Source organism: Coturnix japonica, chromosome 10 (genome assembly GCF_001577835.2).
Source record: "Coturnix japonica isolate 7356 chromosome 10, Coturnix japonica 2.1, whole genome shotgun sequence".
NCBI lineage: Eukaryota > Metazoa > Chordata > Aves > Galliformes > Phasianidae > Coturnix > Coturnix japonica.
Genome location: NC_029525.1, coordinates 3,767,136 through 4,343,851, shown reverse-complemented (window position 1 = coordinate 4,343,851; position 576,716 = coordinate 3,767,136). Strand labels below are relative to the sequence as shown.

At 39.8% G+C, this 576,716-nt stretch overlaps 3 protein-coding genes and 3 long non-coding RNA genes across 14 annotated transcripts; 3 read left to right on the top strand and 3 right to left on the bottom strand.

Moving 5' to 3' along the window:
* Window positions 1-100,142: 100,142 nt before the first annotated feature.
* LOC107318551 lies at window positions 100,143-100,484 on the top strand. The gene is made up of 2 exons (XR_001557405.2): window positions 100,143-100,182; window positions 100,394-100,484. It is a non-coding gene; the product is annotated as an uncharacterized LOC107318551 (long non-coding RNA).
* A 21,208-nt stretch (window positions 100,485-121,692) lies between these two features.
* Window positions 121,693-142,568, bottom strand: ANXA2 (annexin A2). 3 transcript variants are annotated; one of them, XM_015872514.2, is made up of 14 exons: window positions 142,449-142,568; window positions 142,282-142,343; window positions 137,057-137,115; window positions 134,083-134,182; window positions 130,796-130,890; window positions 128,167-128,280; window positions 126,798-126,888; window positions 125,988-126,067; window positions 125,624-125,683; window positions 125,195-125,288; window positions 124,753-124,848; window positions 123,714-123,772; window positions 122,918-123,040; window positions 121,693-122,046 (listed from the first exon to the last, which is right to left on the bottom strand). In XM_015872514.2, the coding sequence occupies exons 3-14, from the start codon at window positions 137,102-137,104 to the stop codon at window positions 121,987-121,989; spliced, it is 1,020 nt and encodes a 339-aa protein (XP_015728000.1). In that variant the 5' UTR covers window positions 137,105-137,115; window positions 142,282-142,343; window positions 142,449-142,568; the 3' UTR covers window positions 121,693-121,986. The 3 variants fall into 3 exon arrangements, with proteins under 3 accessions (XP_015728000.1, XP_015728001.1, XP_015727999.1); XM_015872515.2 differs by having other exon boundaries at window positions 142,282-142,340; window positions 142,449-142,490; XM_015872513.2 differs by lacking the exons at window positions 142,282-142,343; window positions 142,449-142,568 and adding an exon at window positions 140,351-140,452.
* A 516-nt stretch (window positions 142,569-143,084) lies between these two features.
* On the bottom strand, window positions 143,085-174,655 carry ICE2 (interactor of little elongation complex ELL subunit 2). 2 transcript variants are annotated; one of them, XM_015872506.1, is made up of 17 exons: window positions 174,532-174,655; window positions 173,612-173,716; window positions 173,310-173,318; window positions 171,097-171,364; window positions 170,023-170,142; window positions 168,703-168,837; window positions 168,330-168,446; window positions 166,378-166,537; window positions 164,358-164,542; window positions 162,932-163,874; window positions 162,164-162,342; window positions 161,139-161,268; window positions 156,180-156,264; window positions 156,033-156,083; window positions 154,973-155,231; window positions 152,583-152,762; window positions 143,085-143,181 (listed from the first exon to the last, which is right to left on the bottom strand). In XM_015872506.1, the coding sequence occupies exons 1-17, from the start codon at window positions 174,558-174,560 to the stop codon at window positions 143,119-143,121; spliced, it is 3,018 nt and encodes a 1,005-aa protein (XP_015727992.1). In that variant the 5' UTR covers window positions 174,561-174,655; the 3' UTR covers window positions 143,085-143,118. The 2 variants fall into 2 exon arrangements, with proteins under 2 accessions (XP_015727992.1, XP_015727993.1); XM_015872507.2 differs by lacking the exon at window positions 143,085-143,181 and having other exon boundaries at window positions 151,232-152,762.
* LOC116653923 lies at window positions 143,180-151,887 on the top strand. Its single transcript, XR_004308561.1, has 2 exons — window positions 143,180-146,315; window positions 149,906-151,887. It is a non-coding gene; the product is annotated as an uncharacterized LOC116653923 (long non-coding RNA).
* A 45-nt stretch (window positions 174,656-174,700) lies between the features above and the next one.
* On the top strand, window positions 174,701-217,193 carry LOC116653922. 3 transcript variants are annotated; one of them, XR_004308558.1, is made up of 8 exons: window positions 174,701-174,797; window positions 175,752-175,844; window positions 185,388-185,454; window positions 188,737-188,807; window positions 198,860-199,095; window positions 210,626-210,694; window positions 212,787-212,950; window positions 217,114-217,193. It is a non-coding gene; the product is annotated as an uncharacterized LOC116653922 (long non-coding RNA). The 3 variants fall into 3 exon arrangements; XR_004308559.1 differs by lacking the exon at window positions 174,701-174,797 and adding an exon at window positions 174,824-174,990; XR_004308560.1 differs by lacking the exons at window positions 210,626-210,694; window positions 212,787-212,950; window positions 217,114-217,193 and adding an exon at window positions 199,786-199,954 and having other exon boundaries at window positions 174,702-174,797.
* Window positions 177,196-564,305, bottom strand: RORA (RAR related orphan receptor A). Of its 4 annotated transcripts, XM_015872508.1 has the most exons (13): window positions 564,117-564,305; window positions 517,204-517,330; window positions 515,913-516,154; window positions 284,300-284,329; window positions 208,338-208,423; window positions 198,886-199,027; window positions 197,155-197,550; window positions 194,355-194,476; window positions 192,812-192,944; window positions 191,899-192,006; window positions 190,321-190,431; window positions 189,184-189,296; window positions 177,196-187,499 (listed from the first exon to the last, which is right to left on the bottom strand). In XM_015872508.1, the coding sequence occupies exons 3-13, from the start codon at window positions 516,079-516,081 to the stop codon at window positions 187,335-187,337; spliced, it is 1,575 nt and encodes a 524-aa protein (XP_015727994.1). In that variant the 5' UTR covers window positions 516,082-516,154; window positions 517,204-517,330; window positions 564,117-564,305; the 3' UTR covers window positions 177,196-187,334. The 4 variants fall into 4 exon arrangements, with proteins under 4 accessions (XP_015727994.1, XP_015727997.1, XP_015727996.2 ...); XM_015872511.2 differs by lacking the exons at window positions 284,300-284,329; window positions 515,913-516,154; window positions 517,204-517,330; window positions 564,117-564,305 and adding an exon at window positions 249,118-249,222; XM_015872510.2 differs by lacking the exons at window positions 284,300-284,329; window positions 515,913-516,154; window positions 517,204-517,330; window positions 564,117-564,305 and adding an exon at window positions 237,566-237,648.
* Between the last annotated feature and the right edge of the window lie 12,411 nt (window positions 564,306-576,716).

Sequence of the window (576,716 nt, the reverse complement as noted above, 5' to 3'; positions counted from 1 at the left end):
GATAGTTTCATAATTAGATCTTTTCATTTTTAGGCTAAGGAAGTTCTCCGGAGAATAGGGAAGATAATCAAGAGGAGACTGATCCCTATTACATGTAAATGGGTTCCAAATCTACATTACATGGGTGGCAAGGAGAACATTCTAACAGATTCTAATAGAGAACACTCTAATGAGACACTAACAAACACCAATTTATTCACTGAGCTGCAGCTTCCTCACCCTTCACAGATGTAGAAGGGCCAGATCTATCTGGAGGCTGAGAAACCGACCTACTCTCAGAAGTGGATGCATACAGGCTGAACACCATTGAGGTGCTTCCCCTGATATCCAAAGGCACATTTTCCAAGTAAGGCATTTTCAATCATCTGTGACCCACAAGACTGGTGCGAGTATATTCTCTGCAATGAGGCAGCTATTGTGTGCTCCAGAGACACAACCTGTGCAATGAACAGTTCTGTAGGGAGGGAAGAGCTCGTGCCTTGCTGCTTTCTTTATGCTCTGAGTTTTCGCACCCCATCAGTCATTCAGTCTGCTCCCCACAGCAGAGTTCACCTGAGCCATGTTTGTGAGCACTTCATACATTAACTGGGGATTTCAGAGGAAAAAAATAATTCCATTAAATTCAATTGAAACCCTCAAGTAAATTAAATGGGGCCAGGATATCACCGTCAAGTTTGCAAATATTCTACCTTTCTTTCAGTTTCTACAGCTCTCTTGGTCACCATCAGCCAGCAGACAGGGCAGGTCAGATAGAGCATGTACACAGGCACCGAAGTGCTGCAGAGTAATGGGTGACTGAAAACTGCACAACAACTAAGTTTTTTTCTGTTCTTCCTTAAATATTAGTCAAGCGTTTTCAGACCATAAACCAGAAATGTTCTGTTGTTTTTAGTCACTTCTAGAGCACATACCAACAGAAATGCCCAAGGAAGGTTTAAACTCAGAATACTAGGTTCTAAGTTCCTCTTTTCTTTTGCTGAAGTTTATCTGGTTTTTGAGTGTTTGGTGGAAAGAAGAGCAGCTCATAATCCAATTTTACAACTGCCAGGATAACTTTCAGGCTGTGGACTAAGCAGTCTGAACATTAACAAAATCACAGTCCTAAATACTTCAAGATGAAACAAGAAAAACATGAGAGACTGTCTTTTCTGTGCTTTGGCTAGAACCACATTACCTGTTTGGGTTTTTTATATCCATCAGTAAGATCTCAAATGTTCTTTCTCCCTCCTTTTCAAATGACAAAACAGACATTTGAGATGCTCTAGCATTCAATTCTCCAGGACTGCTAAGTAAAGCTACCAGGCGCTGTGAGATGTGAGGTAACCATCAGAGCTACTAACACCAGATTTTCTTCTGAAATCATCACTAAAAGAGTGGGTGGATGAATTCCTGTGATGGAATTTCATTAATGACATTAAACCTGACAGTATTAGGCCATGCCTCTACTGTAGAAACATTGGCTGGATTTGATATAACAGGGTGAAGGATCCATTAATTTCCTGTAGTGTTTCTATACCAGCAAACTCCCTTGTAAGTTCAGTTATGCTGGTATTAAAGCTGTTGGTGGTTGGGGGGGGGAGGGGGAACTTAGACCATAAGTCACATCAGAGAAAGCACATTTTGTCAGAGTAATCTATTTCCATCAGATGAGGCTTGCTGGCCCTGCTGCCATGGCAGACATCTACACAGCCACATTTTTCCCGGTTTCTGCCCTGGCGATGGTGGAGGCATTCACTCATGGATGCCAGCAGCCCCAGGCAGTACAGACAGGAATAAGCTACACGAGACCATATGGCTGGTTATGCTCCCACAGGACAGACTGCAAGTCCAGAGACAGGCAGTAGAGAACTGAAAGTCCTGCTGTGCCCACACAGCTACAGCCTGCAAATCCAGAGAGGGGACATCTCCAACTGCAATCAAGCAAGTGTTGAATACTCCAGAAATTACCTTATTATCTTCTTCACCCATTGAGTGAACCCAGTGAGGGACAATTAACAATAAACCCCACTGTCTGTATACGGCTACAAGCTCTATTGCAAGCTCTATTACTGTTTCTAGGGAGCTGCATATTATAAATCCCATTACTGCCTAAGATGTCTTGAGCCATGCCTTTCAAATCCACTTGCTTATCAAGCTCTGCTTCCAGAGCCTGGCTTTTGAGATCTCCCCCTGATGCTTTGGTTTTTGTTTTTCCTTCTCCTTCAAAGGATATACAAAGATATGCTGTCTTTCATTTTTGAGCTTGGGATTATTCTGAGATGTCCCCATTAAGACCAGGCTGTTTTGAAGTCATCGAGCAGGAATCACCAGGGGCACCTCCTACATGTTCAGATGAAGGTTCACCCTTAGAAAACAAGCCCTGTTCTGCCTGTAGCACTCAAATTCTATCCAACTGGTCAGCTCTTTCTACCTGCAATTGCTATGTCAGAGTTGTGCATTGGAAAACAAGCCTTTGGAAAGCTGGTCACAGGCATGAATTATAAAACAAAGTGTATTTCTAAAACAACTTAAAGCTTTGTCAGACCACAAGTTCCTGACAGAGCCATCAGATCGTACAACCACCCAGAGCACTAGAAAATACAAAAACCATGAGACATCTAGCACTCTTGATCACTCATCAGCCTTTGCAGTAAGGGCTGTATACACACCTAAGTGCGCAGTTTCTTCTGTCCAAAATACTAAAAGTCTCTCAAAATCTGTCTCTTGTCCTGATCACCCTGCTTTGTTAGTTCCTACAACCAAAGAAAACAACCAAAATACTCAGACTGTTTCTCCATGACCAAGCTCTGGATGATTTTTTTTTTATTTTTTCTTCTAAAGTAAAGAGATACTGCTTAAAAGAACAGTTTGGGGGTCAAATGCCATTGCAAAGAAACTCAATGGGATGAATCTGGGTCATTAACAATACGTCCTTATTTCTCAATGCAAGTCAGGGAGGTTATGGTTCTGTGAATATGGATGTGGCACAGTTGGGTAGAAGGTCAGCAGCACAGAGTTAAATACTGTTTTCAGCTTTGTCTTCTCCTTCAGCTTTTGAGGACACAAAACAGAAGCTGTCAGTATTCATCCACTTTAGCCTTGAAAATGCCTCTTATGAAGGCGAAGAACTATCTTATAGTGAACCAACAAGCTTCACTATATAAGCCTGGATACTTGGAGTGTCCTGACATGAAGCAGAATTCCCTAAACCTCTCAGCACAGTAATAGTAAAAGCCTTCCTCCTCTCTGGAGTGGAGGGATGTGAACCATGCCTGTCTGCTTCTCCACAGACACAGCTGAGAGGAAAGCCTCTGGCTCTGCAGAACTTGGAGCAAGAGTCTTAGTCATTTATTTTGTGTTAGCACAGGTAATTCATACACCAGAAAAGCTTGTGCCATAACAGCACTGGATTTAAATTTGCCTTGCAGAAGCTCCACCACCTGGCCTCCCTGTGGGCCTTAGGAAACATTTCACTCTTCCAAGCATGCTGTATTGTATACAGTGCCCTTTCTCTGCAATAGTAAATAGCAACTGTAAATTTTAAGAGAAAACTTCTCTTATAAATATTTACCTATTCTGCATGAACTCTCTTTCTACATAACCTTTGGCTCTGAAGGCATTATGACCGATTCTTCTTGTCTGTATGGAAGGGAAAAACTTACTAAATGATTGTTTTAGCTATAATAACTACAGCAAGTTAGCTGAACAAATATAAATCTCTTCCACAACTTCCTGATACCTCTTTTGCAGAGTCCTTATTTCAAGCCAGCAGAACTGGTCTCATTTTAGCCATACAGAGAAAGACAGAAGTTCATATACAAAGTTCCTACGCTGCTAAATTATGTATGCAATTATCTGCTACGAGCACAGAAATCACCATGCAAGTTAAGATGAAGCAAATGGGCATGAAAAGGTGACCAATTTTGTTTTGTTTTCACAATATAATCACATTTCTGAGTCTCTATGGACAATTCAGAACTCTAGGCAATAAGGTTCCATCTACTCATCTGTTCCCCGGGAGTCACCAAGCTATTGGCAATGAGAAGCAACATATTCAACTCTCCAAAACAAATGATTCAGGCTACTCTTCATTCACTTGTTGAAACTGTACAATTAACACAATCACTGGAAAAATCAACAGCCAGAAAAAGAGCTGCAGAAGTATTGCTAGCAAGTGTTTTCTGAAATACAATAACATCCAGCCCCTGACACAATGAAAACTTCAATCTGTTCTCATAAGCTGCCTCCATGACCTTGGCAGGAGTAGTACTACGATTTCATTCTGTAAGTTCTGTAAGGAGCCATTAGTGAGAGCATTCAGGGAGCTCTCTCTGGACACAGAGGCTTTTCAAGATTGTACATCACTGTCCTTACCCTGTTATCATTTCAACCCACAATACAACTCCCATTGATATCAGTGGGGATGGCTAACACAGAACTGTACTGAAAGGCATATTGTAGAGTAAGCACTAGAATTGATTTACTTGGTTCCCTACAGATAATGTCCTTTGTTCCCTACACCATACCTGCTTTAAGAGCCCTCCCTTCCTATTTCCTAAGTGAGAGCCTACCAGTGAGCTGCTTGCTGACTTGTCAGAGGATGCACCCGCTGTCTGGTTCACAGCTTCCAAACTAAACAAAATAGTGGTTGAATTCAGACTGCCTTTCCCACAAGAAAGGACCAATTTGAACCTGGGTTTTCTATCCAAGCAACACTTTAGTAAAATATTAAAGAAAACACTATAATAAATTACAAACACAGCAGAAAAAGGGCTTTAACTGCTCTCAATTCCATCTGAATCTGGACAAAATATTCAACATTGCTTGGGGTGACTGAGAGAATGTAGGCATAAAACTTGGTCTTACAAGCCCCACTCACTCACTAAGCCAAGCTAAAACTTCCGCACTTAGCAAGTACCACCAAAAATCACTAGGACTGCATAAGAAAATAGTCTACCACCCAAATTATCTAAAAACCTGAATAAGGATACCAAACTCATCGATAATAGAGACATTTCTGTTCACTCTGTACATTCTTGCTCTGAATGGTGCAATATTCAAGTGTCCTACTCTTTGTCCTTACTGCTTTAAACTCTATGCTTAATAACAACTAATTAACAATGTAGCTTACAAAGAAGAATCAGAATGGAGTTCATTAATACCTATGTTCTCACCATGTGAATATACCATAAGTAAAACAAATTTGATGCCAAATTTAGAGCTTTTGACACATTGAATTTCTTTGTTCAAAGCCCCGTCAACTTTCCATTAGTTACTGATATATCAAACGTGCTATAAAAATGCAGCAAATAATCTCTTCCCATTTGGAACCACAGGGAAACTGGAGCCAGAGAAGAAACATGGCAGGGTTAATACACAGTCATCAGAGGTCTGACTACACACAGCACAACAGACCACCAAAGCAGCATAAGGAAGAACTGGGTTATAAGAACTAAGCTTGTACTCCATCATTTCTATACATCTTAGAAAAACAACTGAAATACCTCACCAGAAGAGACTGTAATACTACAGTTGCTGTGTTTTACTGCAGCAATAGTCAGCAAGTTACTGCTGAGCTCATTAAGAACAAAGACTCAAAGGCAAAGGCAGAGTGAAATGTTGGTTTTGTAGACATTTTTTTCTATAAACTTATTTACATGAGAGAAAGAAGTCCCCTAGAAATAAACATGCACAAATATGCCAAGCAACTTGCAACTCTTGAAGGAACAACTGTTTTCCTCACACTGGCACATTCCATATCTTATATTTTAACCCTTCTCAGACAAAGAATCCTCTCTCCTTAACACATGTATGGATTTTTTTTAACTTGGATCCCAATCGCAATATTAAGAGCAGGTACAGATATTTAATCTCTGGGAGACTCTGCTCTCTGCATTAAGAATTATTCAACTGATAATATCAGCCATTATTTGTTTATCAGACTTCAAAAGAGTTTGTGATCTAGATATGAGTCTATCCAGCCACGGGAAGATATGGATTTTTAAGGAAAACCAACACAGAGATACATAGAGTTACTGAAGCCACTCATACATGGAAATGCCAACTACTGTTCACTGTTCAGGACCTGCAGAAAAACGTCCAAGAAACTGCATGCCAAGTGAGTAGCTGCATTGCGAACTGGGCCACAGACAGTGTGGTCTGTTCTATTCAGGGCCTGTCTCTGTCAGTCACTTCTCTTCTAGGAGGACATCCCCACATCAGTCCAGACAGCCACACTGGTGGCTACCATACACTAATTTCTGACACACAACAACAACTGCTCACTTTGCTCAGATACAGACTTAGCAACACAGTGTAAAAGGCACTGAACAAATCTTATTCCAAATAGTTTAAAAAGAGGTTTCAAAAGATGAAATAAGGCCTGCAGAACTTGATGATTTTTTTTTTTTTCATGGAGAAATGGGGGAAAATTCCTTCCAGTAGTTCAGTGTGAAAAAATAAATAACAGAGAATTAAAAAAATGTTTGGAATTGATTTTAAAGTATCTAAAGATATGCAAGCTATTAATATTTATGACATCAAATATTAGTTATATTTGATGTCTAACGAAGACTCATCTGTTTCATCAGAAACAGCTTTCTTATTTTGCCATGCATATAGAGCCAGCCTTATTAATAAAACAAAATACCACAAAGGAAAACAAGTGGAGACTGAAGGTTCTGGTAGATTTGAAGGGTTTGTATACATGTTATGTACTTATTTTTGATGGTTTTCCCTATAAACTACAAGCTTGGGGAAAAAGAAGATAACTTGAGTGTAAAGTTTAAACTACTTATAAATAAGAGAGAAATGTTTGAAGCTGAATTGCCTTGTCTGGGAAGAAAAAAGAGCTGCTTCACAGCACACTTGAGAATTGTGCATCATTCTGCATTCACAAGTCCCCAAGTCAACAAGTGGAGCAATGCCCAGTGTGGGCACAGGCCTGCGCATGGCACCCACACAGTGCCAGATCCTGAAGCAGGATGGGCTGCATGGGAGCCTCATTTCTACTGGCCCCGATGCTGTCTGCCCTCTGCTCTGCTGTCTGACATTGGCAGTAAAGAGACAGCACGGTTCAAACAGCAGTGGGCATGCCTACAGCTCAGGAAAATGAGGTTAATTTGCCAGCTCCTCATTCACAGCCCCACAATGTGGCCTCAGGATCTTACGAAAGATGGAATCACAGGCAAAAACACATCCAGTTTCATGCACCCACACCATATGACATAGACCTCAACTGCCTTGAAAGCTTATGTATACCCTCTCCTCTAAATCTTCTTATGTTTTCATAACAACCTACATTACCCGCTCCAGCCTCTGCGTATCTTTATAGCTAGTAGTCCTGAGATATTAGTTACATATTCTTTGCCACAGTAATTACATATGGAGCTCCTTTGTACCCGTTAAGAAACCAACAATGCTTCCCAAAGTGAAGGCAATATTGTGCAAAGCAGAACACAAGTGCTTGTGAAGAATTCAAATGCTATGGTAGGAAGTATCACAAGAGTACCTGTGACTGAGAAAACAACTGCTAGGAAACATAAAGCTCAGCTGAAAGAAGCCTGTGCAACAGAAAAACAACACAGCTGATAAGGTTTGGAGGGAATTAGCTTACTGCTGTGTGTCTGTGCAAAGCCAAGTGTCTGAGAAGTCCAGCAAGAGGCCAGACTCTCACACTGAGTACCTGACAGTATTCTGGAAAACAGAACTTAAGAAGCTGTGAGTGAAGACTGTATAAAATGCCTGCACAGGTGGCTTCAGTCCTTCAGCCCCATACTTTCCCAGTGCAACCTCAGGAAAGAAGACAAGAAAACTCAGTAGAACAGCTCACTTCAGTTCAGTCTTCACCAGTGCTTACAGATGACATCCAGTACCAGGCTCCAAGGTACAGCATCACTGCCCTCACCAACCAGGGTTGTTCTTTCCATGCTTCAGTTGACATTTAGGTTTATCTAAGTATTTTATGCCTTTTGTCTTCGTGAACAGAGGTTTCAGGATGAGCTGGTACCCCATGTAACTTAAAATACGTGAATAAATCGGAAAGCTTATTGAATTACCCATGGACAAAGGATGCATGACAGTTGCTTTGAACAGAAAAATCACTCTGTGAATGAAACAAATTCCAGTAAGAAAAGACGTCACACCTACAGAACTGTTGGCCTGATGATTTCACAAAGACAGCTAACCATTATCCACATTGCAATCTTTAAAACGTAATTAACTGGCAGGTTACATAATTCCTGCAGCACAGTAAGAGCAAAGGAGGTCCAATGCAGTAAGTTCTAATTTCACTGGGCAGGGAAGGCCATGTTGCTCAATGAAAACAGTCCATGTTTTAAAGCTTGAACTTGTGTCTATGCTTCATAAACGTGAGATGGACCTGCATCACTGAGGAAGAATCCACAAAATGCCTCTTTATCTGCTAGGCATTAGGACAGACATGTCCAGCCTGCATTGCATGGGCCACACACAGCCCCCACAGCTTGCACTGCATCCCAGCTCCTGCCCCACACCATCATGGTGCTGGCTCTGCCCCACCAAGCAGCCCAGCCCAGCCCTGTCACACAGCAACAACCAAACCATCAGTGTGCTATCAACAATGCTCAGCTGAAACCAGGACACAGGGAGGGCACAGTGCAGTGCCAACTCAAATTATGGCAAATAATTTTATGTATTTTGATACACTGGCTAAACACAGGCATATGAACAGAAAAAAAAATAAAAAATGCTTTTGTTATGATAAAGGAATTTGAGAACAGGTTTCGACATTGCTGAAAAAATCATCAGTTTTTTGGTATATCTTCAACTTCATTTTCAGTCAATATAAAACATGATCTGTGAATTTTCAAATGGAATGTATAGAGTTGCAATCAGATATTCAATCAACAATTTGATCATATCTTTCTATCAGACTTTTGTAAGATCTATCTTACCTGAGAAAAATATCTCTAGCTTCACAATCACACCTTAATTCGTGTCATAATTTATTGAGAGTACATATATTTGTGAATGACTGTTTTTAAGGATTAAGTATAGGAAGAGTAAAATTTCACCCCAAATCTCCCACAAGCATACTGAGAACTCAGCATGTTCCTTTCCCACTCAGAATGCAGTTAGGAGTTCACCTATCCACCCCACCATTCAAGACTGACCCTAAAGTCTCTCTTGCATTGGCCTGTTCTGGTGATGACAAGATCCAGCTATGAGGTGAAAGGCTCCATTCCATGCGTTTCTTTGAGCCTTCTGAGTGGCAAGAAAGGACATAACTGAATATGATCTTAAATCTACCCTAACTGGCAAGCACACATGATGTTTGTGCTGCACGTAATTAATTGTGAAACAGGTACTGGCTATATATTGTGTGTTCTGTGTGTGCATGTGCATGCAAGTGAATGCTGATGGGATTATGTTTGTGGAGATATTCCTGGATTTTGTTTTGTTTTTAGAATGTCCTGCAAATTTAACTAAACAGAATCAATTTACAATGAAAGACTTTGTGTGCCTCTACTTATATATCTTTCTTATGCATTTGCCCAATCAAAATGATAATATAGACAAACTGTGGACTGCAAAGTGTATTATCCAGCAATCTCTCATTATTATGCAAAAAATCAGATATTCACAGCGACTGTCTCATCTATTTATTGTTTGGTTACTCATCTGGAAATTTTAATACTTTCTTCAGGGGCAGGGGCTGGCAATAAAAAAATAGATCTATATATCAAACCTTTAACTTCCAGCCATCATTGTGTGCCATAATACAGATGGAGTAGCTATCAGCTCTCTTTACTGTGTTGGTTTATTTACTTCAAGTAAGAATAAAGATTTAAAGAGAATAAAGTCACAAAGTCCACTGTGACCTAAATCTCAATGCTCCAAAGTAGAAAAAAAGAAATCTTGACACACACAATAAAAAAACTGAATGTAGTAATTAATATGCAGCTACAAGACTAATTAATTTATTAAAACTATGCACCTATTCTTAATCTTTGAACACTTCCATGATTCTATTGAAACACATCAACTCCCCCTGCCAGGCTTGCACCTCTCCAACTGTAGGACACATCACAGCTAACAACACCATGATCCAGAGATGCTGCCCCTCAATCTAGCAGAACACTTCATTACAATGCTCTCTTCAATTATTTCACCGGTCCTGCTGAATGTTATCTCTAAAAGGGCCAATGGTCCCAAAATTGAGAGTTTGATCTGTAAGAAGACAAAACTCCTGGGAAGTGTCTGTATAGCTTTCATTCTTCTAACCAAATTCAGCATCAGCAATCAGCATCTCTAAAGAACTGGCTTAACTTAAATGAGCTTGTGAAAGCCCTGGCATTTTAACTGCCATTGTGCCATTACAGTTTCATCTACCACTTCCTAATTATTCTGGGAGGGGATTCCATTTTCTCAAAATTAATAGAGCTTGATTTAACAGGAACAGCAGCTCTCTTTCCAGCCACACGCTTATCTCCTGCCATGCCTAAATTCTTCCCTATTACAATATTAACATGTTGCTACAGCCATTGGCACTTCTCAAAGTACACAGCGGAACTCAGAAGCTCCAGTTTCTACCTCTATGCATGTTCTAAATATGGTCATTCTCTCAATGTATTAGCCAAACAACTTTGTCATACCATTCTGCATGTTCCTTAACTTCATGCCTTCCTCCCAAGTTTAGTGTCTCAATACTGTGTTTGGTTCTGTGGGGACTGAGCCCCTCATTCAAACTGAACTGATTCCAGCAGGAGCTCCATGCACTTGGAGCTCTTTTCAAGACCCTGATTCTACTGGAAAAACAAAAAAATACATCACACAACCACTTGTGTGCTTGGACAGGACAGTTTCACCCAGCCCTGCGTGGTTTCTGCTCTCAGACAATTTGCAAGCACTGTGAGGAGACAAGTCAGTCCTGCACAGATTCCACTGGCCTCAGGTTCCTTGGTTCTCACTCAGTCCTCAGCAGGCTCTGGATGCCGCCCTCCACCACGTACTCAGCTAGAGCAACTGCTGCTGGTTTCTCACTTGGACAGCAAGTCAGCCAAGCCGAGGTGCACACATTTTTCCTCACAAAAGGCTACTCACAGAAAATGCATCATCATTCACTATCCAAGCCACACTGACCAAAAAAGCTGTTAAAGATAGATAATAATCCCTTAAGTGAGCCTAGAGAGGAGAATTTATCTGCTGGTTAACATATGCTCAGATACGATTTTCATACTTGGCTTCAAATTTTAATTACATGAATTATAACTTGATCATAAAAAAAACCAAAAAAAGCCAAAACAACCAAAAACAACACCACAAATCTTGAGAATAAGCAGGCAAAGAAAACTCAATACAGGAACTGCATTATTCAGAAAGAATCATCAGATTAAAACAAAGTGAGGTGGGAAATTGCTACCACACACATTGCTCTTCAGCCACCTTGCCACAAATACTCTCACCTGCAGTGGGACAAGACTGAAGGAATCAGTAACACTTTTCAGTTATTCTCCTAGCTACACGCACATCATTAAAATGATTGCAATTTAGCATCCACACACCAGTCATTACACATACTGGCTTTATTACGATAGCTAACTTGGAATGGCCAAACATCTACAGAAGAGTGGAAAGTCCAGGCAGAAGTGTGGAAGGATTTCAGGAAATAAACCTGTACGGATACCAGTGTATTCCACTGAAATTCAGATTTTTCCTGTTTATTTGCTGAAAAAGAAAATTTAGCTTCTACTGTTTTTTGTTATGCCAGGAAGTTACTGTAGAATTCAGAACCTGAATAAAATCAAAGTGAGCATTTAGCACGTGCTCTCTGCGCCTCTGAGTAATACTAAATGAAGTGACCCCTGGGCCTTTGCAGATCCCCAGCGAAATCAAACTGCTCTTTGCTACAGGCATTTGAACAAGTATAATAAATGGTAGGCTCCAAACTTTCTAAAATCAGGCATGCTCCATATGTTCCTTTCTGTTTGGAAAGCTGCTAACAAATTTGGCAGGCTAGTACAACCTAAACAAAGCATACAATGCCACAGTCTTTGTTAACAGCACTGACTGCATACACGCTCATAGTTGCCACTGCTTTTAACAAAACTTTCATTTTCTGTAGATTGTAATAAAATATCAATGGATTTTTATATTCCATGAACTGCTTTAGGTTGGAGTGGGAAAACAACCATCACTGAAATTGAATAATTAAAAGTTGGTCCTTCCAGGATATTTCACAGCTACTTTGCTTATTCTTGACACTGTTCTGCAGAAGTAATCAGAAAAGAGTGAACTAACTCGTCCTAGGAGTTACAGCTCGTCAGCTGAGGCTCTGGAAAAGTTGCTGTATGTCTTTAAAAAGAATCTAATGGCATTGCTTGAAATTGGTTGAGAAGTGATTGATGGGGTTATTATCATCTACTGCTTCTGTTTACCCCAAATTAATCTAAGGCAGAGTCGTAAATTATTTAGGTGTTAATATTCACTACCCTTCGTCTCCATAGACTTAGCTGAAATTGAGAATAAGTAGACCCCCTTTAGCCTACCTCCAAATAGGAAAAGTTGAATGTTCATGCAATAGATAGCTACTTCCTGCTTGGCTCATCATATCTGAACCACCAGACTTAGCCTATCCTTGGAGTATTAGCTTTCATGAAAGAAGAGGTGCAGTTCATTTAAACTAACATTACATTATCTCATTTGTAGTGCCTTTCAATAGCAATTCTTGACCTTTCAATAAAGAATCTTGATGAATTTGAGAATAATTTGGTCCTCACTCAAACAAGCGCATAAGCTTTTTGTAAGCATTCCTGTAATCAGGAAACCACTTCACTATCACATTTTATTTTCAGCATCAATAAAAGATGCAAAAGGAAAAGTACAATTACTTGTGGGACTGCAGGTACCCATTGTGCTTGTATATTTCTGCCAATGTCAGAAAGCTTGGGAGAACTCTTTTTTGATGCTTCAGACTTGTCAGAAGCCAGGCCATATACTTAAGTTTGCATTTGTACTCATGACAAAGGAAAGTTTACAAACATAGAGTTTACAACCTCTTTTATGCATGTGAGATTACTTCTGGAGAATTCTTAAAATAACTCCGTTATCCATTGAGGCTGAAGTTTCCAAAAGAGGAATCCTTTAACTTATAATCTGAATCCAAAATGGTAATATCACAGCAAATCGTCTATTTTGAAGTGATGGTAGCCAAATTATTGTTGAATTTTGCCACTGGAATACCAATAAACCAAGAAAGCAACTTTTTCCGCAGGAATTTGAGACTGAGCTTTCCACAGCAGATAAACCTTGAGAATCTGAAACCTGAACAAGACAGGTATTGAAGCATCCGACATGCCAATTATTTTCAGTGAGTTTACTGTCTGAAACTAGAGGCATAAAGCTATTACCAAAATATCCTGGTAGATAAAACCTGTCATACGGATTAACTAAAAAATAACAAGAAATTATTCTTATATAGAAACTTAATTCTTATGTCATATTTGAGCTGCCATTTCCAAGCTAATTCTGAAGATTTAATCTTAGGTTCCATTTCCTATAGAGTTAATTACTGTTCTTGGGTTCTCTCCAAAAAGGCATCCCGTTACAGGCTTTGACTGTCTCCCAGTTGCAGCTGTAATTATATTGCAGTTTCAGAGTTGAGGTTTATAACCAAACAGATGGACACCTCCTTTGGTCCTCAGATAGGACTTCAAGGTCTGTATTAGAATTAATACTATGACAGTTCCCAGAGCTGGAAAGACCATTAAGAAAATGCAGAGAGCTGCTCTTTAGCATCACAGAAGATGATCTGTTCAGAAGCCAAAGCATTAGGTGCGGCTACAGTATTCTCTGTTGTCATTTTACAACTCATAGAATGGCTTGGACTGGAAGCGGCCTCAAGAATCATCAAGTTCCAAGTCCCCTGTCACAAGCAGGATTGCTTGCTGCTAAATCAAGTACTACATCAGGCTTCCCAGGGTCCCATCCAAACTGGCCTTAAACTCCTCCAGGGATGGGGCATCCACAGCTTGTCTGGGCAGCCTGTTCCAGCACCTCATCACCCTCAGTAAAAAACTTCTCTCCTTTAGTTAAAAACCATTCCCCCTTGTCCTATCACTATCTACCCTTGTAAAAAGTTGATTTCCCTCATGTTTATAAACTTCCTTTAAATACTGAAATGCCACAATGAGGTCTCCCTGCAGCCTTCTCTTTTCCAGGCTGAACAAGACCATCTCCTTCAGCCCATTTTCATTGGAGAGGTGTTCCAGCCTTCGGATCACCTTAGTGGCCCTCCTCTGGGCCCTCTCCAAAAGATCCACATCTTTACTGTGTTGGAATCCCACACTTGGATGCAGTACTTCAGATGGGGTCTCACGAGGGCAGAGTAGAGGGGGATGATCACCTCTCTGTCCCTGCGGGCCACCTCTCTTCTCGTGGAACCCAAGACACCACTGGCTTTCCGAGATGCAAGTGCACCCTGCTGGCTCATGTTAATGCTGAGTACTTCAGCCTTCCCTATATCTGTTGTAGCCAGTTCTCCTTTTTCATTTAGCAAAGAAGGTACACTCTCTTTGGCCTATCTCTTCTGCTCTATGTACCGGAAGAATACCTTCTTGTTTTTAACATCCCTTGCCAAGTTCAGTTCCATCTGTGCCTTGGCTTTCCTAATCCCATCTCTGCAAGTCTGGATAGCATCCCTGTATTCTTCCCAGGTGATGTGCCCCTGCTTCCACTGTCTGCACTTTTTTTTCCCCTCAGCTTGCCCATCAAACCAAGTCACACTGGTTTCCTGCCTCCCCTGCCTGCTTTCTTATTCTGAGGGATGGAGAGCTCTTGCACTCTCAGAAAGGCATCTTTAAAGAGTAGCCAGCTTTGTTCCACTCCTTTGTCTCTAAGGACTTCTTCCCAGGAGATCTTGTCCAACAATTCCTAAACAGCCTGAAGTTCGCTCTCTTGAAGTTCAGGGCCCCGACTCCACTCTTTTCCAGGTATGCATTCCTGGAAATCACAAACTCAACCAGAACACACTTACATGGAGAAAGCTCTCTGTCCTATTCTCCAATCCAAAATGCTACAGACACGCAACAACCACTGAAATTAGTCTTTCATTAACACTAAAGAAATTCGTTTGTAAAAATGCTTTGTTGTTGTTTATTGTTTCTGCTTAACGATGCTGATCTTTGTATTTGGCTAGTACCTGTTTTGTCACCTAACATGACATCCTTCTAGCTGATTCTCCATGGCGGCCTGAAGAAAGGATTTGGTTGCAATCTTTGTTCTGCTGCATGTGTTTTATGGGGGTTAAAAAAAGCTGCAGGAGTCATGATCAACTTCTCTGGCTATTAGATGTGCAAGTATAAGAAACAGAGCTGTTGAATCAGCTGAATCTGTTCCATTCACCTGCATCAGTCAAACATGGGCCCTCGCATAAACTGCACTGACTTCTCCAGTTTCAGTCCCATCCCTATACCAAAAACGTTCCACTGGTTTCATAAACTACTTTGTTCTTCACCACATCAACTCTTCCATCTGTAGACTCCAAGAATCCCTGACCCATGGAGAAAGCCAGACAGAGGGTTTGTGGGCATTTACGTCTGCCAAAATGACAAGCTGTAAGATAGCACACACTTGGGAAACCTATTAAAGCCAGATGGTTTGTTAAAACATATGTTATATAAGAGCACAGCCTGTAGGCACCTTGAAGAAGACAAGCCTATGGCTAATAATGGCATCAAGGAACAACTGAAATCACATAGGAATTACTGCAACTAAGAGCAAAGCCTAAACTGCAGATTCACCCAGGGAAGTGCAGATGAGATTAAATCTGCTCGAAAGCACATATTAAAATTAATTCCCTGAATCAGAGACAGAAATGTAAAATTCACATGCCAGTAAATAAGTATTTTCCAACTTCCTAAATCTGTCTGTGTCTATGTAGAGTAATATGGATCACATATTATGAGCACAACCATTTTAACTTCTTTCAGTGACTGAAGTCCAGACTTCTGCTTTGCTTACAAAATGTTCAACTCCGTTGTTGGTAGCAAAAGTCCTCAGAGAACCTGAATATTTACAAGCCCTAAATATTTACACAAGCCTTGAAAGTTAGAGTGATACTACGTATTTGCTATATTAGCCATTTATCTTTGTACCACATTTCAGATTAAATATAATCTAAGTAAGCAAAAACAGTTTGGATGTACTGAACACTTAGGAGCATGATTATTCTTTTCTTGTGTGGCCCTTCACTAGGTAGCTTCCCATACATACTACTCTCTGTGGCAGTAGGTAACTATATGAATAACTGTATGGGGCAGGTATTCCTTTCTAGAGGAAGCAAAAATTTATGAAAGAAATAAAGAGTGTTGATAAGAGCAAAGGACAAGCATGGGAGTAAGTCTAAAATAACAAATTCCCATTTGCTTCCATGGATGTACATCTTGGCTGCTGCACAAACAGCAAAGCACCAAACTGAGAACCCAAATGAAAGGACGCAATTTTGTACTGTATCTACAAAAAGAGGACATGTATGTGCCATCACAATTGATCAAGAACACACCTCCCCATTTTGATTTATATGCACCCTACAGGCAGGTGACCTGGACAGACTAAACAGAATAGATGTCAAGACAGGCAATCTTTGCTACTTTTCCTCACAAATGGACTACTAACAGCTACCACAATTCTCTTTAACTGAGCAAGCAGCTTGTTTGTCAGGTGACGTACATATGCTGATCATTTTTATTCCTGGATTCCCTTACTCTGGGAAGCCACACTAGTTCCAAAATTGCCAACAGCAGGTAAATAACAAGAACAAAATAATGAACTTCAGCAGAAGGTAAAGAAAAGGCATCTTAAATTTCTGGATTTCATTGGAAAAAAATAACCGAGAGTGGGCAATTATGTGTCTGCTGCTATTCCTGCTAGTAAGTTATTGGCATTGTCAATGGGAGCAAATTCTTTCCAGGTAATAGCATAACTTTTACATTGAGTTGTTATGGCCTGATCATTTTTAAGAAAGCAAAGAACATACCAGGGACCAAGGCAATTTTGCTGGCTTATCACTAACATAAACAATAAGTGGGAAGTCATGTGAAATGATCTCCATGTGTTTGTTTTGTAAGTTAAAAATATTACATCATTCCTTAACTTAATTCCATCAAGACTCCCTTTCTTTTCCTGCACGTTGGCCCTTGCCTTCCTGTCAGAATCCTAACTTCTCACTGAGGAAGCTGATTTCTTAGCTCTGCAAAAGAACACAAACCTTCTTCAAATTTCCTAGTGATAGTGAGGCTAGGATGCTCTTTGTATATGCTACTTAAATGAATTAAATCAACTCAAATGTGTGATCTCTCCAGACAAAGATGAAGGTTACATAGTTTAAGGATGAAATATAGACCATCCTCTACAAAAGCACTGTGTTGCAGTTTAATTAAAAGAATTCATTAAAGTCGTGCTCCATCCTAGGTAATTAGTATGCATAATTTATGCTTTGCCTAATACACAAGGGCAGTAGCCTGAATAATAAACTCAAGTTAACCTTAAGTGGAAGAAATTGAATGGTCAGATGTTTATTTAGCTCAGGTTTGCTCAAGAGCTAAGGTTAAAGAGGTGAAATTCTGTTATAGTTAATTAATTTCTTCAATTTTCTTCATAAAATGCTGCCTACCGAGTGGGATGAAAGGTTTTTTTCTTTTCTTAATGAAGGATATCTCCTGCCCACATCAGTTACCAGTTCTGCTGCACCGTCTGTGATGATGTAGATGCAGTCTCTAATAAGGATTTAATCTAAAAGTAGGCAGCTCTGAAAATTTTCAGTGAGATCCAAGTGTAGCAGAAAGGCTCAGCACCAACTCTCAAAGGAAGGGCTCCATCATCTGAAGTCACAGGCTTTACAGCTCCCTGACCTACTGCCCTTTCTATCTCATCTTCCAGGTCCTGCCTCCATCTCTGCACTGATGTAACTTTAGTTGCATTACCTCACTGCAAACCAAACCAGGAAACTGATGTGACCAATAAAAAGCAAAATGATACAGTACACTTTATTTTGATGAACTGTTTTCCATAGGATTCAGTTCACAGTATATATATATATATAACTATTCCATCGAGTCAGCATTGCTGAGTGTCCACAGAAGGATCAACAGTGACTCGAGCTGCAGCTACTACTGAATACCTTATTAACCTTGCTACATCCACCGAGCACTAAGCACCTGTTCCATAAAGCAAAGAGAATGATTACGTACCAACTGTTAAAGTGCAGCTATACTACTGCGATCCTTCACAAGTAACATCTCCCTGAGCCCTCAGGCATCCTTGTAGCTAAGTTCTGCTCTCAAAGAAGTCTGTGAAAGCCAGGTCTATGACTTGCAGGTCCTGTGAAAAGATGCAAGGATGTCAGGCAGTTTTGTAATAGACAGAGAGAAAGCAGGCCAGAGTCAGATATCTCAGAATGGATTTGTTACTTCCCTAGAGGAATTCTAAATTCAGTGTCAGAAAAGAAATCATCCCCAAAGTCTTCTGGTAACAAGAAGACAGACCAGAAGACAGATCAGGCTTAAGGTCTTTTTACCTCCAGAGTCTTAGCAACCAGTTAAGGATACTAGGAAAATCCGAAGAAAACAGGAAGATAGTTATTAAAAGTGAAGTTGGATGGGAGAGCCATGTTCACATCTGTACTTCATTGCAGCACAAGTTTCACTCTAATGTGCAGAGAGGGGAGGGCAAGTGGGTGGCTGAAAGTGGAAAGAACTTGTGGAATGCAAGGAGGTAGAAGTAAAGCTTCAGGGCTCTACAAGGTTTCAAGAACAAAGCTTTGAGAAGAATTCTGAATGTTATTTTTCCTTCCCTGAAAATTCAATTCTAACAGCGGGGCAGTTGGGTTGGCATTGGCTTACTGCTCACAAAAATATCAGAGATGTCCATCCATGTCAAAGACTATCTGACTCAGTTGGCACTGATTTTACTTTGATGGATAGCAGTTTCTCTACTTAGTGACTCATTAGCTGCCACACAGGTAGCTCACTTCCCACAGCTCCCTCCATCCTGTCAAAACTTTTGCCTTGTGCACTCTCACATTGCTCCCTATCTTACACCCACATTAGTAATTTACCATACTGCCAGTTTTTATGAAAGAAAATCTATGGTGGGTTTGGTCTCTTTGAAAGAACAAATGAGAGTCATCATGCAGAACCAATTGATATAGTATGGAGGGCCAGAACTCAAACTTACTGAAAGTGATGGCAAACAGTGGGCTATATTTTGCCTTAAAGGAAGTTGAATCGATGCTGATTGGAACTGATTCACCAGTCCCAACAAAAATCTGCCTTTCTTTGGATACAAATGTGTTGTTTGCATGGGAGTCCTTTGGCTTCAGCTGGTAACACTCAGCTAAGGCTTGATCCCAGAACCACTAAAGTCTGTACAAGTCTGCAAGTATACTGATTTGGTCACGCCTCCTGGAATATATAGCAAGAGAGCAATGCCAGCCATAGAAGCACAGCAACTTCAAAAACTAATGTGTTATTCATGCTACACATTTCTGTCCTTCTATTCTCTTTGCTATAAACATTCAGAGAACTCAGATTAAATTTTACTAAGTCAAAATGATGGATGAAAATCATTTTCATTCACATGTGCACATGCTTTCAAAAATCCACCTGTGTGAATTTTCATCAAACAAGAAAGTTAAACAACAGAAGTGTCCAATTTTAAGACCAGCTATAAAGCCCTAACAAAATTCACATTTCTAGTACTGAGCAATGACCAGCTGATACAAATCTCTCTTAGAACAATTAAACTCATTTATTTTTCCAAATAGAAAAATTCTCTTGTTTTGAACTGGTATATTTGTGAAAACTCTCACTGACAAAGAAAACGGATGGAGGACAAGCGAGTTTACAAAGCTGAATCTAGTCTTCTACTGTTGAACTGGGGTCTCATTCAAAAGGTCACTGCATTACAGAGAGAAACTCATTTTGCTACAGCAAAGGTACAAAACACAGTTGCTCAGTTTTATACAGTTTCACAAAATGCTGTTACAACTACTGGTAAATTTAAATAATTTCCTCTTACTTCCATATAATATCATAAAGTAAATCAGAACTTTCTCATCATCTGTTACCCAGTGATACCTAAGTGCAGAGTTGCCCTGTAAGTATGGTTCAAAGCCAAATGATCAGGCAGCCTAGACCCTGGAGAAGCAACTGAATTGGTCAACAAAATTATTTAACCGGAGAACAGAAGCAGAGCAATAGATTTTCTGAAATTAATTGGAATGGCTTTCATATTTATTATTAACTGTAAGACATAATACTGTGACAGACTTTATTAATTTTATTATTAAGGCTTTTGAAATTGTTTCTAGACACACAGCTAGATGTACTCCTGAAAAAACTGGACCAATCCCATTAATCTAGCAGTTTTCCTATCTTGAAGCTACTTTTTGCTGGAACGCTTTTCCTGAGGTGTCCATGCCCTGCAGGAGCACTAGGCTTCTCGCCAGAGTTGGACACCCCTCCCCACAGTGCTGCCCTCTGGTTTGTCCCATTACTTCTAATAATGTGGCGTGTGTCCAAAGCTCTAACAGCTCCACTTCACTGGGCACCTCAGTGTGCCAAAGGGTGCTCAGCATATTAAGCCAGATATTTCTCTCTTGTGGACTCTATTTTTAGGTTTATTTTTAAAAAAGGCACAAAAAGAAGCTACTATTAATACAGCATGTACTCAACAGCTACCTGCAAGGCAGAGATGTAATATCAGCTACAGATTCATTATGCTCACTAAATGACACGTCATCATTTGAGTTTCAGAATTCCAGGACTTATTTGAGTGGCAAACATCAAATAAGGAAGCAGACCACATGAGTGTAATGTTTGGAGTGAAACAGCTCTGTGCGGAATCTGGAGCAATGTTATTTACAAATTCCATTCAATGGGAATGTGCAAGACATTGACATCAATCTTTATCCATTCCAATTACAAACAAAGGTAATCCCACAGTCAAGCATACATTTAGCATTAGATGGTGCATATTTGGGCAGACCTGAGAACCTGAAGAATAAATATTGATAAATTAAAACAGTCTATTACTCACCTTCTGAATAAACCACTGATTTTAATTTACTTACCATTCTGCAGTAGCATATTTCCAAAGAGGAAATTAGATTTCTACGTATCATAGCAAATCACAAAGCCAAAATGTCAACTTCATATATCAAGCAATTACTTGTAATGTTTATTTTTTGGGGAAAATTTTTACATATATTTACTTAGAAAGCCACGTGGGTCCCTCCAAAATAAATAGGGGCTATAATTCTTGCCAAAAAAATCCACAGTTCCAGAGATCCAGTCATCAATTTCCTGCAGCATTAATGAGGAAAGGCGCTGAGACAGTCATTCATACTGTCTTTATGATAAGACTAACCTACAGGGCAAATCAAGATTAAGGACAAAGGGAAGACAAATGAATAGAATACAGAAGTAGGTTTTTTAATTCATCTCCTGCTTTTTTTTTTTTTTTTTTCCTAGCCATCTTAAATTTAAAAGTGCTGCACCCCAAGATCACATTAAAAATTAGAAATATTCTCTAGACAAGAAACTATCTAAAAGGTGAGGTAAAGAGATTTTTGGTTTGGGGTGGGAGGTTTTTTGTTTTATTTTGCTCTGTTTTTAGGCATTAAACTTACAGATTTATTTGACTGAAACTGGGAAGTGGGGAAGCCAATTCTCAGAAGTTTTTGAAACCACTGCAAGTTATCTTTCCAAGAAGAAAAACAGCTTACGCTGAGAAAGACAAGGCCAGAAGGTCATGGCAACTCGGCTCTTTAAGGACAGACTTCTCCACTTTCACATCTCAGCTTTCACACAAACACCATATTTTTGTTTAAAGATTTTCTTTTTTGGCTTCCTTTCTACTTGGACAGGAACTGGCAACTTAGCCCACTTTAACGCACAGATAAGTCTTGAGGTCGCCTGCGTATTCAAGAATGATGGATCAGAAAGGGTGGAGAAAGCTCACCCCCAAGTATCCAGGATGCCCAACTCCCTTCATAAGCTATGAGCTGCTCAAGGTGGGCATGCCTAAAAAAATGTGACTGTGCTGTCATAAAGGACAGCATTAACTATAAGCCTCTATCACGTATCTGTTCTTCCTCTGCCATAACCAACACACCCATCATCCTGATATCTGGACATTACTTGCTCAAACTTTGTGATGCTTCAATATTTGTAACACTACCCCTGTCTACTTTTGCCAGGCTGAGCATTTCTATTCCTAAAAGACACATACTGCCATTATGGAATGACAACTTAGTGGGTGTGGGCTATAGACACTGGAGATGATTCTGCCATTGCCAACCCCAAACCAGAAGCCTGGGGTCACTCCACACTCAGCCTTGCTACATAGGACTATAGATTAAGTCCAGAAATAGCACAGCATATTGTTGTTGGCCAAGTCAACAAGCCTGCCAAGAGTACTTTCCATCACTGTGAATATGTCCTCAGCAGCTTGCAACTTTGCAAATACATGTAATATTCCTGCAAACAAGGCTTAGCTTCCATTAGCTAACAGGACAGGTGTGCAGCTGCATGGAATTCTCACTCACAGCGCAGCCTTTCCAGGCAATAACAAACCCAGCAAGCCACCAAGACAGGTGATTATATTCTTAACCAGACTGTAAAAAAAAACAATGGTGGCAAATAGGTATCACTCACCCTGCTCCTAGTGACACACACTTTCATGAAAGATGAGCAGACACCATCAGCATACCCATTTATTCTCAGGTGTGTATTTCTACCCTCTCAGCTGTCTTTTTCTTCAGTACTTTCTGCTGCCTTTTTCCTCCCTCTGTTTCACAGAGACCACTCTCTGTTTCTCTCACAGTAGCTACTGTGACTGCAATAGAAATCACAGACAAATTTACCACTAAGCCCCTTTAAATGTGCTCTTAAGCCCCTCAACTTCTATTTGATTTAGGAGGTTGACCCAGCTGACAATATTCTCTAATCCAGACACTGCATGTTTGACCTGATGGAATCCCATCAGCTCTCAGGTTTTACTCACTGTTCCAAGGGCACTCTGTCAGACAGGAATACAACATTTCAGTGTTCCATGGCCCACTGCAGGCTGTTCTACATGAGCTCTTCCTGATGAGCTGCCCACTTGTGCCGACTCAGCACGACCCTTCTGTGGCACTGTCCCTCTGTTTGCCTTATCTAAATGTGCAGAACTGCAAGAAAAATACTAACGTGTCTTGGGAGAAATACAAATGCTGGCACAGATGTAGCATGGCAGGCAGGTACCAACAAATACAAGGGAAGTTGTAGGTTCCCACAAAAGCATCCCAGCATGTCCAGAGTCTGGAATAGAATAACTGTGAGCTATCAAATAATAAAACTCATTGGCCAGACTCACTGTGCCAGCCATACCCATTAGGTTTCTTTTTCCTGTCTAACAGTAATTTTCTTGTAATTACTCAGATTGAATATTGCCAGATTCTTGAAACTCATTCAGAACAGGATCTGCTCAGAGCTTTAAGTGCTACAGAAGTTAAATAGTAGTACACCATATAGTGCTTCTTGACTTCTTGATGATGCAAATGAGGAACAGGGCCCAGTTCAGGTAACCACAGCTGGGTAGAAACTGCATCACCATACAAACTTAACTTAAAAACAAGCTCTCAAACGCCCTATATGCTGATTATGTGGACGTAAAAGGAGATAAGCTGTCATGCAAATTAAGACAAAAAAGAAAAACATTTTGTCTTGGATCTTTAGTCAATTTTTTTTTTTTTTTTTTTTTTTTAATATATATAAAGACTTTTCTGCCAACAAGCAGAACCAGTACCATGCAGTTACAAATAAATCTCAGACTGAGCCATATGAATATTAGGAATGTAACTTGCAGAAGCTGCTCCCCATAAAAATGTCTGCATTTGGTGCCTTGAATTGAATTTCCACTGATGGAAGGCAAAAATCTCTAGCTGAGGATGGGCCAAAGGAGCTCCAGGCATGCAAACAACATTCATCAAGATGAAGGAAAATAGACCTGTGAACTGTTGCAAAAACAGCAAAAGCAAAGCCAAGGCCTTCTGGCACACCACTGCCTGAGCAGGAGCTGAGCTAAGAGCAGCTCTGCATATGAAGCTTCATTTGAAATCTTTGCACATAAAAAAAAAAGAGTTAATTTTTACTCTGAAGGAACTTTAAAAGATCTGGCACATCTCAGACACAAGGACCTGGCCAAGCATCTTGATTAAAATCAGTTCCCTTTCCACTCTTGCAGTATAGTACTGCACATGACAGCTATGTCCTGTATTCCAGTCCAGTGCAGACAGCATTTCAGAGAACTGCAGATATACTGCCTGAAGAAAACTGCCTGGAAGCTTTCCAGAGGACAGGCGAATTATAAATGTACGTTACTATCTTTACAGAGCTACAGCTATGGCTCAGCTATGTGCCAGATCCACACCCTTCTCTGACTAAGGGATGCTGAGGCTGAAGCACCAGCCTTTAGCTATGGTCTGTTCTGGACGGTTCTGAACTCAAATTGCAGAGTTTCGTGTGGTTGAGGCTACCTGTTATTCCCAGCAGGACTTGATAACAACCCAGGTTTATCAGAGCTTCCAAACACACAAGTGGGAAACCAGCAAACAGATATTTCGATGTTTGACAGTTTGTGCTGTTCAGTAATCAGGTGCCACCAAGGCTCACTGCAGCTGCTTTGGCATCACTCTCAGTGATTCCACCATGAAGGTCTGGGAACGTTTCTGAGATGCAGCATTGTGGAGTGCCTCTAGATCTATGAATAACTATTCAAAGCCATTCTTTTGGCTTTGCCGTGACTTTTGGGTGCCTTTCAGGAAAAACAAAAGACATTCTCTAAAGCAAAATAAATCTCCTCTCTCAGCACAAGTAACGGTTCTTTTCAGGGAAATGGAAGAAAACCTCAAAACAGAGACAGAAAAATCCATGGTTTTGGTGCTTGCAAGATTTTAACTGTATTTATAGTGGAAAAACTGCATTTCTAAGGCCGTAATTACCCCAAGAACTGTACTCAGAATTGTACTTGATACTTTCCAAAGTGAGAAGCAAGTCTCTTTGGAGCGAGCTGCAGGGAAAGCAGCCATTCCCTGGCACAGCAGACAGCTCGGGCAGTCTCCAAGGCAGCCCACTGGCCATCCCAGAGCCCTGCAGAGCCAGGCTTTCTGCTGTGACAGAGGCGAGAGGCCAGAGGAGGCAGCAGCCCTTGCCAGAAACGGCCGCTGCCTCCTCCACGCCGCAGCTCACCGCGAGCTCCCCATGCCGGCCGTGCCTCCCCCTTCCCAGAGCAAGTAGACACCGAACCCCCGCCGGGTCACATCCTGTCTTCTTCAGAATGGACCTTGCATTGCTGCTAAGGACGGGGGCTACCAGAGCAAAAGGACAACAGAGAAGAGCATTTAAGCCTAGTTTCCATAAGGTGGGTGTCAAAAGCTGGCTGCAGTTTTCTCTCTGCATAGCGCTCAGAGACAAGGAAAGGTGCACAGTGATCCTGAGCACTACTTCAGCCCAAGCCGTGGCTCCTTGCAGTCAGAACTGAAGCACTGAGGTGGAACACCTTCAAAAATCGTCATCGACATGCGTTGTCTCCAAGAGCAAAGCTGTAACAGCTTTTGCATTAAACCTACTTGGTTGGAAACAGCTACAAGAAACATTTTCAGACAGTTTTGAGAATTAAATCATCGGTTCCATACAGGAACTACAACTAGCATCTGCTACAGACACTGAACTGATTTATTTTAAGCAAAACCCTCCATGTATACATGTCTATCCGGGGGAAAATAAAGGGCTGTCCAGCTTTCAGCAGCCCCTGCACTTTGCATGAAGGTATCCACTTCCCTTCGGGTTGCAGTGAAAAGGCCTTGTCTCCCTGATTTACACAGGTATGGCGTGAATGGCTCAGCGGCTGAGGCCTGCTCAGCCAAACACCCATGTGTGCATGAAATTAGAATGTCAACATTTGATTCATGCTGCCAGGCTGTGACTGTGAAACAAATTATGTCAGTGGGTGGCAATTGCAATATTAGTCTAAGCAGATAACATTTAGCTAAAAGGAGGGGCTCAGTTCGCACTCCTTACCATTTTAATATGTCAACATCATTAGAATTAGGCCAGGAATTTTGTTGGAATGGAAAAAATATAGAGGCAAGCAAAGATATTAGAGGTTGAGAGCAAGTTTCTGACAAAGCATAAGGTAGCACAACCCAAATAAAGGTTCAGTAAATTCTTTACAGCCCCTCACTGCACACCTTCACTACACACAGTGCAGATTTATCAACACATCTCCTTCCTTATTCAGTGATTTAAAATAACAGAGATAGAACAACACGGAAGGTAAGTGACAAACAGCATCACCTATAGCACATTGAAAGCTGCATCTTCAGGGAAGAAGTGCCACTTACTAATTCGTGTTTTACAAATAAAACCTTGGAAATATCTGGCTTGAGCTATCAAACTTTAAAATGCACGAAAACAAGGATCATAATCTGGCTTCTTTTCAGTTAAGAAAAAATAAAATTAACTTTTAGAAGACTGAAAGAACAAGCAAGTTTTTCTAAGGTGCTCTGGGCATTTCTGAGTTATTTCCCATGAGGTCAATTGTTTGTGAGATGAGAAATCAGTATTTTGTTGCCCAGATTTTAAAATAAAACATACTTGAAACTAACATATGATGCTCAATGGAACCTATTTTTATTATAAAGAGTAAAGAAATAAATACATAAAACTAAATGTACTATAAAGATAAAAAAGGTAATCTAAGACACAGTATTGGTTTTCTTTTCCTGCATTCCCAATTAATTCTATGTAAGCCTATGTATTAATTCTATGTAATTCTATGTACGTATCACAAGGCAGTTTTACCACAGAATCCATCATACTTCTAGGGCCATTTTATTTTCCCTCATTTTAACTAGCAAAATGGCAAAACATCGATTTAAAGTTTTATTCCATAGCAAACACCCACGTTGTTAAAGTTAATGCTGTGAAAAATCCAACTTGTAACAGTGAAATGTTTATAGAAACAGCCATTCATTTAGTTGTAGAACCAGGCTTCAGCTATCAGCTTCATAGTTAATGCTCAGAAAGACGGAGATTTTAGATGATTCCACTAAAAACTAATTCATCAACTTTACTTTCCAGCATATAAAAAATAGCTTTAACTGAAAGTCATTAAGGGGGAAACAGCTTGCATCCAACTCCTCTGCCCACCAACCTGTGCTATACATATTCCAGGGTCATCCCACACCTGTAAGTTTGGCTCAACTCTTCCTCCTTTTGTTTAGTCACTATTAGTGAGCACATCATCAGGTTCAGCCTTACTCTCAAGAGAGGGCAACCAGAATTTCATCCTAAGGCCAAACTCAAACCGCCCTACTCACTAGAAAAAATTCACTGAAGTTAACGAGCCAAATTAAGCACTGGCATAACTCCACTGACTTCACCAAGGATCAATTTGATTCAATAGGACTATTCCATAGACGGGGATTGGATGCACGCACATCAATGGGATCAAGATGGGATACATAATGAGAAATCCAGATCATTTATTCTCCGGACTTTTCAAAGATTGATCTTAATTGACTTCAGAAAACACACACTGCAGCAAGACTTATAATGCATGTGGACAAAGTGCCATTTCACAAGCTCAAAATACTTCTAGTGTGCTGCCAGGATGGCTACCCTGTGTCACTAGCAGTGACTTCCAAAGGTCTGGCACAGTTTCTATCAAGCTGCTCAAGTAGGCAACCTTAAAAAAAAAAAAAATTGAGTGAAAAGAGTACAAAAATTTCAAACTCTTTTGCTCCTTGAAAACCACCAAACAGAAAACACAGATAGAGCTGACTCCCTTCTGCAACATTTCTGAAACAACTGCACTTGTTTTACTTATCGGGACAGATGCTACAGCACAACTTTTGCAAATAATTATCAAAAAAACATGGGAAAAAAAAATCACAGTAACAGATTGCAATTTTTCTGCTACTTCCCCTACTTCAGGGTATGAGTTTTTGGAATCTTTTCAAAGAGAAAACCATCCAAACCTTCCAGAATCGTTCAAAAAAGTACCAAAAACGAACAAACAAACAAAAAAGTTCAAAATTGCTTCTGCTTCTTTTTCTCTGTAACATAAACTCTTAAATGAGTTTGCGTTAAAAGTTACTTCTTTGTCCAAAAACAAACGAACAAATCTCTTTTTCTTTTGTTAAAGAAATAATTAATAAGAATATAAAAAGCAAATTAAAAGTAACTGGACTACTTCATGCTCAGGAAAAATGCCCGGGCGGAGCACTGTATCTAATTTTAAAGGCTCAGCTATACACCCTGTGCACAAAAATAAGCACAAACCATCAAACTTCTCAGAAGGTAATTTGGTAACACTGCTCACACAGAGGAAAGCAGAAAAGACAGCACTAAGACCGCAGGAAAGATTCTTTCTTTATGGTGTAGTGACAGCCTTGTAACTTCTCCATTATGATGAGAACCACAGCATAAAGATTGCATTATCATCTGTGGTTAACTGTCAAATGCATTTAAATGCTTTATTTGGGAGAGCTAAGTAAAAAACAAAACAGTCCTCCTCTTCTTAATCTATCCATCTTTGAGAACGTAAACGCAGCTCATACTTGTGTGTCAGCGTGGGGAGTTAACTGTATTCTTTCAGCTTCATGTAAATTCCTGAAGATCAGAGAGCTGAGTAAACAATATTTTGATGTAAACAGATTATCAACATGAGAGGAATGACCGTCTGGTCACCCGTGGGGGTTTATTCACTTAACACTTCCACCCCATAAAGACAATTGTGTGCAATCAATGCATATAGGGCCTTTCACGGAGTTGCTAAGTGATACGTAGTGTCAACAGAAAAATGCGTGATGTACAGAAGGGCTGCTGAACAGCCAAGAGAAAACAACACACATGGATGATATTTTAAACTTAATTCAGTGCGTTATGAAGATTGTGACAGGCACAGTGGCTGATCAGAAAGCACTGCAAAAATCTGACTTTATAAAGTTGGATCTCCCCTGTGTGTAAAGAGTTTAATTTGGTAACAAGTGAATCACAGTGCAGAACAGTAGCTGGTTCAAATAGGAAAAGCCAACCCAGCAGGGAAGCACTGAATATTCATTCATTGGAAGGCACAGCAGTCATTTTACAATCCAGGCTTCAGTATATGAGCAGATCGTTTGTCTAAGATTGTATATGCATTCTCTCATTTTCCTCATCTCTGGAAAGTATTTTAGTAAAAGCCCAGAAGCTGTTTTCAACAGTTTCTTCAGAATTTCTAAAGAAAGGGAAGAAGGTTGAATGGCATCACATTGCCCCATACAACCATGAAAACCTGTTTTGTGGGACATTCTTGAAACCAACCCAGAAAGAAACCCTTAAGAGGTTTTGTATTTATTTACTCATTCTCTCCCACCACCCACTTGATAGGTTTTATATTCAAATGCAAAACATATCTGCCTTTGTTCTAAGGATTCAATCTGATTTTGGTTTGATTTACAGAACAATCCTCAGAAATCTGATCTTTTGCCAAATTTTATTTTCTAATAGCTGTGTGCAGCACATAGGAAATTTACCATTCTCAAAAGCTTTTCTAAACTGCTGCAGCTAATTGCCATGTTCAAAGCACCCAGAGATAGTTCAGCATTCTGTCCAAACCCATCCTTCACTGTATCATCCACCTATTTTATACAAAACAAATTTTCAAAACTTGCAAAGTGTTTTTCTCACAATCTGTTGGTGAATTCTGTGTTGCTCAGGGATCTGCTGACAATAAACAGGCAACGTGAGGCTCCTGGGTGACAAGAGTGATTCTGAGTGGATTAACCATAGCTCAGTCAAATGCATCAAACAAGCCTTACTAAGCTCACCCATTTCCAAAGTTTCAGAAAGCAATTCTTACAATTTAGTTTAAAAAGCTGTGAGGGCGTTTTTTGTTCTTATTCTTGTTTGTTTGGTTTTTTTCTTCTTCATAGATATTTACAGTTAAAATATTTGAGGAAGACTTGAATTGAAAAGATTCTTAGAGAAAATCGCCTCCTGAATTGCTGCCTAGATTCAGTTGAATGAGCCTGTGAGCAGTTTTTGAGCTACAACTGACCAGCTGGTGTCCCACTCAGGGCGTTCTCCGAATGTATTTGCAGAGCTCAGCCCAGCACACACAACTCGACATGAACTTTAAACGTGCACAAAGTTCATCTGAATGCAATGGGGTAAGTTGAGGTCACACACAATTATTTGATGTGTTGTTGCTAATAATGGCTGATAATTCTACATTTCATATTTGAGTAACACCTGGCAGGTAGAAGCACAGTGTCTGTATTCTTTGAAAAGCAAAAATCAGAAATGGTCTCCGCCCTGAAGAGACTGCAAAGTAATTAGGGAAGCCAAGTGAGAAAAGGGTGTAACAAGCAGGGGACCTGGACCTGAGTCAGCATTCTTTAAAGGAAATATAGACAATCCCTTTATCTGTAAGGCAGGAAAGTACTGACAAGAAGGGAATCTACCTGTTGAAGATAAGAAGGATAATGAGTTTTAGGATCATTTCAGTAAATCAGCTCATAAACTGATTAGGTTGCTGAATTTTTGAACTGAAAATATAACAAGTCAATAAAGTTTGGAAATCTATCTCTGGAAATATAGCTGGGTACACAATAGTTTTGAGGATGTGAAAGATGAAGTTCCTTAAACAATCAGCTTGTAGCTGAATTTTAATTAGTAGGTTGAATCTGACCTTTAATGAAATAAACTCATAGATTATTATTCATTCTAACACAAATATCTATTCATAAACTTCAAAGTGATCTCATAACTTCCCAATAATAACAAAATTCAACTCTTAAGAACTGACTTTCATTTTCAGCCTTGACGAATTATCACATCGCCTGGAAACTAAGTATAAAAAGAGGTGGTTTCCACATGAGGAATCTCTCATTCTGGTCAGATAAACCCTATACAAATGCCAAGATTACAATATGCTTCTCACGCACTGCAAAAAAAATCCCCCAACCAACCAACCCCTAAGCACTACCCATATACTGTCTTATTTTTTCAGACAGCAAATTTTGAAGGGTGAACAGAGGAAAAGAAGAAAAAAGGCACAACCACAAATGGAGCTTAGCTTTCATGGCATTCACAGCAGCCACCTCAGCACAGCAAATACAGCACTGTTCCTCAGTTAATAGGAATGAGCACAGATTTGACTGGTTCAGTTGCACACAGTGCCTGCACGAAGAGGTCTCAAATTGGCAGCAAAGTAAATACTTCCAAGGGACTGGTCAGTTTTTGTGCTGCCTGGAGCTGTGTAAGCAGCATTGAACACCAGGCTGGATTTTGCTGCTCTGATCCTCCTTGGGCTGTTTAACAGGAAGACAATGTGGAATCCTAACTCTTTATGTCAGCTCCTTTACAGCAACAAGTTGTTAATCAGAGTTACCAGAGGAGATTGTTCTGGTTACATCAGAACCACAATAATTTGGGAATAAATCAGCTATACATTTAGCACATGATAGATATCTTAAGATAAAATATTTTTCCTTGGTTAAGTACAGTACTCCTTGTAATTTTAGAAAAAAAAATTATTTCTATTTACTTATCACTGTCACTTTTTCTATCAGAACATCCTTCTGATGGGAATCTTGCATGTAAGGTTTGCCTCATTGGAGAACTACTTTAGTCTTGAACCAGAGTATGTAAAGATACACACACACACTGTACTTGGTAATAGTTTATAATGCATGGAGTGAGTGGCAGGCTCTGCTCCAGCTTCATTCCTGAACCCTCACCTTTTTTTTTTTACATTCTGTTTATCATAAATGTTTCCATGTTTCTAGATGCTGTGTTAGAGAGCAACTCAAACAATAGCAGGGAAGGGCTCTCATCCTGCACTAAGCCCTGAAACACAGCGCAGAGAAGACAGGCAGTGTACTTGCAGATGGATACTGGGAGCAGCAGGACTCCCACCAAACACTCCCTGGGGAATTTTATTAACTAACCATATTTGTTGGTATTCACTAAGTGTTAAACACTGTCCAAATCCAACATTTGCATTTAATTTTTACAAAATCAAACCTGTTTTCTTCTAGCAGTAGACAGAATGTTGTGTTAAGATATAAAAGCAGAACTCAGCAGCACTTGGACAAGATACATTCAACTTTTAAGAATTTTTGTTTATTTGAGAAGAAGTGTGCAGTCCTGAGAGCAGCCCTAATGCACACCAACTACTACTTCAATCTTCCTTTCCTTAACTGAGAAATGAGCTCCCAAATGTGTATTTTATGTTACCCAGCAAACTAAGGGCTTGATTCTGCCTTTATCAGCAGATACTTTGCTTTTAGCTAAAACAAAACTAAAATGGCTCCAAATGGATCCAAAGTTACAAATTTGTTTGCTCTTTTATTTCTTGAGGTCAGCATGATGCTACTCTGAGCATGCAAGTATAGGTAATTGCATACCAAGATATCAATTTGCACAAGCTTTAAGTGTGAAACTGCAGTATATTATTCCAAGTTGACCTCAGAAATATCAATTACAGCATAACCCCTTCCCTCCCCCAACCCTTTAACAGAACATGAAGAAAGAATGAGAAATATTCATAAAGTTCTCTAGAGGCTCATCCCTAGCAGCTCATTCCTTCTGACACAGAACTCCTCTGACAGGATCCTTAGGATCCCAATGACTCGAAAAGCGAAAGCTAAGCTGTGAGTCTCCAAGGACCTGCTCACCCAGAGAGGTTTGAAAGAAAGCCTGCCCACTGCTTGTGCTGTGGCAGCAGCTCTGCCCCTGCACTGTAACACACACAAGGTCTCACTACCATTGGGACCGCAGCTCTTCCCACTCAGTTTATAAACAAGCTCAGATGAAGTTGCAGAGTGAAGTACAGCTCATGGCACCACTGCAGTTGAGCAGTTTTGGTTTAGCAGGCAAAATCAGATCTCCAAAGTAATCCTTTCACAGGTCCATCTCTGGCCTCCTAACATAAAAACCAATGGCTTATCACAGCTCTGAGGAGCATCTCCCCAGCTCACACAGCAATAGGAACTTTGGCTCCCTAGTTGCTTCAAGGAAATTTCTTGGGAAAAGAATGAGATTTTACCTACTTCCACGAAAGGATTCAGCAGTGAAAGCTTAAAGCAATTAAGTTCACACTAGCTGAAATACCAGACCGAACTCAACAATGCTGTTAGACAAAAGCCAGAGTTAAAATGACTTAAGCAGGTAGTTTGAAAAGCTGAGCCAAGTGAAATCTCAAGGCACGGTAACTACCACTAGGACCATGCACAGCTTATTAACACCAAAAGCTAAGCAGTAACATGGTCAGCACCAGATCACAGCAACCAGACCTGGCAAAACGTGTGCTCAAAACGTTTCCAAACTCTGTCGCTGGAGGCAAAGAAAAGGTTTGTTACTAATTTCTGAGAATGGACAAATGATAGCACTGTTCAAGTGTGTTTCAACATACTGAAAAGCTTTTCCATATAAAGTGGCCAATTTACTGTTATGGTTACACTTAAGTCAATTAAAATGTTTTATTTGCAAGGATTTGAATCTCTTACCTTCATTAACATTTAGCAGTAAATGGGAGAAAAAAGGTAAATAAAATATTATCTGGCTTTTTAAAGGTCATTCCAGCTTGATCACTATAAAAAGCAAGCTAGGAACGCAGAATATGATCCTTTGTATGGACTTAATACAAATAACCAGAGCAGAACAGTGTTAGGAAAAGATAGCAAAAAGAAAAAGTCAGTGTCAGAGAGTTTCTAACACCGGTGTTTAATGCACGTTTAATTACAGTCAGCTTTTGTTCATCTGACTTGCAATAATTTTCTTTCCTTAAACCTCCTATCATAAATCACTCTCATCACAAAGCATTTAACCAATGCACCTACTCTTAGCACCTGCTTTTAAACAACCTTAGGCTAGCAATCCAAACTGACACAATTACATACCTAATACTTTGCATGCCTTTCCCAAAGGAACAGTTGGCCACACACTGGAATCTGGGTCCTATGCAGGCTGGAGGGTGCTCAGAAGGGCAGTCGGTCCATTGTAATTAGGCAGTTACTGCAGAGCCCTACTTCATGAGCTTTCATATTGCTGTTTATTAAAAAGAATAATGTGGTATTTAAAATTCATTGTCACAAATTCCTTTTAAACAAAGGTTTTTAATATTTGTAAAGATATGTAACATCAATGACGCAGGAAGACAATGTGTTTTCAATATAAAAAAACCAGACTACAACGAAAAAGCAAACAGTATTTGTGCTTCTATTGGCAAAGACTGATTCAAATGCACAGTTCATATTAAGCATTCCTCTCTTTCGTTTTCCATTTTACTATCAGACTGCTGACACTATAAGGAAAACAGAAATTCCCTATCAATAGAATTACCATAGCAAAATGTTGCTCAGTAGAATAAATAATCTTCCATCATATCAATGTCCTTGATAAGCAGATCATCTTAAATTCAAAACCACCAATAGGAGCCCACATCAAAGCAGATTTTCCCTAAAAATAGTTCAAATGAAATGTAATTAGCAAGTTCCAATTCTGGTAACGTTCGTTCTGAAAGGACACCAAAAATTAATCTCACTCCTAAAGCCACAGAAAGGTACATAACATATGAACCTTAGAACTACATCATCTGAGAGACTTTCATGGTGAATCGACACAATCAGTAATGAATCCTGCAAGCTGCCAGATGCCCCAAATGACATCACATGAATCAAGGTATCTAAGCTGAAATTAAATCCCTAATGACCCGAGGAAAGTGCAGACTAACTGAATTTATGCAAAAGCCTACAGTTGAGTTGTAGTGAGTATTTGGCAAAGGACAGAGTGTTCAGCCCAAATTAGATTTCCATAACCACAACATTTTGAACATAATCCCCTGTTCAAAAGGGTTAAAGGTCACCTGTTGGAAGCAAATAATAACAGGACAAGTGGTAACACAAAGCAATACTGCTGAGTTAAAACTAAAACATGCTATCAGTTATCACAACTGAGAATAAGTTTTCTAGTTATATGGATACAGCAAACACAAACTAAGCAAAATGACACTGAGGACAAGGGAGGCAGGAAAGCTCTTTGCTAATTCCAAAGAAAGTCACTCTAACATTGTATTTCACAAGCAGCTGGTTAGAAAACAGTTATCCAAGAAGACTGCTTTGGGCAAGGCTGGCCATTATCTTGAGTCCACTGTCTTGGCACAGTAGGGAGCACAAAGCTTTCTCCTTCCTACTGCTACTTATGGAATGTAAAACATACAGGAAATCTGAAGGTGAGGTTGTAATCACTGATTTAGGAACAGGAGTAGTAGCTGCTAATTAAATTACATTCCTTCAGAATATGATTTTCTATATGATTCTGCAAACCAAGTAGCAGGACGAGCAACAACACAAAAGTATGATAAGCAACCCTTCTGTTTTGTGGTATAGAAATAACATTTTCAGGTTAATCATTACTTCCTTTCCATGTATAAATTCATTTCTGTCTAACAATGGCAAAGCCTGGACCAATAAAAGAAATACAGCTAACAAAAATAAACAAAATAGTTGGAAGCAGCATTAACATATCTCAAAACTCATCCTGCTGGATGTGGGTAGGAGGATTGCTGCTCCTCCTGCTGTTGTGTTGCCAGCCAGAAGTGCCTTGAGCTCAGAGAGGTGAAAAACTCAGAGCTCTACTGCACCTTCGATCACCCAGATAACCACAAAGTGCTGACAAGTTTTGAATCCAAATCATACTCACTAGTAGAGACTTAAGGGACAAGTACATATAGAAATCTTTTTCTCTGTAGCTATTAAGTTTCATGGTGTCTTGTAAGAGGCCTGTGTGCATCCTTCCCCAGTATGAGCATGCAGAGTACACACAGGGAGACGTGTTATAGGTTGACTCAGAAAGGAAGTCTTCTAAAGTGAAATCCAGAATTCTGAGCATTACCTAAAAATCAGTGAAGAAGGACCATTTTGGCTCAGAAACATCTGCAAACACATTTCATACTGAATGTAGGAAGGCTAACACAGCCCTTAGGAAGTTTTCTCCACTCTTTAATTTGAGAAACTCTTTCTCAAGAGCTTTGCTATTAAAGGAACCAATTCCCAGCTTTCATGTGCTATGTCTTTAACAAGATGAGCCTAATCAAGTCTTCAAACATAAGAAAGATCAAAGACTCTATCTGTAATAAACCAAACGATATGTGTCTGGCATGTATTGACAAGGCTGCGTGGCTTCAGTTGTTCAGTTTCATTATTACTAACATTTATCATACAACAGTCTGGATGGCATACTAGAAGTTCCCTAACTTTCTAGCAAAAATATTGTCAAAAGGTAATAACGCTTGACTTGACCTCACTTTTACCTTCTTAATACCTGCAGTGATCTACAAGCTCAAACAATGCAGCAACACTTAGGGGGGAAAAAAAAAAAAAAAAAAAAAAAAAAGCCTGTTACTAGCACACAGTAAATTTGAAGAATAATTTTATGGTAAAAATTTCAACTATTTATTGACAAAAATGCAATGTAGGAGGGCTCTCCAGCCTCCCTGATGAAGCCTCTCAAATGCCTCTCAACCATCAGCTGAGCATGCCTCCCTTCCCCACAGGTATGTCAGAGATATTGCAGCCACTTCCCAGATAGTTTTGGCCTGGGTCTGAACTTAGTGAGCAGAATATTAGCTTAGGGATCTGGTTCTCCTCTGCTCTAACTAATCAACAATGCTGCTTCCCAGTTAAAGGAGACTCACAATATCTTGCTTTGCCTGGCATATACAATTTCAGTAATTGTACTATTTCCTTTTCTTCTAGGTATTGTCCTATCTGTGCCTGTGAAACACTTCTGTGGACTTGCAGCACACAGAGTAGAGGCATGTAATAAAATAAGGCACAAAGTAAAACCGCTTACACTCACAACAATCACACACTCATATTATGAGAGAATAAGATAATGAAACCCACAGATTTTAACTACCCCTTGGTCAGCAATGGTTTTCATCTTCCTGTCTAACACTAAAGAGAGACTCTAGAGGCAGGGTTTCTAGATTCAAGAATTAAGAATCAGGCCATAGCATGCATCTAGTTCTTGGTTTGTGATCTGTATTTTATGTATCATTGATCACAACATCAGAATCAGGAAACTAAATTAAGAAAGTGCATCCAAGTTAAAAACTAATAGCAAATTGTGCCAGAGTTCCAGCATTTAAGGATCACTTGAACCTTTGCAAAAGGAAATAAAGATTTCAGTACGAAGTTCAGTAGTATCTTCACGTTCCAATTGAGTCACCCTATTCTGACTGTTCTAACGATAACAGTCTCCTGTACAGTTTCAGAATAGTAAGCCTTAGATAAAATAACGGTACTGCTTCATCCCACATACTGTACAACTGCACAACCATTTGTTAGGTCCTGCCTTAAAGCCAATTCATACCTTTCCTATGATCTCTCTTCAAAAGTGTCAAAGTCCTAGCAATCTAACTTTCCTCAGTTTCTTTTAACGCTGTATTCTGCCTTCTATGGCAAACTAACTGTCCACAGGTTACAAGAGCCTTTGCTCTCTGTGAAAGCACTGTATCTGACCTGCTAATTATCTGACAAAAGTATGGATTGGACTGAAATCAAACTGTCAAAGGGAATTGATCTAATCTCTTATTTTCTATTCTTACTGTGGCTGTCACATACATCAAGACATATGTAACTCCTGGACATCACACAATGTTGGCACATAGGAGCAATTCAATGCAAAGCCTCAGAAAGACTTTGAAAGGTTTTTATTCTGGACAGCCACCTATTATCCACTGAATGAGAATAATTCAATAGACATCTACTGGAACAGACATACACAGTATTTTCACAGATGTCCTGGTATGTCTCCACCAGTGATTATTCCATTATTTGTCCATTTGCTTTTCCTTTCAAACTGTGGCTACTTTTCAACCCTCAGTTAAAAACAGGCCCAGACATTTCTTTTTGCTTACTTATTCATAGCACATGAAGAGCCAGAAATGGAGTTCAACAGCCTTCAGCACAGTGCAGTCACCAATTCCAGAGGGTTTGCAGTGTGTAATAAAGGTGACAGAACTGGGAGGGTAAATGCAATGGCATGTGTTTTATCATGGATATACTAAAAGTTATTTCTAGTCTTTGTTTGTTTGTTTGTCATTTTAGTAACAGATGACAAGAAAAAACTGCCAATACTGAGGACTTCAGGACAGAGCAGGAAATAGTGGAAATAGAGGAACACAGCACTGCAAGGCAGTCAAAGGTCTGCATGCAAAGTCTTTTCCAGCACTTTCTAAGCGGATGACGCAGTTTAATTTTCTTCTGAAGAAATCACTTGGTGTTACACTACGGACAAGCACATTTAAAGATATTTAACATTTTAATTTAGAACCACAGCTGCCGTGGGGAGCTCAGTTCATGGGGACAGTGAATGAACAAGTATGAAATACAAAGGCTCAGAAGGGCAGAGGTCTCTGTCTCATTTCTAACTGTAGAGTATTTCAATGAACAAGCTGGAAGTCAGATTTCTATTAAGGTATTTTAGGTGATAAAAACACAGTTATTCATCTAATGAACTTTCAAAAATGGCAATCTACTTGGCAACATTTGAAATCAATACAATGTCTTTCTTAATGCATGTCCAATGCAACTTTACATTACCCCCCAGGGTCTCGCAGGAGTCTCCCTGTGGTAAATCACTGTGATGAGGTTTTTCTGAGGAACCTGGCTAACAGACCAAAGTGGAGCCCAAGGCAGACATGCACAAGGCATGATGATGCTTTTGGGTTCTCGTTGTCCCTCATCAAAACCAAACAAACGAACCCACAAATCAAATCAGAAAACAAACTAAAAAACCAAGCAACCAACCATCATTTCAAAAACAAAGCAATAACTTGTTGCTACTGAAACTTTAATATGATAACCAAACATGTACTGTAAACCATTTTAAGCATATCTCTTTATTGCAAAAACAAAAAAACCTAACCCACCTGCTGCCCAGCTAAATGCAAACTTACTTTTTGCTTGAGATCAGTAAAGCAGCAAGAGCATCAAGGAGAGCCAGGAGTTTTGAACACAGACACCTTGGTTTGGAGATACCTGAGCAGCTGATCAGGCTCCTTATCTCTTCCTAAAGCAGGTCATCTTCAGGATCTGGCCCATTCATAGCCAACATACGGACATACTCACTCTTCTGCATATTTTTGTTCAGTACTTATGCTCTGAGAAAGCCTGAAACGGACCTTTAGCATTTCAAAATGCTTTTCTTATTAAAAAGAAATGGTGGTAAATTAAACAAATGTTTCAGGCAGATAAAGATCCCAGTTGTCTTTAGCTTCAGAAAATTAACAATATTAACAATCACCTGCACTTACTTCAAGATTCATTTTAACAGTGAAAACAGGAATGAACTATAACTACATGCTCTTCTCAGTAGAAGAGATTATACAAACAATTTTAAAGCTTGCTTGGAGAACCTGCCAGCATATCATTCAGGTCAATTATTTGCAATGCTACAAATGCATCAGGATAACACAGTGAGGGATTGTAAGGCAATATTGTTTCCCCAGAAGCCTTTGTCTTACAAGGTAATTTATGACCTGTTCTGGAATCCAGTCTTTACAAAACCATAAATTCACACTTGCACTCAACTTCAAAGGGACCATTATCAGTAAAGGTGGCAGAAGGCATCAGACTGCTGCAAGCTAGATAAACAGATAAGTGAGACTTTCATGGCTTTCTCCTCTGGGTCTGCTAACAGGACAAAGACTCCTAAAGATACAGCTGCTCCTCAGCATTTGGCCCTGCTATTTGCAAACTTCATCACTTAATGTGCTACTTCCCCTTTACAATGTGAAGGAAGCCTTACTCACTCAGGTGCAAAAACTGGCAGTACTAAGTGAGCTTTGAAAGCTCTCTCAATACCCTATCAATGCTTACCTAGGAGCTAATGTTCTACCATGAACACAACCACAACGATATGTAAAGCAAACACCAAGAAGAAATAACAAATCAACAAGCAGTCATTGCTTGGCATCCCAAAGTAAAATAAAATGCAAGCTCTGCCGAGCAGTTGGCTTTAATTGACACATGCATGCTGACAACTGGAAAGCTTTTCAGGGCTTCTGCAGCGTTGCCTGCTCTCTAGAGCTGGATAAGCAGAGCATGTGTTGGTACCAATGCTGTTAACTTGGGCTGAGCCCCCTTGCTGAAGGTAGTGGATCAGGGGCGTGCAGGGAGGGCTGTGTATAGAAATATGTTCAGGCTCAAACTCACCACCTTTCAAACTAAAGCCTGCCAATTTTGAGACAGTCATTTTAGACATGCTGAGAATTCACAGCCCCACATACTTGAAAACAATACTCCAATAATTCCACTTTGCTGGAGCAACGAAGGGGTGCTAGGGAAAGCAGGCAGCTGTCCCAGGTGATTAACTGTTGTGGTTACCAGCAATCTGCCTGATTAGCCACCAAGACAGCCTGGGCCAGGGCAGTAGCTGTTGACAGAGAGCAGTGCCTAAGAAGTACTCCCTTGCTGACAGTTAAAACTCCCACCTACCCTTCCATCACTTCTAGATTAATTAGCTAATGTTTGCACAGTGTTATGAAGATATAAAGAGCTGAGCCCAACATGGCTGTTGACCAGAATTACTTCTAATTACTGTATTGAAAGTGAACGCAGTATTGCTATGGAAAAATATAGAGCAAATGTCTTTTTTTTCCAGGGCAACTGTCTGGCAGCAATAGGGTTCTCTAGCAGACAAACAGAGACTCAGAGACACAGTCTCAATGGAAATTGGACAGTGCAGATAGAGAAATGAAGATATCCTCTTCTGGAGGGCCATCAACCTACTGACCACAGTTTTCATTTCAGATCCATGCAGAATTGTCTTCTGGCTGAACTTTAGTTCTTTCTGGGATAAACTAGAGAATGTGTGCTGACTTATGTTCTCTGCGCTGACAGAAATTCAGGGTCACAAGATTTGTATCTGTGGCAGACAAACAGGAGTTGTAAAAACATCCTGTGTGCTCAGATATTGAGGGAACCTGACTGAAAGGCTGGATGGCAGGTTCAATAACAGCGGTGTTTGCTAAATTCCTTGCTCTGGAAGCCAGCCCTTAACACAACTATTCTCCATGCTATGGCTTCATCATTTTAGTTGAAGCTATTAAGACATCAGTGGTAAAATCAGCTGGTGTCCCTTAGACATTTCTTTGGCCTGGGTAGGTGAAGGAGCCTGTGCTGTCTCTGTTCATGGACAAGCTTTCTTCCTCACATCAGGTGCACAGGAAACACCCAAGTAACTCCAGGGCCAGTGAAAATTTTGCTAGGAACTTGATATGCAGGTATCCAATTCCCTTAATTTCTGCAGTTACTTTGATGCACTGAAAAGAAATACCGTCACATTTCCTTGAAACTCTACTAAGAATTACCAGCATTTAACTTACAGTACTCTGCCCTACTAGAAAAGATGTTGGATGTCATGGAGAGGCACCCTGCCATCTCCTGGGGAGCTCCTGCTTGTCACAGGAACATTGCTCCCCATGACAAGACACTGCCTTAAGGTGCCAGAGTCTGCTGCACCAGAATGATTGCTCAGATGTTTTATACTGCTGTTGAACAAAAAGAATACCTGAAAAAACTGCATGCTCTGCAGGTTGGCAGGACCTGGTATTTTAGTCACAGCCCATCACCAGTCAGCTGCATCTGAAGCTGCTTTCCCAGAAATCAGACACTGTGCCTTAAGAGACCCAAGAAATTGCTTGCATATGAAAAAAACCAAACTGGTGGACAACTGTGAATGATGCTTAGTACTAGTATTGCAGTAACTGTAACCAATTGCTTGTATCACAAATAATGGTTAACCACAGTTTTCCTCCATGACTTCTACCTGTGCTTAAAATATATCCTATTCAGGAGGAAATTGCTGCTCTTGTCAGCAGCATTCAAGAAACTGTAATACATGCTGGACAGCCATGCTAAGCAAGACATAGTGATTTGCCCCCTTAATTTTCAAGTAATAACAAAAACCCTTGAATCACTCATGTAGAAACAGTTTGTTTAACTCTGCAGAAAAAATAAGGGTTGGGGGAGGGAGGGAAGCAAACACAAACCTGAGTGAGGAATAAAGCCACATCCTCAGGATAAGGAATCATGAGGGGAGAAATTCCCCAGATTCCCTCAAAGAACATTTTCAGACTCTCTTCAGCCACTGTATGTCTCCGACTACTCTTTCTTGAAAGTCCACACTCAAGCCCAAACTGACCTAGTAGGACACCTCAATATCTGAAGCAAAAGCAGGCTCATAGGTAACAGTAACAGCAGCCCTCCCTCTGCTTTGGGAACCATATTTGAACGCTGATCTTCCTTTTTCACTTCTTCTATGTCAGAACCCTATGAACAGAGCGATCTCAGCAATTGCTAAGGTGAGCGCCTTGCTACGTACTCTCAGCTGCTACTCCAACAGTGCAGAACATTGACTGTAACCTCACAGAAATGACTTTGGTCACACACCTCTAACACAAACAGTTTAACTAGAAGATTACATGTGTGTGTGTGTGTGTGTTTGTGTTGGGTTTAGTGAACACACTTAAATCTGTTTGATCCTGTTGTACACTTTATATCCTTCAAGTCTGAAAATATTTATTGCTATTTGCAATAATGATATGAATATTCATAATATGAGTACTGAGTATTAAACCTGGTCAAAACAATAGAAGAACTGTAATTTTTGCCACAATATTTTTAAGCTAAGATATCAAGTTTTCAGTTGATGAAATGTGAAAAAAGGAAGTGCAATTTTGAAAAACTCCTCAGTATTTATGATTTTTTTCTTCATTTCTCTAAATGGCTGTTAATAAACTGCTTAATTCAGAAAAGATGGTGATCTCTTCTTTCTAGTAACAGCTATTGGGCCAACGGAGAGTCAGGGGAGGGTTGGGCTGGAGTGCTAGGAAAAGGTTTTTCATCAGAGGATGGTGGGCATGGAAGAGTTTCTATTCTATGAGATTCACACTGAGCTGAAACACATACATTAAATGCTGTGCAAAAACCAAAGACTCCAGATATATTCCCACAGTATTTTTTGGAAAAAAACAAACAAAAAACAACCACATAAAATGTATTTTAGTACACAGTAATCCTTCTTAAGTGATATTTAGATATTACAGTGACAGCCCATCCCTGTATTTCTCAGTTAGCTTCTTATACTGCACTCAAAACTTTCCTTGAACAGAGCTTAAATGATTAAAACTCCCTGGAGAAACATTTCAGTCTGAAGGCACATGAGCAACATATCACACTGACTGACAGCTCATAGGAACGCACAGCCGGGAGTGCAGGGCAGACTTTACTTGCCCACAGAACAGATAAATCTCAGCTGCTTTAGAGCAAGGGGTAAGAAATCTCACAAAAGGGAGATAAGGGATAATAGTCCATCCTGCCAATGAGGTCTCACCCCATCTCCTCTCAAACGCTGACACTGCTGTGCTGCTGAAGGTGCCATGGCTACACCCAGCGTATTTAAGGTCACGCAAGTTGACGTGTGTTGACAGCCCCCTCAGTCCTGTGAGCCTTGCTGCAGAGGGATGGACTCCAGGCGCGCACAGTTTGCTTCCTCAGCCTGCAGCTCACTAATCCCTGCCTTTGAAAACTCTCAGTGAATGCTCAATCCCATAGCAGAAAGACTCTGAACAAGTCAATACAGCCTCTCATCCTCATACTGTGCTGCATTCAGAACGAAACTCCATAAACTACAGTTTAGTTTACTCAATGAGATAAAACGTTGTTAAAGAACCATCAGTTTTGCAGCAAAAATAGCAGATGATTTCATTAACTGGCACAGTGTTTTACTTCTAGTAACACATCTGGTGTGACTCCTTTAGAGATCAAAGCTTTTAAGAAGACAGCAAACCCCAGGAAAGTTCAATGACAGTATTGTATCACAATTCTATTTATGTATTCGTTTAACAAAGTCATGAGTAAACACGAAAGTTCTCTTTTGCAGTTCAGTATTCAGCCCTTTAAGTGACGCACACTCTCACCTTCACCAAACAAAAATGCATCTAATAGGATGCAGCACCTTGCACTGCTTTGCATGAAGAATATTAAAGCTGCTAATTATGACAGAAATTAACAGAGCAGTGAAAGGGAAAGCCTCCCAAATACTCTCAAACCAGCTGACTTACGAGCACAGAAAGGAAAAAAAAAAATAGAATAATAAGCCTTACAAACTCACTAGGTGCAAGTTCTAAATGTGAACAAGCAGCATTTAAGTAGCATTAGTAAAAAGGAATCCCCTCTGAGCAGCAGCATTCTCCTGAAAGGAGGTGGGAAGTTAAGTCTGTTCTGCATGGTTACAGGGAAAAAAGTTAGGCCTTCTCCTGGGAGCAGCTGTGACCTGCTCACCACCAACAGTTATAATACCAACATCCACAGAACTCCCATTAACAAGCCAATGCATCACTGCTTCCCACATCTTGTCTGTTAGCTTACTGAGCACAGGGGTTGCACTCTAAGTGCCTGAGTGCCACAAATCACCGGCTAAAATGGTCCTGCCTCTTCAAAGGGGAAGGAAGAAGATAGGGGGGAGGGGGGAGAAAGAGGGTGCACAAGAGGGAGGAGAGATGCTTAAAGTGATTTATGGCCCCCCTTCGAGAACAAGCCAGACGTAGGCAAAGATTTTTTTGCACCTGGACCATTATGAAGCAAGAAGGATGATCTCTCAAGAAGCAGAAGACATTCAAATGTACAAGTCAAAGATTAGGATGATTCAGTCTTCCCTAGGATCAGCCCAGCTGTGAAGAAAAGAAAAATTCTGGGAAAAAAAATATACATCTCCTCTCTTTCACACTAAAAGGGAAAGGAGATTAGTAAACAGGAGGTCTTGTGTATTCAAAGTACTAATTCAGAACTTCTCTCTCTCTGTCTCTCTCTCTCTAAGGCACTCAAGAAACATTTTAATTGTCTGACTTTGCATTCAAAAACCTTGTTTGCAACTCTTAATTGCAGGCAGCTTTGAACAAATAATTGAAATGCATGACTTGTGAGGCCTGCTTAAACAATTATAATGTGCTCTGCCAATAGGTGCTTTGTCCCATTCTCCTCCCCCCTTCTTTTCCATAATGAAAATGAGCTTACATGATATTTGGCGCAAAGTTAAAACTGTGCTAATTTGCAGCGCGGAGATCTGGGACTGTGACAGTGGCTGTACCTGTATGACTGCTGATATCAGCAAAAAATGCACTAATAGTTCAACTGAATGCAAAGAAGACCTTTTCATTTTCTGCTGAGAGCGACCCACTGGGAGATCCTTTTCTAAATACAAATCCTTCTTATGTCTGTTAGTTTTGCATTTCCTAAGATTTATGGAGATATTTTCCAGAAAATTCCCTTTGTATGTCTTGAGCAGCATCACTAAAATACACACACACACACATATATAATCTTTCCAAAACAGATTTATAAGCATAAGTAAAATCATATCATTTTCAGACAGTCACATTATTTTGGCATGGTGTTGTCAAAATTGTTCTAGTTACTGCATTCCTAAAGCCATAATAGTCTACAAAACAGAGTCTATTAATGGATGTTTCACATTTGTCCTTCCCCAGAAAACATACGTGTCCTCATGTCTATCCCTGAAGTTAACTGTGCTTTTATGATAAAGTTGAAGTTTGTTCAAGACACATCACTTAAAGCCATGACCTACAACAGCCTCTTTCCACAATGCTCTCTTTTCACAGCATTGGAAAGCATTTTACATATAGTTCTCATTTTGATGTCTGAATGTATAGAGGTCTAATCCATGTTTGGGAATGATTCAAGCACATTAAAAAGAACATCTTACCTCAGGTGCTTTTTACTGATGGGTAAAACCTGGACACTTGTTCTAAACTATTATTTTCACTTCAGTACGTTGAATTTCTAATGTGCAAACAAGCAGTGCCCAGTAACACACTTTGCAATTGGGACTACCTACAATTGCCAGAATCAGGAGTATTTCAAAGAGGGAGGAGAGCAACTGATGAAGTAGTAATCCCTCTTCACTCCCTTTCAGGCCCTTTGCCCTCTGCATTAAGGCTTTCAGCTGGTTACAGGGCACTCACTGTGGCCTCACAGTCTCCTGCACCTCCAGCAGAGGGTTGGCCCTTAGCAAACATGTCTGAAAACTCATAGTTTTAGGTTAAGAACACCAAATATAATTTAATCAAGTTATATGTAAGCAAATCTAATCTACTCTAATTAGACTACTAAGAACGCCTCAGGTTGAACTCCAGAAGCTAGAAAAGCTGCAAAAATTGTACACAATACAGAAATAAGTGGCATCCAACCATCTGCTGTGACAAAGTAAAAACATCCTTGCTGCTAAAGCTATTAACTATCATATGTTAAGAAAACCGGAAAGAAGTTTCCTGTAGGTCCAGTTCTGTCTCTTTAGATACCACTGTATGAGATGACTATCTGGCTTTCCCACAGGTACTAAGAAGCACACAAAGGATTCAGATCCCCATGAAGGATTAGACAACTCCCATTTTCACAGGCAATTTTTCCTAAGAATTCAGAAACGTGAATAAGCTCATTTATCCACAGTGCCATGATTCCAGTCAAAATCAGTAAATTCTGAATATCCTGCCATAAAGATCCCACCCCGTCCATATTACGCACAGATGTAACTTCCTACAAAGAAAAAAATAAATCACACTTAGTCTTAAATTTTGTATGTGTATTAAGTTTATAAATCATCGTTCCAGTTTATGGGGCCACATAAAGGTTTTGTGATAATTATAACAGATGCAAGCTCTGGTAGGAGTTTAATAACTCATTCTCAAAACGCTTCCCCTGTTCACTATCCATTTCATTGGCTACTCCCGTCAATAACCCCACCAACATAAAAGCAAGGTCAGCCAAGCAACCAAAAGAGTGGAAAAAAGATGCTGAGAAGATGAAGTTCTTACAAGTACAACCGGGCCTGATAAGTCAGAGTGCAGACAACAACAGAATTAGAAAATGGCACAACTGGAACCCATTCCCCTAATAAAGTGTCAGTAATGGTACAAAACTAAGCCACACTTAATCACTTCTGTGATTCTCACATTGCACCATGCAATATGGACTTGTCAGTGCTTCATTTCATTTGTGGTTTAATCAGCCGACATAGGGCACTCTGTGAACAAAGCCGCAATCACTCCCCTCCCCACTAAGTATGGTAATGGCATCATTTTCATAACCAACTCATCCTTCACCAGTATGGGATCTGTATGTTTGAGCTCTCCCTCAAATATGCAGCCAGTGCACAGAGACAGCTAATTGAACATGGAAGTCTGTAGCAAGTCATTCAGGTGAAAACGTTAAAGGATTTACCATATGGACTGCTTGCTACAGACTTAAGTTTTTAAAATTACTCAGCATACAATCTCCCATGCAGTACCACACAGGCAATTCGCTCTTAGTCTTTGCATACTATTGTGGCATTTGGACCTCCTGTTTTGTTTATTCTGAAGCATCTCACTACAAAAATACTGGCAAATAAAATGTGAACGAGAGGGCCATATCTGGTGAGCCTTTCCTGGCTTATTTTATAGAGAAAAAAAAAGAATCAAAGAAAATCCAGGGGCAGAAGGAGTGGAGAAGAAGCAAATGAACAGAGAGGCACAAAGCATGGCTGAAAGCAGAAGATAGGAATAGAAGAGCAAAAAAAGGATCTGTGAGCAGCAGAGCTAACAAATCTTGCCCCAAAATGAATATATCTCAAGATCTGAGCATCTCTATGGACTGACTACTGCCTATTACCACTTGGAACACACTCCACAGTCTATTTCTTAGTGAAAGTAGTATTAGGGTTTCCCTGTTTCATATAAACACGTGTTTTCAGAAAGCTTAAAGGACCTCAGTATCTTTGGGAACACTTCAAATCCAGCAGTCAGTGACACAGACTCAAAACGTACAAGGTAATTTCAATACACTGACAAATGAAGAGAAAAAAAAAACACATTCACAGACCAAATATTCCTTGTTTCCTTAAGAGGCCTGGCTAAAAGATGGAGAGTAGACTGAGTTCGACCTGAGAATTGTATAGCTGAAAAGCAACTATGAACAAAGTCAATAAAAGAAAAATTTATGCTACGTCTTCAACGCACATGAAAAATTCATGTCTTGATTATTGCTTGTAATGGGACACAATATATATTTTCCAAAGCATCTTTCTAAAACAAATTTCATGCATGCATCTGATTAAATAAAGCACTCTGAACCTTGCAAAAAATACTTCAACAGAGCAGAAAAGGGAGGCGAGATGACAAACATAAGCAGAAAACAGGCAATGGTCAGCTGACTGGCCTGACTGCCAGCTCTCTGTCTCATTCATGCATTCTTCAGATATTTCAAAATGGTATGAATTGACAGTGCTTTTTAAAACTTCTCAAAAATAGGTTTGCAATGAAAATGCCAATAGTTGCTACAGCTCGAGTGCCTGAAGCAACAGAATTATTGCTGAGGTGTCTGAGCAGCATGTGAGTTTCTGTTTTATTTTTATAAAGAAGCATGATTTGAGAAGGATGATTTTTGAAGTAAGTGCTGCGATTGATGTGCAAATTCTGACACATTTTGTATGACAAGTGACTAGCCCAGTGGTACATCTGCAGATCAATAATAGCACATCTCAGTTACTCAACTAGTGAATGTTTGGAAGGAGAAGAAAAAGGGTTGCAACTATGCCCAGCAGCAAAATGAATCCCAGAGACTTTTGTTCTCTACACTGTCGAACACCTGAAATGTTTTTACCGAACAAACTCGGATAGTATTGGAAATTCCCTGATGTGAAAGAGCTGGGTGCAAAAAAAGTACAAGTCAGAAAAATATGCCTCACTGATTAGGTCTTGTAGACGACCTAATAGCTCCCATATTCCTGTAGGAAATGAATTTCAAGCTAGCTTAATATGCAAACCTAACCATATCAACCAAAATGTGACTTCAGTCCCGCTGAAATTCTCTGGAGATATGAAGGCACCCATCTCAAACTGATTTTTTACAGAACTGGCTAATTCAAAAGAACGTCAGATACCTCATGAGTTCTTGTGATTATGGGGTATTGCTGGCAAATGAGTGGTGAAGTTGTGAGACACAGTTACGTGGTGCTACAGTCAGGGCTATGGAAGAATAGGTAGGAGTCCAGCTACCTTTGACTTCAGCACTACAATGCTCATTCACTTAGAGATAATGAACAGAAGCAAGGATGAATTATTCCTTTGTAATTTACCACTACAGCTCTGGAACACCACAGGTGGGGACAGAGTTGAGCTGAAGGACAACAGGAAGAACTTAAATGTAAAAAGTCACAATTTATTTATCCCTAATTATTAGTTCTATCCTAGCTAGGAGCAGCACAGTAAATTCTCTTACTTTCTAGTTAATAAAGTGCTTTGAAGCAGGGTTTTATAACATCATCTTCCTAGCCTATTCATCTTTGTTGTACCTCTTCCCAACCTTTCTAACACACGGCAATTTGTTAGGAAACAATTTATGGTATTACCATTCATAATTCTTTATGTGCCATTGTAAATAGGCACAAAGCTTTACAAAACTGATAAGGCAAGTTCCTGCCCTGAAGGTTTGTGTTAGTTACTGAAGTCTTTATACTTAGTATACCAACATACTTAAATGCAGATTTTTAAAATGAAAAACAGAGAGTGTAACCAAGCAAAGAAAAACAAATGATCATGAAATATCTACTTACAAACCCTAAATAAGAGACTGGTTTGTTCTGACAATAGTATCCAAAAAATGCTCAGCTTTCTTGGGAACTGAAGGTTCCTCATAAATCTTTACTTGTGCCCAGAACCAATGGGAGTTGTGTCTGAATAAAAACACAGCATTTAAATAGAATTAAAAAAATAAAATAAAAATTACAAAATGAATCACAGAGTGAAAGTTGGTTCTCCTCCTGCTTAGAAGCTCCCTTCAAGTACTGGAAAGCTGCGTTCAGGTCTCCTTAAAGTCTTCTCTTCTCCAATCAAAAGTCCAGCCCAGCTCCTTCAACCTTTCTTTACAGAAGTGCTCCAGCCCTCTGATCATCCTCTGGACCCTCTCCAACAGCTCTGCATCCTTCCTGTACTGGGGGCCCCAGGCCTGGACGCAGTACTGTATATGGGGCCTCACAAGCACAGAGTAGAGGCAGGCAATCCCCCTCCCTCTCACTGCTGGCCACCCCTCTGTTGATGCAGCCCAGGGCACTGTTGGCCTTCTATGCTGCAAGAACGCACTGCTGGCTCATGTCCAGCTTTTCATCCACCAGGATCCCCCAAAAATCAGGTCTTCAAAATTTAAATTGTACATGCAAACTTAGAGATTACTTTTTAACACTCTGTACCTCAGCTAGTAATCTCTGTAATGGGGATAATCCTACTCACTTACTTCATAAAGGTAAAAGCAATTTCATTAATGTTTGAGCAACTGAATAGCCCCCTGGGTGAATTAGTCATTCTCTCTACAAAGCAAAATCTGAAAAGCACGTACTAAATAAATGTGCCATATTTGAATAAGAAAAATAAGCTACTAAAATGTAAGCACCATATATTCTGAGCTCTGAAAATGGCCAAGATCTTGTTGAAAAATGAATACTATGTATTAGTTACCATAAGTGTGAGAAAACTCAGCATTTAGGGTTTGACTGAGCAAATTTGATGAAGGACATTAATGTAACTTTCTGCAAGTAGATCCAAACAAATGGAAAACCTACACCTTGCTGGTCACCCTGTTCTACCAGTTCTCTTTCTCTATTCCCAGAAATAGAAAAGCCATCTGTATGCTGTTAGAAAATGGAATAATGGCTTATAAGACAGGAAGAGCCCATCTGGTACAACAAATCTCTTTCTCCTATGTCTATTTGGTCTGATTAGCATACTTTAATCTCATCCTCTGTGTGATCATTAAAATGCTGTTGCACCTTAGTTTTATTTAAAACAACTCCTTATCTGACTTAGCCTGTCGACTCCTTGCTAGCATTTATTACTCTTTACATTAGGCAGCTCTGTCTGAATCCTCCCTATATATTTATGTCAGCTTTTCTGGTACCCAGTACCTTGAGTATCTTGACAGGAGGAGCACTACCTTACCTACTTCTCTGTTTGGCAGCTCTAACCAAAATCCTACCACATGCCCGAAGGTTACTGAAAATCCTAATCTACAACCAAGTGACTTTGGAGGGGTCAGCAAAAACCCTTAGTGGGTACAGATTTTTTTTATTTTTTATTTTATTTATTTATTTTTTTTCTGAGATACAGGACAGGAAAAAAATGAACCATGAAAAGAATCAAATGAGTGAGCAACTAGTTGCTTATCACCTCAACAAGCTTGTTCTATAGGTGAAAGAAATCTTATCTGCTAAGCTTGCTAGGTCAGCAAACTGCAAAGGCATGTCAAGTCTCCAGCATGGAAGCAAGCAAAAGAAACAGCAAAAGAACATTGTAAGCTTGAGCAAGGACAGCTGTGTTTTCATGGCAGAAATTTGCCTGCACAGTCACTGAATTGAGGACGCATAACCAGCGATTCAAATTCAGGTGGAAGGAGGAAACCACTTAAGGAGAGAAAATAGGAGGAGACTGAGCTCTTGGAAAAGGGTGGAGATCTGGGGGAAAGTATGAATATGCATTAGGCAAATAGTGAATATGCATATTGAGACTGTACGTAGTCATGTATGCAGAAGCAAAGGTAGAGAACTGCTTTAGGTGTTAACTCCCATTCTCTCACCCACTACAATAAAGGATACCTGCTGACACCAATTGCAATTGGATTGTTAGCAGCTTAACTAGACGTTTGGCTCCGTGAAACAACAGAAGCTAACACAACATGACAGAGGTAATAATGATTTCCAGGGTATGCTTATGACTATCACACATGAACTTCCAAGAGCATTAATGAACAGACTTCTGCAATTCCACTTCACCTCCCTACCATCTACAAGGAGGTAAAAGAGCAGCCATGGTACTCATGGTAAATGAGGAGACTGGGATGGTTTGTAAATGCCGTTGCCCAGAAGGGAATAGTATGACTGCAGCAGGGGTCACTGGTATCAAACACCTCCCTATTCACACCTACAAAGATGGGAAGAACGTACAGTATCTAATGACCATGGCAATATGGACCTAATAGGCACTGAGAAAATACTCACTTCAGCTACTAATGCTGAGATAAACATTGAAGGTCTCATTGAAAGCAACCACGAATCTTACTGAAGATTTCAGAAAGCTTCAGCGAAGGCCTTATTAGAGTAATTCCCAAGCTCTGACCCTGGTGACCAGCTTCAAAGCTCCTGCCTTCTTTTTATCCCTTGAGTAGGTTCCCATTTGAAAAACTCGTTGTTCACAGAAACACAGGACGTGACTAATTTAGTGCAGCATGCACTGTACAAGCCAAAAGTTATAACAGTCACACTTACCACTGTGTAAGCCACTTCATTTAAAAATGAGCATAAAACTGAGTGCAGACAAGAATAACTTTTGTATCAGAAGACAAATACCACTGGTATAATAATAATGTAAAATTAAAATATTAGAATCAGCTAAACTTAGAAGATAGATAGCAAAATGAATAATATATGCAAGTACAATCCAGAGTTCTGTTTTATGCATACAAGGGGAATAATTAACTGATCTGGAAACATGTAAATGAGGGCTTAAAAGCATTTTCAAAACAGCACATCCAATTTCAGTTACACACGCAGAAGTTGCTACATTATAATAATTAGATTTTTTTCACAAAAGATTTATTTATTTTGAATAGGAGTATTAAATATTATACTAATTACTAGTTATTTTACTTTGTACCCAGGGAAAAGGAATGAATATTCATTAATTCCTCAAGCTAAGAAACCCCAACAGACCAGACAGACTCCAGCACAGCTACTGCTACGTACGGAAAATATTTCGTACAAAACCAGGCTTCTTCCATAAATCATAGGTGTCTTTTTTCCCATGTTAAATGAACTACAAGAAGCAACAGAACAACAATTAAAACAGAATATATCAGTGTTGTTCCTTTTACTTTTTTAAATGCCTTTTTGTATAGTGCCCTCAAGAAAGGTTTCTAGCAGTATTATTTTGGGAATACAAAAACCATTTTGCTGTGGCAGCAAAGGTAAAACTCAACATAATCTAGAGATAAATAATAACCAAAATAATTTGCACTTATTCTCCAGTTCATTTTTCTTTTTTTTAAATACAGAAACCTCTGCTGGCTTCCTAATTTCATCACAGCAACTGCAGAAAAGACACTTGTCCATCAGCTAAAGACTAATATACAATAATCACCATATAATCACAAGCTTCTCAGCAGCGTTTCTGGTTGTCTGTCAAGTTTAAAGATGAGAAGCCTGTCTAGATTCCATGTCTTATTTTCATTTGTTAAATTAAATCCCGAACTTTTTAGTAATGAATGACTTGCAGATTCATTACTTCCACAACACCTAGCAGGAGATGCGTTACAGGTGCTTTATTTTTCATAGTTTGGACACTTTGTGATTGCTGAAACAAGAACATTTCAGGGATTTCTGAATAGCTGCCCAAGTCAACTTCAGGAAGTTATGTGAAAAGTAATGGGTTGACAGCTTGTCAATGGCTGAGTGAGATGAATAGAATCTATCAGTCACCAGAATTGTACCAAACATCAGCTAAATCACTACAGAGTTTGCTGTTTACTGTCATCAGTGCTTGGATTTTCTCTGTATATCCATGGCTTTCAATCCAGGTTCCTCTAACAAACAGCCACGTCCACCTGAAGATCTTTAGAAGTGCCGAAAACAGAGTGGCACAAGCTTACTTGATAGTTACATTGTGGTTCCCATGAGGGTCATGTTAATGGAAAGTACAGATTCTTCCATATTAGTTTGGATGCTTTCTGTTACTCTAACAACAACTACTTCATTCATTTAAAATCTGAGGTGTATATAGAGTGGTAGATGAACCCTAACTAGCAATAGTTCAGAATCTAATCACATTTGGCATAAGAGAACAGCCAATCCATTACTTGATATATTTTGTCTATTAAAACACCACAGTTGATTAAAACGTTATTCAGGCAGTGTCTCTGTTTTCAAGAGGCCAACATTTAAAAAGGAGATGAAAAAAGGCCTTAACAGAATTCTTCATTTAACTGAAATTAAAGTTGCATTCCTTTGCACTTTGAAATCAGTCTACAATTTACATTTTGATGCTCTAAAGGAGCATCAAAATCTCTTACTTGGACATTCAGCTTGATAAAAACAGACATAAAAAAACTAACATACGCAAGATCCACATGAGCTAATCTAGTGATGCAGAAACAATACTGGCACACTTCAGAAGTGTTTAATAATTTACCTTTACTGAGCAGCACAAATCTCCTACTGAATCCCCCATTTTATAATCACCCAAACTGTGCTCTTTCTCAAAGATACCCCGGATCATTTACTCCCTTATAATCACAGTGCAGAACAGCTGCTTCCTACTGACCACTAACAAACTGCATTTCTTGCACTTGCATAAAGCACTCTGTCACACACACATTTAACAAATAAGCACCAAATGACCAACTGAGGAATTAATTCACATTAGTTCATGTGTTTCACCACAAAAGTACATGAAAAAACCCAATGTTCATATTATAACAAAAATTTCTGTACTGAAGCTAAAATTACATCCAGTCCCCCTTAGAATTACTGTGAAGGGAACATGCCTCTTTTGAGCCCAGAACTGGACAGACTTTATTACAAAGAGAAGAACATGCTTTTTTGGTGTTCCCGCCCCAACATTTACCTGCCTGAATTAGTATCCAGAAATATAAATGCATTAAATCTCAGGCATTAATTTCACATTCCACATGCAGTTGCCAACATATTAGAACCAACTCTTGTTCAGAGCAAAGCATGAAAATGTACAATATAGTGTCTAAAAATGTACTGGTGCCTGACATCTGTTTAATTTTAATGTACGTGTAATCCAGTTCTTTACAACTCGGTTGTACTCTCTTAAAGGCTAATGCTGTATTTCAGGCAATACATCCTGTTCTCAAACATTTAAAAAACATGCTGAACTTGTTTCCTCAAAGGATAGATGAAGAATTATATCATGGAGTTAACAAACTACTTCAATTAGGCTACATATATACTTTTTAACTTGGTTCTGTTGTAATTATGAGGTCGATTTATGGCATGTCATTATAGGTAGGAAATAACTCTATGACATAAAACGCATCATTAATACTAAAAAAACTTGTGTGATATATTTGTATGGATAAATATTATAAAAGAAACCAATTAAGCCAAAGTCGCTGAAGTATAAATAACACAAAAACTTACCATTCAAAAAGCTACAGAAATAAACTAATAATTAAGGTATTCACTATCAGTCTAAAACAATGGAGTCAGGATTGGGTTAAGTGAGCTGTGTGCAATAGGGGCACAGGACAGAATTATGCTATCCTAGTTTGAGACAGTACTATAAAACATGCAGTGAAGTATTTTTTTACAAAGAAGTTATTCTATTAAATGATACCTTTCTCTGCCACTCAATTAATTATTTAAACTTTTATGAGAGATGAGATTCACACACTTGCAATGACTAGGAAGATATTTAAAATTCATTACAGTACATTAAGCTTGCACTGAATAGTTAGCATCGCTGCAAAATAAATAAATAGTCAATTTGCTTTGATCAGCAGAAATTCTGATAAAATCAGCAAAACACCAATTAAAATGTGAAAAATATCACCTACTGTCATTATTGTAATTGAACCAAGACATATAGAGGAAACTGATTCAATGTTTATTTTCCTATCAGCTGCATCTTCAGACTGTAAATCATTACAGCTTTTACTTGTATACCTCTCTCACAGCTCCAGAATTAATTCTGCAGATGGATTTACTATGGACTGCATAGTACTAGGATAGGATCTCCTATCATAAACAGAATAATAAGGTCTTGTTGCACTTCCATGAACTCCTGTTGGGAGGGGCAGTGAGGGGTAGTAATTCACTCAGAAATACGTGAACAGAAATGAGATTTGACATGTGATCTTTGCCTTTGTTCTTTGGAAACAGGTAGGATAGAATAAAGTAATTAAGCTGTATTTACTGTTATATCAGTTTCTGATTCATCGAGTTTCTCCGTTTTGTGGCACTTATCTTGTGAATAACCACATTCTTACCTATAAAGAATACTTGAAAGACATAAAAGGCAAAAATCTCCAAAACCAGTGAGGAATTTTAAGGCACTCTTTTTCAATCAGATAAGAAGATTTTATACAAATGAGCAATTCTCATACCCTCATAAACTCCTGACAGTGCTGGTACTTTTAGTTCGCATATCTAATCTTCAGTTTATCATTGTTAGCTATCCAATTAACATAACCTGGGTCAATCATTTGAGATCCTGGCTGTTTCAGGTGAACTTTCTGAATATGGCTATAATTCACTTTGAGCAACTACATAACTCCTACAAACTTGGACATCTTGATGTCTCTCAGAAAAGAGAACCTCAAACACCTACTTACTTGTTGCCAGTACTGTAGCATAGGGAACACAAACAGAAAAACTGTGGGCTTCTAGACATAAAAGACTGATGTTTATACTCCAGGAGATTACAATGATAAGATACAGTCTGAGTGAGCCAGTCGCTGCTGGCTTCCTTATGTACATGTCAGTTCCTTAGTGGATTACTTGCCCTTCAGAATTTTTAATTGAGAAATTTTCATAACACCTGCAGTTGAAAAGGAGAGTTTCAGTTCTTGGTACATGGCCATTCCTCAGCCCCTTACTGACTACTGTCAGTGATGTGTGGCACTTGCACAGTGATGAATCACGAGTTGAAACCTGAGGATGACATAGCTCTGGAATAAAATATCAGCTAACAGAATTACAAAGCTCAATCACAAACACACACTATTCTTGGAGTACAATTCCTTTGAGAGACTGACTCCAACTATCCATGCAAAAGAGGATGCCCAAACTGGAGGTCCCTCAGTGAAGGGATATTACAGGTATCACAAAGGTAGCACAGAGATAAGAAGAGTTGGTTTTGCAGCTTAAGAGACATGAAGAAAGAGGTAACAGTTTGTGTATAAATGCAAAAGAAGGCGGAGTGCACAGCCCCTTGAAGAATAAGATGAGAAAACTAACCTTGGAGTCAATGAAGGAATTCAACAGTAATCACCTGTCAGTTATATGGCATAGCTCTTGAAACCTATCTCACAGGGTAATTTCTCTTTTCCCAGCCCTCATTACCTTTCCCAAGCTGACAAAATTTTCTCGTATGATACAGAAGGAAGAAAAACCACCACACTACCCCAAAGCCTGCTTTCTCTCACTAACTGCGACTGTGGCAGGTAAAAATGTGAGCCAACTAAATTGGTGGCTGAGCATAGCATGGGCACGTAATGCCCTGCTCCAGTCAGTATAAAGTTCCCCAAACCCTGAAACTTCATTAACTTTTTTCTATAGCAAACAACAACCATCAGCTAAACTCTGATTTTGATTTAAAAAAAAAAAAATAGGAATAAACTAGGTGTTTTTGCTTCCTTTTCAAGCAGCAAGGGAGGGAATGTTTCCTTGCATAAATGCTTATTATCCATCACATCGCAACATCTGAACTAATATTCTCCATGACGATCTGGGTCTATTTGAGTAAAACATGCACATGAAAGCCAAAAAGAAAACTTGAATATACTCATCTTTTTTTCTGGCTGTCAACTTTTAGTGCTCAGTTTCTAGTCATCAAAAGGCAGGGAAAGTGCAATCACGGGATATAAACCATGTGCTCTAAAAAGCACCAGCAGAACAAAATGCAGAACAAAAACCTACTCATCATTAAGAAGTTTGGGAAACAGGCAGGAAAAAAAGGAAAAGATCACACATTTCCCACTATGTGCTTTCTCTGTGTCCAGTAACAGTAAGGCTTATGACACAAACAAGCATATTTCTGCCACCAGCCCATGCTGCTACAAAATTATGTTAACCATTATGTCAACAGCAAGAAAAGAACTCAGCATTTAGTCTCAACAATCAGGAAAAAAAATAATATTCCCTGAATGGACAAAATTTCACTCCATGTCCACAAGGTAGGTAAGCAAAATTCACCTGTGTGAGTACTTGCCCTTACAGCTCTTACTGTGCTTGCCTTTATAATGTGAAAGAGGATATTAAAGCCAGTTGCTCTAGGAGATCCAAAAATCCTCCGCTGCCCACATACTGCTGCCTCTCAGGGAATGCACCATTTTAATACAACAGAAAGATGAAAGTCACCACACGTATTCCCTGTTACAATACTGAATGTCCTTACATCAGTTCTGTAACACTGCTCGCACACAAGACTTGTAAATCAATATGTTCTATGATAACATTATTTATGAAACCTGCATCTTCCAGAACATTTTTCTTGGCTATTTTAGTGTTTTCTAACACAGAGGAAAAATAGATACTCAAAATATTACTCTTAAGTTCAAGAATTTGGATGCAAAGTTACAGATACGCTGATAATTGTAAATGGTCTGAGATTTGAATGATTTTCCACTCCAGTTAAATATATTGAGAAGTATATTCAAATAATTAAAAAGTGCTGGAAATAAGCAGTATTTGAAATTAATGGAAGACATATATTCACCCTGTTGCATTCATTAGTTTTAAATTATAGTTCCCATAAATTAAGAAATGCAGTGAAGTTAAAATGAAGCAACTTTTTTGCTAAATATTGTCATTTAGATTAAAATGTATGCATCTGCTGAATCAAAAAGCCAAACACTACTAGCACTGCTTGCTTTTATTATTTGTAAAATCTAAAACAAACTGTCAACAACCAATAAGAAACAACTAGAAACATTAAATATAAGAGACTAAAGACCCAATTTCCTTGTCTCCCAGGGGAACTATTTTCTTTCATAGTATGGGTTGCCAAGCAAAAGATGAAGATTTCAAGAAAATAACATTATATTAATTGAACAGTTCTAGATAGTTTAATAAATAAAATAAATAAAAAATAAATACATTATAGATGCTGTGACAAATGGTTGTAAGTCCAAAAGGCTAAGAAATTGCTTATAGCCATCTTTTATCCACTGGTTATGAGTGAACATCCCTTATTTCAAATGCACAGTCCTTTCACATGTTGGTAACACAGTTAATAATTTAAAACCTCTTATAAGATTATTTTAGGGAATGAAAGATGAGTTTCAAATGAGCTGGATCATGCAAATGGCAGCGGTCTAAAAACCCAAGTATTGTTCCTTCAGACCCCAAATCAGTATGAATTGTGATCATTTCAAACTGGACCCTTTAGTTAGGGAAAAATTATTTGAAGTGAACTACTGGGCAATTTTACGTATCATCTTGTATGGAATATTTAGTAACCTGTTGAATGCTAGCAACTTTTGTTCACTGACCAAAGAATAATGGATCTTCAAAACCATAGTGGAAAATCTCTTCACTGTTAAATACAGCATCACCACCAATCAACATACAAATGAATGTGCATGGCTGAATTTTTACTTATACCTGTTTAAACACTAGTTTCCTTGGAGGACTGCACAGTTTCTTCCCAGAAACTCAAGACAGATGTTTAATGTTGTCAATTCCTTATTTCAACTTCAGTACATTCTGAAGGCAAGCATTTAAAATACATTTTAAATTTATTTCCTATCAGACCTGTATATCATTTACACAGATGTCAGCAACCAAATATTACCTCATTTCTACGGATCCATATAGTTTTATCAGTATAGGTTTTTTTTTATTCTACTCAACATTAACATATTTTGTAACAAATCTGAACAAATCAGCCAAGGAAAACACCTGTATCTGTGGAGAATGATGTCTCCAAAATGATTCACCATTTTCCTATATCATCTTCTTAAGGCCTACTTTGATTCATGATTAGCAGCAGCAATGTACTAGCACTTCAGAACAAAACCTCTTCTGCAGTGTTTTCTTGTTCACTTTTAGCATTAAATTCCAGAAACTCCTCAGGAATGCCCATTTTCAGGACCTCACCTGTGGCAAAATATGAAATGACACATGAAGAGCTCAGCTACTGGAGAATTGAGGTGCTTACCTGGATCAAGACTTCTGGATTGTAACTGCAGTATTTTCCTTGAGTTCACAGTCGTCATTCCCCTCACAACTGCTCCAAAACCAGTATCACTGTTAGCTAAAGGTGGAAAAAAAGAAGTAAAATAAAATCAACCCAAAGTTAACTTTGAGAAAGAAAAGAAAGAAGAGAAAACTGAGAGGAATCATCTGAATGTTTTATAAGTGCTAAGAATTTGCTGAAGCATTTATAATAAAGGGATCAATTTCACTAAGCACACACTCAGAACACTGCGAAATCTTTAAGGGGTATATACCTAAAAGTCAAGGAAACAAGTTTTCTTTTGATGACACTTGGTTATTCTATTTATTTCCTAATAGTCCTGCAGCCATAAAAGGCCAAAGAACTCTGACCTTGGCAAGCTAACTAAGCAAGAAAAGGCAATCATGTGTACAAGGTTGTCACCTACACCACAAATTATGATAAAATATATCTCAGTATTGGAAAAAATAGCTGTATGTCTTCAGTGACATCCACTGTAGTACATTTAAGGATTTGAATAGGACAGCAATTTATTTTGCACTAAAATGCTTTATGGTTATCATAAAGCATTATGTCTTCAGAGACTGAAAGGTGATGTTTTTATGGACTGTCGCTTCTTGTCGCATTATCTTCACAGCTTGGAAACTAACCTGCTTTTATTCTTTTTTTTATTCCTCCAAAGTGCTCCCCTGCCCCACTAATAAAAGATGGCACACAGTGGTTCAGTTTGATCAAAAGGAAACTGTATTAAGGAAACCGCACAAGAAGCATATTTCTAACGCAGAAGAATTTCACAATGAATGATTATCCAGCTAATTAGTGAAATAAATAATAATAATTGCCTGTCCCTCCTCATTAGGGTCTTAGAAAACTGAGTCCCAAAGCATAGTTGTCTTTGATTTGAAAAATTTGGACACAGTTAGTTTTACTTCCACCTTGCTGAATTGCCAGTTCTATTGTGCAACAACTGAATGAAGGACGGACAGGCAGACAGACAGGTTAATGTGTAAGACGTCCCTTTTTTAGCTTAAGAATAGTTTTTGAGATAGTAAATTGAGGAATCTGATGTGGTTAGTTTGCTCTTGATTTATCTCTTCCAGAAAGACCAAACTGCCAGTTAGGCTTAGGTGGAACAAATGTACAGCACGTCCCTTTGACATGTTAATCTGATGGATTTCAAGCTCATCTATGCCTATGTAAATTGCAGATAGTGTGAAAATTGATTATGAGTCAATATTATGAATATATCAAAGCCTCTTCCCCTTCATCATGTTCTTTAGCATTTGACAAACATCACACTTCCACACGGCCAACACTGGTACATGCTTCTGTCACCTTTGGATTTTAAGGTACTGTTTGCCAGATGTACCTTAAAAGGTTACATTTTGAACAGAGTGTCTGCCAAAGCCAGCACATTTTAAACACATTACTTGATGTTGAAGGAATTTTACTGGCTTCTAATGAGGCAGCGAATTAGCCTTGAGGGGTCTAGTCTCTATTTGACACGTGCATTAAATGGAGTTATGCACGTCACATAACTAATCAGCTTATCTAGGCCTTTATATAGTTTTCACTGTGATTTCCAAACCAGTCATAGCCTGTGGAAGATCACCGATGTTATGAGGGCTGCGCCAAAAGTAAAGCATGCTATTTATTCTGTTGGACCACAACATCAGAGGTGGATGTTGTTGGTCACAGATGATCTGTGAATTCGCCCTATCGGGTTGCGCTATTATGTTCATTGTACACGCTGAAGTTTCAATCAAAATAGATAAGAATCATTACATGCAGATTGCTTCAAAAGCTTTTCCCCTCCTGTCCCCCAAATATGAGCAACATCACCTTTGAGGCTCTCAAGCATTGTTGTAAGAACAGTAAGACATAGAAATGAAGATATGGTACATGGCTTGAAATAGATGAGGCTAAAATATGAACAAACTTAGAAGAACAAACACAGAATTTCTGCCTTCTTCAGACACTCCTTGCTCTGATAAGACTGTGACAGAGCAATTTTCATCTTATTTTTTACCTACTGGCATAAAACTGGGGACAAGTGACAAAACAATAAAGTAGCCTGAACGTTAACAGATTTACTTATCAGAAATAAACATAAAAGTTTATCAAAGAGGCACTTTGCCGTTAGCAACACAGTTGATACTCAGACTTCACAGACTATGTCCCTTCAGTCAGCAGCGTTGTAGCGTTGTGGCACTTCTTGAACTACCCAACATTATTTATTCTTATTGGTTTTTTTATTTCAGTTCCAGCCAGACTAGAAACTTCAATTTCAGATGTAAAAAGGAACAACACCTATAACCAAGAACAGAAGATTTCCTCCTCAGAGAAAAGAAGGCTGTGAGGTGACCAGATAGCATCCTGGATCAATGCAAGGCAGCTCAGTGCCTTAAGTCCTCAGCACATGCTCAGGGTTACAAATGTGAATAACTGTCCCACATTCCTCAGCTATCTGGCAATTGCTGTATTCAGGTCAGGCAATGATGGGTATCTATTTACTGCACTGTGAGACCATACTAGTTCTTTTTTTGTCAGCACCCAAATTCTGCTAGCTCACAACATAGTGTGAGGTTCCCTTCACTCATCTCTACAAAGAAAGAACTGTAAAAAAAAAAAAAAAAAAGTTTTTGTAATGCTATGTTACTAAATGGTGATCTAAAGCTCATTAAAATCAATGTAAGTTTCCTTGCTGCTATAAGAGAGAGATACTACTACACAGTGTATGCAAAATATACCACAGAAAAAGCAAAAAAAAGACATAAATCACGCATAGAAAGTTCTGCATCAATGTAGTCAACCTGTACAAAAGCAAACAGGTTCATTTTTAAGCATAGTTTTAAGTGAAAATCCTACTGCGCACAGGTACAAAACAAATATTTTTTAAAAGCACTTTTCAGTCTGTTTAGATTGTGAGAAATGAAGATATTTTCCCTGCATTTGAAATGGACTCTCCCCGCCTCCCCCCCCAAAAAAAAAGACAACAAAACCCATTAACCATTTCAAAAGATCTCATTAAAAGGTTTCTCTGTTTTCACTGATTATTATATAGCATCTACAAGACTACCTATAAATTTGTTCGAATTAGGTTTTCAGGCCTTTATTCCAGTCAATTTCTTTTCCCTGTGTGGACTTTCTCAGGAAATGAGATTTAATGAGTCATAGTTCTTACAGATAATCACAGGAGAGCTCATTAGCTTTCTGTCAGATTTGCATCTACTACCTGCCCTCACTATGGTTGTAACTTACTTGAGTTAAAAAGGAGATACACTCAGATGAAGCAATACAGTGGATTTTGGATACTATAGCAATAAATTTTTCTCCACAATTTAAAAATCAATATTTATCCATAATTTGAAAAATCAATATACCTCCTTTTGTTTTTTCCCTACTGTGATGGCATCAAAGGGAGAAACATCTCGTCACAGAAAATTAAGAACGTCATAGACACACTATGCTAGTATGTAGATGCATCATAGCAGAAAACTAATCTAGTAAGTAATAAAAGGCTCCAGTAATCAGAATACATCTCTTTCTGAGCATACAAAATTTTGTTTTATCAAGATCCTGCAAAATCTTTTAGACATGCCCACTCCTAAATGAAGGCTCTGCATCTCCATTTCAAGTATTACAGTTGGGTTCTGATCTCCTGGCTCACCACCTCCAAAGCCAACCGCCCCTTGGCTCTGGCTGATGGGCATTTCTCTCAGCTGCTGTGCAGAAGAACCATGGAACCAGACCCATGGCCATGGCACTTGGGAGGATGCTTCTAATCTCCACACAGCATGGCATAGAACAGCAGTGTTCATTCTGATAGACAGTGAGATATGAACGGCTCTAGCTTTTTTCCTCCTACAGCTCTTCATCCCAAAATGAAACAGAGAAAAATGCATTATGACTCTTAATCTCCTATGTTAACAACACAGCCTGACAAGATGCTGTTTCTTATTAAGGGTCTGCTGTAATGTGCTGATCTAAGCCTACTTTTAGCAATGAGACACTTTCTATGGTAGTTTGCTTTCCTCTCCCCTTAGCCTTTATGTAACATTTATTTCTATTTAGAAAGGAAAACTACTTCCTAGAAAGTTGATCAGCACCCACACACAGTTTGCTTTCACAAAAAACAAAAAAGATAGAATATTTGATCACACTTTTTTTTTACCCATAACCAGCTGCCCAGATTCATCTTTCAATTTCACATTTGCACGCTTCAGCACATGCTCACTTTGCACCCACAGCACCCTCAGAAATGCATAATCTTAATTTTCCATTAGGGAAATAAGCACATCTGTAATATTTTGGCTGCACAGGAAGGGAAAGCCAAATATACAGTACTGGCTGCTGGGCCTTATCTGTTAGGTTTTCATACGGCCTCCATTCCAATAATTTCTGAGTAGTGCCACTATCAGTGTTTGGTAGCAGCCTTCACAGTATTCCCATGAGGTAGGAAAGATTTTTATTTATTACTTCTTTTCTTGCAGATGAGGAAGCAAGACAGAGCAATCCTCCCATGTTCACAAGGAAGTCTGTAAGGGAGCAGAAGACCTTTTGTGTCCCATCATGCTGGTTTTCTTTATCACAAACCCAGTCTTCAAAGCCAACAGTTCATCTGAATGCAAACGCTCCCACAGCCACCTCTCCAGCCAGCAACATGAGTGAAAGCAAAGAGCTGAAATTATCCAGATCTCTTTTTGCCTAATAAATTTAAATAAACTTTGTGGTTCTTCATACTTAAATCTGATCACTCTACAGCTTGAATAAACTTCTGATGAAATTTAAAAGTGAAATATAGTCATATCTTCGGCTTTTCAAATTGAGCCACTTTGGATACTGTGAACATCGACGGTCACAGCAGCTGACAAAAACCAGAAATAACAAATTCAGTCGCTGCTTCAGGTCAGAGCTCTGAGTTGGTCAATGAACCTGTTTCATACTTTCCCCATTTGAAAAATGAAGGGCAGAGAGAAACAACTTGCGAGACACTGTGAGATCATGCAGTGCAAACTCACATTTGAAAAAGCTGTATCAGCTCTGCATTTAGGAGGTGTAACTTGGCTGTTTATTTCCAAGCTCAGTAGGTTTACAGAAAAGCTGTAGCCTTGCAAATCCATTCCTTTCTACACTGGGAACTCCCACCTCTGTGGCAATTCCCCACCGTGCTGGCCATTCCTGTCAATACCAGTCCTTCCTTTAGAGCCAGCAGAGGCCACTGAAGCTGCAAGCTCCCAGGCATAGCACTTCCAGGTGACCACAGAGCTAAGGGCCATGCTGTGCAGAGCAACATGTGTTGACACCAACTATTTGTCTAATCAGACCAGCTGCACATTTTTGGTAATTTTTACCTGTTGTTTTGCTACCAACTAACATGAGACATTTATATTTCTCATGAAATCTGTAGTTTCAGATGATGCAAAAATAAGGATTGCAGGTGAAATTCCAGCTCAGTATGACTTCAGGGTTCCAGTATCAGTCATTAATCACTTGAGCTGAACTTCCTGGGTTTATGATTTTGACAAAATCCCTTCATTTGAATTATGGCCTTGTATTCAGCACTAGGCTATGCATTATTCTATATATAATTTTTAAATACAAAGAGAAACAGCATGGAAAAATTAGGATCTATGACTTGAAAGTCTAGTCCTCTATGGCATAGGCAAACAGAATGCTCTTGACTTTAACCTATGGGTTCCACTTCATATGTGGTGTATTTTTCATACATCATGGGTTTTTATAAATTTGCTGTGTAAAGCACCAGGGCTACTTTGCCAGCAAAATATAAGGAAAACAAATATGTCAGGGTAATGATGCCAGGACAATTCCTTATTGAAAAAAGCAGTTTATTAATACCTTATTGCTACAAGCTAGATCTTATTATCATCTTGGGTCATTTAGAATCTTATTAGGTATTCTGATGGTGGATGAATAATCCTGTGATAAATTCTTTGCCATGTCCTTCACAGTTGTCATAGCAGGATCATAAACAGCATTTATAACAATCTAGCCTGGAGGAAAAGGCTTACAATGGTCTGTTTAACATGCAGGAAATATTCAGATCGGCTGTGTCTGGTTAGATTTGAGACCCACAGGAGAGATACCGAAGTTAAATGTAGCATGGGTTTCTCTGAAGATTAGCTTTAAAAAAGGCTTTGGGTCAGGGACATGGAGACTAATGCCAATGATACGGCCACAAGCACTCTTTCAAGACAGCTGGCTTGGACAAAAATGGTAGCTGCAAGTCACTTTCTTACTGAAAAAACCATGTAAGGTCACTTGAGCTGCTACTTAAGAAGCGTGGTTGAAATTATTTGCAATTGAATGGCTTGCAGCTCAGTCACCTACTTCAGTGATCATTATACAAGAAAATAGTGTGAATACTCACATAGTGAAATATATGCAGGTTTTTGCAGAGCCATAGGATAACTTGTCCACACTATGGAACGTTCTTAACTCTTGGAGGCTCAGAACCTCAGAATTCTTTTGAGCTACTACAAAAGTAATATGTTTAAATATTAAATATATTACATATTATTAATAAAATTACAACCACTGCCTACAAGAACAGATTTTGTAGACATCTATGCACACACCTAATCTTGCTACCAAAATGCACTTATGCTGCTTCCAAGGACAACATATATGGCACTGTAGTTCAATGGATGCATAAGTGATATATATAGTCATCGTGCAAAGAGCTCAGGATTTGTTCTTCCAACTGTACATACAAACTGTAGATAAATACAACTCAAAAAAAAAAAAAAAAAAAAAAAAGAAAAGAATTTTTTAACCTAATTGAGCTCACTCAAGAGAAGAGGGGCTAAATTCACTATTGGTTACTTTCTTTTGTCCCCTTTATTATCATTCCAGAAGTACGATGTGAAGATGATTACAATTACTGATGTATAGACCAATATTCACGCAGACTGTAAGAACAGCACAAAATAAATACCTTTTAGGGTCTCAAATTAAACGAAAGTTTTTGGGGGTTTAAAGTCGTTGGTCTCATCTTACAAATTCACTAAATCCATCCAAGGCAATTCTCATGATCTAATCACCTAAGCATTAATTTATACTAATTTCTGATATTAACACACTTTATATTTTACATATTCTTATTACTTTGCCCAACAGTTAAAACAGAACTGTGAAAAAAGGAAGCATTTGTTGCATAAGTTAGATTTCTTTTTCTTAGAATATAGAAGAGGTAAAATATTCTCATCTTAAGATTTCCTCTATTACTTCTGAACAAGTTCATACAACTATTGCGGACTGAAGCTATATCTCATCATTATGCTGTCATTTTTCTCCCCTCTGCTCACATGTAATTTCTTCTTTCTGAAATCAACTAGATTTCTGCTACTGATCTGTCCTTGTCTAAATCATATCAACCAATTTCAGAACAGTGTAACACTGCTGGCATTGCTAGTATAAGAGCACACCCAACCCAGCAAAACCATCTCTGGTTTATTCCATAGAATTTTTACTGTGCTCTGCAATAAACATTTGATATGCAATTAAAGACACTGGTTTCAACAGGTATTATAAGCTAAGGGTTTCATTTCCTTCCCAGTTGCTCTCAAGGAGCGTTGGTCAGTAGCTCAGAGATGACAGAGTCAATCAGCTCAACCATTCTGCAATACATGTGCAAACTATCAACCAGAATGGATACAACGTACCTTTCTCCACTTCTTATGCACTGCCAAGATATCACTGCAGTTCTGTTTGACTCTGCTTTTGATCTAGAGTACATATGCAGAAGTTAATATACAATATTCTATATAATGTACTAGCTCCCAGGTAACTCATTGTGGAAGATAAGCAGTGAGCAAGTCTAGCTTTCAAATTAGAGCGAAAGACAGAAATAGGTGTTAAAGGCTACTGAAAGATGAACAAATAGCCAGTAATTCCAAAGGAAAAACCATCTCAGAATTTCCCTCTTACAATCTTCCTCTTCCCAAATATTCCACTCGTGGTTTCATTCCCTCTAGTTAATACTCACTGAATCATTATCTTTCCCTCCCCTGCAAAAAAGTTTCCTAGGACTTGTCTTGGCACTCTCTGTGAAACACCTCTTTAATTTTCCTCATTCACTGAGATTAATTTACAGAGACACTTTCAGTGAGAATGATTGATATACACTCCAAATAAAAAATAAGCCCATGGATGTATTTTTCCCATTGAAACCAAGTCAGATGCCCAAATGGTACCTGTGCACTTTTACACCTTCTCTGCCATCTCTGAATATCTAAAGCTGTTGTCCTTTGGTATGAGAGTTACTCAGCTGTGAATAGGTAATTACTTCTGGTGTACAAACCATTGATTAGATAGACCAATTGCCTTTGCAATTCCCCATGAGTGAATGCTATGTATGCTCACTAGCTGATTGTCTTAACTGCTGCCAATTAGAGCTTAAACGTCTAATTAACAAGAAATAGACAGAGTTCCCTACTGTTGACTTTGGAGGACTATGACCATTAACTTTACCTGTACAATACAATTAGGTGATGAGACAGAGAAAACAGAAATTAGATTAGTGAAGAAATGTCTAGATAGCATTTAAAAAGAAATAAATATGAATACTGTGGGGTTTAGATTTGGCTGGCTTATTTTGGTAGTTTTTCCTAGAACTTCTATCTTCTTCTGTCACTGGTTTCTACTGATTTCTGCTTATTTAACTTTATATTTGCTAGAAACAGCCACTTCTACAATACAAAGTAACTGTGCAATAAGAACCTGTAATGCTTCTAGATACAGTCATTTTTGCTAAGACAACGTAATAGCTCTGCTACGCAAATGCACAGAAGCATCTAAGAAAACAACACATGCAGCTAACTGCATTTTTCCTTTAATAACAACATACTAAACATTATTGATATTTCTCTAACAATAAACAAGATGGAGAAAAAGCAGAATAACAACGTCTGCAATGAGAGCTCAGTGGATTAACTGCAATGCTGTGCAGTTCATCAGTACAGATTATGAACTTTTAAGATGGGCCTGAGAATCTGTAGCTAAATACAGGTAGTAAATACCTTGTTCATGAACAACAGAGGTATCAATCTTGACAGCTTAAAGAAATGTTTTATTTGTTATCAGGGTTAGGCTACATAACTTCCCAGAACTACACAGAACTGCAGTTTGGTGCTCGCCTAAACTGAAATTTGCTGAAAAAGATGCCTGAAATAGGGAATATTGCAGGAATATGCAGGCACTGCAAATGATGTTTCTGTAAGGAAGGATGATGCACCAGAGACTAGCTCTTATCACTGAGACTACAATAACAGATGCCAGTGAAATAATATTTAGCAATGACATGGGCATTCTACAAAAGTCAATGAGGAAAAAAAAAATCTTTTCAGGTACGTGAGTATGTTGTTAATCATAATTAAGGCAAGTATGACAGCTTCTTGGCAACAGACACTGAGTTCTCTGCCCTGACGAACAAATCCTGCAGGAATACTCTCTCTTTCATTATATCAAGCCTGCACTCCTTTACACGAAAATCCTCCGCTTGGAGCACTGCAAGTCATAGGGAAACTTCTGTTTTCTCAGTTGCTTTTTGGTAGACAATCGCATGATGACCTCTACAAAAGACTGGAGCAAGTTTCCCATTAATAAAGCAAAAACAGCTTTAAAAGCTATTATTATAAACAAATGGGTATATTGTTACAGACAGGGGCAGGAGAGCAGAGACAAAAGAGGTAGTCACAGCATGCAAGATTGGAACCTAACACTATCCGTATCTTCAAAGATGATTCAGAGTGCCAATTGGAATAGCAAAGCATAACGTAACAGCAGCAACTGAATGACAGTCTTTCTAAACCTTCATGTTTACAGCATCCCTAACACACAGTGGGCAGTTAGAAGGAAATATTTCCAATAACACAATTAAGTACTAGGTATACTTATCACTGCCCACTCAGTAATTTTGGGATTTCCCAGTCTTCACCCACAGCCAAAAGTCAATTATCTGGGGGAAATGCCAGCATTTTCAGAGAACAACTTTCTTTCTTTTTTTTTTTTTTAATCAAAACTTTTAGATGGCAAGGTTTTGCCCAGCTCTAAGTTATTCACTGAGATCAACTCCCACGTTACCATGATTCATTAATTGAAGAGCACTAAACCATTTAAAAGATACAGTATAGTAGTTACAATAGCAATAGCAGAAAAGGGTTGGAAAGAAGACTTGGAGTCTAAATGAAGATGTAAATATCACAGAGAGAAAAGGAAATTCCTTACAGTATGTACAGTTACGTTACTGATAATTACATCTCAGTAACGAAGAAATGAAGGGGGGAACATCAGCAAAGACTCTCACAGTGAATTATGCAAGTAAATGGAACAGTCTCTTTAGAGAAGAGCACAGAAGCTTTATATCTCATCACACGAAACATGGGAGATGAAACACATTCACAGTGCTGTGAAATGACCCCAATGCTGTGGAACAATACTGAGCAGGAAGAGAGAAAGGCCAGGTGTTGGGTTTTTGTTTTTGTTTTTTTCCTATTACTAAATGCTATGCCATGAACCTAGGGGAGGATTTTAAAATCACCACCTCTGCTGACTTCTGGTTTTGTTGTCTCTTCCTGGCTGTATCTCATGTTAGTGAGATCCCATAGGGTTTAGCAATTAGCATGAGGAAAGCAGTATGATAATCAGAAGAAATTAATGGTTTAAAAACATAATCTTACATTTCCCCCGAGACTTGCTCCATGCAACCAGATTTTCAAAGAAAAAAAAAAAAGAAACAGGTAATTGATTCTTATTAAGAAAATTATCTGCCACAGAACGCTATTCATAGGGAAAATATGTTAATTTTAAACGAAAATGTTCGCAGAGTCAGTGTGAACCTAGTTCCTTCCTAGCTTTCTAAGGAAGAGGAGATAGGACCCTCTGTGCCATTCTTCTCTTTTGCACCTACACAGAAGGGCTGAGCACAATGTGGGTCTTCATGTGCTAACGACCTGCATCTGGAAAACAGAGTAGGATGTGAGGAGGAAATAACAGTCCCCAGGTTTCCGTCAGCGATTTCAATGAGAAAGCTGGTGAAATGAGCACGCATCGCACTCTCTTCTCACTCCCTTGAGCAGAGAAGCTAGGCCAGCTCCCAAGTCATGGATATTTTCAACCTTCATTCAACAGAAGTTACATACTGTATTTAACTACGCCCAATGATGACTTTTTATACACTTCTTGGAAAAGACTGAGTTGCAGACTTTGTTCCTATGCTCTCAGGACCTTTTTTTTTTTTTTAAAAACAAAACAAAACAAAACAACTAAATAGACAGGAAACACTTAAACTACTTCAGAACAAAATAACATGACCCAGGCTCAGTAAGTCATCAAGCTCTTGGTTAACACGGAGGAAATATTAAGAATTCTATTCTGAAACAAAAGGTATTAACGTGCAGCATTCTGACAAGCTAGTACTCATTTTCTTTATATGGTTTTAGCTATACAATACAGGTGTGGATATGTGTAGAGTTTTATTTCTGTGAACTAATTCACTGGTATCTGCTCACACAGAGCAGCCCTGCTTCAAATATGTATTCAAGTTTTCAAGGCTTCATAGCAAAGCAAAATTAACAATGTGAAGTGTCTGCCCACAACTTAACGTCAGCTCGCACAGCAGAAACAATTTGGAAGCCGATGTGTGCCAGCGCCACCTGGTGATCTCTGCTATAATGGCACCTTTCCTGGCCATCTCTAGCCCAAAATCTAAAATTTACAAGTATGAACAAAGTCTAAAATGAACCTAAATCTCAAGTCCACAGAATACCGGAAACAATCTTAAATAGGTAAGATTTAAAGTAAAAAACAAACAAACAAACAAACAAAAAAACCCCACAAATTGGAGTTAACATTGCTGAAAGTTCCTTGCTTTTTCCAATTTTTGTTTTCTGTTGGCTAAAGCTTTGAGGCAGTAAAGTTAGCCATTGGCATCCATTAATTTTACAACGGATAGGGTTAATTCCACTCAGGTGTTTAAACAAATACTTGCATTACCTTATTATGAGCACAGCTCCATCCCTAAGAACCCTGAGAATCAGAGCTCCCATCTCTCTGTGAAGGTCCCTACTTTGAACTCTTCCTTCTGAGTCTTTTCCTGCCCATAGAGAGCTTGTCTTTCTTCCTTCCTGCCCAAGATCTCCCCTTAACCTTACATACATACCCTGCAACAAAACACAACCATCCACTCTTACCCTCATCCAACCAATCCTCCCTTCCACATCAAGTCACTGCTTTACAACAGTTCTCCAGGCAGCAAGCCACATTTGTTCTTGAAACACAATTAAAATACATAGTCAGGAGAGAGTAAGATTCATGGGTTTTGTTTGTTTGTTTGTTTAAAAAAGAAAAGAAAAGAAAAGAGAAGAAAAGAAAAGAGAAGAAAAGAAAAGAGAAGAGAAGAAAAGAAAAGAAAAGAGAAGAGAAGAAAAGAAAAGAAAAGAAGAAAAGAAAAGAAAAGAAAAGAAAAGAAAAGAAAAGAAAAGAAAAGAAAAGAAAAGAAAAGAAAAAGGAAAAAACGAAAAGAAAGGAAAAGAAAAGAAAAGAAAAGAAAAGAGCCTTGTATAGATGCATGGCAAGAGCTAGTCACTTTCAAAGTCAGATCAGGAAGACAGAAGACAGGCTTCCACAAGAGAGAAATCAAACAACACTGAAATCAGCCACCACGGAAGATCATTTTATCAGTGGCCAGAAAAATACCCTCTTCACAGCAGAGGGGCAACAGTCAGCCATCCCTGCAGAACAACTGGCTGTTTAGAGCTTCCTCTGGAGCCTCCACACTGCCACTCCTTCTGGCAGCTATGATACAAGTGCATGAATATACTGCTGACATATGAGCATATACCCACCTTAACTAGAACAGTTGAGCTGCACAATATTATCCCTTCAAATTAGGCCTCTTTAGGTTATCTCAGATGTCACGAATCTATACACTGCTAATAAATCAATACTATAAAATGTTGCTTTAAAACACCTAACTTACCTTCTTCATGGATCTGGAGCCCCCCATACAGTCACTGGCTTGCATTATGCCCTCTACAGCTCTAAACAAAGTATCTCTGGTATCAGATAACAGAAAAAAACAACAGGATTCAGGCAGATGTCAAAACAGTTTTGGTTTCTTTTATCCCCAGAGAAAATATACCTAACTGCCCTGCTGTTTTTTGTCATTCTGAGAGCTTGACACAGTTCTATTAGGATAAATTTTGCAGTAAGATAAATTGCATACTCAAAATGCCTCCTGAAGTTCCAACATCCACCGTTAACAATTTCATATTCATAATGGTAAACATCAATAATTCTTCCACAAGGGGAAAAAAAAAACCAACACAAAAACTACCATCTGCATAAATTTAATGAATACTTCATTAATACAGTGGTATTTTCGTAGCACACTCATGCCACTATCACTCTTGTGAAGTCTGATAACATTTGCTATAAGAATATTGATGAGATTGTGGGTCTCTTATTATTTTTATGGGTTACACAACTAGATACGTTCATGATTAGAGGAGAAACATACCTAACTCTCGTAGAGCAGTAACAAAGAAAAGACATTGGTCTTTTACAAGCCTGGACTTTCAAGGCCAATGGAAGCTCCCGTCAATTTTGCATTTAGCACCACAGATTGTCTTGACCTTTTGTAATCTATGCTCTGCAACAGAATATTAACCTTAAGAAAAGCTACGAAAGGAGCCACACACAAAAACCAATACTCCTAACACTCAAGATATTTAAAAGGAAAAGCTACATCACACGATGCAACTTGTCAAATAGCTTTCCCCACTGCCATCTTCTGAATTATGGCAAAAATAGGAAACAGAAAAATATAATCTGTGGTTTTATTATATTTTGACAAATGCTCAGAACTGGGTCCTTGGAGTATTTATTTGAGCCAACTTAAGATCTCAAAAAGTTACCTTTAAATTACATTTCCTTTCCGAGCAGTTGACACCAAGTACCACAGTCAGAACTTTGTCATTAGATTTCATAACAGACTTACTTTAGTACAAGATCATTTATGTGCTTGGATGGAAATAAAGGTGAAGGCCATGGAGAAATCTGAGCTTGCAAATGGTACCACTGATGTGTTGTTGAATTTCCAAGGATAATGCTACAGTGAGAAAAAAATACTGAATTCCAAAGTGCTCGGTTCTGTTGTAGAGCTGGGATTTCTGAACACTGAGAGAAACAAGGGCAGAACTAAATTTTCCCTAGCTGTAGAAATAGAAAGCATCTACCCTCCAAAAGTCAATATGCAGTTAGCTGCCAAGAGCACTGATGGTTGGGCTGTATTACGATCAAGGATTTTTTCTACGTTGTGGCAACAATAAGCAGCAATCATCAGACAAAAATCGCAGACAGACATTCACACTCACTGTTCTCCAGCATTCTTCTGCTTTCCATCTTGTCTGTATTTTTATTAGGAATACAGTGTTCGACTTCTAATTTTCTAATCAACTGAAACTATAAAATGCTGATTAATCTAAATGATAACGTAATTATAGAGAAATCAGTTGCGCCACTAATTGAAGGCAGGGAAAATCAGGAGAGAGTGATTGGTGCCTTAAAAACAGAATTCTTGCAGTAACAACAAGGGATCCAAAAGAATTTTTAATGCTAATGTTACACATGATAGTTAGATCCCGTGCAATATCGCAAAATACAGAGAAACAGTATTGAAGTAGAACATTTTGGCACAGAAGCTCTTTAACTCTTTACCTAGGAAGTCTCAGGGATGAAGGAAAGCTAAGCCAGTAAAGGATTTTCATTATTAAAATGTTTTGTCTCCCTCTCCTTTCAAATCACTACAATGATGTGTTTTCTCAAGATCACCTTAAATTGTTGTTAAAGGGAATTTAGTTATTTATTCCCAAATGTGTAAACGTTTCTATTTGTAAGAGAAACAAAAGCATCACAGGTAGCTCCAGACTGACAAGAATAAGTTAAAAATTTTGGAAGAGGCTTTTAAATACATTTATTTAATTTATAACCAGTCCTGACTAATTTGGGCTTTCACAGTTCCCAGCATTTCTCCTCATTCTGGTTGGTTAATTACTCTATTTTTGTTAATAATTTCAAATACAAATAGTGATACACCCAGGCAACCGTTCAAGAAGCTCTATCTCCCTTAAAAAACAAAGGAGCAAACCAAAAAGCTGAATGAGAACTACACATATCAGTAAGATCACTGAATTACCAACACAATAATGAAAACTTTTAAAGGAATCAATATTTGTTATGTTTAGATTTGGCCCTTCATAAGTCCAGATTTCACATTAAAAAAACGATATTGGCAGCTTACTTCAAAAATACTGTAACTATTTTTTTTTTTTTTTACAAGATTGTCCTTTTCTAAATTAACAAATAAAACCTTACCACAACGTTGCTATTTTGAAAGCTGCTTTTGACTGAGACCAAGGACATTGGACATGGAAAATTAATTACCTCCACACAAATGAATATGCACAGAAGTACACACTTTAATTTTTCCAAGACAAACAAACAATTCTAATACAGGTAGTATTGCAGGGAACTCCACACCTCATTTATGCATTCCTTTCCTCCACTAGACCCAACATAAACCCAACATAAGTATTTTAGATTTCCACTTGCCTAAATTCCCAACTGCCTAAATGCCATTTTCTGTAGTTGAAAACAGCATCTCCACTACCTTACTTCAAAATCCATCCTAACCGTACTGTCATAGAAACGAGAAAAGGACCTCAATTACAGCTCTGTGAGCACTTGGATGTCGCAACAGGCTTTTAAGTCATTCATTAATCCAATTCCCTCAGGGTTTATGCCTTCCCCCTCCACTCTCACTTCCATGCAGTTTTTCAATGAGGGGCACTCCTGAGTTTACAATAGCATCAGTTCAGCTCAGATTCCAAGGTATCTTATCTCACAGTGTAAACAAAAGACCAAAGCAATTTTTCACCTTTACTTTTCTTTAAGTCTTACTATACGGAAGCCTATAAGAAATACGGGTAGTTCATTTTTCTAATATACTTGCTTCAAGTCAGCAAATAAAATGATGCCACAATTTGAATTGGCTGCTCAAGCATATTTTATGTACTCATTCTGACAGTGGAAGGACAAGAGGAACTTCAACCAGTGAGGTAGACCTAAATAACTACTTTCAATCTGCCTACTTATTTGCTTCAGTAGCAAATACTTTTCCATTTAATATGTTTTGGAAGCTTCTGAGTATTCACACACACTATATTTCAAGAAAGATGTACTTTGGGATTTCCTTTCTTCAGAATAATTGTGATCTGTAGTATTTGTCATTTGCAGTTGGATTTCCACACCACACTTTCAGCTCACCCTCCTTCTCTTTCTTAGAGCTCCTGTTACCACTTATTAGAGAAGTGGGTAATCAAATATGGGATAAACATTGATAAAAACGCACAACACTTAGAATTGCTTCATGAGAAGCCTGGGTTTTCTGAACGCACCCAGTGTCTCCTACAGCAAGAAACAATTAAATATGTGCTGCATTAATTTTACTAATCTTTAATATATTATAATTGGAATTAGGTCTCCAAAGGGAGGGTTTATGTGTGTGTATACCAACAGAAGAATGACAATGATCGATCAGAAATGAAAACAGAATGTTTAATCTAATTACTTTATTAGTTATCTGAACATAACTCACATTTTATTTCAAATTGTTTATCTAGGAAAACAAGATTGCCACTGGAAACATGAAATCCCTTAGCTTTCTTCTTTCCACTGGCAATCTGCTAACAGCAGCAAATTACATTCAAATTGCACATCAACTAGTATTAGTATTAATTGTAAACTAACCTCAGTTCACTTAATTGTGGGCATAATGAAGTATTACAATTAGCCATAATATATTATTTAAATAAGAAATATCAATATTATTTAGAGCAGGTGCCAGTTACAGCAGGCACTGAAATATGCCACCAAAAGAAAAATAAAAAAGAAGAAGGATCTCAATTAGAATTCAATTTCAGCAAAGATGAAGATTGCTGTCATACTGGTAAAATGGTAAAGCAGCACAAATGTGCATCACCTTCATGGTGTAAGGAAAGCTAATTTGGAACTCACTTCCATTTTGCACATTTCATATCAGTTTAGTTACCAATGTTTGAAATTCTTTTAAGAGTGTGGGTATATACAACATAGTTATGGATGTGAGATCTCCAGGGCTGAATACCCCCACACTCTTCTTCCAGTATTTTATAACTGTTAACAATGATTTCTGACAAATCAGTAAGGGCTGAAGTTGACACCCCCACTGACAGGAACTCAAACTGAAGATGCTTAGCTCTCCTAAAGAGTTCATCTGCTTCACTGTTCCTGCCTGTAGTCCTCTACTGGGATATGGCCATTCTCTCTGAATATCTACGTCAACCTAACTGTAAAAAAGTACACAATGCTTTTGCCAGAATACCCTTGTCTTTCCAGTAAACAGATGACACCCACAATAACAGTAAGTGTCAAAGTGGAAATAAGTTCCATCTATAAAGCAACCTTGGCCGATTTACCCCAGTTGAACTTTATACTAAAGATGATTTATGTTAAAGCTGCCAAAATTTGAATTTTCAGGCTTTCACACATCCTCACCACTTCACATCTTTGTAAAGTTGTGAAGCAAATGTAGCAACTAATGGCTGAAAAAAAAAAAAGAAAAAAGAAAAAAGGGAAATCTCTGGAGAAAAGATTAAAACACCAAATATATTTTCTGTTTTCTGTGCTTGCTGGAAAAGCTCAGTCCTTGGTTATACTGCACCCTAAAATTAGGGTTGTCTAACAGATGTTACCAACAACAAAACTTAGCATCAATGACTTCTAATTTTCAAAGTACTTGAAGCACTGATCAGTTTCTGACACTGAAAGTAGGAAAAGATTTTGATTAGAGTTGAAGAGAAAAACTGCAAGCTGGAATACGGCGCAAGTCTGCTCAAGTTCCAGCCACAGGCCCACAGTGACAGAACTTTTCTTGCTGTACATTAAGATAATTTCAGCACACTACAATTATGTGCCTAATTAAAATTAAGAAATTAGAACACAGTTAAAAGGAATGATATTTTGCTCACAGCTAATTTCATTAAAGTATTAATGAACAGGACTCATTTTATGGCTAGAGGGCAACTACTTTCTGCAAAGTACTTCCATGCTAGCTAATTTATTCATGCATGAAAAACAATCCAATGAGAAATGAGTGAGCCGGGAACTGCTGGTCCTAATTAAAATATTTAAAACACCATGTCTATTCTGTTCCATCTAGCCTAAGACCTAAGCAAGGAGCCAGCATGATACCAATTAACATGGAACAAGCAAACACACAACACCCACAGATTCTGATTAAAGTGCATATTATTGCGCCATGCAATATATTGTTCTACACATGTATGTAAATGTTTAATTAACCCATGCCTAAATCTCTGCAATGTTCAGGAGCCAATACTTTAAATCCTAACCCAGTGACAATCTGACTGCATGGCACGTTCACTTTTATTTATAACAGTGCTTTATTAGTGAACTCATTGGAGTCATCATGCAATTCACACACAAAAGTATTTCTTAAGGAAGGGAGGGGAAGAAGGAGAGGAGGAAAAAAAGAACAAGAAAAACATTTTCTTCTCTGCGTTAGACAGCAATGAGATTGCTGGTTGCCAAAGGCTTGGAAATGGAATGCAACGTTGGGTTAGCCTCAGGTAATACAATATTTTTCATTAATAATTGAAGGCAGAGCCTGAGACTAAACTCATATGTCAGTCTTGGATGGCAGCAACAAAAACAAAATAAAAATGCTTCCTTTATCAACCAAAGAACTGTTTGTGGGGGAAGAACTCCAGGGATGGTTCCCACTAGAGAGGAACACTATAAAGGCACAGAGAGAAGTTGGAGACTGGCAAACTTAGTAGAAAGCAGAATCAGAAAAAAAAGAAAATTCTCTAAACTTTAGTTCACACATAGATGAGAAAAATCGGAGTTCAAGGAGACTTGAAAAAGCAGAAATTTGCCTCAGTTTGCACCACTGTAGGTCCTCCTTTTTGAAAAGTTCCTAGTTTTTTCCCCCCCGCCCTCAGTTTATCTTCCAGTATTTCATGAGAAATCTAGCTCCCCACAGAGGTTTTGCTCCCTCTTTTCTATTTCATTCCCTTACAACACACACGCACCAGTTTTTTTTTGGTTTTTTTTTTCATTAATGAAAAAAATTCAATAGCTTTCCCTTGTTTCTTCTGTCTGAGAAGACTTCCTTCCTTCCCTAGCTTACAAGGTTTGCAACCTGTTGATGGAAGTGTCAAATAATGAGAATTCAGAGTTGCCCCAAATCCCCCTGGAACAGCTCTTATAAAAGTTTTTCCATTAACAAACCACAGAAATCTGTTAGCAGGGCCAGTACGCATTCAAATTCACTTGTGCTCAAGTTAGTAAGACAACAGTGAGCTCACACACACACACACACACACACTTGCTCTTTTTACTGCAAGTATTTCATACCCTGGACATGTTCCTCACATTTTCCTGATTAAGCGAAGGCACTGAAAGTTCTAATCCTTCAGAGAACAGAGGAACTGTGGTCAACAGAAAGAGACAAAGAACAAGGGCCCTATCAGTTAAGAACAGTTCAGGTTACTAGCAGAGGGAATGAAGAAATCTATCTGGAGGGAAAGTAAGCAGACAGAAGATTTGATAAACAGGAGAACAGAAGGACTGCAGAGAAAACAGGTGCAGTGGAAGCGGAGAGCAGTAGTGTCCCCTACACCCACTGCAGAACAAGATACACAGGTACATTTTCCCCAGTTCAAGTGAACAACGAGAACAGAAATACTAATGAAACAGCAGCATAATCACCCAGACCAAAGCACTGAAACAAACCATGCTCAAATTACTGCAACGAGATACAACTCTGATACGTGCTAACACTAGCTTGCAGTCAGTGAGTTATAACTTGACATGAAAAGGATTTGCACCAGAAGGAGAAACAGCAACCAGCATCGCTGTGGGCATTTACTGAAAGCCAACTAGAGATGATGGTCTTTTCAAGTAAAGACTCTCATATGGCATTTGTCAGTTTGTGTCCAGTTCAGTTACTCTTCATCAATCAAACTGAGTATTCCAGACTCTTCCACAATGTAAATAATCACAAGTGTGGAGGTCATAATTGAATGTCATCAATAAACTGATCTATAATCTCTTGGAAAGATTTCAATTCAAAAATCAGGCTTCTTAAGGACCAGCAGAAAGCTCCTCTTCCCATTGAGAGGAATGAATTTCACTGAATGAGATACCTACAGGATCTTTCTCTTCCCCTCAGTGGGTTTGCTCAAGTTTATATCAAAATGGATTTTAAATTTAAATGGTAAGATTTACAAGTGTTTAACTCCGTCTTTTCCTTAAACACTAAAGGCAAGAGTTTGTTGGGAAGGGGTGAGGAAAGGAACAAATGAACAAAAGACATGGAACAACTAAAAGAGAAGAAGAACACGCCAAGCACTACTAGCATCCCTAGGAATCCTATCTTTTATAATCTTTCTTTAAAGTAAAAAAAAAAAGTGAAAACACCTTGCTTTCTACCTTTTTATTTATGGTTTTTACAAAGTAGCACTAAAAAAACCCAACAATTTATGTTGAGTCACAAAACTTTACAGCTATGCCAATCTCACCTACAACCTTCAATATGATGGCATAAACTGGGTCAGATCCAAGTAGTGTATAAGAGAACAGATAATGTAGGGTATATGCAGCAGTGTTTACAGCTCTCAACTACAAGTACACATGCAAGAGTGTGGAAGACTCAATAATATTAAACAGGGGAGACAGATCAACAGATAGAAATGCAAGGAAGAAAAGTGATGCCTGGTGGTAAAAACAAAGGAGGTGAGGGTTGGGATAAACAAAACAGGGAAGGTTAAAGACAGAGATTAGAAGAAGAGCAAGGAAAAAATGTGCATACAGGAGGAATAAGGGGATTTAGGAAAGAAAATGGAGACAAGTTTAGAAAGATAAAAAGAATTGTCAGTGAAAACAAGAACAGTGCTTAAACAAGCATAACAGCGTATACTGAAGCCAATAAAGTGACATTCATTTAACAACATTAGGAAGCATTAATGGCAAGTGAGAACTGAACAGAAATTGGCCTTCACGTCCAGATGCTAGAGGACATTTAAGATGGTCCTGTTGCCCTGCATCACACTGTAGAAAGAATACAACCATGGGTACTCATGGTGACATTTTAGAACATCTTTATAGAGTAGATGAAATCATACCTTGTGCTATCAAACAATTCAAGAACACAGGTACTCTACATGATATTATTCACTGTTTCACAAAACATTCTTCAACATGTGTCAGAACATCCCCACAGTCTCCTAAAATGTCTTTATTCTTCATATAACATTCTGCTCTAGTCTACTAACTTAATCAGTGTCCACTCCAGGCTCCATCCTATGCCCAACCTATTCGTTGTCACAATAAAACAAGCAAGTTATAGCCTCAGGATCTGCCTTCGCATACCAAGCAAAAAGATTATGTAGCGCTACTTCAATTCATTTTATCTTCTGTTCTCACACTCTGCACAGTCTCTGTCCCAGTATCTCACCTGGTACCCACGCAGAATGATTTGCAGACTCTGCAAATAGCTCTGCTAGTCCCATACTCTAAAGCCTGGAAAAACACCTTTACAGTCCACAGGAGACCTAGAGAGTTTCTTTTTCCTTTTTTCTTCTTCTTTTTCCCCTGGACTCTTTAAAAAACATTAGCAGCGTATCACTGAGAAGTAATACATTTGGGATCCTCGGAACTCTATACATTCAAGATAAAATAATGCCCGATGCTAAATAAATCTGCTGCCTGTCCTTTTATACTTCACAAGGGATCCACTTAAAAAGATCTTCTGCCCCGTGGTAATCACTGAGGGATTTCTAATGCAAGCTGCTCTACATGGAAACAACTCTGCTCACTCAGCGTGACTGGCAAGATGAGGACAAAAGAGCTGTGGCTTTCTCTCTATTTTTTTTTTTTTCAAACATACTCTTCCAGTCACTCCATATGAGCAAGAGTAGGTACAAAATCTCACAGTAAGTACTTGGCTTCAGTATTGAATAGCCACTCTAATGGAAATAGCCAATATACTGAGAGCTATTACTTTGCCTCAAACTCTGGTTGAAGTGAAGGAAGATTTTCCAAGAAGTATGCTGATTTTTTTGTCAGAAAGGCAGAGTCTACCTAGAAAGAGCTGACCCTTTCATTAAGATTTGCAATGGAATTTGAACAGTAACTATATGTTCACATACAGAAATAAATGTGACCCCTCCAAATTACTGGCAATATATAATCCTCTACAGAATATATACACTTCTTTAAATTAAGATTTTTAAATAAATGTAAAAAGCAGTCTTCTGAGATACCTGATTTTAGTCTTCTCTAGAAGGAGAAAGTGCTTTGTACTGAAAAATAAGTAGCGTAGGTAAATTTCAGCATTCATCAGTACCAAAAACAAAGAGTAAACTTCAAAGAAGATATTTTTATGCATCTTTAGCCAGACAAACATTAGTCCTTTCTCCTAACTGAAGCAGCTAGTCTAAAGAATGTTAACTTACTGCTTTCTAAATATGCAGATGTTCTGTTGTCATAGTTCCACAAAGTAATGAACATCTTCTTAATATTTAATAAACCTTGCATGCTGTCCCCAGGCAGGGAGCTCAGACTGTTGATAGCCAGCTACTAAATGGCCATTAAAATACAGAACATCTCTTTAAAATGTGCTTAACAAACAAGTTATATCACCTGCAATGAAATGTGAATTATTTCAGCCATAAAACTACTCTCATCCTGCAAGAAACCTAGACATGTGGCATGGAAAGCTGGTACTTCCTACCCTCTATTCTTACTCAGATAAAATCTTCACCCTGTGACAACAGCTTTTTCCTAGCACCACTCAAGTCAGTTTGTTGTATGGCAAAATGACAGACCAAAGGACTTTCTGTTGTTTAAAAAAATGCTATAGAGAAGCTATAAAGCTGCTTCTGGGGAATTTTGTTTATTGCCTCTTGTGTACAATCAAAGTCATAACATATTGCAATAATGATCTTCCCTAATTGGATATAGAAGTCATTAATACAGAACAACAGTATTCGCACACTTCAGTATTGGCTTTTTATATTCTAAAAGCAAAAATGAATGCTAATGAGATCAGACAGAAATAAGGAAAAGAAACTCATGCAGTGAGGGCTAGATACTGCTTTTCATGGTGCTGCCACACTAGGGGTCCATCTATGTTTTGGATTCTGCATAGAATCTAACAGACTAAATGTCCTTGCAATGCAGAATACATTTTGAAATGCTGTGTAAGAAAGTGTTAGGCAAAATACTGGGAACTCCTAACTAGTCCTGCTCAATCAACACAGGTGTGCAAAGAATGCATCAGCAGAGCTGGTATGGAGCTGTGGCAATTCATTAAAATCAGCTTTGTCACCTGGCTGCTCAAGAATATCCCCGCATTGCCAACACAGCTGTCCTAAGTTTGAAATAAATAAGACAAAAATGAAGTTGGCGGAAAGAAATATGGATGTTAGAGCCCAGTGTAGATGGCAGACAGTTTGGCTTTGGCTTTGTAAGAAATAAAGTAAAAGGATAACCGTGATGCTTTTCATTGAAAATTTTTAAGAGCCTGGAAAACTGATCCTAGCTAGTCCTGCAAGAATTTCCTGGAATAAACTCCAGCTTTTTAGACTGTACTTCTTGGTGACTAATTGATTTGATGCCTGAAAAGAAGGAATAAACATGACTAGAGAAGAGCAAACTGTCTTTTGAAATCAAGAACCCCTTTGAATCTTGAATATCCCTTGAATGTGAGCTGGATCCAGCTAAACATGGTTCTGAAAGCAGGATGCCATCTTTGTTCCTAGGCCTCTGAGCAAGTGAATTAGTATATAACAAATTATTCAGAGGTAGAATAACCTGTGAATTCTCATAGCATGAGAATGGACATACAGAGAATCTCTGCCTGCTTCTGGGGAAGGAAGAAAAAGAAAGAAAAGACAAACAGGAAAAAGGAAAAGGGAAGAAAGAAAAAAAAATCTTATTTCTTCCTGTCATGAACCAGGCCATAAATCACTGATGCTTCCCTTTCCCTTATGCGAGAATGCTGTTTCTATACCTTCCCTTTAGTGAGCGATCTACTTTCTTGTTTTACAGAATACTTTGAGCTGGATGAGCCAAAAGCCAGAAAGCTACAGATGCTGCCGGGAATTCATGGAATTGGATATCTAATACTGAGAGCACAAAACGGCACTGTAGTTTACTTAGGGAAATATATGGAGCCAAACATCTATCAAGGTAAAGCACACCTATGTCCTTTTCTGTTAGGAGACACAGTGACAAGAAAGAATAACTGTTACGCTTGCCAAGTTTAAGTCTCAGTTCTCCCCACCCGTGACCTTCTAACTATTCCTAGTAAAGGAATGTCATGCCTCTTGAGTGTTGAGCAGTATTCAGTCAAATAGCAAAGACAGATACTGTTGCTCTCAGTAACCCACTGCAAAGTACCTGCTCCAGTGTTTACTACAGTTTAACCATGGAGAATGTAGACATAAACAGCCACTTGTTCCAATTAAATTAACTGGAGCCAGAATGCAACACTGTTAGAAAGCTGCTTTGTTTTTCACAGTTCACTGGGGTCCTCCTGCACGGCTGCTCTCAGATCCCTAGCCAACAGTAGCACCCATTTGCCAAAGGAGAATTCTACTGTAAGATAACTACACATACTTTTCTTATACATTAAAGTTGGCTGTAGTGTATTATGGAGGAGATTGAAACTTTCAGTTTTAGAACACAAAGCCTGGCCAGGCATCAAAATATTTTCTTTGTAAACGAGAGACCTTAGCACTTCCACTCTTGGATCTTCAATGACTACCAGCCAAAGCAGACAGTGTAATTAAGTAATCCAAGACTGTATAGAGTGAAGGTTGTAGCTTAGAGTAGTACACAACAACAATGATCTTTAAACTAATATTGAAAACCTGGATGCTGTACCAGTACCAACTTCCTGCATTTCTTCAGCTTAATAGTAATCTCTGAGACAAACTCATCTAAATGTTCCTGTCAATAACTGCCTCTCTGTTTCATATTTCAATTTTTCTAGTACAATACATCTAATAAAGAAATGCAACTCGCACAAAAAGGCTGGTGCAGCAGCCAGCCATTAAATTGTCTATCCTAATGGTGGATTTCCATGAGACTGTACATACAGCTATCTCAATATGTATGGATACAATTAGGCAGCATCTGTGAAGAAGGGTCTTAAAGGCAAAGAAAATAAACAGCCTGGACTGAATAATGAATGAGAAGTTTTGAAGCTTCCAAGCAAACAGACTGGCTGACTGCCTGTGGAAAGCAGAATCTTGAATAAAAATGTCATTGTTGCAGCAGTCTGATTCTATCATTTAGGGACCTTACACAGTATTCATTACACACAATAAGAAGTCTTCTGAAACTACCTGGCTCAAGCAATGTGGGAATTTTCTGGAGTAAGGAGTACTGCAAAGAGCCCTAGAGGCAAAAAGTTGTTATCACAGAATAGTAGCACTAAAGTCTCTTAATCTACTTCTGGTAAAAAGTTAAGCAAACAAACAGCAGGAAAAACTTATTCTTACCCTTGTGATATGAGCAAATTTAATTTTAAGTCTACAGTAGTTTTTACTTATATCCGTAATTTTATTCTTCTAGCTAGCAAACAAGGACTCTTGCTCATTATATTTTAAGAACCATCACCCTGACGTCTTTGGAATATACATTTTAAGTGCCTATGCTGACACCCTGCTATCTTGCACTGTGGTTGCAATCAGACTTTGAAAGATCAATACTTCTATCCCACATGGCTGCACACACCAACAGATCAAATACGAGCACATACCTAAAAGAAAGAATTTAAATCTCTAAACACATTTTATTATCTGTGTGATTGTGATTTGGCAGATTTAAGAATTTCTAGAAATATAAAATCTACTTTGCTTTATCCTTGATCTTAAAGTTTCCTAAGGATTAGTATCTGATTCTGCTAACACCCTTAAATGAAAATCATATTATGTGTTCCTAAGAGAAATCACACAAAGGTAATAGTTCCATTTTTCTAATACGAAGCTACAGCTAATAACCTTTCTCTGAACAATTAGGGAAGTACCATCTTCCAAAGCAGATGATGTCCCAGAAATTAAAGTACTGTAAGAGCTGGCTGGCTCTTGATAAATAACTCAACAATTTGTTTATCCAACTTAAGATACCTGTTCTTTTATTTAGAAAATAATTATTCCTATAAACAATCAATAAAAACATAGACATGCTACACAAACTGGAGATGCCCTGAGCTATGATCCAAACAGGAAGCCTATCAGAGGAACACGTCAACAAGCCTGCTGACAAAAATAGTTCACTTTCCTTCACCATCCACAAACACCGTGCTCTAATTATAACTAGGATTCACTTTAATACATATATCACCACTTATAGAATTTCAAGTAGAAAGCGTTTTTTTTTTTTTTGTTTTGATATCACAAAAACCATTACATATAACCTTCTCCCTCTGAACAAAAGGACTTTATGTATGTACTGTAACTCTTTTCTCTGTGGATTTGAAATTACACACAGTAGTGCCAAAGGTAAGTCATTTCTAGAGGTTTAATACAATTCTGAGGGTTTTTTTTCTTTTTCTCCCTCTTGTGAAATATATCTGTGGCCCACAGCAATCACTTTAGACTTTTTAGACACGTCCGGATAGAGATAGATGACACAAGTAATCTACTTATCTTCCTTTTCCATCACCAATAAAAGTGACAGTCTGCCTAATTAGGCCTAATAAAGCAGCAGCCAAGAGAGGGGCTCAGCAGCGATCTAAAGAGAAATGGCATTGACCCACAGATACAGGTGCCGCCTTGAGGCAGTACTGGTATTGCTTTATCTTCAACACATTACATCTAGCTCATACCATATTCAAATGCAAGTAGCATGTTTTTCTCCTCAATTCTTAGATCAAGAACAAAAAACCTCATCTAATCAAAAAAGGCACTGACAATTTTTCAGTCTCACATTAAAAGCAAAGAGTCATTCAGAACAGTGCACTCCATATTCTATTTTATAATATCACTTTAAGCTATTTCTTTGAATCACAGACATTTCTTTGTTAAGAAGGAAAATCAAAAATTCATCAGAAGAAGTTCTCATTTTTTTTTTCCTTTTTTTCCCCCACCTCTTTTTTCCCCTGTTTTTTTTTCTTTTTCTTCCCCCCCTTCCCTTAAACAGGGCTACAACATGGGGTTTTTAGCTGGAACCAACACTTACAGAAGTTAGGGAACCTTAAGCAATTATTAGTGGTGAGAGTTTGACACGCCTGTGAGTTGTCAACAACTGACTTTATTAAAGAAGAAGGGAAGGGAAATAAACGGTGCTCTCAGCAAAATTAACACACAGCCTGGCAAATTAAAGATGTAGCATCTTTTTAAACAAGGAGGAAAAAAGTGAACTTTGCATGAAACAGCATTTTAAGTACATCTTTGCAAAAATTATCTGATTGTCAAAAGGTATGAAAATAAACCAAGTCTACGGCTGCACGCAATGTTTCTACATTTGCTCAGTACTAAAAAAGTCTTTTTTTTCCTTTTCATCTGCAGATACTGTTCATTCTGATTAGCCCAGACTGCTGAAGGCTGTTTTTGTTCAACTAAAAGCAGAGTACCACTTTAAGTGCACTCCTTCCTAGCAAGAGATGGGTTCAACACCACAAAGGGCTTTATTTCAAATTACTATTTAAGTTTTTGTATTGTCTGAATGAGGTGCAAAACTAGCTGCAGTTCTGCCTGGAAAGGCAGATAATGCTTTGCAGAACACATCCAGCAGACCTCAAATGCCAGCTTTGTGTTATTAGCAATCAACACCAGTGATACCTGTCCTGTCAATATTAGTATCTGCTGCTTAAAGTGGGTACCTAGTACTTTTGTTAGACCTGTTGCTCTAAAAATACACAGAACTGGTCTATGTAACTAGCTGTCACAAGGGGGGAAAAATAGAAAGGAAAAAGAAGAAAAAAAAAAAAAAGGAAAAAGATCTCCTAGTTCATTCAAAGTAGTAGCTTGTCTATGAACACCAAAAAGAAGAGCAATATGGTTCAAATTTTACTTTAATCAAAAGATCTCAGTTTACCTGAATGGTGTTGATTTGGAACCTTCAAGATCACAAGAATGCTTTAGAATAGAACAGAAAATTAGAGCACACAAAAGTCTGACCAGTTGAGGCTGAGAACAAAAGTAAGAACTTTTTTTTTTGTTTGTTTTATTTAAATCTGTTTTTTCCACTGCATGAAAATGACCCTACGGGTCACTGGGTAATGACCAGATAGTGGGTGACAAAGAGCAGTTTCTCTTTTAACTAATTAAAACATGTAACTTGTTAGAACAGTGGAAGTCTTTCTAAAGAAAGGTTTAGCTACACAGTTACTCTTCACAAACATATTCATAGCCATAATAGAAACTATAGAAAAGCACAGGCTGGAAGGCACCTCAAAGATAATCTAGTGCAGATTATGGTGATAAAAATAGGGCTGAGACAAGATTGAAAAATATTATCCTGATATTCCAATATTCCTGGAATATTCCAATATTCTCAGGAATAAACTAAAAGTAATAAATACTTTCTTGTGCAATCAGAGAATTGGAAGGAAATACAGAATATGGAAAATATTCAGAAAGCATGCATGAAAAGCTGCTTGGGATTGTACCTGAACACATAGTTCAGGGACTGAAATGCTAACAGGCATGAACTGCAAAAGGACGTACAGAAGAATTGTGATCCACTGGTGAGACTTGATGGATAGTGATTAAACCCAATGTTTAGCCTGAAAATGATAATATTCTACCTTTCAGTGATCAGCATGACACCTTCACAATGCTGAACTTGTCATTGCTTGAAGCCTTTTAAAAGAAAAAAGGCTTTCAACTTTTGCATCACTTAGATGAAGACAAATAACCACCACAATTTGAGAAGGTGGACTTCATGAGACAGTCAGACCCAGTTCTTCTCTCCAGTTCTACTCAAAACAGAAACATAAGTTTAAAAAAAATTAGCTAGATCTAATAAGCCAAATGATGTGCAAGTTATGCTGAGCAGTAATATCGAGAGATTTGCATTTGGTAACTAAAGCTAAATAAGGGACAACAGCCTTTGCAGAAATTCTTTTACTTGCTAAGAGTTTTATGCATACTAACAGAACCATCTACATGGACTGGGAAAATGTTTCTACCATCAAAGTCATAATATCGTCAATATCATGAACACAGGAAAAGCACGAAACAGTATGAATAAAAAGCTGCACCTCCCCAGTGGTCAACCAACACTGAGAAACTGCTCCAAGTTACTTACTGTGTTAAGATTTGAAAGCACTCTGGTTTTTTTATTACTGCAGGGAGGATTTCTGTCCTGTTATTCTCAGCTGCCACAACTGCTAAGGCTACTGTTAACACTATCAGCTCTAACATAGTAAATACTCTCAGGATTCAGGCACTAAAGTCAAAATGATTGGTGAAATTACCAAACATTTGTACCTACACTGAGAAAAAGCCAAAGAATTTGCTCTAAGAAAGCTCTCAGCAAGAATAAGCATTTCTACAAGGTATGAAGAGCAGACAAAAGTAAACTATCCAACACTCAGAAGGCAGAGTATCTTGGGATGAGGACATCACTTCTGAGAACCATACACTTGAGTCACAAAATCATAAACATTTCATACTACCTGCATGCAAACTGTGGTTACTAATAGCAGTGGATTACAGCATGAACACCAAGGCCTTTCCCAAGCTGCATCTGAACAGACTCCACAGCACTGGGGGGCAATTGTATCTGAGAGATATCCACCTCTGTACCAGCTCCTGATATTGTGGCATCTGCTGGCTCAGCAATGCTAATTCAGTCTGAATGGGTAATAGACTGCCATAAAACCCTGAACCCTTAATGAAGTGAAATAATGTGATTTGCTGAAAATGCTTGGCCTTCTTTTTATTATTATCTGAAAAGAAGTAACAGATGTAGGTCAGTTTATAAATATAAGAGATTTCTTATATGAATATAAGAGATTTCGCTGTCTTGCAGTGGTCAAAACTTAAATGCTCTGTTAGGAATCTGCTACCTGCAAGTTTGCAACATGCAAAATCTTATTTAAGAGTATGGCTTCCACTTCGGTACATTCATGACAGAAGGCTTTGTCATTATATGAATTTTTACATATATACATTGTTTTATATATTTATATAAATATTATATATATATATATATATATAATATTGTTTTAATTATATATATTTGTTTTTTATATTTTTATATTGTTTTTAAATATACATATATATTTATATAATATATTATATATATATATATATTGTTTTACCTGTTCTGAAACCAGAAAGATTTAGTTATCACTAACACGCAGAACATAAGTGAATAAGAACCCACTAGCAATTTTTTGCTGCAATGATATCCTCTCATGAATGAGGTCATTGTTCCAGGTTACAGCAAAGCTCACTTCCAGATCATTCTTTTTTTTTTGTCTGGGTTTCAGGTTCATGCTCCCTGATACCTGGGAAGCAAATGGCTTTGTCTTTGATTTCAGTAGATCCTGTATAAGTGTAAAATGTCCATCTCCTACAAATTCTTGGAAGTCCATTCTTTTGGTTGAACAGATAACTCAGTGTATTGATGGCAAAGATCTAAAGCTGATCTAATGTGGTCTATTAGATTGGATTTCTGGTGTGCACATCATTATTGGGCATAAGTATGAGATCAAGCTGGAAATGATAAGTAACGTCCAGTGGTTTTCTGAAGCTGCTGTCTAAACTACATCCTTCCTAAGTCTATAAGTCTGTATTGGTATCACCTCATCTTAGGTTGGAAGAGTAAGTAAAGATATTGTCAAAGATCAATTATTAAGGTACGCTACTTTAAAAAGCATTCCTAATTTACTATGAAATTATTAAAAAAAAAAAAATCTCACCTCCTGTCCACAGAAATTAACAACCTTCAGATTCCCCACATGCTTACTTACACTTCATGATTTAGCACCTTACAATAGGAAGATGCAAGACAGTATATTTATAAATCTGTCATGTAGGCTTTTTTTTCCTCTTTTTGTGAGGATCTGGGAGAGTGTCCTAGAGAGGCAGATATTCATAACAATGCTCTGAGGGTTAAATAATGATATTGAGGGGGAAAATTTAGGTCAACCTGCATAGTTTCATATGGCCTTAGTGACCAGTACGGAGCTGATCACCACAGCTGATGATTACACAGAAAAAAAATCTCCCAGTGCTCCATAAGTAAACAGAAAATGCTAACCTTAGCATATTCAAAGGAGCATTTTAGCATGCAGTCATTAAGTTATCTCTTGGTTATTTATTTCTTCTGCTTGTTATTAGCTGTGTGAAGAATATTATTCTAATTATGTCAGCCCAATCAGCAGTATTGCATGTCCAGGCTCATTTCCATTAGTTTGAGCTTTGTCTTTCACACTGTGATACTAATTCAATGAGACATCAAACATTTAAATCGACCCAGGATGCCGAGGTCAGGCAGTTTTGCCCTTCCACTCTATTAGCACTCGAGTGTAATTGTGTTTGTCACTCCCCGCATGACTAATAGTATCAGGGTGACTATCAGAGCACAAATGAGCAATGCACTGATATATTATTTTGTTCTATAATATCAATATGTGTTTATTCAGTGGTTGTGTTAGCCAAGTTGAAATATTCACTTTAATACAGTAACCATAAACTGTTCACTTAAACAGGAGCATTCACTCATACAATTACTTTGCAGAAATAGAATTTTGCTTAAGTGAGAAAAATGAAGAGTCACTTTTAAAATAAGCTTCTAGAGTCTCAGTGTCACAACCTAAATTTGGTCTGAAAGCATCAGTTCATATGCACAACACATGCAGAGCATACATAACAGTTTACAGTATATAAATACAAATGTATTATGAACTATATGTAATTAAGGAGCACATAAACCACTGAAGCAATTTAAAAGCAGTTTGCATGTTAGGAAAAATTGAGAGAAATTTTAAGTACAAGTCCTCAGACTGCATACCTGAAAAAAAGGGAACCAAGGAATTTCCTCTACTCTGGTATAATGGTGCAGTGCAGTCCACTATGGAATTTCAGCACGTGCTTAACTTGAAAGGTGCAGATAAATCACAAGCTGATATTATTCTTGTATATAAAGCAATGCATTTGCCCTAATAAAACAAAACAAAACCCAAACAATCCAACTTTTAAAAATAACTCAGCACATGAGAACTATAAAATCTAATAAATTCAGAAAAATGTAAATTCTGTCTTCAGAGCAGTAAAGCCTCTGAGTATTATAAGTGCATTATCATTTCTTTAACAGGTGGTTCTATAATAATTAACACAGAATCACAGAATTTTCAAGGTTGGAAAAGACCTAGAAGATCATCTAGTCCAGCCATTACCAACACTTCCCGGCTAAATCATATTCCTCAACAACACTATTAAGTTCCTGTGCATTTTCTTGTGTATGTTTTAAAATTTATGCTTTCTAGGTCAGAACTCACACCTCCTTAAGGGGACGCTGACTTTAACCTACAGCGTTCATATTTTTACACTTTCATTCTCTAGTGTTGAATAAGGAACATATGGTGCATTTCTGTGCTAGCTACATAACTCACTGTAGGTTTGGGAGATGGGTGTGTGTGCACACTTATTATTTTCGCTAAATAAATACTTCTTGGTAGCACACTGTTTTCAACTATGTCATTGCACCACAGAAACGTCAGAGAAAATAGTTCAAACTTTTGTCACCTTACACCACTATTAAAAAAAAAAAAACCCACACATAATAACAGTTACTCAACAATGGAGACCATTCAGCAGACTTTTGGGATGCTTAAGTAACTGTCATTGCATATGTTGGACAGCACAGGATTATCCAACTAGGGAGTCAGATCCAGAGATTTAGAAATGGCTTCATGCTGCAGGAACCCATACTTGAGCTGAACCTCTTGATGTTTGCACATCGCTGAGTACTCATAACCGGTATCTCTACGTTCTCAGCTTGTGATGAATCATCAACAGACCAAACTTGGCATCATGCCTGGTCTACCTTATATATCTTCTCCAAATCATAAACCTCCTAAACTGCTACTCTGTGCAAAGATATCGGGAAGAGAATAAATCTGCTGCCTTATCAGGCTGTTTTAATTCATTGAACTTGTATGTGTTAACTGAAAAAATGATCCTTACAAACAGACATCAAAGAAACACAAGTATATTTTAATGTTTTTTTGTGATCTTTTTCTATCTGAACAACTCAATAGAATGAACATATATAACTTCCTACTACACCACAATCCTGTTTGTTCCCATTTCTAGGGGAATAGGAAAGTACATCACTTAATTTCTTTAATGTATGCAGTATCATTCTTGATCATTAACAGCTCAGACATAAATTATGTTTTTATTTTAACTTCACAAGTTGCTCAAATATACAAGTATCTTTTATGGGATGCATTACAAATGGGACAACTCATTTCTTTCTAGCCTCCCCAAGAGCAGGAACCCAAAAGGGTCTGCTGTGTCACTGATTTGCAACACAGCCCCAGATGTATCACTAAAAAGTACCCTTTAATCATACAGACCAGTCTGTGTTGAAGATACGCTGTAAGCTACCAAGCGGAACTCAAGAGATAGATTTGTCTAAGGTACATTTACTTTGCTACTCTATAGATGCAGCAAATATTTGTGTTCCTAACTATGCCTTTCCCAATTAGGTTATTATGTATTTCTAATGAGTAAAAGTAGGTTTCTTTGCTCTGAGTTCAGCTTCAAAGACAGTTGTTTCTTTTTAATTCTCATCAGTGACAAGCAATACCTCTCTATGGTAGTCAGTGCAGGCTTTTCTAACAAAATATTTATTTTGATAAAAAACAAGCAAAGTGTGGGTGGCAGGAAAAACTGTTTTCTGCCCAACTCTAATTATATATGTATATAGACACATATGTGAAGAGTAAATGTACTGTTTTGCATACTTTGTTTTTGCCTACCCATTCACAGTAATTAAGCCCATGTGTATTATATTTATTCCCATGAGTTCAACCCTCCCTTTTGACAAATCCAATGATTAAACACATACTTCTAACAAGACTATACAACACAGAACTGCTGCCACATGGTTGCAAGAACTTTGCTTTATATTATAAACATGTGGCTTTAAAAAAAAAACAAAAACAATGTCCATCTTTTTTCCCTTTCCCCCTTTAAACTTATGCTTCTATCAGTATATGCAGCAGCTCTAAACAGAAAACATTTGTCATCCTAAAGTGAGCATTATTCTTCATTCAGCAATGCAACTTCTGTGTGGCTTAGGGGGAAGTTATACACACCAGTGCCTTCAGGGCTATCTCTATCTACACCCAGAAAAGGCTGAGAAGTAATTATCACATTTGTATTAAAATCTCAACATGAGAAAAAGCACTGCCTTTGGAAAGCCATCCATGCCACAGATAGCCAGACAGTTGTAAGGGCAGCCTCAGAGGTTTCTACCCTAGAAAATAGTGAAAGGTTCTGGAGTAAGCTTCTCATACACCAGTACAATTTTGTTTCTCTTCACGTCTCCACAGATCAGTTATTAATTCTTCACCAAAGATGATGATTAGCTCTAGCAGCCATGTGACTGGTAGGCCAATGCAGTACTTGGATTTCAAGTCAGTGACATCTATATTCTGCAAGTGAGCTGTGCAAGTACATTTGGAACTAAAGACTTTTCAAGAAAACCCAGCATCACTCTAGCCACAATCAAAAAAGTCTCAACAGCAAAATAATTTATGCTTCAAATTATAACAATATGGTCCACTGTGATCAAGCTCATGGGGGCTGGTGCTTGATCTAACAATGCAGATATTGCCAGCAACAATTAAAAAGCTAGCAGAGCCGAGGCAGAACTCTTCTGACTTCCTTGGTGAAGGAGGCAATGTTTGCTCCCAACACAGATAATCGCAGCTAACACTAACTCAGTATCCATTTCCTTTGAAAATCACATCCATTATAAAGACAGCATGGCTACAACTTAAAGTAACAAAAAATCCCCATGTATTCTTCCTATCAATTTGTACAACAGACTGTGGGGAAGTACCATTGTTCAAACGCTGTAAATCGGTGGGCTATTTTGCTAGTGAAAGAATGAAAATACAGATTCAGTGTTCATTGCATAGGGGGGAGAGGAACACAGACAATTCAAGCAATAAAATCCACTAAACTAACTACTTCTATTGTAAAGGAAGTTCCACATTCTCAATTTCTATACTTTTGGTAGCACACAGGGTTGAGGCCTGCAAATCCTTTATTGTATATTTGTAAAAAAAAGCCCCACCTTTTCCAACCCGGTTGTCCAAACCATTCACAGTGACACACCTGCGTGGTCCAAGCCCATGCAGCACTGCTCCATCTGCAACCCACCATTATCGCACACACCATCCATGAGCCACCCTCAATCCCACACACTTCAGAACAGGATATCTTTTAGGAAAGACTTCAGATAATTTGAAATATAAACATAGGTAGGTGTCAGAGATGCCAATGCAATGCAGACAAATCATAGGTGCTTCTTAAATCTTTAGTAAACAGAAACACAGGAATTTAAATGCAGCAGTCTGAAATCATTTCCTTGTTACAGACTGCTGAATAATTCCATGTTTCAAACCCTAAACTAACAATTTTCTGCTTAATTTCCAGTGCAGATTAAAATGTGCTAATATACAATGCAATCTGCTACAGCACTGAACTCAATATCCATACATTTATATATATGTATACACACTCACCTCTAAGATAGCATGGATTTACACCCTTGAAGTAAAACACACAGGTGTGACTTCAAAAGGATTTGCCTTTATTTGCCAGATAAAATTACAGACACATCACGCCTGCAGTAGTGGTCCTGATTCCACTTTATGTGAGATATGTTGTCCCTTTGTTTGCTGCTGACAAGCGTAAAGAGCCACTTTCACTGCAGATAATAATGGTTAATTTATCACACCGAGCAGTGGCTGACCTCTGTGCGTCCCTGGCCCTCCATCACCTTCACACCTGCTCAAGCTAATTGTTAGAGCCAAGTGTAAATGAAAATCAACTGGGCTAATAATGGATGGAGGCCATTACTCGCAACAGCACGTTGCTTTACAAAGGTTTATCAAGCTTCGAAATAACTAGTCCCTTATTCACAGTTCCTTGTTTTATAAACAAGGGTAAGATAAACACTTCAGGCCAGGAAAGAAAACCAGGCAGCAGGGCAAAACGCTCAGGTTTGAAGCTGCTTCTATAGAATCTCAGCAAAGCAAATAATACACAGAGATTAGAAAACGCACACTGGAATTCCCAGCTCATAATGCAAGAACAGCATATTTAAAATTCTGGAATGGAAATTGGAATTTGCCCATTTAACGCAGTGCCAGTCTGCTAAGAATAATGCACAAGTCTACTGATTAACATGTGAAAATCCAACCCGTAAGTCCTTTATAGAACATACTAGAGATTTCTCAGTAAAAAGCACAAGACACCCTACAACTTTAAACACTGTTTCAAGGAGTTTTATCTTGCAGGTACAGCTGAAATCTCAAAATAGAACAGAAAATGACAAAACAACTTATTAACATTTTAGCAAGTCCAGCCTCCCTCATCCACATTTCATTTATCTTCATCCAATTGGAAAAAATATATATTTAACAACTTGATCTCATAAATAATCATAAAACTCAGTGGAGGGTTCGTCTCCAGCTCCAAAACTGAGGATACAAAGAACACAATTATTTATGCAAGAGTTGCTACAATCTCTTCAAGATCCCACCTACATAACTGTTCGCTCATACATTCAAGATCACTGAACAAAACACTAACTAAAGGGCCTCTTCTAGCTTGTGATCTATGTTTGTGCTGTTTTTCAAGCAAAAACTCAGGGACAACAGAACACCAGTGTTGGGTAGTAAGCTTTAAATACATCCTAGCTGTATCTTGGGGCCTTTGGTGATCATCCTCTTGCAAGTGTCCCATTATCCCCCCCACAAACATCATGAAACTTTTATTTTCTCACCCTTTTAAAAGGAAAGAAGATGAAGTATTGCAATTGTCTGTAGCTGAATCATTTTTATTAGAAGTAAATGCATACCAGCTCTTTCCACAAAGTATCATCAAAGCAGAGCTGCTGATTCAAAAGCACTTCTCCTTAAAAAGGAGAAGGAGAACACACCTAATACTTTCTACCACACATATTTCATTAAGACTTTACCAGTTGTCTCAATTTAGTGAAAAAGATAAAAATCTTTCTTGCATGAATCTGCAGGATAGAGTTCAACATCAATAAAAACAAATAAAAGAGTGGTGAAGGGTAACTGAAAACCAGATTGCTTGTGGTAGGACAAAGGCTGAAGTGAAACAGAAAAGAACTTGAAGGTGTGATGTTTGAATTTTGGACACTATTTTAATGAGCCAGCAAAGTCTGTAATTCTGTTGATATTGCATGCATAACCTACTAGGAGAAATCTATCTCCATATATACATACTTCACAGCTTTTCACAGACATTCACATTCACTGAAGTTATTTAATAAACTTGCTTCACTTACAGTTTTGTTCCCCATTACATTTTCTCTTGTTTTTACACTCTCATAAATAAAAAGCCCCAGATAAGTTCCATTTTCTATAATGGAAAAGGCTTTTCAGAATGGATCAAGAATCTTATGAAAGAAGATGATTCTTGGATTTCAGTCACAAAAACATACGTTAATTTTGCACTCACCATGCTCAGAGTTGTTTAATGACATTTACTATACTGCAAAGTACATTAGCGTGTGATAACTACTGCAGTGCTTAGCATCCAAAATCACAATAGCCACGATAGTTTACTGAAGCTGTACTCATTTACATGCATGTATGTTTGTAAATAAGTGGTAACCTACCCTCTACAAGAGTACAGCTGAAGAGTAAAGAAATGTAAGCACCTGAACTATTGCTGATTTCCAACAAAGGTACTCTGCCATTTCACTGGACTTTGAGGTGGCAGAGATTTACAGAGCCACCTTATCTATTCCCTGTGTGACAGAAAGAGGTAATTATCTGTAATTTAGCAAGCAACAACTGTTAGAGTCCACTCCAAGTATTCTCCTGTAGTTTCTCATCTCCGGCATACTTAAAGCATTCCTTTCCCTCACAAAATCACTGTTACATAAGCTCTTTCTGTAATACCTAACACACTTTCTATAACATGCCTTAAGCTCATTATTCTATGTTGTTTTAGCTGCCAACCAAATTAAATCGAAGTAGGAAGCTTGAAAGAAAAAAGATAAATTCTGCAGGAAGGTACCAACAAACCTTATCCCAAGCAGTGCTTAATGCCCACCATCACCATGATCAAGGCCAAGGTTTTATCCCATACGTAGAATGCACTGAACCTGGCTGTAAAGCAAAGTCACTTGTATGCAAATAAAGGGCACACACAAGGCTATACTTCTTTCTTATGAATATATATATATATATATACACACATATACATGAGAAATATATACATACACACACACACACACATATATATATATATCATATCATCATAGTATCACAGTCTTGTGCGGGTTGGAAGGGACCTTAGAGATCATCGAGTCCAACCCCCCGAGATTCGAACCCCCTGTGTAGCAGAGCGGCACTTCTACCACTTGCGCCACAGGGGGGATTCGAACCCAGGGCCTCCGGTGTTGCAACACGGCATTGCTACCACTTGCGCCACCAGGGCACACACATATATATATATATATATATGTATCCAGCCCCCTCCTCATGCCATGTGGAACGCCAGTGCCAGCAGTGCCAGCAGTTAGAACCCTGTTGGGCCACAGCTGTTACCTTGGTCACCGCTGCCCCACGCAACGCACTCGCCTCTGAGAGCTCTGGCCGTTAACAGCCATGTCGGAAGCCAAGAGAGCAAGGCTGGAGGATTCCCACGATTTAGGTGGGAAGATGGAGCCGGGGACCGCAGGGTCGAAGAGGAGGGTGCCCGCCATAACCATCAAATGGAGGAGGGGGAAAGGAGCCCGTTTCCATCATGCCTGGACCAGCCCTGTGACCACCACCCATGTGGAGCCGATGGAGGTGGATCCCCCTCCGGAGGAACCGATGGAGGTGGATCCCCCTCCGGAGGAACCGATGGAGGTGGATCCCCCTCCGGAGGAACCGATGGAGGTGGATCCCCCTCCAGAGGAGCCCATGGACGTGGATCCGCCCGCGGCATAGCTGGCCTGGCACCACACCACCGTGCCAGGCCCCGCGTTGGCATGGTCACAGCTTCACCATCGCTGGTCCAGGCACTCGGCTCCTTTCCTGCTGCGTGGCCCCTGCCCCCAGCATGAGCTGGGTGGCATTATTTAACATCTTCTTCTCCTCTGAGACCTCTGCGGGCCCCCGGTTCCATCTTAACCCTATTTCTATTGTGGATTTTAGTGTTAAGTTTAGTTAGTTAGGATTAGGTGTTAGGGATAGGTTCCTGTTTGTTCTTTAGAGTTAGGCATAGGTTCCTGTTGTTATTTTAGGGTTAGGTATAGGTTTCTGTTGTTATTTTAGAGTTAGGCATAGGTTAGTGTTCGTACTTACAGTCAGGTGGGTTCCTACCAGCAGCTGGCAGCAAACAGCGCTCACTCGGTAAGCACACGTCTGCTTTCTCACCCAATGACATGAGTGCTGCTCCATGAGAGCGGAGGTCTGATGCCATCTGCGAGGGATGGGATTTGCATCCGGTGGCTTTTCCGTTGCAGAATGTCCAGCAGCAGAGCGTGAGTGGCTGTGAAATGCAATTGGGCTTCATGGAAACAGTCCGGAGCTGTGTCTGGAGCTTCCTGCGTGGCCATTGTAAGGTAGGTGTGCCTTACTGTAAGCGTGCGCTGAAGCAGTGTTGGTTAAGCACGGCTCACTCCTCTGTCTGCAACAGATCCGCTCTCTGCGTGCTTTCTTTCAGTCGCTGGTGTTGTGCAGCACAGCAGCAGCGAGGCCTCGAACATGTCCACAACCAGGTACGTGAATGTGAGTAAATTTAGCTGTGTGAATGATGTTATTGTTCATATTAGTAAGGCAGTATTCACATGTGTGTGATGGAGCTCAGGGATAGGTTTATTCTTGCCTGTTAAGCTTTTCCCTTATTTGGCACCCATCCATCCTCTCTTGCTTCTCTTCCCTTTCAGTTGTTAGAAAGCTCCCTGACTGTTTCCCAATTGCTTCTTGCAGGACTCGGAGGGTTTTGAGTCTAAGACTTGGGAGACGGTGAAGAAACCCAAGGCAAGTGCTGCTCAGCTGAGCAAGAAAGCCAAGAAGGAAAGCAAAAAGAAACGATAAGGGCTTGAGCAGGAAGGCACAAAGGACAGCAGAATCGCCTGGAATGCTTCCTCAGAAGTGCACCAAAGGCAACGGACTGCGTGGTCTGTTTTTCAGGCATGGCTGTGCTTTCCCTTTCGTGGACTGCGGATTGGAACTAAGGAAGTTTTAGTCATTACCAGTATCCCTCCTATTTGATTTCATATTGAAATGTATTTTGGATGCATTTAGCATCTCTTTGTTGCAAATAAAAGCAAAACAAACATTTGAATGGTGTTGCTGCCTCTTTCAATAGCTGCTCAGTACAGTGCCTGGCTCGGGCTGGCAATTGCAGGACCATGAACTGGGGACACCAGTGCTAGATCAGGATGCCCAGCCTCGCCTTGAAAGTCTCCAGGGATGGGGCATCAATCACATCACTGGATAACCTGTTCCTGTCCTGTGCCTTGTCATCTGCACTGTAAAAGTTTTTCCCTTCCCCCCCCCCCCCCAACAGGAAGACACTCAGCACTCAGGCCAGAGGAGGACCTGAGCAGAGTAGAAAAAGTTCTGCACAAGTGCCCAGAGCACTGCACATATTACAGCAATAATTCCAACTGCCAATGATTTCAGCAGAGGAAAATATAGGTACCAGAACTAAGGAACCTGAAGAAGCAGTAACTGCACTCAAATTATCAAACATTCAGTATTCTCTTCCAAAAGCTAGGTCATTCTGAATACATAATCTGATTTTATTTAAAACTTTCATATCTTCTAAAACTTCAAAGTATCTTATGAACAGAAAATTTACACTACGCGTACCATGAAGCTATGCTAATCCTTTGGAGAACTAAACATCCCACTAAAGAACCCTCTCCTTCTCAGGGAAATATTTAATATATATAATGCTGTAGGGAGTTTGATTGTGATAGCAAAAGCACATTTTTGTTTCCTTAAAGAGCAATCAGAAAAGTCCAGACTTAAACAACTCATTTCCTGTACAATTAAATTAGGAAGACAGAGAAAAAGCACAGAGCGAGGCCCTATTTAAGTGAACAGTGTTGTGTACGTCTTGTGTGTACAAATGTACTCTCGCAAGAAGGAAGCAAAACAATCATTTAGATTATATACAAGAGGTTCATTAACAGTTGGGGTATTCAGTAAATTCTGTTAAGGAAAGCAGTAAAAAACAGTTGATGCAATCAGAAAACTCTACCCATCTATTAGGCACACAACATTTAAGAAAATTTATAAGCACCGCCATTAACTAGTGTTCTCAGCCTTTACAGTTTGTACAGTGAACTCAGCCTTCAACAGAATAATTATGCTAACAGAAGAAAAAACTTTCTGAAAAAAGGCAGCCAAATCTGAGAGACCTGTCAACGCCAGTGTCATCAATGGAGTGATAACTAGTAGAGAGCGGATATCAAAGGCTGTCTTTTTCTTCCCTTCCACACTCTGTTCTGTTTGAGCTCATGGTGGTCACAGCTCCTTTAACAATATTTATAATGAAGGAACAACGTTGGAGATGTCAACCCTGATTATTCATAAAGGCTCCTCCTGCCCAGCTCTCCCCTTAGGCTAGCTGTAAAAGTACCTGATTCCCAATTCTCAAACACAAGAGCGCATAGAGCTTGAAAGCTGAGCTGACTAATAAAGTTTGCATATCCCTAAGAACAAGAGCACACAATGAAGAAGAAAAGGAATGGCAAGATTAAACAAAAACAGTAAGCTTGGATGGGAAATAATAAAAATTTAAAGAGGCGAGAACTTAGATCCCCCCCACACACTCCTGATCATTTACATTTCAGCATGGCCTAGGAAGTATCTGTTTTATCTCTTGACTGCCGCAACAAGGTATTAGATACACCACTAAACTTAAATCACATTTTGGAGCTGGAATGATGAGAGGTCATGAGTGATATAACTCTTAATTTATTGAACTTCAGCTCAGGAGGAATCTAGAACAAAAGATAAGACTGACCCAGCAAACAACTCTGGTTTACATTTTCTCTTTGGGGCCTTCACTAGTATTCAGGATGTACATATGTACACAAAAAGCCTTCAAACTAAACAGGAAACTGGGCTTACAATAGAACCACAAGCTGGACTAGCCTTCTGCAGAGAATCTATGCATCTGCAAGTACTCAACAAACAACAGAGGCTTGGGGCTAGACTGACATAGATTTTTCTTAATCACATAGAAGTAAAAGAGAACAAGGCATTCTCTGTCCTTCTGCTTACACTATGACTCACTACTGGAAAGGACAGGGGTTCATCCACCCTGCACAGCCACACAGGTAGGAAGTTAAGTACATGTTAGGTCACGCTGCTTGTTAGGAGAGATTATTTAAATGATCATGAATGACACTACACTATATGAAAGCTTTAACTTGAACGTATAAGAATAGGTAACAACAGAAAGGTAAGGTCTGTGCATTCAGAAGTGTGTAGCTCACACATGACATACATGGGAAGTCCATCTTTCCCATGAAATCTTCAGTCTGCCTCTTCAGGGAAATTCCAGAGCTTGTGAACCAAACTCATTCCCAGCTTATGAACTTATTCAACACACTCAATGATGCATCTAGTAGAGCAACACATTTAAAATAAATCACTCTCTCATAATGAGCTGGGACGGAAATATTTCCACAAACAAATTCTCTCCTTGATAAACTGACTTATAAAATACTATTCCCAAAAGAAACAGAGGGAACAGACAGAAGGAAGGAAGAACCTTGCAACCAACATACCACCAGCATATTATTTTCTGCTTGTATGCCACTTGTCCTGGCTGTCAGAAGCTATTACCTGCCTTCAACATTTCAGCAAAGAAGACCATTTTGCAAGAGCACTCATTAACCATCACAAGCTTAAATTTCTCATTCTACCAAGACAAGAGCACTTCCCGCAGCCAACTCCATGGAACACTTAATCAAACCCTCACTAGTAGCTAATGACAGAGCAATAAACTCATGGCAAGCTTCAGTGGGAAAATGAAGCAGCTTCTTAAAAATCATGGATTTCATGTCAAATCACTGTTGGTAAACTAAGCTTTACAGCATAAGCAGCAAAACAGGCTGACATATGTGGCTGCTGGAGCAAGCTCTCCATTTTATAAACCACACATTCAATTTAGATTTAATAAGACAGTAATTGCACATTAAGTACTCATTGATTACCTAAAATGTATTTATTAAGAAATAACAGCTATGTAACACATCTCTGTGAGATACTTGCATATCTATTGCAAAGCTGTTAAATGGCAACAAATGTTTATCTAAAAATTAGCATTCAGCAAACATAAAATACACATCCTATCAAATCAGTGAAATACACATTGAAGACAATCAGAGCACTTGCTTGTCTCACACTGAGCAACACTGTTTTTCCTATTCCTGGACTCACAGCACCAAGTCTTTGAATAGCAGCTTTTCTAGAAAAGAACCAGAAATTTTTCAAGAAATCTTTCTGGAAGCCTCACTTGCTTCTTGTCAGCACAACATGCATCTCAAGTGAGCTGCCCCTGACTCTAGGGCACAGAGGAGGGCTCACTATGCCATACTTCATACTTGAGACCATGCAAGCTGCTAGACTGCTGTTTTCCACCACTAGTAGGGCTGTACTTCTGTTGGTGTTTTTTGCAGTGTTCAATTATATTTAACATAAGGATAGCCTTTAAAAAGACAATAAAATATTCCAGGGCAGAAGACAGACTGTCTCCCAAGGGAGCACCTGAAACAAAGTGTGGCAACAAGTGAAAAACTGGCTGTGGAGTTGGCAGCTGAGTTGAGGCTTTCAGTAAAGTAACTCTTGATGAAAAATGAATTCGTATATAAATTTGCCATTTACACATCAGCAAGGATGCACTGACTGAGGTCATGGTGGGTACACACCAATTAGTTAAGGAGAAAGGGAACTGACGGTGAATTAAAAAAGAAAACCTGCACTCTCTAGGGATAAATTACAGAAATAAAAATAATTTGCAAGCCACATCTGGCCTGGATCAAAGACAACAGACTTCTGACAAACTGTAGGCAGGAGCCTGGCAAAGGACACCAAAATGAGTAGAAACCTTCTGAAAATGGAATGGAAGAGGCCTCTATGCTGATAGGAAATAATAACAAACTACCACACACGGGAAACAAAAACTTCACTCTGAACATCTTCTTTAAGTCCAGTGGTTTTTAGATACAAAAGAGCTACTGGAACGAAATGAGACACATTCTGTCCAGTGAACACTCTCTGGAATCTGAAGCACCTATGTAGGGCAGCATAATGAAACTTCTATTTCTGCTGCTCACAATTCACCAATTTTCTGAGTAAGTCTAAAACTCCTACAGACTCACTGGCCTCCTGCTGCAGCAATTAGTTCATTTTTCCTACTAAGCCATTAATTTATTTTTAAAAGTCACTGGTTTTGAACAATGCATTTACATCATTAATGTCAGAAAGCTCTTTAACTGCATTATTGTTTATAAAAACACAAAATCAGAAAAAGAAAATTGGAAAGAGGGAAGGTTATAAAGCAAAAGAAAAGCAGTGATGGCTCTGGAACATAGGCACACTCACTCATGGAAATTCTGTTTGAAGCCTCACTGTCTGTTTTATTATGGATTCCATAGACAGCTTCTAATTTAGTGCAGCTGTTAACACTCCTGCTACATCAAAAATTCTCTCTGCTGAACTTTTGTAGAGGCTTTTGTGTTAACACACGCAACAGGCCTTTCCAGTTTCACATTTTTCTAATTATGGTATTGCTGCTCTCATCCGTACTGTAAACTCCATCAGATTTTAAAAACCAAAAACCAGTGTGTTGGTTGCAGTGTTTTTACTAGTTCCTGCATTCAACCAGTGCAAAAGGTAAGGAATAGCTGGTCAGTAACTAGCCTAGAAACTGTTTCTAGGTGCACTGCCGCAAAGGATCTATTATAGCACCTTCTCTGACAAACCGGTAAGAAAAGCTTTGATCTTTAATTGCCATTCAGAACATTAGCACTCCACATCCTTTAAGAAAATTAAGATAAACACCTCAATTGCCAACTAATGAAGGGTAAAAACCTACAAGAACGATGAACCCACAAATTGAACATTTAATGCATTAAATAAAAAACTGAGTAAGAAAAAGCTGCTTATTGTTTAACCATAGCTGACATAGCTGCTAATCGACACAGGTTTGTGTTTCTTCTGTATGTTTACAATAGCCACTTTTTCTTCCACATGCATCCACAGTAGTGTTTCCTTTTTCTCTAACATACTAAGTTAACAGGAGATAACACAATTCATACCTTTTTTTCAGTAAAAGTGCTTCAGAGCCATGCTGAAACATTTGTTTCACAGTGACATATTGTGGCAAATCCAATAATAGTAGGGAAATGCGGTGAATCTGACAGAAAAATACTCCTCATGTCCACTAATGAGAGTAAAACAGTAAGAGAAGCACCCATCAAAAAACGTAGTAAGCAATTTATTTGGTTGAAACACAAGCAGTGCCTTTTCTTTCCCTACTCCCCTTTCTCTCACTTTTGCTTAGAGCGGGCTTTTTGTTTTTTTCTTCATTTTGCTTTATATTGTCAACCACGAACACAGTTCCTGAGGAGACAAACAGGGGGTAAAGAAGACAAATCTGTCTCCTTTGTGTGAGAGCTGTAGGCCAGAGTTATCAACTCCTCTGCTATTCAAGACAGATTTGCATATCCAAGGCCACCCGAGGCAGAGAAGGCATGTGGAGTCTGATTTTTCCACAAGAACACATCAGGGAGCAAAGCAAAATAAGGAAACTCCAAAAAAATCCAAGTAACTACTAAAAAATATAACAAAAGTTTTCAGAGAGGAAAGAACTCCCATTCAAGAAATTCTTTTTAAAAAGAGACACTTTATACATAATGGAATTTCCAAATAACCGTATAAAAGAAACTTTGTGGACAGCAACTTGGCACAAGAACTTTAGACTGGCATCCATGCCAATCTCTATATCTTGATACAACAGTATTTTCCTACACACAGGAATCAAGCCAGTCTGAAAGACAGTGTAGGCTACTTTCCTGGCACTCTTGTACCTTTACTATTGTTTGTATACAAAAATAAATAACTAAATAAATAACATACATATAAAGCTACTATGGGAGGTACAAAATACATCAACTCAACCAGCAATCCCTACTATTTGGAAATACTGGAGAATCATCACTGGTGGGAGATAAGATTCCAGTACAGTCAATCCCTAATCTCTGTACTTGTTCTCCTACAAATACAATACTGAAATTAACTGATCACATAATGTCAACATAATAAGTAGAGAAAGTATTTTTAGGAGTCTGCCAAGATGCTATTAAAGCTGAAAAAGGACAGCAGATTCTCATTCCACAATAAACACTCCAAAGTCTTAAATGTCCTGATTCTTGTCCACTACCCATTCTTAGAAGACATTAATTGACATTAGCAGAAATCAATTTGCTGTAATTAGTTGTAATGAATATTATCAACTGCTATCTTTACAGCAGACAACTACTCAACTGCCTAAACGCAAGTAAAATCCCTTTTAACATACCATGGGAGAGCAGAGAGCATGCTACAGGATAGGATTAGCAAAAAGTAATATGCAGAGCCATAATTTGTTTCAACAATTAAAAATATTAAAGCTTTGAGCCTAAACATTTAACCTGTGATTTTTTTGGTTTAAAAACAATGGTTATGGTTGTAGCCACTTTTCCTTAACATTTATCTAAAGCATAAAAAATTAAACTCTTAATACAAACCATTACACTTAGAACTATCTCTGTTACTATACATATTGTATATTAGAGAAATTGTATTTATTTTTTTTTCCATATATATATATTTTACAAAGAAATTGAGGAATTAAAATTTGCTGAAACGGAATCTTAACTCAATATCTTTCCCATACACTGCAAACATTTTTCATGGGTTTAGGAATCTGGTAGTTCAAGCACAAGCTTTGCAAGAAGTGCTGATCACTGCCTGAGATCTAGAACTAATCCTCCTTACACCAGCAGGATCTGTGAAGTCCTTCACAGGAAGCCAAATCTGCACGCTCAGCTGCAAACACTACACGCTGCCACATCCTGCCAGTGACACACACACACACACACACACGCACAGAAATCACAGTTTCAGTCATGTTACCACAAAAACATAGAATATCCTGAGTTGGAAGGCATCCGTAGTGATCACCAAGTTCAAGCTAAATGGTACTAGGTAAGTATAACACTTATTAGAAGAAAAATAAAAAACAATTTAATGCAAGCTGTCAATGCCTGCTGCTCCACATGGATAGAATGGGGCACTTTCAGATTATATCAGGTTGGAAAAAATCAGCTGCTACAGGCCATATGCTCCATGTTTTCTGATATACCTTTTGTTTCCTAATAAAATCCAGACCATAAGGATAGTAGTGTTTCAGTATCTTTCAGTTTAACCCAGTGAGTCAATATACCCTAATTTTTTCAGTTTTAGAACACACCCAACCCTTTTTTAAATATGTTTCCTCTGCACACAACTATTTTCAGGCAGTAGATATCAATAATATACACACAGAACCTCACTCAACTGAAGCAATTACACCCAACTCTCTTCCTTTCAGGAACTGCCTCAGATCACAGGTATCACACTAAACATCTGATACACTAGGGTTTACTTCAGGATACCATCAACCACAGCCTTTCCTACATAGACTAGAAGAATACAAGCTTTATTCTAGTATACAAACTTTGTACACAGGTGGTGATTCCAAACTTTCAAAGGTGGATTTTACACTTAACAAATTAAATAGATTTTCCTCACCTGTTTGTACAACAATACATTTCTTCCCATAATGGCATTTCCCATATGGCTCATGAGCTATTAAGACAACACTAAAATCAACCTGTTCTCTTCCAGAAACTCCGAAGTTTCCAAACTCCAAAGATTCGTTCCTGGTTACCTAGACCAGATTCCCCTAACCCATTTCCTGCCTTCAGGATAGTAGTTGCCAGAAATGCAGAACGTAGCCTGCAGCTCCTACACCTACTTGGAGGGCAAGATAAAGATTAAAATCTAATGAGGACACTACTTTGCAATCATGCAAAAATACTATAGAACAGCAAAACAAAGACTCATATCCTTATCATAACTATTTTTAAATGTATGGAATATCTCCAAAATATCTTCTAGGTCAACTGGGAAATGTCTATGCTCTATTATCACACCATCTATTTCATAAGCATTATGACATTGTAGCAACTAAAAGAATCATTTTAAATGGTAGAGGAAAAAATAAAACTGAATATTTGACAGGACCACTCAAGTCTCAAATCAGGCTGTTTCACAGAAAAACAAGTACTGAAGCAAAGAAAATCTCTATGTCTATAACACTTGTTCCACAAATGCTTAGCACTTGGTTAGGATAAAGAACAGATCGTAGTGTCAGACCGTAACATCATACAACACAAGCCACACCCTTGGAAGTACCCTGTCACAACAGAGTATTTAAAAACAGTATCTTGTAGCAGCCCTGAGGAGAAGTATTTGCAGGCGTCAGTTGATGAAACCATATCCTGGGGAGCATCAAGAGAAGTGTGACCAGAAGGTCTAGGGAGGTAATTCTGCCCCCCTATTCCGCTCTCATGAGACCCCCACCTGGAATACTGACATGATGGCTGGACATTCTAAAGTTCAGTCAAAAATATCCTGTTTGAGAACTGGTGAAAGGGTACCATTTTTGCTTTCATATGTCTTTTCAGTATACAGAAACACATGAACTTTACCCCTGTTCAATACAGCTTGAAAATAATTTTAAATATTATTTTCCAACTAATGTGAAAACGCAGTCTACCTATTCACTCCCTGATATATTTTTACAAGCACCTGCTCAACAGCAACTGAATGTAGCACAGTGAGGACCTGACAAGTATTTGAAGATACATGTAAAATCAAAGTTATTCAGTTGTAATATTATTTCAATATTCAAATATAAGAACATAGCAGAAGAAAATTAACTTTTTAAAATTCATGTCTTTTCTAAGCTGAAATGGATTAGCAGCAGATTTGAGGTAATTAATTATAATTACAAGTTTCCAAGGGAAATAAGGCATAATAGACTCATTAACTGAAACATTACATTTGTTCTGTGTTTGATTCTTATATTATTTTAACATGCTACAACATCTGTTATAACATTTTTTTGGGCCAGACACCTTTACTTACACTGAACAGTTACTTTCTCCATGTGTAGCCCCAACTGACTTCAAAGAAAATCCACTTGGGCCTTTAATTATACATTTTCAGCCTATGAAGGTAGAATTCCTTCTTCCTGGGTAAATTCTGTGGTCTCTATTGAACATGTGTCAGTATGAGCTTTTCTCTGGTCAGGACCATTGAATTTGTACTCACAGTTACTTCCCAATATTCTCTTGACTCCTGAACAAAAGACATAGCACCTAATCAAATATCTAACCACGCTAATTAAGAATGCACAGTTTTGAAACAGTCTCAAAAAAGACCTCAGTTATATTTTTAGTTTTCAGCTATCTTCTGTTTGATGCTATAGCTAAGCCAATATTTCATGTCCTCATTTAATTGTACAACTTACGAACTTCATATATGGATAACTCCTGCAGCCATTAATACAGCCAATACGCAGGGAACTCCACATGGCTATTAACAAAAATCTTCACACAAACCACAGCGTTCACAGTCCAGGCAATGCCAGGAACACCAAAGCAATCTCTCTGAGCATGCAAAAGATGCTCATTTTGATAGAGTTGTACCACTGTCCTCAGTTTGAAAATGAAGCGAAAACTGATGACGCGCTTGTCAGATAAAGTAGCTGTAAGAATGAAGAATGGGCTAATTAAAAAAGAAATGACTATTTATTTTATGGCCCTACGTGCACTCAAAGTTCTGACACACAGAAAAGAAATTAAATAACTTTTCATTTTGTCCCTGTGCTCTGAGAACCATGCCCAGTAAGCATACAGATAGGAGAGTGATAGGTACAGCAGGGATTTCTACCAATTAAGCTTATACACTTTGGGGGGTGCAGAGATGTTTTTTGAACCATGAGTTATTTTTGCACGTATCACAGGCTGCAGAGCCTAGCCACAAAAGGGCTTCATTAAGCGCAATATTGCAGGATTTGCTCAGAGATTATCATGCTTGCCTTCAAGTCCAGGCTTCTAGGAAGATTTCAGCAGAGAACTGAGAGTGCTCAATTCTATAATACTCTCCTATCAAAAGGATGACAGGAGAGCTTTTACACACCCAATCTTTATGCTTTTGCAATAGAGAAGTGGAGGAAAAAAAAGGTACAATGTTTAATTAACAACAGATATAGCCATATGATGCCAGATTTTGTTCCACCTTATACATTCTATTTTCTCCTACAAGCCACCTACCATCCCAAGTAACTACAGCAGCCTTTGCTAATATCCATATCTAAAACATAGATTTCAGGTTACTCTTTTTAATTTTTGGAAATCAAACTGAATCTCTACTACATGCAAATAACTGTAATGTTTGGGGTACCTCTACCACACAGTTAACTTCAGAGATCATTTATTCCCCTTACACACTAAATCCCTCTCTATTGTGTATTTCATATAATTAAAAATATCCCAACTTTGCAGACTGACAATTCAGCCATACACACAGGTTTCAATAAAGGTGTTGTTCCTTTTCTTTCCATTTGAAACCTATCAGAACTCATGAACAGGATCAATTTATGCCCCCACAGGCAGAAAGATGTAAATTATACTGGGGTGGCACCTATTCTGCATATTCTGACTTGTCTCCAGGTGACTGCAATCATGAGACAAACCACACTCCTACCTTGCTTTCTTTTCCCTATATTGAGCAAAGGCCTTTGTTTTGGCACAGCAACATTTTGACTTCAGTATGAGCAAAGCCTGAAGCTCAACTACTTCAACAAGAAAAAGTAAACTTCATGATAATCTGAAAGCTAAGCATTGTAAACATGGTATTAACCTACAGATTCTGGTGTTACTTACAATACCAAATAACACTATTGGTTTTTCAGCTTACCAAAGCAGGAAAGACTTAATGGAAGAAAAACAAAGTTACTTTGATGCAAAGTTATAAGATGAGAATATTTTCTGAGACTAATAGTAACATTTTCTGAAGATCATGGGATTGATTCAGATAGTTGCATTCCCTGCGGATTTCTGTTAGGGAAACAGGGATAGAGCCAGATAGCTGGGAAAAAAAGTGAATAGATAAAGCCAGCCTGTCTAAAACTGTCGTGTTCTTATCAGACACCATTTCAGAACATTCCAAATAATTTAAGAATACAAGCATAACTTTTACCATATATGAACACTAGCTTATAACTTCCACATCTCAAAAACATATTCGAACAAGTAAAAAACAAAGAAAAAGAAAAAAAAAAAAGAGAGAGAGAAGGGAATTAAGCAGAGTATGTTCAATAGTTCTATTTTCCTCAAAGCTTTCAACGTTATTTTATTCTTTTTTTTTTAATGCTAACTGAAGTCTTTAAAAGTAATTTAGTCTGTCGCTCAGGCACTTCTGGTAAAAAGAAGGCAACACCCTCCCATCACTCTTGTTTTTCCTACTTCCATTTATTTCATACAGGTTCTTCAAAGGTAGGCACTCCTCCCTTTGCTTTCCTAAAGCCAGTAAGAGGAACCTGCAAGCCTGGTGGGATTCATGCTTGGTCTGCTGCCTGAAAAGCAAAAATTACTTCAGTTGGTATCAGCACGGAGTTATTATATCGGGTTGATGCATAAAAAAAGGCTTTCCTCCAGTTAAATAATAATTTGTTTTAGTTTGATAGGTCCTTCTAAATAATGGTGTCATCAGTAAACATCTGGCTTCTTCCTAGCAGATTAGGCCTCCAATGAGGAAAGTGTTTATAATTCTAATTTGAAACACAGCACATTAATATGCTGATTCTCATAATGTTTGCCTTAACCTGTTTGGAGAAATTATGACTACAAATATCTTGTACACAACACCTCTAAACTACCAGCTTGTACAAACAACACAAGAGCTGAGGCAGTCTCACACAGATGATTAGAACCACTTCAGAGGCAATCATGATTAGTGCTTTGGCTTCCAGCCATATTTTCCACGTAAACAAAGCATCTGTTTCTGAGTTCCTGTCCCAAGCTAATAGACCCACCTCCACTATTACTAATAAGCCCATACAAGAGAGCCAGATGGCCCATCTGAAACAGCCCTGTCTTTTTCCTGAGCTAGGCAAACCAGAGCCATGGAACCAGAGTTGGCTCCAAATCATATTTCCTTGGGCTCCACGAGCCAGTAAAATGACACATAAACTGGCTGCACAAAAGAAGAACACAAACGCTGGTACCATCCATTATTTAGAATTGGTGTGAGGCCAACAGCTGCCCCTCCAGATGATCCTTTCATGTAGGTACAATGAAGGAAGATGAAAAGTACAGTGCACTCTTGCAGGAGTTGTACTGCAATGCAGATTGTTACCATTCCTTGCGGGATTTGTTGTGTTTTTTCTTTTGCAGACTTTGCAAATCCCTGCCTGCAGCCAAGCAGCATCGCTCAGCTGTCTTTTCTCTATGTTGTATGTACTTGACAATTGGGTAGTTTTACATATTTAATAGAAGTGCCATTTTTCATTAGTGGAGCTAGGCTTTAAAAAGCACTCCTCAGTAGGAACTAGAACTGTTGAGAGCCAAATGGAGCAGCAGGACTTGCATGGTTCTCTTGTAAGATCTCTTTCATCTCCTGTGACCCAAGTTCTCATTTGATCCACTCAGTTCCTAAGTAGACTGGTCAAGATGCTCCAGAAGCCAAGAAGATAGTGCTGCAGGAAAATCCATAACTGACCTGGCCTAAAGTCTATCAGAGAGACAACTGTGTTTGTGATAGTGACAGGGAAAGACGGCATAAGCAGAATTTCTTTTTCCTCCTTTCTATCATGGTGCATAGGGTGCTTCGTTCCACTAAACTGACAACTGAGTTTCAGCAGGGTATGTCTGCACACACAGTTCACTACACCATGAAAGCACAGCCACGGCGAGAATGTTTCTTGTGAGCTACTATCCTTAAGCTACAGACCAAAACGGCTTCACTTCTGTCTCCTGGTATATCAGCAGATTCGCGAAGATAGTCTCCTCAGATACAGCCACCTTCCCCTGCCCAGCCATTAGAGACAGGAAAATGAATTACTGTGAGAGAGGAAAAAAAAACCCACAACAACTCGTAGAAATGTGCTGCAACAACTGAGATCTGTCAGTTCTCTTCAATCAAAAGCAGGTTCCACTGCAGTTACTGAAGATCTCTGGGATCTCTTGGGATAAATGCTCGAATAGAAATATGTAAAGTACTGTTTTTCATGCATTTTGCCCACACTGCCAGTGCTGTGAGAGTAGGACATTCCTTGATTTTAAAGGAAAGCACCAAAAAACAGGCCCATTTCATAGCCCTGACCAAATATAATTCTGAATTTTTGTTACTGTTCACACTGCTGGCTAAAAATTTGGTACTTCTCAAACAGCACAAAAACAGAGAGAAAAAAGAGGTTCAGATTTTTTGCAATGTTATATAATTATAATATACATACATATATATAATTATATAAAAATATGATTAACAAAACTAAAGGTATTGATTCCAAGTCTACAAGAGGCATTGCTGAGTCTGGCATTTTCTTGCAAGATTTGCTCAGTAAAATGATTTGGGTCTTTGGGATGAATTCTACTCTCTGAGAAAACTGCTTTAACCAGACAATTGGCAGCACCACCTTAATCTGAAGAACACACCCTGAGCAGTCACTTCTAAACGACACCAATAAGATCACCAAAGTTTTTACAATCCCAAAGCAGCAAGCCCAGCTCAATCTTCTCCTTATGGAAAACAAATAAACATAACAAAAGAAAAACCCACGAACACATAACAACAAAAACTCAAACCAAAACAACAGCAACAAAAGCCCTGCATTGTCATTTCTGGAGAGTAGGAAACTCCCTGTGCCTCTACCGGACAGTCACACTGTGACAAAGATGCTGCTCACACTCCTGCTACAGCCCCGTGTTACCAATGAGCACTCACAGCACACGCACACTTTGCTTCCTCTGAGACTGATCATGAGAACTTACCAAGTTCACTAACAGCACGTGGACTATCTATCGACACTATGACTAGAGCACCAATTTCAATGTATTGCCATTTTTCAGAGGAGCCTTCAAATATTGTATTTTCACTATTAATTTATTTAAATAAGAGCACACTGCACGTACTGCAAAAAACGCTGAGATGCACATTTCCACTCATTTTTAATCTGAGCGGCTGAGACATCTCTATTTGCTTATTACTCCTCACCAAATGTTAATGCACAATTTATTTAATGCCTGGTTTTTGTGCACTGAATTAGCTCGCAACACAGCCAAGCGTCCCTTGTGAGCAAGTGCTCCATTTGCACATGTCAAGCATCCTAGTCTATTTAGTCCTATCCCAACTGCTTAATGTCTAAAATAGAAGTATCCACTACATTCTTCTTGATCTGAACAGCCAATTTAATACGCTTGGACAAAAGGGGCCTGGTGTTTTGGTAAGGTCCCATGGGCCTAACTATCACAAAGAAGGGATTGTTGAATACACACATAAAAAACGAAGAGATAGGAGGCAGGCGGTCTGATCTTTATGACCCACTGATTATTCTATCAGTAAGCAGAAGCATAAATCAGCTCCTGATCTAACAAAATACTATTTTACTTCCATTTACTCTATATTTTATCTTTTATAGCCAATAAAACATTAAGCATTACAATAGGTTATGTTCTCACTGAAATTTTCACTAAATATCAATAAATTCCAAGTTGAGCCAAGCAGAGATTTCAGCAGCAGCGACCCTGACAGTTGTTTGACACTCTTCCTGCAATTCATTCTGAATACACAAGCACCACTAATATCAAGAAAGCCCATCTGGAAAATCCAGCCCTGAATGTGAATCAGTCTAATGACCCTCTTAATGATTTAATGGCAAATCTATACACTAATACAAAGTTGAGGTTTTTTTCAACGACCTGGGGTATTATTTAGAGTTGAAAACAAAGTTACTCCCTCTCCTCTCCTTTCTGAATATTCCCAAATACCAAAATCACCAGCCACCTTTAGAGATGATTTATCCTCTCTTTTAAAGCTCTAAATTGTTGTCCTGTTTTTTAGTTCACAATAAGTGAGAAGGGAAAATCAACAGAACTGTTTGAGGGGGAGGGAGGAGGGAAGACAAAAAGAGATGAAGAGACTTCAGAAGGACTAAGAAAGTTGCAGACCAAAAGTTTAATCTATTACAATGCCATTTTCCAGTTGCTTGGAGTGTATGTACATCAAAGACAGAAGGGAAAATGGGTTTGAAAAATTACGCATTTTATGCTCCATCTCTTTGAGAGAGACTGGGAAGATGTGCAATTGTTTTGATTGACATTCAGAAACCATCACCCAGAATCACTCAACAGACCCACAAAAGACTGAAGATAGGGCACAGAACAGCTCTCCCATCACAGAGCAGACTTTCCCGGAACACATAAGTACACAGGCTTCACTCAGTCACCAGCTGGATTCTTTATTGAACCATTCATTTCCAAACACCTATCCCAAAGCTCTCACAGATTCACTTGTGCCCTCGTGCAATGCAAGACCTGGTCCTGCAGCTGAGACAGCCATGACAGTACCTGCCCATGTGGGAAAACAAGTTTGGGTACACAGGCCTGGAAAATCTGAATCTGAACCTTGAAAATACATTTCTCAAGAAGCATTTGAGCTGAAACACAACAGTCATCAGCACTGAAGAACTGAACTAAGAAATGAAAACATTAATGAGAACATCTCACCTGTTGTAGAAGGATTGATAGGTCAAGATTTAAGAATGTGGGGATGTACATGTAGAATGCATTTAAGAAATGTAGGGGTGGTTGTTTGCTTGTTTGTTTTAATGAAGAAATTTATCTCTAATTTCAGAAGGAAACTAATGCACAGATGAGCTGAATGACTGATTCAATGTCACACGATACATGAAGAACAACAGAGTAACACAATCGCATAATTCTGTACCACACACGCTATCTTTTTTCTTTTAGCATCAAGCCCTAACTGCTGCCAAACTAATTAAGCTGAGAACCACATACCTTCGTTAAGACTGCTTTAAAATGTGCAGTCATGAATACACTAAGAAAAATTAGAAAATGTTAGCTGGCATCTTAATTTTTCTTGGGGGGAGGACAGCTCTACTTACAAAACACATTAAGTACTGGATTAATCCTGAATCGAGAGCATTTTCACATCTAATTCACGTTCCTTGTGACTGGTGTGGAATGATACAATCTTACAGTTATTTTTTTCTAAAACAAAGAGAAATTTTATTGGCACAGGAATATGGAATTATAAAGATTAAGCAAACAGGCAAAGAAAATCTAGGATCAAACAGCATGGCTGCAAGCTCCATTTCTGCACTGTTTGAGAGAAGCTCTGGATGAGGTCAGTGGCAAAGTGCCCTGGCTAAAGGGCTGCTCAGAACTTCAAAACCAGGGAAATACCTGAGCAAGCAGCACTTATACAGCACCAGACGCACAGATCCAGAGGAACCAAGTTCCCATTGCTAGAAAGGACAGGCCTAAGTCTTCAAAGGCTCTGCAGAATTAAACACCCTGCATTCCTGACTGAAGGTACAGACCTGAGCTTATAGCTGTCTCAAGCCAAGTGTTTCACTCACTCACACAGCTCAGACAGCTCCTATAGCTTAGCAAGTGTATCACACCAGGAATTACCATATCACTTTTCCAACTCATGGCCTCATCTCTTTGATAAATTACATGCAATGTTCCCTTTTTGTCCTAGTATTTAATCTCAGCAGATCATTCTATGTGAATTGTCTGTTACTTATCCTAATTTGCGTCCTTTAAAATGAATTTCTTACGCGCAGAATCGAGAGACATCTCTGCAGCTTACTCACTCAACATCAAGATGTTTTCCAAGCTGTGACCTATGCTAATCTAAAATATATGTAACACATATAATGAGAGACAGAAAGAAGTAGATTACATCTTCCTATGTTCTGTGCTGCTGTGAGCTCTCAGACATTCTACACATGGGTAGCCAATGAATGTTATGTCAGTTCATCACTTAGTTCACAGAGATTCATGATTTTGAGCCTTTTGGCTCCAGCCGGTTCCAATAACTCTGTTTAAAACATCCTATTCTGATTACAGATGTAGCAGCTTTGTTCTGAAGTACCTCAACACCTGCATTTTCTACAATCCAAAGTAACTGGAAAATAAAAAGCAGTTCTTTGGGTTTGTTTGTTTTTTTTCCCCACCACAGACAACAGAAAAGTCTTCCTCCATCCCAGCTCTAACTATAGCACATCTCAGCCTCTTCTGATTAACCCAAACCTTTTACTAAATCAAACCCTGTAATATAAAGGATATACAGCCAATTTAAGAAAGCCCTGTAATCCTGAGTGCACTTGCATTATGAAAATCTGTTACAAGTCCAGAAAAAAACCAGTTCTCTTATAATCCATCATTTGCAGTAACATTATGAGTTAGTCAGGCCTCAGAACCCCCACACGGTATAAACTTTTCTGCTTTCCTGCTTGTAAGAAAAAACTTGCTGCAATGATAGTGGAACTTCCAAACAGTTCACAGTAAAATCTAAAACACACCCAAAAGCTCCTGACACCAGTTTGGAAACGAGGAGGAAAAAATCCATTTGGAAAGAACTCAGACCCCTGACTGTTAGTTTAGATTCTAAAATGCCAACTGTTGCTTTATTGACCCGAGTACGTCATTATTAAATATATAAGCAGTAAATTCATTGCAGTGCTGCCTCAGAAACAGAACTTAATTACCTGCATAAACACAGCCTACAAGTGCACAAAGTAATTAATATTTCTCTGACAAAACCTTTCAAGAACTATTTCTCCAAAATATTTCCTCTTTTTCACAGCTTCACAACCATGTGAGATTTCACAATTCCTTTTGCCATCACATTTAATTTGCAATAAATCAGCAGTTCTACTACTTTAAATAACCCGCTCTTCTGTAGGGAACTCAATTTGAAGAACATTGCATCAAAAAACCGTCTTGTAAGACAAGTGATCATTTTGCATCAGGTAACTCATCCTGCCTTAAGCACTGCAGTGATAAAACGCATTTTACAAATGTTCTTTCAATAACAGCAGCAGATTTCCATCCAACAACTACATTCTGTATAAGCTCCAAAATATTCCCCGCAAGCCTTAGAGCTTGTTTTCCCTCTACAATAACACTGGGACTTGACCAGGAGGAGGTCTAACAAAGCCTGCAGAGTGGAGCAGGGACAAACCCTTTCCTCGCTGTTACAGCAGGAATTCACAAGCACTACGCTCTGTTAACACACCTGTCTATATTCCCTCCAAACATCCCTCTGGAAGAGCAAAGTATTAATCACTAAATAGCACCTTAAATAGATTCAGTTCTTCATTAAGACAGTGAGAACGCAGAACTGGCCATAAACAAAACCCTTCACATCACTGAAATAATTAAAAATATGAGAAACTTGAAAACATTCCCAAGCACAAGAAGTGTCAGTGTGAGAGGAAAAGGAGCAGCCGTACACTGCAGTGAATGGAAACATCGTTAGGAAAGTGGCATTCATGGTGCCATGAATTCTATTTGATTATCAGAAAACACAGTGAAAACACAAGGACTGTGCCACTGATAGCAGCTAAACTCCGAAGTGCTGATATGAATATAGCAAACAATTCAGTGCTGTGTTTAATTTTATGCTGACCATGAGAATGAACACCAGCTTTAAACCAGAGGCAGCACCTCGATCTTTCAACATCTTCCTGTGAAAGAAGGAAGAAAATTCCTTTACAGTTATTGTCATTATTAATCCAATCTTTTGAGGGTTATTTATAAGAGACCTTTTGGGTTTGAAAATTCATAGTAAGATTAGAACGTAAGAAAATACTTTGGCTCCCTATGCCCAAAAGAGAGCAATTATAAAATCAGGGGTAATTATTCCAAAGAACACAGTCCATTTCAAGATAGAGAAAAAACACCGCAAGATGAAACTGAATTTTTGACAAGAAGGTTTATAGTCACGGAATGTAAATGTTTGGAGAGAGCAGGGCTCGCAATATACGGAGATATATACAATATACGGCTGGGGTTTCGTGTTCTCTTACTGCAGAACGCTGGCAGCTTTCTGTGAGCTCCCTCTGGCGGACAGCGGATGGAAGTGCAATAAAGCGCCGTCACTATCTTGGAAGGAACTTTTTTGCTTAATAGGATGTAAATGTTGGATTTACTGTTGACTGAAATACAATTAATGCATCTCACTTTCTCACCTGTAGAACAGCACGCGTTACTCCAATAGCAATGCACTGCAGTAATTTCTGCATCAAGGATGTATTACAGCCCGGTACAGGCCTGACAGCTATTCCACAATTAGTAATTTGATCTGAATTGGACCACTGAACTCTTAGGCAAAGTCATCCAAAAGACAAGGAAGTAAATGATGACCAGAAAACAGCAAAGTCAGCTTTATCTGTGTGACTGAAAAACCACATCGAGGAAACCTGTGGCCATCTTAGAAGCAGCACTGCATAGGTGTTCAAGCACATTCTCACACACAGCCACGCTTCTTCAGCCCTAGTACAACACCTGCAGTGCAAAGTAGCTCTGGTAAGAAGTTATCAGGTCCAAACAAACTCTACTACTGTTATTTGTTGTGCAATCTGGGATACTGCAAGAAATTGTGCCAAAGAAGTGTAAAATACCCCTGGAAAATTGTGGTGGTTGTTACTGCAATGGAACACCAGTGAGCAAACACAACGAGCTGTATCAGCACCTGGCCCCACAAACATGAGCTCAGAGCCCTTCTTGTCCTTCTCACCCTTCTGGAGAAGCAACGAGCTATAGAAGCAAATTCTAAGTATGTAATATTTTCCTTTTGAAGGTAAATATACCTTAAATGAAGCAATTGCCCAATTAGCAACTGCAAATCTCCCTGTCTGGTACCCCAGATAAGCCAGTAGAACAAATAAACCAATTAATGCCAGCAAAAAACCCCAACCAAAACAAAACCAACAGCATTACATGAAGAAAATAGAAAGCTTCTAGATCTCACAGAAGACTAATTTGGTTTCTAGTCCATATTTAGCTAATAATGGTCCTGGCCTTTGAGATCACACAGGTTTATTTAGCACTGTTTTGCTCCCAGAGAAAGACTGCCTGCAATTCTGGATGCCATGTAGCAGCCAGCAGTGCATGCTCGCCATCAAATTCCAGCCTCATTCCACTGACTGCAAAAATGCCTACCCTCTGATTTCTTTTACAAGGCCACATTCGAGCAAGCAAAGTTTATAGAGATGACTTACCTAATTAGATTCAAAGAGTGATTTGCTACCTCAGCACGGGTTTTTAGATGTACAAATCTAGCCAGAGAGACATTCTGTAAACAGGTGTGAACGACTCTGCTCCATCAGGCATTAAATTGGAGCTGCTCCTGAAAAATCCTATCCTTTATGCATTTAAGTTACCAATATTTTATCAGCGGCAGCATTTCACATTAAGTATTTCCCATGGTCTGCAGACAACGCTTTTGCAGCAGTATCTCTCACCTTTTAACGTCAAGCTGAAGCAGACAGCGGCGTGCTCCTCTTCTGGAAGGGTTCACCTGCAAGTCTCCTCAGCTCCCTGTAGGAGCAACAGGGCTGCAGGTCGAGGAATGTCTGAGACAGAAGGGTGGGTGCTTGCTGTTTGTTCTCCATTTCCAAAGGCAGAACAGCTGAGGAAGGAGGCAGTTTCTCCAGCTGCAGCATCATCCTGCACACCTGAGGGCACAGGTGCAGCACTCACTGTCCAAGGGAAACTTTAGCATGTTTTTCCCCACAACATTTGGATGTGTCCTTTGTACCACAGCAAAAAACAACACTGTCACAAGACGAGGAAGGGGCGGCCTAAGGGAGGGTTTGCAATTTGAATGCACCCAGCCCTTGTTTTACACGGACACAACGCATGGATGAGGCTTGAGCTTTGCTGTTACACTTAGGAAAACCATCACAAGAGTGGGCTGTGTTTCTCATTAAAAAAAGCATCACTCAATGGGAAAGGCTTTGAGGGATGAAGGTGATGTTTCAGCCATAAGTAATTTATTCTGGACAGGGAAAAACAACCCAACTGCTGGCACAAGCCAAGTGTGCATCAATTGATCACCAGCTTTTCAGATTATAGAGGTCTGAGAGAGATGCATCTGTTTTATTTATGTTTTATTAGAAACATTACACAAAGAGGCATTCTCCACAAGCACGTTTAACCTTTATCTCTGGGGAATGTTAGTTTCTCTGGCTTCAGGCTGTTAGGAGCTTTGGCAGAGCCAAGCAGAGCGCTGCAGCTGGAAGCACGCTGCCAGCAGGTATAGAGGCAGGGCAGGGTATGCACGGCGGCTCGAGATTGTCAAGGGTTACAGTAATATGAAGAGCAGGATAGGCATGTCTCCGCTATTCCATTTCCCCATCACAGCTTTCAGTCCTCTCCACCACACAGGTTCAGCAGCGCCCTCTGGTAATCACCTTTTGTGTCTTGCTATAAAGGGGAAAAATGCAAAATACGTGTTAGGAAACAGCGACAAAATATGAGGATGTATATGTTATATTCTAAACCTGTGGGACTGAACTGATTTTCACAGCCCGGAGGAAACTATCTAGACCAAGTTTTACTTGTGTGTGAATTGAGATGATTATCATTCTTACAACATACGTGCAAGGCCATAGGGAGATTTAATGCAAAAAAAAAGAAGAAAAGCAAGACAACAAAGGAAAGCTGAAGGACTTGATTCTGTTCCTTCTCACTGATCACCACAACAATCTTACAGCACATTTGCCGTTTTGAAAATTCACCTATAATTTCATATTGACATCTTACTATGGGAAAAGATTTGGACTGAAGGTTTTACTGCAACTTCATCTAATGCAGATGTAAAGTGGGTAAAAGATCACGTTTTAAACAGATGTGTGAGCTCATTTAATATACTTCCAATTAAATAAAACCTAACATTTAATATTTCCTAATATCACAAAAATCACTCTTGATAAAAGTCTGTTCCTTAGGCACTGGAATGAAAGGAAGCAACAATTTAGAAGATCTATGTTAATTCAGCAATCCCAGAGCAATTCTTTTCTTTTGGTCTGTGGATAGAGGCAGGTGAATGGAATTGTTGTTTATATCACATCAACTAATTGGGCAAAGCTTGCCTATGTAAGTCAGATGGCTGCCAGGAATTGTAGCAGTGGTAGACAACAAAGCAAAACATGTTTTCAGTTGTGTGTAGTAATGACCTACTGTTTTCATTGCAGCCTCTAAAATACCTCACATGAATTTTAATGGTGGAATTAATCCAAAGAAAAGGACTTGGAAGACCCATACAACCAATATATACAGGATGCTGAGAAGTTACCTGGATGAAATAATAGAGGGATTTTCCATATTTCCTCTTGAATTCACTCTTAATTTTCAGCATGTCAACCTCACAGCGGGAGACCATAATCCTGATCAGGACCTTGTCACGGGTTCCCTTGCCCTGTGAGCACATTGACATTTACAACTTTAATAGATGCAACATGTAAAAGGATGCTGTCATCGGTGTGATGGACATACAGCAAACTACAGACAACTGAGTAACACCAGTAAAAGGTACAACGAATTAAACCTTCTAACCAAGGTCATTGTTGTGATCCAGGATTTTGATCACAAACGTACCTCTCTCACCAGTGATATCTGACTAACTTCTAGACACCAATCTAGCTACTTAGACTGGAAGCCACAGTTCTGGTTCTCCAGGAGGTCTTCATGTTAATGGTAATCACGTATTTCTCTTTCATAGCTTTTCTCAATAAAATGTTTTGAGGCAAATTTAGTTATTTATTTTTCCATTTCAATAAACAGATTTTCTGCTATCAGCTTGTGTCCACCTACAAGAGATACATCTAACCTTGGTAATTATGATCAACTGATCTAATGAAGATAATTATTATATGACTCTCCCCTGTACTTCTATATATCAGATGCTTATTAATAGATAGCCTATGAGCTAAGCTATTAAAGAATGCTTGTGAATAATACAAGGCCATCGTTATTTTATCCACATGCCATTTACACATCATATGAGTAAAACCAATAAAACCATCTAAGGGATAAAAATCTGATGAAACAATGGTTAGAAGGTAATGAGTAGAATGCACAATCTCTCTTACCTTCATGGAATCATAGAGTCTGTCTGCAAAGTACAGCTGCTTGTTCTGAATGCACTGAACTGAAGAGAGAGAGATGATAGATGGGTAAACATTCTGAACATGGAAGAATAGAACACAGAATCTCGGAGCCTTTTAAAGGCACGGTATGCTGTCAAAATAAGGTATTCTCCAAACGTTTCCCCAAAAAGGGGCAAAGAGAAATTGTTTCTACCTGTATTGTTATTTAGGAATTGTTTGGCTGCACTTGTGATCGAAGCACGAATGCTTGCAATCTGGGAAACGTTGCCCTCTGTTGCTAGTATAATTTCAGAAGGCAAACTTTCCTCCACACAATTCACTCTTGAGTCCATTTTTCACTTCTATGAACAACCTTTTTTTCCTGAAAACGTTCATTGTATGCTAATAGGTGAGAAGTGTCCCTTTCAAGGTTGAGCTGTCTTGATTCTGCACTAGCCTTATTCAGCTTGGTTCTCCCTTAGCCTGAAATGGATTCTTCTCTTAAAGAAAATCCTGTGAAACCTGGCAGCTTCCCATGTATTCTCATCTCATCCACAATAGCAGCCAGTCCAACCTTATTTCCCCACCTTACTTACCCTTAATTCAGAGAACTCAGAGCAAAATTAGCTCTTTTCTTAGTCTATGGTTCCCTCCACAGCCTGTCCTCCCTCACACACACACTGCTTGCTTTCCAGTCTATCCATGTTGAATTATTAATGTGCACAGAGAGAGTTCCAGCCTTTTTTATATGGAGGAAACAAGCATTAAGCTTCAGTATTGGACAAAATTGAAACTAACAACAGATGACAGAACATGTGCATTTTTCTCTTCATTTGGAAAGCAAGATTTATATCTTGCAGAGGGACAAAGTATGACACCTCTCAGTACCTGAAATACACAAACATATCCAATAATACCTGCCTTTCCAGTTTCCTTCTCCTCTAGTGATACAGAGGAAGCTGGGCCTATTTTCATCACAGCACACTACAAGAGCACTGAAAAGACACTATTTAAACACAGTCTTTATTTTATGGTAACTCACCAAGGTTAACGAAGGCATTCTCCAGATCTCCCTTAACTTCCTTCTTGATGCTCTCCAACATATCATATGGGCTGTAGCTCTTGTACCTTTCAAACACTGTTACAAGAAAGAAAGCAGATCCCATCAAAACCAAACTAGGAATGATTAAAAGTAAAAAAAAGAATAAAAAGCTAAAGGATCTTTCAAGGTAACATGCAGCCCTGTTTTCTAGATTTCTAACATTTTTCTTCTCAGTGTGCATGACATACCATTAAACGGTGGTTGCACATGTGTAAAAATAAAGACATCTATACATATCCATGGATACTTAAAAAATTGTAGCAACTTGCGTGTGAATAACATTTCTTTGATTGCTTTTCACACTTAGTTGAAAGCCGTGTGAAACAAAAGAGTTACCACTTCTTACAGGAGATAAAATGCAAACCTGTCTTTTAAATTGTACCTTTCTGCAGATGTGGCACACTTCTTTCAGTCATAATGTTGATCCACTTGGGAACATCAGTTCCCTTTCTCTTGACACCAGCATCATAGAGCTCCTGGGTAAAGAATGAAAATCACGAGTCACACAAAAAGCCATTTCAAACACAGACCATTTCCTTACTGAAAAATAGCACTACAGGAGCTGTGTCAGTGGGGGACACGCAAAAGGACACACATTTGGGACACTAGTGGGTAAGCATCCCATGAAAAATGGTATCAGGATTGCAAACAGCAGATACCTTGATATCATTCACATGTTGCTAAGCAAGAGAGATCTGAAATACACACATCTGCTTTCATACACTCTTTTCCTTTTCACAGTATTTGCGTTCTGAATATCCCCCAAAGTTTAATCAACTTAAGACATGTAATGGCCATTACTAACACTTACCCTAGCATCTTGGTCAATCAGTTCATAATCAATCACAGAGGTATCTTCACATCTTTTGCCCTTCAAATGAGAATAGCAAGATTAAGAACTTTAATAGATTTCAAGCAATTTATTATATTTCTTTCACTAATCATAGTCACTATTTGCTACATGGGAATGTTTCCTGTCCGTTATGAGGATGCTATGAACAGTGGCACCATCAAAATACATTGCCCTTCAATTTTTATCTATTTATGTTTAAGTGAAAATACAAGAAAATTTAAAGGTGAATTAGAAATCCTGTTGTTTTCCTGGCAATCATCAGTGAACTCCCCATTGGAGGGGGGGCATGTTAGGGAAAGTGGAAGAACTGGAACAGATCTACCTTGGCCAGGGCAACCATTAGCTTGCGGAAGTCACCAGATGTGTCTGATATAATGTCCTTTTCCAGTTCTGTTTTGTACACTAGAAAACAAAAAAATCTTTTTCATTTAAGGGCATCCCACAAATACCTGTTTACAAGCACAGTAGTTAATCACTGCATTTTATGCACATCAAAAAACAGCTACCATATAAAATTCCATAAAAGTTCCCATATAGAAGGGAAGGGAAGGAAAACAAACACATGCTTGCATACAAAAGAAAGAACATTGCTATCAGCTACTCATGGGAGATCCCGTGCAATGAAAGCCTGTTGGCCAAATGTGGAACAATAACATGAAAGTCTGAGTATTGAAAAGAAGGGAATATTGCTTTAAGCTGAACCAGTGACTGCTTGTTTGCAAACCGCTGCACCGAGACCTCCACCATTCATGGATTTACAACTAGACAATTGCAATTACAAGTTTCATGCAAAAAGACAGAAACTGTTATTATAAAACAAAGGAACCCTGCATGGGATTCCAGTATGTGTCTCAACATCTTTGTTTTTCAAATGATCACATGCCACATTGCTACAAAATCACTTCTGTCTCCTGTTTGACAGCAATCTAATCTGCAGCAGCAACATTCTCTTTACTGATAGATGTTTTTTTTTCCAGTATGCCTCATTAAGACCACATTGATTTTGCTTGTCCTTTTTGATTCAGCCAACACCTCAGCAGAACTGAGAACAGTCAAACCAACACTAAGGGGAACGTAGCCAAGCAACTTCATGTACAAACATACTGCATCAAAACTTTCAAAATAAACTTACTTTCCCTATAGACTCTATTAATTTCATAAAGTTCCTGATTTGTCCGTGAGCAAATGATTTCGATAAGTGTGTCTTCGTCAGTTCCCAGGCCCTGGAATACATACACAGGTAAGTCAGATGCCAGAAATGCACAGACACACTTCAACAGTTTCGAAATACGTTGCTGACATTGCATTATCTTTTCTCTAACAGTTTCCCAACCATTCAAGAACAATTTTTAATTTAAGAACTGTACCAAGATAAACTTAAGCTTGGGAGATGAGAATATCTGACTTACTAAGAGAACATAATACTTTATGCCTATGGATACAATAAAGCAATAGCTCAGGATAGAGGCTGTAAATGATACACTCTATATGCATATGGCCATCCTAGACATACGAAATGTAAAACAATTGCAAAAAGAAAAAGAATCAGATTTTCAGCAAATTATGTATAGCGTATACTTAAACCAGAAGAGGGCAGCACCTGGTTGCTGGAGGAATGGATTTGGCCTCCAATTACAGGACTACTATCTCAGTACTGGCATTTTATTTTTTCTACTCATTTTTCACTGGACAAATTAATCCATCAGCTCTTTGTCTTGTTAAAGTTCCTGCAGATACGGTTTAATGCTTGTTCTTAATTATCAATCATCAACCTAATAAAGAAGCTGAAATGTAAGGGCTGATTATAAATACAGACTCCCAGCCATACACTTGCTTACACAAGCAAGATCACTGGCGTAAGCACTGCTCCAAGTCTTGTTTCAGTGGCCAGCAGAGCAGATATTTCTAAACCAGCCATTTATTCCACGCTTGCCTGTGACTGTAGGGGTGTGAACTCAGTAAGTTCAGTCACTGCTGTGCAGTTTCTCCACAATTGCTTTGATATCTCACCATCACATTCTCCTCCTCCTTATATTCTTTGCAGAGGCAGATCTGGTACAGGATGTTCTTTCAAAATTAGCAAAATGACCCAGTAAGTGGGAGCTACTTTTTCCACCTACAAATGCCAGCCAAGGATTTAACAGCTCCAGCAAGCAGTTGCTCTTTTACACCTTTTTGTACTACAAACCTGTAGGTTATTTTTAAGAGCAGTAATGATAGCAGCAATCTGCCATAGCAGCCTATCAGTTATTCCTCACCGCACTTTTTCCTTAAGAAGAGCTTTTAATTAACACTTCAAAAATCACACGGTTCCAGCATTTCTTTTGTTTCACACTCAGATGTTGAACGCTGTGCAGATGGATATGTAAACTGTGGTACAAAAACAAATAAAAGCCACAAACAGTGGACATACTTGAAAACTGCGGCCTTGGATACAAAGACCAGATTCATTCCTAAGATAGGGACACCAGAATAACATTTATATTTCAAAGCTCATTTACCTTCATGGCAGCTTTCAGTTCAGAGGCATCATACTGTGATGGTGTCTTCAGCAAGCCCAAGATCACTGCCTCTAAATGACCTGACAGAGCAGACTTAAGTGCTGCAGAAAGTTCCTGTAAAATAAAGGAGACAAGATGGAAGAATAAAATTAAAGCTCGCTTCTGATCTCCAGAAAATTTAGCCTGTAGCACTCTAAGTCTCCAAGTCTGCCACAGTGTTTCTTACACAGCTGACAAGGAAAAGGAACACAAAGAGCTTTTGTTTTGTGAAAGCCTAAGTAAGAAGCTAGGGCAAATGGAGATTTTCTTCTCCTTTGAAAATAAGAAGAAATTCACCGGCGGCTGGCAAAGTGCTGCGGAGCATGACGCAGAGACATCCAAGTGACTCTGAGCAGCTCAGCTCCAGTCTTGAAGCACTGACACTTCATTAGATCTAATAAGCACCGATGGATCTGAGCCTGACTCCCTGCAGTCAGAGCTTTTCCATCAGACGTTCAGAGATTTTCCTGTAGCACCACATCATTTGTGTTTTTCCCATCACTGCAGCCCTATGCTAACTGAGAAATTGGAAAACTGCATAGTTTTTCCACTGTAAAGGTCTAGCTCCTGAACAGCTGGCTGAAGGGAAACAACAATCCCTGAAAGCAGAAAAATTATCCCTAACTTCAAGAAAATAAGCAGAATTGTGTATCCTATGTCTGTTGTTAAAACTGTCAGTCAATCCTGTAGGAAGAAACAGGCATGTTCACCTAACAGAATGCATGCAAATACACAGCAAATAAAGTCAGTGGAATTTCATCCTTTATGAGTTCAGATGTAACTTCAATAGAGGTAGCACCAGCTTTATTATGTTGCAAGCCATTACTGTCCTTAAGCTGAAGGTCGGTATGTAGCATACAGAAAAGAGCTCCTGCTTTTTATTTGTACAATTTGTGAGTTTGGGGACAGGGGAGAACTGCAGGAGAAAGTGACCTCAGCTAAACTGCAGACGTGTTTATACCAGGCAGATAAACGGCCAGGGCACTTAGTTTGCTTCCAAAGTCACCAACTCAATCCAGAACATTAATGTATGTGCTACAGAGAACACTGCATGTGCTTACTACACTGACTGATCAAGATAGTGAGCTCTGGACATCTATGCACTTTAGCCCAAGAGATATTCTAATACACTAACTCAAATTTGCATCCAAAGTTACACACACACACAGTTTTGGTGAGACACAAATGCAGACTCCCCAGTAGTCAATGGTAGTTCCATTAATGTTGGTAATAGGGAAGGACTTCACAAATCAAACTGTTCCTCAAGATTATCAGTAGTTCCCATTAGCTCCAGCTCAACTCGCAGGAATGAGAAAGGATGTCAACCTGTGACTTTTTGTTATGATGAACTATTTCAACAACACAAAACAACCAGATATATTGAGCAAAATGAGCAGACTAGTACAACACATTGCCAAAGAAACCCATGAGATACTTGCCCTGAAACACACACATTAGTTCAAGATATGTCTTTTTGTATTTCATTTCCTTCTCTCTTATCATTCAAATGCTTGGTGGTTCCTACTGCACATTTCCATTGTTTCTGTACTTGCTTATCCTTTGGCACTTGTTATACTTGACAAATTCAGTTTGCTCTTGGGTTGCAGAAAAGAAAAAAAGGTAAAGGAAGAGATAACATTTAGATGAAAGAAGCTGTAGATTTTCTTGACTGTGCAAATCTGTGGTCATGCAAAACATTTAGCAGAGCTCTGAGTGACACACTCCATTATAAGGGTCCAGCTTATATGGGAAACTCCCCCAGTGCTCATGAGAGAGTGACCGTCAGGGTGCAGACACGCGAACACATGCATATGTCCAACTGGTATGTGCTTCTGCATGTATGTGCCTGCATCAGCCATGCATAAAGCTGGTGATTTCCAAACTTTCGATTTACATTTGGATGTGCATTCTGGGCTGCTATTGGAGGACTACCGTTTGAGGTCTGGCAAACCTGAAAGAGATGCATTCATCATAATCCCAATTCTACACAAATTTCTTCTTCTATGTGGGTATAAAACTTAAATTATATTAAGACTCTCAACTTCAAAAGTCGAGAGAACATCTCTTGCCTTCCAGAAAGAGTCTTTGTGCAGACTGCTGCAAATACTTTACAGATTTCTTTCCATCAGTAGATGAGTGCACACATTTCTGGTAAGTTCAGCTCAGTATATCACTTTGTTCCACGTCTACAGCACTTTCAGCACAACTGACTGCAGTCCTTTCTTATTTAAGCTACATTTGTGAACAGAATATTCTCCTTACGCTAAGGTGCCATACAATAAATGAATAAATAAATACAAAGCCTCTCCTCTCCACTTCTGCCTTCAAATTGAGGCATTCCCTGACAGTGGCTTTTCACTAATGTGTCTAGTGGCCAGCTGGCTGCTATGTCACCCATTATGATCTCTGTAAGTGCTAGGAAATCTTCAACAGATGTGGACAAAGTAAATGCACCTGAGCTTCCAATGAAAAGGTAAGCTGAATAATACAATCTCATTTATTCAGTTAATTGTGAGATGTACAGGGCCTGAAAATCTTACTATCTACAAGAGAAATATTAAATAATTGTTATTTCTGTATGTTTTACTACCTTTTTGGTTCTCCTCTGATAGGCAAAGGCAATATCCTGCCTCTGTTCATTGCTGCGGTTCGTCAGGATGTTGATGATGGTAACTTCATCCACACCTACAAAGACGGAAGATAAAGAATTAAAGCAGATCTCTTATCTTTGTATTACTGTGTTCTCTGACACTCAAAACACAGCATATGCACAGACTGGAGCAGAGCTCAACTGCTCTAATATTATTAGTTGGGATGTGTAACGTCCTGGCCATGAAGACAGCCCCAGTTTTCAATGCAATGAAGATCTTTGTGTGCACAGGCATGCACAGGCATCAACAAAGTCTCATCCATGATCTGCTTTGCTGCTTCTGTTTCCTGCTTCACTTGTGCTCAGTAATACTCTGCAAAGAAACCTGCTCAAGAACAGATGCTTTAAAACTGACACAAACATGAACTAATTAAAACCCATCCTTTCATCTGAGTGTTTTCAGTTAAGGCTTCTTTAATAAAGCAGCTATGTTTTCTAATTCACCTCCCGTCACTTAACTAATCCTCTAGATATAAAAAAGGGAAAATAAAAGAGTACACTGTGTTCACTCAGAATGTAACAGGAGGGTTTGTTGTGGGTTGGGTTTTGTTGGCTTTTTGGACGCTGGAAGGAACTGGTTTGGATTTCTTTGTCCTTATTTTTACACAGTTAATTGCAGGCCAGACTTTGAAGACAATAAGTGGTTCTAACATAGGTGCTCTACCACGCCCAGAGTTTTGATTTGTGTATCTGTATTTACTACATCAAACACAACAAATGGCTTCTTTTACATTTGTATAAAATAATTCTTTAACAGAAACCAGAAAGTAAGGAATGGATCAGCAACAACTGACAGGTCTCAGATCCACTCCAGAACCAATCTACACTTACATTCTTTACTAACAGAGGCAACCATAGCAGATATATGAGGGCTGCTCTGAAAGTAATGCCCCCTGTTCTACTGAGTTGGCTCATGAGATCAGAGGTGGATGTTGGTGTGGCAGTAGAGGCTGAACCTTCCCACCAATACTCCATTTTGTTGCCATACAACAGATGGCAGCAGGAGGGCAGTCTGACAGAATGGTGTCTGACATGGAAGTGCAGACGAAGCAGAGGTGTGGAACTGAAATCCTCCAAGTGGGGAAAAAATGGCACCTGTTGACATTCATTGACACTTGCTGAATGTGTATAGAGACCAAAGAGTGGATGTGAGCACAGCGGTGCTGTATTCCAGCAGTAGTACAGCAACTTGAAAGATGAGCCACATTTCAGACGGCCATGCAGATTTTTACGAGTGCAGCATGGAGGTTCTTGTTCATTGCTGGCAAAAATGCACTGCTAATAGTGGTGACAATGCCAAAAGAGTGTTCTGTAGCTCAGAGTTTGCTCCATCAAATAGTGTTGTTGTGCTCTTTGTTTTGGTTTTCATGGAAATAAATAGGAAGCATTACTTTCAGAGTGATCTGCATACAACAAGACTTTTAGCCACAGAATATGCAACAAGGAGTCAAGTCCAAAATATTCAGACTTATTTCTCCCTCTTGCCAACATTTTTTGTGATGAAATACTGTCCTCTGTGACCTTAGCTCCTACTGAGGCAGGCCTACATCTGTGTTCTTATTCGCACAAGCTCAGCCTGCAAACGACAAAGCTCTGGAAAGCATCACATGTCTTAGTTAGAAATTCTGGTTTGAAAACATGCTGACTGTACACTTAGCCATGATCCACTGCTAGTGTGTTTTAAAGTGTTCTTCTTTCGGAAATGAAAGCAAACTCTCCTAGTCCGGCAACAGCCATGCACACATACATACAAACACACACACACAGAACTTTTCAGCCCTTAAGCAGGCTACAGCATAGAGCCATCTCTTAAGGCGTTTTAATGAGTTTTAAATTTCAACCACACTTTGCAAATGACATTTTCAATTCTTATGACAATTGTGATAGATTAGCATCCCGCAAATGACCACATCCAAGTTTCTAATTCAAATGCTTTGAGGATGGAAACATGAGCTAATGCATTGCTCTGGCATTTCATGGAAAATGAGTGCTTGCCCTGCACGCTTGGGAATCATGCTGCATGGACAGGATGCTGACTCACATCTGCTGAGGCGGGGTGAAGCAGTTGAGCTGCTCAAACATTTTTCTTTGCTGTTCACTAAAATCTCTGGAAGTTTCAGGGTAGGCTTCATCAGTGTATTTCTATCGATGAGTAACAAGAATGGACATTGTTGCTCGCTTTAAAAAACATTAAAGAATTTTCTGCCAAACACAGTAAACTTTACTCCTCTCTTATAAAAAGACTTTTAATAGCAGACCATAAAGTGATTAAAAACCAGAATTTAACCTACTTTAACGAGCATGCAAGAGTTGTTTCCAGTTAAATAAAAGAAATCCTGTGAATGGAAGCCTCATGCTTATTAGGGAGGGGCAATTTCACATTTTGTAGCAAGTCAGACATGTGCTTTGTTGGCACTGACTTGGCATTTCTTCCTGATGAGAAACAGTTTGGCTTTTAAATTTCTCTGTCTCCTGAATTGTAGGCAACAGACTTGGCAGGTCCAGCTGGGCCCAGCTGTTGCTTCTCTGGTCTGGAGAAAGTCTGGAAAGCCTGGCACATCCTGTCTGTGTTTATAGGAGGACGAGGGTCAAGGATCATGCCCTAGGAGCACCAACAAGGTGCTACCACTCGGGAGCTGTAGTTCATGTTCCCTGTACTCCTGCTTGTATCAGCATGCCAGGCTTTTCCACAGGACTGCGCCTCCCACACCCCATTTTGGTCTCCTATCAATCAGTGCAAGTGGTGGATACTGGCACAGACATGAGATGCCACCAGCCTACCTGGCACTGGGAAGTGGGGAGCTCCCACATTGCCCTACTGCTGGAATACTGACAGATCATTTCAGAAACTAGATTCTGTTGTTTCTATAGAAACAATAATCTCTACAACAATGCAAGATGTACAAGCATTCCATTCAAAACACAGTAGAAAAGTGTTCAAACTATCCCTGTTCAGATGGAAGGAAGGAGAAGCATCCAATCCAATAATCCCTTAGAAACCAGTTGTTCAGAGCGTGGTCTCAAAGTGCTGCCACAGAAGCTGCCACTTCATTTCCAGTGGCAGAAAAAATAAATAAATAAATAAAAATTAGTGCAATTGGAAGTCCTAAAACAGGTAGCCAGATGAAGGATATTAACATGGTGGTTGTCAGACACTGTACTTTTTATTTGCATGCTAGTATTCTAACTTAAAATACAGAGTCAAAGCCAAAGCCCATGTTCCTCACCTTTGGTCTTGATGGCTGTTTCCAGGGCTGCAGCATCCCGGTCAGCATCAAAGTTTGAGTAAGCCTTAACTGTAGCATATGCACTTGGAGGGAGAGAATGCTAGGGGGGAAAACAAAGAAGGGAAGAGGGGGGGAAGAAAAAGCCCCAAAGTTAAATTATGTAAATGCAATCTGTTCTTGCTGCAGTTAATATGTGCTGCAATTTACTCACACTCTTAAATGCAATAACTACTATTGGGTATTTATGAAGATAGAATTCTGCTACCAAACTCTGCTACCCAGGTGTGCATTGTCCATAAGTCCATTCAGAGACATGCTTATTTTAAAAAAGAATCTGTACAAACTGATATCATACATGAGTGCAGCAAAAATCCAATGCATTCCAAATGTATTCACTAAATCCTTATTTTCTCAGGTTTGGTGCTTTCAGGCTAGAGAAGGAAATTGCTTACAAAAAGCTAATTCAGCAACAGTTTAAGCACCTGCAGCATTAAGTCTGAAATATTTCAGATTTGAAGCCAACTTTTTATTTCAGATTTCAAGGTACAATTATACAAATTAAAGATTGAATTAAAAAAAGGAGGGGAGATGGAAGATCAACAATTAACAAGTCAGAACAAGTTTCATGCTCTGTCTCACAGAATTTAGATGCAAGACCAAATCTTTTCAAGCCTATGCTTCCATAACACACAAGCTATTTACCATCTCCTTCTCAAAGTCCATGCCTCAGATGACTTGGTTTAACCAACATGAGGCTAACAAAGCCAAATGACATTTCAAATTACCACTGCTAAGAATATGAGGACATTTAGGTACCAAGCCAACAGCTGGAATGCTTTGGAAGTTACCAGATTGTATCAGCTGTTCATGACTGTGCTTCCTGAGGATTATAGCCTCTAACAGGAGGTCAATAATATACAAGTTGAAATCTTCTCAGCTGCTTTGCTGCAAGTATCAACGTCAGCTCACATCACCTCCCATGGGCAGGTTAAGCTAAACCATGGATTTTCACACCAACAGCAGAGGAAGATGGTGAGTCCAATTCCAGACTTAAAACTGCAGCAGAGATACATAGTGACTAACATCTGAGGTTACCATAGCTGTTTCCCTCATGAACCAATGACTAAGCTTTTTGGTAAGGATCCCTGGAAACATTTGTTTCAGTCCCTAAATCCAACAGAAACCAGGGTTTATAAACAGTGCTAAGTTACCTTAATGTATCTGGAGGATCTTTTTACACCTGAATTGTTAAAATGAGGATAAGTTTTAACTCAGAAATTCTAAGTGTTTTTTGTTTTTTTTTTTTTTCTTGGTACATTTGATGCTGTCCTGTAGAGGACACAGCATCTGGACCAGATTCCTCTGGCAGCAGCCACTGTACTTTCTTGTCTCAGAGAAATCTGGGTGCCTGAAGGATTCCAAAGCCCATCAGTACACACAACCATGTGGCACTTCTGTTTAACCACTGCTGGATAACCTGATATATGCAACCTGGTGAGCTTTGCCAAAGTTGGATGTCTCTCATTCCACTTATTCTGAGTCATTTAGACAAAGTATTTTACTGCAAGACCATATCACACATGGAAAAAACACAGAGCAGCGTATTTGCTATCTGAGAGCTGTCTTGGGGCCAGTCAGAGCTCCCATGTGTCCCTCCACACAGTATGTAACCAGTTAGATTCAGCAGTCAAAAGACCCAGCAAGTGCCATGTACATACATACAGATAAGGCAGAGAAACCTTAGGCTGCTCCACCAGTAAATGGACTGTCTCTAAATCCAGCATCCACAAAGATGTTTGACTCTTTAAAGTGATTTTTATCACCAATACAGGGATCAGCTGGGACCGTTCTATACCATCAAGGTTAAAAAACTGTTTTGAGAAAAAGAGTGGCTGAATTTTTGTGTTTAACATTAGTTTACAAGCTGTATCATTGCACAGGGGAACTGGGCAAATCGTTTATGTGAACTAGCTACTCAGCTCTGGCTTCCAGCTTAGGCCCTACAGAACAGAAGTGTTCCATTTTATCTCTTAGACTCTATGGCAAAATCTGTGATGAAAATGCTGATGCAGCAGTACTCAGGTTTGACTTTTACCAATTACTCACAGAAGAAACAGATCTACCACTAACACAGTGCTAAAATATCCCAAAAGAAACTCCCCATGTAAACAGAAATTGACAAGAAATCTGAAGTTAACTACTTTTGCAGTACAAAATCAGCTTTGCTACTTACCTACAGTGCAGTACTCAGTTCTTCTCCATTGTGCTTTTACAGAGATCATATATAATTAATTTCACAAGTAACTTTTTTCACATGCAGCAAAAACAGCCAAAAAGTTTGCTTGTGTCATGTTCAGGTCTGCATTTATTGGCTGTAAAATTCACAATTACAGTAAGCTTGTAAGCAGCCAATGAAATGATGCATAGATCAGATTCACTTCCTCTTCACTATCAACTGCAGAACCACAGTTTGATGACACAATATCTTCACAATGCACTGGTAACCTCACATCGATGTTGCAATACAAGAAATCAAAGTGTGGCTTTCCTGTATTTTGACAGAACTACTGAGCAAGTGGAGATGTGGTGCAAAATACGCAACCAACACCAGGATTCTGTAGGCTTTCCAAAATAGAACATGAATGACCAAACTAGGCAGCCAATTTGCTCTCTGGTCTCCTTCATATGGCCTTTAGCACATGAATATTGCTCATGCTGCTGGTCAGTTGGTTGAGTTGTCATTAGATCTTGTCAGCTCACACAACTTCCCTATGGATGGTTTATGGCAGCTTTATGGCTGAAAGCAGACCATTGCTAACTAAGCTTTTAGTCAAGATAAGATTAAGTAGAAGAAATGCGTGGAATCCTGTAAATTGTACAGCTCAGCACTACTGCTGGAAGAAAATCCTATAAAGGAAGATACTGCATGTAAGTAAAACAAACTTCTCTGGCTGGTTTGAATAATAATACTTACATCTCCTTCCAGGCTGAGCTTGCTTAAAATTTCATGGACAGTAGACATCTTGACAGGATCTGGAGGAGAGAAACAAGCAGACATGAACATATTTACAGTTACAGTCGCAAGCAATGCAGTCCTGAAGCACCGCATCACTGAAACCAACACAATCCAATGAGTCTGCTAATTGCAAGCAAGAAAGCTGATTTAAGTGTTTCCAAACCACAGTGCCATTAATAATACAAGTGAAAGGTTTTCATTCTGACCAGGGCCAGTCTGCATACACCCATTGGTAACATGGTCATTAGATGCTAGGTAACACAGACTCTGACAGCTACAGTAACACCTTGCAACACAAAATAGTATCACTTGGCCACTTCCCTGAAACTCACTACCACTTGCTAAGGTATGCAAAGAAAATTAGGGAAAAAAATAATAACCCTAAAACAAATTATTCACACTGTAAAACCAAAATCAATTTGATAAATGCACTTTACAGCACTGTGCTTTTTTTCAGCTCTGCTTTCTGGTCAGGGAGCTTTGCCAATGCTGCAGTGCTGTATTGCTGAAAAGGACTCTCTGTTTGCCAAAGATTAGAAGCCAAAGGCTGTATGTAAATGACTTACTGTAGACCCTTAAACTCAGCTCACTAATTCTTCCACTCAGACTGCCCATCATATTTCCATATTGCAATTTACTTCAATGAGATAAATAATTTAAGAAATTAAATACATAAGTACTCTTCAATGCCAAACTCCAGCACAGCCTTTTAAAGATAGGCAGCAGAAACAGCAAGAAGCTGCTACCTGCTGTTGGCACAATGACACTGGTTAGAGATGGACGGCATATTCCAGCGTTGTGAAATTCTTCGTGTTTATGTTAATAAAATGAAGTGCCTAACAATGAGACCTTTGTACTCTGACAGCTTTACAACCGGTACCAGGGATGAGCAGTTCCAGTCCTTTAGCATTCCTTGTTACAAAGACCTACAAACCGCCAGTGAAAACAGAAGCAAAGTGATTGCAGTATAATCTTCCTCAAAGCTTTTCGCAAGACTCCTATTTCTAAGTCAATCAGAAACCACATTGAATTGGGCTTGCTGGAACAAAGCACTTGAACGGCTTCCAAGAACAGAACGATCACACCCTCACACCCTCACGTAGGGCTGGAGCTGGAAGGTTTGTGCCATCAGCACACAACAGTGCTATAGCAACCGGCCAATCCTCAGAAGCACCTTGGCAAAAGACAAAATGCATTTCTGCAAGAAACTGCAGAGAGAGCTTTAGTCAGAGCAAATGCATGGTTTGTCACACCCTGCTCTGTAATGCCATCCTACATGAGAACTGAATCTGATGCCGTTTGGACAAGTTCTGGTTGGGTTTGAGCATGTAAATAGAAAATACGTGCACTAACTTGTTCTTCCTCACACTGGAAACAATCAACATCTGCCCTCCTAATGTAAACTGACACTTCAAAACCTCAAGGCAAGTTTCTACAATTGGTTTTACTCCTAAAATCAAACTATGCAATTCTGAAGCACAATTATGTTATTCTACTCAAGGAGATGACTGTTTTGAGCCCAGACCCCCACCACTGCCAGCAATCTCCAACTTAAAGCCTACTCTTACATCACTGCCTCGTTCCCTCAGCTGTTTGGTGACAGCAGAGCATACATAGCACATAGCAGCAGCTCTGGATCTTGGTGGCCAGGGACAGTGCAGGTACACAAAGTTAGAGGAGAAAAACAAACAACACAACACCCACCGTGATTCATGGAGGAAAGATGTGCCAGGTACACACAAACAACATTGCTCAATAAGCAGAACTATCATTTGAAGAAGACAGAAACTGGGCAAAGGGTGTTCCCATACCATGAGCCAAGGAAACGGCATCCCCAGAATGAGAGAATGGAAACTTTAACTCAGAACACATTTGTGTCAGGCCTCCAAACCAGGGCGAAGTCTGGCAATGGAGGGGACGCAGCAGGGAGGAGCTCTGTGTAAATGCCTCAGTGTAAATGAATTAGAGACTCAAAATCATTCATTGTATGCTGCTGGCTGCTGGTACCAATGGGCCAGGCCCTTTCCCTGCAGGGCGTGCTGTAAGGTTTAGCAGGACATCCAAAGGCACTATGCAGAGAAAGACTAGCTTTAAAGAAAAGGATCTTGGAAACCATTCAGCCACACCACCATAAACCTTCTTGAACTGCTCTATTCCACAGACACCGCTAACAGCCCAGGAGATGTACCATTCCAAGAAGATGCTGTGCGTGCACATAAATAAGGGCCTTTATTTCTTGGAATTCAAGTTATTCAATTTCTGACATTTTATAGGAAGAACTTTCCACCAATGGAAATGATTCCACGGTAATGCAAACCACACGCACTGGGGTTGCTTATCACAGGCAGCTGCTACAGAAGGGATCAGTCAACAGAGGACCCAAAAGATCCTCTAACTCTCAGCTTTCACACCAGGCTCAATAAATCCGTGTGCAGATATAGCATCTGAATATGAACATCAGAACAGCTAAGGTAAAAGGAACGAAGCCCACTGTGAGCGAGATCCTGAGATCCCCGAGAGCATTTCGCTATTCCTGCAGCTGAAATAAAGGGCTCCGTTCCTCTGCAATCCGGCTCAGGCAGGAGGAAACGCACCAGGGCTGACTCAGGCGGGCAGCAGCCCCCAGAAGAACCTCCGCTGCGGGCCTGGCCGGAGCACCACGCCCGAACCGGGCGCTGCCGTCGTGGGCGGGGGAAACCCGGGGGGAGCCCGGCCCCGCCCCGTGCAAGGGCTGCGCCCTCGGGCTGCGGGGCGCCGGCAGCGCCCTGGGGCAGAGAAGGGCGGCTGCCCAGGGCTGAGCGCATCCCGCCGGACTGGGGGGCTTCCCCGAGGCCGCCTTCACCGCAGCTTCGCACGAACGCGGCCTTTAAGCGGCAAGCGAAGTTTCGGGGTGGAATTTACGGCCCCACCGCTACTCCTGCAGAACCGTTAGGCGCCTTCGCAGGAAGGCTTTTGGGGAAGCCCGACGTACGGGACGGTTCCTCTTACCCGGGCATTGCCGCACCCCCGGTCGCGGGGCACACGGAGCTCCCGGCTCAGCCCCGCCGACCCCGCGCGAAGCCGCCCACGGGACATCACCGAGCGGGCGAAGCCGCACGAGAAGAGGAACGGGGCGGACGCACCCAACCACCGCCCCGCTCCTCTCCGCTGCCGGGCAGCGCCCGCTCCGCTCCGTTCCCCCCGCTGTACCCCCAGGCTCCCACCCTCCGGCCCTGCCCCGTTCCGTGCCGCGCTGGCAGCCCCGGGGCTCACCTGGCCGGGGCGGGCAAAGCGGCTCTAGCGGCGGCTCCGGCGGCGGCTGGGGCCGGCAGCGGCGCGGGAGGGGTTTTGTAGGGTCGGGCGGGCACTCCCCGCCCCGGAGCCCCCACCCGCGGCGCTGACTCACCCGGCCGCGCCCTCCGCGAGAGCAGAAAGGGCCAAGGGACGGGGTGGGCGAGGGCAGGGGCGGTCGTTCCGCGCCTCGCGGGGCCGCAGCCGGCCCTGGGGCCGCCCTAAGGGCGCCGCCCGGAGCAGGGCAGGGCGCAGGGATCCCGCACCGCCCCCACGGCCCTCGTGCGGGCTGCCCCGGAGCAGCCCTACTGCGGAGGGTCAGGCTGGCAGGTAGGGCAGAACCGCTGCGGCACTGAGGCCCGACACGTCAGCCACAGCCAAATGCCGAGCCCCGCGCTGCCAGCGAGACGCAGCAAATCGGGCGGCCACAGCCCGGCCCACGCTCCATGCAGCTGCGGGGATACCCCATTAGGAGCTACTTTATTGAATGAACAGCCTTCAGAGCTCAGCGTGTAAAGCCCGGAGTACAGGAAGTCTGAGCGCCGTGCACACGAGAAGCCAGGGAGAAACAACCTCTGCCCCAGGCTCACGGGTGCACACTCAGCCCTAACGTAGTAAACCACACCCAGAAGAAGGGGGGCAACAAAGGAAACAAACGAGAAAAAAAGCCTAAGTCATGCTACTCTAATGAGCGAAAATTAAACTGCCAAGGCACAGATGTGAGAGCAGTCAGAAAAAAACAAGATACAGTTAAAAACGAAAAAATACATTTCTAGAAAGCATTTGGCTTGGCCATAAGAACAGCAGTGATAAGAGCAGGGGAGCACCAGAAACAGAACACGGGCTATGGGACAAAGAAACCAGTAACTACTGGGATGAAGCAAGATGAGAGATTGAGAAGGGAAGAGGCCTTACGCTGGGCTTTGAACACAGGGACAGAGCAAAGGAGTGGATGCACCAACCAGTCAGTGCAGAATGGGAATATCATGTTAAGAGTTCTGAGTAAAAGAACATGAGACACGGAGGACCACCATTGGAAAAGGCTCATTGTGGCACAGTGTTTTGTCAGAGCACATCACTGCAAGCACTGCATTCGCTTTGCTCAGGAGGTTTTTGCTTTTGGGGAGGCCACAGATCTGCTTTAAAAATTGATTCCTGGGCATCCCAGTTCCACCAGGCTGTCACCAGCAGTTCAACACACAATTCCCCCTCCTCTCAGGTTTCTTAGAAGAACCACTGGAGACTTGGCAAGGTGATTCACAGATGAAAGATACAGTCCTAGAAGTAACAGCCGCTCTGCTGCAATATTCACTGGGGGATTTAAATAGGGATGAGCAGCTGAGCAGATGCCAGACAGCCAACGTCCTTACTAATGGCTGCACAGTCCCTCAGGGATAGTTTGGGCGGTCAAACATTCTCAGAGCAAAGCAGCAGAAAAACATAAGCAGAACACCCTCAGCTAGAAAAAAGATTATTTCCACATAATAAACATATTGCCAACGTGCAGCACGTGTTGCATTATTGTATCAAATCTCCCAAGCCACATATTAACAAATCATCCAATCTCAAAAAGCACGTAACTCTTAACAGAAGGTCCATTTACCTTTCTGTCCTCTACTGCAGCCTCTCCTAATGAGACTACTTGACTTCCTTAGAACACTGTTCTATTTTTAATCACTCAATACTTCTAAAAATAAGCTATACAGTACCATTAATTTCGGTTAACTAGATCGTCACATGAACAGGTTGAAGACGCTCTGATAGCAGGTGAACATTTATTGGTCTAGCTACATATTAAGTACAGCACAAAAAGATTTTCCCACAATTCCAACAGCTTTGGAAAGAGCACGGACACATTGGCTGTAATACCCAGCTAAACAGTCAGTTATTCAATCATGGAATCACAGACTCACCTCAGCTTTAAACAGTCTCACATTCAGCAACTTGTCTGAACTTCCACAAGCTTCAGGGGCTGCTGCAGCGATTAAAAAAAACAACACAACAAAACAATAAGGAAAAAGAGTAACTGCATTTACAGTCATGAAGATATGAACATTATATTTACATCACAATACATTACCTGAATTGGTCTCTGCTTATGTAGGTCAACTGACATCAGAGGTACTTGTACCAGCTGGAGAATCTAAGCAGTATGAAGAACAGAAAAGATATCAGTGTTTCTGGCCAGCAACCAACCACCTCCTAATACCCAAAGGCTGGTGACCCTGCCCATGGAAATACTACACATTCCTCTCTTCTTTGTGAAACACGTTCTGCAAAACCAGTCAGCTGAAAAGAAGGCAGCGGTCAAACTGCACAAATAGGAAAGAGCTGCTATCTGCCAAACAGGGAAAGGAAATTAATTCAATGGGACAAGAGCAGCCAAGTGCCTGAATCACTTTTTAAAATGAGGTATTAGCTTGTAAGCCACACGGGTCATTTCTAAACGTTTACCTCAGAGCTTGGAGGGTAAATCTCAACGGGTTCTGATCCACAGCCACTGCTGCTTAGCACTACATTAGCATAACTACAGTTAGCATTAGGCTGGATGGAAGGCTGGGAGGAGGAGTGCGCTTATCACAAGCCCAGATGTTTAATTGGAAGAAACAAGCAACAACTGGCCTGTAAGTCAGGTGGTGCCAGGAAAGGCTTTTACTTGCTCTTAGTCCCTGCAGCCCCTTAAAATGTTTGCACAGAAAGTAATTTTTCAAATAACCTGCATCTTCAGCTCCAATTACCTATTGGTGACCTCAGGCCTCCTGCGCGCTGACCACAGAAGAGAGAGCACTTCTTTTGACTGCAGCTCCCCAGCCCTGAGAATGGAAAAACAAACGTGATTGTGCTAATTCTCATTCTTCCTTTCTGACAACCAATTGTGACTGTTCATCCCATGCACATGTCCATGTAGTCAACTCCCTCAGGCTCACTGAGGGAAATTTACACTGCTAAATTTCCAATTATTTTGTTACTACTAAATATTGTTTGACAATTATTTTCCTTTTTACTTACAATTATTCTCTTCCATTCCAGTAACAACTTTAGTTTTTCTTGTCATTATCTTATGTAATACCACCAGACAATCGATGTGTCTAACTTGAATATTAAGCTCCCCTCCGATCCGAGATTTATTTTTGCAATAGCATGAACGCAAATGGGGTCAATGGCTCAGAAAAGATTTTTCTCTCACTAACATCTGTCCATGGAACGTTTGGCTCCTTCATCTACTCAGATCTTGCTTGTTCTCTTTCTGAATCCTTTCTAACAAAAAAAAAACAAAACAAAACAAAAAAACCCCAAACATGCATTAAGAGTGTAGTCAAGAAGAACGCAATTCTGTCAACATTTGCTGCCTACTTAAACATTTTTCTTGCATACCAAAAGCATGGGACTGGGACAAAAGGACTTTCTGGTTTAGGCGTGGCCGGACCTCTGCATACAGTATTGCTTCACTGAACACAGTATGTTGCAAGAAGGTAATATAAATTCCATTCTGTGTGACCAGGCAGACCTCTGGGTATTATTTTTGTATCTTGGTTATTCGGTCTACCTTCGGAACTGCCCTGATACCAATAGATTCATTGTGAGTGATCTCAGGTTACAAAGATAGGAAAGTACAACCTCAAAGCTATGCTAGCTGGATTCCCAGGGCACTAGCTAGGCAAGTTATTGACAGTACAGCTACGGCAGACTCCTACAAGCACACCTGAACTAAATAAGGAAAATTCTTAATCCTGGAAGTTCTTATTTTTTTCTAAGAAATGCAATTATTTTTTTCCATTTGTGACTAACTCTGAATCTTACAGAGCCTCAGAAGCATAGAGCACGATTGTGAATTGTGTTGAACACCAATTTCATCATTTACCCAATACAGCACCAGGGAAATAGATATACGCTCCATTTAGTATCCTAACCTCTGGGATCAGTTCTGTTCTGTAATCTGATTCCTGCACACATATGCATATCCCTGTACAAACAGGGCTTTCTACTCAGAACTGTACGTATTGAAAGAGTTCTTAAAAAACTTCTGTGTCGGACAGCTCTCACCTATTCTGTTACAGCACACTTCACAAAGCACAGTTATCAGATAAGCATCGGTGGCATTTACCACCTCAGCCTGGGTACAGACAGGTAGTGTGTGTAAGAGCACACCATCCAAGTCAGAAACAGGAACCCTAGACCAAATGCCTTGTAGTGCTGTGCTATGGTGTGCAACCAGTTGGATCACTGCCTTACTGATCAGGTCTTGCCTTTTAACTCTCCCAATTAACAGTTAATACTCAGTGTTATCATTGCAATAGAACCTGACAGCAACTATTTTCCATGGCTAGTAATACACTGACCTCTCTCCCCGGTTACTTAGCTGCATCTTGCATGAGACTTCAGAAAGTCTCCATTTATCTTCTGATACTCTGCTATCACTGCATTTGTCTTCAGCTACTTCTCTACTCCTTACACATGCAACTTCACTTTCATCTGCTTGTAGACTGAACTCTAATATATTTTCAGAGACTTTCTTCATCACCAGTGGAAATATTACCACCATCCTCATCAATCCCACATCTCAGTGGATGCTTCTGCCCACAACCTCTGGGCAGCAAGGAGCTTGCCTCCACAAGGAAACCAATACCTGGGTGATGTGGGATCTGCATTAAGACAAGGGAGAGCCAAAGTAAAGTATCAGCTAGGCCTACAACCACAGGACTTGGTCAGAAAGAAGCTCCTTTAACTACACCTAGAAGTTAATAACAAAGTAGTCAGTAGAGGTAAAAGTGTTCAAGTCATACAGACATTCAGTGAGGAATATAGATCAGGAACAAATGATAACACCTCAGATAACCTTCTGTTCTTTGGGACACGTAACTTCTTCAGCATACATTCTTTACAAGCGCTCATGGTGTCTGGACTTCATTTTGACTTCCAAACTGAAATGCTGATCCCCACCTTTCTGGAGTTGAAATGTACCTCACTGAAGTTACCGTTTAGTGCTTGAGTAGGAGGCACTGCCCAGACAAATACACAAACAGAAATGAAACACACTTGCCAAATTCCTTGTACTGGTGGTATTGGCAGCATGAATAAGCTCAGCATCTTTACTGTGAATGAAACAGTCACAGAATGTACAAACAAACAGTCACTATGTGTGTAACCATGGCTCAGTGAATTTCCTCAAATCCCACGGGGATTTCCTGACTTCCTGCTTCACAGCCAACTACCTTTGCTAGGATAAAAATCATACAGTCCATGCTTTACAAAGGCTGTTGAACATAACTCAGATGTGAAGGAAGGTGACATTACTTTCTCTTCTCAGATTATCACAAACACTGGCAAGCAGTTCAATTTCCTTAGTGGTGGAGAGCTGCAATTCTACCTGAATTGAGGTACCAAGCTGCCTTTGGTCCTGTGCACATTAATGGGTTAAAAACAGCTATGACAGGTTCAGCTTTTCCACCTATATCAGCATAACGCTGCTAGCATAAACAGACTACCAGTACACTGCAGCATTAAGAGAGATTTTGAAGCCATTTAGATGACACAGTGCGTAAAATGATCACAGCTGCCAGCTCTACAATAGCACTTGCCAGACTGCCAACATACTGGAAAACACCGTAGGAAATATTACTTGTGCATGTGGAGCCCCTGACATCATTTAGAACAGACCAGCAAGAACAATCACTCCAGACTTTGGTTTCTCTTGCCAAAGGACAGAAATGCTATGAAAGATTTTACAGCGTGGGGCTTTTTCCTAGGAATAGTGATGAAAGATTCACGTAAGACCAAGTCTGCTCTATGCTTTTTTTTCATTCTAGTGACTCAGAACACAAACAGTCCCATGGTTTGGACAGTCTCCTGACCTCTGCTGAAGCACTGGGAAGGCTCACACCTCACATATGTGCCTGGGGTTCACTGGCCTAATTCTGGAAGTCTCAGGAATCTAATTCACCACCAGGTAAGCCTACTCTAAATGATAGATTCCTATGTCAAACCAGCAGGTTACTAACTGCAAACCAAAAAACAGCTCCTTTTTGTTTAATATCACGCAACCTCTGAAAATGAACTGAAAAGAGTCACTTGCAGATTAAATATCACTTACTGAAGTTGACACGCTGTTATTACAGCAGCGAGCAGCACATTGATGATTTTGTGAAATGCACTTATTTTTTTTTTTTTTTTTAAGCCTATCAATCCTGTTTTAGTACAAAATAGCAAAAAAGTCACTACATGACCTGAACATTACTCACTAAGGCTCAGCTGCAGCTGTACTGCCTGGGGAACAACGGATGCCCTGCAACACAAAAACAATGTCACAAATTCACAAACTGTCTTTCTTCATTAAATATCACTGCCTACACAGCCGCCCCTTTTTGCTCTTTCAAGTGGGATACACCTTTAGATCAGATTTAAGGCTACGACACTTGCTTTCATACTAAGATGATGAGGCAGTGAAGAACAGCTGTTATGAAATCTGTTTCTGCCAGGAAGGCTACGACTCACATTTCCAGTTCTGAATTCTAAAAGCAGCATTCCCTCCTTCCAGTGAATCAGAAATGTATTTTTAAAGCCCTGTCATTTAGTATGAAGGAATCACAAAACAGTTATGTATAAGGTCTGCTTTCAAACAAGCCTTCAACAAGAGTCGAGCTGGTCAATTCTCACTGCTCTGCCCTGCTGACAAGTTCCACAGAAAACATTTCTATAGCTCTAAGAAGCAGAAAAACAGCTGCAGAGACAGCACAACTACAGGTGATTTTCAAACAGGTCTTAAATACTAAAGTTGACTTTCTTCATACTGCCATCATTAAGGAAGTCCTTAACACAATAAAAAGCAATCATCACAGCCTATAAACAATAACTGAGTACAAAGCAGCCGAGGAAAAGGAGCACAAGCCTAGCTGACCCATCTGCAGGAACAGACATGAAGTGACAGCTGATGTCTGTCTCCTGGAGTTGGAGGAGGTACCAAAGAAAGCCTTCAGTGCAGATCTGCCAGTGTAAGGGCTAGAACCCAAGGTTTAAGCCACAGTCTGACATGGGCGTAGACTCTTAAAACACACAGAGTAACATAAAGCCACAGACATTTGTCATTTGAAAGCAAAAGAAATGTGCAGTGCATTTCATATCCTCAATTGATTTCAGCTGTAAGGAAATCTCAGCCAATCAAGGGAACAGATCCAGATGAGAGGACTAACTGGATTCAGTTCTTTCAGAAGCATGGCAATAGTAGTTTCTAAGATGTAGTTAAAATCTACAGATCTTTGCAGAAAAATATCATCTAAAAGCAATTCTTTAGCTCAAACGTACTGTCAGCAAAGAAAAATTTGGAAACCTATCAAGCAATGACAATACTTCTGGAGGGACTGTGCCCTACCTGCTAAGAAAGGCTGTTATTGTTTAAGAAAGGAGTCTAGTTACATAAGTTCTCAGAGGAGAACCTAGACATTATATATCCAGTCAGACTCAGAGGAGAGACTGAAAATGCTCTAATTCCCTCTACTAGTGGAAACAGGGACAACTTAAATGGAGGTCATCACTAAACACTCTAAAAGACTACCTCTAAACTGGTCTTTACTGTCTTTTTGAGACAATCTCCAGTCTAAAATACAGCACAATCAATTAAGAAGCAGAAGTACCTGTACAAATGGTTCAGTATTTGGTATTGAACTTCACGGCACTGGGTTGATAATGACTTGGTAGTTTTCACCTGCCAGCACAGGAGCGGATGTTCTGTCCTACAGTCCTGGGTCACATCTATGGCTCCACCTGCTAGGCCACACTACAGGGCAATGAAGAAACACAGTAGATGTCTTCCTAGTTTTTTTTCAGTCACCCAGACATGGTGAAGAGGTCTTGCCAACAACATGTGACAATGAAAGCAGTGCATCAGTGATCCTTCAGTGCACAATGCAGATCAAGTTTGCAAGCACTTATTACTACAGAAAAAAAGTTAGACTTCACAATCAATAGCCTATTGCAGCTATTCATGCTAATATGAAGAACTGCTAATGTTCCATGCCTTCACAGGCATAATCAATCAATAACCTCTAATGCTTGGTAAGAATTCCCCTTCTAGACCTTCAAAACTAAATACAGACCACCTGCCAATTTAATCCATCAAAAACCACCAGGAAACTGAGAGAAATGGGTTCAGTATCAGTGATGTTAGGCAACATGGAAAACTAAGTTCTCAGAGGGTTTCTTCCTTTTTCACTGAGGTAATTGGTGGCTCAGAGCTGTAGTAGTAGATAGTCATGAATGGAGCTCCTGAGGGGTCAGCATTAGATCTAGCGCTTCTCAGTTGTCTTATAAATCATCTGGATAGCACAAATGAATTGACATTCAGCAAGTCTGCAGATGACACAGAATGGAGAGAGTTGCAGCGGACAAAAGAGCCACTATTCAGAGAGAATTAGGCTGCATGACAAGGTCAATAAGAACTGCGCAGGATTTAACTCCAGCACCCATAACAAAATAATCACAAGCAGCAGCACAGGCTGCTCCATCAGTACTGGATTATAAGCACCTATAGGTGCTTATAGGAGAGAGAGAACTGAATACCGAGCTTTGAAATCAGTCTAATTCTCCAGCAGTTACAACTTTCATTTCTGAGTGACAGGACAGTACCTGCCCTTTATAACCAGGTAAATTGCAAAGACAGAAATTGAACAAGGCATAAATATATAAAACTGGAAGATTCCTACCCAGTAAGTAACATCTAACTCTGCACTTCAAATGCTTTCACAAAATATATTCTCATAATACAAACGGAACACAGAAATAGTAATTACATTTAAAAATGAACCACAGATCGCAATACAAACATATGTAATGCATTCCTAATGCACAGCTGAAGATAGAAACTGTAGGACAAGATGGTGGTATCTGAAAATTTGCTCCTGAACTCAGTTGACTGAGGCCACATAAAATATCAGTACTAAATAGCTGCAGAAGCAGAGATGCCTGTAGAATAAGACTCAGGTCTGCACGCTCTCCTTCAGCTGTAGTTTCCTCCTTACCACAGCTTTACAGTCTGAGTTAAGTTTAGAATTCATACTCTGGTGGTACCATAACTGTCAGGCTCTCCAAAGATCCTCTGGGATTAACCTGTACAGAATCAGAGATCCATCAACTGATATGCAGCACATTCTCAGACTTGATCTTTTTTTTCAACCTAACTATATTACTGATCTATTTCCTTTGTTTCAAAGTTCAGATGTTGCTGCTGAAAATAAACATGCAACCCCTTCCTCTTTCTCCTTTTATCAGCCCCTGTAAATGGAACTCTAACACAAAGTGAAGTATACCTTTGTACAACATTTGCCTCACATTAAAGCGTATTTAATAACATGTTCTGCTACCAGACCCATTTCATTGAGTGGAATTTTCCTGAACTGTTACTAGAAAAAATAAGAATGTAAACTGAGTTCAAATGCTGAGATCATGTCTGAGTACAAAGCTGCAATTAAGGCAAAGTAACAAACTCACATTAGATTTTAGTCCACGATGTTGCATAATCCTCCATTTCTATTTCACCAACCACAGGCTGTTGAAAAACAAGGCAATCCTCTGGGAAACAGAAATATCCAGCAGCAAGATGATCAAAGGCGTATTGTTTTTTGCTGTACCAGGCCATCCTATCTCAAAGTCAAGATTTGGTTTTCATATGCTGTTAAAAGTAGCATTCCTTCCCACCGAACCTCATCAGGATGTGGCAGACCATAAAGGCAACTTAAATTAAGAATTTCCCGCTGTTATTGCTCATGTTCAGACACAGGAAAAGGCTGTGATCCTGAGTTAGGAAGTAACAACCATTAGCAGAAACAACCTATTCATTATTTTTCAAGTCCATGCAGATCTACAGTGCATCTACACACACACAAGTCACAAAACAACAGTGCTATTGCAAGCAAGAGCTATCCAATCAACAGCACTCTGTGACAGTATTTCAAATCCCTCCTCATGAGAAATATCCCCAAGATTTGTTTCAGCATCTTCGAAGTAATGGAGAACAGCAGTTTCCTTTCTAACAACAGAAATCTTATGCTCAATCTAGCTTGTAAAGCAATGGCAATTGGTACATAAAGTTCATGAAGGTATGTTCTAGATGGTGGTGAGAAAGTGAACAGACCACAGCTCTCAGTAACACGCATTCTATCCACCTAATGATGGAGTTCAACAGACTCTCATGCTGTAAGAACAAAAGCAGTCCTTCAAGCAACTCAGAGCACATTATCCCAGTCCCATTTAATCCAAAAGAGAACACATCCAGCATAACACTACAGTGAAGTGAAAAATCCCTCTCATGAGTTATATAAAAACTCCACATTCCCTACATACTCTAAGTGGATAATAAACTACAATTAACATATATAGGTGTGTGTATATACATACTATAATAACATTAAAAGACAGAACTCCTCCAGCTGCATATATGGGCAAACAGAACATACACATGAAACTACAGAAATGGTATCAAAAAAACAAATTCCACACAAGTTTTTATGTATACACACTGAAAACTGCTCTGACTCCCCACACACAGTAAGTTATCACACAGAAATGACTCACAGCTGAAGTATGCCCATTAAGAGAGGTCACTGGCTGGATTTAGGATTTTGAGTCAGGAAGACTTGTAATTTGCAAACAACTCTAAGCCAATTCAGCTTCTCAGCAACATATTGCTGCAGCTAAAAGAAGCAGTGGCCAGCGCAATAAACTGAATAATATTATAAATACATCTAGCAAGGGAAAAAAAAAGCTCAGAAAATGCTCAGTATTTCACAAAGAACAGATTTTAATGTACATTCACTGCTTGAGCCTGCTCAAAAGAAATCGTCTCCAGGATTTTAAAAATCATGTACAACCCAGTAAACAAATAAAATAGTTTATTTTTACTCTCATGATAAAAAAACCCAACATCAAAACTTCCACATTATGTAGAACTCCTCTGATCAGATGTATGCACTTTGTCCCTTACTTAGTCCATGTAAAAGAACTGGAAGACAGTCTTCAAGGCCTTTGTTTTTCAAGTTAGCAATTTAAGCACGTATACAAACAACCCGCTGGAACATCACTCAGAAATTGGCTCAGACATTTTAAAACAGTTCTGTGATTTAAAAGGCAAACGTGGGAAAGAATTTACTGACTTCCAAGAATTCGTAACTTTTCTAAAATCAGCTCTCCTAATCAAGAAGCACATAACCAGAAATCCAGAAAATAATTACAAATGCATCACAGCTTACAATGCACCTCAAACACTGACCACTGTAAGAATTTTCTTCTTTCTTTCTCACTAGGAACCGCAGCAGGCAGGATACTCTTTTTTTAACCTCACACTCAGCTTGGCTCAAAATTTCAAGTGAAGTGCTGAGCTATACCATAGCCTTGTTGGCTTTTTCAAATGTCGACTAAGGCAAACTTTAATAGCTCAGGTAAACACCACCATGTATCCCCCTGAACTCTGACAGGAGATTGGACTGCACCCTTTCAGTAATACAATGAGAAAAACATCAATATTTATCTTTGAAAACATGCTAGAAACCAAAGTAATTCCTGGAAATTGTGCTGCGGGAGCACAAAATGCTCTTTAACTGTTTTGCACTTTGCTGTACTCTTAGGCTTCCTAATGCACATTTATGGCACATACTTTTCTATTAAACACAGCTTTTGTTTCCCCAGACTCATCTGCTACACCATCCTAAAAAGAGAATGCATTTTTGTAAATAACTTTAAAAAATTTATAGACATAAAACATTTACATGTTAAAAGAATTAACAAGATAAATCTCCACACTTGCACTTGTAGTGATTCTGGAAGAACTAAGCAAACTGAAAAGTTGCTTTTCTTGTTACTAAGGCGTATCAGATACTGTTGTAGACCACTGTGTCTTTCTTCAAGCTGCAGTTACTCTACAAAAATGACGAGACTAAGAGGACGTACCTTTTTCCCCCTGACCTCAGCTGGAGACACTCATTTTTTTTTGTTTGTTTGTTTCAAACTCCTGACTGAATTTAGGATTTTTCAATTGAAATGAGCCTGCAAAGGCAAGAAGGGGTTAAAGGTTTGTAGAACTTCTCATTGTTCCTAAATATGGCTGTGGAGCTGTTTCCCCAACCAGTTTGTTCTGGCTTCTTTGAAACTGCAAAAACCCGCAGATTCATTGTTCCATTTTGACCTTCTCCAGTCCATGCTTAGCACGGTTCAGATATTCCTACTTCACCTGTGTTTTGTTTTGCTTCATTTTCCACTTTTTCTTCATCATTCTTTGCTTGCGGTAATTCTTCAGCTTCTTTGCAGCCACACCTTCATTTCTAACAGGCTTAACTGGGTTGCCTTGTGTTTCCATAGTTACTGGCTCTCCCTCGTAGGGTGCGTCTGACTGCCCTTTCACCCCACTCATCTAGACATGTGGGGAGAGAGGAAGAAAGAATTAATAATCTCTATCTCTATTAAGCAAAGACACAACTACCTTCAGAGAACTCCCTTCTAATTCCAGCCAGACTCAGGGCCACACTGAGACAGCATGAGAGGCACTGATGCTCATTCTGGCACCACTGGGATCTCCCACTCCTTTCATGCCCAAATTGCCCTCTGGCAGAAACAAAAGTACCTGAGGCCATCAGAAACTTGTGTGCAACTCTATATTGCCCTCATATAAGGGCAGAATGTATCTAAAATGCACAACTGGCACAGAAAGTGTCAAATCAGTAAGCCTGCACTGAAAAAACAATAATGCCTGAGAAGTTTCCTGCTGGTACATTGTTGTGTTACCTGCTCAAAACTTTAAGAGCTAAGAGTGGGATCTTTGGGAAGTTTCCAAAGCATGATATGCACTGTTTAATCATTAGTGTAAATTACAAAGCAGGCTGAGGTTCTCAACATTCTATAAAAAAACTTCTATTAAAATTCTCTTTGAATACAGACAATTAATTCAGCTCATGATAAATTCTGTTGTTATAGAAACAATAGCAGCAAAAAGCAAATGTTAGGAGTACGTCATCCACACAAACAACTATGTATTTATGTGTAGGAAATGTTTTCCTGAACTAAGAAGTTACTCCCAGGTGCTACACAAAGTATGCATAGCTCCGCACTAAGCAGCATCTGCTCTTAAACATAATTGCACAGATACTGCTAGGAATGTTGCCCCGAGTAGCAGGGAACAGCATACCATGAGAATTCTTAGTTTCCCTGTTTCCCCATGCAAGGGGAGCCACCTGAATTGCAATCAAAGTTTTCTCCAAGCTAAATGGTGTTCAGAACAACCAAAAGCAGGTGATTAGTTGTTATCTAGCTGCCTCAGCTAACACTTGAAAAGACTAAAATGAAATCTTTTTGCTGCAGAGAATTTGCTATTATCCACACATGAGATTTGTTTGACATCATAATCAACCAAGAACAGATTCAAGATCCCCCATCTGCTGAAATCAGGAATCAATAAAATGAGAACAGGGACTATTTCAAAGAACAGCATGAGGAGATTAGGAAAAGTACTTAAACTTCCAATTAAGAGTAACTTCCTTGGGTTTGCTTGTAGTGTTATCCTACAGCTCACAACAGAAAACATCTTCTTTTTGACATGGGTCATTTCCTTACAATCTCTGCTGCCCGCATGAGGCTTCTGGTATCAAATATTAGAGCTGAGTGCTCACTGCAGTCTCCACAGGGGAAGAACTAACCTAGAGTCCTCTCCTGTCTTGTTACTTAATTTCACAAAGCTCCTTTGAACTCACCATCACATGCCTTGAAGGCATGCCGGTGTTCACTAAACAGTGCAACATACCAGGATTCTGAGATTTGGAGTAAAGAAAAGGGAAAAACGGAGGGGAAGTGGGGACTTGAAGACAGTAAAACAGTTAAATAGTTAAAATAGTTTCAGGTCCTTCCTGAAATTGTTGGAAGATAGAGCATATTGATAAAAAGCAACATCAGAGGCAACACTAGGAAATCTTCATAAACAGAAAATACTGTACCTGTTCCAGCTGTACTGAACGCCTATAAATTACTAGGCTTTTAAGTAGGGGAAATGCTGTATCATTTTTACTGTCCAAAAGCATCATTAGCTCACATTAAAGATGCAAAGCTCCATTTTGAGGAGATTTTGCCAAACAGGGTAAAAAGTATATTTTTTAGAAAAACACATATCATGTAAAACTGCAATAAAAGCTCAATATAATTTATCATAGACTAGACCCTGAGATTATAATTCATCTCACCTGATTGCACCTGTCTACAGTTGCACTAATCATCTATAATTCTGGAGTCCTTGGAAAAAAATAATTACAGCACGAGTCCTGCAACCTACTGATGAGACCATCTATCCTAGTTTACAGATGGATCTTTATTTAAGCATTCCACTTCCCTCTGCTGACTGTACTACAAGCTTCGACATTGCTTTTCTATACTGTCAGGCTTAAAGCTAGGTAAGATGAATTTCATCTGAAGTACCTTTCAAGAAAAAGGCATTCCTTTTCCTGGTTACGGATGCAGAACTCTAAAGGGTCTCTTTGAACCCACAAGATGACAAATAAATATATCACCTATAACCAGTGGCTTGGAAGGATTATTTCCAAACTGCTACTCTGTTTTTCCACTAAGTGCAATACTGACCTTCTGTTTCCATATGGCTTCTTGGGGTGCAGGCGGAAAGGTGCACGGGACTCTTCCATGTTTCATGTGATAGGGCAAAGGGAGACTGGGATCTAAAGGCACCCAAGGCACTGAGAGCATGGCAGGTACTGTAGGCAGATCACAATGAGCCTTATGTAAGTTATATGAAGCTCTTGTTGGCTTGTCAAGAGAACTCTTGTAGATTGCAACTGATGAATCTCCTGCAGCATGAGTCAACAGATAAGAGCCCTCCTGCAAACTAAAAAGATATAAATTAAAAAAAATATATATTTTTTTGTTTGTTTTGCTAATTGTTTCATTTTAACTGACAATCTGAACAGGATAGCTGGTAAGTTTTTAAATGCAGAAGCACAACATCTTTAGGGAATTACTTATCAGCCCTTGTTTTATAAAAAGACTGTGGACAAAAATGAGCAAGTTAAACTGTATTAATAAATTCTTGCTCATTTACGTTTTACATTGGCAAGGAGGTTCAACCTCTTCTGCCATGCCACCAACATCTGCCTACAATGTCATGAATGAACATAATAGTTGGCGTTATTTCATAGCAGCCCTTGTATACGGCAAAGCAGCTTGCAGACTGAAAGCCTCAGAGCAGCTAAAGAAAGAAAAATAAGGAACAAGAGAGAAGTTGCAATAGTGTGCAGACAAAGACATATGCTGTTGTAAGTAAAGTTAAGCAGAAGGGAACATATAAAGGGAATGTTGTTATTGGTAACAAAAATCAAAATTTTTAGTGTCAGCCTCCATGGTGTTACAATCTACCACTACATACTGTTAAATCAGCTCAAAAATATCCCATCTCCTCTCTTGAATTAGTGGTTCATAAAAGTCAAGTTGTTCTTTTGTACCATTCATACCAAAACTACAACCCTAAGCACATTTTTATGTGGCACTGAGTTACGCTATGCTAGACCTAACAGGATCTCTAAAACATTTCATGTATCCAAAGACACAAAAACCAACCACTGTACAAAAGAAACAGGATCACATGGGTACAGCTGGAAAGGAATGTAATGTACAAAAATGAAGCACTTACTCAGACACTTTCTTCAATATGTGATGAAGTATATTCAATGAATTCGCTGGCCTGTAAAAAAAAAAAACACAACTACAGAAGTAGTATCTTGCAAGGCTTGTTAGAATTTCTGATTAATCATTTAAAAACACCAATTAAGATACTCACTTAATCAATCCAAGCTTTTCTCTTAACGTATTTGGAGAAATCTTTTCTAGCATAATAAGTTTTGATGTAAGACCATCAATATGCCCTGAAAAACATCAATCAACACATTAAAAAAAGGAAAAAAAGAGAATATAAAGGTATAATTTGCAGACCTAAAGCATTTTAGAAGGAATACTTTTTCCTGTTTCACAGTGTAAAGCAGCAGAAAGAATCTATCAGTATGGCACAATAACTGAGAATAAGGTGTACAGCTGTTTCTACGTACAGACACTTGTGTCTGGGCTGTCTATAGATCATATATGTGCCCACGATTCCTGCAAATCTCACATCTTGAGAGCTGTCCAGCATGTGCAAATGTGCAACCTCATTTTGCTACAGCTTTACTCCTGTCAACTAGTTTGTATCTTCTTAAATTTTTTTGATGCTTAATGCTATGCTTCCTTACCATGTAGACAAGCTAACCTTTAAGACAAATTTACCTCAGAGTTGAACATACTTGTTTCTCTGTTCTGCTTTGTTATCTGAACATTTATATTATTTGGTTTTTCCAGTATTCTGTATCCTTGTCTTTTGATTTGTTTTTTTTTTTCCCCTCAAGTGAAACACAGCTTACAGTTCCGGCCTTGTTCATGGCAAATTTCTGAAGACTGTTTATCTCTGACATAGCTGAAAGCTTTCCTCTACACGCTGCTATAACAGGCACAGGCTAGACTGAGTTTTCACTTGAAAAGCAATAAAGATTATTACCATAGCCTGTACGTTAACATAGCAGAGGCACTTTATCAAGTGAGGTTCTCTCTCATGTTGAGGTTTTTGCAGAAAACTGTCCTATTTCAGCTTCCACAAGAAGAATCAGAAGGAGAACACAGTATAACAAAAAAAAAAATGACCTCAGAGGAATTTACTGCATGCTATAAATCTGCCCTTGTAGGAAGTCTAAAAGCTTCAACAGTATATTTAAAATTGCTGAACAAAAGCATTTCACATTCAAGGCTAAGCATTACTCAGCAATCCATTATGGGATGTAAGATGATCAAGTAAGATCTTACATCTTACAATGAATATGAAAGGAAACCAGTTGTCCTTGTTCACAACACCACGCACGCCTTACTTTCCCTGATAGCAATATTTTCTGTAAGACTAAACAGCTAAGTTTAATGTTCTGCATTGCTAACTATGAAGGAAGAAACCTCAAATCGTTAAAAAAATAAACCTGTGTTCTCCATTATTTGTCAGCATCTCCTCAAAATCTTCATTTCTAAACTCTTTGACAGCATAGCTGGAGAAAAACATCTATTAACTACTCATATTAGATTTATATTACTGTATCCTTTATTTAAGAAGTGACTGATCAAGACCACTTCACATTCAGTAAATTATCTATGAAGTACTTTTTTTCCAGTCTTCAAATCATCTTTAATTATAAGTCATTATTATTCCATTCAGGTGAAAGTAAACTATGCTCGGGTACTTAATGCAAACAAGCTAATTTCTGGGGTAAAGCATTCCCAGCTTTAGTCAGCAAAACCTGTCACAATTCTTTTTAACCAATTAAAACAGGTACAGATACTTTGGGAAATGTCACAGCCCTTCTGCATGCATTTTATCTTATTTGAGCAGCAATAGGACTTCAAACAACAACTGAGCAAGATGCTCTACAGAAAGACAGCACTCTGGTTTGTGTGAAGATAATACGTCTGCTTTAGAACAGATGGAGAGTCCACTTATCAAGAAATCAAAAATCCAACTGAACAGCACATCTTGCAAAGTACACAGGAGGCAATACCTTCATTTCCGTTTTCCTTTTCATTGGCTGAACTGAGACTGAGTCACTGTGAGATACTTCCCTTAGTCACACTGGAAAATTATGGGGCACTATCCAAGGTCCAAAGAACTTTTCACTCATACCTACTAGCAAAGCAATAGGTTGCTAACACAGTGATTTCAGGTTCGTTCAAGATCCAAGAACACACCTAAGCAGCATGCAAAACTTCAATTTAAAAGAGTCCACTTAAGATCTACACATTCTCAGAACTAACTGAATAAGAACAGAAGTTTTATAGGTACAGTATTAGTAATGGTAAGAGCAAAGTTTTCAAATAGTTTTTTCATACCTTCACACTTAATACTGTTGGATAAATTAAAAAAGAGCAGTAAGTCTATGGCGCTACTACTGCTGATTCAAACATCCCATTATGATAGGACGTATTTAATTTATATGACAGTATGACCCAAGAAGATGCCTGGATCATGTCTGCCTTTCAGGTTACAACAAACGTGTGATAGCCTAAGCCTTACATTTGGGTATCAGAGCAATGAAAAAGAATGAAGTATTTACCCAATTTTAAGCCATCCATAATACAGGGATATTATACAGGGATTATTATACTGCTGGGGAACTGCCACTCGCTTTTCAGGGGGGAAAAAAAAGGCTTTCAAAGAGTTGCGTAACTAAATCAGAACATTTGCAACACTGTATTTTTCAGAGCTCCCCAGAAATATAAAAGGAAAAGCAGAATCAAAGCTGTGTTCAGCTTGGACAGGAGAAGGCTCAGCAGCCTTTCAGTACCTCAAGGGGGGCTGTAAGAAGGAAAGGGGCAGACTCTAGCAGGACTAGGGGAAATGGTTTCAAGCTAAAGGAGTGGAGATTTAGACTGGGTATAAGGAAGATTTTTACAATACAGTGGTGAGGCAGTGGAACAGGTAACTCAGTGGTGGATAGCCCATCCCTTGGAGACATTCAAGGTCAGCCAGGACCGGGCTCTGAGCAGCCTGGTCTAGCTGCAGGTGTTCCTGTCCATGGCAGGGGAGTGGACTAGATGGCCCTTAAAAGTCCCTTCTAACTAAAATCATTCCATGAATCCTGAAGTAGAACATGGTAACAGTCTCCTATTAAAAGCTGTTGTAGGTACGATTTTATACAAAATTGACTGCTGCCTCCCAGACATCTGTTTCCCTACCTATATTAGAAAATACATGCTGGTACCAAAAATGCACAGTTCCCAGTTTACCTACCTGAATAAAACCCACATTCTGCCAGCACCAAAAGTTATTCACATACAGGAAATCCAACACAAATAATATCCTAAATCATTTTTTGCTTATTTCAACAGTGGTGGGAGGAGGCTTTCATACATGCTAGGAGAACTATCACAACCAGTACAAGCCCCTGCAGATTCCAGGGCTTGCTGCTGGACAAAGTGCATCCAAGAACTGAAAAACAAACAGCACTGGAATAACCAGTGTCTCAGCTTCACTACAGCTTTCCCCTTAAGCACACAGAGCTGTCAGAGTCTAGCCCACAGGAGCCTGCTTGCTTAGGGCTCCACACCCACTCCATAGCTAACAGCTGCCTGCGTGGTACAGTGGAGACTAAGGAACTTGTGAATCAGAAAGGGATGACAGCTCATGCCGGAACAAGAACTGCTCTCTCCTACAATCCTGAGAGCCTCAGTAAATGGGTGTTGGCTGTGAGCTGCGCAAACTTCTGTGCCCTAGCCATATGCTAAGTGTCCTGTTACTGATGGATGATTAGATAGACGTGCATTCTTTGAGCCTGCATGCCTTTCTAAGACAGTCAGCCCACTCTTTACAACTTCATTATTTCCTCACATTGTTCGTGATTCTGGAAAAGGTATTACCTTCTTGAAGGGGAGAAATGCTTCAGTGAAGTTTAGTACTATTGTACTTGCTTAAAAAAAAAAACAACACAAAAAAACGTTCAGAATCACACATCAAGGTAAATTAGAAAAGGAGAACTTTGTGCATAATGATTTAATAAATTTGGTTTTGTGAAGACTTTTAATCATATCTGATTTTATGTAAGCCTTACAGTTCTGTGATTAAGATACAAAGTTTGTATGCAAAAACTAGGAAAAAAAACACCTCAGCATTTCTCAAATAGTATTCTGACACGAGCTACCAAGAGCAGAAAGTGTCATTCAGTGCTAAAGTGGAAAGGTTAGGCAACCACAGGCCACAACTGCTGCCATAACAACCATAAAAACAGACAAATCTTTCTATAGCAGGAAGTGAGGCAGTCCCTGCTCCAGAACATTCACTCACTGCACAGGATTGCCCTTGTCCCACAGCAAACATCAAGCATAGTCTAAGATGCACTGTGACATACAACTTCAACAGATGGCCCTTTTAAAACTTAATTGAATGCTAGACAACTGCTATCAAAGAGGTATACGTATATTAAAAAGTCTGGTAAAATAATCTGGCCCTGTTCTTTATATGTACCATTTTCCTTCTCTCCAGAAATAGAAATAGTCGAACTTTCTTGACTTCTAAAACAGTCATTGTACAAATATGAATGTAGCATTTCTTACTGGAAGTACATTATAATTCCACGTTGAATTATAAGCATTATGGAGTGTTTTCAAAGACAAACAAGTTGTGCTTGACCCTCACCCCTGCTACAAGTTCAAAACGAAGAGATCCATATTCTCTGAGTCACATACCCAATTATTTCTTATTCACCAACTTTGGCATGTGATAACAAATTGATTTAAAATGATTTCACAAAATAGTCTATGTTTATAGTTCTCTTTTCATCAAGAAATATTCTTGCTGCTCTACAGTACAATAGTCTGTGTCGTATTTGACTCATTAAAAAAACAACAACCCAAAGAACTGAAGTCATAGAGATCACTGATTTATGAGAACTAAATTTGGGCCAGAGATGCATTCTTCTTTGAAAAGCAAATACATGCAGCTCTTGCAAACAAACATTACTGGACGTTATCCAGTGAAAACCAAAATTTCCTCATTCACCACCCAAGAGAAATTTTAGAAAAAGAACTTGATTAAGATAAAGGTGAAAATCAAAGCTAGAAAATTTAATAAGGATGTATGGAATATACCTGTCATAAACACCCTTCTCTTCTGTTATTTCATGAAGGTTTAGACATTCACATTTCATACAAGCAAGCAAAAATCAACACATAAACTTACCAATATAAAATATACATTCAGAATGAAGCAAACTCTCTGTCCACAGCTGACATACTTCACTTTCTGTAAGAGCTTCGACACCGTAATAGGCTTGGTATTCCAGTTTAGGCAATAGGAATATTGGAATAAGCTACAAAAGCAAACGTACAAGCAAAATCAGCGCTATGTGCAAAAATGATTGTTGCAATCGAGCTACACTTTGACACCTATAATCATTATCTTCCACTATAACTGCAGCAACAAAGATGTAATGGCTCATGCCCTACGAAACACACACGAGCTTAAGGCTATGGAGACACCGCATAAAAGAAGGCTAAAACAGAGAGGCTGAAATAAAACAAGAAAAGTCTAGGCAAGCTTTTACAAAAAATTGAACTGATACTAAGCCATTACTCATGAAACTGTTATTTTGACATTCCCACTTCTATGCTCTACTGCCCTCTGCAGGAATTTAAGAAAAAGATATGTAATTATGACTGATTTGCTCATTAGAAGTCCACTTTTTATTCACATCAAGCAAAGCTAAGATAATTCTTCCAAACAAGACTGTGAGCATATAATTTTGACAAGTAAAAAGTTGCTAAGATCTAGTTCTATTTCAATGAAGTATAAACACCTTACAAGCTGTTTACCTGTCCATCATAATTCTGGTTTGTCACACGATTATGTAGACTCCTGACAAAACGGTGACTTACTGAGGACTCCAGAATAAGCTTTCCCTTTCCTTTTATAACACAACTCTGGATTTCATTTGTGCTTACTTACAGCATTTTAGCCCTTAAGATAAACAGTTTGCTAAGATGTATCCCACAGAGTCTTTTCAAACATGTAAGAAGATGCTCTTACGATTCCAAGCAATCTCAAAGCGCTTGGAAAAAGTTTCTACATTAACTTTTAAAAACAGTTCAAAGAGGCATTATACATGAATAGAATTACTCATGAATATTATTGAAATGTAGCTGTAGCGTTTAGTATCTGTCCTAATCAAGTAGGTTTAAAAAAAAAAAAAGGAGCCAATTCTGTACCTTTTGAGCTTTCTTCTTTTTATTGTAACGAGGCAATGATCTCACTTTCTGCACATTGCAACGCACAAGTAACAACAGGTCATCCAAACTGAACAGCTTATACACAAGGTTGCCATCCTGAGGTGCTTTATACTCTCCAGGATCTTCCACAATCATCTGAAGTTCATCTGGCAACTTTCCTACAGAAAATAAAACCAAAAACGTCAGCTTGGGCATTCTTCACCTTGAGGCTAATCAAGCTTTTTTTGCCTCCTCTCTCACAGTAGTTCATTTTTTAAAAGCCGTTCTGTTTGATAGTAGTTTGAGGTGAAAAGCTCGCTCATTAGGTACAGTAAAGGTACAGTAAATCACTCGTTGAGGTGTTTGTTCTTAAAAACCTAATTTCAGAAAATGCCTACAATGGCTTTCAGCTTTCAACTGACAAGAAGCAATTTTTGTAGACCTTCTCACAAACTTTTTGAACATTGAAACTTCAATGGAAAAGTAACTAATCTCAGTACCAAACGACTCCTCCTTTCTCAGAAGCTCTGCTGTTTCTATAATTTAAATTAACATTTCTTATTCGCCTCTGTGGACAAACAGCTCCACCAATTCTCTCTTATTTGTGCAACATCGTACCTCTCAGAAAATATTTTCTGGGAAAAAAAGTCATATCTGAATCAATGTAACAGAGGTACAGAGATACTACTAGATCTTCTTCAGGCAAGATAATTAAAATGCTGATATTTTTTAAGTTTTTCTCCATAGACAACAAACAGTGCTACTCACTCCTTGGCACTCCCTGAAAAAGGCACGTCCAGGTATTCCGAGACGAGCCATGAGGATTTGGGGCAGGGCCCAGCCCAGGTGCTGTGTGGGAGATCACCGGTGGTTTTGAAGATTGAGGCACGTGAGTTTGCACAGCATCAGCATTATCACAGCTCACTGCTGGCTGCTCACGAGCTTTCTGGGTAGGTGACTTGAGGAGCTCCGTTTGCATTTTCAATATCCGTCCAACGGGATCAAATTCTTTGGACAACCTTCTCGGAGGCTTTTTGGAGGCACTTTTCCCCTGATGCACAATTTCTGAGCAATCAGCCACGCTTGTTGATGGAGTTGGGGTGGGGGAAGGTGACTTGGAAGTCTGGACCAAGGTCTGAGAAACACCATCTGGAACAGTTTTTTTGCATTCAGTATTTTTATGTTCTGTGTCAATTATTAAACGATCTTCATCAGTGTCACTACTGCATGAAGGAGCAAACGTCTCATCTTTCTGTACGGCGTGAGAGTCATTTTTGAAACTTACAGCAGGATATGAAGTATTTGTTTCATCGTCTGATACTTTTTTGGTCATGACATCCTGTGATTTGTTCGATTCTATCTTCTCAGAATGAAAGTTTTTATGAGCTAAATTTCCTTCAGGGCTGAAGCCTACACTGCCACATGATGGAAGCTGCGTTCTGGAATACGCTGAAAATCCCTGCTCAGAAAGAGGAGTTTTTCTCTCTTGAGCTTCACTGTTTATGTTAGATGTCAGTTTTTTTTCTGTTTGTAGGTCACATGACAAACCTTTATCAGTGTTACTAACTGAACAAGTATTTTCTGCTTTAGAAGTCCTTGAGAGTTTGACAGTTGCTCCAAAAGTTTCCAGTTCTGTAAAATCATCATCAAAATCCATCCCTGCATCATCAGCAAGTGGAATCTTCCTATACTGGTACGTATCAGAAGACACCTTAACAGAAGGAGAAAAATAAATAAATACTATACAATCAAACAAGCCAAGAAATAGAACATATTAATCGCAAATGAGATACTACTATACTGAAAACCTGAATCCAAATTAGCACCGTGGAGTGAGAGGGGCAGTTAATGAACCAACTGCTGCGTTTCATGTGAAATGTTCTTAAACTGTAGGTATTAAAAGTCCATTCAAAACAGAAATAAAAGTCCATAAAACTTGTCCCACCTAAATAAACCAGTTAAAACATATTTTATGAAATCACATTAAAGCTGAGTTGAAGATAAAACAGAAGCACATAGAGGAACTGGACAGACAGCCTCACAGACAGGGCCTGAAGTTCAGTAGTTAAAAAAAAAAACAAAACAAAACCAAAACTATAATCAGGAAACCTAAATTTTCTTTCATTATCACGAGTTACTTAAAACACAGGTTTTGTTTCTTTCCCCCTCCAAAAAAAGAAATGAAGCTACATACATCCCACTGTAACGGATTGTCCTCTTCTGGTTTGTCCATCACAACATCGGAAATTGAAACGTAAGACTTTTTAGTTGCTAGGAAGTCCACTGGAATCTCATGGAATATTTGGTTCCTCTCTCTTATTGTCATTTCCTTTTTCAGAAGCGGTGAGTCAATGAAAACCACTTTAGCTGCTTTGTCATCTTCTCAAGAAAGGAAATGCATATTAAATGAAAGAAAAAAGTATCACTTTAGAATTTACACCATAAATCTTTCAACTTCCAAATACATTACATTCCATTCCACATTTGCAAACAGATGAAAACCGATGCTCTCATTCACTATCAACAGAGTATTATGTCCAGCTGGTTTGAATTATTGTGATCCCAAAGCACCAACGCACAACACATTAACAGTCCATCACATTTTAAATGTAATACTACATAGGGAATTCCTAAAGAACTAAGGATTCAACATTTCTCTCATGGCATTATAAAAATAAAACACATTTCCAAGATTTTCTTCTTCCGCTGTTTTGCTCACATGAACCTGAGTAAATTTAGGCTGGGGATTGATGTTTGTTTTTAAAGATTCATTACCCGAAAGTGATGGCTGCAGTTTATATTTTTTTCTAATCACTCACTAAGTTAGGGCACTTTTGCCTCCCTCTCTGTTGTTTACAACTTAAACATGAATCATAATTAAATTCATAGAAAAAACACAGCAACATTCTGGCCTACTTAATACAGAAATCAATGGCACGCTGTGAACAGGTGGGCCACACCGTGTCTGTAATAGAAAAACCTGAGAATGAAAAAAATATTAATGCAAGAGGTGGGTTAAAGCTAAGGATGGAGACAAGATAGATCTTTATATAACACTATAGTGCTAACAAACTTCAAGTGACTCTTCAGCTGTTAACTTTGAATAAAAACTATCAAGCTGACAAGAAAGGAGCCAAGCACAGCATTATACAAAGCAGAGAACGCAGAGAAAGATCAGAATTTCTAAGACTTGCAGATATTTTTCAACTACTATCCAAAAGCTTGCCATACAGATCTGTGTGTGATGCATACAACTTCAACATTTCAAGACAGCTTCCACTGTAATTCAATGAGTTAAGAAAAGAATGGATAATGAGAGGGGAAATCTATACGCAAATTACTGACGGGATAGAATTCAGATGAGTTAATCAATTTACTCAAAACATTTTTTTCTTCTAATTAGGAAAAAGGCTGTACTCCATGAACATTCATTTAACAATGATGAAAATTGGTTCTTTTGATTTCAGAACTCACATGCAGTTATTTTCTTCCCGAGGAGTTCACCGTTTGAGAAAGCAAAAAGGACATTTAACTGACTTTCCTCTTTTCCAAGTGGAAAATAACTGAGCATCTCCAAACTCAATGTTAATGGCAGTATCTCTAGAGGCTGTTACTATTCTCAGTAACAAGGTAGGACAAGGTGCAGAGAACTAAGAAATGACCTTGCTATTAGCTTTCCTCCTTGAGAACAGAAGGAATATTATACCAGCCGATTCTTCAACTTCATTTTTGTGATAAATGAAATTAAAATCAACACATTTCTTGGAAAAAAAAACAAACAACAAACAAAGGCCTTGGACTTATTACCAGATTATATCTGAAAATCACTTATTTCAGATTCCTGTCCTTTATAACGTGTAAACTAAAACTGTCAGATTTGATTATTTTGTTTGATTATTTAAATTAAAAACCACAGAAGTACTTGAGAAACTCATTCCTGCATTCTAGGGGGCACCTTCTTCAAAAAGGCTAAGAATACGAACTTATAATTACAGTTATGATTTTAACTAACCTTAGGGTTTTTTTTCCCTTTTAAATCAAATCAAAGGAAAACTATTTTACTGTGAACTAACCTAGACTATTTTCTCCTTTCCCTCCGTTGATTTTGCATGATTTACTATTTTTTGTCCTTCTGCAGATAAAAAGGGATTATGAAATCATATAAAAAACTTCTTGGACGAAAATATAGTTTTTATAGCAAAAATATACTATACCTGCAGTAGGGATCATCTTAATACAAACTGGAATTTCCCACTGTTCCTTGTAGTTTAGTCCATGGTTATTCAGTAATGTAAATAATGACTGATTGCTTAGAACAACTTGAGGAGAGTATTTCAAAGCAAGCTTTTCCGCATTTGAATCTGAACTGATATCCTAAACAACAAAGAAGTTGGATTTTTAAAGGTTTTCAAGTAAGACATGCAATATAAATTTGTAAACAAACCAACAAACACGAATTAGCTCCAATGCTGCAGATACACAACTTCCACCGCCGTGCCAGGCTTCAAAATCAAAGTAAAAAGCCTTACAGACTTAGCTGAATCATACAGCTCTATCTTGTAGCACAAGAAAACATATCTTGCCTCCTATCTTTCTATCAGTTCCTAATAAATTGAATTGAATTGGTAGGTCAAACAGGAACAAGGGGGTAGTGACACATGGGAGTGCAATGCAATAGAAAAAAGCAACATATTCACTCACACGCCTATCACAGATACTCTTAAAAGTTAAGTAATAGCACTATGGAGCAGCCTAACATTAAAGTATGAATAAGACAGCACAGCTGTTTCAATACAGATTGCCTCTAAAAAATGTTAAAGCAAATATAAAATCAGGAAGCAAACAAATTCTGAATTGAAACAGCATAAAGATAAAAAAAATTATGAGTACAGGTTTCCAGGAAGAAGATGGTTGGGCAGATGTTCATTGTACATTAGGTGGGAGAACAGCAAGAACCAAGGAGATACTGGATGCTTGGGAACATTAAGGGCCATGAAAGGTAAGTAAGATAATCTAGCAGTGCTCTTTCTTAGTTCACCTGAGGCAATGTGAGAAATAATACATACATTGCTCTGAAAGTAATGCCCCCTATTTATTTCCATGAAAACTACACAGACATAAACAGCATAATAATACCATGTGATAAAGCAAATACTGTTACAAATACACTCTCTTTCAACATAACGACCACCACTAGCTATGCATTTTTGCCAGCCACAGAGAATTGCCAGCAAGTTGTACTCCAGGCATGGCTGTCTGGAACACAGTTCACCTTTCATGTTGCTGTTGCCACAGCAGAAACACACCACCTACTGCCTCATTGTGCTCACATCCACATCCCCCCAGTTCATATATAGAATTCATATATATAATTCAATTCTGTACCTTTGCTTAACATGCACTTCCACGTCAGATACCGTCCTGTCAGACTGTCCCTGTGCTGCCAATTGTCACACAGCAACAAAATGTAACAGAATGTTGGCAGGAAGGTTCAGCCTCTACTGCCATACCACCAATATCCACTTCTGACATTGTGGGTCAACATAATAAAATAGGAGGCACTACTCTTGGAGCAGATCTCATATTTTACAGGTCTAATGCCTTTTGCAGTATATTATTCTCCTGTGCCACCTCTACTGCTTTCTTAAACTTCTTTGAAGTCATAGTGTCTCTGTTGGCAAGTTGGCTGCTGACATGTGAACAAACTCCTGAAGTAAGTGCACAGCAAACTACCTGAAATATACAGCCAAAAAACAAGTTCTACAGAATGAACTAAACAAATTAATTCTCTCATCAGCAAAACTGGGTATTTAACAGTGAGGCAGAATGGAAACTAAAAACTGTTCAACTCAGGCATGCAATTTATATTGTTTAGCAAAAGAAACAGTCAGATAAAGGACAACTAACTCACTTGTCAGAAAACTAAATAGCCTAAATTATTTCTCGACCATGAGGCACCAGCGTAACAATGCGACAAACCAGTTCTGGAAGAAGGCAGCATGGCTGCTATTCATTAAATACTACTCAAGTAACGTTACAGCATGTATCACTACGCTACAAGATGTGTAAGATTAAGATGAAAATGATGAAATAATGCTGCCGCAGAAATGAAATGGTTCTTATCTCCAACATGTGCCATAAAAATGACAGTAAAAATGTTACTTACATTGTGCATAATAGAAGCCTTTTTTTCTGGAGTTATAATAGATGTAACGGTTTTATAATCTGTGCAGAGCTGAACAGGCACGGCAGGGAATGCCATTCTAGCAAATCTTGCTGTACCCTTGAAGAAAATCAAGCAGGACCAGGAAATAATCTTAAATGACATCATCACAACACAATATTCCACTTTTTGTGATGAAAGTTATTACGAATTTACACAGGCACATAAACTAAAGCATTTTCTCCATGAATTATAACCCTCTAACCCAAGAACTGAATAATACTTATAAAAATTAAATCTCAGCACAATATGACCTGCGTATAGTTCTGTCTATTTGAGAATAACACTAGAAGAATATGTATACACAGGATATTACCATTACAAGAAGATTTTTTTCCAGCTTGAAGGTCAATTGCGTGTTAAATTTTCCTCCCATGATGCTCATGATCTCATGTAACGTGTAAAACTCGGGATACTTTTCCACATGTCCAATACAAGCCCTGAATAATTCCTAACAGAAACAAGAAAAACCATTTGCATAGTTTGTAAGAACTTGAATATCTTTACTTTCTGCAACTGCAATTGTTACATTTGCATATACTTCCTGTAGAGAAAACAGAAACATGTGGCAGATTACAGCCAACATAACTGTTCAACCGTATAACCCCATGACAACCTCACAATCATTGGTATCAGAACTGAAACACATTCTGAATTCCCACCAGCCCTTCACAGCAAGACTAACAATACATGCATACAGGCTTAAATTAGTTACAAAAAATAAAACCAAAAAGCAAACAAACAAAAAAACCTCCCACCAAATTCAGGACTCTGAATTGTGCAAGAAAAGTTCATTATTTTTGTTGCTGTTGTATAATTTTTCCTTGTTTTTATAGGGAAAAGTATTTCTTTGTTTTACTCACTATCTAATTTATACCAGCCTGGGTAAAAGTTGTAAATGTAAAGACATAGGAAGATTTAATATGTATTTCCAACTTGCTTTCATGTCAGAAAGCATTTCCATTGTAGCCTGCAGTAGGAAGTGATTCAGCGCTTACTAGGAGAGGCAGGAATTACAGCAAAAAGTATTTCACTAAAACACTTGAAGTAAAGCATAACACTGCATAAAAAATAATAAATCAACAGCAAGCCAACCCAGTAATGTGAAAGTTGATCAAACATGTATTCTGGAATTCCTTTCCCAAAACACATTAAACAAAGATAAATAAGTTACATTTGTGTTCAATTGTACAATTATCAAACTGGTGATTTAACACAGCGTGAACTTCCAGATGGCTGCAATTAAAGCCTGATTAACCTCTGATTAAAGTGACTTTGCAACATGCTTCATGTTTTGTCCAATATATGCTCCAGTAGCATACATTTAGTAGCAACTTGTCAGTATAAATGTACACTTAAATTGTGTTTCTTCCTTCACAAATATAACACCTCATACACTTTAATGCTGACTATCTTACTACAGTATTGAATTCAACAGCCTCACTTGTATCTCATGTTACTGCCCAAACTGCAGGCCAGGCCATGCTGGAGAGCATCAATGGAACAGCAGCCTTTCATGTCTCACCCCCGCTTCAAACCAGCAGCTCTGGGAACATTGATCCCATGAGCAGTGTGCATGCACCTTAATCACAATAGCATTGTTTAAAAGCAGAATTAACACAGCATTGATAATTACCTCAGTATAAAGTAGTGCATCCTCAGAAATGCTATCGTAATCTTGAGCGCAGCTTTTTGCAGCATTTTGGGCAAATTTCATAAATTCTGCAACTTCATTGTTTACTATTTCTTTCATTTTCTGGGGGGAGAAAAAAATAACACCTCGTTTTTAAGACACAATGAAATCCTACAGACCAGGTATATAAACAGCAACATTTCCAGAGATGTAGCACAGGTGATGGATATGAGGAAGGGCACAGCTTCCACTTGCCGATCAACCTAGCAAGTTTTCCTAAGCATTTAGTTTCACTTAAGTAAAAAAGAAACTTTGCAACATCAGGCCTGCATCCTCTAAAAACAAAGCAGGCTTCTTTCATCCATGCATAGGTTGTTTAAAAAAAAAGAGTTGGAGAACACTGTTGGAGCAAGTTTACGTGCTAGAGTGACTTGGGAAGCATTACACTGTCAGCAACAGCAATGCAGTAAGTGTTCATCTGCCTAGAAAAGACACTCCCAGTGATACAGCATAAAAGAAAGGAACTGGCATTAACAGTGATGCACCAAGCACCAAATATTACAGTTCAAAAACATATACCATGTAAGGGACTCGGCTAAAATAATACAACTAACCTGAGCATTTTTACTCCAGTAAGTCCAAACATGGCAACCACCTTAAGGTCAACACGCAGGTTTTGTCCCATGCTGCTGAAGAAAGTTCTCAATACAGGGTGTTGACAACTGCATCAAAATGTATATATCTCCTCACATTATAGAAAGCTGCAACACGCCATTATGAAATGCCAAAAAAATCACACTAAGGCCAAATCTTTCTTCTCATGGAAAAAGGGTTTTTTAAAAATACAGAACCAACCAAACCACACCATCAAATAGCTCTACTTAATGTCAGCTCGTTAGTACATGCCTGGTACCTTTATTGTTATTCATAATATCATGTTAAAAGGAGGTTCTGACTAACAGAATTTGAAATATTTCTTCTATATTTTTGTTTGCTCTTCAAAGGTAAAAAAAAATAAAATTGCACAACTCTCCTCTGTGATGTTCATATGTGTATATACACACATTTACCACTTACCAGATAGGTGAGTAATTCTCTTTGACTTGCTGCACTGAGAGGAAAATTATTTGGTGTTTTTGAGAACTTGGTCATCAGATATAAATATGTTTTCTGCTCCTTCTCAGTCAGACAGGAGGTAAATGGATAGGGAAGTCGAGGTTCTGGAAAAGGATCATCGTCGATTGTGGCTTTAGCCTCCACCTCAACCGCGTTTTTAGCCTGTATGTTACCAGTCTGTTTGTTTTCTGAAGTATTTGCCGATGTCTCCACACCTTTCTTTGCCAATCTGAAAGAAAAGTAACAAGTGAAAGAACTCAGTCGCTTTTACCTAGAAAAGAATATCTGCCAGAACTATGTAATAAAGGCAGTCGCTCAACTGTACGTTTCAAATTCAGCAAAATGCATCGTACCACTCCAATCTGCAGCCTGCACTCTAAGGATTTCCTTATTCTGAAACTTCACGTGGGCCAAACTTAGAGCTTTGCCAATGATTTCAATTAAAAACAAAAATAAATGTACATTTTTATTTACATAATGGATATTGAGGCAAAAAGGTACATTCAGAACTGATGAGTGCTCTGGAAAAATGCATCAACAGTGGAAAGGTACAGTCTCAACATTTCCTCATTAGCTGATGGTTGGTATTCAGAAACAATTTGCACTCAGGAAGGTCTATCTTATGAGTAAAAGTTATGATAATAAAGGAGAAAAACTAACTACAAAAAAGCTTTCCTTTTCCTTTAAAAGAAGTAAAAGAAAAGTACTTCATTTTAATGACAGGAATCCTAAATTTCAGTGAAATTGTATCCCAAGAATGGGGTACACAAGTTTCATTTTCATTTCTGAACACTGATGGAATCAGCGGCTAGAAATGACATTGTGCTGAAGTAAGAAACAATAACAGCCTGAACGGAAACAAAGAAGTAACATCAAAAAGCTGGTTCTTATAATGACTCTGGTAGTTGAAGGCCATCTCTACCCCAATCGAACACAAGTGTTTTTAAGAAACAAAGTATTAAAGGTAAACAAAATGAACATTCACTGTGGATCCTGGAAAAAACATATTTTTAAAATACAATTTCAGCAGGAGAAAACATCTCAAGTGTTATTCAGACCCAACAGTATCACATTTACAGTTCTTAATAATACTTCACAGCTGTCTCTCTGAATATGAGAATATGTCCATCCCTGTGGCACAAACTGGCAAATTTAATTAAGCTGCAGCAGGGACAAGATGCTGACTCAGATACGCCAATGTTAGAATGTCAAGAAATGCTAGCAGCTTAAATTGGCTGTATTCAGCACCAAATGAAATGGCAGCACATCAAGATCATTTCAGTATGCAGGGCTGTCACAGTCTTCATTGGGGTGCAAACAAAAATAATCTGACAGAGCTTTTCCGTCCACATTTGCAGCAATATACTTTATTTGAGCTGACGGCTTAATTTTTCCCCCTTCATTTTAGCAGCGACCTGCCTTCACAGCTTCTATGGTGAGTGAACATACACGTTAGTAAATATTTATCACAAATCTCAATATACAAATTGACACGCTTTCTCCAGCTCTTATGTCCATGTTCATACCAACAGGTTACATTTCTCTTCTTCATGATGGCCATCCAACCCAACCCACTGATATCCTTATGTTTTTGGTTGCAACCTCTTTCTGGCTCTAAACTCACTTCTGTCCTACAGAACTGAATATAATCTCACTGCTAAGAATAGCCATGCCTACACCAGAAACCCTAACCAACTTAAAGAAGACCTAAAATAACAATAATTAAGGAAAAAAACACACAGAAATAGCCTAAATACCATAAAATATTCCAACTGTTGAAATCTTGCAGTGTGAGCCCAGTGCTTTTCACTATGCCAAACAAACGTTGATTCTATTTCCCCAATCTCAAATAAAAGCCATCAGAAACGTGCAGGAGCACTATCTATGCCAAAACAATTTGTGTGCACAGCACTTCAGTTTCTAATTGCTCACCTAACACTCAATCCAATTCCTTGAATAATCATGATGATAAGTGCATCTCCAGGGCAGTTATTCTATGTACTCTATGTAAATAGTGTTGGCTAACTCCAAAAGATACAAATAAGAAGGATTTCTGCATATAGTATCACCAGCCTGCTACAAAGTGAGACCACAAGCAGCAGTAGATAAACTTTTAGAGACTGAGATTTGGTTCACCAACTACAGAACCTTTGTCAGGACTGAGCGCTTCATACCTTTCTAGTCTGTAAAAGAAAGCAAAAAAACCCATAACTAAACACCAAAAAAGCAACATCAAGAACTCAACACAATCCTCCCTCCCCAAAACAGAACAAATCCCCCCAAAGAAAAGCCCCGTCCCTCAAAAGAGAGAAAAGACCACAAGTCCCAGCCTAAAATCCCTCCACTTCCTGAGGCAGCTGCAGCAGCAGCACACAGCTCTCCTCTCTGGGTAACACACAGCTGCCTCCCAGACAGTAACTGCATGTAGGTACCAAAAGAGGGATGACAGACAGCACCAGGTCATAACACAATGTACCTGTTTGATAAATTCCACAGTTCCAATAGGCTTGGAGCCAGTGAGTATTTTTCATACGTTTCACGTGAGAAAAACACTTCTTTGCCATTTTTGGGTGAAACATCCCTGTTAATAAAAGAACGCTGTGATATACAACAAGTTTAAAGACAAAACTTGATCCCTCCCTCCCCCTCAATAAATAAATAAATAAATAAAAATCAACAGCATTATTAAAAAAATAAAAACAAAAATCAGAGCCCATCTTTCCCATTCCTTCTCACATAAGGTATTTATACCACACCTAACGCCCCGCTGTTTTTCAACACTAAGACAAACGCTTGTTTCACAGCCCCACAAGACCAACTCGATGAACTGAGGGTTCGTGAGCTCCACACACAGCTCGGCAGAGACAACTACTGCGACCGCGAGCAGAATACACAGCTCCGCCTAATTCATGACAAGGAAGCTGCTTTCCACACACCTCCTGAACGGCCCTTTTTCTATGGGAAGGAGCCCTTACTTACAAGTTGACCTTACAAGGGTCAACTAAGCTACTCTGAGGGGCACTAAGAAAGATTTATTTCCGTCGCCTTCTTGAGAACGAAACAAGCACTATCATCCCAAATCCACACGGGATACACCCTGCTTAACCCCCCACTCCAGCAGTGGACAACGAAGGGAACCACCTCCCCGCTCTGAAGCGCGATCCCCCACTCCCCCCGCAGAGCGGCACAAAATGGCGGCTCTCAGCCCCCACCCCCAGCCCAGCGGCGGGGCGGAGCGGACGGGAGGACCCAGGTCCGCCCCGCTCTCTCCTTCCCCCACGCATGCGCGCACCGGCAGCAGAGCGGCGGCACGGGGACCCGTGGGGTATTTTCCCACCCTCCGCTCCTCAGACTCGCCCTTGCTCGGCTGTAGGGACAGAGCGGGGCTGTACTCACCAACACAACAGCTGCCCCTCGGCCGCCATCTTAGAGCGCCTCGTGTGGAGACGACCCGCCGCTTCATCGTCTCGCTGCCGGGCGGGCCGGCCCTCATGGCGTTGGCCAATCAGAGTGGCGGAGGGCGGGAGCTGATGGTGTGAGCCAGCCAATGGCTGCACGGCTCGAGCGGTGGTGGGAGCGCTGCGGGTCGCCATCTTGTGGCGGAGCAGCCGGGTTGGGCTCCACAGAGCGGTTGTGCCCTCAGAGGGCTGAGGTGTCCCAGGGTAACTGTGCTTCCCAACTTTTCTGTGGGCTTTCAGTTCCCCTGGTTTGCTTCCCACTAGTTACCATTAGGACAGAGCTGCCAAAAAAATTCTTTTTTCTGTTGATGAGGTTTTCCAGTGTGGTCAAATGGAATTTATGTATTCTTTATCTGTAGATTTACATAATAGAAATCTGCGGGCATTATAAGAAAAGGTGATCCCCTCTTATGGCTCAACAGATGGAGAAATGAGGGTCTGGAGTATTGCAGAATGAAGCCATCAAAGCATTCATTGCCTCTAGTCCTGTATCTAAAACTGGGGACTGCATGCTCATATATGAAGGTTATGAAATTTAGGGTTACCTAGAATACTTTATTCAGGTCTGGTACCCCAGCACAAGCACATGGAGCTGTTGGACTAAGTTGAGAGGAGAACCATGAGGATGCTCATTGGGCTGAAGCACCTTTCCAGTGAAGAGTGGCCAAGTTGGGGTGGTTCAGCTGGGAGAAGGTTCCTAGCAGACCTTACAGTCTAACAGTACCTAAAAGAACCTCCAGGAGAGATGAGGAGGGATGCTTTATTAAGGATTGTAGTGATGGGACAAGACACAATGGCTTTAAACTTAATAGAGTACGTGTACATGGGGTATAAGAAAGAGGGCTGTGAGGTTGTGGCACAGGCTGACCAGGGGAGCTGAATGCCCCTTCCCTGGAGGCATTCAAGGCCAGGCTGGGTGGGTCTTTGGGCAGATCTATTGGGAAGTGTCCCTACACATGACAGGTGTTTGGAAATATGTGGTCCTTTAAGGTCCTTTTGAACCCAAGACATTCAGTGATTTTATGATTCTGCGTCCAAAACCACCAACCAGAGAGTCTCTACCTAGCTTGCAAGGACACTGTCTATTTTTAATGCTTTTATATATATATGTACATATATATATATATACTTTTTCTTTTTTTGGCTTGTGTATCTCAGACAGGGGCAGAAAGGTTTTTATTCCCCATTGGAGTCACCCAGAGCCCAGTCATGGAGTAGCCTTAGAAGGAATATTCTTACTTCAGAGCTCAGGTATGGTGAAGTTTACATAGCAGAATTAGAAGACTTACCCAGCTTGTGAATGCGTTGTTAAATCCAACTTTAGTCTACAATCTTCCTAACTCCTGTACTGTCCATTTTTCAATTGAAGTTATCTACTTCCTACACGTGATTTTTGTACTTCTGTGACATAAACATTAACATCAGGAAATACTTTCCTGCAGTGAGGGTGACCTAGCACTGATACAAGTTATCTAGAGAGGTTGTACAGTCTCTTCCTTAGAGATACTCAGAAATAACCTGGACCTGGTTCTGGAAAAGCTGCTCTGCGTGGCCCTGTTTGAGCAGGGATTGGACCTTCAGATGATCTGACCTGCAGAGATCCCTGCCAGTCAAATCCATACTGTGATTCTGTGGGGATCAAAACCACCACGTTCTAACCTTTAGTTCTACTTATTGGAAAGCAAAGGAGTCCCTGATTTGTTTCTCAGTATAATTCCTCTCTTTTATTTTGAACAGTTGTTGCCAAACTTACTGAAGGTTAGGACCTCTCCTGTGAATTGAGAGATTGGGCAGAAATCAATTCTTGAGGGCGAGAAAATTAAGCCTGGACTTTCACTGTCTCAGTGCTTGTCATGAAGCTGCTGTAGAACAAATGGCATTACAGTTCTAGGAAAGCTATGGCTTCCATAACTTTTTCGACTCGATCTGTAGGTGAATGGCTTCTTTCAGATTTAGCTCTTCAAAGCTGAATGTTGACACCTAATTTGGATTGCGGTCAGGCAAATTAATACTGAGCTGTTAAAGCTCTGTCAAAATGATTTGTTTTTGGGTAGAAGTCTAATTAGAATTTTACATGCATAAAATCGTAAGGTAGAAACCAAAGTTACTGCTGACATTTAGATGGTCCCAATGTTAGCGCACCAGAGGAGGCTTGCAACTCTGAATTCTGATGCCTAAATTGTGTTAAAACTTCAACTGAATCCTCTTAGATCTAGCACAGAGCACACAGCACCATCTCCAGATTCACTGGGAAGGTTTCAAGGAACATTTCTTCTATTGCACGCTTGACACAGTGTGCTCTGATGTAGAAAAAGATGATGCTTTCAAAGACAGGGAAACTGGATTGATCCACAGTAATTCTGAGGATGTTTACGCTCTCCTTGGCCAAAGGGGAACTTAAAATATGTTAATTCTCATTTCCTTGCTGTCAAACATTATTTTATTTATGTATCAAAAAACTGATAAATGTGCCAAGAGTCGTGGCTCATTTTTTAATGGTGGATTTCTTGAAGACTGAATGTAATACACGTCAAGATTCAGAGAAACAAACAAGGTGCTACTGACAAAAAAAAAAGGAAAAGAAAAAAAAAAAGCAAAGACATTTTTCCATTAGAAGCTGAAGTTTTATTACAGGATAACAGTACATAAAGCACATCTAAAATCGATGTGTTCAATGCACTTAATAAAGGTAATGTAATATTAAAGGTACAGTTTCTAAGTACAATATAACAACATTCATATTAGAATGAAAATTGGAGTATTTAAAAGACAACATTAAATCTCTTATTTTTACAGTCATATTTACAAAATGAATCAAAATACTTTTTTTATCGGGACCGAGTAAAATAACAAACTGGAATATAAGCAGGCTATCATAAGAGTGAGTCGGAAAGGTCCATGAAAGTGAAAAGTTAAGTGACTGGGTAAAGATCATTAGCAAAGGTTTAGTACAATACCACTTTAGTATTCCTCTTGATGGCTTACGTTTTATGGTGGCTAGAAAAGGAATTTATACATACTGTACACATAACGGACAGCATACATTTACATGTACAGTATCATTTCATTTAAAGTTGTGTGTATTTACAGCAATCTGAGCGTATCACTCAACGAGGTTTTTGAAGTTCATGTGCTTAATCCTCAAACTGACGTATATTTGAAATCAGTATTGATTCTGGTTTTGTTACGTCGAACATTTAGTCAACAGGGAAAATATGTTAACCAAATGGTTTTGCATAAAGATCTCAAACTATTAAAACGAAAATAACAGGAAGAACTTGTTCATAGCGTTACGTATAAGTTAGTACATACAAATTTAAGTGCGACTCCTTTTCTTTTTCAAAATATCAAAAGGTGACTTAAATCAACAAGGGAAAATAAAACTGTCATGGCTTATATTTAAATAAGATTGTAGCTTCAAGAGGTTTTTATCATTATCCTGATAGTGTTTGCAATTAAACATTCCACTTATGAAAATATACCCACGGTGCAGTAAAGTTTGTATTTTATTTTTAGGACAACAGTATGTTTGCTGTTTAAAAAAAATTATTTATATATATATATTCCTTGAATTGAGGGTATAAAAGCAGTGCATGGAAGCCAAGAATCATGGCTTTAAAATTCACTACCTTCTATTATCAAAAAGTGCAGTAAACAGAAACAATTGTATTTAATAAATTGCTCAAAAATCTTTGCTAAAGATCTTATAAATTCAGTAATATTACAGAAAAATTCTAATAAATATTTAAAAGGTTAATTACCTCCTTAGTTAGATATTTGATATCCATCAGTTTTTAAGAATTAACACGAAAACAGTATCTAGAATGAAAGGAGCAGGGGACAGGAATAATTTTAAGGGTACGTGACTATGCAAATTAAGGTATACATGAAAAATAAAAACAAAACCCCCAGACCTGACAGAATGTTGCAAATTCCACTTCTTAGTTAACTTCAGTTGCTAATGGCTGCCCTCAGATATGTATGCGTGATTTCTAAAGCATACCCGAGGACTGAATGTAGCCATCAATCTGTCACGGAAGATTTACAGAAAATTCCTATTTACAGTAACTGGAGTTAAGCATGTAGGCATGGCCTAGTGACATCCACAGTTTGAGTGTGTGCAGATCCTACTTAGAGTGAAGAGGGAGGAAGGCACCCGTTAGAACATCACCAATAAATAGCAGATGCCACAAGCAGATAGTACTCTCCGAACAGCCGAATAACTACCTCCCTTTCAGACAGACAGCACATCGTAAATACTTTATTCTTGTAGATTTGATGCTTTTGCTTTTTTCTGATACGACACAGGCGGACTGCTTTAGTAACCGAAAAGATAACAAACTGGACAGAACATTTTTATTAATGTTAATAATGTAGAAAAAAATTCTACATCTGATATCAAGTATCCGTACCGGTGAAGTAATTTTCTCCTTATTAAATATACTATAGAATAATTTATATAATGACACTATGCATTTAAAGAGAGAACCATGTCCCAAATCTTGTACGCTGATACAGGTACTTGTTGGGCATATGTAGGTGTATATATATATATATACACAAATATATATATATTTATATATAGTTATACTCAGTGAAATTAACAAGACCCAAAGGTGGTATTGTCTAGGAATAAAAGGGGTTTTTGTTTGCTTTTGTTCACAAAAGTAACTTATCTAGCACCACACGTCAGAAAAACACAAAAATAGCACACTCTAGTTCTAAACAGCTATGTCTAAAATAGATTATATAGTAAAACAGATATTATACAGCATAATGTGGTATTTGATAAACAGATAAATATTTTCACTGTGTAGGCTGTTTATAGTATAACTTTTATCTATACAGAATGAAAGCAAAAAGTTAACTGTATAGAGGTGAGCAGAACAACATTAAATATTATGACTCCAAAGCAGAGACGAAGTTAAGAGTTGAAAGAATAGAGCAAGATAAAATGTTTACAGGCCATTACAAGTCCTTAAATTAGTAGTAAAATAAGGAATCAGTTGCTCAAGTTTAAGAAAGCAGTAAACAAGAGATTGCATTTACATGCAGATGTCTAAAACTTGTATTTCTTTTAAATCTATGCACAAAAAGTCATTTGTTTTTATTGCTTGACATTCAGTTATGGCTAGAGTATTTTTTAACCTTTTTTGTACTTTGGAAACAAGAATATTGTTAAAGGTGCCATAAAAATGGACAACATTGAAAACAGTTTGCAAATAAACCACCTAACACTGCAGTTCTTTATACATTTTAAAAAGCCTTGTCTGGGGTTTGTCATCTGTTAAATATATTTAAACTGGGAAAATACATTGTAGCTTGAAGCCTCCCATTGGCCCAAACGTCCAATACAAAAACACATCTCCAGAAAAGGAGCAGGCAAGACAGTACAGTTACATATATAGAAGCAGCCAGTTAATGTCCTAATATTTCAAATAGTCACCACTGTTCTGTAACTTGTTTCTAAATCAATGTAGAAATGAGGAACATTTTGGATTTAGAAAAGTGTACAGTACGTATGCCTTTTTGTGAAATAAAATTCACTGTATTGCTTATGAATTCTCTGCATTAGAAACGATAGCATTACAGATTGCAAATTCCTGTAAAGTTGATGCATTTACATTAAGACTCTGTGGGGGTAATTTAGGGTAGTGTTTCTCAAACTGAAAGTCACAACCGCTTGAAAGTTGCTAAAGTGTTCAGATTACTATCGCAATACTGTATGTCAGGCAAACATAGAGCAGCTCTGTTCACCACGGCAGACAAGCACGCTGGGCAGGGAGCTCATCCTGCTCACTGCGTGCAGCTCAGCTCCAGGTGAGGAGGAGCAGGAAGAGCTGGCAGTTGGCTGTTGCAGAAGCCGTGGAGTTGCTACTGCTCAGTACCAGCAGCAGCTCAGTTGCTTTGTTAGAAAAGACAGCTGATAATTCCAGCTGGTTCTCACTGCCTAATGTTTGTTAGTTCCAACACATAGAGCCCTACGAAAAAAAAATATAGCCCCGAGGAACTGTGCTTTCAGAAAGCTTGAGAAACACTGACTTACAGGAAAACAAGTGTACAAAGGATGTAATAAACACTGAAAACATGCAGGTGTTAACAAAAAGGTGTGGTGTCACACGTCAAGTTGAATAACTTGATTGTAAAGTTCAGCTTGAAGTAATGAGATTATGAGGGAAGACAAAAAAGTGAATATTGTGGCAGAACAAAACTTACAGATACTGATCTGAAGCCTTTATCATGTTCTATTTCTTATTTGGATAGCCTACTTATTGCTATAAAGTTATTGCTATATTCTACCGATGATAAAGGCAAAAAAAAAACAACAAAAAACCACCAAGAGGACAAACAGCAACACTACGTATGAAATAGGTAGAATACAGCTTTTATTTTGATGTTAAAGTTCTATTTAGTACCTGAATAAAGTTCCAAAAATAGACAGTATATTAACCTACGTGTTAGATATTCTTCCCCTCAAGTCCAGTGACTTAGCATTGTTTAGTGAGCTATTAGCACAGTACTAGGATTAAAGCACATACTGCAACAATTGTTTAACAAATACTCCTTTTTTGTTTGTATTTGGTATCCTTATACATTTGCCCTCATTTCCACCAAATGATTTACTGTCAGGAATATTTAAGCAAAAAAAAAATAATAAAATAGCAGGTTAAAATTCAAATATATTCATGGAATGCAACTTTTAAAGTAATATTAGCATTAATAATGATCTATTTTGAGCCGTTACTCATCTCCAGCTAAGGAAAATAAATAAAGATGCTTCCTCTTTGCAATCTAAATCAGCTAGCACAGGTAGAGTGTCAGATCATGCTAAGTACTAAGAGCAAATTGCTTCTTATTTTTGGGATACTGGATATTAAGAGCTGTTCCTAACACTTGTATTAATAAATCTCTCTACCTGGGGACTTCAGGAATTTGCAGGAAAAAATGATAAGCTGTTTACACAGCTTGGACTGGCAACCTGTTTGTTCATCAAGTACAGAGTGGGGAATGTCTGTGTCAATCCTTAGAGCCCAAAATAAGTCACTGTCATGTTCCCTAGGAAGTTATGTGTATACTGCACATATGAACAGTATGTTTCATTGATGAGCAAGTATGAGGAGGATAGTTTCTGTTGGGAATCAACAGTAGCGGGGATTTTCTTGTAGTGATGATACCACGACACCCAACTAATCAAGAGTCATAGTTGCTAAGCAACATCAGCCTTAGAAGGCCATTCCAAGCTAAGCTAGAGTGTCAGCTTGGGAAATATTAAGAAAGGTTTCCCTAATTACTATAAACACAAAGTAAACAACTGGAAGCCACAAATCCAGTGGAAAAATCCCAAACTTAAGATACTGGAGAACTGACATTTTTTCATGAAAAAATCCACGTTTGATGGACAATTTTACTCTTCCTGATCTATCTGAACTCTTGAAATGTTGCTCATTTTGTACACAGTTACTTATTTACTTTCCTGCTTGTGTTCTCAAAAGAAAGCGAAGTCACAGAACAAGACTAATTGTGACAGGCTCCCAGAATCACATAATTTGGCACTTAGAGACTTATTAGATATAGCTGTTTTTTGTGACTGTTGCGATCATTTTAAATTGCTGCAATTGTTGCAGGAGATACGAAAAAGACTTCGGTCTTTTCGTTTCTTTCCAGTCATATATATATATATCTATATATTTTTTTGCTTTACCATGAAGCACAAGCAACAATGAGAGACAAGGTCCGAACTGTTGTTCTCATAGTTTATGTGACATTATTGCCAAAATAATTGCCTTTCCATTCATATTGTACTACCATAAACTGCTTTGTTTGGTTTGACAATTATTTGAATACTGAAAACCAATTTTCTATTGCGAAACACTGAAATTAATTTGGAAAAGCTCTCCAGTGGTTATAAGAACATCCAGAGATTGTTTAAATTAAATTTCAGTCGTGAACTATTAATGGGCCAGCATTAATTTCTTAAGTACGATTGCAAAACCTTTGCATTGTTTGGAATATCGTTGTTTTTAACATAATAAAGACCAATGAGCAGATAGGCTGCATCAGTGAATGAGGCACACATTGAGCATTTGGTTAAAAAAGAAATCTGTCCATTTTTTTTTGTGCCTGTGGGGAGAGGGGGAAGGGAAAGGAAGAAATACTCACTTTTTTTTTTTTTTTTTTTTTTTTTTTTTTTTTTTTTTCTTTTTTTTTTTTTTAAAGAATTTGTCCCACCAGTAGTACTGGCCACCCTGTTGAAGAGTTTTAGAAGATCCCTGAGCACATTAGTTTCTGACTCTTAACCCCAGCTCCAAAATGATAGGGCTTCTGTTGTTGATAACGAGATGGATTGTCATTCACAGTTAAGTCAATCATAAGGTGCTTATATATTTACCCTTTTTTTCACCAATCAGCACAAAGAACTGTCAGAAAATAACTTTTATTTTTCTTTTTAAATAATAAAAGGGCACAAAATTATTAAACAATCAAAGTTTTGTGACAGTGGTTTAGGATTATTATCTGGCTGCCCCTCAACAACAGACAAGTGATTCAATCGACATTCCTTAGCAAAAAAAAAAAAAAAGAAAGAAAAAAAAAAAAGAAAAAAAAAGGCAAAAAAAAAAAGAAAATCCTGTACAAATATGTATTTTTCCCTGAGGGATCAAGGTTACACCCGCAAGTGCTCTATGTACATATTGCACTGTAGAGGAATGAAGAACATGTGCAAAAAAAGCAACGATGATTGAAGCTTACTAATCAAACCTTTTAATCATGACTGCTATGTCATCTTGCATTTTGGAATGTCGGAACACAGCTATTCCTTACATCTACAATGTAAAAAATGAAAAAAAAATAAAGAAAAAGAAACACACACCTCTACTATGGCACATTCAATGAAATAAAAAGTTTTCCAAAGACAAATAGACAAATTCCATCAAGAAAATAATACAAAGTTCGTTCATTTGTTTTTTTTTTCTGTTTTTTAGAAAAATTACATTACTTTCTTTCATTGTTTCACATTACAAAATCTTTTTTTTTTTTTTTTTTTTCATGTTTACACAAATCACATTTTATTGCAGGAATATTTCAAGTGCCATCAAATATTTATAGAAGGGTTAAAAAAATAGAAGTCTCTCTAAAGTGGTCCAGACAAGGCTTTGTATAGAATAAATCTTTTTTTCACCTTCTATTTTTGACTTAAGTATTTTGAATACATTTTCTTTTTCTCCATTGACACTTACCAGCCTAGAAGCAGCCACTCACACACACCCACACATAGATTCATGTGTGCACATAACAGTACTCCCTCTCACACACACAGGTGCACATACACACACAGAGATCTTGGTATCCATACTAGGATAGATAAGCTTTAATAAAGAGCAACCAAACTTAAGAACAGCCTCCCTTTTCTCCTAATCCCATTGTTTTTAAGAGTCAAACAATGTTAGAGATGTTGAAGTATATTAGGGTTGTTCAAATGACAGTATACTGTACTACTTCTTCTCTAGAAAGCCCAGGAACATCTCTGCGGATAGATGAAAAGCCAATGAAAATCTCTTCGCAGACTTTAGCGTACAGTCATTCGTAAGCAACGTACTACTTTGTCTTCAGCTGTCCTCACATTTTTGTTTGTAGTCAGCTGGCCAGATAACGAAAATACTTGTGTGAATATCCACTCACTCCCAATATGTTTCTTTTTTATAACTGAATATTCAGTTGATTGTCTGACACCAGGCCATAGTCACAGAGGTTCTGCAGGGTGCATTTCCACTGCTGCACCAGGTTCTTCCATGGCAGCCATTCTGACCAGCCATTCTGAGGCTATTTGACATCCCCTTTGCCTCATAGGCAATTGCAGTCTTTTCAGTATGTCTGCCATGCTGTATCCCCTTTTTCCCCTCTCTATGCCAAGCAAAACGAAACGAGTAACACTCTCTCGCCAAGTGGCTGCGAGCTGTGTTCAGGAAGGCAGACTTACTGGGGTATGTACACACAGCCTGATTTTAAAAGGTGCTAGTAGTACACGGGAGCTCCCCTTGACAAAAATGACAGCACATAGATGCTGCACAGCCTGGAATGGAAGATCATGTCACAAGCCAATCCTGGATACAACAGGCTTTCAACAAAGGCCCCATGTGGAACCTTTCTACTGTTATGTATTTTATTATTAAATACTCCAAAAATCCGTGTTGTCAATGACTTATGGGTGTAAATATTCTGAATTAGATACCAAACAAAACCACTGGTACCTACGGGCCTGCTAAAGTAGTAATACTATTCAGGAATAGATAAGTAAAGGATGTGACTGAAAATTAATCCCAAAGTATTTTGCCTGGTAATCTACTTCTTGTCAAAAGTAGGAGCTGTATCTTAGTCTCTAAAAAAGTACGAGTCTTACCTCATTATTCATTAGTTGATACTGAAATTAAGTTTAGTTGATCTTTAAAGGACTAGCACCTAGGGCTGGTCATATTCAGAAAACATCTGTTTGTTGAAAAGATTGCTTTAAAAATAGGAACACGTATTGGAATCAAAGTACTGTATCATGACAGCTACTCTGATAAAGTAAACAATGATTCTAGGAAAAGCATATCAGCAAGAATGCAGTGTGCGGGCTTGTGAGCTGCATCCTTGGAGCAGCAGGATGGAGCAGCATGAGGCTGGCTTCCAAAAGCCCACTCGTCCCTCCATCCAGGTGCTCACAGAGGTGCCTGTGTTCCTGTGCCATTACACAGGGCCACACTGCTTTGAAGGGTAAAGATGCCATGTTCATAATCTCAATTTTGATCCATATAGATGGATGAGAGCCAAGCGCTGTGATGGAGCACATCAAGAGATGCTGTGGCTCAAGCCGACTCCAAAGGTAAAATTTCCAAATCATAGAATAAATAGCCTAATTCTACTTTTTAAAATAGTTACTCTTTGCTGTGCTTCTGTTCTTCAGTTCAATGTTACTTCTCAATGACTATATGTAAGAGATTTATTATTTTTGGTAATTAAAGCAGTGGATCACATTTTTTCTTACCCTTTTTTTTTTTTTTAATTTTTATTTTTTTCCTTGCAACATATTTCATCAGTAACTTGCAAGCACACAGGCCTACAAGGCTTCTGGTTGTATTTCCTCATCTCATCCAAAGCAATTACAATCCTCTGGCTCAAACAGTCACAGTTTATTTTGTGATACTGTTCGCTGTGGATCTGTTCCCTTCAGAACTTGGTTTAATTTCTAGTCTTGCTAAATTGACTCAGAGACAGTACTCTACAGGGAATGGTGCTTTATATTAGTCTCTCCTCATCTGTTAAACTTTAAAGTGCACGTATGTAAATAATGAGAGCAATAGTCAGCATTCTGTTCAGCTACTTTAAATTGAACTGCTGGATGTCTGAAGAACATGGGTTCTAATCTCACCTAAAACAGAATTAAAACTATGAATTTTGATAGGACAGAGTCTGGTGTTTACAATGCATTGTTTACAATATAGAGTATAAAAGTATGTTACATTATGTGTAAAAATTGGTTTTACACTTACATGTCACACACATACTTTTACTGCAGATACAGACTTGAGTAAATACCTTCAAATCTGGATTTACGGTGGGTAGATGTACACTTTACTAGCCTGATTTTCAAGGATGATACATTTTTCTATCTCTAAGTGATCTGTAATGGCTTAGTTTGACCACAGAAACTCAGCACCTTTGAAAAAGAGGCTTTTGCTGTGCCTAAATCTGAGTCTAGGTATGTAATCTTAAACATCCAGATTTGAAAGATTTGAAAGGAAAAATACTTGTTAAATTAACAGTTGAACAGCTGATTTTAATTCAGAAAATTGCCTTTTTAAAAAATTTTTTAAAAAAATCTAAATCTGTGTGACCATTTCAGGATATGACCAGCCTCTCCTTAAAAGTAACATGGAAAACAGCAGCATAAATACCTCCCAATGTACCAGTACCTGCCAAAAACCATTTTTCAGTTAAACTTGAATTTCTGGTGCACATGCAACACAACAATGAACACGCTAGCATTTAATTTAAAGAAAAAGGTGCAAAATGAAAGTGCCTTATCAATTCAACAAGAAAAGCTATACCAGTAACTACATTTTATATTAATTAAAACAATATATAAACAATATCTCTTTTGCTATATATAGTCTTCATGCCCATTTACCCTGTAATATATTATAATGCTATTGTTGCTATTGCTATGGACCCTTTTCATGCCGTTCTGTCTACTGGCAAACAGTGGTAGGTGAAAAAAATCGTCCTTCATGAAACAATGAGCAAGTTGTGCAAACTGATGCTTAAATCTCTGCAATGCACACCAGTCGCTGATTACTAGGTGGACTCTCTGGTTCTGATCAACAAATTGATTGTTCTGTCAGAAGTCTGGGCAGTGAACTACGAGAGAAAACAACCTTCTGATACTAGTACCCTCAGTCTGTGTAAACAGAGGTCAAAGATTGAGAAGTTGAGACAGAAAAAGGGTCCATATTTGTAGGCAAAATGGAAATCATATGCATGAGAAAAACAAGTTCAACTTTGTTTCATTGTTTCCCATCCTTCGCCTGACCCGGACCGCCAAGAGATGTGCAGTGTGTTGGCTCCCTAGGTCTGTGCAGGGCCATATAAAGTGTCTTGGTTTTCTTTACTTTTATTTTTCCTCTTTTTTTTTTTTTTTTCTTTTCCTTTCTTTTGTTTTAATGTTTGTACTTCAGACATTCTAGAAGTGCTTAGGTGATACGTTTACCCATCAATTTGCATTGCTGGCTCAAATTCTGAAGTGAACAGCTCCTTGTAAAGTGGAGGAAAATGAAGTCGTACAATGTCTGGGTATATTGCTTTAAATGCGATAAGCTTTTCTGTATGTCGTCCACACAGTGCTCTTAAAGTAGACACTTTGCATATTAACTGTAAAAAAATGAACAGAAGTCACACAGTCATATATGGAACAAAGCCTCACAAACTTGAGCTCAGGATTAGAACTCTCTCAAACAATTGGAGCGCACTTCAGTTGTTTGCTTTAACAATGGCATATCAGATGTGTAATAACAGATAACTTTTTTATATACAAGAAAAAAGAAATAAATCAATAAAGAAACCACTAAAAACCTACTCGGTAATATATTAACGCTATTTATGAAATAACTTTTTCTTAAGGTCTGTAAGAAAATGTATTACTTGCCTCCCTATGTAAGCGATACCACAAGCTCCATATTGATGTGGAACTACTTCATGGCTGAATCTTTACTCATGCAATTTAGCAATTCTCTTGGAAGAAGGTGTGCTTGATTACTCTTAAATGCACTATATCATGGAGGGAACTAGCAATACAATAGAATCACAGAATCACAGAATGACCCGGGTTGGAAGGGACCTCAAGGATCATGTAGTTCCAACCCCCCTGCCTGGCAGGGCCACCAAACATACACCTCTACTAGATCAGGTTGCCCAGGGCCCCGTCCAACGTGGTCTTGAACACCTCCAAGGACGGGGCACCCACAGCCTCCCTGGGCAGCCTGTTCCAGGGCCTAACCACTCTCCTAGTGAAGAACTTCCCCCTAACATCCAACCTAAATCTTCCCTCTTTCAACTTAAAACCATTTCCCCTAGTCCTGCTATTGTCAGCTCTTTCGAAGAGTTTACTCCCCTCCTGGGTGTACGTTCCCTTCAGGTATTGAAAGGCTGCAATGGGGATTAGTCTGTTTTCACTTATGCCAAACAAGGGTAAAACATAAAATCGTATTAAACAGATCAGAACCATCTGTCCTTTAAAAAATAGGACTAGGGTGCTCATTGAACTTATTTATACACAGTTGTATCAAAGCACATGAAAGAATCCTCCTTCTAGCATAGGAATCCAAAGCATACGCTGGGAAAATAATTACATGAGCTATGAAATCAGGACAATCTGGAAAGCCCAGATCTTCATACTGGGCTGTACTGTCCTGCTTCTAATTGTAGTTAGTCTAAGAGTAATTAATCCTGTGTAGTGAAACTAAGCATGAGCTTCCCTGCTGTGGGGAGTTCTAAAAGGAACTACATTAGTAAGGTTAGTGCCTTCACATTGCCTTTGCATTTTGAACACCAAAGTGAAGACACTTGAGATTACTGTAATAATATGTACTATCCTTTTTCTCTTCCCTAGCCACCAATACTTAGAAGGACTGCTCAGAAAAAGGCTTGTGCAGAACTCCTCATGAAGTACCGAGAAACAAGGTTAGTTTGGGTACCGTGTGCCATCACAACCTAATTGTCATGTAGACACAGGTTTCATGAAGATTTAAGCTTACATGTAGTAGAAATAGTGTTCTGCATGGCAGAAGCACTGTAAAGAGAAACGGGATAAAAACTTTGTTGGCTTTTCATTTAGTTCAACATGAAAAATATTTTCAGACTTTTACCAGCCATATTCCTTGTACATCATTCTTTCTCCCTTTCTCATTTTTAGCAAATGGTTTCAGCTAATTACCTTGATTGTGAACAAAGGATTCTGGGTTTATAAATTAAAACAAATATTGCACAGAAGCATTTACACTGTTCACAAGAAAGTGTGCTTTCACAGTCACACGACATGGCACAATATGATGTGTACCTTTGTTAGAATTCCATCTTCTCGGTGGTTCTTCTGTAGGACATGCTGAAGTGCCAGCTGGATCTTCTGCTGGAGTTTTTCGATTTTTACCTTCTCCTGAAGCCATGAACGATCTAAATACAAATGGAGTTAACACCTCTAGTAGTGTGTACATCAGTCACAGTGCATCAGGAAATAGTCTGTTACCAATTCATTGTTCCTATTTGCAACCTTCCTTCCACTTCAACAGTTTTACATAGGAAATGAGTTTCAAAATTAATAGCTTTTGGAACACATTTATTACTTGCATTTAAAATTACTTTTATAAAGCCCTCAATAAGGAGACTGCAGCATTATCTGAATAAGATTGATTAATTATTTGCCAGTAAGTTCTTTAAAATGTAGGATATTTACAAAATGAAGCTAGCCCCCTTTTAGTGAGAAATGAATAGATCACATAATGAACAAGTAGTTGGAGTGAATCTTTTTACTAAGACCTACAGTGGCATTACAGAAAAATCAGAAGCAAATATTCAGCTATTAAAAAAGTGCTCATAAACTTCTAGCAGAAAAGAAGTATTAGGTACTATGTCTGGGCAGTACTAAGACATTCTGTGGCTTAGATACTAAGAGACAAGGCAAACATATTTCCAGCATGGCAAACAGCATGAGGATCTATTTATGATGTAGTAAAGCTCCCTGTTCCTAACAGACTCCTCCAGCATTCATTCCTATGATGGTTTAAAACTGTATTTTTCCTTGGGTATTATGTTAGACACAAACTGAATTTCTGCACTAATATCTTGTTTCATCCAACCTGATAAGCCTTCCCAGTACCTGAAGTACTGTGTGAATCTGTTTGAGATGAAATTTATTTATGGGTATAGCAGACCCAGGCTGACTCTTGTATGTCTGCAACCATAATTCCCGGTACCTGGTTTGACAGAGGTGACAGATACCTGATCTACCATGGTATGCAACCACCTCAGTACATTTGTTCCACACTAAAACAGCAACCCTGCTTAACAGATCTGAGCTGGCACTGGACCAAAAAGATGTCGACACTTCACACTGTATGATAGCAGTACTATTTAAAAATACATTAAAATAAAAGTGAACTCTGTCATAGAAACCTAGAATAAATATGTTCTCTCTTACCTGCTGACATTAAAACAAATGCAGAAAACAAAGCTATCTCATCTTCTGTCAGGTGCATAGAACATAAACTTTTTCCAAATTCAAACACAAAACTAATGAAGTCTTCACAACCTGCCAAAAAGAAAGTACAGCTCATGCCAAACTGTTTAGAATTACTTCAAAGTCACACAGCAGCTGATTTAGTTGAAAAATTGATGTAAAATACTTAATAGGTAAATGCTTTTCCCCCTTGGGAACAAGAGATATCAGTTATGCTTGAACTTCACCCCATTCCCACAAGTCCCCAGCTATCACATCCTGGTAACCAGTACTTTGAAGGTTTTGTGCATTGCATCTTTTCTGTGCTTTTGGGGTAAATGCAGATAAAAACCAAGCCATTTTCAAGCTCAACATTGTTCTGGTTTTGTTGCCTTTCTACGTGAAAGCTTCTCATGTCACCGTGGACTGGATGTTTGAAATGTATACTTGAGAAATGTTGATTTTACAAATACTGAGTACATAGAAGAGGGAGGGGGAAGAGGCATACAAGGTACATGCAGGAGCGAAAGGAGAAGCAAAGGTCTGAAAGTTTTTCATGCAGAAAAAGAATCGTGCCTCCTTTCATCCATTCTCTTGCTCACACAGGTGTAAGTCAGGTTACTGCTGCTGTTACACATGCTGTTATGCAGTACATAAAAGCTGCACCTTGTTTTGAAAGGGACTGCAACCTCTGTTGGAATAGGGCTCTCCTCTGCAGATCTCATCCCCCAGCTTAGCTTAAATTTTTGAGTGTACTCAGTAGCAGCTGAAAGTTAGGCTCCATTGGAACTAGTAGCAGATAGAAGCCCGTACCTGATATCTGCATTATCTGAATTGTTTCTACTCAGAAACAATTCTACTTTAATTCTCTTTCTACTCTAATACCTTGCAGTGTTTTAAAAAGGCAGAGAATACTTCGCAATTGTATGGCTTTCTTCATTGCCATATTGTTACTGTCATTTTTCACTGCCCTCCAGAATGGCTTACGTCCCAAATCTTTACCCAGTTAAATACCTCCTTTTAAAATTAGCAAAAGTATAAAGACAAGAAGAAATAAAAATGTAAACTATGGTTTAATTTAAAAAAAAATAAAAAATAAAAAGAGTATTTCAGTATTTAACCTGCAAATAACTAGATTTTGCATACTGTAAGACACTTAACATCTTAAAAACAGTAAAGTCAGTATATCTGAAATTAAATTTAAAGTTTCCCTTCCTTTTCACCTGGATACATCAAGCTTTACACGAGTTAAGACATCTGGGCTTTAGTTGTTTACAAGCGCCTCCGAACTGCTCTACCCTGATACAAGTAAGGAAAGTGCTGGATTTTGATACCAGTAGTCCTGCACTACAAGGAGTTAAGCTGCTCCAACTCCTGAAATCAGCCTGGCCTCAAACAGATCTGGCACAATTACTTACAAAATAAGCAGTTTGAACTTTTCAACTGTTTTTAAATTTGAATACTACAGTCTCTATTTTTTTCAAGGCAGCTGTCCTCATGCTTTTCTACCTCATTGTTTCTTTGTGTGGTTTTAAAATGCAATACTTGGTATTTCCTTACCTAAGGACTTGAAAACCTCTGGGCTAGCATACTTGCCATCAAAGTAGACTGTGTTGTTCTGGGAGTCAAAGGCACGGCACATTCTGATGAACACAACCTCTAAAGACCCTAAAACAGAAACAATGTATGTTTGACTATTTAAGTGGAGAGACTTCAGTTGCAAGAACCGAGATAAAAATTATCTAGTGCTCTGCCTTCAGCATGGACTGACTAGGGCAGTAGTTTTCCATGGCGTAACAAAGAATAATTTGATTTTTAATTAAATTTATAATTAAATTATTTCCCATAAACTCATTTACAAGTTTTTGCTAAATTAACTTAGTTAATGCTAATAAATATTTTTATTAGAGTAATGAAGTCTCTGAAGTCAAAGCAGTTCATTTAGATCTGTACTCATGAAGCTTTGACAGCTTTGTTCAATATCTGTAAACTGCATTACTTGTACAGCACCTCGTGTAGAACAATCTGGACTTTAAACTTGAGATATATTATTCACTACTAATAGGTCAAATAAAAAAAATATTCATCTTTTCACACTTAATTGCTTCTGTAGTTCACAATGAGAACTTCATACGCAGACTTGAACTCATTATAGCACCATAGAATGGTTTCAGGTGGAAGGGATCATAAAGATCATCAAGCTCCAGCCTCCCTGCCGCAAGCAAGGACATCTTCCACTAGATGGAACTTGTTGCATCCACAGTAACTAAGAAAGCATATTACTTCAACCAAAGACAAAGAAGGTTTTTTTTCTTGTATTATTTTAAATTATCATAGTACAACATATGTATATATATACTTATATATATATATATATATATATATATATATATATATACATAATCACACTATATAGGTAGCACTTTCCTCAGTCAAAACTAATAGAAGTAGACCTTAAAATTCACTCACATACCTGCTTTTAAAAGCACAATTTGATCATTTTGACACAGTTCCATAAAGCCATCAATGCGTTTGGCAAATTCCACTACATACTGTATAGCTTCTGTTATTTTGACTGCGCATAATTGCCACATTACCTCCCTTTGCTGTTTGAGAGAGAAGAAAAATTGAAAAGTTACTAATTAAAGTTTGGATAGCCCATTTCATAAAATAAAGACTGAGCTCAAAACCTAGGCAGAGCAAGTTCTCTCTAGCAGCTCTGGCTATAGTCTGCTTGTAAGAAAAGGGGCGTTAACCTCAAAGACAAAGCCTCATGGGGACGAGTGAAAATGCAAGCACATAAAACTTCTTCAGTGATGGCAGTGAGATCCAGGTTGCAGTATTTTAATTTCAAAAGTCAAAAATATCTAGGTATAGTGATGCTGGTGATTTCAGTGGTAATTGGACTTACTGCATCAAAAGCAAATACCAACTTATGCTAGCAGTGCATAATCACATTTTTCCTATCAACTTCTCTTTTTTTTTGTACTAAATGTAAATTATCTAACAAGCTGGTCTTCATAAGGATACATATAAAGTATACATATATGAAGATCATCTTGTTAATAACAAAGAAGGCATGCAATTAGTGTTCTTCTCAGATGTTAATAATAATTCAGAATGAGCATTTAACAAGTGTAAAAAATATTCTTAAAGGTTTGTGGGGTTTTTTATTGTGGAAATGAAAAAAAAATATATTCAGAAGTGTGCTTTAATAGTGCTTCTCAAGATAGCTTTCCAGAAGTAGCCACTTGGCAGTAGTGTGTAGATGGAAGGCATAATGGAAATGCAAGCATTGAATAAATCTTGTAATACCTACTGGAGGCATGGCAGCACTTTGCTGCTGTTCTACAGGTGAAACTGAAATACTGTGACAGCTGTAGAATGAATCAGGGATACAACCAGGCACCAAAGGCAGGAAATCCGAGTTCTGAGTTTATAATCTCAAAACTAAATATACCATGCAAAATTATAAAGTGTCAAACAAGCCAATGGCTTTTTGACTGGCTCCTATTCAGGTTTTCAATTACCAGATAGGAATGGAAACAAAGTAAGACCGATGCATGTCCTGGTATTGATCAGTATTTCACAGGTCAGCTGTAAAGGACTCTACAGTTATAACCTGGTGCTTTGAACTAGTTTGTTGTTGGGGGGGAATGTGGGAATGATTAGGGAGATTACAGTGTAACAATAGTAAATAGCATGCCATGTTGGCGAGAAAAAAAATTCTCTAGTTTTATATCCCATTTTATCAATTACAGACAAATGTATTTCCAGAGCTTTACATTTCCCTGTGTTTATGGTTAAAATCATAAATTCAAAATCACAAACCACATTGCAACCACCTTGCTCATCTTGATTCTAGCAGGTTTTTTTGTTTCATTTTTGTTTTGAAAACACACAAAAATGTACGTTCCTGATACTGAACAGAAAGCAGTGAAAAAGTGATTTTTTCAGTGTGTTATGGAAAAACCATGCTTTAAAAAAGCATGCCAGAGTTTGGCATGCTTTTATACCTTGTTCTGATAGTTCTCGATTTCTTCCTGCAGAAAAGTCTGCCATGTTATCTGCTGTAGCTCCTCTCTCAAGTACTGGCAAGTTTCCATGTGAGACTTGGAAATATTCTGTGCAAGATGTTCTAAAGGAAAGACCAGAAAGTTGCACACATTAAAAATGCAAAGCTATACCTTCAGACATGAGAAGATGAACATATTCCAGTTACAACTGGGAGCTGCAGGAAAGCTTAGCTGTTAAAAGAAATGCTTTAATTTAATATCTCCTTGGATTTTTTTTTTTTTTTTCCCTTAAAAATAAATCAATGCAAACTGCTAACGCTGCAGTAAACAAAACAGAATTCTGGATGTTAACATACCTTGCCTAGCTCCTCATGGGCCCAATGCAGCCATTAGAGGGCACTCTGTACACACACACACACACACACACATTGCTTACACTCACAATGCAGCTCTGATATTTTAAGTTACACAAAGCAGAATCCTTTCACTAATTTTTAAGATATTTAGGTGGACTTGAATTTATTTTTGAATAAAGAATACTGTATTTGGGACAAACTTACTTCCTACAAGGCAGCAGGTGCCAAAGAAAGCTTGCAAGATCAAAAAGCTTGAGAGATAAAGGCAAAACTCTGTGAAATCATTCAAACTCCTGTCAATTCAGTAAGAGGTCTTGCTGCTTTTAGTAAAATAAAGTCAGCTTTGAAACCTGGGCTAAGAATTATGCTATGAAATAGTATTCAGTCTTAAAAGTCTTCCACTTTTCTGCCCTGACTCTTTGTATTTGTCTTGTCTCATATTTTAGCATATGACAAGTAGACTTGTCTCACACCGTTCTGCAGTTGGTACTTCTGCAGATTAGACCAGCTGCTAAAAGGAAAGCTTAAAGCCACAAGTGCAAGGTCCTGCATCTGAGTGGGGGCGGTCCCAAAACATCAGCCCTGCAGAGAATAATGTGGTAGTAATGGGTAGATAAGGGACTCTATCAGGGAGTGTAGTGACAGGACAAGGGGTAATAGCTTTAAACTAAAAGAGGATAGGTTCAGATCAGATATTGGGAAGAAACTGCGGATGCCCTGTCCCTAGAAGTGCTCAAGGCCAGGCTGCATGGAGCTTTGAGCACCGTGATCTAGTGGGTGGTGTCCCACTGCTTGTTGGAACTGAGTAAGGCTGGTGATCGTGAACATGGGTGTAGAGCTTTGGTGTATTTCAGTGCAATATTTGTTGACCAGTGTGTACTTAAAACACTTATTTTTCTTACTGTCAGCATCTGACAGCATTATTCCTATGCCCTTGCAGGATACAGAAAGTGAAATATTACCATGTTATTCACTAACCTCAGCCTCAGTTCTGGACTGTATTTAAGCATACACTTAAATACTTTCATTGAACAGCCCCACCTTCCTAAATTGAAACATCAGTCTAGAAGACAAACATTCTTCAGAGGTTGTTGGGCAATGTCAGTGCTGGGCACCAAATCACGTTCCATAGGGTTTACATGCAATCACTATGTAAATAAAGGTAAGGAATATGACAAACTTATCTTATGCTAGTGCTCCAAACTGAATACCTGGCCTAAGAAGGAAAAGCCCTTTCTTTTTTTCTGTAGTTTTAATGTTCATCATTTAGTAATTCCCATGAGAACATTAACAATCACTTGACTGAGACAAAGCTGTAAGAATAGTGTTTATCTTAGTTTTTTTCTTTTTGCTTTTACTTCATCTGTTACTGGAGGTGTTTGAACTCAAGTGAGATGCAATGTTTTGGCTGTCACAACACATAATATTGCAGAGAACTGCACTCTACAACATAAGGACATGAAAAATATTGTCCCTTTCTCTCTGCAAAATTTCTCAGAAGAACATAAACTAAAACAAGCAGAATTTCTCACCAAATACTTGCCTCTAATTAAAACCGACAACAAAAGTGACAGATTATCTTGAAGTAGATAATTTTTTCAATTTTTAGGTCATTTTCATATTGAAACATGTAGAAAAAAATGCCATTAAACAAACAAAATAAATGTTTTAAACTCCTGATTGCATGTATAAGTACCAGAATCTTAAAGTCATTTCTGTAACGTCTTGCTTCATTTTGCTTATAACCACTTGACACACGGCTCTCTAACATAAGACCCAGATGCTAACAAGTCATAGTAATGGAATTCAGCCTTCCTATAATCACTGAGGGGAAAGTTTAAAGGAAAATGTGCTAATTAATGCGGTTAATATACGGATCTTAGGGAAACTGTCAAAACATGCTACATTGAAATTTTTTCTCAAGTCTGGAGCCAGATTCTGTTCAGCCACTAGAATGGTGAACTGCCCTCAGATTAGACTGATGTTTTGGTTCCACATTCCCCAGGTACAGGTAAAGAGCAGAAAAAAAAATAGTCCATATAACTTTTTGTTAGGAAACAGAGAATTGAGCTAATAAAAAAGAAGATTAAATGTTAAAAAATATATATATAAATCTTCAAATAAAGAAATACTCCATTTCCTCAGCACAACCAATTATCTTGTTAAGAAGTATACAGAACATGCTATTACATGAATTGAAAACAAAAACAATACTACTAGATCTGATCAACGACAAGCTTATGTGGCTTTTAGTCCACTTCTGTACTGTGTTCAACCATGCACCACAACTAATTAGGGTATTGTGCACTTCACAGAAGAATGCCCATACATGCTCACAGCTGTCCTGAAGCAGCATTCTCGCTATCACCTGGCTAAATGTGTCATTTTATTTTTTAATGGGTACTATCAAGACAATTACAATGGAAGTTTTTCTCTCTCATTACCTAATTCTGCCATGGACACAGTTGGAGAGGTCTCCCCATTTGTAAAAGAACAATAAGGGAAGAAGCCCGATGCTGGTGTGTAGTCACATATTGGTTCTGGTTTGATTCCATTAATATCAAGACCCGACTGATCTGGAGAAGGTTGTATGTCTAAGTAGAAGCTGCTAACTGCAGAGTCTGCTTTGCTACCTTCAGGGGTATGCCCATCAATGTAATTACTGAGGTCGTCATGTAGCTCTGTTAACCCATTGGTGGTGATATTGTACGTTGGTGTTAGTGGTTCTGCCTCTCCTGGCTGCTGCTGATGATCTCGCTGCTGCTGCTGCATTCGATGTTTCTGCACCTCTGCATACAGGCTGTCCCTCTGCTTTTTTGACATTCGACCAAACTTCACAGCTGAAATACAAAAACAAAACGTTTCATTTCTATTACTCAGCAGTGATTTTTATGTGTCTTGGGTCTTTAATACTACACTGAAAGGCACGGTATAAAATGTGAATCAGCAAAATGGGTAGACCTATGAATCCTTCCTGTCAATTACAGGTAACATAGCAGCATCACATACTCTTTTTGTGTACTTAGCATGCTATTGAAGATGACTGTTAGAAGTTACTGTTTTAGCTTAATTCATTAGCTTTCCACTTCTGTGCCTAGAAGATTTTCTTTTATATCCACTGTATCGACCGTGCATCTCTTGAGCATTCAAATCTCACCTAGAAAAGTGGAGAGATGAACTGTTCAATTACTACCAGCTGCATATTCACAATTCTTAACACTTCCTAAGAATACATTACATGACTTCTGGGGCCAGTGTCAGCTGTAAAAGCCTCATAGTTTAGGAAGATGGCTACCACCTTATATCCTTTTACAGAAAAGCAAACATACCTGAGGAACGAGTCATTATCAGAACTAGGCAGTACCATTTCAGGTTTTTGGTTTCAAGCCCAATAAAAAAAATAAGACAATGTACTTTAAAAAGTAAATACAATCTGAACACTTATCTCCTTACTTGGGCCTTGTGTGTGTAGAGTAACGCACATGTATGCATACAACATGCAACACTGCTGTCAAATACAAGTGAAAACACTTGTATTAAACCTTCAAATTGGTTAATTGATGGCAACTCCATTACATCTTTGGAGGAGGTGCACTAATATCAGCTGCAGATCCACTTCTAATGTCAGTTATGTTTGCTTCCATTTTACTGATAAGTGGATTTTCATCATTACACTCAGTTTAATTTTGAGCTCAATATTTAAAGCCCTGGAACTTTGACAAAACATGGCCCACAACATGGGCTTGGAAAAACACTTCACTCATTTTCTCTTTGTATTTTTTCCATTATTCTTTTTACACACATTTAACTTCTGTGTATATTGTAAAACAGTTCTGGTCCCTATCAATAAAGCAATGTTACCTGCAGCTACAGGACGCCACAAATCGGAATGAATACAGAGAGGAAGTATTAACATTAGAATAGAAACTGCATCTACAAGTGACCAAAGACAAAGAACTTACCTGTGAACTGCAACAGAGGAGCTGAAAACCAACTGAACAGGAACTTCCTATGTCCCCTAATTTATTGAAATACTGAACACAAAAATCACTCTGATCTCAGTAATCAGCTTGCTGTGCAGTAACTTTTAAATCCTTTGTTATTTCAGGTGAATGCACAGTGTACTCAGTATTATTTTACTTTTTGCAGTTAAACTGGGGTTCAGCAGAGCTTACCATCTCGAGACATCCCCACAGCAAGGCATTTCTGTAATCGACAGTGCTGGCAGCGGTTTCTACTGGTTCGGTCAATCAAACAGTTCTTCTGACGAGGACAGGAGTACGTAGCATTGCTTTGCTGACTCCTTCTGAAAAAGCCCTGCGATTGCATTGCAAAATACAAGTCAAGAAGCTGTTAACTAATGGAGAGAATAAAAACTCTGAGAGGTACCGTACCTAACTGAAAGTGAAGTTCAAGTGCACTATAGTCACTAAAGGGAGTTAAGAGGGTTTTTTTTCCCTGTAAACAACAAAAAAACAGTAAACAGTAGGAAACAATTAACGAAATGGCATTGTGACATGCATATTTCTTCACTGATTTGTATAGATTCCATGTGATGCATGGCACGCTGATTATTTCCAAATGAGATAATTATAAACCTAGGTTTCCTTATCATTTCTTGATCAGCATGGATATCCAAAACAGGTAGGATTCAACAGCTAGTTAGTTCGATTTGATCCCCTTTTCTGCTCTTGGAGATGACAGTAGCAGGCTCTGATGTTCAGCCTCACCAGTGTATGTATGTGTTGAAAAATACACTAAATGATACAGTTCCTTCTATGAAGAATATATTTTTTTAATGTTTTGTTTTGAATAGTTCGATGCTGACAACTGAGTTTTCATTCAACTCCGTGCAGGGTTTAGATTTCTAAGAGGATAAGGGGGAAGCTGAAACAAGTTCTATATACTTGTTTTCCTTTTGAGTCAACTAGAATGGAAAACCCTTCCCCAGAGAAAAAATAACTCTGGAACGCTGAGCAGTAGATACAACTCAGTTCTCTCCACCAGAATGCGCAGATTATTAATCACTGTGCCAGCTGCTTGTTTTGAAGTTCATTTCATCTTTTTTGCCACAGACTGCCCAAACATAAGCTGGTGTGTGTAATGCCTACTTCACAAGGATTCTGAGAAGATGTAGTCATTCTAAAGAGGCATCTGAGATCAGTGAGCACAGTATTTTAGTTTTATGTTGCCACATAATGGATTAATTAACACCGCTGCAAAGAAAATACCTCCTCAGAAAGACCAGGCACCCTTTAATTAAAGTTGGACTTTTACCAATCTTCTGTTTATTCAAAGACCATATTCTGGAGTCCCTCAGCACATGTACACTCTGTTTAGACACTTGGTGAAATAAACAAGGGCTTCTGCATGACAAGTAAGAGGCTACCTAGCAAGTTCCCTGCAGACAGGAGAATGACAAAATATTGAGTTAAAGCCATATGCTCCACATTTTGAAAGGAAAAAAATCTTCACCAGTTAAGCTTTAATGGTGAAAGGTGAAGTTTAAAATAAAAATGAGGAAACTGACCATTTATTCTGGTCTTGGTTTCTATCTGACTGATCTTCAACTAATGTTTGTCAATAGTGAGGTGGTAGAAGTCACTTAGACTGAAAGCGCTGCACATACTGAGCTCTGAGTGCTTTTCACCTTAAAGAAAACCTAAAACACCAAGGAAATTTCTAGGCATCACTCCAGCACAACAACGGATCCCCCTGGACGAACCAGGTCTTAGATAAGTAGACAGCTTAATTTCCAGATCTGATTGCATCCTTAGTGGAGCCTGTCACTCCAGTACATGCAAGAACAATGCGATTCACTGGAAAAACAGGATTAGGTATCAGCGTGAGTGATGATTTACTGATCAAGGTTCTACATCTCTGCATTATCAGTCCCTTAAGATACTCGGTTCTCTCAACACTTCATCAGTTGCCCTGAATGATGTGCTCATTGATGAGTGACTGTATTACATTATCCGCCACCACTGAGATCCTGTAAGTCAGCTTTATCAATATCTAAACTGAAACTGGCCCAATAACCTCAACGATCTCTCCATTTTCTTTTAACTGGGACCTGCACTGTGTCTGTATTGCCCATTAGGCCTATTTCTCTCTATTAAGAATACTGCTGTCAAACTGAGGATTATTTTTAGTATTATAATGGAGAAAATACTGAGCTCTTTGCTTCTTCCAGATGTTCCCTAGAGACGTAGCTGCTCAATACATTTTAGTATACAATATATCAGCTAAGTTACAGCTCGAAGCTAAGTTTTCAGTAGAGCAGAACTGCCTGAAATTCTGGCCTTTAAAAGCTCTTGCACTTTACAAATCACAGATGTAGAAAAGTGCTTTTAAAGACAAACCATGCAATATTACATGGGCATGCTGGAAACATCAGCAGTACCTAAAGCAGAAAAAACTTTGCCTCAAATCTTAGAAGTGAATCTGAACTCTTCTAGAGCTCAGAAATATTGTGAGATTTGGGATAGCAGTAACAATACGGTTAAACTTCATTCAAATCAAGTCTTTTAATCAGAAAACTTTTTTTTTTTTTTTTTTTTTAATGTTGTTGACATTTACCTGTGATCTTTCTAACCTTTTGGTGGTCCTTGGTATCTCATATCATTCTGAAGGTATGTGGTGAAGCCCCTTCTTACAGGTGCCTTTAGTGAGTAAATACAGTTTCCCTACTAGTTGCTTCCTTTTCTTCTATTAGGAGAAGGAGAAACACTGTACTATGTTGTGCTATTTTCCCCTTGCCAGAGGCACAGGGCTGGCTATAATTTTTCCATCAGGAAGGAGGAGGTGTATGCATGTGTGGTACACGTGTATACATTCAATCATTATGCAAACCAGCCCAAGCCACATACTCTTAATTGCATGCATGTTCATAACAACCATCATCTGACATTCATCCGATTGCATAATGGGCCACAGGCAGATCAGACCCTTCTTGATCAAACAAACCAACAAAACTGTCCCTCCACTAAAAGCTGTCGCCATGTTACACCGCTCTGACTGATGGCATGGGCTGAGCCAAGGTCTGGTATCAGAGTGTTTGTGAGTGTGTGGAGCCCTGCCGCCTTCTGATGTCAGGATAAAGAGGCAGCTGATTTTGATGAGGCGTCATTGAGCTTTGCCCATCTCCCCTTTTATGTTGCTGTATTAACACAGTGCCAGAAGAAGTGAAGAGCAGATTACAAGCCATCTCTGCATTTCAGGCTCCTATTTATATACAAAACAATATATGGTTTTTCATATGCTGCCAAAAAATCAAGTTCGGAAAAAAAAAGGGCACAAGAACTTTTCATCTGCAAGTCAGTTTGAATAACAACTTGTTAAAAAAGAACTTTGAAATGTAAATAGCAGTCTTCACAGTCTATTAATAGTTCCAGTAGCTTTACTGTTCAATGGCACTGTACTACAGACGTCTGTGTCTAAGCTTCATGCTTCCAAGGGGAAAAATCCTGCTGTGATTCTCTGATGTCACAAATCTCACCACACAGACTCCCTTCTCCGGTGCAGCATGGGTTGAAATGCTGATCTCATGTTTGGTCTTTTGACAAATTTTCATTTAATGAATTGATTCCTACAGTTCATTAAAATACCCACTTCCATTTCTGTATACACATATGTCTTAATTAGCTGCTCATTGGCTGTTTAATTACAAGAAAACAGCTGACAGCTGCCTTGCTGCATTCTAATGGCAGACGTTTTGGAATGACTGTAAGCAAGCCCGTGACAAAAAAGACTTATTCATAATCCCATGATTTATGGCTAATACTTAAAGTCTTCCACGTATCATTAAGTTTTGCAATATTCTGAGCAATTAACAATTAGTTGGGAGGGTTCGTTCTTTTGCGTTTTTCTATTGCCAACTACATCCAATTTTCTTCAAAGAAGCGTCAGAAAAATATACTTCCAAATATAAGAAATGTAAATATTCAGAGTGGATTTTAACCCTTTCGTGACAACAAACACGCTTTTAGTTACGGGGGAAAAGAATACCATGAAAATATTTTTAAAGGAACTGTCAAGAAAGTATTTGCTATCGAAGTTACAGCACCACTGAGAATAGAGGAAAATGTTCAGTTTTACCTACATATCAAATATAGGAAATGGATTTTGCTTATGAGGTTATAGAAAGCTTATGAGCCCTTTTGGTAATGCAGATAATGAATTTTCTGAGATGTTTTACTTGCAATTGGTTAGGCAAAAAATTAAAACATCTCAATAGCACGAATTAGAGGCACATGTTTACCACAACACCGTGACAGTAATGAAACATCAACTGCTGCACACAGCAAATGTCCAAATGGAAAAAAGAAATGCAAGATGGGAAATGACGCCAAGTATCGTTTCCTGAACTAACAAATAGGGATGATCCTGTGTTTGCAATGAACACCACCACTTGATGTCTAAGAAAACACAGGAGACAGAAGCTAGGAGTTATAAAGCTTTGAAAAGAAAAGAAATGCACAGCAGAGCCCTGCATGGATGGTTCTGAGATCAACTGCAGGCGTTTAAATAGAGGTGTCATACTAATACAATTGGGGGTCATTTGAGCATGAACCATCACTGCTGACAGTCAAAGCAAGTAAACTGCATCTTCAACTTTGAAGACAGTTCACTGACAAAATATTTGTTTCAAAGTAAATGCTTTTGAAACATTCAAGTGTTTTCTGACATCAATTTCTCCTTGTAGTATCAAAGATGCTGCTGATGTCTCTCTTAAAAAAGTTGAACTAATTTTAAAGAAAGATGCATTTACTGATCTGTACAACTGTTTCAGTTCCGTCTAATTCTTCATAACATGTCAAACAGTATCTACTGCTCATACCCAGGGGGCGAGGGAAGAGAAGGGAGGGACTCCTAAGAGTAATTGGCCAGAACTTAAATAAATAAATCAGTTAATTTGATAACAGGTCAACAAGCCAATATGAAGCAGAAAGCATTAGACAGAACCTTTAGGTGTGATAAATGAGTATGGCTGTATACAGACCAGGCTCCTCTCACACCATAGCACCTAGCACAGAGCAAAACATTTTTAATGAGTTCCTACAACTAACAGCTGAACAAGTGCTCCATACAGATATTAGTTCTTTCAGTAGTGCTTCTACAGTACTATTTTCAATATTAAATATGAGAATAAACTCTTATTTCTGAGTTATGCAACAGAGAGGCATCCTTCATCCATGCTTCTCAGTTAGGTCTTAAATGACTCTTGTTCTCTTCCATCTCACTGTGTGACATATATTGGATATCAGCAATGGTCAGATAGAAGAAGCCTTTCAAAATTTTCTTTATCTATAATAATCCCTCCCAGCTCAAATATAAAACAGAGCTTGGCTACAAACGTCATTTTTCAGTTAGGAGAGAAATAGGGGGTGTTGTTATTTATTTATTTTTTTACTGCACTCAAATCAGACAAATAGGTTGATGGGTTAGGAGTACTTGGTGTAAAATACAGCCAATAGCATCACAAAAACAGCCAGTAATCTCATTGCAAGGTAGGAAATCAAAACTTCTCAGGAAACACTACTTGACTTCAGCAAAAGTCTTCAACTCTAGTATATGAAATTAAATATAGCAAGAAAAACTGGTGTGAAAACTTTGTTATATGAAATGGAAGGGCTAAAACGTTGCAGGACAATAAACAGGATCAGCAGAAATCACTTTAACCAGAGCTCTTCTGTGACTACATGCATGACAGAGATTAAGTCCTCAAAGTACATCTTTGCAACTAAAGCTTTATTTTATATTTTAAATAAATTATGTTGTTGATAGTTCTTAGTATTTAAACAGTAGTATTTAAGTTAAGTTTGCTATTAACAAACATTAACAGTCACACTGAAGGAGAACGAAAAACAGTAAGGGAGCTGAAAAAATCCTACCTTGCTGCTGCTTTCCTGCCTGTAGGTCATCCCTGACAGGCCTGACTTGAGAGGGCAGCAGCACAGCTGTTCCCTTGTGATGATTAAGGCCCTGATCCTGCAATCTGATGCACATGGATAAGTTTGTACATCTGTGCAGAGACTCACTGACTTCTGCGGGTCTGTCTACCGAGGAAGCCATTGGCTCCAGGAATCAGTGTAGGGCTGGGAACTAGCTCTTCATAACAAAGTAGTTTTTATGAAAGAAGGTTTAACATAACATGAAGAGCAATTGTAAGCATGCTCAAACCTGCAGAGATCACAGCCACAGAAAACCTGGGAAATGCACTTCAGGGGGAAGAAAGACAACAACACAAAAACCCAACAACAAAAAACAAAACAAAGAACTCCAGACCAATAAACACCTGGCTCGTTTGGCAGAAGCCAAGTTATGCCAACTTTTCCACCAGCCAAAATAGTTCTGTTGGGTGAGACTTTGTTGACATTACTGTGGAAGTGCTTAGCACAAACAAAATCCATCTGCTATAGCAGGGTATTTTAAATGCTTTGTGGCCACTATCATGTAAACTCTTCCTGTGACTTGTCCTCACTAGAGCTCCCTTATCTTCCACTACTTGCAGGTCATCCAGGATCTGGCAGTACAAGAACAGTGAGCTTCAGATTTATTTGCCTCCTCGAAGGGAAATAACTTAAGTTGTTAACCATCAACTTTAAAAAGCTGCTTGAAATTGTATGGCTATTCTGCTGCTTCAAGAGAAAGAGAAATGCCTAACTTCATTCTGTCTTCTTTACTCACGCATATGCCACTTTCAAGGTTCGAACAGGTTTCAGTGTGCTGAGCAGACTGGCTTGCTTGTTCTTCCTTCTGCCCTTTCTGAATGCTGATCATTCTAGAGCAAATTAAGGGCTGCACAGACCTCCAGAGAGCTCAATTTATATGGAGTTTGAATCCTGTTTTTTCTAGTAAGTAAGGAATTCCACATGAATTTCTCACTCCCAGCTAGCATCTTTTGTTCTGGCTGCTGAGAGGCACAAAAAGGGCTTTTCTCCTCATAACTCATGTTTACATTATTCCTGGGAAGCCACAGTCACTCTGATGGAGAAATGCTCAGTAGATACTTCTCTCTAAGCTGCAGTGCTAAGCTCTTACCATCTACATGCTAACTAACGTGCCTGTGAATATGGTACGTGCTGCTGCTGTCTGTGGTCATCCTGCTGCTTTTGTTGGGGGTTTTTCTCACATACAGGGCTTAGGAGAAAACAGTGCCAAAGACATGCATTAAGATGAAGCAAAAGATAATACAGTTGGCAACTTTCCTTCCCTTCAGCAGACTGTTCCTGTTCTGCAACAAGCCAAGTTGAGAAAGCCCTGTTTTCTGCACGGATGAGTGTTAGTATTATGCTAACCTCAGTCTGTTGACAGTGATGCTCATCGGGGATCCTGAGGCAGCCTGTCAGGTATACTGGTCCAGACCTTTAAAGATTAAAGGGTCTTGAACACTGAATGTAACTGCCTGGTCTTCTATTCCATACAGCTGAACTGCCCAGGTAAATGTCTGCCACATTGCAAAGCTGATGTGTGATAGATAAATGATGTTAACTGCAAGAAGCTTTATTATCAAATGCATTTTTAGTGGATTTCCTGCATTTTTCCATAGCAACACCTGTCAAAAAGGGCATGTTGTGAAGTCATGGATCATTTTAACACTCTTGGGATTTTTTCTTCTTTTTTACCAATACTTTCGCATGAGTGAGACAATGTGAGAATGAAAACATTAAAATTTTCCATGAAAAAAGAAAGAAGAAATTGCTATAGTGTGAAAGCAAGGAATTAACTTCTTTGAAGATTAAAGGTAATATCAAGCATGTCAGGAGAGCACACTAAAACCTACCAATAAATATAATTTCTGAAATGTAGATTATTAGTGGAAAACCGATCAGCATGGGACTCCTACACATACTTGTATAAAGAAAGCAGCAAGCTACAGCACTGCTGTACAAACTGTCATTCTCAAGCTAGTGCTGTAACTCTGTAACAAAAAGGAATCACAGAATCACTCAGGCTGGAAAAGACCTTAAAGATCATCAAATCCAACCACACCCTAACCATACTACCCCAATTCTAACAACCCTCCAATAAATCCTGTCTCTGAGCACCACATCCAAATGGTTTTTAAACACATCCAGGCACGGTGACTCAACCACCTCCCCGGGGAGCCTATTCCAGTGTTTAACAACCCTTTCTGCAAAGAAGTTCTTCCTGATATCCAACCTAAACTTACCCTGGTGCAACTTGAGGCCATTTCCCCTTGTCCTGTCACCTGCAACCAGTGAGAAGAGACCAACTCCACTCTCAGTGGAGTTTCAGGTATTGGAAGAGAGCAATAAGGTTTCCCCCTCAGCCTCCTTTTCCCCAGACTAAACAGCCCCAGTTCCTTCGGTCTCTCCTCACAGGCCATGCTCTCCCAAGCCCTTCACAAACCTTGTTGCCCTTCTTTGGACCTGCTCCAGCACCTCCATGTCTTTTCTGTACAGAGGTGCCCAAAACTGAATGCAGTACACAAAGTGAGGCCTCACCAATGCTGAGTACAGGGGCAGGATGACTTCCCTAGTCCTGCTCATCACACCATTTCTGATACAAGCCAGGATGCCATTGGCCCTCTTGGACGCCTGGGCACACTGCTGGCTCATATTCAGCTGACTGTCCATGAGCACACCAAGGTCCCTTTCCATCAGGCAGCTTTCCAGCCACACCTCCCCAAGCCTGTAGGATTGCCTGGGGTTGTTGTGACCAAAATGCAGGACCAGACACTTGGCCCTATTGAAACTCATACAGTTTACCTTGGCACATCCAGTCTATCCAGGTCCCTCTGTAGTGCCTTTCTCCCCTCAGGCAGATCAACACTCCCTCCCAACTTGGTGCTGTCTTCAAGCTCACTGAGGGTGCACTCAATCCCCTCATCAATGTTTGGCTTCACAGCATTGTGGACTAATGAAAGCATTGTCTGATATAGTTCTTGTTTGTGAGGGACAAACTGAACAAAACATACATGCTTCTGATGTAATTCTTTTTCACTAGAGCTTCAAAAGGTATAAATCCAGAAAAAAAATCAAAAATCTTAAACCTTAACACAACAATGAGCTACACTGCAAGAAACAGGCACTGCTCACAGAAAGACTTGGACATTTATGTTTAACACCAGCAGCAAGTGGTATCGGCACAACAGCATCTTCCAGACAAAACAGAATAGATTTTTAACTGTAGCGGGTTGTAGAAGAAAGACAAGAAGTCAGAGAGCTCTCACCATAGCCATTTCAACACTGATACACAGCAATTTACAAAGCAAAAAATGTGGAGAGAGAATCAAGAAAACCACAAATTCTTCTCAAGTGCATCTGCACAGCAGATCATTTGAGATATGCTAGAACTGGTTCATCTTTTTATACCTCTTCTGCTTCTTCACAGAGAGACCGTTCAGAGCACATGCAGCGAAAGTGCATGATTTTTTGAGCCTGTCCTGAAGGCTCTGAGGGAGAAGGTGTGTGTCACAAAAATACCTCTTAAAAACCCAAATGAAAACAGTACTTCAGACTCACCAATTGATTTCATATTCTTTGAAATGAAATCTACTGATTCAACTTCCATGTAATAGTTGCTCTTTAAAAAAGGAAGGAAAACAATCACTATTCAAAGGCCAAACACTGTTTCAAAACTTAAAATTTTAGACCCTTACCTTGCAGCCTTCACATGTGATGACACCATAATGGATTCCCGAGGACTTGTCCCCACAGATCTTGCATGGAATAATTTCAATTTGAGCTGCAACAGAAGCACACAACCAGTTAATTACATTTCCTTTTAAACACCTTATAAAAGCATTCCCTGATCAGCATTTGTACAGTGAAAACTAATAACCTGCTAAACATTATACTGCATTAACTATTCATTGCTGAACTCCGAGGGTCCCCTAGAGCTTTGGACTAAATTATGTCTGCTCATTATATAATAGCTTTTGGGTTATTAAAATGGGTCATTTGAGAAGGTGTTTAAGAACCCACAAGAAGGCTGGAATCAGCATTTCAAAGCCAAAAAGAGCAGGGGAGTTCACATTTTGGCCAAAGAGCTAGGAAGACACTGGAATGGTTTCTTCCAGTCTTAACTCTGGCTGTAGCAGGTAACTTTCAAGTTTGCCCTGCCTGAAAATGAATGCAACATCTTTACCAGAGAAGTCTTGATCATGCCATCCAGCTCACATAACTGGCCAACAAAAAAGAGAAGTAGCATGGTAAATAGTAACTGTGTTTTACACAATAATTCCAAAATTCGAATAGCTAAATTGAATAATCAGTATGCATTTGTATATTAGCTCCCACAGAGCAAATGAGGGAGGAAAACACAGCAGTATTCTATTCAAAATACAGAAAACAAATGAGATGACTTAGCCTTGAAAACACCATAGAAAGACATGATAGGAAAGCTCTGGTTTTTATTTATTAGATTTCATATATATTTGTAACATACGTGAAATGCAATGTAATATGGCATATGTAATTCAGTTTACTGTGTGACAGAACTCTTTGTATGTAGGCCTAAATCACAACTCCTCAGGAATATCTCTTCAGCTGCATTTCCAGATATCACTGCAGTCATTTTGCAAGCCAAGTGTCTTTTACATAAGTCCATGCCGAGACATTAGTTTATAATTTCAAAGACCAACAGTCAGCAGTTTACCTATGCTTGCATGTGCTCACACAAACATACAGGGTGTACGTACCATGTAGATAACAGAATCCTAAGAATGCACTTTCTGTTTTGCAATTGTGTTGGGTTGGGCTACATTAATTTTCCTGAACCAGATTACACTGAAAAGGAATACAAATACAACTCTGGCTGTATCTCTCGCTGTGTGATTTATTAAACATCAGAAGTGCAGTTAATCTCCTGTGAGGAACTGAAATCCATTCTCAAGATGCTTGATTGCCTCAGAGAGCCTTTATTTCATCCAGTTTATGGTTATCCATACTGTGACAACACATAAAATCACATCTAAGATAATGCATTAGCTTAACCTTGCTGTACTCTCAACAAGGCATTCAAAAAGTCATGTCTACTCTTTGAAACACTGTATTTTACATGCCATTGAATCCCTAACCAACTGCTTGTTGTTAACGAGAATCATCTTATTACAACAAGAATAATCTCCTAGTACTTCTCTGCGCTTCGCTTCACTGCAGCACAGCACCATGGCTCCAGATCAGGCCAAACGCAGCATTGGTGGATGGCACAGCACTAGCTGTGCTAAAAGACTAGTTCAGAATATTCTCAGGACTGTATCAAATGCAGTGAACAGATCACATAAGTAGTTCCTTGAAGAAACCCTTTTGTTCCTAAGAACCTAATAGCATCTGAAATGCTCAGCTGAGGAAAGCAGTACTCAACAGCTCAGGGACTGCGGTGTTGTTTGCCTGGTATTTTCCTATCAGCAGCTTTCAAAATCTATTTGTAGTACAAGACCTCACTCCACCTGCATCTGCTTCTACCATAAAGATTTCTGCATTCTTGACATCGAATCCCGCACTTTCCTTGCAGCAACAGAAGGCTGAAATTAAAATGTCTGTTTAGGATACTTAAGTAAACAAATACTTCTGCCTTGCAGTCCTCTGGAAAGTGTTTTAATTTCACCTTGCTCGTAGCTAACACATTAAACAACATGAAGCAGAAGTGAAATAATAAAAGGGGGAAAAACAAAGTGTAAATTATTTTATTAATTTGTTCCATGCATTAATCATTATGAACAGCTTCTGAGCAGAACGGGGAGCAGAACTCCTCTCCCCTCACTTAAGTTAACACTTAACTTCACTTTCCCAAATTGAGTAACAGACTGAAATTCTCTGACGTTCAAAATTTGTGCAGTGTAAAGTTCAGATTCAAAGCAAAATCCCATGAGTAGACTCTGGAATAGATCTGTTGATTCCCAGTTATGCCTATTTGATCTCTGATTGTTTTTCTACTCTGCTACAGGAAATCACCGGCCTTCTCCAACACCATTGACGGGGCAGTAGTGATAAAGCTCATCTGAACAGCTACATGGTAATATATTTTTTTCACAATTTGCTTTTATATACATAATTACTGCCTTATTATGAAGAGGTATGATATAATTGGATCCTGTTTATCTACAATCTCCAGCATATTAGCTAAATCACCCATGAAGCCTGTCTATGCAATCTCCGTCTCTTAAGCAACAGGACATTTGCAGACTATTTCTGAAGGAATGTAACATGCCTTCAAAGTCATGGCCTAAAGCTAGCTTACTAATAGTCTAAAAGGTGCAATAATTAGTCCCAAACGCATTTGCCAGGGTGTCTTATTGTTAGAAGAGAATCTACACAGATTCAGTCTCCATCTCTACCAGTATGTGCTGACCACTGGCCATATGAACAGCAACATGAAATCCAGAATCACTTCAGAATTCCAAATTTCCTAGAGTTTACTACACCTGTGAGGTACTTGCTTTCAAGAGCACACAACATTTACAACTACAACTTAATGTTTCACTTCAAGGTACAGAACAGTGGGATGAAACTCAGAAGCATAAATTACTTGGGACTGCCACAACCAATTGTATTACAAATTAATGCATGGAAAGACATCAGATCAATTACTGCTCTACGTGGCTGCCTTTGCAAATCAGCTCATTGAAATGGAATCTCTTGTCACAAGTTCATACACTTTCCATATAGCATGAAAGGACTTAGATAGTTTAAATTTACTAAATGCAAATTGCCTGTGCCAAGATTATGCATTTTTCTTATGAGGGTGAAAATATTTTCCCCACTTATAACTTTGACATGCAAATATGTACTTGCTAAAACCTTGTTCTTATGCAAACAAGACAGGTGGGAAATATTTTTACATGTCAAGAATATGTTCCAACTTGGTTTCTCACATTCCCTGAGTTACTTGGAGCTTCCTGCCGAGTTCAAATTAATTGTACCTGTTCTGTGCTTACATATATTTATACAGTATATTTTTCCAAGATTCTATAAAATACTGTAATTCATGTTTCAGACTAGAATTAGCCTAAATTACAGTTTACAATTTCTGTCTCCAGAGGCGGTGCTCCGGCTGTTTCTGGTTCATGCATGAGCTAATTGTTTCTTAAATATCAAATGCAGAAAAAAAAATAAACTCTTGTGGTTGCTTAGAAACCGCCACAGATATCCAGGTGACAGATGTCATTTGTATTTCTAGATTAAAGGCCTGAGAATCTGTCACACCCTGAAATAACAGTGCTCCACAATACTACCAGTAATGTCCTCTACCAAAGGCAGTAATGAATAGGAAGAAAAGCCCAAACAAACCACCAAAAGCAACACATACAAACTTAAGCACAAAGACCCACCTCAAGCACTGAACAAATTGCTAGAGAAATAGCTTCTGAGGGAAAGAAGCAGCCAATAAGGGCGAAAGGTAGTAGAGTATCAGAGGTAGTAATTGTTAGGAACTCATGTCAAACACAAGGCAAACTGGTCTTACAGTAAAGGGAATCTGACATCCATTAAGACCTCTCTGAGTATTTGATTTTAGTATCACGGACAAGTCTGGCAGTCTCCAAGAAATATATCCCCCTTCTGCTGTGATACTGCGTGGCCTGCATTTTACAGCAGGAAAACTGAGTGTAGACTCCTTGATTTGGTTGTTATCAGACAAAACAGTAACTCGAGCCCAAGCATTGTAAGGGAAAAAAAGCTTTGTCTGCCGAACCATTTTTCTTCCTTCATCTATTGTGTCTTTACCTGGCAATTTTCTTAAGTAACTCTGGTATGCTTAAATTACGTGATTATCTCCACCTAATTCCTAGTGACCATGCCTACCAGACAACCAGAGAGAGAACTAAACAACATCTTTTGTTGATGTCTGTAACAGAAGAATTTCCCTTATTCCTTCCTGCTCCAGCCTTCACTTCTTTCCCTTCCCTGGGCTTGCCTGCCATTTTCAGTCTGTCCCCAACCAACCCCTCCAGACAGCCTCTCCCTTTTTATTAATTCCCACATCACAAAATGTCACTTTGTTGTTTCTCTGGTTTGAGCAACAGCAGGAAAACTAATTCTGCATTGATAAGGAAATGATCTGGATGAGTTCATCGTAACAGTTCCTTTCTTTCTGACTCCTTGGGCAGACTCCAGTCAGGACAGAGCACTGTACAGCCAGATAAAGCAAGGAGCATCTTTATCCCCAATTCTGACATTTAAGTAGAAACGCACTGAGCCTCAACACAGGAAAACATATCATCAGTTCACTGGAGACAACACTTTTCAGACACCTAATGAGAACGTCTGACTGGTATGTTTGTTTCTGGTGAAATATTTGTGTGGGATATTTGTTGCGTATATATATGTGTGTGTGTGCGTGTGTGTATGTATGTATATATTATTCCTCCTCATGTTTTCCCAGTGCTATTTTGAAACTCTAAGTTCACACAGATCATGTTATATTTTCCACTTTGGAACAAGTATGAAACCTCAGGTATGATTTCCTGGGAAAGACTCTTCAGTGCAAGCAAAAATCAGTCCCGTTCTTTCATGTCAGGTGAGATTCACCTAGCTGACCTGAGCTATCTTGAAGGTCAGGTAATTAGCTCACGTCATTGTGCTGGCTGCTGCTAGACTGATGGGGAAGGGAGAAAGAAAAAGAATGGGAGGAAGCAAGATAGAGAAAGCGAGAGAAGGGGCATGATTCATCTCATACAGAAGAAGCAAAATGAACCCCTAAATGGAGATGCCTCCTCTTCAATCACCAGAGAAGTAATTTACTGATAACTAATTTACAAGCCTAACTTTTAGAATGTCAAACCTACTGCCTTCTTACTAATTCTGCTTCTGTTTTCTGAGTTAAAAAAAGCATTTTCTGGAAGGAAAATTAATGTAGGTAGTACTCCTTTCCCCATCTGCAGTACATACGGGTCCCATCACCTATGTGCACTGACAGTGTTCAGGTAAGAGTGCCCCTTGTTGGATCCCACCTTTCAGCTCTCCAGATACAATATCAAGAAATTCCAAGTGTACGCCCTCAGTTCAGAAGGACAGAAGCTTCTACTGGTTATTCTGTCAGAATGGACTTAATTCTTAAAAGCTGTGTGTATGGGCACTAAGCATCCTGCTCAGATGGTGCAAGCACCATGATTGCAACTGCTGACTGAAAGGAACACTTTGCTCAAGGCTCAAGGTGGTGTGCAGTCAGACAGGAGTTGGAATCTCCTGAGTCTTGAGGTATTGCTAAGTAGTTATCCCTTCTTTTGCTTCAAGAATATTTAAATTGCCTTTCCTGAATGTGGCTTACACATCCTTTGCTTCAGAGGGCATGGAGAATGTTGCAGCTAATTCAGAAGGGCTTTGAACAAAATATGATACATATACAAATTGGGCTAACTTGCTTCTAAAGAGATGCAGTCTGTGCCAGACGACATTGCTAGTGCTGTTTGTAAGTATATTGATTAAATTAGGAGGCATACATATTCACTGACATATTCATACATATTCATTGACTCAAACAAGGGTACTGCATGTAATGTGGTATTTAAAGCAACATAATATCTGATCACAAACTGAATTAACAAGGAATGATTTTACTATATAATATTCTAATCTTCCTGCATTTTCAGCTTCATTACCTAAATAATTTGCTCTGTCATGTACCCTAAGTAATTTGAGCTGGCTGCAAATTACTTGCCTCTGAACACCTGCAGCTTACAAACACTGCAATTCCACTAAACTAAAAGCTAGTGGCAGCACAGCTCTGCCCATTCCATTAATACGTTATGCTAAGTGACCATCTGTCCACTCATATATATTAAAATATTTAAAGCCTGTGTACTTCTAAGGCTGACATCTGGTTGGTAGATGTCTGAGGCACTTTTAGAACACTGTTTTGATCAATAGCTGATGGAGAAAAGCTCTACATCTTTTCGCGTCTGTTCCTTGCATGCAAGGTCTGTTTATTCTATGTGTAATCCTCCACGTAATGGCATTCTGGCCATGAGCAGGACTGCTGGATATTGTGGTAGTGTAGCTAGTAATAAGTCATTCCTTGTGATGAAACTAAAAAACCTGCTATTCCAGCAATCTGTGTCTCATGGTTGGATTTTCTAGAGTCTAGAAAGGTTAAAATCACAGCAGCTTTCTCAGCTGTACAGCTTCTCTCAGGGGAATATCTTTCTTCAGCTGTCATAAAACATGCAGGAGCACCACTTTGGGATTGCCAATGCTTTCCAGCTTACCAGAAGTTCAAAATTGTTTTGGAAATGAGGAAGACCGGGGTGATGGGCAGAAAACGAGACAAAGACAACAACCTCTCTCAGCCTCGTTTCCTTAGGAAATCACGCTAATAATAAAATGAAATAAACAGAGGGGTTATACTGGTATGAATCCTTTGAAGTCCGTGGGTGTGATGGGTGGAGCAGAAACGAACGTGGCCAAAGTACTAATTAAAAGTAAAGCATGAGCAACACCTCAAACACAGAAGGCAGAAATGCTGCAATGCCAAGGCTAGATCTTTGGGCCTGAAAACAGCTGGATCCCTACTTAGTAGGTCAACTGATAGTGTGCAGCACTCCATAACGCTAAAAACATTCAGCTTCAAAGAGTATTAAATGAGATGCATGATAAATAGTATGGAACAACAACATGAGCCCCTTGGGGCTTGTAAGACTAACTTTTAGGAATAAATCTAAATTATTTCAGCTTTTGTTACTGATCTGGACACGTCAGAGAGAACAGTGCTATAAGAGCTCACATTCTTAGGCTACGGTCATTTACACTTTTGCTTTTTGTTTGACTTCAAACTTGGAAATTTTACTTGAACATTTTAAATGGAGGAACCTAAGCTTGCTATTACATTAAGCATGGGTTTCAACAAAGACACTTGAAGGCATAATGACAGGAGGCTCTATGGAAAATAGCTTAGGATCTCTAATAAGCACAGCTACTTCTGTGAAGTTTTGTGGTGAGGTCTCTGTGCATTGTTAATGTTATATTAAAATGAAAAAACTCTTGAGAAAAACTTTAATAGACCATGAAAATATTCTTAACCTCTGCAACGAACAATTAAAACAAAAGGAAGTTCCCAACACAACATTTAAGACTTCTGCAACTATGTGGAAGCACAAACAAGCTAAAAACTTGTTAGAGGAAATCAGAGAGAGAATGTCTGCTCCCTCTCATTCACGTGTGCAACTTAAAATGACTTTCCTTCTGTAATGTATTACAATCTTATCTCCCTCCACTGTCTTGACTTTATCCATCCAAAAATACTGTCATCCTTTTTTGACCCCAAAATGCAACTTGTTATCTCAGCATTTCTATCATGAAGCAACAGAAAGATCTTTTTTCCCTTCTGTTTTTGATGGAAAAAGACTTGCAATCTGATTTGAGGTTGAAAACTAGATCCCTAGAAATCTAGAAAAAACTAGATTTCCCTTGTTGAAGAAATGACAGGTAAAGATAATTCCAGCATGATACAACTATGGGCACATTATGAAACCACACCACAGACTAGGATACAATGGCAAAGCAGTGAATGACCCACTATGGCTCAAAAAAATCAGGACTGCCCCATCTAGACACGTTCTGTTGTCCAGGAACCTGGAATACCAGTTTTTTGGAAAGCCTCTCACTCCTTCATGGGACATACAACTAAAATCTTAGTTTGTGAACTCAAGGAGGTTCTGAAAGCTCCATTTCTGTTACTACTTTCATGAGCTTATGTAAGAATTCTGTGGATGGATGAAATACAACCAGGAGTTGAACACAGCAGCAAATTATATAATAATGATATAAACTCCCCTGAGGATAAAATAAAACTAAGAAAAACCTTAGCACCAACTGTGAACACAAACTGTGCCTTTTTACAAGGGTCATTCTTTAGACCCCACACAGGTAACAAGAATTAGTAACCAAAATTAATGGGAAAGAACAGGAATAGAGTTTCTGTGCAATATTCTATGCCCTTCAAACCAAGGCATTTTAAGACTGGTTTGAATATTTCAATGTGGTCAGAAATGATTTCCACATTAAATAAAACACCACTGTTTCCCTTAATATTTTGGCTTTTCATTTTCTTCCTTGGTGCTCAGTTGCTTATGAGTAAACAACTATTTTATTCTTCTCGTCTTTGGCTGAAAATTAACACTAGATGTATTGGCTACAATGAAGACGGTCTGGAGTATGACTAATTTAAAGACTAGGCTAAATATACTTCTTGTTAAGTAAAGCAATGCAGTACAGCAGGTTTTCACAGCAGAAGAAAACACACTGACACTGCAATCGTGTGATTTTCTTTAATGAAATATAATATATTTTATTCAGTGCCCTGGACTGCTTGTCAAGAAATAGATACTACGATCTTCAGACTAGCGCTGATTTGCTGTGTGAATGGGGACACTAGTACTTGTCTCATTTTCTCTATCTACGTAATCAGGATAATCGTTCTTTATCTCTTTCTCTCTACAGCTATCTTAGGTGACTGGTATGCACTGCCAAGTATTACATCCTGCTCTTAAGACCCAAGAAACCAGTCAGTAGCCCTCCGAACAAACACTGTTCTTCAAATACCTGCAGTGTTTTGCACTGCTTATGTAAAGGTTGCCGCAAAAGCACAGACAATACTGACTGATGTCTGAACCTCCTTATTAAAAAAAAACCAAACTTCTAAAATCAAAGCTTACAGTTTTAATTGAAGAGCACCAAAACGCTGCTCTTGATGAAGTTACACCAAATACACATTTCAGCAGCAACAAAGGTGTGAGATATTACCAGAGTAACTGGCAGCACTGGCTGCTTTTCTGTTCTGAGTTGCTGCTGCGTTTATTCAGTAAGCAGCAAGTTAGTGTTTGTGTCAGTCCACACTGTGGGTATTTCTTACAGGATTCTCTCACCTATGGCAGCATCTTAATATTTTTTGTGCTGTACAAAAACAAAGATGAAATTACCAACTGCTTGTTAATTTAAAGCGACAGTTCAGCAAATCAGCAGCACACAGCTGTGTGCCAGCACAACAGCCTTCACCTGGGTTATTTTTCCTGGGTTTCAAAACAGTCTGAAATTACCAATACTTTGAATGCAATCATCTCAGTCCCCAATCAAAGGCATATGGTTACACTGCCTGGCAGTTTATGAGATTTAATCAGGTGCTAGCTAAATTGCACTACTACTTACTAAGGAAAGATCATATACTAGCTTTCCCAAACAATGGTAAGGGGAGGGAGGAAAGGGGTGGCATTTCACTTCACTTGCAATAGTGCCAAAATTATTAACAACTTCAATTAAGAAGAGGACAGACTCCTGAAATGATAAAGAAACATTAGATCAACCAGACTCAATCTGACTGTAGGCCATGCTGCATTTTGATTCTTTCTACACATGTGCACACAGCTCTCAGATCAATCGATAATTCCTGAGAGCTGCTGGGAGGTACTGAGCAGGCTGTCACTGCTTAGCATCACCCCTACCTGTTCTCCATCACAGTGCCTGAGCTTTCTGTTACACTTACTATTCAACCAAGCCATATTGCAGTTCAATAGTTATTGATCCTGAGTGAGCAACATTCAGTTTGGAAAATGGAATATGGAAAGCATCTAGAAGATAAAGCGAGATATTCCCTTCCCAATAAAGTAAGTATCCCTTTAAACAAAGAGTTTTGTCATGATTCACGTTCATCCTGCCGTTTCACCAGGCAGCAAAAATTTTATGAAGGGCTTGGCCTCTGCATAAATTGCAGGATGTATCACTGTATGTATTGAGAAATAGCATTTTGTATCATTAAGTAGAAACCAGACAAACATGGCTGGTAAAGAAGCCACTTCCTTGCAGAAGACATGTACTTTGATGGAAAAAAACCACTCAAAAGCTGAATGTGCTGCTAGAAGAAAAAGCAGCAGGAAAAAACATTTCACCCAAAGTAGAAAAGCTCCATCATTCCGGAGAGACTGAATTTGCATTTGTGAGATTTTTTGTTTTCTTTTTGGCTATACACAAATTTGATGTCATTAAAAAGGCTTCCTTTGATGCTGTATGCCAAGTGGAATCATTAGTTTCTCACAAAGGTGTGCTCTAAATGTCTAGTTTAAATTTTCATTTTCTGATGATTCACCTAAGAGATGAACAATAACAACCAAAACCAACTTCAGAACTCTGCACAGTAAAAAGCCTTCTAGCCGCATGCACTCATCTTTAGCTCCCTCCAGCACCACCTGTCTGGTTTCAGATAGCAGTCAATACTGAGCACTTGTTCTGCAACTCCTTTGAAGTTCTGCAGTATTTGGCTACTTGAATCTCACCTACTGAAGCCCAAACCAGAATCCCTCAAACCTCACAGAAAGGACTTCTTCTGAAGTCAGTTTGGTGTTATCCTGGCTGACATGGGAACACTTTAAAAACAAACAAACAAACAACTATGGATGCTGTTCATCACACCTGTTTTTAGTGTATATGTGCTGTCCTGCCCTTTCAAAGCTCCTCTTTGAGCTCCCATCAGATTAATGAAACTCCTTTTAGCAGTACTTCATGGACTTGCATGAAAGTTTCTTGGTGGTCCTTATCTTCATGAAGCATGGAAAGGACTGCCCAGCTGTCAGGGATTGGGGGAGCTGCTGAAGGGCACTGTGCCTTGCCTGTTTGCCGCTGGGCACACATTTCTCTCCCCCTTCAGAGGAAGATATGCTATGAACTGCTCCCATAAGCTAGATGAGGAGGGATAACATCAAGGATCATATCAGAGGAGATGGAAATTTGATAGGCTGAAGTTTCTTCAAACATCGCATTACGGTACTTTCCCCCTACCAAGTACATTCATGGCATCTTCCCAGCCTTGGCTCTGGCACTACAGTTCTTATCTCCTTATCACGTCTGCATAAGCTATCCTGAGTTTGAAAACCATCTTCATTTTCTGACATGGATAATGAAAGAAAAAATAAGTACTTGCCCACAAAAATGTTTTTGAAAATTACAGGCTTGTGGAAAGAAAAGGCCTGGTGTAAGATCTTCCATTGCCACAATTAATTGGGTGTTATGGCTTTCATTAAAACCCTCCTTTGCTTATTCATTCCATAGCATTTAATTTCCTGCCTCTCTGTGACAAAACAAACTGAAAGGGAGAAGATACAGCAAGTTTGTTTGCTGTTTTTAATGCTTAAGACTTAAAAAGCATTTGAAGTGTCCTCAGATGCTGTGTACCTGCTGTTCTACATTAAAACACGTCTCAGTTCAGACTCCATGGCAGCAAATACGTGACTAAAACTTATTACAACAGCTCTATTAGAATGCTTCGTGCACAGGATAACTCCATCATATACATTAAGGAAGCTTACAGTTAAGCTTCACATATTTAAACACTAACGAAGTCTACTTAATGGCAGTCTTCAAAATGACAGTGGCCTCCTAATCTGCTGGAGATAAAGAAGTGCCAAGATTAATGATTACATAAGTGCATCGCAGAGCCCAGAAATAATAATCAGCTCTTCTGTTGTTATTTGTGTATAAAGGCTATTAGAGTCATCTGACATTCCAAAATCCAATTTAAAGTTGTTAAACTCCTTTCATGTACTTACTTGAGGGTGGAAAAACTAGAGGTTCGAAAGGGAAAGGAAGGGTTTGATTTACTAATTCTTTTCCCTCTACTGATTTTGCTTTAAGCCAAATCTCACTAAGAAATGCACAAAAATAAGCTTTAAACAATGCCTGGAGTAACTGATGTTGCTGCTGAAGGAATAATACCAATAAAACCCTAACATGCTTAGATAGCAAATTTAAAAATAATAACTGCAAACAAAACAAGCAACTATTCTGTATGAAAAGCTCCCACTGATGAACTGGGGGTTTCAATGTCACCTGCTGTGCAGGCCTGATGAGTGGAGAATTCCAGCGAATCAGCAGGATAAGGGACCAGAAATGCTCAGACACCGAACACCCACCTCAATCTAGTAATGCACCTGCTAAGAATTCACTCTGTATTCATACAAGCACAGCACTGTGTTGCAATTCCGGACAGCTCTTTGAAAATACAGCAAACACAAGGTCTAACTGCAGCCTCACTGAACACTACACAACCCATTCTTTTTCTACAAAAATCATTTACAATTCAAAGTAATTGAATTGTTTGTTCCAGACGCCTGACTGAAAACCAACTTTAGGGAAGAAATCAAATCGGTCATTTTCTCATTCCCACGCTGCTCCTTCAGCTCCACAGATCACACACAGGACATGACAGGAGAAGGGTGGCTATATCTGCCTTTCCCTCTGATCCACGAGCTCTGCCTCCCCTCACTGCTGCCTGCCAAGCGGGACAGCACAGCAGCTGGGAGCCCTGTCACCAGCCATGTGTGCAGTGGGTAAATGGGCACGCTGCACATCGCATGCACCTCTCAGGGGAGCAGGCAATTACAGTCCAATTTGTAGCACAAATTGCTGCAGCCCTGAATGCAGAAATCCCCTCTGTCTTAAAAATGCCACGGAAGGAGCAGCAGAGCAAGCCCAGACAGCCAGCAAGGAGTGCTGTGCATGGCAGACAGACCTAAGGACTGACCTCTGCAACAATCCATTGGTGAGCCGGGCCCTGGGCTGAAATGGCAGCTTGTGGGGACAGGGCTGGTCTGGGGGTACATCACCCCTGGAGGCAACAGGCCCCATTTCTCACTAATATACTGACTTTCTTCTCCTTGCATCAAAAGAGGAGCAAGGTGACAGCTGTGATTCAAGCTAATGAAGTTACTTGTTAGGATTCGTGTAAAGGAAAGACAAGATACCGGCCGTCATGTCTGAACTCACACAGTAGCAGATCCGAGGCAGGCTTTCTTCTTCCCTGTTGCGACTCCATTAGTGTAACAGCTTCAGTTGCTTGTACAGCAGAACAGAGCCCTTATGGACTCTGCAAAAGCTTTTCCTTTATGGCTGTGTAGTGATTTTCTAGTGTTCCCTAAGGTAAAGTCAATTAAATGATAACTGCATCTGTGCAGAGAGTATTCAAAATGCTAATAACCCCACCCAGATAAGTCTTCAACTTTGCCTGCCTATTTATCTCCAACTTTTAGAAATTATTGCCATGAATGCTCCAGTGCCTTCACCCATTATCTTAGCAATCCTGCTTCTTCCTAACAAAAAAGCAAAAAGCCCCACATATAATAGCCTTACTACTCTGACCTCACTGGGGAGTAAAGTGATACAAGCAAACTACTAATCAGCTGATCTTCCGCCGTATAGTTACAGCGTATTTTGCAGCTCTTAAAGTTCATTCAGCTTTTCTTCTAACTTATCCAGGTAAGAGGTCCACATACTCTAGAGAGCACAACAGTTTGCATCATGAGTTACCTAACACGATTAACTGCTTGGGGAAGCTTCCATCTTCAGTGTTGTGCCAGTTGGCCTTCAGATTCCAAAATTACATTACACTGTTATTCTCACACACGCAAGACAGCATCCTTACCTCAAGAGATGATGACTCACGTTACATAAATATGGCCACATATGTTTAAATGTTCCCGTGTTTCTGAGCAGGAAGAAAAGCACCATAAAAACATATCAAGGCTGAAAAACTTACTAGTGAAAACAAAGGAACCTGAAGCACTGCCTTACCATCATATATATATATAGAAATTACAAAATGATGCCCCAAAGAACCAGAGAACAGCAACGACCATAAAAACATGACACATCTTCTTCAAACAGGTGTGAGAGTACAGAGAAGAAGAAGACAATGCTATGCCCCAGAGAGCCAGGCAGAGTACACACACTGTGCAGAATGCAAGTATGAACAGGAAATTATCAGAAGAAAACAACTGAATCAATTCTAAAATGCATTTGAGAGATTACAAGAAAAAGACCAACTTGCTTCATATGGTCAACACAAGTTCCTAAAGGCCAAAAGACAATTGCAGGCAGGCAAGTAGTGAAAGGATTCGATCTGTGTTTCCTAAAACAAAGGAAGCTTGATAAAGGTTAGGGGAAAATATAGAAACAGCACCTGTATTACTGTAATCACCTTATCCAAAGATAACAAAAACCATTTACTGACCTATGCTTCATCACTTTGTCAGGACAAACAAAAACAAGCAACCACCTCATAATCAGAGCTGAATGAAGCCATGCAGCGCTTTACCGAGAATGAAACTGATAATTGCTAAACCCTTTCACAACAGCCTTTACTCATCACTCCCGATGCTGTATGCCTGTATTCTGCATATGCCAGAAGAGAGACGAGAACACCAGGCAACTCACACTGTTGAGAGCTTAAACACTGTGCTGTTTTAAACCACTCATACACAGTCCATTACCACACCGTCCTCGATAAAGAACCAAAATGTTTGACCAGAACTCCCACGTTCCCACTCTCAGAAGAATAGCTGTGGTTATCCAGAGCTACCAGGGGACAAATGGAAGCAGAGGTAAGTGGGGGGAGCAGCCAGAGGTCTGTGAATAATGGCAGTGAAATGGGAGGAAACAACTTCAACAAAGAAGGATTGTTGGCTTGGCTCAGAACTGAAGTTTCTCTGTTCCTGAATGGAGCATTCATAAGTAGAATAAGCTTCTTGAACCAAGCATTCCAAATTATTGTAAAAGCCACTTGATAAAGTGAAGAACTATTATTCACTTTGGTACTTGACTCTCCAGAGAGAGAGACAGCTGTTGTTCTTACTGTAGCAATTTACGAACCAGTTGTACAGCTGCAACAGTGTTCCCGGTTGTGTCCCAATCAAGCAGGCAGTTTCGTTCCAAACCCTTGTTTCAGAAAACACTGCTACCAAAAAAAAAATCCAAAACCAATTAAAATCGCCAACAAATATGCTGCAAACCTTAATATCTGGGAACAATCCACATAGAAGGAAGATGTTCAGGGGCTTCAAACATAAAGTTTATGTTTTTACTTAAATTACTGCAGCGTAAGTTAATGTCAGGGAAGTAGGAGAGTCACTTTGGATTTAGCACAGGACCTGGCTCAGGGCACTGGAACACAGAACAGAAGTAAATACTAATCATGCTCACTCACACTGAGAGGATTAGATAACTACAGACGTAGGAAATTAAAACCACAGCAAGATGACCCCAACGTTTATGATTTCCCTGTTGTAGCAGATCAGTCAATATGAATAACTGACACTGTAAATTGAAATCCTCAGATAAAAATAATAGTTTTACCTCTTTTTTTTCTCTCTTCGCTCACACATAAATTGAGCAGGCTATCTCTGACAATGCCACGGTTTAATATTCTAAATGCACTATCTCCTTTAACAATGCCTGGAATAGAAACAAGCTGCTGAGCCAGATCCTCAAGGGGTGAAAATCAACACTGCTACACTGACTTCAGTGGAAGCACATTGATCTACACCAGCTAAAGCTGTGGGCCCTAGTGGGCAATTAGGTTTCTATTATATGCTAATTTAAATAATGTACCACAGAACATTTGCTGTACAATAAAGCGAGACTACGTTCTTCTGTGGAGAGGGACAAGCATTGGCTGTGGCACGGTGAGAGTTATGTATTCTGGTTTCAAAGTTCAGGATGAAGTTTCGGTATAAACTCCTGCTCATAACAATGTTTTAAAACCTGTTATTACTCACACTGCGTTACTTCAGGAAGCCTGTAATTATTTTGTAAGTTCTTACCAATGTCTAGTCTAGTTTGTAATTGCTAACACTGCCTCCTTCCAAAGAATTAGTAACTATGTTAAAATCTGGTTATTGTTTGCTTCCTACTACATGGAGTGGCTGCGCTGTTACACTACAATCTGTACTCGACAGGGGAAGAGAAAAGCAAACTGATTCGTGTCAGTTTGAGCTTGAACCAACTAAACGAGTTCAACAATCCCACACACTTTTGCTGCTCCTGTAATGCCTGGCAATGGGGTTGTGGCTGCATCTGATACAGGGCAGTTTTTTTCCTCTACTGCAGTTTATAGCGCTGAGGTCCATCTACAAGAGCCTCTTGCTCTCCTGGGGAGGCCTCATGTGCCATGCAGAAGATGGAAAAGCAGAAACAACCCCCCTCTCCCCATAGTCAGAGACCTTCTGTCACAGCCTCACTGACAGCAAAGCAGTTCTTCAGGGTCTCAGCTGCTTTAGGGGAATCACGGGGCAGTTCAGGTGGAAAGATACCATTGCTGTTCAAAAGAATATTAACAACAGTTGTTAAAAAGTCTGCTCCCTTCTGCAGCAATTTCTTAAACGTGAAAAAAAAATACAAACCCACAAAACAAAAACTTTTTTGTTTCCAAGTATTTGTCATCTCTCATCTTGCCTTAGTCATCACCAAGCAACCTACAAGCACATCAAGGTCCCTGCCTGAAGTCCCCTGCCTACTCAGTCTCTACTGGTCTTCTGATATAGTCAGGATGAGGGCATCATTGCCCACTGGCAGTCCTCCTACACTGCAGCTCTTGAAGTGCAGCAGCAGGATTCAATCCATGGTTTGTTCTGAAAGCTAAAAGCACATCTCAGAAGGGCAGTTTGGAAGCTCTCTAAATACCACTTTTGGGAGAGGGATCAGCAAAGCAGGATATTCTCCCTGTATGTGTGACTCTTACATCAAAGTCACAGCAGGAATCTCCTCGAGATGATACTCCAATGACTAAAAAAAAACAACCCCACACACCATTTTTTATTTGTCTTGTTTTCTAAGGAACTGCTCAGGGTAGAGAGGCAAGGTAATACGGGCTGATGCAGGTCCAAGTGTTGCAAGACATGATGTGGTAGCAATCTGCAACACTTAAATTACTCCCTTTGTAAATGGACTCATCCTGGTAATAGTGCCTTTCTCTGGTTGCACTTAAAACTCTTCGCAAATAGTTTAAATTCAAGCAGAATAAGTTTGTATGGAGCCAAACATTTTTAACATTAGCAGCCACACAAGAAAAGCTTGCCACACAGGTCACAAGTAAAGTCATCACAAGAACACATCTGCACTTCTCAGCTGCCCTTTCACCTTGTTTTGGGGAGGCTTTACAGACATGGTGAAAACTGTTCTGTGGTAGAATAACTTCACCATGAATTGGTTCCCTGATTTAATTCCCCACATGGCAGCAGAGATGCTCCTTGTGCTCACGTGAGGGAGAGGTGTACCCATTTGGCCCTGCTAGTCAATGGCTGCTTTGAATGCTCAGACAACTGAACCATCAGCCCAGTAATCAAAAAGAGGGGGTAAAGGAGAGTAGCAAAAACAAGGGCAAGAAACGCAGGTTAGTTTTCCAAGAAACACAATCGTCTATGAATAAGTCAGTGGTTTCTATGGCCATGATTGCTGTGAAACTTCAGGCACGCCACTCACTTGATGTGTCAATTCCAGCTGTGAAACGAGGACAACACTTTTTACATCACCGAAGTGATGTAAGTTTGAAAATTAATGACATGGATACTCTGATGATGAGGGCCAAGTCAGTACATAGCTAGGAGAGAGGAGTGATTAGTGACAGGGAGGGGTGAAGGAATCAACGTATTATTTTTGGTGAACTGCTTCCTTAGTGGATAAATGAGAGTAACTGCTACTTACTTGATTGCAAGGAATTGAAAGAGGTCTCTGTAGCTCCCTTGTGGGTGGACAACTGAACAATTCAATGGCTATGACCTAATTTTAGTCAGAGACCTTATGTCACAAGGAATTTACAGGGAGGTGTCTTCTATGTTCAATAATAATTGCACTGTGAAGGATAATCAAGCAGTATTAACTCAGCCATCTGAGATTCAGGGATAGACTGCATCCCATTCCCCTTCCCCATATTCCCAATTCTGAAACTTCTGACTTTGATATCTGGCACACAGCTGCCTGTTACAAAATATCCCGCCTGTCCCCTCCATTAGATTGAAAGGAAGCTCATAACATACTGCTCCCAACACCAGTGTGATGAGTTCAGGCTAAGAAAAACGTTACAGAAGCAGAGATGTAAAGGTGGCAGCTGACATCAGATTCAAATCTCAAATTCTATGTGATATAAACTGTGGTGGACTATCAGCGAGTGGGTTTTGTACAACACCCACACATACCAGCAATACTAGGAGGCATTTCTTTTCAAGCTTCCACTGTTAATGCGTTAGGAGCCATCAAGTGAGACTGCTATCATTTCAGCAGCTTGTTTTCCTCGCAGCTAAAAAATGTCCATTCAGTCTAGCCTGAATTGTCCTACCTTCTCACAGAGGAATATGTGAAGCATTAATTCTCCTCATGCTAATACAGGACTGCTATGACAGGACTGAGATGATTTGACAAGGACTGTGTGAGAGCCTGGGCGATTCACACAACTGTTGTCAAATTATGTGTGCGCCTAACTTCTGTAAAATGCAAAGGTCTCGCTGAAATCACAGGAGTTACACGATTAAATAGCATCACGAAGCTGGGCTTATGCCTTCCTGTACTTCAGTTCTGACCTGTAGAATATTAACACTGGAGAATTCCCGTCTGTGAGGATCCACTAAATACTGCAGAGTGCTTAGATACACCAACAGGAATAGCAGCCATGCAAATACTTCAGTAGGTAAACAGCACTTCAAGTCTTACTGGGCTTACTGCATCTCCTTGCTAGATTAGAGAGCATATACTCAGAAAACACGTACAGACAAAAGGAAAAGAAAAATCCACTGAAGAAAGCTTTGAAATACCAGTCTCATGATTTCAGATCCTGCCTTGATTTTGTAACCTGGATCCAGCTGTTCTAAAAACTCCTGGAAAAGCATAGCACGGAAATTGCTTTACCTCTCCTCTGAGCCCAGGGAGCAGCCCTAAACAATTACCATTCTGAAGCTATACAAGCGGGTTAAAAGAGTCAGAAAACTAAATACTGCACTGTTTGAATTTGCACTGAAGACCAAGTCAGGCTGAAATCTCAACAGCCTGGTAGTTTGCAAATAAATTGCTAGGAATGCATAAGCACTATTGGACTTCCAAAGCAGATCCTTCCAGTTTTATGGGCAGAGAGTAAAGCAGCCGGCAAACTGTACTCAAAGCCTCAAATTCTTAGGGCTGCATCTGCTTTTGTTCAGCTTTTTATTTTCTCAAGTCTTGTGGTCAGGCAATGAAATGTGAATCTCTCAATTCTTGGCTATGACACAGGCTTCTTGTGTGGCCCAAGCCAAGTTTCCTAAGCTATACTTTGGTCCCCGAGTTGGGAAACAGGTAAAACACAACCCTCGGTGATGTTTTGTGCATAAATTAACTCATGGAAGCCGGTTTTTCAAAGACTTCTCTAATTAACATTATAGACATCCCTACAGATAAAGAGATTGTCAGAGGGCTCTGTCTGGCTGCACTGGCAAAGGGAAAGAGCACATTCCAGAACCGATGATAGGATCTGCAGACGATTCAAGAAAACCAAGCTAACCGAATTCCACAAAGATAGCTTTTAAGAATATATATTTCTTGGTAACATACTGCCGTATGGATTTCATATAACGCAGGGTATCTCCTGCGTTTAGTTTTATTTGGAATGAAATGCCACCATGAGAAGCTGTCAGCACAGCTTATATATGATACGCTGACAAAATTGTACTGAATTGGAGAAATACTGAAAGATTTACTTGGTTTGGAACAGTCTTATGTTGGACACGCTGCGTTCCACAATTACTCAAAGTCTCAACTCACTGGAGAAAGCAAAAGTTCTACAATAAGCACGTTGATTACGACAGATTTTAGGATATAAGCTCATTGTGGCAGATGACGTTTTGTGTTTCATTACACAGTGTCTACTACCTGGCCTGCACTTGAAACATACACAGTATTTGACAAAACATAATCTTCTAAGTATCATATACCCACCCAATTCAATACCTAAATGTGAAATTCAAGTGCAGTAAAATAAAAAACAGCTTTCAAGCGACAGTGACCAGAAACAGGCTACAAACAAGAAGGAGCATCACTAATTGTTGCTTTACCCACAGTGACAAAAGAGGCTCGAATGAGAAAGGACTAAACCACGAGTCTTTGTTTTCTGTAAATTATACAGCAAAGACAAACTTGCAATCTTTGCTATCACAAGCTTTACCTAACGAGGAGTATCAAACCATTTATCTCATTTTGTAAAAAATATCAATCCAAACAGGCAACACTGACAGACAAAAAACAAGGCAAAGCTTCTATGAAGTCTGCAAGTCTGGTTTTCAGAGACCACTGAAAAGCAACTGTACAATTAGGAACTGCACAGTACTTTCAAAAAGCAAGGGAAGCAATGGAAAATTCTGTTGTAAGTTACTGCCTAACACACATGTCAACAGTTTGGAAATGCGGCAACTTAGTGGTCACGGGAACTGAATATTCATACATTGCCTTTGATTTGAAGCCCATATTTCAGTACTGGAAAATGGATTTTTCACTGCTGCTGTGCACCAGTGAATTCACTTCCTTCATCGCAGTATCACCTCTCTCAGCATTACATCTGAGCAGTAAGAACAGCCTATGAGGATCCCCAGAACACGTGCAACAAATGACTACTTTCGAATTTCTCAGTCAGAGCTCAGGTTCGCTTCATCTTTGGTTTGTGTTTACTCACAGGAGGTATAATTAATGTGTCAGAAGCTTTGCTGCATAATTAATGACATTCAAGATCAGCATGCTCCAAAATTATTACTAAGTTTCTTTAAAGAAATAAGATTCCTTACCATTTCGTGACCAATTAATCAGCACCATTACTTTTTTGAAACACAAATTCAACTTCTTGTTGTACAGTGTTATGGAAGGGAGGAAGCCTGTTCTGATCCTTCATGTTTCTCAGAACTGGAAATACAGAGTAAGAGCAGCACTGGGGTTTCCCACATATCTTCACACTCAGCTCTATGGCTGGGACTTTGCCATCACCGTGCTCCAGTAGATTTCCAGCCTGTTTATATCCTAGTACAACTGAGTGTAATTTATCTTCCTAATATATAAAGAATGCAAGTGATTACAGAGGAAATACAATCACTGAGAAGCTGTAACTTTTAAGAATTTGGAATCAATTCTGCCAGGGCAGGGAGAAGCACTGCTTGCCAAAAAGAAGCTGGAGAAATGCCATTTTGAAATTAGACCATACACTTCTGGAATATACGCTATCAGGGCACCAAAGCTGTATTTTACTAGCAGTGGTACAGCTCTGAATTCTCCCTTTAAAGCAACAATACTGATCTTCAAAACCGTTCAAGTATTTTTCACTTGCCTTAGGGAGCTTAGCAGTGGGGAATGCTTTGACCAATATACTTTTACACTGCAGCAGCAAAGAGCCAAACAACTATTCCAGGCAGAAACTGCAGCCCTAATCTGGAATAACAGAGCAGCCAGGTCTTGATGTGCACGACTGCCTGAGAAGCAAGAGATGAAAAACACGCATTACCAAGCTGGGCAGTAATTTTCATCTTAGACCCTGGAATATAAAGTCTTCCCTAAAGTGAAGTGAGCAGTCGAATGGAGCCCATGCAAACAAAGGCTTCCTTGGCCCCTTATCTGATGTCAGTGATCCTCTGAAATTAGGTGTTACCCAGGAAGAGCAGTGGGAAGGTACAGGACTTGCCACTCCTAGGTGGTACCTGTCTTAAATACATTCCCACGGTTTTTCAGTCACGTTGCCAGAGAGGAAAAATAAACCAACCGAGGCCAGCAGCTCCCTGAGAAAGCTGTGAAAAAGGAGTTGTGGCTCACACCGTCTGGCACAGCAGAGAAACAACCCTCTCCTTTCACCATGTGTCCACATAGCCCAAACACACAGGGCAGCAGGTGTGGCCCTGGAGCAGGAGGGTGCCAGGCTGATGGCAGCGCTCCTGCACAGGTAGGAGCCATCAAGGAGTTGGCGATGAGTTGTGCTGTGTGACTGATTGCTGGGCACTGTTCCCAAATGTGTCAGTGAAGTTGCAGCCAAAGTTACTCACATCCCTTAGGTTTTGTCTTCAGGCAGCCTGGCCAAGATGATCAAGTATTGTTTTCAAGCAAAACAAGGATGGGATGCCATACAATATTCCTGTTTCATGTGATGTTTACGTTTCACTGTTCTACTGCACAGCATTGCCAACTCTCAAGTATTCAACAAAAGAAAAAAAAAAAGACAAGAAAGAAGCAAGTATACGCACAGATGAAGTCAAAGATTCTTTAAATATACCTGAGCTCTTCTATTTGTTTTGTTTGCTTGTCTTCTGTAACTCCAAGTGCAAAAGACAACAGGCAGCAGTAGTCCTTAATCACATTCAAATGAAGCAAAATGACATTATGATAGAAAGCATCCAATGGATTCAGTAGTTCATGGCAACCACTTTCTTGAAGGTCTTTTGAAAACTGAGAACAAAATAACTGTTAGAACTGAAACAACTACTTGATCAGCTGTGAAGCTCTGGGAAGCAGTGATCAAGCCTAAGAACGCTGTCAGGTTTCTGTTAGCAGCCTGCTCAAGTTTCATGTACCAGTTAGTGACAAAGAAACATTTCTATTTAGTGTGATCACCAAACAAGCAGACACTCCTTTTAGCTCTAATTAGTATTAAAAGAGAAGCTATATTCATGCTTTGACTTCTACTACAGCTTTAGATCATAAGAGACACAACAGCACCACACAAGCTGACTGATGATGATGTAAGCACTTCACCGGGCAGTTCAGAAAGGGACAAAAATGATGAAGCCATTAGAAGAACAAAGAAGCACAAATGAATGATTTTCGCTGTTTGTAGGATGCTCTGTGCCTGGTATTGCCCACAGGTGCGACTGCCAGTTTCTGAATGGAGTTTGAAGATGTCTTTGTTTCAGCAATTAGATGAGCCATGGGTTAGATGCATGGAAGAACAACATAATGCCAAGCAACTTCAACAAGTACAAACACCAAGAATAATTCTCAGCTGCCATTAAAATTAACTAACTTTGCCCATCAGTTCCCAAAAGCCAGAGCAGGGCAAAAGAGAGGGAAGGGCTGCAGGTAGAAACACACTATAAAAAAAGAAAGCATTTTCCAACTTGAATTGTGCTCTTCATGGATAAGTGTAAAGTGCACACTATCATCAGCCTATAGTTTGTCCAAGAACTGCAACAAGCCCATGAAAACAGGAAACTACATCCAGAACTGCTCACATTGATCATGACTGATGGATTTATCTGGAAGGCTTCAGTAGAGTTAGTGGCCCCCTAACCACCTCTGGGAACTCCTGCAGAAAGCCAGGTAGTGAATATAAAGCTGTACCTTACAACACAGTTCATCCATGCTTTGGCCCATGGATCTCTATCTAGTTGTTTTTCAGTCTTGCTTTCTACCAGCAATATGGATGTCACCAGACACGATGCTTATTTACAGAGCTTTTAGTTGCTAGGCAGGCTCTGGACATTCAGAATACAAAATATGCAGAATGATGTAAGTAAGCTTTGGTACTGACCAACAAACTATTCCATGTTCTCAGCTGCTCACCTGCAAAGTGGGGTGCACAAAACAATCCACCAAGGTACAGGAAGAGCTTTCTTTCTCACTGATAAATACATTAGAAACAGTGTTTATTTCATCTATAGCTCATCCCTTTTCATTACACTTTCAGTGCATATATATGTGCACAGAATATCATACACATAATATTATAATGTACATAATATTAGTACGGTGGTGTGTATGTCTAATTTATAAATAAAAATAGGTACACTGGAGGGGCATGCTTTTATTTTTCACACTGATAGGGCTCTGTGATCAAAACTGCTGGTAGACTGCTGCTCTGGACAATCTCATAAGCACGAAACTACATCTAATAGCTACCTGCATTAAGCAATGTGCCCGCGTCAGGTTCTCCTCTGTGAGACAAAGTTTTGATAACCCCTTCAGGGAGAAATAAAGGTGAGGGCAGGCAGATAGTTTGTCCATCACTATATCACTGTGTCACTATAGCAGAGGTGGGGGACCATGGTTTGGGTTAGGATCTGGCACATACATACACAAACAAATATTAAGTACATTCAGATAAAAAGAGAGTCCCTGTTTAGTGGTAATACAGAAGTGGGATGACCTTTCATGTTTTCCTTGCTCTCTATATTGGTTCCTAAACTTGTTAAACACACTTCACTGTAATTCTGTTTCTGTTTACTTAATCAATTAACAGCTTGTTTAAGAGTAAATTCATACAGACTTCTTGCTTCATGCTAGTTCATCGTAATAAACTCACATTTCCTAAGCAATCCATGAGCAAAGTGGGGGTTCGAGTGATCTCCTCTGAAAATCCATCTCCTGAGGATGATTTGTCATTCATCACACTTGTAACCACAACTGTTTGTATATATCTAGGGAGCTCATCATAAAAATTAGTCATTTTAGCAACTGTAGCACTTTGGCAAGCTATTTCCACTGCTCTTTCCTTCAACATTCAGAATCTGAAGGCAACAGTTTCTCTCTAAGTGATGAGATGAGTAGGCACAAATTAAGTTTCCTGTGTCCACCACAGAGCCTGTGCTGGGGTCCCTGGCCCAGACTGTCATAAAGTGGTAAGAAAATCAGGAATTTTTCAGTGTGGTGAGGGAGAATTGTGGCTTTACAGAGCACACGGGAATTTTAGTAAATGGAAAGACAATTAAAGCCCATCTGGAGACATGGTTTCTGGAGCTGTCATAACCTCTGGTGCGCTTGGAGCTATTTCAGAAGGCTGCTAAAGGAACAAAGATCTCTTGAAGAACAGTGCATAAAAAGTAGGAAAGGTAAAGCACAGAGGTGTTCTGGGGGCCCACATCTTTCATGATTATATGAAACAGATGGCTAAAAAGGGAGTAAAGGTGCAGCTGTGTTGTTACCCTTAACTATACTGATAAAGGCATTAAATTGGCACCAGCAGCTTGCTGTCGAAAGAGAGTGAAAGAAGAACACAAGAAAGTGAATTAGAGATGAAGAACGTTGACATAAAGGAGGAGAAATGAAAGAAATGAAATGAAAGAAATGAGGAACTAGACAGCAAAGGCAAGAGGATCAGGCAATTACATAGCACTTCAGCAAGATGACAGTACTGCACGCAGCCTGTGCAGTCCCAGGGAGACATGAATTCCAAGAGGGAGGATTCTTACATCCACCCAAATGGAATCACCAAAACGGAGCACTGAAGATGGAGATTGCAGTAGTATCACGCTTCGGTCTAAAAATATCTGCAGTGCTCATTTCCCAATCTGTTTTTACAGCGCTAATCCTCCTTGGCAAAACTAAATTAAAGGAAAAAGTTTCAGAATTCTTTTTGGATGGAGAATTGGAAGCTTCAGGAACTGAGGCTGGGAGGATGTTTAAGCAGCACAGATCCCAGCGATCAGCAGAGCGTAGGTTTGTTGTTTTCACTCATGCTCCATACTCCAAGGGATCATCAAAAATTACATTAGAAATCATCGTGTTTTGATTGTATCTAAATTTTAGTTTTGATGATCAGCCAGCACGTTATTGTAAGCTTTGCACTATATATGAGACGTCAAAGCTGTAACTTCTCTTTCTTACATTAAGTTGCCTGAACACAGCAAACTAATTATTCAATTGAAAATACATCAGAGGAAATTTACCTTGAGAATTTACCAATCTGACAAGAGTTAATGGATTTACTACCGAATAGAAGGGTTTTACTGTACACAATCTAGTAGGCTCAAAGCATAACCAGATCCTATTGCAAAGCAAAGACCTTAACACGATAAAAGAGAAAAGCATTAACTGTATTAATGCCTGTTCAACAGTGAACTGTTTTTGCAGCACAATAATGCATTATCTAGCTCCTGTTCACACTTCTTTCATTAAAAAAACACAACACACCAAAACACGACAAAAACACAAATAACCCAACAAAACGTCCCTTCTTTGTAGCTTAAGAGAGCCAACAGCCTCTTCATAAAACAATTCTGTTGTCATTTTTACATAGGGTTAGCAGATGCCTTTCCCCCTTTATTCTGGAATGAGCTAAATACAATAAATGACTTCAAAATAGAATTAGTTCAACAGCATTTGGCCGAAAGCATTTATTTCCATGAATCCAGTTATAAATTACGAATCCAGTTATAAATCATAACTTAAAGGCATATTGTAAAGAACTTCACCGAACACTGAAATAGCAGCCTTCTATATAAAAGTGGCATTAGAGCTTAGATATTAGTCCAGTCAACATAAACTCTGATTTTAACAGGCTTGGATAAATATCTAAGTTTTGGCTCAGCTAGTGAGTTTGAGCTGTCAGTACTCTGAAACAGATACAAGCTTTAACAAACCTTTAATTCAAAAGCCCATTATTGTACCGACTGGAATAGAAAGACTCCAGTATCAAAGAGGAGTTCTTCCCTCCTTTCATGGTATTACTTCTGTAAGACACCAATTGATCTACAGCCCTTGAAAGAAAGCTTCTTGCTTCCATTTCCTGGATAAAAGTCAGCACAGTTTTTTCATCCGTCACAGTGCAACAGCATCAAAATAGACCTTCTGCATCAACTTATAACAAGGAGGAAAAGCTGGAAACCACAAGGCTATTATTCGACATGTCAGTTTACTTTGTCTGATAGATTCACTGCAGAATAAAGAACATTTTCATTAAAAAAATTAAACGAAGATTTGTTTAGAGTGAGAAAGAAATGAGGAAAAAGAGAAGCATGAATTTATCCAGCATTATGTAGTGCTCTCCTGGGGAAGAGAAGAGCTGTGCAAGCAGCGCTGTGGCAAGGAGGGGCTGCTCTCTGACAGCAGCCATGGGAAGAAGGTACCTAACAGATGAGTGAAGGTAAAATCTGCCCCACAGCAGAGAAAGCCCAAGCTCAGGACAGCTGAGGGCAGGCAGTTATCACAGATGTAACTTCTGACAGATTTAAGTGCTTTACAAGCTTAATATCAGCTCATTTAGAAAGGACTTGAAAGACAGGACCGTGACAACTACGATGCTAAGGGCACTCAGAGACTTGTCCTGTGCCACTGGTTTGGACTCGATTCCACCCAGCTCTGGTCCTTATAACTTCCAATATAAAGCCTGCTGTGGCTTTTGGATGGGGAAGTTTAGCACTCCATGAAGAGAGCACAACTGCCTGGTTTACCCCATTTCAGACAGTGCCGGGACAGCCATCCCAGAAGTCAGACTGGATAACTTCCGGGATTATTCTTCTCATCTAGAATTATTTATGCAATGCCTCGAGATTTAAAACACTGCCAGTATTACCATTGGTTACTTAACAACTAATAACATCCACAACATTCTGCAGCGTCTGATACATTGTGCAACCAACTTAATTTGCCCCCTCTGACATTAAAAACAGTTATTGTTAAGGAACAATCCCTTAAAATATTATGTGGGTTGTTTAATTCAATTGAACAATGCACTTGGAACTACTGTGATGGAATTAGCACACAGGGAAATCAATACATGCTTATTTAAATTCCTTCTCAGTTACACGTATTTTCTCTTTGGGAATGCAGTCCTTCAGTTTCTTACTGGGTATCATTGCAGTACGGTGCCTTACCTGAAAGCCAACACTGTATTTACACTCACCAATCTTTGTTTATTTTAAATAGGAATACTTTTTATTCTTCCAGGCCATGCTAAATCCTATTTGATTTGGTGACTCAGACCCCTGCTCTCAGCACAGAAGGAGCACCATTTCAATCAACAGTACTAAGCACAGCTCCTCTGAGAGTCGCCTCGTTTCCCTATTGGCTTCACTACCCGAAGAGGATACAAGGAACTCCACTGACACAAACAGAAATACCAACAGGCCCATTACAACAACTTGTTATGCATTAAGTTGAAGCACAACTTCCTTTTTTGGACAGTCTCTGGTACAACAAGTCTCGGAAAGGAAGGTAAATGCCTAACACATGCTTTGGGATACACAGGTTGGCAATCATTTTTCAAGCCGTGCCCACATGAGATACGGATGATCAAAATGCCTGGGATGCTGCATTATTTTACCCCCTCCCCACCATCTCTACCCCCCCAAAAGTAGATAATCAAAATGAAACCAGTCTCAAAATTACATGCTACTGACATTTACAATGAGATTAATTACTTATGGGAGGAAACCATCCCATTATCTGTCTGCCTAAATTTTAAAAGTCATGGGAACAAAAGTTATAATCTTGTTTGCAAAGCACCAGATTAGCAGCAAGCAAACGGTTTTGTCTCCTTGGATAAACCTCTTGGACCAAGCAGCCCTTTGTGAAAAAGGCACATCACAGAGATGTTTGCAGATTTGGAACATTTTCCAAAGCAGTAACAATTTTAGTATCCAGCTTAATACAAATTTGAAAGCATTTTCTGAAGACTAGAATTAATTATAATTATTCTCCCACATTATATTTGGTGATTATATATTTCAAGTCATGCTCTGTAATTTCAATTATTAAGGTACTTTTACTTTTGAAGTAGATAAGAGTCCTCAAAAACTGTTAAACTTCCACCAAGGAAAATACGCCTGCCTAACCAAAAACTTGTTCAAATTCAGCAGTAATGCCTCTAATGCTTAGTGGTGCTTCTGTGAAACACATCAGTCTGTGCCAGCTGTGGTTGTGCTCCCAGTGCTCGAACTTTACCCTCCAAGGCAACATGCCCAACTCGGACCTCCGTGCACGCTGCCCATTTCAGATATTCATTCCTGTATGCAGGGATCCCATCTACTGCTGACAGAACATCTGAACTTGTAATAGTTACCAAACCTCCAGTAGCGCGGCAGCAATCCAACACAGTTAAGCAACAAAACCCCGCATCGTGTTTTTGCCAGCACTTCCCTAAGGAATATTTCAGCTCAATGCAATTAAAAAAAAAAAAAAAAAGTATTGAAGGATTTCATTTTGGGATTTTGGCTTTATGAGCTACTGGCAACTCTCCCCGCGTGCATGTGCTCTCTGAAATAACAAGCTATTAACCTGACAGTGCAGCTATTTTTAAGGGGGAAAGGCAGGCTCTCGCACTTTGTTTTTAAAGTCAGAAATAAATTCTTTAAGAAATTCTTCCTGTTCAGCGTATAAATTGAATTCATTTGGTTTGCCTTTCTGAAACACGCAGCTCGTCTCTTCCTACCATGCTCCATGCCAGCCAGCAGGTCAGGACTTGACATAATTGAATGAAGAAACCTCCACCCTGTAAGAGTATGGAAGAAACACATCTGCTGGTAATTCCTTGCAGCAGGGCACACACGTTGTCATCACAATGACCTGAGAGAAATGGCCACTGTTTGCAAACAATTTCAGTTTCCTCAGTGCAGGCTGGATGTTGGTGCACTGAGCCCTCGCATGCAGCAGCACTGCGCTGTTACAAGTGCTCAGGCACCCCACACAGCCCAGGTAAAGCCACTTACTCAGTAAAGCTCTTCAAGTACGGCTCGTTTCTTCCAATTAACACAGCAAGGCAACAGACGCACAGGCCTCCCTAAAAACAGCTACACTACGTTTTTTCTCTAAACAAAAAAATATGACTTCTTTTTCCTGGCGGTGAAAGGAAGACCCCAACTCTTCTGAAGAGATGAAAGGGAACAGGCCACGTGCTGGCAATAATTTCTTAGCCTCAGAGCGATCAAATAATGGTACAAATAAATGACCCATTTCACATTTCAAGTGACAACTTACTAAAACCAGTGCATTTTAAAGACAGTATTAATAAAAGGCTTAACCTGATGATATTTTAAGAACATAGGAATGTCTACGGAACAATCACAGCATCAACCTGGAGGCAGCAGGGAATACTGCCAGCAATAATACCCAACATGTTTACAGCTGTTTCACTGGCAAAAGCAAGTGCTAATCACAAGCGTGAGCCTTCACAGCTCCCTCTTTCATGGCCTTATGGAGAACTCCTTGTCCTTCGAACAAATGCAAATGCTGGTTTCTCCTGAGGTGCCCAAATTGTTCTTTTCAAGCCTTGATGTTTTTACACAATTCCCAGCAGCTCTTCTTAGCCTCTTACATTCCGACTTCTGTTTACTGCTGCACTACTCTTAGTGCAGTAGCACATCAATTAATTATACAGGAGTATGCCTAATCAGGTTTCCCTCGGGTTTTTAGCAGAAACCCTTTGTATTTCCTAATGATTCCCTCAGATTCTAAATATTTTTAGTTCTGCAATAAAAGAAAACCTAAGTCTGCTGACAACAATATTTCCATAAAAGATGAAATTAGTGTTAAAATCGTCGATCCAAGCACACTTAAACTTCAGAGAATTCAGATTTAGTCCGGATTTCGCGATTAACATTTTTATACCGCATAAGCAGTCAGCACATATAGACAAGAAATACAAACGAAGAAGACAAGAGCTGAAGAACTGAAGTGACCTACTTTTCATTGTAGTATGAAAGCAGATGCATTCACACTGATGGCAAAGCCTCCACTGAGTTCAACGCAGTGACACCACTGATTGGTAAGCAGCGGTCAAACAACTTTCTGTGACAAATTTCTCTCACCTTGCCTTGTTCTGACACCGGACATGTGCTCAGGACAGACAGTATTGCTTCCATTTGTTCTAAGGCTTCTCCCTCTAGTTCTATACCCCGTCCCACTGGGAGGGGGTAGTGAGCAAACAAAGCACAACAGGAAGAAATTCACAAACTTCCTTCTGGACTTAAGGGAGAATTTAGGATTTTAGTTATAATGCATTAGCTACTTAACTATAAGCCTGAATCAGCAAAACCACATCTGGCTTCCATGAGGCAGAAGCTTGAAATGAAAGAAAGGATAGGAAAAATACTTTGTGGGGACATCTGCTGTGTAGGAGCTGGTTGTGGTTTTGGGTAAATCGCGCCTTGTCTTATGAGAAATCATACTACAAATAGAGGTGGATGACTGCCTTAATATAAAAGCATTATTCTCACAGAATCAGAAAAAAGCTGGTCTTGGAAGACACCTTTGGAGACTGCTTGGTGCAGCCCCAGCGCAATGCAGGGCCGACTCCACTTCCAGGCTGAGTCCAGTTGGGGCTTGAATACCTCTGAGGATGGAAACTCCACGACCTCTCTGGGAGCACAATTCCAGTATGTGACCGCAAGTGTAATAATACAGAACAATTACTCCAGAAGTAGGCATTTAGCTTTCATTTATGCACTTTATCTGCCTTTTGCTCCACCCAGTGTGAGCGCCGTGCTGTAGGCATACTTGCAGTCTGCCAGCCCCGTTCTACACCCGAGTCACACCACAGCTAACATCGTGCAAGCTGGGGCACCCGTACCTACTGCACTGGCAAGACAGAACTCCGAGAGAGTGCATTTAATCTTAGTCTCAGCTGTTCCCCACATCAGAAATGGTGATTACCAGAGATAATTTCCACGTTATGAAAGCAGCTCCCTAGCATTCCACGGGGACCTGTCTGTGAGGCCAAACTGCAGCTCCGCACAGCTCCTTTTGTCCTCTGTTTGTTCTTTGATGTACAAGTCTGCCACAAACTAAGCAGTGATCTCTTTGATGTTGAACTTTTATACATTATTGTAACTAGCATGCTTACAACAGGAGCTGCCAGTCATCCCCCCTTCTAACATTCAAATTTCATGAGGTGCTCGCTCTATGAGCCACGTTTCTCAGCAATGGGTTTTCAGAATTTCCCCAGTAACTGCGCTACTCTTTTGGAATGATAACTTCAATAAAAATCAAAATCCAATCATGTTTTTCAAGTGTTACAAATTAGTATGAGCAGTAGCTAATATACCCAAAGATATTTAACAAAGTGTAATTAACTAGTCAAGTGTGCTTTTGCTTGCTTTCTTCTCGACAGTTCGGGCCTGAACTAGGACTACATCCAGCCACTAAAAAGCGCCAACAGCCATACATCAGGATCTCTTCAAACATCTAAGGCCAGCTGGCTTTGGAGTCACGTGCTCCATCCCATGCAAACAAGTGCATCAGTATGTTTTACAGAGCTCGTTTTCAGGATGCTCTCCTTCAGGCTCTACTCTGCCGCTGGGGCAGTGTTCAAACTGCAGTGGGTGCGTCAGAGGTCAGACTGACAACACCAAGGAGGTTAAGTGGTGAGATGGGTGACATCTGTTACAGAACTATAGTCAGCGTGGGCAGCAGTAACACACCACAGAGTGCAAATTTACAACCTGTACACGCTAGAGCTGCCCCTATGAGACACATGAGAGTCTTCATCCTGAAGAGCTTTTGTGAGGGTTTTAAAATCAACTGTAATCCTTTAGAGTAAGGTTTTGCCAGTGAAAAGATCTCTGCTTTGGCTTTACTTTTATGTTTGGCTATTTTTCACTTCTTCAAGTATATACAGTGTGGTCAGAAAGGAAAATATCAGAAAAAAATAGAATATTTTGGACCTGCAACAGTAAGGACAAGGAGTTTCCCCAAACTCAGCTCTGTTTCCACAATGAAACCAACACTGCTACTGATGCCTCTATCACTGCTACCAAAGCCTCTGTCCAACCTACTAAATGCACAAAAATGCACTGCTTTGAACATTCTAATTTCCAGTTAGAATTTAAAGTGAGGAAACCATACTAGAGGAAAAAAGAATATGCAAAGAAAGCATTTGTTACAGATAGCAATTCCCATTTTCCACAAACACCTGGCAGCTCAGATGGAAGCAGCACGCTCAGAGCTGACACTGCGTGCCTGGGCACTCGGGTGCTGCACTTCACCTTCTGAATGGGAATCTAAAGTTACTCTGAGATACCAGCATGCTTTTCAGGACATGGGATCACAGGGAGCCAACCACTGAAAACATGACATTTTCAGGGTCTTTTCCGGTCCAGGCAAAAGGGAGTTCCCAGCACTCACCCAGATTCCATCACATGCATCAAGATAACCAACCAAGCACAGCCTAAGAGTGAAACACCGCTTGCGTCACGGAGAGGTTGCACATTAATTTCCAACAAGATGTCCAGTGCAGGAGACAGACAGGATATTTTGATGCTCCTCGAAGAGAGCACCAAGAGATGAAATGCCCACATGTTGCTGCCATGGCCGACCCTGCTCCAGCCTGGCTCCAACCCGTGCTGCCTCCCCATGGCGGCGCTGCTCCTGCTGCAAGGGCAGGACGCCTGCGCCCAGCTGCCTCGGCCATTAGAAGGCGCCTATGTAGATGAGGTTTCTCAAATGAAAGATCTACAGCTCTTTAATTAACATGTCTGGGATTTTTATTATCTGTTGATGCCAGAATCTATCCAGCAGTCATAAACATCCTTATGTACTCATATTTTAAGCAAATACTTACTGTAATTCAACAGCGCACCTGCAGTACAAGAAAAACTCTTCCCAAACCTACTACAGCACATCTGTTAATCCAGCAACAGCAGGGAGCGTCCCTCTGAAGGAAGATAAGGCCAAGGGCAGCTCAGCTCCCCCAGATGCAGAGCAGCAGTTTGCACCCTCGGTGCAGCCGATGCTGCAGCAGTAGCTGAGAACACCTCCAACATGCCCGCCCCGCACACTCAGCACTGCATCAAAGGGCAGTTTCACTGACCTTTAATACTCACCAGCATCTCTCAGTATTACAGCGCTGCCAAAGTAAGCCAGGATCTAGCTCAACCAAGGGGAAAACAGTGAAAATCTGATAAGCAGTTTTGTGCAGAGTAGAAGAAGGATTTATTAACTCCCAAATTGAGCTTGAAGCAATCACTATAAATTAACTAGAAAATGTGTTTTCCCACAATAACTCCTCTGCCAAATCAAACACAGACAAAGATGAGCTAATTAATTTCGCTGAATGGAAAAGCACACCCATTATGAGTAACATCACAGTTGATATAGGAAGTCTGCAGTTACTGCTGCTCCTTTCAGCTAGGACAGCAATTAATACCATCAGATGCAAGTCAGAAGCAAAGGATGCAAATGTCGCTGCTTGGAGAGGAAGCTCACAGTGTTCTGATGACCAGGGAGTTCTGCTCCTGGGCTGTCCGTACTCTACCTGGACTACTGCCTTCAGGCAAAGAGCACCTGGGACTCAGGGAGGAGCTGGCCTCCACTGGGGATGTGGATCATGGCCCTTGGAAGATACAGAGCCTCTGCTCTGAACTCAGAACCAGAGAACCATATTTTACCTGAGTTCTAGGAGGTGATCTCATGCTGTGGGCCAAGCACATGTAAGACCACTGTCAGTCACACGGGAGATGCTGATTAAGTGCCACACACAATGAAAACCAATTTCTAATTGACCCATGTAAACTGTACTGGGTCCTCAACAGCAAATAGCTCTTGGATGGAATGGAGAAAACTGCTGAGTTAGTCTTGACCCTCCCAATGCTTTGAAGAGAGAGATGGAAATTCAGTACCACAACCTCATCTTGTCCCCTTCTGAACCACGGTGGAGACACTGAAAACCTGAGGCCCCGCATACCATCCTATTCCCACTGCTCTATTTAATTTCTTCACAAATTACCATTTAAAACTAAGACAACTCCATCTGAAATTGAAACCAGTGCGTGGGGCTACAGCCTGCAGCGTGCTGCCATGGGATGGGGCTGCGGGCAACAGTCGTGGAGATGGAAAGAACACACTCTGACAAAGCCTTTGTAACACCAACATGTCTGTCTATGAAAAGATTTAATGTCACTCCTCCCCCATGTGTGAACGATCAGCTTCTTCTCAAGTGCAAAAATAAAGAGTCACACAGTTGGTTTTATGAAGCACCTCATACCAGGATTCAATGGCAATAAATAGCATGGTGTTTCAAAGAACACAAACATTACACAATAATTACACGGCTGATACCCTATAAGTATGCTGACTATTCTATTTGCATTGTTCAGAAGTGAAGAGGTTAGCCTTATTTACATTCAAGTAGCTTTAATTAACCTCAGAGATAAATGCTCTTAAAATGAAAGCTGGGATGATTATACCTCTCCACACTGATTTTAGCCTAGATGGCTACGTATGGAGCATGACAAATGGCCCAAAGGCCGGATTTACACAAACAGGAGAGCCACAAGTGCGGGTCCTGCCTCACTCCCACCACCAAGGAAGGAAAACAAGAAGCTGCTGTGCAAGGCCGGTGGCTGCGCCTGGACAGGTGCTGGCAGCATGTACTGCAGGCTGACACTGCAGTAAGCTGCACCCAGCTGTGCTCGCAGCAGCAGCAAACCAAGGGGCTGTGTTTGATGGCGAGGGCAGTGGCAAACCCCATCTCCAGTACTGCTGGGAGCCCCCAGCTTCTTGGGGGGCTCCTGCACTTTGTGAAAGCATTAAACATCAGAGATTAACATTAGCCAAGGCGCATACGGAGCATTATCCACCTCAGAGTGCAGCCTCATAGTTAACAACTAGGCTTCAGCTCTGTGCTTCCAGCAGCACCAGGCAGAAAAGGCGAAGCAAACACTGCCTTGTCCACCAAGACAGGATCCTGCCTGGGACGCTGCGCAGCCGCAGCCGCCGTGCAAGGTGTGCCAGCTGGCGTGAGCTCGGCCCGCAGCTGCCACAGCCCGTGGGGAGCAGCGTGGCACCCTGAGCCGCTCCCTGGCGTTCCCAGCTGACAGCACAGGCACTGGGAGCTGCCTGAAACTAACCGTGTGCCAACCTGAGCTTAGCTGAACTTCTCAGCCCAAATGCCACCAGCAAGGAAAGGGGAAAAAAGAGGGGGAAAAAAAAAAAAAAGGGCAAGCAAAAGACTTCATTAACCGTGGGCAAACTTCCCTTTAAAACAGCATAAAGCACAAAAAGCAGCATCCATCTGCCAGGTCCCCTAACAAGGCTTTCTGCTTACGTATTTCAGTCTGTGGATATTTTTCATCCAATGAGCAAAGAGCTCTGTCCCACATAGAGTCACCTTTTTCTCATAACACAGCTGTTCCTGGAGAACAGAATCCTCCTTTCCCTGTTTACCGCTTATTGCAAACCCGAGGAAAACTGATCTTCATCAAGGGGGTTAGAAGGGTTCCTGCACCATTAGTTATGTGCATATCCCTCAGATATTAGTCCTCAAGGAAAAGACAAATCATGAGAGAACGACAGCATGTTTGATCTCGGGAGCTATCGGCTGCAATTGCAAATTACAGCTCGCACATAAATATGGGAAAGGTGAATATTTAATTCTTTTCTCTCACTGCAAATGAAAGACTAACGCACACTCTGAAAGGTATCAAACCTGACTGGTCTCGTAATGACTTAACAAATTCTTTTCATACGTGGTTATTTTGCAGACTACAGTCACTTATCTCATGAGAACACACACAAAAAAAGAAAAGGAAAGAAGGCTCCACATCACAACTTCCTCTAATACTAGATAGAGAACTGCAAAGTCAGACACACACAGCCGCATGCACCCACCCCAGAGAGACACAAAGCTCTGACAGTTCTGATTTAGTAACATATAGTTTAGAAACAAATACACCAATTTAGAATTCTCTTGTGAAGATGAAATACTTGCAGCCCTGCCAGTAATTAGTCCATGATAACGATCATTTCTTTATGTACTGTAGGCAAGAGAAGCTATAAGCAATAACGAATATGTAAAAACCCTGAAGGTCAAAATTCAGTGCTACGCAGGCCTAAAAGGAGGAGAACATACAAGGATCTCTATCACAAGGAACAAGAAAACAGCTTTTTTCACAGATGCTGGTGAAATACTCGATATGGAGAGGACTGAGCCCCTGCCTGCAGCCTGCAGACACGGCCTGCAGACACGGCTGAGGTGAGGCCATGGCACAAGCGCCTGCTCAGCCTACCTGCCCCTACCGCCTCATTCCTTCGGGGATTTTCTTTCTTTCTTTTTCTTTAAATAGCACAGATAGGCAGCACCCACACAGAGCACCCACAGATCGCCACAGCTGTACCCTACTGGTTCAGAACTGGCCCAGAAGAACTATCTGTAAGGCCGTGCTGCCAGCTGGCTGCAATAGGCTCACCGCTGTCGCTAGGCAAGAGCTGTGCCAAAGTTGAACGAGTTTGATCTAGGAGGTGCTCAGCACCCCCGGTTATCGCTGACTTAAACAGGACGTACAAATTCTCCACACTTGAAAGAACGTCCCCAGCCGAGACTTGTACAGAGCAAGCGATTGCCTTTGATTATCACAGAGTGAGACATGAAGACAGATTTCCTCTTTTTACTTGCAAATCTCGAGTCTTTCAAAGGGCCCGAAACACCCATTTCAGCAGTAAGCCTCCAACCAGCCGTATCCTGAGAATGCACTGCAACAAACGGCTCTGGTGCAGGCACTCGCTCAGCTCAGGCACAGTCAGGTAAAGCGGCCTCTCAGCCTGCAGTTCCAAAGGCCGGATTTTGTTAATATTTAGTCAACAGCAAGTTCTGCACTTGGATATTTGCTAAATTGGATTTAACTTTCAATGGCACGAGAGCAAAGGCAAATTTAAACATGCTTCAATTTGTGAAGCGGCTTTCAAGATATTTTCCCCGCGCGGTTGTTTACTGGTGAAAAGCACAGAGTAATTACCAACGTGCTGACAGGTCAGTGCCAAGAACCATGACAAAACGCACGTCAGAGGCAGCACAGCACGCTGGGGCCGGCTCAGCTGCGGGCACTGCCTGTGGGGAGGGGGCATGGGGTGGCTACTAGGAGGGGGTCCCACAGCACCGCAGCCCGGCCCCACTACGTAGCAGCAGGAACACGCAGCGAGGTACAAAAGTAATTTGCACCAATAAGGAAAGCTGTGTGTTCTGTTTCCTTAAATAGGTGTTTGTCAATGATTAAACCCTCATGTGGTGCCAACGCCAGTCAGAAAACTGGTTGTGTTTCCAAAGGTTCAAGTGCAGACCCCCGACAGTTAAACGTTGTTCTCTACAAGCAAAATTACCAGTTCTTTTTCTCTCGTGGTCCACAAAGCAGCAACGGATTCTATTTCACTGATGCTATGCAAGCACCAGTCAGAATTAGAAGCTGAAATCACACCTTTCTATCTTAACAGTAAATACATCCTGCAGAAACAGCTCACAGGGTTTGGGCCTGATATCCTGCTGATCTCCCTTCAGAAACGTGCACATAAGGGCAGTAAAACTCTCGCTAGGTTCTGTTCTGTACTTTGTTAACCACAGGAGATGGAACCTGACAGACAGGGCCTAAGGACAGCACAAGCCCAGTGCTCCATCTCTCACCACCCCTGGGCTTCACCCCTGTCCCTCACAAAGTAGGTGCCCAGTACCCAAAGCCAAACCCCACCAGGTTGGATCTAGCTCCCAGTCTGTCACCTCTGGTTCCATGCAGCTGCAATAACCTACACCACCGGTATTGCTGTGCACTTGCTCACCAATTCAGCACCATCAGTTCTTCTCTCCTACCAGTCAACCCTGATGCTTCTCCCAGCCAAGACTCTCGCAGGGCTAATATCTGTACCAAAAAGCATGTAACCAGAACTACTCAATTTCTCTGCAAACTCTCAGTGTCTGAGCACAGAAATGGCATTCCCTTCAGAAAAGACCCCCTGGTTAGCCCTGGCCTGCTTTGCTTGCATCAACAGTGTGAGGTTTCCCTGGCTCTTGGTGCAGGCTTGTAACAGTTAGTGAACCATTTTCAAAGGTCCATCAGTCTACAAAACATTTACTCAATCTTTCTCGCTTCTAATGCTTCACCACTGCCTATTTTCTTAGAGAGAGGAAAAAAAAAACACCACCTTTTTCTTCTGCCTGAAAGCAGAAGGCTCCATTTCCTACCACGCAGCCCACTTCATTGACACCTCTGGCCCATCTCTAAGGTCCCTTCTGACCCAAACCATACCGTGACTCCATGACCCTTCCCCAGACTGCCCTGCTCCCCAGTCTTGGCCATATATTGGTGTGCCGACAGCTGACCACAACTTCTGCTTGCTCTGATGGCCTGGCAGCTTCAGCAAGCCTGTTCCACAGGACATTATGTTGCATTAAAAAGTACAAGGTGACTCACAATTCATTTTTTAACAGTATCAACCTGGGGTACCTCAACAGCAGCCACGAAGGAATTAATAATCTTTTTTCACTTCTTAAAAATAAATAAATAAATAAATAAATAAATAATTAAATCCCATTATTTTCCTTCAGACCACAATTTTCTGTGCTTAAACTACAAAACAACCAGAAAGCCCAAAAGGTACCACTCCAGCATCAGGAAGAAGTAAAATAACTCCATTCACCAGCATATCTGGCATCTCCCCCTCATACACCTGAACTGCATCCCCCACGCTTCCCATCTACATCTCACAAGCAGCAACACCAGGGGTCTATTATTTCATAGCAGTCAGAGGTCACTGTGAGACGTGTGCCAGCACAACTCTGCCCACCAAACTCAAAAGGAACAAGAACCAATGAAGTTTTTTGGCGTGTAAGGAAATTAAGTAGCACAAAACACAAACAAAATGTACCACATGAGTATTCCAGAAAAGGACAGAGCCCGAAGTAACTCCATAATCAAACCATCGTGAGTTATAGCTTAAAATCCAACAGCTGGACTCCGACAAGACTTTACATCGGTATGGAAATGGATTTACACGAAGCTCGCAGAAGAACTGAAACAATTACTTCAAAGGCGACTTGCGTGGAGCAGCTCCTTGCTCCTCACGCCTCTGTCCAAACGTGTGTGAAATGGTTTTATGCTTAAAATGAACACATAAACCAGCGATGGTTTTATCTCTCCTTTGTTTATTGGGTTACATGGTTCAAGCCGGCTCACAGAGGATGCGCTGATGAACCGAGCTGTCTGTGTATGTAAAATCTGACAGGGCTGCTAACACAGCCACGCAGTTCACACTTAAAAACACATTTTCTTTTGTTTTGCATGCAAGTATCTGAACCAACCCAAATCATCTCACCAAATACACTCAGCACAACTAGTGGTTAACACACACAGTGCTCGCCTTTTACCAACATGGGCTCTCGGAGCAGGGGAGCCCACCAATGCACAATCCCTGTGCTGCGGCACGGCAGCACTGCCTGCTGCTCGCTCTATGTGGGAGGGAAGGCAGCAGCCCGGCACCGACACCAGAATCAACCTGCTTTTTCAAGCAATTATTTCATTAGAAGGAGGGACCTTGGAGAAGTTTTACCTGCACAATCCACGACAATTCAATTCAAAAGGAAAAGGTTTTGTACTTCAGTCGGGGCACTAAATTCAAGTGGCAGCAGTGAGACTCTTCTGGGTTACTGCCAAAGAACACCTCGGATAGATAAGACAATCCCTGCTTTAAGATTATCATTATTATTTTTAATCAGAATCCTTACTTTACAAACTGTGCAAAGTTATACGGCAGAGCCTGCATTATTAGGAGCACGAGAACACGTCCCTACACTTCTGATTCCTCGTTCCGAACTTCCTCTGCCTCTCCTCAATCCGGGACTGTCCCCATTAAGGGCAGCGATCGGAAAGCACAAAAAAAAAGGTGAGGCTTAAAATCACCGTCCGGCAGCTCCGATTTCTCCTCTAGTTCCAAATCCTGACCGCGAGCAGCTGTCCCTCTCCACGCCGTTCTCCCCGCCAGCCGCCCGCAGGATGCTGGCACGGCTCATGGGCACGGCTCGGCGGGGGGACGGGACGGTTCTGGTCTCGCAGCTCCGGCCGCACACCCGAACACCCGCACTCCCTCTCCGGCTCTGCCCGCCCCGCTCCCGCTCCCGGTCCCTCCGGCCGCCCCGAGGGAGGAGAAGCGCCGCGCCTCGAGCGAGCGCCGGCCCCGCCGGTTTGTTTCCCCGCCGGCCGACACGGCGGCCCCGCGGGCTGCGCCTACCTTTCATCGCGGCGAGCACAAAACACATCATTTGTCAGGGGCGAAGCGGCGGGGAGCGCGGGGAGGCGGGGAGCGGAGGCGGGACGGGACGGGCCCTCGGTGCGAGCCGCCGCCGCCTCAGCAGCCGCCGCCGCCTGCCAGCGGAGAGCCGCGCCGCGCCGCCATCCCCCGGCACATATGAGGCTCCATGTGACCCGATGACAGCGCGCCAGCCCCGGCCCCCGCCTTGTTTACGCCGCGCTCCCTCCCGGCGCCGAGGGGCGGCGCGGAGCACGGGGAGAGGCGGGACCGCAGCGCCGCCCGGCCGGCAGGTGAGAGACCGGCCAGAGCCCCGCTGAGCTTCCGCGTTAACATGAACCGCGGGGAAGCGGCGCTTCAAGCGGAAAAACAACAGCGGGGACACAACGACAAACAGCTGCCGGGACACCGAGGCACGCGCCGAGCCGCTCGCAGCACGGAGCTGCACCCAGAGCCCCCGTCTGAACCCGCTCCCCGGAACCACGGCTCGCTGGAACCGCTGTTAGCAACGGCGGAATTGTTCACTGTGAGCGCTGTGACTGATGGAGGAGCGGCACTAGAGGGGAAAACACGGGGAAAGCGGCGCTGCCAGGCAGTGCACAGAGCAGGGCATCTCCCAGCAGCAAATCAGACCTGCGTGCACACACGGAAGGTAAAGCAAGGGAAAGCAGAGCAGAGAAAACACTGTGTCACACGCAGACCTGGGTCTAGAAAGGGTTTTCGTAAGACAACACCGAGTCCAGCCCTCCGGCACCGACCCCTGATGGCTCTCCTACCTACTGCCGTGAGGGCAATACAGTGCCACCAAAACACGGGCAGAAGCAGCCAGGAGTGCACCCAGCAGGGCAGTCCTTCATGATGCTCTTCTATCTTTACACCAAGAGCTAACATAGTGCAGCAGTACCAGTTCAGCAAGGATTTGGTGCTGTGTTCTGAGCTGTCTGTGCTCATATTGAGATGTGGCCCCGGCTGAGCACAGTGCTGGGGGGATGGGCACGGAACATGTAGCGCATCCCTGCGGGCCCAAGCAAGGCTGAGGGTGCTGCTGGGAGCAGCTGGGCCTGCAATGCACTGCTGTCACCATGGCCCTGCTGCATGCCTGGCAGTGAGCTGCAGCACTGCAACACACAGCACGCACGAGAGAAAAGAAGGCTGCCTTAATACATGTAAGGCAGTGAGTGAGATCCCGCGAACATTTCCCTCTGACACAGCAAGTCATGTCAGACCCGTGCCTTGAAAAATGTCACAGTCCATTAACGGCAGTTGTCTCGTCAGACATTTCACCTTAAGGTACGCAGCATTACATTATTACTGATCTGCATTTAGTTCCAGACCAGCTGAAACGAGCCCTGCGATGCGGGCTGACACCTGACGTCCAAAGCACGGCACGAAGCACGGCCCGATCCCGCACAACGCGGACCCCGAAGGGCCGAACAGAACCCGACGGGCGGGGCGGCGCTCGGGGCGGGGCGGCCCGGTGCGGTGCCGGCCCGAGGGCTCGTTACGGAGCGACCGTCCGTTGTCATCACGGTCACCGCTCAGGAGCTGTCAGTGCCGGGCTGCTGAGCCCGTGTCGTGCTACCTCACCGCGCACTGCTGCGTGCTGCACCGACACAAACCGGGTACGACGCAAACGGACTCGCTGGGTGACCGCAAACCTCGGGAACAATGAGAGAACAGCAACTATTTGTAGCAATACTCCGGACCCGGTACAAGTAGCGAGGGACGGGAAACACCGAGGATGGCCAGTATCGGGGGACACTGGGGAAACGCGTTCAGCCGGGCATTCTGAGCACAACAGAAAAAGCTCTCCCCCTCCACCTCTCCTTCAACAACACTGAGCAACAACACTGAGCAAACTTCATCTTCCAGGACCAACAAATACCTCCTCCTTTCTACCCAGCTCCACCAAAGGCATTCCCAAGTAGATGCAATGTAAATGCTGCTGACTGCGGAAGGATGCTGACGTTGCCCCAGCTCGGAGCACAAGCACTGCTGCAGCCCGATGGGACATGCTTTGCATACTGTATCATGAAGCTTAATTCAGGAAGAGTTCTGAGCTCTCCTTATCAATACGATTTGAATAATAAACACAGGGCGCAACCATCACCTTCCTCCCTTGTACAGCATGGAAGAAAAGCACTCTGAAAAGACAATGCATCAAGTAATAATCCCCTGTGCAAAGCAGGTAGAACCACACGGGGCAGTGCCGGAGCTGAAGCTGCCCAACCACTCCGACATACAGTTGCTCACTGCTCACAGACACAACTGCACATAAAGCCTCTTGCAGAGAAGGGACTGCATGCAGTGCTTCTCCCAAGCAGAGAATTAATTTACAGGAAGAGAAGTGGCACAAAAACACTTCAATAAATCAGCCAGGGTCTTCAGATTTTCAATTCCAGCAGGAGAACAGCTTTTTCATTTTGTTCAAACCACCTGGAGTTCAACTTCCCACAGATGGTTTTGCTTTAAAAATGGCTTCAACTATGTCAGGATAAAGGTGGTTGGTTTGGTTTTTGTTTTTTAGGTTTTTTTTTTTCTTTTACTCATTTTTTTCACATCCTTTTAATGAAATAAGTTATTCTAAATGTTTAGGAAATGCTGCACTGATTCACATACATATTAGTGACAGCTGGAAATACTGAAGTATTAAGTACTTAGAACACCCATACAAAAGAAAACTCCTACCAACCTCTAACTAGCTCCTCTCCGGAGCTAAGCCCTGTCCAGGAAAGATAACAGCACCAAGTGGGTACTCACAGCTCCTAGAGGTGGGCACAGAGCTCAGCCCCCACCAGGGGTGCAGCTCCAGATATCAGCAGTGTACAACGCACAGCTCACCTCAAGCATCAGACATCTGCACCGCTGCCCTTTGGGCTTCTTAGGCACCAACAATTTCCCCATGGAACCACACAGGTGCAGAGGGCTGTAACAGCCCAGCTTAACAAACACATCCAAAACAAAGTGTAGGAAGACTGCTGCTCTAAAGCTTTGAAATACAAAACACCACTCTGCCCGTCCTATTGATACTCACTTTTGAGGGGGCTTCTAATTGCTATACGCAGCACCCACAGAAGGACAGCTCCCTAACACATTCTCCCCCCCCTACATTCAGTGGTATTTTCATCTTCACTTGCTTCCAGCACTCCAAGCGCTTCACACCGTAGAAGATGAATTTAACTGAGGTTGTCCTCATTAAGCTGACTCTTTTTCATCTATTTAAAACCACTACGATGCTGACCCTGCAATCGTACCATTTTGCTTCAGACAAAATGCCTTCCCAAATTCTCGCTGAGGAAGTATGCTTTTGTGCAGCGTGTGCCTGCAGCTATATTTGTTAATCAAGCCATTTTATAAACTGCCCCTCAACTTCAATTAAATACATCGCTATTCACAACTGCTGAACTGGGAGCTGCGCTTTGTTCAATGGCTGCTACAGTTCTGCACATGGTGAAATGAAGTACAAAGTTGACAATATGTTCTGGATTCATCTGAGGGAGAGCTAAGTCCAAAGTCCACGTTGTTACCAGCTAGAGATACTGCTGGCAGTAAGGTGCTGGGGTCACCTAGTGAACTATGGGGGCTACCTAGTGAACTGTGCTGTTAACCAGTTTCCTCTGACCTTGGCATCCATTGAAAAGATACAATATTTGCTGCTTTTCAAAATGTAAGGAAACATCAGCACGCTTTGGAATTCAAGTGACTGGCCATAATCTCATCTTTCTCATCATCTGCCACCAGTTGCAGGTGGCTCAATGATGAGCCACAACTGGCAAGAAACACATTCATCTGGATTTAGTAACCTCCCCTTTTGTCTGACTACTCTGCAATGGAGCACTAAGTGCCTGATACTGAATTACTGATCACACTGCCATCACTGAGTCCCTCCTTGTCTCTGAAAGATTCTCATCCACACTGTTTTGCGCTGACAAAACTTTCCTTGCTATCCTGAAGTTCACATTAACAAAAAGCAGGAATTGTTTGCAAGTTGTTAAAGCGTTCTTTTTCACATCTAATTTTACCTGGCTATTTTTGGCCAAGCGCTGCTTGCCAAGAGCCAGAGCTGCTATTGTGTAGCATGTGTAGCGTGTCCCTTCCGATGGGGAAAACTCAACAGGCAGTGCAAACACTGCTGTTGAGATGGCTGTCAGTAGCACAAAAAACAGCAACATTTCAGTTATCTTCTGAGAAGCAATTGTTAGATCTTTGTTCAAGGATCGTCATCAAATAATCATTTTTGTCACAAACAGGCTCTCCAAAGAAAAGCCTTTCCCTGTAAACTGATCAAAAAGAACTGAGCTCTCTTCAGAGTATTCTGAAATCTTCAAAAGTCCTTTTGCTCCTTTACAGTTTGATGCTTGGGCTTCCGGGGCACAGATACCATTTGTTCACTTAACAACTGAATGTGGAGCTGGTGACAAGTGAAAACAACTCTGGATGCAGAGATGATGGCCATCCCCCACCCCTGGAGGTGCTCAAGGCCCTGGGCAACCCATCTAGGATGCCTATGACTGACCTGACCTCATGCTTCAGCTCTTCAGCCAGTTACACACCAGCGATAAGCAACAGTTGTTTTTGTTCCTGATGCATGCTGAACAAATAATATTCTTCGTTCTCTTTCAGTTTTGGGTTTCTCTTTCCACCTTCTTCTGCATGACTGGGGACGGCCAAAGTTGGAGAAAGGGCAGCAGTGAGCAGAGCGAGGTCTCAGAATCTTCCTCACCAACGTGTCAGTCCAAATGCAGCGTCAGGAAGGAACTTAGTGGTTTTATTGCCTTTTCCTGATGAATGGTTCAACTGGTTCAACAGTCAGGACGATATGGGCATATATACGCCAGTGGATCCTCTGCCCCTGAACGTGCCCAGGGCACTAACAGCACTCTGGCCTCTTGCCTGCCTCTCTGCTCCTGGCACACGCTCTAACCTCTTGACAAACAGAATGATTAAAGGAGGCTCATGTAATAACAACCAGAGAAATGTAGTAGTCTATACACTAAAGACAGCGAAAGAAAATTGTCAGTTCTGCCTGAAAGCTCTGGAAACAATGTTTAAGTCAGAGTTGCCAGAGAACAGAAGTGATCTCGCTTAAGCAGCCAAGGGGTAAGGACAGCAATGCTTCACCCTGTACTCATTTCCAGAGTTAGCAAAATTAACCTAAGCTAACCTGTAAGCATGCCAACACTTACATTGCTTCAGGTCATGCCCAGTGTCAACGTCTTACACTATACAAGATCAGCAAGCAATTTGCTCCTATTTTCAACATATGATCTGAGCTTTAGTGGAACAAATAAGCTACGCTGAGCATTCGGGGAACTAATATGGAAATCATTCTTCTTTCATGGAAAAGCAGAAGCATCTGTCCAGTCAAGCAAACTAAACAATGATCCTGCGTTATGAAATACTCTTTTTATAACTATTGACATTTCAGTCAGTAGTGCCACATGTCAATAGTGGTTTTATTGCTCACATTTAAAGTAAAGCTTCCAGGATAGGATTCATCCAAGTTGATGCTGTCTGATCAGTGGCACATTTCCTGCTCCTGTGAGCGTACACATTATTTATACAGCTTTGCACTGGAGAATGCTTGTGCTAGTATGAGAAAAATTAGAAGATTCATGGTTTTTTTAATGTCTCAATACAAAATAGAAGCTTCTCACTTGTTGGGATTTGAATGGTAGCTAGCAAATTGCTTTTATTTGCTATGTTTTTTTTCATATTAGGCACTTACAGTCATAGAATAGGTGCTCGCTATTGCTCTGATGAAACTTAAAATCTACTCCAGCAACATTCACTACTCCAGATGTTCTCTCCCATGATATCATTGCATCCTTAATATTACCAAAGAAAATGCATTGCTTATGATCAAGTGAGTGAAAAACAACAAACATACGTATAGCTTTTAAGGATTTAACTCTAAGGGTAATAATCTTTGATGATAACTTTCAGAAGTTAAAATAGCCTCAAACATTCACTCTTAAACCAACCACCATGCACCTACTTACAGCGATAAATAAACTGAACAAAGATGGCACAGACCCTGGGCATGAGACCCACACAGATAATTCCTTCGCATAATTATAAATATCAGACACGATCAAGAGACACTGTTGAAGGATATTAGTCTTTAGTAGAAGCAAAATAAGATGATTCACTCACAAAGGAAGATGATTGAGAGTATTTTGTTTGTTTGATTTTGAACTAATAATCACCACATTCTATGGGGAACACCTGCACAGCACAACCTCTTGCGTTAAAAGGAGGAAGCGCAGTATTCTAAGCTGATGAATGTGATCACAAAGCAGAGCATATAGGGCAGAACGATCTGCTGCTTCATATAAAACCTGATTCTGCAGCTTGCACTTGTATTAATTCAGCTCAAGCACTTTTTAAAAAACCTTATCTAAAGAAGTAAAACAGATCAAGTAATTAGAAACCTTCTCATTGCCTACCTTAGTAATCTGATATGAACTATGACCACTCGCTTGATAACAGTCATCTTGAGCTGATGATTTAAAGCTCATTAGCATACCCCTGTCTCACAGAAAGGAATTCACCAAGTGTTTTTCACATTGACACATCATTTCCGATTATTTCAGTTCAATTTTAAAGGATCTTTGACAAGCCTGCTGAAAGACTTGTCAAAGAACAGGGAAACATTATGACATTCTTTCCCCATATTCCATTCCAGAGCATGAAATATGAGGGGCATTTCTAATAGAATCAAGGCTAATTTGAGACACAGTTAATCTTTAAGGCTGCAGTAGCTGGAGGGGTTACCTCTAACACAAGGCAGCTGTTCTTCAGTGCACATCTGTAATCAGGTTCTAACACATACCCTGGTTATTAAAACAGAGATTTATTGATTCTAAGGTAAATGTATTGTAAAGCATGTACTCTACCAGCTACAATAAAGCAGAGACACTCAAATTTCAATACATTTCTCTTAAACACGTCCAATAAATTAAAAATGTAACTGCTGCTTTCAATCTTCCCACTTGTTTTTAGCTGAAGGATAAAGAAATATACATAAATGTGTACACGATTGTTAACTTCTTCCCCAGAATAGTATTTTAGGTTTAGTTCAAAGTAATTGATTTATTTGCCTTCTAATGTGAGCAACTGAAATGGTGAACATCCATCACCAGAGTTATTGTGCAGCCACCTGTTAAACAGACCTACTAGAGTTATGCAATCTGTACAAGCTTAAAGTTGTAGGATGTTATAGGAAAAATGCACACAGCAGGCCAAGCTCTGCCTCCTGTGCATGTTTGAGGGTGTCACCTCCTGGGGAAAGCCCCCAGAGGCAGCCCCACAGCCCTCCCTGCACACACTGAGCTTTCAGGTAAGAAGGGAACCACTATAAACCCCACATATTTTACATCTGCCCTCCTCTTTTGCTTCATCTACATAGAAGCTGGCCCTGCCATGCCTTTTGTTCAAAGCTATACAAAAGCAGTGCATTGCATGTTAAGCTTTTCCATTTAAGGACAGTACTCTGCAAAGAGCAATATGTGCAGTTTCACCGCGGGGAGAAAGTGCATTATTTTTGCCTTCACAAACTCTAGCCCTTCCTCTTTAGTTGTCTAGTGATCCCAAACTGAGAACATGCCAAAACACTGCAATAGAAACGCTTCATTGGTTTTGTCAAGTAAGAAAAAAAATGTTTTCATGCAATCACCACTGTAAGCCTGCAAAGCATTAACGATATTAGGGAAGAAATTTACTGGATTATTGCAAGATAAAATCAAAAGGAAAGATCTATAAAGCCTATTAAAAAGATGCATTCCCTGACACAAGAATTAAAGCTTTGAGATTCATTCAGCATCAGTGGTAGTGTCTCGGCAAAACAGGAAGCTTTGTGAGATGTAATGCAGAAAAAGCATAAGGTTCATACTATGTTATTGCAGGATGTATGGAAAACACCAGCTTTTTGAAATGTTTAATGGAAAAATATTTTCTTATTTTTCTCCTGGCTTCTAGCCTGTGCAGCTAAATATGAGCCCTCAATCACTGTATCAGTTAGCATATTTTGTTCAAACATAATTATGTTAAAATAGCTTGAAGAGTGAGACTTGAGATCAGAGACTCAGCGTTGGAGCTTATAATCTGTTCTGTGAGGTGTCAGATGGTCTGCAGCAGAACATTTGGAGTGGAATTCAAATAGACCTGAGGTTATAAGAGTTATTCAACAGTGAGTTAATGAGAGAGAGCCTTTATAAAATGATGGACTACGGAGTGCTTTTATTTGAACCTTAACTTCTTTGAAAAGCACTTACTATGGAAACCAAGTTCTGTGAAAAGACCCAAATACGAGGGAAACCGCAGGTGTGGTGTCTGAACCAGCTTTCTGACCAAGGAAACAAGAATTTTAAAGCCTAGTGGCAGGGGGTGATTGGATAGGAAGATAAAAATTCTTGTTCAACAAAAGCCAATATCTGCTATCCTATCTTAAAGACTGCAGTTTTTAGTGGTAAAGAGCAAGCTGCCACACTCCTCCTCTATACGCATCTCCCTAGCTTGAGAATATTTCATTAAAGATGATTTTTAAAAAGACTTGGCCATCTAAAGGTTGTTTTTTTTTCCACTTTTATTGGAGTTTATTTGTGCTTACTAAAGTCTCTGCTCCCTCTGCTAACACTGCTGTGCATACACAGAAAGTGCTTCTGTGTGCACTGCATCTGGAACACCTGGAAGGTGCTCATTTCATTTGTATCTGCAAAAAGATCTTTGTGCAGAAAGCTTCAGTAGGTCCAAGGTTAGGAAAGTGCAGGAGTCATATGAGCACTCTGTTAACAATTCTTAAAATAAGCCTTTTCTGGGGAAAAAAGAAAATAAAGGCCATTTGAGGAAAAGTCTATTGGGCTTCTTCACCAGGAGTAGCTGGAAAGCAGAAGGAAACCTGTGTTGCTTTACAACTTCTTGTCAACGTGTGAATTGAAAATGTGCTGAGCTGTGCACTTTGTTATTATATGCCCACACCCAAAGGATGCACAGGGAGTGAAGAGAACTACATGTTCCTTCTTCAAATTGCACCTATTATCTAATAAACTAGTAGAAACATTTCCCACAATTACAATATACATAAGTCTCCAAAGCTGTTTATTTGGCAACTTTGATGTATATACTTCACTAAAGTATTAAGTGGTACATCACCCTGCTACCTTATTGCAATGATTCAGGGCATGAAAATCAGAACTGGTTTATGTCCATGTTGTATGCACAGCCAGAAGGGAACACGGGCTGGCATTTTTCTTAGTGAATATCAGCTGCTTCAGAATCACTGCCTGGTTACATGGGTGACACAGCTGAGAGCATTTGTCTTGCATTACAATGATGGAAGTGAAGACAACTGGATTTCGTCCTACTCAATTATCAATCAATACAGCTGCTGACTAAATTCAGGTAAGAAACCAGTTATTGTTGAGAATAGCAAAAATCAAAGGAGTGGCAGAACTGGACGAAGCTGGAGCACAGAGATTGTTTAAAAAGGTAAAAATAAGAGAAGAATCAGATTGACTTTCAGATTGTATTGATTGCACATGGGGATTAGGAAGAAAAAACGTTGCAAAGAGCACAATGGCTTCTGTAACTTTAATAACTCTTACCCACCTTTACCAGGCCAGGCAAGAGCAAACAGCGCCTTCTGGACTGCCATCTTATACCTGGTATCACTGCAAACCAAGCCTGCAAGCTGTCCATGTAGTTGAGAAACCACTTCCTCTTCCACACGATTTACAGAAGACTTCAGCGTGCACTCAGAAACGGTTACTTCAGATTACATCTACACGAGCTGCACCACAGGCCTAAAACTTGGGGTGCTCAGTACTGGGTTGGATATATTGGAGTAGGGCTTTGAAACACATCTGGCCAGCAGGACCGCTAATTACATGCCAGTTTTACTACCCTGATCAAGAAGTGCCCAAAGCACTGTAACTGCTCAAGCTATTTTGAAAAGAGCCTTGCTGTGCAAGCATGTAACAAATGATATTAAAAATACTCCATTTTTCCTTATGGCTGCAGCAGGGAAACCAAAACACAACATATTCCTACACATTAAAAAAAAAAAAAGCTAGAAGGGACCTTCATATATTTATCTTCTGTGGGTTATTTGGGTTTTTTTTGGGTCAGAAATGACCACACTGCCAAAAGCACTGCACATCAGTGATTACCCAGTCCTATTTATAATTCCCATATGCCAAACAACTGTGACAGAAGGCTCACCATAAACTCTGTCATTTTCCGTTTATAAATAATACAGTCTGCCGAAATGATTCCACAAATAGTGGAACTGCACATCTGCATTAACATCAGAAAGCAGGTAAATAGGCATTACTGGCAGGTTATCCGCTCTTGGCTTTTTTTTAATACTCACAGCCAAGTTTGCAGTTTTTCTATGGCCACACTTAGTGCAACTGGCCTGATGCGATCTGAGCATGTTTACTGGGTATAACATTACTATATTTACATCGCTAGTGGATCCAAATATATTCTGGGGAGGGTAAAAACCTGAGGGAGTGGTGACTGAGTCAGGATCCCACATATTAGATTTCCATTTGGAATAGGTTTCCCAAGGTATCTAATTTCACTTGCAGCACTGTATGTCTGGGATTTCTCAATGTCAAATTGATGGAAAATATTATGTCTGTGTTTTAATCCAATTCCTAAAAGGCATTCACTTTATATGGTTATAAGTGCCTGAGCAGAATATGCCAGCAGACATTTTGGTGTTGCCATACCAAAGAAACCGTGCTAGATTTTCCACGACGGGCATAAATTCCTGTGGCTTCTGGGTCTTGGCTTTTTTCGCTAACAACAATACACTGCTAGGAGTCACCAATGCGAAACATCATATGCTCGAAATTCATTTCCTAAAGGTCTGTATGGATCAAAAGAAATCCCTGAATTAGGAATGAGCCCTGCAGGAACGAGGGAAAAGAAACACAAAATAACAGGAAATCTGTTGCTTTGACATAGTAAGAAGGAAAAAGAAATATCTAAAAAGAAACCTCATTTATTAGCACTGAGCTCATGTACACAAGGTAGAGGCATTGTGCTGTTAGGATAAAAAAGCAAAAGGTCTTTTCAATTTAGGTGTAAGAGAACTGCATTCATTCCTGATTTATCTCCACCTTAATCACACTTCATGGTGGGAGCTGCTCTGCCTGCAAACCACCAGATCCAAATCTGATTCTGCAGATGCGTGATTAGAAGCCCTGGATTGGGCACTGGCTTCTTTATCAACTCCTTTCCAACCCAGGCCAGCAGAACGGATACAAGGGATATAAGCCACGAGGCCAAACCAGAAAACACCTGCTATTCCTCTGCTCTGCAAAATGGATCACTGAGCTCTGGATCTCAAAAAAGCTCACTGGGAAAAACTGATGATAAATCTAAACAAAGCAGAAAAATAATAAACAATATAATATGTCCCTAGGAAAAAAAAGAAAACAAAAACAAAAACATAACAAGTTTCATTTACAACTGCAAAATCATCTGGTCTGGGTGTATGGGCTTCAGATGGCCAGCATACCAGTTCAGATATAGCTGTGATATTCAGATCCTTAACAGCCTATTCTGCACCTCAACAATCCATCCAGACCTGTGGTTCCCAGCAAGGACCACACATTGTAACACAGATGAAAGAACACTTCAGCTGAGGTGCTCTGGTTGCTGTTCAATTACCTGAGTGGCAACAAACAGCTTACACCAAAATCATAGGCACAAAACCCAACAAACTTACTGCATAAATGGACCACCCCCACCTTGCCCCAGATTCTATCTCATTTCTAAAAATAAAGCTACCGGTTCTGGATCACATTTCCTCAGGAACGTGTAATTTTAAAGCTGATACTGTCACAAGCTTGCGCCATATGTTGAAACAAATGCGGTTTATATATATTGTTCGTAAGCTAACAATTCAGATAAGCTTATTTGTAAGCTAAGTATAGCGCTAATCACATGAAGACATGGGTATAAGATCCTACCATCACTGTGAATAGCTCTTGTTAACTGTGCACATAATGGCAGAACAGACTCTCCCTTATTTTCAGTGCTTATCATATTGAAAGCTCTGACAAACTGCTGCTCAGGGAAATTCAAGGTTCATTACCAAATCATCCGAGAGTACAAAAATCCTTATTCCAAGAAGGAAGAAATATATGAAACGGCTGTCTTCAACTTACAGTATAATATAGACAAAATTCAATTAAACCCATGCAAATAAAGCTGCAAGCACTCAAGAACAAAAATGATGATGCCTTGCCACAGAGAGAACAGCTCCTTTGGGAAAAGATTAAATCAATATACTTAACCTTTACATTCCAGAGGATTGCCAAATCACCTCACTTTGGCAAGGACGCTCATGTAAACAGTCATCAGTTAAATTAAAAATCTGGGAGATAAATCTAGTTGAATTCCTTCTGGGAATGACTTGTAGGTATAAATCAAACACCAACAGAGAGGAAAAACACAATAACAATTCCTGTAAACTCAAGGTTTGTAATTCTTCAGATACATCCAACTAATTAACTCCAAGTAGATCCTAAGAGCCAGTATCATATATGAATATTCAGGCCAGCTCTAAACCCGCAAACATAGATAAGACCAAGAGCACCTCTCAGCGGGGCTTCAGCTGGAACATTATGCTAAGAGCAACAGTCAAATATGCTGTGATTGCCTGAGTTCAAGAACCCTATGCTTGTCTCACTAGCAAGGTGACTTGTCCATTTCACAACAGGTCACATACACACAGGGAAAGTTGCACGCCACTAACAGCATCCCAGCCACACAGTGGATGGAGATGATGACTTCTTAAACCCCTTGGAGCTCCCAAAGCACATACAATACAACTAAACACAACCACATCATTTCTGCTACCCAAGACTAGCAACTGCGATTTTTACCCAGCACTGAACAGCACCATTTGGACAGGGCCTGCAGTTTTAACTCTAACAGGGGTCAGTTTCAACCTGCTGAGTAGTTCCAGCTAACAGGGAAACCACCAGAGAAAGTGGCATTTTCCACTCTTACAGCTACAATTCCAGTCACTGAAACCTCACTTAGTCCCAGGGCATCTGACTGAAGCCTATTCAAAGATTAAAGCATGATACACATAAAAAATAATATTCCAGACCTGAAGAGTTACCTGGTCCGGTTTCAACTTAGTTATTCACTGAGCAGACTAACAAGCAATATGGTAGAGAGAATAAGAGGATGACAAGGTTACTTTTGCATGTGCTTGGCTGGGGTTTTGCATTTTAATCTTTTCGATCTTCACATCTTTCTAAATTCCATTTTTCTCCAACTGCTCATTATGATCTGGAGGCTTTTATTAAAAAAAAATAAAAATCTGCTTCCTTGTTCTTCCTGTCAGCCATGGGCTGTACATCAGGAAGGTTGGCAGTAAGCATCTTTTGGGCATACATTACCAAAAAGAAAAGCAAACATTTATAGCTGCTACAGTATGGTTGGAATCAGTTGGGTACAAGCCACTGCTTTAGGCTGTCACCTCTCCAGAAACACCTGCTTTGTCCCTGTGCAGTATTCCTTGTGCAGCTTTCAAACCGCAGGAGACGACAGTTTGTTTGCAGCAGGAGGGCAATAGCCACTCTTTTCTTTTTGCTCCTACAGGAGCCTTGGGAGTGTGCCCAGATGACATGGAGAAGGTTTGTCACTGCCAGAGATCTGCTTTTTATCTGGGGAAAGAACTCCAAGCACTCACCAACTTCCAAGTGTCTCTCGTCTCCCAGGTAGCAAGATTCCCACAGAAGACCAGGCATATGGTCTAGAAGCCTTTAGTAGATAATCATCACCATGTACTTTATTTTGCTTTTGACAGAACAGCTGTATGTCCTGGCAGTGCTGACTCATGATGGAGGGTGCAAAGAGTCAGGCTCTATTCAGTGGTGTCCAGTGCAAGGACAAGAGCAATGGGGACAAACTGGAACAAAGGAGGTTCTGTCTGATCAGCAGAAAGCATTTTTGTGGGTAACAGCACTGACACTGGTTGCTCAGAGACTGTGGAGTCTCCTCCTTGGAGATCTTCTAAAGCCTGTGCATGGTCCTGAGCACCCTGTTGAGCAGGGGTGGGACTAGATGCACCTCTGGACAAACCTCTGAGTCCTTCCAACCTCAGCCATGTCATCTGTTAGAAATGAACCACAAGTTCTAAGGATAGCCTTGAATTCTATCAGCAGAGGGCCTGTCCAGGAAGACAGTCAGAGCTAAAAAGCAGGAGAGCAAGTTTTGCCCTCACATAGCGCTCTTGAAAAGCACCTCTCATCCCAGCTTCGAGTTGTCTGGATCACAGTCTGACAGACTGCAGGCGAGAGAGTATCAAAAAAGGGTCATACCATACTTTTCTGTCTTATTCAGGAAGATAAAATTAACGCCCACTCTAATTCCATCACTTGCCTAGGATGAAAGGATGACATGCAGCTCGAGGCTTCTAGCTTTGGGTGAACAAAGACCATGAGCATGGTGGAGATGTGCATTCCTTGAAAGGCTCCCTCTGTTATGCTGCTTCATGTCTAGCAGCATTTTGCCTTTTCAGCTCACCAGTTACACAGAAGACAGCACTTTACATCAAGTTTTTTTTCCCTTCAAACATCCTCTGAGTGGAATGAACAAAGCTGTGTTTCCTTGCTGGCCTGTCACATGTGGCAAGCTCTTGGCACACACAAAACCAGTCTATTTGCTCAAGAAAAATATACGCCTGGCTGTGCAAATACAGCCCATGGCACGTTTCTTTGATTACCATGTCTCAGTCTTTCACCACAAATCCTTAAGAGTCCACATTTTATTCCAGAACTGTTGCTTTGATACCTTTGATACCATTTTACAGCTGAGGGACACGAGACAACTAGAAACTAGGTACGTCCTTGCTCATGTCAGAGGAAAGTTTATGGCCAAATATGTTCTCATTAGCTTTCTGGCACAGATATTGGAACTACTGCTGGCCTGTACGTGCCTGCATTAGTGAATGGTGTGCATAATGTTCCTACCGCATCTCTAGTTGGAAGCTGCTCTGGCTATGACTTCTGCCATTTTGAGTATGACATATGCTTTTAAGATTAAGGTGGAAATTTTCAAGTAACTCTAAGGCACACGGGTGCTCATATCCTGAAAGCCAGTGGAATTAGCTGCCATAAATTTTTTTTTTCTTTCTGAAATTCCACCTTAATTCATTTTGGTTCAAACAGGACATTATATGAAGTCAAATCACACTGTAAGTATCAGAAACCACATTACTAACTTAAATGTTGAAATTTCTAAGTGGTTAATGCTTCAGTGAACGACCCAGAAACCTTCAGACCTTGTTTCCTTTCCGTGTGTCAGCCAGGTTAGCAGAACACAGAACGTACTGCCCGGTCCTCAGTTCATCTTCAGTAGTTCCTGCCACCGAGTCATTTGCCTCTACTGGTATGACTTTACTCAACAACAATCTCACACAATGACCCAGAGCCGGCTTTAAAAAATGCAGACGCACTGCATCTCTGAAAACCGCAGTCATGGAGAACCTGCGAGGCAAAGGTAATGCTTAATTGTATTACACATCGGAAACCTTAAGCTGGATAGCAGCAGTACTGCTTACCTTTGTGTGTGTGTGTGTGTGCATTGGCCAGTAAACCTCTTTGTGTCAGATGAGGCATGCAGTAAAACCTGGGTAGGAAATGCAGCTGTTCAATACAGATGGCAATACCAGGAATGGCAGAGCTACGACGGTTTTGTTCTCTCTCAGAGCCAACGTCATATAAACTGTTATTTCAAGAATAAATCCTGTCCTCACCTCCACGGGTTAGGTTTGGAACAATTTTTCTAAGGATGGAAGGTATAAGCCTTGCAGAGATAATAAAACCAGGCACAGCAAAACAGCGATTGCTCTGCCTGCAGAATTAGCTTCCTCTGGGAAGGTGCACAATAGCATGTAAGGAAGTAAGAATGTTTAGGACAGGTCTGGGAGAGAAGGAGGATCTTCTGCTTGAATCTCTTTCCTCTGAAGAAACCTCTTTTCCTTTTTCTAACTGCCTTTCTCTTGCCACTTAACAAGCAGAAAAACTGATTGAGAACTGTAACAATGCAGGAGCTATCTGTGAGGGTGGTATTTAGGCAAACCACAAGTTCTCTTGCTCATTATCTCCTCACCAAATGAAGTGTTCTTACCCACCTGTGCATTGTTCTCATCCAGCTGCCCTACTTCTGTTTATTATGTAGCATTCATTAACTGGTTCTAGAGATAGCAATTGAGAGTGAATAATTATCTCCCTAGCAAAAAAGAATAAGGGTCAGATTCTTAAAGGTGAATGCTGAAGGTTTTAAAAAATAGAAATGAAAAAACAAGCAGGCCTATTTCGCCACTTGGTTCTCCATTAAGAAAGCCAGGATTCAAAGGAATGGATACACTTCGTTTATTCTCTACAATTTTTGCAGTGTCAACGCTGATTTTAATGGGGCTCTTAGAGGTCTCAGGGGCTCTGTGTTATTAGCTCTCCCTTATGGATAGATAAAGAAAGCACAGCCGCTTGGCGTGCTCTTTATCCAGAAGGTCAATTTAGCTACAAATGGCAAATCAGAGTCTTCTGATGTGTTTCAGTAAAACTTTACCACACGGTATCATGTATTCAGGTAACGTGACTTAGGATAGCGGAAAAAATAAGATGATAGGATAGCATCTACCACATACTTGCCACTGAAGGGTGTAGCTAAAGGAGGGTTATTAATCTGCTGCTAGAACATAACAAGTGTGCCACCGGGAAGGTTGCAGCTATTGTTACCCATACTAGCTGTTTATTAATATAATATGAACTTCCTAAGCTTATGATATAATTGTGGTTGAGAGTACAGTAACTCTTCCACTTTGTTTTAGTATTCCTTGTGAGTAGTTTTCTTGTCAGTATTTATACAACACCACTAGCTGCAGAGTTGAATTGTAATGGCCCACAACAGCCTCCTGCTACAGAAAGCAGTAGGACAAGGGCACGCAAAGATGGTACAGCCTAAGCACAAGGACACAGTACCGCTAGTAAGAAAAAGTCTAGGGGGCAACTTGCACAGTGATAAGCAATCCCAATTGACCAAGTTGTCATCAACTTGACAAAGGTCTCCTTTGCAACAGCTAATGTTTCAGATGCTTTATTTCCTTCAACTCCCACTGCCAGGAAAACAGAGGAGACTCTTTCCACCCTTCCTACAGAGCACACCTTCCTACTCCAGCCTCCTGGCTCCAGCAGGCACATAGGGCAGAGGGATCTCTGTTTGCTACACAGCATGGCCTTACCTTCTCCTGAGATACAGCTTTGTTTGGCAATAGTTGGGCATGGACATCCAAACTGAAAATACTTATCTTAATAAATAATACTATTTTCTTCTCTATAAAGAGCAATGCAAAAGACTTTCAGATGAAGAAGAAAGGCTTTACCAAACTAATTTTTACATCTATTGAAACAGCTATTACTAAGCTATTTCACAAGGAGAAGACAGATAGAAGGTAAGGGATTGTGGTTAAGAAGTCTCTAATTAAGTTTTACTGCAAGGTAGAGAGAAATAATTATAAAAAGTGTGGTAGAAAAAGATTTCCTGATTGGAAATTATTAGTGTGTTAATATGGTAAAATGCTAAGCAGCAGCATCAACCAGCACTACTTCACTGTCCTTAAAGCAGTCTAAATTTAAGCTCTATCTAAAATATGCTTGCTAGAGTTCAGATATCAACACAAGAAAAGCTTGCTGACAGAAACCAAAGTGGGTACATTTAAATGTCAGCAAGGACTACTTTGTCCCACAGAAATTTCAATTAGCTGACGGTGTCAAAAGACACCCTACATACCAATGCTGCCAGCAGCAAAAAAAGAAAAGCGAGGAGCATATGTAACAACCACATAGCACCCAACGCCACATAGCTGGTCTGCGTGACATTGGGAAAGTCATCTATCAGAAGCGGGGTACACAGCATCACTTCACCAGGAGACAGGGGCAGCTTTGTCCTTAACACATGGGCGCTAGCTAAAACCGTGGTCATGGCTGGACCAATAAACAGCATGATACCAGCAGCTTCCAATTCTAACTGTGGCTGGCAGAAGTCTCTCAGCCTTGTCGGCTTAAGGAGAGTTTAGGAGGAAAAGCTGTGAACTCAAACCACCACAGGCAGGCCAAGAAACACTGCTTTTGTTTCTTCAAGTAAAGCAGAGATCAGCTAAGGTTTGCCATGACAGCAGTTGCCTCCTTTAAAGGAGGTCACTTAGCAACTCAGTGGCTTGGATTTTTCAAGGGACAGCACTATTTTGTGCAGAGACTTACCTTACTTGAATTTGGAAATACTGGCAACAGGGCCGTAATGCGATCACACTAGTTTTAAACTCTGAAAACACCCCCAGCTTAGTTGATTCACCACATTCCCAAGACTCTCTTTTTCAGGGTACCTTTACACTTACACACCCCTGCTTTTTTTTTTTTTTTTTTTTTTTTTTCTCTCAGTATAAATACGCTTGCTTTTAGTAAAGTCTTGATTGAGATATCAAAAGCTATGCTGTTTGTTTAACCTCAGTGTAGCCTGTCTCAGAGTGTTTTTTTCCATAGAAGTAATGCCTGGTAACAGATAATTACCTAACTGTTGGAATGCATTGTGTAGGTAACAACCTTCTGACATGGTTATCTCAGGAGAAAGATTTTTGCATTCTTCCCTTATTAAAGCAATGTCTGATCACTGGTACACAAGAATGCATCACTTTGGGATGAGAGGTGGTCTGCAGATCTAAACAGTGCAGCAGGCATCCAAGGCTCCCAGCCTGTATCCTTGGCACAGCAGACAGGCATGCTGTGCAAGCCAGTTAACCTCTCCCCTTCACTTTTGTGCAAAAGGAGTAATGTGATGCCTTTTCTCCTTGCAGGGGGGGGGTGTATCTGTAAAGCATTCTCAAATGCTTAGACCAGGGAGTCAGGGTTAAGTGCTGAGAGTCATGTAGGAACAAGCTACACTGGTAGAAATACTGTCCTTCAAAATGCATAGAAACTAGGGGAAAAAATAGATGTATTTTTGCACTAATTGTGCTCCTTCTGCCAAAAGGAGACTATGGTGTATACACACAAAGTAGTTTATCCAGTGCCACAAATGGGAGCTAGAAAAGGGCTTGTATTATTTCAGTTTCTGTCTTGGATCTCTCTCTATAGATTACAGTACTTCTGTGCCTTGTGCAGATTCTGAGACATTCAGAACTGCAAAGTACTTGGAAATGGTGGTAATGAGGGGAAACTCCTGTTGTGACTATGACAACAAATGGACAGATTCCCCTCAAAATCTGGCATTGGTTCTTATTTTGATGAAACTCAAAGATTCAGACTGATTCCTGCAAGAAAATATGCCCCCTTTGAGACTCCCTGGTCTGTGGAATGGGTAAGGAAGGGGCACATTTCTGTGCACTGAGGTCATGCCTGGAAAACTCTGTAGACATTTACCGATAGTAACTAAAGCAAGGCTGATACCAGGATGGATCAGATTACTTCAAAATTACTCCCATTTATACTTAAGACTTTTTTCTTCAGCAAACAGTGCTATGTCTCTTAAATTAAGCCTTTAAATTGTTAGAAATACAAGTTAGAACTTCAATTTAAACATCAAGAGGGAGCAAACTGAGCCCAGTAACAATGAGTACTAATCCAAGCATTGGCTACCATATCAGAAGCATGCCAAACCAGTCTCAACTTGGGCTATTCCACTACTGTTAGCAGCTAAGCACTGTGTGCTGATCAGGAATGAAAGATAAAGTGTTAGATGAAAATCTCAAAACACTGTGAAAAGTCTTGGCAGCAAGTTTCATTATTAGTGCTCCAGTCTTGATTGTCCTCTCATTTGCCTATAACTGCACCATCATAATTCATTATTAGACAGAGTCTGACAGATCTGAGCTGATCCAATGTCAAAGGAGTGGTTTACAACACTTGTTTGTAAGCAAAGCTGTGACTTTTTCCAGAAATAAATGCAGCTGGGGCAGGTAATTGTTAATGCCATTCAGGTTCAATTGGAAGCACTTATCCTCTACAACCTACAAAAAAACAAACAAACACAGAAGTATCTGACCCACTGGCTACAGGCTGCCATGTGCCACAGCACATGTGATGGCCCACCTCCCCCCTCAAGTGTCAAAGTATACTGAACTACACAACAAATTATGGGCTCTTTTCCTGAGAATTACCTGGTAGGTGGTTAAAAGAGATTCAGAAACACCTGAACTAAGGGGTTAATAACTTAATAACACCATGGTTAAATTTCTATTACATGAATAATCTTAATATTTCGGTGCGTTTGTGTCAAGGAAGGATGGGCCGCTGTAGAGGGGACAATAGGAGTATTCCCTGGGTTATAGCCAGCTCATAATTCATAGAGCAGTATTATCAGCCAAAGTTAATTTTTTTTGATTAATCATCTGCCAGAGCCAAAGAATTTGAGGCTAATTGTTCCATTCTTGACTGCAGAATGAATTAGAGGAAAATGTGCAGTCCTAAGCCAGGAAGGGAGAACACAAAGCAAAACCAAGAGCACATAATGAATGGTTTGGGTTAGTTAGGTGCTCTGCTCTTCTGTTCACAGAGATGTGGTGAAAATGGCTCTGAAGAACAGGAGGTAGAGGAGTTAGATAACAAAATCCTACACCACGTGCCTGTAGGTGACAACACTCATGTTGGACTTCTTGGGTTATGGAACAGTTGCTATAAACAAGGAGAAAGAGGAGGGCAGCATCACATCAGAAGGTGAACTCAGATTTAAGATGTAACCGAGGTGGCAGCTGACTGAGGAATGATGAATGGGCAACAATATAAAACAGACACCTTTCATTAGTGGTGGAGGAAAACTGCTTAAAAGGATGTTACAAGGCAGTTCTGCTGGCTGTGTCCCTATGCTAGCAATGTAAATTAAAAGGTCTGTTTGTATCGACTTGGGTAAGTAAAGAGCTGAAAAACAACACTGTTGATTGCAACAGCCATCATTTCCAGCTAAATCATCACATTTCCTGATTTATTTATTTAATTTTTAATTTCTTTAAAATATATTTTAAGCAAATAAAATGAACAAACAAAAAATTAAAATGTGAACATAAAAGAAACAAATCACAGATTACCACCTCTATACGTAAGCCACAACAGGATCATTTTCTATGACTCCCTCTTATTCAAACTCATAACAACATGTCTATAAAACAGCGTGGAAAAACAAGATGAAAGCCAGATAAATATAGCATACTCAAATTCTGAGTAAAAATGATGCATTCTCTGCTTGAGCCTGCCTTTCCCATTAAGAAAGAAGACTCAGAGGAAAAGGAAACACAAGTCTACATACACTGACCAGAGCCAACAAATAGAACAATTTAGGACAGAAAACAGATAGGTTAAATCTTTAGAAGAGATGCCAAAGTTATGATGACCCAAATGTAAATGCAACTAGAACCTAATGCTCTTGGATACTTTCAGTGTGAAGAAACAAGACTGACTGCAGAGAAAGAGCCGGCACTGAAACAGAACAACAGTGACTTTGAGAAAAACGTGCTCTCCCAGAAGCTGCAAAGATTCTGGAGGCCCATTTGTAGGTAACACTATAAAAAGGAAAGGTAGGAATGTGCTTGTTGTAGCTCACAACAAACAGGCAGAAGGACAAAGGCATTGGAGGTAGCTGAGCTGTTCCAAGTACTGAAGATGACTGAGGAACTGCTGATGCACTCACGCAGATCCTGGCAGCAAAGGACAATCCTTGTATTCAAACACAAATGAAAATGCTATCTTGTAGGAGCTAATTATCACAGCCTTTTTTACAAGTTACTCAGACAAGCAACACATTGCCAACACTGCAACAAACAGCATCAAGTTAGCATTTACTGGGGCTGATTTTGAATAAGTGAAGGCAGTCAGAGATTTACCACAGTACAAAGAAAGAACAGACACTGAATGAATAGACTTATGTGCATAGACAATGACAAGGAAAAGGTCCTGTCTGCAAAGGAGTTGGTTCTATGCAGAAAGCCTTTGTTTCTAGAACCCCTCCCCGTGTTCCTCTTCTCTTACTGGATCCCTGTGCTATGAGCAATTAATCAACATGCACCATGATGAGCAAGCAAAGCAGGCTTTGGGCCTGAAATACTGCACTGGGCCTGAAATACTGCGCTGAGCTTCATGGGATTAGACTAGAGCTACTCTAACACAATCAAATACACATATGAAGTGGATGTTAGGTACTCTCAACAGCTCTGCCCTATAGATCTGCTCCCTTTGATCTGCACCAGTTGCAAATTGGGTGTGCCTTCAGTGTTCCAGACTGCTGCCTTTACTCTCAATCTATCCCAAGTTCAGCTAGGAATAAATCATAAACACATACTGAGTAGTTAGCACAAACTGTATCAATGTCATCAGAAGGGATATTGCTAAATCTTCAGCAGATCTTCCTCTGACTTGTTGGGGGCAAAAAAAACAAACACAAAAGAAAATTGTTCTGGTACTATGTGATGAAAGATCACAGTACAGAAACAGTATAAAGCAGTATACAGTGTTTGACACCATGGCTCAGCACCACCTATACAGCTTTCATCCTTTAAAATTAAATGACAGCTTCATAGTAATGCAATGGTACTCTGTCAGGAAGTACAACATCAACAACATACACTTAGTGCAACACTCAAAGAATATTGGCAATTGCAGCAGAATTATAGCCAGTCTCAGCACATCCACTTTGTGTAGCAGTAAGATGAAAAATGACTTATGCAAATGCCTGTAAACATTCACCACCTTTTTCAGATATTCAAACACCCATTTCAGTCACCTAAACCAGAAAGAGATAAATTCACTGCCTGCTTTGTGTTTATGTGCAACAATAAATAACCAGCATGTGCCCCGAGGACTGGGATTTCATGAATCATTAAGCTTGTCACCAGGTTTATGTCTGCCATTAACTACAGTTTGAGCTCCTAGAAGAGAAGTATAAAGGACAGAATTTGAAAAGTGAAGCGCAAGAGTTGCTTATGAAAGAATGAGGTTTTGCAATCTGATCTACAAAGCTCAGGAACCAGCAGCCATGGATGCTCAGCTGGGAACTGGGTTGTTCTCACAGCTTCACATGACACTCCAGAGAACAAGGGTGGATGAGTTACCTTCAGAGAGTGCTTGAAAGATGAGCAGCTGCTACATAAACTCTGCAAGAAACTTTGAGCATCCATCCATGCTGCTTTGACTCAAGTGCTACCTCTCATTCCAACCAGAAGCTGCCTAAGAAGTTTTGCAGCACAGAAGAGACAATCACAGTGCAAAGTCACAAAGACGCACGACATGAAAACTAGATTTTAATCCCATCCATTAGGACCAGAAACAAAACAGTTAATTCCACTGTGAAACTTGAAATTTATCATATCAACAACATATGAAAGGCATCTCTTCACTCATACGACGAGATACAGTTGAAGTGTGCATATGAAACAGTATATTTTCCTTACAGAAAGAATAAACCAGTCTGCTAGCTTTTCCTTATTATTTGCATAATCTAATAAGGTAATAAATGCAATAGCACTTAATCCTGCAGATTATTCCTGAAAATTTTCACTACTGAGAATGAGCCATTTTTAAGTCATATTCAGTTAAAGCATGACATGACCACCACCTGTTTAAACTACAGAACATAGCATAGCTTTATGGAAGAAGAACTGATTTTACGGATAAACCACAGGTCATTCAAAGGCTTTGTTGCTGTAATGTTATCCAGAAGGCTCTCTCTTCCAGAAGCCACAGTGCTTTGGAAGTAGTTTTGCAGCCTGTTAGAAAGCGATCCACGGACTCCCAGACTGTTGGCAATGCCAAAGCCCTGGCTATAGCTCTTAGGACCAGTCAGCTTCAGAAGCCTAGAGGGGGCGAAGCCATCGCTCTCAGGTTTCTTGCTTTTGCATGAAATTTCTGTAATGCATGAGCTGAGTAGTAAAGTGAAATGTGCGAAGACAGTTCAAGCTCCACCAGCAATCCTGATATTTATAGTCAGCTCTTAGTAAGCAAAAATGACTCCACGACTCTGGCACGGAAGCTACCTCTTTATCAGCTGAAATATTTGAGGATACTCAGACTGAGAGTTCCTATTATCTTAATACAAGCCTCATAAACAAACACTCCTAAATTCCTGCCACCTGCTAATTGACAAGAGCCTAATTTCTCCTCCTCTATGTGTGATACTCCAGACCTTTTCATGTCTGAACATACACAATCTGACAGTTTTATGCTTGCATCATAAAACACTGACACAGCGAATGTGCCAATTTGAAGATGACTGCCATGAAAACATAAACTGTTTGCCATTTAATAAGCGTGTGTTTTCATAGAAATACAATGTGTTGTAGATGGATTGTTTCCATGAAAACACATGCTTAGAAATGAAATAGAAATATTTCCTCAAAACTGAGCACAGTCATCTGAAAAATACATGCTAAAATACAAATGGGTTAGGATTCATGGTGTATATTAAATTAGTGATGGAGGGTCAACGTAACAGATAATAGAATTGATATTATTATTCAAGAGCTATTCAAGATACAGATGCTTTTGGAAATTTATTTAAAAGCACCAGAGGATACGAGTGCTGCATTTGATATTACAAAGCACAGAAAGCTAACGTGGTAAGGTGGTTTGGGAGAACTGCATTACCCTGCTGACAAACAGAATGATGAGATCTATTTTCTTTCCTTACTGAAATTAATTCCTGTACAACAGAGCAGCAAACCACCAGGCATACTTTGGGTATAAAGAAGAAGCCGTAACACTTAGCAATCAACAGAGCAAACAGGAAATTCTGTCTCTAAAACCAAAAGCCTCTTCTACTGACTCCAAAAAATATACTATTTGCCCCCTTCTTCAACATCACTCTACTTCTCCTTGGTGATTTCTTTTCTCAGATGGAAAAAGTCTTGTGAAGAAAATCAAGAATACAGGAGCAAATGAAGATGGAAACCGAAGCCTTCAAAGAAAATAGATGTTTGTATGAATGTGACATGTTCAGAGAATGGACAGCATCAGACTTGAAACTGTAGTTGCTTTTACATGGAGATTCCTAAACAATGCATTCAGTGTGTTTTGTTGGCTTTCTTTTTTTGAAGGAGACAAGGAACTTCTGCTCTGATCTTGCTCTAGCTCAGGCATGCTTAGCTTGAGGTTAGCTTGAATTATGATCCCACTAGTAGAAAAATGAAGTTTAAGAGCTTTAACAGATCAAATAGAAAATCTGCCATCCCTCAGTTCCTGCTGTCATTCCTTTATACGCAATTTGGTCCCCAAGTACTTCAGCTGGAGTTTGTGTCTCTTCTTACCTAATAGGCGTCAATACATCATGTCAGCACACTGCATTTTTATCAACAGTAACTCAATTACTTCCTCTTTATTTTTTCCCTTCCTTTCCCTTCTTTCTCTCTCAAGCTCTAAGAATAACAGAAATAATAAAATAAATCTAATCTCAAAACTATTTGTAAGCAAATGCATAACAAACACAGAAGGCATCAAAGGAGATATCCATTAAATTGTGTTCAGTGGTCCCAGACTGAAAAACAGTTGAAGCTAAAAGGAGAAAAGACTAGCTTGCTCTAAAACTATTTAAACAGTCAATTAAGAACTGAATTTATTATACGGCAATGAACTAACCTAATAAAGGGAATGGCTATTTTTGGGTATGCCACTCAGAACAAGCATAGTGAATTAATTTTTTTCCCCCCTTCTTTTTAATGGCAAATGCCTAGGAAAAAGATTTTGGGTGGAGATTAGCAAACAAAGACAAGAATAAGAGTGGAATGATATTGGTTTTAAAAACTTTTGTAGAGGATATTAAAATCTCTCAGCAACTGCCCAGATCCCACCAGCAGACACAGTCCATGTCAAACAAATTACTCATTCAAATCATAGCTGCTGAACAGACCTTTTGGTCACCAAAAAGAGCAGTATGACGTATGAATTTGTAGAGAGGTAACATGGAGGCTTGCTATACAAATATCACTAGTTCTGCATATACAAGCCAAATCTGGCCCTTGAGATTTAATGGACAACCTAAGGCTGTCCATGTGATGTTAGAAATAAACATGTAGATAGCCTTTTGTTGGTTACCTCACACATATAGTAAAATGTCAGTCACATTCATGTGCTCAGCTTTGAGATTTCAAGATAGCAAAGTCAATACTTTCAATCACAAAAAATAAGTAGCTACATATAAGCCTTCTTAGCTTGACAGTACCAGTTTGGACTGCAACCTATTTTCTGATTTAACAATAGAGGGAGGCAAGCAGTCTATTTGCCAGAAAACCTGACAGGCTCCTACCTCAAGTGACTACCATGCAACTCACCTTCCAGTGACAGCGAAAAGCAGCAGATTAGTATGCAGTAAGGGCAATTTTCATGGGAAGCTGAGATTGCCAGGTATCAGCTTCACAAAGAATATTACTAAGTTTGCAAACTCTGTGTTCCCAGGTCAAGGTTCTCTGTCTCTCTCTTTTCTGAGGTCCCCCTTGTTAGCAATGGCTGGGGATTTTCTGGCGACATTGTTCATTTTGAAATATGAGCTTGTCAAAGATGAAATATTCTACAGGAAAGTACGTTACTGCTTCATCAAGGACAGGATTTCATATCAAAACCTACTTTCAAAACAGCTGACAGTAAAGCGGTGAAGTCATCCGAGGAGGGCATGGGAATGTAAGGTCCACCTCCTAGTTTCTAGCCCAGGTATTAGAGTCAAGTTCCCACCATCTCACGTGAAGAACTATTCACTACACTCATCCTGTTCATTAGAGTCTTTTCTTTTTTTCTTTTTCTTTTTCTCTCTCCCCCCCTCTACTGTTTACTCTCCTCATGTATTTATAGACAGCAGTCATATCCTCTCCTATAATTTGTTTTTGTTAGGCTGTGCCCCCCCCCCCCTTCTTCCTTCTGGAAATTGCTGAGAAAAACAGAAAGTATATCAGTGAAATATCTTCTGCAGTATCAAAACCTCTGTTCAACAGGAAAACTATTTTCAGCCCTTCAAGTTTTCGTACTCTGCCTTCAAACGGTATGTAAAATCATCTTTTTGGATGACCACTCTATTTCCACTTTTATTTCAAGGACCGTAACTCTGGAATATGTTAGCAGTGCAAAGAGGAAAAAGGAAAAGGGGTCAGGGTGAAATAAATGTTAAAGTGTTCGAACAGGAAACTTGCCTTATCTGTAGAAGCAGTCTTTGCAGCCAGCAGATATCACACCTATCTATCAGTTAGGTAACAGTAACAAAGATAAGCGAACAGTTTCTTCAGACAAACATTGGTGGGAAGGATGGTTATCAACTGATGACTCTATCTAAAAGGAAATCACTAAATGGCTTTGGTAACATACTGGTGTTCTGAAACCAGAGGTTTCCCTACTTATGTTGCAAAGAGATTAAAATAAAGCCTAACTTGATTTTCTAGAAAACTTCAAGCATACCACCGTCGTGTATCAGCTTTTGAAGTCAGTGGTAAATACCTCAAGAAAAGAGAGGAAATATGCTTTGAGGGTGTGTCAGGTCTGTTGTTCAGAAGGGCATATTCTTACAGCCTGCTGCAACTGACAGCTTATGTTATCTTCAAGCAATAAGTTATCATACAATGGAAGCTATGCTAGGTTGCAAAAAGGTCTCAAAACAGTGTTAGTTCTTGTAACAAAGTCATCATCCTCTTTGTTGGATTTACATTTAGTTAACACTCGATATACTGAATTAACTGCTTACATAAACATACATATATATACACACACACACAATAATTTAGTAAAGATTAATTTCCATTTCTACTCAAGTCAGGATTTTTACCAATAATGGCAGTAATAAGTTAAAGACAGGAAGTCTACTGAAGCCACAGTTTCAATCCTTCGGGACCCTTGCTTCTCTTTAGCCGAGCTCTACTCATTTAGTGAAGCGAAAAGTGAACCCCAAACCAGGAACCTGAGTAATTCTAGGCACGGTGGTTCAAGACCAAATCTAGATTCTGCAACTCTGCTGTCTTACAATAAAGTACCAGAAGATATTCACACTAAGACTGAAAGAAGTTTGGACTACAGGATGTAACCCTGTTAATTACTGTCTTTCCCTCTCTTCCTGTGACTATCTATGTGCCGTAGAATACACTGAAGCAAAAACTAATGTCAATAATGCAACGCTTATTTCAATATGTGCACAAATAACCACATCTGTATTTGAAAAACAGTGCATATTTTAACGATGTTTTCATAGTGTACACACAGTTGACTGAATGGAAATCATTATGGCATTATAGAAAAATTATGTGTTGCTTCAATGTATCATGAGGGCAGCTGTAATTTCTTCTGCTGTTTTAAATTAAAATACAGCTATTAAAACACAACAAGAAATTCAGCAACTCCTCTATAGTGAAGTAACACCAGGCACCGCATTTTCTGAAATCAGCCTTTTAGTTAATTGAACAAATCTGCATATGCAATTTGTGATCATAGGTGAGGTTAGCAGGTAACCGTTGCCCCAGTTCACATGCAAATTACCAGAGAAAATAAAGCTGGTATTTCTGTTCCCTGAGACTTTTCCTGAGGTATCTGTCACTACATTTTGATCTATTACTCAATTATTATAAAACCCCCAAATTACCCATAATGCTACTGAACTATAAGTTGTCTTAGGATTCTATTCAATGTCATGCTAATCTGTTTCCATTCGTACTTTTCAGCTGCAGTCTCAGTGCCTCAAACTGACCCATGTTGCCCCTTTGATATTTTTTTTTGTCCTCTTTAGGCAGCTAGCAGCTGCTTTATACACTTAATTATTACTATTATTATTTTTAAATACGCGATTTACGTAATCACATTATTTCGTCATAAAACTAAGAATGAGCTATAAGTTACAGTAACTAACTGATCTGCCATCGTTGCCTTATGTGTTGTTTGCACAAAAATCTACCTGCAATTAGGGTGAATATTTAAATCATTCCAGGTTAAACATCTCCAAGAAAGGCTGCCAGGTCTCCACAATATCTTCACAGTTCTTAAAAGGTTAAACATTGCTGTACATTAAAAAATTGTTTTCAGGTTTCAACAGTTGTTTCAGAATGGCGATTGAAAAAGTCTAGCAATGCATGTCAACTAAATGAGTCTATTAGGAATGATGGAATCACTCACTGGTTTCAAAATTCAGATAATAAAATGTGCTTTTTTGGGATCGGATATCAACCTTGGAGAAGTCCGTATGACAGTTTGCCTTAGAATCATTAGAATTCAGCCTTACTACAACAAAAATGTAGTGCTGCATTATAAGAAACAATGCCACAAAGTGAAGTGACTGAGCAGAAAGATGAATCCTCTGTGTTAAGAAAAGACAGCAATGCTGTTGTCCATGGCAATAAGCCAGCTTACATACTTTGGGAGAAGACTTTGACTTTTGATCTTTGAGCAAACTGGACACAAAGATCATGCTTTAACTTCATAGTGGTTCAAAACCAAAGACCTTGCTGCATTTGGTGACAATCTGTTCACAGAAACAAAGGCTTCCCTTCTGCAAAGGTTACGATGACTTCAAGAAAGATTTGACAGAGCTTTGCATCAAATCTGGTCCCACATCAATGAAATGGGAGGGAGCGTCCCTTAACTTCAGTAGAAATTGAATCAATATTTGCAGAACAAGTTTCAGCGAGTACAATTATATCTTAGGAAACCATTGCTAAGTATGTGCTCAGGAGGCTTTGAGCACATTGATATTCCTATGTAGGTATATTTAGAGCTGCCCAGACTCAGGCAGTTCGAAGTCAAACTATGTCACAATGTACTTTGCTCAGCCTCTGAGGTTCACATATGAAAGAAGAAAGTTGTGAGCAGCCACTGTTCCAATTTGTTTTCAAAGTAGTTGTATGGCAAAAACACCCAGAATTCATAAGCAGACTTGGAAGAAGGCAACATTTGTGCCTTATCAGGTACAAAAGTCAATGATGCAGTGATTTGTGTGGCAGCAAATAAAACAGACTGACTGAAGCTGAGGGCACTCAAACTTTTTATACTTATAGAAGTGTCTTCAAAATTGAATTAAGGGTAAAATATCTAGCTGATTAGGAAGAGGTTTTATTTGGCTCATAGGAAAAAAAAAAATCAAGTATAGCAGTAGTTCAGTAAAAGTTTTGAACAAGAGAAAAGCCCTAGATAGTTGTCTTAGGCTTCTTCAGCAGGGCAAACAGTGCTTCAAGGACAAGTAGGAAAGTAGCTGCTATTTGAGGCAACTTCATTATAAAATCATTTTTAATAAGCTATCTGAGCAAAGAGAGGGAGTGCTCTTGCAGAGAAGCCCCCAAGGGAACTTAAGGCTGCCCAGTAAAGTTATTAGGAGGTTACACACAGGGGACCAAACAGCTATTTTATTGGCCTCAGGGGACAGGGTTTAGTTTTCACCTGTTCTCTTTAGGCCTTGGTGCTAACAGCAAATCCTGTTAACCATCAATATTCTGCAGGCTCCTATCTTGCAAGGAAAAGCAGCATTTACTTACTTCTGCTGGGACTCAAAGCACATTACATGAAGTAGACACTACAACTCATGTAGTAATTATAAATCAGATCAGGAAAAAAAAAATTCAAGCATTTTCCCTACAAAGCAATTAAGCAGAATAATCAACATAACCTCAAGAAACCTTCAGCAGTGAGACTCATGGCTTTGTACATGTACCGAGGAAAATAAAGTTAGGGAAAAACTGAAATTCAGATCTTGGGTTCAATTAAGCTGCAAAACCTTAATATGCTTGTACAGTTTTGGTGAACAACAGTTCTAGGATACTTGTAAGTCTCAAAAGCTGGAGATCTGTCTCCCTTCCCAAAACATATTCTCAGTTGCTAAGAAAAGAACACTGCACTTTAAAAACTGTTCAAAATAAGAAAAATAAGAAGGACTTGTTTTTGGAGTGGATCTCTGCTCAGGTCAGTATTATGAGGAAGCCAAAATTTGGGCCATTTTGGGCTAGTTGTAGTGCAGCAGCATTGAAAATAAAGCACTCCAAGCTCCAGCCAAAAATGTGGAGGCTTGTCAGATTTAGAGGTACCTACTGAAACACCTATGGAACTTTGTGTCAGTACAACATCTGGGAACTTAAATACAGCCAAATTTACCTCTCTATGCTCTAATCAAACCTTCCAGCTGCAGGGTAACCTTGAAAAATGAATTGAGCGCTTACTCTGAATTTCAGTCTCATTGAAGTAAAGACTCAAGATACTCCTCTAGACCAAGTGTATTATAAGAATAGAGTAGGAATAGATCCCGAGCTTGATAGGAATGAGGGAAGTGGCTGAGGTGGGTACTTGGTGTGGGATCTCAGCAGAAGGGACTGGTCTACCTCCACTCTGCCAACAAAGCTGCCGGCTCTTCTTGCAGATGTTTTCTGGTGAAGGTGAGGTCAATCCTTATCACAAAAGCATAAGAAGAACCAATGGGTTAAATTTTATTGAAAAGTGATGTGGTTAAGGCACAGGAACTGAGCTAGCTGGCTACTGATCACTAGGACTGCCAAAAGGAGCATGATCTTCGACTCCAAACAACAGCACCTTAGTCTAAGTGATGAAGTAGGTCACCGTCAAACGATTTTAGAGACTGAGCTGACAAAAGGCTCCTCACACACCGCATGTAGAAGCAGTCTGGGGGTGTGCTCAAACTGAAAAAGACAATCCCAGCAAGTTGTCCCTAGTTCAGGTGAGAGCACTCCAGTGAGGTCCCCAGTCATGCCCTGCCCACAAAATTATCACTACGAGCTGGGCTCCTAGATCTCTTTTGTTGCAGAATATTCTACCAACCTAAGAGCTTCCTCCAGTGGACCATAGGAGCTCTTGAATGGCTTTATGGACACTGATGGAAAATAGCGTGAAATGAAGGAAAGCAAAAAATCAATGTGTACTTTTTTTCTTTTTCTTTTAAACTTAAAAATGTCAGGTAAACACGCAACTGAATGTACTTGGACCTTCATAGAGACATGAATCCCAGCTATGTAATCAGACTCCTCTGAAGCCTTTGACTGTACTTTACTGAAATTCAAATACCAAGATAATAAGTTTCCATTGCATCAAGAATTCACCACAAAATTATTCTTCTAGGTACATAAGCAAGATGTAACTCCTTTCTCTTTGAGGTAGTAAAGTCATACTCTTCTAAGAAATTCACTGCCCAGCATATAGAAGTAATCTGGACAAGAAGAACATTTATTTGTAAGGCCATCAAACTGATTCAATAAAGTATGGCAAGATTTAGGTTTAAGATGACAGGTAAAAGACTACATATGCCAGAGATGAGCATAGCTCCCAAACCAGGCGGTACAAAATGCCAGGTCCTCTGCAGCCTTTGGTTACCCAGAATATCATATCCTTATCATCACTGTTACAAAAACACCTGTCTGAATTCTTAAAAGACTGAAGCTGTGCATCTACGTTATATATTTTTCTATTCAAAGCATGAAACACGAGAGGAAAGAGGTCATGTTATGAGCATTAGTTTGAATTAAATGACTGGAAAATAGCCTAAGTGTCAGTCATAATCTTTTTCCAATCAAAATGAAACTGAAATACCTGAAGTCCCACTTTGTATGGAAGATGAGACAGGACTTGGTCTCTAATATCTGACTTAGCTATTCTCACAGAAGATGAGGGATATCTTAACAAATCAGTATGTGAGCCCAAGAAAGAATAGCTCTGCAAATAGACAGCAGATAAGAATTTTCACTTCAGAAGCCTGTTTCAGAGTGAAATATCGCATTTTTGAGTGGACAAAATTTATTCTCATTAGTGCTGCTTGAAAGCAGCAGCATTACAGCCCATGTTTAAAAATGGCAGGTTTTGTAGTGCTCAAAAGCTGTTATACAGAGGAAGTGGAGAAGCAGCCAATGAAACAGAATACCTGGATAAAACTTCCAGTTGGCAAACTCTATGAACTCAAAAACTCAGACATTAACTTTAATTTCTGTACTTGCACTTATAAAATAAGATTTTTTTTTTCCCCAAGCTATTCCCAAACTGATTTTTGATGTCTACTTTTTCTATACAATAATAGGCTTTCTCAAAGTAGTAAGGAAGAAATGGTTACTCTGCACGATCTCAAAATGCCAAAGATGCACAACATACATCAATTCCTACTCTATTTGTCATAATGGGAATGCGTTTTTAAAGAAAACACTTCAATAAAGCTGAAGGAATCCCATATATTTGTTAGCAAATGTAGCCTAGCATTTTCATTATGCCAGTTACAGCATATTGATCCTTCTATTTTAATCCTTTCTTAATGGACACGCTCATCTTCCCATTATTAAGTGAATCTTCCCAATTGCATGAAAACTGATTAACAAATTGGGGAGCTACATTTTGACAGAATAGCACACAGTTCTCACTTTGCATAGAAGATGTTGGGACCCTAATTTCTGTCCTAAGTAGGGTAAAGGCATTACCTGATGAACAGCAGCTAATCACCTAATAGAGCTGATGAATACAACTTTTTGCTGTAATAGACCTCAATCACAACACCCACTGAGTTACATGTGATCACATTTTATTAGGCTGGCAGACCTTAAGAACAGCCCTATGCTCAATAGGTCTGTAGTTACTATTTAATTTTCCCTATTAAAAACGTATTGAATATTGGAACTGGAGAAGTGACTTTTTGAACAAGTCAGCATGTGGCACTGCTGTACTCAGCTGCAGTTTCAGCTGATTTCCAGGTGGAGTGTTAAACAACACTATGTAGTCATCAGCCTCAATACGAGAGAGGCCCAAGCCTGAGCTAGCACAAATACTGAGTTACTTACCACCTCTAGAGAGGGTGGTCGCTCCAGGCCAGGGTTGAGCTCATGGGCAAGGCTGTGCAAGGAAGCTGTCTGTACAATGCCTGGCCTGCGGATATACAGAGGACTTCAGTCTCCTGTACTGTTAATCTCAGTCAGTATGAGCTCAAATATTCTCTAAAAATGTAAGGGTCACATCCTACTCCCAGATGCCTATCTGTAGCTCTCATTAAGGCCAATGGAAACCACATTTGCATTCACCCAAACAGGAGCTGACCCTAAGAATGCATTAAGCAAGCAAGATCACCTAATCAGAGCACCATCATGCTCTAGAACTTGGTAACACGTAACATTTGCTTCAAAATTCTTATCAAACAGCTTCTCAGTTAAAGCTCTTATATCAAACAACTGCATTTTGTAAATCTATATGGGGAGATTTCACAAGTGGCAGATGATATCAGATTTTATATTATGTGAACATTTAAAAAACAGGAATGAAATAAGAATGAAATTATTGTAAGATACTTTAAGCCTACAAAACTGCAGTAAATATATTTTAAATGCAAAACTCTGTTCAATTGCACTGTAATTCTCAGTAAATTTCGTGCCTCCCGTTTTGTTAGAAAGCTCTCATAAGACTGGTAGCCTCAGCTTTATCTTGCTGCTATGTGAGATCCTGGACAAGTATTAGACCTCATTACCTGCATTAGACCTCCAAAGCTTCACGGTATTCAAAGAATCTCAACATACCTCATTTAGCTACAAATCGTAACGCTTTCTTGGCATTGTGCTTTTAACTCACAGTAGAGTAGGCAAGAGTTGATCCCCAATAATGACGTCTTTGAAGAGGATTCAGAATAAATGTACATGTAAGTAAATGCACACATCCACATCCGTTTCCAAGTTTGCCATTTATGAGGATTATCTTTTTATATGGTTGAAAGCAAAACAATAACCATCTCCTTTCCATCAAGAATTCCTTCAAGCACAAGCACAGAATGATTTACCCCATAGATGAATGCATAGGAAGGGACAGAAGATTTTCAACTAAGTAATTTCTTCTTACATGAAACACATTGCATGTATAACAGACAGAAAAATTGAATAATTCTGACCAACTGTGTTTTCCAGACATTTTACTTACCAGGTAATTGTAAGATACACATACTAGAATAAAGAATTCTATTTTTTGTCTTCCCATCTTCCCTTTCCTGCCCTTTGCCTTAATACACACACACAGTGCATACACACACACACTGCATATCCAGATAGATGACATTTCAGCGAGGACTGGAACCACCCTAAAGCAGAAAACTTGCCAGCATTTTTAACATGGAACCTTCCACAGCATGGCCTAAACGTGTACTCCACTCATAAAAGAAGGACAAATCAAAAGATATTACTTACATGTATGAGTCTTCTTTGTTACAGAAATACCTGTAGGGAAAAAATGATACAAATGTTAGCAAAATGACCACGATGTAAATTCTTTTGACATGCATTTCATTGTTATACTATATTTCAGGCACACAGCTGGCACTACAAAAGAGGAATGAAAACTGCAATGATTTTTATGTTAGGGAGAGAAGGATCTCCTTTCTTTGCACCCAGACTTTAACATTATGTTCTCCTTAATGAACGTTTCAGCATGTATCACATCCATGTAGTTGTTGCCATGCATATCTACACAGTGCTGATGCAAATGGAGGACATTCACAACACTCCATGGAAGCTTAAGCTTCCTTTTACTTCCCACAGTTAAAAATTGTACCGCATTCATATCAACCAGTACACAACAGTCTACCCAGCCAGAACAGATTTGAGCAGTACAATTCATTTGCTGTGTTATTAAGCGCAAGCAGCTCCCTGACTGCAAGCCACGGCTTACGCTCATTAAGAAAAGAGTAGCTCTCCCAGTATGAGTATTAATTGCTGTACTTCCAAACTAGATACAAATATCTCCAAACTGTAAAACATACGCTTTCTGAAATAATAGCAATGTCTTTATACTATAAAGGCATGTGGCAGCATATCACCAAATCACCAATTTTAAAGGAAGCAACACAATAAACAGTGAGGCAAAACTCATAATACCAAATAAAGATAAAATTAACTCTGTTAAATGTCACTGGAATTCATGCTTGAAGACAAACAACACTGTCCCCACTTTAGCAGATAACTGATGTTATACTCAGACTCCGCAGTATTTAAGCTTCACTTTCCTTGAGGGGAATTTCATGACAAGTTACTGGAAGTAGAACAAGTATTTGAAATATTTTATTTGTGATTAAGGGTGGTATTGAAAATTAGGAATCTGAATTGTTTGGCTTACTATTTACAAAAGAGGCAGACCTGTATCTCCTCAGCTATCCTCCTTCTCCTTTAGCCACTAAAGGCCTTTTGGTTTTGAATGATATATTTCTGCAAGTGTGAGCACTTGAAACATCTTTACTCAAGAAAAGCCGAGTCTCCAGGCTCCAGGAAAAGAAGTTCTGAGCAGTTCCTTTAAGTAATTTTGTGAATGGGAGACACTGGTAAGCAATTCACAAAAGTGAGACTATTAGGCTTTGATTACATATGTCTACTGACTTAGACCTGGAAGGTCCCAGCCAAGCCTACACGTTCCTCATGCAGAGTATTTGCCCCTGCCCAACTTGCTTGGTCAGGTCCTACAACCCTGAGGATGTCTTACTAAATAGGAAATGCGGAGGAAACAGGTTTTTAATATGGACACCATTTGCAAAACTTCCTCTCCCAGCACCCTGCTATTGAATTGATATGTCAGTGCACTTTCAGCATTATGGGAGCCATATGTGTGCTTTTCTCAGAAAATAACGCTTTCTGTAAAATCACTTTGAACAGAAAGTGCTTATGCTGTCACTTCTGATTACTCACAGCCTCTTCACAACGGGATTTGCCACAGCACAAAACAGACTTAGCTGTATTCGCCGACTGAGGGACTACTTCCCCTGGTACACAACACAGCGATGGAAATAGCAGTGCTTATATTTTTTTACTTAATTACTTTTTAACTGAGATGAGTGGTGAGTTTTTCCAATCAAATGTTTCCACAATAATTACTGATTACCATCCGACAAGCTTTTTAGCTGTTTTACACAGGTATCTTTAGATAACCTTTAACAACTGTATAAAAGCAGAGATTTCTTTTTGCTTTTTTTTTTTTTTTTTTTGTTATTTTAAAAAAATCATCTTTATAATTACATTGGTAGGTGCAGTGAAATCAAAGTATTTTTCCCTGCATTGAGTTTTTACAGTGACTAATTGCGACCTGGTGGACCCAGGATAAATGTTGCCACCAGTTCAACAGGATGAGATTTAATCAGGAATCCACGCTCGTATTAAAACAAGTCTAATTTTTCTTTCTGATCTGTGTTTTTAAGAAGCCATCCCTGTCACATCAGTAACTATGAGCGAGTGGAAAATGTGAGCAAAAAACATACGAGGCTATCCAAACAGTTATTCAGGTTGGATGTACTGCAGCTAGAGCTTTAAATATTAAATAGGCAATGAATTCCTACATCACTGCACTCTTTAGTTTTAGTTTTAATGCAGGAGGCCGGTGCCTGCTATTCAGAGCATCTAAGAAGTGTAATAAACTCCAAGAAATTAATTAAAATTATAAAAAAAAACAAAATACCATCTGAAAACTACTTCATGTAAGGCAGGGCTGTTACACAAGCTTTGGCTTTCTATCTTTTGTGCTAAATATCCCACTTAAATATGTTTGCACGCCTTTCCTATGAGCTCTATCCCATAAATCTTATGCAGACAACTCGGTAGTTCAACAAGATCTCTTGTGAAACCAATTCTGGAAGTTCAGCACACATCAGTAATTTAGTTCATGAGAACAGGCAAGATTAATTCAGACTGCTGTTGTTCCTACGTATTTCTGGGAATGGATCAGCACCTGCAGATTGAGTGGACATGATGCAATGCAATGCTGACAGACAAAGATGTATTTATTTGCATTAATCGGTGTGCAAGTGACCTACCGATTCCTTTAAGAGTGACATGTAATGTGGAATTCCATTTTTTAGCATTTCTCCTACATGCAGCATCATTTCAAAGTGTGACATCCTTGAGTCATACATGAGAATTGGCCATTATTAGCATTATCCTAAACTGCCAACTTTCCATTCCTTTTCTTACAAGTAAAAAAAAAGTAAAATAAAGAAAGCAAGAAACAACCCCAACTTCGGTGCTGTTAATACAGCAAGACTTCCTGACTTAACCAACCAGACTTCAAAGTAAAGCAAAGGAAATGTCACGAAAATACCACAATATATCACTGCCATGGTTATCAGTGAGTGAAAGTTTCAGTATTACAGTTATCGCAGAATTTATCACTTCAGCAGTGCAATTTGACATTCCAGATAAACACCAAATCTTAAGCAAATTAACTTCTTAGACTTTTCATTGTTGCTATGCAATGCTCTTTGCAACAGCAATTTTTTCTTTTTTTTTTTAATGACAAGAATTCATATTGCATTCCCATTCCCCCTCCTGCCAACTACGTGTAATTTGCCACAATGGGTGATATTTACAAAAAGAGCTTTCTGTACGCAATGAACTTTGAAAAGTGTATCTAACAACAGAGACAGGATATTCTTCTGCAAGAAGTTAGCCTGACTGACCTTCGCTAGCCAGCTTCAAATAGAGATAACAATGTCTTCAAGTACAAAAAGACTCAGATATTTTATACATCATAAGCTATTTCTCACAGTTGCCCATCCAAATAAAGAAGCATAATGAAATGCTGCTTACTCTGTGAACCCAGATCCCTGCTGCTGTTGTACAGTTGTCAACTTTCCATATTTCAAGGGGAAAGCATACTTTGATGTACAGAATGATAAACAAAAAGTCCCCTGTCTGGCGGAATACATTACTTTGCAAAATATCAAAGGAGGAGATTCTTGAGATCCATCTTCTTAAAACTCCAAGAAAACCCCTCCTCAGAAGTTTGTATGGAAGAAGATATGTGTCACTGGCAAACCTAGGAGCTACTCTTCAGGACTTCTGCTAAGCACCATTGTGTTTTTCTTCCTTTTATAGAGTTTGCTTAGTTTTGAGTGCCTAAACCCAGGTGATTTCTCACTGATCCACTTGCAGTGTATGAAGTTAGATGATCTGCACGCACGATGCTTTGCTCGTGTGGGTGCATGCATAAACACGAATACTCTTTGCTTACTTCCACCTTCAATCTGAGCCAGCATTGTGGCTTTGGTATATTCTGGAGCTCAGCCCCTTCACGACAGATTGCAAATCTTTAGGAAAAAAAAGATTAAAATTTTAAACTCCACACCTCCTGCCTAACATACTGTGTAAAATCAGAAAGAAAATGTATTACAAGCTTGAATCCCACTGTGTTTCGTCCTGCCACTCCACTTCTTTTTTACTTTGTCACAACACAAAGCTAGCAATTAAGGTGGAAGATTATATGTAACACTTGGGCACTTGCAGAGAACCTACCAAAGCGGAATAATAGATCTGAGTATATTCAGACAGGAGTTCATTCTTTTAGAAACTCTAATCATGATTCTTATTTAAGTCAGTATGGATCTCTGGCTTGAGGGTGCTTTATGGTCTTTATAGGCAGCATTTACAGCAACCAAGGTAAAAATAATGTGCATACAAGTATGAGAATACAAGCTAGGTGGGACTTAACCAAAGAAAATAAGGTTGTAAAACAAATTCCTTGCCCAGGGCACTGACTAGAGCTGTTAATGACTATCAGCACATATTATTGAAAGTGCTTCAAATAATTCTAGTATTCTGATCCAAAAATTGTTAATAGGCATTAAAGTTAGTACTTCACTCCAAAGAGAAATAAATGATGTTCCAGGATAGTAAAGAACAAGGACAACATACACCAGGCATCAGAGTACTAGGCACAGGAAAACAGTGAAAATTATGTAAAGAAGGGGGAAAAAAGCATGATTTTTTTCTTTCAAAAATGATTTTGAATAGGATAATTGTAATGTATATAGATTAACAATATTCCAGTATTCTCCAGATTTATTCACAGCATTTACTGACTGGCAAAGAGCTCACCACCTGAAATGAGCTTTTCCAGAGAGGCCTATGTCATGCTTTTGCTATAAAGACCACATGCACCAAAATCCTAGAAATCAAGACTGACCTAAATCTTCCCCTCAGGAGTGGAAAACAAAACCCTGATTTTCTCAGATGCACAGCTGTTCCTCATACGCAAACACTACCAGAGGATTTCTCAGAACTTTATTTGGAGATGTTATTCTAGTCCTACTCCAAGAACTACACAATTATTTCAGAATTAGCTACAGAAAAATGTCTGCTATTTCTTCAACTTGCTGCCCAAACAGGGATGCAGGAGATTTGACAAAAACAGATTAAAACCCAGGTTTTCTTTTTTTTCCCTTTTTTCTTTTTCTTTTAATATATTATCCTTATTTTACCAACAGATGAACTTTTTAGCCCTCGTAGCTGAGACTGCCTTCCTGTTTCTGAGACTGACCTCCTGCATCACCTAAGGATGTTGTGACTTCATTTTTCAGCAGGTGACAGCCTCTCCTACCCAGCAGCCCTTAAAACGACAGCAGCACCACTGAAAACAAATTGCTATAATTCTTTCAAACATTGCAGAGTATTCATAAGAGACAAAACAGGGTACTTTATTACTTCATTGACTCCTGTGTGAATGGGATGAGCATGACTCTTAAGCTGTAAAGTTGATTTTTAACCAGTTCTTCCTTTTATCTTCATTTATTTATTTATTTTTAGATAAACTCACTGAAAGCTTTAGTATTTCTTTCAGCCTCACAAATAAACACTAGAGTAGATTAAGAGCAAAAAGAGGAAGTTCACTAAGTAACCATTACGTCCTTACATGATAGAGGTCACCACATAATGCACAGCTATGGGGTATCCCAAGTTTGCACCTTATTTTACATATTAGAAGTCAAAGATAGTTCTGAAATGCATATAAGAGTATTTTCAGCAGGAGTCCATACAGGAAACTTTGAATGAGCTTTGTTTTAATGACTGCTTATTACACAACTGACTGAGCAAATCACAAAGTCGGGATTTAAAAACAGTCTTGCAGAGCAACTCAATTACATTGACAGAATCCAGCTGAATGTACCAAGTTGCATAAATCCAAGCAAACTACTGCATTTCTGGAGGTAAAATAAAAACTGTAAAGAAAATCAGCATTTCCTAAAACCTGTCACAGACGTCACTAATGCTGCTATATTCGAAGTAAATCACAGCACTTACTGTAAGTCATCGTTTTACTCAGTGTAACAGAGACTGCAGGATACAAGCTGCAGAGGCAGCTCTGCTGCAAGCGCTCCCATTCTTCCTCAGAGTGACATTCAGAGAACAGTCTCCTTCACCTAAAGGATCTGTCCTGTCAGCACATCAATGGGAACAAACTACACAGGCAAGAAGCAAAGTAATCCATGCAGTTTCAGTATCTTACTGAAACTCCAGAAGATGACCAATGAAACCCTCCTAGTATCTCTATGACCACAAACAAAACTCTCCATAGGTCATTCATGAACAGAATATGCCTGTAGAATACACAAATATGAGAATCAAATTTGCTCTGGAATCTGTATGCATTCAGAAAATACAACAGATATAACAGAAGATGTGATTCCATAATTCATGAGCTGCCAACCTACTATGTTCTGTGAGATGACATCCAGTGTATACTAGTGCTACAATGGACTACCTGGCTTTTACATTCATTTATAAAATGAATCATTCCAGAATTCGGTAATACAGCAACAAATATTTTCCAGTCACAGAATCACATCTCCTTGAAGAACTCACAGTATATTGTGCCATACACTGCTTATGTATAATTACTCCTATTTGAAATAGCATTAATGTGCAAAATAAGAAACTCTAAATTTTATAGAATGAAAGTACATTCTGGAAAATCATATGCTAGCTATGCACCATGCATACAGCTGTCCTCACTGCAGCAGCTCATGTTCTAATCTAACTGAAAGTCTCAGCTCTTTGTGACCCCTCCAAACATTCTAGAGGTATCTTTGTCCAGTCCTGTCTTATAAAACCATTATGGTCAGAAAAGATCTCTAAGATAATCTAGACCAACCATCACCAACACTGCCCGCTAAACCATGTTCAGATTTTGGTGCCACATCTACCCTTATCTCGAACACCTCCAGGGACACGGCTCCACCAACTCCCTGGGCAGCCTGTTCCATTGCTTGACCATTGTTTCAGGTAAGTTTTTCCTAATGTGAAACCTAAACCTCCCCTGGTGCAATTAAAGGCCATTATTTCTTTTTCTACTGCTTGTTAACTGGGAAAAGACTGATTCTTACCACACCACAGCATCCTTTCAGGTTGCTGTAGGGACCAAAAAAGTCTCCCCTAACCCTTCTCTTCTCCAGACCAAACAATTCTAGTTCTCTCAGCCATCCCCCAATGAGACTTGTGCTCCAGACCCTTCACAGTTCAGTTGCCCTTCTCTGGACACACGTCAGGGCATCACCATCTTTTCTGTAGTGATGGGCCCAACTCTGAACACAGAACTTGAGCTGCGGCCTCACTGGTGCTGAGCACAGAGGGATGATCACCTCCAGCTCCTGCTGGCTGCACTGTTTCTGACACAACCCAGGATGCCACTGGCCTTCTTGTCCACCTGTGCATGCTACTGGCTTGTGTTCAGACAGATGCTGATTAGCACCAAATCCTTTACAGCCTCACAGCTTTCCAACTACTCTGCCCTAAGCCTGTAGCATTGCACGAGGTCATTGTGACCACAATGCAGGACTCCTCATTGGTGTTTCTGAATCTCATCCAGATGGCTCCAGCCCACCGATCCCATTTATCCAGATCCCTGTTTGGCTTCCTGCACTGAGGCAGATCAATACTTCCTTTCAGCTTGGTGTCATCTGCAAACTTACTGAGGGTGTCTCATTCAACTACACAACACTTCCTCAAATTACTCTTGCAGTAATGTTACCAGTCATCATTCCATTCTTTCCATCGCTTAAATTTCCATTTAAAAGTAAGGATTGGCACTGAAACCCATATAATATTTAAGATTATTTAAGATGGGAGTGAACTGTCAGAATCAGGTTGATTAGGTTGGTACCAAACCCACTCAAAGCTCTGAAGGATTCATCATATGAAAGGAAGCAAGTCATACATTGACACAGCCTGAAATATTATTTCATAGGAATATAAATTGTTTAAAACAGTGATGTGTATATATAGCTCTTCATATAAAATGAAAACAAAAATGAAAAAGTAAGTCAAAAGAACAGAACTGATTTGGATTTCAAGAACTTCAGTTCACCTTCTTTCTTACATGAGTTCAAATCAAAGCTGGTATGCAAAATACTTGGTTAGTAGGTGTGCTGCAACATGCCCTACTGGCCTGGTGCATCAAAGTGTTCCCCCTTTTTTGTCTAAGTCAGATGTTCACTTCTCTTGAACTGAAGAGACCATGGAGATCACTGTGATTTTAAAAATTCATTACCAATTCAAACGTCAATTGTAACTGCTTGACTCTCAGAAACAACCTTAAGAAGAGAATGCTCACAGATTACTTCCTTCAAATAAGCAAAATTTACACAATGAAAAAGTAGTGATAATATTTCTTGTTAAAACTTTCTACTAAAGATATAATTTGTATATTAACCATTAAACCAGACAACCACCTACATGCATTCAAAGTAAAGTACTCCTTTTAAGTGATCAAATACAAATATAGGTAATTGGTGAGGCCAATTCTGGGCTCCACAGTTCAAGGCAGATAGGGAACTTCTAGAGAGAGTCCAGCAGAATGCCACAGAGATTATTAGGGACTAGGAACACATCCCTTGTACGGAAAGACTGAAAGATCTGGGACTGCTCAGCCTGGAGAAGGCTAAAGGGGAAAAGCCAAACAGAATGAATCAGGCTCTTTTCAGTGGTGCCCAGCAACAGGACAATGGGCAAAAGGCACAAACTGGAAAACAGAAAGTTCCAAATGAACATGAGTAAAAAATTCTGAAGAATTTTACTTTGAGAGAGTGATAGCACTGGAACAGGCTGCCCAGAGAGGTTGTGGAGTCCTCCTCCTCTGGAGATATTCAAAACTTGCCTGGATGTTTTACTGTGTAACCTGCTGTAGGGAGCCTGCTTTAGCAGTGGGGTTGGTATATAACCTCCAGAGGCCTCTTCCTGTCCCTACAATTCTATGGTTCCCTGTCAAGCTGGAAAAAATACTGGGGAGAAGGACACTATGAAGTGCTGTATCGACCCCATTTGCTTTGACATGTAAGTTGCTCTGGGATATCTCTAATCCAAATATCGGCACAAGTCCAGGTTAACATTTCAAAACAACAAGAAGAACATACAAGATCATGTGTTCACAACCTAAAATATCTTTTTCTCTTTTTTCCCCCCTCCCTCAATTCCTTATGTAACTTTAAGCTGTATCACATTATTATAAAGTGCTATGCTATTGACTTCACTGAGTGACTTCTGACTTTTGTGACTGACTTTGTAAAACTGCAATGTTTGCAAAGATTTGAGTAGTTTGAGTGAAAAACAAACTATTCAAAATGTAAAGATTTTTCCCACATCAAAAAGCACAAAAGGATCACAGGTACTTTGTTTTCCTTAGTTATTACTGGGTTGACACTTCTTGCAGTACTTCACATCAGCAAGTCAGCTTTTAAATATCCTTGAAAAGCAAATATTAGTTGCCATTTACAGCACAGTGAAACAGAAAGGAAGCAGTTATGTAACTACAAGTCACATTTTTGTAAGACCAGGTTGCCAGGCTTAGAGTACCAATCCTAAACCAAACACTGCAAGCAAGGATTTTCTCACTGCATCTCTCACCATCGGTTTCTGACTTCACCAAGATGACTGAGATCACAAGATAAGCAAAGGACCACCTCTGAGGAGCAGAATTTTAACAATGTATCTCATACTATAATCAACTATTACTTTCCATTAAAATTTGGGCATCTATTCTAAAGGTGGTTCTTGTAATAACATGCTGAGATCTTTTTAAAATAGAAGATATGAAATTATCTGTATATTTCCATGTGAAAATACACAGAAAACAACCTTTTCCTAAAAGTTTTTTCAAATTACCCTACAACACTTGAAATACTTGAAATTACCCTCCTGTACTAAGGAGGGCTACAAAGGTAGTGAAGAGCCTAGAAGGGAAAACGCATGAGGAAGTCAGGCACTGGAACAGGCTGCCCAGGGCGGTATTCATGGCACCATCACTAAGGAAGTTCATTAGGCTGAATAAAATTCTTGGTTCACTCTAAGGACTTTAAGCTGACTTTCATCTGTTTAACATATTGCATGAGTTTGACCCATTGCAGATGAATTGAAGCCAACTCTGGATATCAAGTTCTTACTATAATGTTAGTATCACTTTAATTGAAAGACCATCAACATTTTAATACAGATATGTTTTCTTTGCTTAATTGCTCTGCTAAGTGTTTAGACAGCAACATTTTTGATCCAGGAAAAATGATTTCGTCCATATTACTTTATCTATCCCAACTGAATACTCCTGTTTTAATGTGCCTGTACATTTGCCTTTCATTACTCTTCTGAGACTGACTGTTGCAAAAAAATTATACTTTTTTGAGCTGTCTCCCATCATGGTAACTTTTTTGTTCTTTCAAAATATACTGAGGTTAAATCTCAACTTTTCATTGCTTCACTCTCCCGAGAGAAAAAAAAAAAAAGGATTCTATTATGTCTTCTTGATCAGCTGTGATGAATGAGGGGAAAATAGGGATAGGAAAGAATTTGTGCTAGAAGTTTATGCAAAATCTGAGACTTGAATATAGCACAAGTAGTACTTCAGCACTTCAGACTCCTTCCATGCTGAGACCCCTGGAGAGTTGAGTTTAAATCACTAAACTTATTTCAGGAAAGGGGAGAACACTCTGGAGAAAACTCTGTTGAATCCAGCAAAATTAATAAACTGGTTGCTGCCAATGTGAACTACATTTTCTGATAGAAGTTTGACAAATCTGTAATTCCCTCTCAGCCAGCTTGTGAACGCAGAACTTGTTGCTCATTTTTAACAATTATTTAATACTCTAACACAATAAAAGTGATAAAAATTGTTAACTTTCACTTGCCTATCATTTTCAGTGCCAGTTTCTTTATCAAAATTTCCCTTTATCACAAACAATAAAGGAAAATAATGATCTACATGAAAGTCTGCCAAAAAGGTCAACCCATAATTTCCCTATTACAAAAAGGTCACGTATTACAAAAAGAGTTTAATCTCCATTAGATCATTTTTGTTGAAAGAAATCTGAACTATAATTTCAAAGCTACCTTGATAAATCCGTAACACTACGCTACAAATCAAAACAGAATTAATTGAATTTATTTGTCTCTACCTCCACTCACTTAGCGTAATTACACTCTAAACATGTTTGGACATACACTTCTCAGAGTTTTTCTTCTCCTCCCCCTATCAAAAGCCATTACTGCTTCGCATTTCCATATGTGTAGGACCCCAGCTGCTCTGAGGCATGCACTGCTGTGATGGTTGGTGATAGGGAGTACAGTCTAACTCTGAGCTTCTATTCATGGACTAGTAGCAAAGCTTAACTCTTTTACAATAACAATTATATGTTCCAGAACTATATGCAGCTCATAACACCTTTAAATGGTTTAGGAGACAGAGTAAGGTGTTAATATCCCTTTCACCTTAAGTATATTTTAGAAATTCTTTAATAGAAAAACTTATGAGACATCTAACTACACTAAATAAAGCAATAAAACAAATTAAAACAGTACCCATTTTTCTTTTTGTAATGTATAAAAAGTGTTTGCCATGTCAGGAAGACAAGCCAAAATCACACCTTGAAACAACACTCTGACAGCTACGTGTTTACCTCGTCAGAATAAAGGCCTGTCATTATTACAAGCCTTTACTTCTTTTAACCATTTAATTATAGAGCACACATACCTCTCAGATGTATTTTTCTCTTACATAAGACTCTCTCAAGCCTGTAATTGTATTACAAAGTCAATACGCATCCCATGATCAGGAATCTAGCAGCACCTTCACAAATCTGACACCCCTCCCTCCCCTTTTAGGCAGGATGTGACACCTTCCCATCAAGATCTTCCACCAGAACATCAAGAGTTTCTCTGAAAAGTTATGCTCCTGAATAGGAAAATACCTAATGAGGACAAAGAAAAGGAAGGAAAGATCATGTTATGTTAAGAGGTATCTTAAAATACCATGTAAATATATGTCCTGTGTACAGAAACAATGTTCACACCACAGATAGAATAATCTGAAAAATTCAAACAGGCCTGTGCATTTATTAGCCCAGTTGTCTGGCAGTTCTGCTGAGAGGGAACCACGTGTTCCTATTTACTGGGTGTGACAGTAAACCCATGTGTTGCATTCAACATTCCAGGCTCTGACTACAACACGTGTGGACAACATCTGCAGAATGTGATCTGTAAAGCTGCTCACTGCCTACCAAACCTCAGTTTGTCCCTGGCTGGACAAACTGGCTCTGTATCAAGAGCCAAGAGATTTGTACTTACATTCTGGTCTTGCCATTAATTTCTCAATGATTGTACAAATTTCACTTGACTTCTATGTATTACAACTGCTTATCAACAATAAACTCAGCCTTTATCCTCCAGTCTTTGCCAGGTATGTTCATATGGCAGACACTTTAAGATGAGATTTGATTCTTGCTTTAAGTTTGGATCAACTCCACTTATCACGATGGTGCTTCTCAAAATATCAAAATATTCTCTGTAGGTAAAAAATCACCGAGTTTAATCAAAATGATTGTAATTTTCCTTACGAGAAAACAGATTTGATTAAAACAATTTTGGACTATTCTATACATTACATCATCCTCAACACTCTCTAGAAAGTGTAGCCATCTAAGCACAATTAGCCAGCAACATATTTCCTTAAACTTTTGGCTCTCTGAAGACAATGGTTTCCTTAGGAACACAGTGAGAGCTTTAACAAATGCTCGGAAGCAATATGAAGCTCTACAGCAGTAAAAGCATGAAAATATCCAAAGAATCCCACATTACTTATTCTCAGGGCTCCAGGGAAATTAAACATGGGTAGGAGAAAGGCATAACCCTACTCCTTTACATACATAGCTCAAATCTACAGCATTAGCAAAACTGAAGCTCAAGACAAGAAAACTGAGAACTGGTCTGTAAATTCATTCTAATGACATCACTGCCAGGATTACTCCTTTGGGAACGGCTTGTGTAGGGGGGTTGGGAAGAGAACGCAGGGGATTCAGGAAGGGAGATTTGATTACGTTTGAGCTATTTCGATTCGAGGATGCTCTTCACTGACAATATAGAAAGCATCTTATCTGAGAAGGGATTTCACTCAGCTGCTTTAAAAATCCTCCATACATACTGAAAGTCAGCACATTCCCTGCAGGATCAATTGGCATGACAAACTCTAGACATCCTCTGTACCATCTTAAAGAAAACTGTATTTCCATAGAAAAACCTTTGCCAGGCAAAAATATGACATGCGAGGTTTTGTCCTGGGGCAATTAAAGAAGAACTTTTTATAAGTAAATTTAGTGCTTGCAAAAAGTTGCTGCATTGACAACACTCAGTACCAAAGGGTTTTCTTTAATCCAACAAGCTGCAGCAGAGAGAACGTCTCCTTTCTGCCACTGCTCTTTATCTCACAGTACGATGAATTAGATCTACAGAGGGGGGTTAGAGTGAGTTTAGCTCTTCAGGCTCATTTATTAGTAAAAATTACTTTTAAACATACAAACACAGTCTGGCTGATAAATAAAAATAAAAATCTTCCAAACACTTGAAGTGCTTAAATGACTTCTTCAATTTTAAGCAGTTAAGTACTGATCTCTTTTGAAAGGGCCAAGACTACAGCCAATTAAAGTCAACAAACACTCTGAATGGAGCTCCTCGTACACAGGTGGTACGCTGGGGAGAAAATCAGACCTCTTTATTCATGTTTCTGACATTCCCTGCATTAAAACATCGAGTTTGTCTAAAATATTGCATGGCAGTAATCAATACTATCAAAGGCATTTCTTTATGAAATAAAGATAATATTATTATTTATTTCAGAAATATACATATGTATAGACTTTTAGTGTAAGCATCACTATACACATCACATTTGTTACTACGTACAGTTTTTGCTCACCATGTACACACATAATTATCCCTAGATAGTGGTGATACCTACAGAATTATTCCTAAAAAGGAAAAAATTAAGAACAGAAAACCACTAAAGAAAAAATAATTCTGAAACTACAGCCTTACAGGTGATGATCCTTTGCAGAATATAGGGAATTTAACAAGCAAAATGTAAATTACGTCAGACTGGTTGAAATGGGATCTCTAGCAGAAGGGAAGAACTGCCAAACCAGTTCCTCCCTAACAGCTTCAGGCTGGGTCATCCTCGCAATGCTGCTGCCCAGATGGAATCAGATCTGCACAGCAGGTAGCTCAGCTACACTCATCTGCACCAACTGACCCAGAGCTGATACAGCACTGCCTTGCTACGCGAAGAATGGAATTGCTACTTTAACGCTAAGCATCTAATTAAGGTCACCGGTTTTGATACCCTTGCATGTAGGGAATAGTTACAGATAGAAAACGTGTACATCACTGTGTAATTGTGGGAGATTCACTTTTTGTTCTGTATCTGTTATTGAGAAAATTTACACTGACATGCACCATGCATGCTTATTACAACCAACCTAGCGTTCTTCCTTCTTGTCTGCTATTAGACTTAGCAATGAATAATGAAAGGTGGTTTGTTAAAAGACTTTCAGAGAAGACTTTACAGCTGATGCACTTCAAGATTCCAGGGGGACACTATACTCTCCTTGTGCAAACAGAACAGCCATTAACTTCTACGTGACCAAAAGGGGATGGAACGTTGTGCCTTATGCTGATGGACCTGGCATATGCCTAAAGGCCAACAGCATGGCTTATCACACTCCTTTCTTGAGATGACCATAACAAACACTCAACATGTCTGAAACAAACACTTTTGGGTAAACGACTCTATTAGTTAATGCATATAGTAATCAGAATGGAAAGCCATAGGCTGAGCTCCACTAAAGTGGACAAATAGCTACCCATGCTCACTACAGTTACATCAGTTACATTACTTTTTTTTTTTTTTTTTTTTTTTTTTTTAATTTCTCCAAACTGCACACACAAAAGAAGTCAAGGAAACTACTTTCATATAAAAATAAGATTGTACTCCATGACATCAATAGCACTGCATAAACGTAACTAAGAGCAGCACGTAAACGAAAAGATAAGGAAAGAACACAGGAGAAACAAGTGAGCAAAGGGAAAATGGCATTGTAGGGGCATTCTGAAAGTAAGAACCCACTAACAACTATATGACAACACAGGAGAAATTCTCTAAGCAGCTTCCATGTGTTCTGATGAAAAAATTCAAGGCATAGGTCTTTACTCTTATTTGTGTGCAGAAGAAATGCATATTTGCATATGCAGCTAAATATGTACGTGTGAATATCTGAGTATGTATTTTTCCATATAGAAGGGCAACTCTGCCAACGTCTAACACAAGGATTTTGTATGTGTCCTTGAGCCAGGCATTCAATCTCTGCTCTCCATCTGTGTTAGTGGGATAATATTGTCCCCCAGGGATCCTATGGATAAGGATAAATAGGATTAAGATTGAGAGGTGCTAATACAACCCTGAAAGCTCATATCAATATTCTGATGAGTTCCTAACTAGCATCACCACAGCACAACATTCAGTTATCTGACAGATACTCAATTATATTATCAGACACTTGGTTTAAAATTAGTAGTTGCTCTTCGTTGGCCTTTTCATTTTCCACTCAAAATTCCTCGCACATATAATGAGAAATAATGGTGTATCAAAATAGAGCTCAGAAGAAAAACATTTACGTATTTCCTTACCTCTTATTAACCTGAACTGCCACATGAGAAGAGGTCAGACAAGGCATTTGTTTGTGGAAAGAGCCTCTTTTGGATGCACAAATTAAAAAAAGGAGCAGTATTCATTACTAAAAATCATACAGAAGTTGCATAAATATTTACTGATTGAAAGAACAAGTTGGCCAATGTTTTCCACCAATGGGTGGAAAGGAGTCTCTAATTAATGAAACCAAAGCTGTAGGGTTTTAATGGGCACTTAAGACCAGTTCTGGAAGCTAAACACAAATGCCACAGTTCAAAGACTGGAGTCTATTAAGGCCTGGTGTACTCTTGCTCTCGGCTGACTGCTCACAAACTGTGAAGAGGATTAAGGTGGATGGGATCACTGCCAACTTGAGGCTGTTAAATGACTGCATTACAAAAAAAAAAAACAACCCTCCATAGCTTACTGCTGAATATTTTTTCCACAAAATTCTCAGCCACTGGAAAAATAAATAGGGAGGGGGAAAGGTTATTTTCTTTTTTTTTGGGGGGNGGGGGGGGGCTGGAGGCAATGGTGTAAAATTGCACTGACAACCGCAGATTCATAACCTGACTCACTGAATACCAATAATAACAGGGGAAAAGAGCAATAATTAATGACCAAGTCTATGTGCATTTCATTAAGTGCAAACAACTGTCATAAATATCTTAATTTAAAGAGCTGCTGGACAGGGAATTACAGCACTGTAAAAAGCTTCTTCTTCCTTCTGCTGCTTCACAGAACCGGAACATATCAAGGCTTTAAATTTTTAAACATGGCTTTCATGTTCTTTAGTGCACGCAAAAAAATCTCTGAAAAATCAGCTTGTTAAGAGATTCGCCTGGCAGCCTCCTGCCTACCTGTGCTTCTGCCTGGAGTGCTTTTATACGCTGAATGGAAATCAATCTGTGTATCAAAGTTTTAATTTTTAAAAACCTGTGTGTTTAAACGTTATAATAACTTCTCATTTAGCGGTACACTTCCTCATTGTACCCAGCACATATGCAAGCCTTGTTAAAATCTCACCCTTCCTGTTAAACTGGCAGACTTAAAATTTTCCCCTCATTTTTCTTAGGAATAACAATGCTATCGTCATTTAAAATTTGAACTATTTGAATGTCATAAAAAGAGACCACTTCTTATGGCCAGGGTGTAACCAGAGCGAATCGGGAATGAGAGCATCTCTAATTATGCCATAACAAGACAATACCAAAGGAATAAGAGCGCTGTGCTTGACAAAACCTTCTCTCTCAAAACAGCAGCCCACTGCTGTCTGCTCTTTGTATAAAGCATTTTCAAGATCCTAACACCACTGCCTTCTCTGTTAATAAAAGTCACTTTATTTGCCACACCATATTTGCACATGTGGGGTTTTTCATTGCCTCTTCTTGCCAGTAAAGAATGACTAATAGCTGTAATTTGTCATTTCCCAGCTTTCGTGGTTTCTGTTTCAAGCAGCGTTCCTTATCTTTTGAGAGTTTCAATCTGGGGAAAATTGTCTTGTATACAAGGTCTTCCTCCATTTCATGTCAAGTTACCACCTAGAGATACTGCAGGTGACAAGCATGTTGACAAGCAGATCGACTGAGACACTTCTGTTTTGGCAACACTGCAACAGCACACTTATCAGAAACATTACCTGCCTGCGTGGGTCAAGCAAGGCATGCTGGAATCGAACTATCTGACTTTCAGCTTCTGAGACTGAGCCATGAAGACAGGTAGTGACAACAAGAAACACCACCTTTCCCTCACAGATGCTTTCTTTTCAAAAGCAAACATTTTACAGGGTCCCTGCCCAAAGGAACGCTTGGTATTCATTTGCAGTCCTGGCATTCATTAAATCCACCCTGTTAGATGCACAACTAGTAGCTGACTTAGGCCTACAAACACCCTGATGGCCACACCTGTACTTTCAGGTTAGCACCTCAACCACCCACACTACCAAACTCTTGCTCGAGTCCTGACAAAGTTATCCCACTTGACCACCACAACAACTCAGCCATAGATGATGACTGGCTTGAAGGCAGCCTCACACCCAGCCCCTGTCCTTTTCCAGGCAAGGTGGGTGTCATCCACATTGCAAACAAAACCAGGCAGCCCTGGCTAATAAAGATGGCATAGGCATGGTCTAATAACTTTCAATTCTGTCAGCCAACATACATTTTAACTTGAGACAGTAAAAGTCTCCATTTACAATCTTTTGAGAAAAAAAAGCCTAAGGTTCTGGCTAATGGAGAATTAAAAGCACTAAGTCTCACAATGCTGTGAATATCCTCCGTTTCTACTTGTGCAGATACAAACACAGAATTTAAGCAGTGCTTTGTTTTTGTTTCCTCTTTCTTGCTCTTTTGCTGTAGTTTTTTCTAAGTAGGAAAAATGGAAATTGCCATCACTTATTCTGGAATCAAGGAGAGAATCCGGGGAAGTCAGGCAGGAACATTTAAGTCCCAAAAAGCACAAGCTGCGAGCTTTGCATACACAGCTGTTTTATCTCAAAAGCAAGTTGCCAGTGTATTCCAGGAACAACACATGGTTTTTCTGTTTTCTTCTTTCAGTTTCAAAAACAATATAAACTGACCAAACATCCTACAGCATTCTGGGACAGAAGCTGGGAGAGGACAGGCTGGGCAGCATAACTAAACCCGGACTGTAGTGGAACAGCAATTCCTAACTTCATACCTCAACCATCTCTAAGTGTGAAATACTAAGTAACATCGCCAGCTCCTGAGTTTCAGCAATCCCCAGGTCTCTACTGAGATGCATCACCAGAGAACTTCCCAGCCGTCTTCCTAGCAAGGCCCCCAGGTTTGGCAGCCTGAAAGACAGGTCTTTTCATTCTAAACCACTTCAGAATAAATATCACTGAGTGAGTTCAACACCAACACCTCGCCTAAATACAGCTTTTGCCTGAGTAATTTTTAAGCATGCTTTCTTGCTGGCTTATTTCCTCAGATGAGCTCATATGAAGTCCTTCCCATTAGGAAGAAATAAGCAGCAAGGATGCATTCTAACACCCAGCTCTCTCAAAGGCAGAAAACAACCGGTGCTTTTTAACAGACAGTATTTTGATTTCCCCTCCTCTAACTTCTGCCTTACTGCTAACAAAACAAGATAGTTTTCCCTGTCAGCGGTGAAAGGCTTACAGACCTCAGCATCGATGCAAAACCAATGAACACAGCAGCAGCCCCACTATGGAAAATGAAGAATAACGTCCTATTTTCAACACACAGCACAACTCCAGCTGCCTATTACTTACTGCATGCTCAGTTCCTTCTAACACTCACAATTATTAGAGGAAGCACAAGACAGTAAAAGTCAGGCAATTTACTAACACATCTGTTTTTTTATTATTTTTGGTTCCCACTTTTATGGGAAAGGTAATTTTTGATCTTTGACAAGACAGAGAAGAAAGCTCTCCCTTAAGTTTTACCTAATTCACTACAAACAGTTTTTACTAATGACAACGAATCTGTTTTTACGCCTCTGTGCTAAAATGCAATCTGTGTGCCTACCTAACAAGTTTTTGCACTTGGGCCAGAAGAACCCCAGGCACCTGTACAGGCTGGGAGGAGTGGTCCTTGAGGGCAGCTCGGCTCTCAAGTGATTGTACCTCTCTGCTCTTGTGAGGCCCCATCTGTTGTACTGTGTCCAGGTGTGGAGCCCTCAGTACCAGAAAGACATGGAGATTTTGGAAAGGGTCCAGAGGAGGGCCATGAGGATGATCAGGGGGCTGGAGCACCTCCCCTATGAGGACAGGCTGAGGGAGTTGGGTTTGTTCAGCCTGGAGAAGAGAAGGTTGCGGGGTGACCTCATTGCAGCCTTTCAATACCTGAAAGAAACCTACACGCAGGAGGGGAGTAAACTCTTGGAAAGGGCTGACAATAGCAGGACACAGGGAAATGGTTTTAAGCGAAAAGAGGGAAGATTTAGGTTGGATGTTAGGGGGAAGTTCTTCACTAGGAGAGTGGTTAGGCCCTGGAACAGGCTGCCCAGGGAGGTTGTGGATGCCCCGTCCTTGGAGGTGTTCAAGACCAGGTTGGACGGGGCCCTGGGCAACCTGATCTAGTAAAGGTGTATGTTTGGTGGCCCTGCTAGGCAGGGGGTTGGAACTACATGATCCTTGAGGTCCCTTCCAACCTGGGTCATTCTGTGATTCTGTGTAACTAAAGCTGTCTGGCAAAACACCTGTAGAAGCACACAGCAGAAGCCACCTTTATGCAAAAAAAGACTTAATACAGACTTTTATATAATCAGAGTTTTCATCAACAGTAACATTCCACTGAGAATCAATCAACTATCTGGATAGAGGAAGGGATACTGCCTGGTGACACAGGAACCACGACCATAACTCACACCTACCCAGTTCAACAAGTCTCAAATGCAAGGACCATCACAAGGAACAGCAAAATGAAAACAGGCATGAGGATGCACCTAGTTTAATTAACAACTAGCTTCTATCAAATTGCCATCACACACTGGCTTTATACCACACACTGCTGAATACTGAAGTCACTGAAAGCAGTGAATTTTCATCTGTGGTCACCAAAATGTTAAGCTAACAGTTTCCTAATCTCAGTGTTCCTAAGTCCATGGGGCTACACAGAATTCACTGCAGAGAGCACTGAGGGAGTTAGTGGATGTTACAGCTGGTTCTCTCTCAGGAATTAACAAGAGATCATGGAGAGGTCCCTGTAAGTAGAAGCTAGCCAATGTAACAGCCAGCTTCAGAAACCTCAGTCCCTGGAAGAGTCATGGAGGAGATTATTCTGGGGACATATTGATAAGCACTTAATGAACAAAGCAATTATCAGGCACAGTCAATGTGGGTTCATCACAAGGAAGTCCTGCCTTAATAATCTGATCCTCCTGTTGACTTACTGGAGGGATGAGAGGCCTTGCAGAGGGATCTAGATAGACTGGAGCACTGGCAATCAGCAACAGCATGAAGTTCAACAAAGGAAAATGCCAGGTTCTGCACCTGGGATGGAGCAATGCCAGACACAGGCTCTGTCTGGGAGATGAGTGACTGCACTGGTGACCACAGGCTCACTAAGAGCCAGCAGCATGCCCTGGCAGACAAGGGGCAAACTGTAATTTGGGTGCATGAAACACAGCACAGTCAGTGGGTCAAAAGGAGTGATACTCCTGCTATATTTAGTATTGGCGTGGCCTAGTCTTGAGTACTGTATGAAGCTCTGGGCTCCGTCATATGCAGATGATGTTAAAGTCCCTGAAAGCAACAAAGCCAGTAACACTGCCAGAAAGCTCAAATTGTAAGGATAGGCTGGCAACATTTGGATTGTCTGATCTGGAGAAGAAGCTCAGAGGTGAACTCCCTGAACTTTGCAGCTCTCTGAGGAGAGAAAGCAGAGGGAGATGCTGCCTCTTCTTCTGGGAACCAAGGAAATACTGTATGGAAATGGCACAGCTGTACCACGGAGGCTCAGGCTGCACATTAGAAAAAATGAGTGAGAGTCGTCCAGCAATAGAAAGGCCTCCTGACAGAGGTGGTTGATACCCCATGCCTGTCAATGTTCAAGTCGCATGTGGATAATGCCCTCAGTGATATGCTTAAAACTGTGAATATTCTGAAAACCATGTTAGAGGACAGTTGGCAATAGTCTTTTATATCAAACCTTCATGCTTACGGTTAGATCACTGCACAAGCCCTTGAAATACCTAGCAGACCTCAGCTTGCTGAGTTGTAAAACACGTAAAACACTATTCAAGGAAGTTCGTTCTTTCTCACTGGGCTCCTTCTCATGCAGATCAGCTCCTGGCAAATCCATAGAGACTGCTTCAGGACAGGCAAAAAGGCATTGCATACAACCCCCAGAGATCCCAGCGTTCCTCTATGGTTAGTGAAGCTCTCAGAAAACAATTTCTCAGTGCTTGGGTAAGCAAGAGGTTAATAGCCTATAAAAAAAAAACACCTCTAACAAAAATGTTATTTCAATTGTATTACATTTAGGAGCCCTGAGGGTCATGGGGTAGATAATCAAAAAGGACAAGGAGGAAATTAAAAAAGGGAAGAAGGCAATCAAAAAGGGCATTTAGAAGGACCCATAATCCTCCATAGGAAGAATACTAATTATACTACTGCATCATCTTATAATTAACCCTGATCTAAATTTTTTTTTTTAGCTGTAATAACTTTCACATGTACAATGATTTGATTGCTAATTCTTGCCAGTCTTTTTTGAGCAGCTATTTTAGTTTTACAATATGCTTTTAACGTAGCAGTTTAACTCTTTTATAAAGAAATAAGATAAAATATGAAAGTTACTTGAATTATTTTCTCACCAGCTGTTCTGATTATCATGTTGGTTTCCTTTAGTTCTGACAGCGGTGGGTAGTACACACAATATTTTTGGGGTGTGAAATTGATCTCTGAAACAAACTGGTGTGGTTGTACCAGTTTCATCAGACTTGGCCATAGGTCTTGGCAATGACTTCCATTCGTATTTCATATTGTGTTAACAAACGTAGGATATATTACTGCAGGTTGCAGCTAGATTCTCAATGCACTTCCCTCAGGCCCACCTACATGTTTGGGGAAATGAGTAAACATCACCATGACGTTTTTAATGACTTAAAACCAAGTCAGACTTTCTGCTGAGCTGACAAAAATAAGCAAGCCCCACAGGAAGGTGCATCTTCTTGGATGAAGGCTGTAATTTCTGTACTAAGACAACATTCCCAAATCAGCCTAACATGCTGATATGTGCAATGGCTCCACAAGAAAACTTGGAGCAGGACTGTGTAAGAAGTGGATGGCTCTACAATGGATCTGGACTAACAGAAAGATCCAGGAATGTGCCTTCCGAAATCTGCCCTCAAAAGAAAGTATCTACAGATGTCAGTATTGTTTTCCTTATTTTTTCTTCAATCTTTCAGGTTAATTCTAGCCATACCACACAGACAGCTCTACAGATAGAAAGCAGACCTGCTCCCCTCTTAGATTCACATGTATGAGTAAGAATATACAACAGCAGAAATTACACTTCTAATCAGTTTTCACAGTGCAATATGAAGCTTCCTTCTCACTTTCTATAATTCCTTTACATAACTGCAAAATCCCACTAATTAGTTCTTAACGGTCAGTAGATCCTCAGATAATTCATGTCTGGAGTGCACTATTCCCAAAATCAGGGCCAATCAAAGGACATGTTGTCTCTAAAGGCTTCATCTACAGTGTGTGTTGTGGAAAGAAGTGGGCTTTTAAAATACTTTAGGAATCTCTACCTTGGAAAGATGAGGTCTGAAGGCTTTTATTTGTACAGTTTGGGAAACATCAGCTGCATAGAAAATTGGAGACTATGCTGTGGTCAGCATATCCTCCCTAGACAAACACATTACTCCTCTCAAGAAAACAGAAAAACACAAGTCCATGTGACAGATACTGATTTAAAGTAAAGTATTACTTCCGAAGAAAGAGATTTACTCTGGTCCCAAATTTACTCCTCAAAAAACAGACTTTAGTCCAACATGAAACAACTTTGTCCAGGTATGACAACATTTTGGAGAGAGCCAACAGTGGCAGGACCTCTTCTTGTGTCATTTAAGGCATCAGAATAAGAATTTGGTAAAAAGAAATTCAACCTCCACAGGAACTGAGCGAGAACAGAACATCCCAAAATGTGAGTAGGCTCTTCTGAAAAATATCTCAGTCCTTTTTCATTCTTTTGAAGCCCTATCTTAACCAAACTGCATATTCACAATCAATAAGTAATAAGAATGTAATAATACAAAAGCTGTACAACCCTGAGGCATTCGACATTCTCCTCTTCCTATTATTTTCAATGTGATAATATTTAATATAGCCACTGATTCATTTGAGTTGATGGTTGCATTCCTCAGATAATACTAGTTAAACTTGAAGCCAGCGTAAGTTTCTACTGCAGCCTTCACCAGAAGGCAGCTGAAACCAGGAGGTATGAAATTTGAGAGTAGTTATTATATAAGGTATCACTTTGTCTTACTTAGAAACATCGACTGTGGCTACAGTGATTTGATCATAGGAAATTCCCACACTTGTTTTTCCTTTTTAACAGTTATCTTACAAGGTAGCAGCACAGACAGCAGTGAAATGAAGCACGGAATCATCTTATTAATGACTTGTCATTTCTAATGCCTTCCTCTTGACATAATAAAACAATTAAGAGCAAATACAGTAAACAGCTAACAGTCTGAAACATCAGAAAACAGCTAAAATTGCTATCTTGTAAATGAATGCTGGGTCAGCTTTGAATGTTGTGCAAGCACACCCTATTATTCCCACCCAAGCTGTGCACTCACAGCATGCAACTAATGATGCTGAAAGTTTTCGTTATTAAAAGTTGAGCAGTTGCATTACCACTTTGCATTATGCTTTTGCACTGCATAACTCAAGGTGATGCCTGCTTAAGCAGCCACATACTCTAGGCAGACTGAGCAGATTAGTAGAGTAGATTAACAGAGTATCAGGGAATTTTCTGCCTCCTTGGCTAAATAGAGTCCTCTTATTACACTGCCGGGAGCCTGACATTGAAATATTTTGCTCTGATTGATACAACACTGTAGCATACTGATGCCAAATGAAGATGATTTCATCTGCTTTGAATTATAAATGTGGTAACAGTACCTACCGACAGAGACAACCAGCTTTTCTTTTTCATTTTTTAATGAAAACTATCAAAATAGAAGCTTAATCACAACAACTGGCTGTCAATTCCAGTCAATGAATTTGAAATATTAAATCAAATTTGGCAATAATTAGAAGTTAACGATGTTAGAACACCAATTTGCATTAGTCAGGAAATAATAGCAAAAAGGGCTACCAGGTATCTCTGGCTCATATCCTTAAGTAGTGGCTACCCTTTGAGAGAAAGATCATGCTGATTTCACTGCACAAGAGTCACCCTACAGAGATAGGAAGGCTGATGGGGAAAAAGATTGCAACCGTGTGTTAGAAACATTCTTTACTGCTTTAAAGGTAGATAAGGTAGTAAAAGCGCTTCGTTTCAGGACGGGGACAACCAAACCACAGCTCTTCAATGGTACCTCAGGTGGGGCCCAGGCCAACCACCTCCTGAGCTGCAGTGTGTGCTCAGCAGTGGGCCCCATCCGCCCTGGGCACGCAGGGCCCCACTCTAAGCACGGCAGCATCACTCATTGCTACAGGCTGCAATCTGCCAGCAGTGCTACAGGAGCCCAGCAGCACGGTTCTGGGAGGTCCTCTCCTACCCATGGGCCATTTCCAGACTTTGCCCTTCCTCAGTTTCCAAAGATACATGGTTCCCAACAAAACAACATTATTGCTATGCGACTCATGGAGTCAGGACCTGCCTGAGATGTAAGCCTAAAATCCTAATCAGCTAAACACAGACCAGATACATGCCATGGGACTGAAGGAACCTCAAGAATAAAACATGTTAGTCTAGAAATCAAAGGTGGGAGATGTGTAGGGACGTAAACTTGGTTTCTCTAGCGATGCTAGATCTGAAACAGCTACTTTATGTCACCAAGCATGCTCTTTGGGTACTCTGCATACAGAAGCAAAGCAGTGTGTTCTACAAACAAGTAACACTTATCTAAAGCTTTCTGGATAGCAGAAAAATTCCAGCCCCTGACTCCAGGACATGCAAATGAGACTGGAGTAAACTATTCACAGAGGATAATCTTTGTACCAAGTTCTCCCTTCTCCTTGTTATGAATAGGCTTTGACACTCATGAATTCACTTGTGATTTAAAAGAACTTGACCTTTTGAAAAGAAAAATAAATTAGCAAACCATTACCACTGCACAAGGAGGATTCAGCATCACAGACTACAGCCATGTGCTTATAACTTACTTAATCGTGAGGGACTGCTCCTGTTCCCTGCCTGCTAACATGTATGTTTGTAACTAAAGCAGAAAACTAGAGGACAATAGCTGATGGCTGACAAGATGTGGCTCTTCTGGGAATAAAGACAGTATAGAGTTACAATGACGTTCACCAGCTGGATTAGAGACTTCCAGAAAATTGCTAACATTTAATTAATGGAAAAGACTGAGGACGTTTTAATACACATCAGAGCACGCTGAGGGCATGGAGAGGGCTGCATGACTGCAGATACTGAGGGGACACTTAACCTCACCAAGCATAACCATTTACATCACCAAATTCTGAGATTATCTTAGAATTTGGGAGTAAGAGTCAAGCTTATTTGGGCTGCTTATAAAATGCTCTCCACTTCCTCTACATTTAATTCCCAATCAACTCTACTTGTCAAAGACAAGCAGTTCCTACAGTCACCAATGCAACAGAAGGCAAGGTGAAATGCAGGCTGTACCTTGAAAACAACACAGTGCCAGGTATTAAGTTTGAAACAGAAGCTGTTAAACAGGAAACTATGCTCTTTTCACTCAGACAGCAGCCATGGCAGCATACAGCAGCTTACAGCTGTACTGACACTAAAAAAATTTAATCCAGGTGTTTTCAGCTATCGCTAGTAGTAATAATAAAAATGGAAAATCACATTTTAGGATTTGTACGAGGTATTTTAACAACCAGAGAGAAGAGACATCCTCCCCCTAAAGAAACTAACATCGTGAGCACTGAGATGTCTGTAAGATAAGGGGTAAGCTTCTGCTTAGAGATACCCTTAACGTGCACACCAGATAGGAAACCCCACTTGAACTAAATCTGGGATCAAAGATGGTAAATTGCGCCCTGCAACTTCCTCTTCACAAACTTCAATTATCTAAACTGGCTGAGAGCATGAAGAAATAAAAGCAATACAGAGATTTACTGAAAAATAAATTGACAACAGAAATTAAACTTTCTGCCCAGAATCATTTAAAAGCTCAGAACTTTCCCAAATAGTATAAAAAATCATTTCATTTGAAAAATCTGCTTCAGTGTCCCTCACCTGCACTGCCTGAAGGCTCTGAGATGAGCCCAGTTATTCCCAGTTTATCAAATCTCTTCCAGTGAGTGAAAGATTAACACAAGCTATTGGGAACACAGCCCCCCCAAGAGGCAGAATGAGAGAAATCTCTGCCCATTCAGCTTCACCACCAACACAGACCAGGTTTGGACTATTTCTCTCAGACAGGCTATGCAGCAGCAGACAAGGGAAGTCAGATGCAGCATATCAAAGTTCTGCAGGACTGGTACTAACCTACTTGATGTTGCATATGGTTAGCTATTCAAGAGAAATGCCAATGGGACATAATTCTTCCCTAAGTCTGATTTCTCCCTCTGGCTGCCCAACCTCAAAGCAACCTCTGCTCATCATCAGCTCAGTTCTAAGAAAACCACAAGGCTACATCTGCAAAAACTATCATATGCAAGAATATTTCCCTTTACCGCTTTCAAGAATTCATTTCGAAGTATTTTTTACAAATGATTTAACTTATAAACCTTATGGCACATTTCATTGATCAATTACTCTATTTTCACCTATATGGGTGAAGAGAAACACAACTTCCTTCTTTCAGTCTTTTTTCCTACAGCTACTTCACACTGATACTACGTATGATCTTGCACTGACATCAGGTATGTTTTTCTGCAGGTACGTGTAATTTATTCCCGACAATTCATTGATCAACCAGTCAAAACACAGATCTGAAAGTGAAACTCTGTCTGAGAAGAAAGGTTAAGGTGGAAAAAATGAAAACCACATCTGCTCTCCCTGCAGTCTTTTTTTTTGGGCAGCAGAACACCTGAGATCATGTAAGTTCATATTTGGTAGGGCCCATTTTACAAATTACCATTAATTTCATGCAACAGTCACTAAACCATCTCGATAATGCTAGATGCTAAACTTCCCAGTGAAGGTGGAAACCCCAACATATGAACTACACATTTGAAAGCAAAATAATTTTGCACACAAACAGAGTAATAAAATAACTTCAGATACATGTAGAGTAAAAAGTGATTTTGCGCATGAACTTGGATGATCCATTTCAAATGCAAAACTTTCAATTAAGCATCAGAGATCTGTCAGGAAAAGCCATTCATACTCCTTAATGCGAATCAGAGCCTGAGAAATCACTAAAGGCAAAAGCCACAATACTGTTAAAGCTTTGTCAAATGCAGCACAGCCTCAGTGAAATGGTTCTCTTTGAGTGAACAGAGGTAAATAACAGTAATTGCTTTGTTAGACGGCACGACAGAAATAAAACCTTTTATACTCATGCAGAGTAGAAGTCAAAACCACGGCAGGAAGACTCAATTTCAGCAAAGTGACTGTAATGAAATAATGCTGGTGGTTCTGCTAGCCAGAAGCTTACCTGGGTCTTTGAAATGGTAATGCCTTTCACTGTGTAATGGAAAGCTTGTAAATGAAGAACCTTGCTACACAAAAATGTATACTCTTTGAACAGATGCATCTATTTTCCCTAACAGCTCTAGTTTCAAATAAGTCCCATTACCTCCCTCATCCTCTTCTGATCCTAATCTGAAGATTATCAACAAGGTAACCAATGACTGCTAACCCTATTTGTTCACCAGCTCACAGAGAAGAAGCTTCTTTCTCCATCTTGCACATGCAAGGGAAATACGCTACACTCATGTACCTATGAGAACAATAATAACCTCTAAACTTCTCCTCCTTGCCATGCACTACATCTTCCAAAGAGTTCATTTCCTTCAGATTTCACAGCAAGTGTTTGCAAAGTCAGTTCATAAGGAAACCTTCTGAAAGGTATTGTTTTTCCATCACCAATTCACTTCTGGAAGAAACCAGGCAACCATTAGGCAGTATAAGAGTTTTGAGCATCAAACAGGGCAGCATCCTAGACATCTATAACTTGATACCTATGTACCCCATGGCACATTACACTGCTTGATGCAACAGAAAAGATTGGCTCTTCAAGCATCAGCAAAAAACCCTGCAACTCATAGCACATCCTTCTGTGCATTATCTGCCATAGTCCCAATTCTAATTAAAAAACACCTAAAGCTAAGAGAGGAATATAAGGTCAAGTGAATTCAAAATGTCATTTAGATTCAGCCATGATGACTTGGTACGATAAATTATGTGCAGTCAGCTTGAACAAAGAGGTCAGAAGTGAAAATGGTTTGGAACGTAGTCCCAGAGCCGTGTCCCACTGAGAAGCTCTAACAATTTTCAGAGGCTTCAGAGATCGCTTTTCAATGACAGAACCTGTTTTTCTAAAACAAAAATAAACCCCATGACATATTGGCCTTAGTCTATGTTTACACAAAACGTAGTGCAGTGCAGGGGGAACAGGTCTGTAGAGCAGAGCAGTTTCCACTGACAGCTCTGGCACCCACACTATCCTATCTGTGCTGGTACACCAGACCAGCTCTAGTCCATTCCAGGGGTTCAGTGCTCACTGGTGTTTGCATGCTCACTGAGTGTGCTCCTTAAACACACCTTGCCATTTACTTTCATCGGAGAAAAATCTATGTCTGCTTCCCAGTCCAAAGCAAAACACAGCAAACAGAAGACAACAGAAATTTCATTGAAAGCTCCAGTTCAAAGCCAGAGCACAGATGCAGAAATTAGAGGGGGAAGTTTAGTCATATAGTTAATAAAGATTCCACAATATCTTTCTGCTAATAGCTATGCAACTGTTCAGTCCTGAAAAAGTCACAAGTGCTCGTGCTTCCTAATGTTACAGCAGCCTCGTCACAAAGAAAACTGCTTGCTTTTATTTCAGCTGTGGCTAACCTGAAGCACATTCTTCTTGTACAACTTGCCTTCTACTGATTTGAAAAACATTTTGCTACATTTAAGTGATGCAGGGCTAGGTTCTGTCCAAAGCAGTCTGAAGACAGACACTCACTTCCTGTACACCAGTGGCGCTCAGTCAGGAAGAATCTATAGTATGAGAAAAATGCGTTAAGAAACCTCTCCTGAAAAAAATCTCTCTAACTTCAAATGGAGAATACCAGCATGTGTGAGAGAAGGTTATTACAACACAAAACTTATAAAAATATTATTCTATACGTCTGGGCTGGAGCTATGTCACATAAACCCTAAAATCTCTTTGAATTATGGCCACTGTTTAAAATCAAATTCAATCATGAGAGCACAGCTGCTAAGATCGTAGGCTGCCAGCAAATCTCTCTGTGGTTAGTGACACAGGGAGTTTTCAAGTTTTTCTTTTTAATACTTTCAGTGAACGCCCTTTTGGTCAGAATCACCCAAACTACTACATATAAATAAAGTACCTTAAAGCACACACTTTGCCTCCCTCCTGCCACCCTCAAAGCCTGCTAGCAGACAGCCCACCTAGTCTTGGTTACTTTAACAGCAGCCCATTTGATACTGAGGATGATTTACAGACTCCAGTTAGCTAATGGGACACACAGTAGATACACACATAATAATTGCAGTAAGATGGCAGACATGCTCATGAAGGGTCAGGCACACTAAGGCCAATTTATTATCACTTCTCATTTCCTGTTGGTGGCATTTTCATTAGTCATTTGGTCCACGATGTCCCTAAGCTAAGAGTAACAGATTAGGATGTTAGTCCTTAACAAAACGTGCAGGAGGTCACTAGGATCAGATCATCCAAAGAAAGAAAGAAAAAAGAAAAAGTAAAAAGAAAAAAAGAAAAAGAATTAACTTTCCTCAGCAGACAAGATGAAATTCAACTTATTTCTAAGCAAGAGACTTGGTCTAACTCACAGAATGTTAGAAAGTAATTTTCCAGTATCTTATGCTCATCCTGTCCACTCTCTACAGGTCACTTCAGGGATCCTTAGATCCCTCTTCCTGCTTTCTGGCACAGCGTGGTTCTCAAATATACTGAGGAAACCAACCCTGTACTTGCCAAACATAGGAGCTCTTTGCAAAATAGGCATTTCGTAGCTTAAAAATAAATAAATAATTAAAAAAAGAAAAAGAGAAAAGAAGAAAAAAAAGAAAGGAATCACAGCACCTATTAGCCAAGGGCCATTCATCATATGATTCCTACACACTGCGCCCTTCGATTTCTAACTAATCCAACGTTCCACCTTCTGTTTCAGCTTCTTCGAGCCACAGACACAAAAGAAGCTATCTGCTCTGAGCAGCAGCAGAATACCAGCTAGTGTTGTGCTACTGTCACTGGCAGCTATCACATTCATTATGAAGTACGTTGGCTGATTTCCTTCAGCCCTACTAAAACAATAATGAAAGTCTCTTCTTCCTTCTCCCTGAGATTTCTTTCCTTAACTTCCCCCTTAAACACAAATGTAGACACCAACCCTCTAGCAATACAGTCATCTGAAACAACAGAAAAAGAGCTTTGTTACATAATTGATACAGATTTTTCTCCCCAGATCATAAATATTTTAAACATTATCCATATTGCATTTCACACTTTTTACAATTTGAAAAGCCAAGAGCCTTCATAAACTAAGATGTTGCAAAGCTGGTACGGCACCTGTCACTGAGATGAGAAGGTTGGGAACTGAGTCCTCAAAGTTCCGTTCTGGTCCCTGACCCCTCTGCCCCAGAGGAGTGAAAATGGATGGAGCACAGACTGCAGTAAGCTACAGACCCTCTGACACTCTATAACACGAGGAGGTAGGGATGCACATGCTGAGAGTCTGGGACAACACTACAAAGGTAAGCTATATTTTACTGGAGCAGTTCTAGAGAATAAGGAAACTATGTTTAGTGATGAGTTATTACAGGGATCATAAGGGGCAGGCACCTGGTGGAAACTTGCCCTCTTTCAGCAGCAGAAATATTGTTTGAGAAGCACTTTCTCTCCTTCTCTTGCTGCAGCAAGACCTTACAGCAAGACCTTGACTCAAGTTAGTTACAAATACCACTTTCTAGTGCACTCTACTTCCACTTAATGTTTAAGAATGCAGCAAAAGTTACCCACTATTAGCTCAGTCACCTGTCCAGCCTCAGCCCAGCAGAGACACTGTCTGGCTCCCTCTTTGGTCCACAGCTCAACAGCATCTTTTTTTCATTCCCTGAGAAAACAACTGTAGTTTCCAGTTCCTTGGGATTTTACTTTTTATTTATTTCGTTATTTTTGAGGCACTCCTTGCAGAAATTCCAGTTCCAGAATGAATGTGACAGCAGATATATATATATTTTTTGTCTTCTCCTTCTTACATCTGTTACATAGAGCTTGGACTGCCAGCTCTCCTAAAGACACAAACCACCACCAATTGAGGAGGCACTCTTTAGGCTAGTCGACCAAACCTACAATAAAGGCCCTGCTCTCTGCACACAGTCTCACTTTGTGGACTTAACTGTACTGGTTTGACCTCTGCTAAAGAAAATATCAGCACTCTCCAGACATTGACTAAGCAGGTCCTGGGAAAAGCAGCAGACCTTCTACATGACTCTAGCTGTGGTCTGCCAAGGAGTGTCAATTTCATACATCTTCACTCTCCCCTAATCTCTTTTGCTTTCCCTTAGGATTCCCAGAGGCTTAACCTTCTCCTTTTCCATACTGAAACCTTGCAAGCTAGCTCTGCACATAATTCAGAGGCTAAAAGAAATCAAATAATATTGCTGTAGGGGCATCCTCTTAGCATCTCAGGCCACTGTGACATGCTTTCACAGCCACAAAGGCATGTGGCATTTTTACTGCTTTGTGAATGTTGTTTTGCGCCCATGACACCTTTTGCTGAATGTCTCATTTCCTGACTCTGGACTTTCTGTTTATCTGCAGCATCTCACCACTTCCTTTTTGGTAAATTCTTGGGGATGTTTGACTGGACGTCAGATTCGTTTATCTCCAGTCTTTTCTAGAAACAAAGACTCCCTATGCTGCCAGGTATGAAGTCCCTTTTTAGTTTCACTTTCAACACATTGTGGTTTCACAGAGATGCTCTTTTGGGATCCAATTGAGTAAAGTATTACAACAGTGCTAAGGTTCAAGACACGGCATCACTTTTCAAGGAAGTTCTCATTATCTTTCTCTCCTGCTTGCGTAAAAATGATAGCTCCGTGAGTCAGATTACTATCATAACTTCCAGTGGAGAGAGAACAAGGGGAGCGATTGAATATGAGGATCAAAAAAACAAAGTGAGATAATTTAAGTGATATTACAGAACTAATTAATATCAAGAAAAAAAGCAAGGGTCTCGCAGCTTACACTAGGTTCCATTAGGCCTTCAAACACATTGTTGTGCTTTGTAATCCCTCTTCCTATATTTACTTCTCCAGTGGAAATAACATGAAAAAGGTAAAAGCACAACACAGAGAACATTTATTTTGTGCTGCGGGAACTTCAGTTTTATCAAAACCAAAAAGGAGACAAAAGCCAAAGTAGGGTTCCCAAAAAGTTCTGTGCATTTTGTATATCCAAAACTCCCTGTGAAACTTCCCCTAAATGCCTGAGCAATTCACACTGGACGGCTCAGCTACAGGCTGAAAAAGGAAAATAGTACACACAGCTGAGTACCGCTGGCAGGATGAAAACCTATAAATGTCAAACAACTGCAAGGAAAAATCTCCACTTGAATGAAAGATGTGGAGGTTACATTTCAGCTGAAGAACTCAAACGCACTCAGAAGATTTAAGGAAACAGCTGCCAATAGTCCCAAAACAACAACATTAATCAAAGAGAAAATCTTAGAGAGCAGAGCACAGGCCCATTCCTATTTACTCACATTTGTGAATTTGTTTACTCTAAGAAAGATGACCACGGAGGTATGAAGTGTCATTGCGAGCTCTCTTATTCAGTTCTTAGAAATGCAGGTAAACATAGGAAGAACACAATCAAGCAACACAGGATTTTTTCTACGAGCTTTCCCAAGAAAACCCTGGACTCCTCATCTCTCATCCAAAATAGAATCCTAAGACACATGAGTACTGTTAGTAGGCTGTAGGGAACAAAAGTCCCCAGCTCTTTATCAGCTACATCTCCAGTGGTGTGTGCAAAAAACACTGGCCCAAGTGAGTATCAGTAACTCAGTCTCAGAAGTTTTCCCACTCAAGTTCTGACCAACAGTCTGTTCCACTGACTCACTTTCACTACTCAGAATGTTCCCTTCTGTTATTTCTATCTGTTCCCAATGTTGTGACTACAGTCATTGCGCTTACATAAGAGAATCAAATTAATTTGCAGCAGAGCACAACAGAGGAAAACATTTGAGTTCTGAAATCTCCCCCTCTCCAGTTCATTTAAATGACATCAGAGATTATGACAAAATGGGTCAGTAGAACAGTGTTGGGAAAACAACCCAAACATTAGGCTTGACCTTGTAAACGAGAGCAAGAAATAAAGACGGTAGTTTTATAAAATGTCCTATAAAAAGAGTTGCCAGGATGAATCAGTTTGCAAAATACCTACTGCCATCTGAAAGCTGACAGACAATACACACAGCCTTCCAGTAGGATCAGGCTTTTTGGAAAGATCTTTCCAAAAGTACTGGAATACAGACTTATTTGGAGTTCTACTTTCTACTGGAGGATGCTCTATGGCCAACAGCCTGTAAGACAAACAACACGCTCCTGCTACTTGAAGTGAAAATAAGGGCACTGAGTTAAACCCCCTATAGACATCTGAGAGACCCAACACTATCCATCTCAGTAACTCTGGAGTGGCTCCTCCCTCATCTCCTGCACAGTCTACTGGCATCAAGCCACAGGATTAAATGTGTTTCTTTTTAGGACAGGACAGCCTTCTGAAAGGTATACAAAGACCGGTTCTGTACTTAGCAGACTTATACCAATTGCTGATAGCTGGCTAGATGCAGGAAAGCATCCATTAACCAGGTTTATCACAATGCACAGCTAGCACAGCTGGTCTGCAATCACTGCTAATTCTTTACACACACAATACCCACAAATTATTTACCTTTCCCTTGGAAAAATAGACAGTTCTTAAACAACTACTCCTTCAAGCTGATTGGATAAACACAAAGTGGGACCGGGTCCAACTACTCAGAAATATGCAGAAGACTCCTGTTTGGTTTTTCTTCCTTCCAATGTAGACATCTACTTTCCATCCCAAGTATTTTAATGGAGACAAATTTACATAGCTGCTTCTGATTTAACACCAGCTTCAGTTTTACATCTTGACATGCCATCGTAGCATCCTTTGTGCCTTGCCAGCTTCATAAGCTGAGGTAAGCACAATAACTGGGAGTGGTGCGTATTTGCATGCCACTGCTGCAAACGGTATTGAGCCCTTGTCACTTTCTGTACTTTGAAAAAGGCAGATTTTTTTTGAATTATCTAAATTTCCAAACATACAGATTTTAATATGAGATGTAAATCTAGGCCTAACATCAGTTATTTCATTTCTTCCCAATGCTCTATTAATGACTCCATTGTATATTTATGCATTATCCTCAATGTACCATGCAAAATATGAAGAGTTACTATGCAGTCACTAAATATAACTCCCTCCAATATAAGTATGATCATAGAGAACATCAGCTGTCACAGCTCTTCTGCATGGCTAGAAGTTGAATGGTATTGCACCTACTACTTACTGTATTTGATCAAGTGCACAGTGTCAAGATATGATGTTCTCAGTTTCTCTCTTAACCAAGGTAAAAATAAAAGGCTTTCTCCTGTTTCTAGATCATATGAAATGACAGAAGCCCTCCGTATAATTTTTTTAATCGCTGATCATGGTGATAAACAATGGAGACCAGACAAAGGCAAATATTATTCAATTCATTCCTCAAGCGTCATAAACACAACGTAAGGTAGACAAGCTGGAAGCACAATCTACAAACCTACCTCTCCTGCTCCTTCCTGTTTGCTCCTCTTCTCTATTAACACTACAACACTTTGATGACATGCAGGTATGAATGCACAGACATACCATAATTTGTTGTGCTTTTTCTTTACCCATGTCTGTAATTTCTGCATAAGTAAGACAACTTGTCAGTACTAATCTCATTTACACATAATAAGAAGAGTATTGCTTCATTCCTTCTACCTTATAATGATGAAAGTTGCCCATCACGTTACTGTATTACAAACATCTCAACTGTGGTCACCTTTATTAAATGCTCAGTTTGCTTACAGATATTTATATGTTAAGAATATATGTTAAGAATATAACATTAAAACCTCTGAGTATCCTGATGTCGACTCCTTCAGCGCTGCATGTATGATTCATACAGGGCTCTTCACATGCAAAACACATGAAAAATCAGTGATATCACAAAGCACAATGTGAAAGAAAAAAAAAAACACTTAAAATTAAATATATATACACACACTTTATGTATTCCTCATTTTGATTGCTTGGCGATTTTGACAGTGGGTAGAAGACACAACCTTTACAGAATTTCCCCATTCAAAATTAAATGGATGTGTATGGGGCAGACTTATGTTATTCAAGCCTTGTAAGTCTTTGGTCTCACCTTCTGCCAGTGAAGTATTCCAACCTGAAACACAGCCAAGATGCTACACAGATTGATCTGTCACCAAGGTTTTCACAACAGAAAATGCTACTTTTTAACACCTGTATTGTTGGAAGGCCAATTAGTGCCAACAATTTGCAGTTCAATTCTGTACACCTTCTCTCTGCTCATGCTTACACAGCTTACAGTCAAGGTAACAAAAACTATTAGACAGGTTGAAGATCCTCCATTGTGCCGACTACAGCCAGCTGTCACTGATGTAATTATGGTGTACAAAGTCTTCATGATTAATTTGTTCCCATGTAAAGCCAGGATCTACAGTCCAGTCTATGACAACAGCCATGTCCTCCATGACAAACCACACCTGAAGCTAAAAGAGCACAAATCAGTCAGGCCATTTTTGCACAGCTAACTGTATTCCTTTACTGTTGACTTTAGAATTAATTCAAACAGCTGTGAACACAACTTCAGGAATACGCAAAGATCTGTTAACCCAAAACATTATCACTGTTGTTACAAACTTTAAACCTTCCTATAGTTTCATCCCACAAAGTGAAGCAGAGATCACATCTCCATTTTTTGTTTTAATTGTTTTTTGGTGTGGTGTTGTGCCACACACAGGGATAGGGGATAAGAAGAAGAATAGATTATATTTCAGAAATCTGCAGGGCCATATGGATGGATAAGCCTAACTAAAATAGGAGATAATTCAACAAAGTACCTTGAGCAGTGTTTTCATTAGTCTTGAATCCAAGACAATCTCTTCATGGAGTCTTTAGCCTTAATTTGGTGATCAACAACACCACTAAATTTACTCTTCCTATTTCATAAGTAGAAGTCAATGCTAATACCTACTCCAGTCTGGCACTTCTGCACAGGAGAAGCTCCAGCCTCAGACTCCTATACACACAAGATGGACGACAGTACTTTAAGGTAACAGCTGATGGCACTGTGCTGTAATGCCCAGTTTATGTCTCTGATGTGCTTTTAATCCATTAGAAGCTAATGCACTAATCATAAAGTACATATCCACCATCTGAAAGCTTTTTATCAAATACCACAGGCAGCATCAAAAGTAACATAAGATGGGCATAATTTGGACATGAGGCAGAGATCCCTTAGTGTGTATGTGTACTAGCCATCACAAGGAACCATGTATTTATTTCTTCAGATAACAGGAGTCAAATAACTCTAATTAATGTCCATTATGTATGATGCTTTTGCAATTTATAACATACCTAAGTTCATTCCTTAGTCTCTGCGGTTTATGTAGGATGCGACCCAAGATTATTTATCCAAAAGGACAGAATTAAAGTAATATAAACCACTGCTTTTTCTTCTCTCTACTAGACAAGGTCTAATAAGTTCAACAAATGACATTCACAATGCTGTTTTGCTGATTAGACTTGTGGCTGACTCTTAAAGAAAGCAGCTATGCCTAACTGTATGCTCAGACATATTAAGTTGTGAACTCTGCTTCTTACGCTCTAAGTACTGTAACCTTCAGAGGTCAGAAAAACATCTTAGTAATAAATAACACCAAAGCAGAGGTAGTAGGAGTCATTTTGCTGCATCTGATTTTGAGCAAAATTACCAAGTTTTCAGACTGCAGAACCTGAAGAACAGTTCTCTCTCCAGCATAACCAGTTTTACAAACCTATGTAGCACTGCACAACTAACACAGGAGTCCAAGAAATCTTAGGACCACTCACAGAGTTCACAGATTGATGATATAGATTCAGAAATCTCTTTGGAGGCAAGGAAAAACAAAAGTGAAAGTCCGTCTTCTACAACACACTCTGCATCTGAAAACACATCCAGCTCTTTCCTTTATAGTTCTAACACGGTCATTTACATAAAAAACAGAAACATTAGAAGAATCAGAAACAAACCAACCAACCACCCAAAACCTAAAGCTAGGATCCCAGACAAAGAAATGAGAGTTTTGACTGAGTTACCATGAGAATGCCTGACAGCTGATGCCTGCAGATATTTCAGGAGGACCAGGAGACTATGAAGGCTATTACTGCATCTGCACTGTGTCTTTGTAGGTTAGCAGATTACTGGGGTAACCTTAGCCAGGTCCATCGCTCCTTGGGGTTTAACATGCAAGCCCAGATATTAATATTACTGTTGTGACTATAGAGATTTTCACACTGCTGTTTATCTGGTTTGGAAAGGTAGAAAGAACAAAGTGCTCTTACTTGGGTGCCACGGGAACTCAATCCCTAATCATTGCCATGTAAGAAGGAATGTAGGAAGCAGAAACACTATGGGAATCTTAATCACAGAGATCGTGCTCAGATTCTTCTAGCACCTCATGTTGGATGCACACAGCAGTATTACACAGGACCTGGCCTGCTGAACTCAGAACCACACAAGTTTTGTAAGGCAAGTAATAAATACTAAGCTGTGAACAGGTAATAAAAATTAACAGGCAGTTAGAAAAAAAGCAGTCCGTGCCCTAACCATTGCCACTTCTTCACGAGCTGTAGAAGCAATGTTGTGATGTTACAGTGGTTGTGATTACACATCAGCACTGACTTGGCCTTTCCAGTCAGGCTGAGTCACTCTTTATCGCCAGACAGAAATCACATCTTTTAACGTTACAGCCACAATATACACCTGTGTATCCTTGCTTTTAAGCCTGTTTCTTGTTTCCTACCTGCTTCTGACAGTGGTATTGCCCTCCCAGCAGGCTTTGTATGCTGCTCCCAATGTGACTGGCACGTTATTAATGAAGAGGTGGCTGGTGTCTCTCATTATGCTTCCACTGAGTGAAAGCACCTCAGAACTAATTTAGCTTTCACTCGCTGGGGAAGGCACAGCACTCTACCAAGAAGTTCACTATTCTTCTGCCTTTAGCAATAAAAAAACACCAAAAAAAAAAAAAAAAAAAAAACCCCACAAAAAAACCTTTCTTTTTTTTTTTTTTTTTTTCCTTGTTTTAACATTAATAAGGTGAGAGAATAGAGTATTTCCAAAAGAAATTAAGAGATGCAGGAGATAGATGCAAGTGCAGAGGCTTGCTGCGAGTAACCACCAAGTCCAATTCAAAGAAATAACGCGCACTGCAGATGTACAGGGTGGAGAAGAACTCCACAGGCAAACAAGCAGTAATAAAGCCCGTGCCTAGTGCACAGAGTTAAGCAGGTCTCTTAACCATTTAAACTTTCTTCCCTGTTTGTAAGAGCTATCTGTGGCAACACATGCATAACTCCCGTTATTAAGGAGTATGGAAATCAGTTTGCTTCCCAGGCTCAGAAGGTCATATCCCTCGCTGTAAGAATAGAAACCTAATTAAGAGAGCAGACTGTGCTGGCTAGAACAGATCAAACTCTCTTACAGCTATCATCTGAAACATAGTTTAAAAAGACTTTCCCTCAATTATTAACTCATTTGCTTATATCACATACAGGGACAGTCAATCAGTCAACACAGCTCTGCAGCATCTCACTCTCTGAAGTAAACAACCTCAGCTTCCAAACCCATTTGTATTTGTCAGTGTCAGTTTCTTCCACCTTCTCCATCTCCTTGTATTGTTATTTCTCCCATTTTTTCCCCCCTACTTTACACCCTTTACAACAGGCTATTTTACTTTGCACATCGTTAACACTTCCACTACTCACACTTTCTGTTAACTATTTTGTATTTTACTAAATACAAAGGGCGAAATAGCAGAACCACGAGATAACTTACTGCTGCACTCACAGCATCACTAGGTTACAGGCACCGATACCAACAGGGTCTCCTCTATGATAGGATCAAAGCTATCAAGAGAGATTCCACTTGCCACATGTGTTTAAAGATTTCCTGGCAACATACAACCCAAATGCTGTAGCAGAACTGTCAGTTAATCATTATTTGTATGGATTTGGATCAACATCAAACTTCATTTAAGGACCAATGTGTGTTTGCCTTACATGTGAGAAAAATCTGATAGTAATTGGAATTTTCTTATTCCTTTGTATTTTAATAGATTTAATGCTCGGGCAAGGGTAAAAAAAAGGATTAAATAGTAATAATGAAATTAATTTGAGCACCACTGCTGCTGCCAAAGAGATGAACACTTCTTAATCGAGCAAGAGTCAAACAAATACGAAATTAAATGCACTTTAAATTTACTACACCCTTCATTCTGAAAACTCCAGTGGTAACTTCATGAGGCTGACTATTTTTACAGTGATATTTTGGATACCGTTTATCTTAGCTCATGCAGCTGGGAAAGCATTAGTTATTTCTCACTGTGTACTGAAGACAAAACCAAACAGAAGAGCCATTTATATCACTGTTTCCTCATGTTAGTGATGGATGCTGAGCAGACAATCCAAGTTTAAATTTTTTTCTACCCCAAAAATAAATTGAACCCAGAAAATTAATCAATTTTCCTTTGAAATACCACCAAAAAAACCCTACCCGCAAACCACAGAACAAACTGCCGAGCAGTTACACAATCAGATTTTTGGGCACTTTACAAGCGTTTTAGCAGCTTTTCAGTTGTTACTACCTGTGAACATATCAATTCCTCTTTCTATTACAGTTATTGCTAGAAAAGCATTACTGTTACACAAGTTGTTTCACAAGTTTTACTTGTGCTATTTATCTATAACAGTAAAGTACAAAATCTCATTCTGGATTAGCCTGCACTGGCCTGGTCAGCTTCCCATTGGTATCCATGTACATGTATTTTATATATACATACATATATATATATTTAAAAAAAAACAAGAAGAAAAGCACCACTGACGTTTGAATGCAAGCTACACTGCTATGTCTCACTATCATTTGAAAAGGTTTCCTGTTGTCATACTGAAATGCCCAGATAGGTGGACTGCTGTGAAATATGTAGGTGATGCCTGCTGGCTGGTTTTCAGATGACAAGGAGCATTTGAAAGCATCAAAGATTCCTGTGTGAATGTGTGTACATTAATCCCCCACTTTGAGATACGTAGACTTGACTATTGTAACACGTTGTTTAATAGATTGCAACGCTCTGCTCCTCGCAGACTGAGCCCTATTCAGAAATGCCAGTGCTCCCACCAGGCTTCTCACTGATTTTAGGTTTTCTAAACTTAACATGATGGTTGCTGTAAGATTACACTGTTTGAAGGTTGAATTTACACCTCTCTTTCAATTTGCTGCCTTCCCTGTTTTGCTACTGGCAGGACTAGAATTAAAGTGCAGGGTGTTCCCCAGACAGCAAACCTGGATAATGGAATAAAGAAAATGTACGGCTCTGGATACAGGGCCTCATCTTTCAGGATGCCTGAAAATGTGGCTCAATGTACTTCTGTTTACAAACCAAATGAGATAATCTGTTGTTAAAAATTCACACCCCAACATTGCTCTTAGAGCAAAGAATCTCAGGAACTCGTTTTGGTTTCAGTAAGACACGCATTGGAAAAGCTCAGACATGATAGTGAAGGCAGACACTAAGAACTTGGACTTAGAATCACCATTAATCAGTTTCACTTAATATTTTCAGCTTCATTCTTTATTATGGCATTTTGACAAACAGCATAAATTCAAGTATGTGCTCATCTCCCACAATGAGCTTGCGGCTTTCAGTTCACAGCAAATGTCTGTATGTGGAGCAGAAGTGCAGGGAGGAGAGCTCCTGAAACACTGAGCTGTGCTTCTTTTGGGATGATGGGCGGTCCCTGCTCCTGTGCTGTGCTGCAGCACCTTTCTGAAACACTACATTGTCTGTCTATATTGTCAAATTTCACCTAATGTCTAGAAACGAGGTCTGTGACAGATAGAAAACCAACATTTCTACGCTAAATGCACTGAAAAATGTGTCTTTTTGGGGACTTTCCAAGCTACTCTCACAAAGTTCAGTCACTGCCCTCTTTATTCAAGAACTACTTCTGGCTCTTCTTTAAATCCTTTCTGGTCCTTCCATGCAGCCAGCATGGTAATTTACTACTGACAAGACTTGCCAAACTTCCCCTACATCTATTTCCACTTCCCTTCATTTTTCTTGTTCCTTTCATTTTTTTTCCTGTGCATGCTGACTCCCTCGTTCCTCTTCTACTAAATTATGCTCTATTATTTCCACAGCCTGAAGAACTCACAGCTGAAGCATTATTTCTAACCTTATTTTGTATTCCTAGCATGTCCCATAATCTGTTTTGAGTTTTATTTGCAGCCAAGATGCTGACGCAGCACGAATTTTGTTTTCATGGTTTGCCTGGGTATAAGTACGCCCTTAGCAGGAGCACCAGGATAAAAACAGTCAGCTATCTAAACACCAACACAAACACATCCACACATTCAGACTAACCCCCCCCCCCTTTTTATTTCAGGTTGTGTGTTATTGTTTCTAAGCAGTAATTGCAAAGCCTCAGCTTTTTTGAAAAGAAATGGAAAAAATAAAAGATGAAGTGAAATGGTATTTATTTTGCATACTCTCTTTCCTACTTTACCTATTTTAAATCACCAGTTCTTTCCCAGACAACAAACATTCACCCTCAACCCACATCAAAACCTTCTGTAGGGCAGCATCTTTCTTGACCTGTAAAAAAATAGGTGCTTTCCTTTTCCCAAAGATCACCGGTGCCAAAATAGATTCATTTATACTAAGCCTTATATACTCACCTTCTCTGTTCAAGTCACAAAGTGCGCATTTTCTCACATAAAACTATGCTCTGAATATACCTGAATTAAAAATCCCATACTGAACCTTTCCCAAAGCTTTAAGGGAAATCCATTCTGGAAGAAGTCTCTTAACCAGCCCAAACAGCCCCTTTAGCACTTTTTAAAAAGCCAGTGAAGATGGTGAAACTTCCTAACTCACCTCACTCTAATTGTTCAAGGCATTAAAAGTTTAAGAAAACCTTTTTAAAACAAAAAAACAAAACCCTTCCCACTTTAATTTCAACACTGATTAGTAAGTCAGCAATAAAAATGACTGCAAAATCATTGTGTTACAGTTACATGGATTGCAAAAATAAAATCATGGACAACTCATACAATTTCAAGGCGTTAGAAAAACAGCCATGCAGAAAGGTATTCTTATAATGTACATAAGCATCAAATATATCCTGGCATTAACATTTATAATTAAGAAATCAGACACACAATTACAGAGCAGTCAAAAACTTGAATAACTACGTAGTTTAATACAGAGCAGTATAGAACATGTCTAAAGATGAGCTATTTCCAGAATAATTCACTAAGAAAGGCACTGCAAAGCCAAGCTTTTACCTCTGTTGAATAACAAACCAAAGGACACACATCATCACCACCTCAAGCGCAGAAGTCTTTTGGCCCTCTTTTTCCTGCTTTCCCCCCCCTTCTGTTCAGGTTATGTGAATATGAGCAAACCATAATATTTGGTTTTCAAATCTACTGAGACTTTTCAGTCCACCTGTGAAGAGAGGTCACTAAACGACAAAGAAATGCATTTGTTTCATACTCAGTCCACACTGAGCTTGTAATAAAACTCAGGACAAGTAAACCCAGCAAAGCTGGCTGGAAGGAAGGCTGATAGTGGACAGGTCTAGTTTGAAGCCTTAGAAATTTCAAACCTGACACAAGATACTTGGATCCTGTCATTGTAAATAGTCACTCATTTTGCATACAGCCTTTGCCTATTGACGGTGCTCATCTTTTACCAACTCTAAGGATCTTTTTGAAATAGAATGTGTTCTGTAATTTTCTATGGATGCAAAAAGAGAAGCTGCACTATCTACTCATCCAGCTTGCTGCTGGGCTATCACTACCTCTTCTATTCAGGCTGAAAAAGCTGCTGCAAATCATCTCCTTACCTGGAAATTCGCACATCTCAGCATGCAAACTAACAACAGCTCACAGAATACGTGGATGGACTCTGCGCTCTCTCTTGCTTACTGCAGAGCCTGCTGACCTAACTGGTCTTTACTGTAATAGCTGAGAGCAAAAAAGGCTGCACAAACAACAGTACTGCTAGAATAAGTTGGCTTTCACTTGTGTAATAGAAGATACACATCCCAGCTCAGAGTTACACACTCAACCTCCCCAAAACACCAGGCATCTATTTCAAGGTGCTCACATCAGAAAATTTTCCAAGCTCTCTGCCCAGCTCAACAGAAGATGAGGCATCTATACAGCACGTCAGTCATTTCTAAACCTGCACCATACTCAATGAATAGAAACAAGTACCTCCACAGAATGAGTCAGATCTTGTGTACACCTGAGGTTGAATCTTGGCATTTACTGGGCATCATTCACGACTTTTCCCTTACGTGACAAAGGGGAATAAACAGTATTAGTGACCATTTTACAAAATAACAGCTGTTGCAAATTTCAGGTCCCGTATTTCATTGTCTGGGAATGGCTACAACTGAGCAGCACAGAAGTCATAATTACAAGGCATCAGAGATAAATACAGTTTTCTGGATGTACTTCATCCTGTATTTTGGTGGCAGAACTTGATGCTTTATCAAGCTTCTTAAATATTTTAACTTCTATTTAGTGCCAAAACCAAGGAAGGATGCAGAGGCATGAACTGACAAACCCTGCTGTACATCAGGCAGTTCTTCTCCAACACATTATTTAGTTCAATTTTCATTTTAAGCAGGTTTCTTGCTCACGCTTATGAAGAGAGGAGTTAGAAAAAGACATTAATATTCAATTTGAGAGTAGTCAGTTCTGTCCATCCAGACTGTTCACTCATTCAAACACACAGCTACGTTGGTCTTTCAAGAATCCACCGCATTTTACATCTTCTAGTTTCACAGCTACATGAAATGTTTATTCATGTTGACAGGCTTTTGGTGTTTTTTTCTATTTACATTAAAATACCCAGGAGGTCCTCTAACACTAATCACAGCCAGGAAACCCCATTAACTTGACCAAACTATGCCTTCCATAGCTTGACGCACCCTCTTTTTCATGTGGCTTTGCCTTCTGTTGGCTTCGCCTTCTTCTGACTCATTGCTGGCTACGCCATTATAAAATCCCACACACTCATTCTCAGCAGCTTCAAACTCAATAATCAGCTCATTACCTTGCTGCATCCTTGATGTATCCATTTTTTCCCTTAGCAAAATACTGATTTCTATCTGACCCTCCCATGCAGAATGCCACACCTGCTCTCCCATGTGAGCCAGTTCCACATGGTACTTCCAATGCCCAAAAACACCCTCTCATGCGTGACTGCTCTATCACTTCGTTCCTCTTTCTTTTTGGATTCATTGTTTTAGACTCAACACAACATATTCTATATTGTATTCTAAAGCCTATCTTTGCTTTCTCTACTACCTCTGCTACATTCGTAATTTATTCTTTTTCATTCTGAAAAACAAAGCTATCATTTCTGTATCCCTACATTTATATCCTCATCATACCCTTCCACTGCATGCTGTGATGAAGTATCTGGCTGTTGGGACCCTCAAACCTACAATCCTGTTCTGAAAAACCTTCTTGCAAAAACTACTGAATGCTTCCCCATAAACTTCACCCACTGGTTAGAAGTACCATAACTGTTTCTCTGTAAACCTCTGACTGGTTGTACAGACAGGTAACTGCTTCATAATACAGGTATTTTCCAATTACCTGAAATCTGCATTACTGTTACAAGAGGCTAACTTAACTGTAGCAGAGATATATTCTCTATGCCTTGTCTGAGCTTCTTAGAATACATCCTTTGAGGTACAGCTGTTATTTTCATCTCTTTCTGTTCAGTGCACTGCACAGTAAAGATGCTGCTCCCAATGACCATTCACATAAAGTCTCATCAGCCTTTACCTATTCTTTTCACAAGACCTGCATATCAAACTATCCCACAATGCTAGCACAGATCTTTGTGAAAAACATGGAGCATATTTTTCCCCCCCAGGGTAGAACATTATGCACTGTTTTATTATTTTTTGTGACTCATCTTGCTAGTTATGTCATACAGCAGACATGAGCATTACCAGCACAAAATCACTCCGTGCTTTTTATTGTCTCATCTTTTAAAGGAGAGAAACAACAACAAAAAAGGAAGCCCTAATATTTATGTCAGTGTAAGAATGGATCAATGGATCAGAGCCAAAGCAGCCCCACGAGAAAAGCAATAGTCTCTTTGCCTGTTAATGAACAGTCTGTTGTTGTAAATTCACATAGGCTTTAATTTAATAAACACAAATGGATGAATGTGCTTACGGGATGTCACCCCCTTTAGGCTTGAAATCACTGACATGGAAGAATTGTCACACTTCACTGAATTGAGTACTACTCCCTGCCCTTTCAAACCTTATTCACTGTGGCAACACTGAAATGAAAAAATGGAATTTTATAACTAATTCTTGTGCCTTGGCTGAGTTTGATTCTCTTTCATGAGAACGTGGATTTAAAATGTTATGTCCTGTTTTACCCAAATTAAACATGAATCGGATCGGTTTAACTATAATAAAATGTTTAAACACAGTGCTTTAATACATTAAATAAACAGTAAATTGAGATTGAAGCTCATTTGACTTAATTCAGGCGGATTCATTTTCAGAGTTCACTAATGCCAATGAGCTGCAGCACACACAAAGCTTAAGTTTGTACACATTAATTTAATACATGCTCTTAGTTTCAGCTAGAGGCTAAAATTTGCAGTGCAGAATGAGCATTGTATAGAACAGTGATTTTAACCCACGCTGTTAAACAACGAGTGACCAAAGATGCCCACACATATCCAAGGCTGAAAAATATGTTTAAAACAAACTTAATGATCCTTCTGTAAACTCAGAGCAGACAGACATTTCATTTCTCTAGAAATGAAGGGAGAACAACCGGGATGCAAATTGCAGAGTCTCTCTCTATGCATGCTTTAATTCAGTCTGGAGGAAGAGAATTCAAACTGCAATCTTAAGGGCACAAACAATACAAATAAATCCCATAGGGCAGTATGGTTTGGTTCTAGGGTAGCATAGTCAGATTGCGGTTGAACTTGATCTTCTTGAAGGTCTTTTCCAACCTGAGCAATTCTATGATTCTTTAAATCTTGGTAATAGAATTTAGGCAGTGAGAGATAAAGGCTTTAAAAGTATTAAAACAGTAATGGTTTAACAGAAGCCAACAAAAGCAAACCTGGAGCATCACGTCACTCAGGCAGTTGGAGCCCAAATACAAAGTGGCTGCAATTTAATCCAACAGCCAATACAAGTTTCTGTTGTGCAGACTATTGACAGAGAGCTCAAATACAGCCTCTAGCAAGGGGTGCCTAACACAAACACACACTGCAACTAAGCTACACTGACTGATATCACAGGAGTTTGCTCCTTCAGTAAGGAAGAGCTACCAAGGAATGTGTTTTGTGGAAACAAATGTCATCCAGAGATCAGCTCAGATTTCTCAAGGATTCTGTTAAATCTATTTTGAAGCTCAGTTAATACAAGCTTATTAATGTAGGCATGGCTCAAAGTTCTGTAACAGACAAGATTACACTTTGGAGTCTGATTTGTTTTGCTTTTTTTTTTTTTTTTTTTTTTTTTTTTTTTTACTTTCAGGAAAGCCCTCTCAAAAAGAAACCAAAGAAAGCTATATTTTCCCAAACACAGAGAAAGATGGATCTGTCTCCTTGTCTTTTATTAAGGGTTTGGATACAACAAACTGTATACTAATGGTGTTTCATTTAATTTTCATTGACTTTTGTACCCATTCTACAGCAAATCTAGGACTTTGCAAAACTGGATCTCACATAGCAAAGCTGCCAATACAGTCACCTAGATGCAGACTGACGTGCATTGCAATCTGTTTTCTAAAGCTGACACCAGAATTGCCTAATGGAGATGGAAGCAACCTAAGTATACTCTAATGCTTCTAGATGTGAACTCTGCCCTGCAGAATTCATTATTAAAACAACCAAACAGCACAAAAAAGCCAAACACACATCACTTCCCAATTTTGCTACCTCTGGTTACAGGGAGGCAAAAGAAGCCGAAGGAATGTAGGATACCAGACAGTTCTGCAAATTAAGCTACGTCTTTATACCATGGCAGAAATACAGCTTTCATTTATTTAAAAGCCATCTTCAACATTTCAATGGACTGACAACCTGCCACGCCTGCCTTCTCAGTTGCATCACCCAGTAGTGCAGCACACTCTTACCTTGATTCAATAAAAAAATGTCTTCTTTCAAAGAAAAGGGATCAGCAGCTCATCTGATGGCATTTGTAAACTTCAGTGTTTTCAAGACTGTTTCTTGTCTTAAAAAAATGAATGGGTCCATGTATCACAGCTTCAGCTGGTCCTATTTTTAAGAGGTCTGAGACAGGACTCAGAGCATGGTGGAGAAAAAAACTATTGCAGTGTACTTGTGCCTGAACACTCAGAAAGCACAGAACATGCAGAAGTAATAGTTTTGTAAGCAAAGAAACAGTGGCAGCCAGAAAGACGATCTACTTTTGAAGTTAGCACATCAGCTACTTTGTGGGATCTGATGAAAAGACATGGTTTCTGCTTCTAGAGTTACATCAGTCAGGGTCAGTTTATAGACCTCTGCACCAAACTCCCCTGCACAGTTCACACACAGCAAGCCTTAGGTAAATCCTCTATTTCACCTCAGCAACCTAAGCAGCAAGTATTTTTCCTACTTGTTGCTATCTTAAAGGAAATCTTCCCACTCCTGAGCTCATGTTGCTGAATGCCAATGATATGGGACATACGCTGATCCACCACCCTTGTGAGAAATACACACCAGTCTCTCAGAACTGCTAAAAGTGATGTTATCACAGCTGCCAAACCTCTGAAAAATGCAGAAAACATAGCTGTATTACTTAAACTGGACACCCCATGCTGCATGTCTTTGCATTTGTGGAATCTGAGTAGGCTTCAACATAGACAACAAAAGCAGCCCATTCTAAAGCTCGTTAACAACACCGCAGTATGAACTGAAGGTGGTGGTACTGCAGATCAGATGATAAAGCTCATGCCTGTAAAGTTTACAGTTCTGGCTTGCAGATCCGAGTCTCAGATCAGCATCCAAATATTTGGGGACTTATTCTAATACAACCCATATGCTAAGAATCTGTACCTTATCCTGGAATGTCTGATGCCTGCTGGGGAATTCTAGGCAGCCTTATCCCCAGGTGAAACTAAAAAGAGGATAGTTTTCAGCTAGCGGCATTAAGGTCCCATCAGATTACTCACTACTTGTTAAGGCAGAATTAAAGTCTGTGTTACCTCATGTTTTGAATACTTATTTCTGCTAAGAAAAAAAGCTCCAGCTAAAGAGACTAGGACATACCCAGGCCATAGCTACTCACCTGGGATATGTAATACTGAAGTTCCAGTTCTGTTCTGTTAACTGACGTGCATTTACTTTTGCACAGCTGTCACCCCTACCTCTAATTTCTATGAATATATAGTAGAGGGGAAGACAAGCAGTAGTACAAGGAGAAAAGGCTTTACGTTTTGATCCCATCACCCACTGCTGTTAGTAATGTATTGCTTCAGGGGTATTTAAACCCATACGAATTGCACACAGCGCCCGCCCTCTGACAATAAGCCAGGGAACTTTCAAACATTTTTAATCAGGTATATTTATATATATATATATTGTACCCATCAAACTGTGCCCATCTAAAATAACTTGCTGAGAGCATCTCTACAACCGCCACATTGCTACTTTTGGGTGCTCGTGGTGATCAAGGCTTTGCACACAATCAATGTTCAACAGTAACACAACTGAACACTGGAGGAGCTGAGCCACTGCTGGAAATGAAAGGCACTGAGTCGAACCTGGGCTAGTACAGACTACATGACCGCTTCTGAACTTACCGTAACTCTGAGTTACGTCTGACAAATAAAGGAACAGTGAGCTACAGAAACACAAACCTACTCACCTTTCCCATATCTGCTAAAGTTTTCTTTCACACAGTTTTCCCATAAACTGAAGTGTTTGGGGTTTTTTTTTGGTTTTTTGATGTTTTTTTCTTTTTCATTTAGATTGGCTAAATAAAGCTGATTAGGCTTGAAGTTAAGACTATACACATTTATAAGAGGAAGTTTTCATATATGCATTTTAATATATGTTCTCCTTAGAACAGGTCGTATTGTTGCAAGTGTAAATTGCACTGTACAGAGAAGTTAAGGGTTATATCTAGGGAAACCTTTGAAGATTGGCACAATCCTTTATGCCAACCACAGTCTTTACTTTCAAAATAAGCTTTTCAAGAAGTTAGAACTCATCCAATATCTATGAAAATATACCAACATTAACATTTGTTTTCTATTCACCCATTCATGTATTCTTTTGCCACAGTCCTGCCTTCACAACTAACTTCCATTTAGAGCCAATCTGTTGAAGTAGGTTGATTTAAGCAGCTTTGGAATTTAAGGTTTAAGGCTTTGGAAAAAAAGTAAAACAAAACAGAGCTCATTCTGCAATCCAGTCACTGTGTGGCCACATGCTGTTGACTATTTCATTGTTGGAAGAGACTGCTGCTTTCATGAGATGAATACTGAGTGCTGTATCTCCAAGCTAATCTGACAAGGCCTAAATGCAGTTTGGCAAAACAGAGCTATTAATTTTACTGATCTGGTTCTGCGCTCTGCTCAGCATGTTTACCAATACTCTGACAACATGAAGCCAGTAACCGACAGCTCAGTGCATTAAATACAGATGCTGTGTAGCACCAAGCCATCTATTTATCTTCTAACCATGCTACTCCATGCAGTCAGCGCCACCGCCAAGTACACTGAGGAGAATTCACACTCTGCTGCAGTTCAGCAGGCTGAACTCCAAAGCTGCTGGTAACTTGGCTGCTGCACTGAGTCAGTTATATAACCCACAGAGCTGAATGCCTCCCCGGTGTAGGGAAGAGAGCACACAAAGGAAAGAAGGAGCAGGAACTCACATTTCAAGGGCATTACAGTTTGGCACACTACAAGAATTGACTTCCTACCCTTCTATCGGATTTCAATTTTGTAGAAGTTTCTTCTTTATTTTTTTATTATTTCCTATTTCCCCAATGTAGAGCATGGCATAGACATAGACAGTGACATAGACAGTGAAATCAGCTCAGCCACTTGCACAAAGTTGCATGTGCTTCAGTTCACAGTTGACAAACAAATTACACTGAGCACTGTTACCTTCATTCCTCAACTAAACCTAATGATTTATGGTGTATACATTAAAGGACTGTTGCCAAGCCATGTCATTACCACATATTTATCTGACAGAAGCCTTAAATGGATGAAGGTAACTCTCTAGAGTCTCCAGTGTGTTTGAAAAGGTGAAATCTAGTGATGGTGTTATTTCTAAAATGATAGTAGAGTTTTGTTATCGTGCTTCAACCCTGTTGAGAAGGATAAGCGACTGATAAGAAACAGCCAAACACCTCTCTGATAACACCAACACGCGATACTTTGTCCAGACATACACTCAGCACAAATTTGGCTGCAGTCAGGTACCACCAGGGAGTAACTCTAAGCAGAATACTACCCACTGAATCCAGCTCAAGATCTAGCTCTATGTCCATGACACTAAAACAGATGGCAAGCATTTTAACACAGCAATGAAATGCTATGTTAAAGACAAGTAATTTATTTCATGCTACAGATTGTAGTTTGCAGTGTAACAAAATTCTGTCGCTACTAATTTGGGTTGCTACTAAGTAAGAATAAAAAAGATGGACAAAGAGGAAGAAAATCAGTCTGTCAGAAAGTCAGCATCCACAGTGCTTGTTTCTTAGACCCAAACTGCTTCTGTAGGGCTCCACACAGACTTAGAAAGATAAGGGCAAGACTTGAGATTCTAGTCTAAAAACTAAAGTATTCTTCTTAAGGAGCTTCTATAAATGATTCTGCAAAACATTCAAGACAGCTTGTTCCACTGCAGTCCTATCTATTGATTTGGAAGCAACAAAAATATAAACAATTTCATATAAGGACAAAATGCTCCTTTTTCATTCACCAAAAGTATGGATGCTGCCAGCTGTCTTAATTAAAAAAGCAATGCAAAATCAAATTAAAAAACAACAAAACCCATTAGAAGAGGGAAAGACCTTTCAGCTTGAAGCTGAAGTAGCCTAAGGATCACTCCATTTTTTGCTCTTTTGGTGAGAACCTGAAACAGTTACTATAGGGAGCTACTGCCATTTTTTTCCCTGCATTTCGTCTTTAACGAAAGCAAGTCTGGAAAATCTGCCTGTGCTCAGTACAGAATTCTAATCCAAGCAAAATGAGCTTTTTTTGGTTTTGGATATCTATTCAAAATTCCAAGCTTACTGAAGTGCTAGAAACTCCTAACTTGTGCCATTTAAAATTCTGGAGAGCTGTACAAAAAGAAAGGAATAAATTCACTAGTGGTAGCGTACCTGAAAATTGGGCCTTCGACATTACAGAAAGAAAAGGCAGCAAACACAACTTACTGTAGAGGAAGCGGACTAACATTTATTTCCTGGTAAGAAAACATTACGGAGGAAAAAAATAACCAAGAAAAAAAAACCTTCACAAAAGGTGGTTTTAAGGATACAGGTTTGATCTCTTAGATGACAAAAACAGGATGAACAACTGGATGTCTTCCTAGACGCACTGAGAGCCCTGTGCAGGACAGAATGAATCATAAGGGAAACAGTACTAAGTAAAGTGTGACTCCACAAAGAACAGAGTGCCTTTCAGTATGATGAAAAATGGAGTGGAATGTAATAGGACCTGGCATAAAGATCACTCCTGATTAGCATGCAGATGTTGCCAATTCCACCAACTCCTTACTTCGTGGTTAGCATGGTACTTATCATCGTTCTTGTTGCACTTCTGTACATTTGAGAGCAGAGGAATTTTAGAGAGCATACCTGAAATTCTGGACCAGTAGTAAAGTGTTTGAGATCAGCTGCATGCACACGAGAAGCTAAAAGCACTGTGCATTTCTCAAGATGCAACACTGAGTTACGACAATCTCTTTCCTTTATCAAGCCCCTGTTGACTGAGGGAATTTGCACTGTTTCCTTCATGGTGTAAATACTTTAAATAAGTAAGCAAACAGAGTGAGGATTTGGATTTTATCTGATAATCACTGAGGCACAAAGACACCAAAGAAGTGCATACGAATACTGAGACAGTCTTATATCATCTTTCTCACAAACATATCTAGATGTAAACAAATATGTACAGTGAGAGAACTGTCTTGAGTTCTTCTACCAGAAGGTTTCTGTAGTAATGTAGGAGAGGATCACCCTGGCCACCCTCACAAATATTTGGTGAGAGAGCCAAACCTCTTAAGTTCTTCAGCTCTGCCTGAAATGCCTCTTAATGTCAATCACATTAATCATGTTAAATAGAGGACATCACCTTGCACATCCACTGAAGTCCTGACCACTCTTTGTTCCTTATTAATACATCTATCAACAGCTGGCAAGAACCCTGCTGTTTACTCCTAATACTTTCTCCTGTGTGTGCGCTGTTCAGAAATACCCAGCAGCAGACAAGTAAGATTCTCAATATCCAGGTCATTGATGAAGATGTTACCAACAATTACAACAATGCAAAACATTTGTGAGTGGAGGCCATCTTTTAAGATGAGTGAAATAGCATTATACTACACTGGATGAGTTTGCAGGCCCCGGAAAATTGCTATGTGATATGACACAGACAACAGAAATGGTACCACTAACTCGGAGACATACACTGAGTAGCATAATGAATTAACTGAAGAACAAAAGGTCCATTTGTTTAAAGGGGAGAACAAACCTACGTTGCACCATCAAAAGCAGAGAGGCAGCGAAAAGATAAAGAGATGATGTGCGCAAAATACACGACTACGATAATAGATAACAACAGTTATAGAGATAGTATTTATTGAGTACTGAGGGAACAAAGTCCTGGGTAGAAGTCTATTAGATACTTGGACTTATCAAGAGATTTAATTAAAAGTGAGGTTGTTATAGGAAGTAAAACTGCATTTATTCAGCAGTGTTGTAGGGTTCTAACAGGAGCAGATATGCCAAGGTGGCAGAAAACCATGCTCTGAGATGCCATTGCCCACTAACATCCTCTGAGTATCTCAGTCCACAGAGTGCACAACACCCTTTTGGAAACCTTTTAAACATATATTTCTCTGGGGTGACTTTCTCTTCTGCTTCTGCAGAGCCCATTCAACCTGACTGCCCAAGCATCCACATACACACCTAAAATTTTGGGTGTTGGCTTAAATAACAAAGCAAGACTTACAGCATCCCATCTCTGAATAGAAACACAATAGCCTAACGTCTTCAATCACATGTTAAAAAAAAAAAAAAAAAACAACAAATAAAACACAACAAACCATGCTCCAAACTGACTAAAACCATTAGACTCATTGCATCCTCTCTATGCACTGATATCAGAGAGGCCAGATAACAGCCCCACATTCCCAGCATCAGAAGCAAAAAGCCACGTTTGCTTGCAGCCAGCACAGATCTTCATGTCACAATTCTAACCTGTCTCAGATTCCCTTCATAAACATATCCAACTACATAAACAGATATAGGGTACATGAAAATAAAGTCCGTATCCTGCCAGCAGCAGCAAATCAACAACTCTGTAATATATTTTGTTTATAGAATACAAAATGTCCTTGTTAGTGGCTATTATATTTTTAATTACAGAAAATAGCAAGGCAATTTGCCAACAGAACTACACGTATGAAAGTACTTTTACTGCAAGAACTTACACTAAATTAAATATTTTGTGGCTTTATTTGATCTGGCTTCCTGATTGTTTAACTGTCACCAAATTCTGAACTTAAGAAGATGCAATGCTTAATGACAATAAGGCACTGTAGATCATGTGTTAATGCTGATTAATGCACTTCCTAAGTGTGCTGGAAGCATTTGGCTTGCCTTGTACCTTACCCTGCGCACCCAAGGCATGCATTCATCAGCACTACTGCTCAGTCTGTCATGTCTTATTGCTGAACTAGCGCACCATTCTCAGTATGTTTGCTTTGAGCCTGCCTCAGTCAATTTACATTACACTGCCCACCCAAACCCATATTTTTGAGGTTCTCTTAGCTCTTGACGATCAGGGGCCTGAATGTTTAATAATATTTTACTCTGCCAGTCTAATTAACTCCGTCACTGTATCTGCAGTCAGATAAAATGCTCATTTCACACCACATTAATTTTTATCAGCTGAACATTAAGCAACACAAAGCTATCTATGCTTGGTTTAATTTACATACTGACAGAGCTACAAAGCATTACTGCAGTGACTGCAAAGCAAATAAGTAGAACTGGCATCAAACATGGCACCTTCAAAATGAAATATTGATTTGCAAGACTGGCATCCCAAAGTGAAAAACAGGAAAAGAAAAATTAAAAGAGAATTAGAAATTATTTTCCCTTATCAGCACTAGAAAAAATAAGCATTTTGGAAACAGGATTTCCTTAAATTGTATAGCTTGAGAAGGGTATTAATATAAAAGCTTATTCCTTGATTGGCCAACCAAAGTTCAAGGTGGTGATAACGCTTCCCACAACTGGGGAAGAAAAGGAAGAAGTAAGTGGGAGGCCTGTGTCATAGAGTACACCTTACAAGATCTTCCTGCTTTCTTCACTGGGCTAAAGTTAGCTTCGTGCTCCTCTACAGCTACAAGGCAAATCTGAAAGACCATGGAATTCCAGTACACAAAAAATTCTAGGAGCCTGGGATTTCATTTGGTGTCAAGCAGTGATCATTCAGTGCTACTAGAATAATAAGTGTTCACCTTGGTTAATTTGCATACCTAAATGTTGCCGACACAGATCAACCATTGAGTGATTTTCAAGCATGTCACATCATAACAGACAGAAATAAAATCCTGTTATTTATTCAGCTGGCCAAAGCACATTGTGAGTTGCAATTAGCGTTAGAGCTACAGTATATGCACGTTCCTTTGGGCTACGTCTAGTCTCGAGGTTGAAGTTAAAACAGAAAAATTAGGCAAATCCAAGTGGACTGCACTGTAAAATTCCCACAGAAGTTTAATAAATGAGCAAAATGAATAAACTAGTGCTTTTCCACTTCTACCCTTAAAATGACGCAATCTTTCAAACCTTGGAGGCAGTGCCACTTTACGGATGAGTGATTTTTAATGCTTTTTTTTCCCCTGGCTCCTCGATCATTCTAAACATTAAGGAATGGCTCAACTGTACTAAGTAGGTTTCTGCTCACAAATGTACACGAGGTTGCTGGCACAAGCAGCTCCTGTAAAGCAGGTAAGGAAGAAAACTCACGTGTCTTAGAGGAGAGACAAACACTTCACATTCAGTGTTCCTTTCCTGGATTTTTTAAATAAGATTTCTGGTGTTGTGTTTTTTTTTAAAGTGCTTCACAAAAGAGCTCAGATGTAGGCCCTGCTCAGTTGTGTGGTTTCATTTCTGTCTTGAAAAACTGCTGTTGGCATCGATACAGTTAAGCCCCTATGGCATTTGAAATTTCCCTTGTTCATGCAGCATGGTCTCCTGGCTTCCCTGCCACTACCACCAAGTGGGCAGACAAGTAAATCTACACTGGACTGGGCAATCATGGAATTGTTCCCTGAGGAAATTGGCTACTGCTGTGAAATCCTTCTTTGCTGCTGAAGTCATTTTTACGATGAGCGCTTTTCAAAGAGCAAATACAGTTAATAACCTCCAACCCAGAAGCACTGATACTCAGCCTGACTGGTAGGTGAAAAAATCATTTCAAAACAGGACATGGTATTATAGCCGTTTCTCTTGACTATAATATATTTTATCATCTTATGACAGCCTTCACTGAACATAACTGCTCTTCAAAAAAACAAAAAAACCCCATTATTATTAGTTTTTACAAATACTGACATGATGAAGATTTGATGGAACAACAGTGTCTAACACTGCCTTCTGTATGAACATAACAGTAAAATGCCAAATAATTTACTGTTTCCTTTACCACAATCTTCTTTGTCCGCCACTCCCCACAAAATAGAGCCCCCCAGAAAACCACTCAGCCTCAGACATCTCCAAATTGTGGATGGGGTCAGAATTCCTAATCAAATCTTTATGCTGTCTTCAGATCAAGCTGGAAAACTTTTATCTGTACAGAACATTCCTTCAACATATGTTATGGTTATTGTCTCAGGACACATTCATGTTATTTTCAGATGTCCTTTGAAATATGAGAAGCAGAAGAGCCCCCAAATGCCATTCTAATTGAAATCAGTCATTGTTCCAGCATAAGTACAATAGAAAGAGCATCAACCCTTTCTGACATTCTTGTCAGATCAGTAGCAGGCAGTTTTCTAAAACATTAGTCAGACGGAACCCAAAGGATAACATGACTTCTAATTCAAGGTAACTGGAATAAAGAAAAGAGAGGTTGATTAATTAGATCTTTACAGTGAACTAATTTGCATCACTAGTCTCACTGGTTTTCTAAAGAGAGAATCAACGTATGTTTGTGCCTTACATCTCCTGGTCCTTCCACACATTAAAAATGGCAGGTTTTGCAGGTGAAAAGAATTATTTCCCCAAAAAGGTTTCATTTCCTCTTGAAGCATAGATGATTTTTAGCAAAGTAGATTTTCTTTCATCACTAGTCCATTTGGGATAAGCATGGAAATTTGTTCTTGGAGTTCTCCCAATAACTTGCAAGACTTTCAGCACTGCTGCTACAAAAACCAAAACCTGAGAGATTAATATTAATTATTTCATGCATCCTGCCACGATATTGTCTGTCGCATCACTTCTTTACCCAGCATACAGAGCAGTTTAACCCTTTCTTGCAACTTAAGCCTCAGCTCATGGCCAAGACTGGGATCTGCTGGTAAAGAAGTCCTGCACAATCTCACCAACTCTTCCTCCCTTTTCATGCCATCAAAAAGATAACCAAAACAGCTCTCACCAGAGAACATCAGAGCAAGTAAGAGGATAAGTCAAGTAATCTTTGCCTTGTTTACTATCTTTCAACTACACCAATTTGCAGAAAGCTATGTTACCAAACTGCACTGTGTATTCAAGTCTACAGTGATAACTTTCATGACCGTGCAGCAACAATGCACACTAAGTCAAAGGAGATCCCCTTCTTTTCATTGGGATTCATTTCAAATTACATTTTTTACAGCAGTGAATTTACACGAGCAATTCCAACCTCTTTTCTGAACTATTTTGGAGGTCCAAAATTCCTCATAAATTTCCCTTTGCACCTTTTAAGATGTTGCACTAATTCATTTGAATTGAAGCACCTCATGCTTTGAATTGTCTTGCTTTGCAGCTTGGAAAGATCTGGGCAAATGGTAGTCCTTTAATTCCCCTTTTACTTCCTGCCTCAGAGGGTAATATGAGTCCTTGCCAGGGATATCAAAGTGAACTTCACTTCAAAACACGCTGAAAATACAGAGATTGGAGGAATGACATTATTGGTCCATATCACGTTGTCTCTGCAAAAGAAAACTGATCAAACCTCTTTTCATATGCTCTGTTTCATTAGCCAATTTTTTCTCAAAACAAAACTGAGTGTACCACAAAGTGTTTGATTGTCCCCTGAGCAAACGGTCTGAAGTATTCACCCATTTTCTACAACAGCATCTACTGCTTTCTCCAGAACTGCGATTTATCTTCTGCAGTAAAAGCCTTCTCAGCTGAAGGGAACCTAAATTTATTTATCACTAAATGTTGCACCTCCAAATTAACAGACTCCTTCCCACCAGCCCCCTGCACTCAGCTTTCTTTCCCCGAACTCTGCTTTTGATAGCATTTTGTATAGACTGTCTTCCGATAACTCGAATAAGTAGTTTATTCCTATGCAAGCTCCAGGAGTGAAACGTCACTGGCTGAGAGGGAGCAAGTATTGGTCTTGACAGTTTGGATGCTGCTTCTTTTTTCAAAGATGACTTTTTTGACAGCACCAGAAAGCTTTGTCTGTTTTCAAACTCTAAGATATGACAGGGGTTCAGTATGCAGGATAAGACAGACCATGCCAGGTCAGTGTTTTTGTCTACACAAGCTTACAGTCTCTTTGAATTTATAAACCAGTAGAGGAAAGGACGCTGGGGAAAAAGAAGAGGAAGAGTATCTCATGCAATAGGTGTGCTTTCAGCAGCCCAGCCCTGATGCATTTGAGAAGAACCACATAGCCTTTGTTAAGCTACATACGTCCTGTGCCTAATTGAGAAATGATTCTTAATAAGTCCTGGAGAGCCACAGGTCTCTTCATCTCTCAAATGGGAAACAATCGTATCTCACAGCAACTCATTACGTATTCTTTTTGTATCATGAGTTGTTTTAAAACCGTGAAATTAGTTCTGGCAGAGTGTACAGAGAAACACCCATGAGATGAAGCTGAACAAGTTATGTAAGGCTTCCACACATTTCTCATGAATGTTAACTCTTTGCAGACAGAAGCCAGCCTGTTTAGAAGAAATACTTATACAGTCTACAAGAAAACTTCCTTTCTGCTCTGATATTCCATGTATATAACACCTCTACATCTACATTAGGCAAAGAATCCTCCTTTTTCCACGCTTTCTTTGGATACTCAGATAGTTATCATGCAACAAGACTGATATCAATTAAAGAAGCTTACAGTGCCTATAATTAGCTCAGTTGGAGCTGCCTGTTCTGACACACAAATTGACCCCTGTGAGTGGCATACCAAAAACCCTTTCAAACATATCACATTCACTAATATATGTCATACCATATGAGAACACATCTGTCATTAGACAGAGCCAATACAGTGATCTGACTGATGGACTCCCTGACAAGGATCACAAAACCTTCCACAAACTATTACCACTGTAACTGCCAGTGAGCTTGTAGCCTTTCTAGAAGGAAGAGTCATTAAGACAGCCCTGGAGTACCAGCAGATGCTTTTGATTTTTATTTATTTCTTTATTGTAGATACAAGGGTTAGTGATTTAAAATGCTTTAAAAGTTGGAATTCTTTTGTTTTGCTCAGCCTGGAGAGGTACGATGACAGCTGAGGTCAGGTTCATGTTGTAACTAACGAAACACACAGATGGGGCTGGGAAGATTCCTTGGGTTCTGCCGAAAATAGGATGGATAACTAGGAAACTGAATTATAACTTCAGATCAGACTTAAGAGCTATGAATGTGGACAGGATGGAGCTGCAGCTCAAAGTACACTTAAGATAGTATCTTCTGTCATTTTCCTTTTACAGCGGGGCTCCAGTGCATTACTAATTCAACAGACAAGGCTGCCTATGAGACACAGTGTTCAAAGAGAAAGAGGGAAGAATTCATAAGATTGAGCATCAGGACACAGCTGAGTTTGTATCAAAGTGCATCATGCAAGCTCAGCATCCTTGAACTGCAGGTACACTTGCAATTGCTTGGGGTTTAAAAAAAAATCATGCTAAACTTCCAGAGAAGGCTTTAATTTGTTAAATCCCTATTGATAAGGTTTTGTCTGAAAACGTCACTGCTAGCTAGTCTCTGTAAGCATGAGCTGGTGAATGAACAAACTGCTGGTGCAGAGCTGCTGGAAAACAAGTCTGGCTGCCAGAAATGCAGTTCAGTTCACTTCACTTCTTGGATTTCATATTCTCCGACAAAAAACAATGGAATAAGTGATTGAAACAGAACCGAAGCATCATGCCAGCTACATTCAGCGGCTTAGATGAACTGAAGGAATGAATTTTTGCCACAGAGCATAAGAATAAACAGAAGATCACTGCTTTTGGGAAAAACTTCCACATATTTTATATGCATATCTCGGCTTCTGAGCCTTGACATAGAAAATGTGTCATTCAAGACCACGTGAAGTTTATGAAAGAAAACCAGAAAGATTTGCCTTTTACTTTCTAACAATCTGCTGTTGACATTGCTACACACATAATGAACAACAGAAGTCAGAGGCTCCCTTTCACTGAGTATATCTGAACACTAGACCAATCGCAAGGGTTTTTTCGGCTTGTTCTAAAACAAATGAGGCCATTAAGAGTGGAAACAACTTTAGCTGCTTAAATATTTTTAAAGCAAACGGGACCCTGGAATCCTGCACAGCAGTAGTGCCGCAGCCAAAAATTTTACTTTCTTCTCTTTAAACGTTCTGGAAAACTGCTCTGAATACGATGCCAAAATGTAAAACTGAAAAACACAAAGGATATTAGGGCTGTCTGAATTACAGATGTCTCTAAAGGCAAATGGCATAAAGATGTGAAACAGATTGACCTTAAATGTCCTTATTCTCAACCTTTTTAAAGGGCCTGTGTAAGTTTCCTATAGTTTACTTTTATATTTGGGCTGACTGAAAGTAATGATAAGCATTCACAGAAATCCTATAAAGCCAAGCTACAATTCCTCCTTAGTGCGCCACATCCACTGAGTGTGTTATGAATAGGCAAGATAACAAAATTCTTACTAGCTTTTCTCTAACAGAGAGAAACAAGTAACCAGCAGGCATGTGCAAATTAATACCTTCAAGAGGATATTTTCTGGTATTTCACTGTCTGTTACCCTGAATAACATTGGCTTTCTTTTGTTCATGGGCAGGGTTACCCTTAAACTCAGCAGAAATTAAGGCAATTGGCTGTTACCACCTTAGCAGCTGGGAAGTAAAAAATCTGTCTTTACAAGAATGCCATTTAATCACACACTCACAGCCCATTCCAGGGGAGACCACCACAATTTATTTATGAATGCAGCAGTGTTCATTACTGGAACTTTATCATCACTTTTTTTTCCCCCTCCAACTGGTGCATAATGTTTCAAACATATTCCTGACATGATGCTTCAAAATACCTTTCTGCTTAACAACAGAAGAATTTCTCTCCTTGCATTCTATCTCTGCCCCCCGAACATCTGGACATAAAGTTATATACTGCTGTGGCCTGACTCACTTCAGTATGAATTGCACTGGTGATTTGATTTCTTTCCCACTGACACTGAACTGAGACTGCAGTTCGGAATGTACAGCATGCATGACCCAACGCACGGTATAGACAGTTCCACCTCAAACTGAGAGAGGACCACATGCTATATAACCCTCTGAAGACTTGGTCTGAGTCATTAGGAACGTTCTCTGCAGCTCTGGGACGTCTCTGGCTTCATTCATTCTTAGTAATGGTAAATCTGAGATGAGACTGAAGAGTCAAAACTTCCAGCAGTTTAGGGAAATAGGAGGTTTAAAGGCAACCTCAAATGGAAAAACAGTGAAAGTGGACTTATTTTATTTTAGCCTAGGCATCTCCGTAAGTTTTCAGTGTAGAGATTTTGGGGATATGAAGGAGCAGAAGGACACTCTCTGCAGTCAAATAGAATATTTTGGCAGAAAATACTTTGTTTGCTTATATGTGAAACTCAAGACATTGTTCTAACTGTGATTTCATCCAAATTATGATTCATTACTTCAACATAATGTGCAAACTAGCAGGCAAGTGAGGCTGTCCAACTCAGGAGACTCAGATCTACTGATTTATTGTAGTATGGTAATTAAACTCCATCTCCAGCAGCCAAGGGAACACCCACCGATACATGAATTATTTCAGTAAGCATATTTGTTACTCTGACAACAAACCAAACAACGACCAGCTCCTTCCTATATAAGCAACACAAGCTTCAACTACAGCCAGCCGCAGCATAATCCCAATCCAACATTGAGCATTACGGTTTATAAAGCAGATGCATATACTCTTCCCTTCTAAAAAGGATATGAAACAACCAACCCCCCAAAAAAGAGCAACAGAAAACCCACCCAAACTCACAAAAAGCAATAAATTGAAGTAACAACTAAAAATTTCTGTATTCTGTGCAATTTCCACCTTTGATGGAAAGGAAGAAGTCACAGCATCTTGTAACACTGAGAGTGGAAAGCAGCATAATTCATTTACCATCACTTGCACAACTATTTCAAATATGAGCTTTATGGCTCATCTCTAAAGAGCCTGGGATACAGCCAACGCACCCGTAATACACATTTTGGTTGGTGAAACACTGTTTTGAGTATTTCCCTTTTTCTTAGAAAAGTCAAAGTTGTCCGAAGTCTAAATTTTCTGCTCCTGACTTTTACTGTAAGAAGGAAAAAAGTTATTTTTATGGCACCTGAGAAAAAGGAACAGCTGGGAAACAATTTGAAAATGCTGCCCCATTCATTACCTGTTCTTAAAACTTCATCCCCCCCATCTGAACTAATCCAAGTGCTCGGTGCTCAGCAGCAAAAGAACAAAATGTTCCACGTGAAGAGGATGTTTTCAGCTTGCAACTTCAAGTAATGAAAAATTAAGAAATGTGATAAATAAATTATTTGTATTGACCCTGTGCAGCCTTCCCTTCAAGCTAGTTATGTATTCACAGCTATGGGAAAAGGTCAGTAACTGGACCCATCTTGCAGATTTCAGTGCTCAGAGTTTTCAAAGACTTTCTGAATAGAGCAAAATCATTCCCCTGTGATTAGAGTTGCAGTTATGTCAGTTATGTCTTAACAAAAACTGAAGAATTCTGACCAAAACTCAAAAAATAAAAATGAAGGATTAAAAAAAAAAAAAAAAAAAAGAAGAAGAAAAAACTCAATTTTCCCAGATTTGAGTAAAGTCAGAAGTAAGTGAGAATGCTGCTTCTCTAATGGAGAGTGCTATCTGACTAACAGGTGACTAAGTACTGTCTGCAGTACATTGTTTCTGGTAGATTAGATCAATGTTCTTACTGCCCAGTGTCTTTGGACAACGGTAATTGTATTTTACAATAGTAAAAGAGCACTACAACTCCACCACTCTTCTCCTGAGCCCTATTTATTGACAAATCAAAAGAGCCTATTTTTGAATTGAAGCATCTAGGAGAATAACTAAAATATATACGTATAGAAGTCTATTTATTCCATAATTCATTTTACCAACCTTAATGCTTAAACCAGTGGCCAACAATTTTGGTTATCCTTCAATACAAAGGAGGAAATGTATTCACCTAATTTTACCTTTCATTAAATTTACATTTAATTCTATTTCCTGCTATTGCATTTAACTTGTATTATTGTTTTTGCTATTATTGCGATGTCTCAATACTACATTTTATAAAACATAAATGTAGGAAGCTTAAAAACCAATAAAGAAAGAAAATAAATTGTTCCTAAGGCAATATTGACAAAGCCAAACTTGCTAAAAAAAAAAAAAAAAGGGACATTTTTTTTTCCCCCGCAGTTTTGAAATTGGATATAGTAATGAATGAAAAAGAATTGTTTGTTAATAAGCCTATTGTTACAGCCACATGAAGCAGTCAGTGAAATTACTTGGTAGTGCCTAAGCATGCTTCGGTTGCAAGCAACATGCAAACAGTGAAAAGGAGAAAACGGATTTGGTGTTCATGTTATGCAATAGTTACATCTGTCCATCTTTACATCCATTTCTACTGCATACCACTCTGGTATGCAGATTAAACCAAGTGGTTTAATCTGGAGATGGGCTGCTATCTGTTATGTGTTTCTAGATAGTACACAGAGATTAGAAGCAAAGTAAGCAAGGTTAAAGCTGTTAGATTTCCCACTTCCCTCTATGTATTGGGTTCGGTAGTTACTCAACTCCACTGCTACAGTCCCAAAGTCCCACATCTCTTAAGATTACATTCATTGCCATTACATTAATATAGACCCCAACACTGTGGCTAAATACACCTTGAAGAAAGGGGGCTGCAGTTGAGATAGTACAGTTTTGAGTCGTCTCTTATCCTGGGCTTATGTATGCTTCACTTATTTACACATTCACACTTCTGATCCATGTTCAAGATGTTCATGACCCCAATTAAGGAAGTGAACACTGCAGTCTCCTCAATGGAGGAGACTGTACAAATCACTATTTTGCAACTAAATATATTAATGACATCACACTTTATTTTTCTACTACTAGACTTCCTCTTGCTTGAGGGTGTAAAATTCCACACTCACTGCCCCTAGCCACCCACACGTACTTTAGCAGATTCTCCAGTAGATCGCTGCATGGCTGTCATACAGTTTCATATTTTTATGAACTGTAATTTATGTTTTTCATTGCAGTCTATAAAAAAAAGTTTCCAAAGAGTTTTCAAGCCACACCAATTTCAGAGGTTTACTTAACCAGTAAGTATTTCAGAAATCTTCTGAAGCTGGCAAACTTTTCACTAAGCTGGAATATAAATGGAGAGCAGTTCTTCCTACAACGCAACATATTCTGGGTGTGTTTCTACCCCACACAACACCGTACACGAAAGCCTTACCCTTCAGGTAGAAAGCTGTTGGCAAGGAATGCACTCTGATATGAAGCAGTTTCTGAGATTTGTTCAGGAAACCACTTCTCTCTTCTGAAGAAGCCTGACAGCAAACTAATCAAAACATGCAAATGAGGTCAGCTTCCTTGAAGGGTTGTAGGATTTCTCCAGAGTAATTTACAGAATATCCTGGCACAGAGGTATTTTCTTAAGTCATTGACTCTGTTTTCCATGGTTCTGTACCATTCTCATGAAGGTCTCCCCACCAACTGGTACTTTCTGCTGGGCACAGAGGCTCCAGCTGGGGATAAACCTCATTTTGTATTTAATTCTGAACACCTCAAAGGATGGTGAGCTTCAAGAAGCAATTGAATTACAGAATCTTACACTCAGTCTTCCAATTGCTGAGCATTTGAATGAACACCCCCCACCTAACAACCCAAGAAGGGTCAGTTTCACAAAACTCATTTTCCCCCTGAATTTAAAAGACATCTGTCAGATTTCAAGGCTCTGTCAAACAATGTCTATAAAGAAAGTGGTGCAACTGCTACCCAAATCAGCAAGGGCTCTGGTACATTAACAGTGCTGACACAGATATGATCAACATGTAGGTGGTTCTAAACCCTGAATGAGACACACGTTCCAAAACAGTATTTGCAGTATTATTTTTAAGGAAAGAAAAAAGAAAAAAATAAAATAAAATAAAGCTTATAATACTAAATCTCATTTAACATAAATGCCAATGAGAGACTTAATGGGAAATAGAATATTTCTCTCTTCCTTACTCCCGTACCCCCATTAAGAAAAATCAGCCTATACTTTCTTTGTTTGAAGTAATAACACAAACAACACCAACTGTCTCTTTCTGACATTATACTGTAAGTGTAGGCACTACTTTTTCCTTGTATGTAGGTTGTATAACCCTTAAAACACTCTTGATCCATAGACCACAGAGCATTTGTTACGGACTACAACACCCAGGTTTCACTACATCATCATTCAAGCTTTCGACTGGAGAAGTGACTAAGTGACTCCCCAGTACCAGATAACACGCGTGCCAGTGCTAAGCAAGTACCAACAGCAACAGATGTGGAAGTTCACGTTCTCCGTAGACATTGTTTCATTCAAACAATGAGTCCAGAGTCTTTGGTCACACAAAACCAGAATAAGTTAATGCATCTCTGTGGAGTTAAACTGACATCATATAAGTAGAATCAGAATCAGACAAAATATTTAATTAGATTTTGCATGTGGATTTTCAGCCCACAGTGATTTGCTACAACTGAGTCATTCATCTGTTACAAAATGAATAATTCTGGCTTATTAATAAAAGTATAGATTAAAGGTAGTTGAAATGAAAGCAGGGGGGAAAGGGCACAGGTCTTCTGTTTGATTCCTATACTGTTCTGCTTTCTTCTCTCGAGTCATGCTGCTGAAAATGAAAACAAAACCAAGCCCAGGCTAGAAAGCCCAAAGGCAATGGGCTCATAACAAGACACAGGCTACCCAGCCTCCGTGTTACACAGAACACGTACAAACAGTGTAATCAAATTTAAGGAACAAGTTGCATGCTTGCCTTTCAGAACCAAAGATGGAATGAAGCTTATTCCTTCAAGAGTGTCAAGATCTACCTTAGAAGCAATCACACAAGCAGAAACACAAGCTTGCTAATAAAAAGGAAACAAAGCCGTGTGAAGGCTATGTCTACAGTGGTCTGTCTCCAGAAGCAGCCAATAAATCTCAGCCAGTTAAAATTAATCGCACAAAAGCCAAGGACGTTTGATTCTTAATATACTGAATTTTGAATTTCAATTATGGTTAAAAAAAAAAAAATCTTGATCAATTATCCCTCTAGAAGAATAACCATTCCTGTGTGTCAAATTGTATTAAGACGACAGAATACTTCTAAGAAGCCTAATTAAAGACAGTCGCTGAAAAACATATATAAGTCAAAATTAGAAATTAGTCCTAGTCTGAAATTATCTTTAAGTTTATGAAATTGCTTTACATCTTAATACCTTAAGAATGAAACCCAGACTTCCAAACACACAAGGCTGAATCCTGCAGTTTAATTACAAAGTTATTAAGTAGCCAAAAGGATAAGAACAAGGGGGATGGAAAGAGAGCACCAAGAAGCTTCACTTATTGTCAGTAGGTGCTGGGAAGCATATAGAAATAACGTGCTGTCTAGGGCTGGATTTATAGTCCACTTGACACTGGGTTGCCATACAATTTCAGTGACTTCTGAATAACCTAATGAACAAAGTAAGAATTCTTTGTTCGCTTCTGCGATCTTCAAATCCTATTGGATCCAGTCACACTTTCTCATCAGTATTTCTGAGTAAGCAATGAGACACTTGGAATCTGGAAAAGTTGTCCAAGACGCAGGCAGAAAGCCAACTGTGAGGACAGAAAGCGAGCATATTTTACTCTCGCTGGATGGCAGAGTTGCCACTGCAACATGTTCTCCCTGTCAGCAGCCCACAGTTCTGGCAGGGTTAACCATGACAGACTCCCTCTTCTGAGTGGGCTACTGCACAGCATCTAGTCAGGCATTTTAGAAGACATCTAACTGTACTGATTTAAAAGCTACTTGTCATTCTTCCTTTCAGACACTTTCTTAAATGCATGACATTGTTCCATTTTAGAACTGTTTTCAACTGATTAGTATTTGTATCCATAGTGCCTGGCAGTCAACAGCGACGGAAGAAAATATGCAATCTATCAACTAAGAAGAAATTGTAGAATACACCATCATCTATTTCAGAAGTTAATCCAATCAGCACAGTAAGTATAACGCAATTCTTTGAAGTGGGACAAAGAGGTGTTGCTTCTAAGTCTATATGTATTTCATTGTATTTTCTACGTCCTCGTGTTACCATAAAACGTCTCATCCCCAGCCAAATATAACCTCAAATCCACCCAACAAGGAACTTGCAAAACTGTCCGAAACTCAAAACCAAAGAAGAATCAACTCTAAAAAAATTAATAGAAGATGCTTACCAAATGTGAAGTGATTCATAGCTGATCTTAGACTTTGCAGACGTTGAAGGAAAAGATTGCTAATTTGTTTTTCTCTATGTCACTGCAAAGCTCATTTCAAGCACTGACAGAGTTTGCTCATTTCTCCACCCTAAACAGGTATTTGTATTTGCTTCCTAGTGCTATACCACAGTACAAAAAGAAACCTAACAACATACTGTTGTTTTCGTGTTTGAAAAGCAGTCAAGGATCACAAGGCAAAGCTACGAAGAGCAAAAATAAGAGTGAAAGAAACAAAACTTCTCTTCCCATATATATGCATTATGAAACATAGCCAGAAGCTCTTACCAGTTTTCTTCAGCCTTAAACACAAAATAGACTGTAAGAGCCTGCTGGTAGTTTAACCAGGAGGCACACAGGTGAAAAGCTTTCATGTTTCCACTCTGGCAAGGAGAGAGAGAGGAAAAACTCCTGAATTGCCATACAACCTTAGATGCTTGCTGTCAAGACCAGATAAATAACATGGCCATGGTTGGTTAGTTTCAGTTGGGAAAAACAGGTACGGCCCAGGACAGCTAATGGCATTTTCTTAACACTATATTAGCACACAGTAAGTTTCTTAACACTAACTTTGTTACAGAAAAATCTCTGAAAAAGCATATCTAAGACTTCAAAATACAAAACAAATGGAAATCCTTCACAGCTCCTGTACCTTTACTTTTAATCATTCTTACTGCCCTTAAAATTCTCTAGAAATGATACACAGTGATCAGAAAGTTTCCATGTGTTGAATAGTGAGCAGAAATACACTCTGGGACTACACTTCAAGACATTTGAGGTCTATGTTAATTCAGATACTTTGGGATCATTATAAACAACTTCTTTGTTTACTACAACCCACTAGGACAGATGGGTCCTTCAATCCATCCTTAGTGATCACCCCCCAGTGATCTACCCCCCAGTAATCTACAGCCTTTGCAGTAGATACAAAGTAAATACAAAGATACATCGACCTCCATTTTAACCATGACAAAATGAAAAAATATTTTCTGGTAAATGAAGAAATGAGAAAGAATTCTTTCAGCTCTGCAATTGTTAGAACGAAATCAAGACTTTCAAAACTAAAGGCACACTCAAGATCATGTTCTTGTTTCCAGGTTAGTTTTGTACCACTACGAAATACGAGTTGAATTATATCAATTGCAATCGTGCACTTAATTGCTGATCAGAACATCTGAAAGCTATTGCATCTTTTGGTTTTGACACAGCAGCAGAAGGGGGGGGGGGGGGGGAACAAAGCCCCACAAGTTCCTTATGGCTGTTTTTCACTGAAACCAGCCACTACCACCAAACTGCTGAAATTCTATTCTCCAATTTTGATTCTTAAGGTGGAAATAAGCACAACAGCACCAATATTTTAGCTCAAGGTTCTCACTATTATCTTTTTCTTATGTGGTAGACCTAACTATGTTTTGATAGGCTACACATCTGTCCAAAACACGGTATGCTGCAAAGCTTAGCAGTTTTATCTTTGCAAGCAAAACCAAGAATCAAGTACCACGCGTCTGAGATAAGGATGGGAAACTTCCACTGACTTTTGATTGCTGTTATTACAAGTCCAAGCTCACATGACATGAGTGCAAAAAAAAATTTTTTTTCCCCTCCTACAAGTGCATTAAACAATCACCTAATACAAATTTTACTAACTTTAAAACAGTCTATAATTCAGGGCTTCATGAAGGCAATGGGTATTTTTCATGTATAACTCAACAGCTAAGATATACATCATTGACAACAAGACACTGGCCACCAAGGTACCACTACCCAGTGAGCACTAGGCATGTGGACACAACAGCTTTCTCCTGGTATTTCTGTTCCCTCCTGTCAGAATAATGCAATCTTCTCCAAGATCTCTAACATACTTAATAAAGATTACTAAAAAAAAAGAGGTAAACATTTTTTGTGGCTCTAGAGTCCTTACCATAGTAGAAGCCCAATCCTGATATATAATTAAAGCAGAATATGACAGATGGAAGAAAAATTACTCTACACCTCAGAAAACCACTTTAGTGAAGCACTGTTCTGAAGGAATTTTTTAAGGCACAGTCAACAACCCAACTCCTGTTGAGTTTTATTACTGCCATTAAAATAACTTCACTCTCCAAGTCAGGAAGAACACGAGTGCATTTCTTCTCCTAGGATGGTAGATATATTAAATATATATATATATGTATATATAAAATACAATAGCCAGTGTTTCCAAAGCCAGAAGGTGCAATGCTTGCTTGGCTATTTTTACTGATTTTGTGGGAGGAAGAAAGCAAACTGCTAATTAAGACTGTCCTGTTTTTTTCAACTGCTAAATCATCACCTGGAATATCGAGGGTAAACATAAGACCGCCTAAAAACATTCTGAAAATGAAAGAAGAAACTCTGCCCTTATCTGCAGCTAGGCCACTTAAATGGCTAGCAGGGTGAGCTTGATGGGACTGTCGGAATGCTTTTAGTTTAACAGCTGCACAACTGGAAGGAACAGAAGCACTTCAGATGCCCACAGAAGTCTTCTGGGTTTTCTGAACTTGTGCATTTTGTTGCTATTTAGTCTCCATTATAACCTAGGCAACCAGTGATAAGAATATCAGCATCATCTCAGACAAACTGCACCCATGCTAAAGTGAGGGGCTTACACTTGCACTTCAATTTACTTTTGCTGGCTTCCACTGAAATTCCTATCTGCTAAAACACACCAAGAGGCACAAGCAGGAGGTACTTCCAACTCAAGTTAGTTGAATTTCTACACCAAAGGAAGACTTAAAGCTCAGTTTTAAAAGTCTGTTTGTATTACAGAGAATATCAAACATTAACTCCTCATTTCCCTCTCTTTTTTTTCTTCTATAAATTAAAACTTGAGGAAATGTCAAGAAGAGCGACAACAGATTTTGAGGCACCTAAATTTGGGTACAGGGGGGAAAAGCGAAGTTCCTTTTCTTACTCATTAGTATGAGATCCTAAAGCCACAAACCTATTGCCATTTATCTCAAAGAAACCCATACCAATATGGAAAAAAAAAAATAGATGTTTTCTGAACAACCTAGTGGAAAATTGAAGGTTTCCACATCCTTCACCCCAAAAGCATCTTGTACAGTAAGGAAAATAAAACAACACTGGGTTCAGTGCTGTTCTGCAGGGCTCTACAACACTGGTAAGGTCAATGAGCTGCATCTGCATCACATAGTAAATCCAAGTGCCTTCACAAAAACTTTATAAACTTAGTCACATTTTACTCATTTGGAATGTTAAAATAAGATTGTTTAAATCCTGGTTTTGCTGCAAATGAAATTCTCATGCAGCTACGTTAGATAACTCTTACAGAAAGCATGGCATCCTCTGATAAAGTACATATTAGTACTCTGTATGCATCACAGGGGTAACAGTTTATTGAACTGTTTATTCGGATAGCTGGCTAGATAAAATGTAAATGTATGGGAAGAACCAGGTAGGCTCACAGAACAGCAAAGCAATGTTTTTACTACAATCGCATACAGGCAATAGGAACTCAGCAGGTAAGGCAATAGAACATTTTGGTTAAACAGTTAAGCAATATTTTGCCAACATCAGAAGTATCAGTTTCAATCAGTATTTACCTCCTGCCTTGATGCGGCTTTAAATGTCACCATCCTTCCCTTTAACGAGAAAAACAAAAACAAAACCCAAACTTTTGGAAGCACTGTAATGTGATATACTTGTGTATCTATGAAAACATAACCAAAACTGGGTGCTGAGCAGCTGAGAAACTAGACGGGGTCTTCCATTCGATAGTATCTGTCTCAGCTGGGCTCTTACATTAATCAGCTTGCAATAATAACACAACAAGTAAAAGAAAGAAAAAAATATATTAACCAATTCTCAAAGTTTTGTAACATTCATCCTTTCTGGTAGCTCTGTCCCCCCTACTAAGAAACAAAATTCCCCATAGATAGATTTTTTTTCATAGGGCTCTATGATAAATATTGCTATCCACAACTAACCTGAACGGTATTAAAGCAATACTGGAAGGGCCATCAGCATTCTATGCATAGCACATACCAGTACAAGTAAATACTGAGGAATTACAGAGCTCATGTGCAACACTGTCATTTTCTATAAAGTACAGAAGGACAAGGCTCACATATTCTAACTGGAAGAGATTGCAAGCGGTTTGGAGAAATCACAGCTAGATGCAGCACAGATTAGTTTGGAAATGAGGTAAAGGACTTAGCTCCGATTTCAGCAAAGCACTGCTTAAGATGCAAAACTGCTGTAAGTTGTTCCAGCTCAGTTCAGATCGCAAGTAGTGGAAAATGTTTCATAACTTTCATAATATTCAACTTTGGTTGAAACATCCGAATGACTAATATGGTAAGATTTCTGTTACATCTATTCCTGAATGAGTCCAGGCCTATCTGAGAAATTTCTGACCCATATAATACTGCTGGTTAGAGGTGTGATTTTTTTCCCCCTTTCTGTCTTATAACAGCACTAAACAAGCAAAACCTACAGCACAGAGGCAGTTATACTATACCATGCTTGTTTTCACTTCGGTAGCTCACAGCATTCAGGGAACTGACATAAACTGCCTCACCAAAAGCACTGTTGTTTTGTTTAAATGGGGTTTATTATCCTAGATGCATTTGGCAGTAAAACCACAGCAGCAAATGACCTGTAAGACAGATCAGTCTTAGCAATCTCCCTTTGCCACCGGCATTCACATAGCACACCTGCACCAAAACTTTAAGGGAGCAGAGCCAGACCCATGGGTTACCTGATTACAGACAAGTGTCAAATTATAATCAGGTTATAAATGAGAAAACTGGAGTGGCAAATCTGAGCTTTGTCAAACTTGTAATTAGCTCGAGCTCTTCAAGTGTATTTGGTAAGTCTACTTTTCCCCAAGCTCTATTACTCTTTTCATACACATCTATGCAATAAAGAGAAAGCCCCACACACAAACGTCGCAGTAACAAGCAAAGATATGGAAAGTCTGCTTTCTTAGCACCAACAGCACTGACTGGGCTTTATTATCAACTGCAATGGGAAGTTCTACATCATGTTTCTTACAAACCAGTGCACAATGAAGAAGTGGTGTAAAACAAAGTAAAGCACGTTGTGCTTAATGTGTTTCTTGTTAAACTAAGATGAACTTAGGAGGTAGGTGAAGCTTTGCTTTAAACTTGGCTGCTTAAATTAACAGGAACATCGGACTGACATGGATACATGACAGTCACATGAGCCTGAGCACTTTCCTTCCTCAACTGAAAGCCTCCTCCTCCTGCAACCAATTATGCCTTCAGTGATGTGAGAAAAGGTTTGCAGTAAGACTACCTTAGAGATACAGCTGCTGTAATAACAAATACCTGAATCTTTTCAGAAAAACAAACCCATAATAAACAAGAAAAAGATGGCACATGGCGGTTTTCTTTAACAAGAAAACATCACAAGGAGTAATCTGCTATAACGTACAAGGCTGCTCGAAACCCAGACAGCTGCAGATCCTATTTTATTTTTTTTTAATTACACATCTCTAAATTCAACTTGTGTACATCTCAGGAAGGGGTTGAGGAATCCGATCAATTTCTATTGACAGATATTTGATGCTCTCTGGAAAAAAAACCAGCTATTTTCTGAACTGATTATGATCTGCTTATGGTGCAGACAAACAGAGTTTTTCAGTTTAAATGTGGTGTGTTTGTGTGTAAGGCTTATATGAGTAGAGGATTCTGCAAGCTGCTGTAGTCCAATTCGGCACACTGTGTTAATAAAGTGACAGCACTCAGACTCGCATAAACACGACAACATTCTGATATCAAATGCAATTCTAACATTTTGCAAGAGCTAGAAGCCAATATAGATGGACACCAATATAGATGGACAAACTGAGGCTCAAAACTTTTAACGTTTTCACATTTAGCAATTCTTCAAGTCATAATCTGATTTAGCTCCAGGTAATGGGGCAGCTTTGAGGATACAATATACTGACCTGAGAGGTTGACTACTGGAAGAAATTATTTATGCTCTAGAAATGCCTACTTGCTTCTTCCCAATGCAAAGAGACTCTAAGTAAGTAGTTCCAACATAATTTTTTCCAGTGCTGGCCCAATGGATGAATCCTTCACACTGTTTGGTCCACACTTCTACAGCTCTCGCATCAGCCTCCTTTCAGTCCTGATACTCATACATATGATGGAAGTGAGCTGTTAAATGTATTCCTTTCCTTCATACCTCCTCTAACAACGTTAAGACCTCCAAAAGCTCAGTGCAGATTCATTCATGATTTGACTGAATAAAGTGATGGAACACAAGAAATGTGGGAAATGCGGAGCTACGGGAAACTGCTGAGTTACTGTCAGAATTTCATAAGTTTTCATAAACTGTTATGAACACCTGGGAAAAAGCGGTCATTAAAAATTACTCCAAAAATCAAATGTGAAAAGCCCACAAGGGTAAAAGAAAAGTAGAGGCACAGGACAGCGTGTGATGATGCAGTGCTACCAGCACGGCTCTCAGAGGTGAGGCAGGATTTGATCTTTCAGCAAAAAAAAGAATACCATGTGTTTGTGTAGCTATGTTTCCATAAGCAATACTAAAAAAAAAAAACCCCAAGCAGCAGAATACAACAACTACAAAAAACCCCACACCACATTTAATTTGAAAATCTTAGGCTATGTATTCTACTGCAAAATGACAGGATAATCTATGTCTGGTATCATGTCCTACGGAGGTTTTCATCAAATGCCTCAGAGGAAATGAACCTCCTTCCTCCAGCCATACTACACATGGTCAGATTTGCAATTCTATGTCACATCAATTCCGGCTTTCTTACAGATCTCAGACAGTGATTGTTTAGACCACGAAGCATAAAAAAAAATGTTTTTATAAATCAAGTTATTGTTCGGTATTATTCTGACTACACACATTGATTTATATATAAGTTCTGAAATTGATCATCGGAAGAAAAGCACCGGAGTTTTTGGGGAAGGAGAAGGGGGAAGTTGTGGCAAAGCAGTGAACACTGAAAATGGATAACCTGCAAGTTTAAAAAGTCAAAGTACAGCAAGATCCAGAAAACAGCAGAGAAGGCTAAAACCTCAAGAGGACAAAAGCAAATAACAGCCTGAACAGAGAACATCCCAGACAAACTCAATCCACCCTTCGTTTGAGATCCCATTTGAGAAAGAGTGTGAGAGTCACACAACTGGGACCAATTTGTTGTAGTCACTGGTGATGATTAAGCCAAGTATTTATTTCCACATATCTGCAACAAGGGCACATATAAAGGTCTACAATGGTCTTGACAGCAACCTCATTTATAATATCAATGCTGTCAATCATTCTCACTCTACTAACACAGTAACTGAAGTTGGGAACAAACCAATTCCCAAAGTGTACTCTCTTAATTTAAAAAGCAAAACCCTCCAAAAACCCCAAAGAATAAAACCAATAGACATGGCAAAGAATAAAACGCCCAAACTGCATCACTCAGAATGTAGACCTGCCACCCATTTGAGACTAAGAGGTCAGTTGTGAGGTCAGTCACAACCATTACCTTTTTAATATTTATCAGCCTGGGAACATTCAATGCAAAAATCAATAACCTTCAGATAATATGGCACGGCACCAAACTTTTCAATCACTTTGCCTTATGGAAATTAAAGAAACAATATAAATAAGACTTTTCTGCATATTACAGAAGTTTAATTAGGTAAGTTACAATTAGCAACAGCAATTTCCCAATAAAATTTACATCAAGTACTCAGTAATAATGAATAAAAACAAAACCATACTTGCGAACGCATTAACCAGCAGAAGAAAAGGAAATCAGTAGGACAACTAAGGTCACTAACTACGCATCTCCTTGACTGTTAGTACTGAGCTGGTGTCTTTGTAGCAGCGTGCTATGATCTGCACGATTTCAGTTTCAGAAGATGAATCAGTGTTTTTAACGCTAATCCATCTGTTGGACTTTCTTATCTATGGAAAACTTCAATGGCTCTCTTTCTATAAAGCCCTAATGAGAAACAAATACACTTTTCACAGGGTAAAGTTAATCGTCTCAAACATGTTAAGAGAACTTTAAATGAAACACAGTGTAGTTTAGTGACATCTGTAACTAGTTTTCTTTCCTCACTGGTGTGGATCATCACAAACCAGAAATCACCAACATTAGCTAATTTGAATGAAACAGAGTTGAGTCTTTAATGTTTCCAAGCTGATTCACAGAAATGATGCAAAGTGCTGAATATTGCACGCATGAAACTTTGACTGTCTTGGGATACATCAGAATTCTGGAGCTCATCTAAGTCCTAACTAAAGAATGAAGAACTAAAGAACAGAAGACCAAGCTGAGACACAACTTCTGCACTGCCCAGAGAACCAGAAAATGGTTTTTGCTGAGTACAAACTATCAGCACACTGAAAGCAGACAGATTTTTAACTGTCACACACCCCCACATTTCAGCTTTGCATGCACAACATCCATATGCAATAGATGCATGTAATCTCTGTAGCAATCTTGACCTCACACATGGAAGCAACCCACATACTTCTCACACCCACAAACACTTTCTCCCAAAACTAATTCATGGAACCTATAAAAATATTATTAAACACAAGTTTAAAGATTAAATGCATAACCCCAAGTTAGTGATGTGGGGAGCCATAACTTTTGAAGTGAAGCGTCAGAGTAACCAGAAGTCATGCAGGCTGATAAAGCCTCTGAGTAGCCAGATTAACAATATAGTTTTGACAAACGTGGACCAATTTGAACACTGGAGAAAGATGTAAGAAGTCATACAGCACTGGTTTCCTTTCATCCATTACATGTGGTAGTGCATTCAATACAGCATGCTGCTGGATACAGGTGTTTTCCATAGTAATTGGACACAGAAGACTTTCCGATAAATGGGAGAGCTTTTATGCGGGTGTCTACAGCCGCTTCAGCAAAAGGCTGGTGTAAAGGAATGGGGGACAACTGCTGCATCAGCTCTGATTGGAAGTGTATTCTCAATAGAAGGAATCTCACAATAAGCAGCACAGTACACTGTGCTCCAAATTACAGCCCTCAAGGGACCACATACTTACACTGGAACTTCTAGAAGTAGGCTTCACACTCCTCGATGAAGGATATCCACACCTGATTGGTTTCTACATACCATCTTGTCAAGATGAACCTATGCTGGAACAACAGTTCTGTGAGATCTTGATAAATTCCATGCTTGTAGTGCAAATAAAAGATTAAAAAAACCACAACAATTGCACGATGTACTACTCAGTTTAGACTGTGGATAGAAATTCTGGTCTCTATTTCTTTAGCTCCAAACTGAACAGAAAAGTATGACAGATAGTCTGTCAACAAACCAACAGTTCTGCTACTGATACATCCTACAAATGATACTCCCTACAACAGATGTGGACTGAATGTTTTGTGTAGATTCAGTTTATTTGATGGTATAACAAAAAGACCTAAGGAACTCTGTTTTCTAGGGTCCATACACAAAGCAACTCCCAAAGGTACTATTCTTTTGCAGAAAGGAGCCCACCTTATTCTACACTGCTCCTATTCCCTTTATGTCATGCAAAGAAAAACCTGCACAATACATTACTTCTACAGAAAAACAGCTTCAAACCCTACTACTATCACAGTATTTTACATAACAGGTTACAGCTACATTTATCCTCAAAGAGTAGCTTGCACATATAAGAAAATATAATAGAAAAAGCTACCCAGAACTGGAATAATCAACCTCCAGAGCAAGGAAAAAGGAGTATTTCTAAGCAATTTATCATACTATCATACTTATACATTCAAATTCATTCTGCATAAATATTGTCCTGCTCAGCGCAACAATTTTTCTCAGCTAGATCACTGCTGAAAAGAGTTAAGCTTTATGGATGTCTGGTACTCATCTGTTGAGCCAAGAAATATAAAAAGAATGTTTGGTGAAATCTGCGAGACACCTGTTTTTCACATTCCTCTCTGCTCCCTGGAGCAAGTTGTATCAAAGGAAAACAACAATGCTTTATGAACTTCTGTTTCTCCTTTCATGTTGCATGAGGAGATAAAGAACAGCTCCCCAGAGTCAACTGCTACTGCACAGACACAGTAACTGCACTTAACAAACATACTAATATTTTTAATCACAGACGGGCTGCAAATGAAAATGCAGGAAAAAAGACACTATATGTGACAATTATTATCAAAAACATCTTGCATCATAGAAAAATACCAAATGCCAGTTTTAAAACCACTTCTTTTAAACCTTTTTTTTTTTTTTCCCAGTAGGTGTGAATTGGAAGCCTGAGCTGCCACAAAAATGTTTAGCTATTAATAGTATTCAAGTCCAATAATCTGACTGCTAAAATACAAGCATTTCAGCTACATGCATTAAGTATGAACACCTTGCAAAGAAAAATAAGAGGTAAGAATCATTCGTTCTCACATGTAATTCAGCATCATTTTAATGAGCCTTTCCATGAGTTGCAATTAAGTCACTGTACTGGGAAACAGTAACAGGCTACCAAAGGCATTGTATGCATAAGCATGCACTCTTCTGTTAAATAAGCAGACATGCTAACATGAGAAATGGGAGAAAAAGCATTCCAATGTGCAAGGCTATTGTAGGAACCTAGTAACAAACATTTATGATGATATTGGTGATTTAATAAATAGTAAGGACGTACACTTGTGCCTTTGTATTTAGCAATATTAACTACTAGGTTTGATTTTGTAAACAAAGGCAGAAAAAAATCACCCATCTCTGTGGTTACTCACATCCTTAAACTATACACAGGCTCATCGTATCAGCCTACTTGAACTGATACATTCTAAGCCAGGTTGACTTGTTCCCCAGTTTGCAGAAATCAATAGCACTTCCCATTAGATATCTGCGCTCAGGGCACAGCACAAGGAGAGTCAGCAGTCCCTGGTGATATTCAGCGTTAGTAACAAACCAAACCCACTATTATGAAGGTCTACTGTTAAAACAGCCCAGTGTTTTCATGAACATATGAGAAAAAATAAGAAGTGCAACACTTGAATTCACATATTGCAGTTCTATTGGCATGCTTTTCTCTTCTGAAGACTGGCTTCAGCATAATTTGAAGCCATTTCAAAGGGCTCTCAACAAGACTTTGCAAGACTTTCACTCAACAGGAACAATTTTCATGAAAGAACTTCCACAGCTTCTAAGCAATCCACTCTATTCAGCAATAACCTGAGTTCCCATGCAGTTTATCCACTTGGTACGCCTGCTTTGTAAACTCCACATGCCTTCTATTGTTTCTTAATTAGAGTCTTCTACAATATATTCATCACACACAAAATAACACTGCCTGAAACAAGTGGTGATAACATTATGTTCTGACTGTTTATAGCATTACAAGAAATGCACAGCATGATTTGGCTTTCATCCAGATGCATTTAACTGCAGAATCCACAACTACTTGCTGGCTTTCATTTCTGTCCTGTCTTTCACTCATTGACAGGAATGGATGAAGATACTCCACACCAAAATCTTTACTGATGGCATCCAATGAGTGCACTCAGGCTGGTAGTGGAGGGTTCTGGCTCACACATCCTTGCACCTCCCCTAATCTACAGCAATCAGATTTGCAATTGTGTTTCAGAATTTTAATACGCTATGATAAAATAAATATGATTTTTTCTTCCATCAGAGATATATATAGAAATATTTAATGAAGGCCATAAAACATTTCATTGGCTATGTCTGCAATTGACTTCTCCACTAAACATGAGGATACGTTGTGCTGGCAGCTCTCATCTGTCATAGGTGTGAAAAGAACAAAACTTCTTCTAAATACTACACACGTGAAAACTTTAACATGAAGTGAATCCAAGTCTTATCAGAAATACAGGAGCCAGCATTAAGCGTTGGAGCTTCACTAGAATTGTGATCTTGTGTCAGTTTGCATCCGCACCACAATTCTGGCTAACATTTTTGCTACAGTATTTTCAGAAAGAAGGAAACCAACATGGCTTTCAATTCTGACGAGCAGTTAAATGGATGTCTGTATTACCATGCAGCACTGTAGTTGCTTTGTAGTAGCATTACTTATTTCTTATAGAAATCACAGCATCATTTCAGCATGAAAATAACGCATTTCAAACAGAAAACACATGTAGTCATTCATCTAAACAGAGCCTGGTAAATGGGAAACGGATAAGCCAGTCCAAAAAACAATTTCTGTGCAGTACAATAGGTTAAGTGTGATGACAACTGCACTAAAATTCAGTTGCAATTAGGAGCGAGCCTTCAGATGGATACTACTTTGCAAAGTAACTTTAAAAGGAAACCTTTCCATGTGTGTATGTGCCCCGTCCTTGGAGGTGTTCAAGACCAGGTTGGACGGGGCCCTGGGCAACCTGATCTAGTAAAGGCATATGTTTGGTGGCTCTGCCAGGCAGGGGGTTGGAACTACATGATCCTTGAGGTCCCTTCCAACCCAGGTAATTCTGTGATTCTGTGATTCTGTGTGATTCTGTGATTCTGTGTGTAAGGGCAGGTTTGAAACAAAATACTGCAATATAAAGTGAGGTCCTGGCAGTAACTTTCCGTTAGGGTGATATTGGTTTTGCTTCTGTCTACCTACAGAAAGAAAGAAAGAAAAAAGCTTTATAGTGCTCTTCATGCTTCTCACACTTGTGCATTTCACCACATTGTGGTGATCTGCTCCAGTGTTATTATTTTGCCTTCAAAAACACCAAAGATTTGTTAAAGTGTGAGCTGTTTGCCTATATAGACTACATTGTATGAAGAAAGGATGCTCCACACACGTCGCTCCTAAATTAGAAATTCAATGGTCCTTAATACAAAGGTAACATAATAAGTAATTTCCTTTTGCAACCATTATCTTTTACTGCAGTAACCACTTGCTTCAGAACTAAAGAACTCCAGACTCTGGCAGTACACTTTCAAACTGCCTTTTGCCTGAAGATACAACATGGCATCGCATTTCCCAGACCCTTCCGCCATTCCCAAGCATACAGAGAATTATTTTCTCACAGCACTGAGCCAAATCCCTGAGAAACAGAATACAAAGTCCTCAGTGGCTTAAAATGCCTCCTTTCCCAGATCCCCAAACTCAGCAGATTTGGGGCTAATGGTTCAACTCATCAGGGACAAGAGACAGCTGAATAGAACAGAAGCACCGTGTCAGGGCCCCAGTGAAATGAGCTGTCATTACCTTATTACCTGCATTACCCTTAGCCAATGTAAAGCTGAGACGCATACAAGTTTTCTAACTCATCCTAATAATGTAAGCACACAGGTTTCTATTATACCAGAATGCTCGAGCACTTGCTGGATGTATTCTGCAGTCCCACAGTACTGCAGAATCTCTTCTCAAGTTTAGATTCTCCTACAGGACATCTTATGCCTCTCTTTCATTACAGTTCCACTATCAGATGTGTTTCTTTCTCCACCTCAAAATATTCTGACTGCCATACAGTGCTGACAAATCCCTTTCTTCTCCTCCTCCTTCTGAAGTCTGAAATTATCTACCTTGTGGTTTTTTTCCCCTTTTCTTTAGACAACCAGAACTCTTGATTTCCTTTTTTGAGATGCTCCCACTGCCTGTGAGCCTCGCTTTGACAATCACGTAGCCATGCCATCATGCTCATGTTTCCCTGTTTAAATAGAAGCCACTGTAATTCCTAGTCTGGTTCTGATACTATATGGCTTACACTGGTAGACTGTTCTTTCAACAGTAAATAAATTTAACATACTGAGCCAGAGTTCATATAATATACAAACGGATTTCCCAAATTACCACAGTGCAAAATTCTATCAAGATCACACACTTTTCCCCTAATAGCATACAGGTTTGATAGACTTCTGCTGACTGTAAAGCAGGAGCTGTGCACAATTCTTTTAGTCTCAGCAACAGATGCTGTGCAGTCCAAATGACTTTCTATGAATGACATGAAACTAGAAAAATCATGATGTGAATCTCAGTGTCTCTAGCACAAATACCACGGATGAAACAGAACCCTTAAGGCGCACTACACAGTCTAATAAGGAACCGCCGTGCTGCAGTATTCCTACAACAGCAAATTACATCTTCATGAATAAAAGAGAGAAGAGAAAAAGAATATGAAAGGGAAAGTAGGTACCCTCATGCAAGAATAGGAGATCTGTTTTGAAGTTGTTGAGAGCTGCGTTGTGAAAGTTGCCATGTATTTTGAACACTGGGCAAACTTCCTTTACTAGTGAAATGAGAAGGACTCCAAGACAGCCAAACAGTGCAATGGACCAAATCCTTTGAACCACCTGATATCACAGCTGAACAGTGTAGAGAATTACCTTGGTAAGCAACAATACAATGTTAACTCCTCATATCAATAAACAGCTGGTAAGTAGTAGGGAATAGAACAGAGTTCCTTTAATAACTGATCCTTTAAAGACAGCTCACACACCCTATTTAACTAGTGAGAAACAGAAAGTACAGTAATGTATCAGGATTCAAAAAGCTGGTGCTACTCCTTGGTCCAGAGCAAGCAAGTCGCATCACCAACCTATGGCTTTGTCTCTTAGTCTGAATTGCTGAGCTATCAAATGAAGTTGGATGTAAAATGGATGAAATGTGCTATATATGAACAAGATATTACTACCAGTTTGCTCTCCACCCAGGAAACCAACAGGAAAGGACCTGCTCAAGCATCTTCCATATGGCTGCAGTGCTTCAAAGTATTCTAAAACCTTCAACCAGAGAAGAAGAGAAAACTTCCCAAGGAGAACACAGTGAAGATTAATCACTGCATCATATTAATGCAACCCACAGTATATTTAAATGGAAACATTTTAACAGAAGACTCGATCTGGGTAAGTGTATGATAGCTGAGAGTTAAACACTTCAGCTGACATTCCAGAAGTTTGTCTACATCAGTAATCTAAGAAGTCAAATCTATCTTCATATTCACTGCACAGATAACTCTGAGAAGGAACATTCCTCACTGCAGAGTGTGGCTCAGGTCTCTGCAAACAGCAATGTTCACACTTAAATGCCTTCAGACCTCCAGCTTTACATACTTGCCTCAGCAAATGGTTTACACATGAGATTGCAGCCTAAAACAGAGATACAAACATCTGACAGTATGTCCATTCCAAAAGGAAAAACATTATATAGTAAGACAAAAAGAAATCTTCCCTGTTGCCGTCAACATGTTTATACAATAGATTCTAACAGAACAGTCTATTCAGCTCTCTGTGCGGGAAACAAATCCTTTTAATGTTAATGATGCTCTTGGTTTACATTGTCCGGGGAGACACATGCATAAATAGTGCATAAATAACAGTCATTTCTAAATTCTAGGAATTTCAGATACAGGCTTTGCACTTCTTTTGAAGAAGTTTTAAGCAACAGCACAAAAAGCTCTTACTAAATCTACATTAATATCATGCTGAAGATCACAGAACTGGGAGAAAAACTCTCTCAATCATTAAGGCTGGCACTCACAATTACAGCAAGGATTTCTTTTAAACTGATGTGCTGTTCCCTAAGGAACATACAGAGAACAGCAGATAGGCATGTTTTGACCATTCATTTAAACAGACCAAATTTAGACCTCAGTTTCTGCTCTAACATTGGATTTCATGGCTTCAGACAGCCTTAGCACAACTTTTTCCTTGCTTTCTTTCACTATGGAAAGCATCTTTAAGATGACTAAAAGATCAGAGAAAATTACTGCCTGAGCTGCTGAAAGTGACTGTGGAAGCAAAACAATTATTTTATCATAAATTAATAATTCAATTCAACTATAATCTATTATTGAGTGCTTGAATAATAGTTTGTGCTCGAGTGGACAGAAATTCTCTCCATAACCCATTTATTGCAGAAGATAAATTTAAGAGTAGTGTCACATTTTGAAAAATGTTATTTTATTGGCTGTAATTTTTCATGGTACCTGCGGGGACTGGCTGACAGCTCAACACTACAATTGTCCTTCATGTTGATATACTTATATTTTTTTAGTTGAGACTGTCCTGGGAATATACTAGAAGTGATTTATTTGTCCCTGGACCTGTAAAAGGTTTCGGGCAGGTGGAAATGGATGTACCGCTAGTTGAGGAGAAATAAGAAATGAGCTCAGCACACTTATTTAGCCAGAAAACTAACAACCAGTGGGGAATACTTAATCACTTCACATTACAACTGAGTAAGACTTCTGATGGCTCATCTCCTTGCTGCTTACAGTGAAACACCCAGCCAGCCCCGAATCAGCAGCCCACTGATTCACAATAATGAGATGTCCTTAGCAATCTGCTTTACACAGCCATCCTCAGGAGCCAAACAGTGTGCTGCAGACGCTGCTGTGACTAATTTTCCTAATGAAATAACAACCCCAAGTTAAATTTTACTTAATGAGCAGTATTTAATGTTCTTTTTCCATGGCTTATAAATCTCTCACTTTAACAAATTCATCTAATTCTAACATACAGGTTGTGTTATGTACCACTGTATCACTCCTCTAACTACAGTGTCAACCAGTAGTAGGGCAGCTCCTACCCTCTCAGACAAAAGGAAAGGAAGACTGAAGTTTCATCTGAGCTTTGTAACAGTTCTATACTCATCACACATTCTCCCCAGAACAGGTTTCTGCTTAAAAACCATAGATTTGTCTTTAACACAAGTAGGGCAAGCTTTATCACTATTTAATGAAATTCAGCCTTCTGGGCTAGTCCTTTTTAAAAGCACCACCACTGCACATTGCAGTTTAAGTCAGGCAGAAGACTGCTGGGCTTAGAAGGGTTGTGGCAGTCTGTCTGTCACAACCAAACACAGCATCAGAATCTGGCTGTAAAAATGGCAATGCTACAAGCTCTTATTTGGTTCAGTTCTCAGCAGGTAACTGAATAACAATAGTAATTATAAACAACAAAGTCCACCTCTTAGTGAAAATAAAAAAAACTACAAACTTCCACACAATTTCCTTTGTTTTGGGCTGTTCACTATATTGCACTACATGTGCATGAGCAAGTTATCTGCTACACACACATCATACACAATCCTTCTTCCTCTCAAGCCCACTTATTACTACCTGCATTATTCAAGCAAAGCATTCCCAGCTGCACTGCTGCTATGTTTTTTTTAATAGACATAATGCAGCCCCAGTGTAGAAATACACCAGTTTTGAAGGAATGCGTTCAGATAAGCATTGAGCAAATGTGATTTAAAATGGGGGGGGGAAAAAAAAAAACACAAAGCAAAACCTGAATAAAATTGGAGCAGTCTTTGTCCGGAGAATGCAAATACATCAATGCAAATTTCAGGCTCCAGGCTCTACCTAGAATTGCTGCACATCAATCGCATGTGCCGCATTCCTCTGCTGCATCCAAGTGACGTTAGGAAGACATCCCAACACATAATTAGTCAGTACATTCCCCAAAGCCTTTAGCAGAAACTCAGTTACCCTGTATTCTCTGGATGAAAGCACTACAGATACATAGTAGAAGACAACTCTCTTCTTTCTCTTTTAAATTAAATCAAACTAGAGAATGTCCCACCGAGCATCATACTCACCAAAACCCATGCACTGCAGTGACAGCACGTATGTCCTTCTATGAGCAGGTGTTTGTGTTTATACAATGTGGAATACAGCACCTATTACAACATACAATTTACAGAAGGACATAAGCATTGATCCATGCTGAAAAGCATATTACTGTATCACAACAGTAAAGCTATGCCTGATTTGCAATAGTTTTTCACTTGCTTGTCCCAACTTGTTACTTAGGCTACTGACTGAAGAACATTTCACAGGCTCATTTGAGAAGTTCATTTCTAATGCTGAATGCTCCTGTTCAGCAAACATCCACTTCATTCTTTCATTCTGAACTATTTCAAGGAATGTTTTCATCCTTCTGAAAACCGGTTGCAGGAAAATAATAGACATTTTTATTCTAAGCTACCAATGTTATCATGAAATTACCCTTTGGAAAAGCTACTCATACACAACCTCCAGAGATGTGTAGAAAACTTGGAAATGATAAAGTATACAAAAACACTAAGATAAAATACCAGAAAAATTATCAATGTAGTGTCTCTGTAGATACTATTTAAAGTATATATATTACATTACACTGACAAAGTAAGCTTGAATATCATTAGCTGTTATTTGGGTTTGCTTGGTTTTGTTCTTAGCTTTCACAGTTACCATTACAAAACATAAGCACACAGTTACGTGACCGGGACACTGAACGGAAACATGCTTCTGTTTGCTTCTTTTTTAGATTTAGTAGCTTTACTAACCACACTTTACTGCTACCAACTATTATAAAACCCAAGTACAGTCATACAGAGCCAACAATAGTATTCTAGTCTTTAAAATTATAACAGCACCATCCTCAGAGGTAGCAGCATGAATCTGAAATTTTCTGTTCTCCTGCTATACTTGGCCACCTTCAAAATTAGACCAAGGTAATTATGTGATTTGACAAGGGAAATGATAAGCATGTAGGTATTCATTTCAGCCCTGAGACTGTAATAAAGAAATACATAGACTAAACATTTCCCGACAAATTAACTCCATAGAAGCAGTCATTTCCAGCAATTCAAGTCATATTAACCAAAGCGAGGTTAGAAAGACTAGGACGCTCTGCTTTAAATTGATCCTGCAAAAATAAAACAAATGGCTAAAGAGCTACAGAGCAGCTCCACACTGCTCATGTTCTGAGTGTAGAATTTGTAATAATTTACCTACAGAAGTAACCACTCCTTTGTGGTTCTACTATGTTTTTAATGATACTTCCAGCAAACATCTGATATGACATCTGAGCTGCTGGACTACTCACTGTCCTTGTTATGATGTTCCCAGGAGCCACACCTGGAGAGACAGAATAATCCAGGATGTCTGGCAATTCAGTAAACACCTTGAAATTATTGGCTCCATTCCATTGCCAGAAGCACAGGGCTCTTAGGGCAAAAAAGTTTTAGAGTAAAAGTTCAGCATTGGATTCAATATTGTTCAAGGCCACTCAAGCAGACTTCAGGAAGTCTGCTGTTAAGCTTTTGAGTTCAGTACTCAAGTGCAGTGTGCTCTAAATACACGACCTGCATTGAACTGCTGCCCCAGCAAGCTGTAGCTATTATTCACTTCACCATACAAAGTCCATAGCATGGGAAAGCTGGATCTACATGATATATTAACTGCTTTATGAACACTACTTGCTTTAGGAGAGCACAGCCATCCAAACAATGCACAATACCATTTATCAAACGCACTTCACAAAGACATTTTTCAAGTCCTCCACCTCTGTTTCACCTAGATATGTTCCTTAGGTAGAAAAAGGAACAAACAATAAGTGAGATAAAACCACAGTGTTTTCTGTCATTGAAGACTTTTTCCCTTAACTTCCATTTCTTCCCCAGCAGGGCTCAATTACAACCTCTGACCATGGTTATCAGACTTTGTATGGCCTGTGTAACTAATGCTGTATAGACTGACATAATAAGTTGGAAAATAATTGCTGGGAAAGTGAGAAATGCATTGCTATACAAATATAACATTACAGTTTTTCTCCAGTGCTTTTGCCTCGATCCCATGTAACCTCACAGCTACACAACGAATTAATTGTCTGCTCTATTAGAGATTAAGAATAGATTTTGCAGTTTCCTAATAGGAACTACGAACATCCCAGAATAATTAGTTGAATTGCATTTCTCATTTTCTTCTTTAATTTGCAAGGTACTAATGCTTACTCATTTTACATCCTAAATTCAGGGCTAACTTAAAAGAAAGAGGTGCAAATGCTTATTGAGAGAACAAAGGAGATGCCTTCTTGACACACTAAAATATCCCACAGACATTCAGACCATAAAATAAGTGCCTGAGTCTCTAACAATGAATTTAAAAGTGTATGTGTGCATGCATTCATGTGTTTACGTATAACGTGACCCTACTTGACAAGCGTTTTAAAAGTCTGTCATTATCACTTGAGAGGCAGTCATTCTAAAGACAGCAGAAGTCAATTTTTCCCCTGCTTTGCTTTAGACACTGTAGGGAAATTTCTGAATGAGCAGGGCAAAGGGAAGAACAGCACAGCAAGCAGTGAGTTGCTCCATTTTGAAAACAGGCCTATTTGAAGTAATCCTTTGAAATGTTTATTCCAAATTCTCTTTCGAAAACAGAAGATAAAATCTGAGAATATAAAACACAGTCAGCATGTGGATTAAATAAAAGATGGCATGACAAGGAGAAACTCAGCCAATGTGAAAAGAGCCACAAACAGGGAAGGCCTCCTTGAATGAACTGGGCCATCATGCATTTCCAGCTGAATAGACCAGTGGGAGCTTACTGAAGCAAGAGGCAGAAAGAGATTAAAAGTAAAAAGGGTGCAAAGTATTTGGAAACAAGACTTCTCCAGTCACTGCTTCTCATGTAAACAGATTTTGTATGTTGCTGTATATAGAATTATGAATCACACAACGGCTTGGTGTTGAAAAGGATCTTCTACTTTCACCCCACTGTCATAGGCAAGGACACCATGCTAAATCAGGTTGCCCAAAGCTCCATTTTTGTGGCATATGAGCAAAGATTTGTATTTTGGACATTTCTTCCAATTAATCATTTGATGTGGGTGTGCAAGTAAATAACTGCACAGAGGATGAAGTATAGCCTCACAGATCACTCTTACAGCAAACCTAACACATATGTGAGTGACAGAGCAGAAGAAATTTGTTCCCACATTCAGCTTTTCAAATGTATATTTACCTACCAAAGAGACTATTCGCAGAATCTTGTCTTTGTTTGCAATTTACAGCTGGTGGATTTAGGAAAATATCTGGACTTTCACTGCTATGTATTCCTTAGGAGAAATACGTGCTTTGTATGACAGGTAGCACGGAAATATTTGTGACCTTCAACACTGCACTGTTTCACCTACATGTAACAGAACTACCTAGAAGGACTACGATCTGGAACATCTATAACCAATAACCAAATAAATTCAGAGTCTACCTACAATGCTCCTCATTTTTCAAGTTTTTACACTATTAAAAAAAAAAAAAAAAAAAAAAGAATATTTTTTCCATGGCTCAAAGCTGGTTCTACAACATTAGCTTCTTATATAAAGGCTAGGATATAACAAAACCACACAGATATTTACATGCCCTAACTCCGAGGAAAATACTCTTTCCATTTTTCCTTATTTATAATACAGTAGGGAAAACAGTACAACTCCTTTGTTAATTCCTGTTTAGGTTTTCATTCTGATTCTAATTATTCCTTCCTGTATCACAAAACACAGACTTGTTTTTGATGTAAATATTAGGAGGATTAACGCACTTAAAATTTGTGAACAGATCTATAATTTATTTATTTCGTGCTTGAAAAAAAATCAGGAGTGCTTGAGTCAAAACAAATTAAACAAGTAATCTACTTTTGCTTGTCTCACCCCATGGATGAGATTTTTCTAACTTAGAATACCTTGGAAACATAAAATTACAGACACATTGTGCCGTAGGAAACATTGAAAGGTATCAAATACGTTTTGGGAATTCACATAAAGCTGAAACCAGAATATAGTAATAGTGACAAGTAGTCCTTTGATAGACATCAAGCCAATTAAACTCACATCTGCTAGAGAAGAATACTCATGTGGTAAGAGATGACCAGAAGTCTGCTTTGAATTAATTGCAGCACTGAAAATGTCATCAGAATTCTTAAGACTTCTGTTGTTTTTCCACCACCAAGCTGTGAGCACCTGTAACATCACGACAAAACCATTTATTTGCAATGGAAGAGACCTACAAATTCAAAGCTAACTTTTCATCATAACTCTCTCAGGATACATGCTTTCATGAATAAGAAGAGTAAGAAGGACCGAGTCTCTGATTAATGACACTTGCTAGTAGCCCAGCAAACTGCACAACACTAAAAGCAAAGGGACTGAGGAAAACAAAGGATACAGAAAAAGCAGCTTTGCGCATTCAAGTAAAATAAGGACATCACTAAAACCTAGCTCAATAATCCACTGATCAAAAATTACTTTTCTTATCCAGTTCTTGATAGATCAAACACCTGAGCACCAGCAATGGGAGAAGGGACAGAGCAGGCAGCTGTAAGCCCTCGGGAGCTGATTCTTCAGCCAACAACTCTCAACTTATGGAGATGACAACGTAAGGCATAGCTTTGGGTTTCTCTCTGATCCCTGAGCACCACCTCCCTTACTGTCAGAAGGGAAAACAGGTCATATATAGACCAAACTGCAGAGTCAGAAAGACAAGTCTCATTCTCTTCATTCTCAGGACAGAACAAAACAAGACGACCATCAGGAAAGATTAAAAAATAGAATAAAAATTAAAACCAATGACAGCACCTGACTGCTAAATCCTAGTTGCAGACGTGGATTGAGGCAGTAGAGCGGTACTTTTCTGTCTTCAATTAAACACAAACATGCAAAAAACCCACTACAGCTTTGAGGAGTTCAAAAGATTGCATGAATTTAGATCAAAAGCTTTGATAATGCCTTCTTCCCCCATTCCGTTAGTACTATAAGTGTTTTACTTGGTCTAAGTAACCAGGAAACACAGACAACAAGCACAGTTCCCACCCTATTAAAGGTATTATTTATGCTTAACCAGATACATGATTGTGTTTTAACCATTTCCTCTCTTGCCCATCAGTGGTAATTATATCTATTAATAACGAGATGCATCCAGTGGTTTTATTTAAGATTACTTCTATTTTGAGAATCCTGGAGGAAAATCAGGCAGCTGGAACAAAACACGATACATGATATTCTACAGAAGATAAGCTTTTTGCTTTAGTAACTCATGTAATATTCACATATTTTAACATTGGGTAAAAATAATTTTTAAAAATTAATATTTTCATGCATTAACAACTGCCCGGACTGATGAGAGCACCGGTATTTTCAACCACAATCTTCAGTAACATCACAAATAGCCCTTTCAAAATTCTGGCTTTACGAGACAATAATTTATAACTAGTTTCTCCCACAGTCTCACCAAGTATTGGGCACGTGTACTAAGAATTCTCTCTCATTCACAGAGGGAAAATCAACTTAAATACAACCGAAGTTTTTGGAAGCTGGGATCGAGTGATCTTTGGCTTAGTATGAAAGCAAAGTAACTATGAGCATTCATTACGGGTGGCCAGACTATCAAGCAACTGCCAAGCCACTCCAGAGATACCTCTGTGCAGTAATAAGTGTTTGTTCTGATTTGTATTTTATTATTCAAGAACTCTGCAATAATGGCTCGGAGGTAGCAATTAATATCTAGAGGGGGAAATCAACTGGACTAACCCTGAGAACCACTTAACACAAATTTATAATGAAAGAATTATATAGTATCAAGGCCTCTGAACATGAAGTATTCAAGATACATTCCAGGTTATTGTAAAAGCAATACAGTGCCCATCATAAATTAAGTCAGACTTACTGTATATCCCAATCTGCAAGATAAGACTGAAGGGAAGAACTGAGAGTCCAGAAAACAAGCAGTAAGACTAAGCTGGACTCAAAGACTAAAGAGAGTTACATATGTCAGAGTAACATGGAAAAATATACTTCCACCATTTATTTACATGGATTTTAAAAGTGGTAAAACCAACGTTCACAATCAGGTACAGCTCTCAATTATACAGATTTAAAACATTCCCTTTTATTCCACACTGACCACTGATACATTCCAGTTCTGACACTGCAGCCATCTCACTGGCATTCCCTACACAGCTCTGCTTTCAGAGGCCATAATAAACATCTGATTTTCTTCCCCATGAAGTTCCACAACTCTTCCCATATATAAAAATCCAACTTCAGCTTTTATCATTACCACTAGACCAAGGTAGGTGTCCTCATCCTCACCTTTTCCTTTTGACATTAGGCAAGTGTTTTGCAACTGCCATACAGTTGAAACAAACAGGATAAGATTCATTATTACCATAAACAGTAACATCAGCTCTGCTGGAGTCTACTACGTCATTCATGCCACAATATAGTTCACAAAAAGAGCACATCTGTAATTCTCACGTTTTCTTAAATTTCACCCTAGTTTTTTGCCAATTGGAGCTGCAACAGCATGGCCCACACTTGGCAGAGCTGGGGCCCTGCAGCAGCCTTAAACCAACAGACATTATCCAGTCAGGCTATACCCATCTTCTCATCTCCTCATCTCCTTCATCCAGCACTTTATTTTTCAAATGACATACAGAACACAGCTCAAAGAACAAGCCCTGACCAACTGTCTTTGTATGCAATCAATGTGCAGTATGGAAAGACAATTTCAGCCTCTCTCCCATCAGTCCACTAGTGGGTATTTTAAAGGGCCTTTGTGTGAGGATAGATGTCTTCATTTTAAAATAAGTCAGGAAAGAAAACCAGAGGAAACCATCCCAATTAATACCTTTCTTCCCAAATTCTAACCCACATCCTTTGCCAAAAGAAATAAAACCGTTTGCTCTCCAGATCTGAACAGCATTTATTACAGCAATCATCTGTCAGGTCCCTGACAAACCCAAGCTGCAGGTGGGGTTCAAGATATTTTAAAGACAGTCACTCTGAAATGCCCCCTCACAGGGTATTTTTTCTGAAATTTTAGAGAAATTCAATTAGAGAGAAGGGTGCATTTCTACAAATGGCCTCTATTGCTGCAGAAATTGCACTGGGACACAAGTCCTACAGCACCATGTTAGACTGAAAGCACTGTGATTTACCCTGAAATGGTTTAGAAAGCCTGCAAAGCGAGCAGAAACCACTAATTTAGACTAAGAACATCCATAGAATTAAGGATAATATGTGGACAAATATTTGTATGCATTTTAAATGTTCAGAGGCCCAATTTGCCCTCAAAACTTAAGTTTTCCTGTCACTCCGGTAAGCCTTATTATTTTTGTATTTATTCAAATTATTATTATTATTCAAATTATTAAAATTATTCCCCTATTAATACTTGTTTACAGCCATACTCACTTTCTGAAGCAAAGCCAACAGATGAATTAACTACAGTGTCAACTACACAGACAGCTCCCCCACATCAGGGAAGAGACAGCTTGGCAGGAGAACAGCAATCATAAGAGCGCGACCCACATAAGCTTTTAGTTAAAAAACATGCCACCTTTTCACTAAACCCAGGCAATGCTGGTAATGCAGCCCTATTTTTCTAGATTCTTTAAGCGTGTACAATCACATATAGAGGGAGAAATAAAAATGCAAAGCCCAGCATAAACAGAAAGCAGGATCCATTTCCATGAACTGCAGAGCAACCCGAGTAACACACGAAACAAAATCCAGACTGCAGGCACCCTGTGGGCTAAAAAGAGAACTGGAGATCCAGGAAAATCTCAATGTTCCGCATTTTTGTGGTAAACAATTCTGATTGGCTTTTCTACTTCATTCCTGTACATACATGAACTTCATTAACAAACACGCATCTAAAAGGCGCTCGAGGACAGATCAGTAATTGCTGTTTTATAACAAATCAGAACTCACTGAGAAAATCTTCTATAAAGACTCTGTCAAAACAAGTCCCTTAAGGATTAGCAGGAGATAAATCCTCTGTCAGAGAGATTTTTCTCAACAGCAATAAAAAGGTTTCAGTATCAGAACATCTCAGAAAATGCACTTCCCTCTCAGAAGAGCCATCTGAATAGTGCTGCCTTCAGAAGCACAGACATTATTTTTTCCCCTGTTGTTTTTACCCAAGCTCTGACTTTCACAACAAATACAGCATCTGGCAATTCTTTAAAGCAACAACATCGATTTCTTTTTCTTTTCACTGGTGGCATTATCAGGTAGGACAGTGCATTTTGGAACATTTGCCCAGCATGAATGAAAGGCAATTAACAAGCCTTGAACTATTTGAGAAACGCAGCCTGCATTAGAATCACAGAATACCTTGCTTGCAGATTACATTATGCCTGGAAAATACACAGAGTTGACAGAGTTGTTTGTTGTTTTGTTGCTATTGTATTGGTTTTCTTTAATTTAAATACACAGACCATACAGAGTCTTATTCGTTTGTCACACAACTCAATGTCTGCACTTTCACTTTGTTAGAAATTTTGGTTGAAGACTGGTTTTAAACAGTCAGAAACTTGACACATGTCAAAGCCTTTAAAACTCAGTCTGAGAAATTAATATTTAGCATGCTGTCAATGAGAACCCATCATGTTTATTGTCTTAAAATAATGTGGACAAGTCTTTCATTTGCACTGTCACTTAAGCTTACATCAGTAACAGAATGCATTATCTGTGTCTGCACTCTGAGCTGTTGAGAATTAAATAATTGCAATCAATATGCATTACAAACAACATGGGATTTTCTCAATAAACAGAGAACTGACCAGCGATCCATGACAGTATGATTGCATTCACCTCCTGGACTCAAACTGTGAGGGAGCTTTCTCCATAGTATTTCCTTGTTGGAGTTTACAAAGCTTCTCTGGACTGCTTACTCTTCGCACTAATTGATAGCAAGATGGAAAATAACACGCATGTTTAACTTGCGAATGGATCTGCCTATTTGCCAATGTTTATGTTTCTCCATTACGTTCCTCACAACAACTCCTTTCCAGAACGAACTGAATATATAAAAGCTCTAGGTCATCAAATTACCTACTTCTACAACCATTAACCAATAGTTGGTGCAATCTAAAAGCTAACAATGGTTTTGTTTTCATATGTCATAAGTAGGTCATTAAGGAAAAGGTGACTCCTTATGGAATCAGAGCCTTTTCCTCTGTCACAGAATATGCATTATTAGCTATGTAGAGAGGAAGAGCTGACGCAGCAATGGTATAAGACCAGCTATCACACACGGAAAGCATCCTTCTACTGCAGGCAGCCAGCCTACCATTTGCATTGCTTTACTATACTGCTCAATTGAAAAGCAGTATGCTATGTAAATAAGTCACAGAGCTACTCGTGTGGCCCATCTACTTCTGAACCTACCTTCAGCTACTTCTAAAAACCATAAACTCGTAAATGCTATAATCTAATTCAGCAAATGAAACAAACGAGTCTAATTGATTTAGCTGATTGAATTAATGATCTGAAGGTTAAGATTATGTACTTTTTTTGCCCTAAACATCTAATGCAAACTACCTTTATCATTACCATCCCAGAACGCTCCAGAGTCCCATACTCATAGCATCCAATACAGAAATAAAGCAAAGTTCAAACATAACCGAAGTAGCATCTTGCTATTTCTTTTTGTCCTGATAAAAAATAATAACCTATGGACTGATCATAATCCAAACATGTCCAGCACCAGTGATTACAATTGACTTGCTTAGTAATTCTGGAACAGACGAACCACAGAAAAGATGCTCTTTGATCTCATGCAAATACTTCCGGTGCAAATGCTGATGCATACAATGCCAACAGTAAGTTAAACTGAATTCCAAACTGTAGACCTTATGATTTAGTTATTTTTTTTAATCAGCTCTCCCTGTAGATCCTGGGAAGACAAGCTCCACTGGCTACTGACAAAAGCAACTAAGAGACTGTCAGCAAAACCGGAGTCTCCAAATGGTGTCATTATTGCACAGGCACAACATCATCAGAAACTGCTGTACCACACAAACTCACTCCTCCTGACTGATAGACTGTATGCACATAAATCTACGTATATGAGCTACAGGCTGCACTGGCCTTTGCAATACTTGCATTAATAATATCTAAAATAAAAATGATCTTAGCTGCTCCATCAGCCCATATACTTGACACCTTCTGCAAGTGAAAAAAAGAAGAAACCTGAAGAATTTGCATCTTACTGCTTTAATTTGCACATTCTTTTTGTTATAAAAGTAGCTAAAGGTTGCCAAACCAGGATTTAAGTCTTGAAAGACTACAGAGTCCATTGCTGCTTATACAGCCAACACCAGTGACACTCAAACACAGATTTGGGAGTAGTTACATAGTTATGGACTGACTCATATCCCTGTACAAGAAACTCCTGAAGGTGTTAATTCTGCAAGTCCAAAGACAGTGAGAGAAACAGGCTTATCAAAAAACACTGAGTTTTAGCATTGAAGAGAATTTTATCAAGAGGTCAGGTTGGACCTTAAACGACCATGGACAAAGACATTTCCCACCAGACCAAGGCTGCCTAAAGCCCAACCCAATCAAGCCCTGAATGCTCTGTGGGACATCCACAGCTTCGTTGGACACTGTTCCAGGTTCTCTGAGTTCAGCAGCTGTTCCCAGCTCTGACAGATATATTTAATTATCTCCAGATTCTCCTCCTTTGTTCAGAATGCACCTAATAATTGCAGGTTCTCCTGTATAACTCTGTAAACAGGGTGTGGAAGAGCTTATAAGTTTTCCTCAGCTGGAGGGAGTAGCCAAAGTTTTAGTCTTTTTCAAGATAGCCTCATAAAAGAAAAACTATATATATATATATATATATATATATATATATACACACACACACATATATATATATTCATATATATATGAATATATATATATATACACACACATATATACACACAAACATATATATTTTATATGTATATGAAACCATGGATGCAAGACAAGAAGTATAATTGTAAGATATTCAGCAATTATCAATTTATATGCAACTTCCTTAACTGTTTATTCTGTAGGCAAAGCAGAACACCGTTTCTATTTATACCACTACTATTTTAGTAGACCTACTGAAATTCAGATGTAGATTTTATTTACTTACATAATATGCAGCATCCTTCTATGTGACAACAAGGAAACAGTCAGCATGGCTTAATGATGCTTCATTAACAGAAAGCATACACTCACTATTCACTTATATTTCACTTCTGCATCCTAGGGAATATGAAATGCTCCCATATAATTCATATTTCTATGCAGCAACACTTTCTATAAGTGTTCATTGACCTATGAAAGTACTGCAAGTCTTTTGGCTTTTTTTTTTTTTTACCAATGTCTAAGCTTTTATTCTAATATAAATTGTAAAGATTTTGCATGAGTTCTTTCATTATATATCTTCTATAAAACCCCTAGTGATTTTGTATTATTATAAATAACTAATAATTTATTATAAATATATTTAGTATGAATAAATATAATAATCATTCGAAGAATATATCAATATATACTGTTACAAGGTAGTTCTTCCTGTAACCTAAATTTGACAGCTATAATCCTGGCACTTCTTGAGAATTTTCAAATAGTTCAACCAAAAAGAAAAAGCCAACAAAAAGAACGAACTTCTGAGCTGATGAGTTATAAACATCATTCCTTATTGAAGAGTAATGAACAGAAACCCCAAACTGTCAAGTACAACACAGTAGCTTTGTACTAATTGCAAAGCTGGATGCCAGGCCTCAAAAGGATCCCACAGGAAGCAATGCACATTCCCCAGTTACTTCCATTCATATAGCACATTTGAAGTGTTACATGCTACTCCATATTAAGATATGTTTTTCTTCAGGCACCCCAAGGGTAATCAACTTAAAATACTTACATTACTGGTTAAAGATGTTGACAACATGTATTTTAGCCAGTTAGAAGTACCAAGTTCCAACTATTCAGACACCTTCACTTTGAAATCTCTGCTAATAAAAGTCACTCACTGAAGAAATAAATCTGTTGCTTGAATTTAGACCCAGAATTAACAGAGTTCTTCTCTGTAGCACACCATTCCTTGGGATGATGCTTGAAAACACCACCTACTTAAAATTCTTTACTTGCACACTTGCCAAGATGACACACAGCCCTAAAGGCAACTGGTTGGCTTGACTTAAACAATAAAAGATTCATTAACATTCCTTGAAACACAGATGATTCTTTGGTTATTCTAGAACTACTTTAAAAACATGAAATCAGAGAATTATCCTTCTCCTTCTCATAAGGCCAAAAACATACTCTAAGTTTGCAGAATGAATCATGGACTTCAGCTGTTTTTCTGAATGATCATTAAAATTACATACACATCAGGACATTTGATAATTAATTTTCTGAAACACAAATAATTCTGCTTTCCACAAAACAGACTTTAAAAGGAAAACTCCACTGCCTCAGCTGTTAAACTAAACCCCAAAACACACAGTATATTAGTAAGAGACATTTAGACTTTAAATGCTGACCACTCCATTTTTATTAGCGGGCAGCTATTCAGTTCCTAGTCCCCCTGAAGCATACTTCCATTACAGTGTTAGCACAGGCAATTAGTATATTTGCAAAAGCAGACAGCTATCCTAGATTTGGTGTAACAGTCACCTCAAAACTCTCTCAGGTTCTAATTTCTCTCTCCCCGCAGGAGTTGCCATGATCTTCGTCTTGCTATGACATCCAGGAGTACATCTCCTGGCCTTGCAGCAAGCTGTGACTGTTCTGTCTCTCTAAGCAGCTTGAGCAGTGTGTTTTTGTGTCACTGACTGCACCCTATTTTGAAAAGTGGTGTGGGTATTTGTCAGGATAAACATCGTTCATCCTCAACTTGACCAGCAGAAAAGTTCAGGGTAGTTTTAGTTAGACATGGTTGCAAGTACCTATCAGCAGGGAGAATCATGTGCATGTAAAGAATGGGGATTAGAAAAGAACCAACGTAAGTCCTGGCAAATTCCAAGTGAAGCCACATTGTAAGAAACTAAGAATTGCAAGTACAATTTAGTTGCAGTAACACATTTCTCTGTGTTGATTTTTACACATGAAAAGATACAGTTGCCATGAGCTTTGCATGAAGATTCAATGACAGCTGGAAAAGAAAGAAGTTCTAAGCTTCAATAAAAACTTTATGTCTGAGTTACAGACTTTTCCATGGTCAGATAACCACGTACTCTAAGACTGCTACAAATCAAACAAGCATTTCAGTGAGACAGAAATGTCCTCATGCTGGTTTTAAGAACAGGTCCAGCTGGACAGGAGGAAACCACAATTAATATGCTCTGATTGAAGCAATTCAGTTTTCTCATGCCAAAACCCCCCTCAATGAAACTTCAGAACAAATTCTATTACAAATAAAGCAATACAAGAACCTCTTCATGCTGCCACCTGGTGGGCTTTAATGATAACACCATCCACGCACAGCAAAAACCAGAACCACTGGTCAGGGAATTTCTTTGCACCAGAGAGGCCTAGACTAGAGTGGAGTTCTCATTCTTTTACACTCCCTCCTCCATAACTTCTGCACTGAGATGCAGAAACCATTCACAGCAGCAACTCTTCTCCTAGCTGTACCTGCAGTCAGTTCTGCAGCACACCTTTAGAAGAAAACTATAATTTTATCAGTTCTGTGTTTGTCAAGGTTGCTTCTTAGCTCTCATCATAAAGGAACTTTACTATGAGTCCTTCACACCATGAGTCCACTTCCACGGTCAGTCTGTCTTTTGAGGTACAGAAGTTCTAGATGAGCTGGGCTTTCAAGAGACCTACTACCACCATTTCCTGTCCTTCCTCCCCAACACAACAGATTAGAGGTGGAGGACAAGAGATCAACATTATTTCCACTGTTTGTAATAAAGAATTACAGCACAGATGCTATGACTTCCACACGTGATTTTTCCCATTCTCAGAGAAAACAAAAAGATTGTCCCCATATCTTGCCTGTATACAATCTCTCCAGCTATCTTCTCTCTTTTTTCCTTCTGCTAACACAAAAAATACTCTGCTTTTTAATAAAAGGATGAGCCAGACTAATGCATACAGTTAGAAAGCTCTTTAAAAAAAAACAAACAGCAAACGAAGTGGAAATGTGTGTCCCACACGCAGCAGCAGGCACCCAGGCGAACAAACAGCAGCTGGCAGTGACCAAGCAAATGATTCAATCCAACATAGATGTTCATTAAAAACAAACAAAACCAGAATCCAAACCTTTTTTTTTTTTTTTCTTTTCAGTGAGGAAAGAAATAGTCTATTACTTGTAAATCTAAACCACACATTAGCAAAAAAAAAAAAACACCCACTTTCTCCCCATGTAACTAGCCAGCTTGGTTGGCCACTTCAAACATCTCATATTACTACAAGCTAACCAACCATGTAATTCTAATTTGTTACCACAGAGCAGGTACTGTACATGCTTATTTAGGCCATCCACATGACAGGGTAATTTGTAGTTATATAATTTCATGGTAATTATAGTTGGAATTACTATGTACAAACTGGGCATTTCCAATGTAATTACCAAAAACTAGCTACTAGAGGCTCAGTATTGACATGATTAGTAGAACCTTTACAAAACAAAGTATTATGTAAGACTGACTTAGAGGTTGTTTTCCCCTCCTCCTTTAGCATTGTAATTCACAACAAGAAAGCAGAAAGAGCAGGAAGCCAACATCTTTTCGTGTGGGCGGCACTTACACCCTATGAGCAGATTTACAATTGCTGATTCTCCTCTCTCCTACTCGTTACTGTGAATGACAATGTTTTCAAATGTTAACCCTCCACCAAAAAGTTAATGGCTTGATTTCAGTAACACACCATTGCTGTTAACCTTCTTTTTGGTATCTTCATTATGACACAGCGCCTATTATTTACTCGCAGACACAAGAGTACAGTTCCACAGCTTGTGGAATAAAGCAGCTTCAAAGTCAGAATATTTTACTAACTGTATCTGACTGATTTAGTAGAAGTGGTCCAAGAATTAGAGGCCTGCTGAGGCTACATAGACTCTATGAGTTGCAGGTAACTCATGTGGACAAGAATTCACTATTCATAGTCTCACTTGTGCGATCACACTCACACACTTACACTGTTTGAAACCCAAGAGTTGGAGCTTGTTGTTTTTGCATGCTGTGACAGTTAATATCAACATCTAGAAACGAAGCACTGGGCATATGAAAATGTGCAGGGAATCAATTTGTATTTCTCAGTGACACGACTGGTGAAAAATAAAACTGGGTAAATCTACAACTATCCCAAGGCAGTAAAAGACTGAACAAGACAACTGGTGAATAAAAAAGCATTTTTAAATTATGCCTTTCTATCAAGGACAGAGACAAGTTAAGAGACAAGATAGCACCATGTGTGTGAAATTCCCTTTCCATCAATAATAAAGAAAAAAGGCTTGCATAAAGAAACTTGCATGTAGTATTAAACAGGAATTACTTCATTACAGCTTCTCTTAAAGTACAGATACTCTACTATACCCACTATGACACACCGCAATGATATAAAATCATCTGCTAAGTGTGCTCAGGTCACAGTGCTGGAAAACTGACAGTCAGAGAAAACAGGACTGATGAGGAAGCAGCAGCTCCTCAAGGTTACTTCAGTCAAATGCTTCATCCAGAGACCTGCTTCTCATTCTGGTAATGTGGCCCAAATTGCTACAAGTAATTAAAAACTTTCAAAAATGAGAAAGCTACCTCTCAGAGAATACTTTTAAGAATTATTCTAATCTTGTTCTGTGAGTGTTATTAAAAATAATAATAATAATTACCTACCCTTGTCTTATAACTGATAATAAAGGCCAGCTGGCTGGAGATAAACTTCTACACAAAAAACAATTACAAAGAGTCAAAAGATTTTGCTAAATGCTCCATTGCCAGTCATGGGACAGAGTTCAGGGAAAAGGTTCAGTCTAGCTCAGTAGAACCACAACAGATGTTTTTCGAAGTGGCTGCTACACAATGCCTGCTACAAACTTTTTTTCCCACCTAATATGTTTCTCTCCGTCTCCTGCTGCCTGTATGATCTCCCACTCTTTGCTCACACTCAACACGCAACATTCTGCTTCCTGGCTCCAGAAGCTGCTGCCTGTACTTTGGCAATGCAGTACAAGATGTGAAGTACAGAAGAAGGCCTACATGCAGCATTCAGTGCTTCAAGGGAAAGGAGAGAAGGAAGGGTGTGCAGGGTGCTCTGCAGCACTGGACAGATCCTGGAGCAAGCAGCTTAGCAGGTCTCCAGTCAACATTCCAGCCCAGAACAGAACATAAAAGCAGTGTTGAATATTTCACACAAAAACACCTTAACATAAAGGAGTGCAGCTGTACGGCAACTGAGCAGCCGGAGGTGGCTGCAATTCTTGAGTTCTCAAGGTGTTCATCAGAGTGCATTGATGAAATTTTACTCTCTCTAGGCTTCATCCTTAAAAATACTTGTTCTGCCAAAATACAACATCAACTAGGCATGTTTGTGCAGCATGGATAAGAGAGAGCTTTATAGCATTTGGTGCTAGTTTAGAAATATTCTGTTTTTTCACAGCATGTTGGCATCATACTTTCTCATCCACTACCATGTCAGAAGTCCACTCTAAGCAAGAGAATGTTAGGAAGGAGCAGGGACAAGTGCTATTAGGAATATAAAGAATAGTGGAGGCCAGAGAGAGAAGCTGGACAACTACCTCCAGACATGGTTCACAGTCCCATGCTGCAATAAGGCACACAGCAGCACAAACATACAAGTTAATGCTGAAAGTGCAAGACAGATGTGCACAGCCTACCAGGACATCCAGGGGGACCAAGCCTGAGCACTCCTGAGAGGACAGAGCATACTTGCTGCAGTTCTGAACTGACACCACAGAGCACAAAGCTGTTTCCAGTGAAGAATATGCATATGTATATATTACTTCATCTTTTTCTTCTCCTTTTTTTGTTCCTTGGTTTGAGTTCCAACCTACTGGAAAAGCACTGTACAATGCCCCTGCTGCGCTACAAGTCTCCTTTTTGGTTCAATTAATGAGCCATAAATAACACGATGAAGGTGTCAACAAAGAGTGTAATTTATCATAACTTGTCACAGGGGCAATTCTTAGGAGGAGAACGCTCATTCGCAGTCTGCCTTAACACAAAGATTTATTCCTTGCCTCGTACCTCCTCCTATTCCCCCAGCCTGCCAAAATTTATCTTGTGCTGGAACCCTCACAGGTGCACCGCTTTGACAAATATGCTGTGAAGTCTGGTATTCATCACAGGCAAGTCTTGGTTGGGAAGGAGGCAGCAAGAAATAAATTTGTTTTAGAAAGAAGGTGCTTGTGATTCAATGTCCTCAGGGGTATGGGGAGAGGCAGACAGGCTCATTATTTTTAACCTCCCTCTGTCTACAAGAGAAGAAAATGAGGTAATGTAGTTGATGTGACATTACAAACTCTGACTTCATTACTTGCTGCACAGTTAAACAAGCATCTAGGTAATTGCTATGGTAGTCTTATTGTGCTTCATCTTCTCACACTTGCCACCAATAGGTAAGATAACTGATGACCGCCAGTGCATTTTATCTATGGCCAACGTATTTATATGAATTAAGATTCCCCAGTTCAAAGTCTGATCTTGCAAAGCCTAACTGAACTTGAAGACACTAAAACCATTTCTAGATTCATAAGGCAACACTCAAAGGTGCTACAGTGAATACAAGAAGATTCTCTAAAACACTTAAGATCCTAAAACTAGAAGGAAGCTTTTGCTGGGGCAAAAAGCTAATACACTCCAGATCTACACTGTTACAGCTAACATCAAAGCATATCTGTCAATTAGCATCTTCCTTGATACACATGAAATACAGTGTCTACAGGCCTGAAACAGACTCAAAGATACAAACAATGGAAAATATTCAGCATTTAAGAATGAGATTAATTTCAGCCTTCACTTGAATTAGAGGTCTGTAGGAAAGTACAATGCTTTTCCTGCAGTGGTCTGAACCAGGGTTTACTGCCAGTAAGAGCAATAGTTTGACATCCTGAATCCAAACATGTCCCAGTTCCATGAACACTGAGACTGAGAGTAGTTTGAAAGAAATTCTATTTGGGAATCATACATTTAAATAAAAGATCAAAAGCACCATGTCAGAACGATATGTGCTTGCCAGTTTCCTAGGCCTGATACAAAAGCAGAAGCAGAAAGCTCAACAGAACACAACAAAAAACAAAACCCACCAAATCCAAACATCAAGAATAACCCCAACACAAATTAATTATTTGCTGAAAAAAGAGAATAAGACCAAAGGAGGTGTTTTTCTCCCCATCCTTTCGGCTAATTTGAAAGGTAAAGGAGGCTGTTCCAAAGTCACAGAAGCTGTTTAAGACAGCTATCAGATTTTTTGAGGCTATTTGTGACCACAGAGCTAAACATTTGGTGCTTCTCTATGTACACAGAACGCAAGTTCTTTGTAAGCTGTAAACATGTCTACTATTTCTCATAGAAAAGTACAGTGCAACAGGGTCCAAGGAAAATAATCTGTATAGTCACATTTTTACCTATATGGAAAAGAAGATGCTATTCAGATTCCTTGGATCCACTGTGAAGATGTACGCCCACTTCAATTGAGAATGCTCATTAGTCAACTCAGAAACACAACTACTGAAAGGGACATTTCTCCAGTCTTCTGGCTTGCAGATGGTAAGCTTAATTTATACACATAACAGCACCATAATTGTTTTACACCTCTTAAAAGATTTTTCAATGGCTTTAAAATTAACCATGCTATGTCTGCAAAACTGTTGTAGGCTGAACATGAATTCTCACAGAGAACATTTGAATTAGAGCATGTAAGAATAGGGGAAACACACAGAAGTATTTTTCCCTTATCCTACCCACCAGTTTTCAGCCATTCTTATCATCACTTCACTGACTTTGATTCTGGGATTAGGATCCATCATTAAGGGGCACTCATGGGAAATACAGGCACGTTTGCACTGTGACAGGGTGGAAACAGTATTGTGTTGTTGCATTAACGTTTAAAAGGAGGCATCAAACTTGCAAATGGCTTCTCTTCACAGCTGCTTACTTATCCGAGGTATATTTAAGCTTTCTTCAATCTACTATGAGTGAAGATGCCCTCAAGTGAGTCAGAACTGTTCAGCCATTTGTATTTTTAAAAAATTAAAAAATAAAAAAGAATTGCCAATTCTTATCAATACAAAAATATATGTATATCTACATGCAACATCATCCAGCTCTTTGAATAAACACACTTAGCTTTCATAGCAACTCATGGTTTACAACTCCACTGACTCTGGAAGTCACATTAGCACCTGCAATCCAAGTAATTATCCTGCAGGCCTGGGCTGTGGATTGCACCATTTGCCTCACTCTTCTACCTCACTAAGGTAACTCTTCAGAGCAGGTAGCTCACAAGCAGAGGCCTTTCCTCCCAAAGCTGTTTGTTTCTTCTAAGTATTGAAAATCTTACTATGCTACCACCGTTTTTTATACAGAGAGAAAAAGAGCTTTGTAGCAGCTTTAAGAGGCATACACAGAGAAGGACACAGGGAGCCCCTAACTGTACACTTTCAAGAAACTTTCATCTGCCCTTCTTTTCTAAAATGATTAGTTCTGAAAGCTGCAACTGCCAGTCTAGTCTCTTGGTTCAAGAAATACCTCATTAGCATGCCAGCAGCAACAGGCTCAGTAAGTTGGCTGCTGTAGGGCCACAGCAGCCTCCCACTGACACAAATCCAGACAAGCACGTCTGTTTTGTTTTGCTTTCCTCATAAGGTTGCTCTGGTCTGTTCAAATCTCCATTCCCTCACATCATACCTTTAATTTCCCATAAAAAAAAAAAAAGAAAACCAAACAGGTAACTACAGTTGTTGTTCCATTTTCTAATTGCTTTAAAAGATGTTTTTATCTAAGATGTTCTTATGTAGTGGTTTGTACCTAATTGTGCCACTTCAAAAATCAGAGTGTTTCTAGGGAAATTTTTTGCTTTCCAGTGCCATAGCAAGAGCTTATACGGTGACATTACTTGGATGGAGGGAAAGATGCCAGCCATAACAGCAGAGCAAGTTAATACAAGGAAGGAAAAAAAGACAATTAACGGTTAATGACTGGAGTGACAGTGGTGCTTTGAGGACAAAATAGAACATCTATGCGAAAACATGGCAAGTTGAAAAGGGCAAATAGCTCCTTCACTGCTCTGGCCACCCTTCACTTTGTTGTGGAACTGAACTCTCCACAGAGCAGGAAGCATAATGCTGCTTTTTCTATGCCCTGGCAATTAATGTTGCACTGCTTCCACCTCAGTCCAAGCAACACTTGTGTGTGGCAAATACTATCCAACAAGGTACATAACAGTATGATGTTGAATCCTGAACAAGGAGGTCTGGAGAATGCACAAGAGCATTTTTTCCTTAGAGCTCTAACAGTCTCAATCTCTGAAAACGTACCTGGATTTCAGAGATACATATTAAGCACATGTATATGCATACATTAATAAACATGAGAATGGGATGTATGAATGCCTTTAACTGTAAAGAAAATCCTTACCATCAAAACATGGTGTCTTTCAATCTCCTGTCAAACATAATTAAGGGGAGGAAGTGCAGAACACACTTAAGGCTGAAGTCCCTGCCTACACGACCCAGCTCTGGAGGAGGGCAGCAGAGCAAGCTTTAGGCTACCCTGCTGCTTTCCCCAACCACGGTGCTGACTGGAAGCCAAAGTGACTCTTGCCAGAAGTTACAGTTGCAGCTGGCAGGAACATGAGAACTATATTTCATCAAGCACTACAAAATATTTCTCATTCTATACTGGAGCAAAGATGAAACTCCCAAGAATTTTGCAAACATGCTCCTTCAGAGCAGCTAACAGCCTGGTAGCTTAGGCCATTATCTGAGATGGGGTAGAAATTCAGACAGAGTGAGGACTTCAGCTTCACCATTCCACCTCCTAAATACAGACTCCAAAGATTAAAAGCTAGAGTCCATTGCCATGCAGATCTGGCGTGTTCTCATTTCAGCATACCTATCTCTCCCACAACACAAATACATATGGTCATCCTTATCCTTCTGTGGCAACTCTTCCACTCAAGTTGCAGGGCAGCAAATGTTAAGTACAGAAATACTTGAATTCTCATTTGGGGCAATGGATACAGCATTTTAGTTAAGCATTTTTAGTTGCATCACAGGCTCCAGCTGATTGCAGCTTATGTGAAACTGTCGTCTTGCAACCAAATATCTGCTATTCCAGATATATGGGTCTGCAAAAACAAGATCTTATTTGCAAGAGACGAATGCATGTCCTTTATTGCTATATATGCACGTGACAAGCAATTTTGTGAAAGGTTATAACTGGCTCCCATGCACTTCACTTTGAGCTCTGTGTCTTTGACATCTTCTGACTTCAACACAGCAGGAACAAATACATTCACTTGTAAAACAAAGCAAGATCTGCTTGGAGGTGGACACAACAATCAATCCAGCTGCCACAGAAGCAGTAAGTGTTCATTTACCATTATGTGATCTGTAGCAATATACATTACGTCTTTTGCTAGCAGGAGCCTTGCTGGCTGCAGAATGCCATAACTTCATCAGCAATCAGTCACAACCACCCTTCACAACCTTTGTCTGCTGTTTATAATGGGGATGGAAGATTTTCAGGAGACTACCCTTAGGTTCCAAATGATAACGCTGATGCTGCTTCAAGGCAGCACTTAGCACTTAAAACATCCTTAAGATTTTACCTCTTGTATTTCCAGTCCTAGTTCAATTTCATGCAATCTGAGGAATGCAGCACTTCCTCCAAGCAGGAAGGAAACCCTCTCTGCTCTCAGTGCCTGCACTGCGTACAGCTGCCATTTCAAAAAGGCCTCCAGAGAACAGAACAGGTTTGCAGCACTGCCAGCCAGCTTACAAAATTCAGTTATGAAACTGAGACTATGAGACGGTATCTGTGCAGATTACACGATTCCTTACAGTACTTGAGGCCTGATTCCTGCACACGTCAGTGGAGCAGGCAGATACTTACACAAATTTTGATTAATTGCTTAACAACTTGATTCCCACCTAATTACTAATGAAATTACTACATTAGGACATCTGTATTTTCTCTTTTCTTTGTCATGATATTAACCCCACAGATCGTTCCACAGGAGCCAATGGGCTACGGTCAGTAAACTATATTCATCCATTAGCCGCTACACCAATTATCTCTTAAGCATCAAAACTATCCATCTGCAAGTTTCACATACACCTCCTTATCAAATCTATCACCCGCTTTCAGAAAAAAGTGGGTGTATGTTTCTCATTACTGTGCATCACTAATCAGGAGGCCACATACCCCACCACCAGTGTCCACTTCTAAATGATAGGGAGGTCAGCAAGGCGGACTTGATACTGTAAGCTTCTTGTTTGTTATGACCTGAGTACATGCTGTATTACCCACATGCCTGCAGCATGCTGTGCAGCCTGTACGGCTTCACTGAGCTGCTTTCAGTCACCAGAAAGATCAAAATACAGGCAGAAAGCAAGACAGCCAAAAAACAATGATGTGGACTATACCACATCAGAACATTCACTTCTGAAGATTCATTACAGCACAGTTAAGATGGTGCACATTCCCATACTCACAACTGCATCTATGAATTACCACTGCTGGAGAGTAGGAAGCTGTGATATAATTCCAAGAAGCCACTCAGTAATCTAACTGCTCCTCTAACTCAAAAAAACACCGAAAGATGTGGAACTCACACAGTTTTGATATAGCTCAGGTGTTCACGTAAATGAATTTTTCTCTGAAGGTCCTGAAATACTAAAGCCAATCTATCTTAAGCCATTGACAAAATCTTGCCTTAATTCGTTCCCGACTGTATTTACTTAGTTATCTGAACATGTAACTAGATTTTCTTGTATTCTTTATATAAGCAAATTTGATTATGATTTTCAATATAAAAAAGTTAAAATAAGTTTAAGGGTTGTTTTCAATTAATCTATTGTCTCATTTAACATCTAATTAAAGTGCCTTTCCCAGATAACCGCTATGTGTCTCACTACACAATCATCTCATGAAATGATGTTGATTTATTTTTGTTTTTCAGTGACTAAATGAACACATCAGTATTTGACAGAGGGCTACCTCTGTCAAATAATAGCTAATAGTTTTTATTACTATTCTCATGTTCCCCTCCCTCTCCCACTGATGATAATGAAAGGTCAAACTCATGTATTCTGCTTGAAAGTCCCTCACCTTCATGAAGCACCGGCTCATAGTCACCTGCTTCATTCCAGGCCCCTTGTCTGTCCAGCATTAACCGCAGACACCTGAATCATCTCTTTTCCTCCTCCACGACAGCTGGTGAAGTGCTGGAGAAGCACCTAGTATCCCACATTCTTTGCTTGTCTCAGATCATTTCAGTCTGATCAACAAAAAACTTTGTACTGCCATGGAACAGTGCTTGTTGCTTTAAAGGAAATCTATTTTTTCTACAATATCATAGGGGGAAAATTGCTTAGAAATTAGGAGCATCAATATTAATTTAGTAATTTGCCAATTACAAGAGTCAGAGCACCCAATAAAATGGCAGAAGTCCATTTAATTTCTCTCTCCTTTATATTTTACAGTTAAGAAGCTCATCTTTTTTTCCTATTGGAAGTGTAATGACTGTAGTTACAGATAGGTCAATGCATCCAGAACTCAAGACAGACATGTTTCTGGAAAAGAATGGATGAAAATAAGCTGCTAAGTCTTGCTTTCTTCTCAGGAAAAATTTGGAGGGCAAATGACTTAACATAGCTTAACACAATTCTACAGCCCTACATAACTGATGGATTCTGTGATTCTAACCTTATGGTAGAAGAAAGAGAAAACATACAAAGGTAGGCACAGACCCTTATTGCAATGGAAGTGAATTATGAGGTAAGTCCTACCCCAGCATACAGGCCTGTTTAAACAAAGGAGCCTGAATCACTTCCAGTTAGACTCCTAACACAACACACACATAATACAGCAGAACCAACGGAAAGTCGTGAAGGACCAAATTTCAGCTATCTGAATCTGAACATATGAGGATGACAACAGTACTCCAGGGAAGGAAAAAACGTTGGCATGCTTGGAGGCTGGTTTTTGCCAACTGGATTAGGCTCCTACTGGCATTGATTCAGGAAGCAGTCATTTACCAGCAGCATTTAATAGCAGCATTTCACAATAAAGGAAAATAGTTGGTCTTCAAGCAGTCTAAAGTTGGGAAGGATCACTCGAATTCTCATTCTTTCAAACTGCTTGTGATCTCAACATATTGGAGAGCGGTACGGAACAAGTCTTAATTCAGGAAGAACAAACACAAAATTTGGTTCACGTAACTTCATAACTCTACAAAATCATTGGGAAAGGACAGGGTTGGAGATAATTCAGGGGAAAATCTGATACTTTTGAGCATCTCAAAGATGCTGATCAGCTGAAAAAAGCACAGAAAACAGGAATGGATAACAGGGATATAAGGAAACGGTGAAAGCCATTTGCTTTCTGGCCTCGGTACTAAAAGAATGTACAGAGACAGGTTAGGAGTTTGCAAATAAAATTCACTCGGGGAGGAGCTGTACTTCTCTCTTTGAGTTTTGAGGATTCCCTGGAAAATAATGAGTACAAATTGAACAAAACAAGCAGATTGAGATTGAACATTATGGATACCTGATGTGGATTATTTGAGGAAGTTACAGAATGCAACACATCTGAGAAGTTTCTTAAGGCAAACATCTGTCAAAAACACTTTGCAGACAAAGATCCTGCCTTTAGGCTTATGAATGGCTAAGATGACCTCTCATCTAATAACAATATCACTGGATACATGGGTTACTAGAATACAAGTGACTAAGCATTTCAGGGATCAAAAGAAATAACCCAGAAGGTATTTCATCAACCACAGACTACAACAACTAAACAAACAAAGCACATGCTTTATACTGGAAAGAAATTAGTAAACTACCTACCAGCATAGCGTTCCAGCTTTGTTCAAGACCAATTACTCAATTATCTATGACAAAACTGTTAGCTATTTACTATCACTATATACACTTGCTCAAACTTCATCTGCCATTGCACTTATTAGAATAAGGAGGAAACAACTATGACACAGCAGTTATAACTCTGTGAATCTAGTGCAAACTGCCACACAGATGATTACAAACATGAAAGTAATTGTTGACAGTAACACAACATCAAAAAGAAATCCATACACCCTCCAACCTTCCTTGCATATATAAAGCAGACAGGGCATCCATGACATTTTCAGCAGAGAAGTTTTAGTGAGCTCTACGATTCACTTTCAAGCAAGACAAATTCCAAACTCCCAGCTCATCATTTATTTGCACTGGATCACAAGCAAGGGTGAAAAAAAATAATGTATTTCTACTCCTCGGTCTGAGTTCAGCTCCATTTAATAGCTGAATGAAGTGATAGTTTGCTGATGTCATAAAAATCTCAGAAAGCTGCTGTGCTGCATGTTGAGAACCATCTGGAAGAAGCGTTCCAGGATTTTCATGACTATAAAACAGCCGGTAATGATTGCTGTTTATACGCAGAATTCTATTCCTCTCCACCCACGGTGTAAATAAATAAACCAGAACCCAGCTAATTCTTACAAATGCAAGGAGTAAAAATGTTGTACTAAGCCTCTCCTACGTGCTTTCTCCAACAACTTAAATATGTTAAGCAGATGAGGATAACTAACTGTGATGTGTGCGGGGGCTGCAGCATTTGGAGACCAATTCCAAGCCCATGGCACCATCAGCTTCTGAGTGACCATGATGTGTCCCATAGCAATGAGAAAATCTCTTAAAATAGAAGTGGATTCATTACAATTTTGCATTACTATCGAAGATGCTACAAAAAATAAATGTAGCTGGTTTTTGTTTGCTTGCTGGTTTTGCTTCAAGTACTACTTAAACAAAGGAGAAGATCAGACAACATTTTCAGATGCACTTATTCATATTTTCAAGTTTTTTTGGAGTCCCAAAGAAAATCAATGGGATTTGTTGCTTGTCTGCACATTCTCACTCAAGTGAAGTTAAATCAAATCAACTAAAGTGAAAATTACTATGTATTAAAGATCATTAAACTCTTTGAAATATTTCTTATTCAGAAGCAAAGTGGTTTTTCCTAGTTCTCATTGTAATTCGCTTTGGAAGTGCTCTAGCATTCATCTTGGCAAAACATCAACCTTCAGACTTTTTGTCCCAGAAGAACAAAGACTCAGATTAGAACCCAAAGAAATCAGAATAGAGGTTGACAAAGCTTTTATGAAAAGCAAATGCGTATTGAAAACAGTGATTTAATCAAAACCAACATGGCAATTACAACAGGCACCACACAACTCTAAAAGCAAGATTGTTTTCCCTGCCTAATCCCACCTCCATAATAGAATCATTTCACCTCCTATACATTTGCAATAAAAGCAAAACAAGAACTTCCCTCCGTTAAGTCCTGAATACAAACTCTGCCAACTACAATTAGTCTCGATCTAGATCTTGAAAATCTGTATGTGTAACATTGTTTTTACTCCAAGAACTGTTTGTGAGCAGCACGGGAAAGGTGGCAGTGACAATGACAGGTCAAGGTGACCAGTTCAAGATGTAATCCATATATAAGTTAATAGTCTTCTACTGCAAAGGTTTGCATTGCAGGAGCGTCTTCAAGTCTTGTCAGACAAACAGGGCTGGAAGGGATCACAAGAGGTCACATAATCTGCATCCAAAGCTGATACCAGCAATTTCTGTGTCATTTAAAGAAATGTTTGGCTGTCCTGCCTTTATTGGCTTCTAACAGAAGGATTCCAGAGTCTCTCCAAGAAATCTATTCCCTTGCTTCTCTAGCCTCAGAAATGGTGCCTCACTGCTCAGCACTCTGTTCCTACATTTACATCAGTAGTGCTCTACAGGAACTTCAAAATTGGGTTTGGGGAAAACAGTCTTTGCATTTCACATCAGAGGGAAAAAAAATCCCCACAAAATCACAATACAAAGGAAATTTTCAAAGGAAAATATTTTCTCCTAGCATCTCAGAAGACAATAAGTACTCCAGTTGGACCAGCTGATTGACTAAGCAATGTATTGAAGGGAAACACTGGGTATTTCTATATGCAATGTTAGACAATATTTTTACTGCACTAATACAAAACTACTCAGTAGGAAAATGTGGTCTATGAAGAGCACATTAAAGTCAGCATAAGTTAAACAGCAGGTATTCTTGCATGAAAATGAGAAAATTGTCCTTATATAATATAATCCACAGAAGATGAAACAAAAAAGGGATTTTCTTTGTGTTCTTTCATTCTACACCTCAGCAGTCACGTTATGCCAAGCTTCAAACCAGTAGACAATGTAGTAATACTGGACACACCACAGAACTGTTGTTTTGTCAACAAGCACCGCAGTTTGGACACACAATACCACAAAGATGGATTCCTTTATCAATGGGTTTTTTAACATATCGTGTAATCTCATATTCAGGAATTCAGAAGCAGACAGGATAGGTGATTTGATTAGCATATAACCTGTACTATTTTACCTTGTACCAAAGCCTTCTGAATTGAAACATGTTAATGACATAAATAAAACCCAATGTTCTTATTTTACCTAAAGACTGTGAATAAGCTGAATAACATGAAATTAGATTTTCCTAATATGACCTCTCACAGCCCTTACACAACCTAAAGTGATTTTAGATGTCCACATCTTCATGCTCAAATACTAACACAGCAAAATACAGAAGTCTTTATTTACATATACGTGACTATTACTCTACAAAACAATTTCCTACAACACTGATCAGTACTAACTCAAGTTGGAAGAAAACTTTACCTGCTATTCAAATGTCACCAACAATAAAGATATAGAAACCTCAAAACTGAATTACAAAATACATTTGTGTTCCCCCTCAGAAGGATAAAGGATGGAGAAATATCCAGTGAAATACATAGGAACAGAGAATGGAATGCACAAAAAACCCACAGCGAGAATTAATAAAGCAGCAGAAACACGGTAAGAGGAAAAAATCCGAACCAGAAGAATACTTGAAACGGTGGGTTCCTTTGCCAAAGATTAATTCAAAAGGATGTTTTTGTTCCTGGTGTCCTAGCTTTGGTTCTTAGCCCAGGCTTTTTGTTCAGCAGAAAAATCCACGTAATATTTTTAGCTGACCCACCCTGAGGGAAAAGAGGTACTGACTTCTGCAAAGTCCTTCATTTGGTAGTCATTCCCTTCCCAGCTATTTTGTTATCCACACATTGTGGACCAGAGCTACAAGACCTTTCTCAGCATCCCAGCAGATTTTCAAAGAATGTGCTGTTGTTTTTCCACATTTTTTGTGTAAGAATGGGAAGTTCCAGCTTTAAAACAAGATTCACACATACCACTAAGAAATCCAGCACTTCCTTGTATTTATAAGGATGGCCCAACAACAGTGTAAGAAAAAAGTATCCCTGATTAAGCAACCACATGACTTTCAAGTCTCATCCAGTGCTGAGTGAGTAAAATACCCCAGGTTTTCTTACAAAAAAAAGTCCTTGAAAATGTGACATACATCAAGGTAAAAGCAGCAAGGGAATAATTCAGAACATTTAAATCCTTCCAAGTTTGTTATCAGTTCAGCAGGGCTCCAAAGAAAGTGAGCAGAGCAGTTCACAACAACGTGTGTGCTCACCGATTCAATGGCATAATAAGATAGAAATTACGTAGGAACAGAAAAAGAAAAACCAAACCCAAACAGGCTATTTCTACAGGTCTCTCTAAACATCAAGGTACCAGTCCATGGTTTTTTTCAGTCGTACACTGAATTCCACTCGGCTTTTAAAAAAAAAAAAAAAAAATCAATTCTGCACAGCTATTCCTTCTCCTTCCTCTGTTTATATTTCAAGGCTGATATTTATTTATTTCCAGTAATAAGGTCTGCAGGCATCACTGTTCAAATTATTAAAATCCCAATATCCCCACCACAAATGCAGAAGTCTGGCACTTTCTTCATTGACTAGGGAATGAGCTGGCAATGCTAAAAGCTTAAGCCGAGCTTTTAAGATTTTTCTGATTCCACTCTTTCATTTTTTCCCCCTCTCTCTAAATCTTGGAGTAAAAGAAGATTAGTGCAGATGGATGAAAATATTTTTTCCACTTCAGCATTTGCTGTCACTATTCAGCACTAAGCGGGTTCTCATATGGTGTCACTGGAAAGATGGAAATTCCTACACTTTTCTTAAATATAATCACCTAGCCACAAAGGAAGGGGAAAAAAAGCAAAAACTGGCTGTTTATTTTGGCCTGGCTTTCCTGTGATTTTTCCGGCAGGAAAACCTGTAAACATAGTAACCTCTCAAACTGATGCCTCGGCTTTTATTAAAGTTCAGCTGGCAGCTTCCGCACCGCACCACACCAATCAGTTTCTGGCTCACTGTGCCCAGCCAGTAAATTGACCTGGACGCAGGGAAGATGAAAATATGCAGACTTAAAGTAATCCCCCTCGCTGAGCACTCGGGCACATGGCTGGATTAAGCAGGGAGGGCGGGGGGGTTCCGCAGGGTGGGGGTTCACAGAAGCTCAGCCCCAGCCATGGCACAGACTGGGTGCTGTGGGAGTGGGCAGGGAGTGCGTCCAGCCTCATGGTCCCTGCAAGGCACTCAGCCACATCCAGGTTCTGCATCTGGATGGTCAGGTGAGCTACCCCAGCTCCTGGAAATTGGCATGATGCTTTCCCATGATACAAATAATAACACCAAGTAACGCGGGATGTAAACAAACAGCTCCTGCCCTCGGTGCTGCCTTAGAAAAGCAGCAGCTTTCTGACTACGTGATCCTATACAGATTCGGATTATAACTGAATTCAATCAGAAGAGATCAATCCCATTTATGTAAATAAGGGGGGGGGGGGTGCACTACAGAGCACAAGGAACACACCACACCAGTGTTAAATGGCTTAGCCCCACCCCCTGCCCAATGGGGAGCACCAGCAGCTGCCTAGAGAGCTATGAGGATGAATTACTGTGGTCCCTAACAGCCAACGTCAAGATGGACTGTTGTTATTTAATGCTACAAGAAAGCAACTATTTCACTTATACATCTGCATAATACTTATAAATTTGATTGGTAATTAAGTTTCCTTTCAGTTGGAAAACAAAGATTTTAACAATCAATCCACTTGAAAAATCTGAGTCTTATCTAAAGCAGCTCTGTCATATATAACAAGGATATTTTCACTTCTAAATCCCACGGATCCTCTGAAAAAATAAAGTGAAGATGACAATGATCTACAGCAGCCCTGCAGGTCACCTACACACACTGGTTTAGCAACAGCACAGCAGCTTCATCCTGTCTCTTCCCTCACAATATGGGCCATGATTCCTTACAGTCTCCGTAGTCCTCAGTGTGCTGTGTTTTTTTCCAGGGGCCACTCAATAATCACCACCTCCAGGTTTGGGGGTTTTCTGTATTTTTTTTAATAAGTGCAGATTGTCATCAAGGCAGGGATCATATACACCTTTTCTGATCTGCAATAAAATGTATGCGGCTTGTACTCCTTTCCCATTACAAAAACTTCACAGGGATGTCCCCAGTGTCAGCTACCGACATAAATCAGGCTTAGCTTTGCTAAAATGTTCTCACTGCTATAAAGAGAAAAATAAGAAATTCTTCCCTGTCACCTTCACCCTTTCTTAATAAGGACAAAAGCTGACTTCTTAAAGGCACTGTGGAGAATAATCTAAACTAAATCTACCTTGAAATGCAGGAGCTCCATCTAGTCCTCCATAGCAGCATCTGTAATGGCGGGTCACAGATGAAGTGCGCAACTGCTCCAAGTTATAGGCAAGATCCAACTTCTGCTCTGAACCATAAGGTTTGAAAACAGTGCTTGAGAAGTGCGTGTAGAGGTAATTAAGAAAGCATTTACGCAAGGTTGTGTGTAAGTGCGTGTCCCTTGCCACTCAGCCTCAAGGAATGGACTGCCTGGGCCTCATCTTGTAACATCCACTAAAAATACTGACATTAACAGTATTAACTCCAAACCATTACTAACCAACTACCACAAGGGATGCTCATAGACTGATGAGTGTATCCCTCCTAGAAACAGAGTCTTCAGCAGTAATTGCTTCTACACCTCAATGACAGGCTAGGAGGAGCTGTATATTGACACCACAATGTTTTCCAGAGATGTTAAATGGTGAAATTTGAAGTGAAGGCCAGGCTGTGCTGACTGAAAACTAACAATATTGCCATTAAGAATGTTCCCTTAAGCCTGCATTACGTTTTGCAGCATAATAAAATCTTATTTATTTTCATAGTTAAAGACAAACCAAACCCACAATCCCTTTAAAACTGAAAGGTCAACTATGTATCTGAGTGCTTTTGGAACTCGGGCTTTATACGATAGTGCTAAATAAAACTTTACTGCTTATTTTGACTAAATTCAACCAATAAAAAGATCCATAAATCAGTCAAGTAGCTTATTCTGAACGATGAGCAAATACCATTTAAATAATCTCCCAAAAAGACACTCTGGCAAGTGCAGGCAAGAATATAACGTTCATCTTCTTCCAGTGTTCCAGCTGAAATCCTGACCACAGAACAGTAGGACTATATGCAGCTGCATGCTATCCGGCAGAACCTATTTTCTGAAAGTGAGGAGGAGAAAAGGTTCCACTATGCTTTCTACCACAAACATTCATTTTGCATCTTACTGGATGACTCGCGTGCTACCTTGCTTATGTGAACAATTCTACAGAAGAGCTGTACTGTATGAACTATTTTTAAAACAAAAGAATAAGCTTTTCACAGAGAATGCTACATTTTCACATGGAGTTCAAGGTGCCAATCCCCTTACTGCATTTATACACACACACACACACATACATATATATTGAAAACAAGCAATGCACAAAGCAATTGCTTACCACTCACTGCATAATGCCCTAACAGTCCCCAAGCAGCAGCTGCTCCTGCAGTCAGCTCCTCCCAGTTTTCTCTTTTTTCACACCATATCATATGGTGTGCAATACCCTTTTGGCCAGTCCAGGTCAGCTGCCCTGATTCTGCCCCTCATTCCAGCTCCCTGCGTCCCCTCACCCCCCACTGCTGGCAGGAGGCTACAAGGAGCTGAAAACCTGAAACGTCCTCAGCTCTGTACAGCACTGCTCAGCAACTACTAAAACACTGGTGTGCTACAATTTTTTCTTCTTCTCCTAAAGCCAAACCACAGCACCATACCAGACACCACGAAGAAAATCAGCCCTATCCCAGCTGAAACCAGAATGGCAGAAAAGGGTAAATAAATCCAATAACAGCCAGAATTCCAGAAGCCTTTAGTGCATCTCTGTGGCACAGCACTGCATGGTGGTGCTTCGAGCCTTACTCCAGATTTCACATAGGTAATAAAATAAAAAACATCGTTCTACCATGCACAAACACTACTTCAGCCTGCAGTTAGCCCTGTTGCACCCAGGGGAGTTTAGACAATTAACTCCCTTGGCACCTAGCATACATCCTTGCCAATAATTAGGGCTGCTATAGAAATAGGGTGCTGTCTTTGAGAAGCCACAAAAGACACAGGTAGTCTCATGGAAGCATGTCCTACAGCCACCATGCCTTGCCCCATGGCAAAGCAGTGCCCAGGTGCTCACCCCACAGCTCTCCTGGAGTGTTACAAAAATAGCCAGGAAAATGAACCAGAGTAATCTTCCAGATGTATTTTGGAGCAGGACTAAGTCCAGAATGGGATCCTCATAGGCAAGGCAAGTTCATTCAGAACATCAGCAGCTTTCAGGACCACTTTAATGAGAAGGTTGTTTGAAACACAGTATCTCAAAGAAGAATCTCACTTTTCTGAAGAAGTCAAACTGCTGGTTTTCGTGCTTTTCCTTTTCCTTGACCAATTTTACACAAAACTGATAATGAAAATACCTCAATTTTCAGCTGAAAATGCCAGAAGCCATAGAAGGATCATCTACTTAACCACAAATAATAAAAGAAAATCCTACTACATAAAACTAACAAAAACCTGTCAGCTACTCCATGCACTCAACAACCCTGAGCTGAATTTCACAACTCTTAAGTCTCTTGGATAGAAATGCTGTTTTCAGTGCTTCCATCACTAACCTCATCACCAGGAAGCCATCACCATACCCACCTGCTACTGAATTGACACCATCTGGGACAGAAAACAATACAATGGAGCATTTTAAAGTCACCTGATTTATTCATTTTAGAACACTGGCACATTTTATTTGTGCTTGGTAAAGACTTACCTCTATCCAGTACAGAAGAGTCACTTAAATCCATAAATATTTACTATGAAACCCACATAGCCACCAGGCGCTGTGAAAGCATTAGGTGCATTCAGAGCCTGGTATTTGGAGAACATCAACACTGCTGAAGCACAGTTGCCTCATCCACTGTGATGGAAATAATCACAGAAGTAAGACAACAGCATTCTCATACCACACTTCCTCCATAGTTAGATTCACTTACATTACCAATATATCTCAAGCTCTGGGTACCTATGTTTACAGTGCTCTCCATACAAAGGAACTCATTAGTGATGGTCATTGTAACAGGGCCTTCTTAAGACTGTTCAACCTGATGTCAAAACCAGCACTCAGCTGTGCCTGAGTGACATTTAAGTAACAGCACCTGTAACTAAGCAGTCCGTGCTGAATAAATCTTCCATGGCAAATACTCCTAAGTCTGTGAATGGATTTGCTTCTGGAAATGATTTAGGTTTTTCATTTTAGCAACTTTTCCAGCTGTACAGATGGCGTCTCCAGGCACGATCAGTATTGTCGTCCTGTCAGTTCTACCACTACCTCACTCATCAGCTATTACAGTACAGGAAACTGTAATGCTTTCAAGCAGGAGAGCATTTCTTTCCAAATGATCTCTTTGAAATGTCACAATATAACAGCAGAGGTGCATGGGAGCTCTCTTTTACCAAAGCCCCCAAACTTAGTTTGTTGTTTTAGGGCACCTGATGTAAACTGGGGGCATCTGCCGCTCTCTCTCATTATCAGAAACAGAGCAAGAACCATCTCAAATTGGAGAGGTTTGTCAGGTGTGCATGCAGGCAGTCTTTGGTTGGTTGTTTTTTTTCCCCCTCTCTATATTCTCTTGACTTCTCCAAAAAGTGTTTCTGCAGCAATGCAGCAGCCCTCATCTCATCACCAGGAGACATGCAGACAAATTTGCCAGAGAGGGGAAAAGGAGAAACACCACCAAAAAATTACCGTCAATCCAGCTGAGATCTAGTCAAGATTACTTATTTGAGGGCAGCACAAAGGGATAGAGTTTTTATTTAAAGTAAGCTTAAGAAACGAACATCAACCATACCAATACAGGCAGGTTCCACATTTTGCTTTAAAACGTGCCTGCTGCAGATCAACAGAAAGAGAATCCCCTCTTCCACAGCTGAGACTAAATAAAATACAGTTAAGAAATGAAATGATAACTCCAGGTCCTGAAGAGACAGCATTCACAGGAGAAAACAGACAGCAATTCAAACAGAGCTATATTAAATTCCAACAAACTACAAAGGAGATTAAAGATCAGTGTGGCTGACTAGCCCCACTACAAAAATTTAACGTTCTAAGTGTTGTATAGTCTAAAATAACGCACCTTTCTGTTATTTGTTAACTCTTGTGACTGTTACCGGTTACCAGAAAAACAGCCTGAAAAGCAGGCTGCATACACTCAAGTTTAGAATAGAAGCATTAGGTCTGGGGCCTAGAAATATTGCTAGAATATTCTCAGCTTTGCCACTGATCTGCTGGGTGACCTGGGACAAATCACTTACCCAGAGAGGCCTTTGAGAATACCTGCACCTGCCGTATGGTGATGTACAAACACAACTGCCCCGTCTACCAATATCATATGCTGGGTACACATCCCTTCATTGATGAAAGCACTTTTCAAGTATATGAAGCCACCTGGTGTACCAATCCCTGATCTAAATGGGGGATGATGGCCAGACCGCACGTATGCAATAACTGCTGCATCATATAATAAACAAGAATATCAGCAGACATTTTTCCTAGGCAGCTCAAGCAAGGCTTCGCCAAAATTCCTAGTACAAATATTTCTTGTAGAGGCTCTCACAGAAACTCCTTAGTGGGAACAAGGCACAGAGCTCACAAGGCTAGAAACTCAAACATCACCCCAACAAGGAGCGATTCATCCACCATCTTTTTTCACTGTCTCTTCCATCTCCAACAAAAAAAAAACCAACCCTATTTGGTACCTGATAAGTGCAAATAATACAATGGGATTTAGAGTACCTGAGAATTAGGTAATTTCTCCCTTTTGTCAATGAATGTTCGAACAAGATACTGTCAGGAATGAGCACCAAGGTTCCAAGGTAACAAAAGGAAAAAGGAGAGTTAGAAACAGAGTTTAAAATAAGGAAAAAAAGAAAAAAAAGGACAAGAGGATGAAGAAACACTTAATAGTAACGACAAACTTTTTCTGGGTTTGAGCTTCCCTGTTCACAGAGGCACAGCTGAGACAATGCAGCTGGCTCTGTGACAAATGGGAAAAAATAAGCCAATTTGGGCTGGTTGTTAGCAGTCGGAGCACTGTGCCTCAGATAAATGAGTGTCTGCCTCAGGTATGGCAGCAGATCTTCCTGAACCACTCCTGAGAGATTTGCCAGGACTGCAGCAGCCATCAAAAGCAGCAAGAAAGCTCTCTTCAACCTCCCCTCCCTAACTTTGGTAAAAGGTGACCTTGGAGCAGGATTTTCTTTTTCAAGCCCCCCTGCTCCTCATTCCAGTTCCATACTTTCTCCTGTCTTATAGCTAGACATGTTTTCTTATTTAACAGCAGATAAACCCAACACTTTTCCCAGCGCAGTTGTTCACATTGATCTGTGTGGGATGTCACACTTCTAACTGGAGCACCGTCTCTAACTTGGAGTGGTATTTTCAGACTGATTTGACGCTTGCCAGGAGTCCCAGTTCAGCTTGGAACTTCTCGTCTTCTCTATACCTATTTGAGCTAACAGCCCAGCTCAGGAAAGAGCAGAAAAAAAATCCATGCAGTACTTTGTGCCTGCTTCTCTTTCTAGGCACCAGATTTACTAAGGTTGTTTTCCCCCTCAGCAACACATTTTTGCCAGCTGAGGCTGGTCCGCCTACTACATTGTTTGTCTTTCTGTTGAAGAAGATCGCACACCAAATGCACAAAGAAAACGAAAAGAACGGCCACAAAAATGCTGTCCATCCACCCTCAGAGCCTGCTGAAGTAGAACAAGGTTTTGCTGGTTTCCTAATTAGGGGCTTGGAAGCCTCTCATCTCCACAGATAAGTTGTTTTTATTGTAATATGATGGGACTCCACTTGTGCTGATTGGTGTACCAATGCACAACTGCCCACTTAGAAGAAATTATGGTACTTATTTATGCACAAAGCATTTGCTATTTCCAACAGAGTTCAAGCTCCTTTAAGGACATCACATAACAACCTATGTAGGTCTCTGTGATTTGTCGTGCACCCGTGAATTTAATCCAACACCCCAAATCAGCATAAATGAAGCCAACTTCTAACTAACATCACTCATGCAGTCCCTGTGGAACCTAAATGCAAGTTATTACCCAAACCATATGTGGGGACCAGGACAAGCCAAAGTTAGATGAGTGACCTGCCATCATCCAGCAATAGCACAAGCCCTGTGTCCTGACAGGGCTCACACAAAAGAGAACCCTGCAGCAGGAAGCCTCCGGAGATGGCCTGCAAAGAAGTCCTGCATGATCAAACACGATGCCTGCAGAGGCTGGATTTTATACATATGCAGTCTCGTCCTCCCATTTCCTCTTCTTTTAGCTTCTGAGAAGACTGCAGCCATCTCAGCCTTATGGGACAGGATTGGCTCGTGGCCACAGATTTCACACTTGGTTTCATGAGCAAAACCTAAACAGGCCCCGACTGCAAAGACCGTTGTGAGCAGCTGAGCTGCAGATGGATTTCTGGGGAGGGCAAGAGAGGTAAGAATTTTAAACATCTCTCCAACATTTAGAACCACTTAAAAGAGTGGAAAAAACAACTTCCTGTAACATGTTTAACATTTCAAATAGTTTAGCAGCTGGAACAGCAACCTTTCTACAGTTAACATTTAATAGCTTGTGCCACTCGATTGATGGAAAAATTATTGAATATATTTAACATGTAGAGGTCTTTTACAGGAAAGAAAAATAACTTTCCAGAAGTGGAGTGGTTTGGGTTTGGTTTTCTTATTCTTGTTTTATTTTATTTTCAAATAAAGCCTGAAAGAATGGTAATAACATTAGCTCCACGTTACTTTCCAAATGTTAAATAAATCTCATCTGAGAGTAAGCATCAGCAGTAAGTCAGCAGTTTGCAGAGAGGCTTATGCAATCGTCTCAGGTTTAGATCCACAAACGCACACGCCTTGCAAGCATTCAAGTGCCAAAGCCACATCTCTCGGAGTTTTATCAATCAAACAACAGTTTTAAATCAATCAAAAGCAGGCATTAAGTTTAATGGGATTTCAATTAGCAGTGCACCAAAAATCCAAGCGCTTGAATCCTCTCAAAATATAAACAAGCCTGCAAACCACAAGTAGGCCTGTATCATTTGGAGATTGGAACCAAATACAACTAACAGCAAAACTGAACCTTATGCTTTTTCCAAGTCTGGACAGGCCTCAATGCTAAAAACTCTGGCAGTTCATAGACGAGCAGACACATCACAGATAACCAAAGTGTGTGAGATTAAGGAAAAAAACAAATAATGCTCTGTAACAACATTCACTTGGGACAAATCCTGCAGTCACTGACAACAACCATCCAAGAACCCCAGGGCTCTGACACCTGAATTAATGCGAGAACACACAAACATTTAGTTTCTAGCCAGCTTTTACATTTGGCTACAAAAGGGGACATGCACATACAAAGCAGTAAGAGAGATTATGGATGAGGGGTGTTATCAAGCAGAGAAATACAGACAACAGAATGACTAACAAACTAGTTTATAAAGACATATAAAACTTCTTTATATGATGAAACAGCAGTAGCACAGAAGACAACACAAGAATAAAGCCGCTGAACAAGCAGGGCTGTGCTGCCTTAAGGTATGGTCGAGCCCCTCCCCAGAACAAGTCTGTATTATCATAAGCATCAGAGTGAATAATTTCACTGAGGCATCAGTTTAAGCAGCAGCTCTTCAAATACGTGGGTTCAGCAACAGGTAAGACAATATGCATTAACCAAGTCAGGAAAACAATTGGTGAGTTTTTAAGCATACACAAATGAAGCAAGAAAGCCATAGGGAAATCAACTTACCATGCTAGGGAGAGAAGTATTGCGTTCCATGCCACAGGCACACTGCTTTTATAGCTGATTACACGACCAAATGAAATTATTATGATAAGTATTTAACATGTCTGACAGACACACACACCCCACCATTTAGGCTCTAACCTGCAGTACAGACACCAGTTACCAGTCGGAAATTATGTGATCTCACTGGTATTACTGCCACACGGCAGACTTTATTTTGTATAATTTAACAATAAACTCATTATATTAACTGAATTCAATAGAAACAGCAGGGGGAATCCTGTTAATTCAATCTTGAACATCACAGAGCTTCTGAATGTGCTAAAAGAATGAATATAGAGGGAACTGGAGCAATGGCTTCATAAAGAGGACGGAAGCTTTCATTTCCTCTGAATGCAAATAATGAGTTTTAAAATATTAAATTTGATTTTATATTAAATGGTTTAGACACAGGGCTACCATTTCAGACAGAATGCTTGAGCTTGGTCTGACCTAGCACTGCCATTGGTACATGTTTTAGGGTGAATAAACCCTACACAGTGCTTGCTGTGAAACAGCAGCACATTACCCACATTACTGCACAGGTAAGTACCAGCAATGCCATGCTTCCTGCTTCCTTCAATACAGAAAACAGGAAGAATGTCATACACAAATCTCAGTTCAGGTAACAGCTACTCCTTAACAGCAGTCATCACGCTGGTTTCCTCAGGTGGCAAATCTTTTGCTACCAGCAACAAAGCCTTCGCTTCAACACAAAGCACTCTTCTTAAATTACTTCACAAGGTTTAGAGCAAGCGCCGTATTTATCTGCAACTTTGCCTTACATTGGAAGAGCACCCAGGAGCATCTGACACCCTCTGCCTCCCACCCCACCCCCTTCTTTATTTTGTTTAATTCAGCTATTCAAAAAACCTGCCAATCCTGAAGTTAGCAGTAGAAGCAAGGGATACGGGCATACCTTGTTGCATTCCAATGCTTTTTATAATGAGAGCCAAGAAGAGACATTTAAAAACAGATCGTTAGAAGATATTAGAAACTTACTTAGGTACTGCCTCTGCTTCATATGGGCAGTAACTGCTACTTGTGGGGATCCAAATGCTCAGACTTGCACTGCCAAATCAGAAATGGAAAGCAGTGTGAAAGCTGGGGTGTGTCTAGGTGTAGAGCAGATGGGACTGAGCCTTGGGACAGAAAGTGCTGGCGAACCACAGCAAAGAGAAACAGAGAAGAAATCACATTTCTCCACACACACGCGGATGCCCTGACAGAGGCAGCCCCACTCACCACAATAGCTCAGCCACAACCACTATCAGGTTCACAACTGACAGCGTGAAGCTACCCACTGCTCTGATAGTCAAGAATATGGAGATCCAGAGCCAAAAGCCCCAGCAGACATGCACATGGCCCAAAGCCACATGTTTATTACAGAGCAAAGAGGACTTCCCAAACTTCCCTCTCAGAAGTCAAATGTAATATACAAAGCTGATTCACTGCAGACTGCAGTTATCTCACCTGCACATACACACCTACATCAAGCCAACAGCAGCAAAAGGGGCTCCTTGTAAGCTGGTGGTCAGATCAGTTGTCCTCTGAAGAGGAAACTCAAGTCACCTTTGATAGCTGGTATTACCAGACGAAAGAAGAGACAGTCTCTCTGCTAGATCCTGGATTAACCATTAATCATCTGAAGTGCGTAGATACTATAAAGTGAGCAATTTCTTTAATTATTTCATGCTACTTAATGTAAGAAATTCAGCCGTGAGTTTTCTTAGATCTGTAACCTAAAGGAAACACTTGGCAGCAGCCAACTCTGACCATTCTCACAAGGGCAATCTTATGGGCTCCTGGCATCACTAAGCATATCGCTGTAATTAATACCAAGAAACACAGCAATTTTTCCTGTGCGTTGTGGGCAACTACTAATTAAGCCTCAATAAAGCTAGAGAAGCCATGGTGAGAAAAGTATTATTTAGGCATTTTACAGTGGCAAAAAGAGAGACCAAGCTGGGTTAGAAGCATTTCACAAAGCCATGTAACAATCTGGTCACAGAGCTATTTGCAGATGCATGGCTTTCTAAATGCTTCATTCCCTGCTCCCCTGGCATATAACAACATATCTTCAGTTCTAATTTTGCACAAAAGACATTTTTAAGAAAGCGCTGTCAAATACAGGGAAAAAAAGAGACACTGGTAAGCAGGATTTTGCTCTGAACTAACAAAACAAATCTCACTTATTCTGGCCTCCAGATACTCACAGACTGCTTAAGACCAACTAGAATGGAAATAAGTGATGGTGCGCAGCAAGGCTTGAGGGAGAACAGGAGAAGCAAGGCAGAAGAACACTGAAGCTAAGAGAGAACTGAAACCAAAGGCAAAAGCCCAGCACCCAATGGTATACGTTATGCACTTAGCGTGTTCTTCTTGCGTTTATGTCTTAATTAGAAAAACTTCAAATAATCACGGTATCACTTAGAATAAACACATTCTCTCTGATGTTAGTCACGCAAAGAAAAGTTTACAAAGAGTTTACTGCATAAACAAAAAGTATAATGTGTAACAGCTGCATTAAGATCATTCAACATAAGGAAACTGAATGTATGGTTATGAAATTTGGGCACTGGCACTTTCATTCTGAAAACAGATGATTGTACAGGATAGAAATATACACAATAAATTGGTAGTTTTCAAAAGGTAAAGAACATGCAACCTGTTTGTCTACCCTTTCACACAGGAAAATTCATGAAGAGATCAAGCTAAACAGACACAGCAGCCAGTGGAACTCATTGCCAGAGGAAATCATGAAAGGCCAAGAGACGAGGAGAAACTCCTGGCGTTCGTATGGATAATTAATACACCCCCTGCCAGCAGAGACAGATGAACTGGTTTGCTAAGTAGAGTTTTTATACCTTTCCCTGAAAGGTAACATCACAGACAAACGGATGGATCAGTGACCTCATCTGACATCTCCGTAACATCACGTTAGTTTGAGGGAGAGAACAGCAGATGATTAGTAAGGAAAGCAAAGCAAATCATTTTGCTGCTTTCGATTAGAATAGATGCTTAACACATTCACTTTCCCCCCACTGCACAGTGTACAGTGCTCTGTCCATGCTAGCAATGAGGTTTGTGTGCTGTTCCTCCTAAATGTATGCAGACCACAGGATTCTCCGTGTACAGCCATGGCCCTGATCTGCAGGATCCTGCTTTACAAACATCGCAAGACAAAGTGGGGAGGCCTTATAACTCCTTTGAACATCTCAAAGACATTCACTTTACAACACCAAAGGAAGAATAGATGTTTGCTATTTGTGAGTTTTTAGTCCTTGATATCAATTACCTACTATGCTTCCATTTTATTGACAGCATTCCTTGACAGAATAGATTACTTTGCTGTTAAAAATGGAACATAAAACATCCACCAAGAAACAGATGAAAGCAAAGAAAAATTTCAACTGTTTTAACAAGTAAACTATTTTTTGGCTTGTTCTGTTAAGTAAGTTTGTGACCTTTTCTTCTCCTCGAGGCTATTCATGCTTCCACTAAATCCTGGATACCTGCAAACGCCTTGAGAAGAATCAGTCAGGACATCTGTTTGGAAGAGGTCCTAAGGCCAGTCCAAGGTGCAAGGATCAAGCTGAGTTCTTTAAAGTCAGTTCTAAAGAGATCTTAATAAAACTGAGGCATACATCAAGTGCATGGGCAAAGAGCGCAAGTAAAATAACTATGGTACTAAAAACCTCATGCTGTTGAACTCTGAACAGATATATATACACAGATATTTTGAGATTCTTAATCCATGACCTCCTGATGAGCTCTGCAGAAATACTATCTTAGTACAAGGCTGCTATGGCAGTTAAAGAATTTGATGCACGATTGCAGATAATAAATGAAACCACAGCTAACTCTTCACCACAGCCTCCCCACCTTCCACTAGTGTGAAGACAGGATAAGTTACCATTGTAAGGTTATTTTCCAAGTGCAAAATCTACATAAGAAGTCATAAGCCTATCTAACAAAAATACGATGAACAGTAGTTTGAAAGCATCTAATACATCCATCCATTCTACCTCTACCAGCATTCTGCCAGGGGCAGAATCTGGTCACACATTCCCTTCATTAAACAAAAGAAATGTCAGAGCAGTAAAGTACTGAGATGTGCTTTTAACAACGAAAAGCCAACTTTCTTTAAAGCGAGAATGAGGGGACATGGACCTTCCCTGTGCAGTCAGACTCCTGGAAGTCAGCTGGCCAGCACCCAATGTGGATCTGCATTTTGGTATGTGTAGCAGCAGATTTCTAAAGACACAGCTAGAGCAGGTCAGACCATGAGGGAGAGCTCACCAAGTCATTAATTTGCACTATGTAAAATAGAAGAACTTAAATCCAGCAGATTAATAAACACATCAACCACAAATGGTTCCATGGTTTCATCTCCCACGGAACTTCTAAATGTTTGTACATTCATCTGCTGTGTGCTAAAAACCAAGAATCATTCTAAAACTTTGTGATTTTGAGCATTAAACAGCAGCAGTAAACAGCTATGTAGAGCCACTCCACCTGAACTTTTTTAAATAAAATACTGCCTGAGTGATAGCACGTAGGTATTTCAAAAGGTCAATGCTTAGCCTGCTTTAATCATTTCAGAGCATAGTTATAAGGGCAAAGCATGTAAGACAACACTAACTTCCCACTACAGGTATACCATACACAGCGGCTTGCAGTTCTCTCTGCAGACAGGATTCTCAGCAGCTCAAATCAAGTCCAAAGAACATAGGTTCTTTGAATAGGTTAACTATTTCAGGAGAACACTGACTACAACAACAGTATTGCTTTCACACTAAAATGGCAGAGGCTGCCTTGTGGCAAATCCAGATAATACCCATTAGTAACTAGACTGCAGTAGGAAGGGTGTTTTAGGGTCATAAGACAAGACACTGAAAGGTGTTATATACATCATTTGTAATGACTGTAAGAAAATCATGTTTCATTATATGCCAGTGAAGACCAGTTGCAAATACATAAACATGTGATATGGAGATTCCAGAACCTCTCAGGAACACCAAGCCTGACTGCACTCATACTGAGCAGGAACTTCCCTTGCTGCAAACACAGATGGAGGCCTCTTGTTCTCCTGCTGCACACAACTTTTCAAAGGAAGACTGAAGTGTCTCAATTTTGCTGCAACAAATCTTTTATTTTTTATTTTTAAAGCCTTCAGAAGGCTTCTGGAAATGGTCCCAACTCCTTCTTACGAGGGATTTACTACTAAATCATACACCAGTCTGAGGTTCGTACTTCTAATCCCCCCCCTCCAGCCCAAACAAAAACCATGGAGGATCCGTGAGCTCACACGTCACCTGTCTGAGTCTGCTGACAGCTTGGAATGATATTTGCATACCATGAATGGTCTGACTGATTTCAAGGTCTTGCTAAATTTGAGAACAATTTAAGTGCCTGTGCGCTGATTATGTACAACTAACCTGTTCACACCTCTGAGGTGACTAAAACCACAATGATTCTGTATTTACATGGATATAAAATAATACTAATAAATCTACAAACCACTGATTTCCTTCCTGATGCTTTTATACAATGATGCTAAACTTTGGTAATGCCAAAACAAGAGAGTAACAATCAAAATAAATTATAATAATCAACTATACATAAAGCATTCTGGATTCAAATATCTCACTTGCTTTAGCAACACTCACTGTAAGAATTTCCTTCTTCCTCTTCCCTTTTTGTGCTTAATCTGGAAGATTTTTAAGTAAAACATTAATTTTCTATGCTCTATTTTCTGCATTCTTCTCTTTTGTTTCAGTTTCTCATCACTCGAGGGAAGTGCAGGATCACTAATCACCCGCCAGCTTTTCCATCCCTCGTAGAACAGGTAATAAGCATCACATGATAATCATTCTGATCATTAGAACATCTGCCTGCAAATACAGCAGCAGAAACAATACCTTAGAAAAGTCCCCTCCAAGCAGAGAGTGCTACAGAATTGGTGGATTTTGAAACTAAGTTGATTCTCACAAAATAAAAGCCTAAAAATGAATTTCATGTTAATAATAATAATAATAAAAAAATTTACAGCAAAACCACCATACTACTATTGTGGTGAAAAATGCACTCTGAGAGAAGCAGATTTGCTCTGAAAGCCCTTTGTCTGAAAACGGCCCCGATGGAGAAAGATGGACTTGGGTTAGATGATGATTTGAACAAAACCTGTGTAGATTAGGAAACACAGTTAATACAGAACAAAATCACTGAAACACAGCACAGTGACTTTTCTTTAGTAGCAAAATCAGCTATTCTAAGGTCAGTTTTCCAGCAGCCACAAGATCAGAGATCCAGGAGCCCAAGTCTTACAACAGCATAATGTCCTAAACTTGTACAGGCGAGGCAGGTATCACGTAGCTCATGTGCTGAACAGGCCAGAAACATTGACTTAAGATAAGTCTTCCTGAAGCATTAATCACTCCGTAAATCTCTACTCACTGATGCTTGGTGAGACACAACAGTTACTTCATAGATTATCTGAAGTACATTTGCCTCTGTTACTGTGATTATTAACATGACATCTGCTTGATTCTTATAACGCATGGCACAGACAGAATCGCAGTTGATTCAACTGTAAGGGAAACACAGCTGTCCTCATCCTCCCAGTCAGTTCTAGCAGCACCATAACACTTAATCCAATATTGGCAACTCCAGTTCATGAAACCACATCAGCTGGCATACATGGAGCTGGTGTACCAGCACAACTGATTTTATGCTGCTACAGAAACAGCACGAAATCCATTTGTAACGCCTCAGATGAATTAAATTGAGCTCAGTTTCTAGTGGAAGAAACTATAGGTACTAAATATAAAAGGTTCCATGATCAGGAACACATTTTCATCTAACTGGGAATACTGCAGAAGAAGAAATGATTAATTCCATTCCTGAACAGAGGAATGGTTCTAGGGCATGTGATCAAGACTATGAGAAAACCTACTGTTAGCTTAAATGTCAAAGAATCAAATCTTTAATCCATCAGCTGCCTCTAACACCTACAGTCAAAAGCATTCATAAATAAATGCAAAGGAGGACAATTATTTGCCTGCATATGAGAGACTGCAAGAAAAGCCAAGAAGGACAAAATCTATTACTTAACCACCAAGATGAAAGTTAACATTTGACTCTTATGGTTTGTACACGTCACCTGGAGTACCAAAGTCAAACTTGCAGTTTCTCCCTCTGACAGAATGAGATCCAGATTCTATCTATGGAGAACATGGCTCAGTGGGATCTTTACTAGTCTTACCACTAGCAGACACAAAGCTCTTCTCATGCCTTTTATCCTTTTATGAAAGTTGGAACACTGGAACAGATTTTAGGAAACTCTGGCGTCATAATCGTGGAAAGGAAGATGCTGATCCCTCAAGCTAAAAACACAGCCCAAGTTTTGCTGAGTTAAACAGAGACACTTCTGGTATGTTCTTTACCTTGACTATTCACAACGTTAACCTGCATCACTTGGAATGAACACTTGGCATAAATGTCAAAGGATGGAGATTCTTTGCCCTTTAAGGTAGCTGTTCATTCCTTTTGATGAAGTTATGATATTTGTAAATTTTTATCCTGATTTCATTTCTGATAGATAAAAAAAAATGAAAAACCCAGTGTGCTTCCAGGGCAATACCCAAAAGACCTCAGGACTTCTCAGGACTGTCCATGAGCAGCACTTTAGAAAATGGATTGGAAAACAGCCTTTTACATACCAGAGCCAACAGCTACTAACAGAGATCCCCTTCTTAGCCACCACCTAGACTTGGAGACACACCAGCCTAGAGCTCCAAAACAAATGCTAGATCTGAACATCCCCCAGCTGACCTTGGTACCTCGTGCAGCCCAAGTATGCTCAGATTTCAGGATAACTTGACACGGCCTTTCACAGACAGTTCTAGCTAAAGTAAGAAATCTCATCTTTAAGTTGCACTCTTCTCTCACAAGTGAATATTGCCAGACAACAGCTAACTTCAGATGCTTAAAAAGAAATCCAAAATTATGCAGGGTGCTTGAGAAAGACAAAAGAATGCATGTATAAATCCATATTATGCCTGCTTATTCACAATATTGACTGTCAATGGTGTTCAGTTAAAATGATTATTGCTCACAGCATGGCTAACTTTTAAATGTAAATTGCATGCAAATATATGCAATACCATCTTTAATGCAGATGTAGCAAAAAGCATTAAGATATGTAGGGCCTAATTAGGTCCTACATCAAAAACTTACACATAAAACTTCACTCCAAAGTCTCAGCGAAATAAAATTGAGCTGGAAGTCCCAGTGTACACACCTAGGGAAGCAGGGGGAATAATCCTTTCCCTGCAACTTCTGGAAGCTGAAGAATGCAATGAATCCCAATAAGCGTTCAGTTTCCTCTCATCAGACAAAGCACCCATCATTTACAGAGATGCAGATAAAATGTCACAGCCGTTTTACTGTCTTTTTTCTCACTATTAAAAATGGTTCTTAGAAATGATTAAAGAAACCTTTGTCTATTGTTTGGGCTGTACATAAAAAGTCAGGAGGAGGAACCTAATAATTCCTGGGTGATGCAAGGCTCAGCCTAGAAGAAGAATCAAGCATGGTTTGCCTATTGTAAGCCAGGGGCTGCTCTGTACTGGCTGTGCCGCTGGGACTCTGACTACCAAACTCACTGGAATAGAAAAGCACTTGCACGTAGTCTAATCCAGTCAACAATCGGCCTTGGGGATTTTCTAATATACTGAAACGAATGAGGCAGTTGACAGCATGCAGCCATCAATCAGGGATGCAGCACTAACTGGGATTTCCACCTCCGCTCCCCCTCCTCTCTTTGCTTTTAAATACATTTGTTTCTAAAAGGAGTGGCTAAATCCTGAGCCGTGTCTGACAAATTCCACAGAGGGCAAGGACTGCACGGAGTCTGTACATGCTTCAAGATTTCAGATAGGAGGAAAATCTGTCTCGCATCAAGTCAAAATGAAAGCCAAGGAAGAGAGACTTATTCCAAGAAGGGTACCAGTCTGAGCACTGCCTGGAACTGAAGACAGGCTACTTTCAGACCACAGAAATCTGACCACACCCTACTCTTGGCAAGGAAGCATCCTTCAACTGCAGTTGCTCTCAATCAGTTATGGAAAGGGAATCAGAGCCGCTCCACCCTCCCAGGGCACAGGGCTCCTTCCAGCCGATGGCCACTAGTGGGCCCCTTCCTTAGACACCAAGCAGGGCTGCTGGACTGTGGATGTATATTCAAGAGGCCTGCATACATCTGCAGGAAAGCCAATGCCACTTGCTTTCTATCTCTCCCAGCAGCCCAGTTTCTCAGAGGAAAGCTGCTTCAAATTATTCACTGTGAAATACAAAGCTTGTTTTTAATTTTGTACCAGTTTTCTCCATATTTCCCTTATATCTATTTTTTCCAGAGGAAAAAAAAAAGAAATTCTGAGCCACCACGTCAGCCCTGTCTAAGCCAGACATAACATCCTGCATACAGTGCCCAGGGTATTATGAAAAATGCTTTTTGGTTCCCCCCCTCATGGACAGCCCTGAGCCAGCAGCGCTTTCCAGCAGGCTGCACACTCCTGTTCCTCGGCACACACATTCCTATGGACGCAAACATAGCTGACTGCTCCGAGCAGCACCGATGTAGCAGCTGTATTTTTCCATCTTCCAAAGAAAACAGGGTGGGGAATGGCACCGACAAACCCTCTTAAATTACTGTATAGGCACTGCATCAGCAGCAAGGAAGCTAAGGCAGCTCCTCGCTACATACTGTACTGCTGGATAACGGATGATCTGTATATGTGGTAACAATGAGATCCCAAGGAACGACCCCAAGGGCAGAAAGGAAAGCAGACCTGGCCAAACGTTCCCTTTATTAGTGCACAGAACTGCCAGAGGAAAGACGTGAGCGGAGGAATAGCAGAAGAGAGATCTTCAGGACAGCAGCCCCTTTCAGCACAGGCATCACAGGAGGAGGGAGCGCTGGCTCCCTGTTGCCTCTGTGCACATGATTTGCCATTCCTGCATTCTTCCAGGCGCTGCAGCAATGTTCTGAGCCTTGTATTTGAATTAACCAGGCCCAGAGGATAAAACTTTCAAATTAAACACATTCCTGCAGGATTTCAGGCTCATTGTGTATGCACCAAGGAAACATAACATCCTAAAAATAATACACATACAGAAAGAAGCACATTTTGCAGGCACATTAAAGCAGAATATGAATTATAAGCAAGCTCATGGGAAAAGACGTCAGATTACATGCAAAATGGAGCATTTGTAAATAACCTCATTCTTTGTAAGCTATCACAATTATCGGCTATTTATTTTTACCCACTAACAACACATCCATCACTGCCTGGAATTGTCCACTTCTGCTCATTTCCCTGCTGAATTGTAAAGCCCCAGATTTCACAGAGTTCAAGCTAACAGCTGTATAGATTACTAATCATCAGCTAAAACTCGATTTACATTCATTTCAGTACCTGCTTCTTCACATTTGGTGCTTGGACGTGTATGAGTTACCACCAATACAGAACGACACTCAAAATTCTAAGGCTTTTGGCAAGATCTCTTTGTTGACAGTACTACAAGTTCATGTGTACCAAACAAAATTATAACCTTAACACTGAAGAAATCATCACATGAAAAGTACTCAAATACTAAACTATTGTTCAGAAAATTACAGTACAGGCAAAATCACTTCAGTTTAGAGTATTAAAGCAAAAGCTTTAGCAGTATTTTTCTAAGGTTTAGCCTTTTAGACACAGACTCACAGGGCCCCGATATTTCAGATTACTAAACGTGACAGAATATTTAAGGGCTTTGCACATTAAGCTCAACTATAAAGTAAAAATCCCTGACTGGAATTAGTAATTTTGCCCCAAGCTAATCAGAGATGTTATTCCGGTAGAACCAAAGTCTTACAAGTTGGCCCTCAGCTTAACTTCACTGATTAAAATAATTAATACAAGTCAGTTTGCTTTGCTTCAGTCTCTTCATGAGGCAGCTGAAGCTGGTAGACAGAAACTACAACCTGAAAAAATAGATATTTTGAACATCTGTGGAGCACTTATTCCTCTTATTAACTTGTGACTGGCTTTAAACTTGAGTCTGAAACTAATCAGATGGTGAATGGGAGGCTCGTGGTGGTTAGCGCACTCACTCAAGGAGATAAGGCTCCTAATCCCAGCACTGCCAAGATTAACTTTCTCTTGCAATTTACACCCTTCAGGAGCAGTAAGCGAGGAGTTCTAGCTTAGCCAATTACACTACTGCTCTAATTTCAGAGGCATCAAACAACACAAAATAGACTATCAAATCATCAGAAGCAGAGACTGAAATCCAGATCACTTTTGGTTCTGAAATCATTCTTTGTACATCTTGAAAGCATTAGAATACATTGCTCTCTACAGAGAATCATCCTATGCTGATACAAACAGTGGAGTAAAATGAAGAGAATAATATTTTAGTGTGAACAGGTGAAAAATAGTGCAATTCCATTGTTATAAACCATAGCCAACCTTTCCTGAACTACTGGCACGGTTTGGGTCATTCCATCCAACCTGTATGGAAATAGATCTCTCAGCAACATGCCCTGCAGTGGGACCACAGCTCCTCCACCCAACACACCCCAGCTCTCAGCTGTAGCCAACTGTGACAGTGACCTCAGCAATGCTGCCTAAACCCCCCCCCCCCCCAATATGTGTTTTTAACACCAGAGGGATAAGAGACATTAGAAGTACAACATGGAAAAAGAAAAGGGTATGTTTTGGAGAAAGCCGTGCAAAAAGGAGTAGAGTGGGGCCGCCAGCAGGCAGGACTTTGTTCCTGAACACATCGTACTTTAGCCCGAGCTACTCAGTGGGAACAGACCCAGAGTTAATGACACATGGAAACCCTTAAGAGAGATCCAGCATTGATGCTATGCTGTACACAGTGAACTCTTACTGAAGCAGTGCATGTGTGAATGAAGTCTCTCTAACTGTGGTTAATGATCAACATTTCTGTATGTCTCTCAGGAATTATAAATATTTTTTTCCAGATGTTTAAACTTGGACCTTGGGTCTGATTCGGCTGTTTTTAAGCTTTGGCCAGGATCACCACTTCTCCTTTAACAGAGAGTGATGTGAAAGGAACTGACATGCTGCTTAGAAATTATTCGCCACCTTAAACAGGGTCAATTTCCATCCATAAATAAGAAGGACAACATCTCAAGTACCATACAAGCTCAAGACACTGACATATCTCATATCCAACAACTGTTAACTGAAAGACTTACATACAGCACAGAACACTAGCAACAATCCATACAATCCTTCAGGTCTTACCAACTCTCTGGAACTTCTTATAAATAAACTAAATAAATAGAAGAGAACCTGAAATACTATAACACCATCCACAAGCCAAATGCAAGGAAGCCACTTGTAGTTGTTCTGTATATGGGACTTGGGCAACACTCAGTCTGTCACCAGGCAGCTAAAGAAACAACCACAACTCATAAACCATGGGCTAACATTCTCCCAAAGAACTCCATGCCCTTGAAATCAAGGTAAACACCACTTACAAAATCACTACTTATTATGGCACAGTCTACAGTTGGGACCCAGAAGTATGCAGAAAACCCCACCCAAACTCAAGCAGTGGTGTTGCCTGACATTATTTCTTTTCTACAAGGAGCTGTACATCTCTGCACAGTAGTTCTCACGTTCTCTTTCAAAGGACTCTGCAGAAGGCCAGGTACGTGGTTTAACATGTAAGACAACAGCATTCCTCCCAAGCCTTAGACATGAGTTCCAGCTCATCACACACAAATAAATCCAATCCACAGACATCAGGCTGTGAACAAGGCCTTGTTCATGTGAATGCAGGCCCTGAACACACACGGCTTGTGCTAGCAATATAAACACCCTGCACAAGGGGTGCTTAGCCTCTGCACACAGACCCTGTAACCAACTAATGACAGTAACCACACACTAAAGAACTAAGCCAGCACCAGGAGACATCTGAACCAGAACAGGTTTTTGCAGTCAAGATGGACTCAGTTTGTTTTGTGAGTCCTGTAAACAGCTCTGGCTTTTTTTTTTTTTAATAAATGATGTATTTCTGTAATGCAATACATTGCGCAACTGCTGTACCTTTGGCTTAGAGGCTGCCTATTGCATTTAACTTTCTCTGCAATACATAGGCTGATCTTAATGCCCATGTCCTTACTGTACACTTTTCCACATATGCCAAAACAAGCATTTCCATTCTGTTCTTTCTGAAGATAAGCTCATGCCCATTTGTTTGCAAATATTCATCCACAAATGCAAACAAGATGCAAGGATTTGGAGAATGGGGCAGCAGAGAGAGAATTTGAGCTACCAAGTGTGACACAACCATATTGCCAATGTTTGGCTTTGGTTTTTTTAAGCATTAAGAATTCTCACACAGCAGCCAATTCAAGTAACTTAAGGATAACAAAGGTAAACAAGAAACCAGAAACACTAACAGTACTCACATATGAGTCTGTATACAATCTCTGAGGAAGACCCTGGACCATAGTTTTCTTCATATTTCTAAGATAACAGTTCTCTTTCTTAAAGGCAGACCTTATAGTTTAAGGCAGTTTTGGGACTAGCACCCTGGTTGGTCCACATGGCAGCCCTGCAACCAGAAAGCAGACTTCTAGTTACCAGCTCAAGAAACATACTGCGTGTCTGATATCAAGATTGCCAGCTCCCAAGGTCACACTCGGTGCTTTGTTTTCACCTGTTTTTCTGCCTTCCTAATCACACAAAGCTGCGAATATAACTTAACATAAGCAGATTCTTTCTGGACACTGTCCTTTAGTCCCAAAATAACAGCGCTGCACAGTGAGTGAAACCAGAAGAGAAAAATTAAAAAAAAAAAAAAAAAGCTAAATCATTTCTTTGGCATTTTCCTTCACTGGCAGGGAAAAAATTACAGTAAGCCAAAAGGAGCATCCAGATTTCTAGTCAATATTGCAAGAGAACATATGAAAATACCGATGCATAGAAGTATAATGCCTAGATTACTAAGACAGAATGATTATTTATGGGGTACAACTGCAAGGAAGGATTTTATTTTCCTTTTTTTTCCTGTGCTCAGTGAGCGTTGTTGGCAGCTCCCCCCCAATCAGTCTATCACGGTAAGCTTGCTTGCATACTTATTGCATCTGCTTCTCATTTAATGACCATTGTTTTGGTCTGTCAGAAGAACTACAACAAGCATCCAAATCTGTGAGATTAGGCAAATATTTTGACAACGTTGTGCGTCTCATTTTCTTGGAGAGAAAGAATAAAGAGGATTTTCACTTTTCACATAACTTCACTGGAACTCTTAATCAAAATGCTACAGGGAATCAAATAGCAGACTGAACAGACTTCTAGTGACAAAATAAAGCGTGCCACTTTGTTTCAGATAGCTTGCCAATTCTCTGCACATTGGTATCTCAAGAACTCAAACACAGGACTTGAAAATATCATTCACATCACATGGCAGCTACTTTTAAAAAGAGAAACCAACAGACCCAGGGAGTAGAAATGCAACTAAGTGGTAACACGGGCTTCTAGGAACCTCTGAAAATTAATAACATAGATGGCCCCAAACTTAAGTTTTTTTGAACTGAAAGTACTAGTCCAAAGCCAGTTGAGGTTTTTCTCCTACGCACTGTGATGGCAAACAATCATAAAATGTAAATTCATATCCAAGTGTAAAACCTCAAGTCTCATCACAAAGCTAAGATTATTCAAACTAGGACTTGGCATATATCTCAAAGGCAAACACAACCAGCCCCCAATCAAACTATTATGGGGTATAATGCTGTGCTGCAATTAAGAAGGACTACACCAACTTTTGTAATACTAGAGGATCCAAACCCTAGAAAGTATACTGAAAAGCCAACAGTAGTGTTTTTTTGGCAGCGAAGGAGAGTTCACTTATACTCATTTTGAAGAAGGAAAGTGAATGCCCTGAACTGTGATGAAAACCAGGGTACAGCTTTTATGAGGTCTTAGTGCCTCAAATGTTACTCACATTTCTTCCTTATCATGGCCTTCTTTCCTTACTTGTCTGTCTCAAGACCATTGCTCCTATACCTCTGAATTTAGGCCAGCTGCTGTGCAGTCATCTAGGTAAGCATTCCTCTGTATTGCTGTCTATGACAGGTGGCTTGCAGTGGTGTTGTGTAAAAATAACCACTTTGGCAAGGCAACATAGTGGTCTGTTTGAGAAACATTCCTCTAAAGGCCCCAACACAAGACAAAATTAGTTAAACTGAGTTTGTTTCTATTTCCAAGCCAAAGGGCTCACCTGGAAAATTAAAAGACAAGTAGACAACATCTTGTTCTGAAAGGCTACAGGAAAAATCTCTGTGCAGCTCATACATGCTGTCTACTTCTCTTCTGGCATGGAAAAATTAGGCATCATAGGATACTGCCTAATATGGTACTTCCTAAATTCACTGAATCAACTGACAAATATTTTAGAGATATATAAAATAACTTTTTTTCCTGAATATTTCATGCAGTTTAGGACATGACCACCCATATCAGAACAATATAGTACTTCTTTGTGTACTTTTTCACCTTTCAAACACTAATAACAACTGGGCTTTTAATTAAAAAGCTCAAAAAAAACCAAACAAACAAACATGCGAAAATCTACCAACACATGGAAAGCCAAGATTACCTTAGGAGCAGTAACCATATTTTTCACCTTGAACTGTTATTAACACTTTGACACCAGCTTGGGAATCACGTGTAGCTATTTGGACATCTAAAAACCATCTCTGCATTACGTCCTTGCTCCACCAGGCTCCAAGAACACAGTTCACACTGGTGTTATGCATATCAGAGAGAAGTCTGGTTACATCTGCTGCACCTCAACAACTGTGCAGAAACCACAGCTTCCTGACCAACCAGAACAGCCCTAAGATTTCATATGTGATACTTGTGTTCAGGCAGGCTGTAGGTACCAAGGCAAAGCTGAAAGGGTTTTAGCATACACAGGAGCCTACACCTCTCTGATGGCCAACAGATCTATTGTATTAGTCTCTAGTTGTTTTTAGGGTTGGTTTGCAGCTTCTTCTCTCATGACGGTAATTTCATCATAGCGACAAATCAAAGCAGTAGAGATGCAGTAGCAACACTAACAATTCTCATCTGATTTCAGCCCTCCCCTTCCTTAACTTGTGCTGGTAGCAGTGAATCATTACAACGCAAGAACACAAGTCAGAGATGACTCAGTCCCCATCCTGGCTCATCCCCTCCTCTTGGCACACCATGCCCTTCTGCTGCTTTAACACAGACTGAATAACAAAACTAGGCAGCCCTCTTCCAATATAAACACTCCTTCTGTTTGGCTATCTTCCCTGAAAAGCCATTACTTCTCTCATTTCACTGATTCCTGCATCCACCATTGTGGTCAACTTTCAATTGTCTTTGACTCATATCTGTCTCCATTGCTTTTCTGGATGCGATTTTAACGATTTCTTCAAAGAACTCTGGTGAGGATAATGAAATCTCTCTCTTCAATTTGATTTTTCTTCCATAATGTCAACACTCCTTTTCTATCAACGATAAAGCAGATGTCCTGCTTTTTTTCCCCCCTTTCTCTAACACAACTGTTTTCCCCATGGCAATATTTTATCATCATCTTTCCAATGCTTCCTATCTTTACTGCCTAAATCTAGCACTTCATCTTTTTTGACTTTGCTAAGGTAAGTCAAACCTTCACTTTTTCCACAGCAGAAACACTGCCCTGACTCACTACCACCACCTTGCCATCCTCTCTAAGCTGTCAGGAAATATTTTACTGCCAAGAAGTCTGCTCCAAGTGCAGTACAGGAACCATAAAATGAGTTCTCTATTCCCCACACAGACCAAGGTTGCTGTCTTTGCAGACTCAAATTCATAACTCAGAAGGAAAATTTCGCAGTTACCCTCCTGAACCTCTCAGCCCTCTTCAGCACACCCAAGTGCATTCCTGTTATTTAAATAGCATCATTTACTTAGTGTCCAAGTTTATCCTTTACTCCTGCTTCTTCCTTCAGCACACTTTGGAAAAATACTTGGAAAACTTGGGCAATTCTTTGGAAAAATAACCCTATCTTTCCACAGACTCCAATAGGACTTGTCATTTACTTCCCAACCTATCTTACAGCACCAGCTCTGCCAGTTCTGTGACACTGTCTTCCATCCATCCTATTCTCTTTACTTATAGATTTATCACCAAAAATTCATAGCTCATCATCACTCCTTCTGAGCCATTCCTACTATTTGCTTACATAGCTAAGAAAAAAACCTCATGCTCTCAATGCAAACTGTAGTATGGTAACATGACTTCTTATTTAACTTCACCTGGCTATCTGAATGCCAAAAAGGCCTATGCCTAAGTCCTGCAAGTATCTTCTCATGCCATCATTAGTACATGGCCTTCTGTATTCCCATAAACCATACCTGCACCCAGCAGGAAAGCAACTGTGCATGTGCACACTGAAGTTACTGGAACATCTCAAGTCCTGAGATTTCTATAACAAAAAAAAAATTAAGCTTTCTCATTATAGAGACTGAGTGTTTCTACATGTCAGAGACTGAAGTCCACATCACCCAAGACACCAGCAGCAGCACAGAATGTTCTGCACAGTTTTCCCCATGTCTGCTCAGAGCTGGTTACAGCAGTAGGAAAAAGCTAAAGAATTCTAAATAAATAAAGCTAAAGAAATGCTTAAAAAAAGATGACAAGTCACTGAATTAAGGGAACAGCTCAACCACAGTATATTTTATGTGCAACTCCAGCCACATCGAATCAGCAAGAGTTTTGACAATAGCTTCTACAAGCCCCATTCATTTTCTTATCTTATCAGAATCTTATTCTGCATCTTATCTAGTTCTTTAACTGGTATTTGACAGTCTGCCTAGCGTTGACTAAGCTTAAACTTGCTTTCCTAGCAGGAAGCTGCTGATTTTTGCTTCCCCCTAAGTGCTTTCACATTTATGGTTACACATTTTTCCCAGAGGCCTTCGTACAACAGAGGTCTTGCTCATTTTAAATACCAGTAAGAACTACAGAGGGACAGAAAAGAGGAAAATTGTGCATAGCTTCTTTTTGCCAGACTTACTTCAGCGCTGTCACACCTCACAGGTTGTTCCCATGTTTTCCTCAAGGAATCATTCCTTGATATTCTTCCCTTATACTACCTTAAAAGCTCCTCAAATGCATGACGTTCCCATCACTGCAATTCATTTACTAAATTTACTCAGCATTTTCTTTAGTTTTCCTTGTGTTTACTAGTTGATTTTTCAAACCTTAAAAATGTTTTTTTTTTTTTTTTTTTTTCCAGCGCATGTCTTCAAACACATTACAGAGGTAGGCCAGAATTACTATCCACATGCTACAAGCAATTGCAACTAATGCAGAATTAAACCAACTATGTATGTGATTTAACAAAATCAGCAGCTAACAAATTAAGTTGTCTCTGGCTTTCCCAGTTGATTAATCACTCAGACACAGAAATCCCTGTTAACTTGCTTTTCAATCCTTTCTCATACATGGAACCACAGTTTAACTTCTGTGTTGCAACACTGGCTTCATTAAGTGCATTACTGACATGTTCAACTGATTTTACAGGATGAAACCAGATAAAATACAGAATTAAAGCTTTCCAAAACGTTCCTGAGAATTCCTTCATTATTGGGTGGAACTGACCATTTTCAGACCTTTACTGACAAAAATAAAATAGCAATCAAGTGAGCAATAGACAACAGAAGCTTCAAAGCCTTTCTATAGTTTGTGAAAGGGAAGAAGTAGTGCTGGCAGCATTCTTAAAGCATCTATTGCCCAGAAGTTGTTTTTCTGACAAAGTAATGGAATTGGTCAGCCATAGGATATTAATTTGTATCTCTCAGCGGCTGGGGAGGCGTGATGACAGCTCCAGAATGGCTGCTAGAAACACATTAATACTGCCCCAGCTGCAGCTGTTTTCCTGCCATGCCCATCCTGCTGCATGTTATCCTTCTGCAGAAAGCTTAAGGATAACTGCTGAAATATTTCCTCTTTTCACTGCCCTGGGGTCTTATTTGAAATTAAAAGGAATTCTGTCTGAATGGTTGTAAAGATTCCCCACAGAAGGGCCTCAGTTCAAGAATATCACTTGGACACACCTACGTTCACTACCACAGTTTTGGACCCACCAGCACAGCTTTTGCTGTCATTGTTGGTTTCGATTTCTGGCAGGGTTTTTTTTTCCAGGTGTGTACATTTTAAAACTGATTTCTGAATACTTTATTAAATTCAGCATCTAGGATAAACTGCTCTTCCAGTGGCAGGCTGCTATTCTACTCACTGTCTACCAAAAACCAAACATAAAATAGATTCACTGAAACCAATAAGCTTAAGAAATTATATATGCTACGACTATCTTAAGTCAGTGAAGTGCAAAATATAACAGCATTTCAAGTGTTAAGTCATCAAATAGTGACCTCATGGACCAATTTCTTTCTTAATTTCAAAACAAAAGTAATCTGCACCTGCTTAAAAGGGCTTACCATAGCTGTAGGCTTTCCCACTGAACTGGCAGAGAAACACCACTGCTGTGTGCATATCCATCAAGTTGACATAGCACAAGTCCACAACACAGGGTGTGTATCTAACACCCTGGTTGATGAATGAAATGATCAGCACACCAAAAGAACAAAGACAAAAGCTGTCTGTCAAAGTGTGTATGTCCTCCTGGTCCTTCCCATCTCACCAGCAGTACAAGACTGATGTCCTTAGAGATCAAATCAGTTTTTTCAGAACAAGCCTCCAGTTACATGCCCACAACACTCCATATAAACACATCACATTTTTCAGCTCAGAAAACAGCATTAAGACCTCTGAAAATCTCAAGTCAAAGCTGTCCTGCAGGCCCACAAGTGGAAAAGACTGTCAGCTAGGAACAGACACGTAGCAACTCAAGGACATGCTGCATAATTCCTTAAATAAGGGAGGCAGTGTGTACAATTAACATTCATTTGCTTTTACAGAGACAGCCTGGAATAGTTTGCTTCAGAGCATACAACGAAGAGAATCTGATGTTCCTGTACAGCACCACTTGATCACACTAGAATTAGTTCAAATTCTTCTACTGTTTGTCCTGCAAACTGGTATCTGCGTGGCAGTGATAGCCACACAAAAGCAAGAAAAGCAAAAATGAACTTTATGGCTTTCAGCTACACAACTTCTACAAAGTCCTTGTGGGTTCAGCTCTCTAAAAAGACTTTTGTGAAAAGCAGCAACTGGAAGGAGATACAGCAAGGCAACAGCTATGTTTCTTCATTGGTGTCCTTCCCATCTGAATCAAATTTAGATGAACCCGACAAACCTCGAGGAATTCAGAAAAGCCAAAACAAGGACAATTGAATTCAACACAGGTACCAGCATAGTATGTAGTTGCTGGTGTAATTCAACATCCCATGTGAGAACAATTACTGGCACCATATGTGTAAGTATGTCAGACTAAGAACTCCTCATAGCTGGGTTTTGCAGTGTGCTACTTACTAATCTGTAACTCAAAAAGCCAAAGCAGATGGTGCACTTAAGCCTGACCTCTCCGTCACAAGGAGTGCTTTGCCCTCAGTTCTGCCCTCACCTCCCCCACACTGTACAAATGAAACCAAGCATGTCTGGCCAGACTTGGTCTCATCTCTTCTTCACACCACACTCACAGTCAAGATGAAACTGATTTTTAAAACAAATGATTCTCTTTCCAGCAAGATTAATGCTAAAAGGGTTTAACTGTTTAGGCTGTCAAGTAAGAGCCAGAAAATACATTCTGATGTTCCTTAATTTCTCATTTCAAGAACACTTTGGAGCAAGGGTTTCAGGGAAAGTAACTTTCCATTTTATAATGCGAGTGGAAGACAAAACATCTGGAGATTCGGTCTGTGCTTTCCCCCACTGATGTGTGGCATGCTTTTGGCCAAGCTGCTTTGAGTGCCTAATTAAGAGGAAAAACAGAACAAAGACATAGGGCACATCAAGGGAGAGGAACAGTATGAACCAACAGTTACATGCCTGCACTCATCTGCACGTGGAGAAACACATACCTAGAAATAAAATTAGGCAGAAGTGACATGGCAGAGGGTAAAAGAAAGATCACAGAGAGAAATCCGTCTCTTCTAAGACAAAAACCCCAACCAGCAAAAAAAAAAGACAAACCAAAAACAAGAAAAAAAAGACATGGATGATGGACACACATATATTAGAGCTGTTTTCCTGTAAGGAGTCTTCTATTTTCAGCCAGTGGCATTAGGGAAGCTCACTTTCTGCCTGCAAAAATCTACACATCAGCATCAGGTAGCCCAACTGCTTGTTGCTATTAAGCCTGAGAGGAAGGCGCTGTTCATCCACATGGTGAAAGATCCTTTCTCCCAAGTAGGAAAGGACTCCACAATACATAAATGTGATATTTTTGCAATATTTTGACAACAGGAATGGGGAGAAACACACACTATCATAGGTAAAATGTACCCAGCCCCCTACATTTACAGCTCTAAAGTCTACTTTGACAAACTACTCTGATTTCTTAAGAACGTTTTTAAGAGACAACTGGCTCTTCAGACATACATCAAGAATGAAACACAAGCAATAATGGCACTCGATGACAAGCGTATGTTAAACATTCAACTTGCTATCCGTACCCATTCAGGACAGCCAGGTATTCCCACAGCCCCAGATCCCATGCCAGGAATCGAGCACTTCTGCAGTTAATGCTTGAGAGGGTATGAAACATTTTGCTTGTGATCATATGAGAGAGCAGGAATTTCATCCCTAAGAAACCAACTCAGTTAGTTGAAGGGATACCATGAGATGGATATAAGCCATATATAAAGATGTAAGACATACACTGGAGAGTTCACTGGCTTGTGTTCATTATCAGCAAAATTGCACTGCTAATGGTGATGACTACACCCAAGAGTGTTTCGTAGCTGAGAACTGGCTCTACCAAAGAGTTCTCATGCCTTCTCTATCTATTGTAGTTTCTACGGATATAAACAGGAGGCACTACTTTCAGAACAACCTACAATAATTCAGATCCAAATTCCATTCTTAGACAATTTCTTTCAACTTCAAGGAACCAATGTGAGTTTTCACAAATTGACTCATCAGAGTTCACAGAACTGAATTGACACGTTAGAGTTCAATGAGTTTACTTCAAAACAAAAGGACATTTCCCATCAATTTCCGAGAATTTTATGAGTCCATGAATAAAGACATCCTAATTTACAAAAACTCAAAGTAAAACTGACTTTAGTCACCTCTCTGATATAGTCCATTCTACACTTTGTTTTCTACCTTACGAGAAATGCATACAGGATCTGTCATATGATTTTATATGGAGTTCCCCCAACCAGTTTCATAAATACATACTCAGACTAGTTAAGAGTATTGCTGGCCTGGGACTGGTGCTCAACTTCAAGCAAAAGCTTTTTCTCTATTCTTCATTTCCCTGGTGAAAACACTTAAGCATATGTTTAAAACGTAGGCACCTACTTTAAAGTGCTTTATTTAAATTTGGATTATACGCTGGATTTCCTGTAATAAATTCCAAAAAGGCTGAAACAGAACATCACAGGAGCTCAGTAACTCAACAGGGAGATTAAACTATGCTTCTGGTGAAACAACTTTCTAAAAAGCTCTGGAAACACTAATTTAATTTCATTTTTTCCAAGTAAGCAAAATCTTCAGCATTTTGCCTGCACTGCTTTGTAGCACACTGGCAGAAGCAGCTCAGGTTTCTCAGGACAGCTCTGACTTACATAAGGCTGAGCGCACATGCCTATCTACCTTCTGTCTTGTGATTGAGTTCAATGATGAAGTGTTAAAAGAGTGCTATAAAAGACCAGGACATAGCGTCTTTTAGACAGGAATTATTTCTAACTCTAATCACCAACTGAATTGCTACAAATGCAGTTTTACCTCATAGTACACCAGGGTGGCTATGCCACCTAGTGATATTTGTCATGTACTGTTCTCAGTCCAAAGTAAGTGGAAGAAAGATCACAGACAGAACAGACCAGTCTCAGCAGAAGTCCACATGTCAAAGCACACCTTGAGTTCCTGCAGAGCCACCCATACAGTTCACCATCCCAAGACAGCAGCAAGGCACAACAAGCACACAGCAGCTCCAGCCCATCACCTCTGCAGTGCCAGCAGCAGCAGCCGCCTTGGAGATTTACAGAAACCAGAGGGAACAAGAGGAGTTGTCAAGATAAACACAGAGAATAAACTGCAGCCACGCAAAGAGGAATGAGGCAGGATCAAGCTGACATCACTCTGGCAGCATTACTGCTTCATAAGGTGGGTATTATCATGACATAAATCACTTTGGTTAATTCTCCTTACAGCCTGTAGAGTTTGTTTTTTGTACAACAAGCATCTACTATTGCTAAGTGAACAGCAACAAAAAAAAAAAAGTCCTGCAAGTAGCAGGATAGCGTCCATTAAAAAGTACTGCCCTTGTTAAGAAAACAGCATGGCCAGAGGTTCCTTTCAACCAGAAGATCCTAATTAGCTATAGAAAACATAGAGCAGTAGCCCTAGAAGGAAGGCATACATGAAATACATTTACAAAGTACTTTAAAACACATTGGCCTTCAGATTTTGATCACACTCTTCCAAGAAGTTTACAACCATGACCCTGCCTTTCTAAACAGCGTCATGTTTTACAAAGTCTGACAAATTACAGCCATACGTCCTGATGAGGGATTGCTCCAGCTGCAGCAGGAGCACCGCAGATCCTCAGCAGAGCACACACCACACCACGAAAGAGAACTCAGCAGTGCCCAAATGAATTTTTCATACTTGGAGTCAGAGGGAGGGACAGACTAAGGGAAGAGGAGTCTGCAGAAATGAAAGATAGCACTACAGCCATCACTTAAAATGATTGAAAGATAAGTACTCCAGTGCAATCACACCTTGCAGACAGGCTGCTTTGCAAGCAGGCTGTCCATCTTGTTTCACAAGTAAGAAGTGCAGTTCCTCCCAAGCAGCTTCAGAGCTCCCCTATGCAAACACTGCTATATCATCTTAACAAGCAAATATTTGGCAGAACAACAGCGTGACATGATCTCTAACATCAAGGTAATGTAGAAAGAAAAACAAACTGGCTAGCTAATAAACACCAGGCACTTCTTGCTTTCTGTCTGCTCAGAGTTGCTCCCAGTATGTTTTAGAAGGCTGCTGGCAGCAGAGGGCTGTTGGGCCCCTGTCTGCTCCACAGGGTCACTGCATCACAGCTAAGGGCTGAACTGATCCCCCTGCCAGCAGCTCTGCAGCACGATGACCAGGAAGCGTGCTGTCAATTCTTTCAGTACAGAGGCTTAATATACACGCTGTGTTCCTGCCTACATAACTGCCAGCTAGTTATACAGCTACAATTAATGTTAAGATTGATTTAAAGAACAAAACAAACAACCATTACTACACAGGCCATACTAAATGTGACAGATTGCACTGCTACTTCTAAGAACTAGAACTTGCTGGTGTTTATTAACCTTCAGTCAAAGGACAAAACAGCAATGAGCTGCTGAGTTACGTATTGTACTACACTCTTACAAACCCTACATCCAATTACTAGAAATGGCAAGAGGAAGATTTTTACATTGATTCATCACTTAGTTTATGCAGCAACTGTTAAAGCTTGAACAGTAAAACTATCCCCTTTGTCACCCCGGTTTTAATCAGGCTGAAATAGCACTCGAGACTGTTTCCAGTACCTCCACTTCTTTATTTGACCTAAAGCAAAGAGAAAGCCAGAGGGTTGGAACGGACCAGCTAGGCCGTGTTTCAGTATTATCATTAGCATATAATTGACTGAAAAGGGGATGAACAACATCAGAGACATTCTGTAACATCCTGAGTTCAGCTATGGTAATCCTCAAATACCTTTAGAAAAATGTGAAGCAGCTTGAGAAGCTAAATGCCATGCCAGGTATGCTCGAGGCGCTCAGGTCCTTACAGCACCGCTTCTCCCAGGGACATTCAGTGTCTCCTACTTCACTGCAGAAAGCCAAACTTGAAAGCCTCAGTTGGTCTGCTGTTTAGAGCTGACTCCCACACGTCCTTTCCACTGTAGATCGGTAGAAATATACTTTTTAATTTCATTTAAGTTCTGCCTCAATTACAGCCCTTCTTGAAGTTGACCACAACTTTCTAATTGTTTTTCCTGTCCTCAGGATTCCATCACCAAATTAGACTGGAAACGCTCGCCAGCTGCACCCTGAGCTCTCACACAGTCAGGGAATGCAGGGAAAAGCAACAACAGAGCCAGTTCCTGTGTTAAAACAGTAGGAGAATGTGGCACATCCTTAAGAACACAGCATGACGGAGCATGTAATCCTGGCCTCTGCTATGCTACAAACATGAAGACACCATGGCGAGCTGCCTGACTTCTCACTGCTCACTAGGAAAAGGGATTTCATGAAGGGACAAAAAGGAGGACGCTGAGCTCAGCAACTAAAGGACATACCTGAGCTAAGGGAAGCTGGAAGGAAAGGTCACATTGTTTCCTAAGTGCCCTCACTATGTTTGAAGATTCACTGTAAAAGGAGAAAACAAAATATAGTTGTGAGGTGATCACTAAAGAAATGAACACACAGCACTACCTCTCCCATTCTTTCAGCATTTGCCCATTCTGAAATCCTGCAAACACACTGCGTGGCACACACAAACAAGTACTCTTTCTAAATCCAATCAGTCTTTTAGAAAAGCTTATTCTTTCCAAAATAACATCTGAAATGCTGTGCCACTTATCCTTCAAAAAGAAGGTTTTCCAGCCACATCTATGGTATCCACAAAGAAATCTCCCATTCATATAATGCAAACATGGAGCATTTCCAACAGCTTTAAAAGGGCAGGGAGGAGGCAGGGGATCAGAAACAAGAGGAACAATGTCTTGAAATATTTTACTCATGCTTTTGTAATTACCAATCATTCCAGAAATCACTCCTAAAACCCATAAATCAGAACAGAAATCTGGAATTACTCCTATAAAATACCCCACACAAGATCACTTTAGAAGTGTTTACCCTCCCACCCCCCCTTCAGATTTCTCTTTTATGGGACAGAACATTGCCTCAGTGGGCAAAGGCAGCACAGCCAGATAAAGTGGAATTCAGGGTACGCCTGGTGATTCACCACCTCCCCCGTTTGGAAAACAGGGTGGAACACTGCCTCACAGAGGGGCTGTGTAGCCACGAGCACTGTATCATGTGGCTGTGAGATGCCAGCACAGCTTATAACCAGCCCCTTCTCTCACCCTCCTGAAAACATTCTAGGTGCATCCTTGAAAAGGCATTGACTTTAATAGTGTAAAATTCAACAAGACTTGAAATTAACCTTTTAGTGAATCTTTCACATTCAATGTGAAATAACAGAGCAGGTTGTGATGTGACATTTTTGTAGGTGAAAACATCAAAGGCAGCCCTGCCGCAGACTGATCTACCTTTGAACACCCAAGGGTATCTGAGACTGCCAAGTCTCTGAAGACTAGACAGAGAGAAAGAAAAAAGGAAGAGAAAGAGATCTAAGATATTCCAGTATTTAAGGTGAAGTCATTCTAACTAGGATTTAATTCAATCTTTTACACTTTGTTACTGCTGGTGGTTTTTTAATACACAGTCAAAAGAGAAAATCAGGATAAAAGGAAAAGAATATTATTTCTGACTGTCAGGCCATAATAAGGCATAAATACATGAAAATTTAACTGGCACCACTTATTCTTTCCTTCCTCCTTAGCATTCATGCCTCAGGAATTCCTTTATATTGGAGTTATGCAATAAACAAACCAAAAAAAGCAGTATCAGCCTTTGAAAAGGCTGCACAGAAAGGTAAGCACCTGTCTAACAGCTCAGAATCATCCGCACTGACGGACACCGACTGTTCCTGCTCTTCTCCCCAGACACACATTCAGTGGCCTTGTGGTGTGGTTTGGGTCTCACAGGCATTACTGAGCCTCTCCGGAGAGCACACCTAATGAGACACACCGCTGCTGCTGCTCAGCTGAGGCATAAGGAGAAGCGCCAGCCTGATTTCTGGCCTGCAGCTCCAGCCACAATAACAGGAGACCTTCTGGTGCATCTGGCCATGCCTCCATGGAGCTGTGGCCAGTGAACTCATTAAAAACTTAAACACTGTCATCTGAACGCTGCAGCAGTGGAACCTAGGAAGTTAAAAAGCACCAGGATCAAAGGGAAAATAAGCACTGTTTACTTAAGAGATTTCTCCTCCCTGCTGAGCCCCTTTAGTAACTCCTTTGTCTTCCATTTTTAGAAAAGTCTCCATTAAACATAAGAAACAAAACAAAAGCACATGAATCACATTCACCAGAAATGAAATGGTTACTCCTTGTGTTGCCAGTTTGGCTTGGATTTGATACTTTCACCACAGCAGTCAGATGTTATGGTTTAAGATACAGTAAAGAGAAATAAACAGAGAATTAGGAAGCTTTCTAGCATACTTACATATCTGTGCTCTCCCCTTTTCCTTACAGTCAACCATAACAGGTTTTCCCCTAGTTGTGAAATGGTCACGTATTTCATGTATATCAAAGGTGATCCTTTTCATCCCTTCTACCTAACTTCCATTGGCAATCTAGCGCTGCCATTTTCTTTCCTTCTATACAAAAGCAGGAAAGACAAAGAGGACATTTTCAGACTGGCAGCTTTTTGCCAATCCTACCTCCTCCCCCGAGCATTTTATAGACTGTCTTAATTCCAATAAACCCCTTTGCAAGCAATTTATTTTTTGAAAGAATGACATATTTAAACAAGAGCTAGCAGTTAAACAGAAGGCTCTGTTCTGAACAGGAAACACTGTGACAAAATTTTGTTGCATAATGTGCAACAACATAAATACAGTGCTACACACACAGACCAACCACATGGACTTCCACAAAACTACTGTTCACGCTGGAAGGGTGCCTAGGAGGCTTTTCTTCCAACCTCCTGATCAAAGCTGGGTCAGCTATAGGACAAGATCAGGTATTTTGTGTCTTTATTCAGTCTGGTCTTGAAAATCTCCAATGACGTAGATGCCAACCTACCTATCCCATGCCTGGTTATTCTCCTGACATCTCTTTTCCCCTTATACCAACTGGAATCTCCATTGTTTCAACTTCAGCCCATAATCCCCACTCTCTCCTATCACACAGCACTGTAAAGAGCACATCTCAATCATTTTGATAGCCTCCTCACAGATACTGGAAGGTGCCCATCAGATTCACTTCAGCTCACTCTTCTCTGGAATAATGCTGCCAAAGGTTTTGATTTTTCCCCCTTCAAGCACTCTCAGTACCATTTTCAAAGAGTATCAGCAGTAGCCGAGTCAAGATACAAACACTCCACGAGAGCAAAACATTTATGAACCCAACCATGTAACTGCTTCTCTACGCGCTGCTCTCCTTCAGCAGTGGGAGCTGGGGCTTGGCTCCTTCCTCTCAGCAAAGCTTTTATACTGCAGCTGCATCACAGGGCAGGGAGCTGAGTCAGAGCTGATACCCCCGGCTCTGCTCGAGGTCTACAGAAGTGAAATCTGGGCTCATCCACACTGTTATTCAGCAAGGAGCAAAGAAAGCTATAGTTCAAGGCAAAGAAGTTGAATTTGCCAGGTATGGCAACCACGTGGGAAGTCAGCAGCTCCTTCTGCTCAACTCACCTGAGTGCTTTATTTAAGGAAACAGGAAGCAACAGAAGGAGAGACAGACCAAGGAAAGAAACAAAAGCAGAACAGGTTAAAGAGGTCATCACCTACAAATCTCAGAATACCCACAACAGACTGTATAAGCAGGTGAGAGAGTAGGAAATGCAGTTCTAAGATTTAGAACATCACAGCAAGTTTATAAAACCTTGCAACAAGCTGTGTTCCACAAGGAATACATTTGTTTCATGGTTTTCAACAAAGGAAAAACAACAACAACAAAAACAGGGAGTAGCCCCATTTTCTTTTTTATGGGCATTGGGTCACAGATTGATGTTCCCCTGTACAGTGGTCTGCAGATGGGCACTGAGGAAACTACAACCCAAACTCATCACCCCTGACTTAAGAACACATGGTACCCAGAAGGCAGGTCCACCAACAGCAGAGATGGCTTATTCCAGAGAGAAACAAGATGATGTAAGAGATATGATGCATGTGGCAACACACAAAGCCAGCCTCCTAGATGCAGCAGGATTTGCACCTTACAAACACCAATTACATTATTGCTTTCTAAGGAAAAAACAGGCCAGAAAGTAGATGTGGGAAGGGACAGGAAGGTGCTGAAGAAAGAACTTGCTGTTGCTGCCTTCAAGTCATGACTAGCTTTTTTCACTCAGGAAGACCCAGGCTCAGCCACGTCTGAACATCCTTAATGAAATGAGGTCTGCCAGCAGCCTCCACCAGCAGCTACGTCTCACCTGCTGCCTAAGCACATCAAACTAAGTGAACCACTTGAAAAAGGCAAGAATTCCTCAGTGACACCTTTTCCCAAATCAACTTATATCTACGTGAACTTATCTTCAAAAAGATCCTAAGATCTTACATAATGGGGGAAATGATAGGTATTGCACAGTTTCTCATAGTGCTTTCAGCCACCAAGGAAGACAGAAGATGACAACTGGGAAGCAAGCTCAACATATGAAGCCTTAGACAAAGCTTCTGATTCTCATGCAGCTTCCTCCCACATGTAGTGATATCTCAACCTTATTTTTAATCTCTATCAACGATAACTTAAGTACAGCGAAGATCTTTCTGATTAACCTTTTTGTCAGAATCTGTGGTGTCACTGTTGATGTGAGGTGTGGTTTTATGCATTGCAAAACTCAACTGTAGTTTAAGACTGAAACTGTTTTGATGCTACTTTAACAGTGAACTCTGATATTTCTAAAGAACTCTGAATTCAAAGTTTTCATTGATGCATCTGTCACACTCTCAAAATCATCTTTCTCAATAGCATGAGCTAGTGACTAAGTGGGCAGAAGCAAAATCAACAAACTCCCAAGCAGATTTGTGCCTTCATACCTACCAAATTGTACACTGAAATATCAGCCAAGGTTCTTATGTTCTATTCCAATTCTTCCTCTTGTTATCACACAACTCTTACTGTAACCCTATTGCTTCTCAGAACTGCTTTACCAGCTTTTCTCTTGAGAAGAATTACTACAATCAGCAAAGAAAACAAACAAAAACCACTCAAAATATATCAATCAAGTGAATATATGAGCTTATGACTCAAATTTTATTTCCAATGACTCAAAAACTAAGCAGCATAGCACAACTGCCAACCCCTTACCAGTACAGGACGATACAATCAAGTGTGGAAATTTTCTGAATGCTATGTTATCTCTTCTTATCACACTTTGAGAGTTGTTAAATTATATATAACTGCATTATTAAATTGTAAGAGAAAGGAAAATATATACATCTGTTGACATAGCCCAGACTTGAGCTTAAGTGTAGCCCCAGGGCAGAGGACACAGGTAAGGATAGTCAGGGCAATTATAAGCTGTTAGTGCATGCAGCACCCTGACAGGGCTTACTAAGTATTGACTGACATCAAAATAGCCAGAGGAGAAAAACACCACAGCTTGCTACGAGAACGGTAATGCTGAAATAGAAAATTCTGCAACATGACACTGGATGCACACAAGTTACAGGTGCTGCTCTCTCCCTTAAAACTGTGCCTTTACCAGCAACTTGACAGATGAGACAGGCAGCAAAGGAAATGTACCTCCCCACCTATGCAGTACAAGCCTCTTTAGTTATTCCGGAAGGCCTCTTACATTTCTGAAGTGACTGGTGATTTGGGATTACTAAAGGCTACAACTGGATTATTAGAAACTTTTAGAAGTTTAGAAATCCTTTCTGTTCCTAAAAGTGACATTAGCACAAGAGTTTCCTGAGGTAACCTGGGCTTTGTTGCCCAGAAAAGGTATGAGAGTAGAGCAAGTAATGAAAGCAAATTGTTCCTAAGTAAAGACATTTACTTTGGTTAGCAGCACAGTAACTCAGGGGTGAGGTTTAGTCACCTCATACTACTCCAAGATTCCTCTGATTTTGAAATAGCAGCCAGACCAGCTGCACACCTGCACCCAGTAGGCCCTGCAGCAATCAGCAGATCTCAGGCAAAGCCAGCTGAGCTGGTGAGGAAGCCCATCTGCTGGCAGCCCTTCACCTCAGGAGTAAAATCCTCACAGCACTTCTTCTGGAGTAGCCAATGCATACCAACTTGCTACCCCCGTTGTTCTTTCCTATGTAAAAGCCTTCACAAAGGCTGTACTAAAGACCTCCTCTTGCAGAAGCATGCCTTTGAGCAGCCTCACTTTCCATCAGAGCTCAGCATCGGGGGGCAAAGGCTGCTTCTGCCCTCCTCCAGCATGTCACATCCGAGCAGCACAGCTCCAAGCTGACAACAGAGCTATGCCATAGAAACAACAGCATCAGGCTGCTGATTGGGATGGATGACTCACAGGGGGTTCTAGCTGAAGTTTCTGCTTCAGCATTTAGGTGTTTTGAGACCACACCAAGAGAGAGATACAAGAGATACCATATAGTTGGAATATACAATGTATAGCTGTAATTACAGAGTAAATAGTTAACCAGAGGGTATCTAAGAAAAGACTCACCAGTGCTGAGGTTTTCAGTCGTGATGAATGCTCATCAATGTTGAGGCTCGCCACAAAAACTCCAGAAAGTGATACTAACTTAGTGGTGGTCAGCCCTTAAATGCGATCTAGAGAGAAGTGAAGTCAAGCTCCACACCTTCCAGGAGCACAGCTGAATTACCTTCACCTGTGCTCCCACAGCTGACACATCACTTGCCTCAGATGGTTAATCAGAGGTACAGGCTGTGATCAACAGTTTCCCTTACAGATACGAACAAGTACTTCAGAATAAAAGAGGAATCTGGTATGCTGCACTCAATCCAACTTCCTTCATCAGATCGCTTGTTAGCTCAAAAAGCAAAGGCAATTCACAACAGCCATCACACTGACAGGATCATGCCAGATAGCATATGTATACAAAGCTCATACAAGTGTGCTCTCAGCAGGTTCAACCCCCAAAACCTTTTTTTCCATTGTGCATCTGAGACTGTGACACAAAACAACCCAATGGTAAATTCGGTTTGCTATTAGTGGTTCTGATCTGACAAATCACAACACTTAGTAACACACTGTAGTCTTCAATATTTTTCCTTTTGCAAATGTGGCAAAGGATGTCAAGGTCACTGACAGCATTTACTGAGTTCAGGAAAAAAAAAAAAAAAAAAAAAAAAAAAAAAGCAGTGAATTGTTTCAATTCCAATATGACAACAATCCATTTAGAAAAAGAGGAAGCTGTAACTATTTCTGCTTAGGACATCGCATGCCCTGCTCTTTCTTGTTTGTGCACAGGACTGAATTCATTGCATTGCTACAGCAGATGCACCTGCAGAACAGCACACTGAGCAGAGGCACCAATCTCCAGGTAGCCCAGTAGCAACTACATCAACCCAGAATACGTAGTTCTAGTAATCCCAAGCCGTAGACAAATTCCTTTCTCTCTACTCATATACAAAATTCCAGCACAAGCTAAGAGACTTACTGGGAAAAATCTTATTCACTAATAAGAAACCCAATAGTTCACACCCAATGAGGACTTCCAATACTCATTAAAACTGCTGGTAAGAATCCAGAATCTCCAGGGCATAAAGAAAATGTGGAAAAAAGCTTGGAAAAATGTAGAAACTTTTATCCTAGGGTACAAATGAGGCCTCTGAGACAAGTGAAGTGGCTGGTTTATAGTGACAGAGAACTGTGTGGATCTGGGCGCTGAGGACACCTCCCAAGTCTCTCCCATCACATAATCCACAAAAACTCGAGCTCTCACTGCCAGCACAAAATCTGTAGGGTGAGATGTTATGGAATAACTCTGTTATTTAAACCACAAAACCAATAAACAAAACCAAACAAAGATATCCCCGGAATTAACATTGAGACTTTCTGAAAACCACAGTGCACAAATCTGCAGATTTCTCTGTCAGCAACACTTTACTAAGACGCTCAAAGAGACACCACTTTTCTAGTTTGTTATATATACACAATTTTCTAAGTAGGCTGTATGTAATAGTCAAACAAATTTATAGGCCAAGTATTAACAACTGTATGTGGAAGCTACTTGATCGACCATTCCATTCCATGCTACTCTGATATATTATAATAGGCATGATTTGAAGTGATTCAAGACACGTGGGTGCTTTCTGCACTTCCTAAAATTTACTAAAGTTAACCGGTGCCCAAAGACAGCAGATTTTTGCATTTAAATGTCAGTTCTAAATTAGAACAGTCTGCCATTGGAGGAGGCACACAAATAAAAAAAAGTGAGCATACATCCTTCAAGATCCTTCTGACTTTGTAATGGGAAAATGCTAAGAATAGAAAATCACTACCACCGTAGTTACTAATAAGAAGCACAAATTGGCCAAGAGCGTATTACAGGAGATACAGGGACCCAAAGGCTCTACTAACACAGCCAGACTATCTCTCCAGTGCTTTTGGCTTACCTGATAAAATACTGGATGTGTACATGTGTGTGTAAGCAGATTTTTTAACGGCCCAACTTTGGTCCTTGCTGCAAAGCTCCCTAAAGCTCAAAGAGCATGAAAAATGCCATGGAAAAGAGACATGTATTACAGTGTTCTGCATCTACCTTCTTCTTTATTGCTACAAATCAGAACAGCACAGATAAAGTAACTAAAAGCTCCAGATGCAGGCCGCATGACTTTTTTCTGTTCTTACCCCATCATGGGGCAAAAAAAAAGGATAGGCCCAAACTGATTAAAATATGTATATATATGTGTAATCCTACAATAATCTATTTTGAAAGCATAGTGAGAAGAGAAGCAAAACCAAAGCAGAGATAAATGACAGAAACACTGATTACAGATTTCTTTCATGAAGTCACAGTAAGAAAGAGAGACAAGAGAGAGAGAAAGGTCTGGTGCATCCAGGGAGGGAAGAAGGGGTGAGTGGAAACAGCTGGAATTGTTCAGCTGTGTCAACATTAGGCTGTTTCACAGATTGACTAGCAAAGTGTCATCTGAAACCAATTACATTCCCAAAACCCCATGGACCCAGTTCATAACATTGATTAATCCACGTTGTGAAAACGTCCCCAAGCAAAACTAGAACAGCTGTCAGCCCTTGGTGCTCAAAAATAGCAGTTGATTTTACAAACAAAACAAAAAAAAAAACAACTCAACCACTAAGCAAACTCTTCAATACCATCTTTATAAACTCTGGAAGATTATATATCTGTTTCTATATTAAGATTATAGTTGTGATGATTTTCCCTTTTGCAGTGGTGGATGCTGGAGCAGGTTGTCAGCACCAAAGTGAGGTCAGCCCTAACCCTGGTGAACAGAGTATCTGCCTGAGAACTAACCAACTAAAACTCTTAGATGCCTTTTCCTCTCCTTTGCACACCTCAGAGAAGTGCAATTTAACTTGTGAAGGATGGAATCTTCCTGCACCCCTCGGAGGAGTGCACCTATTATCTTCAAGCAGATCATTCAATCAGAAATGAGCCACACTTCTGCACTGGCTGGCAGCCCTCGTTGCACCACCAGCAGTGTGTCCATGTGAGGCCGGGGCAGCTCTGCTGGCATCCCCATGCAGCTCTCCTCCTTCAGCAACTCTGACTCGTCTTCAACACAGACCAAATACACAGACCACAAGGAAGCAAAGAGCACATGAACAATAATGCACTTTGCAGAGCAAGCCACTGCCACACCAGTGCAGACCTCCAACCAACAGCTGCCCAAGCATGTAGCAACAGCTTCAATCGACAGACTTTGGAGTCAAAAAAAGACCAGCAGGGTGATCTATTCTTTCATAGTGTAAAACATGCCTACCGAGGGTTGGTGCATTTCATGTTAACTCCTGCACTAAGCCCCATAAATAGTGTTTGATCAAAGCATTTTTTGCAGAAGTGCATCCAAGCTCAATCATGATGCATCAGCTGCTCCTTCTATTGACTTGTTCCAGTGTTTACTCGCATTCAGTATTGAAGACTTTTTCCGGCACTCTGGTTTGAATTCCTCTGCTCCAGCATTTAGCTACTGAGTCCCATGTCGCTTCTCCATCAGTTTAAATATAGTCCCTTCAGTATCCAGTCTTTTCTCTTTTTAAAGATTCTTCAACACTGTCATCCTACAGACTTCCCAGTTTTCTCCTTGATAAATCCAAAAGAGAATGCTTCAATTGGATGAAGACCCTTCCATTCCATCCCAAACACTCTGTGGTAACTTTCTGAACCTTACCAGTATTTCCAGGTCCCTCCTAATATGCGAATCCTAGAATGTAAAGAATTATTTCATTAATGATATTGCCAAAACACAGAGGCATATTAAAAGGCAAAGCCTCATCTCTCTTCTGCCTCATTCCCATTGGCACAAAGAAGCTGGATGTGACTTTTTTCCCTACTAGAAGCCTGTAGTCAGCCATTATCTGAGTGGAGCATTTCTGCTTCATAGGACAGTTTTTTCCCACTCAAACACGCAGTTTTTCTCAGGTGAGTCGACATACACAAGCCTCCTGCTTAAAGAGGCAAAACGATTCTGAGCTTGCTTTGTCACAAGTTCTTATTTAATCTCATATTCTGTTGCTCTTTGTGCTACTTGGAAATAAAGCATTGGTGATTCACATAGATTTTTCCAAACAATTAACAGAAATACTAAAGTATTGAAACTACTCCCAATCCTTCTGGAATGGCTGTGCCAGCTTACACTGATTCTCCATGGATGTGTCTGAGATAGGCAGGTGGCCAGAGCCGCATTTAGTGCACAGATTGCTGCAGCTAAAGCAGAACTCACAGGAAGAAGCAAGAAGGAACTTTGCGTTACGTTCTGTTGAATAAAGCGCATTCAGTCCCCCACACTGTGGCTGCATGAAGAATTCTCACAAACAGGAACTGCACGTGAACTTAAAGTTCAGAAGTTCTCAAAACCACATCATATTTGCAACATGAAGGTGAAGATCCATTGGTGTAAAGCAATGATGAAGAGGATGAGGAACTCCTAAGCACCACTGCTAACAGCCTTTCTCATTCCATGTTTTCTGAGCAAAAAAATATGGATCAGCACCACAGACTGGTTATCTTGATGGGTCAAGTGGTGAAGAGGAGGTATGAAACAGATGACTAAAATAAGAAAAGAAGAACAACAGAAGGAATGTCTTCCTAAAGAAAGTAATGACCATATATAGCTTGCCTTTTATATATATATATAGATTGTGTTTGATGTCTGAGGACCTTTCATCAACTCTGTCATCAAGTGGTACTTCCCAAATGAAAACTCGGTGTTCCATGAGGGTCAGTAGATTTTTATTTGAGCTTCGGAAAGCATGACCGCTCTATTAATCGCTGCAGGGACTATTATGCCAAAGAGCACTTTGCAGAATTTCCTACTGATTGCAGGAAATCAGGCCAGTAAAACGGAGATTCACATGATTGCCACATCACCTCTCTGTAGCTCCTTATTTAGAGCTGCAACAAGAGCTTCCTATGCAGGTCACCCACCCAGAAGTGGAGAACTTCCACTCCCATGGCTGAGACATTCTGTGAGATTTCCCTGGGCACAACACACACTGGGGTCAGTTACTGTGCTTGAATACCTTCAGAAAACACATGTGGCTCAAAATCTGTACACTCATAATATATACCTTTAAAAATGTGCCTGTAGGCTCCATCTGTGGTATCTTCCACACCAAGTATCCTCAAAGACCCACAACTGTAGCTGTGAAACAATGGCATAACATAGAAATAATAATAATATTGAAAACAAAACTAGTGGATGACATGACAGTGCACATCAGCAAAGGACAGACACAGCAGAGGTTGTAATACTTATTTACATTTAAAAAGACATAAAGCATGTTTGATGCAGTGAAAGTATGAGATACAATAAGTGCATCTGATTAAAGATCCTTCCTTTCTCATTCAAGAATATCTTTATATGCTTCCTTTTTTACTACATGCTGAGGAGGAAAAAAAAGAAAAAAAAAAAAAAGAGGAAAAAAAAGCCCAAAAAACAGACATAGGCATATTGTATAAGATGTTAGGGAATACAGCTTTTATTTTTAATCATTCCCTAAGAACAAAAATAGGGAGAGACAGATAATTACTGTTGGGAAGGCTTACACTAAGAAATCTGCCCGACATTCTACATCTTTTAACAGCCCCTGGGTTTCTTGGTGCTTCTTCCATCTATTGACCCCTGGACTTGCTGAGCACTATGAACACTGAAGAAGGGACTGGGAAGAAACAGCCTTCAACATTTGACCTCCCACTGTGGTTAAACTGATTAGATTTTATGCCTCCTCAGCCTCCGCAGTTGACACAGTGGACTGCATCAGAGTGAAAGCAGTGCCTGTTAATAAAGCACTAACTATTGCAAACACCATAATTGAAGCCAACTAAGAAACCAAAATGGTGTGCAAAGAATTTTTGTATATGTTTATGGTGTGTATACATATACACACAAATAAACATGTTTTTCCAAATGTATATATTACTCATCAAGTATATATTCTGGAAAATGATCATGAGAACAAGCAATTTGGAAACAAAGAAATGCCACGAAAAAGTCATCAGTGCTTTTAACTGCTTTTCATTACTTTGAATGTCTAGGAAAAAAATATGCAGCAATTTAAGGCAAGATGCAGAAGCTACCTAAGTTTAACTTTAACCAACCCCAAAGTGCTCAGCATCGCATCATGTATTTGAGTGGAGCATGATCTGTTTGCTGAGCTTCCAAAGACTTACTTCAAATGACACAATGGTTAGAAAACACCTATAATCTCAGCTAACATCATAACAGTATATGAAAACAGCCACTGATTTCCGTGTTTTTTCCTCTAAAATGGCATTTTACAGATTGCCATTAACACCATCATGTCAGCACTTCAAACTTCTTAAGGCTACAATTTAAGATATATGTAGACAAAGAAGCCAGTGTGAGTTTGTCTACATTTGTTGCCCAAATGCATCATCTGAGGATTCTGTCCCACAATATCAGCTTCTGTATGAGGGAAATGCTTCCTGGAAAGAAGGAAAAATATTTCTAAAAGCTACTAAGTTACATAGAGCAAAACTGAACTACAGCACTTAACCCTAGAGATGCTCAAAGGAAAACTCCAGGAAACAAAAACTTCTGTGACCAAAAAGGTCAGCATGTAGCTGAAGTTATGTTCAGGTCTGTTGCAGACAAAATTACACCAATTCTCTCCTACTGCCATCAAAACAATACTTTCCACAGATTTCATACATTTTATTTGAAAACCTTGAAGACTGTTACGAAGTTGCTAAAGAAGCTGTGATTGTCTTGTTATTGTCAACATGCCCACCCACCCATCCAACCTTCAAAACATCAAAATTCACTTTACTCCCACTATTCCTTGATGTAAGTTATTCTCCTATTAATAATTCTCTTTTATTGTTATAATCATTCTTTCCTATGTTGCATGAGTTGTTCTCATCCTAACATGACCGAGTTTGATCTCACTTCTTGAAAACAGAACTAATCAGGGAAAAATACAGATGTGTGGGACAAAACCCTTGTCCCCCTCCAATCACTGGCAATCTCTCACTGTCACAGCTTTCACTTATTTTTATCCTTTCACCTGCGTGATTTAAAGGCATCTCTGTAATATTGCTGAATATATGACACTAGCCATTACTAATAGGTACATCCCAACTCAATCATGTACATTACATCTGAAAGCATTACTGGCACAGAACATCATCACACCTTAACTTGCTTTGCTTTGGCATATGACTCTTCCTCACTGGGTCATAATAATTACAAGCACCTCCAAGGCTAACACTCCTGGGCATGATGTGATGAGTCACGATATTGAAATGCAAACACATACTGCGCACCAAAGGGACCAAGACATCCACCAATATTTGTTCTCTAATCCCACATTATGTCACTAAGACAAAGCAAATTTGTTCTCTCTCTAAATTCTTCTACTCATTTCCCTTAAATGAATACCTTTATGCCATGAAGCCCTTAGGCCACCGCTCAAGGAACAGTAAAGGTACCACATGAGTTAGACTGTATATATTACCTCCTGCAATTACTACGTGCACCACGTGAAGAACAGATTTGCTGGCAGGTTATCCTTCCAAAGTCGGAAGCCAGATCCCTATAGCAGAAGGGCACATGGAGACAGAATTACTAGTGCAACGACACATCATCAGTAGGGTAAAACTAACCTGTCTCACGACAGTCTAAACCCAGCTCATGTTCCCTATTAGTGGGTGAGCCTATTAGACTCCCTTGTTTTGCAGTGCTTCTCTTCAATCATTTGCTAGACTCAGGAAGTACTGTAAAAGCATCCAGTCTTTCTAAAACTTGCACTCAGTAAGCATGGCGACCAGAGGGACTGTTTATGCCTTGTTTGAAGCGCATCAGGTCACAGAAAACCTCAAAATGGAAAGAAAAATGCATGGGTGCGACATCAGCACAAAAGTCTGTGGCTGCTGTTAAATCAAAGTCAGATTAGACAATTACAGAAGTCCTTTCAACGTGAAAATTTAACAACAATTTACCTAAATTTACCTAAGATGTAACTGCAGGAAATGCAACTTTTTTTTTTTTTTTTCTCTCTCTGTTTGTTTTTTTACCATTAGTTTTACTAATCTGTTTATGGGGTTGTTGCTTTCCTTTTTTCTGCCTGGCTGAATTCTCCCCAAGTGTCCATAAAATTGCAGCAGCAATTCCCAGTGATTGCTCTGACACGATAATAACGGTGGGACTGCAACTCCCCAGCTACTATATCCAGCCAGTGATTCTCTGGGGCTCCTATACAATTTGGGGTATTTGGGCTCTTTTTTTCCTTTTAATTCTTTATCTTGTCCTCTTATTATCATTAAAGTCAATGTTACCCAGGGGTTTCATTCAAGTTTTCAAGCAGAGAGATTCTAAAAGGCGGAGGAGGCAGTAAACGGATCTTTCTCTTATTCTTTTCCATTTCCTACATGCCTTTAGTACAAAATTTTTCATCAGACGTATATGCTGATGTATAATAGGTGCCAGAACCAAATCTCTTCTGTGCCTGACAGGCACTGGATTATAGAAAATGTGCCTGTAGCAGTTGGTGAGTTGGCAAAGTACTTTTTCATATCAGAGCTACAATATACGGTGCTGACTTTCCTAACGACAGTGGGAAATTTCAGTTTTAGCCTATGATCAGACTTCAGCTCTTCTACTGCACCTGATTTCTATGGGATACCAATAATAGCTAACAAAGACATTTTCAAACTTGCATTGTACACGAAAATCCAAAAGATAGAGGCATATTAATAAGTACTGGCTGGGAGATACGTTTATGTCTTTTGGCAATGAACATTCAAAGATGAATTATTTTATCCAGGTTCTGAAAAGCAGCACAGAGCAAACAATAGAACTGGGTGGCAGAGGGCTGCAAGCACAAAGGAGCCACTTTTAGCTGAACCTAAAAATGCTTCCTATAATCCAGGTCCAGCATGGCAGAATAATGATTTTGATACTGGGGGACAGACAAGGGGGATATGAACATATATTACATATGATCTTCAGCAACTTTTTTAATTACACAATTCTGATATTTTTTTAACTCTGTATTTCCCTCCTGCACATTAGTATTTAAAAACACTTCCACAGTGCAGAAAGTGATACCTTCCAAAATGAACTGTGATGGTACTTAAAGCCACTAGGTGCTGTTGTAAAGACACAAGGGTGCTTCAAGAAAAACCCCTACGCAGATTTGTTCATGTCATTATTCTGAGAAATATCAGCAAAGCTTCTCTACTGACAAGACTTAAGACTGAATCCAATGTTGTTCATTAAGCTATTTATATCCAATTTTATAATTGTTTAAAGTACTTCTATAATGTTCTTCAAAACTAAGGCAGAAGAATATCCTTGCCTTAGGACAGTGCAGTGTATTTTATTTGAGAGGGAAAATGCAAGAGCTTCTCTTGGACAAGGGCTGTGTGCCCGGCCCAAGTTAGTTACTTGAATTCACTCAAAAATTGTTACTGGAATTAACCACAGAGATATGGATGTATTCATTTGCTGATTAAGTTAATCCACGTTGTTCAGCTGAAGAACTAAGTTACTTAAAAATTAGTTAATCAATACTGAAGCAAATACACCTAAAAACACATACTTGCCATATCATGGGGTCCATAATAACCTACTGAGTTAAAAAAAAAAAAGAGTATAAAATATGGCAAAATCTTAGTGGAACCTCACTACAAGAATACATTTCATGCAAAGAAGGCAAGTTGCTGGCAGAAACTGATAGGAGACATCAAGAGCTGTGGTACTTTAGCATTCTAGGACATCTAATTCAGAGAATAAAGACAAATGTAAATAGACCATCTGCAATTGATATTTGAGATAAAAAAGTTTACATAGAAATTAGTGTTGTTATAAATGAGAGCCACGAAGACTGGTGTATGCTCATAAAGATAGATGTATGTTAAGAAAGATGACAGGTTTTCGAAAAGGATCTCTTCTGCTCTGAGATTCATTTCACAGTTCTATATTCAGTAACTGTTCCATTCATTTTGTTTGCATGGGCCTGGTTACCATCATGCTCAAGATTTTCAAACTGTGTCTATGCAGCTCCAAAATGAATAATTTATTAAGTCTCCTGTATTTGCATCTGGAGAATTTACTTAGGGCTATATCTTGTTGGCATTCCAAATGCTGAACAAAGCAGGCTTGCCTATGATGCAAACTGCTGAGAGAATAGTTGCAGTATGTGAGGAAGCATGCACTGAGAGAGGCCATCACACTGCCTGCCCAGAACAGCAGTACAAACGAGCTGGAAGGTGTCATTATGACCACAGAAGGCACTGAGGCTCTAACTTCACAAATACATCACAAACACAGACCATTGCATTTTTGGTCAAGCTGAGTTCCACTAAGCTACAGTAAGAGCAGGTTGCAGACTCCAAAGGGGTACTGCGATTCAAAGGAGCGACTGCAGCAGTACTGTGCTCCTCAGGCAGACCCCGCAGAGAGGGGGGTGCTGGAAACCACCATTATGAGTGGAGAGTAGCAAGAGATGGTCCCAGGGGAGCAAAAGCAAGAGGGAGAGTTTAAGATCAATGAGAAGAGAGCCCAGCTGGGCCAAAAGGTCTCCTTCTCTCTTCCAGAAGCGATGTGTGCTCTGTTAACTCTTGTGACACTCTCCCTTTTGCCGCTAAGGATCTTGCTACACTAGCCATCAGAATTACATCGGAGTTCTAAGTGGTAACAAGAATTACTATATTTCTTAATAAAGTAACGATTGGATCAAGCCTCATTTGCCTAACAAAGATTGCTACAACATATTTCCATTTCTCTGTCATTTTAGAAAACAGAAGGGAAGAATTAGATGAGAGAAAAGGGCTCACTAGGGAGTGGAAAGAAACATTCACTGGAGAGCACAGACCAACAGAAATGCACAGTCTCGAAGGTGGAAAAAATGCAGCTTAATAAATCATCATCTGAAGTTGCCATGGAAATAGTAAATGTCTAGTTCCCTATACTGTTTAACTCCATACATCCATTCCTGCCGAGAGGAAAAACACCGTATCTCCGCAGTACCCAACTGCACTGGAGGTTCTTATTTAAGCATAAGGACAGAGTGTGCAGCTCGGTGCAGCCGGGCTCACGACCTGCGGGGTACTTGAGGTGAAGGAACACTTTCTTTATGCAAGTCAGCTCCACGCCGCACACTCGCTGTACTTCTTGCAGAACTCACTTCCTGGTGCAGTTGCCTCTGAAAAGCAGTTTGCCAGATAACCAGCAAAGCCACGTTTGCTTTATAAAGCCAGAGAAAGCTTCATGATTGAATGAGGATCTCGGTCACATATGGAAAAAGAATAAATTGTAGGTAAATATAGATACATAGAAACAATCTGAAAGATCTTTTTATGTATCAGAGGCTTCTCAGAGGGAGGAGTTTAAGTAAAGAGAAAGAATCTGACAAGACAGGATGGTGCGTGGGTCTCTTACAGAACAGGGTCAGCTGCAACAGACTTCCTCAAGCAAGTTTCCTAACGTTCCTGTATCTTGGTTCCCCCATCTGTACAACAGTGTTAACATGTATTCTGCTTATCTAAACTGATTAGCATGTAGAAAACGATTTGTTAATCTGAAAGTTCAGACTATGAAAGAAAATAAACTTTGCTTCAAAACATCACTGCCTCCGAGAGTCTGAACAAAGCAGACTGGCTGGCAATCCCTGCTCTAAAAAGCACTGTCAGTGTTTATAAAGCAACAATAAAGCGTTTCCACATCGCATAAAGAAGGCAAATTGTCTACTCATACTTAAAGCACTACGGTAAGATAGATGAGTAAAAAGACAGTCAAGAAATAAACTAAAGTGACAGCAGCTCTAGGAGCAGTTCCTTATTAGAGAAGCGCAGCTCAAAGGCAAGGGGAGAGAGTGAGTCAGATTCAGCTCCCCAGCAAAGCAGCACAGAGGTTTCAGTGTCCTGAAAATCAGTCAGGTTTTTCCAAATATTCTTATAAAATGCTCACTGTACCATCTCATAACATGACCGTGTCTATGGCATGTGATACTAGTTTATTTCAGGTCAGGTTAAATATCTTTCCTGATTTCTAGAAAGCAACATCCCTTTGATTAAATGCAGACCATGAAATTTCATTGGCAAAAAAACAAGCAGGCCATGAAACGCAACCTGGGAACAAAGAATACTCTTTTATTTTACATACATATATATTTTTAAATTGAAACAGGTCTCAGCATGCAGCGCCAGAGCATTGATCATAAATGTATACAATTCAGCCAAGCTTTTCTTGGTGCACTCAAGCACTCATTACTGTGATCTGATAGTAACTAAGATATAACACTCATTTGAAAACAGTCTTTGATTTTTATTATTATTATTTCCTTTTAAAGACGTGCTACCAAGTCTCTTCTTAAGGACCATTCCAGCACAGTGTCACTGAAGAGTATTTGTAGTTCAGTTCTTCATGCTACAAACGTGATATATATTAAAATACAGTTCCTGGCCTAGAGCATTTTATCACATATCAATTATCTCTCTTTGGAGATCAAAAGCCACGTGCAGATGGGCTTGGGCACTGTGCTGTGGGTGGCCCTGCTTGAGCAAGGATGGGGACCAGATGGACCCAGAGGTCCCTGACAACCTCAGTATGAGACTGTGTGAAGCCAGAAGAAAGTCACATAGTAGTTCCTTGTGTAAGAAGCTCTGGTAAAAGAAAGTTAACAGATCTATAAGAGAGAATGTACATGGTAGTTACAGTCATCCATTCATCACAGACTACTTTCCACATGTCAAGGAACATGCAAGAATCTGTTTAAAGAAATGTGGCAGCCAAATGGTTTCAGACTGTTTTATGCATTTGTCTTGATACAGTATTTCAAATCTCCATTTTGTCTTCTTTGAGCATACAATTTATATTCCTGAGACAGAGAAATTACATAAAAGCCTGAAAGAACAGATATTTGTAGCTCTGAAAGATTCTTCAGTGTCAACAGGGGAACATCAAACACCATGAGCTAAGACTATTCAGTTTCATGGAGCGCCAGCTTCTTGGACTTTGTAGGTGCAGGACTCTGCTCCAGAGAAAGACTGAATAGAGTCTTCAGAGTCTAATATGGCAAATCCAAGTGCCAGATGGACATATAAATTCATAACAGATTCAGGCCAAATATCCAGCACAACATCCAACAAATGTTATATCACAGTGGATGCAATTTGCAACTTCAGTAGAACAAGAATGAAAGGAATCGAAGCGATCTTGTGATTTAATAGACTTTTAGATTTCACATCATCTGCACAAACACATTCACTGCTTGATATTAAATATGTAAAAGCTAAGACCTAGGGCAGTTTTCTTGGAAGCTTGCAATGCTCTCTTGCCATGACCTCTTTGTTTTCTCTCTGAAAAAGGCCAACATATCAAAATATTGCCAAAGTGAAGAACTTGCAGGTCACGTGGTATTGCACTGAACTGAAAAACTAAAAGATAAAAACAAAAAAGGGAGAGAGATACTGTTCCTTGTCTGAAGGAACACTGTGCCAGCAGGGACAGAAAACACAGGAAGGGGTAAAAACACTACCCAAAACCACAAAGAACGAGTTTGATTGCAGGAAAGGTTCAACACCTGATACTCTATTCTACCCTCCCCAAAGGAGGCAGGACTCCCCTGAGGTCTGCCAGGCACTTTCTGCATTATGTCAAACATGGCAGCTAGAAGAAGACTGCTAAATAGGCTTGAAGAAAAACATACTGAAAATTATTTCATCCCTTCCGAACTAGTAACCTGACAGAGCCTTCATGCTTACAATGAGTTCACCTGACATAACACACACAGTATAGTACAGGGGCTGCTGCAGGATTCCCCTTCACTGTGTATTACAGCTACCTACATATCTGGGGCTTCCCTTCAAAGGACAGGGAGCCACAACATGATTTTGGGCAGAAAGCACAGAAGAGGTTAACAGTGAAAAAACTGCATTAATAAAACATGCAGTTATTTAAAATAGTTCAACTACAGCAGAACTCACTTCACTCTTTCAGCTATGCCAGACTGGATGATGAAGTTTGTGTGATTAATTCCATTCTCTTCCTTTTCATCTCAGAAAACTGTCAGCTCTGTTGTACCAACAACATACTGTTACAGTGGCATCGTGAATAGCTCTTGGATAGCAAACAAAAAATATTAAGTGAGCTTTGCCAATTACCTACCACATGTTTTGCTCACAAGCTGACTTACGCCTTTAAAAATCTATTGTTGGAACATCTAACCTTTTAAAAATAATAGGTACCACTTAAAAGCAATTGTTATTTTAATTGTGAACAGGGATCATAAACCCATTCTTTAAGAAGCAATTGTGTGTTCTGTTGAATTCTTTTGAATTTGCCTGCTTTAATTCCCTCGCAGGCAACTTCTGCTATAATGATATTTTTCATTTGCAAATTAGATTTGCTTGTAGCTAAAAACAAAAAGCCGTCATCACAGACAAAGTAGAAGGGGCATATCCTTACCTAGTAGGAACAATTGGTTGCACTGTCTACACCTCTCTTCTTCTTTCTCCTCCAGTTCTACAGTCTGAAGCAGGACTCAGAAAGATCCACAACAGAAAGCTGTATGTGTTTATGCACATGAATGTCACAGAGTTGTGCTATTTAACAGTGTCTTAAAATCTGGACTACAGAATGTAGAATTCATAAATAACACTACTACATTTATGTGCATATACTAAGCAGACATTCATGTTAAAACATATAAAGAACAGCTCAATTATTAATGTGGAACTACTACTCAGCATGGAACTTAAGCATAAGCTCACCTAATAAATAATGAGTTTAAAGGCAACGGTATCAGCCTGAAGACTGTCACAAACGCTGCAGTGTACTTGACTTGTTTTCATATGTCTCTGACTCAGAACACATAACACAGCAAAGTAATCTCTAATCCACTTTCACACGCAAAAAGCACAGTTGTTACATTTCACGTTTGAAAAACCTGCCAATAGAAAACAGACACAAGAAGATAAAGCACCTAAACCAAAATTATTCAACAAGTCAGCAGACAAATTAAGAAGTGAAAAGTGATCTCCCATTTTCTTCATACTGCCACGCACATAAACCCCTCCCACCCTAGAACACCAGGTAAGGTTTAGACTTGAAACTGTTTTCCCTGCCATTACATTTTGTTTACATTTGCAAGGCTTCATAGTTCCTTTAGATAAAAATAATCCTGGCACTGTACAATCAAGTTATTTCACTAACTAAACTCTGTGTGAGAGAACCAAGTACTGTATTTTTAGGTCTGCTTTGAGAAGCGTTATTCATTTTTATCCTTTCAGTGGGTGATCTTTATCTCTGGCAGCCTTGGGGATTTTTCCTTCCTGTTTGAACACCAAGGACATTCTCAAAAAGCTTCACTCTAATGAATCCCATAGTCCTCAGAGTGGGCCACAACTCATTTGGGGAAATTAGTGAAAGGGAAGAGCTACCAGATGACAATGAACAGACCTAAGAATGATCCCATTTTCAAGCATAAAAAGGAAGTAGCTGGAAACATACCTGCCATTAGGCTCAGCAGGAGCAGGAGGCTTTGAAACTAACACTGCACAAAGAGAAAGTTCTTCTTTTGGAAAGGTGGAAGATTTTGCCTAGATACGTAAATCTGTCAATCGCCGCATGCCTTATTTCTCTTTGCCACAGAGGGGCTTCTGAGGCCTTGCTCTTTTTCTGTCATCCATTTCAAATAAAGGAATCTATTCTATTTTCCAATCACCTCTGCACATCAAGGTCGGGAACACTCACTGAAAAAGTTCCTCATCCCAAACCCTGCCGAAACCCAACTGGGAGCTATAAACCACGTTATGGCTAAAATGTTAGCGAAACCAATCAGCTAAAGCTTTGTACTGTAATGTTTTGCAAACATTGAAGGCCTAGGACTGCCTTACTCTCTTCCCTTTTCTGAAATAAAGTATTCTATGATGGGGGAGGTAGGGTTCAGAAATGCTCACAAATAAGCAATCAACGAGAAAGGAAAGCACAACCACAGTTTACCATACTGTATCAAAATGCCAAGCCACAAACTCTGTAAGCTGCCTTGAGCCACATGCAGCACCTGACAAGTGAGAGAAATACTTCTCCTACTAATGAGGTACCATTTGAGGCCTGCAGTGCTTTATAATTGAGCAGTAGGGAAAGGATGCTAAGAGTCCCTCTGAACATCATCCATCTCCACTATTTGGTGACCAGTTTGAACTTGAGACCTGTGAAGGAGATCATGCTCCCTCAGCTGCAGTACATCTAAACTTCTGACGCTTCTGTCTCCGTTGAGCATGTTGGACTGCATTCCCTTACAGAGCACCTTTGAGCATAATTGAAACAAGTGCTGTCTGATAGTTACTTGAGACAACCTACTCCATCTGCTTCAAGGAAACAGGCAGTGATTAGTCGTTCAAACCCAGAAGTAAAAGAAGGACATACTTTAATACACATTTGCAAATAAATAAAGGCTGCTGCTTTGCAAACACACTGACTGAGCCAACTGACACTTCAGTCAGCTGAGAAGCAGGAATCAGAAATGATTTAGTAAACTGTTGTCCAAATATTGCACGTCTGCTTTTTCTCATATCTGAAGGGTTAAAGATCAAAATAAAATAGACTGGCTTAAAGAGAAAGGATGAGATATGAACACAGCAGTTCAGAAGTATACACACAAGTTTTCCCATTACACAAAAACATTTTATTCCTATTTCAGCATAAAAACTTGCCAACCAGATGAACAAATCTGTAAAATCCAAATAGCTCGACTCCTGATAAAGGACCTTGGGTGAAACCCACCGCTATCCCCAAGTCCCTGGGAAGACAAAGACTTGATTCTCAGCCTGAATTTCTTGCCCTACCATCTTATGAACACCGAGGAAAAAAACTAAAAGCAGTTGGTGACAATTTCTGAAAATTATGCCAAGTTTTTACAGACCTCTCCCTCTGCCTTCCACCCAGACTGGACAACCCTTCCAAGCCCTGCCTACCAGTAAGGCTTAAACAAGCCACAATAAATACTTTTATCTTTTGCATTTCACAAGCAGGCTGTAGTTGTCCTCAAAAACAAAATGAAAGTTCTGCCTCAAGCTGTGCAGCGCATCTCCTGCTCTTCTGTAACACACTAAGGCCAATTCAGAGCCCCAGCTCTCAGTGTCACATACTTATCACCTCACAACTACCAGACCCACATGATAAACACTCAGATCTGCCATAGAAGCACTAACTATTGCCGTCCATTTCTTTTTTTGCCTTATCACACACAAATATTCCAGATGCACACAACTGCAGCAGCTATAGCAGCAAATGCCAGCAAGGCTGCTCAAGGCGGGCAGCAGAAAAGCAGTGGTCACACAAAATGTAATCCAGCCATCTTCTTACTTGCAGATTAGAAATAGGTAGCAAGTTATTCCTACTATGCTACAGGATAAAAAAGAAAAAATTCAAACATCAAACAATGAAGAAACGGCCACTATGTCAGACCATGTGATAAACAACACATTTATGACATTTGACAACACAAGAAGTGATTTAGACCCAAATAAATGGCAAAGAACACAATATGATCTATTTGAAGTGTTTCTGATTAGTGAGCTGCATCTGCATGAATCAAACCTGATGCACTTACAGAAGTAACCTCAAATGAATATTGATAACAGACTTGAAATTAGCCAAACATTTTGGACACAGCCACATGAAGCCCTCTCTATTCCACTAATTCTTTAAAGTCATTTCTATTTTTTCCTTTCCCTTCTTACTTCTGCCTGAAAACTTCTCAGTTGCTGATTCGGTATTTTTTATTATTCCTGTTTTGTTTTCAGTCATTCATAGCTATTTGTTTCCCTAATAATTTCTCATTGTTTGCATGAGGCATCTTTACATTCCTCCCTGGAGGGTTATCCCTCCTGCCTCTGTAACTGATTTCTTGAAATCCAGGGATTCCATAATTAATCTGAGAGATACTTTCTGTAAGGGGTGTGTGACATTTAGAGTTACACTAACAGTGCCTTTGGTTATGTTTTGTTTTCATTTTCATCTTTACTACTGAACTTTACCTCAATCTAAGAAGAACTATGTGAAGTGACTGTTAAGTGTCCTTTATTTTTCTATGTCTTCAAGAGATTTGTTGACACGCAAAGCAACCTTCCCAAAAATTACCTTGGCTGTTTGGCACAAGCACAAAACGAATAGGTACAGGATGTTAAGTATAACATTCCAATTCCTATCACATTCTCTTGGCTCCAGACATCTAAAACCCGTGTCCCAGAAAGCTGTGGCACAAAGAGAAGGATCTATGAACACTGAGACTCTAAATAATTTGCATGCAGGAAGGGATGAAAACCTTCTTCCTCAAACACGCCTTCCAACCACCCCGAAATGCCACTTCACGAGTACAGGGAGTTTTGTGAATCTAAAAAGCAACAACAAACTCTGATGTATTTCTGCATTTGATAGAAAGCATGACTTTTTTCTTTTCTTTTCCTCATATCAAACAACATTGATGCATTATAACTGTTCACCACTCCAAAGCTTATTTCTGCCTACAAACCCATACACACTAAGTCATACCTCTGAATGCATCTTAGGCATTCTGTCTTTCATTTTAAAACTCAGACTTCCTTCTCATGACCCACAGAGGGGAAATAAAACCCAACCCTCTTGCTCCCCTGGTCTGACAGAAGACTGTCAGGCTCTACAGACCCCTGAGCAAGGTAGTAGGAGAACACACAAAATCAAACAGGTACCTCACTTTTATTTTTTAAAACTAAATATTCTCAAAATCAGTAAGTTTAATTAATTTGCATTTAAACTAATTCAGAGAAGTGTTGAACTTGAGTTATTATTTTAGTATCTTCAACTTTCCTCCATCTTTTTCTCCTAAAATGAAGGCATCCCCTCTTTAACTCCTACAGCTTGCCTTAAACAAAAATGCTTATTTTACAGCAGAAAGGCATGATGGCAACATCTGATACCTAAAGACTGATGGAACTTTTGCTTTCATTTTCTTATTTTCTGTCATCCTCTCCAAATAAATATCTGTTATCTTCAGAAAGCAGCAAAATTCATGATGCTAAACTAGGAAATGTATGAACGTGCCTAATCATCATATTATTAAAGCTTGGGCATATTGGAGAGAACAGTCTGCTGCCATCCCCCTTGGCTATTGGCTCATCCCAACATAAGCAATACTTTCAAACAAAGGAGCAGAAAAACAAAATGGAACTGAGCTCTGGCAGAGACTGCTGCAGCTGCATCCCCATGAAGAAAAATGGTTTGTTCTGCTCATGTGGGCAAAACTCAGGGAATCCAGCAAAAAATAAAAGGTCATTGCTACTCTAAAAGTAAGCGACAATATGGCTTTCCCTACATCCAATTCGACTGGATTTTATCACATTAATTAACCCCAAATATTTTGCCTAGTGAAAACAAGAGCAATGCTCATTATAATCACAGTAATAATCCTCAGCACACAATACTTAAAGGAGCAAAGAAATAGGTGGTCTGATGTTCACCCTCACTTCCTGAAGTAGGGTAACATTGTGTCCTGCAAAAAAATAAAGAAAAATGCCATCCAAAATCCACCGGTGGTAGCGTTCTCATTTTCTTTATTCTTCCTCCTATTTCCTCTCAAAATTTAAACTTTGGATATTTGACAAAGGACATCATGAAAATTATTTCCCCAGCTTATGATCTGTAATTTATGCAGGCTATCATACAGTGAATAATGAAATGATGCTTTGCATAGTTTTATTCCTATGGGTTATAAAAGGAAGAGCATTGGCACTGTCCTGTCATTGCAAATGGTCCTGGATTTCTGACGTCTCACTTCAATTGATGTTAATGAGAAAAAGGATACTCAGGCAAAATCTGCTGTTGGCACAGCATACAAGAAGAAAGCCTCACAGAATCCCAGAAGGGGGAGGGTGGAAGCAGGCAAATCTCTAATGCACGAAGTAATAGAGTTTCAAAAGATCTCTACAATCTGTTAAGTAGCAGTAGGTAAAGAGACAAAATAAAAAGGACTGCCTAAATGGCCTCATAAGATTCCATCAGGACCCACACCTGAATTCAGATTCTTTCACCCTTGGTTTCTGTATGTCTGCATTTTGCACTTCAGCTGAATCCATTAAAAAAAAAAAAAAGAAAAAGAAAAAAAACCCCACTGCAGAGGTCTAGAACATGTAGTTTTTTTGGGTAACAGAAGATACTAATCTCAAAAATTTGGGGTTAGAATACAGTGAACTTTACCTAAAGAAAATGGCAGATCTTCTGATGCCCAGCCATCATGGCTAATAAATAGTACAGTGAATCAAATTCATTAACTGAATTCCTTACAGACCTCCAAAACACTTCCCTGTTATTCACAGGCAAATATACACATGTGCCATGAGCTTGTTAGACAGATGACAAATGAATAAGAAAATCGCAGTGTGCCTACAACCATTTCAAGTTGGAAATAGCTCTTACAGCATTCAGCCTTCTGGCACCATTTCTTCCTTTCTACACTTAGGTGGGAATGTGAAATTTCTAGATGAAAACTGCTAATCCTGCTGGTCTAAACACATCCATAAACTCACTGAGGATCAAATATCTGCTCCCAAAAATATCAGGTAGCTTTCCTCTGAAAAGTCACATTTTACCAACTAAACTGAAAAAACAGAGCTGAAGGAAGAAGGATCAAGGAGAAAGAAAAAAAAAAAAAAGGAATAGCAGAAAGGAAAATAGGCAAACTGTGGGACTCCTCACTGTTCATATGTACCCACAAAGTCTTACTAATCTCTCAGCATGTACAAAAGTACTTGACAAGCAGGAGAATCGCAGGCCTGTGCCTGACAGGTGACCTGGGGTGCATGTATTGGGCCTCACAAATGCCCCTCTGCTGTTTTAGGTAGAGAAAGGAAAATGTGCAATATGGGCAGCAACCAAGCACAGCTTCAAACCTAAATAGTGGTTTCTTGAATCCAGCCATGGTTACATGAAGGAAAAAAATGGAAAAAACAGAGGAAATTTTACAACGACAATCATGGTGATTATACCTGTTTTATCAAAATTAGATTATTTGTAGGGAAGAGAAACTCTCATAAGGGGCTCATTAAGACCTAAGAAAGTTATTCGTTCTGTCAGAGACACATTTCACTAACCACAGCAAAGTTATTACATATTTACTATTGATATATGTATTAAATACAACTCAGAGGAATTAGTTTCTATGATATATTGAAAAACAATGTTTTGTTTCAAACATTCAACATTTATCTGGTTCTTATTTGCAGGCAAGAGAACTCAAGGGAAAACTGTAATGAGGGCTCTATTTTTTAAGACATTAAAATGAAAACTAAGGCAGGGTGGCTAATACATTTGTTCTGGTTATTAAAAATGTGGTTTTATACTCTTAAAAACACACTGCTGCATTGCTGCTTCTTCAGAGAAAGTACGTACACATACACAAAGTGGCTCTCTGCACCAGATCGAATCTGGCTATTTGTATGGATTGAAAAATCTACTCCAAGAAGTTTGGTGAATGGCTTGCAGGAAGAGCCCATTCAGCACCAGAGCAGGAATCCTCTCCTTCTGTACCTCCTCTTGCTCCACATTCTGCTTGCCATAACAGCTCCCCCCACGTACAAAGAGCACTCCAGGCGTGCTGAAAGCTGCCACACACAGCTCCACCCATTCAAACCTAATAAAATGTCTATTAGTACAGAGGAATCGAGTTGCACATCTTACTTGTAATTTTCCTTACGCCCTATGAAGGAGTCACTGATGTGAAAGGATGCTTCCCAAGTTCTGGACATGTAATATACAGGAGCACAGAACTGCCCATGCGCACATTTCAAGGACGCAGTCTCTTCCTAGCACTAACACTTCCCTTGAAACCATAGCAACTCATCTCCCAATGTGATGTCAAAGTATTTCAGCTTCAAAGACTAATGCATTCCTTGGGATGCCATTAGAAAAGACAGTTTATTGTACCATTTGTTGAAGGACTAGCAAACCTGCTTCTTAAAATAATATGCTGGGGAAATATATCTTCTTAAAGGAGCTGAAATTCATTAAAAGAAAAACCAGCCCTCCAAGACCTTCATGTGAACACGCCAGGTCATACTGCTTCTTGAAGGGAAAATCCTGCATGAGAACTCTTACTGAAATGCACAAGTTTACTGATATATTATCTTAAGTATACCATAAATCGGTTATGCCAATAAGTCTCGTCAAAAAGGCAGATGTGGGTTTACCCTGCAGAGCATTCAGAAGATATTTTAACAACCAAGTGCAGAAACGCTTTGGAAAAGAATTGGGAGTAGGAAGGCAAGTTCTAGAATGAGCGAGTGAAGAGGTCAAGATGAAGTACAGATCTTCTTTCCCCCCAGCTATCCATGGCCATCCCTCCCACTCATCTGTCACGCATTTTGCAAAGAAAAGGAACAAGAAGTGTACATAATTTTGTTCCCAGACTTTTGCTTTCCTCAGAGCTTCTAGATCACAGTAACTGTTAGCTGAGCCTTCACTTACCTAGGGAAATCCCTGATCTTACTGAATAGGCCCATAAAAACAGTCTCTAGATGGCTGTAACTCTGAACAGCTTCTTATCATCTTCTATCCTTGCAGAAACTGCTCCCATTCAATTATTTGCTGCAGCTGGAGACCCTTCTTTCTCCGGATTTCATATTTCTGGCAGTGCAGATGTCAGAAAATTATGCCAATACGTTTCCACCTGGAGGACAATTATGTGCTTTCTATTTTAGTCCACTGGGAGAATTGGTGTACTTTACCACAACTCTTCTTCCAATATCCCTCAACTTGCATGTCTGTTCTGTTCCAAAATGTGAGGTCATTCTGCTTAGCTCCCCCACCAGATAGAAGAGCACATCCACCCCTTGTTGTCCTCCTCTCTTGGACATTTCCTTGTGCACTACTAATTGTGTCTTTTCTGAAATCTAAGGACAGGAAAAGCAAGGAATGCCATTTTCTGAAATAGATCACATACCAAGAATACAACAAGCAATTTATTTATTCCAGTAGCAATCAAGAGAAAAATGATAAATCTTAAACCAAATGACCACCACTTTACTAAACACACAAACTGGAACCTGGCTTCCTACAAAACATAGCTACATTTCAAGAAACGTGGTATTCTTGCCCAGCTTTGAGGTGTGACTGCCTAGTGCTCTCCTCTCAGCAGTTTCATTCCATACAGAGTTTGCCAGAACAGGAAAAGGTCCAAGTCTGGGTTCAAGTATCTACGCCCAGGGCTGCCTCAAGGCACAGTCAGTGTTGACATCTGCCAGGAACAGCTGCCAGCCAACTATTCCAGTCACAACAGCTTCTCTTGTTTGTATATAGGTGAATAGGTTGGAGTTTGGAGAGCAGACAGCCCTTAGTACACTCCCCCTGCAAACCACAGAAGAATGCTTATCCCATGGAGCTGCCTTCCTGCTTCCCCATCCAGGCCCTGTTTAGTCTTTCCCCCTGATACAAGGAGTTGTCTTTTCTCTCCAAGTTCATAGCTACCCAATAGGTAAAGTTAAAACTTTCATTAGGTAGGTGGAGGCTGCTGCTTACACATGAGATACGGGTTCCAGGATGGGAACAAGGAAAGAAGAAAGTTTGCCAGGAGAGAAAGAAAGAAAATGAAAAGGCAATAGCCATCCACTTTTCCCCTTTACTCCCATGACTACCTTAAGCTCAATCTTTTACTTTCCTGCCGTGCCCCCCACTGCCATTTCCAAATGGGATTTTGCCATGTGACTCAGAGACTCTGGCTGTGCCTCTTTCTTGGCTGAACTTCCTCACCAGAGCACACACATCCCATCTAGCAACAACATTCCTCTCACTGGGGACTACACAGCAAAAGGCGATATGACATGGGCACCTCTTTATCTCCCCTCCTGGATTTGCTGTCTCCAAATACAGTCTTAGTAGTGTCCTTCCCAGAGGATATATTTCAATATATTTAGCATTCCCAAATGATGGATGGCCCCTTATTTTTATTTTGTTTTTTCCCCACTAAAGGTAACTCCTTTGTCACAAACCAGTTACAGCATAACTGGACTGCGTTCCTTTGGAAGGCCAACAGAAAAATACCAGATGTTCTTTTCTTTTATGGCATGCTCTTCCTCTTCTGAAACATACTCTGATGGAATGATTCATGATTTCTCCTACACATTTAAAAGTACAGGGTATGTCTTCTGCCTGGTGGGTGTAAGAAGATGCCTCATTAGGATACATAGCCCTCATTTATAAAACAATTATCCTCTTTCAGTGATAGATTTGTTGGTCTGTTTCCATTAATGATTCTAACCAAGTTTTCAACTTCTTTGTGACTTCACTACTTATCTCCTGATGCGTGCTGTGGGTTTCTTGAATTTAGAGAACTACTTGTTACTTTACCATCTCCATTTTATTTAGTAAATCTGACAGTGGGAAAAACCCAAATTAAAGCTCAACCAATATGCTCACCATTCTTAAGAAAGAGGAAGTCAGCAACTTCTCACAAACATTTCTCCTACTTTCCTTTTGAATTCACATCCCAGAGGGAAGAATCAAAAATTGCATGTAGTTCAATGACAGCTATCAAACAGATTTCAGTGGCTTCTGAGGAGGCTAAGATATTGACATATCATGTATTTCACCATTAATAGGAACAATTTGAGGACATCACACACACACAAAAAGAATCTACCTAGTATGGAATTATCGGCGTTAAATAGGGATGTATCCCATGGCACTGGGAGGTTTACGCGATAGGAAATTGTGCTTATTTTTCAAATGTTAGAACTTTTGTACATTAAAAAAATTAACTAAATGTTGAAGGAATATAAACCCAAATACTCCATGGCATAAGCCAGTCTTCATCTGAGAAAGGAAAAATATCGCATACGGCCACGTTCCCTAACTTGGCATTCTATGTCTTCTCACACTTCCTTTCACAGCAACCAATACAGAACACTGTCAGATAAAAGAGACACTAAAAAGGGCAGAGGTCTGAATCAATTAAGTAATTTTCATCTGGATGGAGATGGCCTAAATTATTATAATTTTGGTGATATCCATCCCTAATGTGTCAAGTATTTTAAACATTCAGGTTAAAAAAAAATCCAGTTCAAAGCACTGGGCATTATTGCCCCTATTTCATGCTGAATCATCATAATCTCTTGAGGAAAAAGAGAAAGGCATATTTTATGTTCCAGTGTACCTTTAGTTCATCTCATTCCTCTTTCTAAGCCCTTGTACTGCTGTAGGAGCACAGAATGATTAAGCCACACTGCTGACCTGCCCTTTAACAGAACCTTAACTTTTACACTCCTCTGCATTCAGCCAAGCTAAAGAGATGAATAGCTACTGTGATTTCTGTCATCTTTAACTCTGAAAGTCAGGTTTATCTTGGTTCCACTTCATATTTTTCCTAACCTTCTCTTGCTCTCTATTCCCATCTTTCATCTCTTAGTTTCTATTTTTGCTATTTTCCTCTCCCTCACCTATCCTTGATTTTTTTTTACAAGCATATCCTGCTCACGCACTAATTTGCACTTCACTTACATTTTCATCCTTGATATGATAAAGCTTTAAAAACAAACAAAACCACAGTATCTGAATAATCCTTTTTTTCCAGCTTGTTTACATAAAGGACAGTGTGAATATTACTTTTCCTGCTCTGCTATCCATAATCTGCAACAGAAGGCCCAGCTGTTGCTAGGGCAGTTTCAGCATCAGCGATGTATCAAGAGAAGAGTTACCGACTAACAAGAAGCTGGGGAAGCTAGCTACTTCTGTCTCTCAATAATCAACAAATAGCCCTCTTCCACTCATTGCACTTAATTACTCTGCCCAACCAGTGTGCAGATAATATTTACCATATGCATAAATGCTGCCACTTATTTCCTGTATTCTTGGACAAGTTACGTAGCAAGGAGACAACACATTTGTGTATGACTGTGCCACGTTGACACCGTTCACCAACAAAAGTAAATAATTAGGTCACTATTGAGATTCAGTAGGTACACTGTAGAATATGAGGCACCTGAACAGAGAAAAAGAATAAAATAAATGAGTATAGTCTTCGAACAGCAATAAATTTTTCATCTAATGAGCTAACTTCACAGCTACTGTGATTTTCCAGTCTCAAATTTGCATTTAGCAACGCCTGCAATATAGTTCTGCAGAAGGAACCAGCCCTGGATTTCATGACTGAGTAGATTCGGTATCACGGTTACAGGACAACTTACTTCTGAAGATGGCAAAGAATATTATCACTCAAGCCACCAAGGAAGTGAAACTGAGAGCAGGCTGCTGATGAAATACAGAAATGCAAAGGATACAAGGGATAGAAAACTTGAATGATAGTAACAAAAATACTTTACATTAAGCATTGCAACATCCTGTAACAATCAAGAATGTTATCTGCATTATCTTCCAAGATTTAAAAAACATTACAGCAACACAAAAATGCTTGCAGCTGAGTTTTGACAGTATTTCAATGATTAAAAAATAAAATAAAATAAAATAAAATAAAATAAAATAAAATAAAATAAAATAAAATAAAATAAAATAAAATAAAATAAAATAAAAACATAATTAATCCCATACAATTACAGTTGGTTTTTTTTTTTCCCCACAGTTTGTAAGTCAGTGTGCAGGAGCAATATTCCTAATGTTTCTTTCAAACTTCTTAGTATTATAGTCCTAAAAAACCTACAGTTATTGCAATAAGCTCAGTATGTCAATGATGTGTCTGCTTAGGCAGCGCAATCAAGGGGCCATTAAGAACCTGGCAACATTAACAGCTGAGGCAGTGAGACACTGAGTGACTGCACTGGAAGCCTTTGACAGAGCTGGGAACAGCACTCAAACCTTCTAGCTTCAAGATACTTGCCATAGCCAGAAAACAATACTTGTTTGTATCCCTACGTAAAGCACATCTGTACCTCATCCATTCACTTCTCTATTTTTCTCTTCTTTAAGTTTGGAAAATTTTCCGAGATGTGTTCACCAAATCTTTCCACAGGCTTCTACGTGTGCACACGTATGTGTACACTGGCAAACACTGTGGCATAATGCACTTAAGAGTAAAAGTCACAGCTATGGAAGTGGGATCAGAGAAGTGATACATAAAAATAGCCCTCAGTGTGAGCCTTAAACAAGAGATCATTTTAAACCATTTTTCATTTAATGATGCACAGGAAAGCACGTCCATGCACATAAGAACACCAAACAAATACAGAGTAGGTTCATGGTGTTGGGGGCTAGGGAGAAATTATTTAAAGATTAAGTTAATTGATCTCACAGTACTTGGCACAAAACACAAAGCATTCATGACAGTAACTTTCAAGGTAAAAGGGTTTCATGTGGATTTTAAACTGACCTTCACACATGCCTTTTTTTTAATCATTATGTTTCCTTAACTTAAAAGAATAAAATTATAAAAATGAATAATCTGATAATTCAGTTGTTTAAAACCAAACGAATTTTCAGTTGGGCAGAAAATCAAAACATCCATGTGGCATTTTTACATGCTATCAAGGAAACGGTATGGGCCTATTCCGTATTTTGTCTCCTGCTCTGGAGATATTTCCCTTTAAAAAAATCCTTTAGAAAAACAAAACAAAAAAGGTAACTTATGTCTTTGAGGCAGATCTGCAGATAAAATGATAACTTACAGGAAAAAAAAAACAAAACAAAGCTAACTTCATTCAGTTAAAGTGGCCAAAATTTGTTTCAGAGTAAAAACCACAGTAATAAGAACCACACAATACTTAGTGGCTACTAAACTACATAGATAAAGCTTCCAATGCTTGTCAAGTATTTGAACTGAAGACAGATGCCAAAACATCTCTTCTAACGCTTTCCTCTGTGGGACTTCCATGCCATTTTTTTTATTTTTTATTTTTTTTCCCCTGTATGAATCCCAATGATTTCCTTCTGAGAAAGGTACGGTTCTAGATGGCCACCAGCCACAGATCAGTGTCTGTCAGATTTTGACTGAATAATCCCAAGTATAAAATTCATCCCAACCCAGAGGGGTTCTCAAACCACAATTAACAATATGCTGACATGAAAGAATGCTGCAACATTCTGGAAAGTTTTGTGAAGCTGCTCAGCACTGCAAGGAAAGGAATAAATTTCCTCTCCAAAATATCCATGACACATTACATTCACATGAATAAAGCACAAGGGTTTTGTGTTGATGGTCTGTGTTAATGAGCTGCTCAGTTTCAGGCTAAGTAAAGATCAAAAAACAGCGATGCTGATGGTAAAAATTCAGGATCTTTGATACAAAATGAGCCAAACAATAATTTTCTACCTAATTAATATTTCTCCTCTCTATCACTGAGAGTTGAGGCAACTTGATGTTCTGCAGTGAACAGACCGTGAAGTTTATCCACAGTTCAGGTCTTTTCAGTCGGTGTATGTACTTTTTCAGGAAAGTGGGCTTTGACATTCCTGCTGTTGTGCAGCAATAGATTTGGTCAGCTAAACATCATGCAAGCATCATGTTCCTGAAACTGCTGCGCAGCTTTGTAGCCAAAGAGTCTTATGCTACTGGTAACAAGACAAATATAAAGAAGGAATTGTCCTATCCACTATTACAATTCCCTAAGATGTATAGGCTCATTCAAGGAGCCGCTAAAATAATTCATTCTTAATGTAATTTCAGAACAACAAAATTACGTTAAACCATTCTTTTATTATCATTACAAAAAGTTTAGCAACAATTACATAAGAAATATATTTTCCTGCTTCCATACCAGAACTAGAAAGTAGGTCATTTCCTCCTTTTGAGTTCTCACTTTTTCACACCACACATCAGATCCATAAATACAATGGCAGGGAAGAATGCAGTAGCTCATATTATTATAAGGGACTGGGACAAAAGACTTCATTGAGGCCTGAGAGCCACAGATGATTTCTAATGACCACACTGATGTAAAATTAGAAGGTGTCATAAAGGAGAAAAATCATCACATACAAAGAAAACAGGAACCCAAGCTGCTGCTAAAACATCGGAAAAAAAATGAGCCGCAGGGCGGGGGGGGGGTTAGGGGATATTAAAAAAATAATAATAAAAAAATTTTAAAAAAATTAATCTACAAACCGGAGGAATATTTCTCTAGATTTACAACCATTCCTGTGAGCAGAAGGTATGGAACCACGGTTCACGCTCCGTGCTCGCCAAACCCGGGTTCCCAGCAGAGGGCAAAGCGGTCCGCGCTGCTCTCCGAGCACCACGGCCTGGGCGGGTGCTGAAGGAACAGCTCCCGGACGCGCTCCGGCGGATGGCAACGCAGCACCTACAGCCCGCGGCTCCGGACCTGCACTGCCGCATTGGGACAAAGTAAGCGTCAGGATTCTCCATCACCCCCATCGTATCGACAGCTTGCAGTAAGAGGAATTCTGGAGTAAATTACCTCGTGGTTTTATTTTGAAGAATAAAAAAAAAAATACAATCTCTACAGCACTGCTGAATTGCAGCGGTAATTAAATTACATCTCAAAGAGGAAACCAGAAAGAAAGAAAGAAAAAAAAAGACTTGTATATAGAAAACAACACATTCAATATTAACAATCCTAAAACAGATTAGCACATCGAATACGCTGTAAATAATTAAGGAACTGGTGCCCTCATTAATGATTTGATACTGTCAGCATGATGCTCTGAATTCAGTTTTTCCCCTGCCTTCTGCTCCACTGTGTGGATTTATATTTATACAAGGAAGAACGTATTCTTTGTACCTGCCTAATGATAAAGTATTGCTCAAGGCTTAAATGCTGCCTTGAAAACAGCCCTTCCAAGCCCCGATTGACTAATTTCAGGACAAGGGGATACATTTGCAACACCATATCAAGGACGCAATTCGATGGGCAACATGAATAGAGATAGCAATATCCAATTAAAGCGTATCAAAGATAACAGTCAGATTTGCAGAAAATTTTCAAAGATTTCCTATCTTTGAACAAAACTTATTAGGGCTCCATCAGCCGTTTGAACAGCTTTAATGAAGTTGAAGCTCAGCTAAATATGGAGTTATTTTACTCCATGATTAACTTTGAAGAATTTTATTTTTGAAGCCTTAACATCCTGTAATTAAAAAGAATCCTTAACACATTGCAGTAATTCAGTATTCAGTAATTTATGTTACAAGTTTTGCTTCCAGAAACTGTCTTGATACACAGGCAAATGCTGTTCACCAATGGGCGCACTTCCATTTACTGCTAATGGCTTCTTTAGTATTGCAAATCTCTCAAAGAAACCGTATTCTCAGCTTCTCATCCAATGCTACAGCAATACATTTGAAAAATGCCCTTCTTTTGGCAGCCAGCTCATCTGCCTGCAGTGTTTGCTGTATGTTAACATTTACCTACAGCCGTGCGAGTCAATTCAAATGCCAAGGTGCAAGCCCAGTCCAACCCAGATATTTCCACACAAAGATGAAGCGCTTGCAATTATTGATTCTTACAGCTATTTGAGGCTACATTTTAATGCTTTCTTAATTCCAGACACTTGCTCATTTAATTTGGGTCTCCACAGAACTGCTCAAAATACATACTAAAGATGGCAGCTAGCACCCTGTTAGTGCCTTAGTTTGAGGATTTTTAAGTCTGCTAGATGCTAAAGAAAAATGTTATTCCTAATAGTCTTGAAGAACAGAACTAGAACAATCACTGAAATCACATCAAGGTAGGATTATACATAATGGATTTCAAATACAGAGCACAACAAATAGCTGTTCGGAAGGTTTTAGTTCCTCAGGACTGAAATGACCTCTTAACAGCACATGCTGTTAGCACATAAGCTTACAGCATAGCATGAAAAGGCTTAACACAACAATACAAAATATATGGTATTTTAAAAACAGACTCTCTTGTGTCCCAATTGCAAGTGAATGCTCTTGCCTTCTTGGTTTCCTTTAGGTTCATTAATACACATCATATTAACCAGGAAAAGGAAGGCAAAGATCAACAACAATATGAAAATAATGAAGACTATATATTTGTATGTATATATATAAAAATGTATGTGTGTGTGTATATATATATATATATATATATAGTGACTAACTACAAGCAAGAAACCAAAATTCTCATCCTAACACAACAAACTATTTGGAAAATACTTTTTCAATTGTGAGAATATATTGTATTCAAGGCATAAATATACAGCAAAGGATGTGGAGAATCACTTTCAAACCTGCTAACAGAGATCAAGGATTTCTCACTGAAAGCACCAGCTGAAGGTTCTGAGATGTCCCAGTAGCAGTGTGTGCTAAGACGCCTACCTGCCTCAAACTGCTGCCTATAACAGCTCTTGATAAAAAATTATTGCTTTCCTATTTCTGGAATGGAAGCAATACATGAAACACATAAAAACACTGCCATCAACTGAACATCACATTTTGAAAAGCCTCTGCCTTTTATTTCACTTTGCAAAGAGCCTCTTTCAGTAACACTCCTCAGCTTTAATCCATAACCAAAAATCATTCAGCCTGCTCTCGTATCACTGCTGCAGCTTAATGAAAGACTACTGGACACCTTCTGTGACTCTGGAGTGACAATATGCCTTCTCTTTTCCAAAGGGAAGCAAAGAACAATAAAAATCTTTGTGTCAGGGTTGGCCTAGCCTTCTGGTGGCAGCCACGCTGGGAGCTGAGGTTTGCACATCCTTCAAAGAGCTCCCAACACATTGACTTAACATCACAACAGAGCTTTGGAGGGGTCCATGCTGCTCAGAGAAGACTGAAAGCTGTCTTCTATTGCTTGCTTCTAGCCAACAAGGCACCTGCAGGGGCCCGATGGAAGGGAAGCAAAATAGCTCCATAGCCCTGGCAATCCTCTGGTAGAACAGGAAATAAAGTGAGAAGGGAAGCTACTGAAAAGAAACAAGCCTGAAGTAAGGAAGAACAAAAACATTTCAGAGATGTTTGTTATTTCCCTCTTTTCTCTCTCCCATTCTCCCTCCCCCTGCTTGCAGCATTATTATTATTTTCAGCTCTCCTAACCTGTGGGGAGATATTTTGGGTAAAATGAGACAAGTTTACATGAAATGCAAGCTTCTGATGTAGACAAGAAATCCGTTTTTTCCCCCTAGAATATTTGGCTTGACACTTCAAAGGCTTATTTCTCACATTCACAGGGATTCTTCTATAAATACATCCATCTATATGCACACAGAGACTGCAACATATCCTCGGTCACGTAGGACTTCACAGTCATTACATACACACTAAACTGTAGCCCTTCAGACCTCACCACAGTCAAGAAACTGCAGACAGAATCACAGCATGGCTGAGGTTGGCAGGGACCTCTGTTTCCACCTGGTCCCACCCCTGCTCAAGCAGGGCCACCCAGAGCAGGGTATCAAGGACCATGAACGGGTGGCATTTGAAGATCTCCACAGAAAAGATCCCACAACTTCTGGGCAACCTGTGCCAGTGAAGACCTTTCACAAACACTGAAGCCTGTCCTCATGAACTAGAGAAAAATATTAGATGCAATCTTCATAGATACTGCTTTGTGTTCCAATACTTATCAAATCTCTTACTCCATTCAGTACAGCACAGAGGCCTTCATTCATATCATACCTTACTGCAGGCAAATGGTGCACAGAAGCCTTTCTTTTTTTCTGCTTGGTAGTGCAGTCAAATAAGGGATGAAAGGAGTTTATACCATATACTGTATCTTCTTTTGGAAGTTGGGGTTATTTGCCAAAAAAAAAAAAAGCATTTTTACTGTTTTCCACTCTACGCTTGATCTCTTATTTTAGCAGGGGTTACAGTTTATTGGTATCTGGTACCAGCCCACGCCCAAACTATACTATTAAGTCTCTCAAAATGAATAATAGATGAAAGGAGGAGCTGCTGAAAACAGTGACAAGCAACTCATCAAGAAGAGCTGTTTTCTACTGTATGAAACCTCCTGCTCAAAGAACAGCAAACCAAACCTATCATCATAGAGAGCATATTCTATTTAGAGTACACCTATCTAGTTTTAATCACATCAGAGAAGTGTAAATTTTAGGAGCGAATCCTTTCATCTTTGAAGCCAAGAGACGTATCAGAAAGTTAAAAACAATATCAAAATATTTTAGGCATATTTTGAGCTTCATCACAAAGACATTTTTATAGCATCGAGGGGGCGTTATGCAGACTTTCTGAACCAACTTTTATAGAAGTGCCACACCTATGCAGTATTATCACATGAAACAACTGTAAGCTCTCTTTTTCCAAAGTCACCATTCAAGAATCTAGCTTATATTCAATGTTTTGAAAACAAATGTACGTGAAAGGATGGGATGAAACATCAAATGCAGTAAGACGTGTTCCTACTAATTTTATGATAGCCAATTTAGCTTTTAAGATACTAGAAATAATATTAAGCGTATATTGGCCATATTATCAGAGCCTCTTAGGTACTTTGTTAACTCCAAACGTGGATGCTTTGCAAATCCCACTGCATTTCTTCTCATATTACTCTGACATGCTCTTCCCACTTCACTGGAAAGGTCACAAAGTCTCTGACAAAGGAGGGAGGCTGGACTTCGATCACCCATCTTTTAACCTTGGATTTATTCCTACTCTCTGATGAGGTATGGTACTCTGCTCCCAAGTGAGTCATTGCAGGATAGATCTTAAACACTGCAGGCAAAAGATTTTCAAGTCTCTGTGAGTACTGAAGGCATGGATACAGTTAAGGTCACAAAGAATCAGTTCAAGCACAATAATATTTTACAGTTTGTGCTCTATCTTTTAATCTAAACAAGAATAAAACTTCCAACCCTAGCTCTCAGAGCACTGACTCCCCTATGTTAACTTCTCATGAAGAGGGAGACACTTCCAGAAAGTCAGATGATGGCACAAATCGAATTCCTCAGTTCCTGCTCACTCAAAACACTTTTTCAGTGTCTGCAATGCTTACTATTCCTTCCCTGAGGAAATGACTAGGACCGCATTCTTCCTCTCCCACTCGAGCTCATCCAGACACATTTGTCATCTCATTTAGCATCTCTCAGCTCCTTGGTGAAATCCACTAGCTCTTCCATCTTTATCTCCCAGTTGAACCACATATATCTGTTAGCCCCATTAAAACTGATCTAATTTTGACAATTAATAAACACAATACAATTAATATCCTGTTACTTTAACATTCTTAGGAAGACACTGGCTTTATACAAGAGTTGCACAAGCAAAAGTTTCATCAGAAACTAAAACAGCTGTACTTTCAGGTACTGTAATTTACTGCCTCCAGCTAAATCATCACATCTGCCCATTTCTAACATCAGCAATACACATTCCAGAAATCCTTCCAATGACAGCAAGCAGCCAGTTCAGACATAAATGACTGCACGGGACAACTATGACGCAGGCAGTTCAAGTGTTTATGATAATCGGCAAAATGATGCAACATTATGGGGGAATTCTGCATCCCCTGCCCTGGGTATTTGAACGTGGTCCAACATCTCTGCACGTCTCCATGGAATATACACAGGAGCTGACATGGAAGGAAAACAGTAGCAGGAGGGGGGAAAAAAATGCAGTTGATGCCATAGAAGATGTTTTCCTACTCTGCTACCCCCCTGAAAAGGTCTCATTTCCTACTGGAAGCTAGAGATCATATATGCAGTTAATACAGAAGAACAAGGATGTTTCCATGAGCATTGCTTACTTCGAGAATGTATCCGTAAGTTTCTCTATGACTCTTGCAGATGTATCCAACACGTACGTAAACAGATGCAAGTATTTCTCCTTCCTGTACAACACACTTCAGATAGTGGGTAAATCATAATCACCAGAACCATTGAGCAAAATCAAAAATACAGTGCATGAAAATGGAGCAGTGTAGTTTGTGCTGTTATTACATGTTCCCCTACACACACACCACTTACACAGCTATAATTGCAAGTGGTGAATTTTCCACACACGCAGCAAGTATTAAACTCGATTCTCCCCACCCTGTAAAGTTGAGGATTGGTATAACTGTAGAGGCACACTCTCACTTTATCATAAGTTATCAAGAAAGAAAACATATTGCTAAAAATGCTGAAGATTAACAGATTTTCCCAGAGATTTTTTCCCAGTGTCTAGATGAGAGAATAAATTGCTAGTGCTTCACTGTCAGTTTATCTTGTCATCCAGACCCTTCAATTGAGATTACGTCTGTTCTTCACTACAGACCATCTGTTTCTCTCTATAGAAAAGATGTACACACATTGGTGTTCATTAGTGCACATCAGAACTGCCCTCTTCTTGCACAGTACCCCCAATTAATTGTTGTTACTTTAAGCTCCATCAGAACAAAGTGGAGCCTAACATCACACAGACACTGAGAAAAAAAAACCCACTTTCATCTATAATTTAGGAAAGTGGTTGCAGTTCAGCAACAGTTAAAGACTAATCTCTTATGCTTTTTGTGCATTTACATAATTGATTCGCTAGATAATGCACTCTGCTTCCTTATTTAATAAACATGTTAATGATTTCAGACAATTACTCAAAACTGCCTACAAGTGTCTGCCTAAGCAAAGCAAGAAAGAAAAAAAATTAAATGAAAATACTCACCAAAAGGCACATCCTTCATATCACATTACACAAGATATTAAGTCAATATGTCACCCTGTCAACAGTCACTTGCTACCTGCTGTTATACATTTATTCAAACTCTCGTGTATTAGCTGGGGCTAAGGCACTGACTAGACACCCATGTGGGCTTGAGAATAAAACTGGTGTTCTGTCAAAAGTCTGTATATACGTGCATGCGTGTGGGGAGGGGAGCTGTGAGACAGAAGGGAAGGAGGAGGGAAAGAAAATAATGCAGGGTAGAAAGAGAAGATTAGAGAAGACATCTCTTCTGTGTAGTCTTCTTTGGGCTACAGGGGAAAGATTATGGAAAAACAAAGCCTGTTCTATTTTTCCCTCCATAGCTTGAAGAAGGCCCAACAGACAAACGTATCACTTTGAATCTTGTAAAACAGCACAGATTTTAGCCATTCTTTCATTCAGTTTCAAGGCACTGCAGACACTGCTGACTGCAGGACTGGGATTCAGTCCCACATCACACCTGTCTCTGCTATGTCAGCCTGCAGTGAAAGCCTGAGCACACAGAGGTGCCCCTAGAAGAGGCAGAGAAGATGCTACCGCAAGCAACCTGCGCTGAGCAAGATCCACAGAGAGGGTATTTTTAGGCCAGGACATCCTCAGGGCTCTCCTTTCTTGCCCTGCGATTATAAGACACTATGAGTATTTATACAGACACATTCAGGAGCAGTCCTGGTTGAACCAAAACAAGAGGGAGTGTGAACAGAGAAGACACCAACTAGCAAATCAGCTGGTATCATCACAACATAAAATCTAATACTGCACTTAGAAGAAACTCTGGCACACGTGGCTGCAGGTTTGATCTGTTACTTGACACAAAACAGGTCAATTTGCTTTCAGAAAATTGGCTAGCACTATATACTGCACCAACCCATCCACAAAGCTTTTTTCATGGCCTGTGCTGCACTAAGATCCAGGAGGGTGCTACTTGTCCACCCTCCCAGCTGGAGGTTAAATTGCCACAGTAGCAGCTGACAACCAAGAAAGCACAATAAGAGAAAAATTGTCAGTGTCTTATCTACAGTTTTTAATCATAACAGGTATCTTAAAAATAGCTATTCACTCCTCTCGGTGTAGGCTTAGCAATTCAGGGAGGTAAAAGAGGGAATCAATAAAAGAAATATTACGCTACACCACTGTTATATTCATCCAAGCAAGGTTAATGGAAAAGTAGCAGCAAGATGTTTTACCAACTTTGAGTAAAATACAAGAACACAGGCATAACTGTGCAATAAGATAAAAAACAGTGCGTTACAAAGAGAAAATGACGAGTGGAATGGTCTTATTGCTGCAAAGTTAACAACCTCACCACTGTTGAGTGGCAACAGTAATACTTTATATTTCTTTATTTGGTGACTGCTTAATAACGCACAATGTTTTAATTGGGCATGCCATACCAACAGCCTGCATACAATAACGATGTTATAGAAATGGCATTTTGCAAGACTGGAAATTAAAACACTCTGACTCATCTTCCCTAACAGAAGCAGGTTCAGTACCAAGGATTTTTATCATCACTTCTATATTGAAATTCCTTGCACCAAAGAGAATGGGCAGAGAGACTTTTTCCACTTTTGACAATGGCAAACAAATCCTACACTTCCACAGGATATATTTTTAAACTAAGAATTTAGTACTGTTTTTAAGAGAAAACTTACTGGTTCTGTTCAGAAGCCTCTACCAGTCTGACACAACTTAGGATTCCTGCTGGGATGCTGTACTTCATTTGTGAAAGCTTCTCTTGGAATAACAAACTTTTCCACACACTGGAAACATTTTACAATCATCACTGATGGCATAAGGACTAAAAGGGAAAGTTTCAGTAACTCCAGTTTTTGCAAGGTTTCCATAACAAGGCTATAAGTCTTGTTAAGAAATTCTGACCATTTATGAGACCAGCTAAATGGCTGTAACATTACTACTCTAAAAATACTTGCCACAAACCAGAGAGCTCCAATTCTCCCTTTGGGTTTCCATTTGCTTTCCACTTCCAGAAGATAGGTTGGAAGCTATCACACATCAACACCACTGTACTGCTTTCACACCCTAAACTTGCAATCACTCCAAGTTGCAAAAACTTCTCTCATCATCCACCACAGGTGAACAGGAGATGTACTTCCCCAAAATTTAATCAGACCTTTGATCTACTACCAACACTCAAAACGACTGCCAGGATTTCAGTTCATGAGAACATTCTCACTCTCCCCAGCCTGAAGAGATACCCACAGCTGCAAAGCAGCAACACAAAAAGCAAGCAACAGGTTTTAAGCATCTTATATGGTAGACATCTACTAAACACCAGAAGTACTACCTGGAATTTTCTATATCCAGACACCTTCTCACCCGCAGACTTCATCACCTTTAAGAGAAGAAGATCTGTAAAAATGATTTTTTTTTTTTCCTTGAAGTTAACTCAGTTTAAAACAGCATATATTGTCAAACTTAACAAGTAAATTTCATGCTTTGCCATCTCTTCCCAGAAAGGCTAAGTACTTACATTCAAATACAAGATGATGGGGTTAAGACTGAAAATTCAGAAAAGCAGCCATAGTTCTTACATGACAGGCCTGAGTGTAAAAGCTCTGCTTTTAGAGATGGAACTATAAATGACAGCTGTTACATGCACCTTGTCATTCTTCAGAAAACTAATGACATACTTACAGAAGCAAAGCCCTCTAAGCAGATACAAAGTCTGCTTTGGCTTTGAAGCTTTGCTTAATTTTGCTACACGTGTACAGGTATATTTCCTTCCCTACACAGTAGGACAAAAAGCAGAAGGGTCAAAGCTGTAAAGCTAAAGGTGAGTACCAGTTGTAATTCTATATTATATTGTTTTATATTGCTTTTTTTTTTTTTCATTACGCTTATTTGGCAATTGAGTGAGAACTAAAAGACCAGGCCTCATCCAATCCCAACCTCTTTCATCTGCTGCTAGTATTTGCTCACCTAAACAGCAAATACAGATTACAACTAATGAATTAACAACTATTGAGACTAAAACCACAGCTTAGTGCCTAGTGACTCTGCTTTATTTTTCTCCCCTTCTCTGTGCTCCAGACTCTGATGAGCAAACAACACAAAAAGCAAACTTTGTGCAAAAAAAACAAACCAAAACAGAACACAGCAAACAAACAAACTAGCACAGCACACCTGTCAAATTGCAAATGCACTAAACATCTTATTTGGGGCTATTTTTTCCTCTATGCCAAGAAACCCTAAATAAATGCATCTCCCCATTTTTACAGTCTCTGCCACTAGCAGTTTTGTCGCAAACACCTCCATATCAGAAGGCAGCAAAGAAGAAAGGCACATAACTTCTTTTCTGCGTTGGTTGCTTTTGTTGTTGCTCTTTGTTTTTACTTTGTTGCTGGTTTGGAGTGGGTTTTTTTTTTGTTTGTTCTTGTTTTTTAAACGTGCTCACACAGTTGGTCACTTCCGTTGTGCATGATGCTGTGCATTTGCTTAGGAGTAAAGGTATAATTCAGACTGCAGGGTCAAAGGCTTAATGCAGGAAAAACAATTTCCTCTACCCTTCCTAACTGCTTCCTCTGGGTTACATTCTCAGCTGGAATGAATCAAAATCAGTGACATAAGGCTGAGTATTGACACTAGCTGTCAATCTACTGCAAAAATCTCCTTGCAAGCATCATTTTCGTGCTGCTCCTGATGTCCAAGTCAGCTTTTCTTCTCCTGAAACACAAAAAAACACCCTCTCTTCCTCCACAGAACCCGTCAAGACCAGTTAGTTTTAGTTTTGTTCAGTGAGCTCTGCTCCAGACTATTATCTGATTTCAATCACAATTGCAGCAAACAATATTCTTTCTAAAAATAAGAAGCCAACACAAGAATATAAAAGCAGGACCTGAGCTGAGATTTATGCCCACCTCCCTTCTCTGCTACCCACTGCTTCTCACCACTTCTCTTTGATCCTTTCTTCCTGGATATCTATTTAATTTAGACTATAAGCTCTTTGAGGCAGGAGCCAGTATTCTCAGGGGTTTGAAAAAGCATCATGGCAAACTGTGGGCATTCTATTAAAGAGCTATTTATAAATAAGGCTCCATTGCAGGATAAAAGTGATTTATCAGTCATGATGCTGATGCCAGTTCGATATATGCCTTGTATGGTGGTTCAGCTCACTATCTTAGAAAGAGCATAATATGTCAGGCAATCTTTACCCTTAGGATTTAGCAATATTTCTAAGTCATGATACATGCTCATTTCATTTAGGAAAGGGAATTTTCAAATTAAAAGCAGATGGAGAAAAATCCACTTCTGTAAGTAGAAGAGTTCCAGTTGTGAAATTCAAATGTGATGTTTATTTCACATGTTAAATTATATATAAGGTGCCACGTTAAATTATACATATAGGAAGAGCTCATGTAAGTGAGGTAAAAATCTCTCCAGATTTCTCTCTTTTTCTCTTTCCAAAAAATAAAAAAGAAAGGAAAATTGAGATCTGCCACTTCTCCTCCTCATTTTGTCAGCAGAAGGTGAGAACCATGTTGAATTCTGATGACAGACATGTGCCACAAGCCTTTAAGGGACATTCAGCTTTATCGTGCCCATCAGAACTGAAGCCATTTTCTGGCATTCAAAGCACCTCAGTGCAGTCTACATTTCCCAGACAAGAAGGCATCTATTTTCCCCTATGTATAAAAGTACTCTGTAAAAGGCTGCTGTATCCTCTTACTCTTGCTATCAGTACACCAGTTTCCCAGGCAGTACCATCTGAAATGACGTATCTATCCATATTAAACCAAAATTAATAAGAATCACAAAAAGGAAGCCTTACACACACACATACAAAAAAAAAAAAACAAAAACCAGCTTGCAGTCAATTGCAGAATTGATTTCAAGCTCACATTTACTACCATTCCCAATATTTTGGAATTGGGGCAAATACATTTAATACAAATAACATCCACCCCATTATGTGAAAACTCAAAATGGGATGAAAATCAAGTACAGCAACAGGCATTACATGTGGACAACAGTCAAAAATTCATTACCAGGTCTACTGAAAGCCAGAACTGTAGCAATTACGATGTTTGGAAGCAATTTATTCAGGGTACATACAGTACTTCTTTCAACTGCTCATTATTGCTACACAGAAGAATCATTAACAAGTACCACAGCGATGAACAGTTTCACTGCTCACTTTGTTTCCTCCCCTGTTGCTGGGCCACCATCCTCCTTCAGATTCTGACCGCACAGGTGACTGGAGGCACGACTCCAAAAGAAACAAGGTCTAAGACATAAAGCTGTCCTCAGAGCTCAACAAATTTTCACCGTGTTGTGGAGGGAAATGACTTTTTTTTTTCTGAAAGGCTTCTCCTTTTCTAACACTTCCAAAAACTCTATTCCACTATTTCAGCTAGAAATGCCAAGTGCTTTTACCACTCTTGTGTCTTACTGTAAGCAATTTTGTAACTGAGTCTCCAAAGCTGTTCCTGTGAGCACACAGGCTTTGTTTTGAAGATGCCACTGGGTGCAACACAACTCATGTTGTAAGTTGGGTTGCACAAATGGTGAACAAGACAAATGGGATTACAGGCATCCTGAGTTGAGTTTGATCAAAAACAAGAGGCAGCGTCACATGAAGAGCACCAAAGCAATGGAACCTTGTCACTGCACATGGCAGAGCCCTAGCAGTCCAGCTGGAATACTTACATGTGCCTCACCTCCAAAGCAAAGCTGCTAGTGGAGTACATGGGAATCATACCAGTGAGGAGAGAAGCATATCCAAAGAAGAAGAGTGATATGATACATATGGCATGATACCTACACCTGGTTAGGTACTCAAGGAAAGCAGGAACCCCTGCAAAAATAAACTTATATACAAGCACCGCGTGATAGTAAATAAGGATAAAACACAAGGGAATAAGAAGCTAAAATTCAGCTACCTTTTCAAAATGCATTCATCTTCCTACCACATCACCTCATTTTTTCTTTGCTTAAAACTGACCCCATTGGGCTTTGCCTTGATGAGATACTGGGGCAGTGCAGAAGAGGGCAAGGGAAGATGATATAGCATCTCCATAGTTCACTACAAATATCTGGAAAAGTCCATCATCTCAAAGGAAGGAAAATTCACCATCTTATCTATCACATAAGAAATAATATACAGAGAGCACTGGGAATATATTCTGAAATCAGCTATGAGCTGTGACACCAAACAAACCAGCACAAAGGATAGTATAAGAGAATACTGCCATCCAGATGGCAGAACACAGACCAACACCATAAATGTCTCTTCTTTCTCCTCTCAAGCTCTCAACTAGATGGTATAAGTCATCCAAAGAATAGACGCCCTGTAATTTAGTTTTATAAAACTCTTGTTTCTTTTCTTTTTCCAGCTGTTGAGAATTTCTTCAGCCTCTATGCATGCTCCATGTATGATTCTTTATGCTGCTACTTCCACCAAACTGAAAGATTTAATCATTTCCTCTCCCCTTTTTCAGTCTCCTCTTCCCCCCCTTTCTTTTTCCTTTTTGTCTTTGTAACTAAAGATGTGGGCAATTTCCAAGCTTGCAACTGCCACTTTATTTCACTACTATTATTATTCACCTTTATTCAATATTCCCTGCAGCAACCAAGTCCATGGGAATAAAAAATGTTTTTACACTCCAAATGTTACTCCAAATTGTGCTTGGGGTTTTTGGTTGTTTGTTTTCCTAGTAGAAAACACCTTCAGAAATGTTCCTTCCACATGCTAATTTCACTGCAAATACCTGATCTGAATTCTGAATAATCAGCAAATCAGATGACCTGTGACAGAAGCTGGTCTGTCCTGATGTACATAGAAAAGCTTATTAGAGAAAGTATGTCCAGATCAAGAACCTCTGTTGCCTGAAAAGCCTATAGGAGGTTCAGCAGTACCAGACAGCATTATTTATTTATATTAATAAAGCACCACTTCAGTACTATGTAATTCTGATTCACCCTGATTCTGGGTGAGACAGCTCGGGTCATGCTTACACGATGCATTTTAATTTGCACTTCCACTTTTATCAACGAAACAAAATGAAAGAAAAAAAAAGGCAGCTCAGATAAACCAGAATTATACTTTCATCCCAACACACTACAAGTGGAGATATTTCTCGTTCAATATCCTTACTGCTCCTCAAGGGATGTTCATAATGTTTAAATGTATCTTATATACTACCTAGGTCACATCTTTTTTGAGGTGTTTTGGGTTTTTTTCTTGTTCTCCATGCTGCAAGAAGCAATATGCATTCAGTTATATGAGTAGGCTGTCACTAATAACAAGCTGGCAGATGCCGCACTGAAGTTCCAGTGGACAAGCTGTGACTGCTTTCCACAATAACCAGTTTTCCTTCTGTACAGATTCCCTTCTGAAATTCCTGTTACACAGGCTGGGCTGACAACTGTCCAGAGAATTTGATCTGTTTGCAGACATGCATCACAAAACCTCAATCAGCTCTATGATAATGTATCAGAAGATTGTTCCAGTGCTACACTTCTGTGAAGCACTGCTGGGAACAAAACAAAAGGCATATATCCTTATTTAACTAACTAACTTCTTCAACACAACATGAAGGAGTTGGACTATATGAAAATTTATACAACTCCATTCCCCCTACAAATGCTGCTACAAATGCAGCTATCAAGCTGTACCAAGGTAAACTTTCTGTACCTGCACATCCATATAGAATACTACACAGAAATTACAGACTGAGAGGCTCTCCAGAATACAAACAAAAAAGGGATGTCTCCGTGCTAATAACTGCCCACAGAAAAGCTGTAACCTTTTGGCAAACATAGAAAAAATACACTTTCAAGCGACCTCAATTTTACGTACTGTCAGAAGCATCACATATCCCAACCTCCAACTACAAACAGTTATATCCAGTCAGTAAAGTTTTGCAGAAACCCGTGTGTATAGACTTTACCTATGAAATACATAGAGTGAACCCAACAGAAGAGAGATGATTCCCTGGGACTTTGCAGAAGCCCACCATCTTGATTTATGGCATCGTCACTTTTCTTCACGTGCATCTTGTTTAGACAGTACTGACTATATCACCATCAAAACTAACAGGAGCAAGATCTATTTTATTTTTGATGAATGAACCTTACAATGGAGTAAATGCTGAGGGGGATTCCTCTAGATAACAGATGTGCAAGAATCAAAGTCAACATTGCTGTTTCATTAGGAAGCAAACAGTCAAAAATATGAGTCAGATACGAAGCAGCATTTGCCCTCCAAACACTTTAAGTCACCGTACGTTTAAACTGTAAATAGGCACAGTATTGAATAACACTCTAAAGCCTTCCAAAAGCAGTCAAGTAAATCATCTGTTTGAACAAGAAAGCTTTTAAAGAGGAGTACTTAGGGGAGGCTGTGCTCTAAATTATTATTTTTCATAACTACTAAATAAAACAAAACCAACAAGACGTTTTAGAATATTCCCCGCATGCCAAATTGGAGCACTCAATAGTAATTCAATCTTCTCTATGGCACCTTCCGACTCAGTGAAACACCCTCCTTCTTAACTCTTACACTTCTTTTCAACAACTGGATGTAAAAAAGGATTTACTGCACCACTACAGACAAGCCCGTTCTCTTTTCCCTATTCACATGAGTGCATTCACCGGCAAAGGGTTTGAGTGCTGGCAAGCACTCCCCAGCAGGGCATGCAGCCCGACCTGCCCAGAGGCTGCAGGATCTGCTGCTGCCCAGGGTGGGAGGGAAGGGCGGCTATAAGACCTGCGTGCCACAGTGCAGTGACCAGGATTGTAGCCAAGCTTTTGATCTGAAATACACCAACTGGTTTTGTTTGAAGACGATGTTTTTAGAGTCTTCTGCAGTCCCTGAAGTGCTCTCATTTCTGACTATAAACCACAAGCAAGTGCTACATGATCATCTCTAAACAGTCCCACTTGGGGCACCGGCTGTAGAAATACTCCAAACTTCTGATTGCTTTAATCAGTCCTCAAGAACTCCAGTAAGAGATAGCACAGCATTTCCTATACATCCAGGCATTTGACTATGCGGTGAAATTTGGATTTCCTGATTTTATAGAATAAAGCAGAGCACATCAAGGCATATCTGAAGTGCAGGCATGTCATACATTCTGTAAAGAGAACTCACAGACATACTGGGAAAAGGGTAAGAACTGCGAGCACAAAGACCTCCCCATCCTACATTCTGAGTAAGAGTACAACTTCTAAAGGAAAACTGAAGCAATTACATTAAAATGCAGTGACAGAGGCAATAGTATCGTAATAAAGCATCTCAACTGAAGTAGAAAAGAAATCATAATTCAGCATTCTGAAACAACTCCCTCTCATTACAAGCAATATCTCTGCAAAACTCCAGCAACAGCCTCGCTTTCAGCAGTACTTGTGCTTTAACCAAAGCCTGATTTTGCATTCCTGTAATCTTTATGACCAAGCTTCCTCGGATGCTGCTTAAATGCCCAGCTCATTTTGTCACCCACAGTTCCTTTGATGGTCTCTCACCTAATCCCCTGTATGCCAAATTGGCATATTAATTGGGTGTATATCACCCCAAGACAGCTCTCCTACACAGCTGATCACTGACAGCATTCTCCTACCTGCCTCTGCTATGTGGTAATTTGTAAAATAGAGGTAATTTAATAACCCAGCACTGGCTTTCCTCCAACAGCACTACTTTGGATTGCACCTTTAAGAAACACTTTTTTGTTATTATTTTTGAAATGTTTTCTTTAAGTTAAGAAATGAGGAATTTGATTTTTTGCCTAGAAAACCTGGATTTGATTAAAAAGAATCACTGGTGGGAAACACAGCCCGAGCCTAACTATTTCTGCAAAGGCAACTGCTGTTCAATAGAAAAAACACAACCCTTTTATTAAAAAAAAGCATCCGGGACGGGGTAGAGAAAACAGTGACTCCCAGGAAAAAACAAAGGGTCAGGTCTCACTGATCCTACACTCATGCATCACCTCTGACTTCACAAATAAGAAACTGGAAACAACTCAGCGCACCATGGCTGGAGAGAGGGGGGCACTTCTGCTCAGCCGTGCTTATTCTTGACATCCAGACAAAAATTTAAGGAGATGGCAGTAGTTGAAAGCTTTCTCTGTAATGAAGGAACTGAAGTTACCAGTTATAACCCAGCCAACCTTCCCCTTTTTTAATGCTGGGGGGAAGAGACAACAACTTTATTTTCTGAGCCCACGAAGCTGCCAACTGGCTGTTCTGCTGGAAGGGATTAAAGAGTAACGTCAAGGAGAACCCCTGCAGGAGCAGGACTAGGGAAAGCATGTAGCTGGGAGTTAGAGACTCATACCTTCTTCTGACAGCACAACATGGACTTTAATACTTCTGCAGGATCTGCGGAGTCAGGAGCTGCTCTTCAGTAATTTAATACCAACACTTCTAAGTTGACTTGGCAAGAAGACCAGCAGGCAAATTCTTGTCTGTAGTTTCACCAGTGTAATTCCAAAACGACTACAGTGCAGTCAGTGGCACTACTGATTCACACCATCATGAAAGGGCTGGATTCATATCCTGTCTTTTATCATCTCCACAACAAAGAGGACAGAAAACCTGAAAAAGCACAAACTCCCCATACACATCTGACAACATATTCCTCCTAGTAACAAAGACACCACTACAGCTAAGCAAAAGTACTCCTTGTTTCATGGGTATCCGTTGCTGAAGCTCCATCGCTGTGATTGCTAAGGGTCTGTAAGCAAAGAGAGGTACCAGGAACTCAACAAATAATAATAAAAGCATATCAGAAGTGTATGCTTGACTACTGGCTCATTACAAAAAGTTATGAATGCCTTGGCCCTGTGAAGAACACAGGTTTTTGTGTACTTTCACTGTCACCACTGCCATCCTTCACCTCTAATCCAACATTTCCCACCTCCTCCAGCTTCATTTTACGGGTACAAGTTGTCAGAGTATCTACCTCTGTTAGTAAAGGAACATCAACAGCAATTACAAATTAATTATAATAAATGGGAAGAGTCTTATATTGACAAAAAGCTCCTCAGTACAATGCAGAAAACACCTGCTTATTTACCCAACATTTTGAGATATTAAAATCAATGCTTAGTTAATTCTAACTATGAATCTACTCAGTCATTCATAAGCCTGAAGCCTTTCCCATACTAAAACACTGAAAAATAACTTGACCTAAAAAATAATCACCAATTATACAGAGGTACAGTCAGAAATTCAGGCAAAATCGTGGTAAGGGACTGGATGCTTTTTTCCCCAGGTGAGATAATCCAAAAGGGCTTGCTGTTTGCAATTTGTTTTCTTTACATACAATCACATCACTGTTTTTCATTAAATTTCCTTTGAGAGAAATTCTCTGGCTCACTTCGCATTCAAACATATTCCTTGTTGTACTGACCTCCTTCAGAATGAAGCCTGTATGAAAAACTGTGTCCAGAAAGAAGTGCAACAGTCTGAGCAGGAACTAAAGCATGTAGAGAGTGTTTCATGGCTGTCAGAGAGAGCATTCTTGTTTATAATGATCTGTTCATGAATAAATACATATAGCATGACATCTGGGATCACCAAGGCCACTGGCACCTGTTTCCTTGTCTTGAACAGAGATCCATCTATGGGTCTCGAAGAGTGAAAGCAAGCAGTATCTTTTTATATGGAGAAAGAGGGCTGAGAGCAGATGGCAGAACAATGTTTTTATATAACACAACCCAGGTTATACTACAAAGTTTTGCTGCCACAGTTATGTCAGTAGAGAGAAGGGGAAAAAAAGAAACAAAACAAAACAAAATATGCCCACAAGTGGAATCATAACGCCGACAAAGCCTCCCACAGATGTGCAGCTTTCCAGCAAGGCTGTCATTTGGTCAGTGCTGTCTCTCTCATTTTGTCAGATGATTTTCTAACAGAGGCATACTTTTAATAGTGCTTTATTTCTGTCCCAAGTGAGAAGCTATGCTGCCTATACCTCTTCCTTTTTGCAGGTGCTATAGGTACCTCCCTTAAGGGCCAACTCTGTGAAGGGTGAAACCTTCCCCTGGGAACCACCTCTTTGGTGCAGTCCTCTCCTGTACTCCATTCATGCCACAGCACATAGATATGACACTCTGTGGTCCCTCCCCTCAGAGGCTGTGGAAGGGAGGTCCCACCAGGAGTATCTACAGCCTGCTAATCTGCTGCCTTTGAAATGCTCAGGCACTTTGTCCAATTACGACTGTGAAGAAATATTCATCCTGTCCCTGACTAAGATGAAGCACTTGTTTCAAAAGCTACGGTGGCGCTGTGCCAGCACCAGGGAGCCCAAGAGTTCTGCCGTGGAGCCAAGAGTTATTAATTAGTTTTATTAGTGGCAGGTCCTTAATGCGAAGTGACAGGGAATGAGAGAATATCCCATCGCTACTGAAATATAAATTGTCCAGATTTCAGTTTTGTTGTTTCACAACACAAACAGGCGACCAGCCAGGGGAAGACTGAGGAAGAGTGAATACAGCCAAATGCCTGCATTCAGTGTTCCTGCGTCCTAATGGCGGACTGAAAAGACTCCGTTACCTCAGGTGGCTCCCTGGGGAACTGCTCGTGAATTTCAATTATGAGGAATGGAGCTATCTGAAAAGTAATGCCACCTGCATGTTAACATCAGGTATGGCCTAAACTACAACAGTCACTTGCTATGGAAAAAGAAATAGGCAAGGTTAGAGGGGACAAACCTTACTTGCACTTCTCACCTCAGCAGGTCTGCCAGCGTGAGTACGAGAGGAGTTGGCTTCACAGGTAGATTAAATATTCAGAGATCAGCTTAAAAACAAAAATGCTATGAGCATAAGCACATTCACTGCTGTACAGACTAATACAGGCATGTTAAGTAATCGTGTCACATGCCCCAGAAGAGAGAGGTTTGGAAATAACAGTCTCATCTCAAATGCATCAAACAGAAGACTTACTGAACAGGTTAGAAATAAGCCTCCAACGTGGCTGTGCCCAGTGAGGCCTTGGCCGTCCTGCAGCTGGTTCCCACTGCAGCAGCTGCCCTGCCCAGGCTGGGACTGCTGCCTACAGCAACAGCACTTGGAAGCTAATTGCCAGAATGTTTCTATAGGCTGATGCATTAATGTAAGTTTATTTAGTCCGGTATCGGGGTTTTAGAAGTACCTACTGAAAAATATTATTTGAATTCTTGATTAGATATACCGGATTTGGGGGAAAAAAAAGGAAACGGGTATATGTGCTGAAAGAGTTTAAATATACAGAATAAAACCACAATACTAATTTCACTGTCACCTCTCATTTGCACCTGAGTAGTACTGAGGTCTCAGCAGCTTTAAGGCTCACATTAGGCTTTACAGAAGCACCCAGGAAGAGAATACTTGCAAGAAACATCAGATACAGGAGGGAAAGTGCAGCACAAGAACAGAGGCCACGTCACACCACAACCTATTCAAGAGCACAGAATTTACACACTGCTCTTTTAACCTGTATCTCTAGATTATATGACATACAATGCTGATTGCTTTCAGCATCCTGCCCAGCACCTCGTCTGCACTGCAAAACAATAAATGGAAGTATAAATAAAAACCTGCAGGTCAGACCTGCAACTAAACAAGCTGTCCATGCTATTGCTTAAAACTGTTTATAAGAGAACAGCCACATGATCTATCTGGTGGTTCCCCATTCCCCACCTCATAAAGCCAAAAGAAATAAGAGAGAAAAAAAAAGTCCTTGGAAGAATAAACAAAGACTTCAGACAGCCCATAAGGCAAAAGGTGGTTTTCTCACTTGGAAGGAAAAAATAAGGTGGGGGCAGTGAGGAGGAAACAAAAAGGAGAAAAATGGAGTAAATAACCAGTCACCCAAAATAAATCAGTGTGGCTCCTTTGCCATAAAGCCCTCCCATCAGATCCCTGCTCTGCAGTGAATACTGCAGATCTGAGCACAGTTATCTCCAAATAACAGTGTACCTGCAAGAAAAGACCTGGAAAATGTTTATCTGATAGAAGGCTTTAAAGCAGCTGCATTAAACAAAGCCAGTGAAGGCTACTCTTGCAAGTTCTTAAGTAAATAATTTCCCAGTGGAAAAGGAGCCCCATGGACTAAGCTAATAAAGAGAACTGTGTGATCTAATGGTAATATTTTTAATTAAGTTAGCTTTATCAGATTGGCAGGAATGAAGTGATACCCTAAAGAAAACTAACCTTCAAACAGCAACAAAAAAAAAAAAAAAAAAAAAAGAGGATGAGAAGAGTATATCTGCATTCAGACATCCACAAAATTCAAGGAAAACTTCAGAACAGGGACAAAGTGACCGAGCCTGTTGTATTAAGACCTCTTATGAACATTGTTGGAACTGAAAGACAGCTTCACAATGTGTCATTTTGTGAGGGAAAAGAGTCATCTAGCTAAAGAGAAAAGAAGAAAAATCACTACCAGAAAAAAGTAACCAGAACCCAGCCAACCAGAGGGATCCTTCAGTGCTTTGCCTGCCCAGGATATCAGAAAAGCAACCAGAGCAGCTTCATTACATTATTCTCAAGCCTGAGTTCCTGGCACATGGATGATACCCACTGAAAAGCAAAAAAGTTTTAAGGAGAAAGAGTACGTTTCCAAAAGCTGAATATGAGCTAACAATCAAAGGCACTGACTGATTTCACTTTGCACACCTCCATCAAGTAGTTCAACATCAGTGCTGCTCGCAATAGAGTCAAGGATTGGAGGTGATGGACACAAATTTAGTGCATCTGAATACAGTGCTATCCTTACTAAGACAGCAGCTTCATCTAACACTCAGAGATCAAGACCAGGTCCTTCTCTTTGTCCCACAGTTGTGATTGCAATAGGGATGGTCACTACAGCCACTATCAATTTGATGCTTGCTTACTTTTTGCTCTAAAACCCATGACAGCACAATCTGCTTCCATTTTTTATTTCAATTCCTTTTTCAAAGGAAATGAATTAACAGCAACACATCCACCCTTAAGAACTCTATACCAAGGTGAAGGTAAGCTATACTGAGGTGATGCTGGGAAACACAGTTATTAACCATGACATTTTTTAGTATGTTATAAAGAGAAAAGAATCACCCTTCACCTCATCATTACTTTTCCACTGTCACACACACTTGAGTCTTCTCATCCTGAAAGAGGTGACCAAAACAGCTGCTCATACAACAGTGTCCAAGGAACAGAACACAAATTAGGAAACATGGGAGAGCTGAATAGGAAGGAAAAAAACAAATCAAGTTTTACATCTCCTGATTCTAATTGGGATGAACAGTACATGTGTTCATTCAAAAGAGAAAATAAGCCCATTAGCTCCCAGATAAAATGCAAGTATCAGAGAACATTCACAAATGGAGCTCAGTCTGTCCAAAATAAAAAATACAAAACAAAATGCAATCCATTATGCTGGGGTTTACAAATCATCCTGTAGCAGAAGAAAGAACCTCATTTCTGAACGCTCAGGCATTATCTAACCACAGCTCCTTATTAGCCCCTGGAAGCTTTGCTTTCAGCAAAAGAAAACACAACCCAAACCATTTTGGTTTTGGTCACCTATTAACACTATGCCCGATATCTCATACATCTACCTTCATTAATTTTGCATAAGAAAATGATTTTTATATTTCTGGGTTCTTGACCAAGAAGTGAGACCTCTATATTTAAAGACAGATGCACACGAGATTAAAGGTAATATATTCATGCAAATTGTCTGTGTACTCTTGCCAAGGCCAGCGTATAACTATTTAACTAATCAACTTAACCCTTCTGTGCATAAAAATTAGCAGGAAGTAAAGAAAATCCAAATAAATTCTTTGACTACAAATAACATAAGTTGCATTTATGAACAGAAAGATATGCTGTTCTGAACACACATTTAAGTCCTATACTGTATCTTTTTATTTTAATTCAAACTGTCAACAGTGTTTCTGAACACCAAACAATGGATTTGTCTCCTTCACCTGCAACACTCTGCAAGGTTTATGATAACCTCCACTCTTTCAACAACTTCATTTTAAGCACTTGCTTTTAAACTCTACTAAGACTTCTCTCCTTGGTGCCCCCAGACCAATCACCTGCTGACTACAGCACAGTTTCATAACACTTACCACCTCTGTACTGCTAAAGTTCTGCACTGGGCCTCTCGCATTGCTGTACTCAGAACCTTTTGCATTCTGCAGCTTACCTTACAAAGCTGGTCTAGCAGTGCACCGTGCAGTGATGCACGAGGGGTTGTAATGGGTCTTTGCCACGCTCCACTGCATACACAGGCATTTTGCCAGAGATAAGACATGGTTCTCTCCCAGGATCCGAGGCATAAGCTCCCAGCCTTCAGGCTCTTTATATGGCATGCAAGGCCTTTTTTGTTTACTTAGTGCCAAGCAAGATGGTATAAGAGAACAAACACCAACTATAACTGCTTCAGGACTCTCACAAAAGTGACACAGCTGAGAAAGAAGTTCAAGGACTCAGTGAGGATGCTGAGGGAGTTTCAAAGAAAGACATGACCTAGAACAAGCTGACTCCTAACTCCAAGCCCTTGCCAGAACCCAAGTAACAAACATGTTTTTCCTTCCTCCTCACTGCCATTCCTCACCTCCAGGGAGAGTTCTTATTTCGATTAAACACAAGGGAATTTGGAGAAATGTCTCTAATATTTAACATAATCCTGCAAACATTTCCATGGGAAACTGAATGCCTACACTCAGAAAGGGAACTCAGCAGTGCAATCATAGAACGGTTTGAGCTAGAAGGAACATAAATATCACCTAGTTCCAACCTCCCTGCCATGGCATGCTCTCAGCAGGGCTCAAAAGCTGAGCCATACCATGTTATCAATAGGATACATGATAGATGATATGACCACTGTGGGCTTGTGAGCACGCAGAGATAATTGCCTGACACCAGCACATGGATTCTCCTCTGTGTACTGCAGGAAAGTGCTGCTGCAAAGCCAAGCTACGACCAGATTCAGAATAAAACATGTAAGGTGAAACACAGTTTAATCGCTATGGTACCGTAGAGTTCCAGACTTGATGCTATTATCTAAACACATACAGAAGTGCATGCATGCTGCCTACAAATACAACCACCTTCTCACCCATCTTTATAACTTACAAAGTTGTGCAACAAACAACATTATCTGTCAGCGTACTGGTTGAAACAATAAATAAGCTGCTGGATGGCACAACGACCTAGTCAAAAGAACACCTATAGTAATGCAGAATGGAAAATTAAAAAGCTCTTTATCCTACTGTCCATGTAACACACCAAAAACAGACAGCTTTTTCATGGCTTGCTTTATCACTGTGTTTGGATTAGTGCAATGTGAAACGCAGCAACTGCTGTTATGTAACTAAACCCTCAGTATACAGTTGTCATTCTGGGTAAATTTAACTCTGCAGGTTTAGGACAGAGGTCTATTGCCTGACAGATAGTATGAAATAATAGAAATTTAAAGACATAGGGCCCATTCTAGTTTCTTTCCTGCACAGAAATAATTAGATAAGGCACCCACACATCAAGCCCCCAGCCTGCTTATTACAGAAACCTGGTGGTACTGGCCACTGCAATAGCAAGATTGTAAATCCTGAGGAAAGCACGGCTGCTCAGTTACAAAGCTGGCTCTGATCTCCCCCACATGCACTCAGACAGCAGGCACAGGCGATACAGTCAGTTTCACAGTTTAATATAGCAAGAAGCCAAAGTGCACGTGCTTTACCGTGACGAAATCATAACAGGGAACCTTATAATGAGAATAAAGTGTATTATTAGCACTGTTATGAAACTGTTTTAGCACTTGCAATTGGTGCTTCCCTATGACTATCAGTTAACGTTAATCTGTGAATCTGTTCATCATTTATCAACAGGCAAGTCATTGAGTTACTGTTCATTGAAACTGGTGAATTAGCACGCATGTAAGAAGAGAGCATCAGGTAAATGTAACACAGCTCAGACAACCCGTGTCTGAAAATAAACAAGAAAGCAGGTGGCAATAAATACACAAATGTCTCAGAACTGACAGTTCTTTTTATGGAAAAGCCTCTCTGCCTGATTATCAACTCATTTTAGGGTCTTGACATACTCTTTTCTAATGATTTAGAAACATCATAAAGTTCTTTGCAAATCACAGAACTCCAGAGCTTGGTTCAGAAGAGATGCTCCCTCCCTCCCACTGTTGTACACTTACTGACCAGGCCAGAACCTGGGGATATCAGTCTTCCGACTTGGAAATCCCTTCAGGTTTCACTGGGAAAGGTCTGCACTTATTTGAACGTAAAAACTGATTACTGTCACTGCTAAAAGCAGTTTCCAGTTCTAAAGAAAAACCTGTTTTCAAACTTAAACGAATGAAGACACTGCAAAAGGAAAGACTGTTGTATCATCAGCTTCCACCACATTACTTCATGACTGTAATTGATCATCCAGTTCACAGGTTAGAAACAGAGTGTGCCAACATTTTATTTAGATGAATCCCCTGGGAAGGAAAAGCATTTGATGAAGCAAATGCACTTAAACAATGCAAGATGAAAATTTGACCGGGACCTCAGGAAAGCATATGCTGAAAAAGCATCCACAGATATTCTGATATACTTAAAAAGCAAGGACATGGCAATATCTCTTAAAACTCAAAATCATTCTGCATTTAAAAGTAAAGCTATAGGATGAAAATGAAAAAGACATGAAAAAGAAAGTAAGGAAAAAGAATTATTAAAATTAAACAGGAAAGCGTATGCTAATATATTTACAAACAGGTACGTAGCACTGGGGTTATGAAAATAACACGCTTGCCTTCTTTCAACCACAAATCTTGTTGGGGCTGAAAAGCAGGATTTACAAAACTTACTGGAGATTTATTTCTAGACATCCTGCAGCACAGCCAAGAACAGAGCTGTGAGTACTATGCTGGACTGCCCAAGGCACTGAACTGAGCATGCCCAGACCACCTATACAGCGCATGGACAGCCAAGTACAAGCCTTTCCACACCAGCAGGTTCCCTTACTTATGCATTGCACCACAAATGCAATCTCTTCTTTCTCTTTTAAAGGAGACTCCATAAAGAAATGTGAAAGCCCCATCAATTGTCCAAACAAATGGTTTCTATAAATAAGAAACAACTAATAAGCATAATAATCATATAGACTGATGAGCAGCTAACAATCTAGGCCCCACAGCACTCTAGATCATTCCATCTCTTTGTTGGAGATAAATGTGTCAATTAACAATTAGTGCATTGCACAGCTTTGGTCAAACTGATCCTACAGGTTCAAATCTTGTCTGTCAGACACATGGCCTCACAGTACTGCGGAGTACTAAAAAAACGCAAAGGTCAAGAACAGCAGTGAATGATTTAATGCTCTCTATTTTCACTTTTACCACTCCTCCCTTCGAAAGTACATATATATATATATATACAATGAAAATGGGAATCTTCACTAATATCAACAGAGGAAAGCTCAGAATTAGGTTTGACCAAGTACTCCTCAGTTCCTATGACCCATAAATTACACTCACATAAAGGTCTGTTGCTAATCTCCACTGCCACCCACCTGTTAGAATTATACACTCAGATTGTGAGAATCTTTCCAGCACTACTTGCAGCAGTTGTGTCAGGTAAGTGCACTGCTGTTAAACACTTATCACTCAGTTATAGCATTAATCCACAACTTTGCCATTAACAAGTCAATCAAAAAACGATCTTCCAACGTGGAAAGAAAAAACAGGGCAGCAGCTCGCTGCAAGGCCTTGTGATTAAGCTTGCCATCAGAAGCCCTGCCCACCTACAAGCTCCTATGGAGCCAGACACTCCTCTCCCATTCAATGCCTGCAGATTACACCCACCAGCCACACCCGGCTGCCCAATTACTCCTGGCTTCATAATTCCCTTTCCCCTCTAGGCTTGCAGACAGTTCTGTATCTTGTTTCCTAATAGACATAACAAGGCCTTTGATGTTCTCATCACTTCTCTTTAACTTTCATTATAGTCAGCATTTTCATTCACACTGAAATTAGAGCTTAATGCTCCTAGTATAAAAAGGCTTTCAAATAAGTTCATGAAAATGTATCAAGTGACATATATATGTTTTTAAAATGCAAAAGCTCTACAAAACTCATTGGACTGAGCTTTGTTCAGGGAAATAAAGCTTTCTGACTCCACAACTTCAGAAGCAAGCTGGAATGCCAGACAAATAATAGCACTGAAAACTTTCATCCAAATGAAGGAGGCGGAAAGTTTAAATACAACAGCTCCATACTGTTGGACTCTTCTTTATTTGATAGGAACATTTTTGATCTGATTTAATGCATTTGGCATGAGCTTGGTGTTGTACACTTCTCATGACTGCACTGTGAAGCCAGCAGGAGAGAAAGCAGTCTGTCATCCTTGGAGGGAGGGATGCCGGGAAGCCGTTGCTCAGGAAGCTGGCAAACTACTGACAAGGAGGAGGTGCCCAAAGCAGAACGTTTCCATTCTGATTCTCGAGTTCACATGCAAGCAATAACAGAAATTTCGTAGCTAGGACTTGAAAGCTTCATGTTTCTGATACATTTGAGGAATGAAATTAAAGCTCTCCGATCAGCCAGCTGACAGAAGCTGCAGTCAGTCTACCAAGTAGTTTATAAAACTGGGAGCTGATACAGTAACAAACCAATAAAGGCTGCTGACTTTGCACTGAGAAGGAATCCAAGCTCTCTCTAGGGACTTTCTGCCCACTTCCTAAGAATTTAAATCACGCAGGTTCGTTAACACTCCTAATCATCTCAGACAAGGCAAAATTAGGAATCTTCCATGAGTCCATATTTGAGGGCATAAAACAAGCACCCTCAAAGCTGCATACTTTCATACAATCATTGATCTACTTTTTGATGAGATGGGTGCTTCTCATATCCTGCTTCATCCCACTCCTCTTCTTGAACTGGAAATTTATAGAAGAAAAGGTAAGTAAAGTTTATGGGTGTTTTTTTGCTTTTTCACCCTTTTCTCAATTAAAATGCAGTAAAATTTTAATAGTCTTTTGCCTAAGCACTCCACATTGCAAAGCACAGCAACAAGCAGGTACTCAAATACCTCTGCAGTCACCTCCAAAGCCTTTGGCTTTTGTACTTCCACGACTGCTGTTCTTATTTCACACTTATGTACGTGTCCTTAAGATATCAACACCTCATTTTCAGGTTAGCAGCAGATAAGCAGCTTCTGCTTCACCCACGAGAATATTCTGTCCACTCTTTCACCACTTCCAGTCCCAATTTACATTGGACAAATGCTGAGGAGCCACCATCCACGTGGTGGTGTAACACCAGCAGGGCCTCCTTACTCCACTAAGCTCACTGCACCCATTAACTCACAAGGAAACTGAAGTGGTGACTTTCATACAGAGCAGAAACACGGGATCTCATCTGCTGAATGAGAACCTCACCAGGAAGAGCTAGTTGAGATCTCATTGAATCTTCTGATTCACCCTCCCTCAGAGAGGGAACAGAAGAGCACAGTGAATTTTAGCTATGAGCTTCACAGGTGGATTGTCAAACTAACAAAAAAATACAAAAACAAAAATAAACAACAAAAAAAAAAAAGGAGTAGTTTATTTGCAAACAGCTGAACTCTCAGGGCAAAGGACAACTAGTTCCGAGACTGCCTGACAGCTCCATCGTAATAGCTCATTATTTTCACGCTTTCGTAGCCTAAGGACTTTGGGCACACTAACAACAAATAAACTTCAGAGGATAATTAAAACGTAAAGCATAACGAGATTCCTTACTTAAGTGAATACAAGAGCGAGAGTGAAAAACAGTTCCTAATATCCCATAGCGACATGTGACAAAAACATTAGTCAATGAAAAAGATAGCAAAAACCTGGGAGCTGTTTTATTTTTAGGCACCTCCCAACCTTTTCTTTTCCTTGCCAGTGTGCCTTTTTGGCTGGCTGAACTAGTTACTCAAAGCACCTGACAGCTTCAGCTGACTCAAGGAACACATTTAAGCTTTATCTGTGCCGCATAGTTATTTGCATCAACTCAGAGTCTGTTCTTTTGACAGTTGTCTCATTTAATTGAGTAAAAAAAGCTGTCAGTCTAAAGAAACTGAGCCCAAGGTAAACTCCCTTTGAACTAACCATCTGCCAGAGCATCTCTCAGGACAGTCAATACTTAAGGATACACTGAATCCATTTCTCTGGATCTTTAATTAGATCACTCCTGAATTAAACTATTGATGGCCCTAAAAATTCAATGCACACCTTGCAACTACAGAGACAGATCTTTCCCCTAACAATAAGTGTGAGGGAAGGCCCACAAAAAGCCCTTGATAATAATGCAGTAAAACAAAAGCCATTTTCACCATAGATCAAATCCTTACAGTAAGCCCCCAACTACCAATTTCCATGGACATGTTGATTCATATATAGGTTTCCATATTATATCATAACATAAAAAGAAATAAGAAGCAATGCCTTAGAAAAGGAGAGAGCAGATAAAATTGCCCTAGGGAATATTTTCCTTCACTTCCCAACAATACTGTGGTCAGGCTTGGTATGGTAATTTACTAATTGGAACAAATAATCAGGACTCGCATGGTTGCTGTAGATTAGTACCAATTTTAGCTGCAGTAGGAAAAGAATTAGCTGTACTTTACACTAGGAAGTCAGTGAATGAAGAACCGGGTATGCCAACTAACGTTACTGATGCTTCATTGTAAATGCAGTTTGATGCACAGCAAGGAGCCCTGATGCAGTTAAAAGATTTTAAAGCGACCCAATGCTTTTTATTATCTATTAGAAATTCCACTCGCATTTTTTTCTGGAGAGGAATCATTTTTAAATTCACTCCTCTATATAGATTCTCTAGTGTCTAATAAGTACTTTCCTTTAATTGCATGTAATTAAGCCTCTGCTGTATGCCTGTTCTCACAAAACTTGTAGATACGTCATTATTGTTGAAACATCTGTCCTTCTGTCAAACATGACCAAAACTGACAGATTAAAAAATAGAAATGCATCTAAAATCGAAATCCCCATGAAAGAATGAGAATGAAGGAGAAAACAAAGATGGCAATCTTGAGAGAAGGGAAGAGACAAAAAAAAGGAAAAGGAATGCAAGCATCCTATGGCTAATCTGTTCACAACAACCAAATGCCACATCAAATCAGCAACCTTTTCTAAATCTCCTTGGCTTCAACATATAAGCAGGTGAAACAACTCACAAATGGAATCCCTGGAAAGACCTTCAAAAGCTACTTGGATTTAGTCAAACTTCTCTAAAAAACCTATGCAGAATGGTTCAGGATGGTAGCTGAATGCTGGACAGTTAAAGAAAACAAATTAGTTCAGCAAGGGATGAAAATCTTCATTTGAGTTATTGAAGAGTACTTCAGTGTCCAGTCTTGCACAGAAAACAAAACTTCAAAATGTGTCTGAAATATGGCAGCCAATTTTGTGGATCTCCATTTGCAAGAGAATGTGGGAATGCATGAAAAGCAAAACCTTAACTGAATGTACTGCTTCTCCTCCTTCACTGTTTCACTTCCATCCTCACCATCTTGGCTCATCTAAACAAACCATTTCTCAGCTAGCTGAATTCTCAAGTCACTGAAAATTAATTCCACATTTGTATTTTCTTCAGCACATTCTCAGCTCTTTGAAATACACAAGGAATTAATCCATTCAAACATGTCTGTTGTTCAAAGCCACCCCCTCTCATCTGTTGAAGAAAGATTTGAGCAAATGCAAGAGCCTGGGTTTTACAACATGCATTCTGTACCTGGTCATGACCTACTAATCTTCAAAGTCCACTGATCCAATAATGTTTCTGGTGTAAAATCAATGATTCCTATGAGAGTCAGAAAGCTGCAGCAAAAGCAAGAAAGTTGGGGGCAAGGAGGGAGCTGTGTAAATAAAAGGTGAAATTTTACATTACGGTAATATTTCCAGCTATTAAAATATTGTATGTATCATGACTATTTCATGAGGGGTTCTGTTTTGTTTTTAACTACAATACAGTGCTATGGAAGGCCAAATTCTACCCTCAGTTATGCCACGTGTGGATTCTCACAGCAGCTTTGTAAGTGCACATGAAAGCATATTTAGGCCCAAGAGTCCCCCATAAAAAATTAAGTATTGCATACACAGAACTGGAAGTGACTTTCCATTTCATTCAGTGTGAAGTATTTTCCAATCAGTGGCGCACAAATTAGCTGAAGATGGAGAACATTATATAGTGCTTGAATAAAAGGAATTTGAAGAGCTCTGTGTTTATAACAATAGCTGTATTAGATCTGAACCACGCTAACTGCAGTGGGCCACTTATTCTCCAACATATAGTTCTGATCGCCTTCTTTTTTTTCTTTGCTCCTGCTGAATTATGAGTGACTTTTCTGATTGCTGCAGTAAGCCCGTAAGGAATGCAACAGTCACAAGAAAGGATGGACTCTTCCTGCATTAGCGTGTACAGAGGACTGCATCTCCAACAGTAAAATCATGTTCAGCTTCACTGAGTTGACAGCCATGCTCAGCAATTTGAAAATTCTGCCATTTAAATACACACAGAGCCAATACTCAAACTCACAATTAACTTTATTAAACCGGGGCTAGAAGAAAAAAGTAGGTATATGGTCTGCTCTCAATTTATCTTTGCCCTAAAATCTCTTACTAGGAGAAAGTTCGCCCCAAGTAAACATACCCATAGAATTCTTCCCTGCATGCTATGCCAATGAGATGCATTCCTTCCTCACTCCTACATTTAAACACACATGGTATAGATACCTGAATTTGCTGTATACCCTAAAACATTGGGCTTCTTAAATGCCTTTTCTTTTCTTTTCTTTCTTTTTTTTTTTCTTTTTTTTTTCTTTTTTTTTTTTTTCTTTTTTCTTTTTTCAGGAAATTAGGGACATTTTGAGGAACTTACTGTGCAAACATCTACGAATTGCCAGATCAACCCAACATGAGATAACTGCCTCACATGCAGCGCTTTCAATGAGCAAGAGGTATCAGTGTTGCATACCTGAAGACAAGGAGTATTAGAACACCCTATGGCAGTTATCAGTGTGGAAAGTGAAACACAATAAGGCTTCTTATCATCCTTGGAGACCTGCCTCTTCCCTTCTAATGCTTTTCAGACAACTATGAAAGAGAAACCTGATGAGGATAGATAATGCAGACCTTACTGGGAAGGAAAATGGCTGAAGCTTCATGGCCATCACAAAGAAAGCGAGGATAAGAAATAGCTAGGCTCCATCAGTGAACTAGGTAAACCATATTGCTTTATGTTACTGGACTTGTGACACAGTAATGTATATGCAAGTTAGTATCCACAACATCCACAGTTCCACTATGGCAACAAACACATAAAGCAAATCTCAAATCCTGTAGGGTGCGTAACTCACTCATCTGGTTTCCAGGCATCAGAAACCTCTCTGCACATGGTTGCCCTCATCTTCTTTTTCCCAGTCCACATCAGGCCCTTTCCTCATCAGTCCATTAATCAGATACCATGCAAACAATATTGCCATACTCCTTTCCCCAGCCCAAGGAGCAGCTTTCATTTGCTTTTCAGGATTTATGCTTCCAGGGACAATATCTACTCAGGATACCAGCAGGGTTTTTCTGCATTTCTGCCAAAACTGTTTAATTTCATTGACACACACAAACATAACCTCCCCAACGAAGGGACCAAGGCAGGAGGATGTATACAAGTTTCTCAGGATTCTGCTCTGTCTGGGTAGAAGAAATGGAATAGATAATTTTTACACTATAGATATTATGGCACTGCTTAAAGAAAATGAATATATAGTGAAAATATAAAATTAAAAATTATATATAATGAATATATAATGAAAATATAAAATTAACCCCCTCCAAAAATTCCTTTTAAGTACATTATAATGCTATAGTTATACAGTACATAGATGGTTATTGTACCTATTGTGATAGCAACAAAACTTCTCTGAGCAACTAACTTTAGGAAAGTTGTTCTTTTTGCCCCTTAGGATCCCATTAATTTGACCCTGGATGTTTGGAAATAACTGTTGTTTGTATTGCACGACTACTTCATACTGCAACGCGGATCACGTATCCAGCATTACAGTCAAAAGCAAACAAAAATAAAACTGGCACAAGTTTTACTTTTTATGAAGTGTAAACTAACTGATTCAAAAGTGAAAGGTAGTGCAGGAAATAGAGAGCCATTTAAGCCTCTGAAGATGTTTATTGCTACAGATGCTCACAGTTTCTGCCACGTTTCGGAGATGCTGCACACTACACCAGCACTGGTCTATAGACTGCTCTCAGCTAACCTAAGCAGTGAGGTTTCAGAGTTATGAGCAACATTATTCTCCCTCAAGTTGAGTCTTACATAAAGAAGAACACAGCAAAAACATCAGTAATCAGCCCCACAGCAAAGATAATAAACTGGTCATTGTACTTCTTAAAACACAACTGGGCTAGCAGCTTATTTCATTGAATCACCAGCGGTAACAGGGGCTCTTTTCCCAGCAAGTACTAGACACTGCCTCTTTAATATTCAGAATTGGTAGCAAATACTGCCAGCCCATAATCTTAGCTTGTTTTCAGCAATCAGCTAAAGTTACTTGTCAAATCTGCACACAAAAATGTCTTCTGAAAGACTGGAGCTTAATTTTGTCTAGCCAGAAGGAAGGTTGTTAGGACAGCAACAAGCAAAGCTAAATTTCATTAAGCTATCATGAAGTTTACTCACCCTGAAAAACATTCTTTGCTATAAATGAGGAACAAGATATATAAGGAATAAATGAGAAATATCCGTGGGTGAGAAGGCTGAAGCACAACCAACACAGAGGTGAGAAAGCAAAAGTATTAAAGCAAAATTACTCCAAGCAAAGACACAAATGAAACAGTTTATTAATCCTCAGTGGACGGAGACATCAACTCAATTATAATATCAGCACACAAAGCATACCAGCCAGCAAAATAACACTCAAGCATTATTTCTGTTAGCGAGATAAGTACTGATAATCACACTAAGTCAAAGATCAACACTACCTCAAACTCTTACCCAGCTGTTCATTGTTCAGAAGCAGTACTTCAATGCATCAATTTAGCAGTTTATGAGCATACCTACATCTGCTCCCATTGCTCACCACATCAGTTTTCTGAAACAAAACCATCTCCTTGTTTCCATTAATTGGTCATTATAACATGTTGATCCCAGCACTCCATAATTTGTTATAATTTTGTTAATTAAAAACAAAAAAACCAAAACAGATTGGGAGGTGATCTCTGCTAATGGGACACCACATCCCCTCCATTTGCTGTTCTCTAAAATCCTCCTTTGCCATTTTCAGATTGCTTGCTGCCTTTCTCCAGATGTTCTCCTTATTCTCAAATGTAGAAAATCTTACTGATCCCAACAATAAAAAGCTTATAATCAAATGGGTGACAGATGCAGACCACACAGACCCATACACAGAGGTGAATTTTCACAAGCCACGTTTCAGTCCATCATGCACAGCTGTCACACCATGGAATGAAGAGCACCTTGATCAGCTCATCTATGAGAACTGGCAGATTACAACCAGGAGACTGCATACAGAGCTCAGTATCAGCTTCAACACGCTGGAAACTATAGTAGCAACATTGGAATATTGCAAGGTTTGCATCAGGTGGGTCTCACAAAGGAAGGGGAAGGACACTGTATCCAAGTTTGTCAGGATCTACTGAACCAAACGAGGCTGAAGATGACTGTTTCCTGTGGTATCATCACTATGAGCCAGTCAAAACTGCAGTCCATGGTACAGCGATGTGTGAATTCCCCATCAAAGAAAAAGTTCAGAAAGATTCAGGTGAAGTGATAGGTGCTCCCATTCAGGATGGGAAAGGGGTGATCCTTCACAACTCCCCAGAACCTGGACAAAGCATCAACTCTGACCACTGTGTCGCAGTGCTGACTAAGCTGAAGGCTCCAACTTTCAGAGTCAGACCAGAGAAGACCACAACCTATCTCCTGCAACACAGGAACACCAGGCCTCCTACCAGTTAGAAGACCATAGAGCACACAGCCAATCTTGGCTGGAATGCCCTACCACACCCACCATATAGTCCGTATTTGGCACCTCCTGACTTCCATTTGTATGGGCTGATGAAAGAAGGATTGCGTGGGCAGCATTTTCCCAGTAACTACGCTGTGTGAGCAGCTGTGAAACAGTCACCTCCACTGGTGCAGATTTTTACAGGTGTAGCATGCAGGCTCTTGTTCCTTGCTTGCGAAAATACATAACTATTGATGGTGACTATGTTAAAAAAGTGTTTTGTAGCTGAAAATTTGCCCTATCAAACAGTGCTATCGTGCTCTATCTGCACTGATTTCCATGAAAATAAATAGGAGGCATTACTTTTGGAGTGACCTATGTACATAGGTATATTTTTAGAACTCTGGTGCTAAGAAAGTATGAGGGAACCAGAGGTGCATGGAAGTCACTCAGAGTAAAGCCTGCTTCCTTCCAATACCCAGAAAAAAAATCAAAGACGTTCACATTGCTACAGATGTAACAGACAACATCCCATAGCACTTGCCTTAGTAGAATTTAAACAAGAACAGTAGAAGCTTCCCTGGACTCTTGGGAAGAAATCTTTGCCATTTCAATCATTCTTATGTGTCTGAGTCAAAATTTACAAAAGAACCAAAGACGACTCCCTGTTTACATCAACAGCAACTGGGACAGAACTCTATTAAATAACAGTCTTGGAGGATACAGTATCTTATCACATTCTAAGCATGACAAGGATGCTTGTACATTATGAAGTTAGTCACTACGTTAATAATAGGTTCCAAGTGACACCTCAATGTGAGTGCTTCATGTTAAGATTAAATCTGGATTTTGTTAATCAGGATGGTTATTGGAAAAAAACAAACAGCAGTGATCTTCAGCGCCTTTGCTTCACTTCAATACAACTTGATTAAGCAGCAGTTTTCCTCACTAGTGTAAACAGTAACACTTGCATGAGCAAGACAATTAGTAAAAATCAGGCAGGTTCACTGATGCTATTCTGGATATCAGAAACAAACAGCAAAGCACGTCAAAATATCCGCACTCCACCTTCCACAGTTTCACCCCATGAAGTTTTAATCAAGTTCCAAGGAATGGGCACCTCAAAGGCAACATTCACAAGTAAACTTCACCAGCAACAGAAAACAAACTTATAACCACAGCTGTGCCACTGAAAGAAACTCCTTTATTTTTCTTCCAACTTGCCCATACAGAGTATGTCAAGAGGTTACTTGTTCAAGGGTCTGCTGTAACACCGTGTTTTTACAATGTATTATAAACCACTCCATTCTGCTAGAAATATACACCAAAAGGATGACATTCTATGACACTTCCTCAGCCTGGTGCTGTAAACCCACGGACAGGGTATCTCCCTCACACACCTTTTGCCTTTTACTGTCCTAGTGATCTGAAACTCAGTATACCTCAGTTCAAACCTCCAAACAACTATTTTCAAACTTCTCAACCCTGACCAAGAACTGAAGAGGCTCCAAGGACCAGCATCACACTGTCATCGCAATATACAATCTTGTTTATTATTTCCATGTAGGATAATAAGAAAAAACTACTAAGAAAATTATAGAAATTGTCCTGAAAAAGTACAATGCTAGTTCTTACGTTATACTATCATTGTGTCTGTTATCAAACACACAACGATAGCATGTGATCTCATAATTAAGCTATAGTTCAAACACAGTAAGATACTCTTTATACCTTAAGTACATCCTATCTGCAATAATAGCATTACAGCTTTAAACTTTCTATGGGACAAAGACCACATAGGTAGAAGAGCAGTGAACACATGAAGTGTCTCAGAACACTATGACACTCAGTTTAGAGTAAATTGGTATCTCAAAATACAGCTGTAAGTAAAATACATTCTACCCACAAGGGAAGTGGGGGATAGGAGGGAGTGGTACACAAGACAGGTGTTTGAAAGAGCAACAGGAATCCTGAATTTCGTATGTAACTCTGCAAAGCCATCAGATGAGTTTTACTTCTAACAACTTCTCTCTCGTAAACAAAAGACAGCAGGTAGTAGCCTCTTGTATGATGCTTAAAACTTTCCAGGACAGACAAAAATCTGCTCCAAGATGGTCTGCTAGAAGGTAAACACAGGCCTTTAGCCAGAAAAAGAGTTTTGAAGAGGGAACTTCGCAGCCGCCTAGGAAGTTAACTTCAAGAAACAGCAAAAAAAAAAAAGGTATCTTGGTGCAATTTACCTACCTCAAGCTCTTCCCTTTGATTTAAGGCATCAGAAAAAAAGCAATATATAACTTTTCAAGGAAAGCTTGAAATTTAGGTTACAAAATGCATTTGCTTCATACAGCCTTCTAATAGCACCCCACTATTAGATCACATTATTTTTCATTGTTTATTTAAGATATTTGCACTTTCCTGGACCATAAAAACAGGCTTTCATTTTAATCTGCTTAACACACTGTGGGGAAGGGTTTCTAATTTCACAGCAATAAGATAAGACAAATAATTCGTACAACACATTAGCACATCTATGGCAAAAGCACTTAGTCAGAGCTCATTGAGAACAATAGGGTGCTGTAGCAAATCTGCAAGAGGCAACTGTTTGAGACCCCACTGTCCACTAAAAAAATGTTTTATTACATTCCACAGCAAAGACGACATCACAGAATATTAATTTATGAATTGTCTTGAGGCAATAAGGCAACAAAATCTTATCCTTTCCCTTCAATAGGCACCAATGTTTCCCCTATAACTGCAGAGCACTTTTCCAATCGTGTCTGGATTCTTTTTCAGGCTGATCTCCAAATCGGTCATCTTTCCTTTATGGCCTATCATTGCTCCCCCTAAGCACCACGTCTTTCTTTTACTGTTCATTACCCAAAACTACCAAGCTCCCCTTTGGCCTCATTTACTTTCTTTCTGGGTTTGCTTTCACATTTTTATTGCTGTCCTTCCAGAGCTGAGTCTGCTTTCTGCATGCTTTCTGCTGTGTGCAGACAAAAGCAGTGCAACAAAATGTTTTCTGTATACTGGCACAAGTTCCCACCTAGACATTTGTGATCATTTGCTCTCAAATCCCTAAAGACGTTTCACTTTGAACTTCTGCTGTGGAAAAGAAGATCTGTGGAAGAAATTCAGAAGAGAACTGTCAGTTCCAGAGATCTGTGACAAGTTACTTCTGCAACCTCTAAAACTGAGCTGAAAACAGGAAGGCGGACTTGGGAACTCCAGTCAGCCATTTCAGCACAGGGCTAGAACAGAGAAACTCAACAGTGGGACAAGACGCAAACACCAAGTTCCATTCAGCAGGTTATCTGTAAGCCTCGCTGATCCTGGCTTTGTCTAAAATAGTTTGTTTCCTCTAAGCTGAAGGTGGTAGGAGAGAGTGTTCTTTGGAGAACTGAAACTAAAGATTCTCGGGACAGATCTGCTTCATCTACTGACAGACACGATCACTGCTGGGGAAAGTTAATGACCAGCTGGAATTCTGAAACGAATGTCTGTCCCTTTAAGAAATAAATAAGTATGACCACACCTCGATCTTATGCATATCCTTGGATATTGCACTTCCAGTCACACCAGAGCATCTCTGGGATGCTAATGACCTGGGTATAGTAATTTCCATGGGGCATTATGATCAGCAATTACCAACTGTAACTTCATCACAAGCTGCAGCCAGGAAGCCCTAAGGCGAGGTAATATCCCAAACTGTTATTTACTTGGGAAGGGGGGAAAGGTAAAAAAATTCAGTTATAAGTCACACTCTCTTAGATGGAACCAAACTGGCACACACAGACTTGGTAACTAGCCAATGTCTAAAGATCTCAACACCAGTAAGCCCAGTCACCTCAACAATCAGCCTTCCAGATTTCTACCATTCAGTCCCTATAGTTTGCTTTCCTTTCCCTCCCTCTTCTTCTCCAGCAGGACGCAGAAAAGACTTTCTGGTTGTTACAAAAAGAACAGTTAGGATTTCACCGATTACATACCACAAACTCTTACTAATATTAGCCTGACTGTATATACAGTGACCTAAGAAGTGGAATGGCAGTTTCATGCACAAGACTCTCCTTCAATGAAGACTGATTCTTTTCCAGCGATAGAGCTGCAACGTGATTCTGGGAGCAAGATCATAGCTGGGTAACATCTGCCAAAGTAATTGCAGCTGCTCAACCAGTGCTACCTACACTGCAAACAACCATTTATTCCTTTTCCATAATTATGTTCATCAGTATTATGAGCCTGTATTTTTTTCAACAACTTTACAGTGCAGTTCTTTATTCCTAGTAAAGTCTTCTCTTAATCCTAAACAAGCACACAGCTTTGTACATTTACTTATTATCACTGACATCAACAGAATCATTCACACTGCTTAATATTAAACACACACATGATCAAGTCTTCTGCCAGCAGATCAGAACTCTAATATAGCCAACGTAAGCCTTCATACTGTTAACACAATGGGTGTAAATCTGATCTCTTGCAGACTGGTGTTCATGGAAATAAGATTTCAGTTTTTAAAAGTACACCTGAACTTAGCAGAACATAATAAATCACTAAAAATATCACGAGTGTTAAATGACAAAATCTTTAGAAATGACTTACTGGCTTGGTTATGAAAGTCTCAGTTTGAAGATGAACTGGTCATTGATAAATGGGCAAAAACGTGTAGAGACTGGAATTACAATACGACTGCATTTGTCTTCATTTATTATTCTTCTAAGCACCAGCTCTAGAAAGAATTGCTCTTGTGCTTCTGATAACAGACTATCACGCATTGCCTCAGAAACATTATGATTCAACATCAGATGCTAATAATTCAGAGTATATTCCATTAGAATTTTTAAAAGGACACTTGACAATAATCCAGGCAGGAAGAAAGCCTTTCTAACTTCTATCACCACAACATAAACGACTACAAAACTTCTCCTGAAGATTACACAAATGAAAGATGATGCAAAGAGAGAAGAGATTTCTGTTATGCCCCAGTTTCCATTGAGATTGGTTTCATTTTATTTTATTTTTTAATATACACAGGATTTAGAAGTTGCTTTTATACTGACAGACTTTGACTTCAAGTAAAGCATTAAGAAAAGCTGTGTTTCAGCTTGTCTTATCAAATTTCAGTACTTCTCTCAAAGTAATAGTTCAAACCTTACCTTTCTGCCCTTAGTTACAGATGCGATGCAGCACAGCCCTCTAAGTGATTTGCATTTGGCAGAGACTTTGGTATCGTCATCTATCAGTTCATAAAGAAGCTTTTTCCCACCTCTACTTAAAGTATTCTCACACTTCTGTGACAGGAAGAAAATAAAACCTACAATCTGTATTTCACAAGCCTTGGCCTTGGTTTTATCCTTGACTGTATCTAGCAGACCTTGCTTCAGTTCCAGAACAGTCAAGTCAAGCTCTACTAATACATAATTTAAGTCTTCCCCGTGGTGTCTACAGCTCGGCAAAAACATGTTTTTTTCAAGAATACAAGGCAAACACTTCTATCTAAGTACAGAAAAAAATTCCTCACTCGTATGCGAGGAGCTGGCAGTGCTCTCGGATGCATACTCAAAAGCACTTACACCAAATGGTCTACCTCTGGCTTTTGATTTTTCATTTTCTACTCTTTTAGCCGTATTTTTAAAACCGGCCGTAGCCTTCTCAGCCAAACCATTCACCACTCTTCACACAAAGCGTCTCCATGGACAAGTATGCACTGTTTAAGGATTCTTACGTGAGTTATAAAAGGGGGAGAAGCCATCCAACATCCTTCACAGAGTTCAGGAGTTTTCATTTCCAATGCCGTAGATTAAACATTTCCAATCCATTTAAACAGTTGCAGAACTGAAGCCCGCAGACATATTGTCAATTAAAGCTGTAAATATCCCACAGTCTGTACAAAATGAAACCTTTAAAAAAAGAACAGCAGCACCGCAGTTTTTCACTCCTTGATCACTACACCTGCCTCATTAATCTCCTGCACCCATGTGAGGTAAATACATGGTACAACTATAAACTAAAATCAATAATACCTTTAAAAAGGTTTAATTTGATTCTACCAGGGAGGTTATCATAATCCAGCCCCGCTTTCTCACACTCTGCTAGCAATTTCTCAGCTCGGTTTCAACTGCTAACTTTGTTCTCCATCTCCCTATCTATCATGCTGCTATAATGCCAGCTCAAACGCTGTTTGTAACAGCACAGCAATTTCTCAGAAGTTGCCAGCTTCATAGCGTGTTCCTTTAGCAGTGCATGGAAATTATTAGATTAAATTACAAATGAAAGACTCTGCAGTCAGTTGTGATGACTGGAACATTTATGCACATTCAGTTGATCGTGAATTTTAACATTTGTTCCTTCGCATCTTTACAGACCTTCTGTTTACATTCTGTTTTTCAAGATCATATGAGAAGTGAAATTGAAGACAACTGGAAGAGAGCCCCACATTATCCCAAAGAAAGGACAATGGAAAACGTGCACTCCACTCCTTCCTGGCCTAAGTACCAACAGAACCTCCACAAGCAGCGTGAAAACTTCTGTTAATATCAGTACACATCACAGAATGCTTTCTTTGGAAGGAAGAGCTGCACAGAAATCTGCTTCACAAAGGAAGACCTCCGACAACCCAGTTCTCTCCTCTCTTCTGTAACATTTCCCACACCATCACCAGACCAAACAATTCACATACACAGAAATACCCAAAGAGAACACTGATAATACTGCGACTGGTGATCATAATAGGGTAAGCAGCAGGATCTTCGATTATCTCACTGGTGCAGGTACAATTTTCAGGAAGATATTTTAAACCAATTTCTTGACCATACACAGTCCCTGAAAATACCTAGTAATTTTGTACAGGAATAGCGCTGTTTGACCCAATTCCAATGTAGATAATTATATTATCTGTACCTAAAATCCCTCTGAGTGTTTCAATCAGGTATGGTATTCTTCACTTTCTGTTCTGATCTGCTTAGCATGGCTGAGCACCATTAAGCAGCTGTCAGATTCCACACTAGAAGTGGCTGGATTTCAGTAATAAGCAAAATGGTTCCCGATAGAGTTTAAAACACCTGGGGATCCTTCCAAATGAATGGTGCAATGAGGCTAAACTATGAGATTAAACTGCCGTAAAATAAGCCCCGCAATTTCTTCATAAAAGTACACACCCTAATACCTTCAGTCTCTGAAGAGCTCAGTCGTTGCTGAACATGTAACATGCCCAGATGAGCCCTCAGATAAGAGTATGAGAAATAATTCACAACCCTCACGTTCAAGAAATTATACAACTAACTCCTCCTAACGTGCAGCTCAGGCTATTCTGGCGTTTCTATCAGCAGAGACCATCTACAACAGACAGGCTGAAGATCTAAGCCATGAGTCAGAGAACAGAGCTCAGTATGCTAGTCCAGCTACCAAGAACAGTTCCAGCCTCTTTCTCATCTTTGGTCCAAGGAGATTTTATAACCACTATTTGAAGAAATGACAGACCAGGTCACAGGTGTATTTAGTTAGAAGAAGCCTTCTAATCACTTGAACAGTAAAGCTGTAGAAAAACCTTCTGTCAGAACAGGGCAGCCAGAAAAGCTAACAGCCTTTAAACTGAAGTTCAATCAGTTTACGATGCAAATTGCGCAGCGGATGTAGTGACAGCACAAGGACTCAGGCTCAGTGCTCCATGGATCCATGTGATACAAATCATCTGCCAGCTGTATGGACATGCATATTTGAATCCTAAAACTTACAGCTCTGTATATTACACTTCCACAAGGGATTAATAAGGCCGCATAGAGTGCCTTCACAAGAGAGACATGAGATACTTGAAAAATAAAATAAGAATGAGAAGAAGAATAGAGGACAGCAGAACTCCGCATATGAAGCATTAAAAGCTTCCCCCACCTTAAGGTCTCTCTGACTTCACACCTGTATTAACTTTTGCTCCTACCAAAGCCGGAGAAATTCACAAAAACAACATAAGGTCTCCAGTGAGCCCAGGCTGGATGTAGGTGCACTGTGACAGACTCAGCACCACTGAGCAGCTATCGGCTTCCTGCACATATCCTGCCCTGTGGATCAGAGATGGCAGGAGCCAGGGTGGGTGAGTAGATGCATGCAGCCAAAGAAAGGTCCAGGATGAACATATGACTGCTGCACAACTGCCTATACAACACACAGAGCAAGGGCCCGAGTCCAAGCACATCATTCCAACAGCTCCTGCGACCTGCCTGAGCCTGATGATCTCCTTCCCAGCCTTATCCAGCTGCCTGCCACCAGCCTCCAACTGCAGGACCCTTTGCTGCAGGCTTAGAAGCCAGGAAACACCATCTGCAAGCAACCCTGAGGCTACAGAGGACCCAGACTTGCCACTACGTTTAGATATACCCTCTTTTTTTAGTTATTTTTTTTTTCTTAACATCTGCCCTTCTCCAACGGCCTGCCACTGACAAGTCATTCTTCAACCACGTTTCAGCACAGAATGGATCACCTGCACGCGAATTAATTTCAAGGGAGATATAGATAGCAGTATAAATTAGAACTAGCTTTTCTCTCTCCTTGCTTTTTTCACTGGGATAGCTCTCACATTAAATCCACCGAGATCAATTGAGACATTCCAGATTTTTCCCAGTGCGCATTTTTGCAGCTTAGAAAACAAATACTAGAAAAACCAGACAACCTCCCAAAGCTGAAATTGCCCTTTCCATTCAAATGCAGTGCTGTATCAAAACTGAAACTGTCACACAGCCCGTTAATCTCCATTACAAAACACATTCTTTATTTAGTAAAATTACAGCGCTTAGTTGAATGATAACAGTATTTACATACTGGTTTATGAGCTCCTGAGATATTTTTCAAGCAAATAAAGTAAGAGAATGGGTTACGGTTTATTGAAACAGGAGCTGCACTGTTCCTAGGAGAACAGCACACTGCTGCTATTATTGCTCCTGTGTTACAAGCATTTAAAACAGTGTTGTCCTTTAAAGGGTTCCGCATATCATACACCAAAACAAACTAAGCCAGTAGCACATGTGGAATAGCCTTTGGTGATAACAAAGGCAGCCCTTTGCATCTACACAACGGATCCAAATTCGTAAAAATTCAGAGGCCTCCCAAAACAACACGTCAGCTTTTGGTACAGCCATACTCTGCGGAGCAGAACACAGAAGTGGAGAAAACCCAGCAGCAGAAGATTAGAAGAAAAGAATAAAACAAACCTACTGATGTCACTGTTAACGCTGTCATATCCCTACTTGTGGAACAGCACCCAAATCAAAATTAAACACAGAAATCACCACCACCACCCAATCTATTGGAAAGAAAAGGATTAGGCTGACAAGGTGACATATTAAATTCCGAAGAAAACTTCTGGAAAATAATCAACAGCAGCTCAACAGCATGATAATGTGACTGAGAACCACAGGAACCTACACAGCTGCAGCCTCCTGTTAGTAAATATCAGGCATCATAACAATACTCAAACACAGCATCTTCTGCTGATTTGAATGCTATCTTCAGGACTTTTTTTCCCTGTAAAACATCCTCTCAATTGACTGAGACCAAGGTCGCCAAAACCAGAGCATTTTTATCAGATTAGAAAGCTTTTACATACTTCTCATTTTTTATGAGACAATCGTTTTCTATTAAAACATCGCTTATTCAATTATGCCTACTTTTAAGTAGATGGGTAGAAGAACATCAGGCCTTAAGCCTGGGGAGAGCTGCACAGCCACCAGGACCGGCAGAGGACAACACACAGCGCTCAGAGCCTCAGGCTGAGGCCACAGCCACTGAGCCAAGCACTGCCTCTGCCCATCATGGGGAACTACAGGCCCTATGGGAACACGAGCACAGGCTGAGATCAAACCTGCTGCACAGTAACTGCTCTTAGGAAACCTTTATAATCAGCGTTAACACCAACCATATCCCTTGGAGGAGAAAAGAGGCTTTTCCAAAAGTTTTCTGCTTTTTCCATTAACGTTGCCATCTTTCCAATAATGTTTCGATATCAGACCAAAGTACAATGTCTGCAACACACCAATGTACACATACCTATATCCCAAATAAACCAGATCATAACTCTCAGTGTGAAAGGTGCTTTTGGTAACTCCTGAATTGATGTTTTCAGTTCAGCATTACATGCAGTGACACAAAGAACACAACACCTCAGCAAAATAAGAATCAAGCACAGGTGGACCCTATATGTGTATAGGGAGCTGGGTACTTCGAAACACCACTGTGTGAGTAACTGCAGCTGCATTTAAGAATTCAGTCTACAGCAAACTGTCCCGCTCTGCTCTTCACCAGTAGCTCTTTCTTCACCTTTTTCCCCTTTTCATATAAGCTGGCTGTCACCAGTTTTGAAGTATCAGAGCAGCTTTGAAGTAGATGTGATCGTGAAAGAAAATAAGGGGCATAAACCAAACATTCCTATTGTTTTGAAGGGTGTGCTGAGTCAAACAAAGATTCCTGCAGACAGACAGCTGTGTGCACGTGGAGCTGTATTGATGGCACCACTCCTGTCTATGTGCTGCCCCAGAGCCCAGGGCTGATGCTTTGGATGGGGCTGCTGGTTTGGATCACGCTGCAGAACCATGGCCCAAGCAGGAAAATTCCTACACTCATGCACAGTTGAATACACAAACTTACAGGCTCCTGTACCAGACACACAGTAAGGTTACGCTGCGGCTGTAGGAAATCCAGAACCACGTGAAAGAGGCAAGAACTAAAATTTGACTTCAACAATTAACAATAATAATACTACTAAGTAATCCAAGTCTGCAGGGACCACCTTGCATCACCATTGAGCACCAAATTCAAGGAGACTAAAATGCGACCACCGTGATGTTTTCCTGCCCAGATTTGTACCTTTGTGTTTTCAGTCCCACAGTCTCCTGCTGTGCAGTGTGTAGCCCAATTTATTCCCAATACTGTAATTTCTACAACATTAGAACGCCAGCTCCGATATTCTCACTGTTTGCACTCTAGGAGTAGACTCGCATTTTCTGCCAACTCCATTACATCACCCAAAAAACCCAAACATTTCTTTTTCCTCCCCTCCCCTCACCCCGTCGTTCCCATCCCGCAGCCCCGCACACCGCGGGGAGCAGAGCTCGCACCGCTCCATCTCCACCGCCGACCTTCGCGCCGCAGCCGCGCGTTACATAACACCGGCGCCGCTCGCGTGCGGCCGTGCCCGGTCGGCTCGGCACGGGGCGGAGCGGGGCGCGGAGCGGGGTCCCGTCCCGCAGCGCCCCGCGGGATCGGGGACATGTGGGTCAGCGGGTCAGCAGCGCCGCGGCCTCGCGGCTCCGAGCCCACGGCCGCCCCGGCGCCGTCCCGCACTCGCCCGGCGGCAGCGACGACCGAGCGTTACATAATTGCCGGACGCCCCGCGGCGCGCTCCGCCAGCGCCGGGCCGGGCCCCGCAGCCCCGCGGCACCATCTGCCCGCACCCGCCCGTTGTGTAACAGCCGCCGGCCCCGCGAGCGCCCGGAGAACTCCCCGCCAGAGAGAGGCCGTTTCTCCGGTGTTTCTCATTAACCCCGTTACATAAGGCGCTCGCATGCCACATCCTCTCTCTCAAGCGCTAAATATACCGCGCGCCCCGCACGCCCGGCCCCGCCCGCGGCGCCGCCGCCCCCCGCCGCCCCGCACCGCGCGGGGTCCCCGAGCGGGAGCTGCCCGCGGAGGGGGCGTGGCCAAGCGGGGAAAAATACAGTAAAACACCCGGCGGCACATGGTCAGCCATGTTCCGGCCCGCGACAACGAGGACGGCCCCGCTCCCGGCGCCCCGCACCTCCCGGCGCCCCGCTCGGCGGCCGCGGGCGTCGTTGCGCGCCTTTATTTAATCCGTCGCCCTCCGCCACCGCCCGCACCGAGCCGAGCCCCCCCCCCGGAGCGCTCCTCCCCCCCCTCCGGTGCGAGCGGCCCGGGGCCGGGCGGGGAGGGGCTCCCGGGGGCTCCGCTCGAGGAGCGGCGGCGGAGCCCCCTCTGAAGTTGCGCGTCTCCGCGGAACAACGGCGGCCCCGAGCGCGGCCGCTCCGCGCGGAGCACGGCGAGGAACCCGGGGAGAACGGCACGCAGAAAGCGAGCGGGTCCTCCCCGCTGCGCCGAGCTCCCTTTAACCGCGGATCCCCCCATCCGCGACCCGGCGAAGCGCACCGGCTGGGAAACTGTCAAACGGAGCCGCGCCGGGAGGGGGGCGGGGGGCAGGAAGGACACTGCAGCTTTAAAAGTTTGTTCCCTCGCATCCTCGCACTCGGGGCTGTTGCTTTATATATTTATAAATTATGTAATTTCGGGAGCGCGGTGCCCATCCGGACCCCGCGGGCAGCGAACGGGAGCGCGAGGGGAGCGCCGAACCCCACTCGGTATTTCATCGCCTCCGTCCCTCCTCCCGCCGCAATTAAAAGAAGCGATAAAAGTTTGCGAGGTTTGGCAGGGGGTAGGAGCGCTCCGCGTTTGCGTGCGCGGCTGCCACGAGCGCCGGCGGCACCCCGGGGGATGAAATCGCCGCATTTCCCCCTTCTCTTGCCCCCCTCTTCCTATTCCCACCCACCCCGATCCCACTCCCCCGGCCCCCTCCCCCCCCTCCCCAAGTCTCCTACCTCTGCCGCCGCCGCTGGAGTAGCTCTGCCTGCGGACCGGAGCCGGCGCATCGCCTTTCCGGGCGGGCTCCAGGTTCACCGGGGTGTCCCTGGCGCCGGCGGCCGCCTCGGAGCCGCTGCTGCCCGGCTCGCTGGCTGCTGGATCGGGGGCTGCCGGAGCGGACTCCATGTTTTTCCCAATGTAGATCGCTTGGAGATGGCGAGCTCCTACACTCCCTCTATCTTCTGTTTCCAGCGCAACTCTATGGTAGAAAAGCAGAAGGGAGAGAGCGAGCGCGATCCAGATGGGATGCGAGCTTGCCTGGCTGTGACCACAAGCAGCGCTAGCGAGAGCCGCGCACCCCCGCCCCCGCACCCCCCGCGCTTCCCGCTCCCCACCGCCAGCCGCGCGCCCCGCCGCCCTCCGACACGGCCCCGCACCGCGGGCACGGCCCCGGGCACCGGGCGGACACCCGGGGAGGCGGCGGCCGGCCTGGCCCTGCCGAGCCCCGCGCCGGGCCCAGGGGAGGGCGAGGCGCAGCCGCGGCCCGGGGCGGCAGGAAGCGCTCGGCCGCCTCCCGAACCCGAACCCGGACCCCTCCGGTTCGGGCGGCGCGCCCGGGGGGGCTCGCGGCTCCGGCCTCACCCCGGTGGGAAGAACCTCGAAACACGGCCCGCTCCCTCCCCGGTGCTTCAGCTGGAGCTGCGGCAGAAGATGCCATCCATGTTAAGCATCTCAGGACCCATCCGTTCAGCAGCCACGCAGGCACATTTCACACAATACCTCCCCTTCAACGAGGTGCACTTTGACACGGGACAAAAGGTGCTGGGAGAGGTATCGGAAAACTCCTACGCATCAGATCGGACTTCTAACGGCATTATCGTGCATCACGGTGCAACCATGTGCTCCGTTCACCCCGCTTTGAAACAAAGTAACATCTGCCATACGGAGCAGGCTGAAGGACGAATCCTTCTTGTGAAAGGGGCCACATCGTGCACAGCCCTGTGGCCTTCTGCACACAAGGTTCTGATAGGAAGCATGGCCTGACCACCTGTATCAAACCAAGGTATCAGTACTGACAGCATTGCCAGCTCTTCCCATGTGGTGCTCAGTTGTGTGCAGGCAGCTGATACACCACCTCCTGCCAGCAAGGACCCAGGTGCTGTCCCACACCACTTCTATCAGCACTGCTGGCATTGGTACCTGATGGCATTCCCAGAAAACACTGAGCAAACCCATCCTGAGCAGCCCCATGGCCCCTGTGTCACCACTCTCACGTAGGGCCTGCTCAAAAACAGGTTTGAAACATACCATGGTGTACTTGCTCCAGGATGGCATCCACAAATCGGATTATCCCTTGCATTGTTGATATTCAAGCTTGTAGCATAGAGTCTTGCACTAGTTGGTTTGGAGGTCCTGAAGTTCCAACTACACGTGTCTAAAAAAAAGAAATAAAAAATATTGCATGATATTTCTGATTATTTGATCGCTGTCTACATCTGAAAGAGGTGAGCAGAGCATATAGAATAACAATTCTGCATTTAGAGTGCAAATAAATTTGCAGAGATCAGAGCTCAACTTGCAGATCTGTCCATTGAGTAAGTGGTGTTTGTCCTCACAGATTAAGCACTCAGTTATTGCAGACCTGGAAGACCCAGCATACGAGCACAAAAGGCTGTGCAGTTTTTTGCCAGTGATAAATGAAGACATCTCTGCCTCCTGCTTGAGAATGGGCAAGAGAGGGGACGGGGGTGAAAATGAGGGAGGCAGGAGCACTGTTTGCTCCCAGTGCCTTACTTTGAGGCTCTGGGGGAAGGTTCCACCCTTGCAGTGCAGTGCACACTAGCTCCGGCTCACAGCCCTTTTGGCATAGCTTCGCTGGAATGTGCCGAGAGCAGCGAGGTGGTCCTTCTGTGATGCAAGTTTGTTGGATTAGAGTTGCAGTTTCCTGCAAACTCTCTTCCTTCACTTTTCACTAATTGGCAACCTCCAAATAGAAGCGAGAATTATGTGAGCTGTGGAAACTGAAATGCCTGTTATCCTTAGAGAAAGCTTATCCTTCTCTCTTCAGGGTTTAAGCAGGCTGACCAGGCAGTGTGTGTTGGGAAACCTGCCCAGCTAATAAAAAAAAGAGGACTTCATTCCTCCAAGCTGCCAGAGCACTGCCTTTCACCAGTACCAGGAACAATCGAGCTACTTGCCACGGTGAGGATTATTCAAGTGTTTTGCTGGACTGTTTTTAGTATTCCTAATACTTTAAATTAGGAAGAAGTATGGGCTTTTTTTCCTCCCTCAACATACTAAAGGCTGCTGAGATTTAATATACCTACCCTACAACATAGTTGTCATTTAATGTATCTTTTCTCCCACTTTGAAAACTAAGTAATTTTTCCATTTCCTTTTTTTTTTTTTTTTGGTTGCTTTTAAAAAAAAATTTTGGGGGGGGGGGGGGGGGGGAAATCACAGAGGAGTGTCTGAAGAACCGGAATTCATAGAGAAAAAATTAGTTTGCACTCTAAAGCCTCTCAAGTCACCAGCAGTAGGAATCAGCTAGAGCAGGACAGACCTTTAGCAAGCCTGCAGAGGCAACAATCTACATGTTCACAGCACTTGCATAGCAAAGAGACAGAACAGCTCCGCTCCTTTAAAAGAACAGAGGGTGCCTGAAAAACCTGAGGACCCCAACAGGAAAAGCTAAGGCCACAGTGTGCTCATGCTGTATATAACTGAAGAAAACCATGATTTCTTTCAAGACGCCTCTGACTGTGGGTGCGCTGCTGAGACATTTCCTGGGCACAGAAAAAGTCTTCTTCAATCTTTGGTCTTTTATGTCTAACTTCCAACTCAGTCCGAAACACAGGTCATCAACTTTGATCGCTAAGCCTATTTAAACAAGTGAGATGGCATTAGCAGCAAAGATATCTATCAAGTTTCTGTGTGCTGAGAAACTTGAGGAAGAAAGGGTTCATTAGATTTAGAAGTGCTCTAGAAATTGCTGGGAATGTTTCGTGCTAGAGTGGCCCAGAAATTATTCTTTCAGATGTCACAGCATTAGAAATTCCAAATGTTTCATGCCTATCTTGATGATTCCATATAGATGTTCAGTAACTAAAAATCTTAATAACTTAAAAAACATGCAAACCTTGTGCAACTCTGGAGTAGACAAGATAGTAGGATTATGCAGACACTTTTTCAGGACACTTCCAGGGTGACAGAACAGCTACACTGCACACAGCCAGACACCACCGAAAGGACTGCAGGACAGACACAAAGCACACACAAGCAGGAAAATCATACATCACTGGAGAGTGGAGTACCACTGCTTTGCCTTAGTAGTGGTAATCCATTAATAGCACACTTTGAATTAGAAGGGTACCACAAAATCACATAAATAACATGGTTATTAAACATCTTACTTTAACGACGATGCCAAAGTACATTCCCAAACCAGAAGTACACAGTAGCCTGCATTCCCTTTCTGTGGATCTGCACTACAATGACTTCCAGCCACAGTATGTAATAAGTGATTTACAAACACTCCTAGGAAGTTTATAAGCTCCAGTGTAGCAGTTGTGGAAAGCACAGTGATGCAGACCCATGTTTGGGTACACAGGAAGAACTACTGTATTTTGGTGCTGGTGGCATTTTCTGTCTTTGCTGTTCCCTTGCAGCATTCACCCCAATTCTTGCTGTCCAGTTTCTCTGGCACAACAAGCTGCCAAGGCTAAGGCACATTTGCTTCCACTAAACCAGTTTACATCTGTGGCTTCAGTGGCTCTTCAGGAAAAGAAGAAAAAGCAAAAGCCACAAATGGAAGAAAAAGGAGTAGATGTTCAGATGAGCAAATTCTGGACGCATGCAAGTACATAGCAGGCCATTTGTATTCATTCCTTAGAGGATTTTCCATCTCTGAGAAAAGGAAGTGGAGAAGCACAGAACGTATCAAGTAATTAACCCTTGGCACCACATCCACAATCAGCATGCCCTGTATGTAAAGAGTAAGCAGCAACAGCTGAGGCCAGTTCTTAAGAATTCAATACTTTGGGAATGAATTAAGGCAAAAGTCCAAGGCAGAGCCGTCCCTCTCAGTCTGGCTGTGCTGCTGTTTTTCTGTGATTGGTTTAAAAAATAAAATAAAAAAAATCAGCATATTTTCCTTCAGCAAGATGAACACTGTTCTCACATTTCATACAATTGCAGACAACCTCTTCCTCCCACAAAGGTAATCTAATTGAATTAGAGGAGCAATTCAGCCTGCCCATATTCTCTGGAGACACAGAGGGAAACACTGAAGAGGAAAATCAGATCTAAAGATATATTTTTCTTCTCAAGAAATCGGAAGTTCCTCCAGTAAAACAGTCAGACATCATTTCTGAAATCTTGGATCATTCTCCATCCAAAAAAAGGGTGGCTGTTTTTTAATCAGCTCTTGCTTTGGTATTTTGCTCTTAATTGTATTCTTACTGAACAGCCGTTCCCTCAAACACAGTGTTTGATACCCAGATCCTCCTTTATAGCAGACTCATAACTCATATTCTTTGTTGCAAAAAATAAAAAATAAAATTTTAAATAAACTGTGTTTCCCTAAAAGCAATTATAGGAAAAGTTACAAGCAAATTAAAGTGAAAAGAAGTACTTCTCATTTAGAAGAAAATATTATCACCATCTAACTGTTCATTGGTTTTATTCCTTCACGTGTCTGTCATCCTACCAGCACAGCCTGTCAGTAACCCCCTTCAGAATCCCTTACCTGAAAGAACCATTCTGATTTATTTGGCTCACTGGCAAGACCTCAATGTATTTGAAAATTCACGTGTATTTGGAAAGCTCAAATTCACTCAAAATCATTAAGAAAATTTGCACAAGCCAAGAAAAGCATATTAGATTATAAGTTCAGATATCTAAATCATTCTGAATAGGAAAACAACAAGTCATCTTCTATTGCTGTGACTCAACTTGTCACCAGTAAGATACTTTCTAGGAATTAATGCACATACAGGAGGACAAGGTTTAGCTGAAGTACTTATTTGCAGCAATCTAAAACATTATTTGAAAGATACTTCTCCTAAGTATCTGGAGAGAAAGATGATACCTACATATGTGAGGTATGTGAAGAACAGCCTACTCACTGACACACAGCCACAGTCAACTACTCATAAAACCTACCATAGCACTGCCATGCTTCCCTTCCAAATCTCGTTGTGCTACATAGTTGTGTACTTCACTGCATCGTTAATGATTACTTCCAACACATTGCCTTCAGAAAGATGGGGAAGTGTTCCCACTTCATCACAACCCAGCAACTGAAGAACACATTCTGAACAGCAGGTGGGAAGCTTTTCCCAGCACCCTACCCCACTGGTGAGGAGCTTTGCTTATCATACCTTCTGATTTCCCTCTTTTTTCTCCAGGTTACAGAACTTGATCTTCTAGCTACCCTACACATATAAAGACTTCCTTCATTTAACACATAACAAAAAATTACACTAAACATCAGCTGATTTAAACAGCCCAAATTTACAGCAGAGACATTAGAGCTTAGATGAGCATTAAAACTGAATTATACCAGAAAGGCAGAAGTGAAAGCTGCAATTTAATGCAAAATAATTATTCTGCTTGTATATAATTTGAAGCCTCATTTGATTCATTTAAACTGTATCATGACAAATATTTTTATTTCAAAGAAAAATGGAAAGCCATCTACTGTGTGCAAAGGTCAACTAGCGCATGCCCAGCATTGCTGAAAGCATTCTCCTGCCCACTTTAACTCTTTGAAAACTTAACACTCTATGACGCAACATTATTCCTAGTGCAAAAGCATATAAAGCAAAAAGCATTAACCCTTTTACGTGCCCTGGAGACAATCGTTTGTTTTTATTAATGAGACACCAAAGTATTGCAAGACTGACTCCATTATTTGAATGGTTTTTGCATTACTTTTGCACCATGTTCCCACACAGTTGATGCTACCCAGTGACACAATTCTCAACCTGAGTTAAGAAACGGTGAGAGACAGAGGAGGGAATCTGAATAAGAAACCCGATGTACTAAGAAGTCTTAAAAGATATACTGAAAGTCTAGGATAAAAGAAGCTTCTTTGTTTGTTGTTTGTTTTTTAAACATATGTACACGAAGCCTCTGTCTTTTGCAACTACAAACACTGTATATTTTTATATGGGCTAGAAAGATGGAGTTCCAAGTATTAAGCTGAACAAATCCGTGGAAGAATTCCATAGTAAATAGTTTTGAGCACGTTGATGGAGCAAAGATAGAGAAAGATAAAAAGATTTGGCTTTCCCCAGTCTGGAGATGAGGGTAAGGAACATCTACAACTGACAGTTAAAGAAAAAAAAATACCACTTTTTCTTACACCATAAGTTGCTATTAAAGCTGTCATGTTCAGTAGTGCACAAAAAACTGAAGCTGGAATACTGCTTTTTGTTTGGTTGTTTTTCTCCTCCAGCTTTCATTCTTTCCGTGGTGAAAAATACAATGGGAAAAGTATTTCTTTAATCAAACATAATTTGACCACAGATTAATAGATGCTTTTTGCACCTCAATAATTTACTTGTTAAAAAGCAGATTTAGGTACACTTCAAAGTACAATGCTGAAACACATACAGTATTTTGATTTTTAACTTAAAAAAACAAAAAACCTTCTGAACATAATAAGAAAGCAAAGTCAGTCTCACATATTTCCACTTTCTTCAGTTGTATAAATAGACCACACACACACACACAAGCTTTTTCAATTTACTCAGGTAGGAATTTGTCTAGCCCAATAGTCCACATCCACTTACGATACTGCAACACTTTCTGATAGCCTCTGAACTATCAGTGTTGTGAGTTGCAGAGAATTTCTAGATCCATCTGCATATTCATATTAAAAAAAAAAAGAAGTCTTACTAGAACGTTATAAATAACTTTCCTACTCAGGGTACTGGATCTAGAACACATGTTCTATGAAATATATCTGCGTAAGGTCATAAGAAGCTCCTCCAGAATAAGGATTTAAGCCACAAGCAAGCTGCGTTCACCTCTCATTTTGGCTGAACATGCTTCTTGTTCTGTGACTGCCTATGAACTCTCATACGCAGGATGAACTGCAAAGAGCAACAGCTGGTTATGGCAATGCCCATAGCCATACTGCTGAATAAACATGCAACTTCTGCCTTTCAAACTAACAAACGAGTCTAACAAATCTACAAACAGCAAAACAAAGAACCCACAGTACAGTTTGCAAAGCCTTTACCACTTTCAATTGAAATAAAGTCAGAGGGAAGAAATACGTTGACATGGTCCCCTTTTATAAAAGGAACAGAGAAATTTTAAACAAGTATTCAATGCAGTTAAAATGATTCAAAGGGCAGATTTTCTGGTATTTTATTTGCAACCATCTTAAATAAATTGGACAACATTAGCCACCCTTCAGCTCATTTGCCACAGGATGCTAAGTACATCTTCAGCTATTCAGATTAAATACCAAACTATTTCCTGCTGATTCCAAAACCAAAAATAAGTGTCTTTCAGCTTCAGTAAGCCCAGAACACAGAATCACAACCCTATCTTCATCTTTTCAAACCTTTGTACATTACATCAGCTGGGACAGGTAATGCATTTACCCTTTTCAGAAGATTCATTTCTTTAAATAAAACTGTTATTTAAAAGCAAACACAAGTTATGTCAAGTATCCCTACAAATATCTTTAGATATACTTTATTCTGTTACTAGAAAAATATTTGTCTCACACATTTTGTAATCAAAACAGAAAGCTCTTTGCTGTACAGATTTGGTCTTAGCTGAGGTTTAAATCTTGTGACTGGGAGACTTCCCAATACTCCACAGTTATTTTAAATTTTAAAGCAAAAGCAAAACAAAACAACTGTGATTCTTAGAGCACTCTTTCATTTGAGCTTACCATTTACTGCTACTTTTAACCTCTGGTTTTTATGTTTGGGTTTTTGCTTGTTTTTTACCTTTACTATCTTCCAGTGAGTTCTGTCAGTGAGTACCATAGAAGTCAGTTTACTTATATAAAATTGAATATATTCTTTCCACAACTATAAGGAATGTTATCCTATGGGCACATTAGTGAAGCATCCACTGATCTCTTCCCAGTTTTTCTTTGCAGCACCCACCACATCTCATCTCTATACACTTAGACTTGTACACTCAGAGTAACCAACACAAACATTTTCTATCATGCTAAGGCAAGAAAAAGCTGCTAGAAAACATTTGCCTTGGATTCAAATAGATTAAGCCAGTAATAATATTTACAGAACTAACCTTACACTAATATCGTTTTACTTTCTCCAAGTTATCCATAGACTTTATACTACGCCACTATTTTCCTGGGACCTTTACCAATGGGAACTACTACCACAGCTCCCATTCACCAAGAGAGTGTTAGAATGCACTGAGAGTAACACCAAACATTTCTAATTAATGTCAAGATCTGTGAATAACGTTCAGAGGAATACAAAGTCATTTGATTCAAAGTTCCTCATCAATGCCTGCAACTTTTCACATGTCAGAACTAACAAACAAAAACAACACAGCAGTTCTGGGAGTTAAGAATTGTTGATTGTCTGAATGGAAATCTGAATTCCATATCACACACATCTTTTTTTTTGACCTCCACTCAGCATTGCAAAGTTTGTCTGAAGAGGAAAAATCAGCAAGCATGGATTTCGAGAGCCAGAAAGTTTCTTCCCTCCCCCCCCCTATTTACCATTCCTTGGTTGTTTTTCATGGTGAAAACAGATACTGGACACTATTATATCATTTCAGGTTCACCAACAATTCTCAGAAAGCAGCTTTACACTTGACCTTCAAACACCACTAATACTTTTCCACCTCAGAATCTTCCACTTATATTCAAGGATGTTGTGCTCTTCCATTTGGCACGGTGGACATCCAGGTTGTTCAGTTTTGCACTTTAGATCCAATGCAAGAAAACAAAAAGTGCTGGGCATGCTCTGTGCATCGATGCACCAAGTACAAGCTTCATGAGACAAAGTTTATGTTCCCTCTAATCTGATCTCATAACTGTATTCCACGGGGACATCTTTATCACAAACTCAGCCCAGGATGCTGGAATTGAAAATTCCTTACTAATTAATTTTTAGCTGGCACAAATAAGCCACTTTAAGTTCAGTAAGAACTGTAAGTCTATTCTCCTTGCTTAGCCACTTATAATTAAAGATAAATAAATAGCTCAGCTTTTTTTTTTCTCCCCACTTCAGATGAATGTGCTGATCATCACAGTAATATTTCTGCAGTCCTCTGGTTTGTGGATGAGAGATTCTCATGAAGAGTCCAACTCCTAAATGGCTGCCCCACAAAGAGAGGGATGAGATGAGGGAAAGGGGAAAAATAAATCTCAAACTGCACAAAAAGATTCAGAAAATATTTTCAGAAAATATTTTAAGTGTATATTTAATAGTCTGAAGTGGAATATGTAATGGATTGCTGCACATGCTCTTAAAATCCTTTTACAAAATTAAAAAAACAAAGTTACATACTCCCTGCACTACATACAGTGACACAGGACAAGAATGGCTTTGCTCAGTATTTCCCTGTATCAGGTAGAACAACATCGGTGTGCCTCATTTACCTATGGGTAATTAATAGGATGTATAGCTCAGACTTAATGAGCAAATAAAATACCCAGAAAACAAAACTTGGTGCCTATGGAGTTGTATGTATTTAGTAAAGATCAAGTTCTTGGAAAACTATGGTTTGGGAAAGCATACAGCTAACAAATACTGAAAGTAGTCACGTACTTTACATGGCATTATTATTAAATACATGGGTTGCTTCAAAAGTAACACCTCCTGTTTGTTTTCATGCAAGCTACAACAAGCACAATGACATTATTTGACAGAAGAAATTCTCAGTTATGAAACACTCTTTTTTTAATGGTCTCCACCATTAGTTACACATTCTCACCAGCAATGAACATGAGCCCGCATTCCACGCTGGTAACAGTCTGCACCAGCAGAGGTGACCCACTGTCACTGTTACTGCTGAAACACACCACCCACAGCCTCACTGCACTCATATCCATGGTTTGTTTGGTCTCCAGAAACACTCAGCAAGTACCAATCAACATCAGTGAGCGCCATTTTGCTGTATGGAGGAGCTCAGTGACACATCTTTGCTTCATCTGCACTTCCATGTAAGACACTGCTTTGTTAGACAGGCCCACCTAATACATGGCAACACAATGCAAGGAATATTGCTCAGAAGTTTCAGCTTTTACTGCCACACAACCAACATCCGCTGCTGATACTGCAGGCCAACATAATCAATTATGAGGCATTACTTTCAGAGCAGCACTCATACTTTGCTGACATAGGACAGCATTAATCTAAAATTATGGAAGCTTTCTTCTCAGGATAAAAAACAACAGCCTGCATTAAAATATAAGGTCTGGTTTTCTTTTATTTTTTAATAATCTCCAGTTCTGAAAGCTTTGATTCAGACTCTAAGTGTTATCAAGATAGTGACACAGCTGCACTTTATTTCCCCTTGGTTTTTATTTTAAACCACAAAATTATATGTGCAAGGAACCAAAGCTATTTCCATGTTGGAAAACTGAGCTGCCTTGAAAAAACAGCAAAAATCCTCCACACAATCCTCATGTTCATCCCAGAATACAATGGGTGAGTGCATCTATCTACATCCACACACTAATCAGAATACTTCTCTTGGTTTACTTTCTGAACCACCAAGAATATGGAAGAAACAGTAAATTGGTTCTAAATTAGCACCCTGATGTACACATATGTGCGATTATTTCCTGCTTTCAATATTAGCTGTAAAGAAGCTCAAGCCAAGTTACAGTACTTGTTTTGTTGGTGCAGGGAAGAGATCAAAAGAGCCACAAATAGTTCAATAACAACACTCTGTTCTTGTTAGGCTGATGAACACATCTGCAGTGACCTGACAGTGTCAGAGGAGGCAAAGGTGGGGAGCAGGGAGCCTCAGAGTGACAGACCTGCTCATAGCCCTTGCCCCACACTAACATCTTTTCTCCCTCTTTCCCTTTTATTTTTATTTCTGTTTCAACAATGCAGTGTTTCATTTTAAAAGAAGGGCCTGGTCACCTGAGCCACAACCTCCCGATGAGAACAGCCCCAGCTAGTCAGAGCTCCATGGCCAGGGTTTAAAGCAGCACAACTCATCCTACAGCTAGAAGAATACAGGGATTCACCTCTAAACTTGTCACGACATAGCATCCATAGCAGCACATTCAGAGAAATTAGCCATACCAGGACACACTTAAACATGACGTGTCAGCCTTCTAAGAACCCTGGTTCCTTCCCAGATGTGCTAAAGTGATGAGTGACACTGCAAAAAAGCTTTTACACAGCTGCTCCTTGATTCACGTTTTGTGTATCTTCCAAACAGGTGCTCAAATGATGGCAAAAAGCCATTAAGGGCAAAATAAGTAAATGAGGACATGCTTGGCTGAATTTATTTCTAAATTTAAGTGAATACTCTCAGAGATTTGTCTGTGGTATTCAGTAGTCTGCACTTTCTGAAGCACCATGATTCATAAATACAGAAAGTCAATAATTAGCTTTCCAGCTATTCATCAAACTTCCGCAATAGGTAAACACTGAATAACAACCAGCTATTCACTAGAATGCAATATCTGAGAACTGTTATCCTCTTTTCATGAGTCCAACCCAAAGTTGCTCCCCTGTTGGAATGAAATTCTACCTGACAATTGAACGCTTTTACCTCTAGAACAGCACACAGAACAAAACGAGTTGGTTATTCAAATAACATATGGTCTACCTCAAACCTGAAGAAGAGAAATAAAAATAAAAACCAACTGCTACCACCTTTTAGGAAAATGGCTCTGAAGCACGCCAGTGTTGGGCTAACACATCCAAACAGCCTTTCGAGATAGAATTCCTCCTCATTTGACTCAAAGAAAGCCCATTTGCCAACAGGTTAGAAACCACAGAGAGTTCCAAAACTACAGGCCAATTTATTTTTCAAAGGTATGCTGAAGCTGGTAATGCAGTAACTCTTCTAAAGGTACAAGGAGAAACAGTCTCCACGCCCATCTCTCTGCCTTGCAGATTAGTGATATGGAGGATCTTTTGACATCAGGAACAGCCTTAAAGCTGCAGGCTCCAAGCATCAGACAGCTGCAGTTCCTGGAGCACACGCCCTCACAAAAGCTCCAGGAAAGCAAAGGGAGAGCTTATAACTACTACAGCTTAGGTGATCAGGCAGGTTATGGAGTACAGACAAAGTTAATGCGGCTGTTGCACCTGCCAAAACTAATTGCAGGCCACTTGCAAATATTCCACAATCATACTTCGCAAATTCCTACTCTAGACTGCTCTGTTTAATAAATGAAAATGCTACAAGGTATGAATGATCCTGACCTTCATTAACAAATAGCAGAATTCATACCCAGAAAACACAACAGTCATCACGACAAGCCAGCAGTGAGCATATTAGGATGTCCCAGACTTTTTTTCTACCCACTGCAGTTTTAGAATGCTTTTCAAATACAATTTCACATTATGCCCTGAATGCTCTCCAACCTAGATATACTTAAGATCATGCAAAAATTGAGTAAGGAGTAGAAAATCCAGAGCTGGGTTCCTCTTACAGAGACTGAGCAATGTGCCTCTCCCATCTGCAAACAGTTTAAATCCAGATCCTTGCACTTGCAGTACAAGTCAAAGAAGCGAGTCTAGGCTGTCTAGCACATTCTTAACTGCAGCACCTTCCTGCAGACAGGCCCACACACTGGTATCTTCTGCATTGAGCTAATGAGGTGCAATCAGATCTTAAGTAATGTACACTCAGAATTACTTTGGCACTCTGTATCAATTTAGCAAGATGAAGATATCAAGTAGCTGCAACAGGTAAATTTGCAGCTTGCCCAGGTGAAGCTGAACTGGAGACTTGTACTAAGGGACTGTGTTATGCATGAGATGCTGTTTGTCAAGTTGTCTGTTCCTCAAGTGCTCAGAGGGACAGACAGAAATTGCTGAGCTGGGTTATGCACCCTCTGGTGTGCTGCAACCACCTCTTATGCATTAGGAGTATTACACCCCGGACTTGCACAGGTAATTCTCAATCATGTTCACACCTAAAGAGTTTCTAACAAAGTGTAGGGCTATCAGCATTCAGAGCAACAGATGCTTCAATACTGAACTTAAATGCCTTCCGTATTATTTGATTCTAGTATTCATGCTTTAAATTATTACTGGGTTGTATTACACTGCATAATCTCACAGTTTTCTGAAGTTATTTCTCCACATAAGGGGATTCAGATGATTTACTCCTCTCTTATTGCATGCTAAAAGAAATTCAGGATAGAATAATAACTGTTATACATCCCCAGGAAGGAAAAAGAGTCATCTTCTGAGTAAAATTTCCACGCACCAAGTTACAAGTAGATAGAAATGCATTCTGTGCTGGATCCTTAGGAAGATCTCCATAGGAAAAAATACTGAGCTTTAGTGCTCAGAAAGGGCAAAAGGGATTTACAGAAAACAGATAAATAAAAACCCAACTTTCTAACATGCAGTAATCACAATAAATCACTCACTATATTTTTCTTTTTTAAATTGCTTCATACAGGTAACAGTAACTGTAAACACATAATTTGTATCCATCTCAACTGGAGTTCTCAGCTTTGCTAAGAAAACGGATGAAAACACACTGTAGACAGAGTCCTCACATTAAATAATTACGGACTACGTTAAGCATCAATAAAGAATACCCTGACAGCATTGTGGTGCAGTCTGGATAAAAGTGTGGGAGAGCTTTGAAAACCTCAGGTTATCCAGTCAAGGAGAGCCACACATTTAACACAAGCCTAGCAAAAACAATGGGGGTCCTGAAACACTTTTTTCTTTATGGAGCGGTCCTCACAGTTTTCTGACAAGTACTTCTCATTCAGAAAGTTTTTCTACTGGCTTATCTGGATTTTTCTCAAAGACATTGCTACAGTACATGAAATGGGAAGATCAGAACAGGATAAAGACTATTTAAAGAGGTCATTCACTTCAAGACGTAATATCACATACTGAGAAAGTCGAGCCTGAGAATTATTTTTTCAGATAGTGCTGATTGTCTGTGGATCATGAAGTTCAAGCCCCTTTTCAGCAGAGGCTCCTGTATCACCTTTCAAAATCAGGCTTAGAAAAAAGAAAATTAAGTATTTCCAAAAATGCTCTTGAAATTTTGGAACAGAAGTCAAAAGTTTTCACACAATGACAGAACACACAACTCACAGTCAAAGTCTTACAACAATCCCCAGTGCCCAGTCAGGTGCCAGGGCTCCTGTACAGTGCAGAAGGAGGGTTCAGCAGGGATGAGATTCACACAATACCGGAGTTGTGTCTTAAGGCTCCAGACACCAGGTGAACAATTCTCACTGCAGGAAAACAGCTGCCTCCGCACTGAACTTCCAACTCTGAGGCCTTTCTATCATAAACCACTAAGGGTGCATCTGTCTTTTATTAACGGTTATAGAAAGAACTCTTTCTTCATCTAATAGCTCAGCAGTTAGAGAGCTCACAAAAGTTCCCTCCTTTACCTGAGTTTACCCTTAAATTCTTTTGAAGCTCCCCCTGCTATCCAGAGGACACGAGAGAAAGAGAATGGTAAAAACCCATAATGTAGTACTCAGATACTACTCTACAAGATAAACACATTTTAAATACTTCCTAAAAGTAGTGATCAACAGCATTAACCTAGTAGTGAATTTGCTTGTAAGTGGCATGAAGGTGTTAAATAATTTGCTTTCTGTGAGAAGGCATCCAGACCACATGCAGAGAACTGCAGTAGCCGGTGACAGATTAGCCTGCATGTCACAGTTCAGCTTTCTCCTCCCAGCTTCCCAACACCAAAGATGCACATCCTGCAGTAGTACAAGGCTGTACTTCCCACACTTACATGGACTCAGGGGAAGCCACAGCTTCTACAAATTCTGCTTTGCTGCATGGCACCATCACACTTTTTGGAGTCTGTCATGATGGAGGTCACGACAGCACTCCCCTGCAATATTAATTCCTTTTATTTTCAAACAAGGAAAGGTGAATAAACCAAACATAAGCTGCTATTCATCGTATAATTTGGATCCTTCTTCCCATACTTCAGTAGGGAAACATGAACATAGAAGCTCGCTCTAAAAAACTGTAAAACTGAGATCCCACACTGAATTGAGTGCTTCCAGTTATAACACACTTTACATGAACTAAGGCTTTTCATACTTTTCAAAGCTTGAGCACCACCACCACAATGCCTTGCCCAAGGCATTCCTTAAAGAGCTTTAGAAAAAGACAAAACTCCACATTCTTACTCCAAGGCACAGACAGTTTTGCTTCTTTTTCCTTTGTGCAAAAACATTTACAAACCATTGTTCCCACAGATTCTAAAATTTACCATTCTCTTCACATAAGGAATGGCTTTACATTCTCATATAGCTCTAGTTCTGAAATAGCAGTAACAGCATGGATTTTGTTGTTGTTGTTCTGACCCACGTGTTCCATAATCTCCCATTCCTCACTGCAAAATATCTTCTGTGAAAAATGCATTTAAGCTAAAAAAAAAAAAAATAAATAATCCCTATCAAAACTTCTTACAGGTTGGACCTCTAGGAAATTCTTCTCTCAATCATCACATCAGTGATGAAAGGCTTCCAAATAACACCTAAGAAGGCAATCACTGAAAACTTCAAACTATAAAAATACTTCATTATTAATATTTTTCAATCTCTTAAAATTTGTTTCAGATTTTTGTACACATTAAGCTTCCTAAATGCATCTTATCTATTTAGAGATGATCTTGTCACAGAAATTATATCAATGTAAGCTAAATTTTTTTTAAAATAAAATATTTGCTTACACCGCAATGACATGACCATACATGTACACGTACAATTCAAGTCATACCACTTGGTGTTACTTAATATCTACACTGAGCACATGGAGGCAGATGAACTGGTTTTCATAAAAGCAGTAAGTTTCACTTCCAGTTTGCAGTCAGTGTTCTGATCACAGTCCTTAGTAGTTCAGTATTTGGCTTGCTAATACTACAGAGACACTAATTCACAGCAGCTTCTACGGTATGAATTCTAAATGGACCTTCTGAATTACATTCTATCAAATATAGCTCAAGCAAATTCTTACCTTTAGGTCAGATTTGAATGTTAAGTTGTACTGAAATGCCTTATTAAATTTTCACATCAAAATGAGGGTGGTAACTCCATAAAAACTCTGAACAAAATCAAGCAAGCCAAACTACCAAAAGACCACCAATTTACAAAACTGAAGAAGTACAAGAATAAAAAGCCATCAAATTCTCATGAAAATACAACAGACTGATTATACAATCACATCTCTAAATGAAAAACTCCTACTTCATGTGAGAAAAACATTCTGAAAGCAAGAAATGTAGAACTAGTCTAGCTTATTGTGTAGTCTTTAAACAAGAAAAAAAAAATCACTAATTGCATTAGCTTTCATAAGATATTTACTGTCTCTACAGTGCTATCAGTGCTCTTCTTCACAGTGTCTGCACCTTCTTATAAACATATACAATTTTATAAAAGCAAAAAGGCATCTGAAGAGCTGTTTGAATAAATGCCAAAGTTACAGTGATGTCTGGGATTTTAAAATGTTTTCTAGATAAACCTTCTGCTGAACTAAATGGCTTTTTCTCTGTACTTCCTCACATCTCCTATCACTGCTTCACCTGTATATGAATGGAGTTCTTTAATTACTTCAGTTATTTTCAAGAAGAGTAACTTAATTGGAAGTATTTCAATCCTTTTTAGTCTCTATTTCTTATCACTTGTGCCATCACTCCCTATTTCTCATCCCTTGTACCATCACTCTCCATTTCTCACTGGCCATCTTCTTTCTCCAGTAATTTTCTATGCACTTTGTCCTCTTGAAGTATTTGCCCTATCTCAGCCTCAGCTCCTACTTGAACACTGAAGTTGCAACAATTGTCTTATTTTCACAAGAGAATTTGTGTCTCTCACCTCTGGCACAGTCTCAGCAGCACCTTTCTCCCACTCCTCTGATCCCTGCAACATCACTTCCCTAAGCAAACAGCTTGGGAGAGAAGGACTGTGTTCTGATTGAGGCAAAGATGCTGTTCTTCTCCTACCTGCTCCTCAAAGAAGCCAACTAAGATCTATCATGGGAAGCTACCATGGGAAGGCCTGATTTACTGAAACAGAGAGGGCACTGCTTAAAAATTATGAAGTTTAACTTCAAAGAGCATCTTCATATCTCTACTTCAGTTTCTTAGAATATAAGATAAATCTAAAGGAAAAGAAAAAAGATGCTGAGAATATTTGCTTCCTACATAAAATGCAATGCTTGAAATCAAGCACTTCTAACATCGTCTGCTTGTGCAGGAAATCCACAGCTGCCTTGTATCCTTTGAAACAAGCCTGTCCTTTCTTCTCTATAGAATCTTACCACATAACTCACCTGAATGCTCAGATTTGCCGCAGTGTAAACAGGACCTTAAGGAGCTCACGCTTAACTGTATTTAGATCTGTCTTCTGATGTCTACAGAAGCACGCAAGCACTTTGATGTGACCACAGGTTCTAAACTATCCCTTGCAAGAATGCATTCACGTTCAGACAGCAAGCACTGGAAGTAAATAAAGTAACAGAGGAATAGGCTTATATTAGATAATAGTGCGTGTAATCCACTTTATTTGCTTTCCAGTGCAAGCCTTGTGTTCTTTTAACCAGACACAGGAACTAAACACATACTTCTACTACTTATTTTTGACACGTCTCACAAGAGATCATGCATATCCTGAACTTATTTCATATTATTTCCGTCCCCACTCAGTAATCCTTTGGTGCATGCACCTGGGTGCAGTTCCAGCACTACTGCTCCTATTACTAGACACCCCCTCAAAAGCATTTAGAATATAGTCCCAAAAGACATGCATGAAAACAGTAATTGCCAAGCCAAGGAACACAACCAGTCAAAGGGAGCTCAGATACACAAGACAAACATGTTGAAAAATACAGAGCTTTAAAACACTTGTTTATAGGTTTGGAAGTACAAAAAAATAATCTTGAGGGCAGCTAAAGAGTGACTCTAGTGGAACTGTGTTTTACAGGTCTATAAGCATCCATTTCAAGAAGAAAAGATTCTACAACTAAAAGAGTCCTTTAAAATTGCATAAAGGAACTAAGCAGACACTTGATTTAGTACCAACCTTCAGAAAATTCAGAATTTCTGCAGCAAATAATCTAACTGGAATTAAAAGAAAATCAATCTTCTTGTTTGAGTCAATGTGCACCTCCAGACTGATCTTGTAACTGTGCAGTTTCAAGAGCTACCACATTTTTTACTAACAGGCTCAGTAATAGAACATTGCAGAGCTTAAGTCATTCTTACTAATAGTTTTCATTTGCAACTTTTGTTTTAAAATTAACAATAAAAGGAAAAGACATGTGGTTTTCCTCTTCCACAGGACTACAAGCGTCAAATTCTTACTGTGGTTGCAAGAGACCTCATTGTTCTATCAGACAGCATTACTCTTCTAAAATCTTTTGCATATGAAATGGAAAATGTCTCTACTAGCAACACATTAAGAGAAATTCTCATAAGTCCTAAGAAAAAATAAAATAAAATAAATAACAGTAATAATGAGTTTAAGCTGTCCAGAAGTTTGGCACAAAGGTCTATACAGAATGAAGATGGCAGTCTGAACTGGCTCACTGTGAAAGATATGGCAAGTCTTTTGACACCCTAAAGACAACACAAGTCCCACATAAGGAATGTTGTATAGATATTGTACTGTGGCCAAAAGAGCAGTAATTGTCTCAAGAGGCTGTATGTAAGCTTAGCCATTGGAACAGATGCAGACTGGATAATATCAGTGGTACAACTATTGGTGAATACTCAATACCCTGTGTCAAACTTTCCTTGGACAACATAGACACGCTGCCTCTTGGCTGTAAATCTCAAAGGAAGTTATTCCTCCACCACATATTTTTCTGGTTTGCAATCAAATGGTTTCTTTAGGAGTTGGAAATATTTAAAAATCATGTCAGACCACAGGAGCATTTCATCTCCATTACAAGAACATCTCCAGACCATTTGAAAGGGCTACTGCCAAGTAGTTGTCATTTCCAACTCAAGAAGCCTTTCAAAAGGCTATTTACACTTTTGTCTTTCTTCAGGATTAGATTACTGTAATTCTTTATTGACTAGCTTGCACAACAGGGCTCCTCACAGTCTCAACAGGCTGTGCCTGCTGGTCTGCGGTTTTTGTTGTTGTTGTTGTTTTTGGAAGAAAAAGGGGGATGATTTGAACATACTGTGCTGATCGTAAAGCTTTTCCATCAGTTACAACAGTCAATAAATTGATTACAAAATTGTTCTGTTTACATATGGCAGAAATTGTTGTCACTTCCTAGTAGCTGGCATGTTTAATCAAAACAAACTTGTTAAACCCTTACAAGAATTCTGTACTGTATCATATTGATCACATCCTTCCTTCCTGCAGCACTGCATGAGAGCGATGTGAAGTCAAATATGGCAGCAAAAACCTCCTAAGATCTACAGCTCTACCTCCCAGGACAAATGGGATTTCTCTTATTAAAATGAAAGTTGGAAGAAAAATAATAATCTGGCTTCTCACAGTGATAAAATTGATTTTACAGTAGGTTATTTCCTCTGAAGTACTAATTTGTGGTTTTAATTGCCTGATATATTAACTTTGCAATGCAACATATTTTGTTTTCTAGCCTTATTATTTACTGAGATAATTAGTATTGTATTTACATAGTAAGAGGCTTGTTCCCTCCCTCAGAAACCTTAAGTCTCACAGTCATAGAATGGTTTGGGCTGGAAGGGACCTTTCAAGATCACCGAGTCCAATCTCCCTACCACAATCAGGTTGCCCTGAACCCCATCCAACCAGACCCGAATATTCCCAGTGATGGAGTACCCATAACTACTCTAGGCAACATGTTCCATTGTCTGACACCTTAACACACACACAAAAAAAGCCCGAATAAACCACAACTCGCTTCAACTGACTCTAACTTACACACACCCTCTTTCAAGTCTAAAAATGTTGTCCCTTGCTTACTCTGAACATGTCATTTACTGCAATGTGTTACATACTGCTCAAGTCAGGATTCTGTGGCTTCTACCTAATGAATGTACAGATAATATTTACAGCCCCTGACAGTCTTTTAGCTTCTTCTGGCTATCAAAATATTTGGCATTACTGTTCATTTTGTTAAACACAACAAGGCACGCTCTTAAATAATTTTAAGTGTTCTCAAAACATTCTTCAACATTTGATGAAGCAACAAACTATCCCATAAAGACATTTACCTCAAATTCTTTTCCTGATCCTTGGCACCTATTTTCTGTTATCTGGTCCCCATTTCTGTGTGACAAGGCCCACTACTGCATGTGCAAGAGACTCAGTAAACCAGGCAGACTCAAAACACCTTAACACATTCATAGTGAAAATCTCCTGTGGCATAACAGGCTTGTTGCCCACCAACATCCAGCATAAGCCTGACTAGTGACAATTTGTTATTCCACTCAGACACATTCCCAACCATACCTGACATCCAGAACCATACTAAGAATGTGTATTTATTACACAGACAATGCTTTTAAACATGCTCAGAATTGCTGGGTACCTATAGATGTAATTCATCTTAGTTGAAATCAATGAGCAGTTGGAGGCTTTTTTTCCCTCTGTTTGCATATTTGACAGTAGCAGTTTCTGTATGCCTAAGTGATGCCTCTGTTGGTTGTTATTCAGTTTCTCTTCCCAACCACATTCAGATGAACAAAGAGGTCAGTTACATACTTCCACTTTTCTCTTAAAGATACTTCCATTAAATTCAATCAGTTTTGTTTGTAAGGCACCCAGAGATCAGCACCAAAATTTTAGTAAATTTTAAAATTTACGGTACAAATATCCACTGCAAAATGTAGATTTCTAGTGGGATGGTAATTATTGTGCCTAAATCCTGAACACACTGCAAATGTACAATATGAAAAAAGACTGGCCCACTTTAAAAAACATCTTGAATATTTCACCTTCTTTCCTCATATTGTTTTCCCAAAGCTTATGTAACATTAAACCTCTCATTATTTGCAACATGAAAATGGCTTCCCAAAAGATGAAAACAGCACAAAAGATAACGATCTACCGGAAGAACTTGGAAAAATAAAGCCTGCCTCTTGAACACAGAATCAAACTTCAGTTCATACGGATTTAGAGTACATCTTTCCTCCAAGACCAAACCACCACACAGCGAGTGGAGTAGCAGGATTCTGACTCCAGAGCAAAAGACAGATGAGAGAAGATCTGGTCCTTTTCATTTCTGGTCATGTTAGTTCATGATCAGACTGCATTACCTTCTACTTATCTAATTAAACATAAGGATAGCAGAATGTATTTTCAGTAAGCCTAACTTATGTTTTCAGCCTGCTCTCACACATTTTGGAGGAAGTTTAGAAGCCCTCCATTTATCTTCTCACTTTTAAACAGAAGACTGCTTTATCTGAAGGCGATGCAGAAACTGGACAGCTTCCAAATGTTTATCAAAATTATCTACCACTAATAAACTGACATCTCCAGAGATTGTTAGTAAACAAGAGAGTAAATCAGGGAAGCATAGTTAGGACATTTGATAAAAAAGACTAGCTAGTTAAAAAATTAAATACAAAAAGTATATAAAAAAAATATTAAGTGCCTATGAAGTAATTATGCTCTTATATCTCTGACACGTTTGATTATCAGAAGAAAATAAGAGAACAGGGAAAGGTCCTCCCCCCTGTGCCAGAGCTCCACTCAGTGTGGAAAGGGGAGAACAGACTTATGTCATACATGGAAGCTGGAATGCTCCTTCTGAGTCAGAGTGCCCTAGTTTATTCTGGACCCCTCACGTTGCTCTAATTTATAGCAACAGTGAATGACTGAAAGAATCACAAGCCAGAGGGGATCAGCAAGTAGAAATTGATTTCTGTCCTCTCAGGATTCTTTCCTCCTTTCTCTCTGCCATTTGCAGATGAAAAATCCGTTCATCTGTGCTACTGCAGCTCAGAGGTGCTATCTGGTAACTAAACCAACTTTATGCTCAGAAACCAGAGCTCTACAACTGTATTTCAACATTAGGAGATGTTTGGGTTTTTTGTTGTTGTTTTGTTTTTTTAAATATAACACCAGGAAAGGGTTTCCACATACAGAGGTTTTAGTACACTTTCCTGGCTCTGAAGACTGTTTAGAACAATTTAAGATATTAGGTGATGCTTGAGAAGACAGAAAAGATGCTTCACAAAAGGCCTTAGTAAAACAGGAGAGTTTGCCTGATGATCTACCCAGTAGTGAGCTTTACTAAGCACAATTAAAAAGAAAAATTGCAGAGCATGGGATGCAGACAAATACAAAGCAAAAATGTGAGTGACAGTCCCAGTGAGAGAAACTTGGGCAAAACATCACAAATAAAGTCAAGATTCTAGTACCAGTGAATCCTCCATCTCTCAAAGAGGAACAAGTTTGCTTCCTTTCCAGCTTCCCTCATGCCTCTGCAGAACATAACTGAAGCAGAGCAGACTATGTTGAATGACAGGCAGCCATTAGGACTACAAGTATAACTTTTCAAAAATCCAAAAATCTTGAGCATTCAAGATCACCTGTTTTAGATGGGCACCAGGCTGAGTCCAAAGCTGTCAAAATCCCACCAAGAAAGTCCCAAGCTTGTACATTCAACAATACACTAGGAGCAGAAAACTAGCCTCTTCAGAAGGGCAGTCTTCTTAGCTCTGATAAATATTTAGACTGAGATATCTAAATATCTCAATGTGTTTGACATCTGTCACAAGACACTTGGAGGCACAGGAACTCATGCCTACCAAATGACCAACTTCTGTAGACATTACTGTTCAGACATTTTGACAAGAGATCTTCATAATCTCATCTCATAAGCACCCACAAATGAAAAAACACCATGTACATATGCAGAGACAACAGTGGCTTACAATACAGGTGCTTATGAATACTACTTGTACAGTAATTAACAAGCTTAAGTGTTTTAAGAAAACAACAATAGATTTGCAGCATGGCTTCTTTTATTTTAACATGCCTAGCAATAAAAAAGTGACTTTCATTAAGGGATAAATCATATTTATTTGTAGTATGAAGTCTGTGGGACTCCTGTCAATCATTAACAGTATAGAAACATTCATAAGCTAATCACAGCTAAGCTAATTTGGGCTCCTTTAAAGCCAAATTATGGTGTTTTATGCCAAACCTTATTCTGAATTAATTGCAGTCCTTGTGCACAGTCAGGAATTCAGACGCAATACAAAAAAGGTGTTGCTGCACCTGGACACCATTCAGAGTCACATTACTCTGTTTTTCATCCTAGAGGAAACAATGTACATCAGGCATAATGCCAATAAAATTGATATCCAGGCCATCCAACATACTACTGAATAAATATTTTTAAGAATAAAGCATTAAAAAGTCTACTTCAAAAGAAGCTGAGTTAGAAGGAAAGACTGAAGGGTGGTTTGCAATATAATTCTCAGCTGGCCTCCACAAACCTAAAAGAAGATTGCACTGTTACCCAACTTTACGCCAATTATTATATCTCTGTGTTCTGTATGCGAAAGAGCAATGACAGTCCTGTTTATACAGGCATAGCTGTGGAGAACACAGAGAGAGCTGCTCACATGCAAAAGTTGTGCACATCTTTAGAGATTTTTCCACAGAATCAAGTTTCACAACCACCTCTTCATTACTGTGGAACAGGGAAATGACATGAAGTAAACATAGCTGAGACTTTTTGCCTGGTCTCACCAGGTTTATTAGACCTTCATGCAGGAGAGAAATCTAGTGTTCCCTATGGGAAATCCATCATGGACCTAGGTCATTTTTTTTTCAGTAGTTACACTTTTCATCTGTTACCTGTCTAACAGTAATCCAAGTTCACCCCAGTCAATTTATTTCAGTTTACTAAAACAGCAAGGGGCCCACTAATTCATTGACAACATCTAGAAGTTCTCAGTTGCTTATAAACACTGAACACACCTGACAGTCAGACAGATACAAAAGGAGGAAGTAAGCAAGTACCAGACCTTCACTACATCAACTCAACTAATTCCAGTAAGAAATTATCAGCTCATATAGTGAGACTTCCCCTATCAATAGGGAAAAGACCCATGTTAATTTGCTGAAAGGGCCTAGGAAAAAACATACGCTACAATGCACGCAGAAGCTTGCTTCCCCTCACAGTATACAAGGCCTCAGGGTAGAACGCACACAGCCTGTCCCTTAGAAAGTCACCTTTCATTCCAACTTGCTTTGAACAACAGAATAGAGAACCCATTAATCACAGACATTCTGGCTTAAAAAATTACTGGAAAAATAGTCAAACTTGCATGGTTTCTCTTATTTTCCCCCCACCCTAAACTACAATCATCTGCCTCAATTAGATGTAGGTTATAAGCCCTCAACCATAAAGCTGTGCTTTGGATTAAACATGCTTGCCACTATCCATCTCCCTGTTGGCTTACAGTGTGGATTACAGGCCCGTCTTCTATAACATCTCCTTTCTTCGTTTGACAGGAGTGGCCTAAGTTAACCTATTTTTGATAGAGCTTCCAATGAGAGGAAATCTTGCTGAAAAGGATTTATCTAAAGGATTCATCTAAATAATTGTTTACGCTCATGCAAAGAGCAAGGGGCCAGCGCAATATGGGTTCAAACACATTTAAAGCTTAGGAAGGAGAGCTCAAGCTCACGTTAGTTAAACTCTTTGCCCAGGCTTATAGTTCTCATTATTGCTACAAATGGGACCTTGTCAGCATCAAAATTGTCCCCAGAATAAAAATAAATAAATAAATCAGGAACAATGTTTAATTAGGTAGAACTGTGTTCTGTTCATAGCCAGTTTGTCCAGATTCAGTAGAAAGAGCTGTGATTCTTTTTCTATCTGTCTGAAAATCCTCCACCTCAACCAGCCAAAAGAATGAAGACTTTGAATATGGTACGAAATACCAGGAAACCTGCCTAACCAACATCTAAACGCCAGTCTAAGCAAACATAGAAATGTAGCTGCCTCTATAGAAATATTCTTCTGCTCTTTAAATTTAATGACTAATTCAATCATTAACTCAACAGCCTAAGAAACGCATTATTAGCCTCCTCAAATGGCAGACTTGGTATTAAAGCTAAAATTGAGGTCAGTCAGTTTTTTATTGACTTTTGACAACCCAATATCATTAAGTTCCTAGAATTTGCTGGGATATGAGATAGTAACACTAGATGTTTTTTCTTTAAACCACAACTATATTATTCTTTAAACTGTTCTGAAATGAACATCACTACAGCGGCATTGAACAATACAGACAAGTATTACTATAATAACAGTTTTCAATACAAATTTAAAAAAAATAGAGCATTTTCCCCTTATCTCCTATTGTCTTTTTCTGACGGTGGGAAGAAAAAAAGATTAGGAAAAAACTGAAGTAGTTGACAGTTTTATTTAGAAAATAAGACAATTACGCCTCTGAAAGGTTAACTGACATGCATGAGTTATCATATACTCCTTCTCTTCAAGGTTATAGACTGTTTAGCAGAACTCTGCCAAACGCCAGTTATCTGAAGGGAGCTAGAAATCATCTCTGTTGATGACAGACCTCTGAGCAGATGGTAAGTAAATCAAGGTCCTGATGTGAAATGTTAAAGCTTTTATGCTGGAAGACACTGTTAAAGCATTATCCAGGTTAAATCAGATTCCACAGAAAACCCGTTTACTGGTAGGCAGGCATCAAGCCTTCCACTGGGGAATTCTACAAGATCTGAGCTGTGGGATTTTTCTATTTGATTTCAGTTGTAGTCTGGGGTTCTTTTCACATTTTAAATTGAGGGGTTTCTTTTCGTTTTGATTTTTTATTTTTAATATTAGACACTGACAATTTATTTAAACTGTATTTTTTGGTATTATTATTGAGTAGTCACTGCATAAGTTCTATCAAGAGGGAATAATGAGCAGGGGAAGAGAGGACTAATTGTTTGTCATTTAGTATGATTTCTAATAGTGTTTAATTAGGTCAGTAGCATATGAGAAAGCAGCTTTCATAAGCAGAGCTGAAAATCTAATTGAGCAACATAATGTAAATTCTTATAAAATTCCTAGTTAGATATCTGGCAGTTGGCTGTGCACTCCAAACTTCTCCAAAGAAGATTTTAGCATCTAAACATTTGGAAAGGACTCAGTACATCAGCAAACAGCTACTTTTGTTTTAAGGAATAGTCAGCAAATGGCATCCGCAAGACCTGCACAGAAACAACTGTAAGCACTATAAGCAATTATGTAGCTAGTAACAGAGTGAAGCAACTTCATTGAAGCAGAGGCGACAATAATGCTATTCTAAGGTCTTCAATGCAGCTTGACCACCAGAATAAAGTATATGGCACCAACACCTACAGTTCAGTTTCTCCAAAAAATGAAGGTAGTTTCTTTAAGTTTTCAAGAGAACATTACAGGGAAACACACAGAGCATAGAATAGCAAGCAAAGAATCACTCAAACGTACCCACAAGACTTTTCCCCCCACAACAGATTTCTTCCAGCATGCTTGTGATTTTCTCTAATTGATTACAATCAAATACATTTATTTTTTCCCTCAATAATTTCCTTTAGACCATTATAATAAGCTTGCAACCTAAATAATTTATTTGCCATAATTAGAAACAGCCCTTGTATTAACTCTTTCCAAATGGCCCGAGAAGCTTCACCCTGACTGATTACACCATTGCTTGCTTCTTAGGTGCTGTTAAACACTGGTCTACCCACGTATTTTTAAGTTTCCATCCTTGCCTCTACTTTCTTCCCCAACCCCCACCTTCCACATCGAGATCCATAATCTCTGTACTAATGCTTCCATTGTCCTCTAACTTCTGGAGTCATTTCTAGCTTATGCTCCAAGGAATGGGGGGAGGGAGAAAGAAAAGTACATTTTTGACAAAGACCTTAAGTGATGAATACAGCTACAGGGGAGAGAGATTTTTCCCCTAAACCTTTAGTCTTTTTATTCACTCTCCAAATGCACTGAGATTAATAATGCCTCTGGGCCACTGTATGCAAACCTCCACTGTACATACAGAGAAAAGATTATAATTGAATACCCTATTATGATGGGCAAGGAAAAAAGAAAAGCTGGCAGACGGAGCTCAAAGGCTGAACTGGCCTGGTTTGGCTTTCAGCCCACAGCACCTACAATTACCCTGCAATGGTTTTTATTTATCTATTTAGTGTTCCCACTAGGCAGAGTGAAAATCTAGTATTAATTTAGTGCTCGTGGTTAGGCAGAGAGCTCTAAATTGAACAAAGTTACTCAAATGGATAACGTAATGTGGCTGGAGCCCTAACGTCCTGCTTAGAATGAAAACAGTACAGACCATAACCTTCTGCAAATGGTTTACAGCCTGATAATGTATGCAAAAATTCTTCTAAGTACATTTTTACAAAGCAGCCTTACCAATGTAGCAGCAGTGGACCCTTAAATGAACAATAAGCAGAGCTGACACTGAGTGTCCCACAGCTTCACAACACAACAAAAGTGATGGACAGAAGTAGAACAGAAAGCGGTGCTGATTACAGAGCTTACCTGGAATATATATCAAAGAAACAGGGAAACCCCAGAAGTGAAGATGGCACTTGCACAGCTCTTCATATGAGAAATTTAGATGAAGTCACCTTATTTGTTATAAACACAAGGGGTGCTCAAGAGCAAAACACCCTCATCCAAATTAGTAAAGGGTACCATTAGAAGTTAGTTTGTTAGATGAAGATCTTACCAGTACTAATCTGTCACTGATGTCCTTAAGTAGCACAGATAGGGGAGCAAGAATGAAATATCAAATCAAATTCCCTTCAGACCAGCATAAATTCAAATGGGCTCCACAAACGCACCTCCTAGATGGAACTAAGATGGTTTTCTCTCTAGATGCTTGTAGCTACACTCTACAACAGCAAACTGCAGCATAAAGAAAATGGAGACTGTTTTAGATGAAAGTCATTTTATAAAAGCTTTCCAGAAAAACAAAAATAATAAAATAGCAATTTCAGACATCATATGAGAGCATGAAAACAAATTCAGAGAGATAGCAGAATGCCGAGCATATGATCAACGCCCAAGTGATAATCAGGACTATTCTGAATAGTTGCTTTAAAAGTTAAACACAGGGACAACAATTTCTCAACTGATCTACAATTTGAAGACTAAAATATATTCAATAAATGAAAAGATTAAGCTTGGAACATGGAGCACTAATGCTACGTTCCAGAAAATCAATTATCTTAGCTGCATTGTCAAAAAAAGATACTAACAGCCACAATTGCTCCATTACTCACCACAGAACATAAAACATCTAAGATTTTGGAAAGCAAATAACAGAAAAAATATGGATTAAACTGATAAAAATGATAATTCCAGACATGATTAGATTTGCTGTGTTGTATAGCCTGCACAGCAGGTCGGGGATCCTTCAGAAGTATTAGGGAAAGGTTTAGGGAAAGCAGATTAATGGGGAAAAGATTAAGTGTGCTCTAAAAGCAGGACAAAACATATTTTTAAAATGACAATTCTAACAACAACGTTTGGGGATGCTCCAAAATGCAAATAACACATTTGATTTAAGCACCAGATGCACAAATGTCTCCTATGTACAATAACGCTATGCATTGCATGACTTTAAATCATAAGCTGAATAAGCATTTGACATTAAGTGGCACTAATGACATTTAATCAAAATATAGCCAATCGTTTCTAGCACTGAGTAGCCAACCTCTATTTTCCCCTTCTCTACATGGAACTTTTTACTAGACAGATCCTATGGATAAAGGCCTAGGAGTCTTTCAGATTTATTTTATGTGTCCAGAAGTATACCACAGTTAAAAATGAAAGTAATAGCTATTTCTAGAGCACCACTTAACAATCATCGCTGCCACTGCCCTCCCTCCAGTGCTGAAGGTTTTCTTTTTGCTTCTGACAGAATACACAATGCATTTAACTAGCTGAAAACAAACACCACTGTGGCAAAGGGTACTACTGCTATAGCCCAAGAAGTGCAATGCTGTTCAGCTGCTGAACACAGGCTGCAGACTTATCTGCTGGCACCAAAACAGTAAACAGTTGCTAATGCAATACCTATCGTATCTTACAAGAGCATTAGCAGCAAAACAAATATTTTGCATTGCCATCCGTAATGACACACTCTTCTACATAAAAGAAACAGCAGCACTCCTATATCCAAACCACCACATATACTGCCTCCAACATTAATTAGACTTTAATAGCTACTTCCACGCTTTCTAAAACATAGTTCAGTTTTGTAATTCTACAGAATCTCCTTGGTAGAATCTTCTGGCCTTACAGCCACCATGACTCCACGTTTACAGGTGATCCGGTGATTCCTCAACTATTTAAAGCACTCACAAATAGCAGGAGGCTCACAGAAAGAGTTGAATTGGGCTTGGAGCACTGGGAAATAGGATCAGATGTCCACAGTTATTACAGAAACACCCACAGATTCAACATCGTATCACAGAGAGCATATTTCTTCCTCAGGATTGTCTAGGAAGTGTCTATCACCCAAGACTGATTACTGAGAATGGAAAAAAATGTTGCCTGATATAGAAGAAAACTAAGGGGAAAAAATGTTTATAATTGCTACTACTTCTCTCTGAACTGCTGGAATAAGTTTTAAAAGGACATCTTGGCTCCCCTGTCCTGAGCAGTTAGCGCTATATACTATGCTAGTGGCAGTAAGTCAGAGTTCTGGCTTTCCCCCACAATTAATAAAACCCAAATGCCACTTCAGTCCACGCCCCACTCAAGTCAGAGCATGCCAGCCCTTCTAATTTGCTGTCTGTGGTAGATGAACAGCTTTTGCTTTCTTCCTAAGAATTTGCCCTCTGTGCTATTTAGCATCATTTTAATCTATGTCCATGATGCTTCTGGAAACTATCCTTGGTTCTTAATTCTACAAATGTCACAGTGAGAAATCCAAATTATTATGAAATAGCATCCACACCCACAGGACTAAGTTGTGCCTATCAGTCCCAAAGCGACCACACAGTCTTCCAGCCTGTCTCTTCATTCACCTCAATCTCCTTTGTTCTCTTGTGTCTATTTGTTTTATCTTTACTTAGGCTATAATCTCCCACAGGCAAGAATGTCTTCTGTATGTTTTGGAAAGCGCTTTTTCAAACAATAAGGCACACAATGTTTCTCAGCTTCCCCATTCATAGAGGCAGCATGATAACACAGTACTTACCTACCTCACAAGGCAACTGGCAAGTTACATTTGTTAATGACTGTGATGCATGTGGAGATCCTCTTATGGAAAGCTCTAAGTATTGTCATAGGTCAAAAGTGAGGCTTAAAGCTTGAGTTAGCATCCCTTCCTAACACGTATGAGAAACACTAGTGTCTTTCCCCAGTTACAGAGGGGTTTATTTGTGGAATAAAGGCATTATTTACATAGCATGCCCTTATCAGGTTGGAAGTACCCCAGGGGAGTAAATCTAGTATTTTCCAGCTTCTGCCTTAAAACAAAAACAACACAACAAAAACAAAACAATTAACCGCACACTATGCAGACATGCAGAAAGAAGTGTTACTACGAGTCCAAGAGATTTCAGTTAGTCCCTCTGATTTTTGTCATAATTAGATTTTTAAGTGCTCAATATGGAATTGCCTTTAATTTTTCTGAAGATATAAAAAGCACTTGGAAAAAAATCCTGCTTCACTCTAAGTTCCTTTTATTCAGGCCACCTTTATACTAATTCTGTTATGGTCAAATATTACTTTGCCCCACTATTTAATTTAATATTTATTTATTTATTTAATTTAATAAATTTAATTTACTTTCTCCCCACTATTTGCATTTTTATTTTACTGCAGGTAAATATTCCAAAATCCTAAGTTCTCCCCAGTTTTAGATACCAGACATTCTCTATAATAATAACAGCAAAGGACATCAGAATCAGCAAGTTTGTGTTCCTCAAACCTTTGGTGATCTCACAAAACTGTAGTGCACGCTCACAAAAAAACAGGAAAAAAACCACACACAACAAAAAGAAATCAAATATACCTATCAAGTACTCTCTGCTACAACACCAAGATGCAAGAGAGGGAAATACCTCCCCCTCCTTCCCTTCACTCCCACATTCAAGTATGCAGTCTAGAAACAACTCTGTACAACAAACTACACCATAGTACACGTTAAATATATAGAGGTAACTTCGGGGCATTATAACCATTATGAAGTATTTGTGTCTCCTTTTTTCCCCTCACTCTAGTGTGATTTCCATACATAGGACTTTTATATCGTGCACATAATAACCTGACTTACATATTTGCATATGTCCTCAGCATAAATCCGCTCACAGAAGTGGGATCTGCTGGTCCACAGAGAGAATTTCCATCTTTACCTAGACATGCTACAGGGGAAATCACTTTGTACAGTCAACTTCAGGTAGAACTTACCTTGCAGCAGAAAGAACAACAACAACAACAAAACATATTTACAATACAATAATAGTTCATACCAATACAAGTAGCTCTGAAAAGTCTCAATTGAAGCTTACTGCTGATATTTACAGACCAGGCAACAGTTGGTGTCGCCACCACTGTGTGTACATTGCTCTCTTTGTTACACTTTGCCACTTCCTAGGATGAGTGCCATATTGTCATGAGGCTGATAAATAGGGCGTTATGGAGCCACACAAACATGAAAATAAACTTCATTCTGAACAGAGTACATCAACAGGCCACACTAGTTAATTACACTTCAGGGGAAGGCCTACCATGAACATTTAGTTGAGTCTTTTATTTTTTCCTTTTCCAATTTTCAAAGTGTTTTGTTAAGATTGCCTTCAAATCTTGTGGCTAATAGATACTGGGCAGATATTCAGGCAGCTATCCCTCCCTCTAGAGTTACTTACACACAAAAGGATATCCCATGCTGCATGAACAACACTGCCCTACTCCTTCTAGACAAGGTATACCCTGTTACATGCCCAAGCACAGCAAGGGAACTGCTTAGCGATTGACTATCTAGATTCAACGCAGCTGTTTGTCCCTCCATCTTGAGCAGCAGCTGCCCCTGGCTACACACCAGGGCCCATGTCACAGCTGTGGAGTGCTCTGATTGTTAGCCCAAGAGATGCACGCACATGGCACAGCAAAAGTAACACTGCCACTCACCCTCTGTACTTCAGTAATTTTAAAAGCAGAGGTACTTTGAAGGGAACTGACTTTATCACCACAGAAGTAACCGAACCACCATTAAGGGTTACAGCAGCAGAAGACCCTGAATTGCAGTGCAGGCAGCCTCATGGCAGCCCGGTCCTAAGGGGTCAGAGGGGCAGCTTGTTTCTCACACCCACCACACTCACTGTGCCACCTCTCTCAAGTTGAGCACAGCTGTGGGAGAAGCAGCAGGATGAGGTGAGGGAAGCAGCGAAGATGAGAGCTGTTTGCAGCAGGTTTAGCTCTTGTAACGAACCAGTCGGTGAAAGCAAGCGTTTTAAGTGAGATTTACTCAGTTAGAATTATCCTTAAGTGAACAAACAAACAAGAAGTATTTAGTTTATCTGAAAGCTCCTCGCAGTTCATAAAGCATCAAACCGATGGGACCCAGCCCTCCTGCTCACACAGCGACACATCCGAGCATGCTGGGTATTTTGCTCAGCATGCAATGATTTCCATTAAGACTCAGTTTTAGGAGTAAAATAACTGCATTTCAACTCGAGGTCATCATGCCCATGAAAGAAGGACTGCTCTGACCCCTCCACGATCCATAGGGCAGCATATTAGACATGCCATGGCACCTGCAGAGGACTGCAGAGCTTTTTTACCAGTTCATTCTCTCACCACCCTGCTGCATTTCCCCATAAGACTGCAATGTTAGCAGCTCACACAGCACCCAGCTGCCCTGTATGTCCGAGTTCCTTCACATTCCAAGAACCATTTGTGCTGTTTTAGAGCAGTCTTGAAGAAGGCCATACAAGCAGCCTCGTCTGCAATAGTATGAAACATCTGGGAGCAGGATTATTTCTGTCATGTGCTGCCAAAATTATATTTTGCTTATGGAATTAAAATTTTAAGGGATTTTCCCAAATCCACACAATGTTCTTCAGCGCTTAAATTTGCATTAGGACGTTTACATTAGCATATACATGTGTAAAAGACCATCCTGCCAACCAATTCCTATTGCTTATTTAAGAGCTTTACTCCACCTAAAAGTAGGATTTATGCAAGTTCTTGAAGCAGACTTTGGTTATATAGTAACAGATTTTCTAAGTGCCTTTTCCCATCTGCTCTTACACTCACATCTGCAAGTATCTGTCTTTAGTGATCACCTTGCCACAATTACATATGCCTTCCTGACTCCCTAGACAGGGCTGCTTCCCTGTTTTCTAGATGTGCTATTTCTGTACACTTGGAAGTTTCAGCTCCTTATGAGAAATGGCTGCAGAGAAGTGCTGAATATTATTCAGTGCAAGAATCACTGTTTTTCCCAAACTGTTTTCAAATACAAATGCTTGCTGAAAACAGATGAACAAACAACAACAAGCAAACAAACAAGCCCAACCAGCTTGTACATTCTTTGCCAGCATCCCATGCTGGTGTAGTATACAGGTAAAGTAACTTTGATACTTTGCAATGTTTATTTTTACCCCCTCAGCAAAAATAAGCTCTCCTACTAGAAGGAACGTTAGGCTGATGTTGTTTCAGGGCATCACTGCTTGCTCCTTCAGTGCTGAAGGCAGAAACACACCAATACCCAGCTTCCAAATCATGTCCCACACCACTCCCAGCACTGAGAGCTCCCACACGCCCTTTACTCAGCTGCCAGAACTTCTCACTTCCCGTGACAACCTCTTCAGCACAACCATATACATTAACACAGATCTGTCACATCAGAAATGAGAAAGGTAGGACAGTGTAAAATAAGCTCAGTTGACTATCCAAATATCTGACAAAGGACATATAGCTAGCTGCATCCATGATTTTCATACTTGAAATAACATATACATATATACACATATATAAATACATATATACACACACACATATAGTTTATAACACTGGGAAAAGTTGCAGCAGAATATCAAGATCTTTATCAGTATAAAACTGCCTCATGCCCCACCAGGGTTTGAGCTGTACCAGTCTCTATTATTATCTCTACATAAGGTTATCATTTCTATATAGAAAGTTCTTAAGCCTTTGGCTCTTGTCATTAAGGCGTTCCTGAATATTGGTGTGGTAAAGTATCTGTTCTGCAACGCTTGCAAAGAAACCAAGCTGTCAGTAGGAAGCAGTGTTGGTGCCCACAGCCTCTGCTGCCACACACTGCAATCCCATCCCCTCCAGCTCCTTGCAGGTTACAGCCAAGGACTGCTGCTCCACACTGCTGCAAGGCTATTTTCCTCTTACTTGCTTAGACTTTCTCACATTTAATCTAAGATCTTTCTTTCTACCTTTACATTAAGAATCAACAGCCTTACTGGTAAGGAGAGAAACTGGCAGACTAATAACAGTGTAGATGAATTAACCAAAACCTCATTTCCCACTTATTGTTGTATTTAATTTGTTCAGCTTGAGAAAATTAAAAGAACTGCCCCCAGAACATGCATCGGGCCCTTGTAATCATCAGTTAGGTCTCTTCATTACCCCAGAAGGGAGCACTGGTGTGGCTGATCACAAACAAGGCTGATGATCAACACAAATTGACTTACACAAAGCTAGCAGAATTTAAGAAACATTATTAAATCCTGCTGATAAGCCTTAAAACTTTTTTTTTCTCTCCTCCACACAATATTCTCTCTATGGAAATGCCTCCACAGAAATATACTTTCTCAGATCTCCAGTAGAAACTTAATTCAGGACAAAGCATCTTTTCCAGATCTCCCATAGCCTTATATCATTGCTCTTAAGATTTGTGTAAAGAGTGCAACCATAACATCATTAAACAGCACTACCTCAGATTATGACATTCAAATACCAAGTAGAATTTTTCTCTTTGCACACTCACTGCCTTTTACAACCCAAGCTAACATTGTTGTTCACGGCAAACCTATATCACCTACCGCTCCCGTGTATTTTAGGCACGGTACTTAGTTTTAATGCTCCTATGCACATACTGTTTTCCTAAAAGGGTAGAGGGTTTTTTTTTAATGCCATAAACATGCAGTTAACAAGTATTTAAATTTTAAAAAGCTGTAATAAAGGTAATATTTGCTTTTGTTTCCTTACATGCTGCACATTACACACATCTCTCCTTGTATGTTAAGTTCCCGATCATTCACACTTGACATGGCAAGTACACGACCTTTTAACTCTTATTAATAGTTCATGATACATCACATGTACATTCTCTGTACTCCCCTCTTAAGGCTCATCATTATTTACCTGAACCAAGTGAACTCTGTCATCTATTCGCAGGCCTTTAAAAGGCTTCAGACCTCACATGCAATCTACTGTGTTCTTTCATGAATTATTCAGCCCAGTGTTCTTCCATCATCCATCTCTGGCTGGCTCTGTATCTTCTGTTCTATTGAGGTCTTGACTTATGAGCAGGATCTCCTGTTACTCTTTCTTGATTGTCACACTTCATTACAATTAATATTAATTATATGGATTTCTTGTCCAATATGTAGCTATCTGGGCATAAAAGATTATCATGTTTTAATGTTGAAGTTTTTTCTTTGCAAGCTTCTATGTAATAAAGCACTTTTCTGTCAGGAGCTGTCAGCACCACATATATCTACTTGATAATAACCTTACAGTAATAGAGTTAGCTAAAGAAGTTGCGTGCAAACCGACATGAATTCTCATGGAGAAGCCAATCTTGTAGCTTATCCATGATTTCCTATGGCTGACATGCAGCTAAACACAGAGCGTTGCAAACAGCCTGCTTGATGAAATGAATAACCTGTTACAGCCTTGAAAGAAATGCTGGCCTAAGATGTTAAACTCTTATTGGAGGCTTAGGTATAATAAGAAGGTTCTGACAAATACTGTTCACACGAATGTTTGCAGAATGAGAATGTTTCATGAATATTAATGAAAACACATTCTCATGAGATTTCGCAATCTACACAGGAAGCGTAGGAGTCTTTGACCCTTGATGTACCTAGCCCATGTCACAGACATATCTGATGTGATTTTAAGCCAAGATATTTTGTCCCATGGTTGAGAAAGTAGATATGTACGAGTGCTGCTCTGAAAATAATGCCTCCTGCTTTATTACCCTGGCACACAATGTCAGCAGTAGACATTGGTGGTACGGCAGTAGAGGTTGAACCTTCTCACCAATATTCCATTACATTTTGTTATTGTGTGACAGATGGCAGCAGAGGGACAGTCTGACAAAATGCCATTGGACATGGAAGTGTGGATGAGGAACAGGGATAAAAAACACATCCGTTGATCTTCCTTGATACTTGATGAATGTTTACAGGGACTGAACAGTGGATGTGAGCACAGTGAGACAAGCTCTTGTTCACTGCTGGTGAAAATGCACAGCTAACAGTGGTGACTGCACTGAAAACTAGTTTGTTATAGCTGAGAATTTGTACTACCAAGTAGTGTTATTGTGCTCTTTGTACTTGCTGTAGTTTCCATGGAAATAAATAGAAGTCAATACTTCGAGCAAACTGAGTCTATTAAAATCCATAAGCGACCACATAGGAAGGCTATAGAACATTATAGGAAGAACTGGAGGTAAAAAAATGCAGTTGTTAAAGGAGAAGTAACAATTAGTTTGCCTGCATGTTCTCATGCACTATTATAGACCTAAAAAGAAGTATGGATAAGCAAAGGGATTAACAGAACACTGGAATATCCATTGAGAGTGATCAAAGGGCCAAACCTGAACCAGAAGGAGTAAAGAAAAACCACCTGAAATAATTTGGTCAAAATGCAGTAGCAGCAGAAACCAAAAAAATAAAAAAAAAAATCACTGTGCTGCAAGAATTAGGTTGCCAAGACAAAATTGGAAGTTAAGGTAACACAGAATGAGATGCAATGTGATGACAGGAAATCAAGCATTACAACTCATATTCATCATGTTTCATGGGAGACATCAGGAGATTGAAAGAGAAAGGAGTCAACTTGTCAAAAGCTCCGTGTAAACACATGGAGAGTACAGTCAAGAAAGAACAAGTACTGCAGCCTTGTCTGGTAAGCATGGAGACATCCCTTCTTCTCAAGTAGGACAGAACCAAACATGAGAAACCAGAATCACCATCCAGTTTTGTCTACTGGCATGGTACAGGCAAGGAGGTAATGCCACAGATTTTTCCAACAATTTCCACTGGAACGTGACATTCATGTCTTGCTGCAACCATATCTACAGTGAAAGGACTAATACAGCACTAGTTCAAGAGTATACTACATGGAATGTAGTTAGTGACAAATGGAGAGCAAGTATGGATGTGCTGGGTTTTACCAGCTGAGCAAAACAGGCAGTACCCTCAGGGGAAAAAAAGTAAAGCTGAGTACACAGTATTGACAGTCTGTTGCAGTTGTCACCATGCCAGCCAAAGGAGCCATCAAATACACAGCAATGATTTCACTCTCCATCATAACTAACGTAGAAGGTCACAGAATATCAGTGCTGTGACAAAAGCTCAGTTATCTCATCAGGCATTTGCATCAAAAGCACCATCCCTGCTCATAAACCAGCACATGTTGATTTGACTTCTTTGGAATTGTCTGTGTTTCTGGTTAAAAATATTACTAGCAATAGGGAAAAGATAAACCGTGTGTCATTGCTTGTGTTGGAGATTTGTTCAATAGACACAGTAATGTTTCGAGCCCCAGGGGAAGAAGATATCCAATATAAAGAGAAAAGCATTGGAGGGTTCTAAAAAAGAAAAAAGGAGTCCTGAGCCACTCTAGTTAGAGCTGAGCTGCCAATGGCTACACTGTATGATCACCTAAAAATCAGGTTTCTTCCCTTAATGGGATCAATGTTTGAATGCGCTGGGCATGAAGTAACAGGACTGTTATCTTTGTTACATCTCTCCTCAAATTAAGGAGGGAAAAGAATCAACCAAAAAAATAAGAAGTGATACAAAAACCCAGGTAAGCTGACACCCTGCTCCAGGGAAAGATACCCCAGTTCTGGAGGTGTTCTTTTTGTTCACATGATTGAAAAAAGACCATCAGTAGTAAAGAAAAAGCATACATTCAGTTTTCCTACATCAGATAGTTCTTTCCCAGACATCACACGAGCCCAGGACTCCTGCAGGTTCTAATGTGTTTCATAACAGTACAGGCCAGCGTGAAATGTGTTCCTTTAAATTCATGCTGACTGAACAGCTTATTTCCACCACAAAACTAAAATAACCGAATGCCCCCAGAATAAGTTTCAGAACAGCTCTTTAATATGCAAAAACTTTCACTAGATTTGGCCCATAATTACACTTTCACCTTGACAATTACCACAATGCCTGAGAAGTCAGGTTTCTTACTGAAGTTACTAATGACTGTAACAAAGAGCCTGAAAAACTGTTCTGTTCTGGAGACATTACAATCAAGCACCCTCTAGTAATCTCTGGACACAAGCAGAAAGACCAGTATAAAAGGAGATTATCCTTCCCAAGGAAAAAAGGCTTTCCTCTCACCAAGGAGGAGTTCTGTTGTTTACAGTCACACCAAAGCTCTTATCCTCAGGGAAAGAAGAGAAGGATCTAACTGCAAACAAAGTGATAATACAGTAAAAATACAAGGGACCCCAAGCGCCATCAAGTTCCAGCCTCTCTGCCATATGCCGTAACACTGCGGACATTATTCAGCATATTTATCAGAATGGCAATTCCCCTAATTTAATTCAGAATAAAGAAGTATTATATAAAGCAAACAAATAAGGACACCATCCCATGGTAGTGGCTATCTTCGCAGATGATTTCCACTGAAATTCACAAACTACCCACGATACAGAGCCAGAATCAGAACTCAGCATATGAAGGACCGATGGCAAAGCACACTGCATACGAGCTTACAGCGCATGCTACATCCCTCCCCACCCCCTCCCCAGCATAACCCCAGTGTAACCACCCGTATGTGCTCTGCCCAGCAGGAAAGCTGCTACATCAGGCTTTCTGCAGACAAGGAATACGCACACAGACAAGTACTGCAGAATAGCTGATGCACTGTAACACACACCCTGCTTTCTCCCTCAATGTTTTATGTGCCCACGTCCATTAGAGCACCCTGTCACCTCGTGCAATGGGATACCCTAACAACCAGCTGGAGCCTTCTTTGTACAAAAAATTCCTCACAAAAGCTATACATCTTGCAGTGGTTTAAAAAGAAACAAGCAGCTTTGATATTTCCTGGCTTTTGATCACTGAAAGCAATTATCTGCTTTAAATTAACTTTCAGTAGTTCTATGCCTTTTCTAGCTAAGAGACATTGTGCAAATATTTAACGTTATTTAGTCACACCTCACAAGTAGGATCATTAAGCAAACTTAAACACATGCCTGGGCTGTATCCAGATCCAAATCACCCTGAATTCATTCAAAAAGTAGATTGCTTTCCATGGGCACTGGCTGGATACTGTGATTACGGTGATATCCACCCAGTAATTAAATACTGCGTATCTTTGAAACCCAGTCAGTGGTGTCTCATCTCTTGAGTCACTTGTGACACTCTTTCCCACCGTATTCTTTAGAACAGTTTCCCTGAGACACAGTGGCTTATTCATTAAAGGATAAGTTACCTTATCCTATTTGTTGATGCAGCAGGCTACCTACGTAAAGTGCTTCCAAAATCCACTTCTCTCCCTCTCGGACTGAAAGACACAACCAGAGCTAACAGTTCATTCAAAGTAGCTTTATCAAAAGCTGCTACATAAAGCCTTACTCTCTATCTCACCCAAAGTCTGGGTGTACATTTCAGAAAGGCTCCATACTGTACCCTCATCCCATGCACGTAAAACAACAGGATTGCAATCCAGCAAACTGCCATAGATTTGCACTCCAGTAACCTCTGGAGCACCAGATGTACAGCACAGCATCTGTGTTAAGTATACAACAAGGAAGGGAATACATCCATGCTAAGTAAATTCAGTGCTGGCACATGGATTCCCAGGAAGCCAGAAGGCAGTGACAGAGCAGGTGTCCAGCAGCACCTCACAGCAGCATGGAGCACTGCACAGGGCTGAAACCCTGATCCAGACCCTGACCCCACCATACGCTGGAGAACAGGAGATGCATCTGCCACCACTGCATTTCTTCAAGCCAGGCCACCAACTCTCAAAGTCTCCAAGTCCTCTTAAGATCACATTTTCCTTTATGTTAAAGCAAGTGGACACAAATAGACCCTGCTGAGACTGACCTGAGCAAGAGCAGGACAGTATTTCCTCTTGCACTTTCCTTTGTGCTGATACATTTGAGACTGTGCATCCTCAAAAGCATCTTGATATAAAGCTCTATGCACTTATTTGTCAAGAGACACGGCCAACAGCTGAAGGAATGGAACTGTTTCCAACACTTGAAATAAAAAAATACAATGTACGTATATCAACAGAAAGTTCTTACTAGAAAATTGTTCACGAAACAAGATCTGAAATGTACGTGCAGTCTTTCACTGTGCCATGGCTGCAGCTTGGCATGAAAACATACCAGCTTTGAGGTACCAACACAATGAATTCTGAGAGCATTTAACTATTTTGGTTTACTACCTGTGCAGGTCCCACCTGCTGACCAAGAGCTGACTCTCCATATAATAGAACCTGAACCAAACAAGGCACTTACAACAGGGATCCTTACACACACCTGTCTAGGTGGTGTTACACACAACTAAGTACTGAGGAATAACATAGTTTTCATTAGATCTTTCATACATGCTATTATGTTGCTAAGATTGCTTTCACAAGGATTCAAAACCAACTCATACATCTCTAAAAGATATTTACTTTAAAAACAATAAGACATTATTATTACAAATAATAATTCATTCCCTAGATCTTTGCCAGGAAATACACACACACATGTATATATACATTATATATTAAATAATAATATATATAATTATATATATATATAATTTTTTAAAAAATAGCAAAAAAGCAACCAAGCTAAAAAAACAACCAAAACTGTATATCACATTGGATATATTGGAATCAGCGCAACACACACACTGTGAGATATACTTTACGTGGTTCTGGACAGTCAGAAGAAAGGATAAGATGCCTACACTGTGGGTTAATTATGTTACTTTTTTAATTCCCTGCATGTGGGATTTATCAGCTATAGATTGCATAGCACTGACCCAGGACCCCATCAGCTGTGGAGATCTGCCATGTTTTTATTCACATTCACAACAGTGTTCCTTGCATACTACTTGGACCCTGCCACCCTTCTGTCACATGTTCTGATCCAGTTTAATTAAATGACAAGGGTCTCTTCAGGTTGGAGCATTTTTACTGCACTTCTCAAAGCCAACCTTGAGTCAGCAGTAGGTGAGCATGAGATTCTATACTGAATGGGAACCTCTGCTGGAGGCTGTTTGCCAGCCTAGGGGCACTTTCAGCAGCTTCCACAGGCAGAATGTTCCTCCATTAACACAGAAACTAGAAGGAAAAGTGTCTCAGTGGTGTCAAAACTGGGAAATTCTCACTGAAGAGATGATGGGAAACCAGACCCGTAGGATTTACCACCTCTTTCACACCACACAAAGCAAATCAACATCCAGAGTGTTCCATGCACCTCACACTACCAAGACACACATAGAATAGGAAAACTCACAGGAACATTCCTTTCTCACGTTCAAGCACAGTCCTCCTCCTGAACACTGCTGAACTCACGCAGAAAACAAACTCACCCAGGTCCTCATCCTGAATAATTTACCGGTGATACAATTGTTGCCCAGCACTGGCAACTTAACTACAGCTGGTGAAGAGTGTGGCACTTACAAAGCAGGTAGGTATGTACATACATAAAGAGAAAAATCTGACAGTTTAAGCTGTGTTTGAAATTATTATAGATAAATAATACATGTAGGAATTCAAAGTGAGCTATGTGAACTTTTATTCAATTCCTGCAAGCAAAAAAACCAATGACTATCTACTCTAGTCTACTATAATGAAGTCATAGGAAAAGATTTCTAGGTGGAAATAGAAAAAAGAACAACAAAAAACAGGGAAAAAAAACCCAAACCTTTCAAATAGTTCTCTTCTAATTGGAGAAGTGACCATAGATGATTAAAACATTCCTACATATCTACTAAGGATAAGGCATGCTGTAAATCTCGAGCCCAAATGGCATCTTATTATGTGGAACTGCAAATCAAGTGGAACAAACAATGGTTAGAGGCATGTTATGCTCTGCATAATGCTCTTTTGTATCTATTGTTTAGCTTATATACAGATCCATCTTGAATCTAGTTAACTAGTAATTAAAGCTCTACAAAAGTCACAATTTTGTTAGAGACACCGCTGCAATATACACCAATTCATTTTACATGCTTTTGCAGAGGTTGCATTTTGTTTATTTGCCATTACCTTAAAGAAAGAATCTCTTAATGCATTTTGAATTCACAGAACACAGTAGCTCGTTTTCTTGTGGCTGATAGGAGGCAGGCTCTTGAAAAAAAGCCAAAACCCTGAACTATTTTATACCTGGAATTGGCCATTTCATAAGACACCAACCTCATTATATCCCTAGAAATTCCATATGCCTGCACCACTGTCCAAGCGTTCATTAACATCAGTACATTTCTGAATCTGAAAAGCTGAGCAAAGCTTTATTAGAAATACTTCACATGTGCTCTTCTTTTGCAGTGTGAGCTATGATGCTTCAGCCTAAATTCTATCAGCTTGTTAATGTCTTAGTTCATTTTATTTTCTCCCTGTGATTCCAAATGCATAACATCAAAATGTGACGCAGCTAAGTTGTGTACCTGCAGTAAAATCTTCTGAAGCAATTTTGAGTATAAAATAAATACTCATGACAAAAAACACCCAGCATACATTAATTTGAATTAAGGGAAGAAAGCAGTTTACAGAATATTCTTTACTGCAGTTCACTGTTGTTCAGGTATCGAAGGTTAAAGCAACAAGTTCAGGAAGTGTCATCAAAAGCATACAAACAGCACCAAAAGCTTGCATTACCTACTCTAACCAGAAGGCTGATATAGTAGTAACATCTCCCAGTCTTCCCACTATGAACACCAATAAAACATCAAGCAAGCACACACTCCCATTAATTCCCATGCAGTATCTCATCACATAAAACCATTCATCAACTTTCCTCATCTGGTTTGCACACCGATTCTCACTTCCCCAGCACTCCCACTGTGGCATCTCCCAAAACTTAAATATCACTAAAAAGCAGCGTTATCCACAATTGTTTCCAGCCACTACATTTGCAATTTCCAGTGAAATGAAGCAGAAGCTACTAAACACAGACTGTGAAATTATGAAAATAGCATCTTTTCCTGTGCTTTCAGGCAAAGCTGAGCCAGAGGAAGATGCAGGGCAGCACACTGGCAGCTCCCATTACCACAGCCAGCCTCCTTCCTCTCCATAAGTTACCTGTACTTGGCTGCTACAGAGAACAAACCACAGGATTTGACATCATGGAGATAAGAGGCACTGGCTTGAAGACAATTAAGGAGAAAATTCACAGAAATAATCCACCTGCTGTGGATCAGTAGTTGTGTTGACAATACTATTGGGAGCAGTTTTCCATTTTCCTCCATTTTACTATACTTTCTGCCCTAGCTGTTAGTTGAGCATGTCCAATCTCATTACATCTAATATTCAAAACACACGGGTATCTTGTTTCTGATGGTTGAATATCATCAGCCAGCAGAAGCACAGTACTGAAACAACTTCAAATAATTTCACAGATGTAGAATCACAGAATTGTTAGAGTTGGCAAGGACTTTTAAAGGTCACCTATTTGGACACCTCATCCCTGGAGGCATTCAAGGCCAGGCTGGATGTGGCACTGGGCAGCCTGGTCTGGTGGTTGGTGACCCTGCACCTAGCAGGGGGAGGGGGGCTGAAACAAAATGATCCTTGTGGTCCTTTTCAACCCAGGCCCTTCAATGATTCTGTATGATTCTAGGATCTAGTCCAACTCTCCTGCAATGAATGGACTATATGCACTATGTGTTGAATGGGAATAAACATAAAAAGATTCCTGCCATACCCAATCTGACAGTGTAAGAAAATGCCCCCAGATCACTGTTTTTACCCAGCTACCCCACATACTATGCTTAGCAAAACCAAGCACAGCTGATAAAACTGAAGTTGTCATGAATATCCTAACTTCATCCCTTACTGGGTTGAATACATTCACCTTGTACTTCAGTAGTATGAACAGAACATTTATACAGTTGGTAAATACATTAGTCCCTGCAGAGAAACAGTTCCTCCTGCAGAGAATTGTCTAATTTTAATATTCTCTTCTATTTACTGCTTCTCGATCACAGTGCAAGAAATAAAGATACTTGAACTTGAACATAAGCTTCATTCATCTGTGCTTATATTTAAATACTGTTATGCAAGTTGTTTACATAGCATGCAGCTCAAAATCTAGATAAGATTATCAAAACTCTTGCTCCTTTGAGGGGCTTCAAATGGTTTCTAAATTAAATTCTTCTCTGCAATAACTATTGTATCTGCATATGTCACAGAATCACTGGCTTCAAGACAGCAAACTTAGTGCAGCCAGGACAGTGTACAGGTGGCCTCCTACCTCCTGCCGTGGAGCCAAGGAACGGCCGTGAGCCACCAAGGGAAGCTGGGCTGATTATTCGACAGGAAGGCTTCGAAGTGCAGTTACAGAATGAGAACAGAGACAGAAGGGCTGAAAGGCTCACACAGAGATTCTTGCCTGGAGGGAGAACAATATCTGAAGGAGCTGAGAGGAATTTGGGAACAAAAGGTAACAGAGACAGGAGTCTCTTCCTCATCATTTCTAAAAGGGACCAAAGGTCATAAGGACAGGAATAAACCAAGCAACTGACTACATATTGATCCTTGAGCAAAATGAAATCCTGCCGTGCAGCCTAGTACCTTACACGCCCCCAAAGTCTGCTCATAGTTCAACAGAAAATAGATATTGACGGGCAAACATTAGATCAGGGAACAGTGCAGGACAGTAGTGGACCAGAAAAGAGCAATAACAGCCAGTCTGGCAGCACCTCAGCCTACCTTAAAGCTGTAAGCCAATGGCACAGACATCTTCCTAAGTTACAAGATGGCTGCTGATGTAAAAGGAGACTGTAGCCCCCGTTGCAATGTTTCATTGCAATATACAAAATACAGCAAATACTTGCAGCTTTTAGTATCAGCTGCAAAGAATTTACCATGGTCTCTGTTTTGTGACCTCTGTATGGTAACAATAATTGTGCTGATAAAAGTTGCTTTATACATGGAAAGATCGAACAACATTTTCTGTATCAGATCCAACTCAGATTAAAGTTCCTGCACACACAGAACCTGCACTTCACCCTTGCATCCTTCTGAATGATGCATGTATTGTATTTTACCTTATTTTATCTTGCCGTGAACTAGAAAAGACAACTCATTAAGGTCACAGCAATTAAGTAGGCTGTGTAGATATCTACACAGCATCAGCTTTGACAAGCTCCAGAGCATGCAAAGAGGTTTTGTCCCACTCAGAGCAGTGTTACCCACTGACCAAACATGGCCACGGCTCAGCCACAGGAAGAAAGAGCTACACTTCTCTTGGATAAAGGCATTTCCAATTGCAAAAAGACATTCCTGAGTTAGAGGTAAGGATAATAAAAGTAAATTAAAACATATATCCACATTACCGTAAGTCTGAAGTTTATTCCCCCCGGTGTACGTAATTGTAGGCCAATAACATGAACCAGATAGCATCACGCCCACTGCTACAGCTCTGCAGAAGTAGGTGGTGTTGGTGATAATGGATGGCAGTATCACACTAAATATTGTAATCATGCTCCCAGAATTGCAGTACCTGAGAAGTGCAGTTAACACCAAGAATATCTTGTCAAGAAGATGCCAGCAAATTTAACAAGTATGGAACTTCAAAACTTTACTTTTTCAAAAGCAAAATACTGAATCTCCATGGAACCATTGTCAGGGATTTCTTCTTCTTTTTTAATAGAACTGCCAGAAAATTTAGTAAGATGGGTAAATTCTGATACACACAACTGACAGCTGCTGGAATGCACATGCTTGGTGTGGGGCTGGTTCATGGCACTAAGAGCATATCACCCATCTCACAGTACAACTGGTAAGCACTGACTGAAATTCACCTGTTCATATGGACTATTACCACATTAAACTCAATCAGCAGCTTGCACTTAAGCAATTAAAAGCTTATGTTCAAACATTAAAGTTGACAGATTTAACAGAAGTCTCCAGCAGCCTCCATTAAGATAAACTGAAACAGTTTACAACACTCACTACAAGCCCTCCAAGCGTTCAGTGTGACACTAATTCCCACATCGTGCTGTTGCTGCTCATTTTTTATGAGGACAGAAGGCAGCAAATTTAGAGATGAAGACACAAATCTAATTCCATTTACATTCTCCTAGGAGGAAGCAAAAGGAATTCAGACTTTCAGATTGCTGCAGAAGTGGATAACTTGGCTGATGAAAACAAACTCCTCACTGTTCACAAACCTGTACATCCAAATATCTGCATATGTCAAAAACCAGAAGAGATTCTGCAGGATTGTTTATCCAACCTAAATATTATCTGTCACCACAAACAAGCATGCAGCGCTTTTCACTCTTACTCAAAGTTACCACCACACACACAAACCTGATTCCAGAAAGTCCTCATTCAAACATGTGCTGGAATTCAGAACCAAAAGCCACCACACTGTAGCATCAGACCAGAGATAATGACAAATTAAACACACCCACAGCTGTGCTAATATATTGCATTAATTAAGTTTTACCACAAACCGCTTTGCAAAATTTACAGCTTTCCTATGACAGTTTCATAACAGCTCAGCAATGCTGGATATTCCTTCCTCTAAGCAGGGTCCTTAGTACTCCAGACTACACCCTCCTGCTGCATTGTAAACACAGATATTGTTTCTAGAGGAAATACATTAAGGACCTTAAAAGAAGCTAAATGTCTGCTTCCAGTTTTCATATAAAGCAAGCTCCTTACCTAGAAAGAAAGGAAACAAAAAATCCCCCTGTGACTAATTACCAATGCCTTTCACCTGTTCTCAGCTCTGTAAGTGAAAAAATCAAGGCAAGCCTGAGACATGCAAATACACTCCCTGCCTCACTCCTTAGTGCTCAGGTTTGGATGTGTGATCATCCTGGGTTACCTTCTAAATATTTTCAGCCTTCTGAACTCCAACGTCGGATCCAAGTCACAAGGTGAAGCAAAGAACAGCGATTTCTCTCCTACTGATTCCTTTTTGAACAATTATTTTATAATTTGGCCTTGTGTGTATTCTTGTTCCTACCTGGTTGCTCCTCATGGGAGTATACTGTCATCTTTTCTTGAAGTTAAAAGCAAAAATATGTGTTTTGCTGTTAAAACTTCTTTTGTCAAAGCAAGGAAAACAGAAGAAATAGAGATTTTAGGAACAAAGGAAGTTGAGGCAGTGGGAAATAAAAACCAAGTGATTCAATGCATCTGTTCATTTTACCAATAGGAGATTTAAACAGGCGACACTGTTTCACTTGCAACTGCACAGGGAAAAGCTGCTTCCCAGTCAAGGACTTAAGTGAACAGACGTTATTCTTGATTTAACACGCTAAGTGTAGGAAAAAGAAAATCACAAATTATGCCCAGAAGTGCCACAATTATCTTTTATATCAGCTGTGGTACTCAGAGCCTGACTTAGATCATGCAAACCTCAGCCTCCTGTGCTGAAGATGGGGGGCAGCTGCAGGTGGTTGCTCACACAGAAGGAAAGCAGTTCCATGTGTAGCTCTGATTGCGTTTGTTGGGCAGCACCTCTGCCTGAGTTTCTATACTATACTGTAGCATTCAATCACACTACAACAGGAGTATAATATACCAAGTACACAGTACTGTCTGAACCCCCTGAAACTACAAAACAGGCTGCATTATAAGCCTGTGAAACAGTACATAATTGCTACAGTACAGCATTTTAGCTGGAATAATGAAAGGACCATAAACAAAACCCAGTCTTACCTCCTAAATCCAGGAGAAACAAGTCTGCAGAGGTGTCAGAGCATGGCACAGCTGTTCTGACAGAGGGTAAACACAACAAGACCCACAGCCCTAAGAAAGGTGTGCCAGACAGGCCCAGCAGCCAGGGTCAAGCCCCAGCCCAAACCAGCAGCCACGGTGGTGGCAAGAAGGCAACCCTGAGATCAGGGAACAGAGCTGAGCCGGAAAAAGACAGACACACCTACTGGCTGTTATTAGGGTTGCTGGGACCACAGGTGGGGATGGGAGGAGAGGATCTCAGGTGAGGCTGGCCAGGGCAACCAATGCCTGATGGAGCAGACAGCTGCGTCCCAGCCTGCAAGGGTGCTGGCTGTGGTAAAGACTTCTCATGCTGAGGGAGAGGGTTTGAAGTGCTGCTAAAATCCTCAGTGTTCATTTCTGCAAAACCTGTTCAGAATATGGTTATAGAAAAACTCTTAAACATCAGGTCCTCCAGTTTCATACAGCACTTCCAGATTGTTTAAGGGTTCACTGCCCTGCATGTTTTGGTGTCTTCAAGTGAGGAAACACCAAAACAAGCAGTAATGGAATGCAGAGACTCAGACTTGTGTGTGTGACCTTTTAAGCCAGTTTTTACTTTGCTTCAAGAGATTCCCCCTGTTCTGAGACTCTTCTGGGGAGCTGCAGGCTTTCTGCATTTGATCTGCCTGCACACCTGGGCACAGCCCTATTCCAGCATGTGTCCATGGCTGTGCAGGGCCAGGTGTGCATGGGGCAGCATTAGGCACAGCGTGGGGCAGAGCCATGCCTGCAGCATGGCCTGGCTTCACACCTGCTAAGAGTTGGGAGGAAGAAGTGAGGCTGTGAGCGGAGGTGTGACAGGCACTGCTGCACCGGGTGATGAGAGGGAACTACAGCAGTAGAGAAAACACAAGGAGATGAAAGGAAATAAACGTGGATAATTTGAATGATTTAATTTGCTAATGTTGCATAAGAGGTATAATTAGTTCAGTAACAGTGAGAGAAGCAGAGGAATCAGACTGGTAATCACAAATAATTACGTGCCAATTACGCACAGCAAGGTTTTTTGTTGTTACTGAATGGTCAGGATTTCGCAGCTAAACCAAATAACAGACCTCACGTTCTCCATTCTAGTTACTTTTTCCTTCCTACTGCAGCAAAACCTCTCTACCTTTCCTCTTGTTAAAAATAAATAAATAAATAAGGAAAAAAAGAACACCAAAATGTGATGTGCATCCAAATTGGATGGTGATATTATCAGCAAAGATAGACTTCTAGTGTCTTTCCAAAGCTCTCTTACTGTAGCCAAAATCTTTGTCTTGTCCACACTGTCAATACCATCTGCCAGCAGACTCCTCAGCTCAGAAGCCATCTGCCAGCCACTGACCTAGAGCTTTGCCTGCTCTCGCTGCCAGGCTTGCCTAAGCTTCTGCATTTCCAGATCTCTCACTACCCTCCTACCCTGCTCTCACACGTCCTCCCAGAAGAACAGATCCAGGCAAATATTACTAAGCCAACAAGAATGGAAGAAGCTGAATACTGATCATCTCTCCCACTTAGAAGCTCTCTTCCAGGTTATTTCATCAGTAGAATAAAGTACGGCTATCCACTTTTAATTGTTTTGCGATAAGAAATGAATACAGCTCCAGAGTAACTCACTGCTCAACAGAAATCCTGACTGAGTAGGTTTACACATTTACATATATATAATATTTATATATTTGCTTTTATATTTGACAGCTTTTACCTGAGTGAAACTTTAATCTCCCTGGATTCTAAACCAGACACTTTTACTTTAGCTTATTGCCTTTAGATGTATTTCTAACAAGCCAAGAAAATACTGTATATAAAATAGTAACATGCCACTGCCACCACTGGGATTTGAAATTCCTACCTACTGAGGTAAAACTTAGCCCAGCCCTGAAATGATCCATTCAGTAACGTGTTAGCAGTCCTTGTGTCTTACAGGTTTGCACAGAAAAGTGTTCATGTCAGTCTGCTGCGAATCCCACACACCCATAATGGCATTTAATGAGATCTGTTACATCGTGCTTCAACAGAACATGAGCAGCCCTGCAGTATCCTGCAGATAATGCACTACTACTACTACTTATCAGTCTCTGGACATCCAGATCATGATTGTTTTTCCTCATGTCGGAACATACCACGTACCTCTTTCCTTGGAAATATTTCTCAGTACAAAATTCAGCTGACCTTTGCAGAAAGCATTTTCCATTTCCACTCAAACCAGTGCCCGGGATCAGTTCACAAGCACTGCTTCTAATACTAGTTTTCCTTGCAACCATTATCTTACAACTAACTTCAAACCAACCTTTCAATATTTTAAGCAATATAATGTTCTTACCCTTTAGGGAGAGACAAATAAAAGAAACATGGGAGTGATGTAAGCTCACACTAGCACATGCTCCTGAATGCTCAGCAAAACTTGCCCAATACGATATATGATCTTGTTCTTTTGTACATTTACTTCATATGCGCAACTTCCAGAGAATATGTCTGTTGTCTGTTTCCTTTTATAACTGTATGAATGACAATTCTTGGTTAAAGAGGGATGGGAGCAGAGGAATGCTGCTCCTTCTTGAATTAGGGATGCCTGTGCCTTCTGGGTTGCATTGCCTCACACTGGGGGGATGTAGGTGACTGTCGCTTGCACAGTACTGCAGATTTTATCCTGGCTTGGAAGCCTATGACACATTCATCTGGTTCTGGGATGTGCATGTTGTGGAGTGGCAGAGGTGCTGTAGTGCTGTGCAAAGGCATCTCCATGGGGAACAAAAGCTCCTCTGCCTCTTCTAAATTTGTCCGCATGCTTCTGTATTGCAGACACACCATGAGGTCTTTCTTGAACACATGGAGCCTGAACACTACATCCTTTCCCCTGCACCTGATACCTGATCAGGGACACAAATAACTAAAAAATTCAGGCAATGTGATGCAGGGTTGTGAGGGTAACACCCAAATCTTACATGCCCCATGGCCATTTGCCAGCCTCCCACCCCGGGAGCCATCCTTGTGCACAAATGACATCAGGGAACACTCTCATCTCCTGTTTGCTTCCCAAGGAGCCATCTTCCCTGTGCCTTCCTCAGCCCTCTCACAAGGTGCTTACACACCGCACATCTACAAAACTTCCCTACCACTTCCTCACCAAAGTTCCCCTCATGCCCAGCAGCACAGTGCTCCTCCAGCTGCCTGGTCTGCAGTGGCGCCATGGCAATTAACTGCTGCCTTAGCTCAAGGCTTACTTGCCTCACTTTATCTATGTAAAACAGAAGGAATCTGTTTCATTGGGGTCTACTTGAGCTTTTTTTGGAACTTATAAATGTATGTTTCCTGAAATACAGTTGCTTAAAGGAATGGTTGAGATTTGTACCTCACATTCCCCTTCTGATATAAAAATGTTCCAAGTTGAATTCTTTCCCAGGATTTCCTCTGGTAAGCTTCATGCCATTCTGTTTGCAAAGCTGTTGTGATGCTTGTGTTTTTTCCTTTTATTTAATTTTTTTTTTTTTTAAGAGAGATTGTTTAGAGAGAGAGATTGTTTATTTCTTTCCCTTCTGTCTGATAGAATGGAGTACTTACCTACATCCTGAAAATTCCCTGGGAAAACCATGAAAGCAGACCTAGAGGGACAGAAACCTCATTACAACATTGAGGGGAAACAAGAAGTCCCTTGGCTCTTCCCAGCTGTGCAGCAAGAGTTCCAGTTCAGTGTTTGTATGTCGTTTCAGCTCCTGGGAAGTGCAAGAATGAATCAAGATCCACAGTTCAACAAATTTTTATCCTAGACTTCTCCCCTTTGTCCTGTGGCAAGTCACAAGCATCTCCTCAGCTGGCAGAGAAACTTGAGATCCTTCTGCAGATAATATGTTGCTTTTATTTCCCAAAGGATCACAACTATGGTCTTGATGTTGCTTTCGGGTGCATTAAATCCTTCAGGCATTCGACCCCAAGTCAGCTCAGATAATGAAACTCAGATATTGAAAAGGAATGAAAACCCCAAATTATGCAAATCCACTGCACTGAGTAATTCACAATTCCCGTTCCCGTAGCCCCATTGGCAGTTTTCCTATATGTAGGAGAGGAGGAACAGATTTAATTAGAGGAGGCTTCTGTTCTAAAAGTATCTCTGTTGTAGAAGGCAGGCAGCGTGATCTAATGCATGAATGGCAGGGGGACAGCAGAGATTTTATGTGCCTCAGTTTCCCATCTGCTAAATAATGATAATCTTTACTAAAGGAGTCAGTATCAACCTGAATTATCTGCTGATAAGGGAATTATATGCCAAATGAGTACTTATTATATACTTATATGACATTTGAGTACTTATAATTTTGACTGTTCCACAGAGGTAACCAAGTGACAATTCATCTTATTTAGTATCTGGTTTTGCATGCCCTTGAAATTTGTTTTCATGAAAACGGCATGAAAGGCTCCTTTCCTGTTGTAAAATACCAGCATATTTTATTTCAATACTGAGCACTGCTTTACTACACCACTGTAAAGGGACATAATTTATAAAGCACCTCATATCAGAGCGGCTGTTCACCTTCTTCAGGTTGGAGCCCCTTGTAGCATAAAGCCTGCAGCTTGTCTGCACTGGCACATTCTCCAGCCACTCCTTCTGTGGGCAACTGTGGGTGAATCTACAGCACATGAATGCTCTGAAGATCGTAGTGGAAGTTTGAAGGTTTTTTGTAATATCCCAGTAAATCTTACAACTTGAGACATGAAAGTCTATAGGATATTAAATTCCATATCAGTTTTGCAAGAAGCATTCCAAATTTAGGCAACAGATTTTTCCAAATATATTACAGCAGCCATTTCTCCCCACCACATGTTGACTATGGGTCATATTTTGCTCTTTACTTGTATATTTTGCTCTTTACTTGTATATTTTCCAAAACAGTTTTGTAAGTCTTTAATCTCCACTTGTTTTGCTGGGAGCCTGAACACGCAACACCACTGTGCCTTTGCCTCAAAAGGCCCACAGTTTCCAAGCAGATAAAAAAATATTCCTTAACACGCTTTTAAGCACATGGGTAACTAAAATAAGATAAAAGATGCAACATAATCTGAAATTGTGGGTTTCAGATCAATAATCGTAGTATCTTCACAAAACCTCCCTTCTTGGTGAATGGTTTTGCTTTCCTGTTAAGGCCTAAAAATGTATGGAGGCAGGGCTTCATTGGCTGCTCTAGCCATGCCAGGTAAGGGGCACACAAACTGCACTGCAACAGAAGCCTTCAGATTCACTCTGTGCTCCTTCCTCAGGAACTGAAAGCAGTCTGCTTCCAGCATTCACTTGGTCAACATCTACCTGAAGCTTCACAAAAAAGACAGATACACCTGATATTAAATGCTAGAGTCAAGCAAACAGTTCTCAAAGGGGTACAAACCAGGACACGTGATGCAGAAATGAAAGGAATATCCTTTTCTTTTGCCAAAATACTATGGAGATGATTATAAAAGTGAGAAATGGTAATGCCATTCTGACTGCTGTTAACTAGAAGATGCAGTAAGCTAAGAAATTCTATGACACGTGAACACTCAGTGACAGGTCCCACACAGTCCAGAGACCTCCTGTTCTGTGCTCTGACACAACAAGGGACAGACACACTCACAGACCACAGAGCAGATGTCGGTTCAGGGAGGGTGGGTTTATCAAACACACAAAGGCTTTCAGAGTAATAACATTTAGAGAAATTAATACTGACTTGAGGCCAAATGTGAAGAATTAATTCAAGAGAGAATAGTTCTCCCTCTTCAGAAAAAAAAATAAAAAATACAATAGAATAATAATAATTTAAAAAAAAGAGACAAAGGAAATGCTCTTCTGCAATTTTACTCTTCCTTGATAATTCGCTTCTTTGTCAGTTATGAGCCTAAGAAAAGGAGATGGAACCAGGAGAATGATGTGGTAGAATTGGCCTCTGGTGCAAAATTAGCACAAGTTGCTGGCTACTTCTATCAGTTTCTTCTTTCTTAGAATGAATTTAATACTGTTTTAGGGCAAGAAAAGTTACAGTCTGAATTATTAATAGTTAATAACAGAAATATCCTAATGAATATCTTTGCCTTGATTTCCAGCTGTCAGGTACATCACTGCTTTAGCCTTTTCGAAACAATAGTTGGGTAATACTTTCAGCTCAGCAGTTCCCATAAACACATTTGTTTCCCACACATACAGGAATCCAGAATTCTCTTTGCACAGATATTCTTCCTAACAAAACTTGCTCACTAGACTGCTCTCATAAGGATAATATGAGCTGTGGGAGTACTGTTATAAATTGATTTCAATATCTGAATTGAGATCTTAAATAGATAAAAAGGGCAAACCAGATTTACTTTATCCACCGTGAACAAAGTGACTGGAGGCAACAACAGCTTTATGTTTGAACAAACATAACTAAACCCATTATTCTTCAAACGTCAACAAAATATTAAGAATAGTTCTCTGCTCCATGGGTACTATGCGCATAGGTTTTCATTTTAACTCTGACTAACAGCAAGACTGATACATGACAGAAATCACCTATAGAGCCACGGTTACCATGACAAAGTTGAAGTGGGCATGGAGAGATTTTATCATTTAACAAATTTTCACATTTAATGTTCAACAGATATTCTATCAAGACCTGTACGGGCCCCATATTCACCTGTTAAAATAAGATGTTAGCAGATAACATTTTTTTTGTCTCTTTTTACCTTTTTCAACTTTTGCTCCAGCTGTTTCACATAAGCTCATGTGATTGTAGCTGTCTATCTGGCTACAAATCCTACCTTTGCAAGGTTAAACCAAAAAAAGCAGGCTAAACAAAACGCTTCCAGCTCTTTTTCCTAGCTTTTTGTGTCCTTTCCATCTCACTGCTAAGGTCTCACTTTTAGTATGTGAACAGTATCCTCCAGGACTCAAACTGGGAGTCCTTCCTGGGCCTTTGAATGCTTACTTGTCTCTTCCTTCCTTTGAACTTTCATTAGACAGCTTCCACGTAGATGTAATTTTTCCCTGGAAAGTAATATGGAGCAATTCCCACCATGATCCTCCCTTTTCATCCTTCCCCTTTAGCTGCATTATGACCTTTTGTCCTACAACTCCCACTCATTTCCAACATCTAACTTTGATTTCTTCCCAGCTACACCTTAAACAATATCAACAATCAAAACTGCTTTGCTTTGAGGATCCATACACTAATGGCTGTGATTCTATTTAGAGAAACGCTGCATTTAATAGAAGTGTTCTCCCAACAAAGCAGGTCAAAGCTGGTAAGACTAATTGACCCTGCAGATGTGTAAAATCCCGATGCATTCAGCATGGGGTAAGTAATTGAGATCTTTAGCTTTAAAGAAACATTTCTATAAAGTTAACTGTAAAATGTACAGTCTATAACAAATGCAGTGTGAGTGATTAAAGTCTTAATCTGCATCCAACTAAATACTCTTCTAGTCTCCCTCCAAACAAGTAAGTGTGCAAAAAGCACAAAACTATATCTTGGATAGCTCTCAGACTCTAAAGAGAATAAGACTTTCCCTGGGGAGTAACAAGAGAGGAAGCTTCTGGAAGTTACTGCATCCACAAATAAGCTGAGAAGTTTTTACAAGAACAAGACACAGCTAAAAATCTAAGAGCATCTGAAAGGACTTTTGATATGTTCATTGCCTGTGTCTCCACCCATCATGTAATCCTTAATCATTAATACAATGAAAATCTCCTCTGTTTCAAGAAGCTGACTACTCAAGTTGGCCAAGAGGGAGAAGTCAATACGAGGAGATGGAAAAATCTGCAGCTGCCCTAGGAAAGAGTAAGAATTTATGCCATAGTGATTTTCTTTCTCTAGTCACAGCAACGGACTTCTTTAGACTGAGCACTGATTGCATGTCTTATGTTTAAATTATGTCTAGCTGGAACATGCAGTATACGTAAATTAAAAGCCCTAAAGTGATGCTGTTGATTTAAGAACCTGAGGGCCACAATTGTGCTGCCCTTAAAAAAATAATAAAATAAAATAAAATAAAATAAAATAAAATAAAATAAAATAAAATAAAATAAAATAAAATAAAATAAAATAAAAAGTAGCTATTTGCTATCTTCAAATGTGTAATTTATATATATATATAAATATATAAATTTCACATACACACATATATATGAATATAGTCATCGAATCTAAACTTTTCTTGCATCAGCTGCAATAAATAACTAGAATAATATACAGATGGGTTTAAAAGTGTGTATGAAACAAGAATGTAAAAGACAACAGGCTGATCAGCAGAATATGACTGTCAGTCCCTGGGCCTCAACAGCACAAGGCACAGATAGTCTGATGGGGACAGCACAAGAATGAGACTCAGGAGATGTGGGTTGTATTTCCTGCTTTGTTTCTTAAACTTCAGTGAGGTCAGGTCGCTTCTCAGTGCCTCAGCTTCCCCACAGACGAAGTCAGATACCATCAGATAAGTTCTTACTGAAGTATTTAGAAATCTGCTGATAGAAGACTTTGGCATTGTGGCTTAAATAACAGATCCACAGAGACACGAGACAGCAGACAGCAGTGGCAGACAGAGGTAGGAATCTCCCCACAGGAGCTGTATCCCTCCCGTTTTCTCTAGGTCTCGGTAGGCAGTGGCTAATTCCTCATGCAGACATTCCCACTCTCACTGTAGTCAGAATTTCATCTTGAGTTTTTTTTCCTTGAACTATGTGGGACATTACCCAGGGCTGTGAAGCATGAGATCCCTTGTTTCTTTCTGCAATCTTTAACAGCCACAACTCTATTAACAGCCTGCTAGATCTCTCGATCTCATAACTGGAACTAGATCCTTACAGGAATATGATACAGCTTAATGAAAACGTTTGCTTCTTCCAGTTGCTGTTAGTGGGTTTATAATCATTACTGTTGTTGTTATTAAGACGTGCCATATAAAGTTATAAGCACAGGAAACATGTTTGAAGAATTTTCTTTCTTGGGTCACAGTGGAACCCTTACCCAGCTCTCCACCTGGACTGCTGAGAACAGGCAGGGACCCTCAGGGCACTGCTCCCAGCAAATCAGTGGCCAGACTCCAATGCTTCAGTGGAAGGATGTGTTTCTTAGCAGAAGGAATTACTTCTCTCATTAGGCTACTAATGAAAAAAGATTCCAGACAAGTGCGAATATACAGTTATGTCCAAACAAGATGCTTTCAAGACTGAGATTCATCAAGAAAATTTACAGCTATTTCTAGAGGACTCGTCATGGTTTTCAGAGCTGAGTAACTTATTCACTACATTCAGCATACTTGGGTTCATAGATTTTCAACACAAAGATCGTGCTTTCCTCAAACGTATTCAGCTTGGAATACGATGAATATGTTAGCACATATTTTGCTCTGTGGCTCCTGATAATTCGACTGTAAACTGTATTATTTGGTGTGATTTGTCAAAGTGATCAGATGGCACTTGGTGTTTGATCAGTCAGTGTGAAGGTACTGCCAAACAACTAAGATCTTCTCCATATTTGTGTCCATAACACTATAACACTCAATCTGATAACTCAGAAGCTAGAACATGAAAAGTAAAAATAGCACCAAACGGAAAGGAAGATTTATTTTAAAACCCGTACACTTCACTGAGATTTTGTATATGGCTCAGAAGGTACGTGCAGCTTCCATACATCTTTTCTGCTCTCCAAATTTAGTCAAGGTATCGAGGATGGAATTTCTTTACCTCTACTACAAATACAACACAATTTATCTCTAATTTAGAAAACTCAGTGGGGTAAAAAGGGTTTCCAATTGTAACTGTGGCTAAGAAATTCTTCTGCTTAATTAAGCTGTACTTTTACGATACATTTTTATACCATTTCAAGGTTCAGCGTTTTATTAGCTTCATCTAAAATGTTACTGATCCCATGAAGAAGCTATGTTCAAGAGACCAACAGTGAAGAGCTATTTTTATAGCTCTCAAAGAAAGGCTATAGTAGTGTAAGTGTAAAATCCCTAACTTAAAGTAGATACAGTCACAGAACTGAGCATTTTATTATATACTTTCAAGCCTTTAAATAGAAGAAAAGAACAGATGCTAAAGCAGAGCCATATGTTTTAATTGTAGCTGTATACAAGCATGATTTTATTTTTTCTGACAGAAAATCTATAACTTGAGTGGGAAGTTACTGAGTGGAATCCTCAATGCCATATTTCTGGCTAAAGAAATAAACTCCCTATAGAACATGTCAAAGCCTGAGCTAGGAGACTGAAACATTTTTATAACAATTCAATACTTCTCTCAAAACATCCTGTTGCTTTTATGTTATTGAGGGTAGGAGACAAGCTATTAATAATATTGAATTTATTTAGCGGAGTCTGTGTCTTACCCCTAAAAAACCCCAACAATATTGTCCCTTTATATGTCTGGTAGGTAGTATGAATTTAAATCAGTGGCTGGAATCAAAAGTACCACACTACTGATATTTTCCAATATGCCTTGTCCACTGATTGTAGATGATGGGAAAGAAAATGGCCAATCAGGCCTCAAATGTCCTCGTAAGCTCCAGCACTGGCTGCAAAAAGATATTTTTCTGTAAACTCTTTCTTGTAAGAATTGCATTTACTTTCAGCTTCACCAGATAAAGCACAAAGGTGTTGTGATGAAAACGCTCGTGCCTACAGTGAAGAAATGTCACCCTGGTGTGAAGGGTTCTAGCAACCTCCCTGCTGCATTCTGCATTAAATTCTGTACCTTTAAATTTGAACAATCAGACTGAGCTACAATTTGTGCAGCCCAGTGCACAGGCAGCTCCCTGGGAGCAAACCCACTACTAGCTAAAGGGATATAAGCTGATGGATGAAAAGATTGCTTGTGCGAGTAGGTGGGGAGGAACAGATGATTATTGTATATGTACGTAGATTGTGCTTATTTGAACTCAATATACATATCCCAAATGACAAGACTTAATTCAATATTGGAAAGGGTAGAGAATCTCCTGAATATCTGCCTGGAAATGTTAACCAAAGAAAGCCTTCTACCTTCAGTGGCTACTTCAAATTTGGGCCATACCACAAAGAAAGAAGAGTTACTTCCATGTGAGACCTACTCAGCAGCTTAGGAGTTGCACAGTTTCTGTTGAGAAGATGCTGAGAAGGACAGCAAGCCACCCTGAGCAGTCCTTCAGCGTGGCAATCCCATGAGAGATGTTATGGACTACAGAGGGATGAAGCATTAACTGTGTGCTTTTCTCAGGATGGGCTACTTTGGGTTTGTGCTACAGTTGTGCTGTGCTGCTAGGTATGAACACAGCCAGCAGGACTCCTGCTCTGCAGGAGTGGACAGAGTTCCTCTGCTCTCAGCTCCGTGCACAGCTTCCAGGTTGCTGGTTGTTAGGAGGCAAGAATAGATGGCTGGGTACAGTACTGCCTTCCAGTCAGCTCTGTGCTCAACTCACTGCTCAATGTGGTAGCCTTTCCTAGCCACGAATCCCCCATCTAGAGCCAAGAGCCTTCTAGACGATGAAACTGCAAAAAAACCATTGGTTGCACATGTAAAACAGACAGAAATTAAACATTAGAAGATTCACTCATAAAATATATTCAGAAGGATATAGTATGAATACATAAATGGGTAAACCTTGATGTATAAACCAAACACAACTATCACTGCACCAGCTCCCGGTATTGGATAGCATAGGAAAAGAGCTGGTTGTGCATAGAAAGGCCCAACTGACAGCATATTCAGTATGGATTTGTCCAGGGTTAAACCTGTTACTTGTAGGATGGGACTAAACTGCATTTAAGGGTTCCTAGCTTTTACGAATTGGGACAGCTAAAGGTGGAAAAGTGAACGCGTTAACCTGAAGCAAAGGTTTAGACTCAACTGTTGTGTGTGAAATGTCATTAATGAGAACTTCTGATTTAAAAAAGAAGAAAATATCCCATAAGATTCAGCAACACTTCTGGTGTCATGCTGGGTTAAAAACAACCCACAAAATCAAGATCTTGCTGAAACCCACTGAAATCCATATCACTGAAGACCAAGAACGTGAATGTGTTTTTGAACAATAAGATTTCTTCCTATGAGTTTATCAAAACATCTCTGTCTTACTAGTGGTGTTAGAACTATGTCAGCTTCACAGCACTTGGTCCCAGACAACATTCTCAATGATGAGCCGCAAGCCAGAATTGTTGCCAAGGATGCAGACCAAAGAATTATGAAAAATCCAGGAGGTCAGCACTCACAGACAGCATAAATTTATAGTATAACATGTGAAAAAGATAAGCAGAGGGTACAGCAGTTGCAGGGAGATGAGCTGTTAGTTTAAAGAAAGCAAACAGTGTTCTCTGCTTGTGCTGTTGATTGGTCTTAAACTGTTAAAATTAATGTAATGACTAGAGGGTCTCTGACCTGGAAGAGCAAGGGAAATTCTCTGCCAACATGAATGATTACCTAAGCATACAGACAATAACAAGAGATGTGCACACGCAATTGAAGCTGGAAATCAGCTTGCATAAGCCATGTACAACAGACAGCAACAATCAAAGGTTACTGAACAGGGGAAAACAGTACCAAGGAAGCATAGAGCAGCTCCTCTCTGCAATTATGCAATG

Excerpts from the sequence above, each read along its gene's own strand:
- RORA (XM_015872508.1), bottom strand. The coding sequence starts at position 516,081 with ATGGAGTCCGCTCCGGCAGCCCCCGATCCAGCAGCCAGCGAGCCGGGC. Across the intron at positions 197,551-198,885 it reads TGTGGGGATGTCTCGAGATG|CTGTGAAGTTTGGTCGAATG; the intron begins GTAAGCTCTGCT and ends TTTGTATTTCAG. Across the intron at positions 187,500-189,183 it reads AAGATGGAATTCTAACAAAG|TTAATATGCAAAGTGTCTAC; the intron begins GTACACATCATA and ends ATTTTTTTACAG.
- ANXA2 (XM_015872514.2), bottom strand. The coding sequence starts at position 137,104 with ATGTCTACTGTCCATGAAATTTTAAGCAAGCTCAGCCTGGAAGGAGAT. Across the intron at positions 125,289-125,623 it reads TGATTGACCAAGATGCTAGG|GAGCTCTATGATGCTGGTGT; the intron begins GTAAGTGTTAGT and ends TTCTTTACCCAG. Across the intron at positions 122,047-122,917 it reads CCCTCTATTATTTCATCCAG|CAAGACACAAAAGGTGATTA; the intron begins GTAACTTCTCAG and ends TCCCCTTTATAG.
- ICE2 (XM_015872506.1), bottom strand. The coding sequence starts at position 174,560 with ATGGCGGCCGAGGGGCAGCTGTTGTGTTG. Across the intron at positions 163,875-164,357 it reads ACAATCCGTTACAGTGGGAT|GTGTCTTCTGATACGTACCA; the intron begins GTATGTAGCTTC and ends CCTTCTGTTAAG. Across the intron at positions 156,265-161,138 it reads TGAATGTATATTTTATATTG|GGCATATTGATGGTCTTACA; the intron begins GTAAGTTTATGT and ends GATGTTTTTCAG.